Consider the following 576,716-nt stretch of genomic DNA (forward strand, 5'->3'; position numbering starts at 1 on the left):
GAACTTGAAACTAGAAAAGATACCACCATAGTTTAAATTCTGCTATATACCATGTTTCCCTGAAAATAAGGCTGGGTCTTATATTAATTTTTGCTTCAAAAGATGCATTAGGGCTTATTTTCCAGTTAGGTCTTATTTTGGGGGAAATGTGGTACTAAATGCATCTGTCTGACGATCTTAACTTCGGGGTAGGGGTTATATTACGAGCATCTTGAAAAATCATGGTAGGGCAAAAAAAAGTCAGCACCCTACTAAACATATTGACATGCTACAAATCTGATAGCAATGTCCATTTTGCTCTTCAAACTTATAATATTTGTAACATCCCTATGATCATGTGGTCAAAATTCAGATGCTTAGCAACTGGTTCACACTTACGACGGTTGCTGTGTGCCAAGATCATGTGATCCCCTTTTGCAACCTTCTGACAAACAAAGACAATGGGGAAGCCAGATTCACTTAACAACCCTGTTACTAAATGATCAATTGCAATGATTCACTTAACAATTGTGGCGAGAGAGATTGTAAAATGGGGCAAAACTCACTTAACAAACATCTCACTTAACAACAGAAATGTTGGGCTCACTTGTGGTCGGAGGTCAAGGACTACCTGTATGTGAGTCCTGTGTAGCCATTTTGAAAAAAAAAATAATGGCACAACTCAGCATGAGATTGTCATGTTCAGTTGTGCTGATAAAGTTTCTTCCCCCCCCCGCCCCCCCCCCCGCAAATGGCTACACTGAGAAATGTAACAGAGTTTAAAATACTCTGCTTTCCTTTGCTCTGTTTGGAGTCTTCATATTATAAGTTGTGTGGTTATCAAGAATGGTCTACAGCAGGGGTGAAATGCTCCCGGTTCAGACCGGATCGCCCGATCCGGTAGTGATGGCAGCGGGTGGTTCGGAGAACTGGTAGCAAAAATCCCTGCCACCCCCCCATGCCCAGCTGAGCTGTGCGATCATTAGAGGCTTTTTTTTTACTTCTAAAAGCATTTTTTCTAAAACCTCTTCAGCCGAAGAGGTTGTAGAAAAAATGCTTTTAAAAGTAAAAAAAAAAAAAGTTGGCCACACCCACCCAGTCACATTACCCCCCCCCCAAGCCACGCCCACAGAACCAGTAGTAACAAATTTTACATTTCACCACTGGTCTACAGTCCACTCATAATGCATTTGAGTGACTGCTGTTGTGGGCTGTAGGTGATAATCAGTGGTGTTCTGTTTCTCTGTTTTTGAGAACTGTCTGTTAATAAATCTTCCCTTGAAATTGATCTGGTCTGTTTATCTACAATGACACTGCATTTTTCTCACAACCTGAGTGGCAAGTTCATACTTGCACAGAGAACAGACCTGGACATTTTACAGCCCTAGGTCACATCTGGCCCTTTGGCTTCCCCCGTCTGACCCACATGGATTGCTTTTATTTTGAAGGTGACTGCAACTCCCCAACCCCCAATTTACACATGTGCTTGCATGCCTATTGCCAGAAAGATAAAACTCTTCAAGAGTGTTGTTATACCAACTGCAATATATGCTTGGGAGGTGTGAAAGTGCACACCCAAGATGAATAAATGATTAAATGTTTTCTCACAATGCTGCTTGAGAAGAATCATCCGCGTCTCATAGCTTGATGTTGAGAGAATTGGTTTTGGATCCATCTTTCAAGCCAGGAAAAAAAGACGCGAGACAAGCTGCTGGAAAACAGGTTCCTGTTTATTTCTCAATAACAGCAACAAAGTGTGTTCTTGGGGACAGCTGGCAAATTGGGGTTGTGAGTCAGTTATATGTTTCTGAGTTCTTTGTCAACATGTTGGTGTACGTGTGAGTATGAGTTCCTTCCGTGTTCTTCGGACTGGAGACAATACTCTAATTGTGTTTGATGTTGTGGCTGATCCTGGAAATGCAGGTATATGTGTTTTTCTAATTTGGCCTAGCTTGGGTGCTCAGTTTCAGTCCTTTACCGATTGGCCTGTCCTTTTGGAGATCGCTTTGTTAAACAGTATTCTCGGAATAGGAGTCCCATTTTGTGAGTGGGCAACATTATATCGTTTTGAATGTGACATTGTTCCCCTATGCCTGGGGGCCATTTTGGGTGGAGGTGGTTTCCTGCCTATTCTTAAGGGAATTTTCTTTTCTTCTGTTTTTTGGGGAGACTGCCTTGGGGAAATATTTTATTCGGGGGAGGAAGTTCCCTTTACAATGACCACATCACTAATGAGCCGCAGTGGCACAATGGTTAGAATTCAGTACTGCAGGCTATTTCTGCTGCCTGCCGGCTGCCCGCAATTTGGCAGTGCAAATCTCACCAGGCTCAGGGTTGACTCAGCCTTCCATCCTTCCAAGCTCAGCAAAAGGAGGACCGAGATTGTTGGGAGCAATAGACTGACTCTGTAAATTGCTTAGAGAAAGGGCTGTAAAGCATTGTGAAGCGGTGTATTGCTAAGTGCTATTGCTACTACAAAGATCAGATTTAGAACACTTATTGAGAACTGTGAGTCAAGATTGAATGTGGCTTGTTGGCCATATCTGATGTATGCCTAAAGACTGGCATCCAAAAATTACACTATGTTGGCTACCTCCCAAAGGAAAGAGAAAACAAGGCCAGGCAGACAGTTAAGGAAGATTTTAAGATTATTGTCCCTTGGGATGATGTCAAAGATGCTTCAAATGATTGGAACTGCTGGAAAACACTTGCTGCCCCATGTGCTCTACACACAACATGATGATGATAGAGCCTTGGTGGCGCAGCTGACTAAGTGCTGTTAAAGTAGCACCAGCTGCCTGCGATTACTGCAAGTTCAAATCTCAACCAGGCTCAAGGTTGACTCAGCCTTCCATCCTTTTGAGGTAGGTAAAATGAGGACCCGGATTGTGGGGGCAATAAGCTGACTTTGTATAAAAAAAGGAACACCGCTGGGGGGGGGGGGGCGAAAGCCCTACTAAGCAGGTATATACAGAAGTATGAAGGCTATTGCTTAACGCATTGTAAGCCGCCCTGAGTCTGGAGAAGGGCGACATATAAATTGAACCAATAAATAAATATAATAATAATAATAATAATAATAATAATAATAATAATAATTATTATTATTATTTTATTTCTGATTATTATAATTTTATGATGATATGCTTGCCTACACACCTTCACACCCTATTAGTTCAGCCCTCACAACAGCCCCAGTTTCTCATGTGGCCCCTTGGGATAATTAAATGCCACCCCCAATATAGAAAATTATCCAACCTGATGCAGATTTTCACAAATGGCCAGAAGCAATGGAAACTCGTATTAAAACGGGAACCAGAGGGTCTGAAAAACCCAGGGGTTTGTCTCCACATTTATACCAGCAACATTACCACAGCCCCCCAATAATTTCACACACAAGTTCAAAAGTACCTCCACATGTTCTTCCTCTAATGTGATATATGCCCTCATTTGCCAGCGATTCCCTTGTAGATTCTACAAAGGACAAATGGGATGGGCTTTGCACAAAATAATTTAGTGGCACAAGCTTGACATCAGTACTCAAGACAAGGACAAAATAATATCAAGGGACTTTAACTTCCAAGGTTGTTCCAATACAGAGCTCAATATAGTCATTTGGTGAAAGGGGGGGCGCGGTGGGATGGGGTGGGGAGAGAAACCTCCTTACTAGCACAATTGAGCAAGAGATTGCTGAATTCAATGCATCAAAAAGTTTCATGGTATCTCAGAAGGTCTCAGTAAACACAAAGCGTTTTTGAGTAATTGTTAGTTGACAAGGTACCTGTAATCTGTCTCACATATACCATGCATTTGCATAACTGTCTTGTCCTTCCCTCCTTTCCCCTTCTATTTCATGCTAATTTAAATCCTGTAATACCCTGTGCATCTGATAAAATGAACTGTAGCTCACAAAAGTTCATAGTCTTTTATAAAAATTGTTAAACAGGAAATGGCTACCAGACTCCTTCTAACCAATAGATCATGTATCATTGACAGATTGCTGTCTATTTTGTTTGTGAAAGGGCATTATTCATAACGAATAATGTCAACACAGTCATCTTATGATTTTTATTTACATTCCTCCCCCCGCCCCCGTTTTCCCCCCTATTCTTTTCTTAGTGAACTTCAATAAACCTGAAGGCTGGCACTCATTTTTAACTTTTTTGAAGTCATATTCAAATTGCTCCTAGGAGTCAAGCCATCTTTGTTTTAGCTTAATTACTCTTGGCAGACTTCTCAGCTTTTTAGACATAAACTTTAGGAACTCTCTTTGGAAAGCTACATTGTCATGTAGCCACAATGTCTTAAGCAGAGGGAAAAAAATCTTCCTAATATATTAAACTGTCTAATTTAAAAGATGTAAATATCCGCATTAATAAATATTATAATATTTAAATTATGTTTCATGGGAACAGAATTATCTATAAAAATAGATCATACCACTACAGGCATATTTGTACTCCAGGTTGGCTAGCTGAAAGTCTGTGGGATTTACAAAACCCCCCTTCGCTGGCCAAATTTAAGATCAGCTCTCAGCATGAGTGATAGGCCAACCGCTTTATTTTTTTTTATTGCAAAAGTTTTACAATTACATTTTCACCCCATTTTTCCCCCCAACCCACCCCATACTCCCCACCCTAACCCTCCCAAACCCCCCCTAGCCCTCCCCCCTGACTTCCACAGAATATAATCCCATCAAAATCCCCTTTTATAAAACCTGAACCCTTCAAACCCCCTTATAATTTTTCATCTTCACCAAATTTCATACATTTCTATTTTTATATAATACTTTCAATGAAAAGCTATTTGATACTTCCTAATTTGATATTTGTTCTGCACATAATCTATCCACTTTTTCCACTCCCATTCATAAGTCTCTTGTGAGCGATCTTTTAGATATGCTGAGATCTTCGCCATCTCTGCAAAGCTGGCCAACTTCAAAGTCCAAGGCCAACCGCTTTATTGACAAACTGTCCAGTGATGTTGGCAGAACATTGCATTGTTTGAGTTGTTCTTTTGGCAAAGAAAAGGCAGTGGAGAGGACAAAAGAGGTTGGCATTAGAAATGGGGCACAGTTGCCACAAACATGGAACAGACTCCCCCCCCTTCCCCCGAGTCATATTTACAGTCTGTTATTTCTCACGTCTAGGAAATGTTCTGGACTCAACTTCCCCCTCTCACTGAAATACATAGGAAAAAAAAAGGAGGGGGGGTTACAAAAAAAGGGGGAGGGTTAAAACTTAATAGTACTCAACATGCTGGTCCTATCACAGATTGGTTTCCTGCCTCCTAAGCTCCACCTGAAAGCTATATAGTCGTGCAATTTTGTAGTTTGGAAATTTAATGATGCTTCCCTTATAGCAATAGCACTTAGCAATATACCGCTTCCCAATACTTTACTGCCCTCTCTAAGCAGTTTACAGAGTCAGCATATTGCCCCCAAGAATCTGGGTCTTCATTTTACCAACCTTGGAAGGATGGAAGGCTGAGTCAAACTTGAGCCAGTCGGGATCGAACTCCTGGCAGCAGGCAGAGTTTGCCTGCAATATACTTGCATTCCAACCACTGTACTATCATGGCTCTCCTATCACAACTTTCTCAATTTCTCTGCTAATATGAAACCTCTAAGTAAAAAGGCAACAATTTAGATTATAAATCCCCACATAAATTTAAACTTCAAAAAAATTCCTCTTTCTTCTGTTCTTCTGTCACACACAAATACACACACAGAAAATATCCAGTGAAGACTGTACTGTGGTTAGATGGTATTTGCAGCCATAATTGGAGCATGACAGTAGTCATTTGTGCAACTGGCTCACGATTATGAGGTCATAGCGATTGTAGTCTGCAACTTTAATGGCCAGCTTCCAGTAAACGAAGTAAAAGGGGAAGTCAGTAGGAAGTTGCCAATGGCAATCATGTGACCCCAGGACTCTGCAACCAAGTTGGATTTGTCTAATAAGAGCATCTGGGTCTGTTGGATGTGCCATTGTAAGTCATTGTCACCTAGCAATAGAGTTCCCAGTCTGAGTTGCCATTGGTAAGTGAACACTACCTGTAGTATATTGCTAAATTGAAGAAGTAGCAAAAACATTTTTATATGCTTACTTTTTGAGAGTTCAATGCTTAGCATTATTGAATCTATTACAGTTGAATGGGACAACTTCTGAGGCCATCTTGCCACAGCCATCTGGCCATCTTGCTGTGGGACAGTTTGCTGTGGAACAATTCCTTGCGGGATGACTCAACATGATAGATGTTATTAGCCACTGTATCTTTGACATTATTTCCATTGACAAAAATGGAAATAAAGTAAAAAAAAAAAAAACCAATGGCACATAACATTCATTGTGTTGATTATCCTGCAAGGCATTGTCTGAGGCAAGTTGGCCTGTAGTAAGTTGGCCACGGCGAGCTGTCCCGCAGCAAATTGGCCATGATGAGGTGGCTGTGGGGAGTTGTCCTAAATCCCTATACAGATGTTCCAAAATAAAGGCATAATTATTTTTAATACTAGTAAAGAAAATCAGTGGATCTTATATTAGGTTTTTCTTGACATCTGAAGTTAAAACACATAGCAACGATACAATAATTTCCGAACATTGTCAGACTTATAGTCCTATTTAACAGTAATTTAAATGCATTTAGTCTGGTATCAGAATGTATCCTTTCTTAATGACAAAAATATTCCAAACATGGAACAAAGGATAATAGAAACATGCTTTGTATTAACAGGAAACATGCCTTTTTTGGCATGGAATGTTGCAATAACATTCATCCAGTATTTGGATATGTTTCTTATATAAAGAGGACACCATTTTTAAAGATAAATCACTATAGGAGGAAATTAATTTGTATGCACCCCACCTATCTCCTGAGCAATAGGGCCCACTACTTTCTGCTAAAGAGGAAGCCAGAAAGCATTCTAGGTCTGAACTAGAATTTTGATCTCATGGTGATGTCTAGTGAGCTATTGGCCTTTAGACTTAAATTATGTAATGGAATATTTTCAATTCACGCTACAGTATTGTGATTTGAGATCTGTTAATTCAGATATTCTTGAATGCTTTTCCAGTGTCAATGGTTCCAGTTTGTCTAATGATGACAGAGACCCTATTCTTCAGAATGCAAAGCTAAGAGATAACGTGAGTAACTTTCTCCTAGATTTGCAAAAACATTAGATCAGAAGTCCTTGGCAAATGGACCATTTATTTGTACCAATGGTCTAAAATTCCTTTGATGATCTGGAGTAATATAATTCTGAGTAAGTGCCATTTTCAAAGGCACTCCTAGTAACACTGCTTCACATTATTTCAAGCAAATTTATGTATTGTTTCATAGCTTTCTAGGCAGGATTGTCCTTCAATATTTTCACTGCATAAATTTAGTGCATAATCTTTTCTAATTATATTAATAGAAAATATTTAATTTTCTATGCATTCAGGTTTATCATTGGGTATCTACTTTGGTTTCAATTACTGCTTGGGACAAGGAATGTCAGCTTCTGTATGGATTTAACTTAAAAACTGAAATCCTGTCAATTATTAAGATCTTTGTATCATTGTTTCTATGGTATCATTTTCAATACTGGCATGTACACTGCAAGATTCACTTATTTATTTTGATTGATTTAAGATAATAGTAGAGTTTGATGGGGGCTGGGCAATGGCTCAGCAGTTAAAAGACACTGAGCTGGTCATCTGGGAAGCTGACAGCCTGGGTTCAAGACCTGGGTGCCACGTGATGGGGTGAGCTCCCATTACTTGCCCCAGCTTCTGCCAACCTAGCAGTTTGAAAGCATGCAAATGCAAGTAGATGAACAGGTACCACTTTGGTGGGAAGGTAACAGTGTTCCATACACCTCGGCATATAGTCATGCTGGCCACATGATCATGGAAATGTCTTTGGAAAATACTGGCTTCTTTGGCTAAATGTACGCCTGGGGGTTTGTGTCAGAGGGTTAGAAAGGCTGGAGAGCAGATAGATTTTCTTGATTCTAAATTCCTGGATCTTGTTAGCCATCCGACCATGCCGATCTCTGACATCATTTCTTTGAATTCCTGTCATCCAAAGATCATCTCTCGCTCTGTCTCCACCATATCTAATCAAAATTGAGAAATGAAAGTTGTGGGTTGCAAAACATTTGCCAACATACTAGACCTTCAGACTGTAATTATATCTCAACTTTTGTAACAGTTGCAAAAGATTGTGCATGACTTCCTATGACATTTATTTACCCAGCAGTATCAGGATCTCTTTTTTCCCTCATCTTTGGTTGCTAAGAATATAAACAAATGCAGATAGTTAATATTTAGCTTTGCCTGGTATTTATCTTAGCAGGCAGAGTACTGCATTTGGATTCATTCCGAGGTTTTGCAGATCTGCAGTCATGTTTCCAGTTCTGTTTAGCTTATGCTTGGTTGGAATAACCCACGTTGCTCTTGCGGATAACGGTAAGTGTTTTTGCATTTTGTTTTAACAAGATGGAAACATCATATTTCTTGGAAACTGATCGGTATATTGTGGCATGAGATTTTTGTAGATCTCCCCCCCCCACCCCATTTTCTTAAATGGTGTCTATGCATGTATGTATTTACGCTCCTTTTATGAAATCAAAAGTATTGACCATATCTAGAGTCCTATTCACAAATTCTGTTACAGAGACAGTAAAAACTGCTTCCCTCCACTTGCCTCCTGAATATTTCCAAAACATGCGAAATGGGATTTTTCATCTTTGTAAATTGCTCCTACAAATCCACCTCCAGGGATGCTATCTCACTAAATGACACTAAAATGTTGCTAGAAATGATCCGATCAACCATCTGAAAGCTAAACTAAGTGGCATATCAATGCAGCTCCTTCTTTTTATATTGTTTCCTAAATAGCTCAGTGATCCAGATAGGGAATGTGGCACAAAACTGTCTCCTTTCCCCTTTTCTCACTGGTGATGTCCCCAAATCGTCTCCTTCTCACGTTATTAAGTCAGGAGCCATTTTTTTTTTGGCTGGGGAACCGAGTGAGACCATTTTTATCCCCATTCTGTATCTCGTGATTCTTTCTTTCTTCAGTACAAAATACAGGCACAGTATGTTGAATGTAGGGAAATATTTGTGTGTCTTTCACATCTCTAGTTTAACTCTAAGCCTTAGCTTAGGACCTGTTTTAACATTAAATGAAATCTTCAAAATGAGTTAACAGCTTAAATAAAATAAAGGAGAATACTTACAGCTCAGGGTTGGAATGAGGGATCCTTGTTGCTTTCTGAGCGTGGTTGTTTTCTTGAAGACTTTCATTACCCAAACTAGGTAACATCATCAATGCTTGTCAGATTAGCACTGATATTACCTAATTTAGGTAATGGTTAAATAAAAGATTAAATTTAATCTAAGTTTTAATTTTTTATTAACTGTTTACTTGCTTTTTTTAAAGTAAAAATATCATCTCCCTCACCAGAGTAGAAAGGCAAGTTGTCAGCTGAAGAAATAAAAACATAAAATATACCCCAAGTATGCTTATGATTAATGCTATATTATATTACTGTTACATATCTCAAATATTCTGGCTGATAGCTCCCCTGTTATTAATAAGCAAGGCTGCAATTGCTTGCAATTTTACAGTGAATTTTCAGCTAGGGACTTTGTGAATTGTACTGTAGGATTTAATTACCAAGCCAAGTTGTTTCATCTAAATTTCAAGCACAGCAGGAATGAAGGATCTTGGCGAGGGGGAGCAGTGTGAAAGTATTCAGAAGGCAAACATTGTGGTTAAGGTGACATGCATAAGTGGAAAGATGTATAAAACACAATTGTGCAAGACCAGGATCTTTTCCCCCACACCCTCCCAAGGGAAGGAGAACCAGGAAAAAAGAGCTAAGCCAACCAAACATAATAATAAAAAAAAATGCAAAACCTATATTAAACAAATGGAAATTATTATAAAAATTAAACATAATGCTTTCAAAACATTGGTTTGGGGAAAAAAATCAAATTACCAGCAAATTTTGACAGGACATCTCTTTTCCAAATTTTGCCATAAATTATACTACCAAATTCCATGGGTAACTTTGAGAAATGGAGTTGGCAAGGCAGGAACATTTGGCAAGACAATTTCTCCAAATTGAGTGAAAAATGCTGTCAGGACATCCAAATTACCTCCCATCTTCTTAAAGAGAATGGCAACATATCTGTTGATTAGGACAGTCAGAACTACAAAAGTGGCTAGAATTTAAAGCCTGTAATATAGATCTATATATATCTATATATTGCAAAATGTGCCATAAGAAAAATAAAAAAAATAGAAAGGAGCTTCCAATCTTCTTTGCAAAATATACAATTATACAATTATCTCTTATTCTGTAGCTACAAAAAGGCTCTCTTTTTTTCTACTATACTATTACTGCAAATGAAAAGTTCACTTTTTAAATATTTCAAGCAAAACGCCTATAATGGGTTTCCAATCGGCAATAAATTTAGATGTCTTTTCTCTAATCAAAGAAGTCAGTCTAGCCATTTCTCCAAGTTTCATCTTTTTCACCAATCATTCCTTCATTGTGGGTAATGCAGAATCTTTTCATTTTTCAGTCTATCATAAGCTTGTTACAGTTATCATATATGGAAAAAAATGTTATTGATCAGTCCTGAAGGAAAAGCTCTGCTTTTAATTGCATATTAATCTTTAATATCTTCTGAATCAATGCATATGAGTTCATTCTTGTTTGCAATTCAAATTTCCATCTAGGTAAGTCAATATTACACCAGATGAGGAGAGAGAAGGGGGTGAGGGAGGCGGAGAGAGAGAGAGAGAGAGAGAGCTTTAATAAGGTCTGAAAAGAATCCCTTCATTTTTATGCCATTGTTATATCCACTATGATTTTCGGCAACACTGTCCCAGCAATTAAACTTTACCTAGATGAATCCTGCAAGGTAGAAACCTTGTTACTTAATGGCTACAATAGAAGGCTAGAAGTCAGTGGTGTTACTTAAGAAGGCAAATCAAGGATAGTGAATACTTGACATATTACACAGCAAGGCAAATTTAGACATTTGGGATATGGCTTCTAGAAAAAAAAAGTTCTGAGACCAATTAAAATTAACAGATAAAGGTACTTAATAGCAATAGCACTTATATATCGTTTTACAGTGCTTTTACAGCCCTCTCTAAGCGGTTTTACAGAGTCAGCCTATTGTCCCCCAACAATCTGGGTCCTCATTCTATCCACCTCAGAAGGATGGAAGGCTGAGTCAACCTTGAGCCTGGTGAGATTCGAACTGCCAAATTGCAGTCAGCCGGCACTCAGCAAAAGTAGCCTGCAGTACCGCACTCTAACCACTGCACCACTGTGGCTTAAACACAAATTAGCAAGAATCATTATTCGGTATAAATATCTAAATTCTGTATAGTGGTTGGGGACTCAAATGGAAGAGAAGGAGAGAATATGTCACTAGAAAGTTTTCCACAGTACTTTTTGTTCATAGTTGTTTCTGTTTGTTCTATCTTATCTTTCTTTCCTTTAGTGTTTCATTATTTTATATCTTATTCTTTAAAAAAGAAAGCAAATGAAGAATGATGGAGCTTGATCCCACTCTTCCAAACTCTGATATACGGTTGTTGTCTAAAGAATTTATCTTGCTGGGCTTTGATGATTAGATTGACTTTGTTGTTATAGAAATAGTTTGAATTAGCTAGAAATGTAAGGTTGTGGGTGTAAATTTTCCTGTGTTGTACTGCATTTGGGGGGAAAAAATCAGAAGTCACTGCTCACCCCCCCCCCTTTATCTTGGTGCTTTTTCTTTTTCTTTCTTTTGTCTCTATTTGTATTTTATCATATACTAAATATTTTTTTAAAATAAAGAATTTATGTTGCATTTACCATATTTTTCTGTGTATAAGACGCACCTTTTTACCCCCAAAAGGGGGTGAAAATCTGGGTGCGTTTTATAGGCCGAATATAGCCCCACCCACCTGCTGGCCCCCACCCTTCGGCCATTTTCGGCCACTTCCAGGCGGCAGGGATCTGGGTCGGGGCACAGCCTGAAGAACCTCAAGAGTCGCGCTTCAGGTGGCGGCCAGTTCCCCTGCAATGTGCAGCGGGGAACTGGGAAGTGCTTTGGATTCGGGGAGGAGATTGTAGCGCTGACGCCTAAAAGTGTTTTTCTGCACATTGCAGAGCCGCGTGCCCCCATCCTCCTTCTCAGCAGACTCTTCTCTTTCCTCCTGGTCAGATCTGCCACCTGAAACACGGTACACTTTTTTTTGTCTCTGCACACACCCCATGTTTGGAATCGGGAAGGGGATCGCGGGTCTGCCGCCCTTCCCAGTTCCCCGCTGCACATTGCAGGGGAACTGGCTGCCACCTGAAGCGCGACTCTTGAGGTTTGCATTTTGGAATCCGGGCAGCAATGGCTGGAAAGGAGGAACATTTCCCTTTAGGGGCTCCCATTCAGCTCGGCTTGGCTCCTGGGTGCAGAGAGGGTTAGGCAGCGGCGGTGGCGGCTCCTCATATTGCTGGGGAGTGAAGTCAGCGCGGCCAGAGGGGTGACCAGCCGCAAATCGTGGCACCCGCCTTGTTCCCCAAAGCTGCTGGGCAGATCCCCCCCCCATCCCGAAGAGGGAGGGTTGTTCCTCAGGCTGTGCTCTGTCTCTCCCCCCAGAGCATGCTAGGGGTCTCTTTGGGGGAAAGCGAGTAGTCCCTGCACCTCTCACTTGCAGGAGGAAGAGGAGGGCGGCGCCACTTTAAATGCTGGTAGGCAGAGGTAAAATACTTTTTCCCTTGTTTTCTTCCCCCAAAATTAAGGTGCGTCTTATACTCCGGTGTGTCTTATACACCGAAAAATACGGTATGTATCCTTTGGTCTCATCTGTGAAAACAGACAATATACTCATTAATATTAATATTGAAATGAGATGGGCAGAAAATAAATTTGAATAAATAAGCAACCAACCAACCAACCAAATAAATAAATAAAAATATTATGGTTTCAGGGCCATGCAAGACTATTGTTCATGTACCAACATATCTTTTCATACATGACTTGTTAGTGCTTGGTGTCTTATAGTTTGTCCTAGACCTCCTGAAGTACCTCTGGCTACCATCAATGTAAATAAAGAAGCATACAGACCTGGAGAAGACATTGTATATCAATGTAACCCAGGTTATATTTACAAGTCTGGCACACGGAGATACATATGTCCTTCATCTGGTACATGGTCTACCATTACATTCAGATGTATGCGTAAGTATGTCCTTTCTGTATTTGCTTTTTTTTTTTTTTTGCTTTTTCCACACAAATCAATATTTTTGCTTTTTTAAATAAAAACCTATTTTCTATTTTCAGTTTGTGAAATGTCTAACTTTTGAAACATATTTGAATCTTCCAAATTTCCATGGCTGCCCCTCTGCTCCCTCTCCTCATCAAAATCATGAGATTTTTTTTTCTCCTCATCAAAATCATGAGATTTTTTTTCTCCTCATCAAAATCATGAGATTTTTTTTCTCCTCATCAAAATCATGAGAATGAGGTCATATTCTTGATGTAAAAACCTTTCTATGTACCAAAGTTTTAAGGGAACTTTTGTCGTAGATCAAGCCTAAAAGAGATAGTCTGGTTTAGTGGTTAAGAGGACCAGACTCCCTAGAAAAGGGAGCTCAAATCCTGCTTTAGACACAAAGCCAGATGGGTGACTTGGGGTCAGTCACTGTCTCTGAGCCCTAGGAAGAAAACAGTTGTAAACTATTTTCAAAATCCTGCAAGAAAATTACAGCAACTAGTCCAGGTTCAATGACGACTTGAAGGCACCCACACATGTAGACAATAGCAATAGCAATATACTGCTTCACAGTGCTTTGCAGTCCTCTCTAAGCAGTTTACAGAGTCAGCATATTGCTTGCTCCCAACAATCTGGGTCCTCATTTTACCGACCTTGGAAGGATGGAAGGCTGAGTCAACCTTGAGCTGATCAGGATCGAACTCCCGGCAGTGGAATGCAGAGTTTGGCTGCAATACTGCATTCAAACCACTACGCCACTACAGCTCTATGCATCAAGGATTGGACCCTGGGACTGAAGTCCATGCCACATTGCTTAGTAAACCCCTAAAAGGCCCTCTGTAGAGGATGGCAACTGCTTGCAAGGAAGATTTGAATCATCTCTGGACTTGCAGAGATGTTTCCTTTAGAAACACAAAAAAGTGAAGGATAAGGCAATGACACACCTTTTCCAGCTCCACCCCTAAAGCTTGAGACACTGACTGAAAAATGTGGGGAAATTTACATGAATACATCTGAATGTACATAGCTTCATCTCATCAATCAAAACCTAAACATTTGCTGATTATGTAAAAGGAACTAAATAAGTTCAGTTGACTCGCCCCGCCCCTGCACAAGGTTTCCAGCCATTATTAGACATCTGGGCAGAGAATTAGCATTGCATTGCAAAGATGAGGTTAAGGCTAAGATGGGTAACTCTGCTTCTTTCCTCCATTTTTTTTTCCACTGAAATTATGAAGACTAATTTTTAGAGAGGGCTGGAGAGCTGTGCATTCCTTCAGATGTCAGGTTGGCTTCTTCTGGAATGATGTAGATGGCAAACATGATGGGAAACAAAGGCTAAAGTCAAGAAACAGCCCCCAAGATTAAGTTGTAGAAGCATCTTTTCAGAAAAGACAAGAGTCAATATGAAAGAATACATTCAATCTCAATGCAGAAGGCTAATAGTGTTAAAAGCTGTTATTCAACCAGTTAAATCAAAAGAGAAGCAATGAACCTGGCCAGTTGTTTTTGTTTAATATAATTTTTATTTTATTTGCAAAGTTGGCCCTGAAGAAGAAATTTTCTGAAGAAATTTCACAAAAGCAATGATAACTGCTCCTCTTTTGTAATCTGGCCCCCAAAAGATGATGGTAATCTAAACAATAACCAGCATTATCCAGGAAAGTCTGGAAATGCAAAGCAGGGGAAAAAAGGAATATTAGAAACCAGCTGGACCTTGTATAATAGCAATAGCACTTAGACTTACATATAGCTTTACGGTAAACTGCTTAGAGAGAGTAATCTGCTCTCTAAGCGGTTTACAGAGTCAACCTATTGCCCCCAACAATTTGGATCCTCATTTTACCCACCTCGGAAGGATGGAAGGCTGAGTCAACCTTGAGCCTGGTGAGATTTGAACTGCCAAATAGCAGACAGACGGCAGTCAGCAGAAGTAGCCTGTAGTACTGCACTCTAACCACTGTGCCAGGCTCAGTGGCATTCAGTGGGTGATGTTTTAGTCAATATAATAGCCTCACAATCAGTTCCATTAGATTTCATTGAAAGATTTTGTGGTGTGAAGCACAGTACCAGGTCAACAAGTGTTGATTCTGAGTCATCCAGCTCAAGGTACATAGTTCTCACAGCATGTTTGAACTTCTGTAGAGATTCTCAGTCATTCAGGTCATGGTTGTCCCAAAGGTGCTTTTTTAGGAGGCAACTGGATTTTCTTGTTTTTGCTTTGAAAAAGAAGTGTGTTGTGGCCCCGCCCTCTGAGCCTGTCCCATCGGAGGAAGAAAGCTCCGAGCATGAGGAAGAGGAGTCAGCCAGGCCTCCCTCTCCAGGCCCTTCCCCTCTGGCATTGTTTCAGATGCCGGCCGAGGGAGAGGAGATCAGCAGGGAGACAGCTGGTTCGGATCAGAGTGATGAAGAAACATCATTCCTGGACGCACGCCTCCGAAGGCGTGATAAACGTTTGCAGCAGCTTAGGAGGCGTCCTAGGGATTAGAACTGAGTCACTGGACCACACCCCAGAGACTATATAATAGAGGGTGGTGGTCAAGGATCCTTGTGACGAACAAAAGCAAACCTTGGATAGTCACTAAAGCCTCGTCCGGAACTGCTGAGAGAAAGATTTAAAGTGTCGGACATTTGGACTCTTGTATTTATTTTTCTGTTGTACTGTGAAAATAAAGTCACTTGGCAGACAGTGTGTCTATCGCTGCCAAGTGGGAGATAAGACCTGGGTGCGTTCCAAAGTGTTTCCTTAACCCTCGGCTGGCTGTGTTTGTGTGTGTGTGGGTACGGGGACAGATCAAAGTGTTTCACTTCTCATCCAAGAAGCTTCTTCAGCTCTGACTGGATGGTGGGGAATGGAAGGATTTATATTCCTTGCAGACAGCTGGTAATTTGCACCCTTTTAAGTGTTTCAACGACCTTCTAAAACAGGGGTGTCAAACTCATGTCATTATGGCAGCGTCACGTGACATATTGAGATCCCCCCCCCCTTTGCTAAAATGGGTGTGGGCATGGCCAGCTCATGACACATCCAGCCACAGGCCAGGAGTTTGACAGCCCTTCTCTAAAAGGATGCAAATTACCAGCTGATTTCAAGGAATATAAATCCTTCCATTCCCCACTATCCTGTCAAAGCTGAAGAAGCTTCTTGGATGAGAAGTGAAATGTATTCAAAAGAAAAATCAAGGTAGTCCAGTTGCCTCCTGAAAAAGCACCGTTGGGACACAGCATGTTTGGTTAGGTCAAGGAACCAGGTCAAGGAAGTTGTCTTGTGAAAAGATCAAAAAGGATTGAGAAAAACAGATCAGGGATAAATCTATTCCATTACATCTGCTATGTTGTTGAAAAAACAAAACCTAGTTAATATATTGGTTACCTCCTCCTCCAGCAAAACAATCAGAAGAGAAAGAATGGGATGTGTCGATTTCAGCACACTTGACTAAGACCTGGCAATTTCAAACATGCCTCTGTTTGAGCCCCCCAAATATACCTAGTCAATACAGAAAGTCTGAGTGATATAGTAGTTTTACCAATAGTATTCTGGTACAAGGACTCAGTGATGTTAGTAACGTTTTGGAGAAGTTGGCTGTTGTTTTGTTTTTAACCATTTAGTTCTGTTGGACTCTTTGTGACCTTATAGGCAAGTGCTCTTCATGCTACCCTGTCAGGCACAGCTTCTTTCCATTGTTGTATGTTCACCTTTGCATCGAAACTGATATTATCAAGCCAACAGGTTCTTTGCTTGCCCCTTCTTCTTTCTCCACTAAACATTCCTAGCATCATTGCCTTTTCCAATGAATCCACATGAATAATATGGCCAAAGTAAATCAGATGTAGTCTTCTGATTTTAGCTGCCAGTGATGTACATTCCATATTTTCAAAATGACCTTTTTTTTAAAAAAAAACTTAGTTAATGGGATTGAATGCTGTCAAAGCCACCATGATGGAGAACTGACCGAGTTATTTCCTGATTTGGTTGTGTATGTGGTTAGGCCAAGGCCAGTATCTAGAGGAAGCCGCTTTATTCTGGCACCCATGGAGGAAAATTCTACAAACATCTCTCTCCTTTTTGAAAGATAAAAATTGTTACAAGGAAAAAAGAGTCTAATTAAATGCTTTTATTGCATTTTAATAAGGTGTGAAATGTACAGCCTAAAATGATTGATTCATTCTTCCTAGTAGGAGGATTTGCCCCTCCTTTATTTACCCAAGTTACCCGTGGCACTTATGTCAAGCAAGAAGAGAAAATGGTAGGAGGTCTTCTGAGGATCTGTGCATCCTCAGATCAAACAGTCACATTAATAGGACAATCATTACCATGGGTACGTTAAATTAATCCAAAATTGCTTTGGCTTCTAAATTAGAGTCTATCCATAGGATTTATTTGCAATGGCCTCCACACTGGTCCAGATCACTGACTATCTTATTACCCTTCTTTGAAAAAAAAATCCCCAGAGATTGCTTTTGATAATGCACAACAGATGGAAACATCGATAAAAGCTTTTCTTGCTTTGGTGAGAAAAGCTGTAATTATTGGTTTCTTTTTGTCACCTAGTTATTAAAAAGGTTCTCCAATCATGTTTAAAAGAGCAAAGAATAGAGAATACATTAGGCAAAAAAATAAATAAAATAAAAATGAAGGCGAACTATTCTGAATGGTGTGGCTTCTTGAAGCTCACATGATGTTAGACCTTTTTCTTAGGGGCAAACATGTTTGAAGAAATGTTTGTACTAAAAATTTAAACTACTCCTATGGCATCTGCTTTCCAGCACTGACTTTCTCCAGAAGTATCTAGCCTGGGGGGGGGGGGGGGGGGGGCGAAAGTGTTGATTACTTGATCTCCACAGATCTCATCCTTTCTGGCCTGTTGTGGCTGGAACACCATTGTTCTTGAGTATAAGCAGGTGAACTGTACTATTAAGCTTATTGTCTTAGTTCATCAAGTAGAAAATGATCTATTGCAGTGATGGCTAACCTTTTCCAGACCGAGTGCCCAAAGTGTATGCACCCGAGTGCCCAAAGCGCATGCGCCCGAACTCCAAAAATGTAATGCATGTGCACCCCAGCATCCGCCCCACCCCCACACATGTGTGCACGCCCCTGCACACCTCCCTTCCCCCGCGCATGCACAAGCAGCCACCCCGCATGTGCCCTGCCCCTGCGCATGCCCGGCAGAGACCCGAAGACCAGCTGGCCGGCAGGAGGCATGTGCGCATGCACAGCAGAGCTGAACTAGGGCAACGGCTCGCGGGCCATCAGAGGGTGCTGTGTGCCATCTCTGACACACGTGCCGTAGGTTCGCCATCACGGATCTATTGTTAATCATCTACCCACTCATCCATTGGAATGAATTGGCTTAACTTGGTGATTGCTTCTTGTTTACAGTGTATCTATTTCTCTCTTCCCCAATTAAATATTAATAAATGCATGTATATATATTTATATATATAAAAACAGCCAGGAAATGTTCCTATCCTGGACCCTTGGACAATGGAGAAATACACATCACTGATCTCAACTACCTGAGTGTCATAAACTTTTCCTGTAATAATGGGTAAGTTTGTATACTGGCCTATTGAAATGAACCTTTATCTCTCACAAATTAAATTTGTAACATGAACTTCATGTTATATCTATATCAAGCAAATGCATAATATTCTCTATTCTTATTCCCCAGGTTGATTTTTAAATGGGGATGAATATCTTGCTTTAAAAAAATTTGTAGGATGGGTAATGGACATTTTATTTCTAGTCTTAAACTAAGGGTTGATAGTAAGCGTTCTCTACATCCTTGGAAGAAGTCAAAAGTCATTCTTTGCATCTGTTTGTATTTTTCTTTGTTTTTCTTTATACATTTTCACACTTGTATTCCTAGTCTCCTTTTACTCTTTATCATTTTTTATTGTTAGTATGTGTTGTTTTTAATGTGTGTTCTTTGTAAAAGGCAATACAAATATTCAGTCCTTATAGGTTTTCCCAGGAATATGATATTGTTGTTTCAGGAAAACAAATACCGTAAGGGCCAGTTAGAAATCTCAATCGGTAGATTTTATGACTCTGTTGGCAAAACAGTTTCAAAGGTCAGTTGTGATATGTTTCAAACACTATTAAAACGTGTAAAGAAGGAAAATAAAACCAAAACTCTGCTTTGGCCCTGGTCCTGCAACACTACTTAATTCACCCAGAGTTCCTCCTTGAGGAACTTGCCAGCAGACAACCATATTTACTAGACTTTCCATTCATATAGCCTTGCCCATCTTCTCCAAAAAGCCCCTAGGACAGTGATGGTAGACCTTTATGGCACCGAGTGGAAGAGGAGCTGCCCAGGGCACATGCGCGTACCCAAACTTCTGGTTTCAGCCAGCTACTCTTCCGGGTTTCTAGCGCGCTTGTGCGCGCAACGATCAGCTGGCCGGCGCGCATGCTCGCACAGGAAAACAGAAAACCAGCTCTTCTAGCTTCCGGCACTGCCACATGCAAAAAGGCCGGCTGATCGTTGTGCGCGCATGCATGCCAGAAACCCAGAAGAGGAACGGGTGATGCCGCACGTGCCAGGCAACATGGCTCTGTATGCCACTTCGGGCACGCGTGCCATAGGTTCGCCATCACTGCCCTAGGATCTCATGAAGCCTTGCACCAAGGCCAGCCAACACTACAGGACATCATTTGTCTCTTCCTTCTTGACCAGATAGGTAACAAGCAGGTGTGACTCAGTTGCTGCAGTCTGTCGATAGTTAAGAAGTTTGCTACCACTTCTATAATGAGAGGCTCCCCCGTTTTTTTTTTTTTGTATAGGCATTTCCCCCCCTTTTCTATTTCTTTTTCTGAAAAACTAGGTAGGGAAGCAAAACTGTCCCCAACCATAACTATGTGGGTGGGGTTAGTTGGACTTTGTACCAGTTTGCATCATTTGGGGGCTACATTTAGCCTTTTGTGAATGGGGTGATTGAGTCATTTGACACCTTTGATTGTGGTTTCCACAACAAACCTCCTCATTGACTCAGTTAAGGATATTTGTTCCAGATGTTCAAAAGAGAACCCCAACAATTTAGCAAAGGTTCATATAGTGTGTTAAGCCATGATTTCTTTTACATTCACTTTGCAGAATAAATCCCACTGGCTGGGTTGACCCATCAGTATAAGTCACAAGTTGTGTTTTGGAAATCATGGAGGCTTAATTTATATAAGAAGACAGGAAGCCAAATCAAACAAAATATGTTAAAGTGTAATGCAATAAATGCTCCCCAGTCATTACAGGTAGTCCTCGACTTACGATCACAATTGAGACCAAAATCCCAACGCTAAGCAAGGCAGTAATTAAATGAGTTGCGCCTCATTTTATGACCCTTTTTGCCGTTGATAAGTGAATCACTGCAGTTATTAAGTGAATCATATGGTTCTGGCTTCCCCAATGGACCTTGCTTGTTGGAAGCCGACTTGGAAGGTTGCAAATGGTGATCACATGACCCTGGGGTAGTACAGTTGTCATAAATATAAGCCAGTTGCCAAGCCCCTGAATTCTGATCATGTAACCATGGGGATGCTGAAGCAGTTGTGTGAAAAATGGTCATAAGACACTTTTCTCAGTGCCGTTGTAACTTCAAAACATCGCTAAATGAATATTGTAAGTCGAGGACTACCTGTACTGTTACTGCCTGAGCCCCTGCATTGTAAGTAGATGCTTAACAAGCATGATGTAACCATTTTCAGACTGCTCTCATGAGAGTATTTTATACTCAGGTTTGTTCTTGAAGGACCAACAAGCAGCCAATGCCAGGTAGATGGGAGCTGGAGTGCACGCCTGCCTGAATGCGAACGTAAGTATGACAAGATATTAATATATACATACAAAGAAATGCACTGTCTCACTAATTGGAATAGTGAATTTATCAAGGTATTTAATTTTTTTCAATGAGCACATCTTTGGATTATTATTATTATTTATTTATTCAATTTGTATACCGCCCTTCTCCTAGTGGACTCAGGGCGGTGCACAGCCAAAACTAAAATACGTAACAATACAAAATTTAAAATTAATTAAAAGAATTATATACTTTGGCCCGAATTAAAACAATGTGAATTAAAACCCATTAACAGATTAAAACTAAACAATTAAAAACTAAAAAAGGGGGTGGGGTTCACAGATGGAAAGACAATTGAAATAGGGAATTTCTTTTAACATGATCTCAATCAGAAACATTCCTGAGGGAGAGCTACAATATTGAAAAGTGTTGAAAAGAAGCCACAAACAGAAAACTACATTTATGGCTCAGTGGTGGGATTCAAATTTTGTTACTACTGGTTCTGTGGGTGTGGCTTGGTGGCTGTGGCATAGCTTGGGGGAGATGGCTTGGTGGGCGTGGCAGGGGGGAGGATAGTGTAAAATCTCCATTCCCACCCCACTCTAAGGGAAGGTTACTGCAAAATCCCCATTTCCTCCCTATCAGCTGGGACTCGGGAGGCAGAGAATAGATGGGGGCCAATTTAATAAATACTCTTAAGATGCAATTATATGAATTCAATAGGGTAAAAGTTTAAGTGCGATTTTTAGCATTTTTGGGAGAGCATTGTATTAAACAGATTTGCTTTGTTTTTCTAGCTGTGATTTGCCCTCCACCTCTAGTTTCTGAGTTTGGAGCTCTCTCTTACCGTAAAATTGAGTCTGGAGATAAATTTGTTTTCCAAGAGACAATCAGTTTTAGTTGTCTGTTACCTCTTGCGCTGTTTGGAAGTGAAACAGCTACCTGCCAGGCTGATGGAAGCTGGACTGCTTTACCTGAATGCAAATGTAAGTCCTATAATATAGTATTGGTAGCTGGGAATTTTGGGATTGTATTGGCAACATATCTTGAGAGAACCATACCGGAGGAAACTGGCTTAAAGTAAGATTAGGTATTTATTTATTTAGCATATGGCTGGTCACACACAATATTAAAACACTTCATTTTTACAGGTTAAAACAATTTTTAAAAAAGCAGTAAGAAAACCTATGAGGGAAACAGAAATAACATTTCAGAGTTTAATGTCGAGTTTGGAGATCCAGTCAGTAGCTGTCATTGTTACGCAGAGGAAATCCCTAACATCTCCTGGATACCTTCTGTTAGAGCATTCCCTCACTATATGTTGGATAGTCTGTCGAGGGGCCCCACAATCACATTGTGCTGAAGGTGTTTTTCCCCATTTATACAAGGAGTCGGCACACACTCCATGAGTCACCTATATGTGTCGGGGTAGATTAAATCCTGGAGGTATACTATTCGGATTAATATGCTCAGAATGGGTAAAGAGGAATTTAACAGGATCGTACTATACTCCCGAATGACAGCTTATTGTCGTAAATGCGGGGGAAGTATGTGACTACGAACTGGTAGCCAGTAACTAGATGTAAATGCACCCAGTAATTAGCCTCATCGTATGGTTAAGTTGAACATCAATAAGTCCTGTATGTGAGCTGTTTATCCATACAGGTGCGCAGTATTCCGCTGCAGAGTAGCAAAGCCAGAGGGCTGCACATCGAAGAGTTGGGGCTGAAGTTCCCCAAGTTGTTCCGCATAGTTTTTGTAGAATGTTATTTCTGCTGTTAAGATTAGGTAAATTGCCTCTGAATCTTCTCCCAACCATCACCTAGTAGGAATTCTTTGATTATGGCTCGATCAACTTTGGAATCAGGACATAGAGGACTTTTCTATAGGCAATCTTCAGCTATTTGCCTCCAGTGCGTACAGCAGTGGGACATAAATCTCGTGAAAAAACTGCTTCTCCAAATTTCAAATTTCTCTCCTCTGTTTTAGTCAAAGTGATGGACAGCTGTCCTCTCTGAATTCCCTGCTTCTTCTCCTTGATTGGGCCATCAGCGGGAGGAGAATACTTTAGATACCCTACAAGAAAATTTGGTTGATGGTTTTGCTCTCAGCAAGATAGGAGTGTGCCGAGGATGACATCCTGTTCTTGTTGTCCAAAACAGTACATGTTCCTCACATTGGGACAAGCAGGAAATATAGATTAGCCCAAAATACAAGCCCTGGATTTCCCATTTTCTCTTTTTCCCCCCTAACAGCTGTAGAATGCCCGCCTCCAGAACCAATAGAAAATGGATTCATAAACTTTGCTCTTCGTGGTACTTTTCATTATCAAGATACTGTGGCTTATGGTTGTTATCCACCTTATACTATGGATGAAGCTTCAGAATCAAGGTGTGAGAAAACAGGAACTTGGTCAAATAAACCAACTTGCAAAGGTAAAACAGCATGTATTGTATTTGTTCAAAATAGCTTTTGTTTTTTAAAAAAGTATCTTAACAATGTAATGAATGTTCATAATAGTTAAGCCAGTTTATTTAATAATCCATAATATCGGAATTCACAAATGATGAAGAGGAACACAGAATGTTTACTAAATCTACAAATGACACAAAATGGGAAGTATAGCTAATACCTTAGGAGACAGAAATAAATTTCACATGATCTTGATAAGTAGAAAAACTCAGCTGAAAGTTACACAATTGAAATTAGCAGAGATAAGTAAAAAAACTTCACTTAGGAAGGAAAATCAAATGCAGAGAAATAAGAACAGGAGTATCTGGCTTGGTAGTCATTTTTATTTTTAAATATTTTGGAACAGCATTGACTGTATATTGAATATGAGTTAGCAGAATGATAAGGCTAGAAAAGCAATTTTTACATTTATTTATTGCAAGTAATTTTTAGATACCGTGTTTCCCTGAAAATAAGACAGGGTTTTATTTTCTTTTGACCCCCCAATAAGGGCTTGGCCTTATTATTGGGGGGTCTTATTATTTTGGGGGTGTAGGAGGCAGCGAGCATGGGACTGGATGTCCCGTCGCTGTCGCTTCCCCTCCGTTCTTCCCGCCAGCCGAGCCCAACATGTCCCACCGCATCCCACCCCAATGGAAAATGCTGCTTCCCTTCCCCGCCATCTCTTTATCGAGAGGGGTGGCAGGTGGGGCGGGTGAGAAGCGAGATGCGTGGAGCGAGACGTGGCTCCCCTTGCCATCTCTTCTCCCCCCTCACTGGGCGTGACAGGGCTCCTGCCCCTCAATTAGGCACCTGTCCCCTTTAGGGATGCAATTTGGGGGTGGCAGGTAGGGTGGGTGAGGTGGGACACACATCTTACCTTTCTAGCTCTGTCACATTCCTCACCATTGTGTCCAGGGAAACACACTGTAAAAGAAAGCCTTCTCGCGAGTTCAATCAAACTTCTCGAACTCGACAAGTTTGATTGAACCTCGCCTCAACTCATTTTGGTTGCGTGGCAAGCAACCAGAGGAAATGGCAGGACCGGCTGCGCATGTGTGTAAGTAGTTGGTGGGGAGGCTTATTTTGCGGGGGTGGCTTATATTATTGCATGCACTGAAAAGCCCAATTGGGCTTATTATCCGGACATGTCTTATTTTCGTGGAAAGAGTACTTTAGTCATTTGATTTGGCTTTATTCTACTTAAGCACTGTTTCTGAGCATTACATTTAAGATGGATACAGAATAAGTTCAAAGAAGTAAATGATTGACATCAAAGGACTAGAAATTAAATTGGATAAAGAGAGAATGAAAGAACTGGGCATGTTCAGCCATCAGAGGCTTCTTAAAGGATGTCACATAGAAAAAAGTCAAACATTCTATTTTTTATAGTGCAGAATATGCAATAGTGGATTTTAAAAGTATAGGAAGTTTAAAAAGAGAGATCAAAATGGCTCCAACCCAGTGGGCTTTTCAGTTTTAAAAGCTTGGCTATATACAGTAACTGAGCCTGGGACAAGGGACATGTGAAGGATCCTCTTATTTTGCTTTACTACCGTATTAGCTGATTAATCAACAGGGCTACCGTTTGTAATAATTTACTTAGTGGATGGGTTGTTTTTTTTTTTACTGTTTTAATGCTTTTTAAAATTATTTTGTTTTATAATTTTAGCATTGTAAGCTGCCCAGTGTCACTTAGTTGAGATTGGCAGCTATAGAAATTGAATTAATGAATAAATGAATGAAAGCAGAATACAACAAAATCAAGTCATTTACAGAGAACATTACAATAATCAAACAGCACTCATCAAACTGAGGCAATGTTGGTTTTCAGAGGCTGTGGAAAATCACTCCACTTTTACACTCTTTCAAAATGATGCCTAAGTTATCACTGGCTACCTCGAGAAGAATGCTAGTCCATAGGATGAGGACCCCAGCTGAGCTATTGCCAACTCTGGGTTCCCCCACCTGTCTCACTTCCCTGGAGTGGGACCCACCACCATTCTCATTCAGGACAACTGTACCAGATGGGTTAGTTTTACCTGGAGGTGGTGATCTTGGAAGTACCTCAGAGCTAAAACCACTTAAGAGCTTAAAATACCGTAATAATAACCAAAACCAACCTTTGAACAGCAGTGTCTACAGTATTGGTTTAATTTGGGTGTGATGACCCTTACCTATTGGCACCTAGGCTGCCATCTTCTGCATAAGCTGGAACTTCTAGTCTTCAAATGTAGCCAAGGTAGCTGTGAGAAATGTGTTCCCATCTCCTTTAAGTATAGCAACTGGGTTCCCTCCCCCCCCCCCCCATTTGTCTGTCATTTTAAAGTACGAATCTTTCAGGTATAACATGTAAAGGTATACTTATTATATATGACTAGCTGCTTTGGAACACACACAATATTTTAAAAAAGGGTGATGCAGAAGATATATAAAGATTTTTAAATAGAGGTTGCTGTGCAAAATACACAAAGTTGAATAGCCTGCCTTTGAAAACATTTACTTAATTTAGAAAATCACCAGTTAAATAAAGTAGTCAGACATTTCATATCCCACGGTGCTTCTATGATTGTTGACCAATTAATTTTTTTAAACTATGCACTTTATGTTCCTTCTTCCTCTTCCGGTAGCACCATGTAACATACCAGTGGAAAGAGCGACAGTGTTATACAATGGGCAGAAAATAAGTGTGAAAAAACTTAACAGTATACAACATGCTGAGACAATCTGGTTTTTCTGTAAAAGTAAGATAGAGACGTGCAGTTATAAAATACCAACTCAATGCATAGATGGCGAACTTTCAGTCCCTGGCTGTTTTGAAGGTATGAACATGTTCTTTTTTCATTATTATGGGAACAGATGATATAACTTTTTTGACATTAATTTGGTTGGCATTGTGGGAAACATAAAATTACTGGAAACATCCAGAGCTTCGAAGAATGGTATGGGGCAAAAATGCCTAATAGGGGTTGAAAATTAAATTTAATCTATCCATCCATCCATCCATCCATGCCCATATCCCTCACAGAGATTACATGAGATTTATGCCTAAACATCTTTGAAGCCTCTGAATATGTAAAATACATTTCCCTGAGTTTTGACCACTTAATCTGCGGATGTGAGGAGCTTCCCACCCCTTCTATAGTGGTTGTGATGTTACAAGAACATCATTTCCAAACATTGGTGCGCTTGCTTCCTATTGCACCAATATAGTAAGAATAAAGTTTTCCTGCATTAGAGGGAAAAGGGTATGAGAAATTAATTTAGCTATTATAGTAATCATACCATTTTTAGATTAATTTCATAAAAACAGGATGGCTCCCCCCCTTCCCTGCAAATCAGATGTTGAAGAAGCAACCACGTAAACAGAGCTTTCCTAGAGCTAGATTGTGTTTACTAAATAAGGAACTTGACTAAATAAATGTGTAACTTATTTTATACAGAATATAACTTGTTTATGTCCTGGTTCAAAAAAGATCCAGCAAACATGTCTCCATGTGAGAACTAACTGAAGATATCATCTCCCTGTCCTCCATGACGTATTGAAAAAGAAGTACCTATAAATGGAGAATTCCTTCAAGATCACATATTATTTTTCCAAATACATGTACCAGCATATGTACAGTTAATACTCTTTTATCAAATATATTATTTTGATGTGATTCTTTTAATGTTTTGTTTTGCAAATTAGTCTGATAAAACTACTAGACTGTATTGTACGACGATACATAAAACACCCTGACACTTTTCTAGCTTTTGATTTAATAAAACATGTATAAACCTCAACTATGAAAGTTTCAAGGTACTTTATAAAAATACATTCCCAATCAGTAACACTTCAAATATTATTAATTGACAACATTGTTAAGCTCTGTGTGTCTGATGTTCCAGGGTCTTGGGCACCTACCAAGGTCAATTCCTCAATTCATAATTTCAGGCAAAACTGGGACTTGCAAGAAAAGTATTGATCTTGTATTGATCTTAACAAGCAGTTAGGATCATACTGAGCTAGTATCTTTTAAATATGTGTATTTATTTATAATTTAGATGCATAAGACTGCTCAGCTCAACATTGACTCTGGCATTTTGATTAAAAACAGATACAAACCTAAAAATGATAAAATAAGCATGATCTCTGTAGAGATTCTCAGTCATCCTGGTCATGGTTGTCCCAAAGGTGCTTTTTCAGGAGGCGACTGGACTTTCTTTTTTTTTCTTTTGAAGACGTTTCACTTCTCATCCAAGAAACTTCTTCAGCTCTGACAGGATAGTAGGGAATGGAAGGATTTATATTCCTTGCAGACAGCTAGTAATTTGCATCCTTTTAGAAGGCCATTGAAGCACTTGAAGGTTTATCTGTGTCCTCAGGATCACCTGAGTGGTGCTCCTGGTTCCTGTAGTCTGCAATTTTTCCTCTGGAAATCCATTCCTCCTCCCACACCATTCAAAGGGTGTTCATCCCAAATCCTGTCAGAGTTGAAGAAGTTTCTTGGATGAAAAGTGAAATGTCTTCAAAGAAAAAACAAGAAAGTCCAGTTGCCTCCTAAAAAAGCACCTTTGGGACAATAAGCATGATAGTAAATATAGTGGAAAAAACCAAATATGTATACTAACTAAAATACATCCTGCAGGCCACATGGGGGGTGGGGTGGGGTGGGGGGAAATCAGCCTTTCAGATATTGTCCAAACCTCTGGAGGAATTCTGCTCAAAGGGACAAGTGCGATAACAGAGAAGTCCTGCTCCCTAGGTTCCATCAAACATTTTCAGTCATTAGGTCAAGCATATCTGCTGTGTTGGATTGCTTGGGCAAGGGAGAAACAATGAGAAAGAGGATAGTCAGGACCTATTCCTTGAAAGCTTTTGTGTGCGATGACCAACATTTTGGATAGTAACCAGAAGCTCACTGGCAACCTGTGCAGCTGACATAGCAGAGATATAAGAGGTAACTGATGGTCTCAAAAGCCACTGAGAGACTAAGGAGAATCAGGTCATCAACAAGTAAATTTAATGCTTTTTCCTCCTCAACAATATTACCCAAAAAGGGAAGATTGGAAAAAATTGTTCAGAACCATTTAGTTTAGTGATGGCTTCTTGAAGAGAGGATACACATCCTTTCTCAAGGATGAATTTATGGCCACATGGATTCAACTATACATTAACTTCTGGGAGGCTTTAACCAACCAAGGAAGGATATAGATCTAATAATTTCCAGATTGACAATTGCAAGTATTTTCCCTCAGAAATCATACAAAACTTCCTATAAAACAGGGCAAGACGATGCCTTGGCAGCTTGACAGGACCTCCTAGTCCAGTGTTGGCGAACCTTTTCGCCGAGTGCTGAAACGGGAGCACGTGTGCGGGAAACTGGAAGAGCAGCGGCCCGGCACGCATGTGTGCGCCGGGAAGATGATCTTCCACTTTCCCGCACGCATATGCGCGCCGGCCACCTGGTCTTCTGGTGCACATGCCTCGGCAACTGGTTCACGTTTGTGACCATTGCAGCATTCCGGGGTCCTGTGTGATCCCCTTTTGCAACCTTCCAACAAGCAAAGTCACTGGGGAAGCCAGATTCACTTAACAACGGTGTTACTACTTTAACAACTGCAGTGATTCCTTTACCAAACGTGGCAAGAAAGGTCAGTAACAATGGGGCAAAACTCACTTAACACATTTTCCCCTTAGCAACAGAAATTTGGGGCTCTGTGGTGGATGTAAGTCGAGGACTACTGTACTTACCTGCAAAGCCCCAGAGGCGGGGTGAAATCCAGCAGGTTCTGACAGGTTCTGGAGAACTGGTAGGAGAAATGTTGAGTAATTCAGAGAACTGGCATATACCACCTCTGGCTGGCTCCAGAGTTGTGTGGGAATGGAGATTTTGCAATATCCTTCCCCTGCCACGCCCACCAAGCCTAAGGTGACCAGACGTCCCGCTTTTGGCGGGACAGTCCCGCTTTTGAGCAATTTGTCCCGCGTCCCGCGGCGTTTTAAAAAAGTCCCGATTTTTCATTCTGCCTCCTGAGTGATGATAGCCCTCGTTTCCTGCCGACTCGGAGCGGTAAACAGCGTCTGGTTCGGGGAGCAGCCGGATTTTGCTCTCCATTGCTCTCTCGGCCCCCTGCAAGCTCTCATCTCTCGAGAAGCCCAACCAAAGTTTCCCGCGCCACTTCAGGGAGCGCTCCTCGAGAGACGAGAGCTTGCAGGGGGCCGAGAGAGCAATGGAGAGCAAAATCCGGCTGCTCCCCGAACCAGACGCTGTTTACCGCTCCGAGTCCCAAGCGACAGGAGAGGAGGGCTGCCTTGTGCTGCAAATATACCAAGGTGGAATCCTGATGCCGCCCTTACAGCAGAGAGAAGAAGCCGGATTTTGCTCTCCATTGCAGACACCAGATCGTAATGCACCACCTGCAAAAATGCGAAAATTTCCAAATGTAGCCCTGCCCTCTTACAGCTCTCCTGATGTTCAACTGTTGTCTCTCAAGGAGGATACTTGGCCAGCCTCATGCTTGATGTCTCCCACCTTGGCAGCTTTAAGACTTGTGGACTTCAACTCCCAGAATTCTCCACAATTCCCCAGAATGGGCTCGGCGGGAGTTGAAGTCCAAACGTTGTAAAAGAGCCACAATTGCCCAGCCCTGGGCTAGGGTAGGCTGATGCCGCGCGGATGGGAGGAGGGGCGGGCGACCCAGCAATTAAGTTGTGGTTTGGAGGTATATATGGGGGAAATTATTTGGTTTATTATTATTGGTAAATATAATTAATTGATTTGTAAGAAATTGGATTGCATGGAAATAATTGGAATATTCATGTTCATATTGATTAATATACAAAAAAGATAGTTTTATAACTAATTGATTTATATTAAAATGTTGAATTTGTATTAAACAACTGTATTACATAATTACATAATTAACCAATGTGAGGATGGATATAAAAATAGATGACAATGGGAAGGGGTATAATATAGAATAGAAGGGAAAAATTGAATTTGATTAAGATTAGAGATGAGGATGAAGGGTAATATTGTTTTTTTAAAAAAAATAGATGAGGAATAAATATGGCAAAAAGGAAATATAGAAATTGTAAATTTAATTGAAATGACTAAACGCTGTTTAAATTTGTGAACCAGCCAAATATTCTGTTCAAAGAAAATACATTGTATGTTCGTATGTGTGTTTCTAATTATTGCTATTTATTCATATTTGTTCTCTTTTATTCTTTAAAGTTTAACAATTCATTCTTAATCTTAATATCTTTATATTTGCTTGGGGTTGGCTTTCTTCCCTTTCATCTTTTTTATTGTACAGCAATCTTTCTCCTCAAACCTAACACCACTCTCTTTTCTTTCCTTCTTACTTTCTCTTCCCCCCCCTCTTTTTCTCCTCCCTACTCCCTCTTCCTTTCTCCTTCTCCTCCTCTCTTCCTCCCTCTCTTACCCTCACTCCTACTCTAATTTCCATTCCTTCATCCCTCTCTATTGCTGTATCCTTTAATGCATATGGACTACTCAGAGGGCTGAAAAAGTTATTTTTGACTGGTCCTCACACTTTTGACCAGTCCTCGAACTTATGACTGTCCTCACATTTTACATTTTTGCCCTATCTTGTCATCATGGTGAAGAGAAGCAGTTGTGAAATGAGTGATATGGTTGTTAAGAATGCTGCATGGGCATAAATATGAGGATGGTCATAAGTGTGAGGACCAGTCAAAAGTGCGAGGACCTGTCAGAAATGACTTTTTTCAGCCCTCTGGTTAGTCCTTTTGTGCATATGGACTACTCAGAGGGCTGAAAAAGTTATTTTTGACTGGTCCTCACACTTTTGACCAGTCCTCGAACTTACGACTGTCCTCACATTTTACATTTTTGCCCTATCTTGTCACCATGTTGAAGAGAAGCAGTTGTGAAATGAGTGACATGGTTGTTAAGAATACTGCACGGGCATAAATGTGAGGATGGTCATAAGTGTGAGGACCAGTCAAAAGTGTGAGGACCTGTCAGAAATGACTTTTCAGCCCTCTGAGTAGTCCCTATACACATAGCCATGGCCACCCGGTCACATGACCAGCTAGCCACGCCCACCCAGTCACATGGCCTCCAAGCCACGCCCACACAATAAGTCACGTCCACAATGGTGTCCTTCTTACCAATGTTAAAATCTGTTCACCTTACCCTATACACATAGCCATGGCCACCCGGTCACATGACTGGCTAGCCACGCCCACCCAGTCACACGACCAGCTAGCCACGCCCACCCAGTCACATGACCAGCTAGCCACGCCCACAAAATAAGCCACGCCCACAATGTCCCTCTTTACCAATGTTAAAATCTGGTCACCTTAACCAAGCCACACCCACAGAACCGGTAGTAAAAAAATTTGGATTTCACCACTGCCCAGGGGCTCACCTTCACTAACTGAGAGCATGTGAACTTACCCGTTCCTGCCCAAAACCCAAGCTTTTGTCTTTTATTTCCAGGAGGCAGCAGCTTCCCTTCACTTTCCTTCCTTCGTTTGCCTCACCTCAATAAAAATAACCCCACCAGCCTTTCTGACCTCCAAGACGGCCCCTCCCAGACCGAATTCTAACGTTCCAAGAACGCTCGCAAACTCCGCGTTGCGTGGCAACCGCCCGCCAAGCTTCTCACCGGAAGCGGAAATCACTTGGGTCTGCTCGCCACTCCCTCTCTGAGAGAGAGAGAGAGAGAGAGAGTTGGGCGCGAGCCGTTGGCTGCGCTTGGATAGGCTCCTAGCAGCGGTTTCTTCCGTCCTGGGTTTCCTTCGCGGGCCTGAAGCGCAGCCTTGGCTTTTGCCCAGTCTCATGTATCCCCTTCGCAGTAGGAGGAGGAGGTGGAGGAGGAGGCGTAGCCGCGTCGGTGGCGAGAGTTTGAGCGTCTCCGAGACAGTTCGGTCTCCCGCTTCCGCCTCCCTCCTTTAGACCTCTTTGCATTCATTTCCCACCCTTTGGGGAAAGGGGTTGTGCTAGTAATCCCTTCCCTCAGTGGGGAAACGGTTGCCCAAAGCCTCCGACGTGGTGGACTGCGTGAGGTAAACGGGGCTGTATGGTCAGGAAGGTTGGGGTTGAAGAGCCAAAGGGTGCAGGTTTCCCGTTGGGCACATTTCTTGGCCGTGGGAGCGGCGTCCTTCTTGAAATGCGGGGAAGTGGGCTTGTGAGGAGATTGTGCATGTGACAGAGGTTCGGTGTTGCTATCCCGTGGGATGCAGATCCACCGAACTTAGTGGCTCTGGGTGGTTTGACTTACTTGAACCACAAATTAGACCAACACATTTTTAGCCTCGTGTGAACCGTTATTGGATGTGGCTCAGTGGGTTGTGAACATAAACACACATACATACATACCTACCTATCTATCTATCTATCTATCTATCTATCTATCTATCTATCTATACATATCTATATATGTATACATATATATATATACACACACACACACACACACATGCACAAACACACACATACACATACCCTGATTTACTCAGTCATAGGTGAGACTGCTGTACCAAAATCCAGTTAGAGGTTCAAACTTTTGAGTAGCATGAAGTAATTACAATTAAAAGAGTTTATCCTACATACATTTTCATAGAAGGAAGAGGATCACTTATTTTGGTTTTTTTTTTCTGGAAACTGGCTTCTCCCCTCTGATTGGAAAATACTAAACAACCCTTATGCATTTTAGCAGTTGTTTGCTCTGCAAGCTTGTTTCAATTTAGTTTTATACATATTTATACTGAGAAGGATTTCATAATTCTGTATATAATTCTATAGATTCTATCATTAATCATTCTTATCAGTTAGGATTAACTGTATGATTGCATTAGTAATTTGTGGGTTGTGATTGCATTTTCTATATTGGATTCACTATAGGTTGGGAATGACTGGTAATTTCCTTGGTTTTTGTGATGAGTTGATAATTAAAAGAGCAGTGAAGTTTGTCAGTAGTATAGCTACTTGTGATATTTTGACTGGATTGCTGAAGCAAATTCCCTGGAATGGTCCAAAAAAAGAACATTTCCATGAGTTTTGTTACACCTAGATACTTTTGTAATTGTCTTCAGGTTCTATTCTGTGGGGAACTTGAAGATCATCACAAAAATATCTTAAGCCTAAACAGTGTGAATTAATGTCCTGCCTTTAATACAGGTAGTTCTCAATTTACAACCATTCATTTAGTGACTGTTCAAAAAAAGTGGAAAAAAATGACTCATCCATTTTTCACATTTACAATCACTGCAGAATCCCTGTGATCATGTGATCAAAATTCAGACACTTGGCAATTGGCATATATTTATGTTGGTTGAATGTTATGGGATCATATGATAACCTTTTGTGATCTGACAAGCAAATCAATGGGAGAAGTCAGATTCACTTAATGAACTTGTTACTAATTTAACAACTGCAGTGATTCTTGTGGCAAAAAAGGTTGTAAATTGGGGCAAAATTCACTTTAACAACTGTCTTACTCAGTAATGGAAAGTTTAGGCTCAATTGTGGTAAATTGAGGACTTCCTGTAATGACAACAGGTAGATATAACAATATTCCTTATTGGGATTACCTTAGTGTGTGCTCATATTACTGAAGTTAAGTCTGCATGCATATTAAAATATTAAATTTCCCCTACTCAAAGATTTCATATATTTGTGATTAACCAAATGCAAAATATCCTAGTTGTTGCAAGTTCAGGGAACAGTTCAAAGTTTTAAACTATTTGGGTCATAGAAAACAATGGAGTTTGTAACTAACTCCATTCCCCTTTTTTATATCCTAGAAGTTGTGAGTTGTGTGCTTACTATTAGCTGCTACCCCAGTCTACCAAAACAAAGCCCAAGAAAATAATAATAAAACATATACAATAAAAAAAATGCTTTGGCAATTTTTATATAGGCTAGGTAAAAAAAGCAATCGGCAGCATGGATTTCTATTTAAATAAAAGATTTGTTAAATTTTTGATTATCTCTCATTAAAAATGCTAATCAAAAAGCAACTCTCTGCTATATGTACTATAATTTCTGTACATATAAAAGATAGCTACTGCCCCCTGAGCATACTTAAAATAGCCATTCAGAGCATCAGTATTTTGGATGTCCCTACTATTTCCCTTTTGCTTTGTCTCCAGTTACAGTGGGAACTCTAACACTTCCTATAACCATCCAAGGCAGAGATCTTTGGACTTGGTGCTTTTGGATTGGATGCTATTTGATGCTTCACTGTATATATTTGAACTTATTCTTATTTATTTATTATTTATTTATTTATTTATTTATTTAGCGTATGATTGGTCACACACAGTATTAAAACACTTCATTTTTACAGGTTAAAAACAATAAAAACAATAAAAAAACAGTAAGAAAACCTAAAAGGAAAACAGAAATAACATTTCAAAGTTTAATGTCAAGTTTGGAGATCCAGTTAGTAGCTGCCGTTGTTATGCAGAGGAAGTTCCTAGAATCTCCTGGATACCTTCTGTTAGGGCATTCCCTCACTATATGCTGGATAGTCTGTCGAGGGGCCCCGCAATCACATTGTGCTGAAGGTGTCTTTCCCCATTTATACAAGGAGTCAGCACACACCCCATAAAATATATTCATAAAATATAGTATTTGGAAAAATGTAGTAGCTACTAAGATAAAAACTGCAAAATATAAAAGCTTTCATTTTGAGTATAATTTTCATTTTCAGTATAATTAAAATTTCTTCCTGTTCTGAAAGGTATATAGAGGGAGGAGGGCAAGAAATATTATCTATTGCCTCAGGGAAAATATTTTGTGTAATGTTTGATGCCTCTTTTAAGTTATGAATATAGTGATAGATATAATCTGGTCCTGATTTTCTGAATGATTTTTTTCAGTAATCTTGAAGAACCCATCTGTACATAGTTTATTGACTGACCACAATGAGCAGTGAAGAAGAAGCATGGGAGAAATTGGATTCAGAATTTGACCATTATGTTGTGGATATGAAGTCTTATGTTTTAAAACTACCTCATAAATCAGGTAAAGATTAGACAATTGATGCATTTCATATTTTGTTTTCCATTACATAGAAACATGTCTGAGTAAAGTAAGTAATAATTTTACTTAACTCTTAAAATTACTGGAAAATGTGATTTGGAAGAAACTTATGTGCTGGCAGATATAAAATTTTTCCTTCATATTTTCAATGCAAAACACAAAAATAGAATAAAATGTTTTTGAGATACATAAATAGGAATTCAGTGCTTAGTTGATAATTTAGAAAATATTTTCTGTGATGATGTGATGGAGAGAGTAATATGGAGAAAGAGCCAATGTTTAATGAAAGTGAAAGAATGTGTGTGTGTGTGTGTGTGTATAGGTAGTCATATATAATTTTGTGTGTGTATAGATAGTCATATATAATTGTGTGTATCTATAGGTAGTCGTGTGTGTGTGTGTGTGTGTATATGTAGTCCTCGATGTACGACCACAATTGAGCCTAAAATTTCTGTTGTTAAATGAAACATTTGTTAAGTGAATTTTGCTCCATTTTACGACCTTTCTTAGCCATAGTTGTTAAGTGAATCACTGCAGTTAGTAACACAGTTGTTAAGTGAATCTGGCTTCCCCATTGCCTTTGCTTGTAAGTAGGTCACAAAAGATGATCATATGACCTCGAGATAATGCATCTGTCATTATATATAAATCAGTTGCCAAGTATCTGAATTTTGATCACGTGACCATGGGAATGCTGCAATGGTCATAAGTGAAAAACAGTCTTAAGTCACTTTCTCAGTGCTGTAGAACGGTCATTAAGTAAGCAGTTATAAATCGAGGACTACATATTTCTTTTAATCTTGGGTTGTTCACACAGGTATCTCTGGAAACTTCAAAGCAGACAGAGAGTTTTCTGCCATTGTAGGAAAAAGGGAAAGGGAAAGTACTAATAGTGTATCCTGGAAAGAAAGAGGAACCAAGCAAATTGCCATGACACCCTTTGCTTTAACTCATCAGTAAGCAAGAACCTGATGTAACTGAACTGTTCTAGTCCTATAGTATTGTAAAGCTATTCAAATAATACTAGGAGATTGCCTGTGATATTTAAAACAAAAGAAATGTATTGGTAGAGGAAGAATTTTGATAAAGAAAAACAATTCTTCATCTCTCTCTCTCTCTTTTCATATGTTTGTGTTAAAAAAATTTCCATTGTCCATAATCAGCTGTTCCTGAGTAAATGGGAGACAGAATATAATAACTCCACTCCCAAGTTAGTACTTTATGAGGAAAAGAAATTATGAGAAAGATGGCTTCAATTTAATTTAAATTAAATTTCAGTAACAGTAACTTTATAGTTTATCAATTTGGAGCAGCACCAAGTGAGATTTCAAAATATATTTGTTTAGTCCCAAAATAAATGTTGAAGAAATTATGCCACTTCTAAACAAGTAGATTAATTTTGCCGCATGTGGTGGTAATGTCAAGTAATACAAGTTTTTTTTAAAAAAAGGTTTGTTAAATGAAGAGTTTGAGGAAGCAAGAACCAGAGGTTTAAGGAAGTCTGAGGAAATACATATTTTGCAATGGGCAAAAACAAAAAACAAAAATATCAGAGGAAGTTCATAAACGATTATTAAACAGAAAAAATAAATTCGTATAAAATGATACCAATCAAAATAATTGCCAGATTCTAGGCAATGAACAAAGTGGCACTAATAATAGAAACAGTACAGAAGTACAGAAACAGTACAGAAGTACAGAAACTCCAACATGGAACACATGACTCAGTTACTGACAAAAAGGGATATTTAGGAAGAAAGCACAACAAATAATGTTACTTCAAGTTTACAGATTTAAAGGAACAAAGCAGGCTGAGAAAATTGAAGATGAGAGAAAAGGAACTGCAGAGTTAGAAATAAAAGACCTGCAATTTTTAGATGGACTCAGAGATACAAGCACTCAATCTTAACATGAAAATGTCACGGGTTAAGGTTCAGTTGAAAGCTTTTTGCTTCCCATAAAGTGTTTACCATTTATACATTTTTCTGTTGCCTTTTGAAGAGATGTAAGTTGAGAGACGAGAACTTCAAGAAATTAATTTCAAATTTGATTTCATTGCCCTTTCTGAAAAACAAGCTGCTTTACTGTTATTTAAAAAAACTAAAGAGTTTATAAAGGAGCCTTTTTTTTTAAAAAAAATACTTCGTTCAAAATGTGGTAGTTTTATACATATCTCAAATATAGTGCAATTATAAAAAGTGATAGAGCAAGGAAGGTGGTCAAAAAGGTAGTGGCACTGCAACTCCAGAAAACCCCTGATTAAAATGAGTTATCTGGACCCCTTTTCAGTCAGCATTCAGGCCCGCATACAGTACAGAAATGGCATTGGTTGCACTGTTAGATCTGGCAGGAGTGGGATAGAGGTAATCCATCCATCCTTGACCTCTCTGTGAAGTTCATGACAATCAACCACGGTATTCTTTTGGGTCAATTTAGGGAATTGGGGGTGGTTTTTGCTGGTCCACTTCCTTTCTCTAAGACCAGTCCCAATTAGTGTTGATAGGAAATGAGAGGTGCAGTTCACAGCCCCCTACTTTGTAGGTATGCAGGACTCGGTGCTCTCTCTTCTCCTTTTTAACATGTAAGGGTTGGATGAGATCATCTGTCACCATTGGGTGAGATATCATCATTTATATACCTCCATCCTGGATGAAATGAGTGATGTCGATATTGTTTTGTGGTGCCTGGGATAATGGGGGTCAGGATAGGAAACTGTTAACAGACTACTGCTCAACCTTGGTAAAGTGGAGTGGTTGTGGGTGGGTGATGGGGGATTTGTTTATCATCTTGGTCTTAAATAGTTCGGCAGTACCTCAGACAGGTGCGCAATCTAGGGACCCTCCTGGGCTCATGGCTCTTGCTTAAAGAGCAAGTAACATTCGTGGCTAGGAGAGCCTTTGCTCTTCATGTTGTGTGACAATCACACTCATTCTTGAGTAGGGAGGCTCTTCGCTCAATCACTCACACTCTGGTCATCTCCTGTCTGGACTAATGCAGTGTGTGCTAGATGGGTCTATCATTGAAAAGTACCCAGAAGCTTCAGCTGTGTGAGCAGCTGTAGGTGCCCCAAGAATAGCACATGTAACACCTCTGCTGCACAAGCTGCTTTGGGGGTTGGTTTACGTCTGGATCCAATTCAAGATGTGTTTATGCTTTTTAAAGCCGTACATAGCATGTGGCTGGATTCCCTGTGGAACTGTCTTCACTCCATTATATTGGCCCATCCCCCTTGGTCAGACAGGGAAGGTATTTGCGAACCCTTTCGGTTAAAGAATTGCAACTGACAGGGCCCAGGAAAAGAGCTTTCTCTGCCATTGGCCCCTCCGCCCTTTGGAACCTTCTCTCTGCAGAGGTGAACCATGCCCTGACCCTCCTGATAGTTTGTAATTGCTTGGCTGGCTCTGTCAACTTGCTTGGGGCCCACAGAAGAGCATGCAGCCATTGGGCTGGCTAATACTCCAAAGCCCCTCCTCCACCTTTTTAATCTTGAACTTCAGCTATTCCTGTGTTAATTGTTTTTATTATAATATTTATATATAGTGTTTATGTTGTTAACTTATTTGTACCTTGCCCAGAGTCACTCTCTGAAGAGATGGGCAGTTTTTAAATATAGTATATAAATAAATAAATAAAAGTGGTAGACAGTTTGGAGAACATTAACATGCCTAAGTTAAATTTATTTTATTTTTAAATTACCTTATGAGTTAAGGATGAGAATAAAAATGAGAGAGCTTGATAGAGTGATGAGAGCATTTGGATAGAAAGCAATCATTGGCAAACCTGGTTTTGAGCCTGGTTTAGCTCAACAGACAGAAGCACTGTAATTTAACACCAGCTGTCTGCAATTAAAGTAAGATCGAATCTCGCCAGGCTCAAGGTTGACTCAGCCTTCCATCCTTTCTAAGGTAGATAAATTGAGGACCCAGTTTGTGGGGGCAATAAGTTGACTTTGTATAAATATACAAAAGTATGAAGGCTATTGCTTAAAGCACTGTAAGCCGCCCTGAGTCTCCGGAGAAGGGTGGCAGTTAAATCAAATTAAAAAAAAAACCTGAGGTAAATAAAAGGAGTTACTATTCAGTTCAATTTGAAAGAAAGGTGCACAAGGAGAAAAACTTTTTGTTTGGAAAAACTGTTAAATTCCCAGAATCTTCAGAGGAAAAGGATGCAGTCCTTAAATGTAGCAAAACATTTTCCATCCTCTCAATCTTCATATTAGGATTAGTCTATAATGTGAATTTCTCCTATGAATTCGGAGGTTAAAAATGTATTTGCTTCCCAGTCCCTAGTGCCTTTAAATGTTGGACGAGTCAGTCATTGCTTACTGAAGTTGGTATAAGAACTTGCCTAATTTTCAAAGGAGTCACACTTTGGCTGTCTAAACAAGCCCAGAAAAAATAATTTTCTTTTCACATGAATAAATACATTAAAATACATTAACTTAATTAATTTGCTAATTAATTTAAAAATTAATGTAGTATGTAACTGTTTATTAATGTAGCATGTAACTGTTTAATTTTAAAAAAGAGTCCTAACTTAGAAGTAAATGTATCAGGCTGTCTGCATCTTAATGTTTCTTGTGTTATTAGGTATTTAAAGATAATATTCTGCACAACATTTTAAGTAATACATTTGTTTTGTAATCTTTATCTTGAAATAAAGAAGTTGCATATTTGACTTCAGGATGGAGAAATATTGTTACTAATTTCTGTTTCCTAAATGTATCTTTTGCCTTCTTCAGAACGTTACAGATGTGCTGTTTGGATTAAAAAACTTTGTGAGCCTTCAGGTGCTGGCACAGGAATTGTTGGTAGAAAGAATAGAAACTTATATGCAAAACTGCTTCTTCATATGCTAAAGAGAGGAGTGTTGGAGGGACCATTTACACAAAAACCTGAATCAGGCATATTGAAAACACTTCCATCATACATGGTAAATATAATTCTTTGCTATAATTTAAAACCAGTATGTTTCATATTTCTATTTTTGGGAAGAAAGAACTGATTAGGGCTTCTTTTATTTATTAATAGAATTTAGATGGCTGCCCAGTTATTCAAAAACTCTGAGGAATGAACAATCCCCCCACCTTGAGAATTGGGCTAAAAGAAATAAATTAAAATTGCTTTGAGGCACAATAAAAATGCAAAAATACTAGATTCATTTGCCCATGCCAGAGCTCCTATAATAATGTCCCAAATCAATGCCTGGGTTTACTCTAGATGCTTTATATCCAGTTGAATAATGCATCACAGGATGATGTTACCACTAATTTAGAATAGATTAGCATCAACATTAAGAACTAAAATATGATTTAGCACCGTTAAATGTGATAAGATGCATAAGGAAAATTTAGGGCAAGGACAGGTAGCAAGGATGCTGAACATGACCTTGTTGCAAACAACTATAAAACCAGGTTACATGGCTACAAATTGATGTATTCTGGAGGTTATTTCAAGTAATTTTAATACATCCATGGCATTCACAGGACTCATCGGGGAAAGTTTGAATTCTGGGGCATTAGTAATGTCTTGGGAACTTTTGTAGAAAACATACTATGAAAAGATATGAGCCAAAGATTTTACTACTGCAATATGAAAGCAGACAGAACTGCATGTTTTTGAATATGCCTCAGTCTATTGATAGTACAGTACTGTCATGATAGTTGTAGGAGATTTAGATATGTTAATAGGGAAGTTTGTAAAATAAATGACCTGTGCACATTTGAATACATTTCTGATTTAAACTTGCAATAAAGGGTGTATTCATTGGAAATTGAAATGAGCTACTGTGTCAAGAGTCATATATTATACTAAATGATCCATTGTTGAATGGATCCAATGACTACCTAGTATTTAGAGTTATTGTGGAATTTATTAAACAAAGTAATGATTATTTCTGGAAGCTTACATTGTGAAACATATTTTTCAATATTCTATTTTGAAAATCTAGTCAATCTATTTTGATGAACCAAGTTCAAAAAGAGCTTGGAGTAACATCCCGGAAGATTTACGTGACTGGGTCATGGAAGAATTGGGCCAAAGTGACCATAAACCAGATGAATCATGGAAACTTTCTTTTAAAGAAGAATCTGCTTTGGTTAGCACACCATCTAAACAGAGGTAAGAATTGGAGATATAATTAATGCTAGACTGATGTTCTTTTTTATATTTTCAAAATGAGTAATTTTTAAAATAGATCATGGTTGTAGTTTATCTCCAAGAGACTTGGTTTCTTTTGATGTGGTAAATTGGCTTTTATTACTTAATAGGACATCAGCTTAAGGTGGCTTCATCTTTATTTATGGCTTATCCTTACCAATTGCTGGTTATATTTCTATTTCTAGTACCATGCTTCATCTTTGCCTCAGTAATTGTATTTTTACTGTCAGTGGTTTAGGCTCTAGGCTAGAAACCAGCAGACCACGAATTCTAGTCCCACCTTAGCTATGAAAACCAGCTGGGTGACCCTGTGCCAGTCACACTCTCAGCCCACCTCACCTCACAAGGTTGTTGCTGTGGGAAAAATAGAAGGAGGAAGGTGTGTTGGATATATTCACCACCTTGAGTTATTTGTAGAAACAATAAAGGTGGGATACAAACAAATAAAAAAATAAGGCAGTAGTGGCTCACCTGCAACCTTCAACTCTTTTGGTGGCTTTGTAACCTTCAGACTTCAGTGATGGAATTGCTGAATATCAGTGTAACAGTTCATGACAATTGAGGTTGGAATTATGTGACATAGGTACTGATTGATTATGTGTCATCAAGTTGTTGTTGACTTTTAGCAATCACATAGATATATTTTTCTTCCTGACAATCTGACTCTAACCTGGTCTTTCAGTCTTCCATTAGTGAATGTTTCCATTGCTGCTATAATTGAGCCTATCCACCTTGCTGCTGGTTGTCCTCTTTTCTTTCCTTTTATCCTCCTCCACTATTACAGCCTTTTCTACAGAACTAGGTCTTTTCATAATGTATTGGATAATTTGAGATTGCTCATTTGTGCCTCTGAGGAGGATTCTAGGTTGAATTGTTCAGCAATCCTTTGGTTTGTTTTTTTGCCTGTCTATGGTAGTCTCAGGAGTCTTATTTTATTTATAAATATTACTTATGAGGCCACCCACCTCAGAGAACTTTATTCTAAATAATGAACAATAAAACCATAGAATAACTGCTAAATCAGTATGGCATTAAAATGTTAATGTTTCTTAAAAAAAGACTGGATGATAGCGTTGGACATTATGGACAAGACCAACACCAAAATTCAAAGTTTGTTCTTTTATTGAAAGTTTGTTCTTTTATTGTTGATGGTTGATTCTAAAAGACAGAAGTTACCTACCACATTGATGTCTTCATTTTAAATTCTAAAGCTGGTTGCTGTACTTGCCAATAGTTTGGTTTTCTTTATATTTAATATTTGTCCCATTTTCTTTATTACGCTCTTTGACTTTTATTAATAAACCTTCCAGATCCTTTGCATTTTTGTCTATTAGAATAGTATCATCAGCATTGTGCAGGTTAGTATGTTTCTTCCTTCAGTTTTAAATCTGCACTAAAAGTAGTCCGTGGCTAAGAACGGTAATTAGGACCAAAATTAACATTGCTAAGTGATATGGTTATAAAAGTGTGGTGTCATGTGACTGCATTACTTAACCACAACAGATTTGGCAGTCCCTGTTGTCTTTAACTGAATCCCAGTGGTTGTTAGGGAAGGATCCACTCTGATCTGAGCCATTTGTAGCTTGGTCCCTCCCAGCCCTGAACTTCCATAAGGGAAGGGACTGCCACCTCTTGAACTCCCCCCACCTGCCTATCCCCCCCTCCCCCAAATTTCTTCCCTTTTCACTTTTTGCCTACCTGCTGATGCCAGCTGCCCAGACAAGATAAATTGCTTGTTTATACTATAGTACAGGATGATGGCAGTGAAAGGACAGACCGCCTGAACAGGTTGTATGCACCTGTGTTCCTCTCCCATCATCAGGATGTCCCAGATAACAACAGAAATGTTGGACAGGAGACAAGAAGGAGGGAAGATAAGATGACTGCCTGGGTGTCTGCAACCATGGACCTCAGGATGAAGAAGTGGATTAAACAAAGCCAAACGTCAGGAACCAAAGTAAATGGGCAATTGATAGATAACCTAATGAGTAGAAGTAACAGGAAAGGAAGCAGCAACTGAGAAAACTGGGGTGTGAGAACTGTTTGTTTCTTTTCCTCAGTCTGGAATGAGGTAAAAGTTTTTAAAGCTGTTTCCCTTAGATGATATAAAGATGCAGCATAAAAGAAAAAGAATCAAGAAGTCCAGCCAGAAACAAATGAGAAGAGATAAAAAAGTAAAGTCTGCAGAAATGGACAGCAGAAGTTAAAAAAAAGATAAGAGAGATTGAACTCTTATCTGTATGAGAGTGACCATGGAGATAATGAGATTAAGAACACTGAAAATGGGTCAGAAATAAATATATCTGAGATACAAAACAGAAAGATACGAGAATATAGTGAAATTGGACTTTAAAGTCAAGTGTAGATAAAGACCTTATAGAAAATAATTAAAATATAAAATAGTTTTATTAAGATGTATCTGTCAATAGTTCTAGACATTTATAATTCCCTTTTTTTTATTTGTAAGGTTTCCTATTTTAAAATGCTCCCTGCTCTCACCGAGGGGAGATATATTAATAGCAATAGCACTTAGACTTATATACTGCTTTACAGTGCTTTTACAGCCCTCTCTAAGTAGATTACAGAGTCAGCATATTGCTCTGAACAATTTGGGCACTCATTTTACCAACCTCAGAAGGATGGAAGGCTGAATCAACCAATAAAAATCAATTGTCCAAATTTCCAGTGTATTGTGTTGTAATCTGGGTCAATCTGGTTATTGGTGGCTCAAAAAGAATACCCATGACAGATGATCCTCTCACATTGGATGACTCTCATCCTGTTACTAAGGAAGACTGATGATCTTTTGGAATATTAATGGTTTTTATGAAATGGCTGCCCTGTTTCCCCGAAAATAAGACATCCCCTGATAATAAGCCCAATCGGGCTTTTGAGTGCATGCGCTAAAATAAGCCCCCCCCCCGGAAAATAAGCCCGCCCCAAAAATATTTAATCGCAGAGCTGGAAATCAGGTAAGATGGCAAAAGGAGCCCCAGCTTGCTCCATGCCCCCCAAAATAAGACCTCCCTGAAAATAAGGCCAAGTGCTTATTTCGGGGTTCAAAAAAATATAAGACAGGGTCTTATTTTCAGGGAAACGGTAGATTAAAGCCATGTTTGGATATTTGATTGCTGATGTTATCATGTAAGAAAAGAACATCAGAGGCTATGAAACAGAATTGCAGTGGGAAGATGGAACATAAAAAGCTTGAGCATGGGGAAACCTTACACAGTGAAAGAGGAAATGATTCAACTTAAAAGTGATCTATTAGGCATCAGTGAGTTGAAATGGATTGGACTCTCAGTCAGAAAATCATTTTTTTACTGTTCAGAACAGGAAAAATAAGGAATAATATTGTTTTCTTGAGTTGTGTATAATGTAGCACTGACAAAATTATATATATTAGATTGCACGCAGCCCCTTTGATATGATTGTTATTCAAGGTGATGGTGTGATATGGATGCAGGAGAAAAGGAAGTTGAGGTTGGCAGTCAAATTACATCTGAAGTTGATAGAACAGTTAAGCAATATGTGCTGTTTGTAGCTGGAGATCAGAATGCCAGAATTGAAAATATTAAGAAGGGAAATATGGTCAGATTGTATGGCTGAGGAAACAAATGAAAGAACAATTTAATCAGTTTTTTTTAATCGAATGGTTTCCATTACTGTCTTCAAACAACAAAGCAATGCCTACATATCTAAATATCACCAGATGGAGCACACAAACATCTAATTAACTATATTATTGTGCAAAGAAGTGAAAGAGCTCAGTTATAATGGTAAAGATATGTCCAGGGGCTGATTGTGGAACAGATAATGAACAACTGAGGTCATGTTATAAATTAAGCTAAAGGAGAAGAATGAAAATCGTGTTTCCATGTTACAATCATGAACATATACTGGTAATCTTTGATTTATGATCACAGTTAGGACTAGCAATCAATCAAACAAACAAACAAACAAACAAACAAACTGATTGATTGATTGGCCACCCATCTTGCCATGATAATTCTGGCCAGCTTACAATATTAAAAGGGTAAAATTATACAAAACCTATACACAATATGAACAAAATACTATACAAATATAAATACACAACCCTAACTAAAAGATGAGGAGTAAGTGAGTGAGTAGGATGAACAGCGGGGAGGTGATGTGAAGCCTCTCCCATTAGAGTCCCAAGCCAACTGGCAGAGCCAGGTCTTTAAACTCTTGCAAAGGATCAGGAGGGTGGGAGCTAACCTCACTCTGGGAGGGTCAAGATATTCCAAAGGGCAGGAGCAATGGCAGAGAAGGCTCTTCTCCTGGACCCCGCCTACCAGAATACCCTAGCAATAGGACTTGCAGCATGCCTCCTTGGCTGGCATGGGAGGGGCAGCCAGTCCCATTGAGAAATCATTTAATAAAGAGTTTGTTAAGCAAGATGTCATGTGACTGCCTACATGATTGCTTCACTCAACAACCAAAATCACAATCCCAGCACACCTGGTGGTGATCATTAAGCGAATGTATGGTCTTTAAGTGGATAGAGTTACAGATAAGGGAGACTATGGGAGGTTATGCTCAGGACTCAATGAATTTCCACGGAAGCCAGCAGAGAAGATTGTGAATGGCGATCACATGATAGGGAAGGCTTGGCAAGCAGTCATAATTGTGAACAGGTTGCCAAGTACCCAGATCAAAGTGACCGCTGGCTTGATGGTGCAGTGTTTTGTGAAAACAACAAATGGAAAATGTGAAGCAACAATTACATAAAGTATTCCAGTGCTGAAGGATTAGCGTTTTAGGAACAAGAAGGGCAGGGAATAATTTTCTCTTGTCCAATTATCAATTTCCATTTAATAGTTATGTAGCTCAGTGGAAGCTCAATGGAATATGAGCGTTCAAAAATATTAAACTGCCTCAGTGAAATTAATATATGTAATTATTTCTTCCCAGAACCCACAATCACTTTGATAATGCAAAAATATATGTTTTTATGAAGCAGAGAGAAATTTAAATTCCTAAATTCTAATACAAATTAAAATAACTAGTTGTGAAACATACTGCCTTTCTAGTTGCAAAAATAATATCATTATGGCACAAAAGTGATGGATACTGGTACTTCAGTTAATGTGTTTTGGGGTATATAACTGCAATGTAAAATGCATAGACTGTATTAAAGTTGAACCGTCAGACACTTGTTCAAAGAATATGTCTATTTGAAAAAAAATTACAATATGAGGATGCTCACTTTGTTCATTATTCTTTTGGGAGGATCCAAGCTTCTGGCTTTTGAAAAGGTATACATGCCGTATCTTTCACATTTCTCTCTTTGTATGGGCATTTGGATTTTTTTAAAAAATAAAGTAAAATTGTATGTTTAAATTTGTTTCTTTAATGAACTTTAATAGTTTGCTGCAATTGAATCACTAAAAAAAGTTTCTGGGCAGCTAGCTATTACTTGTTTCTTAGTGTAAGATGCTGAAATAGACAGCAGATGGTGATGGTGTACTGTAGAACAGAGTAAAAGATTTCTTTGTGCTCTCTGAGAGTTTTCTGAGGGTGCATCGATATCCATTCCCTTTCTAGCTGGAATGATTTGTTGAAAAAAATAGTGACTTATAGACAGTAAAAAGACTGTTCTAATCAATCCAAGTTATGTTTCACTTCAGAAGTTGATTGTTTTGGCACACTAGAATTATAACCTATCTTTTATTGCTCTTTATTACTCTTCTTTTTATTGTGTTTGTGACAATGCCTATTCCACATGTGATCACAACTCTCTGCAGGAATTGACAGCTGAGATTGATGGAAATATAGCAGTCTGTAATCAGGAGGGCTACTTTTTTTTTTTTTTTTTTGGATTTTGCTATGTCACTTCCTGTTCTTTTTAGATTTATGTACCTATAATTCCCCCCTAATAATTTCTTGACAGCAATGGAAATGTATAGATGGCCACTTCTAGTAATATGGAAAATCAGAACAATAGTACAAAAGCTAGAAGGGTTCCACCCTGAATGATTGTTACCCTAATACTAATATAGCTGAATTTTAGATTATTGAAAAGAAACCCAATTGCATCTCTCTTTACCATGCATTGCAGTCAAATTATGGCATCCTATGGGTGTGGTTGCTCATGAAGTATATAGCAGTATTTTCTTTATAATGACTTCTCATTGGTGAACTCTTTCATTATCTGATATAAAAATTGAGTATTTTTCCTTATAAGATCTTTAAAAATACCCTTTTCTTTAAAAAAAAGACATTTGGTTTGTATATGCACTTTTGGAGAGGTACAACTTTTATATTATTAAATTGTTATTACTCTCTTTTACTGTTGTCTTGATATCTGTACGGAAAGTTAAAAGTAGGCTGTGAATTTCTAGATTCCATGTCAGAATTCCCCCCCCCAAAAAAAAATGATTTTGAGCTTTGAATATATGTGAATGTGAATAAATGTGAGCAGTGGTTATTGACAAACACAATATTACATTGTAAACTCCATCCTTTGTGGCAGGGGTGGCTGGCATGGTGGCTGGTTCAGGTATTTTGGGAGTTGAAGTCCACAGGTCATAAAGTTGCTCATGGTTGCCCACCCCTGCTTTGTGGGCATGCTTATGACGTGGCAATGAATCTAAAAATGGGGGGAGAACTTGCATGACAATACTGCAATATAATGCATCAGTCTGACGCCCCTTGCCTTTCCCCTGTTGATAAATTAAAGTTGTGTATGCTTGAAAATTTTATTTTATTTTTTTTATTTTATTTTAAATTTATATACCGCCCTTCTCCCTGAGGACTCAGGGCGGTGTACAGCCAAAATTAAAAAAATGAAATACAAATATTAAAAACAATTAAAATATATATAAATTTGGCCCAAAATTAAAAATACAAACCAATTAAAACATTTAAAATTTCTTCTTAAGCCAGCCCGGCTTGCTGGAAAAAGTGGGTTTTAAGGGCACAGCGGAAGGCGCTAGGGTCTTGGATTCTCCTTATCTCTGGGGGCAACTGATTCCAGAGGGTAGGTGCCCCCACAGAGAAGGCCCTCCCCCTGGGGGTCACCAGCCTGCATTGATTGGCTGATGGCACCCTGAGGAGGCCCTCTCTGTGGGAGCGCACGGGACGATGGGTGGTCGTTGGTAGCAGCAGGCGGTCTCGAAGATAGCTAGGCCCGATGCCATGGAGCGCTTTAAAGGTGATAACCAGCACCTTGAAGCGCACCCGGAAGACCACTGGGAGCCAGTGCAGCTCGCGCAGGAGCGGTGTTACATGGGAGCGCCATGCTGCTCCCATCACTACCCACGCTGCTGCATTCTGGACCAGTTGGAGCCTCCGGGTGCTCTTCAAGGGGAGCCCCATGTAGAGAGCGTTGCAGTAGTCAAGGCGAGAGGTGACGAGGGCATGAGTGACTGTGCACAGGGAATCCCGATCAAGAAAGGGCCGCAACTGGCGAATCAGGCGAACCTGACAAAAGGTCCCCCTGGTTACAGCTGTCAGATGTTCCTCCAAGGACAGCTGCCTATCCAGGAGGACTCCCAGATTGCGAGCCCCTTCTGTAGGGGCCAAAGACTCTCCCTCAATAGTCAGTGATGGAGTCAACTGACTATATCGGGATGCCGGGAGCCACAGCCACTCAGTCTTGGAAGGGTTGAGCCTGAGCCTGTATGTTTGGTACTCATATGAGGTCATTTTCAAGGTGTGCATAGCTGTAGCAATGTATGTTGGATGTAATTGGAGATTACTTTCCCTCTTTATGCTGCTTTCTTTCTGTTTTGATAGTTTTATAATAAATCATTCAGAGTGTTATAGTGACTAGATGCCACAAATACAACATATGCTGAAGTACTTGGTGGTAATACTTGGTCATTTGTTGGTCCAGTATGAAAAACTATTTTGTATTTAGCTTTTAAAGAATTCTTAAGCTCGTGTGGTCTACTGGGTTATAATGTAGCTACTTTCTGAAGCTTAGTAAGCCTGGATTTGGTTAAGATCTAGGTGGGAGACCACTTGAGAATCTTATGTACATTTACCAGCACTATTTTTAATTACTTTTGCCGTATACAATGCCAAGAAAATGTTGTGGTTTAAGAAGGAAAATGCTGTGTTTGCACCTCTGGCTGCTCCAAAATATCTTTTTGTCTTTAAATACAAAGCATTTGATTACTCTAATATCTATGCCAACTGAGCTCCTGAAAAATAGTAGATAACAGTATGAGAAGTAGTAAATTTATAAAGAGCTAAAGAAAAATGACTTGTAAATAAACTTAGTTCAACATTACCTAATATTGAAAAATAACTCTTGGCATCTGAACTTGTGCACAATGGACTACTTCACAATAATTTATGATGATGTTCTATAATTGAAATTTTGATTGCTCTCTTAGGACTCCACTCTAAACAGCTTCCAAATTAAGAGGCCAGTTGCTGAAATAAGATGTTAAATAGTCCTTTTAGGATTATTTTGTTATTTTTGTATATATTAAAATATGATGGAAACATAGATCTCTTACCTACAAAAATATCAAGTTTTATGTGCATGCACATCCTATAATTTAGTTTTTAATATTTAAATAAATTTAATTTACCATGTAGGAAAAATGGGAAATGGAGTATTGACAGTGAAATGCTTGTTCAGGTTTAAATAAGGTAGCTCAATGATGGTGAACCTATGATGTGTATAAAAGGTGACGTGTCTATCGTATCTTAGCAATTGGTCGAGACCTGATATTTCATATAGCGTAAACCAATTAGCAAGGTATAATGCAGAGCCAACAGATAAGCATTGGCAGGCCGCAAAGCGGATATTGAGATATTTAAAGATGACAATGCATTATATTTAGAACCTATCTGTGATCTTACATTGAGCGCATATGCTGATGCTAGTTTCGCTACTGATTTGACCACCGGAAAGTGTACATCAGGTATTGCGATAATGTTAGGTAATTGTTTAATAGAATGGAAGTCAATAAGGCAGAAACATATTAGTTTATCCACTATGGAAGCAGAATTTTCATGCTTGTCACTAGTATGTACTGATTTAATTTATTATAAACAATGCTAGATGTAGGATTAAAGGTAGATTATCCTATTGTAATTTATGAGGATAACCAAGCTGCTATAAAAATGGCAACAAATTTAGCATTAAGACAAGATCAAAATATACTGATATTTGTTATTTAAACGTTCGTCAGAGTATTCAAAGTAATATGGTTCAGTTAGAATATTGTATGTCTGAAAACAATGTTGCTGATAATTTCACCAAAGTGCAGGGTGCAATTAAACATAAAATGTGTTGCGAAAGCTATGGCTTGAGAATTTGAACAGGGATATATTAGCCTGTCCAAAGGGGAGAATGTTAGGATATGGTGTAAGCCTAACAAGTTGTCCAGGCAATATATGTGTGCTATAACTTTAAATGTATTCTGTAACTTTAAGATGTAATGCTGAGTAATTGTACTGATGAGTCATTGTAATTGACTGCTGACTGACTGCTGACTGTAATTATCCTAATTGTACTGTTGAGTCATTGCACTGCTGACTCCACTTATCTTAAGTGGATACTACTGTAAACTGTATATAAGGAGAGAGCCGAGCTATAGTCATTGTTGCTTGACTTATTGCTTGACTTGTTGGTTGGAACTGTTACCGTCGTGTGAAGAAGCTCTCATCGTGGATAGATATGCTACCATCGTGATTTGTTACCGGTGTTGAATTGCTGTTTATTACCTACTGCTGTTTGTATGGTAAGAAGATATCTGTAACTTCGGACTGATTTGAATGGCTAAATACTTGGATTGACTAAAAGACTATGCAACTGTTTTTCACTACAAAGTAAAAGCTTTGTTAAACCAGTTTGTATGTATTGTATTCATTGCTTTTCTCTGTGCACTTGCTCTGCTGGTTGGTTAACACAACAATATCCTTACCAATGTGCCACATTTTGGGTGACACATCAGTGTTTACCAACACTTGATGACAACTATTCCCAAAAGCAGACCTCGCTCTTGTGTGATTTTCAGAGGCTACAGAGACAGCACAAGAATGGGGCATGGCCTATTTTCTACATAATCAGCAGAATCTTCAAAAATCGTGAAAGAACAGAGAGTGCTTTTGCACAGTTCTTGGAGGCTGTAGGGGCTGTGGAAGAGAATTCTCTGAAGTTGCTTCAAGAATAAATGCCCCATCTGACCTGGCACAGCCTCATAGGCCAGAGGGACCGGTAAACAGGAAGAGAACACTGCCTGAAGGTAAGCATCATGCAGCAGATCCTGGGAGGTGTTCCTCCCCATCCAGACCCGCACGGCCTCCAGGCACCGGGACATCACTTCAAGGGCATCGTTGGGGTGGTCTGGGGTGGAGACGTACAGCTGGGTGTCATCAGTGTACAGATGGCACTGCACCCCAAAACCACGGATGATCTCGCCCAGCAGCTTCACATAAATGTTGAACAGGAGAGGCGAGAGGACCGACCCTTGTGGCACCCCACAAACCAAGTGCCTTGAGGTCGACCTCTGCCCTCCAGCCAACACAGACTGCGACTGGTCGGAGAGATAAGAGGAGAACCACCGTAAGACAGTGCCTCCCACTTCCAACCCTTCCAACCGGCGCAGCATGATACCATGGTCGATGGTATCAAAAGCCGCTGAGAGGTCTAATAGGACCAGAACAGAGGAGCAACCTCTGTCCCAAGCCCTCCAGAGATCATCAACCAACGTGACCAATGCCGTTTCCGTACTGTACCCGGGCCTGAAGCCGGACTGGAACACATCTAGATAGACGGTTTCATTCAGGTACTGCGGGAGCTGTCGCGCAACCACACTCTCAACAACCTTCGCCAAGAAGCGAAGGTTGGAAACTGGACGATAGTTTGCCAAAACAGCTGGGTCCAGAGAGGGCTTCTTGAGGAGGGGCCTCACCACCGCCTCTTTCAAGGCGGGAGGCAAGAAACCCTCACTCAAGGAAGCGTTTATAATCCTCTGGAGCCAGCCTCGTGTAACCTCCCGGGTAGCCAGCACCAACCAGGAGGTACACGGGTCCAATAAACATGTGGTTGCATTCAACCTCCCCAGCATCCTATCCACGTCCTCGGGGGTCACAGGGTCAAACTCATCCCAGATAACAGTCTCAAAGCACATCTCGGACAACCCGCCTGTACCTACCCAGTCAGAGTCCAAACCTTCCCGAATTTGAGCGACTTTATTGTGCAGATAATGCGCAAAATCCTCAGCACGACCTTGCAAGGAGTCTTCCCGCTGACTTTATAAGCTGACTTTGTATAAATATACAAAAGTATGAAGGCTATTGCTTAACGCACTGTAAGCTGCCCTGAGTCTCCGGAGAAGGGCGGCATATAAATCAAATAATAATAATAATAATAATAATAATAATAATAATAATAATAATAATAATACCTCCCCAAAAATAAGGCCAAGCGCTTATTTCAGGGTTCAAAAAAATATAAGACAGGGTCTCATTTTTAGGGAAACACGGTATACATACATATATCCAAACTAACTTTAAAGAGCTGTGATTGTAGGGAGAAGTATTAGAAGTAAGTTCACTACCTTAAGTTATTTATAAAAATAATAAAGATGGTATAAAAAATAAAATCTAATCTTTTTTTTTGGTGGCTTTGAGTTAGTGTTGGCTCCTGGCAATTTCCTGGGCAAGTACCTTCAGTTTTCTTGGCAAGATTTCAGAAGCGGTTTGCCATTGCCTTCTTCATAGGGCTGGGAGAATGTGACTTGCCCATGGTTACCAAGCTGTGCCCAAGGTGGAATAGAACTATGAGGCTCCTAGTTTGAGCCTGGTGCCTTAACCATCACATCAATCCAATATGACATGTAGAAGTTAAGAACCCCCCCCCCCTCAAAACAACATGATTACATTTGTGTACCAGATTTTTTGGTCTGATACACTCTGTTTCCCTATATTCTTATACTGCAATTGTTTACAAATAGTTTTTGTAGGTTTATGATTGTAAACATGTACAGTGGTTCTTAAAATTTATGTATACTTTAAAATTTTCAATATTTCTGCATAAATATGTTCTAAAACATGATCTTTCCACACAAGTGCTAAAGAGAACCTAATTAAACAAATGGATCAAAAGCATTATAATTGTCCATTTATTCAGGAAAATCATCCAAAGCTATATGTTTCAATTAATTTTCAATGATCTGTTAAATATGTAGATTAAGACTAAACATGTCCTAATCTACATGTTTAAATAGTGATTTGCTGCTACAGTTAGTCCTCAGGTTACATCTGCAATTGGAACCACGATTACTGTTGCTAAGTGATGTGTTGTAAAGCTCAAGCGTTATATAACTACATTGCTTCGGTTGCTGTTGTAATCCAAGATGTGCTGGTCTTTAAGTAGGAAATAGAGGGAGTCCCAGTTAAGGAACATGAGGAATGGGGATGGGGTAGGGCATGGGAGGCCCAGTATAAGCTTGTTGTGGCCCGTATGCGGCCTATGCGGCTGGTGGATGATTCGGACAGCGAGGAGGCTGGTGTGGTGCTGCGCCAGCAGCCTGTGCAGCTGGCACTCGAGTCGGACAAGAGAAGATGTGGTGCCAGAGGCGGGGATTCAAGCAGGGCTTTCAGAACCTCCAGAAGCTCTCTTAAGAGAAGAGGACGAAGAAGAGGATCCTCTTTTCGATGCACGAGTGCGCAGAGCTGCCAAAAGGCAGGAGTGGCTCCTCAGGAGGAGGTCTCCTCAAGAGTAAGGCTTGGGGCTAATTGGCCACTCCCTTAGCCTATTTAAGGAGGAACGCCGACTGAAGCAATTTGAAGGGAACAACTTTGTTCACTCTCCTTCGTGCCACGATCTTAGTTCTTTGCAAATTGCTTCTGGCTTTCTGCCAACCATAGTAAGATTAAGATTATTTATTCTTTGGATTCTTGTAGGCTGTTAAGAAAGTTAATTAACAGCCTTTGTTATTCTGAGAGCTTAAGTGTAAGGCTCTGAAAATTTATGAACACATTTGTCAGTGCATTAGGGTTACACAATTTAAAGGACACCATGTCCTTTTTTCCTCTGGTACTGTATATAACTCTCATAAAGTAAGGGAAGCTTGTAGTTATAGTAATTAGAACTGTTTGTAATAGTGTGCTATGAAAATGAAATGTACTATACATACTTGTAACTAATATGCTTAAGAATTAGAAAAATAGAATGTTTAATAATTTAAGAATATTTAATTTTTAAGCAGATTTCATGTTGTTTTCATCTATTATTCAACTATATGGAAGGTTTGCTTACAGTCTTCTTCCTTTCTTATAAAATGTTGATTTTTTAAAAAAATAGAAAGCTGAAAACTGTATTAAAATATTGTAGTTCTAAAAACTAAAACTTTTAATAGTTCTATTTTCCTTGATTATGAAAACCAGACTTGTTATTTTGAAACTGGGATAACTTAGTTGATATTAAGATACGGTAATGTTCTTAATTATGAAACCATTAAAAATGGTAGCTATATTTTTCTAAAATAACAAATTTGGTAGGTAGAAAATTGAAAATTGAATTCTAATGTGATGAAAAAGAAAGAAAGGACAATGTTGATTTTTGATAGACTGAAAAGAAAGATAGAAAAATGATATGTTAATTTACCTTATGATTCAAAATTCATTACTACACCAGATCTTTGTTAGATTAACTCAAAGATCTATGTTCTATCAAAGAAAGAATGTACTGGCTTCTATGGACATTCTTGAAGTCAACAAGGTAAACAAGGCCTGGATCGCTCAGCAGACAGAAGCACTGTAATTTAACACCAGCTGTCTGCAATTAAAGTAAGATCGAATCTCACCAGGCTCAAGATTGACTCAGCCTTCCATCCTTTCTAAGGTAGGTAAATTGAGGACCCAGTTTGTGGGGGCAATAAGCTGACTTTGCATAAAAATATACAAAAGTATGAAGGCTATTGGTTAATGCACTGTAAGCCGCCCTGAGGCTCTGGAGAAGGGTGGCATATAAATCAAATTAAAAAAAAAAAATTAAAAAAATAGATTTTTTTTACTGTAGATTTTACTGTAATTAAAATGGAAAAAGTCTCCCTTATTGGGTTTGGTGAAGTATGATTTAACATTCTAGAAACTCTAGTAAATATTTATATTTTCTTCCTTCCTCTTTTTTTGAATATTGTATTTCCATTTTATGCGTAAAATTTGTAACTTGTTGACTGTTGCTAAAATTGTGTTACCACCATAATGGAGTCTGGAATTTCCATCATAAATCATGATGGTCATAAGTTGAAGTACCAACATGACTGTACCTGATGTTATGAGTTTTTTGCAGTGGTTGTTAAGTGAACACAGTGGTTGTTAAGCAAATCCATATGGGCCTTTTTTGTTGGAAACCGGGTGAAAATGTTAAAAACTAGTGAACAAGTTGTAAATCATGGTTATGTGACCTTGGACCACTAAAACCAGCCATAAAGGTGGCGCGGTGGTGCAGTGGTTAGAGTAGTACTGCAGGCTACTTCTGCTGATCACCGGCTGCTAGCAGTTTGGCAGATTGAATCTCACCAGGCTCAGGGTTGACTCAGCCTTCCATCCTTCCAAGGTCGATAAAATGAAGAGCTAGATTGTTGGGGGCAATATGCTGACTCTGTAAACTGCTTAGAGAGGGGTGTAAAACACTGTGAATTGGTATATAAGTCTAAGTGCTATTGCTATAAAGGTGATTTGGTTGCCAAGCATCCAAAATGTGGTCATGTGACCCAGGTATGTGTGCAACCAATGGAACTCCAGAACATGGTCTTAAGAATCGTTTGCGGGTGGCAGTTGCTAATGTGAGAACCACTTGTATAATTTTTAGGAAGCAAATATAAATTATATAGACAGGCTACTTTTCAAAAGGGTTAGGAGATCAAAGCTGACTGATACAATTTTTAGTTCCATATTGCCTCACCTTCTTGTTGGTTTATTATGACGATTGCTTTAATTGTTCTATTTCTGTGCCTTTTGAAAATGCATATATTAGTATTGAAGTAGAAAGGCAAGATAGAAATATAAAGAAAGAAACAGGTATTAAGGAATTGTTGAGAAAACAGATGTTTCAGTATGTTCTGTTTATTGCTATTTATTACAGGGAACAATTTACCTGTAATGGAAAACTAGCCTTAAGGTCACATTCTACCAGTCCTCCTCATTTATCAGAAGATGAGACCCTTCCATCAAATGCAAGGGTAAGGTTTTTCCATATTTGCAGTAACCAGTTTTCTTTAACCTTCAAAATGCAAAAAATGAATGTAACACCCAATAAGTTAAAACAGAAAAAAGGCAGAACTGATATAAAAAATGTGTGTATATGTATGTATAGTATATTTCAATGTGTCTTAAACTACAATAGTTTTTTTTGCAAAAATTGGACCCAATAAAGAATATGGGAAACAGGTAGCATATATTTTTCAACACTAAAGTCAACTCTGAAGTATTTAAGCTTTTTTGCCCTCTTTTTAACAATAGTCATTTGAAGATGTCTGTTTTGAATATGGTAATTTATCTTGCACCAAATATCGTAGCTTAATAAATAAAATAAAATAATAAAATAAAATAAAATAAAATAAAATAAAATAATAAAATAAAATAATAAAATAAAATAAAATAAAATAAAATAAAATAAAATAAAATAAAATAAAATAAAATAAAATAAAATAAAATAAAATAAAATAAAATAAAATAAAATAAAATAAAATAAAATAAAATAATAAAATAAAATAAAATAATAATAAAATAATAATAAAATAAAATAAAATAATAATAAAATAAAATAAAATAATAAAATAAAATAAAATAAAATAAAATAATAAAATAAAATAAAATAAAATAAAATAAAATAAAATAAAATAAAATAAAATAAAATAATAAAATAATAAAATAATAAAATAATAAAATAATAAAATAAAATAAAATAAAATAAAATAAAATAATAAAATAATAATAAAATAAAATAAAATAATAAAATAAATAAAATAAAATAAAATAAAATAAAATAAAATAATAAAATAAAATAATAAAATAAAATAAAATAAAATAAATAAAATAAAATAAAATAAAATAAAATAAAATAAAATAAAATAAATAAAATAAAATAAAATAAAATAAAATAAAATAAAATAAAATAATAAAATAATAAAATAAAATAATAAAATAATAAAATAAAATAATAAAATAATAAAATAAAATAAAATAAAATAAAATAAAATAAATAAAATAATAAATAAATAAAATAAAATAATAAAATAATAAAATAAATAAAATAAAATAAAATAAAATAATAAAATAAATAAAATAAAATATAAAATAAAATAAAATAAAATAATAAAATAAAATAAAATAAAATAAAATAATAAAATAATAAAATATTTTATTTTATTTTATTTTATTTTATTTTATTATTTTATTAAATAAAATAAAATAAAATAAAATAATAAAATAATAATAAATAAAAGAGTCCTGGTGGCGCAGCAGACTAAAGCACTATTATTAACATCAGCTGCCTGCAATTACTGCAAGTTCAAATCTCACCAGGCTCAAGGTTGACTCAGCCTTCCATCCTTTCTAAGGTAGGTAAAATGAGGACCCAGATTGTGGGGGCAATAAGCTGATTTTGTATAAAATATACAAAACTATGAAGGCTATTGCTTAACGCATTGTAGGCTTCCCTGAGTCTCTGGAGAAGGGCGGCATATAAATCAAATAAAAAAAAAATGGTATGAAAAGACAAAAAACTCTGAAAATTATACAGTTTTCTTCAACTTAATTGACTAAATTCCCAGACTTTTCTCCCATTTCCTTCAGAGCCTTTATAAACAATTTCCTAATGCAAAGGTTCCCAAAGAGGCAAGAGGCCTTCATATGCTAAATTAATTCTTCCTTGCTATTTATGTGGAAATAATTGCTGATTTATATTAAGAAATTGCATAGCAATATGTATATAATACAGATGTTTTCTTCTAATTTTCCTGTTTTCCTATTTGCACTAAAATGTTTTACCTAAAAATTGAATGTTTCAGGGAGATTATTATAGAAGAAAAACTTCTTTTGATGACAGTGACTTTGAAGCTCGTCTTAATAGTTGGAATCTTGGGGTAAATTCTGTTTTTTTCTTCATTTCTTTTTTTATTTTAAAATGTTAATCGTTGTAATCCCTGTATTCAGTATGTGTGGCATGACTTTACATATGATATTCTAAAATGAATTGGAAAGAAACTAAAATAAATCTTGGTGTTTTTAAAGATATTTAAGAATCCAAAACTTTATTTTCCACGGTGTCCAAGTAAGTGTTTCTAGGAAATCCATCAGCAAGATGTACAGCAACAGATTTCTTTCCGTATTTCACCATCTGGTATTCAGAGATACACTGCGATTTATTTTGGAGGTTGTATATAACCGTCATGACTAGTAGCTATTCGTACATCAAATATATCTAATCTCTTTCAAAACCCATGTAAGAAAAGTGTTTGTTAGATGATGGGAACAGGAAATTAAAAGGTCAGTGGAACTGCAGAGAGTTGTGGATAATATCATATAAGATTGGAAAGATACGGGATGATGGATTTTTGTTGCTTTCATGTGTTTCATATGATGGGAGGCTATGTTTGTATGTGGGGAGGGTGTTGTCCCTCAGAAAATCACTATTTTTGCTCCTATCAAATAGTTATGTCATTTCAGGATTTGGCACAACTATTTAAGAAGTTTCAGAAAGGTTCTACATTTGTAGCCCTGTGAACTCTAAAGCATCTCTTTGCTTTCAAACCTGAAGTGCTACATAGCTTAATGCCAAATAAATTGTTTGGTAGATGGCATTGTCTCTGCCTCTGCAGTCAGTTTGTTGATCAAATTACTTGGATTTTTCTACTGATGGACAGCTTAAGGAATCTTAAAAATATCAAATAATAGTGCATCAATAAGAAATATAGATGGGAAAACCAGATAGCAACAAAGATACAAACACTCTTCAAAAGGGTATGTACCCATTCTAGCCAAAAGCTGGGTAAAGAGCCAGGTCTTCAAAGTCCTGTGAACTTCCAATAGGATAGGAGCTAACCTGGATCTTTGAGGGAATCTCATTTCAGAAGGCAAGTGTTGTGAGAGAGAATCTTAGGATCTCAGTACAGTATATGGTATTGTTTAATCAAAGGAACCCAGAACTTGCCATGCTTGTTGGACTGCAGTGGTGGGGCAGATACTAGGGGAGATAGTCCCTTGGGTAGTTGGGTCCTCTGCCATGAGTAATAAAAAGCAACTTGAACCACTCTTGAAAAGAAGCTGCCAACCAATTCACTCATGGAGCAGAAGGGTTACATGCCCATGCTGCCTCATTCTGGACCAGTTGAAGCTTTTGGGTGGTTTTCAACAACAGTCCCTTGTAGAATGCATATGTCAAGGGCACAATTGGTGTATTAGGTCAAAGTTGTTCAATGGCCTTCCTGCTCATCAAATAGTACGAGTCCCAGAAGACCTGCAAATTGTGCCCTATTCTTGGATGGGGAAGTGTCCCATCCAGGTTTAAACATGCAACATCCTCAGGGCTACGTAGCATAGAAAAGTTACAACTCCTGTTTTAGACTTTCAGCTTGAATGTGATGATTCTATTTGAACATGGTTCAGTTATGAATGGAGATTATGAATGGAGTAGTTTATTGTATTTTCTAAAATTAGGAGTGCTTGCTGGCATTGATGATGCCACTACTTTGGGTAGTAATACATCTTGCAAGAAAACAACCAAGCTCAAAGAACACAAAGATCCCTCATTTCAGCCCTTACCTACAAATATTCACCTTTATTTTATATATATATATATATTAAGAAGACAATCTTTAATCTTAACTGGTGTTTCTGCTTCCCCCCCTTAATCTTATGGTAAATTACCATAAGGTTATGGTAATTTACGTGCAGGAAGTATATTCTAGCAAAGTTTTGCTAAAAGAAACAAGTTTCCCTCTTCAGTATTGGTGGCTGCTGTTTATGTAGAAGACATCAGATATTGGTTGTGGTGTTGGCCCTATGCAGGCTCTGGATGGTGCTTCTCCTAATAGGTTCATGACTTATATGTTCCACTGGATTCACAAGTGCTTCTTGAATAGAAAATAGAAATTGTGGACAGGCGAGGCTTTGTCCAGATGCTGTGCCAATTACACTCCCTTTGGAATGGGATGTTCTTGCAAGAATCATGGTTACGTTGAGATTGGATTGTTGAAATGTATTCAGCTTGGGGCTACCTTTGAAGACTACCTGGAAGCTTACTTAAGCTTAGGGAGAATGTGACAGTCACCATGCTGGCAGGTGACAACCATTTTGGCAGGGTTATGTCTATATTATGGGCTTTGCATTTGTTGGTATGCTTATGTGTACAGTTCAGACTGATTGACCTCTAATATAATCTTAGATGACTAGGACCTATGTTATTAGGGAACCCTCTCTTCCAAAAACAGTCTACCTGTCCTATGTGTTTAGTCCAGGAAGTGAAGATTTGGAACATTTAAGAGTCAGAAGTGCTGAATCAGTGTTTGTTTGCTTACAATATCTCTCTCATTCTGTAGTATTCTAATTTCCCAAGGGAGAATTACCCTTTTCACTGTTAAAATTCAGAACGGTGTTAAAAATTCTTTACTTCTGGTGCCTAAGGTACTCTAGTCGGTTTTTTCTAATTTCTAATTATGTTTTAATTATATTTGTTGTTTTAAATTGAGTGTTTTAGAATATTTATAATATTTTATATTAGCTTCCTGGAGTATTTAAAATTGAGCAGAATATAAATTATGTAAATAATAAATAAAACAAAATCTGCCCATAGGATAAAAATAAATGCAATTTTTAAATCAAGATTATGCATGTTTTAAAAAATAATTCCAAGGAAAAATTTAATGAAGCTTTATTACATTATTCATCATGATATTTTTCCTGAAAGTCAATGGCTTCTTGCTATTATAATTATTTTCTGAAATTTTTAATTTATTCCTTTATTGCTTTTAAAATAATAACAAAGAAATGAAAAGAAGTCCTACTAAGATAAGAATGCATTCATTCTTAAAGAAAAAATATAGAAAGTGTGATTTTAAAAAAGTGAATAAACGCAATGAGAAAAATAGTATTCTATATCATTTTAACTGTAAATAGTTACAATTCTGTTGACATGCTCCTCTAGGAGCCATATTGGAGCTTCAGTGTTGCCATCTGTATATACCGTGTTTCCCTGAAAATAAGACCCTGTCTTATATTTTTTTGAACCCTGAAATAAGCGCTTGGCCATATTGCCATGTACTCAAAAGCCCGATTGGGATTATTATCAGGGGATGTCTTATTTTGGGGAAACAGGGTAGATCTGCACCCATCTTGGCCTTCCCAAAGGACCTGAAATCCTGGCTCTGTTGATTGGGATGTGTGATACTGGAGGGTAGCTAATGGATTAAAATACTCTACTTCCATCCAATGTACCTTGCTCCTTTTCTAAACATCTTTGTCAATTTTAAAATTAATTTTAATAGTAAAAATTGTTATTGTAATATTTTAATGTTTTATTCTATTCCTTTTATTTGTTTTTAAGCTGCCTAGAGGGTAGCTTGGTGAGATGGGTAGCATATAAATTTCATAGTAAATAAAAATAAATAAGTAAGTAGCTATCTAATGCAATTATTATTCAAATATATATATTTCTAATACATTTATAAAAGTATCACATTTTAAACCAGCTGTGTTTTGTATAAATGAGTCCCATGCTTCATTATTCTTGTCCTAACAAAGTCTACAAAGTCTACGCCTATAAGTAATTCACTCATAGATGACAACTGCAGTCAGGTTAATTAATTTCTGTAACATGACAGTCAGCGCTTAAAAATAAAGAATGGCTCTCAAATATTGAGGAAAAGCTGAGAATTGAAATGTAGTGAACGAATAATGTTTGTGATGCAGCTAGATTAATATGTTTGGGATGTCTAGTTGCTGATGTTGCTATATCGAAAAACAAAACTGAAAGCTAAAAAGTCAGAATTAACAGTAGTGTGAAACCAAGTAACATAAGGAGCACGAACATGAAAAACCTTGATATAGTGAAAGATGAAATGAATCAACTACACATTGACCTCTCAGGCAATAACAATTTGAAATTGTCTTGTTTTGTCTGTATATAACATTTGTCTGTATATATTGGAAATCATCCAGAATTGCTAATTTACTTGTTAAAAATAACAAATAAGTAAACATTTTGTAGATGCTAAAGGTTGCATCAATGTGTATTTGCATAATTGCACTGTTTCAATAAATGAAACAGTGGGTTTGGTGTTTAAATACAATTATTAGGCTGTTTAACAAAGATGTAAAAAGAATAGTTCTATGAGCTGTCAGTTCTATCGCTATGAACTATTCATAGTCTTTCAGTTTGTACCACAGAGATGTTGTCTGGTTAGCAGAGTGAGCTGAAGGATAAGAAAAGTCAGAGAAAAATTAGATAAATACATAAAAGTTAAAATGTTGTTTCTCAAAATATTCTTTAGGATATCATAACCTACTTCAAGAGAAGAGTGTTTCCCATATTGTGATTCTCTCTCCCTCTCCCTCCCTCTCTCTCTCCCTCTCCCTCCCTCCTTCTCTCTTAAATATAAGCTTTTTCATTCCATTTATATCTCACTTTTCCTCTTTACTTCACAGTAACTGTGAAGATTTGCTTGAGGGACTTTGACTCTAAAAGCTAAGCTATTGGTCTCATGAATTTAGTATGAGATTTTTTTTTAAGATGTCTCTATCATAAACTAAGCATAAACCCTTTAAACATCTTCATCTAGACTTTATCAGTTCAGAAAGTCTTCATATTAAACCTCTTTTAATGTATCTTTTTCAGCTTGAAAATCCTAGATATTTACGTGAGAAACCTATGTCCCTCTCATTGGTATGTAGTGTTCTCCTGGTTTTGGTTTTCTTGTTATAATACTTTTTCTCTGTGTTAACACTGGTGTTAAATACAAAATATTATTTTTTATAATAGATGTCACCCAAGTTAGGTTTGGGGAAAAACAGTACTTCTCAAGATGAACAAGCATTGTTCCGAATACATGAAAAGGAGGTAACACATTTTGCTTTTATAATTGTCTGTTAATTGTCTGTTTTAAGGCAAATAAAATAGATAAGGTTATGAATTAAACATAATTTTTGAGGCTAGTTTTGACAGCAGATATGGTATTCGATATGGAGTAAGACACATAGTTCTCTATGATAACTGGCAGTTTAAGAAAATGATATGCATGTTAGTCATCACCTTTAAAGCGCTCCATGGCTTAGGACCTGGGTACCTACGAGACTGTCTTTTGCCACCAATAGCCTCCCACCGACCAGTTCGTTCTCACAGGGAGGGACTACTCAGGGTACTGTCACTCAAATTATGCCGACTGACGACTCCCAGGGGGAGGGCCTTCTCTGTGAGGGCTCCAACCTTTTGGAATGAACTGCCCCCTGAGATACGAAATATCCCTGATCTCCGTGCTTTCTGCCGTGCCCTCAAGACCCTGATGTTCCAACAGGCGGGGCTAAACATATGAACATGTGAATGATTTTAAAATGTTATCTAATTTTGGGTTCTATTTAATTGGGCCAAACTATATTATAATAATAATTTTAATTAGCAATTTTAAAAAAGATGTTTGTATATCTATATTTTTTCTTGACTGTACACAGCCTTGAGTCCTACGGGAGAAAGGCGGTATTGAAATATAAATAGTTGCAGAAACTTTGGAGGCAGATAGACTCATGATCCAACGGGATATTGATGAGGCCTTTAGAGTATTCACTAGCTACGCAAAAAGGAACAATCTCCCTCAGAAAATTCATGTTCGTTTTAACAAGAAAGCTTTGTGTGAAGAATTTTATAAACGAACAAAGGATCAAACTATTACATATAAAGGCCAACCGATGATAGTTCTGAAACAAATCCCACGTCGGGTAAGAGAACAGAGACGCAGATATCAATTTTTGACGACTTTCCTGAGGAAAAATGCAATTTTGTATTTGAAGGCTTATTGATGTCATGGAGGGATAAGAAAGTGAGGATTCGAAGTCTTCAAGAAGCAAGAGAATTCATGGAACAACAATTTAATTTGTCAGAATTAGATGTTGAAGGAGAAGGGGAAAGTAGAAGTCTGGAGGAATCGCAAGAGGAAAAAGAGGTAGAGGAGAGAAGGAAAGGCGGGAAAGAAGGGTGGGGGAACACAAAAAGTTGAGGAATTAACAGTGCCTCAGAGGGAGACAAGACAAACAGTTAAGAAGGCTATAACAGCGGGAAAGTAAAAACTTAGGTGAGAAAAGGAAATGGGGGAATTAGTGCGTTTGATATCTGTAAATATTAACGGTTTAAATGCTCCTAATAAGCGTAGTAGGATTTTGAATAAATTAAGAAAGGCTAAGTATGATATTGTCTGCATGCAGGAGACCCATATAAAAAAAAGATCAAAACCATTTGTTAGAATGCCGGGCGTTGGGTAAAACTTATAGTTCATTAGCAGGTCAAAAAAAAAGAGGGATAGTGGTATATGTACGATATCATTTGAAATCCAACAGGTTTTTGCTGACCAGGAAGGCCGGGTTCTCATGCTCGAAATAGAAATTGCCCAGTGGAAGTCTTTATTGGTTTGTATTTGTGCCCCTAATGACAATCGGAGGACTTTTTATCAAAACTTATATGTTAAACTGGGGGAACTGGAATATGAACATGTCTGTTTAGTGGGGGATTTCAATGCTGTAATGGATAGAATGCAGGATTATGTCCCGGGAAACATACAAGGAAGGTTGAAGGATATTAAGAGAACATTACCAAAAATATGTAATGATTTAAGGGAGGAATTTGGATTACAGGATATATGGAGGTTGAGAAATATCAATATACTTATTTCTCTCCCAGACACCACTCGTGGAGCCGAATAGATATGATATGGATGTCTCTTGAGTTGAGGGGGCTGGTCTCGGAAGTGGAAATAGGGCCCAACCAGTGGGCAGACCATAACCCGCTAATGGTAACTTGGAAGATCCCACATTGTAGGAAGGGTAGATGGAGAATGAATATAGGTATTCTGAAAGATGAAGAATTTATGAGTAAGTTTAAGAAGGAGTTATATCTTTTTTTCCAGAAAAATAAGAAAGAGGATACTTCAATATACAATACATGGGATACAGTTAAGGCAGTGATGAGAGGGGATGGTTAATCAAATATATGATTGATAAACGTAGGGCGGGTAAGAAACACCGAGACAACCTCTTGAATAAATTACAACGGGTGGAAGAAAGGATGCAAAATGGATTAACCCAGACAACATTGATAGAGGAAAGGGAGTACTGGCAACACCAGATTAAATTATTAGATCAAGACGAATTAGCAAATAAAATAAAGTGGACTAAACAAAATTTTTTTGAAAGGGCGAATAAAACAGGAAGATGGTTGGCTTACCGGCTTAGAAAGGAGCAGGAACAATGGAGAATAGAAGGGCTGAAAGATGTAATTGGGAATCTTCATTGTACTAAGGAAAGCAAGAGAATGGTAGCTCAGGATTTTTTTCACACAGCTTTATCAGAAAGGAGAGGAAAATATTTGTGAAATTTAGAAATATTTGGAAAAGATTGCCTAAAGTCTCGAAAACAATGAAGGAAATTCTTAATGCGGAATTTACGATGGAGGAAGTAGAAACAGTTATGAAAACACAGGCGAATGGCAAAACCCCGGGTAGAGATGGCTTTCCAGTTGAATTATACAAAATAGTGTTTGACGTGGTAGGAAGTCACATGACGGATTTATTTAATGCGGTTATGAAAGAGCCTCAGGTTCCAGTATCTTGGACTGAGGCTTATATTTCTATTATCCCAAAAGAAGGAACTGATCTATCTCTTATTAAGAACTATAGACCAATATCATTACTAAATTCCGATTATAAGATATTTGCGGGGGTTCTTGCAGCCAGGCTTAGCTGCTTCCTTAACCAATTCATTCATTCAGACCAAAACGGTTTCCTTCCTAATAGATATCTCCGAGATAATCTTAGAATTATCATGAATACACTAGAATTTTTCGAAAATCGCCTGGATAAACAATTAGCTTTAATTTTTGTTGACGCCCAAAAGGCGTTTGACAGAATTAGTTGGGAATTTATGATTTCTCAATTGGAATATATGGAGTTTGGTGGGAATTTTATTCGGGCAATTCGAGCTATTTACCGGGAGCAGACTGCAAGAGTTCTCATAGATGGAGAGGAGATGGAGAGAATTCAAATTTGTAGCGGTACAAGACAGGGATGTCCCCTTTCCCCATTGCTATTTGTATTAACTTTAGAGCCCCTGCTTAGAGAAGTGAGAGGAAACACGGAAGTAAGAGGAATGAAGATTAGGCAGGAGGAAGTTAAAGTCCAGGCTTATGCAGACGATCTTGTATTTATCTTGGATCAACCACTGGACTCGGGCCTGAAATTATTATGCTTGATTAGAGAGTATGGGAAGGTAGCGGGATTACTGATGAATGAAAAAAAAACTAAAATCCTAGCAAAAAATATGACTCAGATGCAAAGGCAACAGCTGGAGCAGTTAATGGGTTTAAGAATAACAAATAAAATTAAGTATCTGGGTATATGGTTGACTGCCAGATGCTCCTCCATAAAGGAGGATAACTATCTTCCTCTTTACAGCCAGATGCTCAGAGACCTAGAAAGATGAAAAAATCTCCAGCTATCGATTTTGGGAAGGGTGGCAACCATTAAGATGTGCGTGTTACCCAAATGGTTATTTCTATTTCAAACAGCCCCGGTAAGGTTGAATAAAGAGTTTTTTACAAATTTGGATAGGAGTATATCTAAATTTATCTGGCAGGGAAAGAGGCCGCGGATTAGACTTAAAATGTTACAAGAACCCAAAAATAGAGGAGGATTTGGACTCCCAAATTGGGACCTCTATCACCAAGCAGCGAACTTGATTTGGGTGAAAGAATGGAGGGTCCTACAAAAGAGACGACTTTTGACATTTGAGGGAGCCGGTCTTCAACATGGCTGGCACTATTTTGTATGGCCGGGAGCATCCGGCCGCCCTAGACACTTTACTGATCACTATTTACGTAGGACGCTTGGGTACACTTGGGAAAAGGTTAGAAGAAGAGTATATTCAAAAGTTCCATGATGGATTTCGGCGCAGGAAGCTCAGATTTACCCGACATTGTATAAAGGGGAGAAAACCTTGACGTATGAAGTTTTTTTGGATGTTCAGGATAATCCGAAGTCACGAGAATTATTAACTCTTCAAGGATATAAAATAGACGGTGGTCTTATTCTCAAGTGCACTCCAGGTATAAAAAAGATTTATATAGCGAAGGAATCTACCGTAAAAGACAAGAATTGGATAAGATCTTATTAGAAGGAGGGAAAGGGATACTATCTAAATGTTATGCATATTTATTGTCTCTGCAGATAGGACAGGATGTAGTGAAGGATTGTATGATAGCATGGGGGCGAAATTTTGGATATCCTCTTGACTTCCAGCAATGGGAACAGATTTGGTTGAAAAATATGAAATTAACTATGGCTTCTTCATACAAAGAAAACATATATAAAATGGTCTATCGGTGGCATCTCCCCCCGGCAAGATTAGCTAAAATGTTTCCCGGGACATCTGCCTGCTGTTGGAAGTGCGGTTACAGTAATGGAACTTATTTTCACCAATGGTGGACCTGCCCACAGGCGGTTAAATATTGGAAAAAAATACGGCAATGGATTTTGGAAATTACACAGATTAATTTGGAATTAAGGCCCGAGATTTTCCTATTGGGGGCAAAACCTTTGAATGTTAAATCAGATATATGATTCTTGTTGATTCATATTATTACTGCAGCAAGATTAGCATATGCGCAGGAGTGGAAAAATCAATACTTACCGATAGATTTGAAAATAATACATAAAATTAATGAATGTGCGGAATCAGATAGATTAACTAGATTGATCAATGATAAAAAAAATTCAGAATTTTATAACAGTTGGAAATTATGGTATGATTGGGTCCAGAAAAGGTGGGATAGAATAGATATATGATGATGTATATATATGATGGCAAATATGTATGTATAAAGGAATGACTTTATATTTATGGACAATGTAATCACATTATACCATGGTGGCAGGATTGTATATTTTATCTGTGTATTAGTGTATAGAATATATTAATAAAAATTATTGAAAAAAAAAACACATGGATTTAGTCCTAGGAGGTTATTTGGAGCCTGTGATTATTGTTTTATTGTTATTGTTACTTTTATTGTTTATTGAACTTTTCTCATATGGCTGCACTAGTTTTTTAATAGGATTGTTTATTGATGCTTATTATAAATTGTGCTGTTATGCAGTGTTAGCTGCCCAGAGTCACAGAAACTTTTGTAACTCTACAAAATAAAACCAATTAACAAAACATGTAATGTAATTTTGTCTAAGTCATGTTGAATACATTTTCTCAAAGTTTATTTAAATTCAGTTAAATTGTTACTGTCATTAGTGGAAACACCTTGAGCTTAAATATAGTTTTAGTATCAGCAGGCTTTCAGCAATTTCAGAACATATGAAAACTGATGATAGAAATGGTTTATTTTGAGAAAGATGAAAGTAGTCTCTGAACTCCACCTTTTCTGAATGCCACCTATCCAAAAATGAGTGAATTTCTTATTTATGTTCTCAGCAACCTAAGTTTAAACATACTGTAAGAAATTGGTTTTGAATTCTGAGTGGCACAGAGAACAGGTTGAACTATACAATGCAACAGTGGTTGCATTATTTTCATGGTTATAAGCCACTTTTGAACAGTTGATTTATTTAATGCAAACTCTGGGTTTTTAGAACCTTTTTGTGTTTCTGTTTAATTATGGCTTCCATTCCATTCTGTATTGTCATATTTTGGGTTGATGTTAAAAAACATTAATGTGATGTCACTCTTCACAGCCACACTACTTAGTGATGGAAATTCTGGCAGTCCTAGTTGCCGTTGTAAACCTAGGACTGCACAGGTCATTATGTGAGAACCTCACATGATTGCAGCATAGGAGAGGGCAGGAGTACCAGTCAAGCAGGCTGGTGGGTGAGAGCTGTGAGCAGGGGAGTGCCATGAGCATGTGCGAAGGACCAATGATAAGGGCTGTGTGAGGTGGTGTCACAGTTGAGTGCTAGGGAGTACAAGTGAGTGGAGGTGACCATATACGCTGGCTAGTCTGAATTTTTATTGTGTGATGATAGGATGCTGTGATGGCTGGAATTTTGAGGACTAGTCATAACTTTTCAGTGCAGTCGTAACTTTGAACAATTGTTGAATGAATGGATATAACTGTAGGACTCCCAGTATAATACTACTGTAGAGCTTTTTTCCTTTCAGGGAAAATAAATGTTAGGAAAAACATGAAATCCCTTGGAAGAAAAATGTCCTTTGTAAAGGAAGCAAAAGTGGGACCCTGCTCCAACCCTGTCTCTCTGGTTTCTAGATCTACTGAAGTTTGACTGCTCTGCCTTTCCAGAGTAGCGGGAGACAGTTGGGAGGAAAAAGAAGAGCTCAAAAGATGGAAGATGGGAGTTAAAATATCATTATTAAGGGTAGTGCAGTACTTTAGCAAGGAAATTATGCTTGAACTTGGAGTATATGCATGTGCCTCTTGCTTTATTTTCCTTCATTTTGGTGACACAGAGTCTGGGTTCAAACACTGGATGAACTCCAATATTTGTGGAATGTGTGGGAGTAGGAATACAGATGAGAAGCCAAACTTCCAGCAGCAATGTTTATTGCAGATAATGACTCATAAAAACCAACATGCAACTTCCAGCTGATAGCCCCTTTTAAAAGAAAACTATCAGCCTTTAACCAATAACATTAAAATATGTCCCGTACCTGCATGGCAGAAGAAAAGTCTCTGCTCATGCCTGCGTGGACATAACACCCCTTCCCCCTTCCTCGGGGAAACTTCGTATACCACAAACATCATCCAGATACATTGGTCTATGGCGACTTCGCGTCGACTGGCGGCTCTTCTGTATTTCTGTCGAGCCCTCACATGTCGACTGCATTCTCGACAATTCTTCAACTATATCAGATGGCTTACACATACTCTCTGGGGGCCCCTCCTGAACATATCCCTCAGTTGGAATTGGGGAAAAGCGAGACGAGCTTCATGGCAATGGACCTTTAATAACAGGTGTTTCATTCTGCACTGGCCTCAGCCCTTCAGATACCCATTCACTGCGTTGTTGTCCCTCTCGCTCTTCTAGATTCCCACCCCGGTTTATTTCTTCCAGCTCCCTAATGGCTGTCCCCCTCCCTCGGCTCCAAAGCTGATCGATATGTCGGCACCACAGGCGCCCATCCTCGAGCTCCACCCGATATGAACGGGGACCCGTAACATCTGTAATCTGTGCTGGCACCCATATGGGTTCAGTATAATTCCAGGCGTATACTAGATCACCTTGCTCAAAGGTTCTGACCGTACTTTCCCAGTCTGTGAGGGTTTCTTTTGAATAATCGGGGTGTATTCTATCTAAATTTGTTCTCAGCCGGCGACCCATAAGTAATTCGGCTGGGCTCTTTCTGGTGGCTACACAGGGAACCAATTTATTGGTTGAACAAATCAAGTTTCTCCTGATAGTCCCCTGGACCCATTCGAGTCAAGGCCTCTTTTGTCGTTCACACCATTTGCTCCGCCTGCCCTTTACTCACAGGGTTAAATGGCACGACCAGGGCGTGACATATTCCTTGGTTTATTAGGAATACCTCGAATGCTATTGCCGTAAATTGCGGCCCATTGTCCGATACCAACACGACCGGCAACCCATGTGTCGCAAACATTTTGTTTAATAGTCTCACGACAGCATCCGTCGTGGTTGACCTCATTATGGCCACTTCCAGCCATTTGGAATAGGCATCCACAACAATTAGGAAGGACAACCCCTTTATCGGCCCTACAAAATCGAGATGTTTCCCAGTCCCGTGGTGGTGCTGCAGGAGGTGCCGGTTTTGATTCCTGGCATGCTTGACACAATGCCACCCATTCTGCAATATCTCTATCTATATTTGGCCACCACAGATAACTACGGGCCAATGGCTTCATCCTTACAATTCCGAGGTGGCCTTCGTGTAGAGTCTCTAATAATGATTTCTGCAGTGGTGTCATCTACAGGGAGCTGTTGATACACTTGGGCAAGATCTAACTTTGCGAAGATCTTAACCCCCCCTCCCCCCAATGAATGTAACAAGTGCTGCACCACTGGTAACGGATAAGCATTATGTTGAAGAGCCCTATTCAGTGTACATTTATAATCCACGCAAATTCGGACCGACCTGTCTGGCTTCACTGGCGTCACGATAGGAGTCTCCCACTTGGAGTGGTCCACTGGTTCCAGTATGCCTTGCTGAATCAATTTATCTAGTTGCTCGTCAACTTTGGGCTTTAATGCAAATGGCACCCTCCTCAGTTTCATTCTTATTGGTACCACCTTGGGGTCCAAACTGAAGGATATCTGGGTACCCCATATTCTCCCAACTTTCCGTCAAACACATCGGCGAACTCTTTACTCAACTCTCTGATGGTTTCTCCCTGTATTTTATGAACCCCGGTAATCTCTAGCCCCAATGCTGCAAACCAATCCGGTCCCAGGAAGTTAGGCAGTGCACCTTCAACAACAACCAATTAAAGTGGCCTGGAGAAGTCTTTATATTCTATGTGGAACATTCCGCTACCCTTAATGGGGATGTTATTTCCTTGATAATCTCTCAAACGAATACGACTACGCATAAGCTTCCGCTCGGCTCTAATTTCTGTAGAGTCTGCCAGGATACAATTGTTGTTACTGACCCTGTATCCACTTCCATCCAGCAGGGAGATCTCGCAATAAGGACAGTAATGTAAATTTTACTACTTCCTGGAATCCCGGTTTGATTGTTCACCCTTTCTGAACGACACGCAACCATGTTAATAGTAAAACACTCATCTTCTGGGGTTCCTAGCCTCGGTGGGCCATGCTTCCCCCCCATTCTGAATTGAAGTCTGTCCAGTTGGGGGGGGGCAAGCAATGCGGCACGGCAAACTTGTGCTAGGTGACCCTTCTTCCCACACCATTTACAGATGGTGTTTTTATGGCGACACATAGCTCTTGAGCGGTTTCTGCCACACTCTATATGTGAGGAGAACAACTTTCGATCCTCTGTCCATCTACGTTCCTTGCTAGCCGCTCTCAACCGATGGACATTATCATGATTATTTTCCTCATCTTCAGTGTCCTCCCGTAATTCCACTTCTCCCCGATGGACGGTTTCCCCCCTTCTAGCCACCAGGGGGCTGTCCAACTTTTGTATCTCTTCTGTTAATCTATTTGATGATTCGGTGGCTTGCGCCTCCTCTACTGCTGTCTGTAACAATAATAATGCCAATAATCGTCTCTGTAACCGAACATCCCGAACCCCACAGACCAATCTGTCTCGAAGGGCTTCATCTAAGTTGCTAAATTCACAATAGATAGCTGCTTTCCTGAGGGCTGCCATATAACAACTGATAGACTCACCTTCTGCCTGGTCCCTATAGTAAAAAGTATGTTTTCTAGTAATGCAAAATGGTCGAGGAGCATAATATTCCCTCAATTTGCTTAATAATATGTCCCAAGGAACTGTCTGCAGGGGTTGGGGCACAATGAGGGCCCTCGCCATCTCAAACATTTCTTTTCCACAAACACTCAAAAAAAGTGCTCATTTACGATAGTCTGTGATATTGGTATAGTCATTAGCTTCCAATATACAGTCAAAAAGAATTAGATAAGAATCCCACGTCTGTGTTTCAGGATCAAACGGAACAAACTGTGGTGAGTTAACCATTCTCTTTCCAAAACAAACAGTCTCCACTCACACGTGCTTCTTTTATTTCTACATTGGCTCAGGGCCCAGCAATCCCACCTTCATCGCCAATGGAATGTGTGGGAGAAGGAATACAGATGAGAAGCCAAACTTCCAGCAGCAATGTTTATTGCAGATAATGACTCAGTAAAAACCAACATGCAACTTCCGGCTGATAGCCCCTTTTAAAAGAAAACTATCAGCCTTTAACCAATAACATTAAAATATGTCCTGCACCTGCATGGCAAAAGAAAAGTCTCTACTCAAGCCTGCACAGACATAAGAATTTGTAAATTATGGTTTTTATCTCTGTGCAATGTGCTTGTGCGGCTTATTTAACAAACCATAGCTTTAGAACTGGAATGTGGAATAGAATGAGACAGAATTGGGGACACTAATGAACGTGTAAAATAAAGCCAAAGCCACATATTATTCTGAAACGTGGATCTGCCCAATTCTGATACAGAGGGCTCTATTTGTGATTTTACAAGAATCTTATTTCTTAATTGAAATGTTCAGCATGAATGTAAGCACTTTTTATAATTATATCGTAAGGTGTTAGTACTAGTTGTTTGTGGTAAATGACTACACGCCTTTAATTAATGTACATAGGTATTAGACCTTGATACAGATGAAAGAGTTCATTTAGCAATTCAGGACAATGTATTTAACCAGTGCAGGATTCAGATAATTGCAGGCAGACGATCAATCTCTTTCCTTTATTCTGTATCAAGTTTTTTTTAAAGTCAATTTTTAGATCTTTTTTATGTTGATGTGGATCTAAGAGTTATGTCTTTTAAAAAACCCTGTCAGTTCCATACATAGTAAAACAGTGTTAAAATAATTATGCACAAGCAGTCTGGGTTTTGCGGATACTTTGATAGTATAAATAATTACAGAATTAGATTGTCAAGCCAAAACTGAGTATATTAAGTTTAATTTTTGAGAAGTGGCAATCCTAAAACATTGACATAAAACATCTTAATAAAATAACCATCTTTTTACATAAAAATCGTGATTTAAAAAAGCCATGGAATAATCATGTACGTGCCAAGTAAGTGTTTTAATGCCTTCCTGAATGCCAGAAGTGAAATTGTTAAGATGTCTGGAGGCAGTGTATTCCAAAATACTGAGGCAATCACAGAAGATGTATATCTACGTCCTCACAGTTCTTGTGTAGGGTTCTTGTGTAGGCTGTCTTTCAAAGAATGCAACAATGGAAATCCTATAGAGCAAGACAGTCTGTAATATAACCCAGTGTCATGTTGTATAGGGCCTTATAGGTGGTGACCAGCACTTCATCTAGAAGGTTATTTGCAGCTATTGGTGCAATTATAAAATAAGGTTTTATTCTGGAATGGTGACTTTTACACCAGAACGCAAGCTGCTGTGTTCTATACCCACAGCATACTGTTGATACTGAACTCCAAACTGGCAGATGATGTCATTCATGGTTTCATGTAGATAATGAAAAGGAGGTGGGAGAGAGAGAATAGAACTGTACAAGCACTCCACCCAGAAATGTATCATTGACTTTAGATTAAATGAACATCTATTGACAAGATTGAGGTTTCCATTTTGAGTTTTCATACTTTTGAGAACATTTTGAGTTTTTGCACTTTTGAGAATACGCATTACATTTTATCTCCTCAAAGTGTCTGCTTTGTTAAAATGTACTGTTGCCTTTTTGGAAGAACATCTAAGTAAGCAGGAGGCTATCTCTAGAATAATGAGGGAGCAGGTGCAGGGAACTTATTTTCTCTACTTACAGACTTGAAAGCCTATATAAATACTTATGTTTTCTCCTTCACAATATTTTTATGTCATCTCTAAAGGGCAGGGACACATCTATTAACCTTTCTAAAACACATTGGGATATCTTTTTGCTTTAATAAAGAAAAAAAGCTGCTTTTTGTAATGCTGATTGACAAGCTCAGTATTTTTCGTAGAGCATAGAAATGTGACTTAGAAATGCATTTATTTATATCTTTATGTAACATAGGGTTGATGAGATAAACATCTTAGCATCAATTGCTTCCAGAAAGTGTTACTGTCTGTAAAAAAATAGTTTCTTCCTGATTCTAAACTATTAGACTTTTGGCTTCTGCAAGATGTTCTTCAAAATATTTTGTTATTTTTTAGTTATATACTGAGTAATCATGTAGAATATGTCCTAAATAAATTAAATTAATTGGAACAGATTTATTTTCTGTTCTGTATTTTTTAAAATCTTCAGATACATCAAACATAATCTAAATTAATATGGTTTGTTATCATACTTTCTTCCATTGAAAGTGATATTTGGTTGTTTTTATTTTACAACAATATTCATGTAGCTGAAATATCATTAATAAATGTCACTTTTAAAACTTGGTAGCATTATAAATTTAGTGCTCATTTCCACATTATCCTTGCTCCAGCTCTCAGGTTGCCCATTTATTTATTTATTAAATTTATATGCTGCTCATCTCAAAGCCACGTTTAAAGTAATGTTTAAAGTTTTATGTCAAGTTTCGTGGCCGTCTCAAATAAAATGCATTTCAAACAAAATCTTTGAAGAAAAAACTCCTTTTTAATGAGCACAACATCCTAACCTGACTCCAAATGAAGCCAACTCTGACGTCCAGCCCCAAAACCCTCCCTTTCCGTTCCCCACTCCCCTGCACTCATTGGCCATCTTCCAAGTCATTCTACCCCTACCATCTCATCTCCTCAGAAACATTATCTCCAGGGAAAATAAGTAGGTATAAAGTCAGCCGTCCCTTTCCAGACGCCTTCGCTTCTCCTTCTTATGTCAGCACTAGAGTAAATGCAGGTTGAAGTGCTGACATTTTACATAGAATATTTTATTTGTTTGTTTGATTGATTTTTATATCCTTAATTATTTATTCAAACCTATATTCTCATAGCAAAGGTCTCATCTCATGGCGAACCTATTGCTGAGCTAAAATGGAATCAAGATGATCCAGCAAGAAGGTGTTATTTTCCATGAAACCAAAAAAACTCCCATTCAAACATTTTCTGGTCCATAATAGAGATTGAATTGGAAACATTATATGTTGTATAGAAGAGAAATGTTCAGAAAGCCAGGAAATTGCAGGGCCGTTGCAGGACCAACATGTTCAAACATGGGACTTTGTGCTCCCTGGTGATTTCTGCTTTGGCTAGATACAGAAACCTTTTCTAGCCAGCAACTTTTCTCTTTTTTATATTCAAGGGAATATTGACTTTTAAAACATCTTCCATAGACAACACTAATTTTCATCAATAATTTCTGCTCATGTTCCTACCTCAAAGTAGAATGGTGTTCAGATCTACAATTTAAGATATGCTGATGATACAGTTCTGCGTGCCAGTAAGCATGAAGACCTTCAGCTCCTCATCAACAGAGTCTCAGAAATAACTGAAAAATATGGCTTGAAGCTTAACACCTCAAAAACCAAGATCATGGTGGTCAGCAAACAACCCATTAATTTACCACTGATAAATTTGGAAGGAATAGTTGAAAGGTTCATGTACCTCGGTTTTAATTTACATAAAAGCTGGGACATGATCAGTGAAGTAAAGACAAGGATAGAGAAAGCTCGAACAGCATTCTTCAAAATGAAAAAAGTTTTCTGCAGTCACGACATAAGCCTAAGACTGAAAATCAGGCTTGTCAGATGTTACATCTTTTCTATCTTGCTCTATGGAGTAGAGAGTTAGTCTCTGACAGAAAACCACTTGAAGAAACTAGAAACATTTGAAATGTGGATTTACAGATGACTGTTACGTATAAACTGGGTTAACAAAATCACAAATGAGGAGGTGATAAGCTGCTAGGATATTTTTGACTTGTGATGCGACACCCAGAAAAATACGGCATCCTTCACTTAATCCTCCTTCACTTAATTCACTTGAAGGCAAACGAGGTCCAGGCAGAAGGAGAACATCATGGCTTCAAAACCTAAGGGATTGGTTTGGACAAAACTCAGCAACACTTTTTCATACTGCTGTTGACAAAAATAGGATTGCCAACATGCTCGCCAACGTCCGATGACGAATATGACACAAGAAGAAGAAGTTCCTACCTCCTTCGTTCTCTGTTAAGTACCCAGGTCAAGCTGCTGCTGCTTTTGAGAGAGCTAGGATCAGGAAAGCAATTTTTTTCTGCCTCACTTTCTTCTCCCCCCTCAGGAGCACTTTCTATGCTCCTTTCTGTTAACTGCATCTTACCTTACTTCCATGGTTATTGGAGAGCATCAACACTGCCATTGATAGCAGCAGTGACAGCCATAGTTAACTGCTGCTTTTGTGTGAAGGTAGAAACTCTGCTGCTCTTGTTCCTGAGGATTGAGGAAGAGGAATGCTATGAGAGACTTTCCTGCTAACTTGAGGACAGGACATGAAACAAACCTGTATGTATGTGTGTCTGTATAGTAGTAAGTTCTTAAATATGGTCTGACAAAGAAATACATATTTTGTACATAAATACAATGATGTATTTGCTCTGGGCCAGTCACATGCAAATGCAGAGGAATAGCTTGCAGTAAGTTTTACTTAGTATTACACAAATTCAGGCAGAGGTAAGCATGATATGTGTGCAAATGTATGCACAGTACAAAGAAAGTCCCCAGAGAGCTTGCATGCAATAAGTTTCTATAGCCAAACTCCAAACCAGCTTGCAGAAGTTACAGTCCAGTGGTCTAAACATAGCTGATGGGTTTTCAGCTGGTCTTCGGCCAGAAAAGCAGAATTTGAAGATATTAGAGCATGGGTGTCAAACTCAATTGCTTCACGGGCCGGACCGTGACATATCGTGACATTTTTTGCCTTTGCAGAGCCGGGGTGGGCGTGGCCTGCATATCCAGCCTGCGGGCCGCCAGTTTGACAGGCCTGTTAGAGGATCCTGATTTGAAGAACACAGAATTCAGATTGATTGCTTAGTTGCTGCTAATGAGAAAAAACAGGTTAGTGATTGCTGTTAATAGAGTCCACAATGGTGAAGCTGGCAAGGAGGTGCGTTTAAGTTCTGCTTGCTTTTGCAACTGCTATGATCTTAGACTAGCCATACACTCTAGCTCCTGTTCTGTTTTGTTATTTTGTATGATTGCCGGCCAAGACTTCCTCAGATTGAAGTCTATCTGCTCTTTGGTGTCAAAATCCTTTGAGTCAGTGGAGGCCACAACAGTCATTACATTTTAATGAATGAATATAAACAATCCAGCTAACATCTACTATCTGTTCTAGTGGCTTTAAGTAAAATTTCAGGAATTCTTAACTTCTTCATAAAGGGCTATTTGGGGTTTTTTTCTCTCCAGCCTTGAGTGTCTTGGAGTCTTTCTGAAATGGAAATGCTCCCCAGAGCATCTCCCAATTTAACAGGACATGTTTCTGTTGCTAAGGGGGAAGAAGCGTCTTCTCAAATGCTTGTACTGAAATAGGACTGTGGAGATGTGCTACTTCTCAGTGAGATTGTGTTGAAGTAAATAACAAATTTTATCCCAGGATATAAGCAGGCAGGATATTATAAAAATGAAGCAACTTGATTTTTAAAAAAATATTTGTGCATTTAAAACCTTTAAAGGCATGTATGTATATGTTTGAGAGAGAGCTAACACACACAAATACAAAATTAAATGTATTGGTTTCACTCTTAATAACTTTAATTGTAGAAACAAAACAGATGTTTGACATCAGTAGTGTTTACATGCCTGGAAGACAGTTGCTTCATAGTTCTCTGGAAAGAGCATAAACAATGACGAAAATACAGAAGAATAAGTGATGGCAATGATAAAAATATTGCACTTGCAAACAATTTGGTAAAAATAATTTCAAATGTTCATTTTACATTCTAATTGGTTTTTTCCCCAAGAATATATTTTCATGATTCACAATGCTGCTTGTCTAAACAGTTTTAATTATCATTTTTTGAAACAGAACAAAGTAACATAATATTGTTTTGATAAATTGATAATCTTCCCACCTTCTGGGAATAGATCCCCCCAATGCCTTCTCTCCTCAGTTCCCCAAAGCCCTTAAGACTTTGGTCTCAGGCCTGGGATTAATCTGTTTGTAGGGCCTTTAGTCTGGCTAGTTATTGTCATGACTGTTTTAGTCTGAACTACCTGTACATATTGTTTTATTGTATGTTTTTAACTGATTTTGTTATTTTTATATTTGTAAACCGCCTAGAGGTTAAAGGAGTAGGTGGCTATAACAAATTTAAATAAATGAATACATTTTATTTTAAGAAATTCTAGTAGCTAAATATAACTAAATATAAACTTTAATCATATTAATTTAATCGTACCTTTAATTTTAAAAGTGATTGTAATTTTTAAGTATAATGAATTATAAAGTTGTGCAACTTTGGTATTAACAGGTTTAAAATCATACATTCATACATGTAATCAGTCTAAAACCACAAAATTTTAAAGGTCATTCTAGTTCTTTCAGGGGATAATTTGATCTTAAATTTCTGTCCTTTTTCCCACCACCTGCTCTTTCTCAGATCATACTTCAACCGTCCATATCTGTTGCTCTGACAACATATTATAAATGTTAACTATTTTATGCTAAGGTTTCATATAGCGTATAACCATTAAAACAGTGATTAGGATTACTGCATTTCACAGTAAGAGTAATCACTTGGCTGTAATCATACTTTAAGAGTTATATTCTCTGCCTAGTTTACTCATTACTTGAGTATTAAAAATTGGCCTATGTGACAAATCCTTGGATTTGAAGTTTGGCTTCATCCCTGCTCTGCATATAGGATATTGCTGCTTGTATAGTCTCAGTCAAACTTGGTACAGTCCCCAGAGAGGTATATTTTAATTCTGCTTTTATAACATATTTATTGCCGATACTTCATTCCGTGGCTGAATCCACCTTAGATATGGTGGAGTTTTGCCATAATGTGGTTTCATAATGTGAGAAATTATAACAGATATAAACAAATACTCTGTAAACAATTTAAGAAGAGGGCTGTGAAAATATTTACAGACCCCTCACAACCTGGACATAAACTGTTTCAACTCCTACCCTCAAAATGACGCTAAAGAGCACTGCACACCAGAACAACTAGACACAAGAACAGTTTTTTCCCGAACGCCATCACTCTGCTAAACAAATAATTCCCTCAAAACTAAAAAACTAAAAAAATTAAGAGCCTGGTGGCGCAGCAGACTAATAGCCTGTTATTAACATTCAACTGCCTGCAATTACTGCATGTTCGAATCTCCCCAGGCTCAAGGTTGACTCAGCCTTCCATCCTTTCTAAGGTAGGTAAATTGAGGACCCAGTTTGTGGGGGCAATAAGCTGACTTTGTATAAATATACAAAAGTATGAAGGCCATTGCTTAACACATTGTAAGCTGCCTTGAGTCTCCGGAGAAGGGCGGCATATAAATCAAATTAAAAAAAAAAAAACAAAAAACTGTCAAACTAGGTTATTAAGTGTGCACTACTATTAATCTTCTCATCGTTTCTATCACCCATCTCCTCCCACTTATGACTGTAACCTTGTTGCTGGTATCCTTATGATTTATATTGACTGTTTTCTTTTTTTCCCCAAAATTTTTTTATTGTAGTTTATTTTCCGTTTTCCAAAATTCCAGTACGTAATCGATCAGTGTTACCTTTCCCACAGGTTAGATTAATTATTCCTATATATTCTATAACTCCTAAATATATGTATATATCTTAAACTTTATACTAGTCTTTATCCATTTTTAATTCGGTTATCAATCCACCTGTACCAATTATCCCATACCGGATAGTATTCTGAATCCTCTTTTTCATTTAGTTCTAATGTTAGTTTATTCATTTCGGCATAATCGAATATTTTTTGAATAATGGATTCTTCTGGTGGTATATTATTTCCTTTTCAATGTTGTGCATATGTTCTCGCTGCTGTGAGTATGTGTATAATTAAATATCCTGTTTTTTTTGTCATATTTAGTCTTTAGTACTCCCAGGAGAAAAGTTTCTGGGATCAATTCGATTTTATTATTAATTAATTCTTGTAGCCAATTTTGTATTTTACTCCAATACCTCTTCGCTTCGGGACATGACCACCACATATGGAAGAAGGTATCTTGGTGATGCCCACACTTCCAACATTTAGGACTTACATTCGGATAGATTTTTGCCAGTTTTGCAGGTGCTAAGTGCCATTGGTATAACATTTTATATTGATTTTCTATGTATGATGCCGCTTTTGTTAATTTGTAGTTTTTATTCCAAGTCATTTCCCATTCATCCAGATTTATATTATGTCCAATATGTTTGACCCACGTTATCATATCATTGGTTCTTTTACCACCTCTTCCGCCCTGTCATATTCTAATAAGTAGTTATACAGTCTGGATAATATTTTTTTTTCTGGATCCACCAATAATTTATCTAATTGATTTGCTTCCACCTCGATACTAAATTCTTCTATGTCTTTTTTGTACCTGGATTGTATCTGCAACTATGGCCACCAGTATATTGACTGTTTTCTAATATGATTTGATTGCTTATTTGTACCCTATGACTATCTTTAAGTGTTGTACCTTATGATTCTTGACGAATGTATCTTTTCTTTTATGTACACTGAGAGTGTATGCACCAAGACAAATTCCTTGTGTGTCCAATCACACTTGGCCAATAAAGAATTCTATTCTATTCTATTCTATTCTATTCTATTCTATTCTATTCTATTCTATTCTATTCTAAATAATATTTCTTTTTTTGAATGTAAGAAAAAAAAATAAAAATAAAGATATTAGCTAAATAAAAGAAGTAGTACTGGGTTTTTAATTATAAAAACAAAATAAGGTATTTGTTGAGATACTTCAGGAGTATTCAGCTTCCAGAGGTGCTTTGGCCAGTTAGATGCACAGTGATGCAATTGCCAGCCAGAAGTTGGTTCTGACTGACAGAAAACTATTCCAGAAGAAGGAAAAATTGGGGGAATGGTCCATTTGTGCTCTGAAAGAACTGCTCCTTACCAAAAAAATAAATAAATAAAATACAGTAGTTTACTTTTCTTGAAGTTGATGGTGAGTCAAGTATCTTAGGAATCGAGTATTTATTCTAAATTGTTGTGTAGCCTTTTTATGGATATTTGACTTTAAAAAAAACTCACCTTCTTAATAAGTTCATGATTTGTTTTACAGCCTAAGAGACATATTCTGAACATCAATGATGTATAAGGCAGCGGCCCCCAACCTTTTGGGTACCAAAAGGAGAGAGGTTTTTCCATGGAATGGGGGTGTGTGGTTTCGTGTGCTGCCCTGCATGGGGCTTTGCTTGTTTGTGCGGCCTGGTTTGTGGAATGTCATGGGGACCCCTGGTTTAAATAATCTAGATGAGTGTCTTCTTTTTGAAATTAAGAAGAGAAAAATCCCTATGTTAAAGGATTATAATTTAGAGGCAAGATTGTGATGTGAGAAAGCTTCAAATGGAAAAGGACAGTGATTTTTTTTAAAAAAAATGTTTTTTTTTTGTTTGACGAAAGTATCTTTGAAAATTTAAATAGACTTAACAGACCAGACCTCTGTGGGAAGGTGTCTGTTTATATAAAAGGACAGTAATAATTGGTGGATTTTAGAAAACAAGAAGATAAGAGTAATATGAGCTAGACTGTTTGACTGACTATGGAAAGCTAATTGGGAAGATAGTGAAAAGAAAAGCAGAATAAAAAAAGAATTCTAACTTTTTTCTCATCATAGTAACTGACATACTTTCACTTTCTCACCATGGCAACCACAAGAAAAGCTGCCAAACTGGGAGAAGGACACACAGGTTCACTAGAACAACTTACTGATAAGGGTATTGTATCAGGTTTATTGAAGAAACTATTTGAAGAATTTGGTAAAAAGATGTCTGCAACAGTTAAAAAGTAAATGGATTTGTAGCGATGAAAAAAAAGATGTGAAAGAAGAAGTTAAGAAAATTGAATCTGAGGACAACTGGCTGCAGATTTGAAACAAGTTACTGACAAAGTATAAGTTTTGGAAACTAAGACAGAAGTTATAAATAGAGATATAGAGAAGGACAATCTGGCATTACTGGAATTTAGAGAAAAATAATTTTGTTTAAGAATTAGAGAAATTCCAGAAGAACGTGGAGAGGACATTAGAGAAAAGGACCTGGATCTCTGGATTGGGAGGAAGACAATATATATAGAGATTGATTAGGCTAAAGGTTCAGTACACATTTTGCAAAATTAAAAAAAAAAAAAAGGTCCAAGGGATGTCCCTGTACACTTTGTCAGGAAGAAAACAAAAGATCTACAACTGTATTTTAATACTAGGATGAATAATGATAAATACAAATGCAGTTTTACATTTTCTGACAAACACAAGAAAATTCCATTTAGATGCTGTAAGCTGCAATGGGTGATTTTTACTTTCAAACAATAGAAATTTGTTTTGAACTCTATGCAAAAAGCAAGAGATTTTTTTTTTTGAAAGAAATTAAAGAAGAATTGGATGAGACACAAAGGGAAATGACAGTGACAGATGCGACTAAACAAATGCCACAACAGATACAAGACATTGAAGAAGATGCCACATTAGGCAGTACAACTATTCACTTTTCTAAAATCTTGGATTAATTGTGGATTACAAATGCTTAACATAAAGTATAAGTGGAACAAATGCCCCTCAAAAAAGAAAAAAATTGCTATTTGCAAAAGATAAAAGAAGATGTATGGGGAAAGGGAAGTGATTGGCATATAAATTATGAAACGAAAAAGAGAAGAAAGTGATATTAAAGTTATAAGAAGGGGATACCATCATAACAAATAATATGAATATGTGAAAAGTGTTTATCAGTACCCTACTATTTTATATAAATTTCTTCAGAAAAAGTAGACAATATTTTATAAACAGAATTTACCCAGGATTGCAGACAAATTTTGAATGGACTTATAATAATAAGGGAGCTATATAAAGCTATCCAAAAGATTAAAATGGGAAAGGTACTTGGTCCAAATGAATGTTTTGCCAAGAATAATGTTTTTGTTTCAGGCAATGCCTATTTTCACAACAGATATACTATTTAAGAATGGCAAAAAATATATCTAAATTTATATTTCAAGGGAAAAAAACAAGATTTTCTTTATTCTTTATTCTTATTATTTATTATTTGGACTTATATGCCGCCCTATCTCCAAAAGGACTCAGGGCGGCTCACAATAATAAAACACATACAGTCCAATCCTTCCTTTTAAAAATACCCAATAAAACTATAAAACTATAAAAACCATTAAAATCCCCTCTAAAACCCCTTCAGTCCAAGCCGGCCAGGTGAAATAGCCATGTTTTAAGGCCATGGCGGAAAGAGCGAAGGTCAGGGGCTACCCGGAGCCCCGGGGGAGCTGATTCCACAGGGTAGGCGCGCCCACAGAGAAGGCCCGCTTCCTAGGGGTCGCCAGCTGACATTGTCTGGCCGACGGCATCCCAAGGAGGCCCTCCCTGTGGGAACGCACCGGGCGATGGGGAGCTGTCGCTGGCCGCAGATGGTCCACCAAATACCCCGGGCCTAAGCCATGTAGGGCTTTATAGGTGATTACCAGCACCTTGAATCTCACCCGGAGGGCAACTGGTAGCCAATGCAGGTCCCGCAGGAGGGGTGTAACATGAGAATGTCAGGACACTCTCATCACTACCTGCGCGGCCGCATTCTGCACCAGCTGAAGCCTCCGAGTGGTCTTCAGAGGCAGCCCCATGTAGAGAGTGTTGCAGTAGTCAATCCAGGAGGTGACGAGCGCATGAGTGACTGTGCGTAAGGCATCACGGTCCAGGTAGGGGCGCAACTGGCGCACCAGAAGAATCTGGGCAAATGCCCCCCTGGTCACGGTTGTAACATGATCTTCCAGAGTCAGCCGTGAATCCAGGAGGATACCTAAGTTGCGCGCCCTATCAACGGGGCAACACCTCACCCCCTATAACCAGCGATGGAATATTCCCTTGGAACTGAGATGCCGGTACCCACAGCCACTCTGACTTGGCAGGGTTGAGCTGAAGCCTGTTCCTCCCCATTCAGAGCCATACCGCTTCCAGGCACTGGGACACCACGTCGAGGGCATCACTGGGCTGATTCGGGGTGGATATAAAAAGTTGGGTATCATCAGCATACTGATGATACCCCACCCCAAAACCACGGATGATCTCCCCCAGCGGCTTCCTATAGATGTTGAACAGAAGGGGAGAGAGGGTTGCTGCCAAGCGTCTTATCGGAAGAATTGGTTGTCTGCCAGTTTATTTAACCCCCGGCTGTCTGTTTGTGTGCGTGTATGGGACGGGGACAGAACACTTAAGTTATGGAGGAAAGTAAGTAATAATCTGAAATACAATTGTGAACTGATACTGAATGTATAATTGCTAAAATATACTAAGAATTTTGATTATTATAGGTAGATCAATGAGAAAATATGTGATTAAAAGAGTTGAAATTTTTATTGTCTTATGATCCCAAAGATAATTTTTATAAAATGATGTATCTTTGCTACATGATACCACCTCAATATCTAGAATATATAAGGGCACTTCAAATGTATGTTGAAAATGTGAACATGAATTGATAGTTTATCACGCTTTGTGGATACATAAAAAAGCTAAAAAATTTACAGGTAGTTCTCAACATACGACTAGCCGCTTAACAACTGTTAAAAGTTATAACAGACAACCCCCCCCTCCCAAAAGCTACTTATGATCTGATTTCAAAGTTATGTTCGTTGCAGCATCCCTGTGGTCATTTGCACTTATGATTGACCATAGGGATGCTGCAGTGCCCACCACCACCCTGCCTCCCAGGATCCCATAGGCCATATGCTTGGTTCCAATCCCCAACTCCCCACCTATCACCGATTGTGCCCCTTCATCCTTTGGTGTCCCTGAACTGCTTGGCTTCATTCCAGAAGTGGGTACCATTTCCCAAGCAGCCACAATGAAATAGGAATCTAATTGCCCTTGCTGGTGGCTTCCCTCCTACTGTTTCCCTTCCACTGGTGGCTTTCCCTATTGCAGCAACTCGCCCCAGCCTTTGCCTGTCTCCCCCCCCCCAAGGATTGGGATACCCCCCCCCCCCGCCTGCATCACTCAGGTCCTACCTGTCTGCAGTTGCCAGGGACTTCACCCCACTGTCCAAGGGGTTACCAGTTCAAAAGAAAGAAATCCACTGGAGTCTACATGGAGGAGAAGGGCTTTAAAGAAGGAGAGGAGGAAGATTTCCATTAGAAGCACACATACATACATCTCAAGCACTCCTCCTTGCAATGTCTGCAGGAAGATGTGTGAGTGTATGCTGTTCTTCTCTCCCCTCTCCCCCCAAGCCTCATTCCTGTCCACCCAGTGCTTTAAAGTAAGGGAGAAGGGAATTTGGAAGTTCCCTTCCAAAGGGAAGATCCAAATGTCCTGTAGACTCCAGGGATGTGAAGCAGCTACCTCCCACCCACCCAACCAACACCTGGGAAGCTCTAGTTAAGCAGCAGGTCCTGCCCTGCCCCGCCCTGCCCTGCCCCAACTAATCTTCACTATTTTCTTCCTCCCAGCCTGGTGCTTTAGGAAGAGGAAGGAGAAGAAAAATGTTAAAGCCAGCCGTCAGCTGCAGCATCTGAAAATGCCCCTTTTCCCATCCTCCTGGGCAGGCTGGAGCTGGCTTTGTATAGGGAAAAAAGAAAAGGAGAGCTGCCCTCACTTTTCCAAAGCTCTGCAAAGCTTCCTAAGGCTATGCAGAGCAGCCCTAAATTAAAAAAAAGCAAAATTTTAGCATTTTTCTTCTTTGCAAACCCTTCTTGGGATGTAGCTCTTGATTTATAGTGCATTTCCAACTGATGTCTATGGAGATTCTCAATCATCTAGGTCATGGTTGTCCCAAAGGTGCTTTTTCAAGAGGCAACTGGACTTTCTGATTTTTCTTTGAAGATGTTTCGCTTCTCATCCAAGAAGCTTCTTCAGCTCTGATGGGAGAGTGGGGAATGGGAAGATCTCATTCATGGAAGAAATCCTTCCATTCCCTACCATCCAGTCAGAGCTGAAGAAGCTTCTTGGATGAGAAGTGAAATGTCTTCAAAGAGAAACCAGAAAGTCCAGTTGCCTCTTGAAAGAGCACATTTGGGACTTTTCTAAACGATATAATTAGTAAAAGAAAAGGAAGATCTTAAAAGAAAATCTATTCTGTTTCAAGATATTTAGCTCTGATTTTCAGTTGAAAATGAGCCATTCTGATTTGTCTATTATTATTTTGACTTCTTCTTCTTCCTGTATAACTTGTTGGGAACAGCTGAGGCAGTATGTCAAGTACTAAAGGACAGAGATGAGAATCCAAACCAAACTGGTAGGTGTGTAGGATGAGGCCAATATATTAATATAAGGGAATTTAAAATAAAATAGTGAACAGTCAGAAAAAAAGGTATTATTGTTAGTTGGCTAATGTTAGCCAAAATAAGCAATGTTTAGTTTTGTTGATATGAATTCACAAGGTTTCCTTAAATACATTTTAAAAGAAATATTAACCAATTTGTCAAAAAGCATTCTTTCATGACCAAGGGATGACCTTGTAGAGGCTTGACTGAATCAAAACTATTTCTCTATCCCAAGGAAATTAATTACCTGTAAGATTGGTGACTCTTTAGTTCATCATCAAAGAAAGATCAACCCATTTGAGTTCTATCCACAGCAGGCTAGATAAATTGCCAGTGTGTCTTTGTTATTTGTTATTTTTAGATTTAAAGTTTCTTGAAGCTGTTTTGATTTATAAGGAAGGGTTAAGTGTCATCTCTGAAACTGATCAGTATGTGCAACATCCAATTTACAGCTGGAGATGAAATCAAAATTGATGGAAGCTAGACTTCATGAAGAAAAACTTAAATTACAGCAGAGGCATGATGCAGATGTTCAAAAGGTACAGTATGTTGATTAAAATGATATGGTGAGTTTTTTTGTGTAATACTTGTAACACAAAGAAATATCTAATATAAAATTCCTATGTAACATCTGAATGTTGGCATTAGTATTCCATTGGCTGCACTTAAACATTTATAGTAATAGATTGTTATAAATTGAAATAATGAATCTTGATGATGCATTAATGAATATAAGGAAAATATCACATCACTTGCCATCATTATTGCATTTCCTGTCATTTCAGAACAATTAGTTTATAATTACTTTATAATACCTGATGTATAGAATAACATTTGTCATTGAATCCCTTTTTGGTATACTATCATGGTATACTATCTATCTAAAAATGCCGAGATTTGGCAATGCAATTTTGTGACATTTTGTACTGAAAAGTTAAAGTAGTTTAAAAACAAAGGAGAAAAGAAATCCCCAAACCTTGCAGAGATAGAGGGAGAAAATCTATCATTTGCTTATCATTCTGTGTTAATGAAATAAGTATTACTTTCATCTACCAAAAAATAAGTCCCCTGACCATCAATAGCTGCTCATCTGTTTTAGGACTGCAAACTGCTTCATTTTGCTAAACCAGTTGATTTACACAGATACATCAAGGATATTTGTATGTAGGACCAGGTTAGGGACAGATCATAATGGAGAAAATTTATCTATGCTAAGAGTTGACAATGACTTGATAGCACATAATCAGCATTTGAGCTTGCCACATTTTTATTTTCACTCTCACATACACCAACCAATGCAAATATAGTGATACTCAGAATCCACATATAATAATCCCACTTCAAGGGAGGTGGTGCTTCAGAAATGTGAAAAACAAACCAACAAATAGTACTCAATTAAAATCCACATATAATAAAATCATAAAGGTCAGGTTCACAATTTACAATTTAAAAATATAGAGTCTTGAAGAGTATTGCAAGATACTTCATATCCTGCTCCTGGAAAGCCAGCCATCCTAACTTCTAAGACATGCTGTTCCATGCTGTCACAGAGAAGTCCTACTTCCACATTCTCTCTCCTCTCATATAACTTAGAGGGGGGAATGTGGAATATTGCTTCCTGGGTAGATTATACAAGATGAGGAGATCTTTTGCAAACCTCAGCCTTAAAAGATAATAACTAGCACATGTACCTGGAAAGTGTGGAAATCAATGTAGTCCTACCGTAGCAGTTCTTAACCACTCTTGTTGTTGGTTGTTGTTACATTCTGAACTCACTGCAGTTTCTGAGTGGTCTTCAAACACAATCCCAAATTGTGCAGATTTAACAGTCGTAAGACTGAATCGATGTTTGTTTGTTTTGTATGTTGTCTTAATTTATTTATGTTTGTTTGTAATTTTTTTTATCAATAAAAACTTTTTTTTTTTAAAAAAAGAAATAAATCTTAGGAGAGAATGTACCACTGCCTTTTTTCAGTGCTTCCTCCTTCAAAGATGCATTAGATTTAGCCAGCACTCTTTCCTTGGCTGCCTGGAAAAACCAGGAGGGCCAGGAATTTATTTCACAGGTTCCAGAGCGCATATTGTAGGAGCTCTACAGACTCAAATGAATCTCAAATCATTTCTGTAGAAAATACCCGTCAGATATATTCTAAATGGTATCCAATACTGGGCAGATGTAGTTATTTTATTGATGAAAATATTAACACTTTTGAATGTTCAATATTTCTGCATAAATATAACGTAAAATGTGATCTGTTTTCTATACAAGTCCTAAGATTGAGTAAAGAGAACCCAATTAAACAAAAGTGTCAAAAACATCACAATTCATTTGTTTAATAAGGAAAATGTTCCTTGTCAGTGGAAATATTTGTTGGTTAACTTCCGCCAGTTTATGATTGAACTGTTAGTAAATATCTTGAATACGTAAAGATGAGTAAAAAAATATAGGTATTTGATATGAGAATTAGTATAAAAATGAATTGTATTGATTTTATCTACTATTAGTTCTACCATGTAATCTTATCTGGCATCCAGATTTTCCATGAAAATAGGAAAGCTGGAAAGTATGTTGGAAGACGTTCCCAACTGTGTGCATGTGTCTATGTGTGGGGGTGGGTGAGTAGGATGTGGATGTGGATGTGGATGTGTAATTCTAGTAAAAGAAGATTGGATTATTGGAAATATGCCCCTCAAAAAGGAGGTTTACTGCCTTGAGTGCAATGTAATAGAATATTGAAAGAATAATCAGGGCTTCAATTCTGGGGATTATTCTCTTTCAGCCAGTATTTCTGCTACATTTATGATTGTTCTGTTATTTTACGTGTGACTTCTGGATTTATCAGCATTAAGGAAAATACTGCCTTGCTTTGTTAATTTTATTTATTACTGAAAGGGAATAAGGCAGTTCACAAAATGAATGCCAGCCACTGAGGCAAAATGCGTTTTCATTTTTTGAGGGACGTAAAATTGCTTCATAACTATGCAAGGTATAATGATAATTTGCATATAATTTACATTGATGCAGGTAAGGTAAACAGTGAATTGTAAATGATATAGTACACATATTTAGTATGTAAAGGTAGAGAAGAAAATATTTATTCACAGTCTTGGATTGCATAGAAATATGAGTAGAGGGAGAAAAAAGAATTTATTAAAAATGAAGCTGTTACCAGAAAATATGATATGGAAAATAATGCTTATTTGAGTACATAAAAAGCCTAAACTGATTATCAAACATATGTCATAATTTGGGATTTTAAGAAGAGGGTTTATAATAAAATATTGCCATTTATTTTCTTTTGAAGAATTATTTTGACTGATAGTAGAGTTTCTAGATGAAATGTTCTATGGCAGGCCTGCATAACTTATAGAGCAGAAAGGGCCATGTTGATAAATTAAGTAGAATTGTGGGCTAAAAAGGAATTCCTGGCACTCCAACCAGCTGTTTGGTGGCTAGCGACATGCACTTAGCAATACAGCAGGTATGTCAATGAAGCTTGGACACACTTGGCAGCTTGTCTTTTGTGGTAGCAGTGGATCGTTTCTTGTAATGGCAACTGTGTCAGTGGTTATTTATCGAGTTTATAAAAAACACTGTCAAATCACAAGAATGCATACTGTGCAGGTCCAATGGAATTTTAAAGTAAAGATAAATCCCCTTTTTTTTGGTGCTTGTTTGTTTGCAAACTGAACACCAATTTTGCAAAGAGAATATGTCATCTTAAATGTTTCCTTTGCTTTGAACGTTTTTTTCTTGTTGAAATCTCAAATGCAGAACATTTAGAATAATACTCTAACTTGTATTTTAGAGATGGCCTTTAGAATGTGTTAACCTTTAAAATTCTTTATAAGATTGTAAAAGGATATGGATGCTTGAAGAAAAAAATCTCCATCAGTTTTCTGTATAACATTTCCCTTGTTTTTCAGGTGCTTTTTCGCTAGAGATATTGATACCAAAGCTAAATAAGTCTTTAACAATGAGATTCCCAGTTCACTGGTTTAAAAAAAAAAGAAAGAGAGATTACCTCATGGAAAATGGACATTTTTCAGTTTTGCTCTGTTTATATTTTTGTTACAGATTTTGGATAGAAAAAACAATGAAATTGAGGTACTGAAGAGCTTGTATAGAACAAAACAGAATGAAGCTGAAGAGACTATTCAGAAGCTTGAAAAGAAAGGTGTTCAATTTTCCAATTTTGTATTGATCTTGAAAACTGCATGATTGATGTTTGCTTCTTGTCTGTTTGTTTATACGTCTCCTAATTTTCTCTTAACAAGCAAAATTCAAAGGAAACACATTCTTGATTAGGGATGGAAAACTTCTGAGACAAAATATTGCATGATTTTGAGGAAATTGGCTTCTGTTTTTTTTTTTAAACTGAAGAGTAAGAAAGGACATGTTAGGAAAGAATGTCTTTAAGAATGCCTTTTCATTAACCTAAACTTTCTTGAGATATGTGACTTTGATTCCCTGAATTCTGAAAATTCAGAATTTGAATTTGAATACATCGGGGGGGGGGCTTGTGGCTGGGAAAAATTGTTTTAGGTTTTACTCGTGCCCTAAGTGATGCTACCTATGGCTTTATTTGATCTTTGCTTTTCCTAACAGGCACCCATGGTATACTAAAATGGCATCTCCTGGTGTTAATGTATTTTGGTAGAGAACCAGTGATGATAGCTAGATCTCAGAAGGCAGTTTGGGAGAATATATTATTCTCTACCTCTTTTTAAACAATTGACAATTAAAAGCAGATAACCAGATTTTGTTAATTACATTCTGCTTAACTAGAATAGAGGTGTCAGTATATCAAGTTAGACACATAATCCCTCATCAGAGACTCACTATAATTCTCACACCTGCATATAAATAAACTTGATTTGTTAAAATTTTAGTAAATATATATTTACTATTAATATATTTATAGTTTAATGCATGTATATATTGTATGAATTTGATACCACAAGCATAACGGTATCATAATGAAGGCAACTAACCTGAAGAGTTGACAAATTCATAAGGGGTAAAATTTAATCTGAACTGCTATATGTTACCTTAGAAAAAACATTATTTTTGGTACAAGTTAATGTGAAGCCCAAAAAGGGGCTGATTGGAAACATTTTCACAGTGGGAACAGAATTCTGGTCTAAACATGACATTAGTTTTATCCAGTTTGGCTCTTCTTGTATCATCCAAAATTTGAATGGCAATTTGAATATTGTGTTTTCTTTCTTGTGCTTTGATCAGGCTGTGTCTAGCTTGAGTTGCATTGACATTTCCAATTCCCAAAAGATTGTGTTGTCAGTTTGCTATTACAGTTCTATATAGTTTATATTTTTCCTTGCTTGATGTTTAAATAGAAATTATTTATTAGGGTAGTAAGGATGTGTATAAAGTACTCAACTTCATACGTTCCTAGATTGGAAGAGCTGTTCTAAATTGCTATTTCTAGTGTTTCACTATAGGGGTCAGTGGGAACTCACAGCAAAATTAGTTACATTTTGTTATATTGCCTGTAAAATTAGACAGACTTGGATTGTCCACCAATGAACCCATCTTCAATTGTAAAATTTTATCATGGCTTTTTTTAAAACTTTATTTTTAGAGTGTTTCTGTTTTCAATACTAGTCAGTAACTGTAATAAAAATTATATTCTCTTATATTTTCTTATAGATGTAGAGATAATCTATAAACTGGTAGTTGTCATGCAGTCTATCCAAGCAGTGGCCTGTGGATTAATGTTTGATTTTTTAAAAAATATATTTAAAATTCAGTAAGACACAATAGAAAAAACAGTTAATTTTTTAAAATAAAATTCAATCAGAATATTATTCCAAACATCATGATGAATTTATTTATGGTTGTTTTATACTATTTTCAGTTATTTTGTATTAAAAAATAACTGAGGACAATTTTCATTTATAGTTCTTTAACATAGAGTTAAAGAACAATGATCGAAAATGATTGAAATCAGCAATAACATATATCTCTCTTGCTAGAGAGAATAGCCTGAATATCATCTCATGTATTTTATTTTGTTGCTTTTATTTTCTGACAGTTCAGACACTTGTTCGTGAGTCACAAGTCATTAGAGAAGCTCAAGAGAAACAAATTCTGGAGTTAAAAAAGTTATGTGAGCACAGTACAGATTCCTTGAACAATGAATGGGAGAAAAAGGTAATTTTTTAAAATTAGTGTAATGAAAATGGAAAAAAAAAAGAAAAAGCTCTTGCCTAATTAATTGGGAACATCAAATTTTAAATCAGTTACTTATTAGTCAATGAAAACATTAAAATTAATTTTGTATAAAATTTCCATATAATGTTTCTTACATGAATTTTATAATTCTCATTAAGTGAAATCTTAAGTATGAAGAGTGGTTTTGTATACTAAACACATAAAAGTATGCTACCCTGAGCAATTCTGAAAATGTTGTAATGAAACGAGAGGGAAGATTAATTGAAGTATGATTCAGTATTGGAGTGATTTTTTAGTAGCTATGAGGATTACCTATGAAAATTCAACAAATCCAAATTCCTAACGCTTTAAAAATTCTTCTTCTTCAAAGTAATGAAAATTGTTGTCACAGCATATCTCAGGAACGTATTGGAAAATGCTGTTATTAATTGATTATGTGCTGCTTTTGACTCCTAGCGACCACATAGATTTTTTTATCCCCAACCTATTCTTGTCCTCTTTTCTTATCTTCTACCTTTCCCAGCATTAGAGCCTTTTTCAGAAAGTTGGGTCTTTACATAATGTGTCCAAAATAGGATAATTTGAGCTTGGTCACTTGTGCCTTGAGTGAGGACTCTGGGTTGATTTGTTTAATTATCTATAGCAAGAGTGTCAAACGTGATTTCATTGAGGGCCACATCAGGGTTGTGTTTGATCTTGGGGGGCCAGGGTGGGCGTTGTCAGGGTAGGCATTGCCAGCTTGACATCATTTGTGTTGAGGGTGCCTGTGGTGGCCCAAGCACTCTGCCAGCGAAAAATCTCCATTTTTGGCTGTGGCGGCCTCCTGCAACCCTCTGCCAGCGAAAACGGAGCTTGGGAGAGCCGCTCCGTTTTCTCTGGCAGAGGCACTGCGGGCCGGTCCTTCGCTGTTTCCAGGGTGGCTCCACCGGGCAGATATAAGCACCCCATGGGCCTTGAGTTTGACACCCCTGTTCTATAGGATTGTTTTCTTGACTTCTGTTCTCAGGAATCTTCTCCTAACACCAAAGTTCAAATTTGAATTCTTCCTATCTTACTTCTTTAAAGTCCAACTTTCACTTCCATAGAGTGTCATGGGGAATATCATGGCTTGCACTATTCTGAATTTTATTGGCATAGACCAGGGGTGAAATCCACTTACCTTCACTACCGGTTTGCAAATGTGAGTGCGCGCCCCTCCTCCATGCATGCGCAGAGGGTCAAAAATGGGATGTGATGACATCCAGGCAGGTGGGCGGAGCCTCCCGCCATCGGCACTACCGGTTTGCCCGAGCTAGATAGAACCAGCTGCATTTCACCACTGGAATAGACACATCACAACATCTGACTATGTTTTCCATGGCCCTTATGACTACTCTATTTAGTGTTTGTCTGCAGCACATTTCTGGATTGCTTGTTTGTTTACTGTTGATCCTAGAAGGCAGAAGCTATCCACCACTTTTGATACCTTCATTTCAGTTCTAAGGTTGGTTGTTCTACCTGTTCTCATTAGATTGATCTTTTTAATTTTAATCCCATTTTTTTCATGGTGTTTTTTTGACTTTTAGTACTGGGACTTGCAGATCCTTTTCATTTTCGACTATCATGATAGTGTCGCCAGCATAGCACAGGTTATTGAGGTTCCTTCCTCCAATTTTAAAACCACATTCATTTTTCATCCAGCTTTCCTTAATACTTATTCAGTGTAAAGTTTGAACAAATAAGGGAAGAATATGTAGCCTTATCATACTCCTTTGCTGACTGTGAGCCAATCTGTTTCACCATAGTCTGTCTGTACTGTGATTTCCTGGCCTGTATATAAATTGCTCATGAGGACAGTGAGAATGCTGTTATAAAATATTACAATTAGATGTGCACTAATCTTGTTGTAGTGCTTTAATACATGACAGTGTTTTGTTTTCAGGTTTTGTGAGTACTTTTAACGGGCCTGAAAGTGGGATGTATAATAAAAAAAAATAGCACTTCCCTTCAGCCCTACTTTAGTTATTGGGTATGTAGAATTTCTTGCTGCTACCACCCATCTTCCAGGAACAAGGTAATGTCTTTCCTTGGCTCATAATCTTTCACAGCAGTTTGTGAGACAGATTAGCTTCTCATAGCCTTATTATTCCCATAAAGTAGGAATAGTAATAAAATGATAAAGATCATGACAGTAATAGAAAATAAACTCTGTAGCCTCAGTTCCTTGCCCTTGTAAAAGTTGAAAGAAAAACATCAATCGTATGATTTAAAAATTAATTTATTAAATATATGAAAAAGAAAAGGAACAGGAAAACTTTCTTTTAGCTTCATGTTATAAAATGCCCAGAGAATTATGGATAAAATAAGACATTTTGTGCTGATAGTCACATCCCTTCAAACATAAATTTTCCATAAGATACTGTCAGGGGAATAGGGCAGAAATCCAAATGGGCAGGATCTGAGACTAAAATAGTTTAGAAGGAACAAAACATGTATGAATGGAGTTTGCATGTGACCAGTGCATTTCTGATATAAAAACTGGCCACAGATTCCTTGAAGCAATTATTAGATAGATCCAGGTTCTCAGGGTCCATAGGGCAGATGAGTGTACCGTATTTTCCGGTGTATAAGATGACTTTTTAACACATGAAAATCTTCTCAAAAGTCGGGGGTCGTCTTATACGCCGGGTGTCGTTCTCCTGTAACCAGGCAGACCAGCCCGAAAGGCTCTGGCGATCCCAGCTCTGACGATCCCAGCTCTGACAATCCCAGCTGAGTTGCAGGGAACTCAGCTGGGATCGCCAGAACCATGGCTCTGACGGTCCCAGCTCTGACAGTCGATCCCAGCTCTGACGATCCCAGCTGAGTTCCCTGCAACTCAGCTGGGATCGCCAGAAACCATGTAAAAGGAAAAAAGTTTTTTCCCTTTTACTCTGATGATCCCAGCTCTGACGATCCCAGCTGAGTTCCCTGCAACTCAGCTGGGATGGCCAGAGCCATGTAAAAGGAAAAAAGTTTTCCCCCTCCAGCTTGCTTACCTCAGCTGCTAGTCGCAACGCTTGCCTTGCTTCGCTTGCTTTGCTTCCCTTGCCTGAATCTATTCCATCAGCAAGCAACTCCCTGCCTGCAATCCAGCAAAGCTGGCTGAGGAATTCTGGGAGTTGAAGTCTACAAGTCTTAAAGTTGCCAAGGTTGGAGACCCCTGTTCTATTGGGTAAGTTTTTTTCCCCCTTTGGGAGCTTTAAAAAAAATAGTCAATTGGGTTTTTTTTAGTTGTTCTTTTTTAGACCTAGCCATTTAAAGTTTAGGAAGTTTTAAATTTAACCTTCATATAAAAATAAAAATAAAATAAAATAAAATAATATTTGTGCAGCTTTCTGAGATTTAGTGTGTTTCTGTAGTGTTTCACTCTAACTACACAAATACACAAAATCTCACAAAGCTGTATGTGGAATTTTGTGTGTGTAAAGTGTGAAAGTTGTTTTTTTGAGCTTTTTGTGGCTGTGTGAGGTTCCTGCTTGTTGCAGGGGCCATTTTGGGTCTAGCACAGCTGCTTTTACATTGTGGGTGAGCCAGTTATGTTGTGTTGCGTGTGTTTAGAGTGTGAAAGTTTTTTGGGGGGCTTTTTGTGGCTGTGTGAGTTTCCTGCTTGTTGCAGGGGCCATTTGGGTCTAGCACAGCTGCTTTTACATTGTGGGTGAGCCAGTTGTGTTGTGTGTGTTTAGAGTGTGAAAGTTTTTTTTGGGGGGGCTTTTTGTGGCTGTGTGAGGTTCCTGCTTGTTGCAGGGGCCATTTTGGGACTAGCACAGCTGCTTTTACATTGTAGGTGAGCCAGTTGATGTTTTTTAATTTTTATTTGGTGTGCATTGGAAGAGGGGTAGTCTTATATGGCGAGTATAGCCCAAACCCTATATTTTAACAGGAAAAGTTGGGGGTCGTCTTATACGCCCAGTCGTCTTATACACCGGAAAATACGGTATCTGAAACCAAAAGGCGTTCCTTCCTTGTAACTTTTACTTTACCTCAGAGAAAAGGGATTTCCCGCAGCTCACTTCTCCAGCTCACTGATCCTGACTAATCCTTGACTTTCATAGATTATAAACCTCAATCAACGTTTTAGGAACACTTCCTCTTAGCTCCTGTTTTCTCCTTAGAGATTTATGGATTACGGTTAGACTCCTGATCTCATTTTCAGCCCATATAGACAATAAGCTCTGGTTTTACTATAGGACCCAGCCAGTTTGTCTGTTCACTTGGAATCTCTGCCTCCTCCCTGTTTGGGCAAGTCTTGTTTTCTGATCCCGGAGGATTTTCAATCATGTCACTCCCAGAGAAGATTAGCTTCCTACTTACCATGGTTTTCTTCTGCTCAAATATTGCTTACCTCTTTCTTGTTCCTGGAGACTGGCTCATTGAAACCAAGTGGCTGCTTCCAGTCTCCATCTTGCTTGATCTTTAAGCAATGTCTCTCTCTCTCTTTTTTTCTCTTCTCTTTCAGGCATTTTGTCCATTTTCTCCTACCTTCCAGGTAAACCGTTCCCGGCTGCTGCCTTTTCATTTATAATAGAATAGAATAACAGAGTTGGAAGGGACCTTGGAGGTCTTTTAGTCCAACACCCTGCTTAGGCAGGAAACCCTATACCATTTAATAAATTTCAGACAAATGGTTGTCCAATCTCTTCTTAAAAACTTCCAGTGTTGGAACATTTACAACTTCTGAAGGCAAGTTGTTCCACTGATTAATTGTTCTAACTGTCAGGAATTTTTTCCTTAATTCTAGGTTGCTTCTTTCCTTGATCAGTTTTCACCCATTGCTTCTTGTCCTGCCCTCAGGTGCTTTGGAGAACAGCTTCTCCTCAAGAAAATATTTTTTTAAGAAAAGAAAAAGGAAGGGAAAATGTCCTTTTCCTCAGGGAAAAGTTGTTATTCCTACCTCTTGGACTGAAATTCAGCATATCAAAAATGCCAAAGGTTTTTCTCTCTGTAGCCAAAAGGAAAAGGTTGTGGGTCATTTTAAGCGTACATATACATTTAAAGTTGTTATGGATTTTTCTGTCTGTTCGTTGAGGCATTTGGGGTATGTGCATTGGCAGTCTCTTCGCAATCTTGCCTGTCAGTCGACATGTAGCTACATTGTTGGGGGTCTGCCATGTGCTGCTTGAGTGATGGGAGGTTACCCATTCACTGCATATAGCTACTCTGTGCTTCTGATAAAATGAGCTGCAGCTCACAAAAGCTGATTCCTTTTAATCACATTTGTTAGTTGGAAAAGATGCTACTAAATTCCTCCTGACATTTTGTCACTATGGACTAACTTCTTCTCTTGCAAGAAATACATAGATTGCTTCTGGTATTGATTCCCATCAGGAAGAAACCACAATAGATTTTTCAGCAGGATTCTGGTGTTAAATAGCTAAGCTGTTTCATTAGCCTAGGTGGGTCCTGCGATTAATTAATTCTATCAAACCCAAAATAAAGGTTAGCAATATGGGTAATCTTTGATAAGGCATTAGCCTGACTTTTTAATTTACCTTTGTGGCAAATATTGTCCAACTTTTTGTTCACAAATGAACTGATTACCTGGATTTGTTTAAGGTGTTCAAATATGGAAGAAGACATTCTTAATACTGATTATGTAAAGTTGACCTCCTTCATTTAAGCCTTACATTTATTTATTTTTCTTTTTATGACCCTGTAATCCCTGAATTCAGGGGACAGTTGGGGCGGCTGAATGGAGCTGATGCCCTTCCAGGCACCTACATGGAGTTTGCAGTAGATATGTTCTCTTTGTTCCCTGAGAGAGAAATATCATACACTATCTAAGATTGAACTCTCAACCTTCCAAGTGGGAGGCGAGTGTCTTCATCCCTAGGCCACCACGCCGCAATTATTATTATGAGGCAGTTATTAATTTAGATAAATGTCGATTAAGTGATACAATTAGCTTAAAATTTAGGAAATGTCATAGATAGAACATGTTTACAGAAATATATTTTAAAAATTTGAATAATATATGCCTTCCTCAGTTCCTGATTGAGAAGTTGTGATATAAATCAAAGAAAAAGCTTTAATAGTACTGAATTGTCCCTTAATTTTTCTGTGTTAGTGAACTGTATTTGTCTTTGTAGCTCCATAATGCAGTAGCTGAGATGGAAAAAGACAAGTTTAATCTTCAGAAAAAACACACAGAAAATATCCAAGAATTGCTGGAGGATACAAATGCACGTTTAAGTAAAATGGAAGCAGAATATTTGGCAGAGACCAAAACAACTGTAAGTGTTATGTTAATACCACAAATACTATTTTTTTCCATACTCCACCTGGCAGCCTTCTTAAAAGGGGACTGCCAGCATTCCAAAATAATTCTTTGTCCATATACAAGGTCTTTTCATCAGTTCGTTTTTCAAATGACATTGAAGATAGTGTACTAACTTGAATGCAGAAGTCTATCTCTGTTCTTCACCCAGGCAGCTGAGTTTGAGGCGTTAAGTATCGTTGTTCTCCTTTTGATGCAGCATATGGTAAAGTGTGTATGTGGATTTCATAAAGAAAATGTTTGTGTGTTTCAAATCAAGTCTGTTTAAACATTTTTTTATCAGTGTTACATATTTATAGAAAAACAGTTTGATGTTGCCCTTAAAGCTTATTCAAACATTTCTTGTTAATGAAGATTGTGTTGGAAAAAATTAGTACTCAAAGCTTCTTATATGTAACAATATATATGGCAAGAAATGGATACAGTCTGTCAGCAGGATTGAATTTAAGAACCATCAAAAGCAGACAGATCTTGCACAGCAGCTCCTGATTTTAATAATTAAACAAGGTAGAGTTCAAGGCATGGCTTAAGATGAAAGACTATACTGTCACTGAAAATTAGTTTCTCTTTTCTGACTATTTCAGACCCCCCCCCCCTTTTTATCTGTTTTTCATGAAATGTCGTTTGTTGAGCACTAACAACTTCTGCTGAGTGATGAGACTTATAAATTACATATTTGGAACAAGGATTTTTCCATTATATACTATTTGGGGCTGATATTAAACATATTTATACCTTGAAATAATTAAGGCTATGTATCAATGTATTGCTAGTTACTGATTTTGTAAATGACTTTAAAAAATAGTCATTTTTGGCATTTTTGGTATTTTTTTTTTAATTTACTACTTCCTAATTCGGTAATGAGCGTTATTTGGCAAGTAAATCTAAATAATCTAATAGTTTATTTTAAGTGTCAGACTACATTTTGTCATTCAGTCATAATAAAAAGAAATATTTTCTAAGTTTATAATACAATATCCCAGAAAAAAGGGAGGGAAAGTTAACAATAAGTATAATGGAGGGAAGGGGGAAGTGTTATATAAAATAGACTTCTGGACAGATTAGATGCTACTCTCTGGTTTTCTGGCTCACGCCTTCCTCTCTTCATGCTTCTTCTGAATAGAAGATAAAATCTGATATAGCTAACTTTCTTATGATAGGAAACAAGTTCCTGCAACAGGGAGAAATGTATTTTGCCTGATTGTATATTGACTTCTACCAAAGAGAGTGAATTGGGTGCAAACTTATAAATAGCAAATAAATCTCCACACCATTTGTATTTTAAAACTTTAAAATACAGGTAGTCCTCGAGTTACGATCACAATTGAGCCTAAAAATTATGTTGCTAAGTGAATCATTTGTAAAATGAATTTGCCTCATTTTACGATTTTTCTTGCCACGGTTGTTAAGTAAATCATTGCATTTGTTAAGTTAGTAACACGGTTGTTAAGTGAATCTGGCTTCCCCATTGACTTTGCTTGTCAGAAGGTCACAAAAGTTGATCACATGACCCCAGGACACTGCAATCGTCATAAATATGAACCACTTGCAAGCAATTGAATTTTGATCATGTGACTATGGGGATGCTGTAATGGTCATAAGTGTAAAAAACAGTCATCAGTTCCTTCTTTCAGTGCTGTTGTAACTTTGAATGGTCATTAAATGAACTATTGTAAGTTGAGGTCTACCTGTGTAGGTTATTAAAACCTTTATATATGGACAGTTTTATATTCAGCAGTTTAAATTATTTCTTACTCAGTTTTGGGGAACTTGGTCCTGGCTTGCTATTCAAAATTTTAGATGGTTAAAATTATTTATTTTATACTAGAATTTGGGATATAATGGCATAGCAGGTAACAATCTTCAAATATTGCATTGTTTTATCCTTCAAAATACTGATGAAACGCAATCTAATCATATTATAGTATCATGATAGGCAGATAGTTCTTAATAATTAACTTAGAAAAATGCAATACTGATAACTCATATTATAATAATATATAGTATAATATCATTACAGTAATATTCAATAGAAGAAAATACTTATAGCTCATGGTTGACTTTTGGTACTCTCTGAGCTTGGGTGTTTTCTTGCAGATGGTTCATTACATGCCTAGGTAACTCTTCAGTGCCTACTGAAGAGCACTGAAGCACTTAGCACAGAAAATGTTAGCTAACCATAGTAATAATAAAATGTCTGCAAGCAACACCCAAGCTTAATACAGTGCCAAGGACTCTAAATTGATATTATTTAAGTCAAATCTGCTTAAAAAAATAAATTTAGTAATGGTTCTGTTTGAATAGGTGATGTGCTGATAATAGATGATCCATCTTAACTATTACATACTGCTTAATTTTAAACCACACATTTTAAGCTGTGCTCCTATGGGTACACTTAAATAAAGTTATAAAGATTAAATTTATAAAACCTACAGAGCTTTTGTTTAACAGTTTTCCTCAAAACAGAATTATTTTTTAATTATAATTCAAAATATTGCATCAAATTTTTCTATTGTTTACTGTGAGAATCTGAAAAGGAAGCCATAGGAAAAATGAGAGAGATATAAACTTCTGATTTATTTTTCTTTGTGGTCTCTGCATGTTTCATAAAGGTTATCTATGCTTGGGAAGAGTTCCCATTTAGAATATTCTACAATTAACCTACCTTCATAATTCATTTCATCTTCAGTTTTTTTTAAAGTATGATAATGTACAAATCTCTTTGGAATGTACCCTTTGATGTCAGTGAACCTTTCCTTTATGTATTTCACTTAGATAGTCTGAGTTGTTCATTCTCATTTGACAGTTTTAGTAGTATTCAGGCATGCTGAGAGATCCCCACCCCCATCCTCAAAGTATCCTCCAAAGTATTTGCAGTGTGATGCTAAATTTCCAGTTATGTTTTATCATTCTTTGTGACTTCCTTGTTTGAAGAAAAGATTTATGTACACATACTTTGGCTGGCATCCAGAAGAGAAGACTCTGAAGAGAAATACAGTAAAATAGTTAAGGGATGAATAGAGTGGGTTAAAAAAAAAATAACAAAAATCAGTAGAATCTCTATATCATTTCTCACAATTTGTTGCATGAGTATTTTCAGCTGAGATTAAAAAGATGATCATCAATGAATAAAAATAAATTTGAATGCCCCATTTGTCACCATATGTGCTTAACGCCGCATATTTATTTTAAATATATTGACTTAAACCTACCTATATAATTTATGTCAAATAACTTTGCTTTAAAATTTATTTTATTTTAATAATTGTAGTTTTTCTGGTTATGATAATGAGCAAGTAGTAATGTTATCTTCACCTAAACCTTCTAATATTTCAGTAGGAATTGCTCATGCATTTTCAAGTAAAGTATGACAACTATAAGTAGCTTATATTAGTAGCTTACTGTTAAAATGAAGTAGTTCCTCAAGAAACCAAATTCAGTCTACAATCCATTATTAAGTTCTTTCCTGTTTCAGAATATATTTTAAAATCCTGGCATAGGTTGAATCCTTCTTGGTATTAACTTGTGATTACAGATGTATTCATTACTAGTAATTTTCCTAATATTACAATTTTTAAAAAGAAATCTTCTAATGGAGATAAAAGTGAATAGTTTTCAGAAAGGAACAAGGTAACATTTGTAAGACTGTATTACTGTGCCAACATAAGACAGTTTGTGGCATATGGTTTTCAATGACCTAGCATGGCTGTAGTTGTACTGGTGCAAGTCAGCAAATGGAGTTAGAAAGGGGGAGAAGAAATTCAGCTATGGTCCTGAAGGTCAGCTATAATGTTATGAATGATGATGAACTGTCCTGACTACTAACTAACTAACTAAAGTTCTTATAGGAAGATGTAGCGACAGCATACAGTCCAGCCTGGAATATAGATGTTGAGGACTAGACCCTTGGGGGGCACTTGCCTCCTGGGTTGCTATGGGACATGTTTCCAATTTGATCCAAAGTTGGAGAGCAGGAGAAGGAGAGGAAACAAAAAAATTGCAAATGAAATGGTTGGGGAGTGAAGTTACTTGAGTGTGCAGATCAGGTATTGGTTCCTGGTTGGGAAAGGAAAAAAAAGTTCCAGGGGTGACTTCCCTGGAAGAAGGGAAGTGAAGACTCAAAGGGACAAGAGGTTCATCTGAGATCCAAGATGGAAACAGTGGTTTGTCATTCATTGGTCTCTGGGAAAGGACTGGACAGAAGACTCTGAGAGATGTTCTTTGCCTAAATAGGTGCTCAGCTCAGCAGATCCAGAAGAATTTTTTACACATTACAGTAAATCCAGCCCATTCCTTTCTTTTCACTTTTACTCTTAATAAGCCCAAAAATGGGGGAGAGAGACTAAGTGAAAGAGGAAGGAAGCAGAAGAGCTGGAGTGGGATAGTCTCTCTGAAGAAGACTTAGGAAGCAACTTGACACCAGATGAACACCAGAATTGTGCTGTACATTCCTATTGTAAATACTGGTTGCAAATCACTTCACTGTATGTAGTAAAAAAGCATAAAAGTCTCTACTGTCTTGTTTTTCTGTGCCAATTGCCGCACTTGCAAAATACACCTCTGGTTCAAAAACCCCTGTCACACTATGACACAGTTAAACGCTTACTAAACTCTTAGTGTATAAATATTGTCAAGAGAAGAACTGTGAATGTCCATTAAATTGGAGCTGAGTTGTATCTGTTTTTACTCAAGAAAGGTAAAAAAAATATTCATATTTATTGAACAGTTGCTTATCTGACAGTAAAAATTAGATATTGCAGAACCTACTAATATTGTGTCAAATATTTCAGTAACATTCTCCTCTGGAATTTATTTAATATACATTCCATGATTATAATTCCATTTTATTACTTATTTTTCTTCAACTATTGTAAAAAGAATTGCTACTTTAGTGTGGTTAAAGTAATTTTACTATGAAACAAAATAGTATTATCTTGCAATTCCTATTACATTCTTTGCTCTTATTCTTTCCTTTGTATCAAGGAGTACTCATAAATTAAACATGATTATCTTTTCTTCTTTCACTTCCAGATATAGATATTTTATCATATTTGAAAGCTATATGTAATCTTCCTTCATATAATCCCTATGTGTTCTGTATAGTGAGGAATTAAATTTTACAAATGCTTGTAATTTTTTAGACCAACCCTAAAACAATTTGTATAGCTAAATTCCAAATTGTAGTTGTTCCTGTTTTTTGCTTGGATGTATATTTTCTTTTCACAAATTGGCATCTAATTATGTTTCTTATTAAGATTCTATATAGCCTTTCTTTTAAGAGAATTTTTAAAAGTTATTTTACTTTTATTTACATAATTCTTATTTAGCTTTTATTGTTTTTCCCATCTAATTGCCTTTTCATTCTTTTGATGGTCCCATTCCAAATACATGCAGAAATATTAATAAAAGAATAATATTAAGTATCTCAAAAATGACCATACATTTCTTGACCACACATGTGCTTATACAGACTTTTGATCGTCCTGCCTATTAAGAAAGATGAGAGGTAATGAAATAATTTGAGCCAATCTCACTAGTACTTCATCTTCACTACTGGGGTCTTTTTATTTATTCAATTTATACGCCGCCCATCTTGCCTGGATGTGACTAGTGGGTTATGGTCATTTAAAAAACAATAAATGTATTAAAACCATAAATAGTAACATTGAAATAATTTAAATATAATTTTGAAAGTATGAGGAGTACTCTTCCATTCTTGTGCTTGTGGGTGTGGAGTAACCTCTGTTGGCGCAAGGTTAGAGACTGATACTCTTTTTCTTACAGGCACATACAGAAACAGTGATTTTAATCTCAGATTGCCAGAAGGAGGAAAAAAGGTTTTTTGAATATTTTTTTTTATGACTGAAGGAATCTCATTTTTTCTACCTTTTTGTTAGAGTATGCTACCAGTGTTAAGTTTCTTCTCCTCAAAATCAGGACAGCTTCTCCCTCACATTTTCCCCATCCCCCTTTTTTTTGGAAGGATGGCAGGCAGCATAGATGGAGGAAGACTGGAGGGGACTAGATAGGCATTGGGGCAGGTAGTAGTGGGGAAGGTAGTGAGTCCTGGCAGGCTGGGATATTGGACCGCACACATTTACCACATTTCTTACATTCCCGAGTGAGTGATTTTCTATACACAACTCCCAGTATCAACCCTTCTCCAGTTCATCATTTTGAATATTTCCTTGGAATAAAGTAATTTAGAGTTGAAGACGAATTAAAGGAAAAAAAAAAAACCCACCTGTTCTTGATTTCTGTCTATCACTACCACTTTGGCATTTTGCAGCTGAAGAAATTAAGACTCCACAATCCGTCACTAAGTTCACAAAATTGGTGACCCCCGGTAAATAACAAGCAACATTCCAATGTATCAGTACATTGTTAGAAAAAGCACAACCTGCATACGCTTTAAGTTATATCATCAGCCAACTTCTTCACCTTAAGGTTATTTGAACTAGATTTGCTCTTAGTAATTTTTCCTATTGCTAATGCTCTTTTTTTCCTTCCACAGAAGCTCATCATACATATTTTCTTAAATTAACATCTCTGCCTGGAGTCACCTGATAGGGGAGATGGGCAGGATAAAAATGTAATAAACAAACAAATAAATGAAATACCAATATAACCCTTGTTAAACTAAATAAATAAATAAATTTAATTTAATTTAATTTAATTTAATTTAATTTAATTTTGAATTTGTATACCGCCCTTCTCCCTGAGGACTCAGGGCGGTGAACAGCCAAGTAAAAACATCGGATACAAATATTAAAATACAGTTAAAATATACATATATAAATTTGGCCCCGTTAATTAAAAACCATAGACAAAACACTTAAAAAACACTTAAAAAATTAGGCCAAATGAAGGAAGGAAGGAAGGAAGGAAGGAAGGAAGGAAGGAAGGAAGGAAGGAAGGAAGGATCAATAGTACCTTCTTGACCTTCATCATACATGTGCTATGGCATTCCAATATGTTTTCTCTATGCAGTGTATTTCTTTAACAACTTGGGAGAGAAATCCAGCATCTGGGTTTTTGTGGAAGATCAAATTATAGCTCTTGTTTGCCTGCCCAGACAAACTACTGTAACAAGGGAAAAGGAACCCCCAAACTCTAAACATATGTATTTGTCCCAAAATATGTAGGTTGTCTGCTGCCAATAAGTATGGCCTTAATTAAAACCCACATCTTTGGTAACTTATTTTATTAAAAATCTGTTGAGTATTTGGCATGTTTGTCAACAGCCAAATATATGGTTTCACCATTTCCCATCTTTTCAATCCTTGTTAGCTACAGTTTTCTAACTGCAGAACTATATATTTAATCTGATCATTGTCATTCAGTTCACTCTGACCTTTTATGATCTGATGGATAACATTTAATCAGAATTGTCTATCAGTAGATGCCTCTTTGAGTTTGTGTAAGGTCATGCTTATATCAGTAGTGATGATAAACAGCCATGTGCTGTCTGTTGCTTCTTTTCCAATTGCCTTATCTTTGATTTTTGAAGGATCAAGGTTTCTTCGCTGACTCTTTTTTATATTATGTTTCCAAAGTATTTATGCTTTAGATTTGTCATTAATACTTCCAATCTGGTTTTACTTCATCTGACATTAAATGATTTATTTTTCTTGGGGTCCAAGGTATTCACAACAACTTTCCACAATTCAAAGGCATCACTTTTCTTTGTTCAGTTTTTCTGGTAGTCCTGTTTTCACAGCTATAAGTTATAATTGGAAAATCTATAACCTTGACAATATGTACTTTTGTTATGATGTGTCTTCACTTAATATCTTGTTTAGATTTGCCATAGTCTTTCTCCTAAGCATAAGATATTTACTTACTTCATGGTTTTAGACATCTTTGTGAGTTTTGAGCTGGTTTGCATTGTATTGACATTGTCTATTGATATTTTTCTGCTGCCAGTTTTCTAAGTTTCTAAATCTTAGTTTTTTAAAATAAAAAATTAAGCAGAAGGTTGGGTTTTCACTCTTTTTTCATTGACATTGTCAAATCTTCCTGATATTATAGCTATTGAAGTGATATAATCAGCATATCTGATTTATATTTCATTATCATTATAAATATCATTATAATGATAATGAAATTATCATTATAAATAATATTATTATAAAAGATGTTTTCTCTTAGTAATTTTAATTTTTATTTCTATTTATTTTCTATAGTACAGTGTTTTTCATGGTACAATCTGCAAATAAGTTAAATAAAATGAGTGATACAAGTTCCTCTTCCAGTTTTGAACCATATAGTTTTTATATTGTCTATAGACAGATGAGGTTCCCTGGTATACCTGTATACCTATCCCAATTGGTTGAGGGTTATACCTTTAAAGGCATTTACATAATTAGTAAGGTAAAAAACAGACATCTGAATTTGTTTAAGTTTTAGTTCTACCCTTTTCCCCTTTCCAGTAAGCATGACTATACTGGAAGCTCAAGTTTTCCATTTTTATCATTCACTGGAATTCTTAAATCCTCCCATCAAAAGTCAAAGTGGTATCTTCCCGAGTGGATGTGAATGCTTTATTGGCCAAGTACCTTCTGTCTGTACAGCTTAGGGTTTTTTTGCTTCTTACTTCAAGCCATTAAGTTTCAAGCAGTGACTTGGGGGACAGTCAGTTAGAGCAGGGGTCCCCAACCCCTGGTCCATGGACCAGCACCTGTCCGCAGTATGCCAGCAACTAGTCCATGAAAACAAGCAAAGTCTCATCCACGGGATGCAGGCAGCATGCAAAATCATTCTCCTCCGGTCCGCGGAAAAACCTTTCTCTACAGAACCAATCCCTGCTGCCTAAAATGTTGGGGGCCGCCGAGCTAGAGAACATGCCTTCTAAAGGTAAATTTAGGAATGGTTGTTTATAATCTTGGTTATTCTGTCATTAATGCCTTGCTGGAATTAGTAAGCAGAGATGTGATGTGCTTTGGTTCTAAAGTCAAACATATTTCAAAATGGGTGCAGGGCAGTATGCTGTGCTTGCTAGGACATTCTTAAAGAAATTGCATCTTTTCGTAATTTTGCATGATAGCCATGTGATCCCTCCCAAAGATGAATTCAAATGGCACTAACATCACAACCAGACCCACAGTAAAGCATCTTATACACACTTTAATTTAGCTTATCAGCATTATTTTTATAATCTTTTCATTTTCATGATTTTATATTTTTAATGATTGTTTTTATATATTTGTTATTTTTACTGATTCTTGTACACTACCCAGAGTTGCTTCTGTTAGATGGTTCGTCATATAAGTATGATAAATAAATAAATCTTGAACTGATGTTGTACAGCTGCTGTGATAGTCCAGGAAGAACCAGCTTCTTTAAAGTGCTACTGACAGGCACCAAATGGATGCTCATTCCAAAATAGTTTGTAGATTCATATCCAAAGCTCAGCAGACCCTATTAGCCAACCATCCCTACTGGGTATGGTAGATGTAGTACAAGGCTGATTTTCTTTATATCTTATTTTCTACATTATTTTACTAAAAAAAAAAAAAAATTACAGAGCGTTAAGGAGAAAAGCTGTGTTTAAATGGAAGAATATTCATTATTTTGAAGTCTATCATCCCTTTTGAAATGTATAAGGCTAATGCAATAATTGCCAAATGGCTTTATTTTAAGTATGTATTAAAAGTTATTTGGAATTTATACAGACTTGGAATATGATTCATCCTTAATGAAGTGCAGCATCTGGAATATGAGGTGCCTTCTTGATGTTGCATATGTTTGAACATAGATATTACTTGGCTTGATAATGAAATAGGAACTGTATACTTGCTCATCATGTTTCTTAAATAATAAAAACTGCTTTTATGTTTTGAGATCCTTCAGTATTTTCTGAGTTATCTGAGTTATCTGTTGATAATGTAGTGAATAGCATCTGACAAGTGCATGAATGTATGTTTTAATATAGCTTTTCATGTTATTTAGAACCAGATGGTCAAAGAGCTGGAGGCACGAGTCCATCAGTTGACAGTGGAAGCTGAAACAAGTCATTTGCAGCATCAGAAATTATCTCAAGAGAAAAATAATCTGGAACAGTCTTACCAGTCTGCGTCTTTAGAACTTGAAGAAATTAAGGCAAGGTAGTTAATGGTCTTTTTCTTTAAATTATGGTAGTATAATCTTTATTGCAATTTGTTAAGTATTGATATTGAGTAAATGTGGAATTATAGTAGAATTAACAATTCTATACCATGTGAAAAGTGATAAAATCTGAATTTTTTTACTTTTGTGAAGGTCTGGCTTTCTTTACTTTGCTCTACAGTTCATTACTGTGAAATATAAACTCATTTGTTGTTTACACTTTAATAAGATGAATCAGTGTGAATTAAACATTCTAAGTTTGGACAAAAATAAGGTCTTCTGATTCCAGTATTTTTTAAATATTGAAATTAGAGGTGATGATGGAAAAGCTACTACTTGTAGGTTTCCTGTGATGTTCTATTGAGGAAAAAATGAAAAGGCTTGTAACATCAGAAGTAATCAATAATTGGGAAAATTTTATTTCACAAATAAATGAAATGAACCTGAACTAAATATGCCATGATACTCTAGTTTAAACTACCTATTTTTGATATAGACAAAATAAATCTTTCTGTAGTGGTTCTATAATGTCATCTAGATCATGGTTTCATAAATATAATTTGAACTAAATGTACTGTATATATATATATATATATATATATGTATAAAAATATACAAAAGTATATTTTTTATACTTTTATTATGGTATTGATTTACTTCTGTAATATAATTTGTCAGCAATAAGTGACTTGATAAGTCTATAATTTTGACCATACATAATGAGCCATAATCAGCTATTCATAATGGAATATAAGTAGCCTTCACTAGTTACATTTTTATAAATTCAATTCAAATGTTAAGATGATTATATTAAGTGTGAAAACATAAAGATAAATGTTAGTTTGATCAGAATGGTCTTCTTTGGTCATCTGTGTCTTCTGTGATATGCCTGTACTTTGTAATCAAATGTTTTTAGGCATAATTCACTTCAGAAAGAAAGAGGCCGCATGATGGAAGAACATAAACAGAACATTAAACAGTTACAAAGCAAGTATGAAGTGGATCTAAATTTTCTGAAGAAGGAACATGCTCTTTCTGCAATGAAGGTAGATATGGATGGATCGTTTTACTTACAATACTGAATGGATCAATCAAAAAATTCTTAATTTCTGAAATTTAAATCCTGCATATCTTTCATAAATATAACTACCTTTATTCGTCTGAAAGCTACTAAGAGATCAAGAAGAGCAAGGATGGTTGAACTCAGGGGTGGGTTCAACTTACCTTTACTACTGGTTCGTAACAGGGCCACGTGCGCACGAATGTGCAGAAGCTTCTGCGCATGTGCAGAAATGTTCTGATGTCGTTGGAGTCAGTGGGCGGAGCCTCCCTCCGGTTTTACTACCATTTCTATAGAACCAGTCCAAACCGGGGGCAACCCACTACTGGTTGAACTACCTCCATCCTGCTCCCACCAGAGATTATTTACAAGTGGGATCAATGCTGTTTGTCCCATAACCAGGCCTGAAACCTGACTGGAAGTGATCTGGATAGTACATTTCATCTGGGACCCTCTGGAGCTGCAGTGCAGCCACTTTTTCCACTATCTTCCCTAAAAGTGGAGGTGGGAGACTGGAAAGCAGGTGGGATCCAGTGAAGGTTTCTTAGGAAAAAACGGACCAAGGCTTCCTTCAATGGTTCTGGGAACAGCAATGTATTAATTATTGCCTGAGCCTAATTGCAATTCGTCCTCCAGGAAACTTTTTACCAAGCAGGAGGGTCTAGGATCTAATAAACAAAATAGTTGCACTAACAACCCCAAGGTTCCTGTCCATTGTCTCAGGTACAACAGAATCAAAGTGTTCTCAGATAATTGGATAAATCTGTTTCTTGGGCATCTATAATGGACCCCACTCCATACTTAGTCTGCAACTAAGAACAAATTTGAATGATTTTATTCATCAGGTGCTGGACAAATTCCTCCTCCTGGCCCTGTAAATGATCATTTGAGCCCTTCTTTCCTAGGAGGAACCGAGTGACTTTAAATAGGGCCAGTGGGCCACACTCTGTGTTTGCAAAAAGAGTGGAGAAATAGTGGTGTTTCACTGTTCTTAACTGCCATGAAGTAGGCCTTCAATGCCAACCCCGAGATGGCCTCCAGCAGCTGAGACAGGGAGGTTGTTGTGCAGCAGGTAGGTGGGTAGAGTAGCAACAATCCCAACTGATCCCACAAGCTTCAAGAACAGTGTCTCATATCCAGAAACTTGGGAAGCATGATCCCTGATGGTCAAAAGAGATTCCTATATGACAACTGCTACACCTTCTTCCCTGCCTGGGGCCAAACCCTAAACCCAGCTGGACATGTCTCTGAGATGGGAACAACCCCCTCTTCACTGCTTTCCATCTCCCACTGGTTTCTTGTCCTGGTCATGTCCCTCAGTGCTGCAGATGACAGTTCTGGCTTGGCTCTGCTTCTGCTGCCCCCAATCTGCGGCCAGAGATTTGTGTTGGCTGGCAGGGTAGAAACAAGCTCTGTGTGGCTCCCAACGCTGGCCTGATTCTCTGTGCCAACTTCAACTTCTGTCAGTTTCCCATCTCTGCCACATCTTCGCTCCTGTCACTACAGTCATTTCATCTTGGTCACTCCAACCTCTTGGCAAACAGCACTAGGCAGGAAGAAGGTAGGGTTGAGGCAGAGATTGAGGAGTTTCGTTTGATGCCCTGAATAGCGAGGGAAACCAACCTCCCCCCCCCACTCCCATCCTCTGTCTTTATAGGAGGGAACCATGTTGCAAAGATATTGAATATTGATATTGAATATTTGTCTGAAGTCAACTCATAGTCCCAAAGCACTAAAGTCCTATTAGATACAGGTCCCTGGGAACCAGCAAACTTCTCTAGTACACTCTCATTTCATCTTTAGTTGAGGAAAGTATTTTTTTTTTACTGCTGGGCACAATGTGTTCCCATTGGCACTCTACAAGAATATTCAAAACAACATAATTCTTTTTTTTTACTGCAAGTGCTGCAGACAACAGATGATTACTATACTTACTTCCTCTCAGACTTTTATATATCCTTAAATTATGATTATAGAAAATCATTACAAGCCCTGTCAATTATGCTCAGATTATTCCAAGTAGAACTTCACTTTTGGACTTTTGCAAGGAACTAAGACATAATTTTGATTTTGGGATTTGATTATTAGAATTATATGGGTCTATGGAAATAAGGTAGACTATTCTTTTCTTTGGAGTAAATTGGATTATTTTTTTATCTATATGCTAAAAGCCAGAAGCCATTGTTATTTTTTCTTTTTTTTCTTTTTTCACACTTTTATCATGCTTCTTGTCTGATTCATTTTTTAAATATTTCCTTTTTTGTTATTTGTTCACTTGTTATTTACATTTTTGTAATTTAATTTTTTATTGTAAAATGCCCAGTCACTTAGGTGAGATTGGTCATATAAAAATGTGATAAATAAATAAATAATAAAACCATACTAAAATTATTCCAGGTAGAACTTTATTGTTTTACTGTACACCTTTTGCATTTTATCATCATGTTTTAATTACATCAATGTTTAATATATTGGTATTTTATTACTCTACTAAATCGTTACATAACAGAGACGTGGTGGTTCAGTGGCTAAGACGCTGAGCTTGTCGATTGAAAGGTTGGAAGTTCAGCGGTTTGAATCCCTAGTGCTGCATAACAGGGTGAGCTCCTGTTACTTGTCCCAACTTCTGCCAACCTAGAAGTTCGAAAGCACATAAAAAATGCAAGTAGAAAAATAGGGACCACCTTTGGTGGGAAGGCAACAGTGTTCCATGCGCCTTTGGCGTTTAGCCATGCCGGCCACATGACCACTGAGACGTCTTCGGACAGCGCTGGCTCTTTGGCTTTGCAATGGAGATTAGCACCGCCGCCTAGAGTCGGGAACGACTAGCACATATGTGTGAGGGGAACCTTTACCTTTAAACTGTTACATAGCAGTATAGCTCTGTTCATGCTTGACCGTTAAACATTTCTCAGATTTTCTGCCACCTGACATACTTAAATATGGTCTGCCATTCTAGTCCTTATTTGCTGGTTTTACTTTTCCTCTCCTTTTCCTCCTGTTTTCTGAAAATTGCTTGGCTATTTTATCACACTCCTTTTTTTCCCTGAAATAATGTTACCAAATTGTATTTGGATCTGGTTATTGATTTTGATAAAGTGTTTGATTTGATTTGAAACTTAAAATACCCGTTATATTAGAGAGCTGTCTGTGAAAAATATTTGTGATTGAAATTGTTTGATCATTGACTGCTTTGTATCCACAATGTATTGTCTTTACTGTATCCTTCCTATTATGAAAGCAGTGTCCTTATTTTTTTCTTCGTGTCATGAGTAGTAAACAGTTTAATAGTCTCACTGAGAGTGTCCAATTCCAGTCTGTTTCAATTCACTGATGCCATATAAGATGTCAGTTTATTTTATATTTCACTATGTTGAACTTTCTCGCATTCATACTTTCTACCTTCCATGCTCCCACTGCAGTGCTGTCTTTGTAGCTTTGGGTTTTCTTTCCCTGCATGGCAACATCAGCTAAATGTCTGAAAAGCTTTAATGTAGCTACATCAAAAGCATCACTAGTGTACTGAAAGATCCTCAGACATTCTTCAATAGCATATTAAGTTGCATTGGACCCAAGGGGCCCATCATCTGACACTCAGTCACTTTATCTTGTCTCTCTGTTTGGTTTTCATAGTAAAATACAGAAGTGGCTTAACGTTGCCTTCTACTGTGCAGTATGGAATGATATCCTCGCCACTCTCACTAGGTTGATCATCCACTTCCACCCACCTTTCTGAGTTAAAGCAGACCAGGAGTATATGAGGCCAAGAATATATACTCCTAATAGGTCACCCAAAGAGTATCGCTAAAGCACATATCTATGAATGTGTAGGTAGTTCTTGATTTACAATCATTTGTTTAGTGATCATTCATATTTATACCAGCACTAAAAAAATGGCTTATGACTGTTTTTCACACAACTGTTGCAGCATCCCCTTGGTCATATGATCAAAATTAGCAACTGCCATGTATTTATGATGTTTGCAGTCTCATGGAGTCATGTGATCACCTTTTGTAAACTTCTAACAAGCAAGGTCATTGGGGAAGTCAGATTCACTTAACAACTGTGTTACTAATTTAGCAATTGTGGTGAGTCACTTAATAACTGTGGCAACAAAGGTTGTAAAATGGGGCAAAGCTCACTTAACTGTCTTGCTTAGCTTAGCACTGGCAATTTTGGGCTCAATTGTGGTCATAAGTTGAGGACTACCTGCATCTGGCATCCACTCCTAGTGTACTTCAACTCATCCTTTTTGGAAGCATCTTTCCCGCCATACCTGCATCTAATAGGTTAGCATAGAAGGACTTCAGGTAGTTTTAATAGATAGCATCTTTAAATTGCATATCCAGTCAGTGGCTATATCAGATTACAAGATTTGCATTTAAAAGCTTTCATGCCTTTTATTTAAGTATTTGGTATATTTGTTAACTAATCCAACAACTCCGCAGGCAGCATATAGTACAGTAACAAAGCAAAATCAGCGTGCCCCCTCCCTCAGTTATATAAATGCTTAGGTATAGAAAACCATAAATTCATAGATAAGCAACCTTCGCCTTAAATAAACAAAAAAAAAAAATCCTTTTACAGTTAGTTCTCAAGTTATAACAGCAACTGGGATCAGGAACTTTGTTTACATGGTTGTAAAACAAGATGTCACATGACTGTCGCTTAGTGATCGCAATTCCAGCAGTTTCAGTACCTGTAATTCAGGGGTGTCACTCATGTCATCACGGTGGCATCATGGGATGTATCGGGACTCCCCCCCTTCGCTAAACTGGGCGTGGCCAGCACATGACGCATCCAGCCCATGGGCCGGGAATTTGACAGCTCTGCTGTAAATTAAACAAGGGCCACATAATTTGTCAAATGAGGATCTCACATAATCATGACTTAAAACTTCCTACGGGCTTCCCTATTTACTTGTAGAAGCTGACAGGGAATATTGGAAATCATGATCATGTGATTGTGGCCTGTTGTGACTTTGTAATCGCGAGCCAGAATCGGAGCACCTGGATCGCAATCACATGACTGTGGGGACATTATGATGGCTGGAACTCTGAAGATCTGTTATAATTCCCCCGCGTTCAGGGCCATTGGAATTTTGAACTGTTGCTGACCAAGTGGTCATAATCCAAGGACTGTCTGTGGCAGTTTTGTGAAATAACAAGACACTGTTCCATAATACACTGGCTGGTACAGAAGAAGTATAGTGCTGGTACCTGCTGTCCAGTCCAAATTGCATAAATGTCCCAGAAAGGAGGGATTTTCAGCATGCCTTCTGGGGATAGTTGCACAAATAGAGTATTTCATTCCTTTTACCTTTTAAAGCATAACTTTGAAAAGTATAGCTATTTCTGTCCAAATGAATTGAAGATCAACATTCCCATTTTCATTAAATCTTTATAGACATCAGATGTGACAGAGGACTTAAAGCAGTGTGTGTCTGAATTAAAACAACAGTTACTAGAATCGGACCAGCAAAGGCAGGAACAACTGCAGGTGAGCCCTGATCTTTTACTCAGCAGAATGATGAGCACTTTGTTTTGTTTTGTTTTTTTTGAAAGAGAGAGAAAGAGAGAGAAAGGGAGGGAGAGAGAGAGAGAGAAAGGGAGGGGGGAGAGAGAGTTGCTGGAGGCCTTGCCAATATTGTGAGGAAAAATAATGGAATACTTTCTTATTTCAGGCTAAAGCCTTTAAAGATTTTTTTTACTTTTTCTTGCAGAATGATTTGAAAAGTGTGCTTATCAGTGGAATAAAAAAAGTATTCAGTGAAGTTGAAAATTATCATCCTGTCTATCTTAACATTTGTATAAATTAGTGCATTACATAAATCTGTTGCCTTGGTGCTACATTGTAAGCATTCTTGGCTTTTGTTCTTATTTTTTATAGCAGGGGTCTTTTAAATTTTTTGCCCTACATCTTACAGCATTCTTCGGTCTGACTGTATTGAATGGCATATAGAATTCTATATAGGAGTCCAGACCTAGTCCAGAACTTTCCAATTACCACTTCCACTGCAGGTCAGCTGAGGCAGACCTGCACTGAATAGATATCACATTTTGCATATCTTGCATATATATATGCCTTACTGTGCTAGCATGCCTGCATATGGCAGGGGAGGGGTGGAACCATTTAAAGAAAGGACCTGATTACCTCAGGAGGGTGAGACATTGGCAATAGAGGCTCAAGGAATGATGTGGTGGTAGAAACTGCCTCAGGAAATAAAAAGATGAGGAAAAATGAAAAAGACGAACTTTCCAATAAGCTTAAGGGGAAAGGCAAAAAGCCAAGAGTGATTTTACATGCTTTCAAACAAAAGATTATATACATAGTTTTTATATGAAACTAGAACTGAGGAGATTCTCAACTCAATTCCCCATCCCTTTCCTTGGCAAATCTCTTATCTGTTCTAACTGATTATCTGCTCTTAGTTACTGATCTTCCCACTGAAGTACAAGATTTATTATTTCTTGGATTATATTTTAGTTTATGATGAAAAAAATAACAATGGTAATTTTATTGACTCAACTACTTTCAGGAACAAGAGCAAATGTTTCTACAAGAAAAAGCTGATTTAGAAAGAATTCATGATAAAAAGGTAATTAAGAAACATACTATTTTTGTGTACAGATATCATGTCAAGGTCATAAAAGTTTACTTATATAAACTATAATATGGAAGTATTGGGCACAGAGGGGAATATAAAATTGGTGAATGTAGAAACTCTAAAAATAAATGTCGAGCAAGAATGCACCTGCTGATATTTTCAGAACATTTATATTTTGCCTGAGAAATATATTAGTACTTGGCTATATTTCAGTAAAGTTTAGATAAAAATAAATTTTATATCATAGATTTTAAAAAATCATGTTCAGCAATATTTATGATCTTTGATCACCAGATATCACTGACAAGGTTACTGACAATGAGCATCACTGACTGTGCTTTATCTTGGTCTCAGCCAGATCTTTGTGGCTATTCTTTTCATTTATACTAACTTCATTGTATTCCATGATGTTTCTTTGTTCAGTAGGTGCCCGCCAAAGTGCTGTTTTTGTATTCCCCCGCCCTGTACACTCTTTCCCTTGATTGCCTCATCTGACAGTCCGAATCAGGATTGCATCCTATCCTGCATCCTGCATCCTTTAAAGACTGCATCTATTCCAGCGGTACCAATGGCTTTTTTCCTGAGATGAATGAGAATGTGTGATTCTCCCTATTGTGAAGCCTTTTAGACACATTGATAAATTGCCTGCTCATCTGTAAAGACTGAATAGGGATAAGACTGAGATTCTGGTGCCTTAGCTGAACTCTCTTGCCTATCCCTCCGGTATTCTTTGTCTTCCCTTCAGGTCTGTGAGGTGGTTAGAAACCATGAAATGATACCCTCTTCATTTGGTGGTGGCTGATTGCTTATAGCGGAAGCTCTGATCTTGGCCCAGAATGCCTTGTTTTAGATCTGCCTTATTTTCCTATGTTTCTTTCTACACAGGGTATTAAAGCAGATTCTATTAAGGGCAGGGCCCAATTTCATTTCTTGGTGCTAGAGTTTAAAGCTCTATTCCTCACTACCTGTTCCAGCTCCTCTCTTGCCGTGATTCTGTTTATATGTCATAGTCAACAGGATAGCATTTTTTTTCTACAGTTTGTCCTTGACTTGTGACCATAATTGACCCCAAAATCTATGTTGTTAAGCAAAACAGTTGTTATGTGAATCACTGCAGTAACAGTTGTTAGGTTAATCTGGCTTCTCCATTGACTTTGCTTGTCAGAAGGTCACAAAAGGTGATCACATGACCCTAGGACATTACAACAGTCATAAATTGCCAAGCATCCAAATTTTGATCATGTGACCATGGGATTGCTGCAACGGTCATAAGTATGAAAAATGGTCATGTCACTTTTTCCATGTCGTTGTAACTTCGAACAGTCATTTAATGAATGGGTGTAAATCGAGGACTATCTGTACTTCCCTTTCCCCTAATATTCCAACCTATTTGCCTGTATTTCAAGACTTGCATCATATATTATAGAGTTCTCTGCCATCCTCCAATTCTAACATTTTCAGATACATTTAAAAAATGTATTGGTAGAGTAAGATTTGCTATAATCTTACTGAAGTTAAATAAAGTTAGAAGTAAGGTTATCAGGTTCAGAGATTCAGTATGCTGTTATTTTTACTGTGTTTGTAAATATGTTGTGGTATATAATGATATATATATAATCTATTTTGTATCATTTTAATTGTTAGTTTTTAGTTTGTTGTTTTGATTTGTTAAATTACCCTGGTTCGGTATGGTATGCGTTAGAAATAAACTGTTTACTTGTTTCTTTGAATTTATTTTCTTTGGAATTGGGGAGAGATAGGAAGTAAATGCTGCTAAATCACACTATTAGAACCTCCAATATCATTGTAAATAGGTTTTCTTTGATATTTAGAATTCAGATGTTTATTTTTTTAAAATAAACATTGACAAATACTAATTTTGTTTTTTTAAAAAATTGAAATACATAAAATATCATCTACCTCTGGCCTCTGAAAGCTGAAGTTGGTAAGGTGACAAGAATTTAGTAGGGCTGCAACTTTGAGGACTCTTAAGTCGCTGCCAGTCAGATTAGACAACCTAGGTAAGATGGAATAGTCACACTTTATTAAGTCAGTTTCCTGTGTGACAAACATTTAGCTTTATTTTGTGATTATTATAATTCAACATTGATTGTAGAGGTAATGTGAACACTATTCTGAAAACAGCTATGGTTTGTTAGATCCTCAGTCCATATTTCAACAGTCACAATTCAAAGATGTGATATACCCACATAAACATAATAATTACATTTTTTAATAATAATAGTTTTGTGTTGTGAAAAGACAACCATTCAGTTGCAGATGTGGTTTGTCAGTATGGAAAACAGCTGTTACAAAAAGAGAAAGAGAGCTTTCAAGTCTGTAATATTTGCAATGCAAGCATATTACATTTTAAGATTTTAGATACTGCAATGTAGTCATGCAATATTATTAGCTTGACTTCACTAGCAGTTCAAAACAGTTCTTTAGATATGTCATTTATTTTCTGTGTAACTAAAAAGTCTTAACAAAAGTCAGTGTAACAAAATTTTAAAATAATTCAAACAGAATATTAAAACATAGCAATAATAAAACCTTGCAATATTGAATAAGAGGTAGAACATAGAATTGTAATAGGAAGGGGCTTTAGAGGCTATATAGTCCAGACCCCTGCTCAGCATAGAATGTATTAGAGTATTTCTGACAGATAATTACAATATGTGATTGTATTGATATATGCTTGTTAATGCTTAGTCTGTAGCCTTCTTCATTAGCTGAAGTTCCCAAAATCTGAAGCCCAGCCCTGCAGAGATTGTAGTTACAGAGCTAATTTCAATAGTCCCAAATCTGAACAATAGTGGATATGTCACTTGTCACATGGTTTCTAGAATTAACTCTGCCTTTTTTTCTTAATTAGATTTATGAAATTCAGAGTGATTTCGATAAAGAGAGAATAGAATCACATAAGAAGATACGGAAGTTGGAAGATCTTCTGAGGTAAAAAGAATATTTGATTATGAAATCTTTTCTTGAGATGGTTTTAAGAAAGATTATAGTCCTTGATTTACAACCATTTATTTAGTGAGCATTCAATGTTACAATTGCACTGAGAAAAAATGACTTATGACTGTTTTTCCCACTTATGACCATTGTGGTCCCATGATCAAAATTCAAACAGTTGATAAGTGGCATGTATTTATGACGGATTAAGTGTTCTGGAGTCATGTTCACCTTTTGCAATCTTTTGACAAGCAAAGTCAATCAGGAAACCAGATTCATTTAACAATGTGAATTGATGGCGAGATTCTTTTTGTAGTTTTATATTGAATTTTCTGTTTGTTGGCTAGATTTTGTCTGTAAATCTAGGATAAATTGGTACAATGTTTGAACATCCTAATAATTATATGTGAAGATTTTATAGATTAACAAGACAAATATTCATGTAGATTATATTATTTTGCTATATGAATAGACTTAAGTAGCTGAGTCACAAAAAAGTTCACAATATTAGTTCAAAGAAAAAAAATCTTGTAAGTTTAATAAATTAGGCATAGGAGTGGGTGCCTAGGCCCCAAGAAATCACTATAGATTTCATAGATGATATATTTAAGATAAAGGGAAAGTGTTAAGAAAAAATGGAAATTTTTAATGCTCTATAAAAATATGGCTGTGGTAAACAAGAATAAAGTATCTAACTACTGTATTTTGAATTTTAAAAAATAGACCATAAGTGGGGACATAGGTTTCTTTTAATTGTATTATCTTGCCTTCATTTTACTTATGCAGCTGAGGATATTAAGAAGAAAATGCTGGGAGACTCATGTACTTTCTTCATAATTTCAAAAATGTGTTGTTTAGTATCCTTTGTATGAAGCACAAGCTAATTAAAATTAAAGTCCATTCCTACTTCTTTTTCCAGTCATGTATTGCTGAAAATGAATGGCATGTTCCCTCAGGAAAAAAACACTCACACACATGGAAGAAATATCTTTGCCATAGTTATTCTGTTATTCTGTTACAATGGTTTCAGAAAGATTCATGCATACATATTCAATGATATGCTGCAATAAAGTAAAAGATCTCAGTCTTTTCAATATAAAGGCTAGTTTTTAAGGAAAGAAAAGGAAACAAAAGACACCTTTCCATTTTTGAACTTTTAAATATTCCTCCTATCCACCTTGAATGCTGAAGTTTATGTTTAAGAGTGAAAATTATATTTTAATGCAACAAGAAAATTTCCTTTTTCCTAATTATCCTTAGTTTCCTGAACCTCACCCATTTTCTCCTTCTGCAGGGCCATTGTGCTGGTCTGCCCATCAGTCTGCCCACCAACTTCCCTTCCCTACTTTCTTTTTAGCCATTGCTACTGTCCCTCCTTTGTCTACTTCTTTACAAGACCTATACACCAATCCAGTTGGCCATCTTTCCAACAGCTTTCTTGACCTCCATCCATTTCTTCCTACTTTCCCATGTGGCCTTTGCTACCTTGGCCTACCATTACTGCAGAAACAGATCTGCTCAGAGCTGTTATTTTCTTGTTCTGAACATAGATCGCCCCAAATAATTTGTGCATAGAATGTACATACTTGCAGAGGGGAAGTACAGGTTTACTCATTTGTCTCAAGTTACTCCCCCTTTACTTGTGTAAGCCAGCAAACCTGCAGGAAAAAGAACAAGTTTAAATGGCTACATTGTGCATTCTTCAATTTTGCCTATGCCAGCCTACTAATTTTCACTTTTTTTCCCAGTTTAATATGATAAGCCTTTTTCACCTAAATATTTATGAGTTTAAAGATGTGGACTTAACATTCTTCTGATGATCCAGAAAAGAGTAGATCAGCATGGTTTAATAGTTATTGGTTGCATTGGCCCTCCCTATTCCACTTTGCCTTTTCCAACAACAGGAAGTATAGCTGACTTTATTTTTATTTGTTAAGTGGCCAGACTGTTACAAAGCACATAGTTTGCCTTTAATGTTAAAAAAGTGCCCAAGAAATTATGCTTGAATGTCTTGTTAACAATTTGTACTACACAACCGCCCCTGAAAAAAATCAGAGCTTGCTAAATTTGTCTTAAGAAAAAAAGGTGTGAAAAGGATAGGATGGCACTAGCTTTATGAACAGGAATATATAGAAGAGAATATACAGGTAGTCCTCAATGTATTATCACAATGGAGCCCAAAATTTATATTGCTAAGTGAGACAGATTAAGCAGGTTTTGTCCCATTTTATGACCTTTCTTGCCATAGTTGTTAAGTGAAACATTGCAGTGGTTAAGTTAGTAACACAGTTGTTAAGTGAATCTGGCTTCCCCATTAGTTTTATTTGTCAGAAGGTTGCAAAAGGTGATCAGATGACCTCAGGACCCTGCAACCATCATAAATACATGCCAGTGGCCAAGTGTCACAATTTTGATGATGTGACTGTGGAGATGCTGCAACAGTTATAAATGTGAAAAATGGTCGTAAATCACTTTCTTCAGTGCTGTTGCAACTTTGAGTGGTCGCTAAATGAATGGTCAAAGATTACCTGCAGCAAGTCAAGGACTACCTGCAGGTAGCTCAGGGTTGACTGCGGAGTCTTTGTGATGTTACCTTGTTAGGCAATGAAGCATCTGCAAGCAAACAATCAAACTCAGTGAGCAACAAGGACTCCATAGGAATCGTATGTACCATAATTTTTCTGCTTTCCAAAAGGGAGATAATTGTAAGCCTCACAATGGATGTTTTTCTCCTGGAATAAGTAGGTAGGATAAATATCTAATTTTAACCCTCCCAAAGGAAAGAGTTTTCTCAATTTTCAAACCAGGTTTGCTACCAAGTAGAGAAATCAGTTTGGATGGGGAACTTCATTTCTTAGGCAGCATTTTAGTATCTTACTCTTAAAATATTCTTATTAATTGATTGGGTCCTTTTATTTTTATCATTTAGCTTCTACTTTTCATAGCCTACTATCTGTACTTATTATACTTTGGAAAATACACCTGTTGATTCCTTAGAAATGTTTGAGACTTGAAAGAATTTTTATTATTCCCTCTAGATAACATTTATGCTTTCTTTTCTATGTCATGGCTCCCCGTGTTTTGTTCCTTTGTTCTTTTATTCTTTTTATGAAGTCAGTTCGGTGGTTAGTGACCATAATAAAGATTATGATTATTACGTTTGGTATCATCCTCTGAAAGATTTAGCAAAGTGGTGTGAATGATTTGGCTTATAAGCTTGCACAGTTATAAATTCAAATCCCTACATATCAAATTTAATTTCACAGCAGAACTTTTGAATTTTCTTATGGTTTCTTCTTTGACTGCTGCCACTATAATTCTGCCACTTCTATCTGTTATTCTCATGAATGACAGGATGGGCATACAAATCAGTGTGATAAATTGGAAGAGAAGAGGATATATAAGAGATCAGTACTTTGACAGTTCTCCTTGCCAGACCCATCACAAAATTCATTTTGGGTAAATTGAAGATCCCCCCCCTCTTTTTCCCCAGTTTCTTTTGCCAATTAACTGTTGAACATTTTTCAGCTCTAAATAAGAGTTCAGGATTTCAGCCTCAGGCTAACTATACTGCTGGTTGAAAATTTGGATGCAAACACAAGATTTTAGGCCAGTTAAGTTTTATTTCATTGTTCTGGTGCAATATTCTCAAAGCTAACTCTCTAAAATTAAATATGAATTAATGAAAAAGAAAAAAGTACCTTTTTCAGTACAATTCCATATTCAAAGAATAAGGTGAGACATTTTCTATTAACAAAATTTCTATACTTTATTGACATCCATTAATTTTGAATGGCTGAGCTAGGATGCTTCCAAGGGACTTTTTGTTCTTGTTTTCAGGAATGTAGATAATCCTAGATTTAACAACCACAATGAAGCCTAATGAAGTCATTAAATAAATAAGTGGTTGGTAAGTGAACACATGGTTGTTAAGCAACATATCCAATGGGCACTTCATTGCAAATCACAGTCTTATGATGGGACCCTGCAACTGGTGGTAAGCCAGTTGTCGAGCACTGAAAATGCAATCATATCTCTGTGGTGGGAGGCGCGGCTGTTATAACTTAAGAGCAATTGTAACTCTGACATAGCTTTAAATGGTTGTTAAACAATTGGTTGGAAGTGGAGGACTATCTGTAAGAAAGTTTTGTTTTTTTGGATACTTTCATATTCCTTTCAATATGTTTCTGTATTCTCCTAGTTCCCTATATTCCCCAAGTCCATGATTTTAGCTTTGATTTGATTTTGATTCTCATATTGCCATCAGAGTTTGGTAGCATTAAAAAGTCCAGATGATCAAGAAGCAACAGTAGTACCTTTTGCGTAGTAGAAGGATACAAAAGCTGTAATTTAAAGAAGTTACAACATTCTTAGTTGTCCTTCTAAGTATTTAGAAGGACATGGACCTGAAGGCATTGCTCTGTAATGGCTCCCAGAACAACCTGGTGCTAGAAGTATGTCTGGTCCCTCTGTGTATTAGCTCTTCAGGAGGCATTTAAGTCTGTCTTTGAGCAGACATTTGGGTATTGATATTTTGGGATTGTTTGAATCGGGTAGTGGCAATATATACCGGATTTTGTTGTTATTTTGTTCTATTTTAATTTTATCCTTTGAAATCTCCAATTCATTTAGACTGCTTCAAATGTCAATAAATAACAGATAAGAGTTTTCTCTCACTCTTCTCTGCACTTTAAAACATATTTGAAATCCCTTAAGTCTCTTCTTCAGATACATATTTCTGTTGTGGCCCCGCCCTCTGAGCCTATCCCATCGGAAGAAGAAAGCTCTGAGCATGAGGAAGAGGAGTCAGCCAGGCCTCCCTCTCAAGGCCCCTCCCCTCTGGCACTGTCTCAGGTGCCGGCCGAGGGAGAGGAGATTAGCCGAGATACAGGTGTCTCGGATGAGAGCGAGGGAGAGACATCATTCCTGGATGCACGCCTCCAAAGGCGTGATAAACGATTGCAGCAGCTCAGGAGGCGTGCTAGGGATTAGAACTGAGTCACTGGACCACACCCCAGAGACTATATAATAGAGGGTGGTGGCCAGCAATCCCTGTGACGAACAAAAGTAAACCTTGGATAGTCACTAAAGCCTCGTCCGGAAACTGCTGAGAGGAATATTATTCTGATTGGACTTTTGTACGCTAAGTATCTTATCTTTCTGTTTTGTGGAAATAAACGCACTTGGCAGACGGTGTGTAAATCGCTGCCAAGTTGAAGATAAAGACCTGGGTGTGTGCCAAAGTGTTTCCTTAACCCTTGGCTGACTGTGTTTGTGTGTGTGTGTGGACGGGGAAAGATCAATTTCTTCATTTAGATGAATATTTTTGCATCCATTCTATTAATAGGCTGAATGATACAAATACTTGGATACATAAAGTGGGGCAAAAAAGTATTTAGTCAGCCACCATTTGTGCAAGTTCTTCCACTTAAAAAGATGAGACAGGCCTGTAATTAACATCATAGGTAGACCTCAACTGTGAGAGACAAAATGAGAAAACAAATCACATTGTCTGATTTGGAAATAATTTATTTGCAAATTATGGTGGAAAATAAGTATTTGGTCAATATCAAAAGTTCATCTCAATACTTTGTTATATATCCTTTGTTGGCAATGACAGAGGTCAAACGTTTTCTGTAAATCTTCACAAGGTTGGCACACACTGTTGCTGGTATGTTGGCCCATTCCCCCATGCAGATCTCCTCTAGAGCAGTGATGTTTTGGGGCTGTCGCTGGGCAACACGGACTTTCAACTCCCTCCAAAGGTTTTCTATGGGGTTGAGAACTGGAGACTGGCTAGGCCATTCCAGGACCTTGAAATGGTTCTTACGAAGCTACTCCTTCGTTGCCCGGGCGGTGTGTTTGGGAACATTGTCATGCTGAAAGACCCAGCCACATTTCATCTTCAATGCCCTTGCTGATGGAAGGAGGTTTACACTCAAAATCTCACGATACATGACCCCATTCATTCTTTCCTGTTCACGGATCAGTCGTCCTGGTCCCTTTGCAGAGAAACAGCCCCAAAGCATGATGTTGCCACCCCCATGCTTCACAGTAGGTATGGTGTTCTTTGGATGCAACGCAGCATTCTCTCTCCTCCAAACACGACGAGTTGTGTTTCTACCAAACAGTTCTACTTTGGTTTCATCTGACCATATACATTCTCCCAATCCTCTTCTGGATCATCCAAATGCTCTCTAGCAAACTTCAGACGGGCCCGGACATGTACTGGCTTAAGCAGGGGGACACATTTGGCACTGCAGGATCTGAGTCCCTGGCGGCGTAGTGTGTTACTGATGGTAGCCTTTGTTACGTTGGTCCCAGCTCTCTGCAGGTCATTCACTAGGTCCCCCCGTGTGGTTCTGGGATTTCTGCTCACCGTTCTTGTGATCATTTTGATCCCACGGGGTGAGATCTTGCGTGGAGCCCCAGATCAAGGGAGATTATCAGCGGTCTTGTATGTCTTCCAATTTCTAATTATTGCTCCCACAGTTGATTTCTTCACACCAAGCTGCTTGCCTATTGCAGATTCAGTCTTCCCAGCTTGGTGCAGGTCTACAATTTTGTTTCTGGTGTCCTTCGACAGCTCTTTGGTCTTCACCATAGTGGAGTTTGGAGTGTGACTGTTTGAGGTTGTGGACAGGTGTCTTTTATACTGATAACAAGTTCAGACAGGTGCCATTAATACAGGTAATGAGTGGAGGACAGAGGAGCCTCTTAAAGAAGAAGTTACAGGTCTGTGAGAGCCAGAAATCTTGCTTGTTTGTAGGTGACCAAATACTTATTTTCCATCATAATTTGCAAATAAATTCTTTCCAAATCAGACAATGTGATTGTCTGGATTTGTTTTCTCATGTTGTCTCTCATAGTTGAGGTCTACCTATGATGTCAATTACAGGCCTCTCTCATCTTTTTAAGTGGGAGAACTTGCACAATTGGTGGCTGACTAAATACTTTTTTGCCCCACTGTAATTTGTTGCTTGCCACTAGAAGGAACCCTCTGCCGATATCCATCTGGGATATTTTGTATTTTAATGAGAAAAGAGAGAAGTAATTTTTGGTATGGTTTGGTTTTTGATCTTTTCTCTGGATTCTTGGATATAAATACTAAAGTATTTCAGAGGGCATCTTTATACCAGATTTTACTTGCTCAAATCAGAATCTTTCTGAGAAGAAATAAACCATTTTCATCTGTGACAGGCAGATTCTTATGCATTTGTTTTTCAATATTATCTATAGAACTATGCACACAAACATTTTGAGATGTGCAAAATGTGAAAAAAGCTAGTAGATGTATCCATTTAATTTTTCTATTGTTATATCAATATTTCTTCTACTTGCCTCAAATGCTCTTCTAAGCCTGAGGGGTTCAGACTGTTCAAAATTGGTGGGGATGGCTGATCACTATAACAATTCGATGGAAGTCAGTGTTTTTTCTGATTATGACCCAGTATATTTCGCTCCAGTCTGTAGAACTTCCCATTCTCCCAACAGATGAAGAAGTGTGTGCTGTAGCAACTGATGGAAGGTTTGCCATAATATATTACTCTTTTCAGTTGAACTCTTAACAATATTCCTCCACAAGAAGTCATTTTCCTTGATGACTGAATTCATTGAAAACCTGAAGACAGATTATTGTACAATTAAAACTCAAAAGTATTGCCATGCAGTAGGTTTGGAATAGTTTACATTCACAAATAAAATTTGTGTGAGCATTTCAGGTGATCCATAGGCATTATTTTACAAAGAAAGAACGTTGAGCTTGTAATGAAATGTAGTGATATGATATTCCATTGGAGAGATAGTTACATGCAATGTTTTTCCCAAGACTTTTGAGGTTGTATTATCAAGAGGTATTTGCATATGATTTTATGCTCTTTCATTTTTGTGTAATTTTTCTATCATCTCTCTAAATTAAGCTGCTTGATGGAAAAACTGAAGTAAAATTCCACAGAATCCACAAATATGATCAGCACACATGTAATATAATATACATGTGTGTAAACTATACACACGTGTATAGTTCAGAATATTTATAAGTACATATGGAATAAGACTTGGGGACATTAGTATATTCTTTCTTCACTATTAGGAAAGCATTTTCAGAACTGTGTAGAATTTTATTTTAATTATAGTTCTTGGATTTACTAAGTAAAATAATAATGAAGTAATAAAATAATTGACTTGTCAATTTCCCTAAAGAAAAAAAAATGCTCATATGATATATTGATTAGATGAAAATGTGCATGGCATCTAGTTTGATTTTATAATTCCATTTCATTTCTTATACTAGGAAGAATTGAACTGCAGGATAACATTGTCTTGCAAAATATATAGTTAGGATTCTATTGAGACTTACAACATAAGAGCTGATATCATATTACCGGTACCTACTGGGAAAAGTACAATCGTTTCTATGATCAGATAAATTGTCCTCTACTTATAAGAGGCAGGGATGATGAGATTCTGACTGGTAGAAGCAGTTGTAAATTTGGTTTTCCACAATCAACTGTTAATTGCAAGTCTTCAGATTAGGAAGGATTAGCAAGGATTAGCAAGGATTGTAAAGCCATATTTCTTGACTAAGCCAGGGACTTCAGTCATCTCCCTGTAAATTAAGATTTAAGCTATCAACAAGGAAAGTATTAGCTGAAGCATCAGGCATGTTATTTCTTTTCAGAATCACTTTACTCGTTGGTATAGTTTTTACAGATATTTTCTATTCTAGCTTTTTGTTTGTTGATTAATATTACTGGCATTTTGATATAGATCTTAGGTCCCTCATAACTTGGCTTGACTATCTTATTCCTCAAGTATTCATTTTGTTATAGTTACTGAAATAAAAATGGACCCTTTATTGGTACTCTAAAGCTCGATTTATATTAGCATCTCATACTCCAAAACTGCTTGGGATAGAGCATCGTGGTTAAACAGGAACCCTGGATTCATTACTTGTTTATTTATTTGTATTCCACCTTCATTATGTTTACATATAACTCAAGATAGTGAACATATCCAACACACTGCTTCAGGAAGTGCCTTTCACCTGGGACAGCAGGCAGACAATTTTTCCACAGTCTTGCCATTATAGCCAAACTGTTCTGGATCAGGTCAAGCTGAAGACACATCAGACACAAACCCAGAGCTTCCTGTGCATGAAGGAGTGCCTCCCTCCAAAATAGGTGTAATTAATAACTTGTTTTTGGCTATACAAGGTCCATGATTATTGTTAACTTTTTAAAATACCAATTTTATATTAATTATAAATAAAATTTAAGGAAACTCAGAACAAATAGAGAAGAAAACATAATGAAAAAGAAAGTCTATATAAATACTTTTTGTATAATGCTTTTTTCCTCTTTTTTAAAAATAGTTCATTGAATATCAAATTCCAGAACTAAGTTGTTGAGACTTTTGTTGAAAGCCATGGTGAGCTAAGAGTTGCTTTTTTGGTAACACGGTGTTATGATGTAGTCCTGGGGTGTCAAACTCAAGGCCCGGGGGCCGGATCTGGCCCACAGGGTGCTTAGATCTGGCCTGCGGGGCGGCCCTGGAGACAGTGAAGGACTGGCCCATGGGGCCTATGCCAGAACTCTGTTTTCACTGGCAGAGGGTTGCAGGAGGCCTTTGCAGCCAGAAACAGAGTTCAGGAGCCCATTTTCACTGACAGAGCATTCAGGCCTCCACAGTCCCCCCCCTCCCCGACACAAGTGACATTGAGCTGGCCATGCCCACCCCGGCCCCTCAAGATCAAACACAACCCTGATGCGACCCTCAAGGAAATTGAGTTTGACACCCGTGGTTGGTACCTGGATACAAGATCCAAGCCACCTATCTCTTCCTAGAATAAGGGGAGATCTTAAGATAGCCCACATGACATCACCCAGCTGCTGCTCATGAGTTAACCACAGTAATTGTCACTTTGTGGTGCTTATGGGTCCAGTGGCTGGGGGTTGAGAGAAGACAACACAACAGCCCTTGTCATGGTCGGATCACTCTCTCCTTTGCCTTGACCTTCGAACCGCGGCACCCCGCTGCAGGGAGGCGGAACCGATAAGATGGTACCGCCCCAGGCGCCTGATGGGACCCGACATGTTCCAGACGGAGCTTGGGCCAATTCCTGAGGTTCTGGCTCACGCCTCGACTGGAGACCTAGTGGCCGCCTGGGATAGGGCGGCTGCTGGGGCTCTGGATCGAGTCGTGCCTTTGCGGCCTCTGACCCGGCGCAGATCTCGCCTGGCTCCTTGGTTTACCGAGGAGCTGAGGGAGATGAAGCGCCAGAAAAGATGCCTAGAGAGTAGTTGGAGAGCTAGTCTTTCTGAATCGGACCGGACACTGGTAAGATCCCATATTAGGACTTACCTAGTGGCGATAAAAGCAGCAAAATGTACGCATTTTGCTGCTCTTATTGCGTCATCAGATAATCGCCAGGCCGCCCTGTTTAGGGTGACCCGTTCCCCGCTTCACCAGGAAGCGCGGGAGGACCCCTTGGAGGGAAGAGCTGAGGATTTTGTTCAGTATCTGTATGACAAAATCACTCAGATTCCGGAAGGTCTGGACTCTGACTGGGTAGATCCAGCGAGAGTGACGGAGGCAGGTCTTGAGACTGTTATCTGGGATGAGTTTGATCCTGTGACCCCAGATGACGTGGACAGGATTCTGGGTAGATTGAACACGACCACATGTTTGTTGGACCCGTGTCCCTCCTGGTTAGTGCTGGCTTCCCGGGAGGTGACGCAAGGCTGGCTCCAGGGGATTATAAATGCTTCATTGGGTGAGGGTGTCTTCCCCACCGCCCTTAAGGAGGCGGTGGTAAGGCCCCTCCTCAAGAAGCCTTCCCTGGACCCGGCAATATTGGCTAATTATCGTCCAGTCTCCAACCTTCGTTTTGTGGCGAAGGTTGTTGAGAGTGTGGTTGCGGGACAGCTTCCCCAGTACCTGGATGAAGCATCGTATCTGGATCCGTTCCAGTCAGGTTTCAGGCCTGGGTACAGCACGGAAACGGCATTGGTCGCGTTGGTTGATGATCTCTGGAGGGCTCGGGACAGGGGTTGCTCCTCTGTCCTGGTCCTGTTAGATCTCTCAGTGGCTTTTGATACCATTGACCATGGTATCATGCTGCACCGGTTGGAAGAGTTGGGGGTGGGAGGCACCGTACTAAGGTGGTTCTCCTCCTTTCTCTCTGACCGGTCGCAGTCTGTGTTGACAGGGGGGCAGAGGTCGACCCCGAGGCCCCTCATGTGGGGTGCCGCAGGGATCAGTCCTCTCGCCCCTTTTGTTCAACATTTATGTAAAGCCGCTGGGCGAGATCATCCGTGGTTTTGGGGTGAAGTACCATCAGTACGCGGATGACACCCAGCTGTACATCTCCACCCCGGACCACCCCAACGATGCCCTTGAAGTGATGTCCCAGTGCCAGGAGGCCGTACGGATCTGGATGGGGAGGAACAGGCCTAATCTCCTCCCTCTTTTAATATGTAAATTTTAATCTGTTTTTAAATTATTGGGGTGTTTTAATTTGGGCCAAAATGATTTAATTTGATTTTAACTGGTTTTTTAAATTTTTTGTATTTATGTATTTTATTGTTTGGCTGTTCACCGCCCTGAGTCCTTCGGGAGTAGGGCGGTATACAACTAAACTAAACTAAACTAAACTAAACTAAACTAAACTAAACAACTAAACTAAACTAAACTAAACTAAACTAAACTAAACTAAACTAAACTAAACTAAACTAAACTAAACTAAACTAACTCAGGCTCAACCCATCCAAGACCGAGTGGCTGTGGTTTCTGACGTCCCGATATAGTCAGCTGGTGCCATCGCTGACTATTGGGGGTGAATCATTGGCCCCCACGGATAGGGCTCACAACTTGGGTGTCCTCCTGGATTCACGGCTGTCTTTAGAAGAGCATGTGACGGCCGTGACCGGGAGGATTTTTCATCAGGTTCGCCTGATCCGCCAGTTGCGTCCCTATCTAGATCGGGACTCCCTACACACAGTCACTCATGCCCTCGTCACCTCTCGTCTGGACTATTGCAACGCTCTCTACATGGGGCTCCCCTTGAGGTGCACTCGGAGGCTCCAACTGGCGCAGAATGCGGCCGCGCGGGTGGTGATGGGAGCGACATGGAGTTCCCATGTAACTCCTCTCCTGCGCGAGCTGCACTGGCTCCTGGTGGTCTTCCGGGTGCGCTTCAAGGTTCTGGTTATCACCTTTAAAGCGCTCCATGGCTTAGGACCTGGTTATTTACGGGACCGCCTGCTACCACCAATAGCCTCCCACCGGCCAGTACGCTCCCATAGAGAGGGGCTCCTCCGGGTGCCGTCGGCCAAACAATGTCGGCTGTCGGCCCCTAGGGGGAGAGCCTTCTCTGTGGGGGCACCTACGATCTGGAACGAGCTCCCCCCGGAGATACGTAGGATCCCGGATCTGCGCACCTTCCGCCGCGCGCTTAAGACTTTTCTATTTCATCAAGCTGGCCTGGCCTAAATCTTCCCCCTTTTTAAATGTGGAAATTTTAAATTTTAAATTTGTCTTACTTATAGGGTCCTGGGTAAGGCGTTTTAAATTGGGGAGCCATTTTGGATTTAATTCTGTTTTAAACGTATTTTAATGTTTATATTGTATGTTTTTTAATTTTGGCTGTTCACCGCCCCGAGTAAATAGACTTCCGGTTTGTTTCGCAACCAGCGAAGACGGTCTCCTTTGAAGGACCGCCAGCCCCGCTATCTGTAGAGCCCCTTCGTACCCAGAAGTGGCTTGAAAACTCCAAAAATCTGAAGGATTGCTGGAGGAGAGAAGGCAAGGAGTCGGTTGAGCCCCTGTGAGCCCCCAGAGAACTGCTGCTGGGGAGGAAACAGGCGCGGCTCCCTTTCAACCTGCCAGACTCCAGACGGCGTGGGACGATTCTGCTATCGACAGAACAAGCTGGCTGCTGCAAACATCTTATCTGATTGAAACCAACCTTAATGATCAGCGGAAGTATCAACTTGAACTCACAAATTGGAAAATTGCAAGTATTGATGTTTTGGTGACTTTTTAAACTAAGAGAAAGTTCGATCGTGTGAAACTGATTTGGAAAATGGCGCCCAGCAGCTGAGCTAACGAGCTAACGAGCTAGTGAAAGTGATTTTGAGAAGTTACTTTGATCAGCTACAAAGTTACTCTGCCTGTAACATAGAGGAATAGGGCAAGAGGAAAAAAATTTTTTTCTTTAAAAACTGAGTCTGTTCAGTTCAGCCTTTATCTGATTAAACCTGGGGGACTTTTTTAGAAGCTTTTGTGGAGGTGCAAAAGGAAAAAGGATTTCTCTTTTTAGAAAAACTAATCTACGTGGCAGGATGGCTTCAAAGAAGCAGGAAGGAAAGGCAGCGGGGGGGGGGATCCCCCACACACAAACATGAATCACAGCCTCCTGCCCAACAAACTCAGAAAAAAGACTTTGACTTTGAAAATTTAAAAGAATTTATATCCCAGGCTTTGGATGCTAAATTTCAAAAATCTCAACAGGAAATAGATGATAAACTTCAAAAATCTCAACATGAAATTATGCAGGAAATTAATGAAATTAAAGATATGGTGAAACAGGATTATGGCAAGGTGACTAAAAAAATATCAGATGTGGCGTCTGGCCTTGCAGAATTTATTATTAAAATGGATTCCAAAGTGGAAGAATTTAAATCAGAAGTCAATGTTAAGATGAAAGACAATGATTATAAAATTTCTGATGTTGATGATAAAATGCAGAGAGTTGAAAACGAAATTGTTATGATGCAATTGAGGGCAATGGAATTTGCTATAAGGCTTCGAGGAATCAGAGAGGATGACAGACAGGATTTGAGACAGACTTGTGCGGAGGCTTTGGCCGTGATATTAAAAATTAATCCTGATGTGGTTTTTTACAAAATAGACAAAATTTACAGAGTGAATTCCTGGGTGGCCAGACAAAGACAATTGCCTAGAGATGTGGTCATATATTTTATGGACAGAGCTATAAGAAATGATATCCTGCAAAAATCCTTTCTTACTTCTGTGCAAGTTGGGGGCGCACAAATTGGAGTTTACAAAGAACTACCACCTAAAATGCTGAAAGCCAGAAAAGATTTTGGCTTTCTAGTAAAAGAACTGCAAAAACAAGAGATACCATTCCGGTGGGATGCCCCAACTGGCATAATTTTGAAATACAAGGGAGAAAGACATCGTTTGAACACTGTGGAGAAGGCGGAGCATTTCTACACTACTATTTTTAAAGAAAGAACACCATCTCCACATGCATCTACAGTTATGGAGATTAAGGAGAGTGATAAGAAGCAACTCCAGCAAGAACTGCAAGAACAGCCTAAGCAGGTGGAGTTAGAGGAAACGCAGGGTGCTGAAGGAGGTTTTTTGGAGGAGCCCCTGTTAGAATCTTCTCCAATCCTGGACCCGGTACGGATGGTTGAAGTTAAGGAACAGCGTATAACTCGTGCAAAATCTAAGCAACTTAAAGAAAAGCAACAACAGGAAAGACAATATAAAAAGGGAGCTAAAAGTACCACACAAGAGACTGAAGCCATGGGGGGAGCAAGACCGAAGATTCCGGAAGATATTCGGTTATTCTGCTCGTTGCTTCAGGAAGATAAAGATGATATTTAAATGTCTATCTTGGAATGTGAATGGGTTGAACTCAGTACAGAAAAGGAAGAAGTTATTTGCATACTTGAGACAATTTATTTTATTTATTTATTTATTTATTTTATTGAATTTCTATACCGCCCTACTCCCGAAGGACTCAGGGCGGTGCACAGCCATGAAATAAAACACATAAATATACAAAATTTAAGATCAAATAAAAATGAATTAAATAACTTTGGCTGAATTAATACTAATTAAAAACCCATAATTTTAAAATACATTTAAAAATTTAAAATTTACAGTTAAAGGGAGAAGATTTAGGCGAGGCCGGCTTGATGAAATAAAAGCGTCTTCAACTCGCGGCGGAAGGTGCGCAGATCCGGAATCCTCCGTATCTCTGGGGGGAGCTCATTCCAGATCGTCGGGGCCCCCACAGAGAAGGCTCTCCCCCTGGGGGCCGACAGCCGACATTGTTTGGCCGACGGCCCCTGGAGGAGCCCCTCTCTGTGGGAGCGTACTGGTCGGTGGGAGGCTGTTAATGGTAGTAGGCGGTCCCGTAAGTAACCAGGTCCTAAGCCATGGAGCGCTTTAAAGGTGGTAACCAGAACCTTGAAGCGCACCCGGAAGACCACCGGGAGCCAGTGCAGCTCGCGCAGGAGAGGTGTTACATGGGAGCTCCATGTTGTTCCCATCACCACCCGCGCGGCCGCACTCTGCACCAGTTGGAGCCTCCGGGTGCACCTCAAGGGGAGCCCCATGTAGAGAGCGTTACAATAGTCCAGACGAGAGGTGACGAGGGCATGAGTGACTGTGCGTAACGAGTCCCGATCTAGAAAGGGACGCAACTGGCGAATCAGGCGAACCTGATGAAAAATCCTCCCGGTCACGGCCGTCAGGTGTTCTTCTAAAGACAGCCGTGAATCCAGGAGGACGCCCAAGTTGCGAGCCCTTTCCGTGGGGGCCAGTGATTCGCCCCCAATAGCCAGCGATGGCGTCAGCTGACTATATCGGGACGTCGGAAACCACAGCCACTCGGTCTTGGATGGGTTAATTTAATTTAATAATGATATAATTTGTTTACAAAAAACTCATATCACAACCCAAGATCAAAAATACTTGATAAACTCTAAGTTAGGAACACATTTTATATCTTCAACTTCACAAAAAAAGAATGGTGTGGTTATTTATGTAAACAAAAGACTAACAGCTAAAATTATAGAAGCAGATGAAGATGGTAGGTTTATAGCAATTGAATTGCTTACAGTAAATGCCCAAATTCTTTTGATTGGAATTTATGCTCCTAATCAACAACAGGATCATTTCTATAAAATGTTACATACTAAAATACTGCAATGGGATTATAGATCTATTCTAATTATGGGAGATTGGAATGGAGTAATTGACTCTAAATTAGACAAAAAGAGTTTGGCGAAATCTAGGATCAGGCTACCACAGACTTTTTTTGATATGAAAGAAGACTTGGAATTAAAAGATATTTGGAGAATACATAATCCAAAAGAATTGGACTATACTTTTTTTTCCGACAGACATAGATCCTTCTCTAGGATTGATTTCATTTTGTTGTCAGATGATTAACTTGTAAAGACAAAAAGAACAAAGATTTTCCCAAGAACCTTGACCGACCATAGCCCAGTATGGATAGAAATCGAGATGGGCAAGACTGAGCGACGTTCTTGGAGAATAAATGAAAACTTGTTCAGATATGAAAAAAATATAATAGAATTTAAAAAGCACTTGAAAGAATTTTTTGAAATAAATTTGAATAAAGGTACCCCAATTGAAATTGTGTGGGATGCGAGCAAAGCTTATATGAGAGGGGTGCTCATTTATATGAACTCTAAACATAGATTGATTCGACAAAAGAAAAGATCTGAATTGGAAGTAGAAATAAAGAATAAAGAACAGCTACTTATTAAAAACCCAACAGATGAAAGAATACGTGGTGTTATAAAACTATTGAAAGACCAATTTCAAATGCTTATGGCGGAACAAGTTGCAACGAATTTACAATATGCGAAGCATAATACATTTTGTAATGCCAATAAACCGAGCAGATGGTTGGCCTACACATTAAGGAAAAAGCAGAGTACACGGACTATTGATAGTATTGATATTGGAGGGAAAGAAATCTTTCAACAAAAATTAATTAAAGAAGCTTTTGTGGACTATTATACTAAACTATATGCTAAAGATGATGTGCAGAATGGACTTATAGAAAAATACTTAGATAATAAAAGAGTTACAAAAATTACTGACCAACAAAAGGAAAGAATGAATTATCCTATAACAGAGAGGAGATAATAGTAGCAATTAAACAATTAAAAACAGCTAAAGCTCCTGGAACGGATGGTTTGACTGCAGTGTATTATAAAACTTTGCAAGTAGAAATGGTGGAACAACTTAGAGATCTATTTTGTAATATTCAACAAGGGGGTAAAATACCCCCATCATGGACAACTGATTATATTTCTCTGATACCAAAAGAGCAAGCAGGTCCTAAAAAACCGGAGAATTATAGACCAATATCTCTTCTGAATACTGATTATAAAATTTATGCAAAAGTACTAGCCAACAGGTTGATGCCAGTAATTCAAAAGGTGATTCATGATGACCAAGCGGGATTTATCGAGGGCAGATACATGAAGGATAATGTAAGGCAAGTAATAGATTTATTGGAATATCTTGAGAAGAATAAACAGATCCCTGCAGTGCTGGTCTTCCTGGATGCAGAGAAGGCCTTTGATAGAGTGGACTGGAATTTTCTACTAAAGACTTTAAAAAAGATGGACTTTGGGGATCAATTTATACAGGCGGTCTCAGCAATTTACCAAGAGCAAAAGGCACAGATTATTATTAATGGAAGTTTGACAACAGAGTTTAAAATTGAAAAAGGAACAAGACAGGGATGTCCGTTGTCCCCATTGCTATTTATTTTAACACTAGAAGTCTTGTTAAATACAATACGGGACTCTAATATCTTGAAAGGTATAATGATAAGGCAAGAGGATTACAGAATAAAGGCATTTGCAGATGATCTGGTCGTTACCCTAACATAGCCAATGGAATCAATAATCCAGATGAAGGACATTATACAAGACTATGGTAAAGTTTCAGGTTTTAGATTGAACCAGAAAAAAACTAAGATGATAGTTAAAAATATGACACAAGATTGTAAACACGAGCTTGAAAGGAGGGCAGGTTTTGAGACTGTACCAAAGGTAAAATATCTAGGAGTTCAGGTTGCAGAATCAAACATGAAATTGTTTCAAAATAATTATGAGGTGTTGTGGCGAGAGGTGCAGAAAGATATGGAGACTTGGAAAAAACAGCAGCTGTCTCTACTTGGAAGAATAGCAGCAGTTAAGATGAACATTTTGCCAAGATTTCTATTTCTGTTTCAAATGATTCCGGTGCTCAAAAGTGATAAACAACTGAAAGTGTGGCAAACTGGAGTGAATAAGTTTGTCTGGAACGAGAAAAAACCGAGAGTGAAATTGAAAATTATGCAAGATGTTCCAGAAAGGGGAGGTCTTAAACTTCCAAACCTACAGTTATATTATGAAGCAGCAGCTTTGACTCTAACAAGTGATTGGTTTGGAAGGAAAAAGACTGGAATACTGAATATAGAAAGTTTTGATCTTGAATTTGGATGGCATGCTTATTTATTTTATGACAACAAAGTGGATAAAGTATTTAAAAGTCATATACTTAGAGACTCTTTGATGAGAGTTTGGAAGAAGCACCGATTCAAATGGGATTATAAAATACCGCTATGGCTGGATCTTGGTCATATTATGTGGAATACAAATATAATGTCACTCGGGGGGGGGGGGTTATACAAAGAGGTTCTTTTTACAGATGCGGGCAGATGGCAGTTGAAGACATTACAGACACTGTTGGATGAAGGGATTAACTTAACTTGGTTACAATATAATCAACTACAATTGAGATGGAAAGAGGACCAAAAAACTGGTATTATGTTGCATGAGGAAGAATTGGTTAGACACATAAAAGAGAAAGGTCCAATGCATATTAAAAGGCTTTATAATGTTTTGTTAGAAAGGGATTCAGAAACTGAATTAGTTAAATATTGTATGATTAAGTGGGCACAAAATTTTGAAGAACCAGTGATGTTGGAAACATGGGAAAAAATTTGGGTTCAGAATGTTAAATTTACACAGTCGCAGCATTTGAGGGAAAATTTCTATAAAATGTTTTATAGATGGCATTTAGACCCCAAAAAGTTGTCGTGTATGTACCCTAATGTTCAGCCAAAATGTTGGAGATGTGATTGTTTAGATGCTACATATTATCATGTTTGGTGGACCTGTAGGAAAGTTAAGGCTTTTTGGATAAAAATTTGGTGGGTCATGCAGAATGTTTTGAAGAAAAAAATTCAATTTTCTCCACAACTGTTTTTACTGGGTATAGTTAAGGGTTTTACATTGGGTGAAACAAAATTGATATTGTATATGATAACAGCAGCAAGATTGTTGATAGGTAAATACTGGAAAAACGAAGCTTTGCCCACTATTGAGGAATGGACTTTGAAGATGGCCAGTTTTGCAGAGATGGCGAAGATTTCAGCATACCTAAAAGATTGTTCACAAGAGACTTATGAATGGGAATGGAAAAAGTGGATAGAATATGTTCAGAACAAATATCAAACTAGGAAGTATCAAATAGCTTTCATTTGAAAATGATGTATTAAGATTAGAAGTATTTTAATGTAATGAAGATAAAAAAATTATAAGGGGGAGGGAGGGGTTCAAGTTTTACACAAGTTTTATACTAAGGGTTTTTTTTTTACCTGATATATTGAGTATATTGTGTGGAAGTCTGGGGGGAGGGGAGGGTTAGGGAGGGTTAGGGAGGTTGGGAAGTTTGGGGGGGTTGTGGGGGGGGGGAAAGGGGTGAAAATGTAATTGTAAAACTTTTGCAATAAAATAAATAAATAAATAAATAATAAACAAACAAACAAACAAACAAACACAGCCTTTTTAAAGAACATTGACCAAATCATAATCATTTTGGATTTGCATTTTTTTCCGTTGCTTTGAAAGGATTAAATTTCTTTGGAAGAGCAAGCAATATTACATTCACTTGGTGAGCTTCTTCTCTTTAGATATGAATTTTAAATACAATTTTAAAAGGGTTTGAAAAATGTTATAAAACAAAATAATAGGGCTTTAAAGGCTGGAAACTAGAGGGAGCTAGAGGATAATAACAGAATGCAAGGAAATATTCTAATAGTGAACTTATTGATGGAAAATTATGAGATGTTTTTGAAAATTTATGACAAATGAGCTTTGAAATGATTGGAAATGAGGGATAGATGGAGTGTCAAGGATGCAATGAAAGAAGAACAAGATACTTTGGATAAATTTGAAATTAATCTGAAAGTGGATATAAATGTGGCAAGTAATGAGAGAAATGCAGAAAAGGATGTGCTGGACTTTCAGATGAAATGGGAAGATGCTTCAGTATCTAAAGGACATATGCAACTCTCAAACCAGAAAGGAGAGGTAGATATTTTTGTTTTACTTGATGTACAAAAGAGATCTGTCAGAATTTTGAAGGATTTTTTTGAGAAGTGCCCCCCCCCAAAAAAAGAATAATAATAAGAAGAATAAAACAAAGATGACAAGAAATAATCTACAGTAGTCTATTTGAATGGGTTAAAAGTTAAGATCTGTTAAATGTATAGGGAAGTAATACAAAGCTGTCTTATTTGATCGAGGTTAAGATGACAATATAGTTATATCTGACAACCCTTACTGGATTTTTGCTGATAAGGAATGAATGAAAAGTTTTGGAATTTTGTTTTTAGTTAAGAGATGAAACAGAGGGAAGAGCAATAATGGTGAGATGAGGCTGCCACAAATGTCTTTATAGTACAAGCAACAATCCCTCATAGTTAATTGGGGAAAGAAAGATCGTATAAACCAATAGTTGGGTATGGTCATCCCCACTTTAGTCTTCACTTCATGAAGCCTCTCTCTAGTCTCAGGGAAGCTTTAGAAACACATTTTGAGACTTAAAGGGCCGATCTTAGAAATATGGATTGAACAAATTTGAATGTTGTCAAGTTGGAAAAGGGGCACAACTGTGCATCAAATAGAAGTTGTGCTATTGGCTTGGCTTCTAATAATTCGAATGCTGCAGGTATATTTATTTATCAATTTTTCTGTTAAATTTGTAAATTGATTTCTAACTGGTTTTCCTTGCAATACTGAGTTAATGTTCTCAGAGTTCCTTTAAGGCCAATATATGTTCTTGAAAATATTGCTGCATTGTCTGCATAGAGTAAAGTAGAACAGAGATGGGTCTTCCGTGAAGTTTTGTAGAGTGAAAGTTTGTGTTAAGGAGATGGCCCACCACTGAGTTCACATGGAAGTTGAATAAGAATGGGACCAATATGCAGCCTTGCTTGACATCCTTCTCAGTTCTAATGGTACTTGTGAGATGGCCCTGGGGTTTTGTGTTACCTTGAGTGAGTTCTCTTTGTGAAACAAATGTATTAGATGGATTAATAGTTGGTTAATTAAGGAGGCTTCCATTTTTCCAATATTTATCTATTAAATATTAATTAAAACATTATTGTAGAAACTGGTTTACTCCTGACAAAGTGCACAAATATATATCTTGGCACATTTCTAAGCTTTGCATACCATGTATTAACTTTGTACTCTTTGTAAACTTCTGCATCCATCTGTTCTTCATCCCACCCCAAAAATGTTGTTAAAAATTCATATTAAAGAAGCCCCCTCTCTAATATATTGACCAGGTTTCTCTGAAACAGTTCTCAGTCTTAAAAGAGGAAGTAGATATTAGAAAGAGGGCTTCTTTAATATGAATTTTTAACAACATACAAGCTCACCACACCAGCTTAATTGAAGCGGCAAAGGTAGTGCTGTGGCATAGGCTGAGCCAGGAGCACCATGTGACAGGAGTTCCCTCTCGTCTGAGCTGCAGCAAGTGCCAAGGGACCTTGCTGTTGCAATTAAGCTGAGGCAGCAACCCTGTGCCTTTTCCCCAGACAGCAGGCCTTGCATTGGTAACTGACCTGCTTCAGACCTTAGAGCCTCCAGTGCATGGAGGAGCACCTCTCTTCAAAATAGGTTGCATTACTTCCTTTCCTTTTCTCCTTTCAAGGTTGAATTCATTTCTCTCCGCCCTCCAAAGGAAGTTTAATTTTCTCCCCCCCCCCCCAAAAAAAAAAAAACCCTCTTCAAAATCAATGGAAGGTTCTGAACGGCAAGTCAAAACCTGGATCTAAATCCCATCAGTGATTTGAAAAAGCCTCTGCATGGAAGAAACATCACACAACTGTAAAAAACACCCTACCATTAATATCAGAGACTAATAGATATAAGAAACACCTATTTGTTTCCTGATTGCTTATTTGTACCCTATGACTATCATTAAGTGTTGTACCTTATGATTCTTGATGAACATATCTTTTCTTTTATGTACACTGAAAGCGTATGCACCAAGACAAATTCCTTGTGTGCCCAATCACACTTGGCCAATAAAAAATTCTATTCTATTCTATTCTATTCTATTCTATTCTATTCTATTCTATTCTATTCTATTCTATTCTATTCTATTCTATTCTATTCTATTCTATTCTATTCTATTCTATTCTATTGTTTCTGCTAAAAGGGGCAATACCATATACCAGAGCTCAGGGTGCAGTTATTTTTTCCATGGAAGGAAATGGCACACTTGTTACTTTTTTATTGAATGAATGATTGCATAGACAATTTTGATTTTGGTTTTTCTTTAACTTTATATACTGGCTGAATGAAGACAAAATATTAATATACCCACATGTTAAAAAAGGGGGAAAAGCTAAAGGAGGTATATAGCTGTACACTAGCTACAGAATTTTGGAGAGATTGTGGATGGGAATTGCTTTTTGAAGTATTTTTTTAAAATCACAATATACTAAAAATATTATCTTAATTAAATATTTTAACATGATTGTATAATGTTATATAAGGAAGGGTGAAATTCCGCGTGACTCAAAACTGCAGTGTTTCTACAACTTTTTTGTTTTACTGGAGATTTTTAAATGGATAATTTTTTAAAGAACCCAATCCTTTGTTTTAGGTGATTTCAGATCAACGGGAGAGTAAAAATAACTGATTGTTTTCTCCTTCAAAATATTAGTAATGAAAGACAAGATAAGCAATGACAGAAGATTAAAAAGTGAACATTATTTTAAGCGAATCTGATGAAAGCCATTTCTTTTATGCAGGGCCGTGCTTTTTTAATTTGATATTTTAACAATTAAAATCTTTTCTGCCTTCTAGGGAGAGGGAGGAGCATCTGACTCAGGTGATGGAGGCACAGAGACTACAAGCCCAGCAGGCTGATGCTGCCTTGGAGGAGTTTAAGCGGCAGGTGGAGCTGAACTCAGAAAAAGTGTATGCAGAAATGAAAGAACAGGTGAGAAGGTCACAGGGCCAGCCTTTCTGGAACTCTCTGCCACAGTGGGAGAGCATCTTCTTGTTTTATATGGCTAGAAACATATTTCACTTATTCTGGAACATCAAACTCTTAGACTATATAGTAGCTTTGCCTGGGAATCAGAAGAAATGATGTTGGCAACTGATTAATCTTTTAAAACAGAATTTTCCAAAACTCTCCCTGGTTTTATTACTGAATAGGATTTTTCCAAATAAATAAATCATTAACTTGCATCCTATTTGGGGGTTGGGTTTTATAGCTCATTATTTTACTCATTCATTTTCTAAAACCCAGCTCTGTCATTCCCTCCAGCTATCTTTCTGAAAAATATTACCTCAATTTCTAAACTCAGTGTTGCTATGATATATGTGTGGTAGTGGAATAATGTCAAACACATTCCCTTTTTTAATTAATAAAACCCTTTGTATTTCATTGTAATCTTGCAATTACAATAGCTAGATAGGTAGGTAGAAAATAGCATTTCTTTTAAGGGATCATCCTTTTCGACATAACTCCCTGAGGGTAAATAGAAGAGTCAAAGCAAAATGAATAAATGTTTCTTAAAATGCTGTATATTTACAGCAAATGAGGTATTTTAATAATTATAAGAGTGGACACATGTTCAAAAGTATTGATACTCCTCCAACTTTTCCCCAAAGACTCCCAATTGGTTATCATTTTCATTTGTTTTATTATTTATAAGATAGCCAGTTTGGTACAGTGGTTAACTCATTAGACTAGAAGCCATTACTAGACTATATCATGACTTCCAGGTTTGCCTTACGGACAAAGCAAACTGGGTGGCTTTGGACCAGTCATTTCTCTCAGCCTTAGGAAAAAGGTAGTGGCAAATCACTTCTGAAATCTTGCCAAGAAAACGTCAAAACTGCCTAGCCAGCCACCAGGATTCAAGATTGACTTGAAGGCATCAAAAAAGAAAAAAAAAAAGCAAGAATATACCATATTTTCCGGCGTATAAGACGACTTTTTAACACATGAAAATCTTCTCAAAAGTCGGGGGTCATCTTATACGCCAGGTGTCGTTCTCCTGTAACCAGGCAAACCAGCCCGAAAGGCTCTGATGAGCCTTAAATGGCTCTGGCGATCCAAGCTCTGACGATCCCAGCTTTGCCTGCTAATCAGGCAACTCAGCTGGGATCGCCAGAGCCATGTAAAAGGAAAACTTTTTTTTCTTTTACATGGCTCTGGCGATCCAAGCTCTGACAATCCCAGCTGCGTTGCCTGCTAATCAGGCAACGCAGCTGGGATCGCAAGAGCCATGTAAAAGGAAAAAAGTTTTCCCCCTCCAGCGTGCTTACCTTAGCTGCTAGTCGCAACGCTTGCCTTGCTTCGCTTGCCTGAATCCATTCCATCAGCAAGCCACTCCCTGCCTGCAATCAAGCAGGCAGGGAGTGGACTTCAACTCCCAGAATTCCTCAGCCAGCAAAACAAAGCTGGCTGAGGAATTCTGGGAGTTGAAGTCTACAAGTCTTAAAGTTGCCAAGGTTGGAGACCCCTGTTCTATTGGTTAAGTTTTTTCCCCCTTTGGGAGCTTTAAAAAAAATAGTTAATTGGGTTTTTTTTTTAGTTGTTCTTTTTTAGACCTAGCCATTTAAAGTTTAGAAAATTTTAAATTTAGTTTTCATATAAAAATAAAAATAAAATAAAATAAAATAATATTTGTGCAGCTTTCTGAGATTTAGTGTGTTTCTGTAGTGTTTCACTCTAACTACACAAACACACAAAATCTCACAAAGCTGTATGTGGAATTTTGTGTGTGTAAAGTGTGAAAGTTGTTTTTTTGAGCTTTTTGTGGCTGTGTGAGGTTCCTGCTTGTTGCAGGGGCCATTTTGGGTCTAGCACAGCTGCTTTTACATTGTGGGTGAACCAATTGATGTTTTTTAATTTTTATTTGGTGTGCGTTGGAAGAGGGGTAGTCTTATACTGCGAGTATAGCCCAAATCCTATATTTTAACAGGAAAAGTCGGGGGTCATCTTATACGCCCAGTCATTTTATATGCCGGAAAATACGGTATTTAGTTATTCATCAAAAGCAAAAGCATTTATTTGTGTCAGGTTCAACTTATTTCATAGCAGATTGAGATTTTGGGGTGGATGGGTGAGTGTAAGTGGAAGGGTACCAGGACTTTTAATCACATCTGTATTTGAAGTCCCAAAAGGGCCTGGTGGCTCAGCAGACTAATAGCATTGTGATTAACACCAGCTGTCTGCAATTACTGTAAGTTCGAATCTCACCAGGTTCAAGGTTGACTCAGCCTTCCATCCTTTCTAAGGTAGGTAAATTGAGGACCCAGTTTGTGGGGGCAATAAGCTGACTTTGTATAAATATTCAAAAGTATGAAGGCGATTGCTTAACACATTGTAAGCCGCCCTGAGTCTCCGGAGAAGGGCGGCATATAAATCAAATTAAAAAAAATAAAAAATTGCCCAATATTTTCCAGGAGTTACTGGTGATTGTTATAGGCAGCCTTGCCAATATACAAAATGTAAAAAGTGTTGTGTTAGAGATTGAGTTAGTGGCATGATTGTGGTTCACCTTTCTGTACACATATCCATCTTCGGATTCTCAGTGCACTGAAGAAGCAGTTACATAGAAAATAAATATCAATTGTGTTTAGCTGATAAAGTAGAATTATGAAAGTTGTCATACTTCTAATGGATGCTTGTCCTGTATTTGTAATTTGATCAATACCAACATTTGTGACACATGCATTCTATTTCTAAAGCTTGATATGAAATACGTTTTTGTCCATGATTTGTTCACTTACATCACAAATAAACAAATGAATTTGCATGAACAAATCTCTGATAACCAAAATCCGCAGTTAGAATATTTATTTAGAAAATTTATATTGCCGCCTATTCGCACATGGTGACTCAAGGCAGTTTACAAGGACATAAAAGGACATAAAAACACAATGTAAAAGAAATAAAAATAATAAAAAAAGAAGAAGAATAAAATAATAACTCTCCTCCCCCCCCCCCACCCCGGCGACAACACATACACTCATACCAGCCATTTAATGGACGCAATCCGGCTCTAGGTTCCCCAGGCCCACTGGCAGAACCACGTCTTCAGGGCCTTCAAAAAGAGTGTCAGAGTGGGGGCCAGTCTAATCTCGGGGGGGATATTCCAGATGGTGGGAGCATTGAAGATTGCCAACTGTGTAGACTTATACCATACTTGAGGATGTGCTGAGATTTTTGTGAAAAATTCATCATTTTTTAAAAAGTATAACATTATTTTAGGGCTTATGCTACACCTTATATTATAACATATATCTATTCCACACTTCAGAGTTGCAGGACACTGGCACCAGTTTTCAGGAATCATGGCCAAAGGGGAGTCCAGACAGGCATTTAGATTTCTGAAGTGGGCTTTCTTTTTTCCATCTGACAGAAAATATTAAGATAATAGCAATAGTATTTAGACTTATGTACCGCTTCATGGTGCTTTACAGCCCTCTCTAAGCTGTTTATAGAGTCAGCATACTGCCCCCAACAATCTGGGTCCTCACTTTACCAATCTTGGAAGGATGGTAGGAGTCAACCTTGAACCTGGTGAGATTTGAACTGCCAAATTGCAGACAGTACTGCATTCTAACCATTGTGCCACTGTGGTTAATATAATGGTACATTGATTCTGAAGCTTTTCTGATGATTGCTATTAAGCTTGGCACACCTGTGGTAGATTTGTTTGTGATGAAAGAAGACAGCCAGTTGTCTGTCTTACAATTAAGATACTCATGTGTAGAAACTCTGGGAACATGATTGTTGTGCTATTCAACCTGGAGAAATGGTGGTTGCGATGAGTGATGATGGGATAAGAGAGAACAATTTGATGGCTATTCCTGTATGTGTGATGCAGGGCTTGATTTTCCCAGCCCCACCCCCACTGAACATTTGCATGAAGACTGAAGGAGATATAATTTGAAAGTCTGAAGTTTAATGTCAATACCATGATGATATTCAGTGTTACCCCACTAATCCAGACTGCTGATGTAATTGAGATCATATCTCAGTGCTGGAGGCTGTGAGAACAGACATAAACTGAACTGTAGCAAGATGCCGTTATTATTTTTCTGTTGAGGTTCTCTGTCTTCTCCAGTAGCTTCTTTGGATTGCAGAGTAGCAACCCAATAGAGCGAGTACATAACTTGGGTTTTTTTTCTGGAGTCATGATTCCTGCTAGAAGAAATCTTCATATGATGACTTCTGCCCTTGTCACAATCAGTTTAGACTACTGCAATCTGCTGTACAAGGGGCTGTCTTTAAAGATCACTTGGGAGCTGCAATTGGTTTAAAGTGCAATGGCCCTGTGACTTACCGTATTTTTCGGAGTATAAGACGAACCTTTTCCCCCCCAAAAAGAGGGTGAAAATCTGGGTGTGTCTTATACTCCGAATGTAGCCCCGCCCAGCCTTGCAAATGGAGATTTCAGAGGCTGAAAGAAGCCTCTGAAAGAAGCTTCAGAAAAAAAGCCTCAGAAACGAAGCTTCAGAAAAAAAGCCTCTGAAAAAGATGTCAGAAACAAAGATGAGAATCAAGTCTTTCTCCACAGCTGAGAAGGAAATCTCTGGAATAGAATTTGCTGGTATTTTTCTTCCTTTGAAACAGTCAGAGTTTCTAGATTTTCTTTTAGTAGTTCTCTTTACATATATTACGTTGTTTTTTTATTTTAAGTAGATGCATATGTAATGAAACCTCAACATACATTTAATAAATATAATGATACAAAAAAAAACATGATTTCCAAGATAAATACCTTTGAAAAAACACAAATGGAATGCAATAAAATCTTCAGCACTTTAAGCCCCACTGTTTTTGTTTCAATAAATAGCACTTGAGGCTTTTAGATTTTATCAGGTGTAAAATTAGATTGTTCTTCAATGATACAAGATTTTCATAGAAAGCTGATAAAAATTTAAATGACTAAATTTGTGGTTATTTTTTTTTTAAGGTCTGTATTTATCTGCTTGTTACTTTACTGATAAAACACGCTCGACTCTAATTTTTAACTGTTAATGGATAATAGTTTTAAAGATTTTGATGATGTGAAAACAATTACATTATCTGCCATGTCTGTTATGAAATTATTCTTTCTTGCTTTGTAGATGGAAAAGGTAGAAGCAGATCTTAGCAAATCAAAATCTTTCCGTGAGAAGCAGTCAAAAGAGTTCTCCTGGCAGTTAGAGGAGCTGAAGCAAAAACAAGAACAACAGGTTAGTTAATTTTAAGAAAATGTTTCTTAATATTTTGCATGTTGGCGCTAATTACTTTATACTGTCTTAGCTGTTTCCTTTTTATCAATGATCTTGGAAGCCATTGATCTGCTTTCAAAGTGGTTCATTAAGTCACAGTTATAACTTTCTTCTTCTTTTTTGTACTTGAGCAAATAGTTTTAATGTATCTTTAAAGTTTTTAAACTTTCTGGTTATACAGAAAAGCATAACTTATAACCGAAATTCTTATAATGGAAGTGAAATTATTTCCTCTATATGCTCATCTGATTTTGTTGAATAAATGAATGAACATTACCTTTTTGGTAAAAAAAATACTGCATTTACGCATACCACCCAACGATGCCCTTGAAGTGATGTCCCGGTGCCTGGAGGCCGTACGGATCTGGATGGGAAGAAACAGACTCAGGCTCAACCCATCCAAGACCGAGTGGCTGTGGTTTCCGACGTCCCGATATAGTCAACTGGTGCCATTGCTGACTATTGGGGGCGAATCATTGGCCCCCACGGAAAGGGCTCGCAACTTGGGCATCCTCCTGGATTCACGGCTGTCTTTAGAAGAGCACTTGACGGCCGTGATCGGGAGGATTTTTCATCAGGTTCGCCTGATCCGCCAGTTGCGTCCCTTTCTAGATCGGGACTCTCTACGCACAGTCACTCATGCCCTCGTCACCTCTCGTCTGGACTATTGTAATGCTCTCTACATGGGGCTCCCCTTGAAGTGCACTCGGAGGCTCCAACTGGCGCAGAGTGCGGCCGCGCGGGTGGTTATGGGAGCGATGTGGAGTTCCCATGTAACACCTCTCCTGCACGAGCTGCGCTGGCTCCCGGTGGTCTTCCGAGTGCGCTTCAAGGTTTTGGTTATCACCTTTAAAGCGCTCCATGGCTTAGGACCTGGTTATCTATGGGACCGCCTGCTACCACCAATAGCCTCCCACCGGCCAGTACGCTCCCATAGAGGGGGCTCCTCCGGGTGCCGTCGGCCAAACAATGTCAACTGGCGGCCCCTAGGGGGAGAGCCTTCTCTGTGGGGGCACCTACGATCTGGAACGAGCTCCCCCCAGAGATACGGAGGATCCCGGATCTGCGCACCTTCCGTCGCACGCTTAAGATGTTTTTATTTCATCAAGCTGGCCAGGCCTAAATCTTCTCCCCTTTTTAAATGTAAATTTTAATTTGTTTTTAAATTATGGGGTATTTTAAATTCGTCTCAGCCAAATTATTTAATTCGTTTTTATTCTATTTTAAATTTCTGTATTTATATGTTTTATTCTGTGGCTGTTCACCGTTCTGAGTCCTTCGGGAATAGGGCGGTATAGAAATTCAATAAAATAAAATAAATAAAATAAATAAATAAGGTAAGATATTTGAGAAATAGGTAGAATAAGAGGAATGGGGAGAATAAGAAGAATAACAAAACATTTTAAAGTCAATTTAGTCCAGTTCAACAAATAATATAGATAGTTTAATCTGGTGCTACATTGAGATACCATATATATCGCAATTATAGAGATGAGTAGCTTAATTTTAGGACCTTTTTTTTCTTCTATAAATGTGACGAAACAAAAAAATCCTCAACAATGGTAGAAAATGAATTTGAGTCTGTTTAATATTTATTATTGATATGAAATTAGCTCATTATTATAAGATAAAATAAGATAAAAATCCTTTATTTGTATAAGCATTTATAACAAAAAAAAAGCTTTTCATAATATCTGTGACAAAGCATATCAAAAATTCAAACCGTTTCCAATGAAATCTTCTACGATAATATTTCTCCTTGTCTTTGTTCCAAAAACAGAATTTGTTTTTTGAAATCTCAAACTAAGAATACAGCCATATTGCTCATGGGCAGATGTTCTAGGGATATAGGTTACATTGGATTACTTGTCTTGAGCAGAGTGATTTATCTGACTTCATTGATGAAATCCCATCTTCCACTGCTGGACTTTCCCTTTCCTTGCAATAAATTGCTATTTTAAAGATACAATTATAGGGGAATATTCAGAAATGGACAATTGTTCCTAATTCTATAGTCTCTAGATGTAAATAAAATAGTACTGAACTGTGTATGGATAATCTCCTTTTCGCTGCATGTGAGGGAAGGAAATGTGTTGAAAAGAAAAAGACTGGGGCAGAAGAACAATCCAAAAATTGCCCCCCTCCCACACCTTTCTGAGTGTTTTTGGTAGGACCCTGGATTTTGTTGGAGCTTTCTACATTGGAGATGGGATTGTAACAGTTCAGTCTCTTCCTTCATTTATATTATCTTTTTTTTTTTGGCAGGAAGTTATTAGACAACTTTATTGCAAACCATTTTTATACATAGGGTTTTTCATGCTCTCTCTAATCCTGCTTCTGCTTTCTACATTTCTTTTTTTATTAGTGTCAAAATTCATGTGTGTTACTTAGATTCTAAGATAGCTTTATATTTTGAAACTTGTCATGCTTTATATTGTATGCATTCCAAATGCTGATTGAAATAGTCAGTTACATATGAAACATTAAGACACAAAAGCTTGTTTCTTGCTCTGCTCTATGCTGAGGATTGAATGAAAGGTAATGCCTCCTTGTTTATAACTTTGAAAGGAACTATATGTCCCTAAGAAAGATTCCGATTACTGTCTAGTAAAATATAAAAGTAATCACAGTCTTTCTCACCATTTTTCTGCTTATGATTAACAAGTTTCTTGACGCTATCATGAAAGAGCTCCTGACAGTCCTTTTTACTTCAAATATTCAAATACTTTGTTAGATCAAACAGGTGCTCACTAAAGCAGTTGTTCCCAACCTCTGGGCGGAAACTGACTAGTATGCCATGAGTTGTTTACAACCAGGCCATGGAAACGGGCGAGCATGTGTGCGAGCAAGTGCATGCCTGCTTCATTTGCATGAGCGACGCTTGCATGTGCACGCCACTGGCGCAAATGGAATTGCGTGCACACTTGTCACTTGCTCACATGAACTATCTGATGAGTATTCATTGCAAGCTTCCGTTTCATGAAAAATAGCAACACAGCTCAACTTTTTCTCACAACTTCTTATCTATTGAAATGAAAAAATAAATGTGATAAAGAACATGTCAGAACTTCTAGTGTTGTCAATACTGTAATCTGTTGACAATTTACAACATTGGAAGCATTACTTTTCTTTCAACCTTCAAATACAACTTTACAAGTTCTATGAATATATAGGCTTGGAAATGTTATAGAACAGTGATGGCTAACCTTTTTGCCATCGCGTGCCAGGAGAGGGGGGGACGGGGGAGGGTCGCGCGCGCATATGCCCACGCACATGCGTGCGCAACCCATCCCCCACCCACCCCCACTCCTGGCACATGATGGCCTGGTAGGCCCGTTTTTCTTTCTTACCTGGTTCCAGATCCTCTCTGTGTATCTGGGCAGGGCGCAAACAGCCTTTCCCACTCCCCTGGAGGCCCTACGGAGGCTGAAAGGGCCCATTTCCCAACTCTCGGTGGGACAGGAAGTGACATTTTTTGCTATCCCCAACCTCCAGAACCTCTCTAGGAGTCTCTAGGAGCCTCTCTAGGGGTCTCTGGAGGCTGGGGACAGGAAAAAACGTCACTTCCTGTCCCACCGGGAGTCGGGAAATGAGCCCTTTCAGCCTCTGTAGGGCCTCCAGGGGAGTGGGAAAGGCTGTTTGCGCCCTGCCCAGATACACAGAGAGGATCTGGAACCAGGTAAGAAAGAAAAACGGGCCTTCCCCACCCTGCCCCCAGGCCCTCCAGAGGCAGGAAACAGCCTGTTTCCCTACTTCTGGTGGGCCCAGAAGGCCCAAAAATCAGCTGGCCTGCGCGCGCATGTGTCCCAGAGCTGAGCTGGCGTGCCCACTAATATGGCTCCGCATGCCACCTGTGGCACGTGTGCCATAGGTTCGCCATCACGGTTATAGAACTTGAAATATATAACCTGAACATTTCAGTAGTACAATCATTTTGTGTTGTATTAATTATGAAATATAAAATATTATTAGGATAGCTTTTATAATCCTTTTTCTATTGGAATTTCCTTTGAATTCAGTTGATAGGGTGATTGTAAAACTTGCATCATTTAACAGAAAATTCTTAAAATTGATATTAAGTTATAATTTCGATTCAAGTATAGATATAAAATGCATTTGCCTTAAAGCTTCACATTAAAGAGCTTATTCTGTATGAGGCCTCATACAATCTTACCAGTATCTTTTTCTTTCAAAAAATATTGCAAACATTCCTTGTAGATAAAATTATCATAAGCGCCCCATATATAAAAATTCTAATTTTGCATTTGAATTTTCTTCATGTTTATGGGTTCAATTTTTCCTCCAGGCCACTGGCTATCTGTGCATAAATGCTAATGTGATAAATTGGAGCAAATCAATATTTATTTGTTTATTTAAAAAATATTTAACCTGCCCAATTTCTCTGAGCAATATACAATACAACATATAATATTATTGTATTTAGCCATAATCCACTTAATTCAACTTTCTGTTCAAACTTTATTGTGCCAAATTCCTCTAGAAGTTCATAGACATTTGAAAAGTTAATGATAATTTCTTCACTATTACCAGATAGTATTTATAAATATAAAATGAATCCTGGTATTTTACTATTTAATCATTGTTGCATAGTTTATTTTGCAATGACAATAGCAATGCAGGGCCATAGTTTGGAATTATCTGTGCAACAGAATACAAATTGTAATTGTAAGTTTTATTTATGATATTGTAAGTTTGTTTCTGTAATTAGTTTTCTTCGTGAGAGAGAGCTTGTTTTATCAGATCCTGGACGTTGCTTAATTGTATCCCGGTCTTCAAGACTATAGAAAAGAAAGTCCCTGAGGGTAGGCGAGTGTTCCATAAACAAAGTTCTTGCCTAGACAATTTCTCATGCTTTGTATCTTCCATCCTTCCAAATTTGATTCTGGCTGTCCATTTCTGTCATCTTCCCATCTTTAAGTTGTGAGTAAAGCCCAGCTACGGCAAGTGATCAGTTTGCCATGTTCTATGATGTTCAGAAACAGCTTCACCTTAGTTCTTCCATGTTGCTTCTTCATGAAATTGCTGAGTAGAGTCCTCAGAAAATTATTATTTTTCCTTTTTGGAATTGACGGTGGTGATGTTATTTGGGTGTTGGCCAGGATAATAAATTGGATGAGGACCTAAGGTTTGAGACTTAAACCAGCCAAGCTGGCCCTAGACGATAAAAAGGGCTCAAGCTCTGGTGAAGTTAATTTGTTTGTGTTGTCCATTTGTCAAGTGCCCACTTGTCCATTTGCTGATATGAAGCTAACAAGGATTAGAAAGATAATCTACAAAGGAAAGTAATGAAATAATAAAACATGAAATATGCCAGAGGCTAGTCACACAACTCTTACAGTTTCAAATGGGCCAGTGATTAAGGAAGAACCGGATCTTCAATTTCTTTTAAAAATTGGCAGGGTTGGGACCAACTGAATTTGGAGGGTTTAATTCTGAATTATGTTTATACAATTCCAAATTAGCAATATCTGGATTTTCACAGATAAGGCACCTTCTTATTTTGTATCTTGGAGGGCGACAACAAGAGAGAATGCTTTCTCAGTGGTGGCCCCAAATCTATAATATTTTCCTAAATAGTTTCCATAGCATCTACATACCTGTTGTTGTTTTTTATGCACAGCTAAGATTTTTCACCATAAGCTTTTTATTTAAGATGAATTAATTTAAATCCTGATGTTATTTTTTGTATTGCACTTCACTATATTTAATTTTATGGATTATTACACTATGAGAAATAAATAAGACAATAAATTATATAGCCCAAGTAATCAAATATAAGATGCGACATGCCTATTTGTTCTTTATTACTTATGTGCTGGACACACAATGGAAATAGATCATAAAAATCCAGAAAATAAATTAATTGAAGGATTTGATGTGTTGCAGTGGTACAGATGGATGCAGTTTATTATCAGCCATAAGGATTATGCAGTGTCTCTTAGATACCTTTCCAGCATAGTGCAACAGAAATATGTTTGGTAACCATAATGGTTATGTCAGCTCTAAAAACAGTAATAATTAGAAGCATTTTCCAATTTTCTTAAACTTCCACATTATTGAGCATAAATTTTATATACGTCTCATATATGTTATATTTTAATGTTTCATTCATCAACAATTTTGGAAGCACACATATACAAAAATATCTAGATGCCAGAAAAAATGCCTGTTTTGGCCAGAGAAAAGTGGAGTTGATTAGTATTAAGGATGAGAAAGAAAAAGCACACTAAAGATAATAGCTTAATAAAAGTAGTCCTTGACTTACAACTGCAATTGAGTCAAAAATTTCCATTGCTACGCAAGACAGTTGATAAGTAAGTTTTGTTTCAATTTATCACATTTATTTCTTGCCCCAGTTCTTAAGTGAATCAGTACAGTTAAGTTAATAACATGGTTGTTAAGTGAATCTGGCTTCCGCGTTGATTTTGCTTTTCAGCAAGTCACAAAACATGACCCTGGGACACTGCAACCCTCATAAATATGTGCCAGTTACCAAGCATCCAAATTTTGATCACATGGCCTTGGGGATGCTACAATATTCGTATGTTTGAAAAATGGCCATAAGTCACTCTTTTCAGTGCCATTGTAATTGCAAATAGTCACAAAATGAATGGTTGTAAGACAAGGACTACCTGTAATAGTGCCAGATATTCTACTGTTGCTACCATATTCCTGGGAAACACCAAAACTGATTTAATACATACCTCTCACCTTTTTCCATATTTGCGGAATAATGAATTTAGTGTACATAAAATTTCAGGAATAGAAAAACAGAGCAAAAATATGTGAATCAGAGAAAAGACAATAGCTATTGTCCTAAATTAACTTTAAAATCAGGTATCCAGTAGGCAGTTGAGTGGGCAAAGGTAAGAAGCTGCTAATGGGTACTAGTAATTCCTATTTTTTTTTTTTTTTGGTATATGTTTTATTTGCAGTTTTAACAACCAACATATTTTGTGGACAGTGTAATGACTGGGTCAATACATTTTTTACACAGTGCTGACAATAATAATATAATTACATATACATAGTTTTTATCTTCCAACTTATTACCTTAATATGCTCATTATAATTATAATATATTCTTTTATATATCAATATATATATAATACTGTTTTCCCAATTTGTACTTATCTCCCCCCCCCCCCACTTTTGGGATTCTTTATATTCACTTCTTTATCTTTAAACAGTACTAGTCTCTCTTTATCGCTTTCTCAAAAAATATATTTAAACATCAATTACATTTCTTCGTACAATGTATTTGTTGACCCCTGTTAAGTCTTTAATATTTTAAGTATTACTCAAATTCCACCATATTTCCAATATCTCAGTTTTCTATAAACACCAATAAAACCAATTTTTAATAAAATTTAATCGATCCCGGGATTATATCTCTAAGTCCCCTGAATTTGTAATCCTTAAAACCTATGGATTCCAACACATTTTTTACACACTGTTTTACACACTATCAGTAATAATAATATATTTAAATATGCCTAATCACAAGTCTTCCACCTCCTAACCTTAGTATATTTGTGGTTATAATAAATTCTGTTATATATCTATATATGTGTATACTATTTTATACTTTCTATTTGTTTCTATTGGTTTTTAATACAATCACAGTATTACAAGATATGTCTCTATCCGTCATCTTTCAGCCTTTTTAAAATTGACTTTTTGGTGATTCTTTTATATTTCTCTCTTGGGATCCTATATTTCTTTCTAACATTTCTACATAGACTGAATGTTCCCTCTGCCTTAAACCTCTTATCTCCTGCTGCTGCATCATTTGGACATCCATCTATAACCCTTTCATTATTTTTGGGAAGTTTTCCTTTTTTTTTCTCTGTGCTATTTTAAACTCTTAAGGAATTATCTATTTGATTCTTAGTATTCATTGTTATTGTCTTTTCATTGTTTTTGTTTTCTTGTAGCTTATTTTGATTTGTTTCCTCCACTACTCCTTCTGATTTCTCATCTGTCTTCTGAATATTTTGTTCATCTTTTGCCACCATTTGTTGAGGGTCTTCTACACTCACTTCTTTATCTTTAAACAATCCCATCATCTCCTTATGATTCTTTGTCACACTTTCATAAAAACTTTTAGCCATCATTAACATTTCTTCGTAGAACTTTATTGTCTCCTGCTGAATCATTCTGTACCAAATTAATATATTAAAAATTACCGTGTATCTTTAATATTCCAGTGTAATATTCTGTGTATCTTTAATATTCCAGTATCCAAATATCTAAAAACTCAAAAAAAAGTCAATTATTACTAAAGTTTATCAATCCCAGAATTAGTCCTCCAAATCCCCTAGCTTTCTAGTCCTTAAAAGCTATAAATTTATACTTTATAGTCTTTAAAACTATAAAACTATAAAGTTTCCAGTTTACACCTTCCCAATTGTCCAGATTTTAATGTCTTATTAGTCTTTTCTTTTTTCTCTTCTTTTTTTTATTGCTTTTCTTCTTTTTCTTCTTCTTTTGCCTCATAGGATGATCTATCCAATAATGTTAGTGAATCAATTCCAGCTTGGCCCACCAGGTTTCCTCAAATCTTTCAAATCCACCTTTCAAGAAATAGTTCAATAAGGTTTTGGTATTTATAGTTCAGTTTGCTTTAAAAATCTTCTAACAGCTAAGTAGATATTTCCAAGCCTCCAAATCGCCAAGTAAGATAAAATCAAAGTCAAATAGTCTTCCAGGTGTTCTTTGTTTTCTCTCTCTTCCTCACTTTCATTCAAATTTCCCATATTGCAATAATCTTCCTCCTCCAGTAGATGGCTTCCCTGCTCCCAGTTCCAGCATTCAACAGAGTGTAAAAGTCAAAACAGCTGACTGTCAGCCATTCGGGGGGGGGGGGTTAAAGATAGAGTTTAGAAAAGCAATTTCTCCCAATAATCACTTTTCACAATGTTATTAGACTTTTTCCAGGCTTCCTATGGTTTTAAACATCCTTTAAATATTTCTTTTGTGTCTGAGTCTTTAAGCTTTAGTTTTTCTCTTTAATTTTTAGTCTTTAATCCTTCTCCATAAATCCAATCGCTGCTTTCTTACTATTTGGAGATTTTTTTTTATAACTTTTAACTTGGGTTAAATCTTTGAGATAAAAATTGGAAGTTATTTCACCCAGTTTCACTGCTCTGTCCATGCATTGCTCCAGCACAAAATCTTAGTGTCCTGGTTGTCCCAGCTTGTGACAGACCAAAATGGCCGTTGTCCCTGCTGCCATTTAGGAGAGCTTTCTTCGGGGTGATTGATGAAGAGCCTCTCCTTTCTTCACCACCCCTCCAGGGCAGCTTAACCCCGTAGGGTTTCCCAGCAAGCAGTTGCCAGCTGCATTTCATGGAGCCCCATGGACCTCCGCTATTTTCCAGCTGTTCCTGCCACAACTTCAACCGGAAGTCCTAGTGGTTCCTATTTTTTTATATTTTGATTTCTACAAATCAATTACTTATCATTTATGTCATTAACAATTGGTAGTACTAGATTAAATTATCCTTTTATAAAATATAAAATGTAAATCTTGTTTTGCTCAATTTCTAGTGACATGCCCATGTCACTCTGGTGATACATCCAGGTAGTTTTGGCAGAAGTATGGAAGCAATTTGCTATTGCTTTCTTCTGGATTCCCCCACCCCTCCAATCTAGCCTATAATCATGGTATACCTTGGTGAAATTACATTCTAGAAGTAACTAGGTATGAGCCTCCTTATCTTCTAACACCATCACAGGACGACCAGATGCTGACTGTCATCTTGGTATATTTCAGTTAATTCTGGACAGAATGTGATCCAAACAGAACAACATTGGTACACAATTAAATGCATACTTCCTCTATATCTGCAGTTGTTTAAAGATTCAAACTAAGAAAATTATGAATATGGCAGTTGTAGTTTTGACATTTTGCTAGTTCATTCAGTATTGTAACGTTGTTAACCCCTCCCCTCTCAGTGATTGATTCATTAGATTTATTATATGTTGGCAGTTCAATTCATAAACAGATACTTTGATCTTCTAACCTATCTACTTTTAACATCATGAGTTCCTCTAGGCAACCTTCTAGGCATATTTGAAAGTAAAGATAATTCACTCTTAAAAGGATGGGAAAGCTATTAAATCTGTTCAACACTTTCAGCTAGAAATTTCCACTGTGCTAACCTTGTTAATTGAGGTTACATGGAACCATTGAAAGCAAAGGAAGATCAGAAAGACCCAAGAAAAATCTCCACTAGCAGTGCCTCAAAACTGGTCAAATCTGGAGAGTGGAAACCACACGTTATTGCTGAAAAAATTAGCTAATACTTGAATAGTTGTATATAGTTCTACAATTTGATGCTGCTTATAGAAAAATGATCTGCATGAGAGAGTTCTCATTAAAAACAACAACAACCCTTTTCTGGTCAAATCACAAAACATTTGTTTACATCTATAAAGAAAACCTTGATAGACCTAAAAAAAATTGAACTGTTTATCTTAAGCACAATAGTGACTATTACGTTTTAGAATTGTGTGGCAGCTACCAGTAGAGAAAATATTGTATATATTGTCTATAATATATATACACAGTATATATATTTATGTACAATATATATATTGTATATAATGTCCCACAGACAATGAAGAATTTGAAGCTGGGAAGAAGTTAGATAATTCAGCAAGACTGAGTCCTAAAACATACCTACAATCAAGTTTGAAGTAGTTAAAGGAAAGAAAGATAAAATGATAATACTGATCTTCATAATCCCCAGATTTTCATATTATAGAACATCTGTGCAGAGATCTTAGGCAACTGCAAATACATAGTAAGTATGCATTTAACATTTGCAGAGAGATGTGATGTTTAAATTTGTACCAAGTAGAGGTTGTATCAATTACTGTTCACTTAGGAATTCACTGAAATATATTGTTTGACTGGAAATGTTTAAACTTTCACATCCAACTGTACAGAGTAAAGATTGGAGAAGGAAAGAGAATTACTTCTAAGAAATTATGTTGACCACTCTCGGTGGCCTAATAGATTAGCATTGATAGTGCTAGTGCCATTTATTTATTTATTTATTTATATTCTGCCAAGGAAGTCAGTATTGTCATTTAAGCTTAAAGATCAGGTACATCTTCCTACTCTTAGAAGTAATGATGTCCTTTTTCTTGGTTATTTATACCCTCTTTCATAATTTTAATATTTTGCTGACTACAAAAATGAAAAGTGCATGGTAAAGTGAAGGCTGACATATAACTTTTTATGTTTCTTTCGGATATTTTTCTTATTTTAATAATACTTCATATTTTTAGTAATAAATTTAGTTGGTTCCAGGGAATTGGAAAGTAAAAGTTAATTGGACAATCACAGAATTAATTGGGGAAGGAAAAGTTTGCAGTTTTAATCAGGACTTTTTTTTTTCAAATTAAAAAGTATAAATTCAATTATAGTTGGTCTGTTTAGAAAAAGGGTAGTAATTTTCCTTATTTTAATTTATCTTGCTTTTCACAGCAGTGGACATTCAGTTGTAATCAAGGAAAACTATTTTCTGCTAAAAAAGAATGTATAATACTCAGGCCTACAGCTATTTGACAAAAATGTTTAAAATAATCTGATTTTAATTATATCACAAACCTTAGTAAAGTATTAACAATCAATAAAGAATGTATCTTTATTCAAAAAGCTGCAGTTTCAACAATTTGCTTTATATGGTATTAGGCCAAGTATATATTACCCAGATATTTCCAGTTGAGAATAATTTGATTCCATAAGATTTTTATGAGATTTAGATATTCAGAATATACATGGAAAATTTATATACCCACACCAAGGTGACAGTTATGGAGAATGCTTTTACAAAAATGAATGCTATCTCTTTAAGATAAGATGCCTCCATGCTTTGCTCACAAAAACAAGATCAATTATGAGCAGATTCCTACTGCTGGTCTATTTTATTTTTTTGAAGAGGAGAGATTCTCACGCTAAATATAACCATCGTATTCCTGATAACAGCCTTTTCTTCTTACCCTGAAATCCACCAAAACTGAAGAAAAATTCAACTGACTGTTCCTAGCAGCTGTGTGGCCCGGAGTTCACGAGGAAAGCTGGCTTCCTGCAGTTCCCTATTCACCACCTGCTTCAAAGGCAGCCTAGCTAGCTATAGTTTGCCGGCCAGGTAGGGTGCCATTGTGCACAGTCTGGGAGGATTAGTATTAAAGCTGCAGCCACCAGGCCCTTGGTCTCCAGCTGCCATTCAGTCTAACATGGAGAGGCTAAGCCTGGCCAGGGTCATCGTATCCAGCGTGCTTTGAACAGGCAAAGGAGCTTCTTGAGAATAGAATCTTCTTGGCAATCATGGTGCAAGCTTGCAGCACAGCAGGTGCCTCCTAAAGCACGTACATTTGTTTGTGCTGGGGTGCTACAGTTTTTTCATTTTCATAGAACCTTTCCATTTTAAAAATAGTGGGGGAATGTTGACAAAAAGTTTATATAGACAGATATAGATATGGACATACATACATACACACATATACACATTCCTCCATTCATTTATTCATATCGGGTGGACTTTTATTTTGGAGACGTTTGTGCACCCATGAAGAGCGGAAGAGACAGTTAACCATTTTTAATCTGTATCACTGCTGGATTTCGGGAACGTACATCCAATGTGACAGGGATTTTTTTTTTCATCCCCCTGGTGTACTGACATTCAGTATTCGAGATTTGTTGAATTTGTCTCGTTTTTATGAATAGCACCTAAAACTTAGATTTTTCCCCCACTTTTTTTTTTTTTTTTTTTTTTTTTACAGGTGAGGTAACGATGACGTAAAAATAATGGTAAAAACCTACGATGAAATTGTGGGGGTGAAAAAAAAATTAAGCAGTAAGATGAGTTGTCATGACGACAGGGATGTTCTGTTGATGAACTGTACTCCTCATTGTCCAATCAGATAGTAGAGCTGAAGCTGGAGCACGAACAGGAAAAGATGCACCTATTCCAAGAACATAACACAGAAAAGGATTGCCTGGTCCGAGACCATGAACGGGAAATTGAGAAACTAGAAAAACAGCTTCGGGCTGCCATGACAGACTACGACAATAAAACCCAGGAATATAGGAAACGAGATACTCAGGTAATAACAGCATTTCAAAAATAATGGGATTGCCTTTTTAAAAAAAAAATAAAAAATCCCCTATTTTCCAGTGTTCTTTTTGCTGCACGCTTTAATCATTTAAAAAACTGGCACATAAACACAATTTTCTTTTTCTATTGTATTTTCATTACCGCCCCATGTTCCTGCCACTACTAAAAAAGGCTTTCAAAAAAAAAAAGGGGGGGGGACCCACAGGTAGCCAGATTAAGAATCACATGGTGTGCAATAATTTGGCCTATTATTTATAATCTTGTCTCATTTATTGTCATGATATATTTAAGAAAAACCGTTATTTATTTCCTGTCTATGTATCTGTAGTAAACCCCTCCCCTTTTGACTTACTCATTGATTTTTAAAATAAATAACCCAGCAATCAGCCTATATATTCCCTGTACTTAAGTTTTTATTAATTTTTTAATGTTGTTTGGGGATTATTAATATTTTATTTTTGCACGTGATTTGCTAAGGATTTATTTTAATGATAAATATATGGGAAATTATGAATTGTTGATTGCTTGCCTTTAGATAAGATTTTAAAATGTGTTTGTGTGTGGATGTGTAAAATTTTTGTATCTATATATATTCATACATAAATGCATTAAACTATATAAGCACACATATATTAGGTTATGTGTACACATATGTACTCATAACAAACATATATCTCTTCCATTTTTATGATGACTGTTAGAAGCCATTTACCAGAGTAATTCCCAGCTATGGTGTGTTTAATTGCTCAAATGCACAGGTTAAATCTGCATTGTTGATATGGAAAATTTTCTTAATTATTCCAACTAAAAATATATAACCTATGCCAGTTGTTTTGAACATAGTTCTTTATCCAGAATAAATATACTTTAAAAGGCCTGAAGCGAAGACACTTAAAAATTGAAAGTAATAGAATAGGAAGACAATGACTGCTTTAGCAGTTCTCAATAGAATAGTTTGAATAATTTGGTATAAAATGGGGATAATTATTATCATAGTTTAATATATATATTATACATAAACACACATGTAGGCATATATACACACATATATACGCACTTTGGAACCTTTTCTCCATACTTGAAGGAAAAAACATCTCATGTTATTTTCTTCACTGCAAATTCATGAGTTATTGAAAAAAGTTAATCATTTATTTCATTTGCACCATGTCAATAATACAATCCAGAAAGAACAAGGAATAGAAGGGAAGAAGGACTGTGCTCAGTTTTTATGTTTATTAGTCAAAGAATATGTTACGTTCATGTTTAATAACAAATGTATACTTCTTAAAAGATAGATAGCTTCTTCTTCATCATCAGTCTTATTATATTTCCGTATTTATAATTTGTATACATTTATGATATAGGTGCCATTTACCTTTTTAATGCAGTACAGTTTGTTAATATATATGCATCCTTACTATTTCATGTTTAATGAAGCTCATGATACATGAAGAACATATTTCTAAAATATGGGAACTTCCAAAGGGGAAGGGGATTCCAAAGATTTATCTACAGTATAGTTGGATTAAAATCACTGGGCTATTTCATCATTAAATTATTTGCATTACTTTTTTAATCACAGAGATAATGAGTTATGAGAAACAGTTGCAGAATCATATCATGTAGGCGTGTGATTTGGGACCTACCATCCATAATATTTTCTAATTTTTCCTGTCTTTGTTAAATCATCTACCTTTTGGTTTCAATTTATAACAGGCTGATGTTTATTGTTTTTTATACTATTAATTATTTAGTGCATTCAGTAGCATAGTAGAGTATTTTTGAGGGCTGTACAATATTATAAATATTTAATATGTAGTAGGAAATAAAAATTGCAAATTGTTGCTTAAAATTAATTTATTAGTATTGAATATCTTATAAAAATAAAGAATGTTATCCTGATAGTGACATTACAGAAATAACAGTGTGAAGTGATTTGATTGGTTTTTGATGTAATTCGCAAGTATTGATGTGTTTTGCTACCATCTTCTATTTTAGTATGGATAGGAATGGAATTTATGTTGAGCAAATATCAGTACATAACGATAAAAATCATATGTTACTTGCATGTACTGAATTTGCACACTTTGCTTGTTCTTCACAATTTTTAATAGATTTTTGGAAGTAATTTTGTTTACTTTATATAAATAACGTGAGTAAACAAATGACTATTACTCTACCAATGAGAAATTTAGCAGTCTCATATTTTTTTCTTACTCTGAAAGACCACGCTGATCCACAGGTTTAGATTTTGAGGCATAGTTATGAAGATGTGTGATGATTATCTTTTACTTCAGAAGTTTAATAAATCATCATTATGAAAGGATGCTAGAAAGTTTTGATTATGATTTTATTTCTTAAAATGTTTATACTCTTTTTTAATCATTAAAAGCAATTCAGTAATGTTTATTAAAAACTTAAATACAGATACTACTGAGAGATATTTAGGTATATGCAGTTACTCTAAAGTAGCATGCAGAATATTTAGATGATCTGTTCTACAATTAAAACTGTAATAAAATAGCATCACTTTTTTCGTAGTTTTTTTTAACGAAATGCCTTGCTTTATAAGTATTTTTATTACCTTCTAGCACATGTATCATTTCACCATCACATAATTTCTTTTGTCTAGTTAATGACACCTTTTCTCTAGTATATTACCCATTTTTTGCCACTTGAGTGAACCAGTAATTTTGGACTTCCTATTTGTCTGGCTATCTGCCTATTATTCTCTGATTTCAATTATTTCAATTCTGTCAGCACAACTATATAAACATAAAAATTCAATAATGATGGTTACAATGCAACACTCACATAATAATGAACCCAATACTCTTTGAAATAACCAGGTTCTCACAAGCTTACCTTTAGATACAGAAGGAACGAAATTCTTTTCACAAAATCTTAGTACTTTGTGTTGATCGTAAAATGGGCATAATAGAAATCAAGTCTTTCCCCTCATTTTCTGTTGCCTTTGTATTTTCTTCCATTCACAAATGTTTCTATATTAATTGAGTAATGGAATTAGACTTCCTGACCAATAATACAGAAAGGAGACATCAAAAGCATTGATGTAATATCCACTTGATCCTAAGCACTTGTCATCCATTAAGGGAATGTATGTTCAAATAGTCATGTGATTGGACAAATAAAAACTACTATGGATACTTTCATCTAGGGAAGCAAACTCCTAGATAAGATACAGCATAATTTATCCTGGCTTTCCTTCTCCACAGTTTTCAGCAACTGCTTTTGCCTGTTTGCTCTCTTGTTATTCTTTTTCGGTTTTGTATTTTGCCTCACTTAAGCGTTACTTTCTTTTTTCCATTAAATTATATTTCTATTCTTGATCTGCCTTTAAAACGCAACTCCTCTGTTTTTTAAAAAATATTTTACAAATAATCAGAATTCTAATCTCTTTCTTCCTCTAGTTTCTCGTTCTTTTCTCCAGTTGAGGCAAATGAACATTAATAATTTTACTTAGAAATGAGAGAAATTGAAAGAATTTGAATTTGAAAGCTAGGCTGAGAAAGATCCGCACAAAGTGGATCTTTTTGAAATGCTGGATGTGAACTGATATATTTTACAACCTACACCCACTATTAAAATAGTACCTGGTACAACAATTAAATCCTTTCAGCTGGTAGAGTCTAAGAGCATATATTAATGTATCGTTCTTAGTTAATACAGGCATAGGAGCAATATGCATCAAGGATATCAGTCATGTAACCTGCTTGTAAAGCTGTTAAAACAATCTTTCCTCTTTGTTTGAGAGTAATAAGCCAGTATCATCATTGGGCTTTACATTAAGGGAAAGAAGGAACAGCCTTGTGCAAGAAAATTCATTACCCTCTCATTATTCTCTCTTTTTAAAAAAATAAATAAATCAGTGTTCTGTATAATTATAAGACACACCCTCTCCTTCCCTCCACTTTTCCCCATCTTAGAAAGAGATATTCTTACAGATACAACGCACGTCCTTCTGCATTTCCAGTATCTTGGATCTATTTCAGAGGGTCAAAAGAATTGAATTTATCTTCTTTCTCAATTCTTTTTGTATTGAAAGAAAAACATGAAGGAAAGTCTTAAGGAAAGAAATTGTAAATATTGTTATGAAATATTTCTATCCAAAATATACTTGTATAAACAAAAATAATACTGTGTTAATATGGCTTAAAAAATGGAAACAAATTTTGCATAAGACAATTCTTAAATTAAGTTTCTTTGAAAATTTTGTCATAACCTGACAGCCAGTGTTATTTTCCATACCATTAAATCTCAGTTCACTTTGAATTTATAGTGTGTGTGTGTGTGTGTGTGTGTGTGTGTGTGTGCACCAGAGCACCCCAGGTATTCAATTTACATAATTTCATTATTCTACTTGAATCACAGGCTAAAACTTTTGAGTCTAAATTGATATTATATTTCTAATGAAAAAACTTTCTGCCAATGAAACTTGCCCAATAGTTTCCACTTGAGTTTCATCCACATCAATTATTGGTAACCACTGAAATTTATAAGTATAGTTTTTGTTAATGAATGTCATCATATTTGCTATCCTTAATTATAGTCTACAGTTGTTTTTCTTTTTTCACAATAAAGTTACATTACATTTATCAATAATTATAAATTAATTGTGCCTATAACCTTAAGCATCAAAATACTCCTGAAAGCCTGTAGTCAATGTCGTTCCCCCAATAATTCCAAAAATTATTATCAGATTGTAATTTGTAATGGGTTGCTGTAATTAAATACACAACTGGTGAGCTGTCCCGCATTACATTATATTTAATTATTAGTAAGCCTAAATATAAATGTAATCTAATATAATTTATCTCCTGGTCCCAGTTACAATCCCTAGCATATTATTTAAAGGCCAAGTGAAACCTTCACTCTAGAAAAAGCTAGGTACCCCTGGTTCAAAGTGATTTCTTCTTCCTTTAATACCTTGAAGTGATGGTTTAGAGTGGATAGATAATTGCATTTGCTCCAAACTATAATTCTAAATATAAGGAATGAATCAGAACTTTAGGTATTGAGCAGGTTTACCTTATTTCTGCCATTTCCAACTTTCAACCCTTAAACAAATGTTTAATATATATAATCCGTAGCATTGTATAATAGACCAACTGAACATTGTTGGATTAATTTGGATTAGATTAATATAATTAATGAATTAAATTGCCAGTTCAGAAGAGATGCCTGGGGAAACGTCTTGCCCGGTTATTTGCCAGGAACAGTTTGAAGCTGTTGGATCTGAGGAAGGTCCTTAGGACTATGAGCTCAGCTACTTGCTTTTTAAATCCAAGCCCTTCCTGGGTTGTTAAAATGGTCCAGGGGGTGTTGTGTGAGTTGTTCCTTTATGCTCTGAAAGAGGCCTTGGTTTGTCCCCCTACTCAAGAAGCCAATACTGGATTCCCATCAAACTGGACAATTTTTGTTCCATATCTAACATCCATTTTTGGGGAAGGTGGTTGACAAGATGGTTGAGCAAAAGCTTCTGGGAAACCTTGGAGGAAGTGGATTATCTGTGCATCCTTTTCAGTCAGGATTCAAAACTGGGCATGGCATGGAACCGGCATTGGTCACACTTTTGGATGATCTCTTGAAAGGGTGGAATGGGGGTTATACATCCTTCTTTATCCTACTTGACCTCTTGGTGGCTTTCCCATCAACCTTGTTATCCTTCCCATCAGCTCAGAGCATTGAGGGTGGGTAGCATGTGGATGGTTGTGCTGGTTCACCTCTTTTCTCCAGGGTTGAACCGAGTGGTTCCAGTGGTGATTGGGGAGGAGCAGTCCACCCTCTGCGTCTACTATGTGAATTGCCACAGGATTTGATGCTCTCTACTCTTCTATTTAATATCTACATGAGAACACTTGGTGAGCTCATCCATTGCCATGGGGTAAGATACTAAATGATGCTGTGAATATGTTATCCCAGTGCTGAAGTTTGTGTAGGTCTGGATGGGGAACAATAGTCTTTAGCTAAGCCCTGGCAAGACTGAATAGCTTTGGGTTTGGAGGTTTATTGGTTCTAGGACGATCCTATCTTTGATAGAGCTAAATGAGATGACACTGCCCCAGGTGGACCTGGTGTGCAATCTGGGGGTCCTCTTAGTTTCTTTTTGCTTGAAGAACAGGTGCTAGATGGGGCTAAGAGGGCCTTTACACTGCTTTGTGTTATGTGCCAGTTATGCCTGTTTCTAGATCACTTATGCTGAGTTGCCTAGTCAACCGATTGGACTACTGTAATGCTCTACATGAGGCTGCCTTAAAGAGTATACAGAAACTTCAACTGATGCAGAATGCAGCTCCACAGGCAGTTATGGGGGTTCCCAGGTGACATCTCTGCACCAGGAGTGCATTGACTGCCAGTTTGCTTCTAGGTTCAATTCAAGATATTGGCCTTTATCTTTAAAGCCCCTCATGGCATGGGACTGGGTTAGTTGAGGAATTGCCTCTCCCCAATTATATCAGCCAGTCCCATTAGATCTGCAGAGAAGGCATGCTGCAGGACCCTCTGCTAGAAATTAAATTAAATTAGTTCCAGTAGGTGAGCCTTCTCTGCTGTGGTGCCCACCTTGTGGAACATTCTCCTTGTAGCTGTCTGAATTATTGAATGCCAAATGGTGGTTTCTAACACTGGCAACCTCTTTACATGATTGTAAATCATATGGTATCATTCTTAAAACCTGAAAAAAATATTATTATACTGTATTTTTAAGGGGGGGGAATAAACCTTTTCAGTTATTGACCATTTCGGAAGCTTGGCAGTTGGCTTGCATTTGCAAATGATTGCAGCATCCCGCAATCACATAACTGCGATTTGTGACTTTTTTGCCATTTTCTGGGAGAAAAAATTATTGTAAATTCAACAAATCAATTTATATGCTGACTCCCTTAACGAACACAACTGATGACCAAAATTTCAGACTCTATTGTGATTGTACATTGAGGATTACCTATACTGCTTATTTATTTGTTTGTTTGTTTATTTATTTGTTTATTTAGCATATGTCCTAATTTTGCAACATCTTGTTGAAGTATATATTGGTTCACTATCTGGGACTTTATATTCATCGTTTGTTGATTTTCATTTGATTTTTAGTGTTTCTGAATATCAGAAAAGATTATGATGAGAATTGGAGCAATCTTCTCTGGCTAGGCACCTCTTGTTGCTCGTTCAGCAGATGTATAGTAATATATAGTCAGATGATTAGGAGTAATCTCCAGAGCCAACTGTTCAAAACAATTCTCACATAGTATAAGACTAATATGAGGTATGCGTTGTACATTTTTTGCTGTGAATGTATTAATCAAGAAATGTTAATTAAGCCAATGACCCGTCCTCCCCCAAGTTTGCCAATGAATCAGTCCCAACCCTACTATATGCTAATAATATAGCCCTCTTTCCTGAGATTCTGTTCATCCGAGAAGAGCTCTCTTAGCACTTCTGAATAAAATCTGGATAGTTGCTAATAAACAGTCAAAAATCCAAAGGTCTGACTCTGTTGAGTTGCCTACCGATCAACTAAGGCAAAATTGATAGAATTAAGCCAGTCATTCAAGCAACTAGATTACCGATTTAGTGAAATCACCAGATAAATCAGTAGAGACAGACTGATTTCCAGGGAAAATCTATTAAAATGTAGAACACAAGGGAGGAGACCAGTTGGGGGAGGAGACCAGTTGGTGTCACGGCGGGAATGGCTGGAAAATAGCGGAGCTCTGCCGAGCTCCATGAAAACCAGCTGGTATCTGCTTGCCGGGAGACCCTATGGAGTCAAAGCCGCCCTGGAGGGGTGGTGAAGGAAGGAGAGCTGCTTCACTGATCATGAGGAAACCACAGTTTCCTCGTTGATCCAAAGGAAGCTCTTCTGAACGGCAGCAGGGACAAAAATCATTTTGGCAAGTTACAAGCTGTGACAACTGGGACAATAAGATTTGCGCTGGAGCGGTTCATGGACAGAGCATTGTATAGTATAGTATAGTTTATTGAATAGCCCGAAGGCCTTTTCAAACAAAACAGAAAAGAAAAAGGGAAAAAGGTAAAACGGTTACAAAAATAGCAATCTAAAAATATATGATGGATGACATTAAAATTTTACAATATCAATTTTCAATAGCTAAGTTGCCAAGGCTAGATAACCCAAATAGGATAGCTCCTCTCTAACTGAGCTCATCTTCCTTACAATCGATAATTTTTTTTTTGATATAACTGGCTCGTATTGCTGTCATTCTTTTAAGATATCGAGTGATCGCTCTTACCAGGGGAGGAGAGTCAGCCCTCAACAGAAATGCTAGTTTTTGGCTTATATTCCAGTGGGGAAATTTATTTATAATTGGGGACAGATATTGTTTTCTTACTTCTTGATAGAGACTACATTCGAATATTATATGCGCCGTGTCCTCCACGACGTTTACCCCACATATGCATATTCTTTTGTCATACGGGATTTTCCGATAACGGCCGAATCTAACGTTTGTATCTAGAAGTTCGAATCTAAACTTAACAAATAACTGTCTCTCCACTGATGGCATTTCTAAATGTAAATACTTTTCCAGAGTGAAAGTTGTTTTAACTGCTGTCAGCAGTTTAAGGGAATGATTAGTTGAAAGGGTTGCCATGTCCATTTGCCCATGTACATCTTTAATCCGTTGTTTAACTTGGTTCAGTGTGTCACACAACGGGAACTCTACGCCATATCGGTTCAATATTTCTGACAGCCGGGTTAGCCAGGAATACCTTTGAGGATTTGAAATTTGCTGTTCCTCTAGACATATTTTGGGGAGTCTGCTGGCATCCATCTGGGTCATTTTTAGCCAGTAGGCTACCGCCCTAGTGATTGTATAGGTGTACAGTGAGAAATGTCCCAATTCAGTTCTGACGGCTGCAGCTGAAGTGGAATTGTTTACCCCAAGCATCCTCCTTAACAAATTATTTTGAGTCCTCTCTAATATGGGGGCCTCTGTAAGACCCCAAACTTCAGCACCATAGAGCATGATCGGAACAAGTTTAGCCTGAAAGACTTTACGAAGAAGTAAAATGGAGGTTGGTTGGATTCGTTTACTTAATTTGGATACAAGGCTTGCTCCTGCTCTGACCTTTTGAGAAAGGTGTTGATGGTGCGGAGTCCAACCTCCTGCATTGGAAAAAACAATTCCAAGATAAGTATATTGGGTAACTTGCTCAATTTTTGTGTCATTAATCTGCCAATTGTGCTTTTTATTCTTATTGCCAAAGACTAAAACTTTTGATTTAGCTACATTTATAGTCAAGTGGTTTGCAGTACAGTAACGTGTGAGCTTGTCAAGAAGTCTCCTTATTCCTATTTGGGTTCTAGAAAACAACACTAAGTCATCGGCATACATTAATACGTTAATAAATCTAGAGCCTATTTGGGGGCTGTGCGTCAGAAGATCATCCAGCTGTGCTGGGATATCATTTATATAAAGGTTAAAAAGAGTAGGGCCCAGCAGGCAGCCCTACCTCACTCCTCTAGTTGTCGGTATGCTGTTTGTTGAGGCCCCATTTGCTGCATATCTGACTCTAATTGCCGTATTAGTATAGAGAATCCTGATCAACAAAATAAGTCTGGGGTCCATCCCCATAACTTGTAGTTTCCTCCACAAATGGTTCCTATCTATAGAATCAAAAGCAGCAGTAAGATCAATAAAGGCGGTATACAGCTTTTTCCCCTGGGTCTTGTATTTATTAATTAAGTGGGAAAGGACAAAACAATTGTCTATGGTAGACCTACCTGATCTAAAACCTGCCTGCTCATTTGCCAGAATTTCCTTATCCAAGCACCAGTCCTCTATTTTATTTAGGAGATGTTTTGTATACATTTTTGAAATTATATTAAGAAGACTGATGGGTTGGTAATTGGATGGGGCAGCTCTGTCACCTTTCTTAAAAATTGGAAAAACTATAGCTAACCTCCACCCTTCAGGGATTATCCCTACTTTATCGATATAAGTAAACAGTGCTACCAGCACCGGTACCCAAAAGTCAATGTTGGACCTAAAGAGTTCGGGAGGCAACAAGTCCTCTCCAGGGGCCTTCCCGGCCTTTAAGGATTGAATTATATGCTTAACTTCGGTAGGGGTAACTGGTGTCCATTCCGGACATTTCCTTAATTCTTGCTGGAGGATATCCAATTGCAAGACGTTTGTTGTATTGTTACCATCAAATAAAGCAAGATAGTGCTTCTCCCATTTTACTGCTGATATATCAGTGTCCATAAATGGGGAACGTTGATTTAATATACCGGCTATCTTATGCCAAAAGATCGTAGGGAATTGGGATTTTGCTGCCATTTCTACCTCTTTCCACAACCTGGTGTTATAGCTAGTTTTCTTGTTTTTCAGTAGGGATTTGTATGCTCTCCTGAGTTGAACCATATTTGAATAATCACCATCCTGTCTGGATCGGTTAACTTTCTTAACTGCGGCTCTTAGATTTGACCTCAAGTTATGGCAATCATCATCAAACCACTTTCTAGAGATCCCATCTACTTTTATATCGTTCTGGATCATTAAGTTTCTGAGAGTAGAAGTTAGCTCTGTATAAGCTGGCATTGGGGTGTTGTCTCCGGGCTTAGATTGGGAGATTTCCCTTGCTAGGTGTCTGGCTTCGTCTGAGCCCAAATAAGTGGTGACAGATTTGACATCAAGTCTGTGCCAATATAACCTTTTATAGTTATAAACCCGGGCGTTTGCTAAGGTGTCAATTTCCTCTCTTGAATGAGGCCTAACTTCTGAAGAGAATGAAACCAGAGCTGTGATGGGAAAGTGGTCGCTTTCCTCTCTAAATATAGCGACAGAGCATTGAAACTGGGTGAGATGGAACTTTTATTCTAGAGATCTAACCCAAGTAAAAGAATTCCAAAAATAATCTCTAAACGTTAAGTGGTGATTGGATACATTGAGAAAGATTAAAGACTCAGATGCAAAAGAAATGTCTAATGGAAGCTTTAAGAGATAGAAAGCCTGAAAAAGATTTAACAAAAGTGATTATTGGGAGAAACAGCTTCTCTTATTTTTATTTTTAACACCCCCCTGATCTGTTGACAATCAGCTGTTTGATTTTTGCACACTGTTTGATGTTGGAATTTGGCGCGGGGAGCCATCTACTGGAGGAAGAAGATCACTACAGCGTGGGAAACTCAAGTGAAAGTGATAATTGTTTAATATAAATAAAGGAAAGGACGGAAAGTAAACAACACCTGGAAGGCTACTTGACCTTGATTCTATTTTAGTAGGCAATCTGGATGTTTGGAAATGTTTAGTGAGCTTTTTGAAGATCCTTAAGACAAACTGAATTGCAAATAACTAATATTCTATTGAAATTGTTCACTGGATGGTGGATTTGAAAAACATGAGGAAATTTGGTGGGCTAATTTGGATTTGGATTATTAATGTTGCCTGACAGAACATCCTAAGAGGCAAAAGAAGAAAGGTGATAGAAGAAAAAAGAAAGGAAGAAAAGCTAAATAAGACTTTAAAATTTGGACAATTGGGAAGGTGTAAACTGAAAATTATAAAGACTAAATTATTAAATATTTTTTAAGCACACAAAAAAATTAGGGGATTTGGAGGTATAATTCTGGGACTGACTATTAATAATTGGCTTTTTTGGAGTTTTTAGATATTGGGACATTGGAACCTTGGGTATATTGAGTAATTCTTAATATATTAAACTATAACAAAATGTCTCAATAGGGGACAATAGAGGTATATGAAGAAATGTTATTAATGCTTAAAAGTATATATGAAAATTGATAAAAAATCATAAGAAGATAATGGAATTGTTCAAAGATAAAGATATGAGTGTAGAAGATGGGGGATAATATTCAGAAAACAGATGAGAAACCAAAAGGAGTGATGGAGAATACAAATCAAAACAAGCTGCAAGAAGATAAAGACATGGAAGAGATAGGAACAGTAAGTATGAACCAAATAGATAATCTTTTTAAGAGTTTACAATAGAACAGAGAAAGAAAAGAAAAATCTCCCCAAAATAATGAAAGAATTATGGATGGGGGCTCAAATGATGCAGCAGGAGACAAGGGGTAAACCAGAGGGAATATTTAGTTGGTATAAAAATGTTAGAAAGAGATATAAGATTCCAAGAGAAAAACATAAAAGAGTGACCAAAAAGTCAATAAACAATGAAATTTTAAAAAAGATTTTTAAATTTTTTAAAAAAGAGATGATGGATAGAGATAAAATACCTTTCATTATGGTGATTGTATTAAAAACTAAAAGAAAAAAAGTAGAAAGTACAAATTGGGAAAATAGTAGCATACATATCAATAGATAATAGAATTTACTATAATCATAAGCATAGTAAGGTTAGAGGGTAGACTCCATGATTAGGTAACCTAATTGTATTATTATTATACTAACTGTGTAAAAAATATATTGAAACTTATAACTTTTAAGGACTAGAAATTTAGGGGACTTGGAGATATAATCCTGGGACTGATCAAGCCTTGTTAATAATTGGCCTTATTGGTGTTTCTAGATAATTGGAATATTAGAATTATGGTGGAATATTGAGTAATTTTAAAAATATTAAAATATTAGTGACTCAGCAGGGAACAACAAATGTACTGTATGAAGAAATGTTATCAATGTTTAAATGTAACGATGAAGAAAATGACAAAGAATCATAAAGAGAGAATGCTATTGTTTAAAAATAAAGATGTGAATGTAGAAGAACTCCAACAAGTGGGGGGAAAAAGATGAGTACAAATTGGGAAAATAGTATTATATACACTGGATTATAAAAGAATCTATTATAATTATAATGTGCATGTTAAGGTTAGAAGTTGGAAGACTAGGATTATGTATAATTAATTGTATCATTACTGTTAGCATTGTGTAAAAAGTATATTGATCCAGTCAATACACTGTCCACAAAATATGTATGGCTGTTTAGATAGATAGATAGATAGACAGACAGACAGACACACAGACACACAGACACACAGACACAGACACAGACATAGACACCCACCCACCCACCCACCCACACACACACAGAGTATATCAGTATATCACAGAAGTGAGCATATCCCTAAGTGATAATGTCCAAATGGGGCCCAAGTTGCCGTTTTCCCTCCCTGGTGTTATGTGACGTGTTAGTGGTACAAGGTTTCAGGTGTGTTAAATTAGGTGTTATCGCTCTCACTCTCTCATACTGGTCACTGGAAGTTTAACATGGCACCTCATGGCAATGAACTCTCTGAGGATCTAAAAAAATGAATTGTTGTTCTATAAAGATGGCCTAGGCTATAAGAAGATTGCCAAGACCCTCGAACTGAGCTGCAGCATGGTGGCCAAGACCAAGTGGTTTAATAGGACAGGTTCCACTCAGAAGAGGCCTCGCCATGGTCGACCAAAGAAGTTGAATGCCCATGCTCAGTGTCATATCCAGAGGTTGGTTTTGGGAAATAGATGTATGAGTCCTGCCAGCATTGCTGTGCAGGTTAAAGGTGTGGGGGAGGTCAGCCTGTCAGTGCTCAGATCATACGCCGCATGCTGCATCAAATTGGTCTGCAGGGCTGTCATCCCAGAAGGAAGCCTCTTCTAAAGATGATGCACAAGAAAGCCTGCAAATGGTTTGCTGTAGACAAGCAGACTAAGGACATGGATTCCTGGAACCATGTCCTGTGGTCTGATGAGACCAAGATAAACTTATTTGGTTCAGATGGTGTCAAGTGTGTGTGGTGGCAACCAGGTGAGTACAAAGACAAGTGTGTCTTGCCTACAGTCAAGCATGGTGGTGGGAATGTCATGATCTGGGGCTGCATGAATGCTGCCGGCACTGGGAAGCTACAGTTCATTGAGGGAACCATGAATGCCAACATGTATTGTGACATACTGAAGCAGAGCATGATCCCCTCCCTTCGGAGACTGGGCCGCAGGGCAGTATTCCAACATAATAATGACCCCAAACACACCTCTAAAATGATCATTGTCTTGCTAAAGAAGCTGAGGGTAAAGGAGATGGACTGGCCAAGCATGTCTTCAGACCTAAACCTTATTGAGCATCTGTGGGGTATCCTGAAATGGAAGGTGGAGGTGCGCAAGGTCTCTAACATCCACCAGCTCCGTGACAATGTAAGGCAGTGCTGGACAATAATGGTGGCCACACAAAGTATTGACACTTTGGGCCCCATTTGGACATTATCACTTAGGGTTGTACTTACTTTTGTTGCCACCAGTTTAGATAATAATGGCCATGTGTTGCATTATTTTGTGGGGACAGCACATTTACACTGTTATATAAGCTGTATACTCATTACTTCACATCGTAGCCAAGTATCATTTCTTCAGTGTTGTCACATGAAAAGATATACTTAAATATTTACAAAATGTGAGGGGGTGTACTCACTTCTGTGACATAGTATATATCAGTGGTGGTATTCAGCTGGTTTTATCTGGTTCGGGCGAACCGGTAGCGGCGGCTGTGGGAGGCTCTGCCTACCCGCCTGGACGTCATCACGTCCTGTTTTTGATGCTCTGTGTATGCACGGAAGGCTCTGCGCATGCGTGGAGGTGGTGCGTGCAGCCCTATACTTATATATAGATAATCACCCAATCTGAAGCAGTTTTAGAAGCCATAAGAAACAGCAGAACAATGATTTAACACAGGAACAAGGCCTTGCGACAAACCCAGGCAAATTCTACCTTAACACCTACAACATTGCAGGTCCCAACAATTTCCCTTACAAAATTTAGAGGCACCTTTACGTGTTCCTCCTTTAATGTGATATATGCCATCAACTGCCAACAATACATCTCTGGCTCTGCTTTGTGCGGAAGAATTAATGGACACATTTGAGATCATATCATATATATATATATATTTTGGAACAGCAAAAAAATAAAAAAAAAAATTCAGCACAGTTGAATAAGAGATTGCTGATTTCATTTTCAGCCAAAAGTTTCAAACAATGACAGGCATTCTCAATAAACACAATAGGTTTTTAATACATTACATGTGTTAATTGGCAAGATACTTGTAATCTATTTTACTTACAACCTTCATCACCTCCTTGTCTTTCCCTCCCTTTTCCCTGTTTTGGAAGTTTTTTAAAATTATGGGAATCTTGTAGACATAATAGATTTTGATTTCAGCAAAGCATGTGGCATGGTTTTGATAAAAAGATAGTTAAATGTGAACTGTATAACATGACAGTTCAGTGTGTTTTTGGAGCTAAAATGGGGTCTTAACCAGTAGTGGGTTTCAATTTTGTTCGCTACCGGTTTGCTTGTGGGCGTGCGTGCGTGTGCGATGCGTCTGCATGCGCAGAAGCTTCTTCGCATGCGCAGAGATGTCCGGATGGGTGGGCGGAGCCTCCCGCTACCACTGCTACTGGTTCACCCGATCCGGAGCAAACCGGTAGCAACACACCATTGCTCTTAATTTATTTGATGTCTTCAAGAGATATTGTCAGGTTTTTTTCATAATTTCTAACAAATTTCTGACTTTTACCTTCCATGAGTCTTGGCTGCATGCATGTCCAGAAAGTATACTGACAAATTCCTCACAAAATACTTGATTTTATCATTTCAAAAGAGAACGGGAAAGTTAAATCCCAGTTCCCAAATGATTCTTTGCAGTCAGAAGAAACATTTGCACTTGATTGGCATTTATCGAGAGGCATGGGTATTAACTAATTTTCCTCAGATGAGCAGTGAAACGTCACAGATTAAAGACAATTGGTCTAGTTGCTGGATTCAACCTTTAGACACCTTTGGCCTGGATGATTGAGTCTTTATAGACATAGATGCCTGGGTGTTTCTTTTTATTGTTATTTGTGTTTTATTGTGATATTTAGTGTTAATTTTTACTGAAGAATTTTTTTTACAGAGTAAAAATAATACAAATTTAAAGAAAAAATCAAGAAAAGTAATAAATAAGATAAATAAAATAGAAGAGAAAAGAGAGAAAAGAAAAATGATATAAAGAAGTAACTTCCACTTTACAGCTTTTATAAATTCTCTCTCCCTATGGCTATATCATGGGTCCATAGTCTACTCGTCAAACCCATAAATCATGAATTCATTTTCTTTTTCTGGCTCAGAAAAAAGTCCATAAACTACACTGAAAAATGTAGTTGCTGCTTTTCCCTAATCAAGCAAGTCAATTTTGCCAAGTCTGTAAATTCTATCATCTTTATCAACCATTACTCTGTTATGGATAATTTGGAATCCTTCCATCTTTGTGCATAGAATAATTTCACTGCAGTTACCATGTTCTCTGTGTTTTATTGTAAGATGCCCAGAGTTTAGAGTCAGGTGCCCACTAAACATTCCAATCAATTAGTATCCTGAAACTATACAAGATAGCACATCTTTGATTTAGTAGCAAAGTCCCAGACATAGAGTGAGATAGATAAGGATATTTATGGCAGACAATAATGATGCCATGTTGTTCTATGTACACAAAGTGCCATTTAGGATCTGAGATCTGCCGGCTCCTAATTCGGTGCCCACGCAACTCCTTCTCCTTCTCCATGAGTCTGGAAGTGTCAAATACATGTTCCCTTTCCATCTTCATACCTTTGTCGGAAATTCTCCTTCACACCATATCAAATCTCTTCACTCCTTTTCTGACAGAATAGATATTTATTTCCCTTTCTACTACTTTGTAAGGAATTTCACCCATTTGAGAATTCTCTCTGTGTTTCAGATGAGGCAGCATTTGTATTTCTTTAATTATGCCATTGTCTCATCCTTCCCATTTAATCCCTCCTCCTGAACTTCTTAGAGACAGAACTTTTGCTTGACCAGCCAGGTGGATTTTGTTTCTGAGAGTGTTGCAAAGGTTCATGATCATCATATCTTGCCTCCCAAGAATATTCTATGTCTGAGTAGTTAGTGAATTGAATAAGTCTGTCCTTCCTGCTTTGAGAGTTCCAAATATGCTCTCTCATCAATTCTCTGCCTCCAAGATGGAAGGTGAGAGGTTAGAAGTATGGAGGGGGCATGGAAAGTGCTTCATTACTAGGAAGGAATCGTAAAAAAGGGAGTATATTTTCAATGTGGTTGGAAGCTGCAGATGAATGATTATAATAAGATTGATTTCTGCTATCACATTGGTCCAATAAATGTGGCATTCAACATTTGTGTTGTCTTGTGTGTATGTGTGTGTGTGTGGGGGGGGGATTTGATATAGACAGTCTATAATCTCCAGTAGTAATGAAGGGGACATCTCTGATTATGATGATCATCAGAGCTTTTGTAGGAGATCTTAGCATGCTCTAATTGATCTTTAAGGAAGTACCTTCTGGTCTCAAGGTTTCTGGGGCAGCTGCGAGGCATTTGGTAGTAGTCATGGATGGTAGACCTATGTGGCCTGGAATGAGGAAAACTGAATTGTGGAAGGAATTGTTATAAATAAACTCAGCCCTCAGTTTGACTAATGGTGTTGCTAGTAATTCATAATCTGTGAAGATGGCATTTGTTCAGTCATTTTCTCTATCAGATAGTGAATAATGAGCCAAGGAATTTCCCATCCAATAGATGAAATAAAATTACCCTTCACCTGGGACTATAATTGGGACTGGCAATTTCGTGGCTAAGCATCATTAAACAGAAAACCATGTGACCATTATGGATTGATGACATCACCCCCATTTGGTCATTAAGTGAAACATCAAGTGAGTGTGACTTGTGATTTTACTTTTGCATTCTGCATTAATTCTGCTTGACGCAAGCCTGTTGGGACGCACACAAATGGCGATTATGGGATGCTGCAGTGGTCATAACTGCAAGAATTGGAAGCAAAGCTGGGGGGCAGATTATACTGTTATAACTTCAGTTAATCACTAAACAAGGCAGTAAGAGAGGGCTACCTGGAAACTTTCTGAAAATGTTTTGCTAATTGTAGGTCTTATTGGGTAAGCTATGGTTACTGAAAACATTTCCAAATCAATTGCAAGCAGGAATTAAAACAAGAGGATAGGAAAAAGAAATCCAGGATTTAAATGTTGGGCTATCTTTCTCTCTCTCACCTTCAGAAAGGTCAATCATCATTGTAGCTAAGCTTGCTTATATCTGCAATAAGGAATTTTTATTTACTCAAGCTGAGTCCATGACTTTATTTAAGAGTACAGGGTATCTAGAAGTGTTCAAGAGGCATTCTCTGAGTTATATATCAGAGAAGGGGGGGGCAGAATTTTCAGAGTGAAAAAAGGTTACCGGGCATTTGTAAGATATGAAAAATCCTGGCTTGCACAATTAAGTACCAGTATCTGCCTGCTTAGCCTGCAAGCTTGACATGTGAGAGATTTAAAAGCTAACATGAGGGGAAAATGTGCTCAACTGACATGGTGTAATTTTATGAGAAACCATTGTACCAAAACCTTTTGATCTGTTTGAACTTACATGGGGTCTTGTTACCTTGAAGTAGACTGGGCCAATACCGAAAAGGCTTCTTTGAAGACCAAAAGTTCCTCATTAAAAAAGTATGGCTTGGCCTGTAGCAGCCTTGAGAGGATAATGTGCAGGGGAGGAAATCGCCTAAGAAGGAAACTCTGGACTGGATTGTACAAGCACCACCCTCAAGATGGTTAGAAGCATCTGCCTTGATAAGAAAGAGGTAGGCAGGAACATCTGTATGATCAATAATAGGCTGAGAAGTCCAAGACCAAAAAGAGTGGTGGCACATTATTCTGGTCATGAAAGAAGGACTACTCAATCTTGACTGGAAAATATAATTAATAAAACTTTGAAAGACTTAATGTGCTGTGTCTTAATTTGAGTAACACTGCAATATATTCAAGCTGTCCATAACTAACCAAAGGTAATGAAAACCATTTTATTGTTGGTTATTAATATAGTAATATGTTAATTTTAAATACAGGTTTACCATCATATCTGCTGCTTTTATTGTTGTGTGTGCATGTATGTGTTCGTGTATTTTTTGTTATTGAATTATTCATTGATTAATTGATTGGTTATATGCCATTGAGTTGGTATCAACCTTTAGTGACTACATAAAGAGATTTTCTCCATGATGATTTGTCCTCAACCCGGTCCTTCAGATTTTCCAGTGGTGCACACATTCAATCCATCTTGATTCTGATTTGCCCTCTTGTATTCCTTCAACCCTTCCCAGCATTAAAATCTTCTCCAGGGAATTAGATCTTTGCATAATGGCTCCAAAGGAGGATAATTTGAGCCGGGTCACTTGCTCCTTGAATGAGAACTTTGGTTAAAGATGGCATACAAATGTTAAAATAGAGAGTTTTTTTGGTTCTTCGTGACATATTTGGGTTGAGTTTGAATTGAAGAAATAAAGGCTGAAATATTTGAAAAAGGAAGAAGGAAATGCTCTGTGTCTCCTTTCTGCCTTTCTTTGCAAAGTAGGACTATGGGAGGTATGATTGATTATATTGATCACTTTGTCCTTTTGAGTTGGTTCAGAAAGGGAGGATTCTGTATAAATAAGCCTTCCTCTTAAAGGTTATTTGGCTAATTTTTATTAATTAGCATTTGAGTGTGGAGAGGAGAAGTGACCTGGTAATAAAGGCTTGTCAGTAAACAAATTGTGGAAATATGAGTGCTTTAGAGTTAACATTTATTTCTTATGTATCTTAGGAACTATAGTTTTGATGTCCCAAAGGTGCTTTTTCAAGAGACAACTGGACTTTCTGGTTTTTCTTCGAAGACATTTCATTTCTCATCCAAGAAGCTTCTTGGAAGAGAAGCAAAACGTCTTCAAAAAAAACCCCCAGAAAGTCCAGTTGTCTCTTGAAAAAGCACCTTTGGGACAACCATGACCTGGATGACTGAGAATCTCCATAGACATATAGTCTTGATGGTTTTTTTGCTTTTCCAGATGTGGCTCTCTTCACCTGCCTCCCCCTAACCCACTCTGCTTAATAAAGAATTGTTTGGACATATTCGTCATCAACTATCAATCAGCTTCTTTAATGAGCATTAAAAAGCTGTAAATATGTCTGACCTTTAATAAACATAGGCAAATTGTGTTTAGCTAGTCGTAACATTTAAAGAAACAACAAAAATTGTGTGCGTGTGTATACGTGTGTACATGTGTTTGTGTGTGTATATATATACATATAGTAAATAAAACAGTCTTTATCAATCCCATTATACTGAATAAGATTATACAAGGAATCTAAATAGTGTGGGCTCTCTGGTAAAGTTTCCTTATACTTATCTAGCTGTGTAAGAGTATAAAATAACTTGTACATTAACATGCTATAAAAATATGTTTGCTATGCAGTCATATGTCATTGTTCAGAAAACACAGAGAAAGTCTGACAAATTAAAAACAGAAGGATGTGTCTGGAAGGGCTTTTTCAGTCATTAAAAAGCTTCACCTCTCCGGCAAACTATTTAATGGCAACTTCTTGCTCACTGTACTGACATCTTCAAAGACTTTGACATCTGTCAGCCTTTCAACTACCATTAAAAATATTATCCCATTTCCATTCTTTTATGCCAATTTTTTTAATTATACCCCTTCTTTTAAGTTGAGAATATGGTTGGATTTAAATGATGCTGTCCTTTCGTTTTCAGCCACCCAGCTGTGGTTTGAATAAATTGATGTTGAATCAAAGGCGGGACTTTAAAGGGAAAAGGTTTGATGGACTTGGACTCCAAATCAGATGAGGCTTTATGATGAAAAGGTTTAATCCCAGCACAGGCATTGCTTCTATCAGTTGAACAGTACAAAGCTATTCATGTCTCTCTCTCTCTTCATGTCTCTCTCTCTCTGTATCTCTCTCTTTCTCTCTCTCTCTCTCCCTCTCTCTCTCTCTCTCTCTCTCTCTCTCTCTCTCTCTGAAGAAATGATACAGGGTTTTTTTTTTAAAAAAGCACAGATCTCCTTAGGACTTGCAAATGTGGCATTAACTAATATACAGAATGCTGATTTTCTTTTATCCACTAGAAGCTTATGATTATAGTACAGTTCTTGAATTGGAAATGAGAACTACAACTCACATTTAAAGCTGTGCTGTCTGATTTGTATTCAGTATACATGTCATTGCGGGATGAGTTAGTCTAAGCCAAGCTGGTTCAGTAAATGTACAAACAATTTCACAACCTGAAATTCAGAGGAAATGAGGAAGTGGGGAGGCAGGAATAATCAATTAATACCTGCACTACCTGATTCTTGTGGCTATAGTATTCTTTTCTAAACTGTTCTAGATTACATTTTAGTGTTTTCATTTTGATAAATATTATTTTTTTAACATACACATAGCAAAACAATGCATAATAATAAATGTCACTTGTATTTCTGGCAAATCTGATGAATTCTATATTTTTATCAAATTTAGTTCAGAAAATGACTCTTTTTTCATAGTAGCTGCCTTTGTATGAACTTTAATTTCATACATTAACTAAAGCCTTCTTTTTAAAAATGTAGTTTGCTACTTTACAATATATTATAGGGTTGCTTCGAGCCCTGAGATGGGCGGCAATAAATTTAATAAATAAAAATAAATAAATAAACATTTTCCCTTACTCTGTTATTACATACTTCAGCTTGTTAAAAAAATCAAACTGATTTTGCATCTGAATTTAAAATTTCCTATCTAGTCCCAAGTGTGTCCTATACATTAGAGGTTTTGTGGACAATATTTTAGAACATCTGAGGAGTGACTCGGTAACAAGCTCAGAGGTAAAACTGTGTTGGTTACCCACAATTTTGCAATCTCCCTGTGAAAGGATTCAATAAAAGATTTTTTAAAAAATGAACAGCTTCAAAGACAACCACAAAACACTTAGCATACATTTCATAATAATGTTATAATTACTTAAACTCTAAAGGGCCTTGAGAATTAAAAGGTCTTCATTTAGCATATAAATGGTATTAAAGGCAACAGATAAATTAATTTTGGAAGAGGATTACATCACTGGGATACCATACCAGTGGGAATCTATGTCCTAGTAATTAGCTGACTCTTCTCAGACTTCCAGAATACTTTTATTCTGATTTAACACTCAGACAAGGGCCTTTTCGGGTAATTCGAACCTAAATCATTAAGAGCTGCCTGGAGTCATCTTGATGAGATAGGCGGCATAGAAGTCAAGCAAGCAAACAAACAAACTGACATACAAACACTCTAAACAATGTATTTATTGCAGTTCATCAAATAAAATCTATAAGTGTAATGATATAGATACATGTATTTTTACTATATGCACGTACTTCTTTTGATCTTGCTATGTCCATCAAGGTAAGCAACATATAAAGGGCTCTGTGCTTGCATACTTAACACATTAGTTTTCATTTATTATTTCAACAGAAATTTGTTAATTTTTTCTCCCTGATAGTATAAACAATGTGGAATCAGCAGCTCTGACAAGAAGCACTATTGGTTGAGATTAAAAACCAGTTCCTGTATCCCATGATCTCGTTCAGAATCACTGCACATTTTCAAGTCTGTCTTTCTCTGTCAGCAACTCTAAGTAAATCTGCTCATGGAAAAAAAGTGTAAATGCAGTGCATATTCCACTAACAACTACTTCTATTCTTACCTCATTGATACTCTTGGCTAATAATGGTTAATATGTGAATTTGGAAGTGAATAATAGGTGAATTTGGAGCTTCGGTGTTTTAAAACAAACTAGGCTAGAGACGTATTAACTATACAGTTTAATACAAATGTATTCAGTAGATTTGTATGGCTGTCCATCTCATGTACATGACTCTAAGTGTCTAACAATATTAAAAACAACGAAAAGCATATACAAAAAATATAAAACCCACAGCAGCTAGGGGAGATGGTGGAGAATAAATCCACAATCGAACATTCAGCACAACCAAGAAATGGACTCCACTCCATGCCCATTTTGCCTAGCTTCGAGCAAACAGCCATGTCTTCAGAGTCTTACAGAGGGCCCAATATGAAGGTGGCCAATCTGCTGCCCAGAATCACTTTAGTGATGAGTAATGGGCAGCATAAAAGTTTGTACCATATTCTTGGAACTGAACTACTTGTTCTTTACAGTAATCACCCTAGTTCTGCAAATCAGCATTTGTCCAGAAACTCAGTATTGGCTTCATAAGGTTTGCATAGCATCTTTGTTATTTTGGTTCTTATTATATAGCTCACTTGTCCTTTGAGTTTTCTTCACAAGCTTATACTGCCTGAGGTCTTCAACACATAGTGTTTCTCTCTAAAATGTTTCTGTAAACATTTCCTTAGCTCTGTAAACACAATGTAGAAAGCCAAATGCTAAGTTCATGAAATTGTAATTGAACATGGGGAAGATCATATAATACCAATATCATGCAGAATATTTAGGGCTTAATTAGTCATCATTGTCCCACTGAAATAAGTGGGCCTGAAAATTGTTCAGATTTGATTGAATCTCTAAGAGGGTAGTTGTTTTTAATTAAAGAAAATTTGTATACATATACACATGCACACAAATATATACACATGCACACATAACATTTTAAAATACTGACATGAAATCTTTAATCAAAAAAATTGTTTACAAAATGAGTCATAAAAACAGAACAATAAAAAAATCTGCCCTTTAAAAAACCAAACTATTATCAAAATATTTATATAAAGAATTTTTTGACTCTAAAAGTTAATATTGGCAACAAAATGACTAACTACAGAAATTATTCCATTAATTAAACATTATAATCAGGAAAACTTTCCCTAACTGATGTGTTTCTCTCCTAAAATTGCAAAGGCATTTAGAGATTGATATTTAAAAAAATTGCTTAAAGAATTGTTAATTTGATAGAAGAGAATATTTGTAGCTAACGGTTGAAATGAGGGGTCCTTGGTGCTCTCTAAGCTTGGTTGTTTTCTTGCAGACATTTCATTATCCAAACTAGATAACATCATTGCAGAATCAAAATTGATTGAACATATTTAAGCTTTGAAAGATTAAAAAAAAGAAAAGAATGTAGAGCTCTAGAACTAATTGTGAATCTGTTTTAAGCATTCATTCTTAATTTCTAAAGCCAAGTATTTTATCTAACTTATACTTTGCCAGTTCTGGTGTGTAGTTGGAGTCGAATAAAAGGGTAATAAAATGGAAGATTTCTTATATATGTAAATATAGAGATTTCCCACAGATTCATATTCATGTGTAGCATACAGTACAACACAGTGTATCTTATAAAAACAGTGATCTTACACCTTGAGGATGCACTTTGAAGAAGTTTACAATAATTAGCTAAGTAGATACCTTAATTTGTTTATTTATTTATTTATTTATTTTTAATTGGGTTTTAACAACTAAATAATTCTTATTCAACTCTTTTGCATGACTGTGACCATTTACATATCATCACACTAATGTTCACACTAATGTTCTCCTATATTCTATATAATTTTACAAAATCTACTATCTGTTATTTCCCTTTTTTTCTATCTTCAATCCAATCATACCATTTCTCCCATATTACGTAAAAGTCCGAATCCATCAGTCCTTTCAGTTCCAATGTCATTTTATCCATCTCGGCGCAATCTAATATCTTTCTAATTATTAAATCTTCGGAGGATATGTTTGAACTTCTCCAACATTGTGCAAATGCCAATCTTGCCGCCGTTGTCATATGTAGAATAATATATGTTGTTTTTTCATATTTCTTTTACATTATTCCTAGAAGAAACAATTCTGGTGTATATTTTATCTGGAAGCCTGTTACTTCCTGAATCCAACTATGTATTTTCATCCAATATTTTTTTGTTTTGGAGAATAACCACCATGTGTGAAAGAAGGTATCTTGCTTTTGTCCACATTTCCAACAATTGGGGTTTAAATTTGGTTATATTTTTGCCAGTCTAGAGGGTGCCAAGTACCAACAGTAAAACATTTTATATTATTTTTTTTATATTTTGCCAATCTGGTTAATTTATAATTTTTGTTCCAAATTATTTCCCAATCCTCTAGTTCAATATTATGTCCAATATTCCTAGGCCAGGCTATCATAACTCCTTTTACTATGTCTTCAGCTCTGTCAAATTCTTAGACACCTGAATTTGTAAGATAATTTGTATCTTACAATCTTGAAATTTTAAACTCACCAAATGTTAAATTAATAAGAGTATTGGTCAGCAACATAAAATCTTTTATAATAGATACTTCTAAAATATGTTTCAAAAGTTGAAAGATGTATAAATGGAAGTTTCAACACAATCTTTTTATTAATTGTATTTGTAAGCTAAATTTTAAAAGCAAATGTTTATAATTACATTTTATATCTTCCTACCTCTGAAAAGCATGTTCAAAGGTATGATGGAACTGAGTCACATTTCCTGATTTCAAAAGATACAGCAACAACCACATTAAGCTAAATCCAGTTTTCTTTTATCTCTGTTCTGTATCATACATATTTTACTCTGAAAACATTTTCTTGAAACTCTATGTAATTGTTGAGACACTATATAATCCTCTGCCTGCCATTTTTCATTTTTTTAAAAAATGAAAACAAACTAGTCTAGGATTCAGTAAAAGTAATTCTGGAGCGAAATGCTGTGTAGAGGGAAATATTTATCTTGAAATATGCAGTAGATATGGCTGGTACTAATTCCCAAATGTATGGTGGGGTGTAGCATCCCTTACTACTTACATTATTTGCTTACAGATAAAAATAGATTATTGATTAATTTGCTTAATAATACATGTGTGCTTATATGCTTGTATTAGATACAGTATATTATGTCTTCCCTATTTTACACATATATAAATCCCAATCTTCAGTTTTATATTAAAACGCTAGTGCAAAAGTTGATCTCTTTTCTTTCTGACAAAGTGTCCGGAACATTTCTTGGAACATTTCTTATTGTCACAAATCTTGCATTTATTCTATATAGTTTTTCTATTTCTACCTCATATGATCCCCTCCTCCCAAAGTGCTAAAGTTTTCTCTAATATCTTCATTACAATCCTCTGAAATTGCTCTAAATCTCAAAAACAAAATTATTTCGCTCTCAATTCAAATAGAGCCAGATAGTTCTTTTTCCAGCTCTCTGTCTATACATTTGTCGTACTTTTGAAAGTTTCCACTTTTCATTAGTTTTACATCTCCAGGATTGTTTTATGGAGCTTTCCATCTTCTTATCATCTTTCATCTTTACAAGTCTTTTACCCATTATCTTTTTTAAAACAGCTGTCAATTTAATATCAGTAATACAGCTAACTTACTACCCAGGGTCTCAACATGTATAATTCCTCTCTCTGCAGATTACTCTAGTAATCCTCTCCTCCCTTCTACTATTTTGCTGCTTTTCTGGTAGTTGTCATTATATTATAATCCAAAAATTAAAGTGTGTCAAACAAGAGAAAGAGGGCTTCTAGTTGATGTCGCGGCGAGATCGGACACAAGGAGCTGGTCTCTATGCTCCCGTGCCGAGTTCTCCCCATTGGTGGGTTCCGAAAGGAGCCAAAGCCACCCTGTAGGGGCGGTGAAGCAAAGAGGGGTGCCCTGTGAGGTCACGGAGAGTCGCAACTGTCCTGTCTGACCCGGGATTCTTTTTCCCTCTCAGCCACAGCAAGAAGAGGCAGCCGAAAGATGGCTGCCATGAAGCTGGGATAACTGAGGAACAACTAAGACTGGTGTCAGCTTTGGAAGCCATATAAGGCCGGAAGCTTCAATGCTGCCACCTTCTCATGTGTGGGAAAGTAGGAGGGGGGATTAAGGAGAGGGGTTGTGAGTAGACATAATAGCATTCTTCCTGTCGGTCAAGGTTAGGGCGATCCAGCATCTGGAGAAAGAGTGGTCAGGGGGCTGGATCGAGATGGGACGGACGTTGATTGGAGCATGTGATCGACTGAGGGGAAAGGGGATGGTTTTGGAAGCTTTGACTTACTGAAGGAAAACCTGGGCTTTTCAGATTCGGGTTTTCCCAGATGTGCCAGTTTGCCTATTCTAGTAAAGAGAACTTTGGAAAAATATTTGCTTCTGCGTCTTTACTTGGAGTTGGGGTTTTTCTGGAATGCTGACAACTGGTGTTGGAGCGAAGTAGGTGAACAGTGACTGGAACTGGGGGAGAGGATTCCTTTTTACTTAAAACCTAACCCCAAGGAACAATTTAGAACTATTTGCTCAGAATTGTTTGTTAAAGCACTTTTGTAAAAAGTGTTTTGTAAAAACACTTTTAAATGTTTTTAATTGGTTTGTTATTGTTTTTAATTATGGGGACAAATTTATATATATCTTTTAAATAGTATTTTAATGTTTGTAGTTTATATTTTTATTTGGCTGTACACCGCCCTGAGTCCTCAGGGAGAAGGACGGTATATAAATTTGATATAAAATAAATAAATAAATAAAATAAAGCGGCGATTAAGCATTCTGAGAAAAATACCAGACTAGAAGGAAAAGACCTAAAGAGAGAAAAATAATAAATTTCTAAAAATAGAGAAGATTGTACTCTTAAACTGGGAAGACATGGTATTGGGAAGGCATAATAATGAAATAATGATTGTATCTTAATACAAATAGATGTAAAGAGTGAAATATATGAGGTAAGTTAAAAATGAACAGGATTCAAAGCACCAAAGTGGGCAAGAGATGTTGGATAGAAAGAAAATGTCTTTTAATAAAAGGGTGACATGATTAAAAGTTAGAATCGAGATAGAAAAAAGAGAAAGGGGGAATATTAATGTATACATTTTTACATAATAAAATAAAAGCAATAACAAGAGGGAAGCTTAGAAATTGAATGGCGGTATTATGTATGATCAAATATTATTGATCATATATGCTCTAACGAGTGGCATTAGAGCAATATATTAAAACATGGAATAATTAAATAATGATAAGCTACAACTTAATATAAATGTATATTAGAAATATAGAAGTTGGTTGAATGTAATAACTATGATTAATTTTACTAGTCTTATTTGTATTAGAATGTATGACACCCAGGTGCCACACTGTTCACTCATTGCTATGTATATGTAAAATAAAATAAAAAACTTGAAACAAAACAACAACAACAAAAACAAGAGAAAGAGAAAAGGCAAACTTCCCCCTTTATTTTATTTATTTTTAAATTTATTTTATTTTTCGAACAAAAATTACAAATTCAAACAAAGAAAATAAGAAAATCAAAATGTGACAGGGACAGTAGGCACACCAGTGCACTTACATACATCCCCTTAGAGAGCTCTTAAATATGGATCAAGGTACACAGAAGTTAAATTAGAATTAAAACTGTGAAAGTTAATGGCTGAGACAACTGAATCAAGTTATTCCAGACTTTGACAATTCTGTTATAAAGATCCATTTTTAAATAATCAAGTTTAAAGCAGTTTACATTAAGTTTAAAGTGGTTGTTCGTATCCATTACATTACAATTAATGCTAAAAAAAGTCATTTACAGGTATAGCATTATTATGTACAATTTTGTATGCAATACCTAAGTCTGACCTCAAGTGTCACAGTTCTAAACTATCCAAACCAAGAATTTCAAGCCTAGTAGCATAATTTCAAGCCTTTTGCGCATATTCTATTATGCATAGAAGAATGCAAGACTTTTCGTGTAAATTACTTCTGAACTCGCTTGATTGTATTTATGTCCGGTGTATGGAAAGGATTCCAGACATCTGAACAGATTCTAGGATTGGCATAATATATGTTTGTAAGCTCAATGAGCAATATAATATTTCCAGAGGGAAAAAACCTTCATAGAATTAAATTCATGACTTTCAGTGTTTTTTTTTAGCAGTGATGTTACAATGAACTTTACCACATAAATTGTTAGAGATGAGTACACCTAGGTCCTTAACAAAATAAGGGTCATTATTTTTCTACTTTGTCTTTCTGTGCCCTTAATATTTTTATCTCAAATGGCATTCTATTGTTAGTTAACACCCCAGTCAGTATCTCCATAGTTACAGACAGCATTACAGTCTGGTTCATGTTACATTGAGAAAATCTCTATCTGTAAATTTGTGATAACTGAAAATGTTTAAGAAATGAGGCTTGTTTCCAGCTTTTGTCCATATAGGTTGCATTATGACAGTGAACTTGATTGAAACCCCTCAACTTCAACTGCTCAACTCATGAGCCAATGCAAAAAACTCAGTTTCTGCTGTCCCGGTAACAAGTGGGCAATCTCACAATCTCTGCTTTTTCCAGAGAAACTGCACTGGCCAGAATTCATTGTCTGATTGCTGAACTCCACAGTGCCATCCCTGCTTCTTCGGGGATATCTACTTCACCATGCATTATCAGTGGAGACTTACTTATAAGGCTCACTATAATGTGTAAATAGTTTGAGAAAACATTTTCCTACTTTTGATATGACAATATTTGATATTTTCTGTTCTAACATGCAAACTTTGTGTGTGTGTGTGTGTGTGTGTGTATAAAAATTAAGTATTTGTTCTTGTTGATTGGTGGTATTGTTATTTTAAAGATCATCTGTGACATGGAAGCCCAGATCCACACACTGAGGGAAGAACTGATTCAGGTGAATACTCAAAGAAAACAGCAATTGGTAGAACTTAGTCTTCTTCGGGAAGAAGAAAAGCAAAGAGCTGCTCGAGATTATGAGACTGCCATGAACAAAAAGAAAGCTGAGTCAGAAAAAATGATTCTAGACCTGAAAAAGACTAATGCTGCAGAAAAGGAGATGGCACTGGAAAAGGTAAGAATAAAAATATCTGATTAAGATATTGCAATTCGGGGATATTAAAATTAATGTGGAACTAACACAGTGTTGAAGTAAGTCTGGGAAGTGTGAACAGCATGTTACTATCTTCATTCTGCACAATGCACATAAACCAACCCTGTATAGATTTTAGAAGGGGTTCTTTATTGAAGCCTCTAGCAAAGCATGTTTTCAAATCAAAACTATAACACAAAGAGCTACTCTGCTTTAGAACAACTGAGTAGCCATGTCACTTCACTTCTCTGGATATCTGCGCATGTGTGAAGGAAAGTACTTGTTTGAGATGGCCCGGTTTTCATTGGCATTGAGGCAGAGTAGGGCAACGTGTGGGGGGTTTAGGAGGCCAAAAACGGGCCGATTTTTTGCAAAAACAGTGTTTTGCCCTCCCCAGCCCCCAGGAGACTCTGCAGGCCTCCCAAACCCTCTGTGTACCCCGTTTTTGTGAAAAACGGGCCCATTTTTGGCCTTCTAAACCCCCCTCATGTTATGTTTTTGCCGTCCCCAGCTCCCAGGAGCACTCTGCAGGCCTCCCAAACCCTCTGCACATGCCGTTTTGGGGAAAAATGGGCCCATTTTTTTTGAAAAATGCGATGTGCAGAGGGTTTGGGAGGCCTGCAGAGTGCTTCTGGGAGCCGGGGAGGGCAAAAACTTTTTTTTTCTTGTTTACCTCTTCAAAATCTTGGTGCATTTTATACTCCGGTGCGTCTTTTAGTCCAAAAAATATGGTATTTCAAGATAATAAAGAGGGAAGTTTAAGATAGTCTATAAGAATTTGTGGTACTGAGTTGTGGATGCACTCTGCAGGTTTTCTCATTAAATTTAAAAGTTAATTCTGACTTTACCTTTCCAAGTTATTTAAAGTTCTTCTAGACACTCCTGCACTGGAGTAAAGATTAAGAGTGGTTAAAAAATTTTTTTCCTCTTTTGCAAAAGAGTAAACTGAAAGTTATATGATTTTTCTCTTTGGAATCCTTGATCAGCGGATGATCAGAAACTGGAGGCTTGTAGATGGTTGGTGCAGTGACAGAGAATGCACCACCTCTGCTCCGCTCTGACCCCATCATTTTTAGTCTGTATTTAATCTTTTACAATTTTATTCTGCTTTTATGTTTATCATTGTTTTTATATCTCTATTTTTACTCTATTTTAAACTGCTAGAGTCATTTTGGGTAGTGAGAGGGATGTATATGCATTTAATAAAATAAATAAATAAGCACAGGGACTTAGCAACTATGTATATTATTATTAACAGGGTACCAGAGATCCTATCAATTCAGTGCATTCCTATTTATCCTTATTTTTACACCCTCTGCCCAGCATTTTCTTTTGTCATAATTGCACTCAATTGAACTTGCTTGTCTTGGTTCAAATGAAAAACCAGAGAGTCTGGGCCAGAATCAGGTATTATGAAATTGTGTTCTTGTGAACTTGACTATTCAAGTTTAGTCTTGACATACCTTAGAAGGGAAATACTTTCTTGTCTATGTTTTATTTACTATCTTTGTTTTTCTTTGTTTGATATAATTACATTAACCCTTTTTAAATCAGGAACTTGAATATATGTCCTATTAATGTACCAACATACATAGAGTATTAAACGATATTACTAGTTTTCTGAAATGGTACAGCATATAAATGAAGCAAAATACTGCTCCTGATAAAATAAACCTTCATTTTACTTTACATTTAGGGCTTTGGTTTGGCTTGTTTTGCCATTGCTTTGGCAAATTTCCTTTTTGATGGTGCTTAAATACTTGATGTTAGACTACAAAGGAACTTCTCAAAATACTTATCTACATTAGTTGACATCCAGGTGTTTAAATGCTTTAGCATATATTAAAGTACCATCTATAATTTATTGCAAGATGAAATACGGCAACCAAATGGAACAATTAGCATATAGAATTGGAACAGCATTTGGGAAACTGACATTTCATTTGCGGGTATCATATTCTTCGTCTCTAATTTTAAACAGCTTATGTTGGAAATCTGCCAGCTTGAAACTATTACATAACTATGATCAACAGTTCAGAATCTTTTCGGAATTTAAAGAAAATCGCACTTAGCATAATTATTTAAAGCCAAGGTCAGAGAAAGTATTTAAATCTTTGAAATTCTTAATTAAAGGATTAATATTAACTCATGACGACACTGTCATTTTTGCTTAAAAGCTGAATTTGAATCACATTTCCTCCCCCCCCCCCTTTTAGATCTTTTAAAATTTGAAACATATTAATGGGAAAAGGTAAGTTTTCTAAATTAAAGTTATGCTTTTTTATTATGGTATATTTTCTTTTTAAAAGTAACTGATCTTTTTTTTGTTAAAGGAAGCAGAACTATAATAATAACTAATGCCAATTAAAAAGTTTAAATATTTGCCTATATCTCCAGAAACAGAATCAGATTTTCCAGGAACTTTATATGGCAAGTAGACCAGTTGTAGTCTACAGCAATACATGTAATTTGAAGAAACATAACATGAAATCTGTATGATATTTATTAGATATAGAAACATTTTCCATCTTAAGACGTTTGGTAGATGATTCTGTTGGGCTAAAGTTTGCTTTATTTGGGCTGTTGGGCTAAAGTCTGCTTTATTTGAGATATGTAATGTTTGAAATGTCAGAGGCTGCTGCTCAGCTTTCCAATCTTCTGAAGGCTACACAAGACTATTTTATTATGCTGTGATATTACCAGAAGGGACATGGTGGGATTTAAGAATAGGAAATGGAAAAAGGAAGTCTCCCAGGTACAAACCACTTCTATTCCTCTGCTTAAAACTATCTGAAAAAAATTAGCCAAAGTCATTAATAATTAGGCAGGGGTGAAATGCTGCCAGTTTGCACCGGTTCAGGTGAACCAGTAGTTAAAAAAAGCTACTGGTCATCCGAACCGGTATTTCTGATACTCAGCTGTGCCGCGCTGTTTATATTCGCTAGAAAGCAGTAAATTCTGCTTTCTAGCGAAGCTAAATCACGCAACACAGCTGTTCCCTCCTTTGCTGTTCTACTTACCTTCCCAAGCCTCCCAGGCCACCCCAACGATGTCCTTGAAGTGATGTCCCAGTGCCTGGAGGCTGTGCGGATCTGGATGGGGAGGAACAGGCTCAAGCTCAACCCTTCCAAGACTGAGTGGCTGTGGCTCCCGGCATCCCGATATAGTCAGTTGACTCCATCACTGACTATTGGGGGCGAGTCTTTGGCCCCCACTGAAAGGGCTCGCAATCTGGGAGTCCTCCTGGATAGGCAGCTGTCTTTGGAGGAACATCTGACGGCTGTTACCAGGGGGACCTTTTATCAGGTTCGCCTGATTCGCCAGTTGCGGCCCTTCCTTGATCAGGATTCCTTGTGCACAGTCACTCACGCCCCCGTCACCTCTCGCCTTGACTACTGCAACGCTCTCTAAATGGGGCTCCCCTTGAAGAGCACCCGGAGGCTCCAGCTGGTCCAGAATGCAGCAGCGCGGGTAGTGATGGGAGCAACATGGCGCTCCCATGTAACACCACTCCTGCGCGAGCTGCACTGGCTCCCGGTGGTCTTCCGAGTGCGCTTCAAGGTGTTGGTTACCACCTTTAAAGCGCTCCATGGCATAGGGCCTAGTTACTTCCAAGACCGCCTGCTGCTACCGACGACCTCCCATCGACCCGTGCGCTCCCACAGAGAGGGCCTCCTCAGGGTGCCATCAGCCAAACAGTGCAGGCTGGTGGCCCCCAGGGGGAGGGCCTTCTCTGTGGGGGCTCCCACCCTCTGGAATCAGTTGCCCCTGGAGATAAGAAGAATCCATGATCTCAATGCCTTCCGTTGTTCCCTGAAAACCCATATTTTCCAGCAAGCCGGGTTGGCTTAGAAGAAATTTTTAAATTCTTTTAATTAGTTTGTGATTCTTAACTTTCGGCCCAAATTTATATATATTTTTAAATGTTTTAATATTTGTATTCTATGTTTTTTATCTTGGCTGTACACCGCCCTGAGTCCTCAGGAGAAGGGCGGTATATAAATTGGAAATTAAATTAAATTAAATTAAATTAAATTTTCCGTGCAAAGTGTGCTTTTGGTGCACACTGTGCATGCGCGCATAGTAAACAAGTGGCAATCAGCTGCAATTAGGGACTGCAGTATTGCTGTGTTTAGGGTTATGGATTCTGTGCACAGAATATCTAATCCTTAGTATTTATGTTGATTTTGTAGAATGGGATTGTGGTTTTTCAGGGCAAAAATAATGCTACGAAGGGTAAGAATAAAAGAAGCAATGATATAGGTTACCATAAAAATCTAGTGCTTCACACAAGCAACCATTGTCAATAGCATTATTTGAGGGGAGGGATTTCTCAAGAAAGAAAGGGCCAGTCAGTTTCAGATGTTACTTGAAGAAACTTCTAGAGTGAGGCCAGCAACCTTTTCATGATGCCAGCAGTGTTTGACTTCTTTTTTCTTTAAAGGTGGCAGGAAGCCAGTCAAGAAGATAAGACTCATTGTCTGGTGAGGTAAATTGTGGTGTGTGGTTTTTTTTTTTAAAAAAAATAAGAAAATGCTGCAAAAATAAATTTGCAGATTTTGATTATATGACCAGGTAGTGATGGTGAACCTAAGTGCCGAAAAAGGAGCACGCGCATTTGTGGGCCACAACCCAGAAAAGGAGCTGCCCAGGGCACATATGTGCGCCCGAAAATGAACTTCCGGTTTCAGCTACTGAACCTCCAGGTTCAGCCAGCTACTATTCCGGGTTTCTGGTGTGCGTTTGCATGCGCATGCGATGATCAGCTGGCCAGCGCACATGCTCACACAGGAAAACGGAAGACCAGCTCTTCTAGTTTCCGGCACTGCCGCATGCAAAAAAGCCAGCTGATAGTCTGACTATCCACCTTCAAGATCACCATCCTCCTGTTCTACAGTTTCAGAGTTATCCATCCAGGATAGTGCTTCATTAGCATCATCATCATCAGACACGCACAGCCACATATCACTATCACCTAAAAGAAAGAAAAAACCCTTCCCTCCTGGAACCATCATAGATAAATTTGTGATAAAAACTAGCAGATTGGAAAAAGAGTTAATTCATGAAAAAATTGCCCAGTTTGTTTATGCAACGAACTCTTCTTTCCGTCTGACTGAGAACCCATATTTCATTAATATGGTTCAGTCACTGAGACCAGGATACAGTCCACCCAGCAGAGCAGATGTTGCAGGGAAATGCTGGATAAAGTGTATGACAGAGAAATGGAGCAATGTGCAACAGCTCTGGAGGGTAGAATTGTTAACCTAAGTATTGATGGGTGGAGTAATGTCCACAATGATTCTATTGTATGTGCTTGTATAACAACAGAAGAAGGGAAAGTCTTCCTTGCACAAACAATTGATACGTCAGGAAATGCACACACAGCAGAATACTTACAAGAAGTGGCAGTAAAAGCTATAATAACGCGTGAACAAAAATTCAAATGTCTAGTACGCAGTTTGGTCACAGACTGCTGCAAATGTATCCAAGATGAGAAGAAATTTAGAAGAGCAGGAAGGGAATACAAAGCTAATAACATATGGTTGCAGTGCTCATTTGCTGCACCTCTTAGCCAAAGACTTAAGTGTTCCAGAAATAAAGACTATTGTTGTTGAAATTGCTAAATACTTCCGTAACAATCATTTTGCTGCAGCAGCTCTGAAAAGGATGGGTGGAACCAAGCTAACGCTCCCACAAGATGTTAGATGGAACTCTGTTGTGGACTGTTTTGAGCAGTATATCAAGAACTGGCCTATTCTGATGACAGTTTGTGAAGAAAATCGAGATAAAATAGATGGCACTGTCACGGCCAAAATCCTCAACATTGGGCTTAAGAGAAATGTTGAACATATGCTGAGCATCCTGAAACCCATCTCTGAAGCTTTAAAAAAAATACAGAAAAATAGCTGTTTTATTGCTGATGCTGTTGAAATTTGGAAGGAACTGAGTGAACACTTAAAAACAGAACTACACATGGACAGAATTAAATTACAAGCATTAAAAAAATGAATGGGACAAGTACTGTCTCCAGCTCATTTTGTGGCAAATATTGTCAATATCTGTTCTGTCCCCGTACCACGCAAACACCCCCACAGATGGCCCGAAGTTAATAAGCCACACGACAAAACTCTTTGATGATAAAGCTGGCAGCAACCCAGTGGCTAGCTGCCAATTCAGACTTTACTCACACAAAACAAAGATTAATCCAAATGCAGTCCGATAAAGCAGGCAAAGTCCAGTAAAGCAGAGATCATTGAGTATTTCCAGTTTTTTGCTCGTCACAAACTGAACCGGCCACCACACCCACATTTATACCCTGTGGGGTGTGGTCCAGTGACTCAGCTAATCTCTGGCATGCCTTCCCCTCTGCTGTGCACGCTTCTCCCTGCGCCTCTGTCGAGAGTCCAGCCAGCACTTATCTTCCTCGTCGCTGTCCACCTGTGGCTGCGGGGACGTGCTTGGCTCTGAGCCTATCGTTTGGCCTTCGGTGTCCTCCGGAGGCATTGCCAGAGAGGAGGGTCCTGGAGAGGGAGGCCTTGCCAACTCCTCCCCCTCACTCTCAGAGTCTGCATCTGTCGATAGCCCAGGCTCAGGCAACGGAGCCACAACAATATCCAGTATCAGGGTCAAAACTTAAGTGCTGAGGAACAGGAGTTAGCTATGACATGGGTATCCAGCAATCATCCATCTGTAATGCCAACTATAATAAACTTCAAAGCTAAGGGGGAACCATTCAAGAAATATATGTTTGCTGAAGATATTTTAAAGAAAGTCACACCAGTGAACTGGTAGAAGTCACTTAAGCACTTGGATTTAGAGACTGTTCAAGTAATGATTTCACTTTTAACAGCAGTAGCTTCTTTTGCAGGCGTTGAAAGAATATTCTCTTCCGATTGAGAAATCGTTTGGGATCCGATAAAGCAGGAAAGCTTGTTTTTCTTTTCCAGATTATGAACAAAGAAGAAGATGAAGATGACGAGTGAGCGACAGAGGACAGTATTTAAGTTTTTCATGTGTAGGCTGGGCTGACAGTCTAAGTTTCTTAAAATATATATATTTTGTTTAGCCAAATTAGTTAACAAACATGGATGTTTGTTTAAGCAAATAACATATGCTATAATGTTATTGTTTTAGTTGAATAAATCTATTTAAATTGTTATTATTAAGGTAATGATTATTTTTCTCCTTCCTAAGTACAACAGAAAAGTTGTCCAAATATGAATGATTAACCTATTAAACTGGGGATAAAAAAAACTAATATGAAAAGTTGTTATTCTAAAAATCTTCATCTACTTGCATATTAAAGTTATACCAGCAAGAATTAGTCTTTATGTAGAAAACTATGATTTAAATCAAGCCTTACTGACTAGTGATTTAAATCGTGATTTAAATCGTGATTTAAATCAGTTTGATTTAAATCAAATCCACCCTGACCCTAATATCCTTCTGAATCACTTGAAAGGGTTGGAACTACCAGTTTTGTACATTAAAGTCTCCACTTAGTGATTATGGAGAATATTTTAGTGCTCTTCCCCATGTTATTTGAGATCCACATGAAACTGCTGGGAGAGATTTTTCACTGTTCAAAGTAGGGTGTCATCAATATGCTAATGACATCCAGTTCTGTGTTGCTACTTGGGCTGAATTGGAGATTCTGTTGAAGTTCTGAGCCAGTGTCTAGAGGTTATAAACTCAGGTTAAAAACTACCAAGACAAGATCTCCTATCATTAGAGTGATCTTGTAATATCTGTTCTACTAATCACTCTAGGCAGGGTCATGCTGTTTCCAAACAGCATGTTCATACCTTGGGGATTCTTCTGGGGACTTGTGGGTCCTAATTAAACAATGAAAGCCATGGCCAGAAGAACATTCATCCACCTTCGGCTGGTGCACCAGTTATGACCAAGATGTTCTGTTGGTAATTTATAACTTGATCACCATCTGGCTGGATTGCTGCAATGTGCTGCCTTTGAAAATGACCCAGAAGCTACAGCTGAAAATTCCTGTCACGTTATCTCTGTAAACCAAGAATTGCAACTATTATAAATTTAGCGCATCGATTGCCAATAGCTTCCTGGTTTATCATCCCACCTGCTGTTTAACACTTGTAAACTCCTTTACATCTCAGCACTTGGGATATATCGAGCAATGTCTTATAGACTGAATCCAATCCATGCATGTTTCCTGTTTCATTAAATAAAAAAAAAAGGTAAGGTGCAGCAGAAAGCACCAGAAGAGATATTTGTAGGTTCCACATTGAAAATTTCAATTCTGACTCATAACCTTAAGTAACTTTGGAATAACTCTGTTCAACTTCTACTGACGTATGGCCTATGATCATTCCTAGAGCAATGATTTGATGGTAATAATATATTTTGATAACTTTCTATCTGTGCTATTTTTTTTTTTTTTAAATTTGATTTATATGCCGCCCTTCTCCGAAGACTCAGGGCAGCTTACAATGCATGTGCTCTGAATTGAACTTTCATTGCAGTGATATAGAAGAGGCCCCAAATGGAAATTGAGAGCATAATTCAAAATCATATAAAGTCCATTTAAAAGGAGTTGTATTGGTTGCCCAAGGGCTTCTGTTATACACAACAGCATATTGCAGCTATTAAAGCTCCCTGTTCTTGTATAGTCCTTTGAAACATTAAAAACTGTTATAGAGTTCTTTTTTCTACTCCCTGTGTATAATATAACATGAAGAAGACATAATATAGTATTTCCAGGAGAGAGTCTTCTCAGTTATGGCTAAGTCATTATCTCAGTCTCCTTTCCAGAAGCCAAGCTTGTGCAGTATTGATTTCTGTTTGTCTATAACTGAAAATGTAGATATTCAATCAAGCTGTTGGCTGTGGTTTACTGTATATGACCATAACTTTCTGTTTATACTTTATTGATAACATTTCCGCTTTGAATTGGCTGATTGGTTATTGCTTTACTCATTTGTAAAATTTATTTTTAGCTGTTCTTGGTCCAATGATTGATTGATTGATTGCATGCATGCATGCATGAATAAAGGAAGGAAGGAAGGAAGAATTTTAGAAATAGAAATAGAATAACAGAGTTGGAGGGGACCTTGGGGGTGTTCTAGTCCAACCCTCTGCTTAGGCAGGAAACCCTACACCACTTCAGACAAATGGTTATCCAACATCTTCTTAAAAACTTCCAGTGTTGGAGCATTCGCAAGTTCTGGAGGCAAGTTGTTCCACTGATTAATTGTTCTAACTGTCAGGAAATTTCTCCTTAGTTCTAAGTTGTTTCTCTCCTTGATTAGTTTCTACCCATTGTGTCTTGTCCTACCCTCAGGTCAGCGGTGAAACCCACTTACCTTCGCTACTGGTTCTGGAACGGAGGAGCGCATGCTACACACGCATGCACCTCTTCTGCGCATGTGCAGAACCTTCTGCGCATACACAGATGGTAAAAAACGGAATGTAATGACATCCCGGCGGGTGGGTGGAGCCTCCCGCCACCGGCACTACTGGTTCGGTGAACCGGTTAGAACTGGGGGGATTTCACTACTGCCTCAGGTGTTTTGGGGAATAGCTTGACTCCCTCTTCTTTGTGGCAACCCCTGAGATATTGGAACACTGCTATCATGTCACCCCTGGTCCTTCTTTTCATTAAACTAGACATACCCAATTCCTGCAACCGTTCTTCATATGTTTTAGCCTCCAGTCCCCTAATCATCTTTGTTGGTCTTCTTTGCACTTTTTCTAGAGTCTCCACATCTTTTTTACATCATGGTGACCAAAACTGAATGCAATATTCCAAGTGTTCCAACTGGCCTTATCAAGGCATTATAAAGTGGTATTAACACTTCATGTGATCTTGATTCTATCCCTCTGTTTATGCAGCCTAGAACTGTTGGCTTTTTTGGCAGCCGCTGCATTTTGTTCCACATGATGGCTTCTTTTTGTAGAAGCTAAACTTTGGCTGATAATTATTGTTAAGGTGATGGTAGGATAAGGAAGCTGTCCATTAAACTACAACAACATAGAATACAGTCCTGACCAATTCTTCCCTTGCAAATGATCTCAGGCATTTGCAGTTGATTATAAAGTTTCAGAGCAAAATTAACTGACAGTGATAAGACAATTGTTTTTTCTCTTCTGATGTAAATTATCCCATCCTAATGGCAGATCTTGAAAAATGTTTTAGAGAGTGCAACCACATCCTTCTCTGGAGACATGTGAGAGATGCATTGGAAGGCAATCCTGTGCATCGGGGGTGGTGGGGTGGTGGTGAGAAATGCAGATGCTTTAAAGTTAGAAAGGAGCTATATTTATGCCTCCATGTGCTCTGGAGCATTTTTTGGAGTTGAATCTAAAATGCTACATTAGTTTAGTTTACTTTATTGACATTGCACCTCGTACAACGAAATTAAATGCCATCTTCAGTGTATATCATATATAAGAAAACTATAAAAATAAAACAAAAACACACATCCTTCACATTCTATACAATTGAATTGAAAACTGCTGATTCTGCATTAATATTACACTATACAATAGAATTCAATATAGTTACTGCTCTGGGATAGAAGCTATTTTTCAGCCTATTTGTCCTAGTTTTTATTGTCCTGTACCGTCTGCAGTGGTGGGATTCATTTTTTTTAACAACCGGTTCTGTGGGTGTGGCTTAGTTGGGGGTGTGGCTTGGTGGTCATGTGACTGGGTGGGCATGGCTAGCTGGTCATGTGATCGGGTGGGTGTGGCTATGTGCATAGGGACTACTCAGAGGGCTGAAAAAAGTCATTTCTGTCTGGTCTTCGCACTTATGACCATCCTCACATTTATGCCCATTGTGGCATTCTTAACAGCTGTGTCAGTCATTTCACCGCTACTTCTCTTCACCACGGTGACAAGATAGGGCGTAAAACGTAAAATGTGAGGACAGTCGTAAGTTCGAGGACTGGTCAAAAGTGCGAGGACCAGTCAAAAATAACTTTTTCAGCCCTCTGAGTAGTCCATATGCACAAAAGGACCACCCAGAGGCCTGAAAAAAGTGATTTCTGACAGGTCTTTGCACTTTTGACCCGTCCTCACCCTTATGACTGGTCATCATTTATGCCCATTGTAGCATTCTTAACAACCATGTCACTCATTTCACAACAGCTTCTCTTCACCCTGGTGACAAGATAGGGCGAAAAACGTAAAATGTGAGGACAGTCGTAAGTTCGAGGAGTGGTCAAAAGTGTGAGGACCAGTCAAAAATAACTTTTTCAGCCCTCTGAGTAATCCATATGCACAAAAGGATACAGCAATAGAGAGGGATGAAGGAAGGAGAAGAGAGATGGAAGAAAGAAGGAGAAGGAGGGAAGGAAGAGAAGAGAGGAAGGAAGGGAAAGGAAATTAGAGTAGGAGTGAGGGTAAGAGAGGAAGGAAGAGAGGAGGAGAAGGAGAAAGGAAGAGGAAGTAGAGAGGAAAAGAAGCGGGGGGGGGAAGAAAGTAAGAAGGAAAGAAAAGAGAGGTGGTAGGTTTGAGGAGAAAGATTGCTGTACAGTAAAAAAGATGAAATGGAAGAAAGGCAACCCCAAACAAATATAAAGATATTAAGATAAAGAATGAATTGTTAAACTTTACAGAATAAAAGAGAACAAATATGAATAAATAACAATAATTAGAAACACACATACAAACATACAATTTATTTTCTTTGAACAGAGTATTTGGCCGGTTCACAAATTTAAACAGTGTTTAGTCATTTCAATTAAATTTACAATTTCTATATTTCCTTTTTGCCATATTTATTCCTTATCTATTTTTTAAAAAAACCAATATTACCCTTCATCCTCATCTCTAATCTTAATCAAATTCAATTTTTCCCTTCTATTCTATATTATATCCTTCCCATTGTCATCTATTTTTATATCCATCCTCACATTGGTTAATTATGTAATATTACAGGTTTAATATAAATTCAGCATTTTAATATAAATCAATTAGTTATACAACTATCTTTTTTGTATATTAATCAATATGAACATGAATATTCCAATTATTTCCATGCAATCCAATTTCTTACAAATCAATTAATTATATTTACCAATAATAATAAACCAAATAATTCCCCCCATATATTCCTCCAAACCACAACTTAACCATTTCTGCTTTCAACACAATATACAATTAATAGTATCTCAATTATTACAATTCCCTAGTTAAATAGAACTTTTTTTCTTTTGTGTTTTAAATTCTTGAACTCTCCTCTTTTTCCCTAAATTTCCCATTGTTTGCACCTACCTTTTTGGTGAGGAAAAAGAAAACAAATCTGCCTGCCTAATTTTCTAACGTTGCAGCAACAGCAAAGCCAACAGCCTGTTTTACTTTCAGTTTCGTTTTTCAGCATAGCTAGGGGGGAAAAAATCAGCTCATCACTCTTTGCAAGCAAGCAGGAGAGCCCTCCACAAAACAGCTGAGAGCAAATCAGCTGAGAGTCTGGAGGCCGATCTAATCAACGGGCTAATTAGCCTATGCTGAAGCTCCGCGGGCCAATAAAATTACAAAAAAACACCGAACCGTTTGTTAAATTGCTGGCTCACCCGCCCTTCGCCCATTGGCAATAAATAGTGGTGCAAAGGGGCGGGGCAAGGGGCAGGGTGAGCCAGCAATTTAACAAAGGGTTCGGCCGAACCGCCTAGAACCGGCAGAATCCCACCACTGACCGTCTGCCAGATGGTAAGAGTTCAAAAAAAGGGTGTCCAGGATGAGATGGATCTTTAAGAACATTTTGAACTTTCTTAAGGCAGCGGGAGCTATAAAGCTCTTCCAAAGAGAGGAGAGGGCAACCAATGATCCTCTGGGCAATGATGTTAACCCTCTGGAGCGCTGTCCTATCTGACATTGTGCAATTGGCAAACCATACACAGTTGCAATAAGTTAAAATACTCTCTTGTGCAGCAGTAGAAGTTCATCAACCTAACCCTACTATGTACACCTGTAGTTGTGTCTTTCTGCCTGACCATTGCACAGTCTATGTGATAAACCTTAGTCAGGTGTAACAGAATGAATAAACCTTGTATAGCTTAGTAAGTTTTCAAAAAAAGAGAAAAAATAAACTATAGGTTTATTTGAGTACAAATGTGATTTAGGCTTAATCTATTACTAACATTCATCTGAGGAAATTTTTTTGGGGGGGGCATGGAAATTAAGCATTCAGAACAAATTCTAAATAAAAGATCAGTTGACATATTAGCAGCACTCTAAAAAAGCAGTTTTCAAAGATTTAATCATAACTGTATAAAACAGCTATGTTTAAATAATACACTCTGCCTTTAATATACACTGCTCAAAAAAATAAAGGGAACACTTAAACAACACAATGTAACTCCAAGTCAATCACACTTCTGTGAAATCAAACTGTCCACTTAGGTAGCAACACTGATTGACAATCAATTTCACATGCTGTTGTGCAAATGGAATAGACAACAGGTGGAAAGCATAGGCAGTTAGCAAGACATCCCCAATAAAGGAGTGATTCTGCAAATGGTGACCACAGACCACTTCTCAGTTCCTATGCTTTCTGGCTGATGGTTTAGTCACTTTTGAATGCTGGCGGTGCTGTCACTCTAGTGGTAGCATGAGACGGAGCCACACAAGTGGCTCAGGTAGTGCAGCTCATCCAGGATGGCACATCAATGCGAGCTGTGGCAAGAAGGTTTGCTGTGTCTTGTCAGTGTAGTGTCCAGAGCATGTAGGCGCTACCAGGAGACAGGCCAGTACATCGGGAGACGTGGAGGAGGCCGTAGGAGGGCAACAACCCAGCATCAGGACCGCTACCTCCGCCTTTGTGCAAGGAGGGACAGGAGGAGCACTGCCAGAGCCCTGCAAAATGACCTCCAGCAGGCCCACAAATGTGCATGTGGCTGCTCAAACAGTCAGAAACAGACTCCATGAGGGTGGTATGAGGGCCCGACGTCCACAGGTGGAGGTTGTGCTTACAGCCCAACACTGTGCAGGACGTTTGGCATTTGCCAGAGAACACCAAGATTGGCAACTTCGCCACTGGCGCCCTGTGCTCTTCACAGATGAAAGCAGGTTCACACTGAGCACATGTGACAGACGTGACAGGCTCTGGAGACGCTGTGGAGAACGTTCTGCTGCCTGCAATATCCTCCAGCATGACCGGTTTGGCAATGGGTCAGTAATGGTGTGGAGTGGCATTTCTTTGGGGGGCCACCCAGCCCTCCATGTGCTTGCCAGAGGTAGCCTGACTGCCATTAGGTACCGAGATGAGATCCTCAGACCCCTTGTGAGACCATATGCTGGTGCGGTTGGCCCTGGGTTCCTCCTAATGCATGACAATGCTAGACCTCATGTGGCTGGAGTGTGTCAGCAGTTCCTGCAAGACGAAGGCATTGATGCTATGGACTGGCCCGCCCGTTCCCCAGACCTGAATCCAATTAGGCACATATGGGACATCATGTCTCGCTCCATCCACCAACGCCACGTTGCACCACAGACTGTCCAGGAGTTGTGGGATGCTTTAGTCCAGGTGTGGGAGGAGATCCCTCAGGAGATCATCCGCCACCTCATCAGGAACATGCCCAGGCATTGTAGGGAGGTCATACAGGCACGTGGAGGCCACACACACTACTGAACCTCATTTTGACTTGTTTTAAGGACATTACATCAAAGTTGAATCAGCCTGTAGTGTTTTTTTCCACTTTAATTTTGAGTGTAACTCCACATCCAGACCTCCATGGGTTGATAAATTTGATTTCCATTGATAATTTTTGTGTGATTTTGTTGTCAGCACATTCAACTATGTAATGAACAAAGTATTCACTACGAATATTTCATTCATTCAGATCTAGGATGTCTTATTTTTGTGTTCCCTTTATTTTTTTGAGCAGTGTATTTTATTCTATAGTTATTTATATAGATATTTACACAATGCATGCGCACTGGAAAGGTTTCCACAATAAGTTCACATCTGTGGGGAGGTGTTCCTTTTCTCCTTTAAAGGATGAAAAAATTAAATTTGCTACTGTCCGCCATCAATTCAGCAAGAGTAATACATGCAACAAGTTCATATAATTTTATTGCATAGAAATATCTGTGGTTAAGAAGTCTTGTAATTGAAGTCATATACATATTGTTGAACGATTGGCAGCTGTAAACTCCTTGCTTTGTTTGCTCATATCCCGATATATATCCCACTGCCACTATTCCTGTAGATAAGGATCATTCACTTGCTTTCATGTATATTTTTATATATGCTAGAATATATAAAACAACTAAGCAGTATAAATGTCATAAGTAATATGTCAGAAAGTCTGTACTGTATTTGGCTGTGGAAAGTGACAATAACTTTGTTTATCAGATTGCCCGTATTCCCCTACCTATATCAGACTTATCTGTTGTGCTTATACAGAAAAATCTGACTTTTTTCCTTTTTTCTACTAGGCATCAAAGGAAGTAAATAAACAATCATAAAAAAAACAAGAACAGGTGAAACAGAAGATTACAGATGACTAAGCAAGGGATTTTGAAATAAGGAGGTTATCATTTTCAAGTATATAATTAGTTATAAATAACTGAATATATTATATTGCTTTAGTGGATTACAATGACTACTAAGCTCTAAAGTAAGAGTGAATATCAAGAACCATGATAAAGACAGTATAAATCACTAAGTACAATTATAAAATATAATTCAATCCATACTGGTGAGACTCCATTGTGATTTGGTATCCTGTAAAGTTGAAATATAGGTTCTATACATAAACCAAATGTTGGATGTAGCACAAATGCATATTAGTCTAGGAATGGTTTTCAGGTTCTGTTGAATTGTATGACAGATGTACGAAGTTATTCTATAAATCAAAGCATACTCCTACAACTTTGTTAATCATTCTTCCAGAAATGGGATCAAACAATATTCCAGTAAAAGGCGTATAATATCCTTGCAGCAGTGATCATATACAAAGCTAATTCTGTGTACTTTGAAGGGCTATGTTTAGTAAAGTTTAATAAGAATATTATAGAATAAAATAGAAATTCAACTTTTAAATTTCAGTATACCGGTAAACCTTTTTCCAGAATTGTTGAACTTTACAAAGTTGCTGTCAAATATGAAAAAAAAAAAAAAGTCCAACCTGTTCATTATGTTTCCAGCAATTTTTACAGAATATTGTTCATTTTAGAAATCAAAGTGGGAGTAATACACCAGTGATAAAACAATATTGTATAAGTTTTCTCGAAGTATATTAAACTAATAGTCTTCCATTGAAATTCCCATTGTGCATCTCTATTACTGCATTCAAATTCTGCATAAATTTAATTAAGCCATATTTGACTTCAAATTCTGAGTCATGCTTTAGCAACTGCTTATAAATTTATAATTAATATAAATTTAGTTTATAACTAACTATATATATATATATATATATATATATATATATATACACACATAAATACATCATTAGCCACCTTAAACCCCTCCAATCCATACATGAAGCAGACTGACACCCACCATGTTTCATATGCAATTGAGACCAACAATTTACCTGATTGTTTCAAATTATTTATGCTTAGTAAAATTCATCTATTTCTAAGTCTTGTTTACATCAAGTAAATCTGGTTGGTTCTGTATTGCTTTTATCTTTTATAAATCTGATACAAGTATTCCTTGACCTATGACCACAATTGAACCCAGAATTTATGCCGCTAAGTGATAAATTTGTTAAATGAATTTTGTTCCATTTTACAACTTTTCGTGCCACATTTGTTAAGTGAATCACTGCAGATGTTAAAATAAGAGCACCGTTGTTAAGTGAATCTGTCTTCCCCATTGATTTTGCTTGTCAGAAGGTCACAAAATGCAACCACATGACCCCTGGACACTGCAACCGTCATTAATATAAACAGTTGTCAAGCATCCGAACGTAAATCACATGACCATGGGGATGCTGCATCGGTCATAAGTGTGAAAAATGGTCATAAGTCACTTTTTTCAGTGCCATTGTAACTTCGAACAGTTACTAAATGAACTGTTGTAACTCAAGGACTATTTGCATTAGTTTGAGTTTGTGCCTTAATTCTAATAGTTTCAGATCATTTAGTAATGTATCCTTCTTTTGCATGGCTTTCTCTCTGTTTGATACAAGAGAGATAAATCGCTCATGAAATGTCTTACTAAGGTATCCCACAGGCTTCAGAGGCTAAGATGATTTGGAAAAAGTTATATAGTTCATGGTTGAATATATTTTTGCAATAGATCTTTGCCTTTTTGATCTGGAAGTTCCTCCAGATTTACTGTTATTGGATAATGACCTGCATAAAAATGAATTGCCATCTCCCCTTCTCAAAGATTGGTTAAAAGAGCATTAGAAATGCAATACATGTCTACCCTTGAATAAGTTTTATGAACTGAAAAGTAATAAATATTGGCTCTCTGAAAGCTATTTATATACCTAGGCATCCAAGAGAAATAACAGTGACATGTAGGCTGAGACATTTTGAGGGACTTTGTCAGTATTTCTTTTAAATAAAATTGTTTTATCATATAAGGGAGAAAGACTCCATTCACATTTCAAAGAATAAGAATCTGTCACTTTGCAATTTCAAGAAGTGATTGAAAAATATTTTTATAAAAGGTTGCTTTGTTATCATTCAGAGAAAAAAAATTGAAGCAGCTGTTGTTTTTCCAAATTCTATCTGAAATACAATATTATGAATCTACTTTCTTTCCTCATCTTGAATTTTTTTTTCTAATGTCCATAATTTTTTTTCCACATATATTGCTACTTCATTTTTTTGTCTGAAGCCTTGTATTCTGCACCAAGATGTCTATATTCTAAGAAAGTTATATTATCTTTTGAAATCTGTATCTCTTGAAGGCACATAGTTACTTATTCCTTAATTTAAAGAGATTGTTTTTCCTTTTTAATGAACTCAATCCCATTTATATATACTACTTTTTACAGCAATTTAATGAAAATATTTCCAAGGACAGCTAATTAAAATTAATGAAATATATGTAATGCATATAAACGTAATGATTTTAAAATGTCTACTAAATAACCTCTCAAAATAATATTTAAAAAAAGAAAAAAAAGGAGTTGCCAGGGCCAAGATAAAACTTTATTAGTAATAACAATACTTCAGTTGAGAAGTGAGCAGAGGAGTTCCTTAATAGCAGAAATTTCCAGTTCATTTTTTAACATAGCATATTATAAAACATTATGTTTTCCTGATGATGCTTCTATACCTTGCAATACAGTATATGGCAAACTAGCTGAAAAGGCAAAAAGCATTTAGAGCCCAAAGTGGTATTTGATAATTTAGATACAAAGCAAAACCCACAAATACCCACTATTGTAAATCTGCTGCTCAAGGGGTTGGTCATTACCTATAAAACTCTACATGGCATATGGCTTGTTTGTTTTTTTTAAAGGAACTGCCTAACATAGTATCTGCTTGGCCAATTTGACTTTGCGCACTCTGGGTTCCTTCAATTAAATGATGTCATCTATCAGGATTCTGGAAGTGTTCATTCTCTTGAGCAGTGCCTGCCCTCTGAAATGAGGTTGCCCCCCCCCCCCCCCGCTGTTATTCAGAACAGCTGTGAAGACTTGACTCCTCACACAGGTCTTTAGTGAAGGATGTGAGGCTCCTTGGTGTTTTGGGCCTCCTAGGTAAAGACAAGAAATACGACAAAATGAAATAATTCCACTTTATTGTAAGGCCACATTAGCAGAATCTTGCAAGTATGGAAGTACAAACTTTCTGCTACCTTTTTTAACCACTTGATTCATTAAAGTGGGTCCTTCCTCTTTCTCTGCCTGTTAAGTCATTGAGGGCTCCTGCCTCTCTTATTGGATTGTTTCCTAGGCAACATCTCTTCCCCTCATTCCCCAAGGCCATCCACACATTCCACTACACACTTCATTCTCCATTGAGAGTGGAGACAGCAGCCAGTGTGAGTAGTGCTAGTCCAATCAGCATGGAGGACTGAGTCTGTCAATCATTGTTAGTTCCGCCCTTGTTGCCGGGCAGGCCAGCTTTTGACTCAGTCCTTCAGTGGACAGGCGTGTGGTGTCTTAGTTCCTCATATTTCTAGCTAATTTGGCTTAATTAGTGTCTTTCTGGCTTTTTGACTTTGGATTGTTTCTTGACTACGTTTGCTGTTTTCACCCCTTCCACGGTTGACTGAATTTCGGACTGTTTTCTGAGTTCGCCTCTGGTAATATTGGACTTTATTATTATTGCTGACTGGCTGGGAGGCTTCCCTTTTTGTTTTAAAACCCCTTGGGGGGGGGGTTGCCTTACGTTTCCCTAACAGGGGAGTTTGGACTGTCTGCTCCCTTCAGCTTGGCGTCTTAGTGATTGTGTGCCTCCCTGCACAAGCTTCGGTGGCGAAATTACAGCGTTTCTCATATAGACGCCATTTGAAGCCTCGTTGAGTGCATGCAGTGGCTGCGGTGGCCATTTTGATTGCCTTCCTTCGACTGGCTTCACAGTGAGGGCGGTGGCCATTTTGATTGTTCCAGGACTGTTTTGCCTTCAAAGTAAGGGCGGCGGTCATTTTGAGAGCTATTTGCTGCAGCTTTGAACACAGCCTTCATTATCGTGCCGTTTTTTCTTCACCCTTTATCTAAACGGCGTTTTTCTGGACTGCTCCTTGCTGGTGGCTGTTATTTGGGCACAATATCCCCATTGAACTTCCTGCTTATTATCTGGGGGATCATATTTGCACCGCAGTGATAGATTGGAGCTAATTTGGAAATACACATTCCAGCGCATTCTGCAAGTGGAGTTGACATTTCTAAAAACTATTGGTGGTTGCACTTATTTCAAGGACTCACTAGTGGGGTGTTGGCACCCCCATATTGCGCTGGAGTTTTGGCCCTTTTCTATTGGCTCTGGGTGGTTGTGCTTATTTCAAAGGCTCTCTAGTGGGGTGTTGGCACCCCCATATTGCCCTTGCCAGCTCACTTTCACTGCTACCTTTTCTGTGGAGTTTTTCATGCTTCCACTATTGTGCAACTTTGTGGCCTCCTCTTCGTTTTACCATTGTGAGCCTTTCTAGCTGGAATTTTGCCCAAGGCTCAGGAGAAGTTTAAGCACGGCCGTAAGGCTGGCAAAACTGCACAGGGCCATGCACAACCTGAACATGTTGCACAACCTTTGGCCTGGGAGGCCTCTCAGGAGCCATCCCCAGTTACAACTTCGGCTCAGACCCCTCACAGATCTCACAACCATGGCCTGACTTCCAAAGCTGAAAAGAGGCGTGATAGAGTTCTGACCAAACTCTGTGATAAAGCCTGCGCCAATCTGGCCAGTACTACCGTTACGCCTGCCACGGTGGTGGAGGCCTCAGCTCCGGCGGTTGGTTCAAGACCGCTCACACCAGACCAGCTGTCACTCCAAGATTGCCCTGTTACCATCTCCACAGCTGCCTTATGGGGTTCTGAGGCTGTCCTGCAACCGGTTTCTTTGGATCTGGGCCTGTCTCATGCCACTGCCGTGCCACTTCCCGCTTCTTCAGCTCCGTTGCAACTTCCTGCTCAGTTATCCCCAGAGCAACTCCAACTGATGATTGAAGCTGCTGTGCAGAAGTCTTTGGCATCCTGCTCCGGGTTTTCCAGCCATGCAGGATCGGTGAGATCAACCGTTTCGGTTTCCCCAGAACGGTCTGCCCCGGAGGAGGTGCAAACGGGGAGACCAGACTCTCCTACGTGTTCCCATTCCAGCCAGCTGTCGACCTTGGCTGACGCTGAAGGGAGTGATTCAGGACTGTCGGAGAATGAAAACTTCCCTCCAGAACAACCATCCTTTTCCGCAGTCCTTATTTAAATCCTTACTCTTTAAGACAGTCAATACGGCTCGTCTGTCTTCTCCTGTGGTGGAGCCAGCCCCAGCTTCTTCAGCTTCTCCTTTGGATCCCATGTTCGCCGAACCGGTCAAGCCTATCACATCTATACCTACTCCGCCGCTCTTCCTAGATGTTGTGAAGCGACAGTGGTCTTCCCCAGCTGCGGCTGTTCTTCCATCTGCCAACGACCGTAGAAACTTTCAAATGGCTGCGGACTTGGAATCTCTCCTTCAAGTTCCTTCGGTGGATCCTCCTATCATCGCCTTATTGCCAAATGTCAACATCCCAGGCGAACCTGACGAAGCCCTTCGTCCAGACGAGCGCAGGTCCAACTTGGTGTTACAGAGAGCCCATCAAGAAGCCGCCTGGGCCATCCGAGCTGCGACCACGGCGTCCTTCTTCAACTGGACTACTCTGCTCTGGCTACGGCAGCTTCAAGAGAAGCTTCCACCCGACAATGTATGGGTCAAGCAGGATCTGAACAAGATCATTGCGTCCTTACAATTTTCAGCAGACGCTACACTTATTGCCGTTGAAATGCAATCCTTGAAGACCATCCTTGACGGTGTCCAGAGGGGCGATCTCCTCTCTTCCATTGACCTGACAGAGGCCTACCTACACATCCCTATCCTACCTTCCCATAGGCAGTTTTTGCATTTTTGTTATGGCGGGGTGCATTATCAGTATAGAGCCCTTCCCTTTGGCCTTTCCTCTGCCCCCCGCACCTTTACTAAGGTCCTGGCTGCTTTGGCTGCTTCCCTCCGACTCAATTCGGTTAGACTTTTATGTTACCTTGACGATATTCTGATTTTGTCTACCTCTGCCCAGCAAGCTATTGTCGATGTCCGTCTCACTGTTGAGACTCAGGCGGCTCATGGTTTCTCTATTAACTTGGAGAAGAGTCACCTTTCCCCTTCTCCTACTTTAGTCCATTTAGGGTTCCTGATCGACACTATCCAGGGTAAGGTTTTTCTTTCTCCCGATAGACAAGATAGCCTGAGAAGCTTAGTCTCCCTGGTTGAGAGGTGTCGGGTTGTGTCTCCGTATGTTTTGTCCCAGCTATGGGGAAAAATGATTTCGGCCATAGCTATAGTTCCCTGGGCCCAGCTGCATGCCAGGGAACTTCAATGGTTTCTTTTGCCATTGCAGAAAAGGGGCAGAGGCACTTCGACAAGGCCAGTTCCGATCCCTCCTGCAGTTCGTCGGTCCCTGAGGTGGTGGCGTTCCCCTGCTCTCGCTGCGGGTTGCTTCTTCCTCGAGCCCCAGAGGATGGTGGTGACGACAGATGCCAGCCTCCTGGGCTGGGGAGCTCATTGCCAGGGCCATCTGGCTCAAGGAACATGGACGGCCTCGGACTCTCGACGACCAATCAATTGGCTGGAGCTTCAGGCGATCTTCCTAGCCCTGAGGGCGTTTCATCACCTGGTGACCGGTGCCCACGTTCTTGTCTTAACAGACAACGTCACTGCAAAGGCACATCTCAACAGATTGGGGGGCACCAGATCCAAATCCCTCCTTGCGGTGGCTTTGAAACTGGGACTCTGGGCAGAATGCCACCTCTGCTCTATCCGGGCGGAACACATCTCTGGGGCACAGAATGCACAGGCGGACTGGCTGAGTCGCCAATGGATCTACAATGCGGAGTGGCGCCTCCATCCGCGCATTTTCAACGATTTGTCTCTTCGCTTCGGTCGCCCAGTGGTCGACCTGTTCGCGACTCACGAGAACACTCAACTCCTGCAGTTCTTTTCCCGATACCCGAACCCTCGGGCAGCCGGCGTCGACGCACTTCGGTCTCCATGGCCGTCGGGTCTTTTGTACGCCTTCCTCCCGACGTCCCTCATCCCCAGGGTCATACGCAAGATTCTATCTGAGCGGGCAGAAGTGATCCTTGTGGCTCCTCATTGGCCCCGGAGACCCTGGTTTGCCAACCTCATGTCCCTCTCGGTGACCCCATCGTGGCGCATCCCTATCGAGATCGACACTCTCTCTCAAGGCGCCCTCACCCAGACCTTCTCTGGCTCAACCTGACCGCTTGGAGGTTGAGCGGGGCACGTTGAGGGCAGTTAACATCCCGGCGGACATTATCCAAACATTACAAGCTTCTCGCCGTCCGTCCACGGACCGTATTTATTCGGCCACTTTGCGAGCCTTTTGTGACTGGTGTGGCCGAATCGGTGTGCCGTCTCTTCAGCCTTCTATAGTGCACATTCTGATGTTTCTGCAGAAGGGCCTCTCTCAAGGGCTCTCTCCTAACACGCTACGCCGGCAAGTTGCCGCGTTGTCTTCTGTGCTTACCTGCGGCTCCTTGATGTCCTTGGCTCAGCACCCCTTGATTTGCCATTTTCTCCGAGGTGCCAAGAATTTGTGTCCTCCCGTGCTGCACCGATATCCCACTTGGGACCTTCCGCTGGTCTTGGAGTCGCTCACGGGCTCGCCATACGAACCTCTGCGTACGACCAGTCTCTGGCTTCTTTCCTGCAAGGTTGCCTTTTTGGTAGCCATTACTTCGGCCCACCGCATATCTGAGATTGCAGCTTCATCTTCTCGCTCGGACCTTTGTGTCTTCCACGCGGACCGAGTTGTCCTCCGCCTGGACCCTACATTTGTACCAAAAATAAATTCGGTCTTCCACTGCTCACAGGAGCTTATCCTGCCTAATTTCTGCCCTCATCCTGTGCACCCGCAGGAGCGACGTTGGCACGCCCTTGATGTCAGGCGGGCGTTACGTATCTACCTGAAGAGGATGGCTTCCTTTCGCCGTTCGGAATCACTCTTTGTTTCCTTCTTACCTACCTCCCAAGGTTGTAAAGTCTCCTCGTCTACCATCGGTCGCTGGATCAAACAGACTATTGCCTCGGCCTACGATCTTCGATCTCTTCCACGTCCCGCGAGATTGACAGCTCATTCCACCCGCAGCGCGGCTACAACGGCAGCATGGGCAGCACAAGCTCCTTTACTTGAGATTTGTAGGGCAGCCACGTGGACTTCGCCTGGTCCTTTCATAAGACACTACAAGCTGGACCAGTTTGCGTCGGCAGAGGCTGTGTTTGGTCGCCGGGTCGTTGCCGGTGAGGGTGCTGCGGTCCAGCAGGATTCCCCCACTTCTCCGGGACAGTGAACTTGGGTATGTCCCACACTGGCTGCTGTCTCCACTCTCAATGGAGAAGGAGCATTGGTCCTACCTGATACGTTCCTTCTCGTTGAGTGGAGACAGCAGCCAGGCCCTCCCTATCTCTCCTTTTTGGTTGGACCTTGCTTAATTGTATTGGCCTTCCTTTCCTACTGTCCTTTTCTCTCTCACCACACGCCGAGTCTGTCCTCGATCCTTCGCCAAAAGCTGGCCTGCCCGGCAACAAGGGCAGAACTAACAATGATTGACAGACTCAGTCCTCCATGATGATTGGACTAGCACTACCCACACTGGCTGCTGTCTCCACTCAACGAGAAGGAACGTATCAGGTAGGACCAACGCTCCTTCTATCTGGTTTGTTACACTTGCCATTCTTTTTTATCTTTTATTGATTTATTGTAATTTCTTAGTTCGTTGTGAGCCACCCAGAATTGTTGGGAATTGGGCAGCATACAATTTAAGCATGATAATAGCAGTTATTGTTGTTGTTTGGAATAAACTGATCCAATCTTGAATACATATTTGATACTGCCGGTGGGCAACAATGCACAAATTGTGTTTATTTAGTATAGAAAATAATAAAAAGTTATCATTTTCTCCTAATAATTGACCTGAAATAAAAATGTCACCCTCCATTCAAATTTCTCAAATAATAGAGAGTTTCTTCAAATGGAATTTTAAGATCTGGATTACCAATTTAATGAGAAAAGGATGAAAGTGCAATTTTCCAAAAATATTTTCCAGATGTATATATTGGAATTTCAGGCAAAATCTAAAAAATGTATTAATTTATACTGTGTTTACTCTATCCTGGAGAATAAGGCTTAAAGACTCATATGAATCAATATACAAACCTCTTTACACATTCATATTTAATGTATTAATAAACAATGCCTATTAATGTTAATTCTAAATTAGACCAGTGTGAAGGGTTCTTGGTGCTCTCTGAGCTTGATTGCTTTCTTGCAGGCATTTCATTACCCAAACTTAGGTACCATCATCGGAAGCCAGAGAGCACCAAGGACCCCTCATTTCAACCCTGAGCTACAAATTAGACTAGTGTACCTACATTATTTTGTGCTAAGTGGTATCCCATGAATTGTTTTAGGGTATACTATAGAAGAAAGTGTATTTTATGAGTACCATGTAGTGCTCTGAGAAAGGTACTTCAAAGTGCGTAGAAATGAACCAAATATCTGTCTACAAATTTCTTAAACTAAACTTTGGAGGATTGTGTGGTACATGGCAACCATCTTTTCCAAAAGACACAGTTTCTATAAGGATTTGCAGATATATTCCCCTTTAGCATCTTTATACATTTCAAACGATCATTTTGCTTATGAATCCAAAGCTCTAAAGATATGTTACATGCCGGAGCTCTTTAAAAAGAACCTATGTCTTTTACTGAAACTGTATAGATATTTTCACATGGCCTAGAATGTGCTGCTCCTTAGAAGGAACTTTAGCTAGTTTTTGTGCTAAGATTCTTCTAAGATATATATCTTATCTCCTTTTTGTGTTCCTTTTTCCTTTATATGTTTCCAACATCTCTTTTTCTAGTATTACCTGTTTGCCTCTAAATAAAGCATAGTAAACTGGCATATAGCATATAGATATAAATTTTCTGCAGTTTAGCATATTTTATGCTTCTTACTAAAAGGTTTCTTAGAAGTTTTAAATAGGCATAACAAACACATCTCTCAGAACTGATGTATAAAACTTCAGGCCAAATAAGTCATTTAGATTGTTGGGAGATCCTAATATTTGGTTAGTCCTAACATAGTTTTTGCCCAATTATGGCTTTTAGATTTTTCCCCAATATCTGGCTATATGTATTTCATAATTAACTATAACATTCAGACTGTTTGTAGTAGCAAATACATTTTCGGGAAAGATTGGTGTGCCGCCTTCTCAAGAAGCTATCACTCAAGCAGCTCTTTGAAGAATTTCCACTTAGAGACCAACCTTTCTCTTTGGGGGAATGTTGTTAAGAAGGTAATGAGCCTGGATAAAATAGTATAACTGGACCCTTTTTGGTATGGTTTCATATATGGAACCAAGACAACATTGATTGAATTTGAAAATGAATAATGGCAGGACTGAGATAGGAGAATAACCTTCCTAGCCATTCTTCACTCTCAGCTGCCTCTGATACGACTGATCATGGCATTTTTCTGAACTACTTTTTGGACTGGAAACAATAGGATTTGATCAGCAATTGTTCCGCTTCCTCCATATGTAGTTCTAGTCAATAGGAAGGGGAGGGAGTTGGCCTCTAGGCTTCCATGATGGTGATATAGGGCTTAATCTTACTGTCCTTGTATATAATATCTACATGAAACCTCCAGGATGAGGTCATCCTCCAGTATGAGCTCACAGAGCATTATTACACCAACAAATATAACTCAACCCTGGACCAATCAGAAATATACTTGAGGTATTGTCCTAGTGCTTACAGTCTGTATGGGATCTGGATGAGGAAGGACAGACTAAGGCTAAATCCCAGAAAAAGATGATTCAACTGAAGCTAGTGATCTTTTGTTCTGGGTGGGATCACATAAACACTGCCTTAATTATTTATAATCAGGGGCTTTAAAGCCTACATAACTCAGGACCAGATTATCTTTCTGATGGCTAATTTGTTCGTATCTGATTAGATGTGGAAAAAGGAGCTCCTTTACTTATTTCGATGGAGTGTCATCAGTAGAGGGTGGAATTTCTCTGTAAATCACCCTCTTATTTTGGGAATATTATCTGAGGTAAGATTGGCACGTTTTAGAATTCAAGACTTGGGTATTCCTGAAGGCCTTTGGGTTTTGATATGATTGAATTCTTTCCTGCAGTAAGACTGTTGGTTTGCTTTGGCTTGGCTTTGTTGTTCTTTGATATATAGCAGAACATTACAGGTAAGTCCTTGATTCATGACCATTTGTCCAGCAACTATTTGAAGTTATAATAACGCTGAACAAGTGGTACTTAACAATCAGTCCGCAAAGTTCAGCCATCCTAAAGACTCCACGGTCACGTGTTCACAATTTAGGAGCTGTGCAACCAATGTCCCAGCAGCTTCCTATAGCCAGTAGCACATCCTGCTGCATTTTACAGCAGCCACCTGTGTGACATTCACATAACCAGCCACAATTGTTGCTGAACAACGACAATGGACAGGATTGCTGTTGCTAAGTGATGCAGTCATGTGATATAGTGCTTTATCACCACATTGTTTAGAAAGGGAAATTCCAGTCCCGGTTAGTATCGTTAAGTGAGAACTATCTGTACCATTATTTGTTATTGTTTAACTTTTTACTGTAATTTGGAGCAATGCTGCTTAGAATTGGTCATGGTTGAAACAGTTTATCTTCCTAAAGATATCTAAAGATATCCTGGGTCTGAGGGAGACCACTATGCCTCAGATAGCCGGATGTGAGTCCCTCCTTGTGAGGTGGGGTCATGGGGTTCAGATGGGCTTGTTGCTTACGTACCTGGCTCCCTGCCGCGTGGTAACAGCCCTACCTGAGCTACTCGACGTGATAGCCACGGTGGCAGTAGATACACCCAGGCTTTTAGTCATGGGTGATTTCAACTTGCCATCCGCTGGTGAAACATCTGAGGTGGCTCGGGAGTTCATGGCTTCCATGACGGCCATCGACCTGACCCAGTTAGTTCATGGCCCTACTCACAGGGGAGGTCACACTCTGGACCTGATTTTTGTCTCTGGCCAGTGGTTGAGTGGTCTTGTTATTGGGGATATAGATATGGAACCCTTGTCATGGACAGACCACTCAGTCCTTCGCCTGGATCTTCGAACGGCTGCCCCCCGCCGCAGGGAGGCGGATCCAATTAGATGGATCCGCCCCAGGCGCCTGATGGATCCTGAGAGGTTCCAGATGGAGCTTGGGCCATTTCCTGAGGTTCTAGCACATGACTCGGCCGAGGACCTGGTAGCCGCCTGGGATTGGGCGGCTGGTGGGGCCTTGGACCGAGTCGTGCCTTTGCGGCCTCTGACCCGGTGCCGATCCCGTGCGGCTCCTTGGTTCACCGAGGAGCTGAGGGAATTGAAGCGCCGGAAAAGACACCTGGAGAGCGGTTGGAGGGCCAGACTCGCTGAGTCTGATCGAACACTGGTAAGGTCGCATATTAAGACCTACCTAGTGGCGATAAAGACGGCAAAGTTTAATTACTTTTCCGCCTCTATTGCGTCATCAGGGAATCGTCCGGCCGCCCTGTTTAAGGTGACCCGCTCCCTGCTCCATCCGGGAGTGCGGGAGGATCCCTTGGAAGGCAGGGCGGAGGATTTTGGACAATACCTGTATGACAAAATCGCTCAGATCCGGTGGGATTTGGACTCTGACTGGGTAGATCAGGGCAGAGTGACGAGGAATAGTCTTGAGAATGTTATCTGGGAGGAGTTTGATGCTGTGACTCCCGATGATGTGGACAGGATTTTGGGGAGACTTAGTGCGGCCACATGTTTACTGGACCCGTGTCCCTCCTGGTTGGTACTTCCCAGGAGGTTACACGAGGCTGGCTCCAGGGTGTTATCAACACTTCGCTGAGTGAAGGCCACTTTCCCGCTGCCTTGAAAGAGGCGGTGGTGAGGCCTCTCCTCAAGAAGCCGTCCCTGGATCCGGCAATATTGGCAACTATCGTCCTGTCTCCAACCTTCGCTTTATGGCGAAGGTTGTTGAGAGTGTGGTTGCGTGACAGTTCCCACAATTCCTGGAGGAAACATCTTATCTAGATCCGTTCCAGTCGGGTTTCAGGTCTGGGCACAGCACGGAAACGGCATTGGTCGCGTTGGTTGATGATCTCTGGAGGGCTCGGGACAGGGATTGCTCCTCTGTTCTGGTCCTGTTAGATCTCTCAGCGGCTTTTGATACCATCGACCATGGTATCATGCTGCACCAGCTGGAAGAGTTGCGGGTGGGAGGCACCGAGTTGCGGTAGTTCTCCTTTCTCTCCGACTGATCGCAGTTTGTGTTGGCAGGGGGGCAGAGGTCGACCTCGAGGCCTCTTATCTGTGGAATGCCGCAGGGATCGGTCCTCTTGCCCCTTCTGTTCAACATTTATGTAAAGCCGCTGGGCGAGATCATCCGTGGCTCTGGGGTGAGATACCACCAGTATGCTGATGACACCCAGCTGTACATCTCCACCCCAGGCCACCCCAATGATGCCCTTGAAGTGATGTCCCAGTGCCTGGAGGCTGTGCGGATCTGGATGGGGAGGAACAGGCTCAAGCTCAACCCTTCCAAGACTGAGTGGCTGTGGCTCCCGGCATCCCGATATAGTCAGTTGACTCCATCACTGACTATTGGGGGAGAGTCTTTGGCCCCCACAGAAGGGGCTCGCAATCTGGGAGTCCTCCTGGATAGGCAGCTGTCCTTGGAGGAACATCTGACAGCTGTAACCAGGGGGACCTTTTGTCAGGTTCGCCTGATTCACCAGTTGCGGCCCTTTCTTGATCAGGATTCCCTGTGCACGGTCACTCATGCCCTCGTCACCTCTCGCCTTGACTACTGCAACGCTCTCTACATGGGGCTCCCCTTGAAGAGCACCCAGAGGCTCCAACTGGTCCAGAATGCAGCAGCGCGGGTAGTGATGGGAGCAGCATGGCGCTCCCATGTAACACCGCTCCTGCGCGAGCTGCATTGGCTCCCAGTGGTCTTCCGGGTGCGCTTCAAGGTGCTGGTTATCACCTTTAAAGCGCTCCATGGCATCGGGCCTAGCTATCTTCGAGACCGCCTGCTGCTACCAATGACCTCCCATCGTCCCGTGCGCTCCCACAGAGAGAGCCTCCTCAGGGTGCCATCAGCCAATCAATGCAGGCTGGTGACCCCCAGGGGGAGGGCCTTCTCTGTGGGGGCACCTACCCTCTGGAATCAGTTGCCCCCAGAGATAAGGAGAATCCAAGACCTTAGCACCTTCCGCCATGCCCTTAAAACCCACTTTTTCCAGCAAGCCGGGCTGACTTAAGAAGAAATTTTAAATGTTTTAATTGGTTTGTATTTTTAATTTTGGGCCAAATTTATATATATTTTAATTGTTTTTAATATTTGTATTTCATGTTTTTTAATTCTGGCTGTACACCGCCCTGAGTCCTCAGGGAGAAGGGCGGTATATAAATTTAAAATAAAATAAAATAAATAAATATAAATATAAATAAACTTGATTTAGCTTTCTCTTAATTATTAAGCCGTTCTGATAAACATTTTTATTTCAGTAACTTAATTTGAATGGACTATGGCAGGAACCCCCAAACCCCAGGCCGTGCACTGGCACTGATCCATGGCCCCCAAGAACTGGGCCACCAGTGAGCAAAGCCCCATCCATGCACATGTTGAATCCCAGCAGTGTGTGAAAAAACACACTGCCAGTTCTTCTGCAGAACCAGTTCTTAGCAACCAAAAGGTTGGGAGCAGCTGAATACAAGGTTTCTAAGTACAAGATCATACGTGACTGATATGACCCTCGTCACCTCTCGCCAGAACTACGGCAATGCTCTCTACGTGGGGCTCCCCTTGAAGAGCACCCGGAGACTCCAGCTGGTCCAGAATGCGGCCGCACGGGTTGTTACGGGAGCTGCATGGCGCTCCCACATAACACCTCTCCTGCGTGAGCTGCACTGGCTCCCAGTGGTTTTCTGGGTGCGCTTCAAGGTGTTGGTTATCACCTTTAAAGTGCTCCATGGCATAGGACCTGGATATCTTCGAGACCGCCTGCTGCTACCAATGGCCTCCCACTGACCTGTGCGCTCCCACAGAGAGGGCCTCCTCAGGGTGCCATCGGCCAAACAATGTAGACTGGTGGCCCCCAGGGGGAGGGCCTTCTCTGTGGGGGCACCTGCCCTATGGAATCAACTGCCCCCAGAGATACGAAGAATTCAAGACCTAGGTGCCTTCCGCCATGCCCTGAAGACCTTTCTTTTTCAGCAAGCCGGGCTGGCTTAACACTTTTTAAATGTTTTTAATAGCTTTGTTATTGTTCTTTTAATTTTGGGGCCAAACATATATATATCTTTTTAAATTGGTTTTAATGTTTGTATTTATGTTTTTACTTTGGCTGTACACCACCCTGAGTCCTTTGGGAGAAGGGCGGTATATAAATTTGAAAAATAAAATAATAAATAATAATAATAAGGCCAGTCTTTATTTAAAACATGGTCATTCGAAATTGTACTTAAATTTACTTGAGAAATGTAAAAAAATTGAACGTGGAAGCAATGGTTGAAAAAACAGGAGGAGGCCATTTTATGCTTTTAATCATTTGTAGTCTTTTTTTTTTTTTTTTGAAAAAAGGTGGGAGACTCAAAGTATTCTGAAATGACTTGCAGCTGCAGCTGGAGAATGTGTTGGAGAATAAAAACCTCCTTTGGTAAATGGGTGAGAAAGAATTATAATTGTTTTGAACTCTTTGTGATCAGTCTGCATATATTTCATTGTAATACGATACTAAAGCACCCAATTATGATCTGTATATTTTCATGCCAGAATTTTTTTTTCTTCCTACATTCAATTATTCAGTTCTGTCAACTGTTAGGCTGCTATATACAGATACAGTAAATCATGTTATATTTTGTCATGGATTACATAAAAAAATATATTGAACATTCAGATCAAAGTAGTTTCACAATCACATTTGAGCACAGCAAGAATGTTTAATTTGTAGAAAATCTGATTAGGGGCAAACTGTTGCCATTTTGTGAATTTGGAGTGCTTAGTTTTCCAGATAGCATTGGCAAAATGTGAACCCATTTGGTGATCTACATACATATAAATAAAGCAGAGAAATCTACAAAAGTGTCCTGAGACTTTCAGAGAAGGTAACCATGATTGTAACATACATTTGTACATTAGTTGTTGTTCAGTTTCCAAGTCATGCCTGACTCTTCGTGACCCATGGACCATAGCACACCAGGCCCCCTTGCCCTCCCCTGTCTCCCGGAGCCTGTCCATACCCTTGTACATTGTGTTGATGACACTATCTAACTATCTCATCCTCTGCTGTCCCTTTCTTCCTTTGTCTTCAACCCTTCCCAACATCAGGGTCTTTTCTAATGAACATATGCCAATTTTTTGCTTTGCTGGGATTTTGCTGAACTTGTTGTTCAGCAAAATCCCAGCAATACTGGTTGTCATTGTTCTGTAGTGCTTTTTGATACTGAGTGATGTTTTAAGCTTTTGTTTTATTAAAGCTATTTAATCAACCATCAAATTAGTAATGAATAATTATTTCATAAGAGAGCATTTATTAAAATACTACATAAGACTCTTTTGTTAACTTTGATTGTTTCATGTGCTTATACAAAATACAGCACTATTTTGCATTATTCATACATAACCTTAACCATTGATAACTTTACAATTTGCTTTTCAGCTGATCCACAGTTTCACTATAAGACTGATTTTATCTTATAGTATTTTTATCCTATAGTAACACTTTGTCACTTTCCATTTATTAGCTGGTTTGTGCTTGAACTTATGTCATAATTTAATAGTTTATGACATAAGTTCTGCTGTATTGTATGTATTACCCAAGAATCTGACTTTTTTTAATGCAACAGTAATTTGGGTTGTGATACATTTCATACATCACAACAGCTCTCTGTCTCATTGCTGCCAGAATACTTGAAACTAATGCCAGAATTTAGTAAAATTGTAGCTATTTGAAAATGATGTTTATATAAACTATTAGAGTAGAGTAGAGTAGAGTAGAGCAGAGCAGAGCAGAGCAGAGCAGAGCAGAGCAGAGCAGAGCAGAGCAGAGCAGAGCAGAGCAGAGCAGAGCAGAATAGAATAGAATAGACCTTGGAGGTCTTCTAGTTCAGTCCCCTGCTCAAGCAGGAGAACCTATACCATTTCAGAAAAGTGACTGTCCAGTCTCTTCTTAAAAACCTCCAGTGATGGAGCGCCCACAATTTCTAAAGGCAAGCTGTCCCACTGCTTAATTGTCCTCACTGTTACAAAGTTTCTCCTTAATTCCAGGTTGCTTCTCTCGTTGATTAGTTTCCAATCATTGTTTCTTGTCTTGCCCTCTGGTGCTTTGATCATCTTAGTTGCTGTTCTCTGAACCTTTTCCAAAGTCTCAGCATCTTTTTTGTAGTAGGGTGACCAAAATTGGTTGCAGTATTCCAGGTGCAGTCTTCCTAGGGTTTTATAAAGTGGCACTAATACTTCAAGTGATCTTTATTCTATGCCTCTCTTTATACAACTCAGGACTGTATTAGCTTTTTTGGCTGCTGCTGCACACTGCTGGCTCATATTCAAGTGATCATCCACTAGGACTCCAAAGTCCCTCTCACAGTTACTGTTTTTGAGCCAGGTCTCACCTAATCTGTACTTATTATCTTTGATTTTTCCTGCCTAAATGTAAAACTTTGCTTTTCTCCACATTAAAATTCATTTTGTTGGATAGGGCCCATTGTTCAAGTTTGTCAAGACCTTTTTGGATCCTTTTTGTCTTCTGGAGTGTTGGCTAGTCCTGCTAGTTTAGTATCATCTGCAAATTTGATGAGTTCCCCTTCTATTCCCACATCTAAGTCATTTATGAAGATATTGAAGAGTACTGGGCTAAGATGGAGCCTTGCAATACCCCACTGCTTACTTCCCTCCATGTGGGTATAGTACCATTAAGGACTACTCATTGAGTACGGTTTGTCAGCTTGCTACAAATCCAACTTCCTGACTCACACCTTTAATACACCCTCACACACTGCCTCAACCCATTCCACATCTTTTGCATCCTTGTATACCGCCTTGCATCTTCATGCACTGTCCCTGACATGTTCTGCACCTCTCACATACCCTCATGCATCCTCCTTGGTCACGCCGTGCCTTTCACAAACACTTTGACATACCTGCACACCCTTGACCCTCCCTTACACCATCGTGTTCTCTTTCTGACCCTTGCCTTCCTTAAGAACTGTTGGATTCAATTAACAATAGTAACTGCGACTACAAGGATTGCTATTGCCAAATGATGTGGTAGCTCTTTACAAATGCATTGCTTAGCAACAGGTCCCAATCTTGCTGTCAAGGATTATCTGTATTATAAATATTGAGAGCAAATAATGCCTGAATTTTTATTTTATTATTTTTGTTATTTTTGTGAATAGCTAGTGAAAATTTAAGAAGTTTAGAATGGGGTTCTTCATTTTGTTCCCTTTTTTCAATAGCTGTTTCACAAAAAATGAAATAAAATTGCACATAACTTAAGAAAAAATATTTTTAGCAGGGTTTAGAATTTCATGATACAATAGATAGAATGCCATTTTTTTTCTAATAATATTTTATCTGTGATTATTGTTTGTATTTGACAAGCTGAAATATTCCAGAAGTATTTAACGTTTTGGTAAGTCATATATTTTAATCCATTCTGTTATAGTTTGCCTTTAAATATAACAGACCTGAGCTATCCATGCTATATTTATTCGGTAGACCCTACTCTCAGGTAAATATATGAAACTTGTTTCCCAAATAATACCATCAGAAAAAAAGTAAATATGATATAATTGGTCTTGGTGTTGGCTATCCCTCTATTGCCTAACTTTTAGTGTCATTTCAGAAGTTTTGTTTTGGAAATTAGAAATCTTGGAGGCCATTTTTATTCTGACCTAACCATCTCTAAATTTTAATTACAAGGTTGCATTTTTTTCCCCAAGGTAGTTTGGCAAATATAGTATATAGAGTCATTTCTTGACACCAGTGAAATTATTCAGTGCTGTTTTTTGATTTTTTTAAATAAGAGACTATTGTAAGAAAGAGGTTTTTAATTATTATTTTAGAGTGGGGACTCATTTACATAAACTCTTTGATGTGAAATTCTTTGCTGTACTTCAGAGAACTGTTGCTTCTTCCCTGGAGCAAGTTGTCTTTCTGTAGTTCCCTCCCAGTCTTTCTAAAGCTTGCTTATATTTTTACTCAGCTAATTAGGGAATATTAACATGTGATACTGCTTTACTATTGTGGTTTTTAAAATATAGCTAGATTTTATTTCATTACTTACCTAGCTTAAGCCTTGGCTTTGAAAAATGCACCAAAGAAAATAATACTCAAATATTTATTAAAAGTCATGCTTATTATTCACATCTAATATCCCATGGAAGAATTATTTAGCTCATTTTAAGAATTATATTTAAGCCCTTTGCATTCTTCTTTATCCTAACCGTTGAAAAATCCATTCATCCAGAATCATGATAAATTCAATTTGGGTGCATGTAATTTGCATCTATAGATACTTTTGTTATTTTGTTTGTCTTATTTAAGAATTGTTATAAGGTTCGTAAGAATTTACATACAGAAATTAATTTTTTCCGGATATTAAAGTACGTTTGTATTTTTTGTATTAAGATCAAGAGGTTCAGATAAGAATGCCATGAAGCACGAGGGTAGATGGTGCACGAGTACCATCTGTGCTTGTCCCTCCATCCCAGCTTCACATTTATAGGGCCTGATATCTAGCCACCCTGCTGAATATTATTATTATTATTATTATTATTATTATTATTATTATTATTATTATTATTTATTGGATTTATATGCCGCCCTCTCTCCAAAGGAGTCAGGGCGGCTCACATCAACGAAACAATCCCAATAAATACAAATTAAAACAGACTAAAACAGACTAAAAACCAATTTAAAACAGTAAACCCCATCAGTCCTGGCTAGGCCGTTTAAACAGCCAGATCTTAAGCTCAAGGTGGAAGGTACGAAGGTCGGGGGCCAGCTGAAGACCCACGGGAAGTTGATTCCAAAGGGTGGGCGCGGCCACAGAGAAGGCTCTACCCTTGGGGGTCGCCAGCTGACATTGTCTAGCCGACGGCACCCTGAGTAGGCGCTCTCTGTGGGAACGCACCGGGCGATGGGAAGTCGATGCTGGTTGCAGGTGGTCCGACAGATATCCTGGGCCTAAGCCATGAAGGGCTTTATAGGTTAACACCAGCACCTTGAATCTCACCCAGAGGGCAACCGGCAATCTATGCAAGTCACGCAGGAGAGGTGTAACATGGCAGTATTGGGATCCTCCCATTACAACCCAACACAATATAGCATTACAATATATAATCTAGTAAATTCCAGGTCTCCCAGATAATTATTAGTGTCCTTTCTTGTTGGCCTTGGAATTGCAGTTCCTGTAACACATGAAACCCAGGAGAGCAGATCTTGGATATGGACATCTCTTCATCCTTCCCATCCAGTAATACATGCCAGGTCTGATCTTTCCTGCAGGACTAAGTCATGTATAAGGCTAGATTTATTAGAGATTTAGCAGAAGGCTGAGGCCAAGGCTGTTAGCAGTTTGGCAGTCTGGGCCCAGAAATGAAGTAGAAATGCTAGGAGAAAGGAATGGCTTTAAATGTACAATTATCCCTTTCCCTGTGATAGCCAGCATAGAGCCTCCCATATATTTCCCTTTGCCTATCTCTACTATAATTTTACCATCCTCCTTCATCCCCCCTTAAGATTATCTCTCCTCCCCATAGGCATCCTCCTCCTAGGAATTAGAATGCCAGTACTAATAGCAACCCTTCCACCACACACATGAACCCTTCAATAAACATACAACTCTACTATTGGGCCCACAAACTAAAACCATTTAGCAATTCCTCATATATCTTCTGCATAAACTTCCCCATTCCATGCCTGTTTCATTTCCACAGACCCCACTTTGGCATCATTCCCACTCTCACCAATCAGTGTATAGGAAGGCCCCCCTCCTCTTAAAGGAATGTCCATTTTTATTCCTTATCTCTCTCTTGATTTAGATTTAGGGATCCATTAATATTTTGTTTTCCTTTATCCCTTCTCTTGGCAGCCTTCAGACCCGATAGTTAAGATATACAGGCCTTATTATAAATGAGTACATGTTCTTGTAGTGAAGGCTCTCATTGCAAGCATAACCTGCTTGTGCTAAGGATTTTTTTTAATAAACCATTTTTTCTAATCTCATTCTAGCCTTTAAATGTCAGTTAAGCTTGGGCTTCTAATTCTGTTTGTATTGTATCAGATATGATTGGATGAGAAGTTTGATCTTTATTATGAAAACCTGGGTCAGGCCTGGTGTGTCTCTTGGAAATGTTCCCAGCCAGGATTTGCACATAGCACTACCTATGAAACCAGGACTGGGGCAGGGTGTAGCCACTGTCATTTGAGAAATCCTGTAGTCTTCTAGGCACACTGTTCCAGGGATAATTGTGAAGTTGTTTGTAGAGATTAGAGGACATTGGTGCTTGTGTATCAACCTTCCCCCTGCACAGTAACTTCTCCACCTAAGTTGCCCAAGGCCACAGCTGGGCTGGCAGTGAAGTTCCCCAAACCTGAGGTCCTGGAGGAATTTAATCTGCACCTCTCGATGGAGGTTAGGTGGTTCAGAGGTTCCAATGACATTGATCACATATGTTGACTACCTGTGGCAGGTTCGGCATGGGGAAAGGTCCAGAACACATTACACTGTTTTAATTCCGTGTGGATCAGTTCTTTTGTTTAGTTAGTATTTCTGAACATAAAAGTTTGAAATGAAAAAATACTTTAGAATTCAGCCTACTTCATTTGTAAAGATATAGAAGCTCACGGAATAGATGTATAAGTTTGAATAACATATGTTAAAATTAAAAAAGTAAGCAGGTGAACAACTACTACTACTCCTTCTTCCTTATCACTATAGTATACAACAACATGAAATCACAGCTCTTTAGCTTGTGTCAGATTTGATGGTGTCTAGTCACCATGTTTTTAGCCACCTCTGTTCTGTCCCCCGTCCTCACACAGACAAATGCAGTATCAAACACGCCTGCCAATAATTTATTGTATAAACAGACCAGAATTCCTGGCAGACGAGAGTTCTGGCAGCTAACTGTAAAACGCCTGCCAAGTCCAATTAGTACTCCCAAAAAGCAGGAAAGGCCTTATCTGCAGTCTGTTTCCAGAGCAACAAATTATCCACAAGAGTTTAGTCCAAAATATATCTGAGCTGAAGTGCAGGATTCACAATGTGACTCTTTAGAGTTTAAACTTTTGTCCGTCACAAAGCCTGCCGAGCAATCATGCCCCCTTTTATCCCTTGTGGGGCATGGCTCAGTGACACAGCTCAATCCCTGGCCCTCCCACGCCTCTTCCTTTGCTGCGCACGCTTCTCCCTCTGACGCTGCCTGGGATCAAGCCAGGATTCATCATTATCACTCTATCAATGGGTGCTCCGAAATGCCTTCCTCCTGGCCCATCCCAGGCTGTTCCTCCTGGCCTTCGGATGGAACCTGAGACATTGCCAGAGAGGAGGGTCCTGGAGAGGGAGGCCTTGTCAGTTCCTCCCCGTCACCTTCTGAGTCCTCTTCCTCCATGAGGACAGGCTCGGCAGTTGGAGTCACAACAACCTCCTTTCCTTTTACCGTTGACCTTTCCAACCGTAACTGCCTCTTTTCTAGTGAGTTTGAGCGCATGGCATGGCTGTAATAAGTAAGGTGGAATTTTGTGACTTTGCCTTACAGTGATATGTCTGGGTTTTTTTAATACACTCTAGTTAGTTTGTTTGTTTGTCATCTTTGCTGTCCAGCAAGAAACCTTCTCCAACACCATAGCTCAAAAGTTGATTTTCTTCCTGTCTAGTTTTCTTCCTGTTCAATTTTCACAACTCTAGGTTGCTGTGTGAAATATCTGCATTTGGTTGACTAATCTGCATTTAGTTGCCAGGATGATGTCCTTGCTTTTTCATACTCTATTCATGCTCATTTTTACTGTGTGATCCAGTGCGATTCAAAGTTTTATTTCTGGACTGCATTCACTGCAGATCAATCTGCAATCCTAGGAAACTAAATTCTTGCACACATTTGATCCCATCACCATCGATTGTTATTTTGAAATTTGCATTCCTTGCAGTGGTCATGAGCTTTAGTCTTTTTGATGTTCAGGAAGAAACCCAATTTCTCTCTTTCCTCTCTAATCCTTTTGATCTGATGATTCAGGCCTTCTTTGGTTTCTGAGAGGTAAGTTTTGTCGTCAGCTTATTGAAAATTGTGGATGCTTCTTCCTCCAATCTTCACTCTAATTTTTTGAGTCTTCAAGTTCCAGCTTCCGCATGATCATCTCAACATACAGTTGAATAAGAAATGTGAAAGAGCTCATCTGAGAGCTACTTGCACTTTTTCTCTGGGGTTCTTGTATGGTATGTGTTCAACTGCTGTTTCAATGATGGTCAATTAAATTTCCTGCTACAGTTCTTTGGCCATCTTTTCAGAAGTGTCCAGCAGTTCAAATCTGTTTTTCACCTCACTTGCATGCGTGGCAGAGATTTGGGCGATGCCAAACTTGTTTGATGTTTTCTTTTTGATATTGCGTAATTGTTAGCCACCAACAATTCAAGCAAAGAAGAAAAAAGAAAAAGGAAAGATATAATCTTTATTTTCCATTGCTCCCAAATTTAGAAAAAAATTAATTTGTGTTGTTGAATTTCCCAGCATTTAATAAACCCAGGAGTTCAATTTCTAATATTATAATATTGGCGGTTGGGTGCGTATGTGTTTGTTTTTGAAATGAAAAAAAAAAGTCTAGTAAAACCCAATGGGATAAAATTAGTAGTCATTATGCTGCCCTTTGTACCACTGTATATATGAGTCACACTGAAATCTTTGTGATACTTCCAGTTTGATGTTGAGAAATGAAGACAGGTTGAAATTTGCACTTGTTACAAAAATCATTGCCATTGATTTGCTCTCTGAAGCTTAGAGAGGTAGTTCTTTTTAAACTTCCTGGAGCATTTGCAAAAAGTGCATGAGTAGCTTGCATGCCATGCATTCTGCAATAACTGCCAATGTAGGGTGAACTAAGGACAGAATCATAAAGACCAAGATTTTTATGCCTATGGAGACTTCAGATCTATATTTTAGAAACAGCTGCTCTTGCAAACTATGAACCATTATGTTTTTGCCAAAACCAAACCCATTTGTCATTTCCGTTCTCCTCATGGCTACTCATCAAGGTATTTAGGAATGAAAACTTTCTCTTAAATAGCAGCCAGCTGCAGAGCTCATTCACTCAGGGAAACCACAACTCAGTGTTTATGGTGTCAGAACTGATCACTGTACAAGTGTTTGTAGTGTCACAAGCATGGCCCACAGCTCAGCTGAGTGAGTCAGACAAGAGGAAAGGAATGCTTCAAAAGTTCCTTTTACAAGACAACAAGTATCTTGTTAATCATCACTTCTGATCTGACTGGATCTTTTTAAGGAACTATAACAAGCTTTTACCAGCAATAGTATGTAGGGTTTTTTTAAAGGAACAAATACCATAGAACTGGAAATGAATTGCATCTGTTGTATTATTGGGGGTGGGGGTGGGGGTGCAGAGATAATTAGTACAATTTTGAGACTTTATCTATTTTTAGCCTTTTATCTATTCCACTCAACTATTATCACCAAAGCTTTGGCTGAATATGATCAGCCTAAAATATGGATATAATCCTTGTAGAAGGTCGGCATAATCCTGCTATATACCTGCTGCAGCTTTTCATCTAATAGAATACAAATGTAGAAATCTCGCCACAACTTTTAACAGCCTCAAAAGTCTTGTTTGTTAGCCTGGTTGAAATTAGCTACATTTTTAGCAAGCACATAATGTCTGAATCATACTTTTAGTGAATAAGTAGAAAACTTTTAAAATTCAAGGTTTTTTTTTTTAAAAAAATTAATGAAATGAATTATTTAAAAACAAAAATAATTCATTTTCTTTTCAAGTACTTCCCCTGCCCCTCAAAATGTAAAAGAATAATTTTATAATAATAGTAGTGTTGTCATATTGTTTTAATTTTGTTGTAGGTGGGGATCTTATATAAGATACATTTTATAGCTAATCCTTATTTCTTTTTTAAATAAATATTCTTGTTTTTATCCTTTTATTCAAGGAAATAAATAGATTCTGATTTCCAAGCAGGAGCATCCCTCTTAATTTTCAATCTGTAAAGTACATTTACCTGTTGGAGAAAAGATGGATTTAAATGTCTACACTTTCAGATTTTTCACTATTTATTTTATATTTGGTTATTGAAGTTCAGAATTCAGTTAGTTGGTTTCAAGTTCAGAATTCAGTTAGTTGGTTTCAGCTTGAAAATTATCTGACCCCACTGAAATCCTGACAAATTAATTGCTTGTTCATTTGTGGATTACTTGCAGTTAATGATACAAATTATTGGTTCTTAAAAAAAAAAAACATTGTAAGACAATTCCAATTTAAAAATAGCTCATAACCTCGTGTTTATAAACTTTACAAAGACAAAGTGTCTTTTGCAACACAATCACTTTAAATAAAATTACTTCTGATGTAATTCTAAAAATTTTGGTAGAACCTAAACAGGTCTACTTTGCCTTTAGCAGATCTTGACAATTTATTCAACTTGAAATATTGTTTTTTCTTTTGGAAACTGATGCTATTATGACCTTTCACAATTATTAGAAACTTTGAATGAGATAGTTGAGATGCCTAAGCTTAGAAGGAAGATTTAGAAGTGACCATTAATAATTAATGCAAACTTTGGAATAATGTTGTATTTTGTGAAATAAAGGAGGATTGCCTTAAAGAATTTAAAATGGAAGTCTTTGTATTTTAAAATCTGAAATAAATAAATACATAAAATGAGATTAATACAACAAAAAGCTCAATTTCATATGTGTTAATTCCAAGAGAATGTTTATAAAGGGGATCATGCAATTGTTTTGTTGATGGATATGAGTTGAAGTCGAAATATAAACTCACATGGTCTGGTTATGTACCACTATTGCCACACGTGGGGTTAAATTCCAGTGGGTTATTAATATGTCTTTGGATTAATCTTGTTGATTGAGGATGTTCTGCTGGCTACTTTCCCAACACTTGGAATTTATCTAGGCATCAAGAACTGTAGATTTTATATGTACCAGGGCTGGCCAAAAGAATTAATCTTAGAAGGACAGGTCTTTACTGACGTGCAGCAATGAATTTCTGATTTATGACTTGTTTGCATTTCAATTGATTAGTTTTTGTTAAAGAGGGAAGAGAATATTTGAGCAATCTGAACTGATACCCAGGGGAAATTTTTTTAATGTTATTCTACAATGTTTTAATTTTAAGAAGGTAGAGTAATTAGTTCTCTTACTTAAAATATTTTTAAGAAAAAATAATATTCATCTCATACTATGCAGTTCATTATTTACACTTGAGTTAATTTACTTAATTTTAAAAGAGAAAAAAGACATGAATCACAGCCTAATGCAAAGAAACTGAATGTTAAAATAGTCCTCCTTTCAGATTTCATGACAATTAAATATTTGTACAAATAAGATAAAGTTCAAAGCACTGCATAATTGACAAAAATTCATATATATTTCCATCCTTACAATGTTAATTATGACTTCTTCCAGGCATAAGTGTAAACAATATTCATTTCTTTTGTTGTTTTGTTAGATCTTTTGAAACAAAATTCGTTCATGAGGCAATTCCTAGTGAAGTTTTGCCTGATAACTTGGCTCCACCAGCGCCAAGGCAAGGCAGTCCAGGTCATACTCAGTAGTCCTAGTCGAAAGTTGTTGAATTCAAAATATGCTTTACACAATAATAGCCACACTAACACTGTTTTCAGCTGCTAATTCAAAATGTGCAACCCCTGGGAGCTAATGAAAGAGGACAAGGAACCAGAGCTTTAGCAGTATGATGATTCCATAGATCAAATCTTCAGACACTGATCTCCGTAGAAAATAAGATACAAAGTGTATGGACTAAACGTAGAGGGCTCTAAAAGGAGCTAAAGCCACTCTGTAGGGGTGGTGAAAAAAGTGGGGTGCCCTGTAGGTAATGGAGAGCTGCAACACTTCTGCTCAACTCAGGGCTTTTTCCCTCTTATTCACAACAAGAAGATGCAGCCATCATGGCTGCCGTGAAGCTGGGACAGACGAGGCAATAAAGAAAGTGCAGGAGTGGGTGCAGGAGTGGTGTAGATAGCCAGTGACTGGAGCTGGGTGAGAAGATTCCTTTTTTATTTAGATCCTAACTTTAAAAAGAAAAAAAAAGAGAGAAAATCCAGGAAAAGAGATTCTTTGAACTGTTTGTTAAAGCAGTGAACAATTATACAGAGAAAAACTCTAGATACGAAAGAAAGGAACTAAGGGGAGAAAAACTAAAGACTTTTTAAAACATAGAAAATTGGACTTTCAAACTGGGTAGGCGTTGTTTTGGAAAGGCATTTTAAAATGCTGGAACTATCTATTTGAATAACTGACTTTGCTTCTATAAACTGAATTAAAATTGGATTAAATAATTTGTTACATTTGAAACAACACTGAAACCTAACCTGAGGGTGCCACCTACTGTTGAATGGAAAATATACCATACCCTTACAAGCCTGGGAAAATTTGTGATAAGAGAAATAGACAAGACCCATCTGAAGGACTGTGGTGATATTTCCTGTTCTATAATTATTTACTTTATGATTACTGGAGACTCAACTGTGGGAATAAGGAAGACTTAAGTAAAATAAAGTGACTTTTGATGTTTGGAAATCTTCCTGGACTATTTAAATGGAACTGATTGAATAAGCTTGGAATATAAAGAATTATGAGTATTGTACTTCCTGAGGAGCAACATTAGACTTGAATATATTGTATTTGGACTATTGAGTAAAAGCGGGACTTACTAAAATAAGACAAGATGCTCTATCAGGAGGAAATAAGTGAAATCTCGAAAGAAATAGGGTTGATGTTCCAAAGCATTAAGGATACTATGACAAAGAATTACAGGGAGATCAAGAACCTATTGTATGGCATAAATGGGAAAATAGAAAATACCCTGCAACTAATAATGAAGACCAAAAATTCCAGGAAAGAGAGGAGTCAAAAGAAAAAATGGAGGAAAAGACAGAACAGAAAAACCAGCAAATAAAGCATGAAGATGAGAAGGAGAAGATAATAAAGATAATAATGATTGATGAAATAAACCAAGGGGAAAGTACTTTGAGAGATTTAAAAATAAAATTGGATAAGTAGGAAGATACTTTTGAAAGGGAGATAGGGGCCTGGGTGAATACTCTGGAGGCCGGGCAACATAGGAGGATAGAGATGAGTGAAATGTTTAGACTGAATAGTGAAAACACAGATGTAGATAGAGATAAGGATCCAAGAGAGGAGTATGGGGGACAAGTCAAAAAGCGAATAAGAATGGAAGTATTAAAACGGGCAAGAGATTATGGATAGAAAGGAAATATTTTTTTCATTCTTTTTTTAGTGTAATGATGGCCTGATTAAAAACTAGAATAAAGGTAGAAATAAGAATACATACTCTTATATAAAGTACTCTTATATAAAGTAAGGTAATAGCTAGATGGAAAGATTAGAGGTCAAAAGATGATGTTATTAAGTATGTTTAAATAATATGGTAATTGGCACTAGAATGGTGCATTGAAACATTGAGTAATTAAAGAATAAAGGACTATATCTTAATATAAACGTGTGTATAAACATTAGGATCGGCAATAATGGCCTGACTAGAAGCCAGAATAGATAGACATAGGGGGAATATTAGCACACATATTTTTTTATACAATAGAATAAAAGCAATAACTAGAGGGAAAGATTAGAGGTTGAAAAATGGCATTACTATGTAACCTAAAATAATATTGTAATTGGCATTAAAATGGAACATTGAAATATTGAATAACTACTTTAAAACAAACATGTATATTAATACTAGGATTTCATAAGTTTGATTAATGTAACAAATAAATATATCATTATTACCACTTATCCAAAAATGAATGATACCCAGATGCTGCACTACTCATGTATTGATGTTGATGTATATTTTTTTAAAAAATCCAAAAACTTTTAAAAAGAAGAAGAAGAAATTGTAACTGGTAGCATTAAAATCTATGAAGAAATTAACTAGGATGATCTTGTCCAGCTTTTGACAGTGGTTGTCAATCAGAGCGACCAAATCAATTTCTGTTAATAATTAAGATGAGAAAATACCCTGAAAGGCCAGTAATTCTTCCCTCTCTGCCACAATAATGTCTCTGCATCACTTGGCACACTTCCTACATCCCTCAAAAATATTTTAAAAATGCCAATCAATCAGAAGAAGTTGCCAATTCAGGAAGCATGCTTAAACAATCTATGCTTGTTTCATAGGTGAATTTAAATGGTTTTTCTTACACATGCTAATGTAAGTTGTATGTATCATTTTTAAAGTTTATTCAAAATTAGAAATCACCTGCTACCTTTTTATTTTAATTGATGCCCAGGGAGGACCCAACAGTAATTGAAAGCAAAGATTCACATTCTTTTTGCCACCTACAGATTTCTTTATTCCATTTATATGTATTGGATTTTTTCCTCAATAAATCAATGAACAGGTATAATGTTTTTGACTCATTTGTTCAATTGGTTTCTCTTTATCTGGTTTCAAGACTTGAGTGAAGAACAGATCATGTTTTAGGTCACATTTATGCACAAATGTTGAAAATTCAAAAGGCTTCACAAACTTTGAAGTACTACTGAGACTTTTGGGGGAGGTATGTCAAACTGAAGGTATCTCCAGGAAAGCAGAGCTGACAATCATTGCAAAGACTAAGGAACTGGTGACCAGACTGTTTCCTTGGAAACTCTCTGGATAAAGAGGATGGGAGATTGCCCACATATGCTCCCGTTGATTGCCCCCTACAAGGGAACATCAGGACAATGATTTTTGGCAAGTTTGAGCTCTTGGAGATAACAAGATTAGCCGTCTTGCTCACAGACATGGTGAAGACTTTTAAAGGACACTAAATTCGCAAGCCTCACTTTGTAATCACTTTTGAAAATCGTTCATTAACTACTAAGTTATTAGAAGCCTTCAAAATGACAAATTCGAAAATGCTGGATGAGTCTGCCTTTAATCCTGAATGAAAGAAAACTTTTACTATAAGCTTAAGAACTTTAAAAATCTGAAATGAACAGCAAAAAGCTAAATAAGATTTTGATCTTAGAAAGTGATAAACAAACTAAAAGGCCAAGATAAAATTGGAATATTGAAACTTTTATGATACATTTTAGGAATAAATTATAAAGTATGAACAAGTTCTCATGGGAAATCAATCCTTTTTTGGTTTTTATGAGACATAGATAAATAATGCAGAGCTAGTTTGATCTAGTAGTTAAGGCACTAAACTAGAAGCCAAGAGATTCTCAATTCTAGGCCCACCTTAGATATGAAAGCTGGCCGAATGACTTTGAACAAGTCACTCTCTCTCTCTCTCTCTGCCCACCTCACTTCACAGGGTTGTTGTTGTAGTGAAAGTAGGAGGAGGAAGGAGTATTGTATGTATCTACCACCTTGAGTTATTGATAAAAATAAAGGCAGGAGTTAAATCAATTCATGATTTCAAAATGTGGATACTAAAAGGTTGTTTTTAGATAGAGGAGATATATACAAGCCTGCAAGATATCTGATTATGGCAATAAATATGCTGAAGGAAACTTTTGAGAAATGGAATCAGAAAATAGTCACAATGTCAACAGTATCAATAATGATGTCTGCTTCTTATGATAGACTGTGTCCAAAAGAAATGTGAAATGTGAAACCAATTTTATCTGACAATGTAAAAATGGTATTGAAAGTGGATTTACAACTGACAGCCCAAGAAACTGCAGTGGTCCAGAACACAATAGCATACGCAGGTTTTGAATGCCCCATGGTTCAGTTGAGTTACAGTGTTGCTGTATGTGCTACACCAGGGCTGTCAAACTCCCGGCCCATGGGCCGGATGCATAATGCGCCGTCCACACCCATGCCCGGTTTAGTGAAGGGGGAGAAAGTCTCAATACATCACGTGACGCCACCGTGACGACATGAGTTTGATGCCCCTGTACTACACTGTCTCCCAGTTGCTTTCTGGGTGCAATAATTAGCTTTAATTGTTCTATACTTGTTTTAGTTGCCTCCTTTTATTGATACTATAATATTTTTATATGGTTTTTATGTTTTTCATTGAATACTGCCCAGAATCGCTCAGTGAGATGGGTGGTCTGTAAATTTAATATATTAATCAATTAATTAAATTCATTCATAACCTTGAAAGCTTTACATGGCAGCTGGCCAGGTTATTTGCAAGACCATGAGAGTATCTGCCTGTCCTATTAAATTAAAGGGCCTGGTGTCTCAGCAGACTGATAGCATTGTGATTAACACCAGCTGTCTGCAATTACTGTAAATTCGAATCTCACCAGGCTCAAGGTTGACTCAGCCTTCTATCCTTTCTAAGGTAGGTAAATTGAGGACCCAGTTTGTGGGGGCAATAAGCTGACTTTTTATAAATATACAAAAGTATGAAGGCTATTGCTTAACGCATTGTAAGCTGCTCTGAGTCTCCGGAGAAGGGCGGCATATAAATCAATTTTTTTAAAAAAAAATTAGATAGGGTGGGCAAATTCCAGATCTGCTCCCTTAAATGCCACCTGATGTACAAGACTTCTCAGTGGCCACCCCAGATCTTTGAAACAGCCTCCCACCTAAGATCCAATGGACCTATATCCTTTAACCCTAGAGAAGGCAGTGAAGACCTGGCTCTTTCCCCAAGCATTGAACTAGGATGGGGGTTGAACTGAGAAACTGTTTGGTCTTGCAACTGGGGGGAAGGCTATTTTTTTTTTACCTTGGTTTTTAGGTCAGTTTGGTGTAGTGGTTAAGGCAACAGATTAGAAATCAGGAGACTGTGAGTTCTAATCCTGCCTTAGAGTTTTTGTTGTGGGGAAAACAAAAGGAGAAAAGAGTATTAGGTATGTTCACTGCCTTGAGTTATTTACAAAAGTAATAAAGATTGGATATTAAACAAACAGACAGACAAATACGGTTTTGTGCTACCTAGAACCATTATGAAATAGGCAGCCATATAATTCTGCAAATAAAATAAAATAACCTGAATTGAGCTAATCCACATTAACAATGTTAATTAGCTAACATGCCCCAATGTATGTGTTCTTAACTGTGTTTTATGAATGGTCACTATTATTATTTAATTTTTAATTTTTATTGCAAGTATCACAGATTGCATTTTTTACTTTTCATTCCTTCTGAAGTCATTGTTAATTGTATTCTGTCAACTGAAGCTAACATTCCATGTATCTGATGAAGCAGTATTTACTCCATAAAAATTGATGCCATAGTAAGCATATCGATTTTTATTGTGCCTTAATGCTTCTTGTTATGCTTTGCTGCAACCAGCTGTGGTGGTGACCTCTTCAAGAAATATAGTGTGTAAAATGCTTATATGGTCATAGAGTATAGGTGACCCATTTTTTTTCTTATGTCAAATGTGGAAATGACATTGATACCCTTCTGCAGTCTTTGGTCACTAGCTGATACAGGTAATCCTCAATTTACAACCGTTTGTTTAGTGACTGTTTGAAGTTACCACAACACTGAAAAATGTGATTTATGACCATTTTTCACACTTACAACCATTGCAGGATCCCCATGGTCATGTGAACAAAATTTGGACACTTGGCAACTAGCTCATATTTATGATTGTTGCAGTGTCCCAGGATCATGTGATCAACTTTGTGACCTTCTGACAAGGAAAGTTAATGGGGAAGCGAGATTCACTTAACAACCGTGCTACTAATTTCATAACTGCAGTGATTCACTTAACAACGGTGGCAAGAAAGGTTGTAAAGTGGGCCAACACTCACGTAACAACTGCCCTGCCTAGCAATGGGAATTTTGGACTCAATTGTGGTCATAAATCAAGGATTACCATTAGTCTGCTATACCCACACTTTTGCATTTTTATATTGATGTAATTGGCAAATATTTTTGTAGTAAGCTAGAAGACCTAATTCCAATTTATAGCGACAGAATTTAATTTGAAAATGGGACCACTGGTTCAGCTACAAAGTCATTAGCTTGACTGACTAGTTTCACCTTACACTTTTCTTAATAAATGGGTGTTGTCCAAAGTTGTTTGTTTCCTCTTACAAAGAAAAATATCGCACAAGGGTGCAGTCATTGTCCATTCCTGGTGTGCAACATATTTCCCTGCTCAATAAAAGAACAGGGAAGCATCATCAGCCACATTTCCAATGTGCCAAATTACCTGCATGTATTATTAGAAAATAGTACTTTGCGCCTTCTGTCTAGAAACATGTGAACAGAGCACATTCATTGGTTTATAATTAAGAAGAACAGTTATCCATTAAAAGGTTGGAACAGATTCTTAAATGTTTTAAGTCAATAGAGAAATCTAGGTAAATATTTCTTCGGAAGTTTTGGGGTGGTGGTTTTGAGATACTTTTAGAAATCCTGCTTTTGGAGCTGTGTGTGGTATCAAATCAACAAAGAACCCCTATTTCCAGATTGCTTTTCTTCTTACCTTTGAGGTGCAAAAGAGAAGCTAAAAAGGGAGATTCCATAGTGTAGTGGAATTGAGTTAATGGAAGCCAATTTTTAGTCAAGAAGGTATGTGGGAATATTTAAAAGGAACTAGCAGGCATCAGTTGGCACACAATATCATAGAGTATCTGTCATGTTATATCCTCCCAGCCCCCAGTGGAGCTGGTGATTCTTTTCCCCTTCCCTTCCCTTTTTTCTTCTTACTGAGATGAGGTCATCCAGATAAACTCCCTCTCCCTTCCCCCCCCCCCCCCCCCCCCGGCCCCAAACTTTAAAAAAAAAAAAATCCACAGAGGCCTTTATGTTTTTCTAATAATTGGCAGCAGCAGCACTATTCTCCTCCCTTTCCCCCCTCCCTCTCTTTCAAGTGATGAATAGCTGGCCCTAGATCAAAGGCAAGCCCTAGGGTTTTTTTGGCTGCCACAAAAGGGCGTTGGAATTGGCAAAGCTCCCAGCTGCTTAGTGATAGGCATGCAGACGAGGTGCCAGGCAACAGAGGTCAGTGGCAAAATGTCTGTACACGTTCTTCATCTAAGATAATCTGGTTTCCCTTTTTGTTTGTGTTTTTCAGGCCAACGGCAAGTTGAAGCAGATTGAAAAGGAATATAGTCAGAAGCTTGCCAAATCTTCACAGGTAGGAAACAAAAATGAAGCATAACGAGGCTATTCTTTAGGAAGGGTTTTTTTTTTTTTGTCTTTTCAGTTAAAGATGAAAACAGAAATAAGCCACATTGGTATCTGCATTTATAATACCAGGATTCATTCTAACACACATTTCCTTTCCATATAGTTAAATTCTGCTGTTGGCAGATGTTACTTTGTTTTTACAGTTTATTTTCACATGTTATTGCCCCCCCCCCCCCAATATTAATTTAAATGATGAATTTGCCAACCTGCGGGATTAAAATGAAATTCTCCAAATACACGACATCTGGTCCTCACAATACAAGGAGAAGATAACATCTCACATAAACTCCAGAATTGGGTCATTGGATCCAGCCAGCTACTCATAAGAGGTTATCTCTGTACAAAATCCATAAGTGTTTTAGTTTTTATCTTCACTCTAGAAAAAGAAAAGAAATTGGCAGGTTGCACACGATCTCCTGACTTTGCAGCGCTGCCAACCCAGTCATGCCATTGTAGATGGAAATGGAAAGAGAAATGAAAGGTCCTAATGTCCTCTATCATGTCTGAGAGTGAGGCCTAAAAAAGATGGCCAGTTCATACATGCTCAGGACATCCTGCATTGTATGCTACTTGAACATGGACATTTTTGCCCTCTTTGGGTGGGGTGAACAATTATTACAACTTATTGTGAGTATATTACCCCATAAAGCACTAGTATTTGGGGATTATATTGCCTTTTCATTTTTTTATCTCTGTGCAGGTATAGTCTTTATGATACCATCGTCTTTGAATATAGAAGCACTGATAGCATTTGGGGGAGAGGAGTAATTTTAAGTAGATTGTTCCTATCTAGCACTACCTTTTCGGATAAAGTTCTTTCAAGAAGACCAGTTGTCTTCTTAATCAGTCCACTAGTAAAAACAACTATGTTGATCTGTCCATCAACATATTCCTTCTCTTGCTTACTTTGTTAATTCTATAAACGGAGTTAATTGCTTCTATCAAAATTGGAAAGGACATTTGCTCCATTTTCCCCCTTCTCATTTGGAGAGGAAGAGTCAGATTTCTACAATACAGTTCAATGGATGATTGCGCTGTTATTAGTGTAGGTTAAAAAGCAAGTCCGACCAAATTACATTTACTCAATACTTATCTCCACTTTCTTAATTATGAACAAGAATACTAATGTGTTACATCAGTACAGCCTAGTGGAACCCCATTTTTCATCATTAGGAAAGTAGTAGGAAGCCATAAATGTGGTATCAGTGGAGAGATAACATGGAAAGGAAAGGAAGACTAAATAATTATTTTAAGGCTTGCACCGACTCCTCCCTGAGCATTAGATCTGCTGGAATTTGATTACTTTATTGCACAAGCAGAATGAAAATAGTTGTTTGAAATATATCTTCTGAACATTATGCAGTCTGGCCTAGATGTTATTGCACCATAATCAAACTTGGAAAAGCTAAACAGAGTCAATTTTCATTAGAAGGTAGATGTCAGGTTTCCAGGAAATCCCAGTATGTAGGCTACACTGGGAAAAAACAGGCTGTGGCAACCAGTTCCATATAGTTGCCAAGAAACCTATTTGTCTACATGTCCATGAAATCCTCATAGTAAAGTTCAGCTACAAGTAGACATAGCATTTATATAACATCAGAAGTTATTCTTCCCAATTAAATTATAAAAATCTGAAATGCTGACTCCACTGAGGGTGTGAATATATTCTGGGAAACAAATGAACACACTTCTAATCAGTGTGTGCTTGTATTTACAGAAGTCTAATAGGATGGTGGCGTATAAAATGTGTTTTCAACGGCCGGGCTACCATTTAAATACAGTTTTGCAATGTTAACAATAGGTCATTTGTACATTTTGTATGGTCTCTAACTTTCTATGGCCTCCTGGACCATTTTCAAAAGAAAGTGTGCTTCAAGAACTTGTTTCTAAATGTGGTCAAAATAAAATTTCTTCCCCCCCCCCCCCCTAAATATTAGTGCCTAACCATTGGTTTGCTTACTGCTTTTAGAAGCTATGTGAGCATCATTTGATGTGAATTGAAGCAGAAAACTGGATTGTTTTAAAAGGAATGGATTCCGTCTAGGGATGGGCAAAATGTTTCATACACTTACTCTAACCTGCATGGAACAGCTGATTTTGTCCCTGTCTCTGTTCAAAACAAAGCTTGCTTTGTTTTGGAGTTTGTAGCAATTTGTGGACCAAAATGTTCCAGACTGAAGTGGGGTGTGTGTGAAGGTAAGAGTAGGAGAAGCTAAGACTGACAACTATCTGTAGTCAGAGGTGGAATTCAGCCGGTTTGGATCAGTTTGGGCGAACCGGTAGTGCTGACGATCAGTTGGTCCCGCCCACCCGGCCCTGCTTTATCCTGTCCTTTATTTCCTGCTTTGTAGCTCATCTCAATCGTGTGGCACAGCTGATTCCCCCCCCCCCTTGCTGTTCTACTTACCGTTGCTGACTTGGAAGGTAAACAGCTGAGCTTCTAAATGCTCCATTTTCAGCGCTGCGCACAATCGCCTTAAGCACACACTCACTGAACTGGTTAAACTGGCACCATTCCACCACTTTCCGTAGTGATGGTACATGTGAACATTTGCAGCAGTTGCTGTTGAGAGGAGGCAGAGTGAAGACCCTGGCAAGATTGGGGCTGGCGCAGGATGCCCTCCTGGATCATCACTGGTAAATATGTCACACTGGAGCATTAGCAACAATAATAGCAACTGATGTGAGAGAGGGGAAAAAAACATTCTGGAAGGTTCGGGACATCACCAGCAGAGGAGAGATACGGTAAAAGATGCTAAGAAAGTTAGGATGGGTGACTCAATAGACAGACAACATGGAGTAGAAAATGCAACAGATTTGACCCATATAATCACTCTGGGATCCCTTTGGATTTTGCTGTGGGCAGAATCCAGAACAGCTAAAGCATTCTGAGTTTTGCTTCTGCTTAACTATTTCAGATTTAGCTGTGATTCAGCAGAAACTAAGCCTACCCCTGTTGGGATATTCTTTCCTGGTCTTTCTGATCCCTTCCCTCCTTCTCTCGCCTGCTTCCCCTTTGCCAATGATGTTCCAATACAGACATTGGTTTGAATAATTGTGCTGATTTGGCAGCACTTCCAGAATGCAATAGTTTCAGCTTTGAAACAAAACATGTTTTTCATTTTGCATGCCCCTGTTACTCTATAGCATTTTGTAAGGGACATTTGCTTCCTTTGAATTATTTTTTTGGCTACAAAATCAAATGAAATATTCAAATTAAAAAGCTGCAAAATGGTTCATAGATTGCTTTGCTTTACCGGAATTCAGTTTAATATTGCAGGGTATTTTTATATGGACAAATGCTTCAGTATCCTTAGTGTGTGATCCCCTCTGCGTTATTACAAACTCAGTCAAAATAGTATTCAGAAGTGTTTACACCAAGTTATCATTTTTCAATCTGGTCTGCTCCAGATCTGCTGTTGCAACTCCAAACTGCCTTGCCAACATAGCCAATGGCTGAGATGCAATCCAAAAACTTTCGGAAAGTGCCAAGGCAGGGAAGGTTGTTGTAAGCAAATGTATTAGGTATTCCAACCTTTAGAAGTAATTAAATGATATAAAATTTAAAACATGTACCCAAAGACAATTCACTTTTACAGTTGTATAATTCAACGTTTGTTCATTATAGTCACAAGGCATAGATTTCAATATTAAATTGTTATATGACATCAATCAAAGTCTATTCTGTTCACTTGCAGAGTCTTTCCATACTGTAACCCATAAATATTCTGAAAAAGACAAAGTGGCTGACTTGTAACTACCGTTCTTTAATCTAGGGACATACATATGAATTATACAGTTTCAGAGAAGCATTGTCTAGAGCTGGCATGTGCACCCAGCCCTGGACTTTCTAGTAATACGGTCCCACACAATTGTAAACTGTTATCATTGATGTATGATTTTTAGTGATATTTACATACATTAACTAACTATATATTTAATATGGGGCAGAAGACAATTCCCCTTCACTCAGTGCAGCCCAGGCAAGCTAAAAGGTTGGACACCCCTGGTCTATAGTCCTGCCACACGGGAGTGAAAAATGGTAGGTAATTGGTAGGTGTGAGTAATAGCACTGACCCTGATCATGCCACACTTTTTTTCTCTTCAGGATAGGTGTGGGGGGGGGAGGGGGGAGAGAGGGACCGACCTAAGAAGTGGAAAGTGCCAATTTCCTTTTGCAGCAGCTAAGGGTTAAAAATTCACTGACAGATTACAATTTGACACATCTAGGAATCTGCACTGCTGTAACATGGATATATGTCAGCTGACCAGAGGAATTGATAATTTAATTAGCCATGCCATGCTGTAGCAGCTGAGAAGGGCTGGGTTGCCTGCCTAAGTTCCCCCAAGTCCTCTGGTACCGCCTGTTCTTTTGCCCTACCTTCCTATTATGGAGCAGCTGTTAGGCTGTATTTCTGCTGCTGCCATCTATTTTGGGGAAATACTTTGACCTGGCTTCCTCCTCCTCTGATCACAACAGAGTGTGAGATAAATAGGGGATCTCATACCCTGAAGACCATTATTTGCCAGAGAATAAATTTTTAGTTGAAATGAAATGAAATAGCAGTGTCACTGTCATAAACCAGCATAAGTAGCTATTTTCATTTATACGGCCTTCAGTCTAAAAAGACTTTAAGCAGCATTTATGAAAAAGCTTTATTGGAATTAGACTTTGGATATATATGTATAAGATTAGTCAAAAAGCCAGTGCTTTTAAGTCCTGCTGAATTCAATAACAGTAATTATAACAAAATAATGAAAAAGGAACATGAACTCTATACTGCCGCCTCCTGGTCATTGTAATTTTAGGAGTGTGACCAGAGAAAATAATTCCCCCTCTCTGTCTGGAACAAAAGCACAATTTATATTTTAAAAATTAACTATTAAAAATAAAAATGTGAAACTTCCTTTTAGCTTTAGGAAGTCACATACAAAGCCAATTACAGATGAAAAAAAGAAAGAGCATAATGCCAACAAGATAGCAAACAATGTCTTAAAATCAATGTCCCATAAAATGCTATCGGGACGATTGGGTACAGACCCACATTGGAGGAGATCTGTGGTTGAGAGAGCCTAAGAAGGAACAAAAATACAGGAAGCAAGTTGGCTTTACAAACTTCAAACACAAAAGTTACCAAGGGCAATTTCCAAAAAAACAATCAAGCAGACACACCCACAAATAATAAAGCACAAATGCCTGACAGTGTATTTTATTTTGCTGTTCCTGTTTCTCAGTAATTCAGTGATTTATCTGGATAAGCCTTGCTCCTTACAGATTTCCAGATGTTGATCAGAATGATGACCTTTCCTCCTTTGACTTGGTATGCGTCCTGATCTAGAACTACTTCTTAACCTCCATTCTGCAGGGAAATCAGTTTGGCACATTACCACATACAGTCCACTTTTTCATAAACCTGGAGTGTTGCCCTTTGTTTTTCTCAAGTTTTGTCTTTTTCCAAGAAACCAACTCTCCCCTGGCTTTCACCAGTTCCTATTCCAAGCCTTCATTATCTGAGGATGTGTTTATTCCCTTAATGCGTCTTGTATCTAACCACAATCTTGCTCACTGTCCCTTGAGAAAAAGACTCTTTACCAGAAAGGGTGAGGCCTAAAGGAATTTTTTTTTAAATCTGTTCAGGCAAGCCTTTCCTTTCCCCTTTCCCCCTGCCCCTCTTGAGGATTACAAAATGACTGAACTGTTTTGCTCTCTAGCCAAAAAGAATGGGCTTTGGATAATCTTCCTATGTCCTATCAAACATTCTTTACCAGCAATGGAGACCTGGGGAAAATCTCTTTCTGCTTACCTTTGAAATATTGGTGTATTATCCATATGGGTGAAAATCTGTGAGTGAGAACCTCTCTTTACTTATCTGAAAAACATGTTCTTGTAAATGGGGATTTACCTTTTGACTACATGTGCAAACACAACCTCTGAAAAAGAGTAAATGAATAGAAAGTTTAGCTGCAGGCTCAAGAATCATTGAAAATTTCTTCTACAGTGGTTGCCTTAGTTACCAGCTAGTTCTGAAGATGCAAGGAGTTTATATGCCAGGTCCTCTGTAGAAACCTTGTGATAAGAAGGAATTATGGCAGTGGGTTTCATCTGTACATGGAGGAATGCATCACTTAGAAAGCCCTTGCAACAGCTGGATCTTTTGCAAAACTCAGAGACAAGATTTCGCAATAATGAAAGAGGTCAGCAATGAAGTTTGGATGCAGTCTCCATTTGTAGAAAATATCTCAGGTGTGGTTGAAATTGTGAAATTATATTGGCTCATTCAGATAGATGACTGCTCAATCCCCCATGCCCTGGTCATCATTCATTTGGACTACAGGTGGTCCTCGATTTACAACCATTTGTTTAGTGACTGTTAAAAGTTACAATGGCACTAAAAAAAGTGACTTGTGGCCATTGTTCACATTTACGACCGTTGCATGCATTCCCATGGTCACGTGATCACAAATTTGGATACTTGTCAACTGGCATGTGTTTATGACAGCTGCAATGTCCTGGGGCCGTGTGATCACTTTTTGAAAACTTCTGACAAGCAAAGTCAGTAGGGAAGTAAGATTCGCTTAACTGTGTTACTAACTTAAGAACTGCAGTGATTCTCTTAACAACTGTGGCAAGAAAGGTTGTAAAATAAGGCAAAGTTCACTTAACAATAGTCTGGCTTGACAACAGAAATTCTGGACTCAATGTGGTCGTGAGTGAAGGCCTACCTGCAATGCACTCTACATGGGTCTAACCTTAAAGAATATTCAGAAACTATAATCCATGCAAAAAGCAGCATGGGCAGGTCTAGATACTTGTAAGGTGGCACATGTTAACACCTTTGCTTCATGAGCTGCACTGGTTGCCAGTTTGCTTTTAGGTCCAATTCAAGATGTTGGTTATCAAGCCTTCCTAACGTGGGACCAGATTATCTGAGGACCTATCTTGCTTCAATGGGAGTGTTTGTCCACTCACTGTAGCAGAAGGGTCTTGCTACAGATCCCATTGGTCAAGAAATTCTAGCTGACGGTGTCCAAGAGAAGAGCCATTTCTGCTGTGACCCCTGCCCTTTGGAACATCTTTCCACCAGAAGTGAGATCTGCTTCCACCCTCTTGGCCTTCCAAAAGGCCCTGAAGACAAGGAGCTACTGGATGGCTTGGGCCCCCGATAGGAATGGTTTATGCTGAAGGTGGTTGATGGAGTAATAGAGGAGATCCCACCTCCCTACTGCTTTGTGCACTTGGTTCTTAGTTTTATCTAATTCTTCTTAATTGTAATGTTTTTATATTTGCTTTTATTGTATTGTATTGTAAGCTGCCCAGAGCTACTTTGAATAGTGAGAAGGGTGGCATATAAATGTAATAAATAAATATAAATAAATAAAAATTAAGTAAATGAAAAAGTCAGGGATGAAATGTAAAATTTGTTACTACCGGTTCGGTGGGCATGGCTTGATAGGGGGATGTAGTGTGACTGGGTGGGCATGGCCAACTTTTTTTTTTTTTTAACTTTTCAAAGCATTTTTTTCCAATGCTTTGAAAAGCCTCTGCTGATCAAGCAACTCAACTGGGATTGTCAGAGACTTTTCAAAGCATTTTTTTACCACCTCTTCAGCCAAGAGGTTGCAGGAAAAAATGCTTTGAAAAGCCTCTGACAATCCCAGCTGAGCCACATGATCATCAGAGGCTTTTTTAAAAAAACTTTTAAAAGCATTTTTTCATCGGAAGAGGTTGTAGAAAAAATGCTTTTAAAAGTAAAAAAAAAAAAGCCTCTGATGATCGTGCGGCTCAGCTGGGCATGGTGGGGGGCGAGGGGCACAGGGATTTTTGCTACCAGTTCTCCAAACCACCCGCCGCCATCGCTACCGGATCGGCTGATCCGGTCCGAACCAGGAGCATTTCACCCCTGGAAAAAGTTTCATGAACCAGAATTCCCATGCAAAGCTCTAGGGTTAGATGAGTACATCAAACTAAGAATATCACCCCACCATGTTTATTGACACAAAGACCATTGCAGGATAGTTGATTGCAGTGTAATATTTTGAGGCCCAGAAATCTGCACAACTCCCGGTAATAACTGTAGTCATGATACATCATATAACCACCTTGAATAGTATACTTCTTAACCAAGCTTCAAAGTACCTGGCATCAGAATAATAGAAGAGGCAGGAAAAAATGGAGCTTGAAAGGAAATCTGGAAGGTTTCTTCATGAAAAAACAATTGAAGGACTGAGTTAAGGAGGTAAAGATCTTTACGGCCCTCTCTAAGGGGGTTTAAAGAGCCAGCATATTGTCCCCAACAATCTGGGTTCTCATTTTACCCACCTCAGAAGGATGGAAGGCTGAGTCAACCTTGAGCCTGGTGACATTCGAACTGCCAAATTGCAGGCAGCTGGCAGTCAGCAGAATTGGCCTGCAGTACTGCATTCTAACCACTGCGCAACGGAAACCGAGTTCTAGTATTTCTTAGGAATGAAAACTGACTGGGTAACTTTGAGCCATTTACTCTCAGCCAATCCCACTTTACATGGTAGTTGTTATAGTGAAAATGGGAGGTAGAAGTATTAGGTCTGTTTGGTTCCTAACACTGGTTCCCATCCTCAAAACGTGTGTTCTTCCTAAATGTGATTAAGATGCTAGGCTAAAAACCAGGACACTGAGTTCTAGTGGTGCCTTAGGTAAAATCCAGCTGAGTGGCTTCGGGCCAGTCCCTCTCTTCCAGTCCAACCCACTTTTCAGGTTGTTATTGTGAGAAAAATAGGCTAAGGAAGGAATATTGTATTGTGTATGTTTGCTGCCGTGAGTTATTTATAAAAATAATAAAGATGGGAAATAAATAAATCGGTACCTTCCAACTTCTTACTTGTCCTCGTCACAATTCTGAATTTTTGATTAGCTTTTACTTTGGCCAGAATTGATGCATTGCATTATTTTTTGCTATTTTGCTAGGGTGTTACAAAAATGCCCCTTCAAACCAGCATATATGCCCATTTAAGGATAACTCAGTCCCTAACTCATATGTTCCATTTTTGCTTTATCAACAACAGTGTTTTTTCAAACTTGGCAAATTTAAGATGTATGAATCTTCAGCTCCCAGAATCCCCCAGCCATGGATTTCTCATGGATTTATAGAGAGTATAGCTTTTATTTGCTGCTACTTTTATCCAAGGAGAATTGATATGTACCCTTGAGTTGCTTAGTTTTCCCTTATAAATGAACTGTATATATTTTCTTTTATCTGTTTCTATTTTTAGATATGTATATATGCTCATGTACATAATAAACACTGATTTGGTTTAATCCCCACTACAACAGCAAACCACCCTGTTAACAGTGAAGAGATTTCCACCCTTGCTAGTTCAAAGAAAGGCTGCCTCCAGTCTAGCATACACTGAGATATATTACTTGCAAATGGAAACTCTTTTTATCTCAATACTGTAAATCTGGCTAGGTTTACTGTCAAATAATGTTTTAATCACTCACAATCAATTGATTATGTAAAGAGTACAGAGTACAATCTCCTATGTTGATCTTTCCAGATAAAACAGAAAGAAGATAACATAAGAAAAGTCTCAGTTTGTCACTTGGGGATGGTGGCAGCAATATTTTAAAGAATATTCATTAATGTAGATTAAGATTATCCACTTCTGACCAAATAAACTAGGTTTTACTATTTCCGCAAAAAGAAAATCTCAGCTATAGAAAGTTCCTAATGATGGTTTGGCAAGGAAAGAACCCCCACCTAAGATGTAATGCAGAGACTGAAATGAATGCTGCTTTAGCACAGTGCTAAATGTACACTACGTAGTTCAGAGCAGGTAGAAGAGATTATTGGAGAAAATTTGCTTGAAAATGGCTAAATAAATGTATTGGTAACTATTCTGTCTCATGCAAAAAAGGCAGACTGACTATACTATACATTAGTATAACGTATGATAATATAATACATTTTCCTTCTTTGGTAATTAACTCAATATTCTCTTGCTGCATTTCCCAGTATATATGCAGAAGTGTTTCAGACTATCAGTTTTCAAACCATTACAGTAAAGTGGAAAATTGGAATCCTATATTTGATGTTTTATACATAACAAGTGTGCTTTGTTCTGGTATGCAGATTATTGAGGGACTTTTGTAGTGGAAAATTTTCTCCTAAATGTTTTTGTTAGCAGTTTATACTATTCCAAACTCAATGTTTCTATTCTCTGTAGAATTTTCTGCTTGCTGGCATGTAACATTAATTTAAGCTATTTAGTTTTCACAGTTGAGTTTGCCAACTCAAATTCTTGTGTCAACCATAAATACATTGCAAAATGTATAACTTCTTACTGTTGCAATAGTTTTAGCATGCTGTTTTCTTTTTAGATCATAGCTGAACTTAAGACAACGATTTCCTCTCTGACAGAGGAAAGCAACCAGCGGCAACTTGCTGGAGAAAGGCGTCTGCAAGATGTTTTACAAAAGTTTGAAGATGAGAAGCAGCAGCTGATTAGAGATAATGACACAGCAATCAAGGTAATCTGGGGCTTTGAGTCAATTATGCTGCCAGCTGTTTGAGTATAATTAAAAGTTTTGAAAATATTGACTGTGGCCTTAAAAATGCATGTTGAAGTCACACTTTTATAGAAGTCAGCATTTTTTTCTCTAGAAATTTTATATAAAATGCTTGCTATTTCTGTTGTGTTTTAGATGAGTTTTGAATGCTAAAAATACCAGTGAATGAAAATTTCTAAACACATTACATGGTTAATTGGAAAATAACTACCACTCATCTCTTTTGTGTGATTTAACAAAATTCATTCACATTTTCCTGAATCACATGCTTGAATATATGGTTCATTTCTAGTTTGAAATATTCAGCATGTTAAAAGTTACATTTTTGTGCTTCCTTACCAAACTTCATAGATATGAATAGAAAGAGCTAGAATAAATGGGGGATTTCAGCCTTGTATTAGAGTTGGACTCTGACTAGGTCTTCTTGAAGTATCTGGAACAAGGTTTGACTGTGTTAATGTAGAAATTTGATCTAGTGATCTATGAAAAAATGAATAGATTCTAAGAGCTCTTTTACTGTGTCCACCTGTGCTAATTAGTTCCATGTCCCTGGCATGTAGTTCGATCCAAGTGATGGTGACCTCATTCTTGATTGAGGATCTTTGATTAATTTGGATTTTGTACTTAGTTTGGGATTAATAATTATATCCATCAATGATTGTTCCATGTGTCAGGAATTTTCTGTGCCACCATATCTACCCTAACGGAAGTGGGGCCTATTTGATTGGCAACTGGCACCAGACAACGGGTGGACCCAATTGGATTTCAGAAGCAGCTTGGATTTTATCCCAAAGCCTGGTGCATGGATTGGTGGAGGTCTTGGTCTTTGGTTGTAATGAACAAGTGATAGGCACCTGGATTGGGTCACACCAGTGTGGATTCTTTTTTTTAAATGGATCATATAGAACAGGGGTGTCAAACTCGCATCATCACAGCTTCATCATGTGACATATCACAACTTTCCCCGCCTTTGCTAAACTGGGCATGGGTGTGGTCAGCGCATGATGGACCCACGGGCCGCGAGTTTGTCACCCCTGATATAGAGCTTCTTGATTTACTAAGGAACTGTAGGAGATAAATGACACAAAGATGCCTAGAAAGTTGCTAGTGAAAGATGAAAAGTAAAGCCAACCAAGCACAGGTAAAAGCCTTTATTAGGATGTTCCTTTTGGCAATAAGGGCAGCAAAGCAAATGTACTTCTCTGCTCTAATGTACTTATCACATCTGTAGATAGCCAACCGGCAGTCTTGTTTTGGATTGCTATGTCCTTCCTTGGGAAGGAGAGCCATGAAAATTCTTGCAGAGCAATTGTGGAGAATATACTATACTCAACACCTGTCAGACAAAGTCAGTTTACTTCACTTGTTGATGGTGCTGACTGGACAGATCCCTTAGGAAGTGACCTCTGGGAGGAGTTTGAGCCAATCAGTGAGTCTGGCCAGTTATGTTCTGGACCTATTCCCCCCCCGCCCCCCCATTGTCAAGGACTCCTGAGTGTCCAAACAGTTGTTAATGCCTCTCTGCAGGAGTGAATGGTTCCACGAGCATCAAAAGAGTTGGTGGTAGACTCCCTACTCAAGAGGGCCCTGTATAAAATGAATTACCTGGATCCTTTTCAGTCTGGATTCAGTTTGGGTTGTAATACAAAGATGGCATTGGTCACACCGGTGGATGACCTATCATAAGGTCTCCAAGGTAGACCTAACCTTGAAACCAAAGATACACAAGCTAATTCTATTTTTATTATAAGATTATAATAACAGAATCTTGCATGGTAAATCATCTGACTCATTGCCTGGAAACTCTGGGGATCTGGATGTGGGGGGACCCAGCTCCAGCTCAACCTTGGCAAGATGGAGTTGTTTTGAGCCTCGGGTCTTTCTTTGTTATCTCTGACATTCAATGATGTAACACTTCCACAGACAGTGTCTGTGGGACGTGACAGCTCCCGCTTGGAAAGCAGGTGGAAGCTATAGCTAGGAAGCCTTTGCACAAGATATGGCTTATACACCAGTTGCACCCTTTTCTAGACAGGAGGCATTGCTCACTATCACTCATGCCTTGTCATTTCCTTGTGGACTATTGCATGTATCATTTTATTATTGGCCATTCAGTGAGGGCTCTACTGAATATTTCTCTTGCTTGATGCGTGGCAGACATTGTACCCTGATCCTATATAGAATTCAAAATGTTCAAATGTCATAAAGACAAAAATGAAAAGTATACTAAGATGAATTGATGATCTCTGTCCAGTGTTACGAGGGGCCTTCAAACTATAATGAACATTCCCTTTCCTCTCTTCTGTCCTAAATTTCCAGTTTGCTCTCACATTGGTCCAGGTTTCTTCAAACTCTCAATATTTTAAATTTGTTATCTTGATGTGAAGTGCCTACCCTGTTTCCTCAAAAATAAAACATCCTCTGATAAATAAGCCCAATCGGGTTTTAGAGCACATGCGCTAAAATAAGCCTCCACCTAAAAATAAGCCCTCCCCGAAAATATTTAAACGTAGAGCTGGAAATCAGGTAAGACGGCAAGAGGAGCCCCATCTTGCTCCATGTGCCTCAAAATAATAAGACCTCCCTGAAAATAAGGCCAAGCACTTTTTTCGGGGTTCAAAAAAAATATAAGACAGGGTCATATTTTTGGGGTAACTTGTTGAAGGATCTCAGTTTTGTATATGAAAACAGAAGTTTCATAAAACGAGACATTTATGACATTCTATACTTGAAACATTTCAAAATTAATTATTACATCATGCTTTAAAATTCAACTTCTTAATGGTTTGCTGAATAGCTATTGTTGTTGCAGTTAGGCTTAAAGGTTCAGGAAAAGATTGTAAATTGCATGCTATCAGAAATTTTGCGATTGCTTTATTTTTCATTGTTACATTGCATTTGACTTCCAATAACAAATCCTGAAACATTCCAGCACTTGTGAGACAAGATCAAAACTTTGATCAATTTCACTGGATTCAGGCTGGTGTCAAAAATCAGCCAAGAACACACAAAGATGAGTTATAGGCAAAAGCATGATCAAGGTCCAGTACAGAAGTCAAGCAAAGGACTCATTATTGGCTGCCAAATTCAGAGCAGTAAGCAGAACAATGTTGTCAGATCCAGACACATGTCAGAGGTTCCAGGATGTCAGGTGAAGCTTAGAGTTGAAGAAGAGCTGTCCAGAATATGCTTCAATGTTTGATTGCTTTCAGACAAGAAAGTAAGGGCTCCTGGCCCAATTGGTAACATTCTAAAGCTGGTTGCAAAAATTGGACTATTCAAAAGTAATAATCTATCCCCAAATTAATCATTATTTTTGAAGTGCTCTTCCAACCAATTTGACAGCTTGAAGCTTAGTATTGATGCTCTTGCTTTCATACAGTTGGGATACTTGCATAGAGTATTCCATCGGCTCTTTATTTACCTTCTGCTCCTCCAACCCTCAGAAGAGAACTAATCTGAGAACGCTATAACCTGTTTTATTCCTATCCATTTATAAAGTAAGAACATTTCATTTGCAAGCCTACTGTTACATTATTATTTAAAGCTAATTTATCTTATAGGAAATCTTTGTCTCTTCTACCTACTTACTAATAGTTGGCTTTTCAAATGTCTATTTGGAAATACCACTTGCTTTGAAAATGTTATAGTGCTCTAAACCATCTTATATATGACAAATTTGTTCTTTTTAAAAAAAATCCAGTATAAAGCTTTTTAATTGATTTAGTGATTGTAATGTATCTAATGCATGAAAGTGTCTGTGTTGGCTATCACAATGTGTGCCACAAGCAAACTTTTGTTACTCTTTTAAAAGCAAGTTGAAAAAATGCTGCATGTTTTTGAACTCTTTATAACACATGCCTCTAATTGTGTTATGATTATTTTGTTTGTTTGCTTGTGGCTTGTATATCTCAATTCAGAAAGGGGGCACCATTGCACTAAAAGTGAAAGGGGACAAATTTTAATATTTGAACTATTCATTACATGACTTGTGTATAATTTGTGAATAGTTTTAGTATGATCATTTACTTGATCTTAAGTCAAAGGATGAATAACGTCTTTAAACATCTAAGAATTTAAGAATATTGTTTGTGAATATACTTTGCCAGACACATGTCAGAATGATGTAGATTGCAAGGTTCAAGCTTATGACATTAACCAAAATTATGACACAATCTGTGGTCCAACTGAGCCCTTGGTATAAAAACTTCTTGTCTTTACTTCAGCTGAATCATTCAGAGAATCTTTCAGCCTTTGAAGTTGAAATAGCAGAGCAAATATGTACATAGAGTCATTGGCTTCTCTATAATGGCATCTGGAAGTCAACATTTCTAATAAAAGAATCTTCATTTCAGAGTAAGTTCCTTATAAGACCTAGCTGACAGTATAAACAATCATTTAATACCCTCCATTAAAGTATACTAGTTTAATATTGTTGACCCCACATCAATATTAAGTGAAATTTAATGGTGGATATAGTTCAACTATCAACAGTAAAGGAACAATAAATTTTAATGGTGAATATGGATTAACCATCAGCAGTAAAGGAACAAGCAGTCAAGAAATATGCCACAAACTATCATCTCAAAATTATACTGCCAGAATTTGAAAGTGGAGTGTCAGTTTTTAGTGGTACATTTAAAAAATAACAATCAAGGGCACAAGCAACTAACCGATAACAATTATCATATTTTTTGATGTATAAGACACACTTCTCCTCCCCCCCCCCAAAAAAAAGTGGGTGGAAGTGTCTGTGCGTCTTATACAACGAATGTTGCCGAAGCCCTGCCCATCCGCTGGCCCACACCCTTTGGCTTCTGCCTCCCAGCAATTTGCCTCCTTGCAGCAAACAACAAACAGCCTGGTCAGCTTCAGCACAGCCTGATTTAGCATGAACAGCTGATTGGCGTTTGGATCTGTCTCCCAGAATACCACCGATCAGCTGTTCCAGGCTGTGGGGCTCACCACCGCCCATTGCCGCTGTCACTGCCCATCACCACTGCTGCCTCCGTGCAACTCATTTTCGACCTCCCCGTGTCCCATCTTCGGCTTCTGTGGGCCCCATTTTCGGCCTGTTCCAGGCGGTCGCTGCTTGGAATGGGCCAAAAATGGGACGCACAGAGGCCAAAAATGGGACACGCGGAGACCAAAAATGGGATGTGCGGAGGTGGCAGTGGTGACGGATGGTGGCGATTCCCGCAGCCTGGAACAGCTGATAGGTGGCATTCCGGGAGGCAGATCCAACCACCAATCAGCTGCTCATGCTAAATAAGGCTGTGCTGAAGCTGACCGGGATGTTTGCTGTTTGGTGCAAGGAGGCAAATTGCTGGGAGGCAGAGGCAGATCTTTTTTTCTTGTTTTCCTCCCCAAAAGCTAGGTGCATCTTATAGTCCAAAAAATACGATAAGGGCTAAGCTTTTTTTAGATGTAATATGAAATATTACATCTAATGTAATATTTTATATGAAAATATCTGAAGAAGTAAACTAAAACAATGAGCCTCCCTCTTTCCAGAAACATCATGTCATCCTCAAACTTCTTGAAGTCCTCCAAGACTTTTTGAAAAAGAGCTCCCAGCAACAAAATGTTTTCAACTTCAGTTCTTTCAGTGGATTTCAGATGACATTGACTTTCTAGGATTTGAGGTAGGAAAAGGACAGGGCTAGAAGATGAGATTTTTAATGTAGAAATGAGACGGTGCTTAAAAAGACTGATACCTCAAATTGTCAGCTGGCTCTTCAGGGAATAGAGTTGGTTTTCAAACATCCCCCATATGTCTACATATTATCAATGCCACTCTGATTCATTAGTCATCCAATTGCATTGTTTCATGATTATTTTATTTTTTGAAAACTTGTGCCTAAAAAGGACCAACTGTGAAATAGTAGGCATTTCTTTTTCATTTAATGTCAGAGATTGAGGCTTCGTCAAACAAGGCTTTTTTATGTCTTCCATAAGGGTGATAATGCTTAGCTCCTTTTTTCATACTCTCCAAGCAAGCTTCTTCTACACATCACAAAATGTTTTTCATTTTCTCCTGGGCTATTTTTACTCTTGAGCAGAAGACACACATTGAGTGCTTATTCTATGCGAGGTGTTCTGCCCAGATTGTTCTGGAATATTATGACTTTCATTAAACCATCTCTGGGAAGGCATGTGTCAAACCCCCGCCATCTCCAGATGCCTGACAAATGTGTATTAGCCTTTCAGTTGTTAGGCATGTTGCATATCACATAATCACTGCCACTGAGACTTGATGGCTTTGCAGTAATGGAGATGAGGTTACTCCTTGGAGGATGCAGAGAACACATTTGTGTAGGTATCCATGTAGTTTTTATAAAAATACCATAAATATCCATCTCTGGCTAAAAGGAGCATTTGGCAAGAGAGTGAGACAAGCAGTGCTGCCAACTTGGACTGTGGGTGCATTTATATAACCTAGCTGTGACAATTGCTTTCCTGCACTTCAAGAAAAAAAAGGGGGCGGGAATTGTAAATGCTTATTCTTAGAAGGGCAAGGATAAGCAGTAATGGCATTCTATTTTTGGTAAATCATAAAAATTCAGAAAACTGGAACTCACTGAGATGCCCTACTTCCCTTCGTCATTTCTTCCCTTTTCCTCTGAGTATTTTTTAAGGAAATGTATTTTAGATATAAGTGATGGGTTGCCTTAGGTTGCCAAGCAGAGGCTAGGTAGTTAAGCATCTACCGGTAGCCTAGCAACTTGACTTTAAGGATCCTTCCCCTCCCCCCCCCCCCCCCCCCCGCATATCATATAATCTCTGAATTTCTGGGAAAAAAATACTTCCTTTTATTTATTTATTTGTATTCTAAAACTGAACAATATGATATTCTTTTAATTTTTTTTATTTGCTATAATTTTGTATAATAAGCAACCATTGAATTGTATTAAATTTTAGGTAATTTTAGATCAGTTAAAACAATTTAAATTTTTAAATTTAATATTCTATTTCCAATATACAATTGTTTAAACAAAGCCATCAATTTAACTTAAATGTTCATGAAAACTTAATTAAGCTGACCTTTCTGAAATGTTAAACTATAAATTTATTAGTTCAGTTATTATCAATAAATAATAATTTATTATTATCAATAAATTTCAGTAAACATAACTTCCTCTAATAGCAAAGGAGAGTATCTTTCATTGAGTTGCTAGTACAGTGGACTAAAGCACTGTTATTAACATCTGCTGCTTGCAATTACTGTAAGTTCAAATCTCACCAAGCTCAAGGTTGATTCAGCCTTCCATCCTTTCTTTTTTTTTTTTTAAAGTATACTTTATTGAATTTTTAAAAAAAGGTTTTTTTAAAAAAAGAAAATATCAAATCTCAGGTATCATCTGAGGTATTGTGCAATTACATATATACAATATATACACAACAAGTATCTTCAGATCTATCATTGTTAGAAATAGGCATATCCTTATAGTCATATTCTACTATTCCACCATATATACCACCTTTGCCATACTACCTTGAATTTTGAATTCTCCTCATCTTTAAGCATACTGGTTAATTTCACCATTTCTGCACATTCCAAAATTTTATTTATTATTATCCCCTCTGGAGGGACTTGTTTATCCTTCCAATATTTTGCGAACGTTAACCTGGCCGCTGTTATAATATGTATTATTAATTGTGTCTTATCCTTAGAGAACTCGTCCCCTGTCATTCCCAGTAGGAAAATTTCTGGAGAGAATTTTATATCTTCTTCCACTATTTCCTGTAGCCAAGTTCGTATTTTTGTCCAAAACTTCTTTGTCTCTGGGCAGGACCACCACATATGAAAGAAGGTGCCTACCTCCTTTCCACACTTCCAACAAATTCCTGAGGCATTAGGAAATATTTTTGCTAATCTAGCTGGAGCTAGATACCATCTGTGGAATATTTTGTAATGGTTCTCCCTATAAGTTGTTGATTTAGTATAATTATAATTTCTATTCCAAGCCTCCTCCCAATCATTAAAATTTAATCTGTGGCCAATATTTTTTTCCCAAATGCTCAGTTGGATCCTAGCTATCCCTTCTGCTCTGTCTTCACCTAGTAAGAAGTTATAGAATCTGGCTAGCATTTTCTTTTCAATCCCCAACATGATTTTATCTAAATTGTTATGCTTGATCCCTATCTTTTTGGTATCTAGAGGATATCTGCATATAACTCCACCAGTCCAAATTAAAGCCTTGATTGTTAAGTGTTTCTCGGGGTCTGAGAGTACCATTTCCATCTAGTATGTCTTTATACGTGCCAAATTTTCCATTATCCCTTTTATTGGTAGCAAGCAACGCCTCCATAATTGAGAGCCAAATCGGAATTTTGGTATAAAATCTTTGTCTAATTTCTTCCCATGTTTGGATCAGCGTCTCCCTTAATTTGTGTCTGTGAAAATATAGGTTCTTTTTATTTTTTGGGCCCCATAAATAAGTGTGCCAGCCTGCCTGTAGATCGTGGCCTTCTAATGTCAGAAGTCTCTTATTTTGTAATGTGACCCAATCTTTGATCCATACTAATTTGGCCGCTCTCTGATATAATTGCCAATCCGGTAATCCGAAACCGCCCATGTTTCTTTTTCCTTGCAGTGTTTTATATGCAATTCTTGCCTTCTTCCCTTCCCACAAAAAATCTCGCACCTTCCTTTCCAAATCTAGGAAATATTTTTTATCCAGGTTCACCGGAATGGTTTGAAACAGGAATATGATTTTGGGGAGAATATTCATTTTAATTGCTGAAATCTTACCTATAAGGGATAGTTTTAGTTTCTTCCATCTATCTATGTCCTGCTTTATTTTTTGAAGTAGTGGACTGTAATTGTCCTCTTTTAAGGAGGAATACCTTACAGTGATCCAGATTCCCAGATATTTTATCTTCTTTGCTATTTGGAGTTCCAGGGACTTTTCTAACCGCTTCTTGTTCATCTCCGCCATATTTCTTACTAAAATTTTAGTTTTAGTTTTGTTAAGTTTAAAACCAGCGACTTCACCATACTGTTGTATTTCCTGGAGTACCTTGGGACCAGATTTTAAGGGGTCTTCCATTATTAAGGCCACGTCATCCGCAAAGGCTTGTATTTTAAAGATTTCTTTCTTGATTTGTAATCCTTTAATTTCTTTGTTATCTCTAATCTTTCGTAATAGGATTTCGAGCGCCATTATAAAGAGTAAGGGGGACAGGGGGCATCCCTGTCTGACTCCTTTTTGTATCCAAAATGTCCGTGTCTTATCCCCATTTATTAATATACTTGCTCTCTGTTTATTATATATATTTTCAATCATCTTTCTAAAATTTGTGCCGAATCCCATCAAATCAATTTGGTTAATCATGAATTTCCAATTAAGATTATCAAACGCCTTCTGGGCATCCAGAAACGCTAACGCTAGCTGTTTTTCCGGGTGTTGTTCATAGTATTCTATGACATCTATTATTGTCCTCACATTATCCCTCATTTGCCTCCCTGGGAGGAATCCTTTCTGATCACTATGAATCCAGCCATTTAAAAATTTTTTTAGTCTCTCCGCAATTATACTAGTAAATAATTTATAATCTGAATTTAACAGAGAAATTGGCCTGTAATTTGCTATCTGTTTTGGGTCAGCACCTTCTTTCAAAATGAGGGTAATATAAGTTTCCTTCCAGGAGTCAGGGATTCTTGTACCCACCAGTACCTCATTAAATATGTCCAACAATTCTAATAATAATTCTTCCTCAAATTTTGCATAAATTTCCCCCGGGAAGCCGTCTGGGCCTGGTGTTTTATTTTTCTTTATTTTGGCAAGCGCAGATTTGAGTTCTTCCATTGTGATTTTATTATTTAACATTTCTCTCTCTTCTTCTGCTATCTGTGGCAAGTTAGCTTCCATCAAATATTGTGTAATTTTGTCTGGGTCAATCACTTCCTCCTTATATAAGGCTTCATAGAATTTTCTCGCTCTTTCTAGCTTATCCCTTTCTTTTGTCAGAATGTCCCCATTGGTATCTTCTAGTATAAGAATCTGATTTTTTTCCTGTTCTTTTTTTAATCTATATGCTAACCATCTTCCCGACTTGTTGGCGTTTTCAAAGTGATAGTGTTTTATTCTCTTAATTTTTTGTGCCAACTCTTTCTGGTCCAGAACGTTAAGGTTATGTCTTGCCATCATCCATTTTTGTTTAGCTATCTCGTCTCCCGGGTTTTGTTGTAATTTACTATCCGCCTCCTCTAAGTTCTTATAATAATCGTCTCTAACTTTTCTTTCTTCCTTATTTTTAAACGCCGTGTACGAAATCACTACTCCTCTCAAATACGCCTTCATGGTATCCCATACAATTTCCTTTGCCGTATGTTGTCTACTGTTCTCAATGAAAAAGCGCTTAATTTCTTCATTTAACTTTGTTATAAAATCTTTTTCGTTCAGGAGGTCGGATCTTAGACTCCATCTTTGTTGTCTCCTCTTGTTAACATAGTGCCAATGTATTTCCAGAAGTTTGTGGTCTGTCCAGGTATTTATACTTATATCCGCTTTCTTAATTTCTAAGCCTAATTTTCTAGTAGTCCATACCATGTCAATTCTGGACCAGGAGTTCTGTGGGTTTGAGAAAAAAGTATATTGGGAGTCATGAGGATGTAAAGTACGCCATATATCAATTAAATTGATTTCGTCAACAAGATCAAAGAAGGTTTTTGGCAAAGGTATTCTTTTATTCTTTTTTCTCTCTCCACTTTTATAATCTTTTAATGGATTAACAATTCCATTGAAATCACCTAACATACATATTTCCACGTGGGCCCAATTCCCTAATTGTTCATGTAGTTTTTTGTAAAATTGTCCCTGTTTCTCATTTGGGGCATATACTCCCACCAACAACATTTTTGCATTAGCTCTTCTAATTTCTACCATTAAGATTCTCCCTTTAGTATCCTTATACTTTAATTCTGCCTCGATTCCCTTTTTCACATAAATCGCCACACCCCTTTTCCTCTTCTCCGCTAATGACGCAAATAATCTACCAAATTTAATAAATTCTAAGCGGTTTGCCTCATCTTCTTTTATGTGAACCTCCTGTAAACAAATTATATCTGGATTCTGTTTTGTCAATTTTGATAGAATTATCTTTCTTTTTTTGTGGTCGTTTAAGCCGTTGACGTTTAAGGATAGAATTTTTAAGCCATCCATCTCTTATTTTGTGTCCGGGTTCTAGTTTTTATTTGTCTTTAGGGTTACCGCTCTTACTGGTCTGATCTTTTTTCCTTGTCCTTCTGCTTCTTCTTTTTTCTTCTCCTCCTCTATATCTTCTTTTGTAGCTTGCTCTCTTCTTCCGTATTTACTGTGTCAAGCTCTTCCTTACTAGTCTGTTCTTCTTCTCCTCCTCTTATTTGTTCTAAGAAGTCTTGTGCTTCAGGCAGACTATCAATTTTAACCTTTCTTCCTTGCCATGACACGATCATCCCCTCTGGCAGAATCCATCGGAATGTAACATTCCTTCTGTTTAAGTAGCTCGCCAGGAACCTATAGTTTTTCCTCACCTCCCTCACTCTTCTAGGTACCTGTTTTAGGATATTCACCTCCTTTCCTTGGAATTCAATCTTTTCTTCTCTTGCAATGTTGAGGAGGATATCCCGCACTTTCTTCCTGGCGAACTTCACGTGGACCTCCCTGGGGAGTCTATTTCTTCTAACATAGTTCGTTTGAACCCTGTAGACCTCATCAAGTTCTTTAATAATACCTTGTTTGTCCTGCTGGAGGACATCTGCTATCAACCCGGCTATTTTATCGCTTAAATCCTCCTCCTTCTCTTCGCAGATGTTTTGAAGGCGAATATAATATGAGGCCTTATCCATTTCCAACTGTAGCAGGGACTCTTCAATTCCTTTATGTTGTATCGCATATGTTCGGTCCACCATGTCCAATTTTTTCTCGCTTTGATCCATCCTCTGTTCTACGTCTTGAATTCTCCTTTCATTATTTGCGATAGAGGCCTGGATCTCAGTCATTTTTGCGTCCAAAACATGTATATCTGTTTTAAGCTCGGAGTGACTATTTAGTAATTTCTCCTGCATTGCAAGCATGGTCTCTTGAATCATAAATAGAGAGGACTGTACTGTTTGAAGAGTTGGAGTTGGTGGTGGCTTATCTAATTTTTGTATACCTTCTAAGGGTTTCTGAATTACCGGGGATAATGTTGTTAAAGCGGGGTTAGATGGAGCTTTTTTAACTGATTTCAGGATTGTCGAAGTCATTGTTGCCATTTCTTTCAGCGTTATCTTTTGTTCTTTTATGATTTTCTCAATGTTTTTCCAAATGACCATTCAATGAATTTACCCTATTTGCTTTATCAATTTCTCTTCTTAAATCTATTAAGAAATGTATTATCTTAACTAATTAGAATCAATTCCTCACTTCAATTAAATATCTTCCTTAAATCAAGCCTTATAGATATTGTAGTTTACATATAGCTAAATTCCGATCTTAATATAAAAGTTTCTATAAGTCTCAAATGTCAATATACAAAACTAATATATAGAGTTAATATAATTAGATTAATAAATATTGCCTATAGAGATAATTAATTTATGATAAACAGATATAGCTAGATATAACTAAATAAATATTAATTTAGATAACTATATATATAATGTCAATATACAAAACTAATATATAGAGTTAATATAATTAAATTAATAAATATTGCCTATAGAGATAATTAATTTATGATAAACAGATATAGCTAGGTATAACCAAATAAATATTAATTTAGATAACTATATATATAATGTAGATATAATAGATGTAATTATATAATTAATTTGTTAATTTTGAATCCAAGTCCTTATATAAAAATACAGATATGTAAATTTAATCAATAGCAGCAAGATAAGACCAGTAATTAAATTCTATACTCTATATTTCTTAACTATTTATAATTAAATCTCATTAAAACTGTTATTCAGGAGGTAATCAAAGTTCCAATATTAAAGATCCGATTAATCAATTACTCAAAGGACGTAGGAAATGCAAATCAAAATGTCACCAGTTATATATATCTTTAGTTGTACAGGCGTGCTGTCAGCCCAAGTCATAAATCTTCTTCTCTCCGCTCTCCACTTGCTCCTAATGGGTTCCGGCAGTTCTCTATGGTGGATCCTGCTGCTAGATCGTCCTCCTGTCAATCTTCTGCTAATCCCCTCCTTCAGCTCAATGATGGCTGCACTTCCTGTTTCTTTACGATACCCACAGGGATGAAAGTTCAGAAGCTCAGAGTTTCAGGCTCTTGCTTACTTTTCACTTCGCTTTCAGTCACAGCGCCAGCCACGTCAGCACTCGCCTCCTCTCCCTCTAGCCGCAACCTCCAGAGCTCTTTATGCTGATAAAGGTGCTCTCTGCGTATTCCTGGTCGGCTTGCCGGGTCTCTGCTGATACGATCCGCTCCCACTCTCCGTCGCCGCCTCACACGATCCAGCACTCCTCACCCGACTCCGCCGACCTCTCTCTCCGCACCAACGCCTCAGAGTATAGAAAGGTGGAAATCAATCTGGCACGACACCTCAGGTCTTCCTCTTAGCTCCCGTCTTTTTTGCTGGCTATTGCGGCTTCAGGCCAGCCATGAGAGGGCTGGCTCGCCGCGTTGGTTCGACAGAGCTGCCGAGTCCAGCGGGGGGTGGTTGCGCCCCACACTCTCGCTCGCCCGGCTCTCCCTCTTGTCCGCAGGTCTCTCCAGGACCTGCGCCCCTAAAGGGTCCCCCAAAACGCGGTGATAAAGGGTGAAGGGGAGCAGCGATCACTCACCCAACACCCTGTCGCCTCAAGTCGCCAACCGGAAGTCCCCCTTCCATCCTTTCTAAGGTAGGTAAAATGAGGACCCAGTTTGTGGGGGCAATAAGCTGACTTTGTATAAATATACAAAAGTATGAAGGCTATTGCTTAACGCATTGTAAGCCCTGAGTCTCCGGAGAAGGGCGGCATATAATTTTTTTTTTTTTTTTAAAAAAGTTGCTACTTCCACTTGCTTTAATAGGCAGGGCCAAATTTATGTACAATGTAGCTATAGGAAAAAGGGTAACTTCTAATTCTAGTCCTGTCCAGTTTTAATGTGAAAGTTATAAATAAACACTCCTCTACTTTTTATAGTCTTATATCCTTATGTGATAGGTGTAAGAAAAGATAGAGTCTTTCTTAACATGATAGCAGTATTCCAGTATTTGAGAGGCTGCCACAAAGAAGAGGGGGTCAAATTATTCTACAAAGCACCAGAGGGCAGGACAAGAAACAATGGTTGGAAACTAATTAAAGAGAGAAGCAATTTGGAATTGAGGAGAAACTTCCTAACAGTGAGTACAATTAACCAGTAGAACAGCTTGCCTTTAGAAACTCTGGGCGCTTCATTACTGGAGGTTTTTAAGAAGAGTTTAGACAATAACTTATCTGAAATGGTATAGGTTCTCCTGCTTGAGCAGGGGGCTGGACTAGAAGACCTCCAAAGTCCATTCCAGCTCTATTCTTTCTAGGGTCCAAAAGGTCCATTGCAGATACATACCTGGTCAGATACATACAGCAAGCTAAATAATATGACTTAATGGAAATGGTAAAACAAGGTTTTGTTTTGTCCATCAAAGAAGCAGCCATTTGTTTAATAGTTATCCTTGGGAGACCACTGTGATAGTTCCCTATAAAATAGCAACATGGGTCTCAAAGGATGGGGGCCAATTGTGTCTGCAGGATGGCTCAGGATATCTAGACTAGGTAGTCTATGGTAGCACTGTTGTGGTATGTGAGAAAGAAATGCCTAAGGAGCAGTCAGATAAGAGAGAGCTTAACCCACAGCTGCATGATAGATGCAGAAAGGTTTAGGAGGGATCCTCTCTAACTTCTCAGGTTGTAAAGGAGACGGTGGGAGATTTGTACTTTCAGACTTGCAAGATTCTGTTAATGTAGCCTTACAGTAAAATAGCTCATCTGGTTGTGTTTCATGTTTGGACTACCTGGGAAGGCTGACATCTGTCCGGTTGGTTTATCTGGTCTTCGTTAGGTTTGAACCTATTATATATAATTCCCAAATCCTGGACTCTGTGCATGCAACTGGTTGATTAGGAGAATCTAAATCCTGTTCACTTGTAAGGAACTATCTTTTGCTGAAAGTTTTCATTGTATAGTTACTTCTATCTCTGCAGTTCACATTTGAGATTTTCACATCATGGCAGTTGGATTCAGTTGTTAGAATCTAGAGCTGGAAGAAAGGAATCTTCCCTCAAACATTTTTGCCCAAATATATGGAGATCACTAGAGAATCAATTTGTATTTCTGGTCAATTATGAGATCAGTCCTTCTTTTCGCAGTTTACCAATTTAAGGACAGTAGAGTTTACCATGTAAACCTCTGAATTCTATTGATAATCGCAGTCATGCATACAGAATGCAACAACGGTGATTCCATTTGGTACTTAGGACCCAGAGATCTTAATGTTAAAACTTAGTAAATTTGTCAGCAAGCAGTCCTCTTCTATTTCTGTCTCATGGATCTTTTGTTCCAAGGCTAGCTAATAGTTTGTATGATATCATATACTGTATATCATCGTCATCATAATGTATCATTTATATATCATCTTGACTTTCTAAGGTTATTTACAGACAAATCAAAATTGAACAGATAAAAACTGTCCAGTTCAAAAGGTAGCCCTTCCTCATCAGCATTCAAATTTCCTTGGTGCCTCGAAGAGCCTCAGTGGCACAGTTGGTTAGAGTGCAGTACTACAGGCTACTTCTGCTGCCTTCCGGCTGCCTGCAATTTGGCAGTTCAAATCCCATCAGGCTCAAGGTTGACTCAGCCTTCCATCCTTCCAAGGTGGGTAAAACGAGGACCCAAATTGTTGGGGGCAATATGCTGACTGTAAAGCAGTATATAAGTTTTATTGCTATTGCTATCCTGTGGAAAATAAGTCCTCAGTGACTTTTTGAAATCCAAGTACTTGAGTTATTCTGCATCTTTGAAGGCAAGATATTCCAGAGTGTGAGGACAGCCACTAAGAAGCTTGTGGAAAAGCTCCCACCGCTCTCCCTTCAGACAATAAGGATAACTGGAGCATTAGTGAAACTGAAAAGGCTCCCTTGGCTATGGCCTCCACCTGCTGTTATAGCAAGACCTTCTCTAGTCTCCTCTAAGGTGATTATGACCCTATCCAGATTCAACATTGGAAATGGAATTGAGCTAGATTGATCATCAATAAATAGTAGCTCCTTCTTACATGGAATTATTCTGAGCTTGTTTTGATCCATGCCCTCCCAGATTGCAGGGACAGAGACAGGAGATTGATAATGTCCTTGGTCCATGGAAAGGTAGCTATAGCTGGCTATTGTCAGCATATTAATTATAACTGATATAATCTTTGAACATGAACTGTGAATCTGGTGGAAGGAGAACATACCATTAAAAGAAACCAAACTACTTCCAGATTGATTTGGTTGAGAACTTCATTTTATTTTAACATTCTTCGTTTTCTAAAATTATTATTCAACTTTTTCAGCTGAAAATAGTATTTGAAAATGCAGCATTTTATGAAACAGTCCCCGCTAAAAAAAAATGACTTCAAATGTTTGGCCAGTTGGGCAACTATGAAAAGATTGAGTCTAAGCACTTTATAATACTTATAACATTTTTATGAAACAAAGAACTCATTTTCCCATAACTGGCTTTGCTCACTGCTATTTCTCTTGGCTTTTCATACCTCAACACATTAAAAAACCATACATGACAAACATCAAAATTATACATTAGAAGTCTTACACCTGGCAGGTTTTTGTGCATATCTAACCAGTTTGGTATAGTGGCTAAGGCATCAGACAGGAAATGAGGAGAGAGTGAGTTCTAGTCTGGCCTTGGGCACAAAGGCAGTTGGGTGACCTTGAGCCAGTCACTTTCTCGCAGCCCTAGGAAGGAGGCAATGGCAAACCGTGCCAGGAAAACTACAGGAACTTGTCCAAACAGTTTCTGAGAATCAGATATGATTGTACATAAGAAATAAAAGATTGTTATTTGATTGTGGTTTTACTTGTATCTTTGATTGTGTTTTAAAATGGTGTTTTTACTTTCAATTAATTTGTACTTTATCTTGTGCAGCAGTATTTACGCTACAGTATTTCCAAGTCAAATGAGCTAAAAATAATTTGGAGAGGGAGGCAAAGTTTAATGAGTATGGAATAATTTTAAAAGCTCTTTTGGAGATTTTGTTGGTTTCAGAATACAGTCTAAAAATGAGATCCCAGGAATCCATTTCATAAGGCTGGGTTACTTTATAGAAGATTCCACATTCAAAAGTTTGGGGCTTCACAGAAAGGGCTTTGAAAAATCCATCTCTGCCTTTTCCAATTCCAAGTATTGCAGAAGTAATGCAGGCTTTCCAGTTGTCAGCCTTTGTTCTGCTTCCAGAGACTCTTTGGAATTATGCCTGTCTTCCTTTTCTGTTATGGAACAGTGTTGACTTGGAGGTTTTTCCAGCACTGTAGGAGGAAACACAATATTAGCAAATTTCATTCAACTGCAAAAATTTATGGGAGCTTTATGGCATTTTCAGAAGAGCAGAAGAACCTCTTTGTAGCAAAATTAATAGTATCTAGTTTTCACAGCTTGCTGCAGTAATGCAAATGTTACATTTGAGACATTAGCATAGATTTTAAAGTCAAATGAATGATCATTTTTCAATGATGATAATAAGATAGGATATGAATCCAATAAATTAAAAAAATAAACCACAATTCTGCTAGAATCCCAGAATGTTAAACTTGTGAAAAACTAGGACACAGTTTGAAAATACAATAAAAAGTGACACTGCTAAGGAACTGGTTTCTGAAACCAATTTTAAAATTACCAGTTATCCCATTTGCTTCTGATAAGATTGGAAATAAGTTTTAAAGTACTGTGACTAGCAAATATGTCCATGCCAAAGAACATTTTACCATTGTAAATGAGCCAATCTTGGCACTCTTAAAAGCAAATGAGCAGACTGCATTCCCGAAAGTGACAGTACGACAAAATATGAATTATAATCACAAAGTTTTTAGGGTTGGAATTATCCCTTTTCTCAGGGTCACTGATATTCAACTCCTGAATAAAAAATAGTAGACATGAAGTCTTTCATATAATACACAATTCATTTATATAATTCACTCTCTTTAGACATAATACCATCAGCTACATGGATACCTTTAAAAGGAGTGAGAAATAATCATGGAGAATACAGGGCAGGGCTTTCAAACTCGCGGCCTGCGGACCGGATGTGTCACGTGCTGGCCATGGCCATGCCCGGTTTAGAGAAGGGGGGGGGAAGTCCCAATACATCATGTGACACCACGATGACGACATGAGTTTGACACCCCTGATATAGGGGATATAGAAATTCCATGCCTAGAATTTGCATACAGTGAAATATTGGTTGTTATTGGAAGAGATATAGTTAGAGGATTGCAAGAATGGAAAAGAGTATGCTGTTGACTATAAAAAAAAATTCTTGTCTCTGAACCTTCTCTTACCTGGCCCCTTTTCTAACTATGCTTTTTATTAAACAAACAACTGCTGATTTAGGGCCAGGTTAAGTATCACAGCTATCATTATTTCCAAATGTAGGTTTGTGCTATCATCTGTGAAACTTGAAGCTTTTAGCAGGTTGCTTCAATCCATTATTAGTAGTTCTAATCTACACAGATCAGTAATAAACCTATCTAGGACAAGAGAGTAAAATGATTGGGGGTTGAAAGGCTGTACAATTGGAGAATACAGGTAATCTACATTGATTTTTAACAGTGCTCCTTCCATTATGTATATTAGTGGGACAGTTTTTTATTTAAACAAATATTGGCCATCCTTGGAGATAAGTGCACAAGACCTGTAAAAGAAGGAAAATAAAAGTTGCATTTTCTCTGTGTACATTTGAAGTTCAGAAAATAAGTTTTTCTTTCAAAGGCAGACAATTATTTCAAAGGTGCATCTCATATTTTTACATGGGTAAACTTTTATAATTCATGGGTAGGCAATATGGTGATCATGGACACCATCGTGCCCATGAACGCAAACACGATCTGAAGGTTAAAAGCACCATATTACCAATTTTTATTTTAATAGAGCCTTATTTTGTAAAAGGCCACAATTACCACTCCATATGTTCTGTATGCACTATCTTTCTGCCTCCAAATCTTTGGTGAATTTTGTTAAAGAACTCAGGTTAATGTAATTAGTGGTAACCTCAGCCTGGCTATTTAGTTATTTTTGTATAATTAGGATAAACAGAAAATGATTGCTAAATCATTTAAATAAATAAATCTTTCATAAAAATGTATATTTACATAAAATACAGAAGAAGGTCCCTTGGTTTTCCCCATAAATGAGATAAAACTCTAAAATATTACATTCTGCCCTAGAATTAATTGCTCCAATTCAACAACTTCTTTTTTAATTGAAATCCATTTTGAGAAAATATTTTATTGCTCCCTGCAAAACAAACAAGATAGTTTAAGATAACTTTTAAGGGAAGATTTTTGTTTCTAATCTTGACATATTTATTTTTATATTTGTTTTGAGCTCAAATAATAATGAATATTGTGTATCAGTATCAAAAACTGCTGCTTATTAGTTGTTGTTGTTGTTGTTATTGTTGTTGTTGTTGTTGTTAATTTTATTTCTATACCGCCCTTCTCCCGAAGGTCTCAGGGCGGTGTACATCCTGATTAAAAGCACAAAGACAAACAAAATTTAAAAATAATTAAAATTATTAAATGATAGACCCAATTATAAAACCCCAAATTTAAAATCCCATATTTAAAAACCAATTAAAATGTTTACATTGATAGCCCAGTCTGGCGGAACAACAAGGTTTTGAGGGCATAGCGAAATACACGGAGATCAGAGATTTTACGAATTTCTGGGGGCAGTTCATTCCAAAGGGCAGGGGCTCCCACAGAGAAGGCCCTCCCCCTGGGTGTTGCCAGCCGACATAATTTGGCCGATGGCACCCTGAAGAGACCCTCTCTGTGGGAGCGAACTGGCCAGTGGGAGGCTACTGGTGGCAGAAGACGGTCTCGAAGGTATCCAGGTCCAATGCCATGGAGCGCTTTAAAGGTGGTAACCAACACCTTGAATCGCACCCGGAAGACCACTGGGAGCCAGTGCAGCTCGCGCAGGAGGGGTGTCACATGGGCACAACGAGTTGCACCTATAACCACCCGCGCGGCCACATTCTGGACCAGTTGGAGCCTCCGGATACTTTTCAAGGGGAGCCCCATGTAGAGAGCATTGTGGTAGTCCAGTCTAGTTCTTTAATGCTCCCTTTTCTCGTTCCCTGTAACTGCTTGCATTTTCCAAATCATTTTCATCTAGCTTCTATTTCTGATTCTTATATCCATGGTATTCATGAAGAGGATAAATATTGTTATATTCCTTCTCTTTGTATTTATAGAACTCGGCCTTCAAAAAGCTTCAGGCATGTGTTAACGACTATTGGCCTCAGTATTTCTTTCATTATGTTTTAGAAAACAGAAAAACAAATTAGACATAAATCAATAAATATGTTGCCAAATACCAGAATACATCGTATCAGTCCAGAGTAGTTCTATATTCCAGAGTAGCCTTTTTTTAATGCCAAAAAAACCAAATTCATTTCCTCTAGCTGTAGTAAAAATGTGGATCTGCCCTTATAGAACTATACTTAGATTTGTTGTGTTTTTCTTTCTAAAATTAATATAATTTATGCCGTTTCAATTCCCCTGAGTAAAAACAGCAATTACTGGAGCCAGTGTAATAATTTTAACAGTATCAGCAGGTTCTAATTGTCTGCATACCTGGTGACATTCTTCACCCCTAGTCTCTACCAAGCCTGAGTGTTTAGCTCACATCTGATATTATGTGCTTCCACTATAATCCTGGATAGTAATTGACCATGTTTGGTGAAAAGATTGGAAGCCAGAAAAGAACACAAGGAAATAAAGGTGATTAATGTTTTGACATTATACTATAGTTTGAGTTACTAATGCACCATTTTTGATAGAAGTATTGCTTTCCATGTCTTCATGCCTCCTTTCTTTGCCCTTCTGTTTCCTGCCTAGTCCTCATAAACAATTTAAGATAATTTGCAGCTGAAGTTTGTAATGATGCAAGCTTGGTGATACCAGTTCATTTTTATTAGGGACCCCAAACCATCACTTTGTTACATTTTTATCTTCTGCTTCTTAAATTATTTTTTTCAAAATGGACTTCAATTAAAAAAGTTTGTTGAATTGGAGTAATTAATTATAGGGCAGAATGTAGTCTTTACTCTCCAACTCTGCTGAATGAAGTGCCATGTGTTTTTGAAGTCAGATTTTGAAATACAAGTGCTCCTAAACTATATCACACCATTCCATTTTTTCTTTCATTACCACTAGTATATCTATAAAAAGGCACATTTTTTCTCCCCCCCCCCTTTTTTTTTGGAAGGGGAAGTTATGTAATAGTTTGAAAGTACTGACATTCTCTGCTTTTTCTGTGCAATTCTAATGAGAGTAGGATGGTATGTAGCTGCACAAATGAAAAACTTGTGGTGCTTTAGAAGTTGATCTGTTTTCTATTGCTTTTAGTGCTTTTGCATTTATAAGGATTCAGCTACAGCTCAAAAAAACTGAAATTATATAAAAAGTGAAGGAAAATTAAAGGAACCTGTCTTACAGAAGTGAGGCAAGCAAAGCGTGGTAATGACTCACTATAAACTGATCAAACAGTATTCCAGTGCTTTGACATTTGAATATTTTCTACCTGTATTAGGAATCTTTTAGTTATAGAAAGATGGTGTGAAAAAGCCACTAGCCCCACAAATTTTAATTGTTTGTTTTAGAATTTGACAAATTAATTGATAACTTGTATGTGCTCTATGTTTGTGAAGCAATTACAGTAGTTAGGAATAATTATATAGTAAATACCAATTTGCTAGCTGAAGGCCATAATGAATTGAGTAAAGACAGTGGCGACCATTTTAAATAATGTTATTAACAAAGAATATGGTGATTAAACATGTTACCTAATTTGTTAATTAAGTGTCTGCAAGAAAACAACCAATCTCAGAGAGCATCAAGAGCCTAAACCTGAGTTACAAGTATTCTCTTCCATTGTATCAATTGGTTATTTTAGCAAAAGTCTTATGTTTTTGGCTTAATGATATCTGACAACTCCTGCTTTCAATGTTAATTCCACTGTCTCTTTCTAATTCTAGGTTTAGCCCTAGGTATGCTTACTAGCAAGGATAAAATTTAATGTGGACTCGGCTTGGGATCTTTGTTCAGTTAACAGAAAATAAATGTTTGGAAATAATTTTCTATGTTAGTTTGTAATTTTTAAAATTGCCTCACCTTGAAGAGGTTCTAGGCCAGTGATGGCTAACCTTTTTGCCGTCATGTGCCAAAAATGGGGGGAGTGGGGGGTGTCGCACCCTCGTGTGCCCACACCCATAATTCAATGTCCCCCAGTGCCCCCCCATGCATGCACACATGACCCCCCCGCATGCGCGTGCGACCCCACTGCATTCCCCTGCTTTTGGCATGTGATGGCAAAAAGGTTACCGGTGGGTCCAGTAGGCCCATTTTTCGCCCTCCTCAGGATCCAGAGGCTTTCTTGGAGCCTGGGGAGGGTGAAAACGGCCTTCCCCATTCCCCCGGAGGCCCTCTGGAGGCTGGAAATGGCCCATTTCCCGACTTCCAGTGGGCCCGGAAGGCCCAAAAATCAGCTGGCCGGCGCACACGTGTGCTGGAGCTGAGCTAGGGCAATGCTCGCGTGCCCACAGATATGGCTCCGCATGCCACAAGTGGCACGCGTGCCATAGGTTCGCCATCACAGTTCTAGGCAGTGCCCAAATTGGAATATTCCTCTGTAAATTATTATTTTTTGTAACCTTTCTTCTAAACAAGATAATAAATTGTGCTTGTTATTTGATTGTCTGTGGTTGAGACCACATAATTTGTTGTCTGTGTTTGCTGGATTAATAGGAACCATGGAGATAGATAATGATGGCTTCATATTATTTACCAAAGTTTACATTTCTGTGAGTTGTTCATTTAAAAAAACCTGAAAGTGGTACTTTCCAGAACAGTTAATAGTAGAATGATTTTTAAATGAACAAAAATAATTAAATCTAGCAAAAATTAAAATAGCAGAGGAAGTAAAGCACAGGAGCAAATCTGCATTTTGAAATGACATGCAGTTGACTTTTAAAAGAGCAAATTGAAGTTTCTGAGAAAATTTCAAATCCACCCCCACATATAACTATAGTAATAAAAATGTGAAGTCTGTGTGTAATGGAACTCTTCGATTTTATGCCCACATAATACATCCTGTGGCTGTCCAGAGTATGCAGGACATAATATAGAATGATTACCTGAGTGTGGGGAAAATCTAGCTCTTCTTAATAAAATATTATGAAATGAATTTTGTGTTTCAAGTTATGATACATTGTTTGAAATATACATTTCTACCACTATATACTGTAGTATAAATGGCTAAATTGAAAGGCTAAAAGGAGATCACAAAAAAGTTAACAGAATAACAGAACAATAGAATTAGAAGGGACTTTGGAAGTCTTCTACTCCAACCCCCTGCTGAAGCAGGAAACCTATACCATTTCAGACAAATGGTTGTCTAATCTTTTTTTTTAAAACCTTCAGTATTGGAGCAGTCACAACTTCTGGAGACAAGTAATTCCACTGATTAATTGTTCTAACTGTCAGTTGTTCCAATTCTCTCATAGTGGAAATTTGATCTCTGTTCTTGATGAAAACAAATCCTATGAAACCTAGTGTAACGTAACTTCCAAGTTCTATAAGATTGCATTTGGTCCGGTTCGCCTGAACCGGTAGGAATAAATGCTACTGGTTCACCGAACCGGTAGTAAAAAATGTTTTTAAAAAAGTTCCAATGATCAGCTGGGTGACCCACAATCGTCAGAACTTTTTTTAAAAAACTTTTTTAGCATTGTTTTACTACTGGTTCTCCAGAACCGGTAGTTAAAAATGCTTTAAAAAGTAAAAAAAAATAAGTTCCGACGGATTGCGGGTCACTCAGCTGATCATCGGAACTTTTTTTTTTTTTTTTTTTTACTTTTTAGGCATTTTTTTTACTACCGACGTGGGTGAATAGGTAGTTAAAAATGCTTTAAAAAAGTAAAGAATAGGCTCCGACAATCACAGCTGTGGCGTGTGATCGTCGGAGCCTCTTTTTTTTTACGGGGGTGGGGTGGGGGTGGGGGTCTAGAAAGAAGGAAAGGAAAGAGAGGGAGGGAGGGAGGGGAAAAGGAGAGGAAGGAAGGACTACAAACCTGGCACTAGATGCAGCTTCAGAGGATAATCCAGGGCTGGAAGGGACCTGGAGGTCATCTAGTCAAACCCTGCTCCAGCAGGACATTGTTAGTGAGTTTCTGTCTTTTGATCCCCCAGTCAGATGGTTACATAGCCATGCCCACCCAGTCACATGACCCTGTCAGAGGTAATTAGCCCCGTTACCTTCCTGGGGTAATTGCCTGGATCGTGGCATTTTCTTTGTGTATACCTTTGAAAAATAAGACCAGAATACATCTTCTAATAAACTCATATTTATTGTAAAGAAAATAAAACATCTAACTATCTAAATATTTAATTGTTACATTTTTGCAAAGTTCGTATCGGCTACTTCTCAGTAGCCGGACTCCTCTTGGCAAGAGAAGAAAGAAAAAGTGTGAAGTGGAAAGAAAGGAATGCGGATACACGTAGTTAGCTTACTGATAACAAAAGTTGGCAAGCTACGGAAAGTCTGACAGTCCAGAAATAATGAGCTCTGCTGGTAAATACAAAGACGCAGTGACAGACCCCACGAAGCCACACCCACAGAACCGGTAGGAAAGAAATTTAGATTTCACCACTGATTGCATTCTCTGTACATTTTCTGGAAAAAGCCATATTTAAAATGTATTCATTTTATTCTGCTATTTCATTGTTAAATGAATCAGAGTGGAGATAATTGATTGAAACGTATAAACAATTTACAATAATAATTTTAATTATACATAAATAAAACCATGAAAACAACATAAGTAAGGCCATAAGCAAAGTAGCCTCACAACCATGGGAGACCCTCAAAGTCTAAAGCATTGAATAGTTGGTACAAATCCAACTATACCGAGAAGTTAAAATCTGATAAGGTGAATTTTTTGAAAATAACTACTCTGGTACTTATGCATTTCTTCACATTTTTCACAAGAGCTTCCAAACACAGCCATGAATCTGGTAAAATAGAGGTAGAAATGTTTACATACAATATGTAAGGGTCGAGCTGAGGATTTTGTGCAATATCTGTATGACAAAATCGCTCAGATTCGAGAAGGGCTGGCCTCTGACTGGGTATGTCCGGACGGGATGACTGAGGCAGGTCTTGAGAGTGTTATCTGGGGGGAGTTCGATCCTGTGACTCCCGAGGACATGGACAGGATCCTGGGACGGCTGAACGCGACCACATGTTTATTGGACCCGTGTCCCTCCTGGTTGGTACTGGCCTCCCGGGAGGTGACGCGAGGCTGGCTCCAGAAGATTGTTAACGCTTCTTTGGGTGAGGGGGTCCTGCCGGCCGCTTTGAAAGAAGCGGTGGTGAGGCCCCTCCTCAAGAAGCCCTCTCTGGATCCGGCTGTTTTGGCTAACTATCGTCCAGTCTCCAACCTTCACTTCGTTGCGAAGGTTGTTGAGAGTGTGGTGGCGCAACAGCTTCCCCGGTACCTGGATGAAGCTGTCTATCTAGACCCGCTCCAGTCCGGCTTCCGGCCTGGGCACAGCACGGAAACGGCATTGGTCGCATTGGTGGATGATCTCTGGAGGGCCCGGGATAGGGGTTGTTCCTCTATCCTGGTCCTGTTAGACCTCTCAGCGGCTTTTGATACCATCGACCATGGTATCATGTTGCACCGGTTGGCGGGGTTGGGGGTGGGAGGCACCGTTTTGCGGTGGTTCTCCTCCTTCCTCTCCGACCGGTCGCAATCTGTGTTGACAGGGGGGCAGCGGTCGACCCCGAGGCACCTTGCTTGTGGGGTGCCACAAGGTTCGGTCCTCTCGCCCCTTCTGTTCAACATTTATGTAAAGCCGCTGGGTGAGATCATCCGTGGCTTTGGGGTGGAGTTCCATCAGTACGCTGATGACACCCAGCTGTACATCTCCACCCCAGGCCACCCCAATGATGCCCTTGAAGTGTTGTCCCAGTGCCTGGAGGCCGTGCGGGCCTGGATGGGGAGAAACAGGCTCCAACTCAACCCCTCCAAGACCGAGTGGCTGTGGCTTCCGGCGTCCCGATATAGCCAGCTGACGCCATCGCTGACTATTGGGGGTGAATCACTCGCCCCCACGGAGAGGGCTCGCAACTTGGGCGTCCTCCTGGACGCACGGCTGTCCTTGGAAGATCATTTGACGGCCGTGGCCAGGGGGGCTTTTTATCAGGTCCGCCTGATACGCCAGTTGCGCCCCTTTCTAGATCGGGACTCCCTACGCACAGTCACTCAGGCACTCGTCACCTCCCGCCTGGACTACTGCAACGCTCTCTACATGGGGCTCCCCCTGGGGTGCACCCGGAGGCTCCAGCTGGTCCAGAACGCGGCCGCGCGGGGGATCATGGGGGCGACGAGGCGCTCCCACGTGACACCTCTCCTGCGCGAGCTGCACTGGCTCCCGGTGGTCTTCCGGGTGCGCTTCAAGGTGTTGGTGACCACCTTTAAAGCGCTCCATGGCTTAGGGCCGGGGTACCTACGAGACCGCCTTCTGCCACCAATAGCCTCCCACCGGCCAGTACGCTCACACAGAGTGGGCCTCCTCAGGGTGCCGTCCGCCAGACAATGTCGGCTGGCGACCCCCAGGGGGAGAGCCTTCTCTGTGGTGACGCCCACCCTCTGGAACAACCTCCCCCCAGAATTACGTACAATAACAGACCTCCGGATTTTTCGCCGGGCCCTGAAAACCCATTTATTTCAACAAGCTGGGCTGGCTTGACCAAATTTTAAATTGATTTTAAATTGGAATGGTTTTAATTTGGCCAAAATATTTAATTATTTTAAATAGTTTTTAGATTTGCTATGTTTGTATGTATGTCTTGTTTTTACTTTGGCTGTGCACCGCCCTGAGTCCTACATTGGAGAAGGGCGGTATAAAAATTTAAACAAATAAATAAATAAATAAATAAATATTAAAAGTGTTTTAAAATACAGAATATTATATGAGATGTTGATATACTTTCTCTTTAAATTTTTGTTGTTATATCTTGATGTAAATCAGATTTGGACTTCAGGGAAAAAGTATTCTTTTGACACTGTCAACATATTCAAGTCATGCAGTTATCTTGTGAATTGTTTTGGAAGTGGTTTGCCATTGCCTTCTTCTGTGAATCATCCAGTTGGCTTTCATAGAAAAGGCAGGACTAGAACTTGTGGTCTCTGAACTACTTATCTTTAACTCCTACGTCAACCTGACTCCCTGCAGTGTAAGAAAGCCATAAAATCATAATGAACCGGAACTGCCCAGGCTAAAGGCACTGTGAAATAAAATTTGTAATACATGATATAACACCCAGATTAATAGAATTAAAGTTCTAATAACTTTTTGGCATTGCTTCTTTTTTACATAATTGATCTTTATTTCAGTTAGAAGTATAAACTTTACTTCTTGGTTCATTGCCTTTATTGACAGCTGCTATTTTGGCGATTGGGGTATCTTCTTCTGAAAGCTTTGGTTAAAAGAGTTTTGTGTGATTTGGTTATCCTGTATTGCCACTGACCAAATAATTTTCCTTAAGTTATTTTTTCATCATATAGCATATATTGAATCTTCAGGTCATGTTGATTCATGTAAAGTCTTGTTCACTTCAAAAAGCAGTATGTATGATGCCTTGTTATATGAAGATTTGATTTAAAGGATTTCATTGTCCAAAGGAATCTCTTCAATCAACTCTTTATGACTTTATATAAATTTTTATAAAATTTTTCTTATAGAAGAAAGGAACAAGATTATGATGGTAACATAATAGCATTATTGCTTCTGCTGTGGAAGAATTGACTTTTTAGTAGAAATAATCAATACAGAGGTATATTATATAGTCTGATTTAATGTTATCAGAGAACAAAATGATTATTTGTTCAAGCTGAACATGTAATAGGAAACATAAAACAAACATTGCATTTCCATTCTCAGGAACTATATTTCTTGCATGATCCTTTAATAAATTAATGTCATATAATATTATGATATAAATTATACACATGCGCACACACACGTGTGTGTGTATGTGTGTTTGTGTGTGTATGTACAATAATTTTTTTAAAAGGGTTGATATAAAAATTGGCTGAAAATTCTAATGGTGAGAGATACTTGAGAACTTGCTGGAGAAAACTGGTTATCATTTAAAGATCTCATAAGAGTTTGGAAAAAAGGCATATGTACATTTTTAAAAAGCATATGTTTGAAAATATGTCTGTTTTATTTTACATTTATTTCAATTGCTATTATTTTATATTGCTATTTATTTTATATTGGGGCTTTTCTTCAGTCCTTCCTTTTTTAGTGTTAAAATCTTACATCCAAAAAGTTTTTGCCTGACATATAAATTCCCACAGGCAGGTTTATTTATTTGTATCCCACCTCTACTTTTTTTTACAAATAACTCAAAGCAACAAATGTATACAACACACCTTCCTCTTCCTATTTTCCCCAGAACAACAACCTTATGAGGTGGGTTGGGCTGAGAGAGAATGACTGGCCCAAGGTCACCCAGCTGGTTTTGATGGCTAAGGCAAGACTGTTTGCTAACACTGCTGTTAAAATCTTTAGATCACCATTAATCAATGAGATTGGACAATAATTGGCACACTGAGGGTGATGTCAACTGCTTTTGGCATACCTGTAATATAAGCCTAATTAAAAGCCGATAATAAAATTCCCTTATCTTTATATATATGATAATGTTTGGCACCAAAAGACCTATAAATATTTTATACCTGGTGTTTTGCTGCTTGCCGTTTTTAAAATGATCTGTTTAATCTATACCTCAGATAGTGGAGAAAACTCAGTGAAGTTTTATTAATCAACAGTTGGGTCACATGATCATTGCACAGATATATAGAATGTATTCGAAGATGTGATTATAGAACTCACTGGCAGGCAGAGAAAAAAAAGAGCCATCTTTTTCATTGGTTTCAGTGCACCTTCCATAACTTTAGTGTTTTGCACTTAATTGGTTTCTAGGTTTTACACGAGTCTTACTGAGTGCCATAGATTTTCAAGCATATCTGTCAAAAAGAAGCTAAAAACAAGATTTAGCATTCATATTTATTTACATAATAGTGTAAAATCATTTCATTTTAATTATTTTTTGATTAACAGATCTTTTCATAATATGTTTTTTTTAATGTTTTCATTACAACTGGAAAATTAGCATTAGCTTATTATTTTTCATTATTTTTACTGATATTATAACATAGGTACTTCCCCTTCAGCTAAGCCAATTGGATGAGCTTGAACAGTCATTCTCTCAACTAATCTACTAGTTCATTAAGCTATTATAAGGAATAAAGTGAATAAGAAATAGTTATGTCAGTCACCTTGCACAAAACATCAGTATTTAAGCATCAATGTTATATTTATGTTTCACTGTTGCTGTTATCCTTATTTTTTCTCAATGGCTATACTTGAGAGCTGAAATCAATTTATATTACAAATTATTATTTGCCTTTAAATCACGGGTGTCAAACTCATTGAGTCACATTGCTGTCATGTTACATATTGTGATATTTTTCTTCACTGAGCTGGGGTGGGCATGTCCTGCACTTGACGCATCCAGCCCGCAAGCTGCCAGTTTGACACCACTGCTTTAAAAGATCAGAGTATTCAAACCAACCAGCAAGTTGATTTATCCACATACTATTTTTGGTCATAAACCACAACTCAGTGAATCAGATCATAATTACTAAGACTCTGAAGCACTTTGGGTAGAATTCCCAAAAAAAAACCTCCAAACCTATTTTAGATCATGAATGTCATACCTGCAGCTCTTTAAAGCAATTGAACTTTTTTTCCAGGATCATGCAGCTGCCTTTTATAGCCACTATGTGATCTTAGAAAAAGGAGTGGCTTCTTTAAAGAGCTGCAGACCAATACAGAGTTTGCACACTCCAAAAGTGACCTATGCATTAATCCAAAACACCTTTCTGGAATCTAATCCAAAATGCTGCACAACTGTAATACTCAGATGTCAGAGAAGTGGGGCAATTCTTCCTTTTATGTTAGGAGACCTCAGTCCAATATAATTCTGATAGTTTAAGTGCTAGAGTTGCATTTTGAGGCCTGAAACATTAACTGTTATGGTTGAAGTTCTGTCACTATTACCATATTTTGTGTAAAATTCATAGGATTGCCAACATTCCTTGAGAATTATTGCCAACATGCCTCAACAAGAATGCAAGGGTTCTTCGAAACAAATTCTCTAGCTTGTGGAATCTGTCAGCATGCCAAAATTATGAATACATTCTTTGTAGAGTATTGTAGAAAAAATTACAATATTGGAAAGAAAAAAGCTATACCTGGTTGCAGCAGTGAATTATTCATATGTATTTTCTATCAACAATTAGATTGGTTAATTCTTGGAAAAGAGAAATAGGGTGAGATTTGTAATTCATTAGGACACTGTATTATTGTCTGGAATTATATATCAGCATGAGACTTTTAAAAACTACATATTACATAATATGCTTATTATGCTTTTAATTTAGATCATAGAGAACCATGTTGAGCCCAATAGACTGGGTTTTCATGTCATCTCTTGAACCATATCAGGGCCATTGGAAAATTATCACAATTGAGGGTGATAATTATGGTGATGATTCAAGACTTTATCATCAGTTTTAGCATAGGACAAGTTCAGTAATTTTTAAATCTATTATGTGTCTGGGAAAAGAGTTAATTTATTAAAATCTTATCTGAATTCTCCTACTTGAGTGCTTCCCCCTACTTTATAGTTGTAAAATCACACCACAGATCTGGCAACAATTAAATGGGTTTAAAAAAAAAACACCTTAGCATGTCTACTTAGAGACTGATAACAAACTATGCAGTTTTAAATTTTTTTTAAAATCCTACCTTTATTATTTTTATAAATAACTCAAAGTAGAGAACATGCCTAAAACTCCTTCTACCATGTTTTCCCAAAAATAAGACTTGGTCTTGTTTTCTTTTGGCCCCCAAAATAAGCACCAGGTCTTATTTTCAGGGGATGTCTTAGAAGCTTACCTTAGGACCACCACAGCCAGGCCTCCCATGCCCTGACCTTTGGTGTGATTTTACAACTATAAAGTGGGAGGAACACTCAAGTAGAAGGCGGGCAGTGGTGTGACAGGTGTTGGGACGTGACTGCGGTGGTCCTAAGGTAAGCGGGTGCGAGGCATGTGGGGCAGCTCCACCCACTACCCCTGCCCTAGCTTTATTTTTTACGCATGCACCTCGCCCCCAACTCATACAACTAGACGGTGGGACAGAGTGGGCGGAGTCTTAACTAGGTCTTATGTTGGGGGTAGGGCTTATATTAGGCGCAAACGTAAAAATCAAGCTAAGCTTATTTTCGGATAGGTCTTATTTTTAGGGAAACATGGTAGTTCGAGCTTTAATACCTAGAGATTAGCTGGAAAACTTCAAAACATTCAGCAATACATGTTTCTGAAATGTAACAGCAATTCTATATAAAAGAATATTTGTAAATCTTCTCATATTTAAATTAGAATTTTTGAACTTTTTCCTCATAAGTAGCAATAGCACTTAGACTTATATATTGCTTCACTGTGCTTTACAGCCCACTCTAAGCAGTTTACACAATCAGCATATTGCTCTCAACAATCTGGGTCCTCATTTTACTGACCTCAGAAGGATAGAAGGTTGAGTCAACCTTGAGCCAATGTTACTCAAACTGCTGGCAGTCAGCAGAAGTAGCCTACAATGCTGCATTCTAACCACTGCATCACCACGGCTCTTGTATTGTAGTTGCTAAAGTTGTACTAGAGAAAGTCTAATCCAGCTATGTGATTAAAGAGTTGACACTGATTTGATGGTATCTAATCAAAGTTGTTCTAATATTTTTGAGTATATAAAATGCATTTATTGGAAAAACATGTAATATTTATTGTTACTATAAACCCACTGCATAGTATGAGGAAGGGCTAACAATTATGTTACTAATGTCCCACTAATGTCCTAATATTTCTGATATTTAAACCATTAGTGCTTGATGGTAATCCAGTTGCTTGACAGTCATCAGTTTTTAATTATGAAGGTTTTCAGAAAATTATACACTATACTGACCACTGATTAGCTTTACAGTTTATTCTGATTGTCTACATTTTGACAAGCATAATAGGTTCTGAATAAGATTGTTCTTTTCATATAGTAATAGCTTTTTAATTTCTTTTAGAGACATAATAGTGCTACAAATTTATTATACATAATTATAACCATTTCTCCATATTTTTATAAAACCAATTTTTCTAATGCTACACAATTGCAGTTGCTTTACAAATGTGAGTTTTGTCTCTTGAATGTGTAAATGAGATACGATCTCAGGTCACAATTTATTCAAAAAAATAAAATTGGGCAATCGCACAGGAATGTTGAAGAGTGAATGAAACAAGGATTATAGAGCTCAGATACTGTATGGCCTCAGTAACTTAAAGAGAGGTCTGCATTGTGAAGATTGTATCTTCACAAAAAAAAAATATTTAAAATTTTAAATGAACTCAGATGACATTGATTGAGGTTTGATGCTACTGCTGCAATCAGAGTAATAAGAAGAAAGCTTCAAAGTTAGTCATGATCCAGAAACATCAGTTGGTATAAAATATGGCAGGTAAGGTAGGTGTTATGATCCTATTATATCATTTTCATGGGTCTATGGTTCATTTTCAGGCCCAATTCCGAACATGGTTATTAACATTAATTTCTGTCCTTGCTTAGGTTCACAATGTATCCCAAGGGAGGTTTCTGCTCAAGTGTATAAATGAACAGCAGCAGGTGGCCACTTATGCATAGATTTTCTTAGTAGTAACACCCCAGTTTTTAAATGTCAACATAAGGAAAATATACCTAGCTTATTCTATTTTCTGTTCCACCCATTGGCTTTTTAATTTAAAGTAAATCATGTATCAGAACTGCTGTTTTACTGCGAAGCTGTGAATTGATTGTTGGAAGTCATTATTTTACCAAGTTTTATGTCTATTGTTAGCATTTTCAGATGCATCATTTGAGAGCTACTGCAGTAAAATGACTAATACAGTTTTAAAAAAAAGAAAAAAAGACTTTGTCCATAATTTACAGCAATACTGTCTCTACTGCACACAATCCCCAGTCACATGAATGTATTGGGAAAATGTTGAATGTAACCTAGAAGCATTTATGAATTCTTTCTATAGTAAGATGAAGAAAAAAGCACGAAGAAACACTCCCAAGGAAGTTGCTGCACTAGATTCTCTATATGACTTATTCATGTGCAAGCTGCTTTACTTTCCAGTTTGGATTTATAATTTGGTCAGCACTGTGAGGAAAATTATACTATTAAATGATGTCAAAGAAACCAATTACACCAGAAATCAAAGTCTATATTCTTTATGTGAGGATGAGAAATTTAAATTCTCATTGGGGTTTTGCAGATACTTGAAGATACTACTGTACATATAATAAACATAACACATCTTTAATATTTTTCAGTTCTGGGACAGTATAAACTTCAGATTCTTATCCATGTAGATATGGTAATGAATGCCAGATTATTTATTCCCATTTCAGGATAATGAAAAAGTTGGAAGAGCAGCAATCTTACTGGTCAGCCGCTCTAATAATTCAATTATCCAAGACAACTTTTTGTATTTGCTTGACTGCCGTAATTGCAGAATGTATTTTTTTCATGTACATACAGAAAACATGAATTGGGCACAGACGTTTTCCTCTTGTTTTCTTTCTGCACAAACAAAAAAAGTGGAACTTAGTAATTACAGTAAATATTTACAATATTTTGTATTATTTTTGGAATTTTATTGGTTGTAAGCTGTCTAGAGTCACCTTTTAGCAAAATGGGAAGCATACAAATTTAATTAATAAATAAACTGAGGTTAAGATCTCTAGTAATCAGCTGAAATTATGCACTCATTTTGAGACATATGGAGATAAATCTGAGATATTAAGCAATCATAGCAGGTGACATTTTAAAGGAAACCAGGGGTAGAAAAATATTTGGCATACATTTAATATCTCACTGCATTTTTAAAACATAAAAAAGGATCTGTAATAAATAGGTTAACTAAATGAGCCCACCCCAACATAAAGATATCATAGTTTGCTTAGTCTTCAGAATCAATTCTTGCTAAATGGGACTCAATCTAGAAAAATTAGGGACTTAGTTATTATTGTTTCACTACAATGCACTGCACATACATTGCCATGACAATGTTGCCATGTTTGTTCCTGTACCTCAAATCCAGAGTGGGAGAGAAAAGTTTTATCTTTTATCAAAGTACCGTTTGAAAGTAGTACTGTTTTCCCCTATTTTATTCTTACCAGTTGCATTTCTTTTCTCTTTATAATCTACTTATTTTTAACTTCTCCTCTGGAAAGCCTAGGTAGGCCAGATTCCTTTTTTTTTTTTTTTTTTTTTAAGCCATGCTGTTGCTCCTCTAATCTCATGACGTTTCTCCCTTCAAAATGTGGGATATTACTTGCATGATTAGAGATTTTTCCCACTTGGCCCAGCATTATCCTGTCACTGCCACGGCATGTCAGATGCGAGCCACAAAAAGGCAGGAAATGTCAGCAATTAGCTGACATTTAGAAGTTCCCCAAGGTGGCTCCAAATATCCAGAGTGGGGACTGAAATCAGTTTTGTTCTAAAAAGTCAAATTGATTATCCGGTTGAAATCATCCTTTCTTTAAAAGTGAAAATATGAAACTTCTGAAGCAGTTCTGAATTCTTGCTTGTGTTTTGGGTTTTTTTTTACAAATATAGAGAGCTAATTATTCCTGTTTACCAAGCTCATTATATTGGACAGAATTCCTCACTTAATCAGTTCTCCCTGAAACTTGTTTGCTTTGTCATTTTAATAATTCTATGAAATACATGTCACTGACTCTTAGTGAAATGTTAACAAGTAGGTATGCTCAGTCTCTTGGGTAAATACAAATAATTTTAGACCGGAAATTTAAAAAAAAAAACATTAACAACTTTGTGAAGAAAGATGGAAGATATTTCTAGTCGGTGTAAATAGTTTTGATTACTCTGATTTTTCCAGAATTAATTTTTATCCACATAGTTACTTTGCTAAAGCCATTGTGAGACAAAGGGATTTTTCTGTGAATTAAGCTGCAAACATTTTACAAGCACCATCATGTCAAACCAATTCATGTTATCGTAAAATATCTCCTCTCCTTTTAAGTAGTAATTCTAATAATTCCCAAGCATAGTCAACATTTCCTTAGGGTTTTTCCAATGCAGTAACAGTGTATTTTTGTGAACCCTAATCTAAGCCTTAGTAAGTGGTGTTATAGCTCTGCTTTCGTTCTTTGGTGGTGATTTTGTTTTTGTTCCAGACAAATCAAATCTGCACTAAAGAGATGGCCCATTGCAGATTTATACAATGAGGGGGGTCTCAATTGTACAATCAAAGAAGAGAAAGCTCTTGCTGGAGTAGGTTTTTCTAGAGAAGTTAGGTTATCTGATGCCTATGTCTATAATAGGGGACACATTAGCCTAGTGGTTAAAACACAGGGTTTGTCAATCGGAAGGTTGGCAGTTGAGACCCAAGTACCACATGATGAGTAACCTGTTCTTGCCCCAGCTCCTGCCAAGCTACCAGTTTAAAAGTATGCAACTGCAAATAAATAAATACGTATCACTTTGGTGGAAACGTAACAATGTTGCATGTGCCTTATTTATTTATTTATTTATTTAAATTATTTATTTATTTGTTTATTTATTTATTTTTGCCAAGCATATATAAGATTACAGATAAAAGTACAAACATGATTATGAATACATGAAATGTGTAAACATGATTATGAATACATGAAATGGATACGAATAAAAAGAGACATTAGTACAGGGACGGTAGGCACGTTGGTGCGTTTATGCACGCCCCTTACACGCCTCTTAGGAATGGGGTGAGGTCAACAGTAGTCAGTCTAAGGTTAAAATTTTGGGGGTTTGGGGAAGAAATCACAGAGTCAGGTAGTGCATTCCAGGCATTGACCACTCTTGCTGAAGACATATTTTCTGCAATCGAGTTTGGAGCGGTTTACCTTAAGTTTGTATCTATTGTGTGCTCGTGTATTATTGTGGTTGAAGCTGAAGTAGTCATTGAGAGATAGGACATTGTAGCAGATAATTTTATGTACTACACTTAGGTCAGACCGAAGGCGGTGTAGTTTTAAATTGTCTAAGCCCAAAATTTCAAGTCTGGTGGCATAAGGTATTCTGTTGCGAGAGGAGTGGAGGACTCTTCTCATGAAATATCTCTGGACTCTCTCAATTATATTAATGTCTGATATGCTTTTACCTTTATGTCTATAAGTGCTGTTATCCAAAATAAGTGAGGAATTATGATGATAATTGGTATAGTCAACAGGGATAGATAATGATTTCTAAATTTGTACTATGTAGGATAAACAATGTATTGCTTGTGGTTGCATTCCTTTTTTTAAAATCATCAATTACATTGGGAAGATTCTCATTAGAACAGCAGTGCAGAAAAAGGGAGCTTTTCCTCCCCTGCTTTCATGTCAAAAAGCTGCCCTCCCCAGCCAACACTCTCCTTAGCTTTGGAAATGAAACTCCAACTTGGTGGGATCAATTTTCATCATAATTGGAATAGGAAAGCAAACAGCTAAAATGTGACTTCCAACAAAAATCATACACACCACAGCAAATTCACTTTAACCAATGGGATAATATCATATCTCATTGGGTCATTTTTGCATGGCTCTTGAAAAATAACTAATGATATCTCCTTATAAAGATTGTTCATTTGTAAGTTGATTTGTAATGTTAGTCCACATCCTGTCAAACTAGTGATACAGTCCACATACCACAACAGGAATGGTACCTACAGTCTTAAATTTCTAGGGAGGGAAGGAAAATTCAGAATTTTAATTGATATGAAGTTGCCAAGACAGACTTGAGACAGTCTTTTTCTTGGAGCTTTGCCTCCCTTGTAGAACTATAAGAATATGGTGCTGCTCTAAGCATCTCATAAGAAAATTGGGATACGGATACAAGATTCAACTATTACAATATTCTTTGCAGAGTGCTTAGTAAAGTTGTTTTTCCCCTCAAGTTACTTGATCCATTTTTGCAGGCTTGTGAAATTGCTTTATAACAAAGTCCTATAAGATAAATCGATTGTTAACAAGAATTTGTTTTTCAAATTTCTTTCACAAATAGGTGGCTTTGTAAAGAGGTAACTGAATATGCAGCATGAGTGGATGTTCTAACAATTCTATATCAAAACTCTTTATTCATTCTTCCTGTTCCCTTAATTTTATTTATAACAATGCATATAAAAATCTTATGCACACATTCATCAAAACATCACTTTATGAATAAAAGTATAGTTCCTAAACATTTGATAAATGAGCTCCAAATAGCCGTAAGAATGATGCTGCATTTTAACTGCACACAAAGGTAAACATTTTCATAAGGCCTTAAGGTGCAGTTCAGTCAGGTTGCTATTACAAGACTTCTTTCCCTAGCAGTACGAGAATTTTTCTTGAATCGTCTAGTGGTGTACACTCTACTATTTTAGTGTATTCTAGTGTATTCTAATGTATACTTCATATTACTTTTGGAAAACTGTCCCATGATATTTTTTTCTATGGTAAACATCTGGTCGAAATCATTTTGAAAGATTCAGTATGGATTCAAATTATCTACATAAGTCATGAAAATCACTTAGGATTGCTCAATTGTTGAGGTTTTTGAGTCATGTACTCCTAGAGTCTTTATGCCAGAAGGAAGCAACCCGGCTTCTAAGTTGCCTCTGTTGTAGGCCCCGGAAATTCTGTTCCCAAATTTTATAGGCAGACACCAAGAAACAAAGGTATACCTTTCTATTATTTTAGGATAACAAAAATCTTGAGTCTCCCCCCACCCCGATTCCTAGGCCTACCCACTTAAATAATGTCACCATAAGATTTCTTCATGTAAAAGTTTGCATGTAACCATATGGAAGCATGTGTTGATAAAATATGAATGAATAAAATCAGCTCTGATATAGTTTATGTTTACAAAATTTTAGTAAAAATTACTGCTGGGTACATACCCTGAAAACTTTGCCTGCCTTATTTAATCATGATCTCTTTTTTTAATCCTTGATAATTGCAGGTCAAGGGATCAGCCATAAGACATGTTCTTCTAAATAGAGAAAAAAAATTAGAAAGCTTTGTCAGGTGACCTTGGTGACAAGATTATAAGATTTTTTTTTCATTCTGTTTTAGGTTAAAGTAACACATTTCTAAAGTACGTTATGTATCTTTTTCCCTTGTATCAATAAATCAAATAAATTGCCTCTTCCATAATGCACTCACATTGTTATAGTAGGCCTTATCTGATTTTTAAGTAACTTTCATGGGATGAGATGGGACATGGGGCACCTGAATAAGAAAACAAAACATAAGACTTCCGTGTTCAAAGTTCAGCTATAATATAACTTTTCACAGCAAACCTCTTCATAAGTCCTTGAAAAATAACTGAAATAGCAAATGTTCATTGCATCCCAAAACTTTAATTATTTCATAGTATTTTTTTAAACTACAGAATTTAGATAGGGAAATCAAATTCGGAAAGCACTGTTTTGAAGAAAGGTGGCTTTTTAGCAGGTGAAGACAACTTTCTCTTGGACAGAATAAATATGGATTCCAAATGAACTTATATAAGGTGTCTATTATTGTTGCTGTTGCCTGACAATATTTACTATTACATATACCTCTTTTATATCTAGAAGAAAAGGCATCAATGATTCAATCTCATGTAACATTTCATTTGGTAAGAAAAGGCTCAGATGCCATTTATTTATAAATTTTCATTTCTTCACCTAGCCTTTACAATGTAGCAAATATGTAGGAACTTTCTAAGTGACAACAGAAATGAGTCACTCATACAAAGCAGCTGGCCTTGTGTAAAAAAAACACCATTATTTTGCTATGTGAATTACTCTCAGATTGATAGTTTCATTGATACTGAAGGTCTTCACATAGGTTGATTCCAACACATGTGCCCAAGTAACTTTCAAGAATGGAAGAAGAAAAAAACATGGTACAATTTTAAATATTCTCATCATTAATTTCCAGCTTAGATCTGGTACTTTGTTGTTGATTTTAGAGGCCACTTTGACTCAGAAGAATGTTTGCAATGAAAATTTGGCATCAGTATAGGCTTGTTGGAAAAACATATTTATATATTTTCCTACCGGATTCTCTCTCAAAAATTCGAAGTATCCATACTGTTTGCTGATTGGCTAGTGAGAATCATGTGATGAAGACATGGTACTAGTATTGGGGAGTGGAGACACTCAAGGTCTTGTCCACCCTTAGTGCAGAATCTCACTGGATGATTATGGACCACTCAGTTTTAAAGAAAGAACCTCAAAGGTTCATAGCAAGAGAAAATAAGAATAGGGAGCCCTTTGCATGCCTAAATAAAAAGCAAGATTCAAATTAATAAATATAAGAAAGGGTCCTATGCAGAAGTCATAAGATCCAGCTTTACTGAATTGGTAATTCATGACTGGGATCACATTTAGAAACTAATCATTTGAACATCATGTGAACTTGTTATTTTATTATAGCTCTGACTGGAAAGTTTGGTTAGTTGGCAGATTGGTGTGGGAAAGGGAGAGGCCTTTGATGTTCACAGCTTTCTTCCTTTTTTTCCCTTCATAATGTTTATCTTTCATTTGTGTAAAGAGAAGTGGTGAAAGAAACATATATAATAATCTAAATGTTGCAAACTGATTTGCTGTCAATACAGAACACTGACATTCTTCTCACTTTACAATAACACGGGCAGTTTTGTCTTCAGCTGAATATTTTAATAGCTTGCACAACAGTGTTTCTATTAACTTTTAAAACCAGAAATGTTCCAAAATTGTTGAGTTATTTTTAGGGTACATATTTATTATCATCTATTAAGAGTGAGATGGCATGAGTATGCTTGACTGATTTCACTAATACTGCAAATTAAAATAATAAACTCTAATATATTATTTGTGCAATTAAAACCCATATTTTCTGCCATTGCTTTCTACAATTTCTACTTTTGAAGCATCTATTGTCAGTTTTCTCGTCTAGCTTCACAAAAGAGATGTAATCATCCAATCTAATAATTCTGATGATAAATCCTGATTCAGAGCAAGACCATCCTCACTAACTCTCTAACAATCGCCCCAATCCACATCATAGAAGAACAAATGGTACATTACACCAGTGTTGCACAATTGGAAATGGCATTTCAATTTGATTTGTAGCATACTGGAATTACTCTCCTTAAATAGAAGTAGTCATTATACAGTGGCCCTTGTCCTTCTGTTCTTATCAGTGAGCTAGATAAATATAGGTTTCACTAGATTTTTAAATAGCAGTAGGTTTAGGCACAAGCCTAAAAAAGAGTTCAGAATACACCCATCATTTTGTGATGAGATTTAGAGGAGAGGGGAGATGGTTGCTGCTTTGAAATTAATGCAAATACAGGGAGTTCTCAACTTACCACACAATTGAGCCCAACATTTCTGTTGCTAAGCAAAGCAGTTGTTAAGTGAGTTGTACCCCATTTTACAATCTTTTTTGCCACACTTGTTAAGCGAATCACTGCAGTTATTAAGTTATGACACAGTTAAGTGAACCTGGTTTCCCCATTGACTTTACTTGTCAGAAAGTTACAAAAGGTGATTACATGACTCTGGGACACTGTAACCGTCATAAATATGAGACAGTTGCCAAGTGTCTGATTGATCACCTGACCATGATGCAGTGGTCATAAGAGTGAAAAAAAGTTTCATAAGTTACTTTTTTTAGTGATGTAACTTCGAATGGTCACTAAATGAACCGTTGTAAGTTGAAGACTATCAGTACAAGCTTTTTAAAATGTTGGTTTCAGTCTCTCTTGATATTAAGGATCAGAATGTCAACCCTAATTCCTTATTCATTCCCTTCATATGTTTGGAATGGTAATGGCCCCAGCGTATAGTTTGAAGATCCATGATAAGTTAACTTTGTTGAATGTTGTCCATCTTGTCCAGAAGGAAAGAGAAAAAAATTACAGTGGACTATAACCAGTGAGTGCCAGCCTCCAAAGCAAAAAATCTAGATAGGAAATCATTTCGATTCAGTAAGATTCAGTGAGACCAGATAAACCTAGTAACCCTTTTTTATTTATTCCATTAATTTCAAAAATGTAAGTATAGCTAATTTAATTAGATTGTGTTTGAAAACGTGCAAATTGTTGCAATTAATTTTATACATGTTCTTTTCTCCATAATGCAAACTATATAGAAAGTATTATTTATCTTAGAAGTACTTGCCAGAAGGAGCCAAAAGCTCATTTTAAAAGGTTGGATTTGACATATAGTCCAATGTACAAAATAGAAATCTATTGCATGTGATTCTAGACAGTTTTTCCCATTGGTGGGAGCATTTGGAATTTTGAATAATGTGAAAGACATGGTAGGCAATAGGCACTGATTTCTAAATGGGCTGCTTTGCCATGTCTGTTCACCATGTCACAAACATCTATATTAAAAAAAAAACAATGCAAAAAGATAAGTAAAAATAAATAAATTAGTTTTTAGAATATGAATAAAGTAGAAGTGGGATCTGAACCTCACCACAAACATCTGAATTAATTTTTAACCTGTTAATTAGTAATTATGACAATATATAGTTTCATCAAAACCCAAATAGAGTAAATGCTTTCTCTCCATTCTCTCCTAGTTCCATTTGTTCCCCTGCTTCGCTGTCATCTCTAAATCTTGCTCCTTTTTAAGGCACCCTCGATGCTAAGAGTCTTTTCCTTCCCTCTGCCTCCCAGCTGGCCAAGAGAACTTAAAAGCAAGAGTGTGCCTCCAGCCACTCCTGGCCTTTATTTCTGAAGAATTTCTCTGAGTCTCATGGGAGCCAGAGGCATTCTGTGGAATAAAGATGGCAGACAGCATGGAGGGTTAGCTCATTACTTTGAAGTCTTCCCTCACATAAAATAAATTGCGGATAATACCAAAGTACTTTGTAGACAGAACAGAAGGTGCCTGTGGATATCATGTTGCTTTATCCCCTCACAGGCATAAGCCTGCTCACATAATACAAAATTTACATTCAAGAGTGTCCCCTCCCCCCACCTTTTTTTTTTTTTTTTTTTGGTATAATATAGTGAAAAACAATTTCAAGATGAAGGGACAAGAAAAGACACAGCAAATCTTTCTCTTAGCAATCAGTTTAGGCTGTTATGTTGCAATGCATTTTTGATGGACTTCCATTATACCTGCTTTGTTATTTGTACAGTGCATAATAATACAGAACGGAGGAGATCTGAAGCTCTCTTGTGCTATTGACTAAACGTTTTGGCATCAGAAGAAGTTGAAGCTGTACAGCTTCGTTAATAGTTTTAAGTTAACTCTTGGCATTACTTTAAAACAATTGTGCAAGATCTATCACAAGTACTCCTCTTATCTTATCTGAATTGCCATTCATCCTGTAAATGATTTAAACATACACTATTCCATTATTGTTTAAGAGAGATAGAAGAGGATTCTGTTAAATATTTGTACTGTGAGTTATTTTAGTTGCTTTGAGCCAGTTTAGAAGTTTTGCACTTTACAGGTTTTGCTTTAATGTGTCTTAAGTTCCCAAATGAATCACATTCTGTATTTGCTGACTAGTCTGTTCAGCATAGTTGAATGGAAAATTGATAACAGATCCACAGTATTCACAGTTTAAATCATATTGCAAAATAAATGCAGTTCATTGCGAACAATTAATCTTGGGATCTCTTGTTATAGATGCATTTCAGTTTGGCACCTAAGTTATAAAACACAGGAAGCTGTTTTATATTCTCAGTAAATTGGTCCCACTGGCCTAATGTTGTCCTTATAGAAGAAGCAATAAACAAGAGCTTGCAGGAGTTTTTATATTATTTTTTCTCTGTCAGCAAAGTAATACTATATGTCTTATTCTAGCTAATACAATTATTGGCCTGCCAGGGCTGCTGTAGAAAGGAACTGGCTGCTTAGTGAGAGGAAGGGGGAGACTTATTACATGGGTAACTGTCACGAAGGAACTTAAGAAATCCATGAATGGTGCAAGCACAGTTTCTTTTATTTTGTTTGCTTGTAATTCTGGAAAAATACATTGCATTTTTTTTTTATATTGTTTCAGGGTTTACAAGATGAGATTGAAAGTTACCACAATCAGGTGCACTCTGCAGAAGAAAAACTGCAACAGAAAGATCTGGAGGCACAGGAACAGGTATAATTCTTTTGCTGAGAGATTTCTGCTTTTTAGAGAAAGGACAATGAAAAGCACAGATTCACAAATTTATATATGAAAATAATCTCTTACTTCAGGGGTGTCAAACTGGCGGCCCATGGGCCAGATGCGTCACGTGCAGGCCACGCCCACCCCAGCCCCGTGAATGGGAAAAACGTCACAAAAGTCATGTGACGTGGCGAGTTTGATGCCCGTGTCTTACTTGATAATACAATAGATGTTTTGCTGATTTTTGTAGGATTTATATTTTATTTTTATTCATAAGAAAGATCTCCGTATCCTGAGCTAATGCCCTCTTTTTCGGGTTACTTTTTTAGCTGTTGATGAGGCACTTTATTGTAGAAGAGAATACTATTTTTGTATTTATAAAGATAGTATAAAATTATTTATTTATTTATTTATTTAAGCTATTAATTTATCAATCTTTTGGCAAGCTATACTTTCTGAGTAGAATTTATAAAAAGGAGGTTGATTTAGAAATGGTGTATACAATACTTGGTTTCATATGTCCCGAGTCTCATGTTATACATTTACTTTTAAAATAAAAATTGTGGGAACATAAATTAAACTCTGGGGATCAGCATTACGAACATGAGCAGATATAAGCCTTAGATTCACTTGCTGTCCCTTATTTCTTGCCTGACAAATTCTTGTTGAGATATCTGGGATTGCTCAAACCATGATTAGTTCACAAATTAGAATTTTAAAATGTGGTTTAAATGAATGAAATTATGCCCTTCTGGTTGATATCTAGTATTGTCTATCTGCCAGCAGAATTGACAGTATGATGGGACATTCTTTTGTGCATCTCTCTGCACAGTTCTAAAATCAAAGGGTTTCCCAGCCTCCTGGATTAGATTTGCATGGTGTACATACAATGCATGAAGGAAAGAAAGGATTTGCTCTGTTGTAGAAGCAGCTATTTGTATATCTTTAGATGTTGATGTAAAGTAGAAATAGAAGCTTTAAACTTCTAGTATACTCATGTAGTAGCTTATATTTTCACTGATATCTCTCTTTTTTTCCTCTTTTAGTCATGTTCCTGATCTTTGCCTTAGGGCAGGGTTTCCAGACCTTGGGAATTTCCAGGAATTCCCCCAGAATTCCACAGCCAGTACAGCTAACATGACTATTAGTGAGAATTCTGGGAGTGGAAGTCCACATCCTGGAAATTCCCAAGGTTGGGAAACTGCCTTGTGGGATTATTTAAAGTTCTAATTCCTTTTATTCTTAATTATCTGTAATAATAGTAATAATAATAATAATAGGAATTTGTGGTAAGAGTTTATACACAGCAAACAAACACAGGTAGTTCTCATTTAAGAATGGAATTAGGGACAAGAACGTCCATCACTAAGTAATGTGGTCGTAAAGCGCAACATGACACGATGTACTGCTTAGCAACAACACTTCCACTTGCTGTTGTTAAGCAAACTGTTGTGGGTCATTTGCAAGGATTTCACATAGTTGCCATTTGAGACTTCCTAACAGCTTCCTCATTGACTTTGCTTGTAAGAAGAGAGATTTCATGATATTCATGCATTTTAAAAGGAAAAAAGTGCTGCATAAACATCAATGAATTTCTTTCTTACCAAACACTTAATTTTGTTGCTTGTTAAGAATAGTATTGAAATATTTTAAGCTTTTTCTAGAAAGGAAAAAAAGTTAGCATCACTAATATGCTTGAACTTTATTTATTAAGTTTTTTGTTATGCCCCAAACCCAGGGGTGAAATCTACTTATCTTCCTTACCGGTTCGGAAGTGCATGTGCTGTGCATGCATGCGAGCGAAGCGAGCGCGCATCACATGCGCACGCAGACCCTCTACGCATGCGCAAAACCTGCACATACACAGAGGGTAAAAAACACATTACTTCCTGGTTAAAACTAGGAAGTAACAACACCTGGGTGGGTGGGCGGAGCCTCGCACAGCCATCACTATCGGTTCTCCAAACCACCTACCACAATGGCTACCAGATCGCCCGATCCAGTCCAAACTGGGAGCATTTCACCCCTGCCCAAACCATTTTCTCCATGCTTGTCTTAGAAGAAAATAAGTATATAGGTCAACAAGTCAGAGAAGTTCCTTCTAGGATAGAGTGGCTATTACCTCATATCCACATTTATATGCACCCTGAAGGGGGAAAAAAGTATATAAATATTTTAAATTCTACATTTTCTTCTATGATTTATTTTACTGTACAAATTTAGTCTAAAATAGTACTATTTATGTTTGTTTATTTAAGATAATAGATTAGTACTTCAAATCCAATATTTCAGTTTCAAGTCAAATATTCAGTGTACTCAAAATAGAAAAGGAACAATAAAATATGGAAAAGAAACTGCTTGAATATCTGGTACTCTCTGGTGCCCCACTTGAATTTCACAATCATGAACACGCATATTACTAGGGGAATTATTTAATGTAATTTTAATTCAATTCACAGCTAATATCTGGATTATATATGTGAACATGAAATGGTAGAATCCTGGGAAGGATTACATTTTTAATATTCCCATGTTTTTTTTAAATAATAAATTAAAACTTTCTTCACTTCTATATAACAAAGTGATTGGAAAAAAATTAAAAATCCAATGAAGGATAACTAGTCGATACTCATTTTATTTAGTGTCAGCTAATTAATATTTATATTTTAAAAGTAGTATTCATAGCAAGGCTAAAAGGTTCAGTATCAGTCCAAGGCCATCTAGGCAGATCTGTTTTGGGTTTTTTTGTGTTTAATTTGAATGAATGAAAAATGTATTTTATAACTAATATTTCGGACAAGAAAATATTTGTATAACAAATTATGAAAGATTAGGGAATGAATAAATAAAATCATGCTATCCTTCTTTATAAAGTTTTATGTCTACCATATCAGCTTGAAGTGCATATGTGCTCCCCACAGTTAAAGCTTTGGATAGAAGACATTATCTCCATAATTCTGAATCTAGTCAGAACTTCAGTCTTACCAGGATCAGCTGATTTATTGATCCTTGCTCAACCCATCACTACAACTAGAGAACTGTTTAGCACTCCTGATTCAGATTGAATAGAGATACAGTACATTAGTGTTATCATGTCCCAAACTTGTAGATAGCAGTACCCAAAATATGTTAAGTAGGACAAGGGAAGGAACAGAATTCAGTGAAATAAATAAGTTGACCAGGAATTTCCCGTAGCTATTTTTTGTAGCAAGCCTGCAGCTAGAAACAGAGTTATTGCAATGCAATGTTGCCTTTTTACTTCTCAGGCCATAGAGCTGTCCCGTCAAGATTTCGTGCTTAAGGAACCAGGTGCTGCTGAAAAATCCAGGAGGAACAACAAATGTGACCAAATCTGTTTCAGATTTGTATCCAAACCTGAAATCATATACAAATTGGTCAACACAAGCAGCTTCCTTCAAATACATCTATAGCTAACTAGCCATTTTCCAAGAAAGAGATGTCTGTAATTGGTAGTTGTTTTGTAAAATCCTTCAGGGACAGCTTCTTCGTGAAAGGTAGAATTACACCATTTATTCCATAATGAGAAATCAATTGCTACCTGGAAAATTCACCTCTACTCCACTATATGTTTGCCATCTATGAAGTAGAATGCTATAGCTTGTTTTTTTTTAAGACTAGCTTATAGAAAAAAATTGACTTAGTAATGCACTTACCCAAATATTCTAATACAAGTAGTCCTTGACTTATGACCACAATTGGGACCAGAATTTTGGTTGTAAATTGTTGCAGTTGTAGGTTGAGGCACAATGTGACCAGGCAGAGTTTTATGATGTTTATTAAATGAATTACTGTGGTCATTCAGTAAACCATGTGATCATAAGTATGAAAGCATTTTATCCAATGTGAGTTTTATGCTGGAAAACTGCATACAGTGTTGCACAACGTGATCACATGACCACAGGTTGTAAATGTGCACAAGTTGCCAAAATGCAATTACATGACTCCGGGAATGGTGTGCCAGTCATAATTTTGAGGACTAGTCATAAGTAACTTTTTTCACATCCATCCTAACTTTGAACAGTCATTAAGAGATCGGTGGTAAATTGAGGATTACCTGTAATCTTCTTGGCATTTCTTTTTTCCAAGTCTGATTAGGAGAATTAAAAGAATGTTTTGCATGCTTTTATCTGAAGCAATTAATTATTTAGTGTTAACTATTCCACAAAGGAAAAATTGAATGGGCCACCTCAAAATGATAGCTTCCTTTCATTGTTGATCCTTATCCACGCTAGCTACAAACACATCTGCAGAAACAAGTAATGGTAATCAAAAAAACCTATCTGGGACTCTTCTCTACTTCTATAAGATACTATTGTCTTGAGACCACATTTTAGAAAGGTTCAAAAATTGCTTTGGCATAGTTACAAAAGGCAGTTTCATGGGCTTTTACAAGTCTGCATCAAGTAAAAAAAAAGCTTATTTAAATGCTTGCTGTTTTTCATTAAAAGGAAAGTCTTGTGTTTTGATTCTATAACAACAACAAACAAATGAATGAGACATGAAAAAAACTGTGGTTTTAATTAAAAGCACAAGACTGTTTCTTATTATTTCTTATTGGGTGGTATCTTAGTTCTCCATGTTTGCCTTGTTTTTAGATGAGAACTGCCTCTAAGGTTATGCTCACATCTAACAAATTCACTAGAGAGCAAGCTACATGCTACATTGCAACCATGTCCAATGAAGTCCTAATGTATGCATTCTTGATAGCAGTGGTGCAGCTACAGTGTTAGTGTAGGAGGAAAGAGTTGATTCAGGTTCAGTCTAGTTCAGACTGTTTATCTAGAGACTGAACAGGGATTTTAAGATAAGAATCTGGCTTAGCCCTACTGAATAACATTTTATACTGAAGCATGGATTTTCTATATATAACCTGCATCCTTGGTCATACTTGAATTATAGCTTTTCACCACAACTTTTTAAACCTGAACCTGCAGATCATCCTGATTTTTAATTTGTAAGGAGTCAGTAATTGTAACCAAAAGCTGAGTCCATGGCAAGTTATCATCTTTTCAAACTCAGTCTTAGCTTGGAGTGATTTCATGGCTAAGTTCTCAATAATTATTTGATTTCGTATTACTCTTGATAATACAGACTCCCGTGGAATCAAAGAACAGTGAACCTCTCTGTAGTAAAGATGGAATAGTTCATTTCTATCCAGTCTTGCTCGATTGGAGATGCATAATAGAGTGAATCATTGAGCATTAAACTCTACTGATTTACCAGCTACATGGAAGTCACCAGTGAAGTCTCTGTAGAAAAAATAAAATCTCTTCCAATGTGATCATTCTGGTGAAAAAAAGAACTATTTATTTTCAGGATGAAACCATTTGAATTGAACACTTCCCTCAGCTGAAATTAAAACAAACTGTGTCTAGAAATTAGAAGTACTGGTTCAAGGCAAGCTCCACAGAGATTAGCTGGGGGCAGGTTTTAATGAAAAAAAAGTCCAGCTTCAATATATGTACATCCTTTTACAGCTCCTCCCCAAGTTGTCTCAGGACATTTCATTGAGAACAGTAAGCCAAGTTCTCTTATTATTAAGAAAAGGAGAACTAAATCCATCAGAATAACTCATCATTTGGGAATGTTACTGAGAAAGGAGGGATACATTTCAGTAACATTTTCTAATGTTTAATACTATTTTAATACTACTTTTAATACTACTTTTGAAGTAACTAAACTAAAAAGCAAGAAAAGTCCACATTTCTGAGATTATTTAGAAATAAAATTCATTAAATTAAACTTTACTAATACATTAAATTAAGATTCACCTATGATGTTACCTGGTTCAGTGATCAAACCTCTGCAAGCAAATCAACCAAGCTCAGAGAGCACCAAGGTCTCAACAACATTCATTAAAAAGCTGACATTCCTATTTCATTCCAAAGTGCAAAATGAAACCAGAAATCTTAATTGCAAGAGAACAATGATTCAATCACACATTTAGTTTGCCAGTTGAGTGTTTATTATTCCAGTTTACTCAAGTTGATTTTTTAATAAATATTGGATGTTTATAACATTCAGCTTAACTTTTTTGTTTTTATGCCAGTTAAGTAAATTTGTTTTAAGATAGCTATGATGCATCATTGGAAAATTTTGCTTGCTAAACAACTTATATTACAATATCTTAAACTCAAAGAAAATATAATTATCTGCGGTTTATGGACAGAAACAAACTCTTTAGGACTAATATAAAATATATTGTTGATGTCTAATCTTGGGAATTTAAATACTAGATATCAAATGCCATGATAATATCTTTGCTTTATTCATAGAGATATCTTGCTGATAATCAGCATTCTTAAAAATTCTTGGTTGTATCAAAATCATTTAATTTCCCTGTCCTGCTATAGCATCTCACAACATTCCAGCTGTTCCCAATGATCTTCAGGAACAACCATGTTTGTGTGTGGATGGTTGGGGGTGGTAGTGGTAGGGAAAGGAAAATGGAAATATAATAGGGGAAGCGTGATTATTCTCTGTGTTGGCCAAATAGATTTTTAGATTGTTATTGAATCATTATCATAGGCACCTTTATAATGATTAGCTACACTTTAGTTGCTGATATTGTTTAATTAGAGCCTTACAGTTTGCAGAGGTAGACAAATTGTCTAAGATTCTTTTGATGAATGGATATAATTAATTTCTAAATAGACAGCATTGCTTAAACAAATTTTTTAAATTTATATAAGGTAACAACAGTTTGTTTAAAATAAACCCTCATATTTGTGAAAAGGTTCTTATAAAATATCCATTAATCCAGTAGTCCTAAAATAAAACAATAGGCATTCATATTTAGCATAGGATCCACATCTCAAGGCTCAGTTTTTATTTTTAAAATCCAGTATCTAGTCTTCGGGAGGAAATGTAGACTTGAAATGTGTCCGTGTTAAAGGTCAACTAAATACTAACAACCAAAATTGTGAACTAATTTTAGTCCCTTGAAAAAGGCAGTCCCAATCTAGTGCTAGCTACAAGATTTCAGGATTTTTCTTGTTGGAAAAACAAGAATCTTGCGCCACAACAACTTCCATTATCTCTAGCTAATATGAGTTTACCAAAAATCATAACTTAAAATGCAAAAGATAGAATCTTAAACTATGACTCAGGAAGTAGGCTTTGAAAGTATAGTATTTTCTTGCCAATTGCCCTTGGCAATCTTTGCTTCCTAGGTATTCAGAAATATTCAGAATCACATATTTTGAGATTTGGAAAGAGAATAATGATCCAGTGTCATTCAATCAAAATACTTATGTAATTATGTTTTTGTTACACTAGCAATGCCTTTAACATCTTCAGTCATCTAAGCTGAAGAATTTGATCATTAATCTCCAAGTTTGCTGTATATTAAAAAAAAAATTGCCATCACACAATAATCATACTATTGCACTCAATTGCTACTTGTAATTGTACTGAATTGCTAGGAGGAGCTATGTTTCTATTTGTCTTGAACTGTAACAATGTACAGCTTTAAATATATCTATTTGCCTGAAAACCTCAATCATCTTTGCATCTTCAGGTGTACAACATCAGGTTTTGCAAGGGTCACTTTTGCCAATTTGGTTATATCATGGGAAAAAAAATATTTGTCTTCCTTGTACCCATTTCCTGAATTGTTTCTTTTGTACTAGAGATGTTAAGTTCTGAATAGAGATTTTTTTTCATGGCATTTAGACAGTCATACAGTAGGTGAGACTATTGTAGTTCCCGTAACTTTATTAAATCATTTAGAAAGCTGCAAATGCTCCTAGTATTCTTTTCAGCGAGACTACTCCAACATATCATACAGAGGGAGGCAAAGCTGCTTCTTCTAGTTAACTGGCTGTTAAACCACTACCAGAAAGTTTCGTTAGGCTAGGCAGGTTCTCTGTAATGTTTAACATAACAAACTACAGCCTATTCCCATCTGGACAAAAGGAGATCTGTTTTAGATGTAGTTCATAGTTATTACTCCAGATTATAACTATGAAAAAACTTTTGATCAAGGGCAAGACAGAATGTATTTTATTAGACTTTCTTGGGAAAATTCCCATCCTGTTTTATCTGGACAGTTTCTTTATGTACAAACATGGGATTATGCTTTAGCTTCATAAAAGCGCAATGTAATGTTATGTATTGCAATAAATAACATTTGCACCAGACCTTTGCACCTTAATAATCAAATTAACTGGTACTAAAACCGAAGTGTTTTTACAGAATCAAGTGATGACACCATTTCATATATGTTCTCTCAGTAATTCTTAAAACAACTTTATAAGGTCAATAGGAAGTTGAGTTTTTAAAATAATAGAGGTTCACTTAGCAGGTTTGTTGCAGAGATTGCTATTTGCCAACACAGCTTTTAAGTATTGTACGTGAACATAATAGAATCCTGAAATATGAGAGATTAGTGAAGACTGTGCTAATTTTGCTAGAGCTTTTTTTTCTGTTCTTTTATTGGGAACAGAAGAATGACTATTATTAGGAAAAAACATCAAGATTATGAACAAAAAGAAGAGCCAAGTGAGGAAGGTCTTGGGTTCAAAGAAGTTGACATTGAAGCATTACTTGGTAATCATGCTCTGTCTTAGAAATGTACAAAGGTGAACACATAGCTGCAATGGCAAAGAAAGAATGTTGAAATCATCTGAGCAGCTAGAAACAGGAAATGGAAAGGAGGATAAGGGAGATAGAAACAGCACGTAAACAAAGTTGAAAGGCACCAAAATAACCTTGGTTAAAAGGAACAGAGTGAATATTTGATAAGAACATTAAATGATTATGCCAATGTTCCAACAGTTATGAAATGTTCTGCAATTTTAGTTATTTATATTATCCCCATAATGGAATGACACGCTGAAAATGAACTTTTCTTTTTACAGCTCTCAATAAATCATCTCTGAGTGTCTGATAGCATAAAACAATTGAAGGATTTGGCTCCTTTCAGATGACAGAAATGCTTCTAACAGTTTAGGGTTGGTGCTGCCAGATTTGGAGCTTTTTCAGCAAGGCTAATATTAGATAAGTACAACATAAAAATGCAAAAAAAATTAGTACTGTTAGATGAAATGGCTTAAAGCCATCTCTTTCTTGATAGCTCTTTATCCACACAGTACTTTAGTTATCCATTCAGCTAATGCTGACTTTCTTAATCCTTGGCACAAATACCCAAAGTCTTGTGAATATACTTACAGAGCAAGTAAAACTTTTTTGCTACTATTATTGCAAATGTGTATATGATTTGCATAATATCTACCTGTGTTTTAAGTTCAATTCATTAGGAAAATATATCTAGAATAACAGAATACTGAGTAGATAATCAGAAAAAGTAGGAACTTTTTTCCATACATCACTGAAATAAACCCTGCAATGCATATTGCAAATAGCATGCTAGTCCCTGGTTAGCCATTTCATAAACAGACAAGATGCCACTATTGCCAACAGCAGACTAACATTTTTATTGAACCATGAAACAGAGTCAGAAAAAGAGCAAGAAGGGGAAAAAAGGGTTTCTGTCTTTCTACAATGTATAACAAACAGTTCAAATTAAATTTAGGAAACTGGAGGCTAAAACATATTTATTTATTTATTTATTTATTTATTTATTTAAATTTTTATACCGCCCTTCTCCCAAGGGACTCAGGACGGTGCACAGCCACAATAAAAACACATAGATCCATAAAATTTAAAAACAATTTAAAAACATATTAAATAATTTGGCCCCAATATTAAAAAACTAAAACAACCATTAAAATTCATGTTTAAGACAGCCCAGCTTGTTGAAACAATAATGTCTTGAGGGCATGGCGAAAGGTGCGTAGATCCGGGATCATACATATCTCATATGAAGAACAGTTGCAGGAATTGGGTATATTTAGTCTAATGAAAAGAAGGACTAGGAGTGACATGATAGCTGTCTTCCTTTCTTGATGAACGTATATTTTATTTTATGTACACTGAGAGCATATGCACCAAGACAAATTCCTTGTGTGTCCAATCACACTTGGCCAATAAAAATTCTATTCTATTCTAGCAGTCTTCCAATAATTGAGGGACTGCCATAAAGAAGAAGGGGGTCAACCTTCAAAGTAGGACACAGAGCAATGCATGGAAACTAATCAAGGAGAGGACCAACCTAGAACTAAGGAAACATTTTCTGATAGCAAGAACAATTAACCAGTGGAAGGGCTTGCCTCCAGAAGTTGTGGGTGCTGCGTCACCGAAGGTTTTTCAGAAGAGATTGGATAGCAGCTTGTCTGAAATGGTAGGTCTCCTGTTTGAGCAGGGGGTTGGACTAGATGAGCTGCAAGGTCCCTTCCAACTCTGTTATTCTCCATACTTACAGCAACATAGTTACAGACTCCATTAGTCAATTATCCACTGAACAGCTTTTCCCCCTATATATTACTTGGGATCAGGTGTTGCTTATTTTGTCTTTGGAAAGATCACTAGTGTACTTTCTGATACATTTATTGTATGTTAACAACTAAGATACCACATTATAATAAAACAAAGGTAGTGAATGGTCAAAAGCTTGCAAAATATCCCCTGTCTCTGCTGCTATTAGGTTAGCCTGGTGGAAGCAACATGGGGCTGAAGTCCTTGGTCTAAAGCAGTAGTTAAGCATATCGCATGTGTCTGAAGCAGCACTGTAGCTTCTGTGAGCCTGTTACTGCTTTTCTGTTTGCTTTATATGCCCATAGATACAGGTGAAACTCAAAAAATTAGAATATCGTGCAAAAGTTCATTTATTTCAGTAATGCAACTGAAAAGGTGAAACTAATATATGAGATAGACTCATTACATGCAAAGCGAGATAGTTCAAGCCTTCATTTGTCATAATTTTGATGATTATGGCTTACAGCTCATGAAAACCCCAAATTCACTATCTCAGAAAATTAGAATATTGTGGAAAGGTTCAATATTCTAGGCTCAAAGTGTCCCACTCTAATCAGCTAAGTAAGCCATAACATCTGCAAAGGGTTTCTGTGCCTTTAAATGGTCTCTTAGTCTGGTTCAGTAGGAATCACAATCATGGGAAAGACTGCTGACCTGACAGTTGTGCAGAAAACCATCATTGGCACCCTCCATAAGGAGGAAAAGCCTCAAAAGGTAATTGCAAAAGAAGTTGGATGTTCCCAAAGTGCTGTATCAAAGCACATTAATAGAAAGTTATGTGGAAGGGAAAAGTGTGGAAGAAAAAGGTGCACACGCAGCAGGGATAACCACAGCCTGGAGAGGATTGTCAGGAAAAGGCCATTCAAAAGTGTTGGGGACTTTCACAAGGAGTGGACTGAGGCTTGAGTCAGTGCATCAAGAGCCACCACACACAGACGGATCCTGGACATGGGCTTCAAATGTCGTATTCCTCTTGTCAAGCCACTCCTGAACAACAAACAATGTCAGAAGCGTCTTACCTGGGCTAAAGAAAAAAAGAACTGGTCTGTTGCTCAGTGGTCCAAAGTCCTCTTTTCTGATAAGAGCAACTTTTGCATCTCATTTGGAAACCAAGGACCCAGAGTCTGGAGGAAGAATGGAGAGGCACACACTGCAAGATGCTTGAAATCCAGTGTGAAGTTTCCACAGTCTGTGTTGATTTGGGGAGGCATGTCATCTGCTGGTGTTGGGCCACTGTGCTTCATTAAGTCCAGGGTCAACACAGCCATCTACCAGGAGATTTTGGAGCACTTCATGCTTCCTTCCGCAGACGAGCTTTATGGGGATGCTGACTTCATTTTCCAGCAGGACTTGGCACCTGCCCACATTGCCAAAAGTACCAAAACGTGGTTCAATGACCATGGGATTACTGTGCTTGATTGGCCAGCAAACTCGCCTGACCTGAACCCCATAGAGAATCTATGGGGCATTGCCAAGAGAAAGATGAGAGACATGAGACCGAACAATGCAGAAGAGCTGAAGGCCACTATTGAAGCATCCTGGTCTTTCATAACACCTCAGCAGTGCCATAGGCTGATAGCATCCATGCCACGCCGCATTGAGGCAGTAATTGATGCAAAAGGGGCTCAAACCAAGTACTGAGTACATATGCATGCTTATACTTTTCAGAGGTCCAATATTGTTCTACGTACAATCCTTGTTTTATTGATTTCATGTAATATTCTAATTTTCTGAGATTGTGAATTTGGGGTTTTCATGAGCTGTAAGCCATAATCATCAAAATTACTACAAATCAAGGCTTGAACTATCTCACTTTGCATGTCATGAGTCTATCTCATATATTAGTTTCACCTTTTAAGTTGCATTACTGAAATAAATGAACTTTTGCACGATATTCTAATTTTTCGAGTTTCACCTGTACATTTTATTGTTAAAAAAAAGCTTTACTATTAACAACTTATAGCTTAAGTGGAATGGTGGTATGTTATTGTAGTTCGTTTGTGGTAGTAATACATGCTGTCACCTATTACAGAAAAATTGACCAAGGAAATTACTTTTAACTTTAAGAAAATGTTTAAAATACCTATTTCTTATGGTTGTTCTTAAACTTTTTAAAACAAAATAAAATAATCAGTAGATATTATATCTACTGATAGATATTATTTTCCTGTAGTTTGGGTAGCTTATAGAATCCTGTTGGGTAGCTTATAGAATTATGTTTGAATCCTACTATTCAAAAAAGGAAAACAGTTACAAGGGCATTGGTTTCTTTAGTGTTTGTTCCAACAGGGTGCAGTGAACGTGGGGAAACATTGTGATACGTCATGTAACGGCAATGTGACACCACGAGTTTGACGCCCATGCCCTAAGGAGAAAAGAGCTGCATTGAGAGTAATCCAGTTTGGGAGCTCAATTAATAGATATAGAATTAATGGGAGCTTTGTCTTCATTTACTTCAAACTAGTATATACTCTTGCTTTCAGTTTGTAATCATGGGAAGGACCCCTGTTTTTGTAGCTGACTTTCCTGAAAATTGTTTTATATTGTTGCTGCAGCATGTATAAGAAGAGAAAGAATCATTTGATGCTTCGTGGACTAATACTCAGTTCTGAGTAATAGTATCTTTGGTTAGTTCGGTTTTCTCTTTGGGTCAGTGGCTGGTCAAATGTTCCTGGAAAGCTTATAGTAGAGAAAAGCAGTAACATTCCTTCCATCATGATTTATCTTTGTCATTTGCTTTTCAACAGTATATAGCCTCTAAAATATGAATTGCCATGGAAGTAGTTTGAGTTGGGCATATAAGAACAACTGCAAATACGTAGTACTGAAGGAAAATCTAATAATTAAACAGGATAAAAGGAGACTGAGAAGAACAGTTCTTTGCTAGGTAAGAAGAGGCTGGGAGACCATCCCCAAGTGCTCCAGACAATTGAACTAGTGGCAAGACAGCTTTTGAGCACCGAAAGTCAAGGAACTAGCCATCTTCTTCAAACTGTGGTTAGCACCTTTTAAAAGGAAACTGGGTTCACATACTTCCTTTTCTGATCATTTTTGAAAATTGCTTGTTGACTACTTTTCAGCTATTTTCAGGAACTTTTGGATCAACAAGTTGTACAGCACTGGGTGATTTTTCCTCTTATGAAAGAAGTTTTAAATAAAAGTTTAAGGACTTAAAGAGATTTCTTTTGGAATAAACAGCAAAAGGATGATTAGAACTTTGATTTTGGAAAGTAACAAATGGATTAAAGGTCCAGATGGATTTAAAACAAGTTTCTGGAATTAATTATAGGAATCCTTCCCATGGGAAAATGCTTTTGTTTTGAATTCTCTTTTTAAAAAATTATAGGATGAGACTTTGAAGGTTGGATATTAGAAGGTACAAAATATTACAATTAAAGGAGAAGAATACTTAAATTTGACTTTCTAATACAGAATGAAGGAAAATATTTTAATATTGGACAGATTGAAGGGTATTGTTGAATAATAGACCCAGAAATTAGTTTTAAGAGTGTGTGCCACTAGAAATAGATCGTGTTTTAACTATGTTACCAAAGAGGAGCAAGCTTTATCTGACAAGATTGTGACTGATCTGAAAGTGGATTTTAAAAAGGCAGACTACAAGGATAATATGGCAAAAATGTTAGACTTGACATACAAAAGAAACCTGTTGATGTTTTAATAATTAAAAGGGACATACAAATAACAAAGCAAGAGAGTGATCTGAATAAAGTTTCTAGACTTGTTAACTCTTTGAAGAATTCTATGAGAAGGGACAAAGTTCTAGGATGTTATTTGATGGACTAAAGATCAAGATTGTTAAAAATAAAAGGAAGGAACAGAAAGTTTGTTTATTTGACCAATGTTTAAAGTAGATATGTTCTTATCTCTAACAGTTAATAGACTTTTGCTGATCAAGATTGAAACAGCAAGACTTTAAAGATTTCTTCATAGATAAGAGATGGGATAAGGAAAAAAAGACCATTTGTTGAATTTGAAAAAAATATGTTATTGAATTGTTTATACTCCTAATGAAGAAGTTTTTCTTACATACATCTTTTTCTTTACTATATTTTTTCATTTTCTATTTTTCTTTTGTATTAATTTTCAGCTTTTTAATTATAACTTTTAATAAAATTATTTTTTTAAAAAAGCTGGCAGATCTAAGGCAGTGATGCACACTTTTCTCCAGAGAAGGCCCACTTCTGGTTAATGAAGCAATATGTGAGAGGCCGCCCTTCCCAAAAGTGGATATAGCAAGAGAAAGCCTAAACTTGCTTGATTTCATTTATACTCAGAATTAATTAAAAGGAAATGCAGCATTTAAAAGGCATCCCCCCCTCTTGGAACCCTAATATTGAAACTGGATTGTGATCCATATATCTTCCTGAATAATTGGTGTAAAAATCTTCAAAACCAAGGCATGTCAGTTCTTGAGTACAAGAAATAATAATCTTGCTATAAAAAGGTATAGTCTCTTAGTCCTGGATTTTTTTTTTATTCTCCAAGCATTGTCAAAGTCAATGTATGCATATACTGAAAACCAAATTCTTGAAAGTTTTCCTCCTTTTTTTCCTTGAGATGATCTGTCTAAAATCAAATCTAGCAGTCTATTCATGACTCCCAATAATGTCCATTACCCATTACTCTATTTTTAATAATATTTGGAAAAACCTTTCATAAAATTGATTCTTATTCGAAGGTCAGTTGGATTGCCAAAGTTGAATTTCGCATCTTTTCTTAATTTCAAAATTAAAATTCTTCCTCCTTTATCTTTTCACTGTTCCAATACCTCCCAAGGTAATTGATTTAAAATAAATTGCTATTCCAATTTTCTTTGTCTTTTCTGTTGCAAATTTTTTCCCCAGTTTTAGCAAGTTACCATGGTCTTATTTTATATGCATTTCTTGTAAACAAAATTGGCTTTATTGTTTTTATAAGTTTTTAATATTTTTTTTAAAAAACTGGGAATTTAGTCTATTTTCATTAAAAGAAGTTAATGTTGTTTTGCCCATTTCAATTCTAACTTAATGCTGCTGCCCTAGCTAATTTCCCTCTTCTTCATCCCAAGTGTATTTTTCTGTGCCAGAAAGTTCTTTGTCTGCAAAATCCTGAGCAGTTACTCTTTCATGTAGGCAGGAAGCCTCTGTAGTTGTCTTTATGATTATTCATTTTGTTTCCTGTAAGAAATGTGAATTCTTTCCTTTTTCTTAGTATTCTGGGGAAGAGGTCTTGAAATATTTGAATACGTTTTCCTTCTATAATCAAAGGTTTCTCAGTCTGCAGCTTTAAAATAGCATTTCTTGTTCTCATTTGTAAGACTCTGACAAGCATATCTGGAGGCACTTTTTTCTTTTGTGCAAATGTGGGGTTTATGTTTAAAAATATGTGGAAAGCTTCCATCTATTTTTAAATAGTCTTGGGTAGCCATTTTGAAATGGACTTCAAGTTCTACCTTTCCAGAATCTTCAGGTACCTCTGAATTTTAGATTGTGTAATTAACCTGAACATTCATAATCTCTATTGTTTTTAAGTCTGCTTTCATATCTTCCATCATGTGCAGAACCTGCTCCTGTGAACCTTGGAGCTTTTCATTCAGCTCTTTTATTTGTGCTGTTAGTTTTTAATCAAACCGATTTATTACATCTGAATCAGATTATTCTTCCTTCTATCTTCCTTGCCTCTTCTCCCTCTGCCTCAACATTGTTTTTGTCTTTCTTTCCTTCTTTATAAGTACAGTAAAAATGATTCTATACAGTGTGTTAATTGTAATTCTACAGCCAGTTTCATGTATTACTGCTTGATTGTTCTATTTTACAAGTTCCATTGTGCAAAAACATTTCTCACACCTCTCTTCCTTCTTCCCTTTTACCACCAATTCCTATATCAAATGTTGGTTATAAATTGTTTACCACAACATTAGCTCAACGCAGACGAACTGCATTTCCAAAATCACATGTCTAGATCAAACAGGTTACATTTCAAAGAGGAAGATTAATGACAACATCAGGTTTATAATACCGTATTTTCCGGCGTATAAGACGACTTTTTAACCCAGGAAAATCATCTCAAAAATCGGGGGTCGTCTTATACGCCGGGTATCTGAATCTGAGTTGCTGGCGCTGACCGATGACACTTTGGGAGCGCCGGCAACATTGAGGGGAAGCTGTACTCCGAATTAGTTCCAACCTACAGGAGGTGCCAGGCAGTGCGCGGCCCACGAGAAAGGAACGCGTCCCCACTCTACCCCGGAATTCGGGTCACCTTCCTTCCTTTCCCAGCAGTCCACGGTGAAAGCGGCGCCGCGGTCAACCTGGGCCAGCGCCTTGCACACCTGGCTCTGCGTCTCCATTATGAGAAGCTCCATGCGACTTCGCATGTCTCCGCCCCAGTCGCGCAGCTCTCGCAATCCGCTCACCGGAGGAGCCATGAAGTGCTCGCACCGCCTTGCCAGATCTTCCTCGTCCTCCTTTAACCACGGCTTTCCCGTTGTAATTGCTGCTGCTGCTGTGGCACCAAGCCAGGAAAGTGCGCTGCGCATTCCCACCCTTCGCCTGCGAGCCCGGGCGCTGATCCGGATGGCTGCAGAAGGAACCGGCCAAGGGTGGGAGTGCGCAGCGATCGACTGCCAGGCGGTTCTTCCCGTTGGGGCGATGGTGGGGCGATGGGCGCCGATCGCTGTCACCCACCATCGCCCCAACGGGAAGAACCGCCCGGCAGTCGATCGCTGCGCACTCCCACCCCTGGCCGGTTCCTTCTGCAGCCGTCCGGATCGGCGCCAAGCCAGGAAAGTGTGCTGCGCCGGTGCCCAGTTCCTTCTGCAGCCATCCGGATCAGCGCCCGGGCTCGCAGGCAAAGGGTGGGAGTGCGCAGCGCACTTTCCTGGCTTGGCGCTGATCCGGACGGCTGCAGAAGGAACCGGCCAAGGGTGGGAGTGCGCAGCGATCGACTGCCGGGCGGTTCTTCCCGTTGGGGCGATGGTGGGTGACAGCGATCGGCGCCGATCGCCCCAACGGGAAGAACCGCCCGGCAGTCGATCGCTGCGCACTCCCACCCCTGGCCGGTTCCTTCTGCAGCCGTCCGGATCGGCGCCAAGCCAGGAAAGTGCGCTGCGCCGGTGCCCAGTTCCTTCTGCAGCCATCCGGATCAGCGCCCGGGCTCGCAGGCGAAGGGTGGGAGTGCGCAGCGCACTTTCCTGGCTTGGCGCCGATCCGGACGGCTGCAGAAGGAACCGGCCAAGGGTGGGAGTGCGCAGCGATCGACTGCCGGGCGGTTCTTCCCGTTGGGGCGATGGTGGGTGACAGCGATCGGCGCCCATCGCCCCAACGGGAAGAACCGCCCGGCAGTCAATCGCTGCGCACTCCCACCCCTGGCCGGTTCCTTCTGCAGCCGTCCGGATCGGCGCCAAGCCAGGAAAGTGCGCTGCGCCGGTGCCCAGTTCCTTCTGCAGCCATCCGGATCAGCGCCCGGGCTCGCAGGCGAAGGGTGGGAGTGCGCAGCGCACTTTCCTGGCTTGGCGCCGATCCGGACGGCTGCAGAAGGAACCGGCCAAGGGTGGGAGTGCGCAGCGATCGACTGCCGGGCGGTTCTTCCCGTTGGGGCGATGGTGGGTGACAGCGATCGGCGCCGATCGCCCCAACGGGAAGAACCGCCCGGCAGTCGATCGCTGCGCACTCCCACCCCTGGCCGGTTCCTTCTGCAGCCGTCCGGATCGGCGCCAAGCCAGGAAAGTGCGCTGCGCCGGTGCCCAGTTCCTTCTGCAGCCATCCGGATCAGCGCCCGGGCTCGCAGGCGAAGGGTGGGAGTGCGCAGCGCACTTTCCTGGCTTGGCGCCGATCCGGACGGCTGCAGAAGGAACCGGCCAAGGGTGGGAGTGCGCAGCAATCGACTGCCGGGCGGTTCTTCCAGTTGGGGCGATGGTGGGTGACAGCGATCGGCGCCGATCGCCCCAACGGGAAGAACCGCCCGGCAGTCAATCGCTGCGCACTCCCACCCCTGGCCGGTTCCTTCTGCAGCCGTCCGGATCGGCGCCAAGCCAGGAAAGTGCGCTGCGCCGGTGCCCAGTTCCTTCTGCAGCCATCCGGATCAGCGCCCGGGCTCGCAGGCGAAGGGTGGGAGTGCGCAGCGCACTTTCCTGGCTTGGCGCCGATCCGGACGGCTGCAGAAGGAACCGGCCAAGGGTGGGAGTGCGCAGTGATCGACTGCCGGGCGGTTCTTCCCGTTGGGGCGATGGTGGGTGACAGCGGCTGCAGCCTTTCTTCTGAATGGGGTCGGGCTGGATAAGCCGCGAAAGAGATCGGCTTGGGGGAAAAAAAACCGGCGAACATCCTGGAGCAGCGCTAAGTTACCTTCCGGGGTTGAGGTGTGTGTGTGGAAGAATAGGTGAAGCTAAAACGGCTTTCTCGTTCATCCTGGTGTCAGGAGAAGCGGCTTGAGGGGCGCCCGAGCTTTTAAGATTTTAACCTGGGCTAATCGGGCGGGGGAAAGAAGTGCTCTAGTCTGCTTGTTCCAATGCCTTCGCGATAAGCCGGCAGAATCAAAACTCTTTTTTTCTTTCTTTCCCTCTCTCTCTCTCTCTCGGCGGCTTTGAACCCGTGGAATTGGGGGGGGGAGAGGGGGAATGTTATCAGCAACAAACAACAACAAAAAGTGTGTGTGAGAGGGGAGGTAGTGGTAAAGGCGGCAGACCGGGTTTTTTTCCCCCAAGCCAATCTCTTTCGCGGCGTATCCAGCCCAACCCCATTCAGAAGAAAGGCTGCAGCCGGAAAGAAACGGGGGGAAAGACATCTGCACCTTTTGTTACATACACACACACACGAAACCCACAGTTTTCTGGCCTCTCGCGCAGATCTGTTGTGGGGTGGGGTGGGTGGGAGCCACATAATTCCGGGAGGCGAAAAGGGGCGCAGGGATATTTCCAGAAATGAGCGAAATAATGCAATCCACGCAGCGACGCCCATATTCTCCCGTTCAGATTCTACCTCTGGCTGAGAGAAAACTGCCTTGAAAGTTTCTCTGCCCCCCCCACCCTTTAAACCCAAGACCCTGCCTCGTTTGCAGACTAGAGCACTTCTTTCCCCCGCCCGATTAGCCCAGGTTAAAATCTTAAAAGCTCGGGCGCCCCTCAAGCCACTTCTCCCGACACCGGGATGAACGAGAAAGCCGTTTTAGCTTCACCTATTCTTCCACACACACACCTCCACCCCGGAAGGTAACTTAGTGCTGCTCCAGGATGTTCGCTTCGGGCTCCTTCAAATTGCTGCCGGGCGGTTCTTCCCGTTGGGGCGATGGTGGGTGGCTGCGAGCCTGGAAGAGGTGGTGAAATGCAGAGCAATACCTCATGGGGAAGGAGTTCGCCGTGGCTCCCGCAGTCCAAGCGACGCCGATCGCTGCCACCCACCATCGCCCCAACGGGAAGAACCGCTTCCAAGGAGCCCGAAGCGAACATCCTGGAGCAGCACGGGCCGGCCCGGAGGCTTAAACCCCGGGAGCCCAGGTGCCGAATCCCGCACAGCAGAAAAGACATGACAGCCGGTGCCCAGTTCCTTCTGCAGCCGTCTGGATCGGCGCCAAGCCAGGAAAGTGCGCTGCGCACTCCCACCCTTCGCCTGCGAGCCCGGGTGCCGATCCGCTTGGACTGCGGGAGCCACGGCGGTGCTGGCCAGGCTGGGTCTGGTGCGGCGGGCGGAGATGAAGGAACAGCCTCGGCGGCAGCGGCAGCAGCAATTACAACCGGAAAAGCCATGGGGAAAGGAGGATGAGGAAGATCTGGCAAGGCGGTGCGAGCACTTCATGGCTCCTCCGGTGAGCGGATTGCGAGAGCTGTGCGACTGGGGCGGAGACATGCGAAGTCGCATGGAGCTTCTCATAATGGAGACGCAGAGCCAGGTGTGCAAGGCGCTGGCCCAGGTCGATCGCGGTGCCACTTTCACCGTGGCCCTCCTTGGAATCGCCTTGGAATGCTGGAACCAGCTGGTTGCTGCGCGGAGCTTCCCCCAGGCATCCAGGGAGATATTACCGACGCTCTGACTTCCCCAGACCGGTGGAGCTCGCCATCAGTGGGGGTCAGCTGGGGAAGTCGGAGCGTCGGTAATACCCCCTAGATGCCTGGGAGAAGCTCCGCTCAGCAGCCAGCTGGTTCCAGCATTCAGCAGCATGCAGCCTTGACTAGATTGGCACAGCTTTCTGTCAATGTTGTCGGCGCTCCCGTAGCGTTATCAGTCAGTGCCAGCAACTCAGATTCATGAAGCTGTGCGGATCTCGACAAGGCTGCATGGGTGAAGGAAAAAAACCTGGTACAAAATAGCCCTCTTGCCACTACACGTAGCGTAGCCCATTACCTTTCTCTACAGTACAGCAACAATACATACAGTATAGCATACAAATATAACAGTCAAGACCCCATCATGGCTCCACCAGCAAGAAGAAAGAAATATGAAGCCAGTTTTAAACTTAAAGTTGTAAACTTTGCCATGGAACATAATAACTGTGCTGCTGCAAGACAATATGGAGTAACAGAAAAGATGGTTCGGGACTGGAAAGCAAATGTAAAAGTGTTAAAGAGTATGCCAAGGGGTAAGTGTGCATTAAGAAGAGGCACCCCACATTGGCCAGAACTCGAAAAACATGTAGCAGACATGGTGAATGAGCATCGCCAAAATGGTTATGTAGTGACACGAAATAAAATACGTTTGTTTGCACTTCAGTGGGCCAAATCTAACCCAGATCACAGCAACAGATTTAAGGCCACTGTATCCTGGTGTACTAGATTCTTGGAAAGGCATAAGCATTTGAATTAAAATTACCATATTGAAATCAAATCTGATGTTTTTTTATTTTTATTTGGTGTGCGTTGGAAGAGGGGTCGTCTTATACGGCGAGTATAGCCCAAACCCTATATTTTAACAGGAAAAGTAGGGGGTCGTCTTATACCCCCAGTCGTCTTATACGCCGGAAAATACGGTAACTGCATTAGAATACATTAATAACAAGAAAAGGGAGGTGACAGTAATATCCTTAGATGCGGAGAAAGCCTTTAACAATTTGGATTGGATTTTTACTAGACGTCCTTGACAAAATGAACCCAAGAGAAGAATTCAAAACTTGAGCGGAGAGCATACATCAACAGCAAACAGCAAAGATCAAGTGAAGGAAGGCAGATGACAAGGGAGTCTCCTGTATTGCATAAAATTTTTCTAGAAGTTCTGGCAGACAAGATCTGAAAGGACAAATAACTTGGATCAAAATTCAAGGAGAGGAATACAAAATGAAATGGTGTGCAGATTATGTAGTACTAACAATTATGCAATCACTAAGCTCTGCAAGGCAGTTGATGACAAGAATTTTAAAAAGTTGGCCACTTTTCTCGATACAGAGTCAATGAAAAGGAAGTAAAGATAATAACTTCTAAAGAAGAAAGTTTGGTGAAGGAAGAGACTAGCTGTGAGATAATAAAAGACCCAGTGAATTTGACAGGATGTAATAAAAATATCTTTCAAAACAGTTATAAAAAAAATGGAAAAAAATAAAACAAGATCCTGAAAGGGGGGAAATATTAATACCTTTTTAGCTGGGATTTTTTTTGCAACAATAAAATTAATATATTATCTAAATTGAACTTTTTATTTCAAATGGCACCAATTCCTATTTCAAAACATGCAAGATTGGGAAACAACAATTAACAGATTTATATGGAGCAGGAAAAACCTGAGAATGAGATTGAAAACTTTACAAGATTTTTTTTTTAAAGAAATAGACTTGTTTTTACTAAATTATCAACAAGTATGTCGTGGATAGCAGAATGGATTGATTCTCCAAACAGCAAAATATCAATATTAGAAGTAACTGGTTTAACCAATGGATTTCATAGATATTTATGGAACACTCGCTATCTGGAAGTTGCTGACAGGCCAAACAAGATTGCTTCCCATACTGTAGCCCACTCAACTAGTATAAAATATTCTGGTTAGTATACAGTATAAATCAATACACCTATGAAGACCAGCATTTTTTAACAGTTTGGGGTTTTCTCTTTATGTGTAACGTTCGTATTCTCATAATCTGTTATGATATGGTGAAAGAGTTCAGGGTGTCAATCCATACTGGAGCTGCATATTAGTTAACACTTAATTCTTTCAGAAAGGATATTTCCACAAAATCTTTTCTGGAAATGTAATCAAAATACTTTTCCCACCAACTTTTTTTGTTACTTCCTTATGAAGTAAATTATATGTCTCTGTGGCATACTCTATCCATATTTAGATAACTTTCAAATTTGCATAAGCTGTGAGAAAAATACATTGTACTTTGTATTTACATTGTGCTTACTTCATTCTTTATTAATGTAGAATGCAAAATTGTGATGTTATTGATTCTGTTCTTTTGCACAGTGTGCAATATCAACTCCCCAAATGGACATTTCATGTTTTCTTTATCTTTCCACTGGCCCAAGCTTCTCTATCCTATGCTACTCTCCCCTAAATTGTTTAAAAAAATGATTTTATTTTGTAACCCTCAATTAGGCAAAGCAGTGCATCATAAAGCAACGATTTTTGAATCAACGAACCTCAAATGGGTTAAATTATAGAATGTGTCCAAAATCTAGGATCCATGACTCTGTGGAATTCAAATTTGGCAAAATTGTGGCCTTTCAGTATCTCCTGTCTGCACTTTTCAGAAACCCATAGCTTGCATGGCAGATGGGAAGATTGGAAGAGCGTATCCCCATCCTCTTTCCAGCCTCCCTATATACACTGGGCCCAATTGTCTGGTGGCAAGACTTGATGGCCATACAGTCATTGGGTGCATTGGAACTAAGGCCAATATTTGAAATATTTTAACAGTGGTAGCTAGTGAGAGAAGAATAAGGTAGCAACTCAGATGCCTACAGGCAAGGTAGGTCCAGCTGGGGGGTGCTGGTGATGGGTAAGCTTTTTTTCTCCCTGGAGGGAGGAGCTCATGGGGATACACTGAAATGGGGACATGAGGTGAAGTTTTCCTTGTGTTCTACCACTCCCTTCCACCACCACCACCATCCCTGCTCTCCCCAGCAAAATGGTAGGCAATGATCTCTGGAGGGCTCGGGACAGGGGTTGTTCCTCTGTTCTGGTCCTGTTAGACCTCTCAGCAGCTTTTGATACCATCGACCATGGTATCATGCTGCGCCGGCTGGAGGGATTGGGGGTGGGGGGCACCGTGTTGCGGTGGTTCTCCTCCTATATCTCTGACCGGTCGCAGTCTGTGTTGGCAGGGGGGCAGAGGTCGACCTCGAGGCGCCTTGCTTGTGGGGTGCCGCAAGGGTCGGTCCTCTCGCCGCTCCTGTTCAACATTTATGTGAAGCCGCTGGGTGAGATCATCCGTGGTTTTGGGGTGCGATGCCATCTGTACGCTGATGACACTCAGCTGTACATCTCCACCCCAGACCACCCCAATGATGCCCTTGAAGTGATGTCCCAGTGTCTGGAGGCCGTGCGGGTCTGGATGGGGAGGAACAGGCTTCGGCTCAACCCTTCCAAGACCGAGTGGCTGTGGATGCCGGCGTCCCGATATAGCCAGCTGGTGCCATCACTGGCTATTGGGGTCGAGTCACTGACCCCCACAGAGGGGGCTCGCAACTTGGGCGTCCTCCTGGATTCACGGTTATCTTTAGAAGATTATTTGACGGCCATGGCCAGGGGTGCCTTTTATCAGGTTCGCCTGATCCGCCAGTTGCGCCTCTTTCTGGATCGGGACTCGTTGTGCACAGTCACTCATGCCCTGGTCACGTCACGCCTGGACTACTGCAACGCTCTCTACATGGGGCTCTCCCTGAGGAGCACCCGGAGGCTCCAGCTGGTGCGGAATGCGGCCGCGTGGGTGATTATGGGAGCAACATGGCGCTCCCACGTAACACCTCTCCTGCGCGAGCTGCATTGGCTCCCGGTGGTCTTCCGGGTGTGCTTTAAGGTGTTGGTTCTCATCTTTAAAGCGCTCCATGGCTTAGGGCCAAGGTATTTGCGAGACCGCCTGCTGCTACCGATAACCTCCCACCGGCCAATACGCTCTCACAGAGAGGGCCTCCTCAGGGTGCCGTCGGTCAGGCAATGTTGGCTGACGGCCCCCAGGGGGAGAGCCTTCTCTGTGGGGGCACCCGCCCTGTGGAATGAGCTGCCTCCTGGAATACGATTGATCCCGGGCTCCGGACCTTCCGTAAAGCCCTGAAGACGTTTTTATTCCATCAAGCCAGCCTAGCCTAAATGGTTTTTAATTGGTATTTTAAATTTTATGGATTTGGGGGTTTTAAATTGGGAAGCTAGTGATTTAATTCTCTTTTAATTATCTTAACTTTTGTATTTGTATGTTTTTTAATTTTGGCTGTTCAGCGCCCTGAGTCCCTTCTGGGAGAAGGGCGGTATATAAATTAAACCTCCGAGACAGTCTTCTGCCACCAATAGCCTCCCACCGACCAGTCCGTTCCCACAGAGAGGGTCTCCTCAGGGTGCCGTCAGCCAAGTTATGTCAGCTGGTGACGCCCAGGGGGAGGGCCTTCTCTGTGGGAGCCCCAGCCCTGTGGAACGAACTGCCCCCGGAAATTCGTAAGATCTCCGACCTCCGGGCATTTCGCTGCGCATTGAAGACCCTGCTGTTCCGCCAGGCCGGACTATCAACACAATAGTTTTAAATTGGGGTATTTAAATTTATTGGGGTTTTAAATCTGAGCCACTTTATTTAATTATTTTAAATTTTATTTTGTTGTTTTGTCTGTGTTTTTAAATAGGCTGTACACCGCCCTGAGTCCTTCGGGAGAAGGGCAGTATAGAAATAAAATTATTATTATTATTAAATAAATAAATAAATAAATAAATAAATAAATAAATTCCATGCATCAGTCGAGGAGGAGGCTTCACTATGGTGTCCTGAGGACCGCCAGGGGAAGGGAAACAGCACAAGCCTATATTATATGTGGAACGAAGATTGAACTGGGCTGTCTAATTTAAGATTCAAACATTTCAACAAGGACCCTGAGTGGCGTAGGAGGCTAATGCCTCCTACTAAGGCAGCATTTAACATCCAGCTGCCTGCAATTACTGCGAGTTCAATTCTCATCAGGCTCAAGGTGGACTTAGCCTTCCATCCTTTCTAAGGTGGGTAAAATGAGGACCCAGTTTGTGGGGGCAATAAGCTGACTTTGTATAAAATATACAAAAGTATGAAGGCTATTGCTTAACGCATTGTAAGCCGCCCTGAGTCTCCGGAGAAGGGCGGCATATAAAAATAAATAATTTTTTTTTTAAAAAAAATAAAATTTCAGGTCATGATTTCACAACACTGTATAATAGAGGATCTCCTGAGCACAAGAATACCACATGCCAGCTACCAATTGATAGGTCATGAAAGTGATTTAGCCATGACGATTGTAGAACCTCTGCTTCTTCTTTTTTTAGCAATATAAATGATGTGAGGAAAGAACATGTTGTACTTAATCATCTCTGTGGTTTCAGGACAAGAAAAAAAATATTTTTTTCTCTGCAGAATCATTATGTTTTGTCAGCATATCTTTCCAGCTTATCAATTCCTAAGCAAATCAAAGCCACTTTCACTCTCTGAATTTCAAACATGAGTTTCACAATTTGTGTGCTTTTAATCTTCAAAATCTGATCGTAGGAATAAAAGTCACATTTATTTTGTTGCCATTTTCATTATTTATATAAAAACCATCTCTTCTTTTCTCTCCAACCAAAATGGCAGCTGCTGCCCCAGCTTGCAACATTTAGTGTATCATTAAGGAAATAAAGATGCTATTAGTACCAAATCTCACATCAGTTTCCGATTTATTTCAGGTTTGCTGCCATTTTAAAAGCAGTATAATAGACCTGTTCTTGATAATCTACTTCAGTGCTAAGATGCTTTCATTTAGCAGGAGGACTTTTAGCAGAAACCTAGGGGAAACCTTTAGGCTGGCAACCTCATCCAGCAGCAAGTATTTTCTGACCACAGTTTTGCCATGTTGTTGAGTAAAGACTTTTATTTCTGTCCAACTCACGTAATCCCATAAAGTCTGCTGTATGCAGTCTGTTATTTCCTAAGGTTTGCTTTGCTGCTTCTCTTTGGCAGTCATGATTTTATATAAAACTCTTAAGTGTTTAACCATAAACAAGGGGTTTTCCAGGTGGGTGATCCATGTTTAGAATGAAAACATAAGACACTGAAATAATTTTTTCTAGAGACAATAGACATATTCAGAAAAATTACACGGAATACGATTTGACCATGCCCCTTCAGAAAACAGCCAGTGAGTTGCTGTGCATCAAGTGCAAATGTTCTCTAAGACAGTTCCTAAGTTAGACAACCCAGGTTTTTAGAAGTAGAAGATAGATAGATAGATAGATAGATAGATAGATAGATAGATAGATAGATAGATGCGCCTAGTGTTTTAGTGTCCATTGGTCCTTTTTGTAGTTGACTATTTGTCAACTACAAATAGTCTTTTTTGTGCTTTGTTGGCCTCAAGCTTTCTTGCTTTCTGTAAATAAGGTCCCCAGAAGAACCTCCTTGGCTGAGCTTATACAACTCTTTGAGTAGATGGTCTTGGACTCATCTTGGTGCCAAACCATATAGTGTTTATCAGTCAAATTTAGTACTTTGAACTGCATGCATAAACCTATTGATAATTAAGATAGGTGTAATATGGTGATAGTAACTAGTGCTAGTCAACAAGTAAGCAATTGCATTGTCCACCAACTGTATTTTATGAATTTTCTTCAAAGATAGCTGCATGTAGAGGCCCAATTCTAGGGCACGGAGCTTACCTCTGTTTCTTAGCTGAGGGAGCCAGCATTGTCAGAAGACACTTCTGTGGTGTGGCCAGCATGACTATACCCCAAGGCACATAGAACATTAAATCCTTCTCATCAAAGTGGTACCTATTTACTGTATCTGCTTACATTTGCATTCTTTCAAGCTGCTAGATGGGCAGGAGCTGGTAGCAATAGCTCCATGCGCAGCATTTGGGTCTTGACCTGGGCTGTCAACTTTCCAGCTGAACAGTTCAGTGTCTTTAACTGCTAAGCCATCACGCCCATGCACCTCTATCATGTAGAGGTCATCCTCTCTTAACAACCCTAATTGGGAGCAGCAACTCCATTTCTAAGGGAAGTAGTCATTAAGTGAAACATCATGATCACCCTGCTTAGCGATGGCAGTCCCGCTTGAAGTAGTGAAGTAAGGCATCATATGACTGTGACTTGTGACCTCTTACCAACCTTCCTATTGATTTTGCTTGTTGCAGGTATTGCTGAGGAAAAGGAAGGTATTCAGACAGAATGGCTTAGGTTTCCATGACAGCTGTGACTCATTGATCTTCAGTGTGCATTCCCCCATTTCTAATCTTATGACTGGTATTTAGGGCAGCTTTTTGCAAGCAAAGGAGCTTTTTGTATTTTTGTACAGATAATCCTTGATTTACAGCAGTTCATTTAGTGACCATTCAAAGTTACAAGGGCACTGAAAGAAGTAACTTATGACCGTTTTTCAGACTTACGACCATTGTAGCATCCCCATGATCATGAGTGGGCAGGCAAGGCAAAGCGCCCCATGACGTAAGTAACATTGCGTTGGCTACGCCCACCCAGCCAGTCATTAGGGCAGAGAAACGGTTGTTAAAAAATTTGCAGCCCGCCACTGTGTGCCCCTGATCTACAAGGATTCTTTTTAGTATATATCACAGAAATAAGAGGGCTGGTCTTCAAGATCACTGTTTTTATTAAACATCATAATTCAAAGGAAAAATAATGAGATCAGTGCAGTTGTTCTAAGACTAACAATTGGTGGCTTGCTATAAATCTGTTTACTGCAGTGAATTAATTAGGCAGTTTTAGATGAGAACTCCACCATGTGTTTCCTAGTTGCGAACATCATCGTCATAATCACCATCGTAATATATTTTACAGAGGAGTCCTAAGTTCATAAGACAGAAGTTTCCAAACTTGGCAACTTTTAAGACTTGTGGACTTCAGCTTCCAGAATTCCCCAGCCAGCATGGAGTTTTGGTGGACTTAGAAATGTAGGGTAGATAATGGTGGCCATATGGTACAATTTAACATTTCAGAGAACATTATGTAAGAAACATTTCCTGAGTTCTTATAGGTTCTTATAAGTTCATTCTTCATAGCATTTATCATTCCTGCTAAACCTACAATAAAATTCTATGCACGTTTATTCTGAAAGAAGTTCCAGAGTAGAGCTTGGTCTCAGGTTATTATGCTTAAAGTTGCAATTTTTATCTGTCCTATTATAATCCTTATTTCTTTTAATAGGGAAGTTGCACAAGACAAACTACATTTTTTTGCGCATCAAAGTGAGAATGTAAATTATTTAATACTCCCAGAATAAATGGTCAGAGGAAAAATGACTGTATATTTCATCTTAAGCTTTCTTTTATTTATTTCTTTGTGAATAGTGCCTGCTATAATATAATTGCCATTTTCTTTTAACTCGTACACCAAGATTTATATACTTCATTATTGTTTTAACAGAATTGCCTGTCTTATTCCTGCTCTGTATTTATAATTTTATTGTGCTATGCAAAATGCTATATTTGGCATGACTTTTTCTCCTATTTGAGGAGGTTAATTGGTATCTCAAATAGATCTACATTTCTACAACAGAAACTGTGGATTTTACAGAGAAGTTATAAATCACAACCTTATTTTGCTTTCAAGTAAAATGAATTTTTAGTCTTGGTTTGCAGTCCATGGGGTAAAAATATACTAGGATATAGAAATGCTTACCTAATCTTTTTATCAAATAGCTATCAATAAACACTTTATTTGAAAAAGAAATAACAGTTTTATTTGTTTAAGAGGTTAAAGAAGCATACAGTTTATAAACTATAGAAGTCAGCAAGTGTCTTACTGTTTTAATCCTCAGAAGGGGTGCATTGGTTTTAAGCCTGAAATATTTGAAATTTTATGCTTACATTGCCACCTGGCTGTTTACTAATCTCACAGTATGGTCTTTACATGTTAATATATAGTATTGCCTATTATTTGTCCCACAATCCTTCAAACCTTCTGAAAAACATGGCTCTATCGTTTTCCAAGCAAGAGGACAGTTACCGGTGTAATGTACCATAATTTCAAAATGTGTTTAGCTGTAGAAAGACTACTTCATGGAGGGAATAGTAAATTAAGTCTTCCAATTTTTTTTTTTAGCTTTGGTGGGAAATTTTCTTATGAGGAACAATTAGTGCAAACCCCTCTCTTTACACAGCAGCCTTGTACCACAATTTTTTCTACAAAAGTTTGATTTGGATGTAGTATAACCATTTGGATAGAGATTCCTTTATTGCTGTATAATACCTGACTTTGTTTGGAAATTTTATGAAATGTAAAGAGAACTCTGTGCTAGGGAGTTTTTTAAATGACATTCACAAATTTGATAATAGTTCCTTATGAACAGGATATATCTCCTGTTAATGAAAGGAATAAAAGCAAAAAGAAGCTTTTGCTTAAAAAAGTGTTTGTTTTGCCTTGTCTACCTCAAACAAGCTACTAAACAAACTTCCAAAGTTTCATTTTCTCTTTGAAGTGAACTGCCAAATTGCTGTTCAATGCAGAATATAGTGTGTCTTCATCTAGCTGGCAAAAGAACTGTGTGCAGCTGCTGCAACTGAACTCATTCAGTTGAATACTGTGACTCAAGTCATCCTATTTATTTAATATCAGCAGAGGTGGAAGGAAGGCAAATACAGTATGGCTATTTCAAGGCCCTCTTTAAAAAAAACACTTCACCATGAGGATCGTCTAACTTTAAAAAAAAAACAGATTTAATATAAATATTTTTTTTTAAAAAAAGTGTAAGATCAGTATTTTACATTTTGTTCCTACTTTGGTTTTTTTTTTTCAGATTATTCATTTTTTTTGTATTCATTTGTTAATCAAATGTAAATAGCTACGCATCTTACTAGAAGCAATTTTGGCAATACACAACAATAGCAATATATTCCATTCTTTATATTGTGAGATTTTATGCTATGGGCTTATACTCAGTGTCATTGAAACGAATGGTTTGTAGGAATAACTGTGTTAAGCCTTGACGAAGTAGGTGCTCCAAGCTACTAATACAGTGCCTCATTCTGTGAAAAGGGCTAATTGTAGTTTGTGTGAAATTACTGTTACAATTTATATCTACAATCAAAATAATTTCACTGAACGTATCTATATTGCTATACGTGAGAGTAGAAAGAATAATTATCAGATCAAACAGTTTTCTCCCTTTTTAAGTTTGCAACATTCATGTATACTTAATTATGCAGCTCCAGTTCATAACGCGGTAATACTCTATTTTATTTCACCTTCAGTTTTATGGATTCCCAGCTCTTCAAATCAGTATGTTTTCTCAAGCTGATAAAAGGTGGTTTTCCTTGTTGGTAAATGGAGATTGAATGTTGTTGTTTTCATATGTAGATTGCATTTGTTATCATATCAATGGCTTTTCTTTTCTATGGCAGGATTAGGTGGCGTCCTTTTTATGGAAAAGGGGACATACTGTCTGGAAGATTTTAGTATTATATGTTTCCTGTGATTTTTCTAAAAAATAGGAATAGTTCTTCAAAATACAGCATGCTAGCGTAGCACAGTAATTAAGGAATATTTGCTCACCCCCATTTCAGAGAAGCTTCATTTTGCCTTGACTCAGTAGATGGCAGCACCTGGATGGCTTTGTCTGGACTAGAAAGCTGAATAGGGCTAGTCCTAGTGAGTCCTTAGATGAGAAATTTCCAGGCATGTAGGGATGTTACTTAGACCATGAAGATGGGGGAATCTCTGGAAAGACAACAGTAAGTAATCTCTGCACTGCTATTAAGAAAATTACATGGATATTTCCATGAAGGCAAGGCTGAATTAAATGAAGATGACTGAAGGCTCCTGGACTATCCTGGCCAAAGGAAAGAGAAGGCTAAATGCAAAGTGTACAGGCTTCCTTCACCCAGCCAAAGAATAATTCAAATAAAGATAATATATAGGAACAGTTTTCTGCATGTCATGCATAGGAATCATTAATCAAAAGGCAAATTTGTTTTCATTTCATCTTGGTCCGAAAGGAGGGAATTGTATTTGGAAAATACAGATCCACAGGCATGCATTCTCTGATTCCTTGTCAGTTGGGATTAATGGTGGTTGGTCCAAAGTATCAGGAAATCACTGTATTGCAGAAGGGATCTACCTTGCTTGAGGGTAAATTCCCATTTTCCAGCACAAAGGATACAGTAGGACAATTACCCTTTCTGCACCCTCACAAAAGGACTGTTTGGCTTTAAAATGTAAATTAAATGAATATCTTCCCTTTTTGTACAACAAATTATCTGTTGAATTTAAGGGATCATGCTTTTGTCCCTGTGTCCTATTTTTGTACTTCATATGGATTCAGGATGGCTACTGTAAGAAACAGGATGCTTAATTTCCTAAGTCTAAAACCAGAAATACTCTTCTTTGGTTCTTAATCTAACTAGCAATGAGATGTGCATTCAGACCACATTCTTTCAAATACAAGAATTTCACAGATGGCTATTAATTAGAGGTCTGATATGAAAGCCGTAGTTCGAGTTTATAATTTTGTAACATATAATTAAGACAGCTCATTTTTGATTGTATAAATTGGAAAGATATTGTAGCTAGGAGAATAGAGCTATGTGAATCACTACAATCTACATTAATTTAAAAACTCCTTTTCTGAAAAAGTAATAAAAGAAGGATAAAAGTTTGGCTGTTATTAAATTTGGTGAGGGGGAAGTATTGAAAAGACTATTCCAAAGATGATTGTAAGAATGATAAATCTTTAGCTATATCTATCCTGAAGTATGAATTCATTATTAACAAAAATATATTAGTAATTTTTTCTTATACCAAACCAAGTAGGTTTTTATTATTATGGTGGTCTCAACCAGATGCATTTTTATCCACCTATCAAGATCTTCCCAAGGACTTGGGCTAGGCAGATCTTGCTATTTAATAATAATAAAGATATTGTAATTATGGATTTAGATTCACGGTTTCAGACTGGTGGAAACTTAACAATTCAAATAACCGAAGACCTAAGAATTATTACCTTTTGGTTATTAATTTTTAAGGTAACATCTAAAATTATAAAAGTTTCTAAAAGTGGGGTATTTTTTGTAAAATCAGGGTGTTCAAGTTGGATAAATTCAACATTAAGGAAGTCCTTTAGGTATTTTTCTAGGGCTCCAATCACAATTGTATTTTTGTTCGGGAACTTAGACCTCTGAAAGTACAGGAAAGATAGGAGAATAAATATCAGTCTTTAACATATGGAAGTTGAAGGATAAAATAGAGAAGGCATGTTCTGCAGGACCAACTATTCTGTACAACTTTTGGAAATCAAATTTGGGGTAAGATCAGGGGTGAAATCTAAAATTTGTTACTACCGGTTCTGAGGGCATGGCATGGTGGGGGGCTAATGTGACTGGGTGGGCATGGCCAACTTTTTTTTTTTTTTTACTTTTAAACGCATTTTTTCTACAACCTTAAGAGGTTGCAGAAAAAAATGCTTTTAGAAGCCACTGACGATCAGCTGGGATCGCCAGAGGCTTTTAAAGGCATTTTTTTTCCCTACATGCAGAAAAAAATCCTTTAGAAGCCTCTGACGATCCCAGCTGAGCCGCGCGATCATCAGAGGCTTTTTTTTTTAACTTTTAAAAGCATTTTTTCAGCCGAAGAGGTTGTAGAAAAAATGCTTTTAAAAGTAAAAAAGCAGCCTCTGATGATCGCGCGGCCCAGCTGGGCATGGGGGGGCAGGGATTTTTGCTACTGGTTCTCCGAACCACCCACCGCCATCGCTACCGGATCGGGTGATCCGGTTCGAACTGGGAGCATTTCACCCCTGGGTAAGATATTTTTGTCAGCTTACATGGACATAGGAAGTAAGTGGGTTTAGTTTGGTTCTGAAGAATACAGTGCTGTCAAACGTAATTACAGGTAGTCCTGGACTTACAACCATAATTGAGCCCAAAAGTTATGTTGCTAAGTGAGAAATTTGTTAAGTGAGTTTTGCCCCATTTTACTTTCTTGCCACAATTGTTAAGTGAATCCCTGCCATTGTTAAGTTAATAATACGATTGTTCAGTGAATCTGGTTTCCCCCTTGACCTTGCTTGTTAGAAGCTTGAAAAAGGGGATCACATGACCCTGGGACACTGCAGCTGTCATAAATGTGAGTCAGTTGTCAAGCATCTGAATGTAAATCACATGACATGGGGATGCTGCAACAGTCATAAGGGTGAAAAATGGTCATAAGTCACTTTTTTCATTGCCGTTGTAACTTCAAATGTTCACTAAATGAACTATTATAAGTTCATTTGTAGTTGGTTTGATATACTTCAGAATATAATTGGGTCAGTGAATGGGAGAACAAGAGCAGAACCAACTGTGCTGCCATTCATGTGTTGGGAAAATAAAGCTTGAAGAGAAGCAGCCAGAAGTGTGAAAGAAATTTGGGGAATTTTGAAAAAAAAATTGTGTTGGTTATGTTTGGCTCATTAGCTATTTTATCTTAATTATTCAGCTTCAAGATGGAAATACTGTAGCATTGGAAATGAATCTCACCATATCCAAGATGTAAATCTAGAAGCAAAACATTTTAAACGTGTAGCATATTTAAGGAAACTTGCTTTATCTTTATCGTTCTTGTGACATTCTTTGCATTGTATGTGGGAGGTAAAAAAGAACTGATCCAGTTCTGAATTAACAGGCAAGAGTGAGTAGGAGCAGGAAGTGGCTGAAGATAGGTTGAGTAAAATTATTCCTGCAATGATCTGTTCAGTTTGGATGTTGCAATTGGGGGAGGATTCATTAGAACACTTATAAATATCTACAGGCAGCATCTGTGATAGAATCCCTATGGCCATTATTTAATTGTTTAAAAACAAGCAGATACTATCATTGTTTACATAATAAAAGTTGAGGAATTGATAGCCTTATAACCGGAAGAGAATGCCAAGGAATTACTGTTTGGTTCAATACAGCACAGTTGTTCTTGCATGTCAACATTTCTCTTCATATTGATATTACCTCAAACATGTAGGTAGTTATTGCCCCTAAATAACTTTAACTGGCTCACCTAATCTTCGCTATGGAAATGCTTGCTTTCTATGGTTTCAGGTGACTTCTATACGGCAAGAATATGAAACCAAACTGAAAGGTCTAATGCCATCATCTTTGCGACAAGAACTTGAAGACACAATTCTCTCACTAAAATCTCAGGTAAAGATTTTATGTTCCATTTGTCAGAATAGTACAGTAGCATGTAATCTAGGATTTGCTAGTTCAAACAGCTGACAAAAATATCCATAGCATGCTGGTATAAGCAATGGAGTTTGACAATTAATAGCTCATCATCTCTGCTTCTGGTTTTTTTTTTCTCCCTTAGCTAGTTCCAACCTTCACTCACAAGAGTTAGTTCTGTTTTTTTTCTCTGCACCAATATAAAGAGAGATGTTTAGCATTTTTGATCTCTTAAGTGATGAGGGTTCTAGCATTTGATATTTAAACATGAACATAATTTTTTAAATTTGATAGTTTTTGCATAAACATCTTTTGTTTTTCAAGCATGCATGGTTTCTGTAAAAAGACATTGATGCATTGGGGAGAATAATTTGTCATTGCTTACTATTGTCCATGCATGTAGCAATGGAATGATACAGACCTGAGAAAGAGTAGGGCCGCAAATTGGGATTTGTGAAGTTACATTTTTCAGTCTGTTGTTGAACAAGCAAACATTCCAATACCGTGATGAACTAAGTCCTCTTCAAGCAAGAACATTTAGGAGCCACTTGTTACTTGGAATAATTTTGCTACCCTGACATTCCTTTAATACCAAAGGTTTTTAGAACAAGAACAAGTGGATGAATGGGTATTTGTTAAATCAATTCACACTTCTTAAGGTAATCATCAATAAAAGTTTTCTTTTGCAGTAGATATATTTAGTAAAATAATAGCACAACAGAAAACTATATGAATCGGTCATCTGTAACTTCCTATAATTACTAAGACATTGATAGGAACCCAACTAAAATCAAAGACTAGAAAACCTCCAGTAGTTACATTTTTCCAATTCATATAGTCTCAAATAAGGTTGTTGTTATTTCATTTTTCATCTGGAAATGGTGCACTTGGATTTGTCACCTTGTAATACTATTTCTAAAGGAATTGCCCTGGCAAATGAGTACCATGTTCCCTCTTGATAATGGCAGGTACTTTATGGGTGTTGGTGATACTACCACTGATTTTGAGAAGGAATTCCTGCTGGTGCTCAGGATCATCCAGTGTTGCCATTACAAATAACAAAAGGGAAGAATGGATTATCTAGGAAATTAGTTAATAATATATGTGACTTATGACTGGCATGCAAATTTAACATTATTAACAACTGAAAAATCGCCAGCTTCCAGTGAAGTGAATTTGAGGTTGAAATTTGATTTCAGTCTTCAAAGCTTCTGCTAGCATACATAACATTTCAAAGGAGTAAAAGTAACTCCAGACTTTTAAAAGTGAGTGCTCATATACAAAGCATAGCTCGCAGCTGCCTGTGCAGTGAACTACAATATCCAGCTACAGGCTGTTCTCTTAACAGCTTCTGAAGCACAGGTGTCTTCTTTGAAAATTGTTGAAATTCCTGTTTCAAAAACATCAGCCAGAAAGAACAGTGGAATCCTTGCACCTGTCAGGGCTGTGAATTGTTCCAGAGGAATGAGAGGGCTTGGTTAGGTAAAAACACCAACAGAGCAGCAGTAATAACGAACAAATAGGAAATATTCACTTCTCAAACAAAGCTTTGCTTATATTTAAAATATGCTGGCTGCCTCCAGCTCCTCAATTTTGAGGCTTTTCACTGTGTTCTTTGTCTTCTATCCTAGCACTTTGCTAATGAACTTTTATAGCATGCTTATAACTTTACTTTCCGAACAAAGAGTTTTTGACCACCCTTCAAAAGTAGAATCTTATGTTTGTGTCTCACAAAGACATGTGTAATCCATTAATGTTGATGCTTAAATTGCAGAATTCGGTATTCTTACGCCAGTGTTCAGTTTTGAAATCTTCGCATTTCTTGTAAACAAAATTTAGGTATTTCATTTTTTTTCCCCAAAATGTGTAATACCACATGAACATAGAACATGGACTGTATTCTCAGAAGATTAAATGCACTTGATCCCTATTTAGGCTGTTTGACATTGGGACACCAATCCCTAGATTATCAGGCCATAAACAAGGCTTAAGCAATATATCTGAGGAACTGCAAGCTGATATATTCATAAGTCTGTTATATACTAGAAGCTCTTCAGTCACGACAGCTGTATTTTCTAGGTAAATTTTTTACGAAAAAGAGCATCAATTCTACAAGATGAACTGAGCACATATCGCACCAGAAGGTAAGATAGTATCTTCTACTATGATTGTTAGCTTGCTTTTTTTAGTAAGCACAACCATTTCAAAAAGTTGTGCATCTATAATTTTGCAGTTTAGTAGGTCTAGAACAGCTGGCGGGTACAAGTCTGATCTGGGCCTTGATTTAACACACCTGAGACACTGGCTCAATTTATGGTTACAGGGCTATGAAGTGTCGCCATCTTTTGAGATAAAAGTATAATGATACAATTTATAATCTTCAAGATTGTATCTTTAAAGCCCAAGATCTTTACCCTCCTTGGCTTTTTTTAGATTGTTCTCCTGTTATGCAAAAATATGCACAAATGTTGCAATAATAGCTCAAAGGTGCTTTGTACTCTTTGAAAAGAATGACTCACAAGAGTGGTTATGTCACTTCAAAATGATGTCACTGCTTTCTTTTCCTTTTCTTTTTTGCAAATTAAGAAGAGTTTTGACTTCTGCAACATTTCTGTAGGGATATAAGATATGTAAATACCACTTAATTAAACTGATAGAAGTCATGACTCTAATTTAAAGCTAGATCACTTCTACTGAGTAGGCCTTTCCAGAGACTTTTGCCACACTTCAATTGTGTTGCAAGATCTGTGCATAAAACTCTGGTCCAGTTTAAACTTGAATATTTAAAACATTGTAGTTTATAGCCCTGGGATTTCCTGTTAGTCTCTCATCTAAGTACTACTGGTAAGGGTTTTGATCAGGATCAGTCGAGGTCACATAAGTGCTGCCACCTGCTCTGATGAAACTTCAGATCTCAACTCCATAATCTGCTTTCTGGTCTTCAATTGTTCTCTTCCTGGTAACCATAGTTTCCCAATTGAAACCATAATTGAAAATTATTCTGAATTAATCCAAGAAGTCTTTCATTTTAGTACTTAATATCTGTGTAGTGGGGCATTGTTTCCAGAAAGTGAGAAAGAATCTAAAAGATGTTAGGATTGTCTGTTGTACAAAATAAATGGATAATTGATGAGAATATTTTATTCTTTAGGTAATTACTGAAGGTGATGGTTTGATTCAAGTATCGAATGGATTTCTTTCAGCAGGTTTGAAGATTTGGATCTTTTGAATTAATCTGGGAGATCAGTGATTGTTCTTTAAAATTAGATTGTATAATTAAGGAATAAAAGTACACCCCTTATTCATTACAGTATTTTAAGTTACTACACATTTGAATCATTTTACCATAAAAAAGATTCTATGTTTTTGATATATTCACTACGTGACATAATTTTGTTTGCTTACATTGCTTTTGTCCCTTGTTTCATAATGCAGTTTTTTTAAATACATGCTAAAATCAAGTCCTTATTATATTCTATTGTCCAAAACATGTTAAAACCTATATGGTATTGCTTCATGTTCATATGTTACATTATTAAAATATTTTTGTACATTTTTGTTTCAATATTATTTCTGTTTTCAACATCTTATTTACTGGAAAGGGTATCTGCAGCAAAGTATAAACGTTTTCAAAATTATTTTGTTGCAGTTTGTATGGCAGGATACACCTTTTACGTCTGCTGATTGTGCATATTGTTTTGGCTGCTCAGTTTGAATATGAGTAGTAAGAATATATATTTTATTCTGGAATGGGTCACTTCGCAATAATGTGGTATAGCATGACAGCTAAGACTGTTTCACAGAGTTGACAGTGAATTCTTTCTCCTGATCTCTCTCTTTAGTATATAATTATATGGTTTGTTTCCTTGTGCCATTCCCATTTAGTGTACTTTTGCTATTTCCAATGTCCTGCATAGTCATTAATTATCTGATGTGATTAGGAAATAACAAGCCCAAAAAGAACTATTAATATTTCCATTATAAGGGACTAATTGCATGATTGCATATTTCCACGAGGTCCCTGCATCTTCTGAAATTAAGTGAGAAAAGGCCACATTTACTCAATTTTAAAATCTAATGCTTACGTGAGTGATAAAAGAAAATATTATATTAAATAACAGCCTGCTTCTGAGTACATGATATTGACTCTAAGGAGGAATTTATATAGCCCTCCAACATATATAGATGTGGTAATTAGACTCTTTTGTCTCTCACGTCTGGAGTAACTCTGTGTCCAAATATTAAAATACCGAACTTTTGATTACCAAGTATTTTGACAAGAAGATTTGAAGGATAGTTCTTCTGAAAAACTGTAATTGTAATATTTTTAGTGCATTTGGCATTCTTACATGTTCAGAGTACTTCAGGTGCCTTGTCTGTTGTCTTTCCTACGATCCTATAAAGTGAATGACAATTATTATATCCTGTTTTGCAGAAGGGGGATAAAGGAAACTTCGCTTAAGATCACGTCATTTGTTAATGGCAGAAGAGAGTTTCACATCAGGAACTCCCTGATTTATGAATTACAGTTATAAGTTTATTAATATTTTCACTTACTAAGACTGCCTATGGCATGTGCTAATTTCAGAAAGTGCAGTGGAAGTTAAAGACTGCTTTGCATATTAATTCTTCAATAGTAGTTCTATTGGTGACTTCCTTATCTTCTGCAACTGAGTTTTTGCCAGCTATACTCACTGCAGAATTGAATGAGCATACAGATAGTCTTCAACTTACAGTCACAACTGAGCCCAAAATTTCAGTTATTAAGTGAGCTTTGCCCCATTTTACGATCTTCCTTGCCACAGTTGTTAAGTGAATCCCTGCAGTTATTAAATTAGTAATATGGTTGTTAAGTGAATCCGGCTTCCTCATTGGCTTTGTTTGTCAGAAAGTTGCAAAAGATGATCACATGACCCCAGGACAATTTAACTACCGTTGCCAAGCATCTATATTTTGAACACATGACCACAGGGAAGCTGTAAAGGTTATAAGTGTGAAAAACAGTCATAAGTCGCTTTTTTCAGTGCTGTTGTAACTTTGAATAGTCACTAAACGAACTGTTGCAAGACAAGGACTACCTGTACCTATAATGTAGGATCAAGGATTCACATTTCAGGCACTCCCAAACATGAAGGAAAGCCCTACTAAGAACATGACCCCAGAATAAGAATTCTAGGACTTCCGGTTTGGCATCGCAGCGAGACAGTCAGGGAATTAGCAGGCTCTGATGAGCTCCGCGAAAACCCGGACTGACTAACCGCTGCCGATGGGTCTGCGGACCAGAACCGTCCTGTAGGGACAGGGAAGAAGGAGAGGCACCTCAGAAGATCAAGAGGAACAGGCAAGTTCCTTGAAGGTCAGAGGAAACTCTCTATGACTCGGTGGCAGGGGATAGCAGCCATTGCGGCTGCCATGAAGCTGGGCAACCGGATTAAGCATTGAGCAGGAGTGATGAATGGAACGGAGTTTTTGGAAGCCGGGTGAGTGACAGCCAACTCATGGTTTGAAATAACAATAAGGAAAACATCTTTGTAACTTTAAGACCCCTAGTGATGAAACAGCGGCTAATGAGCAGGGTGAGGAGAAAAGAAGATTCTAAAGCGTAATTTTAAAGGGATAAAAACCCAATGGAAAATTTATTTTATTTTATTTTATTCAATTTACATACCGCCCTATTCCCGAAGGACTCATAGGCACAAGATAAAAATACATCATACAAAAGTTAAAAAGCCAATTAAAAGTACATTAAATAATTTTGGCCCAAAAAACGAATTTAAAAACACCCAATTTATATAAAACTAAAAGCAAATTAAAAGGGAGAGTCAAGCCAGTCCAGCCTGCTGGAATAAAAATGTTTTGAGGGCGCGGCAGAAAGTGCGTAAATCTGAGATCCTCCGTATCTCCAGGGGGAGCTCATTCCAGATGGCAGGCGCCCCCACAGAGAAGGCTCTCCTCCTGGGGATCGCCAGTCGACACTGTTTGGCAGACGGCACCCTGAGGAGCCCCTCTGCATGGGAGCGTACTGGTCGGTGAGAGGCTATTGATGGCAGAAGGCGGTCTCATAAGTATCCTGATCCTAAGCCATGGAGCGCTCTAAAGGTGGTGACCAAAACCTTGAAGCGCACCCGGAAGACCACCGGGAGCCAGTGCAGCTCACGCAGGAGGGGAGTGACATGGGAGCGCCACGTCGCTCCCATAACCACCCACGCAGCTGCATTCTGGACCAGCTGGAGTCTCCGGGTGCTCCTCAAGGGGAGCCCCATGTAGAGAGCATTACAGTACTCCAGGCGTGAGGTGACGAGGGCGTGAGTGACCATACGTAACGAGTCCCGATCCAGAAAGGAATGCAACTGGCGAATCAGGTGGACCTGATAAAAAGGTTCAATTCCAATTGACTTTGGAATAAAACTATTTGGAAATTTTAAATAACTAGAGAAATTGCCCCAAGAGTGGTTAAAGGATCGGAAATAAATAAATAAATAGATCCTTTCTTTTTCCTTTCTTTTTCGAATTTCAAGAAAAACAAAGAGAATGGATAATAAGCTTTAAAATAGAAGTGTCGTATAAATGAAAGAAAAAAGGAAAAAAGAAATGAAAAGAGTTGTGTAAATTTGGACTGGACTACAAACTGATTTGATATTTTTAAAAGCTAAAAAGAAAAAGAGAAACTAAATAAGATTGTTGATGCAGATTGAAACAAAATGAATACTTGTTTGACAATTGGTAATTGTGGATTGCAGATAGACACCTTCAGGAGTAAAAAGGAATAATTGCAACTTGATCTTTGTTTTGGGAAATTGTGAACTTTACAGATAAAATGCCGTGAGAACTTTTGGGGGAGGATTTCTTTGTCTGCAAGCGGCTCGACTTTGGAGCGGAAAAAAAGAATTCTAACCACTATGAACAAGCAAACAAGGACTATTAAATTAAAGGTTTAAATGCAATTTAGACATCAATAGCTATAAATCAGGGATCCAGTTCGCGGCCCTGGATGTATCGTAAACTTTTAACATCATTATTTGATTTTATATTATAAAACTATATTATATATTTTTATATGTGGCCCAAGATAATTCTTCACTAGGTGTGGCCCAAGGAAGCCAAAAAGTTGGGCACCCATTCAATAAATGATAATGATTTATTCTATACTGTTTCATAGAAAACATGTGTTCCTTTGTTTCCTTAACTATAGTATAGCCTGCCTTTTAATATTTCTAACTTTGAATTAAGGGTGAACCTACCTCAATGCAGATGCAGGATGACATTTTGTAGGATACAGTTTAGAGTTTATCATTTAGATATTTTTGAAGAATTCCTTCTTTCTCCAGCTTCAGGAAGCTTGTGGGTTAAAGATATAAACTGAAGCTACAGCATAGGCATTTTGAAGACCAAGGGCATGTGATGCAGGAGATGACCAGGCTGAGCCCGAGGGTGGGTTCAAACACATCATCAGTTTGGAGTCTCTACACCCCCATAAAAGACCTAAGTCCAGCCCCCCCCTGAAGTCCATTGACCTTTATCTAGATCCATTTGCCTTGTAGTTCAGATTCTTGTGTGTAGGTAGCATGAAATAAATTTGTAGAACTTTGGAACTGTATCCTGACTTCTGAAATCAGCAGAGATTAAAAATCTAAGGATGAGTTAAGCAACCCAAAACTTCTACTCAATATTTAAATGAGAAGCTAGGGCAGTTGTTGAGGATTGTTGAGGACTTAAATAAGAGAAAAGACAGGGACATTCCCAAGGCCATCAAATGTGCTAAAATGCCTCAAACAACAGTCAAAACCATATAAACTTGTAGCCTGTGGATTAGTTCATCTAATTTATGCCAACCTCAATCTGCCACAATCATGTATGCCTACCTCTGCCTTAAGGTACCTCTTATTATTATTAATGTACACATATGCACACTTTTATAATTAGGTATCATAAATTTAATCCCATTATCTTCACACCCCTAATAATAGGTCAGATCCTCCATTACATTCTGGCTGTTGAAGTGTTTCAAGAATAGATTATTTAGTTCTGAATAATTTTTCTTTCCTGGAAAAGTAATTGCTATAGTGGATGTTATCTATACTTTTAGTGACTTTCCATATTATTTTCCTGTTCATGTTTATATACAATATATTGGCTGAAATACCCAACTTCTTTTTTGGATATGTAATGTATATTGATGGCTTAATTATAAGATGGGGGTGTGGGTTTATTTTTTTGCCTCCTGCAGCAGAACTGATGGACTGTTTTTATTAGTTGTCCAACTCTCTTAAAAAAACAACTTTATTAGTTCATGCTATGTTCAGACTTGCCCTTGGTAAATAAGGTTCTAACACTGACAGAAAGAAAATACTTGTGATTGCTTTAATAACTAGGAAAGGTTACACTAAAAATATAGGGCATCCTTGATGCTAAGTAGTTCTAACACATCATACAGAAAGAGTATGGATTCTTTTTTTAAATACTGCTCTGCCTTTTGAAATCTCAATATGCCAAAGGCACCAGCATCAGATCTGGTTTTGAAAGGGGGGAAAAAAGGCACTAAGAACACCAAGCAGTAGGTGAAAAGATTTTGGAACACAAGGTCATTTTAATTCATACTTTTCTCTTTTATAGTGTCTCAGCTTTGATATTTTTGCTGAGAAAAAATAATTCCTGCTTAAATTGTGTCATTAAAGACAAGTTGCCTCTTTCAAAGCACATTATCAAAGAATGCTGAAATTGCAAGATACTGAAACAAAAATGTATCATTGGTTTTAAGTATGGTAACCAATCACTTTCTTAAAATCCTTTGTGCTGGTGTTTTTTTTTTTTTTCCTATTTACTCTTTTTAACTACAGCATTTTAAAAACAAGCCATGTCCTATTTACATCTCATAGCTGAAAAGCCATTTAAATTGCAAGGTTGTTTTATTTCCAGCATTGTTCAATTAATCTTGTAAGAGAGAGGGTCTTTTGATTCTATTTTTTAAGCATAATCTTTACAACAAAGATTTCTACACTTTACAAACATGACAAAAACAGAATTGGTTAATTTGTCCAAGTACTATTTCCAGCAGATCTCTTTAATGACCTTTGGCAATAATTACTTATGAAATTTAATTGGACATCCAACATCCTCTTTTAGACATTTATCAATGTTTTATAATCTTTTTATTCTTTTCTCTGAATGCGAATAATCAGTGTAACCAAAAAAACTCAGAATAGAAGCATAAGTTATTTAAAGATGTATGTCTTCTACAGCGCTTTGATCTTGAATACTTTTTTTATTTTGTCATGCCATCTTTTGTGATATCTATTCAGTTCTCTAAGCACATTACTTATTGTAAATATAGATACATTTTTTGCACATTTCCTTAACTTTTTCATTTTTTTTCCATTCAGAGTAGAGGTTATAGAGGCTATGTACAGTGATGGGATGTTTTTCCAGCAATGTGGAATTTCTTTCTGTGTCTACGGGGATTCTCAATCATCCAGGTCATGGTTATCCCAGAGATGCATTTTTCAAAAGGCAACTGGACTTTCTTAGTTTTTTTTCTTTGAAAACATTTTGCTCCTCATTCAAGAAATTTCTTCTGAAAAAAACTTCTTGGATAAGAAGCGAAATGTTTTCAAATTGGAAAAAGCACTTTCCTCTGTGTCTTTCTTTCTTTCTTTCTTTCTTTCTTTCTTTCTTTCTTTCTTTCTTTCTTTCTTTCTTTTACCACAACAACACAATACAACACAACATACAAAACACAAACATACAAAACACATGATATGTGTTTCTTTTCACATACCAGTTTCGTTCCTCTTACTTTCTACTATATACATTCCCCATTTTTCCCATCCTTTATTATCATTATCTTTATCGTCCCTTTATTTTTAATTTTCTTCATTTACAATATTTTGCACATTTGTCACCTTCTTCTCTCCATTCCTTTGTGTGTTTCAGTGATGACACTGATCTGAAAAGGATTAAAGTAATGTGAAATAATGTTATAGTAAAATATGTCCAAACCGATGTTCTTCTAGGACAATTCCACATTAAGGATGTGCAGGTGTATGAAACCTCTGATTAGAGGGGTGGAATGTTTGGGGAAGGATAGGAGGAAGGAAAATAGGCCGAGATGGGCAAGGGCCCAGAGTTGCTTTTCAGAATGGGATGGACGGTATATAAATTTAATAAATCAATAAGGACATATTGTGTATGTAGGTGCCTGAGTGTCTCCCATCATAATTCACTCCTATCATGTCCCACTCACTGATTTTTATCATATGTATAGTAATAAATTTGTAATAAAATTCTTTATAGACTATATTTGTGAGTCCTATCTTGTAATCTTGCTGGCAATAGAAAATGGAAAATTAAGAAATGATAGAAAGTGAAAGAAGATTCATGTACAAAACATTTAAGGAATTGGGGGGCAGAAATATTTTTCCATTAGCAATATTGTCCTAAGTTACAAATTGTGTGTATTCAAGTGATAAGGTTTGTAATTTTTTAATTTATGCAATCGGTATTCAAGATTTTATAAGGGAATTAAATGTAAGCTTGACCCTGATTTTCAACCAACTAATCTTGAAATTAAAACTAAAAGGAATAAATGATAAATACTGCGAGTGAAAAGAAAACAAAATAGTACGCTTGTATGTCTATAAAACTAAGAGAAAGGGGAAGGGTATAATAGACCTGATAAGAACATGCACTGAAATAAGATATAGGTTTAATTATGAATGAAAAAGCTAAAATGGCATTCAAAAAGTACAAATTAGAATTATTGTGGATGCCTAAGGAATTGATGTCTATAAGCCTATGATAGTTGGAAGTTTATAATCCAGTTACTGGTGATAATGGAAGAACCAAAGATTTTGGTGGAAAATTGTGAATACAATCCAGGACAAAAATGTTCTGTTAGTGCCATAATCACTGGTTTTTTTATTTTGAATTTATAACAAAACAATTGTACCCAGAAAGAAAGAAACTTCTAGTTTACAGAAAAGTAACATTTAGTTTCATATCATGCAGAAGTTGTGTCAGTTTCTGTTTACTTAGAGATTCATTGACACATAAAAAATTAGTCAGGGTGCCTAAATGCTTGCAAAAGATGCAAAAATGACTGTTTATAAGAATATATTCCCACCCTCTTTATACAAAGAGAAAAGAGGGCATGTCAAGAAAAGAACGGTGTTGAATATAGTTAGAATGAAAGAAGTATGGTGTGGGAAAGCAAGAACAAGTTAAGAACAAATGGTGCTAAAATGTAGGCTGAATACCAAAATGAGTGACCGGTATGAAAGAATAAGTTGAGGTGGTTTAGACATATAAAGAGGATAAATGAGGTCATATACAGAGAATAAATAAGGATCAAATCACATATTGAAGCATCTCCACAGTCACATGATCAAAATTTGGACACTTGGCAACTGGCCTGTATTTATAATGGTTGCAGTGTCCTGGGGACGTGATCTCCTTCTGCGACCTTCTGACAAGCAAAGTCAATGGGGAAGCCAGATTAACAACTGTGTAACTAATTTAGCAATTGCAATGATTCACTCAACAATTGTGGCAAGAACAACTGTCTTCTTTAGCAGTGGAAATAAGATATAACTTTTATTATCATTTTTTTCTGTGAACACATTGGCATACATTAAAAATGAAATTCTGATGTGAAGATCTAACAACTTTGAGAGTTAACAAGGTTAATACTATATGGTACAAAGTTATACTATATAGTACAAAGAAAATTTGTGGTCGTAAATCAAGGACTACGTGTAAAGAACAAGTCAAGAAAAATGGTTGAGATGATGAGGTCTTTAAAAAGAAGATTAAAATTTTAGAGAATAAAATTGATGAAGAATAGGAGGAGATTGAGAAATATGGTATTGATATAAACTAAATTTAACTATATTGTTTTTGTCCTTCTCCCATGTCTTAATTTCTTAGGCTTACTATTTCTTATTCTGCATAACATTGCTTACATGTTACAGCATGATTAGTACACATAAATTTATATTCAGCCTTCCTTCTCATAATAGTGTTCTTGATCAATATATAGCTGTCCCATGAGGACAATGAAATCTTCTGGGATTCCCAGTTTTCTACACACATTCCATAGTGTGACACAATCAACACAATGGAAGGCCATTCTGTAATCAATAAAGCAGATCTTGGTTCATTTTTGGTATTCATGGGCTTTCTCAATTATCCAATATTCATCAGCAATAACGTGTTGTATGCCTCAGCCTTTCTTAAAGCTATTAGAACATCTGGCCTTTCCATACCAGACTCTAATATGCATTGGATGATCCTAAGTATTGTTTTGCTTACATGTACATTTAGAATATTGTTTGATGGTTACACACAATAGGTACTGGCACATGGATTGACTTCTTTCAATCTATTAGCCAATATACCATTCTCTGTCTGTTGACATAGCTTTATTAGAGTCTTTACTGATTCATCTATTGCTTGTCATATTTCTATAGATATGCCACAAATTCCTGTAGCTTTTTGACTTGGTAATGACTAGAGTGCCAATTTAATTTCATTTTCTAGCACTAGAGAGTCTTGCAAATAGGGAATACTTTCTAAAGTATCTTGGATGTTGACATCTTACAATATAGAATTTCAGTATATTCTTTCCATCTTTCTTTGATCTTCTTTGAATCAGTCACTGTCTGATCCATTGGTATTTTTGAGCATACTAATTTGATGATGGAACCTCTATTTCAACTATAGCTTTATTATTAACTTTTTCATGAACATCCTGGTTTTACTTCATGTAATATTGAATTATTTGTTCTTGACGTTCAAGGTCTTCTTAACAACATTCCCTACAGCACAGTTTAAAAGGATTCTTCCCCCCCTTCCCCCCCCACCCTTCATTCAGCTATATGTGTTTAACAGGAAAAACTATAAATCTGACAATATTGTCAGATTTATTGCCATTGCAGGATCTCTGCACTTTTCATATTTTGTCTAGTTCTACCATGCTGTTTCTCCTAAGTAGCAGATCTCTGTATTTTATGGTTGCAGTCATCATCTCTAGAAGATAAAGTCTGCCACTACTTAGATTTTCTCTTAATGCATTTGCATTGGGTTGGCCATGCTTGCTGACATAATGATGGAGTCACCTACCTGTGAGTTGGGCAGTTATGTAAATTTGTTTTATAAATAATTAAATAGCTGGTGGGGATGTTCTGTTTTGCTTTGCTTTGCTTTTTAGAATACTAAGCAGCAGACTACCTTTCAAACTCTCTTTCACCTTCAGCAAGAAACTTTGTACTTTATTTCTTCCTTGCTTTCAGCCATCAAAGTGATAACATCAGCATATCAAAGCTTGTTGATGTTCCTCCCATCAATTTTAATTCTAATTTCTATTTAGTTGAGTCTAGCATTTCTCACAATATATTCTATACATAAGGAAAATAAGTAAACAACTTTGTACATTCCTTTTGCAATTTGGAATTATCAGTTGCTCTATATTCTGCTCAAACTGATTTGCTGGTCATTGTACAAATTCTTCAATATATAGACCGGCTGGGTGTTACAATACCCATCTGGATCTGCTTCCAGATTGCTTATTCTCACACGAAACATCCTTTTTGGTAGAAATTGGGAACTCTGTGCATAAAAGTTACATTTGCATACCTCCCAGAGTATGGGGTAAAGGGTACAGGATACAACTATCCATTTTACCATATCTCTTACTGAACTTGATTTAGCCCAATTATTTGTAGTTACACTATGCATATTTAATTTGGCACAGCAGCAGTAGCTTTGAATATTTTGTTTCTGATGGTGGAATTCTAATGCTAGTTTCTGATCTCACAACTCCTGAAGTATGAATTACATTATTTACCATGTTTGCCAGAAATATTTCCCTCCCTCTAAATGTAGAAAATAAATCTTTATAAATATATATTGAGTTGATTCATGAAGTCAATCAATCAAAATAGTTAGTGATAGACGTATGGAGGCTTAATCATATTTCTCAAATGTCAGCTTAACTAAATGAGAAACCATAACACATTCTCTCTCCCCCCCCCTCTTTTAATGAACAGAAAATTCATATGGTGTTTGGATTATTATATTCATTGACATGACATCAAAATATATGAAATTACAAAATGAATTTCAATAATCTAGGAAATAGTCCCATGCCCCTCCAGAATTTGTGGAAGAAGGGGAGATTTCGAGGGTGTCATGATTCACATAATTCAAAAGACTGGATATATTCAAAATATATTCAAGATAAGACTGCAACAAGTTACATATTCTGAACAGACTTGTTGTGGTTAATATTTATGCTTTATAATAATCAGGGATGGAACATCATGCAACACTTGAAAAAGAAGTTCTACTTCTGTCTGTAATGATTGCCACCCTCGGTGTAGATGGCTTCCAGGAGATGCAGGCTTGCTTGCGTTCCCCGAGGCTTATTCAAGGTGAGCATCCAGAGGTTAGCAGGTGAGGTGTTGAGGAGCTATTAATATGCAAAGACTGCTTGTTTATTCATGTTTCTGCTCCCAAAGAGTTCACACCACTGAAGGCTGGATATTAAAATTAATTATTGTATGCCATCCTAGAGTAACTTCGTGAGATGGGCAGCTATATAATTTTGATTAATAAATAAATAAAAGCCAACATCCTACTTCCTTGCATTATTGTTGTGCTTTAGAAAGAAGTCAAGACCTTTCTCTTTAGGCAGGCTTTTCAGTTTTAATTTATCAATGGTAACTTTTAATTGCTAACTCTTATTGAACTTTCAAACTGCCTGGGTGGAAAAGAAGGGTGTCAATCAAATAAATTCTCAGTGCCAATTGCAGTTAGCCCAAGGTGTTCATTGTTCTGAGAGTGAACTCAGAACAGGGGATTAAGGGTTATTTATTTTATGTGCTACTCCTTCTGAAGACCATTAGGAAACCAGCTGCTGCTTACATCTTGATCAAGGTTACCTTCCTATCAGTCAAAACAGGTATGATTCTTGGCATCATTCAAGGAGCTAGTTGTTTAAAAAATGCTTTTTGTTGCATAAGTGCCTACATTGTGAGGCTTTTTTTGTGTAGACCAATGACTTCTGAGACTTAGAATACATAAAAAGCCTTTTTCTGCAGATGCAGCAGAATGGAAATAGTGTGGAAATCGTTGCCTCTCTCTTTGCAAATATTCATCTTAAAAATGCTTGTTCCAGAGATTTTTTTCCTCCTGATTGTTCAGTTAGTTTACATTTCTGTTGGTCCTTAATATGATGGGGGTTTTTTAATGTTACATTTGCACTGTTTGGGTTGGATTGATTCTGTTCTTCTTCTTTTGTTAATGATGATTATTGATAGTGTCCATCCAAAACAACATTATATAGATGGGACAAACAAAATAGAACATTTAAATATAAATAAAATTATTTGGATTTGAATGAGGTCTTTGAATTTAACCAGTGAACTTTGTCCAGCTTTATAAATGTACTGAGAAACGTTCTAACAAATATGGAGTTGGTAGAGGATAAGTAACATTAATTAAGATTCATATTCATCACTATAATGGACTATTTTTTTTTATACAGTGGTTTTATTAAAAGTAGAATTGCAACAGTAAAAACTAATACAAACTAAAAAAATAAAATGCAGAAAAGAAGAAAAATAGAAAATGTAAAAAATAATAAAGAAAAACAGAAATATGTATTTATCCAATTTCACTTGTATTTAAAACTTCATTCATTAAGGATTGAAGGAAGCTCACCCGGTGCTTTCAGATTTTTCGGTCCAAAGGTTTCTGATAACTAAAAAGTAGTTAACAAGCTTTTCTGAAAGTGATAGAACATGAAGTATACAAATCCAGTATTCTTTCAAAGGCACCAATTGTGGCTTTAGCAACATGGCTATTCGCTTGTCTCCCAAAACTCTAGACCTGTGGGACACTGCTGTCTTGTGGTCTTCTTGGAAAGAGCAGCTGTCTGGAGTACTCGTAGGTGATCTCAAGTCCTCTTTATCCAGAAAGGAATGATGAAGAGCCAGTCTACTTGCCAGTTCTTCATTATGCCACAGCTTTGGCTCCTTTTTTTTTTTTAAACCAGAGCTGTCTTTAGTTTTCTGTTTCTTCCCCATAAGTCCTTCAAGAAGGAATATTTTCAATAAACCTCCCCCAAGGCTACAATAGCAAAGGACACCAGTGTAGTGCAATAAAATAATTTGTGCCCAGTATTAGCTATACTTTACCAAAGTTTTATTTATAATATAAGAGTATGATTGGGTTCATGAACTTTTTGAAATAGTCACTAGTTACTACATTTTCACCATTTCCACAGTTCTATTTACAGCAGTTAATATGGTAATAGCCCCACATTCATTTTTTAAATTTTTTTTAAACAAAACATAAAACAAATCCATCATCCATTACAATTGCAAACCGTGTGTCAGTCGGTTACAAATCTTTTGTGCTTCATCCCCATATTCAGAATTTAACAATTATCTAATTTCTCATATTGTCAAACAAATCAACATCCTCATTTATCATTTATTTAACTATGGCTTTGTTGCTTCAAAAAAATTATTTTCAAATATTATATTTATAACATTCATTTCATGTTTCATATTTCATTTCCATGTTTTATTATCTAGCCATTGATAAAATAAATCCCATATCTTGTAGTATTGTTTATCTTCTTGTTCTCTAATTTCAAATTAGAGAATTGCTGAGCACATTGTAAGCCGCCCTGAGTCTTCGGAGAAGGGCGGCATATAAATCAAAATTAAAAAAAAAAAAAAAAAAAATGTCAATTTACTCATTTCAGCACATTCCATAATTTTCTTAATAATTTCATCTTGCATTGGTATTTTCTCATTTTTCCAGTTTTTAGCAAACACAATTCTAGCAGCTGTTAAAACATTCACAATCAAATATCTCAATTCTCTATTGTATATTTCTGGCACAATCCCTAATAAAAAAAATCTCTGGCTTAAAGTCTATGTGTTTTTTTGTCATTTTTTCCAACCATGTGTGGATTTTAGTCCAGTATCTTTTCGCTTCTACACATGTCCACCACATATGGTAATATGAGCCTAGTATCTGATGACATTTCCAATACTTCTCGGATTTGTTCTTGAACATCGTCGCAATACTTGTCAGGGGTAAATGCCACCTGTAAAACATCTTATACAAATTCTCCTTATATGCTGTTGACATTGTCATTTTATAATTTTGCATCCACAATTTTTGCCATTTCTCTAAATCAGTTCCATAACCAAAATTTTTCCCCCATGCAATCATTGTTTCTTTGACTTGTTCTTCTTCCAATTTTACCTCTAATAAATAATCATACAATTTTTTTAATTACATAGTTATCAGAACCTGTTAAAATTTTATCTAAGTTAGTCAGATTACTGTAAAAACTCTCTGTCTTATAATCTTTATCATATCTAGAATGTATTTGCATGTACGAAAACTAGTCCATTTTTATATCCTGTTCTTCTAATTCTTGCTTCGATTTAAGTTCACCCTTTTCATTCAATAATTCACTATATCTAACAATTTGTTCCTTTCTAAATGTTATTGAATATGAGAATGCTTCAATAGTAGATAACCAGACTGGAATTTTTAAATAATGTTGTCTTTTAATCTTCTCCCAATTTAATAGCAAAGACTCTCGTATAACATGTCTTCTAAAATACCCCTGTGTTTTTGTGCCCTTGTACCATAAGAAAGCATGCCAGCCCAACAACAAGTCATGTCCTTCTAAAGTCAACAACCTAGTATTTCTTAACATTATCCATTCTTTGATCCACATCAGATTAGTTGCTTGATAATATAGTTCCCAATCCGGCAAACCAAAACCTCCTCTTATTCTAGCATCTTGCAGCAGTTTTAATTTTATCCTTGCCTTTTTACCCTGCCAAATATATTTTAACACTATTTTATTCAAATCTTCAAAATAATCTTTTCCCAACCTAATTGGGATTGTCTGGAACAAATATAAAATTCTAGGCAATATATTCATCTTAATAGTTGATATCCTCCCTATCAATGATGATTGCAAATTCTCCCATTTAGCCAAATCTGTCACTATCTGTTGTTTAAGTTTATTATAATTATTCTCCTTGAGTGTACTGCATCTTGCTGTCAAATATATCCCTGAGTACTTAACCTTGTCCGTGACCTGCATCTTCGATACATCCACCAATTCTTCTTTTTGTTTTTTTAATATATTTTTTGTCAAAATCTTCGTTTTATCTTTATTTATTTTCAAACCTGCCACCTTTCCAAATTCTCCTATTTTGTCTATCAGTTTATTGATTCAAATGGAACTTCAAGAATAAACACCAGGTCATCAGCGAATGCTTGCAATTTATATGCTTTGTTTTGAATTTTCATTCCTTTTATTTCTTTTTCATCTCTAATATTTCTATTTAATACTTCTAGCGTTAACCCGAACAACAGAGGTGACAGTGGACAACCTTGTCTCGTTCCTTTTTGTATTTCAATAGATTCTGTCAATTCTCCATTTATCATTACTTTTGCTGTTTGTTTATGATATATGGCTTCTATGAATAAATTTCCTCCCAAAGCCCATCTGTTTCAGCTGTAATAGCATAAATCGCCAATTCACATTGTCAAAGGCTTTCTGTGCATCTAAGAATATCAAAGCCATTTGCTTCTCTGGATGTGCCTCATAGTATTCCAAAGTGTCCAGAATTATCCTCAAATTATCTCTAATCTGCCTTTTTGGCAGAAATCCATTTTGATCAGAATGTATAAAATTATTTAAGTATCTTTTAAGTCTCTGCCAATATTGTAGCAAAGATTTTATAATCTGAATTTAGCAGGGATATAGGCCTATAATTCTTGATTTGTTATGTGTCAGTATCCTCCTTTGGGACAAATGTGATATATGCTTCCGACCATGATGTGGACAATGACCACATTCATTGATAGATTGAATTTATATCCCATCTTCCAGGAGGACAGGGTAGCCTATATAACATTCCATCTTCCAATGTTTCGCAACAATCATCATCTTGTGTGATAGATTTGAGTGGGAAATGATTGGTCCAGAGTCATCCAGTCGTCCAGTGAACTTCAATGACTCAAGTTCAAGTATACTTGAACTTGAGTTCCCCAATATTAATTCAGTACCTTAAGGTACTCATTAAGTGTACTACATTCTTGTGTGTTTTATTTATGTATTTATTTGCAGTATACTTGGATACAAATTGTCCTGCGCACTCTTAATTTTGAAGAAACTATTTAAAATAGAATGAGTTTCAGTTCTGAAGGCTAATCAAGATGAGATCTTTAGTTGAAGGGGCAGAAAGCTGAAGCTTCAAGTTATGAAGTTGCCTGGAGAATCTCTCCAACAGTGCACAAGAATGATAATGCTTTGGGCTGAAGTACTTTCTAAGTACTTCCAATTATTTTTAATATGGTTTCTTTTTAATTTGTTGTTTTAGCACTATCCTCAATGAGAATTGTCCCAGATATCTGGTAACCTCAGACAAGATGCACAAATGCTGAAATGATAATACCCTTCAGAGAATTTAACATACCACAACATTCTTGTTATTTTTACTAAAGATGATTAACATGGCTACTCCTTTAGAAATTGTTCCAGATAATGTGGAAGAAAGTTACTTTGGGAAAAAGCTTGTAATCCTATGGATCAGAATTCATGCTGCTTTGAAATATGAGTGCACTCTCACCCACCACTCACCCCCACAAAAATTGTATTGTTTCATAGAAGGAGCTTGTAGCATCCTTTCAGACTGACTATTTTTCAGGCTACAAAGACTAGATTATAAATTAATTAAACCTCTCAAACCTTTTAAAAAACATACTATTCAATTCAAACTGAGTTCTTTTAGCCTTTTCATACTCAACTAAACCTCAACTGCAGTGTAAATAAATAAAATAAGGCTTTGACTGATGATTATTTTTGTTATTTTAAGAGCCAGTGTACATTTATCGAGCTTCATATAACACAATTTTCCCAATAAATCAATGTACTAGTGCAGAGCTGTCAAACTCATGGCCCGTGGGCTGAATGCATCACACGCTGGCCACTCCCAGATCTGGTTTAGTGAAGGGGGGGAAAAGTCCCGATACGTCACATGACCCTGCCTTGACGACACAAGTTTGGCACCCTGTACTAGTGGATGGCCCCTATGAGAACCAAAACACTCATCTACAGATGCTGCAACTTCTGTATTTCAGATTGTTGTGTGGCATGGCAGGGAGATCATCTTTGCTTTTAGATGTGCAAATCCAACAGGTGGAAAATAGGGTCATTTAAAAAAAAAATAGAAATGGCCAGTTGATACATTCTGTGAGCTTGGTTGCTAAACCTATGACTAGTTCCACTTTTCAGCCTCCTAGTTCATGCCTTTTGGACTGTCAACAACTGTAAGACTCTTGAAGCACCCTCCCACCAACATTCCTTTTTTCATATTAATGTAAATTCTCAAAAGCTGCAATGTTGACATGTGTCATTAAGGTTGAACCTCATAAAATGCAGAGTAACTGGTAATGAAGTATTTTGGAACCCCATATTGACATACATAAGGGTGACATTCATCATTGGACTTGCCCTACCCAACTAGAGTAGCTCAGAATGATATAACAATGATTGGCTTCAACTAGTATTTGCCACCACCTTCTCTTCCTTCCTTAAACCAGGTGTTTAAAGCAAGGCCAAAAGAAAGAAAATGTCTTTTCCTTTCTGTTCAGTGAAAAACACAAGGACAACATAATCTGTAAGCCAGTCATCAATCTTTAGAATGCATTGCCAGATTACAAAATAAAGTAGCATTAAAGCTGTCTCTTTAAAATGGCATTTGGCGTTTATTAATTCACACAGCAATAAGAGAAACATGAATGGGTTTTAGACTTAAGGATAACTTTCAGATTCAAAGAGGAACTCTAAACAAAAGAACAAAGTACTGATCCTTTCAAAATGGAGATTGAACATCAGAAGAAAATAGTTTTGAGATTAATTGGGGAAAGTTTTGTCCAAAATAAAATTAAAGCAGTAAGTTTCTGGATATTCATTGCAGAGGAATCTACCTAGCTTCACTTCCTTCTTGCATTATGGGAGATGTTATTTCCAGCTTGGGGTGTGCTTGACATTCATTTCCTTCCCTCAGAGCAAACTACTACTCCCAGGAAAGATTCAAAGAACAAAAACATCTCTTGGACTCTACCCTTGCTATCTGACCTTAGGGAGTGACACTCACCATACTAGAGAAGGGGAAACCAAGCTCTTTGTGTGCAACTGCCACCACTGAAGTCTCCAGAACCTACACAGCTGGAGAGGTATCTGATTTCAAGGCCATCCTGATTTCCTTAGCACTGTCAGAGTCAGACAAGAGAAGTGAATCTAACAACACCTCACAACATCAAAGAGTTCCTTGTAATTAAAATTTTGCTTTCATCATTCCACCCTAAAATTCCTTGAGAAATATATCCAACTAGGCCAGTGGTACCTTCATTTCCACCAGTGAGTTTCCAGGACCAGTTCAAACTTCTGGCAATCATTATTTTTAAGACTTTCAACATAACTGTGAAGGACATATTTTGCTGTATGAGTTTCAGTGCTGGTTGTAATTCTATATTGGGCCCTACCTAGTTGATCATCTCGAAACCGAGGCCAGTAGAAACCAAATGTTAAAATGACACACTGTTTTGGGGATAGTTCATCTGACACAGCTGGAAGACTCAATCTAAATATTTTGGGAGAGGCTGCAGTTCTCCATTCTGTGGCAGGTAAAATGCTATTGCTTAATATTTTATCATGCTTTGTGAACTCACCCACCTACCCAATATATTCATGATGTTCATAATACCAGCCATCCTGTTATGTCCTGAGTGTGTTTCAGTTGTGTATTGGGGATTGTTGTAAAGGAATCATATATACCTATGGATTTTTTTTCTTACTTAAGACCCTCCCCCTCCCCTCCAGAATCTTGAAAATTACATTGTTATTTTCTTTCTTTTTTTTTAATAGTTTTGTTGGGAATGCATAGACCTCTCTACATAGACTAGACAACTGCCACTCAATATAGTCTAAGATGCTATATTGTTACATTGCAATGCTCATTGTCTAGGCTGAGCTGGCTGAGGAATTCTGGGAGTTGAAGTCCACAAATCTTAAAGTTGCCAAGCTTGGACACCCTTCTTCTAATGGCTTTGTTCCTTAGGAATGTGCCTCCATGAATGTTCAGCTTTTCAACAGAGAGAGGAAAAACCCATTGATACATTTTATTCATCAAGAAATTTTTAAAAACCCATAGAAATAAGCTGGTGACAGAATTTAACTGATGTTGGTTGATCTCCTAAGAGCTAAGCAAGATCGGACCTGATTCATACATGGATGAGAGACCACGAGGAAATCCCAGGATTGTAGGCCAGAAGAGTAATTTGGTCAGAAATCAGAAGGCAAACATTTCTTTCTTATGGCCCAGAGAAATGCATCGACTAGCCTGAACAGTCTCCAGGAACCAAGCTTTTCAAGTCAGTCTTTATTGTTAATTTTTTCCTTTATCTAAAAGCTCATTAAGAAATGCAATAAACTGGTCCCTTTCTGCTGCTGTCATTAGGCTAGTTGACAGAACTTTATTTTTCAACAGTGCAGATTAATAAAACAAAAATGTACGAAGCCGTGGAATAATTTTTTAAAAATCCTAATATACAAGTGGAATGTGCCCTTTGGGTTTTCTGCAGTGGTCCTCTTCTCGTTGTACTCTATCCCCATATCTCGATTAGCGCCTAACATGCTAAAGCTATTCATATCTGAGCAGGATTGCAGATTTCACAATCCACAGCCAATACTTCTGATCGGCTTTCTCCACCTCTTACCCTTTCAGACAGCCTGGTTCGAAGCTCCCAGAATTCTGAATGAGAAACTTAGGACTGTCAAACCCATCTGAAAGGTAGCAGGTTGTGATGCCAGGTTAGTCTCCTTGTCCTTCTGGCTACTCTTACCCAAAAGCAGGGGTGTTCAACTTTTGACAACTCTTTAAGACATGTGGACTTCAACTCCCAGAATTGCTGGGGAATTCTGAAAGTTGAAGTCCACAGGTCTTAATGTTGCCAAGGTTAGACACCCTTGCCCTAAAGCAGGGGTCTCCAACCTTGGCAACTTTATGACTTGTGGACTTCAACTCCCAGAATTCCTCAGCCAGCGCATGCTAAAGACTGGAAAGCAGGGCAGGTTTGGACCCATCCTGGCAGGTGGAAAGGAGCACTTTTCTCCCTATCTGGGGCATTTAGCGATCTGCTTGCCAGTCTCTTGGTTCTCTGGTGATCTTCCAGATTCCCTCAAGTATAATGTTTTTCAGGATACCGATAATTTATATATGCTAGTAAGATGATAGGAGATGACTTACAAAGGGTTGGCTCCCCACCCTCCTATATTTAATTCCAAAGGCTGCTGAACGCACATTGGTGCTTCCCAGACAGAATTTAGAGGCCTCATGCTTTTCCTCCAGATATGAGTTGCTTCATTTGTCTCCATAGCCACTGCCTCCTGGCGGGGGGTGGGGAGGGACTATTTTGTCCAGGGCCTTTTCAGTTCCCCCAGGCTGCGGTGAACGTGTGCTATGTTTTTGAAAGCATCCCTCTGCCTCCCTCTTTCCCTCCCAACCCTTTGTTAGCAAGCTGATTGGAGACTGGCCTGATTCAAGGTCCAGGTGCCAACCAAGTTAAAGTCCCACCAGGAGGCAATTATTGCCTCTCAGTCTCTCCCTTTGTTCTCCTGGGGCCATGAATTCAGATTGAATTAAACACCCACTCGCCAATAGTTCCTGCTCATTTACAGCAGAAATCTCCACCCAGAAAGAGTACCAGGAACGGTTCCTGCTTTCTTCTGAACAGAAGGGGAAGCTCTTCAAAATCCCGCACTGGGTTCAGCTGTGCTGCATCAATTGTCCTAAGATGTTCCTCATGCTATTGACGTTCTCCCTATTTGCACTCAGGGATGGGAAAGGCTTGCAGGCATTCTCCCTGCCAAGGAACAGTGCTGGCATTAAAAAAAAATGTAATTGTCCACTCCCACAAGATATATGAGAGTGGGAGGCGGGTAAGGAGGGAGAATTGAATCATCCTGCCGAATTAAACTGGTCAAATTTCTTAATCACTTTTTTAAAAATATATATATATATATAAAGAAAAATTATGTTTTATTTTCTAGGAAGGGAATCTGTGTGGTCTTGCACTACTCGATTCTCTGGCTCAAGCCCCAGACAACTGCAAACTTATTCATTGAGCTTGCTCCAGACAATGCTGGCAACGGGCCTCTGTCACAGCTTTCAGGGGCATTAGCAGCAATGCCGCTAAATTGATGTTTGGAAACTTGCAAGCTGGCTTGAAATTATTCAGGGGATGGGCACCCTGTTGCTCTTAAACTGAGCAATCTATAAGCCCCTGCAATGCAGGTGCAGCCTGCTAAGCCCACTTGGTTGCCCACAATTAAGAATCTGAGTCTGGGGATTGTCTGAAGCTTCTGCGCTGGGAAAACTGCTCAGACAGCCTCGGTCTCGGCTGTCTCACACCCAAGAGGAACAGCAGCCCAGGAGGGAGGCAGACGTTCATCAAGGGGCAACTTAGTCACGGCAGGCAGGGAACCAGCCACCTCCACCCACCCAATTGGAGGCTTTTTTTCAAAAATGTACAATCGGGCTGGATCATTCAAGCATGTTACATTTTCATAGACATCATCATCAAGAAGTAACTCGTATTAACTGATATTAAAACACCACACTCTGGCAAACCAAACAGCATTTTTACATCTCATCCTATCCAACATAGAAAAATTAGCTCATATCAAGTACTGTAATTACAGGCCCCATTAATAAGGAAGCCCTGTAGCTGGTTCAGCCTTTGCCACATATTCTTCAGTTGGCCGTAGGCAAAACACAGATAGGCATTCTAGACCTATGTCCCTCTTCTAACTACTGTACAATATGAGCAATATTGTCTTAAAGGCATAGCAAGTAAGTTCCGAATGACTCAGTAAAATCTTTTTAATTTCAGTAGGTTTACTCTTATAGCAACAGTTGAATCCAGAACTAAATTTCACAGTAATGACAAGTAAGATTATATAGCCACCCAGAGTCTTGTGGCCATCTCCAATCAATCAATCAATCAATCTTGCCTAGAAAGACATCCCAGTTGATTTTTAAAAAAATAGATTGGGATCCAGTCAGTCTTAATTTTTATAACCTAATAATCAATTTGTCCATGAGTTACATTAAATGGCAATCTTTACATCTGTGTTTATAAAACTAATTATACAAACACACATTCCATTTTTAAAATTATTTGCAGCAGCAACTTTGTCAGGTTGTCTATGATGAGAAAAAATGCAAATGTGATTATTTGGAAAGGATTTCTTTTTAAATATCCAATACCCTTATAAATACCTGTAGCAAATAATCCCATTAGAAATATATGCACTGTACCTAAAAAGACTATCATAGAGCTAGAACATCAGATCATCGCAATTGTAAAGAAAGTGGAGCAGTGCACTTGTGTGAAAAGGTCTTAAGGTTGAGTTTTATTAACTCGGGGAAAAAAGAGGAAATGCAGTTTTATGGTAGAATATATAAAATTATTTATAATGTGATTAGGGGAGTGTTTTATTTCTCTGTCATAATATTAGAACCAGGTCATGCAATGACGCTGAATTATGGGAGATTCAGGACAGATTAGAAAAACTAATTCTACATGCAATGCCATATATCATGATGGCCCTCAATTTAGACAAATTCAAGATGATAAGCAGCTATATATTATACAGCGCTTATATATTGTTTCCTTTGTCAGAATAATGTATACCCTCCATTTATCATCTATGTGGGGAATGTGTGAGAATGATGTGGCACTGAATGCTTGAGAGTTGATTTCTCAGAGACTCAGCTGGTCATTGTGCAAGAGAACATTAGGCTTCAATCAAATATCGCAAGCCTCTTCTTCTCTAGTTCCCTCTGAAAGTGTATTCAACTTTCAGCCTTCTCATGCAAGTTTGCATCTACAGCAAGAATGTTGAAACATCAACAACCTACTGCTAACACATCGCACTTAGGATGGATCCCTAGCCTGGTGTAAGAACATGTGCTTTGTCTAGAGCAGTTCAAACCCTGGTGACATCTCCTCAAATTCACCAAATTGCCAATGTTATAAAAGATGGGGACGAGATGATGTGAATTGCTAATCAGAATTAGCCATACTGAACAAATGGACAGGTCAAATGTAGTTCATATAGCTTTATGTTCTTCTACAAGATGCTGATTGCATTCTGCTCCTCTCTGAGGACATTTATGGACCTTAAATTCAAGGATAAATAAACCAGCTACCCCATGCTTAAGTATAGAGCACCAAATGTGCAACCTGGGGCTGCACATTCATCTCAATGATGGCTGAACCCTGGACTAGAGGGACTCATTTCTCCTTATCAATCAGCTTACTGACCAAATGGAGAGATTCCACTGAGAAAAATAATCCTTTTGTGCCTGCTGCTGAGTCCAGGAATGCCCAACAGCCCAGCCCAGCCATACCCTCCCCTCCCCCCCCCCCTGCTCCCTGCTCTTGAAAAGGAACTGGGAATTCCTTGCTACCTTGGAGTCTGCGGTCACAAGGACACTGCAGACAGGATTAGGGTGGATTTTTTTTCTCCAGCAGGCCAAGCCTGGATGTTTGTCTGCATTTCTCTCTTGTCATCCCATCTCCAAGGAAGCTCCCTCCACCCCTTCCACCCCCAAACCTTCACCTTCTAAGAAGGATGCGACCCACTGAGCTATTCAAACCAGTTAAATGAGAAAAGAGGGTTGATAAAGCACATGCTAGGAGAGAGAGAGAGAGAGAGAGAGAGAGAGAGAGAGAGAGAGAGAGAGAAAGAGAAAGAGAGAAAGAAAGAAAGAAAGAGAAAGAAAGAAAGAAAAGAAAGAAAGAGAAAAAGAAAGAAAGAAAGAAAGAAAGAAAGAAAGAAAGAAAGAAAGAAAGAAAGAAAGAAAGAAAGAATGAATGAATGAATTAGAGTAGAAGGGTTGATGTTTTGGCTGTGGAACTGCTTTTGAGTTGTGAAAGAAAAAAAAAAGATTATTTCTTCCTCTGCTGCCCATATGGATATAGGCACCCTTTTCTCTGATCCAAAGAATTTCACAGCTGCAATCCCACAGCTAATCCAATTTTCCCAAACAAGTATTTTACCTACTCTTCCCCAACCCCAACCCCCCACTTTCTCTCTGCCACCACTGCCTTCAGATGCCTCTTGGGTTGCCTTTCTTCAACAATCCAGTGTATTTTTCCAATCTCAGTTACAAGAAGGTAACATTTCCTCAATTTGCAGTCTTTGGTTTTCCTTTCCTGAACCACATGAATGGCCAAAGGCAAAGGATACCGGGAACTGGCTTTGCCCAGATGAGTACTCAAAGGAGAGGTAGAGACTCCCATAACTGACAGACAGGAACTTTGCCAATATAACTTGGCCCTCAATGGTGGTAACTAGCTGTAGTCAGAGCATGGGAAATACATAACCAATCGAGCAATGGGCACATTTAGAAACGGTTAATTTCATTGGAAGAAATGGAATCCAATGGAATTTCAAGTTTGTCTTTTTGGAAGCAGTAATTGAGGCAATTGTAAGAATAACTTAAAAGCAAGCTAGCATTGGATGCCTGATTAAGACCAGACTCCTGGTAGGGAAGTAGGGGAGCACTGACCTTCTGCCCTCTTCCCCCCCACCCCTTCAATAAATCCTGACTTAAACTGGGGATTGATGTTGATAGGTGCAATATGGCCCTTGAGTTTAGCCCATGTGTGGGTCACTTGGTCCCACTTCCTGGTTCCAAGGAGACCTGCTCTTTCTTCATCCATGGGTTTTTTTATGGGAGGACTGATCACATTCAAGCCAGTGGGTCCTGTGACGGTAGAGTAGGAACTATTCTAATATACTTCCATCAAACAAGCAATCTTTTCTTTGGCAAAAGGTTTTGTCCAGCTTCCAGACTATAAAAACATTTTAAAAAACAAACCATCACTCTTGCTTATTAGGTGGCTATGTGCAGATTATTCTATTGGCAACAATACAGAAGTAGTTGGCCCCTGCCTTTTTCTGCCATCGTTTGCTTTTCCTTGAGGTTCCTGCTATTAAACAAAGCCCAAGCAACTGATATAATGTCACATTCCCCCACTTTATTTCTTATTTTAACTCCTAATTTCCATGCAGCACTCTAAATTGCAAATGTTGGGTTTTGGAAGTAGATATCTGGAACTGGAGGTTAGTGATAGTATTTTAATAAAGCAAACAAAATTTAAAATATAGCAGGTGCACATTTATTTGTCTGCTTGTTTATAAAATTTATAGACTGTCCATTATACCTCAAGGTAACTCTGGGCAGCTATCTTTTTGGCCTGTCTTGGTGTGTCCTTCAAATACTAACCCCATATTGATGATATAGTTTTCACAGGAGTATTACACTACAACTGATAGCAACTGTCTCATTGCTGATATGTGCTAACTTTCTAAATCAGAGTAAATAAAGGCAGCTTAATATCAGTGTTACTACTGTCCACAATGGGTTTTGTAGCTGAGACCTGATAATTATGATTAAAAGAGCTGATTTTGTTTTTTCTGTTTGGAACTGAATTCAGCATCTGAATGTAATATCAGCTTTGATTTGAAAATTAAAATCAATAAAACTAGTTGCTAGACTTCAAGCTTGGGACTGTGAAGCAATATTCAAAGACATCTTGAAAACATAGGAAGTGAAGGATTTGAGATAGGGGAAAAACATGATTTCCCATCTAGGTAAAAACAAAAATAAAGCAAACTGTGTATATGTGTGTGTATAAAACAGAAGCTTGCTTATAATATCTTCCTTCAAGAGAACAAGTAAAATTAATATTTTTATTGTAAATGATAATTCATAACAATATTGGGGTGAAGAAGTAATAAGATCTTTACTTATGAGATCTAGCCACAGTGATGGCATTTCAAGAATAATCTGGTAATTGCTATAAAGATTACCCTCCAAGTAAAGAAGGAAGATGCTATCCATTATGACACTTAAGATTCCACACCTTTATTTAATCATCATCTAATTTGAAGCAGGAAAAATTAGCAACACAGTTTAATGTGGAAGCTATTCTACCTAGTACTGTTGTAGTAGATAATGAAAGTAACTTTGATTGAGTATAGTCTGTGTTCTTGGGGGATTTTTGATAATTGACAGCTGCTGTACTTTCATTTTTGTATTTTGGTCTTTTCTATTGTTTTAGGGATGGAGAACCTCTTCTGCTATAGCTCTCAGCCATATTCTCCCCTAGTTTGTTGTGTGTGGCTGGACCATATTGGTATAAACCCAGCTTCACTCATTGAATAAATATTCTGAATGAACGTTTATTCAATAAATGTTCAGCTGACATTTCCATGGCCCATAATGTATGCCCAGGCATATGGGGTTTTGAGTTCTCAATTTCCTGACAACCCACATGTAGGTGTCAAGCAAGCAGAACCCACCTCACAAGGTTGTTTTGGGGAAAATAGGAGGAAGGACTAGATATATACCTTTGCCACTTTATTTATAAAAGTTATAAAGGCAGAATTAAAATCTAATAAAAACAAATACATATGCATTCCCAGCCAGTTAATGCAAAGGAAAATGCTAAGAATGATTGAATGATAGATGAATGTAGGATAATTCCATCTTAGTAGAGTTTCTTCTTTCTTATCAATAAAAAAGGAATAGGAAATTCATGTCTAGCAGAAAAGGCATGCCAGAAATTACTTTTTGTCTGGCTAAGCTGGGAAGGTTTAAAAAGAAAAAAAGGCCCAGCAAAAGGTATGGACAAACAACATCTACAATCCTGCACAGAGACAAGTTTGATTTGAGGGCGTCTGTATTTGATCTACTCTCAAAGAATAGATCATTCAGGTGGAACCTAGAGAAAACAGAGATTCTCCACTGGCTTTTGAAATGGGAGCTATTTGGTAGTGACCTTCACAGAGGTGTTAAAAGTGTACGGGCAGGGGGAATGAAGAAGGGAAAGAGGAGGAGAAAATGAGGTCCTAATATCACAGTGAGCTGCTAATCTCAGGCTCTTAAAGGAAAGGACTGATGTAGCTCCTGCTCCCTTATTTACATCATCCCAGATAATCCCTTTGGTCTTGAGCAAGATTCCTTGCCCCAAACCTAGACAGATAGACTGGACTTTCACTGAGAAGCTGAATGCTAAATTTATTCAGAGGGAAGGAAAGCTGAAATTAGGAAAGACATGGAAGAGGAGGGAGGCGAAGTCCAAACTGGCACTGAGAAGCAATAGCTAGCATGACTACTAACTCTTGGACTAACATCTGGATACTTAGGAAATTTAGCTCTGGTGGTTGGATCTATTAGCTAAGGAGGAGAAAGAGATCCACAGCTGCTGTTGCACAAATAGGGAAAAGACAATGAATGGATGTGTGTGGGGGGGGGAACCCACACCAATAAACCATTTGTGGATCATCAACACATGGCCAAGATATGGGGAGCAACCAGGCAAGAGGGAAAATAAAACAAAGTTATGCTTACATTATTTAACAAGTAAAAATTAAAATGTAACCCAGTAAAGAACAAATGGCACAATTATATGCAAAAACACATTTTAAGATCAGTCTAGTAACTTCTCAGGTGTTAAATTTGTTGCTTATCCTTGTTCTTCAGTCTGAGCTTCAGAAAAGGAGACAATTGTCCAGGTATAACTTTGCAGAACCCATCAGCCTCAGATCTTCCTACTGATTGTACCAAACCAGTAGTCCTCCCTGGATCCATTCCTGGAGTACCAGAATAAGGGTGAAAAGAGCACAGCCTTCTACCTCTGTTTTGGACTTCATCTCCCATAATCTCCAGATGTCCAGGTTGACTAGGGCTTGCTTGCTTGATCTATTTATGCAATTGTTCTGCCGTCTGAAATCTAGCAGATTCTGGGTTTGTGGGAATTGATGTCCAACATTTCTCCATGGCAAGATTGAGAAACTGTTGAAACTTGAATTCGAAGTCTTCATCTTTTCACACCTAACAGGACTGAATGTTGCTTTCATCTCAGAACTGTACTGCAGACTTGCCTTTACAGATACAAAGAGATGATAATTTGGCTTCCTAATGAATCCCCCCAGACATAGAATTGAAAATGGCACATGGACGATTACATACCCTAAAATTATATAATGGAAGAACCTGACACCCAGGGTTCCAGAGGTGGGTAGGTGGGGTGAAGGATTTACAAAATAGACAGTTCTTAGTTTAACTCACAGGTGTCAAACTCGATTATGTCACATGACGTATCTTGATGTATCACGACATTTTTTGCCTTTGAGGAGCCAGGGTGGGCGTGGCCTCCACATGGCTCATCTGGCCTGCGGCCGCCTGGTTTAACACCCCTGGTCAACTTATTCCGATACTTTATCATAGTGACTTTGCACCTGATCACTTGTTCAGGGTGTGGTGGCTTGTTTTGTGAGTATCTGATTAAGCTTTCCTGAAAAGAAAGCAAGAATTCCAAGGCTTTGTCAAGAAAATAATCAGTTATTCTAGGAGAAAAACCGATCTTGTAATGGCATTCCAACTCCATCAAAACCAATGAACTTGGGCAGGGGAGGAAGGGGAAACTCTGGCTTGCTCTGGTCTTTTTTCTTGTGAACCAGTCTTGATTTCTCCCGTGGCAGCCTGCCTTTGTGGCTCAAGGTTTGAAGAGAGATCTCCTGTGCCTTTTGCCCTCCACACCCAAAAGACAGGTCTCTTAGGGAAGGTCAGTGAGAAATGAGGCTTGATCGAGACTGCACAAGTCGGTGTATGCTACCCTGAGTGTTTAATTTCAGCCCAGAGGTCCATGCAGAAGAAGATTTGCTGAAAAATCTTCAGTTTTTTAAAAAGTTTTTTATTAATCATTCAAAATTAAAAACATCGGACATAGATATGACATCACTGGTTCTAAATATCTTCCAACACGTTAAACTAATACAAATTATATTAAAGTTATTATAATATAATTCTTTAACCTTATATGTTATTTATACATAACACCATGCTAACAATCTATATCATATTTCTACACAATTATACATACTTGTCTATTAATCTATACCTGTATCTATTTATGCAATTTACATACATATTTATCCGTCATAACGTATATATTTCTCATCCAACACTACACCCTTATCTCGGCTATCCTCCTTTTGTCTAGCTTTTCGTAAAAAATTTTTCCAGATTCCAGTTTAACAATTTTTATTGAGTTATAAGATAACATAAAATACAAAATACGGAAGTAAAAAAGAAAACAGTGGGGAGAAAGGAGGGAAGAAAAGTGAGGAAGGATTAGGAAAAAGAAAAAGTAGTATTGACTTCCGACTCTCTCTGTTGCAGTAAAACACGGGTGTCAAACTTGCGATGTCACGTTGTCGTCACGTGATGTATCTTTTTTCCCCTTCACTAAACTGGGCGTGGCCAGTGCGTGATGCATCCAGCCCATGGGCCGCGCGTTTGACATCCCTGCAGTAAAATAAGGCATTAATATCAAATCACCACTTTTTGTTTTTTTCATAATAATATAAACTAGCCATTTCTATAAGGGTCTTCTGTTTCTATGTGGAAACAAAAGTACTTCTTTTCTTTAATCAAAATAGTCAATTTTGTCATTTCAGCCAACTCCGTCAGCTTCTGCTACCATTCATCCATGGTAGGAATCAAAGTGTCCTTCCATTTTTGGGTGTACAATAGTCTTGCAGCTGTCAACATATACTGTATAGTAACAAGTTCCAAATTTTTTCTCCAAGTCTTTTTCTATTAGGCCCAAAAGGAAAGTGCTGAAAACCTTTTCAATTGCATGTCCCTGCCATTTTAAAGAGCCTACTTGCAAGTAGAAAATGAAAGAAGACACACTCTAAGTTAGGTTTTATTTTCTCACCAAAGAGAAAATATATTTACAAGGCTACGTTGGGTTAGATTTCAGTAGTTTGAACAACCCTAGGCCATTGTGGATGAGCTACATTCAACTCTGAAAATTTCCTGGCCACCCAGAATTTGATTTTAAGGCTACATAAACATTTTAAATAAATAAATAAATCATCCCAAACCAACATCCTAAACCAACATGAATTTGAATTCAATCTGTGGGCTCGGCTCATGTGATTAGTTACAATTCTGTGGGTTGCACCACATGCTAATGCTAATGCTAATGAATTAACAAGGTTAATAAGTAACAATGGCTGTGTGTTCCACAAAGACCTTAAATCAAAACCAAACAAGTCACATTAGAGTAGGATTGACACTTAGCTCGAAGGATTGAACTGGCCCAGTTGTGGCTTATCCAGCAAAGAATTGTTTTTTTAAAAAACCCTATGATTTTGTATGATGGATGAAACTAAACGCAAACCAGACAAACCACATTATGGCTTAAGATGTTGTGTGCATTGAGCCATTGTGGTCTGAAAACCATGATTTATGACATGTGCAAACCAGCCAATTGTGATTTATTTAGTAAACTATGATTACACAAACTTAAGCTTTGTGTGAGGTGTAAACCAAGCGAATGTCTAGTACCCTGTTAACTAAAATAAATATTAACTAGAACTTAGCAATCTTTCAATTCATAAAGGCATAAATTGGCTTCCTCTCCTCTCTTCCCCCCTCCTCCCCTCCCCTCCTCCTCCCTCCTCCTCCTCTCCTCTCCTCCCCTCCCCTCTCCTCTCCTCACTGTGGATATAAATTAATTTGACATGTGAATACTACCTATGAGTGATGTGGGGATTTTAAATATTATTTCATTGGTGAGAGCTATAGATTGCATTTTTCAACCAAGTTGTCCAGCTTGGATACATTCATGACATACATGAATTTCTTTCAACCTGTCTTTCTGGAACAGTATCTGGGGGCTATCCTCAGATATCTCGATTCAGGTCAGGACTGAACCCCAACTGTGATCGTCCTACAGAAAGTAGTTGGTTAGCAACTGAACCCCACTTCAAAACTGGGATTGGGTCAGCATCGTTGTGCCCATGTGACACCCCTCCTGCGCGAGCTGCACTGGCTCCCGGTGGTCTTCCGGGTGCGATTCAAGGTGTTGGTTACCACCTTTAAAGCGCTCCATGGCATTGGACCCGGGTACCTCCGAGACCGTCTTCTGCCACCAATAGCCTCCCACCGACCAGTCCGCTCCCACAGAGAGGGTCTCCTCCGGGTACCATCGGCCAAGTTATGTCGGCTGGCGACACCCAGGGGGAGGGCCTTCTCTGTGGGAGCCCCAGCCCTGTGGAACGAACTGCCCCCGGAAATACGTAAGATCTCCGACCTCCGGGTGTTTCGCTGCGCACTGAAGACCCTGTTGTTCCGCCAGGCCGGGCTATCAACATAATAGTTTTAAATTGGGGTATTTAAATTTTCTGGGGTTTTAAATTTGAGCCAAATTTATTTAATGATTTTAAATTTTAATTGCTGTTTTGTCTTGTGTTTTTAAATAGGCTGTACACCGCCCTGAGTCCTTCGGGAGAAGGGCGGTATAGAAATAAAATTATTATTATTATTATTATTATTATTATTATTATTATTATTATTATTATTATTATCCATCACTATCTCTGAGGACAGCAGGCTAGATTAGGGGTGGAGGGCAGACCATATGGCACACAACTCTGTAATTCAACAACGGGTTGCCGCTCCTCATGGCCCAGCAACTCAGCATATCAGAGGCAGATGTTTCATTCTGCCTGAAGGCAGGGTTGGCCTAAGGTCTTGAAAGATTACAAATAGTCCAAAGTATCACACTTGCATTAGAAAGACTAGATCTAAGCCACAACAGTATGGAGGCCCACTTGATGTCACTAGAAATCCAGAACATTTTTTTTTTTTGTCCATCTGGTCCACCTGCCTGAATGATTTTGCTGAATGTTGCAGCCCAGATGTGGTAGCCCTGCCTGAATAGTCTTCTCCATTTTCTCCTTTGACATCTCATCATCATCAGATACCGGCTATGAACTGCTGAAGAGTAAAAGTGAAGAAAGGGGTAGCCTTTCTAGATTAATTAGCTTTGGAAATCAAGGCTGTATACAGAGGCTGATGGTTTCAATCTTACCCTTGGGGTGCAAAAGAAAAAAAAAACACATTTCTCTGTAGAAACCTGAAAGAGTTGCAATCTGTTGTTGCATCAGCCTCTTTTTCCTAGATGAGAGAGGTGAATTTACCTCGCTTTCTCCTCTTAACAGTGTTATGGACCATGTCAGACATCAAAGCTCTGATTAAGGCAATTCTTTAATTGTATCTTTGTGCTTCGTTACTTTTTTCATCTCCCTTTGATGAAGAACTCACTCCTTTGTTGTCCTTCACCCAAATTATCACCCCTCAGCTTTGGCTTTTAATGCTGATTTGAAAATTCCTGCCCCCACCTTTTTTTTTTTTTTTTTTTGAAAAAAAGAGATAATATGCTGCAGAACACCTTCCTTCCTTCCTTCCTTCCTTCCTTCCTTCCTTCCTTCCTTCCTTCCTTCCTTCCTTCCTTCCTTCCCTCCCTCCCTCCCTCCTTCCTTCCTTCCTCAAAGAAGTCAGCCAGCTGGTGGTTAAAGAGAAGTTCACACCTATTTTCTGTTGCTTTGCCTCTCCTATTCTTATGAAGCCTCCATTGATTATTGCCCTTAAATTCCTCAGTCTGGTCATAGATAAAAGGATAACCACTTCAAAGGGAAGTGTTAAGAGTTTAACCCCCAGCTAAAAAGAGTGGACAACAAGGTAATTGAAGGTAATAACTGATCAGAGGCCAGCTTTCAAAGGCACATGTGAATCCAACATTCAGATGGCTCTAATTTTATTAACATTTGTAGCGGCTTCTCGATGCTTTTCAAACATGAAAGACTTCAAAGCCCCGGGAAGGTAAAACTCTGCAACAGACAGCCCGACACCCGGATGTGTGTATGTTTCTGTTTGGTAACTGCTCAAATCCCATCGCTGGTAGCATTTTATGGTAAAATAATCCCAGCAGATATTTTAAGAGATACTTCTGGGACTTCTTCCCTGGGCTGCAAAATTTTTCTGGGCTGATTTGGACCCATCAGATTCATAGGCTGGTTTCTCACAGACAGCTGAACCCCAAACTGGCCAACCCTATTTTATCCAATATATTACACAAACCCATCCTGTGGACTTGGTTCATTCAGTATGTTATCTATATTTAGAAAATAGATAGGTTAAGAGCCCTGGTGGCGCAGCAGACTAAAGTACTGTTATTAACATCAGCTGCCTGCAATTACTGCAAGTTCAAATCTCACCAGGCTCAAGGTTGACTCAGCCTTCCATCCTTTCTAAGGTAGGTAAAATGAAGACCCGGATTGTGGGGGCAATAAACTGACTTTGTATAAATATACAAAAGTATGAAGGCTATTGCTTAACGCATTGTAAGCCGCCCTGAGTCTCTGGAGAAGGGCAGCATATAAATCAAATCAAAAAAAAAAAAAAAAAAAAAAAAAGCAGGAATAAATACAGCCAAAGAAAACTGCAAACGGGCCTGGCTTGTTTTAGATCCGAATGGGACATTGAAAAAGAAAAAAGAAAAAGAAAAGAAAAAAGTATGTGGCAAACCACTTTTTGTTCTGCTGCAAGAAACTATATGGGTCTTAAAAGTTGAATTTGACCTGAAGGCATCCTTATCTTGACCTTTGTTACATATTTATGCACGGAGAATCTTTTCTCCAAAAAGAAGGACGAAGCATCCAGCCAATTCTGTCTGGAATCCTATCAGCAGGCATGCCACAATCCTTAGAGCCCCACTAACATTGGGTACTCAGGCTCTTTCACCTCTATAGATGGTGTTCACTTCCACTTCACTGGTTGATAGGATAGGGCTCCTTGTTGTCACTCTCTCATCTGTAAAAGCAAAGGGTGGGGTGGCTCCAAGGCCTTGAGCCTCAACAGACACAAAGGACAGCTTCCTTTCTTGCATTAAGCCATGTTTTCTACAATTGTGGCTTACTGAAAAATCACAGTCAGCTCAATTTGCACAAGGAGCTAAACCGTAAACAGTGGTTTAGAAACCATAGCAGCAGGGTAATGTGCCAAGCCCAAAGCAAAGAGAAAGTCTTATGGCTCTAGGTGTGCAGGTGAAAGGTAAGGGCCACCAATCTGTAGGTCCACTTATTTTTGTTCTTTGTGCCAAAGGTTTCCACTTGTGTGCAAGGTTTCATATTCGTGCTAGGTCACATTCATGGCACCCTTAACTATACAGCCACTGTGGGAATGAGTTCAAGAAGTGGACTTGCTGTTGATGTAATCAACATTTAATGACATGATCATCAAATAAAGGGGAAAAAAAATCTGGACAGGAGTATCCAGAGACTACTAAGCTAGGATATCAATCCACCTATGGCTTACAGTTGGCTTCTACAACACTGCTTTACTGTTATATCCAAATCCACAAGTCACTGAGAAATCACAGATATGCCTCCTGTGCTGCCTCGAAATGACGGCTATACCACAAATATTTGTGGCTGGCAGATGAAACAACCTGAAGACAGCTAACTTTTAAGCAAAGCTAGATGGTGGACATCTGGATCTGGAAGATTCAAGCGAGCCTCCAGATTTGGTATTTGTCAGCCTCCCTGCTCCATCTGATATTTTTGAACATTTCTTTTAATGGAAAAAACATGGGAAGTTGACTTGCTCTAAAGCAGTGTCAGCTTCCCACATTTCCCCAAATGACTGTGAGCCTCGCATAGGCCAGAGAAGCTTCCGTCTTCAAAGATTTAAAAGAAGAAAAAAAAAACCGAAGGCCAACTCAGTGTTTGTAAGATTGTCCACCTGCCCCCAAAAGAACACAGATGAAAGTCAGCAAAGATTTTTTGGTGGAGAGAGCAAGTGAGCGAGCTGGAAGGATCTTTGTGCCTTGTTGCTTTACATTACAAAGGACATTCTAATAAATCAGCATTTGGTAACTTTTGTTGTGTACCTTTACCTTAGCAGCCAAGTCAGGGCTGTGTGCAAGACGGGGTGGGGAGATCTAAAAAGCCAAGGTGGGGAATACAACTGTGTGATCAAAGCTCCACCCTTCCTTCATATAGTTGTGGTCACCACCTAGATATTTTAGATCAGGGATGTTCAATCTTGGCAACTCTTAACACCTGTGGACTTCAACTCCCAAAATTCTGCTTGGAGTTGACTTTTGCGAGTTGAAGTCCACAAGTCTTAAAGTTGCCAAGGTTGGACACCCCTGTTTTAGACTTTGTTGCAGAGACTCGTCAGCCATGTGAATCCCACTCCCCACATCCCAAATTGGAACCCAGCAGAAAAGATGGGACAAGGAGCCCTACTCTTGATTGCTGAAAGCTGACAAGTCTGCTTTCACTTTTTGGACATCTTCCATGGAGTTTCTGGGATTTCAGCAGCATCAGGAGGAGCCTTGCAAGTCCCCTTTCCTGCTGCAAAGCTTGTTTGCCTGGATTTTATGCTTGGTAACTCCAACCATGGTTTGGTTTCTCTGAAACTTAAGTCCCGGTCTGTGTTTATATCTCAGCCTTACATCCCGCATTCTTAGCCACAAGCTTTGAAGCAGAGGTGTTCAAAGCAAAGCAACAGGCCTTCCTAACAATGAATCCTGTTCTGATTTGCTTATCTTATCGCTTGGTATTTATGAGAACAAATGCAGGGCATTTCACAACTTTATCAGAAATGTACGTGTGCTCAAACATGACATTTCCTGGCATGACAAGTCAACACTTCCATCTCTGGTCCAAATGAACACCTCCAATTTCTGGTCCAAATGAACCAGCCTTGTCAGCTAGTCTGCAAGCCAGCAACTGGAAGGTTGTCTTCTGCCTTCGAGGGTGCTGTGATTCCCCCCCACCATCAAAATGCCCAGGCTTAGTGTGATGTGCAAATCCCCGCCAGGATGTGTACAGTATGTGTCTGTGTGAGGCATGGGTATTTGTTTTTTGCTTGACTAGCTTCCCTTCTGCCTGCTATTAATTAAAGCCCCATTTGGATGGCAAATCTCTCTATTGTTATGCAAATGTCCCTCTCTCTAAGCGCTCACATAAATAGCCGCAGTTCTAGTTGTGGGAAGCTGAGGAGAAGTGGAATGGACTGACCTTTGCAGAAACAAGAGAGGCTTCTGCATTATTAGCCTGCAAAGATTATGGAGTGGGGGGGGGGAGGAGGAAATATTTGGAGAGCACACAAGCCATTCCGTTTTCTGGACGGGGTCTAAAAATCTACCTGCGTCCCTCCCTTTTTACTTTCTCCAGCCAGGGTTTCGTGTTCCCAACCTGAATTCTCTGAGTTTCCTAGGAAGAGCAACAGCTGGCCGTCCAAGGTTTCCTTAGCAAATATCCAGGGCAGAAAAGAAATTGCCCAATCTTGCCCGGCAGTTTTATATTGTCCAAATATTTCGTTTTGGGACTCCTCCAGCCTCCAGCCCATAATACTGCTGTGTTCTTTATTGCCTGGAATGTGCCTGTGGTCTGTCGAACTCCCATGTCATCTGCATGCTTGGGTAATGAACAGACAATGGGACTTTATAAATCAGTGGAATTTCTGCTAATGTCTTAAACTGTGTTTAGAGTTATGAGCAATTACATTCACATTTTGGGGGTGTTTTTAATGAGGCTATTGTCAGCTACACAAAAGAGCTGGTTGGCAGTAAGATGACCTCAAGTCACAGCCTAGAATTTAGACCCAAAGTTTTCCTTCCTTCCTTCCTTCCTTCCTTCCTTCCTTCCTTCCTTCCTTCCTTCCTTCCTTCCTTCCTTCTTTCTTTCTTTCTTTCTTTCTTTCTTTCTTTCTTTCTTTCTCTCTTCTTCTTCTTCTTCTCTTCCTCCTCCTCCTCCCTCCCTCCCTCCCTCCCTCTCTCTCTCTTTCTTTCTCTTGAAATTGCAATGTCAAAACAGGGCTCCTATGTAAGCATATGGGAATTTGGGTGTTCTAAACTCTTCTCCTGCTTGTCCTGTGTGTGACATGTAACATCCATATTGCATCATAGCTGGCCCATCCAATCTGTAACGAGCTATGGTCTGAATGACAGTGGCATAAGGATAGGGCCCTTGATCTTCATTATTATTGGATACCAAGACATCTCTTATGCCATGGGCAGAATGCGGTGTCATGCTGGATTCAGAGTGTTTTCTTTTTACTGTGTAAGGGAAACACATGACTAGCTCTCCTTAATGTTAGGGTTAGTGGCACCCCCATGTATGCACTCATTTACCCCAGCCACAGATCTCTTTTTAACCTCGCTTTGGGTAGCCTATCAAACTGCTTTGTACTTCTCCGTATTGTTATTATCTGTTACATCTGAGCATCTTAAAGATACATGAGGGATATAGAAGGACAGTGGGATTGACGTTTCCACAAATGAGTATGGGGAAGATATTTGGGGTTATGTTGGTTCTCTTGTAAAAATGGGAAGATTCACAGTTCCTTCTTTGGAGTCTCTTTTAAAAACACTGCTGCTCTCTTTTAATTCCAGTGTCTCAATCCCTGCAATCTATGCAGGATACACTGAATCATAAACATGGGTTGAAGAAAATATGATAAAATATAGATTAGCTAGTGGTTTGGTATCTCATGTAAACCCAGCACAAGAATTTACAGTAGTGAATAACTTGTAGAGCAACTTTCTCAAGCTTGTTTGGTGATCCAGTTGTGGTGTACGAAGGTCAGTGTTGGATTTACATCATCCAGAGAAGCTGCATTCAATCTTCCACCTTGTTGTGAAGATCATGGCGAACTTGACAATCCTATCATTTGTTTTCAGTGTAACAAACACTGTGCTTTGTTATTTTATTTTAAAGGATTTATATCTTGCTGTTCAGGCAAAAATCTTCTAGAGCAGCTGACAAAGCTGAAAGATCTGAAATAAATTCAGGAAATAAAATGCTAGCAGTAAGAAAAGCATAAACCAGATTAAAACCAAGTTTAAAACTAAGACCCTAACTAGGATGCTAAGGGCTTCGGTGGTACTGAAAAATAAGACTTCCAATGAAGAGTCATTGCACAATTAGTGTCAATACTGAAACAGTTGTGTCCTGGCTCATTTACACTAAAGACCAATGATGATGAAAAAGTCATTTCAGAAGAATCTTAGGAGCTGGATAGAGGATAAAGAGTTTCTTAAAATACGACAGTCCCCAAATGATTTAAGCCTTTAAAGGTCAAAATCAGTAATTTGAACTAAAATCAGGAATGGACTGGAACAAAGTTCAGTGATTGTACACTGTGTGTCTGTACACACCCATCCATCCATCCATCCATCCATCCATCCTAATTAATAGGCTAGTAGCCATAGTTTATTATAATTGCAACTTCTGTTATTATAAAAGTCTGTAGAGATTCTTAGTCATCCAGGTCATGGTTGTCCCAAAGGTGCTTTTTTCAAGAGTCAACTGGACTTTCTTGATTTTTTTCTTCGAAGATGTTTTGCTTCTCATTCAAGAAGCTTCTTCAGCTCTAACAGGATAGTGGGGATTGGAAGGATTTATATTCCTTGCAGACAGCTAAAAGGATGCAAATAACCAGCTGTCTGCAAGGAATATAAATCCTTCCATCCCCACTATCCTGTCAGAGCTGAAGAAGCTTCTTGGATGAGAAGTGAAAGGTCTTAAAAGAAAAAAACAAGGAAGTCCAGTTGCCTCCTGAAAAAGTTCTGCTATTATAATTGTAAGTATAATACTATACTGTCATCAAAAGCAGCCCACCCTATGCAGGATGTTATCAGTGCATGAAAATATTATTGCAAGGATAAAATAAAATCGCTAATTATAATGTAAATGGTTTAGGTTCATGCAGGTCTAGCTAAAGTTGATATCTTGAAGCAGATGAGGGATGGAAGGATGGATGGATTGGATTGGATTGATTTGAAGTTTTTACTAGAATCTAGTAATGCAGTGAATCAAAGATATTATTCCACTGACTCTTTGGAAGTCGGCTCTAAGTAAAGCCACCATATAATGTATTACATAAAAATGACTATTGTTTTGATGAGTCTTGCTGGGCCTTTAACCATAACTGTGTTGGTGCTCAGGTTCTGCATAATTTTAAATGGACTTTTCCCTTTGTAAAACATTTTAGTGTGAAATGAGAAACAGTACATTCCCCCCACCTCAACCCCGTCCATGTCAGCCACCATCTGCTCCCCTCTCTTCTCCCCTCACATTTTCTAGGAGAAGCAATCCAGAACACAAAGAGTTAACGCCTGCAAAACCCTGGGTTTTTTTTTTATTTCCTGTTAATCACATTATTGCTGCATTTAAAAAAGCAACAACAAAAACAACCTCCAAAAATGAAACATGTTTCTTTCATTTATTTAATTTTAAGTTCTGAGTACACTAGCTGGAAACTATGCTTAATAGTTAAACTCAAAACATTTGTATTTCCTCCCCCCCCTCTCTCTCCCTCCCTCCCTCCCTCTCTTTCTCCCTCTCCCCCTTCCTCGCTCCCTCTCTTTTTCCCTTCCTCCCTCTCCCCCTCCCTCCCTTCCTCTCTCTCTCTCTGATTTCCACCACCAGTTAGCTCATTTCATTCTTAGTCCAGGTTTTAAGACACATTATATTTTCATGTACACAAATGTGGAAAAGCTGGATTGCAAAGACAAAAAGGATCAACATGTATCTTAGAAACATCTCGACTATTCTGTTCCACCCGTTTGATCCCCCTAGTCCATGTACAAAGAAAGATTAATTCCGGGATCTCACTGTGATTTTTTTGATATCAAACCTTAAATCCGCCTTGAGGCTGGATACCAAAGCTTTTCCAGAAACACAGGTCTCAACTCGCTCCAGCCAGTTAAAGTCTTCGCCTTTAACGGGCTTCGAAATCTTTCTTGTTGCGTCCACAGGCTCTTGGTTACCATAGGACAAGTTTTTTACTCCCTTTGACAATGGTTTTTCTTCTTACTTGGCAGGATGTTGTTTTTCCCCTTCACTTGGTAATGGCCATTAAAGAAAAAGCAGGCTTAGAAAGGGAGATGACAAACCAGTGGGTGTTACAATGCTGGACAAATACCACAAATAGTCCCAAAAACTGTTGTGGCCTGTCAGTGGCCTGTGCAGCTAGTAGCTGATTCTGACAGCGAGGAGGCTGGTGTGGTGCTGCGCCAGCAGCCTGTGCAGCTGGCACTCAAGTCGGACAATGAGGAGGCTGGAGAAGATATGGTGCCAGAGGCGGGGATTCAGCCAGGGCCTTCAGAACCTCCAGAAGCTCCCGTAAGTGAAGAGGAAGAAGAGGAGGAGCCTCTTCTCGATGCACGGGCGCGCAGAGATGCCAAAAGGCAGGAGTGGCTCCTCAGGAGGAGGTCTCCTTGAGAGTAAGGCTTGGTGTTAATTGGCCACTCCCTTAGCCTATTTAAGGAAGGACGATGACTGAAGCAATTTGCAGGGAACAACTTCGTTCACTCTCCTTCGCGTCTTGATCTTAGTTCTCTGCAAATTGCTTCTGGGCTTTCTGCCAACCATAGTAAGATTACGATTATTTATTCTTTGGTTTCTTGTAGGCTGTTAAGAAAGTTAATTAACAGCCTGTTGAAAAAGACTGATTTAATTTAGTAAACTAAGGTTTGTACAGACTTTGTGTGTGCTGCGTTCTTTGGTGTCCATAGCTGGGGCAGAACAAAAACCATCAGCCCACAATCCAACTGGGTGACTTGAAAAGTTGACAAAGTATCTTCTCCCACATCTACTGTCTTTGAATTGTAATTCTTAGCATCCATCATGCTTGGTCAGCCTAATGGGGGAGCTGAGCTGTAATTCATTGGCATTTGGAACTTCACAAATTTCCTGCCATGGATGTACGGGGGGGGGGGAGGGCTCTTCTTCAGGTGCTTCCACCATGGCACTGTACAGCCTCTCTTTCAAGGGAAGCTGCCCTGATTCCTACTGGAGACCCCAGCAAAGACCAACTTCCTTTCCTGCTGCACTACTTTTTAGAAATGCTTTTCATGTTTGTATTTTATTATTATGGCCTGTTATTGTCAAACACTTTGGATTTAACAGGCTCAAAGAAAGAAAACTTTGGCCTTGAGTGGAAAAGCCAAGAGCCCATAATGTCACAGCTCTTGCCTGATATATGCGGCTTGTCTTACATTGTTGTTGTTGTTATGGTTGTTATGGTTGTTGCACAGTCAACCAGATGTTTAGACCAGATTTGGCATTTTTATCCACCTGTCAAGTCCTTCCCAAGGATCTGGGATAGGTAGATGTTATTGTTTGATGGTGTCAAATGCATTGTTGCAGGATGTAAGCTATTCCAAGTAAAGCTGCCTTTTGCAATTGACCGGTGGTGGATTTTGTCAATGCCAGTGGTGTTCATGTGATGCTCCAGATGTTTTGAGATTGATCCAAGGAACCTCTTACTTTTGCATCCTATCTTTGCATTCTTTTGCCAGAGTTGTTCTACTTTTATTTGCAGATCTTTGTATTTGTGACTTTTTCCAGTTCTTTCTCTTGTCTTCTGCTGCCTCCAGGTAATGCAAAGTCCACGAACACACTTTTTTTTGTCTTTCTTATCAACAGTTGTGAAATCTGGGATGTTGTGTGACAGATACTTGTCTGTTTGAATTCTAAAGTCCCAGATCACTTTCGCTGCCTCACTTTGGTTCCACCAGTTCTTGCTTACAGGCAAATGGCATTTCTTGCTTATATTCACCTGCATTGTTATTATGGTTGGTCGCACAGTCAGTCAGATGTTCAGATTGGATTTGACATTTCCATCCACCTAGCGAGTCCTTCCCAAGGCCTACCTGGGATAGGCAGATGAGGATGTTTCATGGTGTTAAAGGTATCATCACAAGATGTAAGCTTTTGCAATTGACTGTTATTATTATTCCAAATGTATTCATCATATGTCACAACTAAGGTTGGTCAGTTTTCGTCTTCATGTTTTTTCAGCCCTACCCACGGGTTTGGGAATTGTAAAGATTGCATCTAATTAGATGAGCTGCCCAACTATGCTGTTGTTTGTTGTTGGACTGATCTTTATTTGTCAATGGCACCAGTACTGACTTTCTGCAATGTGTCTTTGCAAATCTCAGTGTTTTGTAATTTTTTCCCCCAATTTCTTGTCTTCAACATTATTTTCTCTTAGAATGGCTTTATCAGTAAAGCAAATACGATTTTGTTCAATGACAGTAATACCTGGTATATTATTATTCAAGTATGTGCATCCATCTAAATTTTGAAATCCCACCCATTTTTATTTATTTATTTATTTATTTATTTATTTATTTATTTATTTATTTATTTTAAAATTTGATTTATATGCCGCCCTTCTCCGGAGACTCAGGGCGGCTTACAATGCGTTAAGCAATAGCCTTCATCCTTTTGTATATTTATACAAAGTCAGCTTATTGCCCCCACAAACTGGGTCCTCATTTCACCTACCTTAGAAAGGATGGAAGGCTGAGTCAACCTTGAGCCTTGGAGAGATTCGAACCAGCAGAAATTGCAGGCAGCTGTGTTAATGACAGGGTGCACTAAGCCACTGTACTATTTATTTATTGCTTTATCGATTTTAGTAACTTTATCTGCAATTTCACATTTTTAAAAATTCTTACTGGCTGCAAATATCTTTCTGACTTGATCATCTGTTTTTTTGTAACCAGTCTGCATAATTTGCCTGCATCCAGTTATCACTATATAAGTTCAATTACTTTATCGTTATCACATCACAAATGGCATTTATTACTCAATTTGTGGGGGGGGGGTTGTCCTATTCTTGGCTTTGTGGCATTAGTGTGTAGTGCTTGTTCTTCAGACTATTAAAAGTCATCAGTTTTCTGGTTTGTCAGACAAGGTGATCAAAGTCCATCTGAATCTGGTCAATCTGCACCATGTCAAGTCATTAGTATTGCCTGAGAGTTCATGGCTTTGATTGTAGTTCCAGCATTTAGGCTAGACTTTCAGATTTTCCTTAATAGCTCTCAGTGTCCTATGTTTATTTTTCTCTTCATTTGGTTGTTTAAAATAGCTGATGTTTCCAAATATGTTTCCAATATTTGTAATCTTGCAAAGAGGCTAGACCTTTGGTAGTTGTCGGATTTTTGTGCCGAATAGCTTTGTCTGAGTGATTTTTCTTTTCTTTATTTTATTTTATTGCACATTTAAAAAGTCTCGATTGCCCTTCAGTGTCACTACTAAACATCTGAATAGCATTTAGGTGTTTGGTTTTTGATAATTTGGTAAATAATTTTAGATTATCCGTGTAAATCTTTTATTTTATGTACACTGAGAGCATATGCTCCAAAGACGAATTCCTTGTGTGTCCAATCACACTTGGCCAATAAAAATTCTATTCTATGCTATTCTTAAAAAAAGATAATAGATATCACCACCACTACCATCACCACCTCCATCATCTAAAAGAGAATTAACATTTGTTCAAAAAATGGTTGATCCTCATCAAATATATCTTAGTATTTCAGAAAATGCCCCTTGTAATTCAAGAGACATTTGTTAGAGCTTGATTTAACATTTATGAAACTTTGCAAAATGTTATAGTCCAGGTCTCAAATTGCTGGAGATCTATTTTTCTCCTACTTCCCAAAGGGAGGTTTAAAAAGAAGGTGGGCAGAACAGACCATTTGCCTTCTATCAGAGAGACACCTATTCTCTCTTTTAACGCTCCCTCCTCCTTCCTGGCTTTTGGACAGAACCTTCTTTCTCCCCAAGCAACAAGTTTTAGAGGAGGGAAGGGACCAAGTTCCAAACTGATCTTTTGCAGGGATTGAGAAAGTCTTCTTGACATTTGAGGGAGATGCGTTTTCACTCCGTTCTTCTAAGGATTATAAGGATTTTTGGCTTCCCAGATGTGACTACAGCTTTGGGGGTTCCTGTTGGTTTTCCGTCCAAATATGGATCCTGCTTTGCTTTTGGGGGCTCAGGCAAGATTAGTTAGATGCTGCCGTCTGCTGTGGACTTTGCTGAAGGGTGGCCTTGAAATTAAGCCAAGGGCCACATGCAAAGGTATGCAAAGATAGCAGGGCTCTACCTTGGCCGTACTGGTAGTATGCTGAGAACATTATGGGCTACCCGGTTATCTCCATATATCTATATTAATGGTAGTGAATAAACTTGTTAAAGCATCTCACACAAATAGAGCGAGCGCAAATGTGCCTGCCTCCTGCCTGCTTTGTAGAAAATGGGTCAATTGTTCCATCAAGCCACGATGGCTGGCTAATTTGTGGCTGCCTCTCGTGGTGGTGAGATTGGATTTTTTTTTTTTAATCATTAGTGTGAATACTTTTATTCAAAATTCCTGGTTCCACAGGAACACTTTCTAGTTATTGTTTTTAAACTGATTGTAGGGTTTCAATCCCAACTATAACCTCTGTCAACTCTGTAAAGAAATAAAATATAGAAGGGCAGAAGGTTTTACCCTTTCGCTAGTGTTCCTCAGCAGGCAAGATTCTTTTGAAACAAGATAACACAGGCCAATCATTATTTTTAGCTCCTTGTTTTTTTTAAAAAAACAGGCCTTATTCCTCCCTGCCCAACCCTCCATCCTCCAATTTAGTGAGATCAGGCAAAACATTTTTGCCTCCTTTATCAAGGGATAGGATAGGAAGCATTCAATAGGGCTATGGAGCCATTAATGTAATCTCTGAGGAAAACTAGCCAAGAAACATAACAGGAAGGGATATGGAAGTTTGTGGAGCAAAAGAGCATGGCGGAAGGCTGGGAGCGGGAGGTGGGGCGATGGAGACATTTCAAAAGATAAAAGAGAATAAAACACAACTCTTATCAAGTTCAACCCAGTAACATAAGTGCCTTGGCTTACAAGGCCAGCTTCAAATCCAATATTTCTCTCTCTCTCCTCTTCTAACTGTGCTCTGTTTCACAATCTTTTCTCCTCACACTCTCTGTTATAAGTGTGACTGTGTGTGTGTGTGTGTGTGTGTGTGTGTGTGTGTGTGTGTGAATATGGATAATATTTGTAAAAGTTGTTTTCTTAGATACAGGCAGATTTTAAAATGTTGCTGATAGTTTATCAGTGATTTCTGTTAGAGGTGAGAGATTGGTAACAAGACAAAAGATGCTAGCCCAAAGTTCATGAAAGCTGGATATAGACATGGGTGAGCCCTTAGGCCCATTTCTGAGGGTGTAAACCCCATGGAATTGACAGGTATTTGTTTCCAGATAAACAATGGCTCAGTGGTTAAAGACTCTAAACTGAGCTGACAGCCCAGGTTCGAGACACAATGGGTTGAGCTCCTGCCAATCTAGCAGTTCAAAAGTATGCAAATGCAAATAGATTAATAGGTACCACTTCAATGGGAAGGTAACAGTGTTCTGCACACTTTTGACATTTAGCCATGCTGACCACATGACCATGGAAAATGTGTTTGGACAATGTTGGGTCCCTGACTCACCGCAGCTTTCATCTTTTACTTACTGCATTCATTCAGTTAATGGTTCATTTTTCCTCCAAGAGGTGAAGACTAAGATTGAGGAAGACTAGCCTAAAATTATGCCATGTCCCCTGGCCAGTAGCTCCAATCTTCGACCAGTAGCACACACACAAAAAAAAGGTTTTCTCTACAGCTGGTGCTGTGCACAGGAGGGAATAAATGCTTTTCCATTCCTAAGTGGCAGCAAGAGAGATAATGAAATATGTCCCAGTGGGTAGCTTGGACCTTGGGAATGTGAAGGTAAGACACCGAACTGGCAGAAACCCTCAGCAAAGCAAGTGACAATAGAGGATTTTGGCATCCAGATGCCAGGCAAGGACTTATGCAAAAATTTTAGCAGGTCTAGTTTGAATGCCTGAAATCCCTCCCACTGTGCAGCTGTTAAAAATGCAGGAACCTGGTCCTCTTTTACATCTGGCTGCTCTTCAGAAGATAAGGCAAAGAGGGAAAGACTGGCCTAATCCAGTCTGCCCCTTTCCCCTTTCCCGGGATGCTGACCTTTCTGGCTGCAGCTGCAGAGGAGCTAGCTAGATACACCTGCCTCCAGGAGATCTAGCAGATCGTGGACAGGGGTGGGTTCTACTTACCTTTACTACCGGTTTACAACGGGACCACATGCACGCATGCGCAGAAGCTTCCTGATGACGTCCGGGTCGGTGGGTGGAGCCTCCTGCCGGTTTTACTACCGGTTCTTGTGAACTGGTCCAAACCGGGGGCAACCCACCACTGATCGTGGAGCCTTGCTCTTGCTTGTCCCCAGCCTCTTCAAGGCCCAACATCAATTCTTTCAAGGCAGACCTTTCACTTAGCCAGGAAATGTTGAAAACACCCACCTCTCATACATTTGACCAACCTGGCACGATGCCTGCAGGGTCCTTGTGCCAACAAAGACAAAAAATCAGTCAACATTTCCTGGCTAATTTGGAAGCTCCGCCTTGAGAGGACTGATGCTGGGCCTTGAAGAGGCTGGGGACAAGCAAGAACATGGCTCTATGGCTTCATGCTGGAGGCTTCCTGGAGGCAGATGTACCTGACTAGCTCCTCTTCATGTGAAGTGAAATGCTCCTTTGTGCATGAAATGGCTGCAACCATAAGGAATCTCAATTCCGTCCTATTGGTCCATAAACCTGACTTAAATAAGAAGGATAAGAAATGACAAAGAAGGAATTGTAGCTCTATCTTTGAGATCCCGTTTTATACTAGATCAGTGCCTCCCTCCCAAAATCCTTTTGGGACCAGGGATTGGTTCCGTGGAGAGAGATTTTTCCGGGGGCAGGAAGGGGTGTGGTTTAGTGTGGTGCCTGCATCCCGTGGATAGGGCTTTGTTGTTTGTGTGGCCCGGTTTTTGGCATGCCACGGCCTGGTGCTGGTCCACAAACCAGGAGTTGGGGACCCCTATACTAGATATTTGAGTGTATTTTTTAAAAAACGGATGTTTTCATAACAGTAATTCGCGTTTTTTAATATGGTCTTTTAAATTGTCTGCTTTTTCTGATGGTTGACAGACTCGACGGCCTAGATTTAATTAAGAGTTTACATTCTTTAATTTCTTTCCTAATTCCAGCAATTTTGGTTCAATGCAGCCCCTCACTATAGCCCATAGGTTACATGACTCATCCTCATTTTCATCCAGTTCTATGATGAAATTTGGAAAGTGCAACATTGTCGACTCTATATTATCACTGGTGTTTGCTCCTGAAAAAAGAAACATTGCAATTGAAATTTTTTGGGGATGCTGGAAAAAATAATTTTATGTACACGTAGGCCTAACGCCAGTTCCTCAAAGTGAACAATATCAATAACGCCAAGGGTCGATGGGACTGTCCATTATTATCACTATTATTATTCATAGTACTATTAGTTAAAGTATTATTTATTAAATTATTCTCACATAATAAATGTTTGGCAATCGATGGAACAATCTGAATGAAGGGGTCAATGAGCTGAAGAGAATTTTTTTTTTCATTGTGGTTTGCTGTTAATTTTTACCACAGATGCCAAGAAAATTAAACAGTGTGTCGTCCTTCCCCTGCCGTTTGTCCTCCGTTCCAATTGTCTGCATGCTTCTTCGCCAGTTCGGATATCTGGTAGCCTTATGTGGGCTTTTTCCAAGACAATATTGGATTGCTCTAAATAAGGATCATATTTCCAGAAATTTTGCTTTCTTAGGAGCCTTAGTAATTACTGTATTATAATGTTATCAGCAGAGGAGGAGGAATTCCTTTTCTGCCTTCCTTCCCCTTCCCTCCTCCTCTTCCTCTTCTTCTTTGAAAGCAAAGGAATTTCTAAGCTTTGCAGGCCTGTGCGATTGGATAGGATTGCTGACTGACTGTTCCGGTCTTGTTTGGTATTAATATTGGTAGCCAGATCTGCTGAAATTAGCAGCTGAAGCATTTTAGGGCAGCGGCCTCCAACCTTTTGGGCACCAGGGACCGGTTCCGTGGAGCGAGGTATTTCCGCGGCCCAGAGGGGGTGTGGTTTTGCATGCTGCCTGCATCCTGCGGATGGGCTTTGCTTGTTTACATGGACCGATTGCTGGTATGCCGCAGACTGGTGCTGGTCCAAGGACCAGGGGTTGGGGATCCCCGTTTTAGGGAATGCAGAATAAACATAATCAAATATTAACAATGAAGTTTAACTGTTTGTTTACAGGCTGGTTTTATTTTCAACTGTACAGGTAGTCCTTGACTAACAACCACAATGGAACCCCCAAATTTCTGTTGCTAAGTGAGAGAGATATTAAGTGAATTTTGTCCCATTTTACAACCTTTCTTGCCACCGTTGCTAAGAGAATCACTGCAGCGGTTAAGTTAGTTACATGATTATTAAGTGAATCCGGCATTCCCCCCATTTGATTTTGCTTGTCAAAAGGTCATCAAAAATGATCACATGATCCCAGGACATTGCAACAGTCAGAAGTGTGCAAAACGGTCATGAGTCACTTTTTTCCAGTGATGATGTAACTTTAAACGGTCACTAAATGAACTGTTGTAGGTTGAGGACTGCCTGTACTGAAAAGCACGCTGTTGGTTTAAGGAGGGCATATAAGTGTTTCTCTGAATAGCTCTCTGTAGCTCAAGCTGCAAGTAAACGCACAGAAACTCAGATCTATAAATTGTTGCAGCCTTCTTAAAGGAGCTTGTTTAATCTGGTAATAATGCTCATAAATTCAGCAGCACTAGTTAGCTGGACAGAAATTTCTCAGTGTTCTCCAAGGAAAGGAAGGGAGTTGTTGTCAAAGGGGGAGGGGGGGAGACTGTGGCTGGGGGAGAGGGATGGGTAATGTGAGTATAAAATTTGGGAATTTTAAATCTCACAGTAAGATGAGTGGAGACCCAAGATATTATACTCCGTGCAAACTGGGGTTGAGTCCTGACCCTCTTTCCCCCAACATCTGGGAGGAAGGTACAAGTTGGGGGAGCTTGCTAGGACCACACCTGTCCAAAAGGACATTCTTTTCATCTTCTTTCTTTTGACTTCCTTTTTGAGATCAGAAGCTGCTGACCTGCCTGGGAGCTGTAATTTGTTTTGCTTTTTTTGGCTGGGGAAAAAGGCTTGTCATGTGTTTTTTGACTTATTATACAATCCACTTATACAGATGAACAGTGCTGAGAGCAGCTTAATGCACCTATGAAGTAATTTACAATTAAAAAAAGGGTAACTTCAAAGGTATTAACCAACATGTGGGCTCCAAGCCACTCATATGCTCTATATACAGGCCCTTTCTTTCATTTTGATCAAACCTGTTCCATCACTTCAGCTGGAGTAGTTGTGAGCCTTTGATCTTGTTATCATCATGACCACTGGTGAGAATGCTACACCATCGCCTCGCATGTGTCTATGATGTCAGTGGCAATGCCTGAATAGCAGGTTTTAGGATTTGAGGTGAAATCTTGACTTCTGCCGGAGCCCAAAAAAAAAAAAAAAAAAGTTTCTACTGCCAGGGGGGGACTTTCAGACAGCTTGTTTTCTCTAAGACAAAGGACGAGCTGGCATAGTGTTTCAAGGATGGCATGCATTGATTTGTGGCAAAATGATTTCTTTCTTCTTGTTCTTAACTGCACGCCTTTGTTCAAAGTGGCAATGCTACTACCGTGTGTTGGTTGACTGCTGAAGATGTTAGCTGCCAAATGTGAATTTCGTGATAATATCCCAGATCAAGGCTGCATTAAATGGGTATCTTCTCCCCGCCTGCCCCTTTCCCTACTGAATCTTTCCTAACTAGGGTGATCTTGAGGGGCTGTCAGCTGCTGAACTTCATGGAGACATAGAAAATAGAATCAAAAGTTTTATTGGAGCCTGCTCTTACACCTGGGACATGTTCCTAGGATTCACCCTTGAGATCTGCACGGGTTTAATGAGAGGGGTGATTGTGAAACCCTTCTCGAGTTCTAAAGGGTGAAAACAGATGCAACGTTTTAGATAGCAGGGCCACTTTGGAAGTGCCCAGACTGCACTCTGTCCAAAGACACTTCTTTCTCATCAGGCAAGGATCTGACAGAAGGTGTGGGTGCTGCAACTTCAAAGCAGAAAGCAGTTGCATATGTTGACTCCTTCCTGCCTGCCCTCTTTCATCCTCCTTACTATTAGAGAGAGTCCCTCTATTAATCTGCAAAGGATTAAAAAAGAAGATAGGTGTGTGCGAGTGTCCATATGGTGCCCCGAAATTAAAAAAGAGAGACCACCCATGTCGCACATCAATCTTAACAACAGGAGGAAAACTCCCAACTCACCGGTTGCCTGGCTGACTCAGTTCTTGGCAAAAGAGAAGAATTATTTCTATCTGCACAGAAGAGAAATCATTTTTAAATGGCTACTCCTCCAAGACAGGGGGAAGGCAAGAGTGGGAGGATAGTCTTGAAGGACGGGGCTGAAAATTTCCCAAGGTTAGGGGTTTTTTGATCCTTGATAACATCTCTCTTGGGGATGGGTTGGTGAGGAAGAAGAGACCTTGAAGTTGTCTCCAATTTGTCTTCAACCTCAAACCCTGAAAGCAGAGTGCTACAGCCTAAACCAGTGGTTCCCAACCTTTTTTTTGGCCATGCCCCACCTGAGTATCTCTAAAATCCTGATGCTCCCCCACCCCCGGGTGACAAATAATTCTTACTATTCAAAAAGTGAACTCCTACTCATGCGGAAGAAGCCTAAAAGGCCATTAACTTGGTTTAAACAAGGTTCCAAATTAAAAATCAAATTGCCCCCCCCCCACCCCATGGGGCGTAGGCCCCACATTGGGAACCATTATGGAAAGAGAAGATAAGAAAGATTTCACATTCAATTTCCAGATGTCAGTAGAGGATATTGGTAGCCAAACAGGAAGGTAATCCTATCTGCTCAGTGTTGGACTCTGGCTGGGTAAAATCTATGGAACTGACCGAGGAACAGTTTTGCTCAAGTATCCGGGAAGAGTTCTAACAAATTGGTCATGAAGAATTAGGCAGGATCCTTGGAGCTGTGAATGTGGCCACTTGTATATTAGACCCATGGCTGGTTAAGACCTCCTGGGAGGTGATATGTGATTGGATCCAAGCTGTGGATGCTTCTTTGCAGAAGGAAGCACTCTACCTGCTTTGAAAGCTTTCTGTCCCTTTCTCAAAAGACTATTGTTTTGCTCCAACAGTACTGGGCAATTTTCATCCAGTTTGCAAACCTTCCTCTCCTAGAGAAGGTTGTTGAGAGACTAGCCCTATGAAGCTAGAAAGGCTCAGAGAAAATATATCATCTGGATCCTTTTTAGTCCGGCTTCAGGTTATAGCATCAAAACAGCAATGGTTATGCTTGTGGATACTCTCTGGAACAGGGGTCTCCAACCTTGGCAACTTTAAGACTTGTGGACAGAGCAGAGCTGGCTGAGGAATTCTGGGAGTTGAAGTCCACAAGTCTTAAAGTTGCCAAGGTTGGAGACCCCTGCTCTGGAAGGTTTGGGATGGGGTGGTACATCCTGGATATCTTGGTGGTCTTTGATACCACTGACCATGTCATCTTTTGAGTGAGCTTACTGGGTGGCCTTGGGAGACACAGTTCTGAGGTGGTTCTCCACCTTCCTCTGAGGTCAGTTTCAGTCAGCAGACAGTATTGATGGAGGGAAAGAGGTCTAATCTTGTTGCTGCCATGTGGAGCACCTTAGGGCTTAATTCTTTCCTTAATCCAATTTAATTTTTATATGAAGCTGCTGAACATGTTCATCTGTCAGCATTGTGCAAATGATGTTGCGGAAATGCTTAGCCAGTGCCTGGAATCTATGAGGGTCTGGATGGACATCCACAGGTTGCAACTCAGTCTCAGTGACAGAAAGTATCTTTATGTTTGGGGTCACCCTGGTCCTGGAGCTGATCCAACAGTAACTCTGGATGGGGTTGTACTTCCCCAAAGGAAGTTAAGGCACAATCTGGGGGCTCTCCTGGGCTCACAGCTGCAGTTGTTGTAAGTGGCAGTTGTTACTAGGAGGCCTTTGCACAGGTCCAATTGGGCATCAGTTGCACCTTTTTCTAGCTCAGGAGGTTCTGCTCACAGTCACTCATGCCTTACTCACTCCCTGCCTGGATTACTGCAACGAGCTCCACATGGGACTGTCCCTGAAAAACATTTAAAAGTTCCAATTGGATCATAAGGCAGCAGCATGTGCAGCATTAGTATTAGAGCTGGGTTGTTAGTTACTGGAGCCCATCATTGGTTTAAATTTGTGACGGAAGATGATACGTAAGGTACTTCAGCCTTGGTTTTGGTATGTGGTATTTTTATATTTATTTATACTGTGTGTGGTTTTTATTGTTTGTATTACGAACTGCCCAGAGATATTTGCTTAAGATGGATGACCATAACAATTTCCTAAAAAATAAATGAAATAAGCGTATTCTAGGAATTACTGTACGAATGGTTGAACAGAAAAGCGTATGAGAAAGGACTGGGAGAATGAAACTTGAGTTGCAATCATGAAGAAAGGGTCCCAAGGACTTTAATTCAGTTTTGAGATTTCTTTGATAAGACATAAATATGAAGACAAGGAATGAACTTTTCAAACAGGGCTATGGCCACAGAGAAACATTATTTTTCTATTTTTTTAAAATTAGCAGCGAAAGAACTCTAAAAGCAATTGAGGTTGAAAGGCAACTTTCAGAGTGTAGCAGTGGTGAAATCCAAATTTTTTTTACTACCGGTTCTGTGGGCGTGGCTTGTGGGCATGGTGTGGCTTGGTAGGCGTGGCTCGAGCATGGCAGGGGAAAGATACTGCAAAATCCCCATTCCCACCCCACTCTGGAGCCAGCCAGAGGTGGTATTTGCTGGTTCTTTGAACTGCTCAAAATTTCCGCTACCGGTTCTCCAGAACCTGTCAGAACCTGCTGGATTTCACTCCTGGAGTGTAGGCAAACTTTACTTTAGCAGAAGACTGTGGTAAATGATAAAATGAGAGCCTAAGAATCCTAAGCACTGAAGACAATCATGTGCAAAGAAAATATTAGAATGGCACAACTATAAAGATCAGTTTAGTCAGTCAATATATCTGTCTCTGTTCCTTCGTAAGTTGACAGAAAACTATACTACCATGAATTTTGCTGTCCTTATTGCTGATTCCAATCCTGCCTCTATAGATAATCCTTGACTTATGAGCCCAATTGAGCCCAAAATTTCCATTGCTAAGCAAGACAGTTGTGAAGTGAGTTTTTGCCCCATTTTAGGACCTTTTGTGCCACAGTTATTAAGTGAATTAAGTGCTGCAGCTGTTCAGTGAATCATGCAGTCATTAAACAAATCTGGCTTCCCCAATGACTTTGCCTGTTGGAAGCTGACTGGGAAGTTACAAATGGTGTTCATGTGACCCAGGGACACTGAAAACCATCATAAATACACGCCAGTTGCCAAGTCCCAGAATTTTGATCTCGTGACCATGGGGATGCTGCAATGGTGGCAGGTGTACAAAACGGTCATAAGTCACTTTTTTTCAGTGCTGTTGTAACTTGAGTCACTAAATGAATGGTTGAAGGTCGAGAACTACCTGCTCTGCCTATTTTGACCCCACTGTGGTCATCTAGTTTCCCTCCAAAGCAGGGGTGAAATGCTCCTGGTTCAGACCGGATCACCTGATCTGGTAGCAATGGCGGCGGAAGAACCAAAAATAGAAGAAGCAAAAATCCCTGCCTCCCCCCGCCCCCCCAAATGCCCAGCTGAGCCGAGCAATCATCAGAGGCTTTTTTTTTTAAAGCATTTTTTCTACAACCTCTTCGGCCGAAAAAATGCTTTTAGAAGTAAAAAAAAAAAAAAAAGCCTCTGCCGATCAGGCGGCTCAGCTGGGATCCTCAGAAGCTTTTAAAAGCATTTTTTTACAATCTCTTCGGCCAAAGAGGTTGTAGAAAAAATGCTTTTAAAAGTAAAAAAAAAAAAAAGTTGGCTACCCCCACCCAGTCACATTACCCCCCCCACCAAGCCACGCCCACAGAACCAGTAGTAACAATTTTTACATTTCACCACTGCTCCAAAGTAATGGGTGACAAAGCATAAATGACATACCTTAAATCTGTCTTAAGACAGCCAGTTTGGTCTAGTTATTAAAGGCCCAGGCTAGAAAATGGAGATGGTGACTTTTAGTTCCACTGAGGCATGAAGCTAGCTGGGTGATGTTGGAAGAGCCACTCTGAAGAGGAGGAGGAGTGGGGGGGGGGGAGGAGAGGGAGGGAGGGAGACACAGAGATGCCTTTGGACAGTTTCAGAAATGGGGGGGGACACCAGTTCAAGTGAAGATGACTTAAGACTGTCTCACTCAAAGGCTGGGGATAGAATGAAAGCCACATCATGGCGATCCAGCAGAAAAAGCAGCTTACCAGGATGTTTGTGTACGTGGGAAAAGGTCCAATGAAAGGCAACCTATGCGTGAGTTGCCTAATCCCAAATTAAAACCTGATCTATAGAGGCAGAACCAACATTCGATGAGGTGACGTTTCAGCAAGGCAACTCCGCTTCCCTCATATCCTGTCCCATCAATGCTGCAGCCGGGTTGGCTCTACCATTGGGTAGAGACTTTGAATATCAGCGTCATTGTACAAAACTGCTTTTTCAGACATTTTGTGTTTTCCTGGAGTACAAAAGAGGACAGGGAATTCCACTGCTGTGAGAATTAAACTAGCAAGTTTATTGGGTATGTGCAAAGTATCACTAGATTACTGTTTTTTCTTCGTGGGGAGGTCCAACATTTATGGTTTTTTTTTTTTTCTTTTTAAAGTGATTATTGCATTGCAAAATAAGCCATTCTCATTGTGTCAATTGCAGTTTTTCAGGGCAAGCTAGATATGATGGTGGCAGGGCAGGCCTTGATGATGTGCAAAAATGGGTATGTCTGTGGGAGGACATGGGTCCATGGATGAAAGGGGTTCTTTGATCATTGCTTGCTTTTCTGCAAATCCTCTTTTTTCCAGCTAAGCCACGTACTGTATGAAGGAAACTTCACTGTCCTTCATTCTTCTACTTTGTTGCTCTAGTGTGATTTTTTATTCCACTCCGTTGTACAAAATATATTTCTCTTTTTTTAAAAACAAATCACGTTGCATGCTTAAGAAATAAATGTGGGGTTGATGGTTGGGACTCTAAAATAAAGCCATTTTTATTCTGTTCTTCCCTAGAAGAGTTATCTCAGGGTTCATTATAGCCAGAAAAAGAAGTGGGTTAAGAGACCCCAGCTGCTTTGGTCTAGTGGTTGAGGCATCAGGCTAGAAAGCAAGAGACTGTGAGTTCAATTCCTGCCTTGGCCATGAAAGCCAGCTGGGTAACTTTGGGTCAGTCATTCTTTCTCAGACCAACCTACCTCAAGGGATTGTTGTTGTGGGAGAAGATGTGTTCGCTGTCTTGAGTTATTTGTAAAAATAATAGATCTGGATGACTCCTACTTTGCAATTGTTTAAAACAGCTATGCTGGCTGAGGAATTCTGGAAGATGAAGTCCACAAATTTTAAAAACTGCAAAAGTTTGGAGACTTTAGAAGCATTATGAAAACTTGCCTCTACCCGCATCTTTCCTTCTTTTTCATCTGGCCTGTCATTCTTGTGATTTTTAATCTTCCCTTTAATTGGCTTTAGTGTTATTTCCTTGTTTTGTTTCTTGTGGGCTGCCCAGAGTTGTTACTGGGCAGCACACAAGTTGAATAAATAAATAAAAGCAGTTAAGAGTGGATTTCAGTGTTGAAGTCTAAAGCACTGTAGCCATTGTACGCTCTCATTTGTCCAACTAGACCAGGGGTGTCAAACTGACAGCCCACAGGCTGGAGGCGTCACGCGCAGGCCACGCCCACCCCAGCTCTGTGAATGGGGAAAAGTCACAAAACATCACGTGACGGCAACATGACGCCATGAGTTTGACACCTGTGAACTAGACCTTTGCCAAGATTGATCTCAATACCCGGGCCAACAAGTTCACACTGGAGTCCACTGTGGTTAAGGGTACTTGTAACATTCCCCCGCCCCAATTTTAAAAATAGAAGCAAGAAACTGAGCAGGTCCGTACATTGGCTACTAAATGGCTATGTAACAGGAACAGAACAGAACAGAATAACAGAATTGGAAGGGACCTTGGAGGTCTTGTAGTCCAACCCTCTGCTCAGACAGGAAGCCCTATACCAGTGATGCCTAATCTTTTACGTCACTGCATGCCGGCATGAGTACTGGAAATGGCATGCAAAACCATCCCGCCTGGACCGCGTGGCCCCGCTGGCCTTCTTGCGCACGGGAACGCCAATACCGGAAGAGCGATGGTCCATCGCACATGCGTGAGCCGGCACTTCCAGTTTCTGGCACGGATGCGTGCCCGATGAACAGCTGGCCATCACACATGTGTACAACGTAAACCCAGAAGTTCGGGTGCTGGCCTGCGCATGAGTGACGGAACGCCACTCTTCCACGTTTTGCCAGCTGACCAGCGTGAGTGTGTGCACAGAAACGCGGAAGAGGAGCCAGCAAGGCCGCGTATTCCACACAGGATGGTTTTGCATACTACTTCCAGCACCCGTTCCATAGGTTTGCCAACACGGCCCTATACCATTTCAGACAAATGGTTGTCCAATCTCTTCTTAAAAACTTCCAGTGTTGGAGCATTCACAACTTCTGGAGGCCAGTTGTTCCACTGATGCTGCAATACCAGGGGATAGTAGAATAAAAGACAAAGAATTGGAGAAGATCAATTGGAGAAGTATTATCAAAGCTGAAAAATTAGGCATAAACCGGCTATGGCGATCCCAGTGGTTATCAGCAGACTGGGGACCATATCAAAAAATCTTGGATGTAGCTTAGAAAATCCGTGCATTGACAAAATGAGTCCTTCGGGAGAAATATTTAATAAAAATTATAAGTAAGTAAGTAAGTAAGTAAATAAATAAATAAATAAAATATTCATATGCCAATTACAAAAGGCCACACTGCTTGGATCCCCAATTATACTATGCAGATACATTATGTCACTCTAAGTTCTTGGGAAGAAACTCAAGCTTACGAAGGCCAACACCAGCTAAAAGATTGGCAGTTATAATTTCACATTTTCTTTCTAATAATATCCCAATTCAGACACAGGCCATCTAAGGGATATTTAAGAACATTCCAATGCAGACTTAATAAACACGAGTTTATTAAGATCCCAAACGATCGAGCTGCCTTCTTCACTCCTGTTAAATCTAACGTGCCCTCATTCAGGGGAACCGGCATAAATAAAAAGGAAGAATTCGGATAGCCTAAATCGGACTTCCGGCTTCAAACCGAACTTCGAATCAGCTGTCAAATCGGGCTCATCAGGCCAAGCCACAGTCTCCCAAACCGCCGCCTCCTCCGGTCACCACGGCCAGCTGCTTTTCCCCCGGGGCTGCCGGCCGGCCAGGCAGCACACTAAAACTTCATTAAGAAAAAGCGAGCGGGTCGGCGGCCCCTCCCGCCGCGGCCTCTGCCAATGTATCAATCGCAGACGTGCGTTCTCTTCCCAACCCCTCCCCGGCCGGCCGTCCAATCGGAGAAGCCAAGAGGGGGAGTAAATGCTGGCGGAAAGGCCAATGGGAAGGGCGGCGGTGACGCCCACCAGCGCGGTTTGGGGGAGGGAGCACGGCGAGTTAAAACATGCTAAGGGTCTCCTAGGCTAGGCCGGCCGTGGATCCCGCCTGTGAAAGGTGGGGGGAGGAGGGCTCCTTGTGCCATTCATTCATTCATTCATTCATTCATTCATTCATTCATTCATTCATTCATTCCCCGATACGGGGGGGAGCGGGGGCGGACTCTAGCTGCGCCCCCAAAGGCACTTAGTCGAGTTCAAGCGTGCGTTGCAACCCCTCCCCTTCCCAGCCAAGAAGTGGGCTTGGTTAGGGAAGGAAGGCTTAGCTCTCCTTTAATAGGAGACGGTCCTTTCTCCAAATCATGGTCAACCAACCATCCTTGGACAGGTTGGAGAGGCTTCCTTGGATCGTGGAAAGAGCAGCTCAGCTCCCTTACCCAGCGCAGTTTTCTCCAGGCGCAGAACCTTCGCCTCTGCGCTCCCACGTGGGGCCATCCTGATCCGTGACGTCAATGGGGAGACGGGTCTTCAAAGGGACTTTACGCACCTTTTGATGCTTTGTAATTACAGAGTCCTCTCTCTCTCTTTTTTTTTTTCTTTTTTTTTTCCCCTGGTGGCTTCTGGTTCTCCCTAGGCCTTCGGTGATTTTTTTTTTTTTCCTTTCCCCCAAGGCCCGGGGCTTTGATAGGGGAGGGGATTGACGGCCCCACGGCTTGGCTAGGCTTTTCTAAATTAGGCGTTTGTTTTCTTGCAATTTCCCGGCTCCGTGAATAGCTCGCAAAAGATCAGGTCGCCGGTGAACTCAATGCATATGTGTTGTTGCAAAAGTTCGTCTGGAAGGCTAATTATAGGTTGTAGGGAGGCTTTGTATTTCAAAGAGGCTTAATATAAATTGCTTTCATGGGAAAAGGTGGCTGAAGCTGGTATTTTGGAAAGGGTGGTGTGGGGCTACATGGAGGGTTTTTTTTCCTTTTTTTTTTTTTTTTTTTTTTTTTGGAGTTGTTATTCCTTCTTGGTCCTGGAGCAGCACAACACTCTCTCTGGCAGACTGATTTCCTATGGTACTGCAGGTGCTTTTGAACTACAGCTCCCATCATCCCTTACTTTTTATCATGGTGACGGGGGCTGATAGAAACAAGGGTCCCAACATTAGTGAGAGAGCCTTAAAAAAGTTCCCAACCCTGCCCTAAACAACATTGTTTTTGGGAGCAGAAGAGAGGGATTGACAAGCTGCTTTTCCATTCATTTGAGACAGGAACTAAAAGGAAGAATAGAATTGAGCTGTAATAACAAATGCTAAAAAATATGTATTTTCATGAAGGCTGTGCATTTTACCCTGGAAAAATTTACCTAGGACTCTGGTTTCCTCACCCTTCTTATCCACAACTATGTATAAACCCCATTAACTGCATCAAGTCTAAGCAAATGACCCCACTTTTTCATACTTGGGGTGATATTTCAAGACCCATTGCAAGATGGGTCATCTTAGATGGCTGGCCCTTGCACTCAGATATATCCCTGTAGCTTCCAGAAGCTCCATAGACATTTTTCCTCCATGGTAGCCTGAATGACCCAAGTCTATTTTGCCTCCAGCCTTGGCAATGCTACCTTTTCTGTCCAATCCCTCAGGAGGTTTGGGAAGACATTAGCAGTGCTTATGGAAATCTTGTATACCTCTCAAGTGTTAATAGGGAGGCTAATGTACACACTCACAAGTACACACTCCTTGGACTGAAGTTGTGCTATTTACATACGTAGATTAAAGGGACATTTTAAGCAAATGGTCTATTCTACAAGTAAGAGGTTCTTCACCAGACCTAATTTTGGGCCACATTTCAGTCTGTTTAAGCTTGGTTTAGAAATTATGACAAATAATTTTGCCATACTTGCAGAGACTGGCCTCATGAATCAGAACAAGCCAAGATTTCTCTAATCAGTATAATTCACACTTTTGGGGGGCACTGAATAAAACACTTTTGAGGTTCTACAGTAGTCTCACTTATAAATCATAGTTTAAAACCCTTTACAGACTGGCTGAATTCGTTGGATAAGCCGTAGTTGGCTGGGATGCCATAATTTAAATAGTAAATCATGGTTTATAAATCACAATGGCTAGTTTCCCCACATACTAGAGCAAAACCAAGCCAACCATATTATAAACTAATGTGTGCAATGAATCAGTGTGTCTGAAGTGGGAAGTATAGAGATAGTGACCACAACCATGGGATTGAAGACTCACCCCTTTTTTAATCTGCATTCTGTGGGACTTTGTGCAGTGTTTAACAAACACACCTACTGATTCCCTGTTTTGAATAAGCTAATAGATTTGGATATTTTTCCCCCCCTTCCGTTCAGTTGTGTCTGATTCTCCGAGATATTCAGTATCTAATTAAAGTTTGCATTCCATTTATTTTTCCTTCAAGCTGTTTGTTGGGTTATCAGGAAATTAAATCTGGATCTTAGTTTGAGAAAACAATTTCTGTAAAGTAAATAGTAAGGAAGGATGCTTTGGGGTGAAAAAGTTGGAGAAAGCATAAAGAGAGCAAGGAACTCATAAAGATGCATGCAATTTCAATTTTGATCAACAACACTTGAACAAAGAAGAAATTACTGTACTGCTCTTTTAGTGCCCTAAAACAGTCATCTTTGCACCCATGGTATAATTCAATTTGCACTTGCGAGAGTAAACAGGCGAAAGCCGCATTCTTCTGAATATGCACATTAAAAGAAGAAAAAAGAAAAATGTAGTGTCATCTGTATTTGTCCAGCTTTTAGCACAATGAACAAGGTCGCTGTGCTGGGTGATAAAAATTAATTATAATGTGATTAAAGACAGTCTTTCTTACTGAGAAGAAGACATTTATTTCCCAATCTTATTCATGCTGATTATTATTTCTTAAATGCAGTTAAAAAGTGAAATTCCATGAATTTTCACATAATTTAAACCCCCCCTCTCCCTCCCTCCCTCCCTCCCTCCCCCCCTCTCTCTCTGAATTCATAAAGGTATAATTGTGAGACAAATAGATTGGAATCATGACTTGAAGCACATCGCGGCACTAGAACGTCACATCAAGTTCAAAAGTTTTGGATTTCTACTTTCTGGGACGGCCCATAAAATAGTTAAAAACCCCTAAAAGATCTAGACTTTGTAAAGAGGTGGATTGGCCTGAAACGTGCACGCCAGATCCAGTCCCTAATTAGAACCTTTTGTCTAAAGCCCTTTCTAAAGCATTCCGTGTCTGTTTAATATTTAACATATGGGGGGGGGGTTAAACAGAGTTTTGTTGGTGTGCCAGTTCTATTACAATCAGAGATTGTTTAGTTGGGATGCAGAATAAAAAGAAATAAAAGGAAAAGACTTATTTTCTTTCTAAGATGAACCCAAGAAGAGGAGGAGGAAGAGGCGAAGGAGGAGGCAGCTGTGGGGTTTAGTTGTGATGCACAATAAAAAATAAATAAAAGGAAAAGGGTTACTTTCTTTCTAAGATGAAGCCAGGAGGAGGAGGAGGAGGAGGAGGAAGAGAAGAAGGAGGGGCTGTGGAGGGGCTACATTGCAAAAATGATGGCAGCCTCCCTCTTTGAGAGTTGACCATCCACCCCACACCCCACCCCCCGACCAACCCTCCCCTGCAAAAGAGCAATACAGCCATTGCTGGGCATTGTACGGTGAAAGAAAAGGAAGAGAGTTCAAACAGCAATTGATCTTTATCTCATGGGGGGATTGGGGGGGGGGAGAAGGAGAGTTTGGAAAAGAAAGGGTTGAGTTGATTGGGCAATAAAAGGGTTAAAGGCAGGGAGTGGAGCTGGCAGAACCGGGAGGAGGGAATGCTGCCTGTCCCTTTAAGGTTCCTGCAGCACGAAGAGAATTGCAGGCATAATACGATTGGGGCGGCAGGATCACTTACTTCTGACGTTCCAAAGCCTGGGGGAGTTGGCTAGAGATTGTTTCCCTTTGATAAGGTCCTGGCAACTTAGTAACAACTCGAGAGGCAATAATAATAATAATCGGAGCCTCAAAGCTTCGGCACGAATGGACCCACCAAAACCCCACATCTTCACGGGGAAGCGGGGCGGGGGACGGACACCAAAACTCATTATTTAGCTCTTTAGTTCGGGTTTGACGCCCGAATCTTTAGGCCGGCGTTTTTGCCTCTACTGTCATCTGAAGAACTGTGACCTTTGATTTCGGCTTGTAATTTTTCTCTCCCCTCCCCCAAATTTCCCTCTTTCCAAAAAATAAAATAAAATAAAAAGGGTGGTGGGGAGAGGAAGGTGTTGCAGAAAAGACGCTTATCTCCCTTACAGGACCGTTCTCTCGGTTGTTCACTTTGATGTGCACAGTTAAACCCACAGCTCAGTGTTTGTTGAAATAGCCCGGAGGACATTTGGTGCAAGGAATGACTGCTTGAAACAGGACCTGAGTTGAAAGAAGGGGGGGCGGGTGGGGGTGGGGGGTCAGGAGAAGTGGGGGAGGGGTCAGGTCTTTTGATTCTCAAACAACCCCCCCCCTCCCCCGCTCTTTTGGGTTAAAAAAGGAGAGAATCTCCCCCCCCCCAACTCTCTCTGATATATTTTGGGCAACGTCCTAGTCCCCCCGAGCCCTCCACACTCCCCCCCCCCTTTTTCTCTCTCTCTCTCTCAGATGCTGTTGAGAAGCTTGTGAGGAGGTGGGTGATAGGAAGGAATCAGCGCAGCGTTGCGGATTACTTTTCGCCTTTCCCTATGAGAAGGGCTCAGGGAGGTAGATTTTGAGTCCGGGGGGGTGGGTGGGGAAGAGCCCCCCCCCCCCTGCTGTTTGGAAGGAAGTGCCGGGCGCCCGATTTAACGGAGGGGGCGGGAGAAAGCGCCCCACCACCAACTACGGGATCAATGGTAAGTTGCGAAAGAATGTGTGTAATTCCTTCGCCCCTCCCCCCCCCCTCTCCCCGGTCGCTTTGATGTTTTCTTGGCTGGAGCTTTGAAGTTGTTGGGAGAAGCTGTTTGCGCCTTCGTTTTATGAGTAAGCAGACCTAGGAAAAAGAGAGAGCTGGGGTTCTATGAACCACAGCAGCCACTGAACTCTGTGTGTGTCTGTGTGTGTGTGTGTGTGAAAGAGAGAGAGAGAGTTTAAGGGGGAGGCATCTGCTGGGGAAGGAATGGTCTTTTCACAGACCTACAACTCCCCCCCCCCTCATAAACATCCCGGTAAAGTAGGGAGGAGTTTTGCCTTTTGTTTTCCCAGCAATGTTTTGTGACTTGGGAAGGAGGTAGAGACCCAGGGATGGCTTCGGTTGGTAGGTAGGCGAAGGATGCCTTGGCTGCCAGTCCCTCCTCCCGCACCTCTTCGCGTACACCCCTCCCACTTCTGTCAGCACCCTCGATGAACTCCAAAGAGGCGCAGCGTGCTGACTTTGGGGTCAGTTGTTACACAGGACTTGGAGAAGGCGGCCGGGGAAGGTTTTCCTGTTCTCTCGTTCCTTTCTCTCTCGCTAGCTCTCTCTCTCTCTCTTTCCTCTTCTCTCTCTCTCTCTTCCCCCCCCCCCCTTTCCCAGTTCCTGAGATATCTCAGCAGATCTGCTTACACCCCCCCCCCCCTTTCCCATCAGTCGCCATTTCTGGGATATTTTTCTCTCTTTCTTTTAATGTTTCCCTCCCTCTGCGGGATGATTCTCTGGGGGTATGGGCTGCACTGTCGCCGTCTCCTCCTCCTCCTCCTCAAAATCTATCTAATTTGTGTTTTAAACAATCGCCTTCGTGCCCAACGCCTCTTTGATGGAGGGCTTGTTTAAGTGGGGAAATGCTTGAGGATTCTAACAGCCTGGTCTGGAATGTCTACTCTTGTTCAGGTATCTTCCAGGACATCCTCCTCCTTCTCTTCCCTCCTCCTCCTCCTCCCTTTGAAGCAGCTTTTGAACTTTCTTAAGAAAAGTTGAGGCGAGCAGGAAACCATACAGGGAACTTTTTATGTGTTTATACGCTCTAGGCTATGGGTGGAAGAGGTTGGTGGAAACCTGGCATTGGGCTGCTCATTTACTGGAGTGGAGTTTGCAGCTCTTTGCGTGTCTGACGGAGTAGCAGCTTTTTTTTTTTCCCCCTTTTCTTTTCCCTGGATTGGATGGTGGAGTTATGGTGAGCTGGTAAAGAACTTTGGATGCCCATTCTTTGCTCTGCTGCCTGAGGAGTAGCGAGCACAGCCCGCTCGCCGTAGAGTTGAATTGTGTGTGTGTGTGTGTTTTAAATGGTGCTTTGTCGTATGAAAGGGGACCAATGCATGATAAAGGTAGGGATAGCGATGTGGGGGGGGGGGGGAGAGGAAATTACATGTCAACAGTATACTTGAATCGAGCATGGCTCTTTTCAAAGGCAATGCGCAACTGGTAAGAAAGTCTTCGTTTTCAACGCGAGGCTGGTCAAATCTGGCTTTGTCTTTCCAGCTTCTTTTCAACATTTTTTTTTCTTTTCTTCCCCCTCTCGGTACAGTTCAGAGGAGCATCCAGCATTGTGCTTGCTTAGGAGGGTTTCTGGTGATCCTAATCTAAACGTTTCAGGAGTTGAAAGGTTGGGGTGCGGGGTGGGGGGGGGAAGAAGAGAGAGTGAAATGGAAACCAGATGCTGAGGAAAGCACGTTTTGTTCTTTTGCCGTGAGTTATCTAGCAAAGAGAGAGAGGGGAGGGGGAGGGAGGGAGAGAGAGAGGGGGGGGAGAGAAGCAAAAGCTGAAGGAATGTTTTTTTGCTGCAAAATGGGTTGAACGGCATGGGGATCCGAGATTATTCCTGGGACTCCTCAGATGTTATCATAAGTAGGAAGGGGGGGGGGAGAAAGGGAGGGAAACCCTTCCCGATGTTTTTCTTTGTGCATGTTGAGACTGTATAGAGGCAGTGCAATAAAGGAGGGGGGGGAAGTTCTTTTCTTGTTTTTGTTCCCAACCCCTCACCCCACCCGGCTCTCTGCCTAGGAGAGTTAAAAGTGTGCCCAGAGTTCAGTCTTCCTCTTTGAAAAGCGTATTTGATACTTTTGATTAGTGCTGCAGATAGCTGTGGTTGCCTCTTTATTTTAATGTGAAGAGTTGAAAAGCCTGTTTACTTTTGGTCTTTGATGTTGCTTGGATCTGGTTTTGATTAGATCAATACTTCTTTTTTTTTTTCCCCTCTTTTTTTCCCCTCTTCTTTAAGAGAGAAGACTCTGAGGATCCCCTGCTGACTTGAGAAAGAAAAGAGAGAGAGAGAGAGGCACACAGATTGCTGAGGAACTTAAAAAGGAAAAAAAAAAAAGAGAGAGAGAGCTGTACCAGAAGGAACTCCCGGGAACCATGAGCAGCGCGGCATTGCTGACTCACCTCCCAGACCCCAGCAGCAGCTTCAGGGAAGATGCCCCACGCCCCCCTGTACCAGGGGAAGAAGGAGAGACACCATGCCATCTGGCTGCCAGTTTCTTTGCCCTAAAAAACCAAAGCTTCAAGGCCATGTCTGTTTCTTCCACACCCAGGAGGAATGAAGATGGTCTTGGGGAGCCAGAAGGCAGTGCATCTCCAGATTCGCCTCTAGCCCGATGGACCAAATCCTTGCATTCTTTACTAGGAGATCAAGATGGTGCTTATCTCTTTCGGACCTTCCTGGAAAGGGAGAAATGTGTGGATACTTTAGACTTTTGGTTTGCCTGCAATGGCTTCAGGCAGATGGACCTTAAGGATGCCAAAACTTTAAGAGTCGCCAAAGCTATCTACAAGAGGTACATTGAGAATAATAGCATTGTCTCCAAGCAACTCAAGCCTGCCACCAAGACCTACATACGGGATAATATCAAGAAGCAGCAGATCGATTCTGTAATGTTTGATCAGGCACAGACTGAGATTCAGACTGTGATGGAGGAAAATGCTTACCAGATGTTTTTGACTTCTGATATATACCTCGAATATGTAAGGAGTGGGGGAGAAAACCCTGCTTACATTAACAGCAATGGACTGGGCAGCTTGAAAGTGGATTGTGGCTATCTCCCTACCTTGAATGAAGAAGAGGAATGGAGCTGTGCTGACCTTAAAAACAAACTTTTGCCCTCCATACTTGGACTGTCCAGTAAGACCTTGAGGGCTACAGCCAGTGTCCGAGCTACAGAAACTGTGGAAAATGGGTTCAGGTAAGAGCAATAGATTCCATTTATTATGGGAGGGTGTTAAGTGGTTACAGTGTGTTGCAAAAGGAGTGTGTAGATTAATGTTGTGTTCCTGGTTTAAGTCAAATCTGGCAAAGAGACTCTTATTTTTTGAAGCTTCCCAATTTTGGCATTTATTTCTTGCTGGAGGGGAGGGCTGCCTTTTCCCCTAATAAAAAAAAAGGAGTACGTTGTGGTTCTTAAGACCCACCAGTTCTAAACCTCTTTTAGACATCAAAAAGGAACTTCAAAGGGCTCTTGTTCTTTGAGACATGCATTAATTGTTACCACTTTAAACCACATTAAGAGGAACTGGGAAGAGCACCATCTAGGCATGTGAATGAGTAATGAAATACTAGTTTGCCAACTTCATCCCTAGCTGGTGTTGAAATATGTGGATTACATGTAGAAAATGGAGAGCAATTATGTGATGATGGAACTAGAAAATCCATATTATTATTGAGATAACCTGTAAAACTGAACCAAGTTGACTTCAAGAAGATGATGACTCCACAGAGGTACTTCCATAAGGAATATCAGGTAGTAGCTTGATAAATGAATATTAGCCAGATAAATAGGATTTCTTAAGACAAACAAAACAAACTTAGCTAAAGGGATGGCTCCAGGTACAGGATGTTAGTAAGGGCAAGAGTCAGAGATGAACGGTGTGCTCCAGGTTCAAAGGAAGCTGCTTGATACCAATTTAAAGTGATGGTCCTTTGAGTTCACTACTTGTCTATTCCAACTAATAGCAGCTCTTCTTGCAGAATTCAGATACAGTTTTCTACTTGGAAAGGGAGAAGTCAGGGTTTCAACCGAGGATTGTGGTTGTTTTTTTTTCTTTGTGAAGGATTGTGCTTGTATTGTGGAGCTTTCCCCACATGAATGGCATGTAGTCTTCATTTGAAGGTTGCTTTTTTTTCTCCATTTGAACATTGTCTTTGGTAACCCCAAAAGAATGATGTGTGCTTTCCTTTGGTTGCATTGGCTGCTGAAAGTGGGGCAAGAATTCATCACCCCAAGTGGCAACATCATCATATTCTCTTTCCGTCATGCAGAGTAGCATGCTCTTCTATGCTCTTATTCTTCTTATTCCCCCTCCCCTCCCCTTTTGCCTTCATAAATCAGAATTGGTTGCATATGAAACGGTAGAGCAGAAGGACCTTCTCTCTCTCTCTCTCTCTCTTTCTCTCTCATGCGCACACACATTCTCTCTCTCTCTTTCTGTATTCTGTCTTGCTTTGGGAGTTTCTAAATCTGGTAAGTATTTGACATCTGGTTTACAGGAATTTTGTGAGTGTTTCTGTGATTCATGGACATCAAAGGACTTCAGGCATCTCCTCTTTTTTCAGCTTGTACCGACCATGGCCTGCCTCTAAGAGGAGGGATCTTGAACTGCATCCCTTGTCTTTTTTTTGCTTGACTTTTAGCAAAGGGACTACTTGGTCTTTCCTAGGGATAGGACTGGCAAGGCAGCTGATTCCAATCCAGCTTTCACTCACAGCAGTATAAATCTGGAGCAGCTCCAGATGTATAAGGAGCGGCTTACAATTGTTGGCTGTGTACATGGCATCCATGTATGACATATTTGTTTCATCTGTTTGATGGGAATGTGCGCTCTAGTCTTCTGTCTGAAGACTCAGTAAGTTTTTCTTATGGTGCCCAGCTTTGCAGTAGTTCATATCTGCTGTGACAGTGAACTTGAGCATGGAGATAATGATCTCTTAGAGAGATTTATTTTTCTTAGCTTAAGATAAAGACTCTAAAGGGCATTTTCTGCCACTGGCACTCCAGAAATAATATATTTTAATATTCGATTGTTTAGTGGCTCTAGAGTAGGATTTCCCCCCCACCCCCATGGTTGATCGCATCTTATCATGAATATGTTGATGGTATTTTATAGGGAACTTCTTTACAGCTTTTACATTAAGCAAACTGCTTGATAATCTTCAAAGAGGCATGGAATAAGGTTTGGGGTCTGTCTTCTTTGCATAACTAAGTAGAGAGTAGGATTTGAACTTGAGTGCTAGTATTGTCACCACCCCAGGCTTAGTGTGTGATCTTGGGCACACCAGCCCATCCATTCTCAGACTAAATTTTTCTGCTATGAAATTGAAATAGGACTTACTTATGACTGTGTACCTTTGTCTCTGTAAGAATTGTTGAGTACTTTTGTTGGAAGTGTCAGATCCAGTAGCAGTTTCTAAACTGGGCTCTTACAGTTACATGATATTGCCCTAGGAAGCAAGCTCAAACTTCTTTTGGTCTAGAGATCATCAAATGCTATTGCTCTTCTGTTTTAACCAATGCTAAAAATCCTGGTTTTTGTCCCCACTTGGTAAAAGAACTACTACTATACATATCTAATCTACCTTCTGCTAATGCATCAGTTTAACAGATAGTTATAGAGATTTGGTGTATATTCCCACCCCCCTTGCAACTAGCCAACAACTGTAATGCATAATTAACACACAACACTCATCTGATTTGTGTGTTAAGCATATCTGTATATGCTGAATGACTTTTGAGGCAAAAAAGCTATTTCAAGGTTGGTCCAAATGACTATCACACATGCAAGATACTGTTCTCTGCCATGTGGACTTGCGACAGTTACTTTGAGATTTGTTACTTTAAGCCCTATACAATGAAATGTCTATGTTGTAGTCTAAATGTATAATGTGCCAGTTCATGGGCCCAGATCTGCCTTCCTACAGTATAGACAATAAGACAAGTTCTGAGTGAAGCTAGCTTTGCTGTTGAATAAGATGGATCCGGCAGATAGGTCTTCATTGATCAAAAGAGCTGCTGGTTGGCACTTATTGTATGAGAAATAATTATTAATTGAAGCTAACTTGTATCCACAGTTAAATGACACCATGACAAGGCCTTGCATGTGCAACCATGCCTCCTTCTCATTGGTTCTTTTTTTGGAGAAGAGGCAAGTTATATACCAGTTTCCTATAAAGTTATAAATACTGCACTGCCAGCATTAAATAATCATACATGCCTCTCCCTAGAAGGACACACCAATTTTCACAGCCTGATTTAACAGTTTTTTGACAAAGCATGCCATAAATTTGGGTTTTCAAGTTTGTCACATGAAAACTGTCATCAATTAGACGCCATTTTGCTTTCTCCACCCCCAAACTGTATATTGCTGTGAATTGAAAATTGGCTACAATTTCTCAGCACCCTCTTGCTTGGACCAAAAAGGAAGCTTTGAAGCTTTGTATAAAGCAGGAAGGCAAAACTGAAAGAAAAAAATGGAGAAGAAAAAGGAGTTTTTATTAAGGGTCACTGTAAACGCTGCCACAAAGAAGGGGGAATCAACCTATTCTCCAAAGCACCAGAAGGCAGATCAAGAAACAATGGATGGGAACTGATCAAGGAGAGAAGCAACCTAGAACTAAGCAGAAATTTCCTAATAGAACAATTACCTATTGGAACGGCTTCCCTTCAGAAGTTGTGGGTGCTCCATGAGTGGAGGCTTCTAAGAAAAAACTGAATAACCACTTGTCTGGAATGGTACAGGGTTTTCTGCTTGAACATGGAGTTGGACTAGAAGACCTCCAAGGTCCCTTCCAATTTTGTTATTCTGTTAATGTCCTCTTTGATGATGAAGAGAAGCTACTACCTGCTCCTTGAAAATATTTCTCACCATTCAGTCTTAAAGTGATGGAGCTTTTGGTGGCCTTGAAAAAAGATAGGATGGAGATCCCTACACAGAGGAGTTACAAGATAGCTTGATGAGATTTGGTTGCAGTTAAGGTGTTAGTGTGGTCAAAATCTTTTCCCCCCTATTTTTCAAAGTAACTACTTTTAATTGGTTTACTCATTGTATGTTAGGTTTGTAAGGGGCAAATCTTGGATTCCCCCCCCCCCCCGGTTTTATTTTTATAATTCTGTGTGAAGACTTCTCCATCCATTTCGTTGAAATGTTGAAAAAAAGTTGTAAGCTAAGTGTCCCAGGGATTTATAAACTCTTCGATGGTGCTTACCATTCCTGTTGAACTTCAAAGCAATAGTTTTGAAGCTCTTTCTTGTCGAAAATGATGAACTCTCCAAAGTGACTGCTTACACTACTGAAGAGGCTCTTCTTAACCCTCCCATAGGGATGCGTTGTAAACATAACTTCCAGTGGTTGCTGCGCTGGCATGTTTCACATTACATGTGCTTGAAAAGAAAAGGCCTATAGGATCCCCCCGAAAGAGCCCAGCTGGTTCTGTACAGATGAATCTTGCATCTTGAAACCAGATACTTTACAACAACAAGCTCTGATGGGCCTGGGTTGTGTTAAAACAAGACATGAAACAGTTCCAAGGAGAGCAATAAAAGGTAAAAAGGCTTCATTTGCCCCCTTTCCCTAAAAAATAATAATAATAATAAAAAAATAACACCATTAACGGTGTACTGAAAGTTGGAATTTCAGAAGCAGAGATGCTTTATCAAGAGAATTGGCTTTGTTTTTACGGGTAGAATTGCCATTCCTTCCCATCCTCCCAGTAAAAAAAAATCTTGTTAAGAAACAAAACAAAAAAAACCCCCAGACTTTTCTCCATATGTCATGTTTAGTACCTTCCTTCCTTCCTTCCTTCCTTCCTTCCTTCCTTCCTTCCTTCCTTCCTTCCTTCCTTCCTTCCTTCCTTCCTTCCTTCTTCCCTTCCCTTCCCTTCCCTTCCCTTCCCTTCCCTTCCTTTCCTCCCTCCCTCATCTTTTAGATATCTTGAGCTTCCCACTAAAAAAAAAATATTGGTGCATTTTGGGAATGAGTGCAGTCCCAGATGTGCAGAAATAGCTCCTTCTCTGGCAGTGCTGTCTCCTTGCAAACATCAGCCTGAGATAGAGAAAGTTCACCCCTACTCTTGGCCAATACTCCTTGAAGAGGTGGGCTGCCCCTCTGTCTGTTCCTCCCTATCCACCCCCACCCCCTTCTTTACAAAGGTTGGTGGACCCCCATGAAATGGAGGAATGCAACAGACAGGAGAGAAGAGACATTTAGCTTGTGACAAAAGTGAGCAAAGGCTACCTAAGAAGGGTGAAAGTGGGCAATTGGGATGCACGAAAATACAGTAAAGGGACTAGAACCGTGATGGCAAACCTATGGCACGCGTGCCAGAGGTGGCACACAGAGCTCTCTCTCTGGTCACCCACGCCATTTCCAGCTGCTCTTCTGGTTTCTGGCACACACATGCCCACCGGCCAGCTGGTTTTGGGTTTATGGTACGCTGGCGTGTGCGTGCACTCATGTAATGCACACACACGTTCTGGTTTGGGCACTTGGTGCCAAAAAGGTTCACCATCACTGGACTAGAATATTAGAGGGTTGAAATGATGTTTTCCGTTAAAGATGCCAGGCTGTTTACTGAAGTTCTGCCACTCTCTGCAAGTGGCTTGAGGGGATGTTTTTTAATAAATAATTTAAAAAGGACACCCTTCTTATGCCTTGGCCTTGCAGAAGTGAATTTCTTCTCCACCCATCCTGCCTTCTGAGCTCCTTGAGAGCAACTCTTGATTAGAACAAGTGGTTCTGAACATGGAACAACGTGTGTTGCAACGAGTAATTCTCTCTCCAGTGAAAAAGAGTTACCAAGCTGAGTTTCTTCCGGATGAGGGATGTGGTCTGGGCCCCTCTGAGATCTGTGCTGTGGAATGTTCTGGAAGTGGTGTACATTTGACGGCCAGGATGGGGTGGGGAGGGGGTGCCCTTTCATTCATTTTTCAGTATTTTATGGAAACAGGCATCTGGAACAAGGGGTGACTGCTTCAAATAAGGAACATCTGGTAAACTTCAGCTTGGATTCCAGGCTTTTAAGAACTGAAGAGTTAAAGGTGTTGCTGTCAGTGAGGAAGAACTTCTGAGACCTTCGGTCTCTAAGCGGTCCTGCCAATTCTGCACATTTTTGTACTTGGTGTTGCCATCTTGCTCTCTGCTTTAAAAGTCTTCTGTGTGAAGGGTGTTCGTTCAATGCTGGTTACCCTATATGTAAACATCTCCCCCCCCCCCCCAGCTTGTAGTCTTGTTTTATTCATCTTTATCATTGTCATGGGATTGCCAAGTTGATCTCATGACGTTTATCTATTTCTATGGTTTTATTGTATCTCAGCCAGAATCACTTTGGGTGAGATGGGTGGTCATATGAATTTGACAAATAAATAAATTACTCAAACTAGTAGTGTGACAATGCAGGTAAAATTCTTGATTTAGAACCATTTGCTTAGTGACTGTTCAAAGTTACAATAACACTGAAGAACCTATGACCATTTTTCACACTTACAACCATCGCATCACCCTCCCCCATGATCATGTGATCAAAATTCAGACAGCTGGCTACTGGCTCGTATTTATGACAGTTGCAGTGTCCTGGGGTCATGTGATCACGTTTTGCAACCTTCTGGCAAGCAAAGTCAATGGGGAAGCTAAGCTCACTTAACAACCGTGTTATTAACTTAACAATCACAGCGAGTTGCTTAACTGTTTCAAGAAAAGTCATAAAATGGGGCAAAACTCAATTATCTTGCTTAGCAATGGAAATTTTGGGCTCAGTTGTGGTCATAAGTCAAGGACTACCTGTATCCTGTTGCTATCCAAAATTAAGATGGCAGGATGACCCAGAATTAAAAAAAGAGAAAGGAAACAAGAAATATCCTTTAGTGTGCTTACCACACATAAAAAAGAAACTTTTGTGCATTTCTCCTTAAGATTATAGATCGATGAGGAAAGATTGATTTGCTCTTCAAATCAGATTCCTGCTTTCCCATTGGACCTCCCTGCCTTTGGAAGCCCTCTGCTTTCTCCTCCAAAATCAGATGCTCATTGGCTGATTTTGAAGCCATAACCTTTCTATCAGGGCACAGACAATAACCCTAAAATATTGTGGGTGTGCTTACCACTAATTCCCAGTATTCATCAGATTTCCCAAGCACATTGCATTAGCCTGTCTAGAGTTCCTGTAATGTACTGTAGGTTTACAATGAATCCTATTATCAATTGGAGGCAGAAGGGAGTCCTGTGTCTTTAATGTCACGCTGTGAGCTTGTGGCCCTGATAAAATTTCAGGAAAGTCAATTCATCTCTTCAATGGTGATGCTCATTTGCCCCTTTTCAACCCTTTCTGCTCCCTTTTTCATGAAGAAGTAAGAATATGAACATTCAATGTTTTAGTGGGAAAGTAGTTAAATATATATTGAGCCAAGGTGGCACAGTGGTTAGAGTGCAGTACTGCAGGCTACTTCTGCTGACTGCCGGCTGACTGCAATTTGGCAGTTCGAATCTCAGCAGGCTCAAAGTTGATTCAGCCTTCCATCCTTCTGAGGTGGGTAAAATGAGGACCCAAATTGATTGGGGAGGGGAGATGCTGACTCTGTAAACCACTTAGAGAGGGCTGTAAAGCAATGTGAAGCGGTATATAAGTCTAAGTGCTATTGCTATTTGGTAGGGTACGGCTGGGGACCCTGACCAAAATGGAAATGTTATATACAGGTAATCCTTGACTTACGAACATTCATTTAGGGACTGTTTAAAGTTACAATGGCACTGAAAAAAAATGATTTATGGCTGATTTCACACTTACCTTGCAGTATCCCCATGGTCACATTATCTGAATTTGAACTCTTGGCAACTGCTTCATATTTATGGCAGTTGCAGTGTCTTGGGGTGATGTGATCAGGTTTTTTGACCCGACAAGCAAAGTCAATGGGGGAAGCTAGATTACTTAACACAACTGTGTTATTAACAACTGTAGTGATTCACTTAACAACTATGGCAAGAAAAAGTTGTAAAATGTGCCAAAACTCACTTAACAACTGTCTTGCTTAACAACAGAAATTTTGGGCTCAATTGCTGTTGTAAGTTGAGGACTACCTGTAGTGAAGGGGGATTATTAAGGGATAGGCTGAGGGTAGATGGCTTGACAGCTTTTTGGACAATTTTGAACACTGGCTGGTCAGAGAATCAGTGCCATAAATGTCAAGGAGAGGTTCGTAAGTATATTGTGTTGAGCAGGAGTGTCAAACTCAAGGCCCGGGGACTGTATCCAGCCGTGGGGTTGTTAGAATGGCCTGCAGGGCCACGCTGGAAACAGCAAAGGACCGGCCAGCAAAAACGGAGCTTGGGAGGGCCGCAGAGGGTTGCAGGAGGCTGTCACAGCTGAAAACTGAGCTCGCGAGGGCCGCGGGCGGCCCACCCGAGCTCCATTTTTGATGGCAGAGGGTTGCAGGGGGCCATCACAGCTGAAAACAGAACTCAAGACCCCATTTTTGCTGGCAGAGTGCTCGGACCACCACAGGCACCCCCGACACAAGTGACGAGCTGGCCACGCCTACCCCAGCCCCCCAAAGTCAAACGCAATGCTGATGCAGCCCTCAATGAAATTGAGTTTGACACTCCTGGTGTAGAGTGTCAGTTTTGCAAAGTGTAATAGAGTGATAGCGTTTTTACTTCTAAAACAAAATTGCAGAGCTGTTTATCATATGGTAAATGTGAGAAATAAAGGGAGATCTTCTCGTGCGCAGTTGGGCTTTGTCCTAGTTAAGTAGGCTTAGCATTCATGAATGCAGCCTCTGCCTGCTTAAATAGGACAAAGTCCAACTGTTCACAAGAAGATCTTATTTCAGGGTAGATAGAGATGGGGTTATTCTTAAAAAAAAGGTGTTGACAGCTAGAGTGACTTTTATTGATGGCCCCTTTTCCACTCTATCTAGACCTGGGGTGTCTAACCTTGGCATCTTTAAGACTTGTGGACTTCAACTCCCGTAATTCCTCAGCCAACATGGCTGGCTGAGGAATTCTGGGAATTGAAGTCCACAGGTCTTAAAATTGCCAAGGTTGGACACCCTTGATGTAGATCTCTATCATTTTTGAAATAGCAAGACCTAGAAGGAGGGCAACTGTGTAAATTGGTAAAACATAGTTTCTAAAACCAGGAAGACAAAGGGTTAACCAAACTCAGTAATATGACTAACTTATCTCAGAGGTTTTATTGTGAGGATAAGTTAAGAGTAGAGATACTTGAAGATAGCTCCTTGGAAGAACAGAGGAAAGGAATGCAAGTTGGATGACTCTTTTTCAAGCAGTTCAATAGTTGGTGCCTTGAAGTCATGGATAAGCAACCTGGTGCCCTTCAGAGGTCTGGGACTGAAGCTCCCACAATCCCATAATTAGTGGCTGGAGTTAAGGAGAGATGAAGTCCAAAAACATTGTGAGAGCTCCAGATTCTCTATCCCTAATTTAAAATATCCTGTGAAGTCATTGAGACAGGCGACCTATGAAATTATGTGGGAAAGCTTAAAGCAGTGGGAAGAAAGCTTAAACTGTGGTCCATCTTAAACACTTCTCATTTTCAAGAATTCCATGGAATCTGTGGTGGGTTTTTTTCCACTCCAAGTGTTGGGAATGCTAGGTCTGTAGTTTGCCTTGAGTAACTGCTACCTTACTCTTTGGTCTCCTGAAGTTTGCATTTCCTGAGTTCAAAGACTAACAGGGCTCCCTGTTTTTGCTCATTTCTAGGTCCTTCAAGAGAAATGATCCAGTTAACCCTTATCATGTGAATTCTGGCTATGTCTTTGCTCCTGCTACTAGTGCAAACGACAGCGAAATTTCTAGCGACGCTCTGACTGACGATTCTATGTCAATGACCGACAGCAGTGTGTAAGTACTTCCATCATTGGAATTGGAGAGAAGCTTGTAAATTTTCTGGGCTATCCTTCCTACTAAACTGAGCACATGATTGGAACAGAACAGTATATGCGGCAAAAGTAAGATTTGGTCTCCACCGTTTTCATTGCTTGATAGGGATTATTCTTCCAAAGTCTCAGACAAATGGCCTTGTTCTCCTGGAAAACCTACAGTTTGTTTCTGCCCCATGGAGCATGTCTGTAAGTTGTCCCTTATTTGCTGTCTTGTTTCAGGTGTTTTTAGGGCTGTGTGTGCTCTCATTAAATAATGACCGTGTTAAAAAAATAAATTGCTTCCTTTAGGAAGTGCTCTCAGGTTATTGCTATGCTTCTAAGTACAATTGATCTGAAAGTGACCTCTTGTGCCAATATTAGAACTAGAATTAGAGGAGGCTTGGCCTGTTTTCTTTTAGTTTCCCTTTGGAAGGGAAATGGTGTCCTCTGCAAAAATCTTGACTGAGAAAGAAAAAAAGAAAGAAGAAAGAAAGAAAGAAAGAAAGAAAGAAAGAAAGAAAGAAAGAAAGAAAGAAAGAAAGAAAGAAAGAGGAGGAAGGAAGGAAGGAAGGAAGGAAGGAAGGAAGGAAAGAAAAAGAAAGAAAGAGGGCGAGAAAGAGAGAAAGAATGAAAGAAAGAAAGGAGAAAAAGAAAAATGAAGAGAGAAATAAAGGGAGGGAGGAAGAGAGAAAAAGAGAAAGAGAAAGAAAGAAAGAAAGAAAGAAAGAAGAAAGAAAGAAAGAAAGAAAGAAAGAAAGAAAGAAAGAAAGAAAGAAAGAAAGAGGGACTCTTGGTCAGCCTTTATATAATCTCTGGTGGTTAAATTGCATTACCAGTTCTTTTCTCTCTGCTCTCCTCTTTTCTCAAATTGTAATCTCTATCCTGTTTCTGAATGAAGGCAGTGCTTTATTATTGAAATATTCCAGGATATTAGAAGGACATGGTACATTTTGCTGTTGAAAGAAGTTTGAAATACATTGATTGATTTTGCTGTAATTAAGGGGTTTCTCTACTTCCTTTCATGAGTCAGCTGATGCCCCGGAAGTAAATCTAGAACCCCCCTGAAATGGATTGCAGAGTAAACATCCTTTGGGTGGCCCTTGTAGGCACTCAGGCAGTTTTGACGTTGCTCATGCTTCTTCATGGAAGCCAACCATTTACAGGTAGTCCTCAACTTATGACCCCAATTGAACCCAAAATTTCTGTTGCTAAGCGAAACATTTGTTAAGGGAATTTTGCTCCATTTTACAACCTTCCTTGCCACGGTTGTTAAGTGAATCATTGCATTTGTTAAGTTAGTAACATGGCTGTTAAGTGCTTCCCCGTCGACTTTGCTTGGCAGAAGTTCGCAAAAGGCGATCACGTGACCCGGGGACACTGCAACCGTCATAAATATGAATCGGGTGCCAAGCATCTGAATATTGATCACGTGACCATGGGGACCCCGCAAGGGTTGTAACAAGGGTGAGAAATGGTTTTACGTCCCTTTTTTCAGCGCCGTTGTAACTTCGAACGGGGGTCACTAAATGAACTGTTGTAAGTTGAGGACTACCTGTATATGGAGACTTTCTTTGGGCTTAAATGGTACAGATTAGCTCCATTTTTGTTGTCAAATCTCCCTGAAAGAATCGTGTAAACTGCCTCTCCCATCTCTTACGGGGCTACACAGTGTGGACTAGCCTAATCTTAAAAAGAGGATCGCCAAGACTGGCTTGCCAGGATGCGGGTAGGCCCATCCTTGTGCCTCCACAGAGTTAGTCATTTCTGGACTAGCAATGGCTCCTTACGGCTGGGATCCTTATACCCTCTCTTCAGAGCCAGGCCAATTGTAGGGCCTTCTGCAGATGAGAGGCCTGAGTGAGAAATAAAGTGCAAAGGGGGGCAGGTGGGGGAGGGGGGGAGTGGATGGATGAAAGGCTTAACTGAATCCCTTTCAGCCCATTGTTCATCTAGGGGAGCTTAGGAGAGGATAAGAGGTTAGCAGGCAGCTTTGAAATTGACTTGAACAAGTGAATAGGAGCTCCCCCTTAAAGCAAAGCATAAAAGAAGCTGCCCTGTTTGCTCCTGCCATAACAAGAGCTCCTTCAGGTCATGAGGAGCCAGGGAAGCTGGCTTGATTTGTACCGCTGGGGAGGCATTGAACAGACAAAACATGGAATTTCAGTTAGGATCCGGGATGGTTACCTAGCACGAAGGAGCCACTTTTCTTCACCTGCTCCTGCTGCCAGCTCCAGCCCAGGTTTTTCTGCCTTTGACTTGTTTCCCTTGCCCCCTGGGTGTACAAAGGAGAAATTTGAGCAAAAGCTCAAAGGGGAAAGGTATTTTCTGTCCAGGCTGGGGGAATGGATTGGAAAAGGAAAAAGAAAAAAAAAATCCATTGCTTCTGTGGTAGATTGACTTCCTTTGATGCTGCGGCAAAGGACATCAGTGCCTTTTCCTATAGGTTTTGTTGACTTCCCAATTGTGCATTTAGGTTGCCTCTTGGGTGGGAGGCAAACGGAGGGAGAGAATGTAGAGATATATGAAGCCAGGGTGAGCTGGCCTGGAAGGTTTGGTGTGGCCTTCCTAGAAGGGGAGACAAATGCACTTTGTGTCTGAATTTGCAGTTAATCTCAAAAGGATCCTGGCGACGTTTTTGGTTGCTCATGTGCTCTTTTGGTGCCGACCACAAAGCACCTCCAATTTCCATGTCTTGATTGGAGGGAAGGAAATAGAGAGAAGAAAGAGAGCTGAAAAGGGAGCGTCTTATTATTTGGTTATATCTTATTTATGGATTTACTTTGGACCCAGGGGAATACTGCTGAGTGAACTTCAAATATTACCTTATCTTACAAACCAGGCTTTTGATGTTGGCAAGATCAGAGGCTGTGCTCCACAGCCATTGCCAAATGAAGATGGGAGTGAATGCATATGCGCCAAAGCCTGAGATTTCAAAAGAAGCAGTAAAACTACATTCAAGTTAGGTCAGGCACATCTAAGTCAAAAGGCTAAGATAATTGGCTCAGCTTAAATGGCAGCTGACTGGAAAGGAGACTTCAAAACTAGTGTTTCCCCAGAAACAGATTGGCTTAGTCCCAGAGTGGTTAGCTAAAATGTTTATAATTAAACTGTGCTCCTTGCTGCCTAAAATTGTGCAGTTCTTTATTCTAGACTTAGATTTAAACACACACACATAGGCAGGCAGGGGCAAGAAGGAGAAAGCTAGTGGACTGACATGATTGTCATCTTGTCATCTTCCAAAAAACACTGTCCCACTTTTGAGGCCATTGATGTAAAAAGCTTTCGAATATTCGAGCATTGGGCAGGAACATTTGGTGTTCCTTCCTCTCAGATCTCATCTTACTTTCAAGTGGCCGAGCGAGCGTGGCATCTATAGGATTCTTCTAGTTGAGGATTATAACAGCCTTACAATAGATTTTAAGACAGATTTGAAATCAACCCCAACGTATTTACCAAACCGTCTTCTTATCTTAAAGGCTTGACTTTTCTGTCTTCCTTGCCTTCGTGGCTGCCTATTTCGTGGCTGCCTATTTTTCAGATGAGAAACCTGTGGGGATGTTAGAAGTCCACCACCAAGGCTGTTTGGTGCATGTGTGGCTGAAAGAAAGCTTGAAACCAAAATAAATATCCCCAGGGCAAAATGAGTCCTCTCTCCTCTGTGCCTTAATTGGCTTCTTTGGCTACCCTAATTTTAAATTTGAGAAGCAGCTGTCTGTCTCGTTCGCACGAATGCATTATCAATTCTTGCCTTGTTCCAGTGCTCTTTTATTTTAAATATTCACGAACCAAAAAAAATGCTCAAATCCTCATTAGGATACCCAGTTCTGTTTCTCGGGCTATTAAGGAATGCCCCCTCCTAACATGACACTCATTGAGCCTTTTATTTAAGTTCAATTAACAGCTTGTTCCAAGATAGAGGCAGTTCTTAAGTGAGCCAATTCAGGGGATCCCTCATTTCTCCAAATTGCTGCGTTGGGGAGTCTTCCAAACACTGGGGAAAATTGGAGGGGCTACCTGGATGGACAAGGAGCATTGAATTAGGACAAAATGATACAGACGGGGCCGATAGCCTCATATCACTAAGGTTTCATTAGGGAGAAGGCCCCCTTTTCAACCACCAAGATATTCCCAAATGAGATATAATGAAACCAAGTTTTGTTTGGTTTTTTAAAAGCCCAAGTATTATGGATAAGGATTTAGGTTAGTTAAAATATATATAATAAAAATCAGAGCAATCTATCAGTACAAGATGAATCATTAAGCCCCCTCACCCCCAACCTCTATGGCTGAGTATCCTGCTGGCTAACCAATAACAGGCGAAAAGAAGACGCAGTCTTATATTGAATAATCAGAGACCCCCATGGCTTCCCTATCCGGCATTTTCTTTCTAAACTGGAAGAGGTTTTTCATATTTTCAGTCTGGGTTTTTTTTTCCCAGGCCCTGTTGTGTGAAAGCATAAAGATTGCCTCACACACACACACAGCAACTCATGTACACTTTAATGCAGTGGTGGGTTCAGGAGTGAAATCCAGCAGGTTCTAACTGGTTCTGGAGAACCAGTAGCGGAAATTTTGAGTAGTTCGGAGAACCAGCAAATGCCATCTCTGACTGGCTCCAGAGTGGGATGGGAATGGAGATTTTGCAATATCCTTCCCCCAGGAGTGGGGAGGGAATGGAGATTTTGCAGTATTCTTCCCCTGGAGTGGGGTGGGAATGGAGATTTTGCAATATCCTTCCCCTGCCTCGCCCACCAAGCCACACCCACAAAACCGGTAGGGAGAAATTTTGGATTTCACCCCTGGGTGGGTTGCTACCAGTTCGCCCCAGATCGGTGAAAAAGTAGCAGCAGCGGCGGGAGGCTCCGCCCATCCACCTGGGCAGAAGTGTTGCACGTGTGTGTGAGTGCCTGCCCGCAAGCAAAACGGTAGCGGCCCAATTTGAAACCCACTACTGCTTTAATGCTCTACACACTCTTGATTCCCAGGTGTTTCCTGTATGGGATCACTTAATACTTACTCATGATTTTTTCCCTCTCACCCTATTACTAAAACACACCCAGTTCTCTGTCCCTAATTGTTCTCATTTGTATTATTTTAGCTTAGGTTCTTCGCTCTGCTCCATGAAGTTGAGATGTGTCTATCTCGTTTTAGGCTGAGATGCGTCTACCTTGTTTTTATGTAGGTTGTAAAGTTCTGTTGGTCCATAGGATAGTTTTTGACAAGCGGCATGGGGGGTGCTTAACTGAGGCCCTGTTCTAAGTTGTATGATTTGAAATTGTAAAAATTTCATACCTTGGATTTGGTTAAAAAAATAGTTTCTTCTCTCTCCGCCTCAATATTTTTGCCAGATTTAATAGCTTTGAGAGATTTGAGCTGTCTTCTCTTTCTCTGGTTGAAGAGACATTTCAGGTGAAAAACTAATGCAGTCAAATTGTTGCTTTGAAAGAGGCAAATGTTGTGTGTTCTTCCAGAGGATATCTGGAGTGGCATCTGGTCTGCCATAGATGGATGATGGCTTTTTAATGTCTTGATGTCTTGGAGCTTGAAGATTAAGAGGTGTTTGTGATGTTTCACAGTTGTGTAATAGCTTGTGTGGCAGCACAAATATAAATATGGGAAAGGCTTTCCTTGGCTTGATGGGACTCCCTTTTACGTCTACCTCCAATGTAAATTCATTTGTGATGGGCTGCTTAATCTAACCCAAAGTTCCACTGTTGCCTGGCTCTTAATTCTGGTTTATTTGGAGATCAACTCTATCACAGTGCAGTCTTTAAAAAGTTTTCATGGAGATAAGCCCAGCGAAATTCACAATGTATGCAACTGGACATTCCCACATTTTCTTAGTGGGAATTCTTGATTTCCATGAGTTTGTTTCAAGAATTGCTACTATATTAAGTATGTTCTTTCTTAAGTGGAGTATAATGGTAAAGGTGTTGCACCAGGAGTAGGGAGAGCACAGTTTCAATCCACTTTCTGTCACAAGAGCTTCTCTGGAGAGGTGGATCTAGTGGCTCGCACTCAGCCCAATGGACCTCACAAGGTTGTGATGAGGAGCAGCACCATCCTGAGCTCCTCAATGAAAAGTAAGGTCTAAATCAGATCAATGAATGTCACAAAAGAAGGTTCTCCAGGACTTCCCATCAAATAAAAAGTTACCAAAAACAGGGGTCAAGGAAGAAATAAATGGGCCCCCCAATTTAGGGCAGGTATTTTAGCCATGCATTCTGTTGTTTAAAGCAATTCTTGAAACAAGGGCTTCATTTAGTCATTTGATTTATACCCACATGTTCTTTAGGAGCTTAAAGTGGTTTACAGGTATTCCTCAATTTATGACCATTAGTTTAATGACTTATGACCAGTCTTCAGATGTATGACCATTGCAGCATCCCCAAGGCCAGAGGATGAAAATTGACATGTATTTAAGATATCCTGGGCTCATGTGAATACCATTTGCAGCCTTCCCAGCCAGCAAACTCAATGGGGGAGGATCTGGATTTACTTAATGACCTCATGATTCACTTAATAACGGCAGTGATTCGCTTAGCTACTGTGTCAAGAATGGTCGCAAAATGGGGCAAAATTCACTTAACATCAAGTGCACCAAGTGTGGTGCGTGCTAGGAATTATGGAAATTAAATCTTAATGGGCTCAAGGAGCCCAGAGAGCTCCTAGCCTACCCCAAGGATGCCATAGGGCTGACTGATGGCATTTTGGAAAAGGAGCCCACTCTCCCCGCCCCCACTTTCCCAGCACAGAAGGAGCCAACTAGATTGGTAATTGACTGTTATGTTAATGTTGCCCTTCCCCACACAAAGAAAATTGGATGGCAGGCTTTTTCTGTCCTTTGCCACTTAAGGGTAGGCTAGCCTGGGGAAGGGAGCTGGCTTTTCCACAAGAGAGGACAGTAGACATCACTGTTGTAACATCACAACAGAAAGAGGCTGTATTCCAGCATAAGTCTGAGCGGTTGGAGGAATGTGATGCTGTGGTTAGTGTCAGGTTTCTTCTCTGCAGCCAACTTGGCTAGAAGCATCTGAGCTCTTGAAACATAAATGGGATAATCTCCCACAGAGAAGCATGGGAGATGGGGCATTAAAACCTTGTGCCAAACTCCAGTTTCAGGACAAAATCTGGGCCTGTGTTAACAGCTGTATATTATCATGCCATACCTGAGTTCCCCCACCTCCTTTTCTCTCCTGCACATAGTTTTGGGGTTTATTAACTGGCATTGCCTATTGCCTGTGGATAAATCATATTGTACATCACAGTTAACAAACCACAATATGTTTGTCTAAGCCAAAGCAAACCATAAATGGCTTTGAGTAATGGCCTGGTTCACAGACCATGCTAAAACAGAGTATGGTATGATGTTGGATTAGCAATTACAGATTATAGTTCACAGATGGCGATTTAGTATGTTGTACCAATACACCTGCTATTTGTTTATTTATTTATTAAACATATTTCTACAGTACCAGAATTTCTTTAAAAAAATGTTGATGGCTTGCATGGAATAAATAATACAGGTAAAATATCAACGGTATCGTCTAAAAATCAGAAATAAACAGGGAAGAAAAATATGCATCTTCAGTTTTATATTTATGTTAGCGAAGTGGAATTATAGAACAGGGTCAGGTCCTGTTGCACTCACACTGTACTCACCCAACAAACTGAACTAGAAGCCCATCAAGTTAGTTGTTAGGTGCTGTGTGAACTCTGCCATTATGGTTAGTTTTCAACACTGTCAAGCCCGCTGCAAACACAAAACTAATCCATGGATATGTATTTTCAAAAAGTACATTGTTTCTGAAGTGCTTGAAAACAATAACTGCAGCATATGACGTGGTAGAACGTCATATGAATAATGAATAACTTAATTATTACAAATCGAAGCAAATTTATGCAGTTTAGGGTTGAACTCTGGAATCCTTGGTGCTCTCTGAGCATGGTAGCCTTCTTGCAGATGTGTCATAGCCCAGCTAGGTAATATCTTCACTGAAGATGTTATTTAGCCAGGTAATGAAATGTCTGTAAAAGCATGGAAAGTTTTTTTGAATTTGAACAATATAGAGAGCTCACTCAGCTCACTACCAATATCTGCATTCGCTAGCATTCTCTTTCATTTACATTAAGAGTCTTAGCAAGTTAAGTCTCTTTTGTATATCACATAGGAAGAGAAATGGGGGAAAATAAGTGAAAACCTAAACAAATCACGGAATGGATTAGCACGATGAGTGAATTCTGTAAACTGTAGTTTGCTGCTATGACTGAATCTGCAATCTACTCCCAGGAATTTTATACTGTGGAGGAAAAAAATGGAGTTGCCCAAGTAAAGGCTAGGCGGAGAAAGAACTGGTTCAAAAGCATGATTGGCCACACAAAATAGGAAATGGCCCTCTGCTGGGGATCTTCAAACAGAGGTTTTCTGGTCACCTTTCAGGGATGCTGCTGGGGATCCTGTGCTGGGTCAAAGGTTGGACCAGACCATTTCTTAAGGTCCCTTCCAACTATGTGATTTGCATGTTGTACATTTAGAAGCTCTAGTTGCATTGCGTGTTCTTCAGAGGACTTAGTGCCTTCTGTTTGAGATGATCTTTGAACTGTGCCACCTGCCTTCAGCTTGGTTTTACCTGTTTCTTGGAGGCAAATGGAACAGCAAATGTGTTAAAAAATATTGCCCTGATCACAACCAACTGTACCCAACGCATCACATTTGGAGCAGAGGTATTCTGAGGAAAAGAGATCCACAAGTTTGAGGAAAGATCTTGCCTTTCTATACCCTCTGTGCTACCCAAACTAAGTTAACAGTTTGGACAATATTTGCATGAGATCACTGATTGCAATAGGCATCTTCCCCTATTCGGCCTGGTGATCCTGTGATTTCCTGTTGGTGATGACACCAGCCAGGATGGCTTTCTTTAGAATCATGGTGCATAAAAATTAAAAAAACTCAAGTCATATTTCTGAGAAGGAAGTTGTATGAAAATTGCAGGCTTGTTCATTAAGTATTTCCATATAATGATTTTACTCTGGAGGTTTTCAGTTTTCTCTTTAGAGAAAAGAATGAACATTTTGTCTTTATCTCAGATAGAAAGTTGAGAGTTGCGAAGTCATTAACATGGACCACAAATCCCTCCATGAACTTTTATTGGGAAGCAGGAGAATGAGTTTGATTGGGGGCTGTTTTTTCTTTCTGCCTGATCACCTAGCAAACTCCCAATTTTCTCATAACCTGGCACATTATTAGTTCATACCTCTCAGAATGGTAAATGCAGTTCACTTTCCCTTAAGCACTTTCCCTTTAAGCTGAGAGATACAGAGGTTACACAATATCTTGTCCTAGTTCATAGATTTACTCATATCTATGAACCTTTGAGGATCAGATGTTTTGCATAGGCAAAAACAACATGGATCTCTTTTGAGGGATGGAGCAGGGTTTGAATATATGAAAGTTTGGGTGATGCATCATTATTAAGATAGGAATTCCTTTAGAATGAAGTTCTGGGATCCAGTGGTTCTTTAGATGTGATCTGGGAACCGCTCGAGATCCATAAGGGAAGCATAGGTGGTCCCCTGTGCAGCAGAAAATAATTTTTTAAAAATGGATCAGGTTTTGGTCATTGGTCTTGCTCAAAATCTGACAAGGTTGCACAATAAACCTTTAGTAGTAATTTTAAAGTTGGGCTCCTATGGAGCCAACTGAGAAGAGACTTATGTTTACTAAGTTCTGACCCCTTGTTTATGTGGTGGGCCTCAGACGCTTTTGAACATGATCATGGTCTGTTTGAAGGAAAAGTCTGAAAAGTATTGACCTGGTTAAAATATTCTAAACCAAGAACCCAAGCCTCTTTGCTTTCCAGTCTTGTTGAGATTTACTGGTACATCTCTTAGAAACTCAACCAGGATGAGATATGTAGTCTCAACCCAAGGCAAGGATGCCATTGAATGGTTGCCCAAATCAGTGTAAGGTTTGGGGTGGTACATGGTCTAAAAAAGTTGTCAGTGGCTCAACTTGGCTTAGAGAATTAATGGTCTTTTCCACCTCAAAATTCTGCAGATCTGGGCTCAGAAAATATTTTCCCAGAGACAAGCCATTTTTTTTTCATCTGACTTGTTTTACCAACAGGCCCTTGCAACAATATATTTATACTGAAACAAATGCAATTGGATTTAATTAGATTTACATACCTTGCCTTTAAAAACCATCTGTTTATATTATCTGGGTTAAGGAATAAAAGGGTAGGAGGTTTCATAATAAGGATTTTAGCTTGTTTCCATTCTTCATATTGAAATAATCAACAGTGAAGTATTCATAATAGCATTCTGAATGGCAGCATAATTTTTGACCTCCATGACTGGGGGTTTAAAAATCTGAATGGAGCCTTCAACCAAACACACACACATACACACACACACACATGCGCACACATGTGTGTATGTAATCACTTCCTTCTTCTTTCAAGGATTTTTAAAGTTGCATAAACTATTGATTTATCCTACCATTTGTTCATTATGCTTACATACAGTATGCATATAATATAGAGCCAAGGTGATGGAATAGTTAAAACAGGTAGCCCTCAATTTATCACTAAATGACCATTCAAAGTTGCAACAGCACTGAAAAAGTGACTTATGATCACTTACGACCATTGCAACATCACTGTGGTCACGTGATCAAAATTCGGATGCTTGGCAACTGGCATGTATTTATGACGGTTGCAGTCTCCCGGGGTCATGTGATCACCTTTTGCAATTTTCTAACAGGCAAAGTCAATGGGGGGGGGAAGCCAGATTCACTTAACAACCATGTTACTAACTTAAGCATTGCATTGATTCACTTAACAACCATGGCAAAAAGGTTATAAAATGTGGCAAAAGTCTCTTAAAATCTGTCTTGCTTAGCAATGGAAATTTTGGGGCTCCATTGTGGCTGTGAGTTGAGGATCACCCGTATGTTGGACTAGGACTAGAGAAACCCACATTCAAGTCCATGGTCAACCATGGAAGCTGGTGGGCGACCTTGAACTGGTCATTGTCTCTCAACTCAATCACAACCTCGCAGGGTGATTATTAAAGAGGAAAAATGGAGGATGGAGAACCGCATCTATTGCCTTAGGACAGGGGTGTCAAACTCACATCATGGCGGCGTCACATGACGTATAGGGACTTTCCCCCCCCTTCACTAAACTGGGTGTGGGCGTGGCCAGCACGTGACGCATGGGCTGGGAGTTTGACAGCACTGCCTTAGGAGCTTCTAGAGAAAGTTATTTATATTTTACAAATAAATAATTGATGTATATGTAAAGTTTATATTTGTCTGTTTGCGTGTGTGTGCTCGCATGCTCATATCTGCCTCTCAATCCATCAGTGCGCATGCATTCAAGCGCTAAGTGTGAAAGCTACTTCATAAATTTAGTGAACTGTTTTCCTTCTCTCTGAAAATAATGAAAGTGAAGAGGTGAGTGGAGAGTAACTTGACTATTCTAAAAACATTCCATGTCTTCATTTGAAGATTCCTATTTTTAGAGCCCTGGATGCCTTTCTAAAAGGCTATAGATTACACTGGCTTTTCCTACAGGGACAATTTATGTTAAAGTACTTGGCATTTCAGACTGCACCACTGGAAAGACCTGTAATATTGCATGTAGGAAGGGACAGAAGTGCCATCAATCAATCCCTGCTGCTGCTTTTTTCTATTTTAACGTGCCATTTAGCATTATGCCGGGATGCAAGCAAAAACAGGGATTTTCACCTTGAATTGTGACTTTTAAGAAACCACTCGCATTTAAAGTCGAGGGGGGAAAAAATAATAAAGAAGTGGGAGAAAGCCTTAGCAACCAGGTTCCAGGTTCTAACAAACAGAGATGTTCTTCTTTTACCTGTTTTTTTTTCCCCAGTAGAAAAACATTTATAGCTCAGTTGAATTTAAATAGGGAAGAAGGGAAAAAACAGAGGTTGGCTTGGAATTCTGAAGGCTTGGCTTCTGCTTATAAATCTAGCTCTGGTCTCTGTGGGGCCTTCTCTAAAAGAAAACAAAATATTTCCCTCTCTCTAAGCATCTATATAATGGAGGGCCTCTCATTAAAAGAAAAACTCCAAAGCACTGGCTCTTGATGCAGTTGAACACTTACAAGCTCTAAACCTAATATTATAATTGTTTCTTTTCTCATGTGTAGTGATGGGATCCCTCCTTACAGAATCGGGAGCAAGAAGCAGCTCCAGAGGGAAATGCATCGTAGCGTCAAGGCCAATGGGCAAGTTTCTCTACCTCACTTTCCGGTAAGTACTTTTGGAGTTGACAAAGCATTTTAAGAAGCATGCATTCCTTTGGCCCATAGATGAATGAATTCAAAGGCCGCCTAGGATGCTGATCGATAGTTTTGAATGCAGGTAGTCCTTGACTTACAATCATTTGTATAACGTTCATTCGAAAGTTACATCAGCAATTTAAAAAGCGACTTAAGGTCCTCACACTTATGACTATCACGGTCGTGTGATCAAAATCTGGGCGCTTGGAAACTGCCATGTATTTATACCATGATTGCAGTGTCCCAGTGATTCCTATTTATGACTTTCCCAGCCAGCTTCCAACAAGCAAAATCAATGGGGGATTCACTTCACAATTGCAGTGGTTCACTAAGCAACCCTGGCGACAGAGATCAAGAAATCAGGCACAACTCACTTAACAGCCACAATGTTTGGCAAAGGAAATTCTGGTCCCGACTGCAGTCATAAAACAAGGACTACCTGTAATACCATTTTTATCTGTTTGTATTGGGCTTTATGTGCTTGTCTTTGACCCGGAGTCTTGCAGAATGGCGATAGGCTATGAATATTGTAAAATAAAGAATGACAAGAGATTGTGATTCCCTGTTGTAAGGATAACTGGAAAGTTAATTTCCTAAAATGCTAAAATAGTATTCATTTCCTCTTCCCACCTGTTTTACTAAAGTTGCTTAGATATATCGGATTTGTTTTATCCGCCACAGAGAAGTTCATTTTGCTCTGGTGGATGTTGGTCCAAATGCTACTCAAAGTATACCTGATCTAGGAATCTGCTTTGTGCTAGGCCAGCCTTTTGGGCACCAAGCTCTGGTGTGGGGGGATTGACAATCCCTTCCTGCACCCTTTTCTGAGGACTAATTCTCTTCTTTGCTGTTTGAGAGGGTGGGATAAAGAGAAATAGGGTAGCGCCTAGAGAGAAAGAACTGATATACAGGTAGTCCTTCACTTATTGACCACAATTGAGGTTAAACTTTCCACTGCTAAGCAAGACAAGGGAGTTTTGCCCTATTTTACAACCTTTCTTGCCACCGTTGTTAAGTGAATCACTACAGTTGTTATGTTAGTAACATGGTTGTTAAGTGAATCTGGCTTCCCCCATTGACTTTGCTTGTCAGAGGGCCGCAAAAGGTGATCACATGATCCCTGGGACACTGCAACCATCATAAATACATGCCAGTTGTCAGGCAGCCAATATTTGATCATGTGACTACAGGGATGCCTGTGAAAAACAGTCATGTCACTTTTTTCAGTGCCATTGTGACTTCAAACGGTCACTAAACGAATGGTTGTAAGTCAAGGACTACCTGTGTAAGTGGACTTCCATAGAATACAACATAAGAATTCTTTTTTTAAAAAAAAAAGAGAGAGAGAGAGAGCTTTTCCCCTTCTCTCTTTTTTAGAGCTATGGAGAACAACTACAGGGGAGGTTTAGAATCTGCCCTAAGATGAGATCAATTAAAACATGACTTGGACTCCTGACCCAGCTTGGGAGTTTCTGGGAGCATCTGGCTCGCAGCTATTAGTGGGGAAATGTTGGGCTGAGATGATTGTTGGCTGAATCCGCCAGATGTCTTGGACGATAAATTCCAAAATTCCTAGCCAAAGACTGGCCTGGATGATTCCTTTCCCGAAGGCTCTGGGTCTGACATGAGGACTGCCTTGCATGTGTGTCATTCGTGAATAGAATGATTGGTAGAACTGGGCTTATTTTATCCTGCTTGTTTGCTGCTGCAGAACTGTTCTAAAATGCCTGCTTCCTCCCTCTGTTAAACCATGTGATGGATCGACTTGAGGATAGTAAGAGAAAGAGGGGGAAGTCTCACTGTGAACTTCCACAGCTGCTTTATTTTATTTTAGGGTTTTTTTTTTTTTAATGCTTTTCATTTGCTATTTCTGCTTCGGGATGTCAAAGAGTGAGAAACGCACCAGGAGGAATTATGTTCTCATTGAAGTCACTGGGCCTTCTGCTATTTGTTTAAGCAGAGCCAGGATTTCTCCCCCACTATTAGCAACTGTTAAGGCAGGAAGAAAGATTTCCCAGGTCCTTCAAAGGAAAAAGGAGATTTGTACCAAAAAGTCTCCCCTCACCTCCCATTCCGCCCCCATCCTAGGTCTTCTTGCTTGTTGGCTTCCTTGCAAGCAGTTAACCTAATAGTGCTTGTTTGGAAATTTGAGTTCTTTTTTCATCTGAAGTACAGAGGGTTTCAGGGTGATATGCTGTGTAATTCTTGTGGTGCAGCTTACTTTAGCATAGGGTCTCCTTAATATGTTGGCCATCATCAATCATCTCCAGCCTAGTAGGGAAAATTGACTGCAGCTCCCATCATCCCCAGTCAATGTAGTGAAACAGTGATGTGGGGCTGGGGGAGCCCATGTGCTTGGAGGACACAAATTTGAGGGTGTTTGTCTGAAATGGTATAGGGTCTCTTGCTAGAGCAGGGAGTTGGACTAGAAGACTTCCAAGGTCCCTTCCAACTCTGATGAAGTTCTATGTTCTAAATTTATCTTGTGATTAATGTAAGCAAATTCAACTTCCTGTTCTCTTAAGGGATGAGAAATTCCAGGTGAAATACTATATGTCTCTGAGATGGAGGGGGATTGTCTAGGGCACGGGTGTCAAACCCGCGGCGGCACGTTGCCGTTACGTAATGTTTCGTGGCGCTTCTTCCCTTTGCGGAGCTGGGGTGGGTGTGGCCTGCACGTGACACATCCGGCCCGCGGGCCACCAGTTTGACACCTCTGGAGACTCTAGTGCTTTGGTGCTCTCTGAGCTTGGTTGTTTACTTGCAGATGTTTCATTAGCCAAACTAGGTAACATCATCAATGCTTTGTCTATGGCACTAGCACTGATGCTATTATCTAGCTGGGTATTGAAATGTCTGCAAGAAAACAACCAAGCTCAGAGAACTCCAAGGACCTCCATTTCAACCTTGAACTACAAATATTTTCCTTTATTGGTATCTAGGGTTTGCATGTCCCCATGTATTTATTTATTGGTATGTTTGTTTATAGTATTTTCTTCTGCTTCTGCCATTAAAAAAAAAAGTTCTCTATAGCTTCTGCTTGTAAATTAGATTATTTTGTCCTGGGGCGTGCAAATCGACTTTCTCTGTAAGGCAGTGCTTTGATCAGGGAGCTGAATAGAGCCAGCTTGTGTAAGAGTGACAATTTCCTGCAGAGTCGCCTTTTTCTCCCCTCACATCATTTCTGAAGCTAAGTGGTTACCAGAGAGAGAGAGGCCCTACCTCACCTCATGGGCAGCCTGTGAAAGCCTTGGCAGTTCAGCCACCGCACCCCCCCTTAAAAAAAATATCAAAAAATGCCCCAAACAAAAAAAAAAAAGTATTGTGTGTATGTTTGTGTATCCAGAACTGGAGGGCAAAGAAGGCAAGAAATGGGAGTGCTTGTGGGGGAGATGAGAGGAGAATAAAGATGGGGTGGAAGGGGGCCTCCCCCCCCCTTCCTGAGCTTCTTTCGGCAGAGATTTTTGCTTGCCTTTTCATATTCCAGCCTTGATTTGGAGGTGCTGCGTTTTCCCTTGATAGATCTGCTGGAGGCAGCCAGGCTCAGCAGTGTAGCGCCGTTTGCCCGTAGCAGCTTCCTTCATTTTCTGTACAAAGAGATGGAGGGCAGGGAGGGGGGGAGAAGAACAGAGGGAGAGAGAGGGAGAAAGATCCAGGACACTGTTGAGACAACACTACCTCAAAGGTGCCCAGTGTGTAGCCAGGAAATAAATTACCAGCCCTTCTCTGATCTGCCACCATTTGACTCCTTTTCTTTCCCTCCCTCCTCCGCTCCCTTCCCTTTTTCTCCCCCGTCTTATTTTTATTTTAATTTCCAACTCCTTTCTGTTTATACTCCACTTTTATTCCTTGAGTTAAAGTCTCTCTCTCTCTCCCCCTCCCGCCTCTGAGTTTTCCATTTGATGTTTGACAACAGTCTTTGAAGATTTTCTACTTCAGAGTAGCTACTGATGGGCTGGTTGTACTACAGAGAGAACAAGCAGGGTTCCTCGGAGTGCGACCAACTGCTCCTGCCGAAGGCAAACGCTATTGGGGAAGATGTCACTCCATGAGGCCACAGCACTTGCTCATAAAAATCCAAAGCAGACCATGCCTAGTTGCGGTCGTCTTTTCATCCAAACATGGAGACACAACAAGCTGAACGGAGCCAGCCAGCCTGCTCCTCGAACTGAGCTGCTTTCGCTCGCGCTGCCTGTTAAACTTGGCTTATTGTCTCTGTCCCCGCTCTGTGTAGAGAACCCACCGGCTCCCCAAGGAAATGACCCCCGTGGAACCTGCCACCTTCGCAGCCGAGCTCATCTCTCGGTTGGAAAAGCTCAAGCGAGAACAAGAGACCATGGATTGCTTGGAAGAGAGGCTGCAGCAAATCACAGAGGTAGGGAACCTGACCACCACCCCCGCTCCCTTTGCATGGGTTCCTGCTTGGTGGCTCCCCCTTTGCTGAAGGGGAGGGTGGGCGAGAGGATGGGCAGGAAGAAGGAGGCATGAGAGGGGGGCGGGAATGAATGAATGAATCTTGGCTCAGGTCATCCTTCTGTGAAGGAGGGCCAGGTGTGGAGAGGCACTGCAGTCACACAAGCTAATGAAACCAGAGCAATACCGCTGTGCCTGCTTGCTGCCAGCTGAGGTCTCTTGGGGGTATCCGCGCGAATGCCTCAAATTCTGTCAGCATCTATGTAACTAGGCATTGGCCCCAGATATCTGTCAAGGGGCAGGAAGGCATAATGTCTGAAGAGCTTTACGAGGACTCCTTGTTGAGCTCTGCTGATTGAGTCATTGTCCTTCACATTTTGTCCTGAAGGATGACGAAAAGGAGATCTCTGACACGCCTGTTGCTGCCCAGGGCAACCGAGAGCTTGTAGCCGTGCAACATCAGCAGCACCCCCTCACGCTCCTTCCCACCGGCAGCTACGAAGATGATCCTCAGGCCATTCTGGACGACCACCTGTCCCGCGTGCTTAAGACTCCCGGGTGTCAGTCTCCCGGCATGGGGCGGCATAGTCCTCGTGCTCGTTCCCCCGACCGACTCCCGGGGGGCAAGTTCCTGCTAGCCACCCCAGGCAAGAACGCCGTGCCTGCGGCTTGTGCTCTTCTCAGCAAAGGATTTGTTACCAAGCAGACCACCAAGCATGTTCACCATCACTACATCCACCACCACACCATCCCCAAAACGAAAGAGCAGATAGAAGCTGAGGCAGCCCAGCGGGTCCAATGCTTGTGTGCTGGGGGCACTGATTATTATTGCTATCCAAAATGTAGAGGACACGCGAAGGGAGCGGACCTTCCTGTCGCTCAGCTGGAGCCATTTGGGTGAGTTTCCTCTTGGGGAAGAGTTCTAAAGGCTTGGGGTGGCTGGGGTTGGTCCACACTTGGTGAATTGTGCCTGTTTGTCTAAAAGCTAAAGGGACTGCTGGGAGTTGGTGCGATGAGGGGAGAGTGGAGATGGGACCGGGGAGGAGAAGCCCATCCAACTGGGGCATGAGGTTTTAGCAGAACTCTTGCTGTGTAATGACTAGCCACCAGAGACTAAGTATTGTTCTTTTCTCTCTGATGGAAGCCTCAGCAGAACTGGGACCCTTCCCAAAAGGAACTGTAAGCTCCAGGATGGCCTCATCCTGCCAGGTGGAGAAGGAGGTGGTCCCCCTGCCCCACCAGGCATACCGCTACCCAGTGGGGAAGCCGATCGCTCCCAGAATGTCTGGCAGTGGATGTTGGAGAGTGAAAGACAATCTAAGCACAAGCCCCATAGGTAAATATCAGCTGTCTGCAACACTCTTGCTCCTGGTAAATATTTATCTATTACACAGCTGTCTATTTTTACAATCACTAAAAACAAATGAAGCTCTTTTGCTCCTCTGGTTTAATATGAAAGCTGTTCCGCAGAACCAGAAAAACCACAAAAATGTCATGTTTTTGGCAAAAAAAAAATCCCTTTTCATGTTATGACAGACTTTTCTCTCTCTCTCTCTCTTTTTTCTTTCTTCTCATCCAGAGTGCACAGAACAGAAGCTGCTATGAAAGGCCTGTATTTCAGCTTTTATAACCTTGCCCTTTTGGTCCCTTGTCTTTTTCCAGCACGCAAAGCACGAAGAAGGCCTACAATGCTGACTCCACTAGAGGTGCATCTGGGGAGCGTCCAGCTCGTCACCACCAGTGGGGCAACAGCAGCCACCCACGGGCTGTGCAACCTGCCCACCCCTTTGTCCAGGATCCCGCCATGCCTCCACTGACTCCACCCAACACACTGGCCCAGCTGGAGGAAGCTTGCCGCAGGCTAGCCGAGGTGTCCAAGCCCCAGAAACAACGGTAACTTCCCACAGATTGGGGTGTCAAAGCAGAAGCCCCCCCCACCCCCCCACCCCTCGGGGCTGCAGGGTTGATGTCTGCTAAAAGCAGATCCAGTCCCTGTTGAAGATAGGCTAGGCTGAATATTCTGGAACAGGCCTGTAAAAATCATAGATTGCCTAATAAAAGCATCTGCAAACAGAATATTTTCAAATTCTCTATTGTGTTGCAAAATGTAGAGTCAGATTAAACGTGTAAGGGTGATCAGCTAGAACAATGGCAAATAGGAGGTCAGATTCATAAAGCCCCTTTCTCCTCAGGAGAGATTTAAATTTGTTTATGGTTGTTTGTGTATTGGTTACTGGGCTTTTAAGCCACTCCATTCAAACTGAGTAACATACAATTCCCCAAATTTGTAACTTGGTTAAAATAGAGAGGTAGGCTTATAAAACTTGGATTGAAAGATAAGGATCCATATTTGGCCCCACCAACCTAAAGCTTTTTCAACTTTACTTTTGAGATATTTTTGAAAGATGAAACAAAAGAGCTGAAACTGGCTTCATTTTATGAGTTGGTTTTTGGCTTGCTCAAGCTGGTGCATGGGTTTATTTATTTATGAAATTGAATTTTTTGCCCATGTCGCTATCAAGCGATTCTTAGGTTTTGGAACAATCAGTGTCTCAGTCTTACCATTCAGGATGCACCCTACAAATTGTAATTTCTCTAGTCAAAGCAATTCGAATCTTCCAATTTAACCTGGTTTGTTTGGTTTCCTTAATGAATGCTTCTGAAACAGAAACCAGTTAAGTGGTGGGATTAAAGCTTTAGCCTGTCTATGGATAATGTTGAGATACTTTAGGCTTTAGTATGTGTAATATTTCCTTGCTCGTTTCAGCACATCGGTCTTGAGCGCATAAATGGGATTTGGAGAAGGTATTAATGGTTTTCCTGTATCTCTTCCCCTTCCTCTCCCATTTCCCAATCCTTCAGATGTTCAACTTCAAATCAGCTTAGAGATCGAAACCACTTGGCTTCAGTACCGGGAGGGAACGGCCCTTTCTGCACGACAAACACGGCATCAGAAGAGTAAGTGCAATATAAACAGTAGAGAGCTGCTGATTCCTTTTTTTTTCAAACTCAATTTTATTGCTTTGGAAGTGGAGCATTTACAAGGGAGTTTGGATTCTTTTTATTAAAAAGGCCTATAGCGAACACCAAACATTTTCAAACCTTGGTTCTCTAATTCTCCCCTTCTTTTTGTTTGCATTCCAGTTAAATGGACAAAGATTGGTGGATTAGTCTAATTACAGGATAGTACTTCTTTGACAAGGAATCTGCTAGAGTCTAAATAATTAAAGTTTTTTTTTCTTAGATGCTGCATCTTAAGCAATGAGTAATGTTTGAAGTCCAAGCTTAGCCACATGACTATCCCTTTTCATTTTTAATTGGCTGACCTTAAGCCAGCTGTCTGTGCTAGTCCCTTTTTTTTTGCTTCCTGAAACCACTCTACAAAGACTTGGAACAAATTAGGAAGAGAAAATTATGGCAGAGTAGCCTTTGGTGACCTTTAGACGTGCCAAGTCTGGCTTGTCTCAGAGACGGCCTTGTCTTCATGCCACTGAAGACTCTTATTTCTGCAACAGGTTCTGTCTTCTTGAGGTTCCCAAGGTGGAACCAGAACGTGGCTTTCTCTTCCCTTTGACAGTGGTGTCAAAGTATCAAAACAGATGTGGCATGTCTCTGTTTCTCCCTCTCCCCCCGCCCGCCCCCCCACAGGTCCAAGATAGAAAAACAGTGGCAGCTTTTGATATGCTGTTCCACACAAGTTAGGGCTTTCTAAATTTAGTTTGGTGTAAAGGAATGCATATATAGAATATATATGCCAATTCCTTGGCATTGTAGGTGAATTGGAAGATCTGAAAGGCCAGGTTAGGGATGGAAGGTTATGGAGAGAATCTATCTATGCTGCCACTAGGAGTTGAGAATGGTCTGATGGCACATACATATGTGAAAGAGTACTTTCAACGTTTGGGTTATGGACCTTAGGCTTCCCTAACCTATGAAATAGACATTGTAAATTATTGTGGAGACTCAGATAGAGATCCTACAGTGTTATCAAAAAAATTAAATAGCTGTGAAATGTCCATATGGGCCATCCATTAAACAAATATTTTTCTGTTCCATCCTGGAACTTTAGACAATGTTGGTCCTTTCATTTCTTCCCTTTACTGCTGTCTTTGTCCACACACACATACATACATACAACCTGTGGAGAACAGGAGATAGGCAAATCAATGGGGTAAATCAGGGGAATCTGCGGGAATCTCTGCTTAGTTCCAGGCACTTTGGCGAATGGTCAGAGATGATGAAAATGAACTACTTTAAACAATCTGAAGATGAATCAACCACATTTTTAATTAGGCAGCTTGCGCACCATAAGCACCCAAAAGCTCTGGAGAACAGCTGAACTATATGAAGTTTTCCAAAGGGTATAAGGTTGGGGTATGTTCTATATACAGGGAAGTGAGGGGTTTTACGCAATGGGAATTGCCACTGAGAAAGCACATATCTGTATCCCACACTTCATGTGGGATACAGACCATTGGCAAGTCAAGTCCTTGCTACAGGAATGCGCAGAAGGGATATCCTCGTAGGTCCCTTGGAATCGAAAGCAGATCAGCAACCAATGTGGCACCTGCAGCATTGACCATATTGCTGGTTAGCTGCTGGACTTTGGGACAACTGTAGTATCTAAGCCTGAGATATCTTCAGAGGCAGACCCACACTAAATATTCTTAGTCAGAGTTTCCCAATTCAAATGGGCCTGTACTTCACACACTAACAAGAGGTAGGCAAAAGCTTTCTTAGCCATACCTTGCACCTGCCACTTTCCTGTAGGTCCCCCTAATTGTAGATATCCTCTATTAGGGGAATATAACTCCCTCTGGAGCCAAACTCAGAACTTGGATAAGGCCAGACCTATCACAGACATAGAGCAATACTGACTTGCAGGGATTTAATTTAAGCTTGTTTTGACCCACCCAGGCTCTCACAACCTCTAAGCCCTGGGACAGGACTTCTGCAGGATTTCTGGCTCAGCCTGGGATGGATATGCTGTATATAATGGCGATATTTCACTCCAGGTGACATATGATCTCACTAATGGTTTCACGTAGATACTGAATAATTTGGCCACTGTGGTAAAGGAAGAAGAAGCACTGCAAAAGTATGTTTCTAATTCCAGACTCTTGCATAGAGTCCAAAAGTATATAATGGGCTATCATATTGAAACGCAATGAGAGGTATAATAGGTCTAGGAGAGATTAAGCCTTTTCATCTTGGTCTTCAAAAGGATAACTCACTTTTGCAAAAGAGTCATGATTTATTTGTAGTCTATAGTTTGAAATCATGGTTTGTTGTTGTAAGATTGTGGCTGTGACTAAATATGTGCAAAAAAACCCTTGGTTTGTTTATGGATTCCTTGCTTATTATTGGATTGTTTGGGGGCTTCATCCATTTACCTAGTCAGCTCGCAGAATTGTAAAACAAAACCAACTTAAAAAAAAAAAGACAAATCAGAGATTGGTCATGGTCAAATAAGCCATGAATATTTTGTATCTCTGCAAGACTTATTCTTGTTTGTTTGAGCTTATTCAAGCCATAAGGAAATCTTGGTGTAGGATCATGTAACAATTCACCCAATATTTTCATAAAATTAATATGGAATGCAAAAGTTGTACATGACAATAGAGGCATTGATAAAGTAGAATTTGAAACCTATAGTCAGTAACTTAATATATAAAGACAGTTAGAAATCACGTAAAACCCAGTAGTTTTATGGGTTTCCCCATAAAGTCCCAGAAAATCTTCATGAATATCTATTGAGGATTTTTAATAACAAATTAACACAAGAAAATAAATAAATTTTCTGAAGCTTTCTAGACAGTACTTAGCCAAGGCATTTATATGTAATATGATGGGGGGGGGGGGTGTTCTCAGTGGAACACTTCCTTTAGAAATATTTATTCTCTGAATCCACATTTCAACAGTGACTGAGAAGTGTTGTGCCAGTTGGTTTCAGATATTGTACAAAGTTATTTGCTTGGTATTTAGTTAGTTCAACTCCAGTCATTGTGATTTATAAACCTCTCTTTCATACCCTAGCTTGGAGTGGGACCCCAGATATGTATAAATTAATCCCAAAACCACAGAAAACAAGCCATGGCTTAGTGTGATGTATGAATTCATTCAGCCTCGGGATTTGTCATTGCTCTTTTAAAGAACCAAGCACAACCTTTTTTGCATCAAGGACCACTTGGTCTTGAGGTAGATCTTAAACAAACAGTGAATGGTCCTACCAATTCTATCATGTTTCAGGATTCTTTTATTGAATGTTTGTTGGCTCTTTCTTCAGAACCCTTGTTCCTTTCTGTTTTTGACATCTCATATTTAACATCCCCATCATCCTGGCACCCTCAGTGCCAAGGACCAAATTGTCACTTGAAAAGGATTTTTAGTCTAAGGATTGTTTGCAGACTCAGGAGTGCAATTTGTCCCTCACTTCTCTAATTAATTATAGCAACATGAAATTGGTGATCCAAGAATGGGGAAACCAACTGGAGTATCAAGTTGAAGTTGAACTGAACAAATCCATTTGTAAAACAGGGCCATGGCTGAAGCAATGCTGGTATCATTGTATTATTGTACATCACATGATCTGCTCCAGTGATCAGTCCACATGGGATTCACCTCATATGTCTCCTGATGTAGCTGAAAGTTCTTTCTCAGAAAAGTTGCCAGAGGGTCTGAGCAATCTGCCCAAATGCATTCAATAATTGAGGGTTGGGATAATCCTACAGCTGCAGACTCATGTCCCCTTCATCTGGACATGAAAACAATGTAGGATTGCTTTGTTGAATCTTCAAGGGTTGCAGACATCATTGCCCTGTTAAGCAAATCCCTTTTCAAAATATTTATACTTCAAATATGTACAATAACTAGTTGGCCAGTCTTAGTAAGCTGATAATTAAAGACTGTATATCTCCATTGGAAACTTTGCACAATACATGCCTCGGTCTTTGTTTTTAACCCTTTTTCCACAGTCAAAATTCCCATTTTTAAAAAAATGATCCAGCAGCAATGCTTAGTGGGCCATGAGTTGGAATCGCCTTCCAAATTGAGGGGCTAGTTAATAACAACAAGGGTGGTTGAAGTCCACAAGGTCAGACAGCAGGTATGGGGAAGGCTACCACAAATTCTTCAGTATTTAATACACAGATAAGTCTCCAGCTTTGCTTTCCTCAATTTTTCAATTACTTGATGTGGTTAGTTGACTCTCTACGCCTTTGTGTAATTGTGCCTCTGAGTGTGACATAAATGTTTTGTAAATGTTGTGAAACCATACTTATTTTCTCTCCTCCCTCTTTTATGTTTCAGTCACAAAGAACCAAAGAAACTCCCTGTTGTTCACTCCTCCCAGCCTAGTGAGTTGGTTGTCACTTATTTTTTCTGTGGAGAAGAAATTCCCTACAGGAGGCTGTTAAAGGCCCCGAGCCTGACACTTGGGCATTTTAAAGAGCAGCTGAGCAAAAAGGGAAATTATAGGTAAGCATCTTTGTGGTTTCTTTCTTCTTTTTCTTGTGTTTGCACAGACTGACTGCCAAAATAACCACGATGTATTTGTAAGCAGCCTCCCACAAGGAAAGGTTTATTGTTCTCTTTTGAAGGTTGGCTGCAACTCGTTCACTAGATGAAGTTTTTCTGACTTCTTTATGTTTACCCACCCAGCAATAGTACTCAGCAGGTGGGTCGGTTGCTCCAGCAACCGAACTGAGATCTCATCTGGTGAGTAGATGTGAGATTGTCGGCTGTCTTGCCTTTTGCAAGTCGACGAGGCCACAGACTTGTATAATAGGTATCTCTTCAAAGTTCTTATTTCCTTTCTGCGATGATACACTGCTGCTTTAGAAGTTTCCTTTCTTTCATCAGTTTGGTTACACTTTACCCGATTATTCTGATTTCGCCATTTGGGCCCTAAAAAAAAAATAAAAGGAACAAGACAGTCATCAACTACGGAGACACTAGTGGAAGTAAAATTGTTGGGACCTGCATCTGATAGCTATAAATGAGTACATATATTCCTGCATCTTGTTTATAAGGGGAAGGGTCTCTAAAATGTGTTTTTCCCCCTTTGGTATTGGTTGATTTAGCTTTGCACAAAACAGTCAAGTGTTACCAAAGTCCCAATTGGTCATGCAAAATATTGTAAACCTAATCTGTGAATGTCAATGGCTAATTGACTTTGACTATTGTACTTAGTGGTATTTGCTCAAATGCCATCTGTTAGGAAAGAATTGGGGCTTCTTTTGAGGGTAGATATTCCAATACGTTCTGCAAAATTAGAGTGTATTATCTAGTGAAGTCCTGAGGGCAGATTTACCCAGCAGATAACATCAGCAGGACCTTTTGATCTCCAGACCTGTCTACTTTCTTACCCATCTATCAGTCTACTTCCTTATTTTAGATTGACTTTTAAAGTCCTCCTAAGGCTTACGACTTATCTTAGGACTTCCTATGTAATTATTCAGAGAATCAACTTGTCCCATCTCCCTGTTACTGAGGCATACATATTAAGCAGGAGTTATTATCTCTGATGATGGTAGAGAACATCTTGAGGAATGCTTTATTGCTCCATTGGAAGAGGTGGGGCTTCATTTCACAATATGACCATCTAACTAACCCAAAAGTTAACAACAACACGGGGGCTGCAGCTACTATCTTCCATTATCGCCCTGAAAGAACAATCTGCAATCTTCCCATTTTTTTACATCATTCCAGTCAAAGCTTCTAAGTTTTGTGAAAAAGAACCCATTAGGAAGCATTGGAATAAAAGTTTGAACTTATTTAGTCTATTAATTGCTCATAAACTACCCTGAGATTACTGCAAAACTCATGCTGACATTGGAAACAAAACTTCCAAATAGTCACAGGTCTTTTTGGAAGATCTACACCTTAAAAGGGGTTTGTTTGTTTTTTCTAAATAAGAAAATTTATTTATTTTCTAAAGGCAGGGCCTGGATAGGCATCAAAGTCCTCTACTGGGGGAGACTTTAGTCTCTCTGTCCTTGTAGGAGAGATGAGGGGGATTTGAGAAAGAACCTCTGTATTTTTGGAACTTGCTCTCCAAAGAGACTTGCTTGTCCCTGACTGGTTTTGGCACCAGCTTTTCATCTGCCTGCATTTTTGGACAGCTTTTCTGTGATGGGTTAGCTGACATTTACAGAGATTTCCTCTGTTGCTTGGTTATTATTTTATGACTACCTGCCTTTTTAAAGGATGCACCTTAAGGTACTTTTGACTAGCTGCCTAGCCCTGACCAAAACTAGAATATAAATGCTTGAAATACCTAAGGCCCATCTTTATGGATCAAAGGGTATCTTCATTTGCTACCAGAATTGTACGTTGGCTGATAGGAGCTCCTTATGGTTTGTACTTTGTAGGAAGCAACACCAATATGGAAACTTTGCCAGGGAGTTTCCCCTTCCTTTCCTGATCCTAGCCTCAAATGAAGGGTTCCCTGATTTAATTAACTAGAACCAAACTATGTGGATGGTATTGAGCGAATGGAGGTTAAAGGCATTGAGAAGGACTTGCGTGGTGAAAACTCTTTATTGTCTAACCTCCCACAGGAATAATATGGAGTCTCAGAGTCTTATTTTAGATCGGTGATGACAGCTTACTCCAGAGCCTTAGATGGAATTTTGAGAGATATAATGTATCTCTATAATCTATGATCTCTGTAATCTTTGTTGAGACTAAAACTGGATATATAGATTTTATATATATATATATATATATATATATATATATATATATATATATATTTATATATTTATATTTCTGAATTTTGTATTCACACTGAAGCCCTGCCTCTTAAGCTAAAGATGTAGTTTAATCCATCTTGAGCTGGTTGGCAGTACAGATAGGCCTCGACTTATGACCACAATTGAATCCAAAATTTCCATTGCTAAGCAAGACAGCTGTTAAGTGAGTTTTGCTCCATTTTACAACCTTTCTTGCCACAATTGTTAAGCGAACCACTGCAATTGTTAAGTTAGTAACACGGTTGTTAAGTGAATCTGGTTTCCCCTTTGATTTTGCTTGCCAGAAGGCCACAAAAATGGGGGATCACATGACCCCTGAACACTGCAATCATCATAAATATAAACCAAATGCCAAGCATCTGAATTTTGATTGCATGACAATGGGGATGTTGCAACAGTCTTAAGTGTGAATAAAGGTCATAAGTCACCTTTTTCAGTCCTGTTGTTAACTTTAGTCACTAAATGAAAGGTTATAAATTGAGGATTATCTGTAATAAGAGGGGGATGGGCTAGTCTGATGGAGAGAGATTTGCTTACCCTTGTGATAACCACCCTGTTAGTGTAGATATGAAGATTGAATATCTTCTCACAATGGGAATCTGCGGCCTTCTAGCTATAATTAGACCATCTCCCATTTTAAAATTGGCCATTCTGGCTGAGTCTGGGGTGAGTCCCATTCAAACCCCACATGGAAGGCCACGGTTCCAAACCCTACTGCATACCTATTATACTAGGTCAGGGGTCGGCAACCTTAAACACTCAAAGAGCCACGAAGGTCCTAACCGGAAGCCCCTGTTCAATTCTGGAGCTGACCGGAAGTCCAGTTCCCCCATCATAGTCTCCTCCTAGTGCACCATCCTTTTTCCTCTGCTGGCCAGAAGTTTGGTTCCCCCACCATAGAGTCTCCTCCTAGCGTGGCATCCTTTTTCCTCTACCTGTCCTAACCGAAACCCCTATCAATTATGGAGCTGACCAGCAACAGGGAGCCACAGCAGAGGGATGAAAGAACCACATGCGGCTCCAGAGCTGTGGATGTACACGTGATTTATGTTCAGTATAGCGTAAGATAAAAGCTCAGAGGTAACCACTTTCATACAATTACCTGTGGATAATGTTTATTTAGCAGCCCTCAACTTGTAGCTTAGCTTTCACTAGGAAACACCACCATTACAGCTTTACAGGAGCTCATCTGTAAGGACAGTTTTTAAAAAAATCCCAGTTGGCACACTGCAAGTAATGAAATTCCCGTATGTTAATTATGTCTGTGTGGGCCAAAATTTTTGGGCCTTTCCATCTTTGCAAAGATGGAAGCAATAAATGTTCAGTAGCCACAGGCCCAAAAATCTTGGCCCACTGGAGGGTTTTTTTTTTTTTTTTTAAACATCTTTTCCCTACAGAAACAGGCCCTGATTTGTTCTCAGCAGGCTCTGAAGTTAACAGTCCTAACCATGGTGCTGTGTAGTGGCAGTCCTTGTTTTTAGACAACACCAGGGGGAAAAAAAATAGGATGTCACAAAAAGTGTTCCACCTAAACTCAAAAATTCTCTGAGCATTGCAACTTGAACCTTGGCAAGATGTAATTATTGGCTTGACTTTCAATCATTTGTTTAGTGACCAGAGTTACAACGGCACTGAACAAAGCGACTTATGACCGTTTGTCACACCTAAGACTGTTGCAGCATCCCCATAGTCACGTGATCAGAATTTGGGCACTTGGCAACCGGCATGTATTTATGACGGTTGCAGTGTCCTGGGGTCATGTGATCGATCGCCTTTTGCAACCTTCTGACAAGCAAAGTCAATGGGGGACGTCAGATTCACTTAACAACCGTGGTGCTAACTGAACAACTGCAGTGATTCACTTACGAATTGTGGCAAGAAAAGTCATAACATGGGGCAAAACTCACTTGTCTTGCTCAATAATGGACATTTTGTGCTTAATTATGGTCCTATGTCGAGGACTACCCCTATACATTAACAGGACCATGATGAAGTTGTTTTTTTCTTTATTTTATTTTTGTTACATCTGTGTACAAAAGAAACATAGGCCCAAATCTGGTGTGTATGTGTATGTGTTTTTATCTTGCACAGACACAAGGTGAAACTAATTATCTAAATGTGTTGTACCCCCAGGGAATCATTTTGATCTGAGCTTTGATTTTCCCCCGCCCCCACCCCTCCTCCTTTTGGCCGGACTTTGAGTGAAACTGCAGGTGACCTTCAGGGAAGAGGGCCATACTGCCCGGAATAGCAGTGATTGCTTAGGGAAGGACTAGCTACTCACTCTGGTCACATCTGGCATTGATTTTGTTCTAAGGCCCTCTTAATAAGCATGTCTTTGAAGCCTGTGCCTTTCATTTTAAGACACAAAGACATGCATCAATGGCTGACACTCCACATTCTTGATTGAATGAGTCAGTTTGCAACCTAGGTGCCTTCGGTTTTTTTTTTTTGTTGTTGGGTGATTTCAGTCAGCACAGAGCGCTCTGCGGGGCGGATAGTGCACCCATGTGGCTTAAAGAGAAAGAGTAGAGTTCAGGTTTGTCCCCTACTTTCACACAGACACACACACACAATTTGAGCAGGGTAGGGTATCTCAGCAAGAGCAAAGAGAGGAAGCCCAGCCTTACAAGCCTGTAAGGTTGCCAGATACAGGAGAAAGGAGGAATGGGTGAGGGATGGGTAGGAGTTAGGACGGAGTGGGGGATGGGGGGGGAAGAAGCAAAAGTTGCTTGAAAAATGGCCTTTCAATGGGAAGTCCACTTCAGTGAGCAAATCGGGACCTCCCGATGGGTTTTGAGAGATTGTGAGGGTGCGATATTTGAGGGAAACAGGGTGAATAAAAATCTAAAATTTAAAAAAAAAATTTTTTTTTAAAAAATCTGATTTTTTAAAAATTTAAATCAGATTTTTTTTATTTTTATCAAATTTATTTTAATAAAATGCTTTTGGAGTAAAAATCTGTCTAAAGATAGTTTTCTATTTAAGATACATTAATAATTTAGTTTATTCAGCATGAAATGGAGCTTAGTTCTGTAGCATGAGGCTGTATATTCTACAATATTGGGACTGTCGGTGAGTCAACAGCGGGTCAGAGGAGGAGCCGCTGCGGGATGACAGAGATGACAATTGCTCTTTAAAAATTATGATTTAAATCCAGTTGATTTAAATCCAGCCTCTTTACTAGTGAGTTAAATCATGATTGAAATCGACTTGATTTAAATCAAATCCACCCTGGAGGGAACGATATTCAGCCTGGGTTCCCTCCCTCCCTTGTGCTCTCCCTCCTTTTGCCCTTCTCTGTGAGAAATTAACTTGCAGTTATGGAAAACATCACACTGTGTCTTGTTCCCCCTTCTGCCCCCAAGAAAATAAAATGTGGTGTTCAAACAAAGAATTTTGTCAACGCTGCCAGGGCCTGAGATCAAGGGGGAAGTTATTGCTACAGCTGTTTATCCTCTTGGAAGGGAGGAGATACAACTGAGCAAAAGTCCTTTTTGTGCCTCATTCAAAGGCTTTCCTCCCGCCCTCCCCTCCCCCGCCTGCTGGCTTGCGGGATTTCTAGAAGGAAGTCTCATTGTACTTCAGTTTGGGGTCAGGAAAGGGGGCTCTGCAGAGGGACAGTCCTGGCTTAACTGAAATGAATGGATTTGGTTACATTCCTGGGATCATCTGGAAGTAGCAAAAGGGGAGGAAAAAGGACTAAACAGTTTCCTCGTTGAGTCAGAGATCTTATACTACAGAGAGTCCTCAGACTTACAACCATCCATTTTTGTGACTGTTCAAAGTTACAACAGCAATGAAAAAAGCGATTTATGAACGTCCCAAAGGTGCTTTTTTTCAAGAGGTAACTGGACTTCCTGTTTTTTCTTTGAAGATGTTTCGCTTCTCATCCAAGAAGCTTCTTCAGCTCTGAATTCAGAGTTGAAGAAGCTTCTTGGATGAGAAGTGAAACATCTTCAAAGAAAAAAACCACCAGAAAGTCCAGTTGCCTCTTGGAAAAAAGCACCTTTGGGACAACCATGACCTGGATGACTGAGAATCGCCATAGACATTTAGTGATTTATGAACGTTTTTCACACTTCCTGTCATGGCAGCATCCTTGTGGTCACATGATCAAAATTTGAATACTTGGCAACTGGCTTGTATTTATGAGGTTTGCAGTGTCTCGGGGTCACGTGATCACCTTTTGTGACCTTCTGACAAGCAAAGTCCATGGGGAAGGCAGATTTCACTCAGCAACTTTGTTCCTGCAGTGACTCACTTTAACAACCGTGACAAGAAAGGTCGTAAAATGGGGCAAAACGTACTTCACAACTGTCTTGCTTAGCAATAGAAATTTGCGGCTCAGTTGTGGTCATAAGTCAAGGCCTGCCTGTATGTTTGTAACCCAAACCTGATAAAGAAACCTCAGGTTGGTACAGTCAGAAGTCTTCCCTCTCAATCCAAAGTTCCTGAGTTCCATTCCAAAAGAAGGGACCTTCTTGACAAAGAAGACATTCAAAATGTCCTCCTGTCCTCTAGGACAGGGGTCTCCAACCTTGACAACTTTAAGACTTGTGGACTTCAACTCCCAGAATTCCTCAGCCAGCTTTGAATTCTGGAAGTTCAAGTCCACAAGTCTTAAAGTCGCCAAGGTTGGAGACCCCTGCTCTAGGATGGGACATTTTTTTTTAAAAAAATCAAATCATAAAACTTTCTGATCCGTGGTAACGTCGATTGGCCCGATCGATTGATCCATCTACCCATTCTTGGAGAGCAGTTTGTGTTCGGCAAATGTTTGCTTTCTTCCTTTGGTGTCTACCTGATGAGAAAGCTCCCTTGCTGATGATGGGAAGGATGACAGCTCAGGGAAGACGACAGCCCAGCCTGGGAGCACCGAGGGCCATGTGTCTGTCTGTGTATGTGGTAGTAGACAAGCAGGCTCCCGAAATGCTAACTCTCTGAATGGAAGGCCTTCATTTGGTGCATATGCAATTAAGCAGCCTGAGAAGGAGGCAGTAAGTTGGACGGGAGGATAAAAGGAACCTTTAATCAAGAAGCTGAACGGTCTAATTCAGGATAATAGAGGGGTCCTTACTGTTTGACACAAGAGGGGAAGGGGTGCTTTTTTTGTCTGGGTGAGCCCTGGCTTCGTGATCTATGCTACCAAGCCAAAGAAAGGGAGAGCGGGGACACTGCTGCGTGACCTTTCGGTGTCAAATATTGCCCGCTAAGCCAAGATTGCTCATTATGTAAGAGCGGCTAAGAAATATTGGCGCATGAATGCGGTAACCTCTCTGTGGCTTTGAAAGTGGGGATTCTGCATTGGTCTCTTGTTTCAGAAAGAGGCAGAGGCTTGAACGGTTTCCCAAGAGCAACAAAAAGGAAATGAAAAGTATTTGCACTATAATGAAAGATTCTAAACGGCAGGAGTGATGCTCTAAGGAACAGATTAATAATTGGTTTTGTTTTAGATTTTTGTTTTCCTTAAATCAAATGCTTGGCGAAGAAAAACTCTGCTCCTCCTGCCAATACCTATGAATGACTTCAAAGGGTGTTCCCCCCTTTCTTTTTTAATTTACTGATCCATTCAAAGTACTTCTCTCTCTCTCCCTCCCTCCCTTTCTCTCTCTCTCTCACTTTCACTCTCTCTTTTCTAAGAACTTTTTCTTAGCTGCTGTTCAATTGGCTGACCATGCACTTGTCTATCCAGGATATTTCTTGGAGTCCAGGAGCTGGTTTGCTGCTGTAGGGAATTATTCTTGTGGGGGCTGCCCATTAAACAGAAGTGGACAAATGAAATTAGTCGTACTTGATTCACAAACGATAAATGGCAAGTCTGCAATTGATATTAATCAGAAAATTGAAGTCATTTCCTGATGGAAGGGCTGATTGATTCTTTGAGAATCAAGGTCCTAATGCAGTCCCCTTGGAATTAAAAAAAAAAAAGTGTTATGTTAAGTCTCCGCATAAGCAGGGAAAGGGATAATTCGGATATTACTGGACTACAACTCCCAGCAATCCTTTCTCTTGATTGCATGGGCTGCTGGCCTTTGTTGTTTCAGCAACATCTGGGAAGGTTCTGGCTTCTTTTTACTGTAGGGTAGGGCTGTCAAACTCACGGCCCGCGGGCCAGATGTGTCACGCACTGGCTATGCCTACGCCCAGTTTAGCAAAGGAGGGGAAAGGTCGCGATATGTCACATGACGCCGCCGTGACCCTGCAAGTTTGACACCCCTGCTGCAGTGCTTCATAATATGTGCCCTTCTGTTTATATTTCAATATAGAGGTATCCTAAATTAGCCTTCTCCAACCTCCTGAGGTATGAAATTTAAATCTCAGATTAGATATGACTGCAAAAGTCTAGAGGTTGAGGCCCATAGATTTGGATGATGCCAAAATAAGAGAAGACTGTATTGGATCGTTTGTTCCAGACTTTGAGTCTGAGAAGGGACAATAAGCACGATGGTGTTGTTTTGAAAGATCAGGGCATTTTAAAACCTGCAAAATGATAATTCTGCTTCAAGCTTTGTCAGCAGCTTCTGGGAGGGCTCGAGTGACTTGGTTGCCAGCTCACTGACAATTAGGTGATCCAGCACTCTGCTATCATCCTTGCCAATGTCTCCAACACATGGGGGTGACCAACCATGCTCTGGTTCACAAGCTTTATTCTGATTTGCACATTACACCACACATCAAAGATAATTTTACTAGGCGCAGGACAAAGTAGACCACCAATCAGTGCCATAATCGTTTTAGTGGATGAAATTTGGATAATATGAACAGCTATTTATGGTGTAGTTATCCACCAGTGCCTCCAGAAGCTTTCAGCAGCATTAATGGTCTATGGATATTTGCAATGGCTTTGCATTACAATTAGCACAAGACTCCTGGAGTACTCAAGAGAGACCTCCTGGTCACTATAATCCAGGAGCGGGTCATTAATTTTCCAAAGGGACCACATGAGAAACTAGGATTCTTGTGTAGGGCCAAACCAATAGGGCTGTGAAGATGCGTAGGCACAATCACATGCATATAGTAATTTTTTTAAAAAAATAACAACTTCAAAATAAAACCAGTGCAGTTGTATTGCATGCATGGTGTATACTTACTTAATTTCTTAGCTGATTTTTTATTTCTTATTAACTTCACATGGCTGGACAGGGACAATCAAAGGACCGGATGTGGACTGAGGGCTATAAAATGCCCAGGTCTGTTATAATGTATGCTTTTAAACATTTGCCTTTGCAGCAGGGGTGGGATTCACTTACCTTCGCTACCAGTTTGCAAATGTGAGCGCACGCTCACCACCTCCGCACAAGCGCAGAACCTTCCGTGCATGCACAGAATGTCAAAAACAGAATGTGATGACATCCAGGCGGGTGGGTGGAGCCTTCCACAGCAGCCGCTACTGATTGGCCCAAACCGGATAGAACTAGCTGAATACCACCACTGCTTTGCAGTAAACTATATGCTTAAAGTTGTAACTAAGACATTACTATTAGAAGTAATATTTATTTTAAATCACAAGCAATTACTAAGATACTGTATCATCACCTCTATTGGTTCAAATTCCTTTGAATGTAGAAGACAAAAAAGTAATAATTGATGATGGGTAACAGCTATTTATTTAGTAATTCATTTATTTGATTCAATTTGGACACTGCATGACTCACCTGACCTTGGGCAGCTCAAAATATATTACCATAAAGATCCAATACAAACCAAAACAAGCCAAGATCCAGTCACTTATATTCAGACAAAAACAAACCTAACAATGGACTATATTCATATGCCATTAAATATCACCAGCTTGGAGGAATTTGTTTAATTTGCTTTGATTTAGCTGCCTGGTCTAATCACAAATACACAGGATACCAAACTAGATCATGGTTTTGTTTTTGTTTCTTGATTTGCTCTATCTGGAAATATATGAATTTGGAAGTTGGGAAGGAAACTGAATTGCCTTTCGGAATCCAGATATGGAATGTTGGGTGTTTTTGCTGCAATGAAAAATATATTGATTCCAAAATACACTCCACTTATTTTGCATATGTTGGTCTTACTGATTTCAGGTATTACTTCAAAAAAGCAAGCGATGAGTTTGACTGTGGGGCGGTCTTCGAAGAAATCTGGGACGATGATGCCATTCTGCCAATGTACGAAGGCAGAATTCTCGGAAAAGTTGAGAGGATTGATTGACTGGTTCTGATTGACTGGTTCTGAGTGGCATAGTCTATGTGAACATATTTAAGAAGATATAAGCTATGGATGCTGGCCTTTGGACGTAAAACCACCAAGCAAAATTTTTGAAGGAAGGTTTGAACCCATGAAGAAGCAACAAAAAAAAAACAAATAAACAAACTGAGGTCTATGTAGACTTTGCCAAATCAGCCTTAGCAAAAAAAAGAAGAAAAAAAAGATGTGTCTATTGAGCTGGATGCCAAGATGTTACAACTCTGAACTATTTATTAAAAATATGGTCGCTCTAGGTGATTTGAAGATACAGATGATGTTCTGAGAGACTTGCATATAGAAATATATGACTTCCTAACGATCCTGTACTTAATGATTTAGAAACTGTGTATAGTTTACCTTATAATAATCCTTATTGATATTTATTGAACATTCTAGGTTTTTTTTCCTTTAAATCCATTTTATGGATATGCTGCTTTAAAAGACGGAGAAAAGAGGGGATGTGATGTAAAGAAAAAGGGGTGTTTTATATTTTATTTTTTACATTATTTCCACGATCTAAATAAATGTGTCCTTTACTGAAATGAGCATTTGTTTCTGCCACCTTAGAAGACCAACTGGAATTGTACGACCTTCAGTGGTTTTATTTCTTTGGAAAGGGGATGAGAAAGGAAAAGATAAGACCTTTCTACAGAGAAGGATATTTTGATCAACGATGCTCTAATTTTTGTGCAGAGAAAACATTCCCAATTGCCTAAAACAATCTCTAGGATAGTGGTTCTCAACCTGGGGTCCACAGATCCCTGGAGGGCTACAAAGTCATCACAGGGAGCTTTGTGAAGGCTCGGAGGAATGTTATGATTTAAAACTTGAGTTTTAAAGTCTCAGTGGTCCATGGCCACAAAAGGGGTCCTTGGTGGTGAAAAGATTGAGAACCACTGTTCTAGGAGATCAGGAGCACTTTGTAGATCTTCACGCTCTTTCCCTCACCATCTTTTCCCCATTCCTATTTTGGATTTAATCATGCTGCAGAGTAACCATTCCCTCCTCCAAGACTACCAAAATTTCCAGAATTCCAGAAGCCAACATAGCAAAAGAGCTGGCGGTTTGGAAACTTTAGAAACTGGAGTCCCAATGTAATTGGGGATCACCTGATTGGACAATTTGAATTCTAATAGAGTTTGAAGCCCACCATGGTTCTAATGGGAGGCACTATGGGAAAGGTACTACTGCTTTTGGGATGAGTCCCAAAAAAAGGAAAATGGGAAAACTGGATTCCAAAGGTGGCAGTAAAATAAATATAAAGATTGTGTGCAGGAGAGGGGACAGACTGCAGGTGTCCACAGTACATCTGATTGCCTAATTACATACTGTGGGCTGGAGAAATTGTACACACTCCAGTGCTAAGGGTGTTCAGATGGAGTAACTATAACAACAGTAATTAAAAAACTGTAGGTAATAATAACAAGGTTGGGACTTTGTCAGTTATCCTTGGTATCAATAGGCACCGGCATAGCTTTCTTTTTTGATAGTGTTTCTGATGCCTGCTTCAGTCCCTAAGAACTCCCAGATCAGAACCACGGAAGGAGAAGACAGTAAATGAAATCACCCAATTTACACCTCTATAGCTAACAGTAAGATAGTCACCAAATTTGGACTGTGCTTTTTATAACAACAACAACAACAACAACAACAACAACAACAATTAATCTTTCAGGGCACTTTCAGCATTACAGCTATAATGAAAAAGCCAGACTGTGCAATGGGATGCCCCATCTTAACTGTAACTACCACTCATGGAAACTATGAAATTGGTGCCTCGTAGCAACTCTGGACAGCTTGAAGTTCCTGCAGGGTTAAAATATAATTGTGGATGCACCATCATTATGATGGTAGTTGTTCCCCAGAAATATTACAAAAACCAATAAATTGGTGGGTGGTAACCTTCCAGGTTTTATCCTTTTGGATATCTCAGCATCTTTCAGTTGCTTCCTGGACCATGAATGGTGGATAAGCTAGCTGGCTTCTGAGACTATGTCCAGAAGAGCTGTTTCAATGCAAGCTGCCACAGTATGTATGTGTTGTGTATGTATGTCTTGGATGTTGGCTGAAATATGCAGAACAATTCTCCTCTATCTTGATTGTATGCACTGGAACAAAGAAACGCCGTCTCCTAACTTAGAAATACATTTAACTTCAACTTTGTGTGTTTGTTTGTGTGTGTGTGTGTGTGTTTAATATGTGCATTTTCTGATAATGTTACATTTTGTTTGTACAATATGATGTATATAATGTAAAAAACGGGATGGGGAAAATACTGTTAATAGAGGCTCTCTAGTGTGTGTGTTTTTTAATGAAAAAAACACACTTCAATCAGTACAGTACCTGTGCCTGCATGGTATTAATATGCCATGTTTTGCCCTGTGTTCAGGGTCCATACTCTCCCTTTGTTGTTTAAGGGGTTTATGTATAGTATATTTTATGCCTTTTTACTACAATTCTTGTACTTTATGACTTTTGCCATGATGTTTGTTCTACTTAAACTGTAAATTATGCATTATAAAGAGTTTCATTTAAAGAAAAAAAATACTTGGTACAATAATTATTGTAATTAAGAGATGTAGCCTTTATTAAAATTTTTTATATTTTTCAAATTAATAAAACCTATGTGTTCTGGTTTCTTCTTGGGGTATGAGGGGGGGGCGGCGGTAGACTCACTTCAGATTCTAAACAGATTTTTCTAGAAACTCCAATGTCAACAAAAATGAAATTCTGTGAAGGTATAAACTGCAAATGAATGTATTAACTTTATGGACAGCTGGAAGCAGTTATCAGGGTGAAAATAAATGTACAAGTGCCTTAATGTGACTGAAATCATGGAGAATCAGATCATTTTGCCCGCTCATGCATTTAAGCTTGAAACCCAAGATGTTTAAAAATAGAGATTGATTTAAATATCTTAAAGTAAGTCTTTAAGATATTTAAATCGACCTCTATTCTTAAACATCTTGGAATAGTTAAGAATCGAAGTATTCCCAGGAAACATTAGGTCTAAAGCTTCATGGAACCTATATATTCTAGATCTGAAGAGAATGATCAGGTATATTGATAGGATTTGCTATTTTCCTTAGTGATAATAGTTTTTTACCAATTGATTAGCTGCACAAATTGGCTCTGATTCTGGAAGCAGGACTTGGGATAAATGTTAGGGTCAGCCTGTAAATGGCTATAGGCAGATCTAGGAAGAACTATAGGAAGCCTTGGTAAGCATATGTTGAGCATAATAGAAAGTTTGGCCCAGCAAGCCAGGATACTCTGTCTTGTGTCCCCATTCTGCCCTTAAAACAAACCAAGTCTCCCCAAAGCAAATTACCAAATATTCGCGGGCCATTTTGTTGATGTCGTCCCCCCCAGTTCAGCTCTATAAACTAGGGGTCCTTGAAGAGCTATAAATAGGATGCTGGTGGGGAACTGAGGTGGCCTATGGGCCTATATAGGTCATTTCCCCATTCAGGATAAATGGAACTTGTGAAACACTGCAGGGCTGGTGTCTGACTTGATAAATGGAACTTGTTTTGTTCCTAAGTTGAGAATGACAGTCTGGTACTGTCCCCCTCAGCACACAATGCTGGGGAGAGGATGTCCTGGGGTGCTTACATCAGTCATGTACTTGAACGCTGGGCCTGAAGCAGGACTGTGAGGCTACCTTCCCAACCATTGTTAGTCCTTTCAACATAAACCCTGTATTCAGTTCCCTTGCTGTTAATTTTGTGGCTCGTCTGGGCCCGTCAGCTGGTGTTCCAACATGACTTTGGCCATGTATTTGCCATCTGTCACTTAAGGCCGCTATCCCTGGGTGGCCAGCCTTGACAGTGCCAATCTAGACCATTTGTTTGACTCAGATGCGTGTCGCTTTGTGTGATTCCCAAGGCAGCCTTGGGCACTTCCTCCCTCATCCATCTCCCCATTGCATTTATTATTTTCCACACGAAACACGACTTCAATCCTACCTTGAGGAAAAAAAACACCACACTGAGCACCTAAGATGGAGGCCCATGTTGTAAATTAAAATAAAGCTGCAAATGGTTCCCCGCATTTAAATAGACTGCTGTCTTTATTAAACCACCGTCTCAACTTAGTGAGGTCACCTTAATTGATGAGCCGGACATAACAGATGGATACACAGAGTTAAACCACATGGGTGAAGAAAGTGATTCCCCTCCCCCCTCTCTATTCCACCATCAAAGGTTAGGAACTTAGTCCTGCACAGTAGTATTTTTTCTTCTTCTGCTATTAAAATGAAATCACACTGAGTTTAATTCTTCTTGGGAAGATGAATGCGTCGGAGTCAGTTTGAAGTCATTCACTGGCATATAAGCTTTTGCATCTTTATATATCAGTGCTCCCAAATACTTGCCTTCCCCCCTTTTGTCTTTCCCTTTTCTTTCCTTTCCTTTCTTTCTTCCCCCCAGGGGTCTGTAGAAACAAAAAATAAAATGTCTTCAAATACATAGCAGGCTGTTTAGTGGAGATAAAAGGGTGTTTGAATAGTCCTTTAAAAATGAATGGGAAGTGAACACTCTTATGTTTGGAGTATAAGTAGGATGTGATGAGCATTCAACATCACCTTAATCTGTCAGTTTCTGGGTATATTGCATTAACTCTGCTATTTAAGAAGCGTGGGACCTCATCCTGCACTCTGGAGGTAGCAAAACAATGCGACTGAACTAAAATGGTCTCATGCCCTTTTCAACTATTGACATATGTGGAATGGATGGGGAATTTCCAGGCTAGTTTGTGAAGCTCCTGGCCTAACTAGAGTATCTTTTCCAAGGTTTTTAAAATGCTAAAGGATAAAACTTTGTTTTGCTCCACTGGAAAAAAAAAATAGAAAGCAAAATATTAACCAAGAGAACATAGTGATCCCGTTGCGAACTGGTAGTAAAGGTAAGTAGAACCAGTGGTGGGTTGCCCTTGGTTCACACCGGTTCTATAGAACTGGTAGTAAAACTGGTGGGAGGCTCCACCCACCGACCCCGACATCATCAAAATGCTTCTGCGCATGTGCAAAAGAGCTTGCGCACGGCCCCGCTGCGAACCGGTAGTAAAGGTAAGTAGAACCCACCCCTGAGTAGAACCCACCCCTGGTTGCAACCAATCACAAACTCCCAATTACCAAAGATGCAACAATCTGAGCTGCTTCCCACCACCGTCTCTGGCACCTCCAGGGTGATATCTACCATTTGAACTGTTAGCATTTGTCTGTGGAAGTAGTGAAACAAACAAAGCTTTACATTGTTATGATGCATAGTTTTTATTTTCTGGAACTGGAACTGATCATGCAAATAAAAACCTTTGCAACTGCTACTTTGCATTCTGTGAGTATATTTTTTTTCTAAGATGATGTTTAAAATTACATAGGGCAAAAAAACCATAGGTATCTATGGGTGTGTGTGTGTGTGTGCTGCAGTGGGGCAAAGGATTCAATCTATGTTGGTGTGATGCCCTGTTGCAAATCCAGTGATTTATGTATTAGCGCCTGACACCTGAATATTTATACTTGAGTACCAGAGTTTGCACGATGATGCTATGATGTCTGTCTTATCATTTTCTTGGGCACCCCAGTTAGGAGTGTGTGCTAATGACAAGGAAAGTGATAGGCAGAGACAGGGCCCATAGACCCTACATTGTCTTCTCCTGATGAAAAGTGAGCCTGTGGAAGAAACTAAGGATAATGTTAAAGGAGAGTTAAGGCAATTCCTAGGGTCACTACTTTTATCCTCTCAGGCCTTTAGGATCACCCTTGAATCACCCCATGAGTCTCCTCACCACGACTGTCTTGGAACTGGTGAATTAATTCCTGTTCCTTACAGCTGGCCAACCTCAAAAATCAGCACTCTGGCCAGTGCCATTCCTCCCTGCTTGTCTTCTTGCCCCCTTTATGGTCAACTCTCTTGACTTCCAGTAATTGAGCTCGCCATATGTACCTTCAGCTTCCATGCAGGTGGAGGGGTCTGATTCCTGCTGCCTTTGCTGTGGCTGAAAATTGTTGTACCAGGAATCTACAACATGTGCTATCCAAAGTATAAGACTGCTTAGGCCCTCTTGGCTTATTACTGATTTTGCAGGGATAGTTCCCTCACTTGGGTGTTTAATGCCATTTAAGGCTTTGTCACAGGCTGAGATGCTTCAGCTTCTGGAACTCCTCTTCTTATTTACAGAGTCAGGCTTTCTTCTAAGCTCATACTGCTGGGGTCCCTTCTAAGAGAACAATGTTGTATCTGCAGGTCTCCAATCCATAGAATCTGCTAAGAATGAGTAGAGCTGGCTGCAGTATGGTTAAAAACCTTGTCATAGGTTTGAGCAAATCCTAAGGAAAGGCTGATGGGATTGAACTAGCTCTACTCCCTTGCTTGATTTGAAAGGACATTTGATGGACATGAACTACTCTATAAGTAGTTCAAGAAAGTAGCTTTGCTAAAAGCCCTGATCTGAATCTGGATTGAAGCTAATTTGGCTGGTTCTGCTGAAAGAATAGAATAGAGTAGAGTAGAGTAGACTAGAGTAGAATAAACTTTATTGTCACTTTGAATGTACACTAATCAGCATACATTAAAATGAAATTTCATTGCATACAGCTCTCAAAGGGTCACCACCTCCAATATACACTACATAAACATGACAAAATAAACAAACAAATAAATAAATACACAATTATGGATGACTCTTTTTTAAATCTGTGATTGATCCAAATCTGATACTTCTCCTTAGAAAGCACCTGTGGCAACATTCTATGACTCATCTTGGCTAGATGGAGCTACTTGCTGCTACTAATAGGGGAATGACCCCTCATTTATTAATGTTTAAATTTCCAGCATATACTACAAAAAAGAAAGCATGGCAAAGGAAAACCTGAAATTATTGATGTTTTCTCCCAAACATCCTGGCACAACAAAGGAATTGGGCTTCACCCAGAAATGGGAGGGAACCAGGGGTGAAATCCATCAGGTTCTGGAGAACTGGTAGAGGAAATTTTGAGTAGTTTAGAGAACTGGCAAATACCACCTCTGGCTGGCCCCAGAGTGGGGTGGGAATGGAGGTTTTGCAATATCCTTCCCCCAGGAGTGGGGAGGGAATGGAGATTTTGCAGTATCCTTCCCCTGCCACGCCTACCAAGCCACACCATGCCCACTAAGCCATGCCCACAGAACAGGTAGTAAAAAAAATTGGATTTCACCACTGGAGGGAACAGCTGTAAATTGGGCATAAATGGCAAAAAAATGGAGCAAGTAACTAAATTGTTGTGTCTTGGTAGAAGGTTTAGTAAGAACGAGGAAGTGGTTGGAGAAATTTTAGCATGGGCAAGTGCTAGCAGAAAGGGGGCCAGTAGTAAATATATGTATTTAACAGGGAAAATTGTTGTTGAAAAGCTTGCTTCTGATACTGTCATCGTGCAGAAGTGAGCATTGGGTACATTGGGGGAATGGATGCTTAAAGAACAAGCGTGATAAAAGATAAAGAGAGAGATTCAAGAATGAATGTGTACAATAACTGAATATGGATTGCATATAAAAGTGAACAACTAGTAGGAAAGAAGCATGTTGTGGTGATTTGATTATCTAGAGAGAATGAATGAAAATCAGATTGTTTAAAAATGTATGGAAAAAAAAGCAAATCGATCCACAGAGGAAGAAACAGCTGAAACGCCAGGCAGACCCCAGTCCCCAGTGGCCCTTCACAAGCTTGTTGGTAGCTAAGAAGTGTAGTAAGACCAAAAGAAACACACCTCTTCATCTAAACCCTGACAAAAGCCATCAACAAACAGAAACAAGTGCATTTCTGTTCAGTGCCCAGGCCTGAATGACTGAAAGGCACAGATGATCCAGACCAGACTTCAAGGTACCTCCCTATCACCTCTCTAACCCCAATGTAAGATTGGAGATAGGCTGAAAGCTGTCCTGTTGGTTGGACTGAGGAAGAATCTTTTAAAGAGAAGCTGCACTACAACCACCTTCAATAGGCAGGAAATTGTGTATGAATGTTTTATATTTGGCTGTTCACCGCCCTGAGTCCGAAAGGAGAAGGGCGGTATAGAAATCTGAAAATAAAATAAAATAAAATAAAATAATAAAATAAAACAAAACAAAACAAAAAAACAAAACAAAACAAAACAAAACAAAACAAAACAAAACAAAACAAAACAAAACAATAAATAAATAAATACATACATACATACATACATACATACATACATACATACATACATACATACCCATTGAGGACACGCACAGAGACACTGTCCTCTGGAGAAGCCAGGGAAGGCATGGATCTCACCAACAAGTGCTAGAGGACGTACTTATAGTCATGGATATATTATCCATTTTATTCAAATTTACAGGCCAAAAAGAGTTCCAATGAACAGGGCCAACCATCATCACACCAGTCACATGATAGGCACGACTCGTGAGGAGTCAAGACTTGGGTGAATCTGAGCAGCTTCATCAGCAAAGTGCTATGCAAAATGATTACAATGGCTAAACAGGACATCTAGCAGCACTTTCCCAACAGTAGAAGAGAGAGTTGGCTACCCTACATAAGGCAACCAGCCAACAACTGCTCTTCAAGAAGTTCTTTACCTTGATTACTGCCAAAGTGTAGGCTGAGACGTGAACTTCTGCTCCTCCTCAGGTTCATTTCTAATCTTTCTCCACTGGCAGAAAGACCAAGGAGACAAAGAAATTCAGATCAACCCATAAAACAGATCTTAATTCACAAGTATCTTTTCGTTATGCTAGATGTCTAATTCCTTCTGATCTTCAATCTGTTTCCAAGTTAGGGTGTATTTCTTACTTGGCAGGAACCAGGCTGAGGAACCAACTATTTCCTTGTGATGAAAGCTGGAAGAATGAAAGCAAAACAGAATTGGCCTTTACCTGTTTTAAAAGTTTGCCTGAGAAAGAGGGAAGCCTTCCTATTCCTGATTGGTTGATCTAAGTTTGAATTTCTTGGGTTTTGCTGATCTCTGGTCACTGTCTGGATTGGCAGTTTTAGTTAATCTGATTGATTAACTCTTGCATGCCTGAAGCTCTTGAAAAGTTTTCTCCTCTTTCACTGTAAAACAAACTATGCTTAGAGTAAACTCAGTCTGTGCCTTGTGGAAAATTCAGAGAAATGCTCTCTTAATAGTGGGCAGCTTTGTCATTTGTGATAACTAACAAATAGATTTCTCATTTATTTTCTCCTAAATTGATTGATTGATTGATTGAATGAATGGACAAATAAACAATAGTTCCTGAAAATTTGTTCTACTCTACTCCTCTTTCCCTTATTTCCCTTTGTCCATCTTGCTTGTCCTTCTCCACCTTCTTGTTGCTCAAATATAAAATAAAATAGAGAATTCTGGATATTGACAACAGCTCTAATTGAAGTTGGATAGCGATGAAAGAAGTTCAAGACCGCATAATTCGCAAAGATTCTGGATTATTGCCAAGTATTTGATCGCTGTGCATGTGGTTTGGTTCTAACTCTTAGGGAAAGCTGCCTATGGAGATGGGGAAAAACGCTTTATGTGACAAATGTCTGAAGGTGGCCATATTAGTCTGTCACCACTGCAATGAAAACATTTTGTGGCAGCTTGACAAGGACAGATTACAAAGCTGAGGTAGAGGCATAATTCTGCTGGGATGGCTAAACATCTGCAGTATCAAACTACCCTTGGCTTGGGAGAAGAGGTAGAAAAGCAAATGCAACTTTGTTTTTATCCTGTCCCTTCTTCTCTATGGCAGATCTTGCCTGGATGGGTATCGATTTTTACCTGTTGGGATGTCTGTTCCTGGAACATGGCAGCTGAAAAGCAATTTAGGGATGCTCTTTGCCCCATGCTGCTCTCTTTCTGCTTAGGCCAGGGGTCGGCAACCTTAAACACTAAAAGAGCCACAAAGGTCCTAACCGGAAGCCCCCCATTCAGTTCTTGAGCCGACCGGAAGTCCAGTTCCCCACCATAGAATCTCCTCCTAGTGTGGCATCCTTTTTCCTCTACCTGTCTTAACCGAAAGCCCCATCAATTGTGGAGCCGACCGGCAACAGGGAGCCACAGCAGAGAGATGAAAGAGCCACATCTGGCTCCAGAGCCACAGGTTGCTGACCTCTGGCCTCGGCTACCATTTAAAAAAAAGAAATCTATTGATGAAGTGCCACCATCAAATAGGTTTGTCTTCCTTCTCCATCTTCATTGCGATCGACTTGGGTGTGCTTTGGGTGAAAGGTATTCTTCGTTTCTCCCTTTGGTTGTGGTCAGGAGCTTCCCCCTTTAGTCCTTTTTCAGCTGTGAACCCAGTGAATGTAGGCTTATGCCCTGAACGAAGTCAGAACATCAGGCTACAGTTTCAGTATACAATGGCAGGTGGCCTTGTCCATTAACCCTGAATATGTACTTTTATATACCCCAAAAGCATATCAGTTTGTGACTTGGGCAGATCACCTGGTCACACACAAAGTTGTGTATATCAATGCAATGAATATAAATAGAAGTGCTTTAAATACGCAGGTAGCCATTAGAACCACTTCCCTAAATTTCCAGTTTATTTTAAGAAATTATTTAGGGCAAATATGGGATTATCTCCCTCGGTCTTCCAGTTAATTCTTTTATCTTTTGATATGTGTCATCAGTTCTCCTATCCTGTGATTCAGGGCTTCCAAAATGCAGAGAGGGAGAGGGAGACAGGGCGGGGAGCTAGAGCTAGAAAGGGGAGAGGGAGAAGAGCAGGGGGAAGAAGGGTGGGACCTGAAGAAGAGGGGGAGAGAGGGGGAGGGAGCGGGAGCTGGAAAAGGGAGAGGGAGAGGGAGAGGGGGAGAGGTATTTCTGACATCCCGTTCCATATTAGTCCTGGGCACAGCAAAAGCCTTGAACACAAAATCCTGGCTAGGTGGCTCAGTGGCTAAGACACTCAGCTTGTCGATCAGAAAAGTCCGGCAGTTCGGCGGTTCAAATCCCTAGTATAGATCTCCTGCATGAGCAGGGGGTTGGACTAGATGACCTCCAAGGTCCCTTCCAACTCTGTTACTGTTACCATGATACCCCACCCCCTACCTTCTCAGTGCTGTCTTTTAAAAGAGCATACAGTTGCTCCCAATGCACATTTTTGGAGGGAGCTTTCTAGTTTGCAATCAGACCATTTCCAACTTACTCTTATTTCTTCAGATCAGACCCGAGCTTTGCAGGCTTAACCCTGAAACCCAGGTATTACCCTTCCAGCAACACCAAGATTCTCTTCACCAGCAGAGAAATTTTGTTGGGTTGCTTGTTTTATTTATCCTATTATTCAGATCTTCTGGGAATGTTTCTTCTGGTCTGGGATGACAATTTTGGTAATGAACTCCAGAGGGCTAGTTAGCCACGTGAATTCATGCAGCATAACTGAAGTGTCGTGTGATACCAGGAGTCCAGCTGGTTCATGAACCTCTGTGATGCCACAGAGGCAACGGAATGGCTTGTTGCTGCCAAAAAACGTGGGCCACAATAAAGCACTAGTTTTGAAGGTGTTGTGAAGAGCCTTGGGTGCTTTACTTTTTGGAAAAACATGACATCCGTTCCTTAAAACTACCTTAGTATGGTTTCACAGCTTTGCTTTGATTTTCAAAAGGTGGCCAAAGCATTGAGCTGGTGTCTGGCATTCATCTCAAAATGATGAAAGGTATAAACTGTTCTTAGGTTTCTTCAAAAAGCAGCATTCTTCTTGCATGGTTAATACACACCCACCCACCCATAAACCATGCAAGGTTTTATCTTTCTATCTATAGCTATCCGTCATCTATCTATCATCTACCCACCTACCTACCTACCTATCTATCTATCTATCTATCTATCTATCTATTTATCTATCATCTATCTATTTATCTGTCTATCTATCTATCTATCTCTATTATCTATCTATCATCTATCTATCATCTATCTATCATCTATCATCTATCTATCTATCATCTATCGTCTATCTATCATCTATCTATCTATCTATCTATCTATCTATCATCTATTATCTATCTATCTATCTATCATCTATCTATCATTATCATCTATCATTATCATCTATCATCTATCATCTATCTATCTATCATCTATCTATCATCTATCATCTATCTATCTATCATCTATCTATCATCTATCATCTATCTATCTATCTATCATCTAATCTATCTATCATCTATCTATCTATCATCTATCTATCATTATCATCTTTCATCTATCTATCTATCTATCTATCATCTATCATCTATCTATCTATTATCTATCTATCTATCATCTATCTATCATTATCATCTATCATCTATCATCTATCATCTATCATCTATCATCTATCTATCATCTATCTATCATCTATCATCTATCTATCTATCATCTATCATCTATCATCTATCTATCTATTATCTATCTATCTATCATCTATCTATCATTATTATCTATCATCTATCATCTATCATCTATCTATCATCTATCTGTCATCTATCTATCTATCTATCTATCTATCTATCTATCATCTAATCTATCTATCTATCTATCATCTATCTATCTATCATCTATCTATCATTATCATCTATCATCTATCTATCTATCTATCTATCTATCTATCATCTATCATCTATCATCTATCATCTATCTATCTATCTATCATCTAATCTATCTATCTATCTATCTATCATCTATCTATCATCTATCATCTATCATCTATCATCTATCATCTATCATCTATCTATCTATCTATCTATCTATCTATCTATCTATCTATCATCTATCATCTATCTATCTATCTATCTATCATCTAATCTATCTATCTATCTATCATCTATCTATCATCTATCTATCATCTATCATCTATCATCTATCATCTATCATCTATCTATCTATCTATCGATCTATCTATCTATCTATCTATTATCTATCTATCTATCATCTATCTATCATTATCATCTATCATTATCATCTATCATCTATCTATCTATCTATCTATCTATCTATCTATCTATCTATCATCTATCTATCATTATCATCTATCATTATCATCTATCATCTATCTATCTATCTATCTATCTATCTATCTATCTATCTATCTATCTATCTATCTATCATCTATCTATCTATCTATATCATCTACCTATCATCTATCAAGTCAGCCTGGCCATTTTCATTCTTCTTTCTCTTTTAGGAAGATACAGTCTGAAGCTACTTTATAATGAGAGGTATTATTTGTCCATGCAGACTAGAACTGTCTCTTCTGACTTGAAGATGCTCTCCCTGGGGTCCTTTTCAAATCTTCTGCTAACTCTTTCTTTTAATTGGAGGTGCCAGATATGGACCTGGGGACGATTTTGCAATTGCCAGCAAAGCATATCTCCTCTCATTACTGAATTACAGTCCTGGTTTTGCTGCACCTTGGTCCTTTCTCCTCTAGCACATACAGTAACCATGCCAGAAAAAGACCCTGGCAACATAGGCATCTTGCGCAAACTGCAGTGAAAAAAAAAAATGAGAGCACATGTGTCGTGACATCCTGATTCAAACTTTGTCCTTTTGCCTCAACATCGTAGGTTATGTGATATGAGTCGAGACATTATAGCACTATCTCGTCATTTCCTCCATCTTCCCCTTTCACAGATATTTAGGCCTCGTCTCATCCCTTTTTTGTCTTACCACACTGGCGCTGCTTGTCTCACAGCCATTTGTCTTGAAATGACATAGGGTTTCCTGCTTGAGCAGAGGGTTGGACTAGAAGACCTCCAAGGTCCCTTCCATCTTTGTTATTCCGTTATTCTACCCCACATCCCATGAGTGGGACAGTCTTAAATTTTCCTTGGCTTTTCTAGTGCTATAATACAAGTTGTCCTCGACTTATTGAACAACTGAACAAAAAAATTTATGTCGCTAAGTGAGACAGTTGTTAAGTGAGTTTTGCCCCATTTAAGACCTTTTTTTTGCTACAGTTGTTAAATGAATCACTGCAGTTGCAGTAATACGGTTATCAAGTGAATTTGGCTTCCGCATTGACTTTGCTTTTAGAAGGTTGCAAAAAGTGATCACAGGACTCCGGGACACTGCAACTGTCACAAATACATGCCAGTTGCCATCTGAATTCTGATCATATGACCAGGGGGATGCTGCAATGGTTATAAGAGTGAAAAATGGTCATAAGTCACCTTTTTCAGTGCAGTTGTAACTTTGAACGGTCACTAAATGCACTGTTGTAAGTTGAGAAACATCTGTATTGTTCCCCCCCCCCCACAACTACGCATCATATAAGGGCAGCCTCTTGTAAAAAATAAAGTTGGCAAGCCCAAGTGTGTATCACCATCAAGTTGGTGCCCCCAATTTCAAGGCCACAAAGAAAATAGACAAATTTCAGTTGATTTGAAGAAGCAAGAGAAAAAGGTCTAGGATGGAAATCTAAAAGCATCACTTGGCTTGGATTTCGGTATTCTACACAAGGCAGATTTTTCTCTGTGTGCCTGACTTCATTTTTGTTTGCAGTACAACCACTATCTAGTTGTGTTGTCTCTGGGAGCTTCTGCTATAAGGAAGTGAGCGTGGAGCTAAGTGTCTGGAAAGTCAAGATTTATTGCCATGTCTGTTTGAAACCCAAGAGCCCCGGCCACAGTAGGTCCTTATAGATCAGAGGTGGGATTCAGCAGGTTCTGACCAGTTCTGGAGAACCGGTACCGGAAATTTTGAGTAGTTCGGAGAACCGGTAGTAAAAATTCCGACTGGCCCCGCCCCCATCTATTCTCTGCCTCCCAAGTCCCAGCTGATCGGGAAGAAATGGGGATTTTGCAGTAACCTTCCCCTGGATTGGGAAGGGAATAGAGATTTTACAGTATCTTTCCCAGGGGTGGGTTCTAAAATTTTTTACTACCGGTTTTGTGGGCGTGACTTATTTTGTGGGCATGGCTTGATAGTCATGTGACAATTCTTTAGGATTTAGCAGAGGTACTGGTCTACCAGGCTTTTAACTGCTTGCAGAGTTGTACCAGTCTACCCATTTATTTTTGCAGGCACTGGTCTACTCATGTATTTTTGCAGGCACTGGTCTACCCATTTATTTTTGCAGGCACCAGTCTACTCATTTGTTTTTGGAGGCATCGGTCTACCACCAAACTGCCTTTTTCCACTGATCAGCTGTAGGGCGGCCCTTTGAAGTCCCCCGGCAAGAGTTTAAACAGTTTTTTTCCTTATAGCCCATCAGCTGGGATTCAGGAGGCAGCAATAGATTGGGGGTGGGGCCAAATAAAAGGTAAGAATAACGGGGGGCAGGAGGGGTGGGGGGGGCAGAACCGGTTCGGTGATGTCATATCGTCACCGCTACTGGCTCGGCGGAACCGGGCGGAACCGGTAGGAACCCACCACTGATCCTTCCCCTGCCACGCCCACCAAGCCACGCCCACCAAGTAATGCCATGGCCACCAAGCCATACCCACAGAACCAGTAGTAAAAAATTTTGAAGCCCACCACTGTTATAGATGTTCTGTGCAGTAGGATAGTTTTCTGTTTGCTAGCCAGTTTGGTTTAGTGGTTAAGGCACTAGGCTAGAAAGCAAAAGACTCTGAGTTCTAGTCCTGCCTTGGGTATGAAAAACCTGATGACTTTAGGCCAATCATTCTCTCCCTCTCACCTCACAGGATTGTTGTTGTGGGGAAAATAGGAGAAGGAAGGAGCATTAGATATGTTCATCACCTTGAGTCCAGTGGTGGGTTTCAAAAATTTTTACTACCGGTTCTGTGGGTATGACTTGGTGGGCATGGCATGGCTTGATTGCCATGGCTTGGTGGGCTTGGCAGGGAAAGGATACTGTAAAATCTCCATTCCCACCCCACTCTGGGGGAAGGTTACTGCAAAATCCCCATTTCCTCCCAATCAGCTGGGACTTGGGAGGCAGAGAATAGATTGGAGGGGGGCGGCGCCAGTCAGAATTTTTACTACCGGTTCTCCAAACTACTCAAAATTTCTGCTACCGGTTTTCCAGAACTGGTCAGAACCTGCTGAAACTCACCTCTGCTTGAGTCACTTATAAGCATAATAAAGACGGGATATAAATATAATAAATAAATTAAATAGGTTTTGGACAGAAAACAAGCCTCTATTGGAATGGCTGTCCAATCAAGGTTCTTTTAAGAAGCTTTGGGAGATAGAACAGGCCTTTTGAAGTTGCCCCAAACCAACTCTGCCAACTGTTCTCCTGCTCTAAGTGTTTTCCAAAAGCTTCCTTAAGCAGGACTCTATCAGGCATAATATTCTCTGTGTCTTTTTGTAGACAGAGGGTGTGTGTGTGTGTGTGTGTGTGTGTGTGTGTGTGTGTGTGTGTGTCTTTTATAAACACACTCTGATGCTGAAAAACAGGCCACAAAGGACAAGGGTATAAAAGTCCGATCATTAAAACCAGGAAACCAATAAATAATTTCTCCTAAGAGTTGCAGCTGGTGAAGCACAAGCTTTCTCTCCATATAAAACATGACACCGGCCCCTTTGCTCCCAAGTAACTAAACAAACCTTCCCAATGCCAGCCAATGCCATCTCCAGGGCAGCTGCAGCTACTCCGTAAGCATTTATTTAGGAGAGAGATGGGGCAGCCATGGCCTTCTTCATGCCAGCTCTCAACCTCTTTTATGCATAGCCCATCTCAAGCAGTTTCTTCTCAATGCAGCTCTCGCTGTGCCAAGCACTCAGGGAAGGGAGGGAAGATTTCTTGGTGACCGCTTCCTATCCTTGTGTATCCCCTTTTATGGGTGGCCTGACCAAACTGAACTGGAGTGGGCTTTTGTGATTGGCCTTGAGACAATATAAATGCCTTATTGAACAGCTACTTGGTAACCAAGAAAACCAGCCCGCTACTAAGCAGCACGTCTTAGAAATCGATTTGCAAATATAAGGTATATGCCTAAAGTAGGACTACAATTCACAGCCTCCTGGTTTCTAGCCTGGTACCTTGACCTCTAGACTAGATTGGCTCTTGTTCTACTATAGAACAGAGGACAGTGGACAGGGTACAAAAACAGCACTCAAACACATCAGCAGATGCCTGTTTTAGCATCCAACAGTCTCCTCGTTCTTCCTGATGCTCCCCCCACCAATCATTTTACTGAAACAGGAATCTGGTGTGCTCCAAAGAAAATTACTGATTTCTGGAGTCCTCTATATTTTCAAAAACATTGCTTGCCTCCCAGTGGTGGGTTGCTACTGGTTCGCCCCAGATTGGGCGAACTGGTAGCGGCGGTGGCAGGAGGCTCCGCCCACCCGCCGTTGCCTCCTTATAAGCTCCAAAGACACCTTCTAAAACAGGGCAGTGGTGGATTGTCCCCGGTTCAAACCGGTTCTATAGAACTGGTAGTAAAACTGGCAGGAGGCTCCGCCCACTGACCCTGATGTCATCAGAAGCAATCTGCGCATGCGATCCCGTTGCAAACCAGTAGTAAAGGTAAGTAGAACCCACCCCTGAAACAGGGGTGTCAAACTGAAGGCCTGCAGGCCAGATCCAGCCCACAGGGGGCTTAGATCTGGCCTGCAGGGCTGGCCTGGAAACAGCAAAGGACTTGCTTGTGGTGCCTCTGCCAGCAAAAATGGAGCTCGTGGTGGGGGGATGTGCTCCGTTTTTGCTGGCAGAGGGTTGCAGGAGGCCGTCACGGCCGAAAATGGGGCACGGGGGTGGGAGGTTGTGCATTTTTGCTGGCAGAGGGCTATCGAAACAAACTAAAAATAAAACAAAAATAGAAATATTTCCCCTTTTGCATTTGAGCAAGGGAGGGACAGAAGGGACAGGAAAGGAGAAAGGGAAAGAGGAAAGACAAGGAAAAATAAGGAAAGAGGGGAAGGAAGAAGAAAGGAAAATGAAGACGGAAGGAAAAAAAGAAGAGAAGAGAAGAGAAGAGAAGAGAAGAGAAGGAAGGAAGGAAGGAAGGAAGGAAGGAAGGAAGGAAGGAAGGAAGGAAGGAAGGAAGGAAGGAAGGAAGGAAGATTATAATGAGAGTGGGTGAGGTCTCAGGGAAGTCCTGCCTTAGCACTTGGCCACCATAGGTGCCCCCGCCATGAGTGATGTCGAGCTGGCCACACCCGTAATGGCCATGCCCCCTCCCCTGGCCCTCTGAGGTCAAACACAACCCTGATGCGGCCCTCACTGAAATCAAGTTTGACACCTCTGTTCTAAAATAAAAATGGAAAGTGATTTCCTCCCTGTGCTTCATCTGTAAGTGAGCTTCCCAGCCCAGAAAAAGTACAGCCAGCATCTTTCTAGGTTGCAAGAGGTGTGCAGGGTCCATTTGCTGAGTTGCAGTTTGGCTGCTTTGTGATCGACCACACCTCCCAAGGCACCCTTTTTGTGAGGAGCCTCACAAAAAAATGTTCTTGCAAATCCAAATATATTCACTGGTCCCAAAAGACTGCCTTCCCATGGAAGAGGATGAAATGAAACGAGGATAATTTATGAATGGAAAACCGGCCATTTTTTAAAAACAAAAAACAAAATGTGGTTCAGAAGATCATCATAACAGTTTCCCCTAATCTGATATCCTCCAGATCAGGGGTCTCCAACCTTGGCAACTTTAAGACTTGTGGACTTCAGCTCCCAGAGTTCCTCAGCCAGCAAAGCTGGCTGAGGAACTCTGGGAGCTGAAGTCCACAAGTCTTAAAGTTGCCAAGGTTGGAGACCCCTGCTCCAGCTTCATTGGGCTCCAACTCACACTACTGCAGCCCTGTGTTGTGAGTAATGCACATTGTAGTCCAACAGGTCAGGTCAAGAAGTCTTCAGTTTGCTGTTTCAGAGGGCAGGTTTTTTATGAACAGAAGTTGAGATGGGCAAAGCAATTTCACACAGGCACAAACACGCCCGGTTGTGCTGTAGAGACAGCATGAACCGAGCTTTGTTAATTAAGAATTCTTGAGGGAAAAAAAATAATAAAATAAGCTTTTGCTGGGAGCAGAAGAGGGAAAATTTGGGCACTCCTGGTGTCTGCGTGACAGATTACCCCAATGAAGTCGAAGTGATTTGTCACTTATATTAGGAGCAATTCAAGCTTTTGTGTTAAAAGTCTTTGTAGATTTGTAACATCTTGAATAAAAAGAAATGCCCTCACAACTGTCCAACATGGAACATTTAATTGCTAGGCAAAAGATTTTTTTCTTCTTCTCCTTCTCCTTCTTCCCTAAGCCTCCATTTAATTATTTGATTGCATAGTAACTGAAGAGGGTTATAGCCAGAAGGCACTTCAAAGCAACACCTTGATGTTCTAAGGGGGCCTTATTGGTTTCTGGAGGCAGATCTTTTTTTTTTTTTTTAAATTAAACTCTTTCCTATGATCTTCCCAGTAAATCTGCCATCACCAACACCCCATGAAGAAGAGAGAAGGAAGGAAAGAATGAGAGAGAGAGAGAGAGAGAGAGAGAGAGAGAGAGAGAAGAAAGAAATAAAGAAAGAAGGAAGGAAGGAAGGAAAGAAGGAAGGAAGGAAAGAAAGAAAGAGAAAGAAAGAAAGAAAGAAAGAAAGAAAGAAAGAAAGAAAGAAAGAAAGGGTGGGAGGGAGGCAGGAAGGAAGGAAAGATGGAAGGAAAAGAAAAAGTAGAAAGAAAGAAAGAAGAAAAAGGGAGGAGGGAAGGAAGGAAAAAAGGAGAAAGAAAGAATGAAAAAAGAAGGAAGGAGAATAAAAAGAAAGAAAGAAAGAAAGAAAGAAAGAAAGAAAGAAAGAAAGAAAGAAAGAAAGAAAGAAAGAAAGAGAGGGTGGGAGGGAGGCAGGAAGGGAGGAAAGATGGAAGGAAAAGAAAAAGTAGAAAGAAAGAAAAGAAAAAAGGAGGAGGAAAGGAAGGAAAAAAGGAAAAAGAATGAAAAAAGAAGGAAGGAGAATAAAAAGTAAGAAAGAGAAAGAAAGAAAGGAAGGAAGGAAGAAGGAAGGAAGGGAGGAAGGAAGGAAGGAAGGGTATTGGAATTGTCAGTCCAAGGGGAGGAGTCCAAAGATCAGAGAGTTTTCATGCAAAGTTTGGAGTTTATGACATGACTGTTGGCTATGGAGTTTCGGCGTTTGAACTGTTATTGATTAAAAACAGTTCCCCCGTTTTCACAGCGCTCGTCCAAAGGACAAGAAAAACGGGCAGGTTTTTCCATTCTGCAACATTTCCAGGCTTTGAGGATGCCTCTGTTGGCTTTCTCTTTCTCTTTCTTCTTTGATTGCATTCAAAGGCAAAGGCAAAACTTTTGCGGCATAAACACTCAGATAAGCCTCTTTCCTTGCTTTCTTTTCCTTTGAATTTTTAGTTAGTAGAAACAACCCAAACAACTCACTTCAACCTTTCTCACTGAAAATATTTTGATGGCAACAAAGGTTTCTGACAGCTTCAGGTTCCGAGGGGCTTCTGAAACCAGGACAAAGAAATACGATATGGGAGGTTCAGGGTAGGGCAGCAGGAAGCTACAACAAGGAGTTGGCCATTTGCTACTTAACCGGGATAACTGACATATCACTCAACATAGGAGCTTAATTAAACCCAGCATGTCTGTTGCTAAGCAGACATTGTTAAGTGAGTTGTGTTCCACTTTTTGCCACAGCTGTTAAGCAGAACATTGCAGTTGTTAAGTGAATCATGTAGTTGTTAAGTGAATCTGGGTCCCCCCCCCCCTTGATTTTGCTTGTCAGAAGCTGGCTGGGAAGGTTTCAAATGATGATCACATAACCCCAGGGCACTGCAACCATTATAAATACATGCCAGTTGCCAAGCACTTGATTATCGATCCCTTGACTTTGTGGACTTTCCTAAGTGTGAAAAACGGTCATAAGCCACTTTTTTTTCAGTGCTGTTGTAACTTCGGTCGTAATTTACAAATGGTTGTAAGTTGAGGACTACCTGAAGCTGGGAAACCGTGAGCTCTCCTCCTGCCTTGTCTCTGGAGATTCTCAGTCATCCAGCTCATGGTTGTCCCAAAGGTGCTTTTTTCAAGAGGCAATTGGACTTTTCTTTGAAGACGTTTCACTTCTCATCCAAGAAGCTTCTTCAGCTCTGACTGGATGGTGGGGAATGGAAGGATTTTTACTCTTTGCAGACAGCTGTTCTCCAGTCCACAATGCAGTCCTTTCAACAGTTCCAAGAAGGCTCCACACCCATTTGCACCACTCAGGTGTCCCTGATGATACAGATAAACCTCCAGGTGACCTTAATGACCGGCTAAAAGTATGCAAATGACCAGCTGCCTGCAAGGAGTATCAATCCTTCCATTCCCCACCATCCAGTCAGAGCTGAAGAAGCTTCTTGGATGAGAAGTGAAACGTCTTCAAAGAAAAACCAGAAAGTCCAGCTGCCTCTTGGAAAAAAAGCACCTTTGGGACTCCTCCTGCCTTGGACATGGAAGCCATCTGGGTGACTTTGGGCAAGTCATTCCTTCTGAGCTCTAGGAAGATGAAGGGAGGGACAAACCACTTCCAAAATATTTTGCATGTGTAGTCATGAGGAGTCAGTCTGATCTGAGAGACAAAAAGAAGAAAAGTACATTTGTATATATTCATGTTTATATAGCTGTGGGATAAAAGTAGAATTCCGTAATACCAGTGCTAAATCCAATTTTTTTTACTACCAGTTCTGTGGGCGTGGCTTGGTGGGCATGGCAGGAGAAGGATACTGCAAAATCCCCATTCCCTCCCTGCTCTGGGGCCAGCCAGAAGTGGCATTTGCCAGTTCTCCGAACTGCTCAAAATTTCTGCTACTGGTTCTCCAGAACCTGTCAGAACCTTCTGGATTTCACCCTTGCGTAATACTATATATTCTGTATACAAACAGAACCCATCTGGCCTTGTGGCTAAAATGCTGGATTAAAAACTGAAAGAATGGGAGTTTCAATCCTCCTACTTTAGGCAGAAAACCCAGTTAGGTGACTTTGGACAGGTCATTCTCAGTAGAGAAAGAAGGCAAAGGCAAAGCACTTCTGAAAAGGTTGTCAAGAAAACTACTGCATGGACTTCTCCATGTAATCACCGGGAGTCAAGGCTGGAGGAAAGGAGGGAGGGGGGAAAAGGAGAAGGAGAAGAGGAGGAGAAGGAGAAAAGTTTGAAAACTGCAGTCTCAGGGAAGTCAGGAATGACTCAGTCACTCTCTCTCAGCCCAACCCACTTCATAGGGTTGTCGTGGGGAAAATAGGAGGAGGAAAAATGTATATTCACCACCTTGAGTTATTAATAAAAATAATAAAGGTGGGATAAAAATCTAATAAATAAATGATAGAAGATAGATAAATACGTATAGATGATAGAGATGATAGATAGATAGATAGATAGATAGATAGATAGATAGATAGATAGATAGATAGATAGATAGATGATGGATGGATATAGATGATAGATATAGAGAGATGATAGATTAAATAGATGATAGATGGATAGACATAGACATAGACATAGACATAGACATAGACATAGACATAGACATAGACATAGACATAGACATAGACATAGATATAGATATAGATATAGATATAGATATAGATATAGATATAGACATAGACATAGACATAGACATAGATATAGATATAGATATAGATATAGATATAGATATAGATATAGATATAGATATAGATATAGATATAGACATAGATATAGATATAGATATAGACATAGATATAGACATAGATATAGATATAGATATAGATATAGATATAGATATGGTAGAGTTATGGCTGAGAGGAATGGCTGGCAGGGGCACAGTTGCCCACCCTGGCCTAAAGGAATTCCTGATTGGGGAATTCCTTTCGAGAGCAGCCCCCATAAATGCATCTCAGTTAACCATGATCTGTTTCTCACCAATATGATCATCTCAGTGCACTCAACTATGGTATTTAACTGATAATAGTTGATCTTATAGTGACACAGGCCATGGTGCAACCATTTTTTAAACAGAAAACAGATCAAGTAAAAACTGTAGTGTCCATATTTTAATATGATTATCTTAGAAAGAGGACTCAAAGCCACCGCAATCACTGAAATATATTAATAGAAGAACTTGGAAATTACAAATGGAAAATACCCCATATAATCTTGTTTGTAAAGGAGCTCTTGGCACCAGTTGAATGACTGGATCTTTAAATATGCTAACATTTGTTTGTTTTGGGTGATATGCCCAAGGTGCAACAGTTACAGGTGAGAATTCTGAAGTACCTGAAAGGAATAATTAGACGTGACCCTTAGGCAGAAGAGTTGAACTACCTGAAGAAATGCAATGTTTCCATGCCAATAACAGTCTCATTATTTTCTCCTTTAAAACCACAAGGCAGCTGAGTCAGGGCATAGAAAGTGTTCTTAATTAAAGAAATCCCATATTGATAATCATCTAGCTTATATTGGACAAAATATGATGGCAAATAAAAGACTTATTATATTTACTTCTTTATTTTAATAATTTATATCCAGCTTCTTCCCCCCACCCCCCAAGACATCAGAGAAGGCAAATGATTAAAAAATAAATAACCCTAAAGAGGTCCTCAGTCCAAATTGCTCTTGAAATGGATTCAGATCAAAAAGGGATGAAGAAACACAATTGGTCCTTGAATTTTTGGTTACCCTTATTTCCTCTTAGGAAAACTTTGATTCTCAGTTTAGCTTTAGGTGAATGTGGGTATATGTGTATGTGTGTGTGCATGTGTGTATTTATATATTATGTATACATATTACATGTATATGAAATATGCATATGTATATATGTATATGTCAGGGGTGGGTTCTACTTACCTTTATTACTGGTTTGCAATGGGGCCACGTGCGTGCGTGCTCTTCTGCACCTCCCTCCGGTTTTACTACCAGTTCTATAGAACCGGTCTGAACCGGGGGCAACCCACCACTGGTATATGTATAATGTATATGATTTGTATATGTTTATATCTATCAGTCTTTCACTGTCTCTATCTCTATCATCTCTATCTCTCTGTGTATTACAAGCTACAGTGCAACCTTCTCAGCATGGGCCATCCAGAAATGTTGGAACTACAGTTTCCTGCATTCCCTGTCATTGGTAGGAATTTGGGAAGTTGTATTTCCAACACATCTGGATGGCATTAGATTGAGGAAGATTTATCAGCATCCTGCTGTATGGAAATGTGTGTAAAGAACTGGCTTTCTTTTTTAAAAATGGAATTAACATGGTTTTAACAAATCTCCAGTCTGCTTCAGTTCACTTATCTAGAAAACATAGAACACAGAATAACAGAGTTGGAAGGGACCTTGGAGGTCTTCTAGTCCAACCCCCTGCTTAGGCAGGAAACCCTGTACCATTTCAGACAAATGGTTATCCAATCTCTTCTTAAAAACTTCCAGTGTTGGAGCATTCACAACTTCTGGAGGCAAGTTGTTCCACTGATTAATTGTTCTAACTGTCAGGAAATTTCTCCTTAGTTCTAGGTTGCTTCTCTCCTTGATTAGTTTCCACCCATTGCTTCTTGTCCTGCCCTCAGGTGCTTTGGAGAATAGCTTGACTCCCTCTTCTTTGTGGCAACACCTGAGATATTAGAACACTGCTATCATGTTACCCCTAGTCCTTCTTTTCATCAAACTAGACATACCCAGTTCCATCTAGCTCTACAATATCTATGCGGGTGACCATACCTGGGCTGCAGAAACTTGGGTGGCCACTAGAGGCCAGCCAAAAGACCTGATTTTTCTATATCTCCTTAGGTTACCGCCTAGTGGTGCCCTGCATTTTTGCAATCCCAATCTGGTAGTCTAATTCATACAGATGAAAAACACCATCCCTTGAGATAGAGTTAAGCGAAGCTCCCTCCAGGTCTGTGCTTCACCTCCATATTAGCGCTCCCCTTCCCTTCCCCTCCTGTCCAGCATCACTTTTATTTTGGATGGTGAGAGCGAGCATCGGAGGGTATTTGCCATCAATTCCCCAGGAAGCCTTGACATAACGCTACACTGGGGAACATTGTGAAGAATTTCAATGGTGAGGGCCTTCTGTCTTTGTTGCCTAGCAGGGAAAGTGAGGAACCGACCAGCATTAGCCGTGCCCTTTGTGAGGATGCTGAATGTTGATGCCAGCATGGCTGTTAACCTCTACGGGGTCTCCTGCTTCCTTCGCTGCAATTGATTTGCTTTTTTTTTTTTTTTTTTAAATAATAATTTACGTATGGCTGCTTTTCTAATGCTCGTCATTTCCACCGACCTAACTATTAAAACCTAGCATCACTGCTATCACACAGGGACATATATACCCACCATTGTAGAGATTGCTTTCATATTTTCTCATTTCAGTGAGTGAAAGAGTTGCCAGGATACATTTGAAAGGTTAATTTTCTGGGTAATTGCTTTATAGAACAATTAAGCACAAGGGCACAGCCACCAACATAAAAGGCAGCAGATGTGGCTGAACTTTCAAAAGCTCTTCTGCAACCAATAAGAAGCTTGGTTACTGCATGCTTCCAAGATGTTGTAGTCTCACTGTCACCCAGATGGGAACCACCTGAGACTATTCCTCTGTTCTACCCTTAACTTTAAAGATCAGGGATGCATAAAAAACCTCAAGGATTGATGGGAAAATGTGAAGTTCGTTTTAGATTCTGTTTCTCTTAAACTCAGCCCACCAGCCCCAGTAAAATCAGATTAAAATGCCTCCAGCGACTGATGTTTGGAGGTATTTAAAGTCAGATCAAAGCCTCCCACCAATTCTTTTAGGTAGCACGTTTGATGAGAAACACAGGTGATCTAAAATACTAAGCCATCAGCCTAGCTAATTCTCTCTGCTGCCCTGAATTCTCCCTTCTGATCCCCTTAAAATACCAAGCATGAAGAGGAAACTGATGTTTTAATAGACTCATAGGTCATCCTAATCTCCCCCAATTTCTGGATATGATTTTTCAACATTCTAAACGGTTGTAAAATACTTGGTGGGGCGAGAAAATACAACAAGCTCGCTCCGAATCTCTTTGACCATCTGTCTGTCTTATAAAACTGTGCATTTAGGCTCTATAGATATATCCATCTGCATTTTGTAAACTGAGAAAGGGTCAGGATATGTGAGATGATTTTTTTTTTTTTTAGATTTTTGAACAAACAAGCAAGCAAGCAAGCAAGCAAGAAGTCGGTTCCTCTTCACCGAGAAGTGAATATTCCCCAAACCGAGATCTTTTCAGAAAGGCTGATAGCAAAAGAGCTAAACAATGAAAGAGGGAGTACAGAATTAAATATCTAGATGGAAGCATGAATTGATTACTGAAATGTTTCCCCAAGACTGTCCATCAGGAAGGGTCTTTCCAAATGATCTGTTTGTGAGGAAGTGCAATATTTATGCTGAAGTATGCAATAATCTCATTTTCTTTTTGACTTCACAGACCTCAAGCGGGTGGAATACACAAAGCTGCATCTCATCTCAGCTGTTCTTACTCCCCTCCCTTGGAGTACAGAGGGCTTTGAAAAATAAAGACTCCAGGTACAACCTCAGCATCCTTCTACAGGTTCTTCTCTAACTTTGAAAATAAAGCTAAGAAGATGCTGCCCACTGCCTTTGGTGGTACTTTAAAAATGGGGTGGGGGGGAGAGAAAGCAGGGAAGTGTATATCTATGGTGTAGAAAAACATGGAGGTAACCTTGAAAACAGAATGCCAGAATAGTGATATAAGCATTTAGCCCTGAAAGCGAGAAAATGGTAAGAAAGAAACTTAAGATTACCCCATCTTGATTCTATTTGGTATAAGACGGAAGCAAGAGAAACAGCGTCAGATTTTCAAGATTCAACCATAGCGTTCCTGCCTAAAAGGGCTGACAGTGGCCAGGAGATATGGACACCTGGTCACTATAATCGGGGAGTCATTGGTTTGGGAAACTGAAGACCTCTATGGTGGTCATCCTTTACTACCTCTCCTCTTCCTATGACCACTTCTGCAGTCCTAATGCTGACAAAGCTATGGCTTTTCCAGTAGTGATATATGGTTGTGAGACTTGGACCATAAGGAAGACTGAGCGCCAAAGAATTGATGCTTTCAAATTGTGGTGGTGGAGAAGACTCTTGAGTGTCCCTTGGACTTCAAGGAGATCCAGTCATTCAATCCTAAAGGAAGCCAACCCTGACTGTCCTTTGGAAGGACAGATACTGAACTTGAAACTCAAATACAAAAATAATGGGAAGAGAGGACTTGTTGGAAAAGACCTTGATATTGGGTAAGATGGAGAAGAGGACAGCAGAGAATTAGATGGTTAGATAGTGTCATTGATGCAATGAACTTGAATTTAATGAATTCCAGGAAACGCAGGAGTGCAGGGAAGCCTGATGTGCTGTAGTCCATAGGCTCCATGAGGTCGCAAAGAGTCAGACATAAGTTAGGCACTGAACAAAAACAAAGTGAGGCCATCTTTTGAGCAACAGGACTAGGGAAGAAAGGAGCCAAAGAAGCTGAGACTCTTTCTGACGTTAAAATTGTAGCTTGTTTGATGTTACAGCATCTCAGGCTTCAAATAGCTTTGGAAGGAAAATATTCTGGGCAATGGCTAAGAAGGCTGATGAATAAGGACACAGAACCATTTCCATGGCAGCCATTCTGCTCATCATCCAACCTCCACAATCTACATTTCTCTGGCAAGGGCAAAAGTTCTATGTTATAGAGACAGACAGTTCCCGCATTTTAATAAAAATGCCTTGAAGGGGTGAAATGGAAAAGAGGGCTGTGAAAGAATCTTTAGCTAGTAGGCATGTAGCGCCAGCGCTTTTTATGAAGACAGAGTGTACATTTTACTATTGCACTTGAATGTTTAGAAAAGGCCAGGTTTATTTTCTCCAAGTTTAGCCTTGGAATTGGGACTTGAAATTCCAGAATTCTTGCTGTCAGCTCTGGAAGCTGAAACGCAGCATACAATATTTGCAAGGCATTTGGTTAGAGATGGTTGACTGATAAATTTTCTGTGATAGATGGGGAGACAATCATATTGAGGGCATGTTTAGGAGAACACTTGTTTCGTGAAAGACCCATCAACGTTGAAAAAATTATCCAGTATTTGGAAAAGAATGGTGTAGTACAGGCAGCAACAGAATTGTGATGTTTCTTTGCAGCTGTGGTCTCTAAAGCAATAACCATGTTTGGGACTATAAATATAGCCATGGACCATTGTCAAGTTTTTCAGAGTTTCTTATCAAAATGCTGGACTGTGGAAAAAAAAAAGACTTTACTATCATCTCCAGAGTCAAAACATTGTGGTTTGAGAGCTGGGAAAATATTTAGAAAACTATTTCTAAAACAGAAAGTTGAAAGATCCAGTTTTAAACTTTTTGAGTTTAAAAAGCTGCCATAAAAAAAAAGCTTTCTTGGATCCTTGGGATAACTAGTTTAGAATTCATATTTTGTTACAATTGACCTATTTGGCATTGTAGGCAATTCCCAAGGGACTGACTGTTGTTTAAATCAAGTCCCATTCTGGCCTTTTTAAAATAGGGCTCTAAACTGAGATTTGCTCTAATAATTTATTTCAACTCTAGCTATGTTGGTCATGGAATCTAGTCCTTCTTTTCTTCCTTTCTTTTCCTTCCTTCCTTCTCTTCTTTTCCTTCCTTCCTTCTCTTCTTTTCCTTCCTTCCTTCCTTCCTTCCTTCCTTCCTTCCTTCCTTCCTTCCTTCCTTCCTTCCAAATGGAAAAAAAAATATAACAAAGTACAAAAATAATATACCGTATTTCCCTGAAAATAAGACCCTGTCTTCTATGTTTTTGAACCCTGAAATAAGCGCTTGGCCTTATTGCCACGCGCTCAAAAGCCCAATTGGGCTTATTATCTGGGGATGTCTTATTTTGGGGGAAACAGGGTAGATTTTACAAACCCAAACAAAAATAAAAGAAAATGATAGATGGATATAGATAGATGAGAGAGAGAGAGAGAGAGAGAGAGAGAGAGAGAAAGAGAGAGGGAGGGAGGGAGGGAGGGAGAAGAAGAAGAAGAAGGAGAAGGAGAAGGAGAAGGAGAAGGAGAAGGAGAAGGAGAAGGAGAAGGAGAAGGAGAAGGAGAAGAAGAAGAAGAAGAATCACAATGACCAATTTTTCCACAATATCACTACAGGGTCAATTCAAAAGCTGACAGTGAACATACTGTATTTAATCCATAATTTTAAGTTTGGGTTAATAATTTTTCCAACAATATAAAATTAAATTAAATCATTAAATCTAAAATCCTTTATAAATCCACACATTTCAGGTTTCCATTGTATAATTCCATATTAACAGGGTTGAATCTGATTTTTCTTCCTAAATTTTATTTACAATTATATGAATAGTAAACCGAAGCAAGACAACTGAAACTGTATGGATCAAAGTCACCTCATTATATATTACGTTTCTACAATCCTTCATAAGCATCCAGAGAATCCTTCATTTTTTAATACAAGATTTTCCAAAAATTTAAGCTGCACCATGTCAAAGACTTTTTCTACATTCCATGAAGCCACCAGTGCCAATACAAGTTTCTCTGATTATATCTCTAAAACACCAGTGAACAATCTCATATTATCTAAAATCTGTCAGCCTTTTAGAAATGAATTATCAAGAGTATTATAGTTTGCAAATTCTGTGCCAGAATTGCTTTCAAGTGTTACTTAGCATCTCTATTTAAGCAAAGAAAGCAGATGGGAATTGCCCAATCTTTACTTGAGTTCAATTCAATTACTGATATGCTAATTTCATAAAATGAAGAGGGGGGGGGAAACCTCTATTTATAAAAATAGTATTAGACAGCTCCAACAATATAGGAGCAAAAATATTTATTAATAATCCTATTACATTCTAAAGGAAAACCATATGGACTAGCAATCTTCTGTTTTTATAAATATAAAATGTGTTATATAGATAGTCCTCAACTTACAATCATTCGTTTAGTAACCATTTGAAGTTGGAGCACTGACAGAAGTGATTTATGACCATTTTTCACACTTACCACTGTTGTAGCATCCCCATGGCCATGTGATCACAATCTAGAAGCTTGGCAACTGGCATGTATTTATGACAGTTGCACAGTCTCAGGGTCTTGTGATCACCATTTATAACCTTCCCAGCCACCTTGCTTAGCAATGGAAATTTTGGGCTCAGTTATAGTCTTAAGTCAAGGACTACCTGTAGTTCCAATAGCAATAGCGCTTAGACTTATATACCGCTTTACAGTGCTTTACAGCTCTCTCTAAGCGGTTTACAGAGTCAGTCTATTGTCCCCAACATTCTGGGTCCTCATTTTACCCACCTCAGAAGGATGGGAGGCTGAGTTAACCTTGAGCCTGGTGAGATTCGAACTGCCAAATTGCAGGCAGCTGGCAGTCAGCAGAAGTAGCCTGCAGTACTGCACCCTAACCACTGCGCCACCGCGGCTCATTAAATGCAATAACATTGCATATAATATAGTACAGCGAAATCAAGCATTTGATTTGTTTGCGAAAATTGTTGACTTTTTCATCAAAAGCCATCAAGTCAGCACTAAGGAAAAAAGGTATCACAGGTATAAAGTTTTTTTAAAAAATGCCTTTAAAGTTATATATTAACAGCTGCGCAAAATTTCATACAGTCAAATATATTTAGTATCTTTCAAAAGAAGGAATTTAAATTATTACATACTTTACCCACTATTGGCCTTGATCTAAAGACCAATAGCATAAAGTCGACATGGAATTTCCAATTCAGCAGATATACAAGAATTTGTATATTATTCCGAAGCAGGATTTCTCTCACAAGCACATAAACATTTTTAATTTACTTTTCCAAATTATTGTACTCAATTTTCCCTCTTCCCTTTTCTGAAAAAGTTATCTCAGATTTTAAATCGCCCCATTTATAAAAGTCTTTCTTTTCTTAGAAGGATATCCCAGATCTTTAACATTCATAGAATGGATAATGACAACATAAAGATAAAATCTATGCCTCCCCCCCCCAAATTTAGTAACAAAATACAACACAAATAAAAACAAATGATTATAACACAAGGGAAATATTAAACTTAATTAGAGAGAAACTTAAAGTATCCCGTCTGTAATAAAAAGTATACTATTAGTGTATTTGTAGAAATAAATTACCATTTTTAGATAAAGAAAAAAAAAAAAACCCAATCCTTTAATTTCCTGCAAGGTAAACGTCCTAATTCTTTACCTTTGTTAATTATCTGGGGAGGGAGGGTGATAGTAGAGAGGAAGTCAAGAAATAGCATTATCTTCATTATTCTATAATCCAAAGAACTTGTTTATTGACAGAGCTGCAAAATATTATTTCAAGTTGTTGACTTAAAGGTATTTAACTGCAGTTAGTCTGGACTGCGATTTTGAATGCCCATGGAGAGCCGACATAATATGCAGGTTCAATTTTTAGACTGTTTTCAATTTCGAATGAAATTCACTTACAAAGAGCATCAGAAACTGAACTTGCTCTGTGTTCAACTAAAAATTGAGGAATCTTATTTTTACAGAACAAATCTTGTATCCAAACTATTGGTCTTCAAGACTCAACATTTCACGAATGAAGGCAAATATATGTGTTCCAGAATAATGTTGCAAGATCCTCTAATCCTGGTGACTGACTCAGATCGGATCACTCAACATTTCTTTAGTGACCCAAAAGTGCTTTTTCAAAAGGCAACTGGACTTTGTTTTTCCTTGAAGATATTTCACTTCTCATTCAAGAAGCTTCTTCAGTTCTGAACAGAAGAAGCTTCTTGGATGAGAAGCAAAATGTCTTCAAGGAAAAACAAAGTCCAGTTGCCTTTTCAAAAAGCGCCTTTGGTAGAAACATGATCTAGATCCGTGATGGCGAACCTATGGCACGCGTGCCACAGGTGGCACATGGAGCCATGTCACCTAGCATGCCAGCTCAGCCTCTCTAGGAGTCTTTGGAGGCTGGGGACAACAAAAAATGTCACTTCCTATCAACCGGAAGTTGGGAAACGGGCCATTTCGGGCCTCCAAGGGGGTGGGGAAGGCTGTTTTTGCCCTCCCCAGATGCATAGAAAGGATCTGGAGCCAGGTGAGAAAGAAAAATGGGCCTACCGGGCCATTGTGTGCCAGGAGCAGAGGGCGGGGAGGGGGGATCATGCATGCATGCACAGGGCGGGGCATATAGAATTATGGGTGTGGGCATGTGCACGCTCGCGAACCTCCCCCGCCCCCTCTTCCTGGCACGCGATGGCAAAAAGGTTAGCCATCACTGACCTAGATGATTGCCTAGATATTTCTTTAGTGAATTTTAAATCTATGTTTTTTAGTTGATCAGTCTCCGTCTCATAAAACTATGATCACCAAGTCCATCTTTTGCATGTTGGCCTCGACTTTTGCCAAAGCCCAAGTAAGAGATTTTAAAGCATCAAAAGTTACATAAAAAAAAAAAGTCTCAGGAATACTGATAAAATCTTGAGTTGGAATATTTTTTTCTACTGATCAGAAGCAATATCGCTACTGTAGATATCAGAAGTATCAACTTTATCAACTTTCTTTATAGCCTTTGCTTACAAATTTGCCTGCAGATGACATTTTCTCTCAGTATATGAGCTGTGGAATGGGATAAAAATAGCTTTTGTTATCTGAAATTATTATTCCTCCACCAGTATTCAAAACTTAATTAAAAAGGGAATAGATAAATTTTGCTTATCAATCTAATAAGCAAGCAGTCCAACCTAAGAGGTATTCTCTAAAGCTAAAAAGAGTGAGAATTGCAGTTTTAAGTTGTTTCCATTTGAATCATTTTCCTAATTCTAATATCATCCAGATATTAGACTACAACTTCCCCACTTTGAGGACACAAAATCTAAAACATTTATTTATTTATTTATTTATTTATTTATTTATTTATTTATTTATTTATTTATTTATTGGTTCGATTTATATCCCGCCCTTCTCTGGAGACTCGGGGCGGCTTACAATGTGTTAAGCAATAGTCTTCATACTTTTGTATATACCTGCTTAGTAGGGCTTTCGACCCCCACTAAGCGGTGTTCTTTTTTATACAAAGTCAGCTTATTGCCCCCACAATCCAGGTCCTCATTTTACCTACCTCGGAAGGATGGAAGACTGAGTCAACCTTGAGCCTGGTGAGATTTGAACTCACAGTAATTGCAGGCAGCTGGCAGCTACTTAACAGCACTTTAGTCTGCTGCACCACCAAGAGGGTATTATTTGGGGAGAAGTAACTTTGGAGCCTCTCTTAGTAAATTCCTTGTATCTTCAGAAAGTACCATCTCCTTCCTTTCTTTTGAGTGGCTACCATCACTCACATTTAATATTTTATTCAAAAGGTAATGATTCTCTAGGCTGCAAAACTCAGATGATGGATCAATGTTTTCTTGCCCAAACAATTGAAAGGCATTTATACAGTTTATAGCCTAGGGTGATGCTAATTCTTCGAATCGTTCCCTTGATGGATCTGAATTATATTGCTTAATCAAAGACCAGATCATGTATCTTAAGATGGAATATGGAGTCTGCAATGTAAAATAAAAAGTCCTTGCAAAAACAGAATCCTCTGGAAGTGTCTCTTTCAAGAGTGGCCAATAGACTTGATTTAATCTCCCTAATAAGATCTGAAGGCACCATCTGAGGTGTTACTGCTGTAGGCCATATGGAACCATATTTTAGTCACACTGCTGTGCTTGCTGAAATTAAAAGAGTGTTGTCATTAATCTCTGTTCTAATTTGAAAACACAAACCTATAATTCTCTTCCCATGGCTATTTCTTACGTTCTTCAAAGCAGAATGTTCTTTAAAAGCAGCAACCATGCAATGCGAAAAAGATACCAGAAGGCCAGAACAATTCATGCTGAGAACTGCAATACTGTTAAATTTATAGCGAGCCATTTTTGTAAATAGACTGATGGGTCTGTTTTGAAGGTCTGTAGAAATAAGATAAGAGATCACAGAGCTGGCCAGGAGCAGAGAAACTCATGTTAGTGAGCCGGAGTGGGGTTTACTGATGCATGTTGAATCACTCAAAGGTTGCAATATCAAATTATGGGTTTTACATACAAAACAATCATTACAAAGCTCTGTGCCAATGGCCACTTCAAGCATAGTATTTTTAATGGGCAGTCTCTCCCAAACGGCCTGAGACAAAGGACCTCTTATCAATGTGTCTAACTCTTGTGTGGCCAATCTAAGATTCCCAGAACCTCTCAACATTAAAACTTCTTTTTTTATGAGCCTGTAATCCCTTAATTCGGGGTAGAGTTGGGACAACTGGATGGAGCTGAGCATTTATTGGCCGGATGCCCTTCCTGACACCATGCGGAGTTTGCAGTAGATATTTTTTCATTGTGCCTTAGGAAAGAAACATCTGCATCTCCATAGACTTGAATTTTGATAGCATAATGTCGAGAATTCAAGGCTAAGGAGATTCACAATCATCCAGGTCATGGTTGTCCCAAGGGTGTTTTCTCCAAAAGGCAGCCAGAGTTTCTTGGGGAGGGGGGGTGTTCTGTGAAAACATTTCACTTCTAATCTAAGAAGCTTCTTCAGTTCTGAACTGGATGAGAAGCAAAACATTTTCCAAGAAAAAACCTCAAGAAAGTCCAGTTGCCTTTTGGAAAAAGCACCTTTGAGACCATCAACATTCAGTAGCAAGTCACCATTTGTTGAAGGCATGATTATATTTGCTCATTTTTAGAAACAGAGGGCAAGTACACCTATTTTTCCCATTTTGTTCTAAAAACCTAATCTTGGGAATCTCCATCATTGCCACATCTCCAGCAGCTCCCAGAGGCCTCCCTCTGCAGGACTAGAGGTCAGTCTTCCTGAAAAAGCAGTTGTTACCTGTCCTTCCTCAAACCCCATGTGATCTTCCACTGAGAGCTGCTCTGTGTCTCTAGCCATCTATTATTTATTTGTATCCAGTGGTGGGATTCAGCCAGTTCGCACCACTTTGGGAGAACCGGTTGTTAACTTTCTGAGCAGTTTGGCAAACTGGTTGTTGGAAGAAATCATTAGGGCAGAGAACTGGTTGTTAAATTATTTGAATCCCACCACTGTTTGTATCTCATCTTTATTATTTTTACAAATTGGTGAATGTGTCTAGTATCATTTCTCCTCTTATTTTCCCCACAACACGGCATCCCTAGAAGGTGAATTGGGTTGAGAGAGAGAGGAAGCGTCCGGTGCAACATCACCCAGTTGGCTTTCACAGCTAAGATGGAACTAGAACTCACGGCGTCTAGCTTTCTAGTCTGGGTGCCTTAACCACTAGACCGAGCTTGCTGTCCTAAGTTGCAGACAGACATGGAAATAGGGTTCCTTTTTTTTTGTGGCGATGAAATATCCTGCCGGCATAAATTCATTAAGATGTTTGCCTTAATGAAGTCAGCAGATGGTTTAGATATTGTGTCATGAACTTTGACCATCATCCTCTGCAGTTTTGACTGTATTTTAGCAACAGTTCTGAGTCTTCTTTTCTTCTCTTCCAAAGCTTTTCTCGCAAAAAAACCCAATTCATGAATGTAAAAACAAATCGAGTTATGCCGTTTGTGGCAAGAGCCGAGTGTTAAAAGTGCACATGCAAATCAGCTTAATCTTCTGGGTTTGGTTTTTTTAAAAAAAGAATATGACAGACATCATACATTCAATTACCCATCCTATATTTAACTCCTGAGTCTAGGGAAGGGTCTGCGACTCAAAGGAAAGGAAATTTCATTAGAAATGAAATGTATGAGTAAATTAGAAAACATTAGTCTTTCATATGAGCACGGATGTGGCTTAACTGGAAGTGCTTATATTTAACAAAAAGCAAAGACCGTGTCGTTCCATGAGAAGGCATCTGGGGAACATCTGGCTTTCCCTGCATTCCACAGTGGGCCTCAGCCACTACAGATCTGTTTGGCTTATTGGTCCAACAGTCCTTCCCAGGTGCGTCTTAGAACTGCTTTAGGATCTGCTAACCCTAATCTAATGAATCACACTCCTATGCGTATCTCCTTGGAAATGTATTCTGTAAGAGCTATTTGTAGAGATGATGGAGATGACAGTGACTTGAATTCTGTCTCTGAATCAGAGGCAACTCCCAGCTTTTGCAAGACAAGCTGACCCCAGATCCCCCTTTCTACCACTTACTAACTCTTTTGAGGCTAGGAAACACCAATCTTGGAAGAGCCTCAGAAAGAAATGTGGCAGGGAAAGCCACGTGAAAGGAAATATAAATTCTGTTCTTCCAGACATCAGTTCCTTCCCATGGCTTTCAATGGAACATCACTTCATGCCTAAGATTTAGTGTCTTTGTTAGTTTATCTGTAGCAGGGCATTTGAAAAGTTAGTTAGATGCCCCTTCCTGGTTTAGAATACCAATTGAACGATTAGTGTTTGTTTCTGAGTAAATATGCATAAGATTAACAAAATAATAGAATAACAAAACAACAGAGTTGGAAGGGACCTTGGAGGTCTTATAGTCCAACCCCTGCTCAGGCAGGAAACCCTATAGCATTTCAGACAGATGGTTGTCCAATCTCTTCTTAAAAACCTCCAGTATTGGAGCCCCACAACTTCTGAAGGCAACCCATTCCTTATTCACTGTTCTCACTGTCAGGAAATTTCTCCTTAGTTCTAGGTTGCTTCTTTCCTTGATTAGTTTCCATCCATTGCTTCTTGCCCTGACTTCAGATGCTTTGGAGAATAGGTTGATCCCCTTTATTAATGTATTTATTTACTTTATTAATTTATTTATTTGGAAAAAATCCTGGGCAGTTTCTCCCCAAAGCTGCAGCTACAGTATATATATATTATTTCAGTCAATCAGTCAATAAACCTCCTATGTGCAATATATTTTATAATAATCATTAATGTGAGTGGGTAGGAAAAGAGAGACCTAATCAACAAGAAGCCCTTGAACCCATGACTTTTGGGTAGCTCAAGGGCCAACTCCAGACACAACTGTTGAAAACCAGGAGTGTAATTTAAAGGTATCAAAACTCAGAAACAGTAGCGTAAGTCTTACATTATATTTAACGTAGTATTACAAAAAGAAGAAAATCTGGCCAAGACAGCCATATTTTACTGCCAATATCAGAAATATATATGTGAGCCATCCTTTGGCTTCTGGGCTTTGCATATGGGGCAGCCTCAGGTGGGACCAAACATCTGGCTGAGATGTTAAGACTTGTCTTATGATCTTATTTTACAAAGAAAAGGCCCAGTTCAGATGTAACAAGAATCCAGGTTTGTTGCCCCTTGCTCCCTCCTGCTCTGTGCATACTCTTGTTAATTAATAAACCCTGTTGTCGGTATGTTAATCAAACCACAAAGTGAGAAATTTAGAAATCATAGGAGTTGTATTTAAAATTGAAATTGGTGAGGGGAAGAAGAGTAAATGAGGTCAAACTGCCCATCATTCTTCAGGGTTAGAAAGCTTTGATTCTCCATTGGGAAAGCATTTGTAATGGCAAACATGATTTCACTTTTCTGAGGACTTCTTAGCTGCTGGCCGTTGCTGATCATATATTAACACATTTATTTTAAAGAGCAACATTAGATCCCTTTCTGAATTATTCAGTCTAACAGGTCTTTCTTTCCATACCTGAAAGCCAGCAATAGTGAAGTTGAAGGAACATTTATCAGGGCACTGATGATGTTACCTAGTTTGGTAATGAAACATCTGCAAGACAACCACCAATCTCAGAGAGCACCAAGGACCCCACTGCTCAACCCGAAGCTGCAAATGCTCTCTCCTATTGTTACCATTCATTGCCTGCAGATTCTGGGTGTTGAAGTCCCCACCCACCTGACCTCAAAAAAGGATGGATTATATTTTCCCTGATCAGGTTGTTGTTGCAAAGAAAAAGATCCCCTCCCTACAAAACCACAATAAAACAATCTTCTTTCCCTCCTTTCCCCAATATTATCCTGTCGTCTTCTCTGAAGCCTTCTGTGAAATTTCTAATCTCGCAGCGGAATTTTAAACGGTTACTTCATGACTGGCAACATGTGCTCTCTATCAGCCCAAGCTTGTATTTACATACTTTTCATGATAAATCAACATATGGTTCTTGTTTTGAGAGAGTGGAGTGCTTCATACGACAATATCATTCCCTTATTAATAATTGCTTTCTTTTGGGGGAAGATGGCAAAGGGAGCCTTGTTTGTTTGTGGTTCTTCAAGTAAGAGAAGCAACAACTCTGCTAATGACGGCATTTTGATTCTTGCTCCAAGCTGGCTTGGTGTCAACCCTGAAAACAGATGAAGTCCCCCTCTCCTCCCCCACCACTCTTAGCATATGCATAAAAAAGAAGAAGAAGAAAGAAAGAAAACCCTAGCAGGAATTTTGCAGCAGACCTGTTTAAAAGTGTTCATTAATTTTAATATTTTTTGTTCTCAGAGCCAGTTTTGCATATAGATCATTTTAATGGGATTATGGCTCTTCCTTCCTGCTCTATGCCTTTTCATTTTCTGCATCCTATTTAATTATTTCCTGCACACATTGGAGATTACCTTTTAGGGCAGGCTGGAAGTGTAGGAAATAGGAACCAGATATTGTGGTATCTGTTCCTTCCTTGCAGGCCCAGATGCCTTCTCTGCCTTTCTCATAATGCTTTAGATCAGGGGTGTCTAACCTTAACAACTTTAAATCTTGTGGACTTCAACTCCCAGAATGCCCCATGACTGGCTGGGGAATTCTGGATGTTGAAGTCCAAAAGTCTTAAAGTTGCCAAGGTTGGACATCTCTGCTTTAGACCCTTGAAGGCATGTGTTTCCACAGACAGTTGGGAATAAACACCCAGACATTTTTTCCTGCTTATGTAATCACAAAAGACCTTTGTCATTTTGTTGTGTTCCCATTTCTCCCCTTCTCTTTGAACTGTGGTGAATAATTCCTCTGCTCTTTCGCAATTTACACCCTCTTGGATTCGGCAGACAGTTATCATATCCACCCTTGGCAATCCCTCAGCCAAGCTAAACACCCTATCGCTCTTTTCATGTTTCCTCATAAATCAGCACAAACCTTTCATCGTTTCTGTTTCTCTTCTCTGACTCCTGGCCAATGGGTTGACATTGTTTTGCTAGTTTGGTAGCCAGAGAATGGCTATTCCAGGTCGAGTTGGCCAAAAGGGCAGGATCGGTGCAAAACTTAATTAAAACCACCTTCTTGCTTTGATTCACCCCAGTTGTTTCACAGCCCGGAGCCTTGATCTCACAGCCCTTGGCTAAGACGGGTAAGACTTACTCATGCTAGCAGGGCCATTAATTGCACTTGTTCTAATGAGTGAGTAAGGGATTCCCGGATCAGCTTCAATTAAAAGCTGCTTTGAACAGCCCTTATTCATTCTTTGCTTGCATCAGACACAGCAGAGATCTGAGAACTGGTCCTGACTTCCTTCATTCGTTCATGTAAAAAGCCTCCATGCTTCCTTTCAGCCTCCCTAGGGCAGAAATTCCAACTTTTCCAAAGTATTTCAATTCAAACTCTTCTTCTATTCAGTTGACTCCTCATCCTGGGAAATCAAATAACTAGAGAAATTCTTCTGTCAGAGGAATTGCCAGGTGCTCTCCGAATTCTAAGTATCTGGAGCATTCAGTCTCAAGAGAGTCATTTTCAAAAGGAAAGTATTTCCCCTGGTAAATGTCACTTAAATATGGATTTCACTGTGATCGAATCTCAGATGTCTGCATACGTGCCTAAAGGACCTAGATTTAGAATAATTGTGGTATTTTGTTGTCCATTCTCCCTTTGTTGCTGAAAAACTACAAGCAAAGAAATGGCTACACAGTTGGCAAGCACCTGCCTGCCATTGGTTTATGTATCCCAGATTTCTTTAAAGCAACTGATAGTAAGCAGTATTCGTGTAAAAGTCAGCAACATATTAAGAGAGGGAAAGCAGGAAGCCTAAACTGCAATTGAGCCTATGCAGGTGTTTTTTTAAAAAATTATAATATTGTGAAGCAGTATTGGAAGGAAAAATCCAATTTAAAAGCTCAATGAGCAGAAGTGACAGAATATACTGCATTATTGTGTTGAACATGGAATGTTGCAATATTTTTTTTTTTTACTGGCACAAACACAATTAAATACATCCTGATGCTTTTTATTCATGTAGGGATGAAAGGATCTAAGTATTTATTTCCCAAGATTTGGCAGAATTTAATACACTGCAGAATATTTAAGCTTAGTTCAGGTATAATGATCTTGAGCTAATAATCCCTGGTTTTATTAGCATAAGAATGAACCATTTATTCTTCCCTAAGCCTCCTTAGTGATGGGATGGCCTACAATCAAACCCAAACCAGGAAACTATGATTTAATTCCTGCATAATAAAAAAGATAGAGAACTCAAAATAGTTCAGATATAACTGGAAAGTGTGGTTTAATTTACTGTGATGTCATCACTAGGGTGCATAACGAGAATGAAATTGATACATGAGTTATTCTAATCATTGGGTTATACTATACAGGGTTAGGGTGTGGTAGATAGATGAGAGAGAGAGAGAGAGAGAGAGAGAGAGAGAGAGAGAGAGAGAGAGAGAGAGAGAGAGAGAGGGAGTCACATAGACAGACAGACAGACAGATAGACAGACAGACAGACATGCTAGATGATAAGATATACACATACATTTAGATGTTTCTACAGTGCTTAAAAACAATAATAGTTGATCATTCATGAAGCAGAATGCAAATTGAAGGATAGATTTCTTGTTATAGTCTCCAGCTTTCACCATATTTTTGTTATTCCCCTTTCTCTCTCCAGGTAGATGAAATAATTTAGCAATACTCTTCTGCTTCCATTTCAAATAAATGATGACACATCCACTCAAATTCATATCATGCCCTCCCTCCAGATCAATAAAACACAGGTATAAAATTCAAAGTACAGAAAAACTATACCTGAAACAACTGATGATGAGACACTTCAATATTATGATTATTTGTGACCCATTAACACTGTCCATTTGACTAGTGGTGTGCTTGTGTAAACTGTTACTTTGCAGAAAAAAGAAATATAGTCAAATACGACTATGCAACCAATACCTGAAAAGTACAATTTTTAGACTAAAGCTAAAGCCCCCGTAATTAGATTATTAGCTAAATATAAAAATTTTCTATAACTTTTTTAATGAAGTATGCCTACCACCTCAATACATATCAAAATATGAAGCTCATCCTCAACAGCTCCAGTGACTTCTGTCATTTCCATTTTGTTTTATATCCATCTCCTCTTGTGTTTCTTTGACAGTTGTGCCTCTTTCAATTAAAACTGATGAATTGGATCCCTGGAAATATATTTTCTTTAGTTGGCTTAAAATTTATCATTTGATGCTACTAGTGCAGAGCTGTTAGAGATCTTTGCAAAGCTATGGTGGGAGAAGTAAACACTAAATATTTGCATTTTGTGTCAACAAATGCATCAGTAATAATAGGTGAAAATGGTTGGTTAATGTAAGGAAGCTGACTTTGCTGGAAATATATAAGAACCACAAGTGGTATTCAGCAGGTTCTGGCTAGTTCTGGAGAACCGGTAGGGGAAATTTTGAGTAGTTCAGAGAACCAGTAAATACCACCTCTGACTGACCCCGCCCCCATCTATTTTCTGCCTCCCGACTCCCAGCTGATCGGGAGGAAATGGGGATTTTGCAGTAACCTTTCCCTGGAGTGGGGAGGGAATGGAGATTTTACAGTATCCTTCCCCTGCCATGCCCACCAAGCCACGCCCACCAAGGGTAGTAAAAAAAATTGAATCCCACCACTGATATGAATCACTAACTATGCAAAGCAGGCTGAAACAATTTTTAAGTTCTAGGAAAGGAGATAATATTCAGAAGTGGTTCAGGTAGATAAATCCTTGATTTACTGGAGTATAAGAATGAGAAAATTTAACACAATCACACTGGAAAGAATCTGTTATTATAGCCACTCTAGTTCTAATCTTCTCAGGGAGTTGATGGTCTGGTCTGGTCTGGTCTGGTCTGGTCTACTTAGTGGGCCCGGCATCTAAGGACAATCCTGTTTGAGTTTTAAGATTCCAGAATTTATATAGATGTCATTTTTCTGATTATCTAAAGATTGAGACAACATACCTAGGGAACACAAAGCCAGTAGAAGCAACACCTAGCAACTTTGACTGATCTCAAGAAAAGCTAGTAGCTGGATGAGAAACCACCAAGAAGACTGGGAAGTCAGAAAGTCATCCAGAAAGAAGACAATGGCAAACCATTTTGTATTGCTACTCATAAAACAACATGGACATACAGTGTACTCCCCAAGAGACCACCCTCTTCAAGAGAGGCTTCATCTTTCAAATGAAGACCTGTGTGTCATGCTGCAATTGGTCCAAGTCTAGCCTAAACTATTGGACTAAGTGGAAAGATAAGAAAGACACGCATATAAAAAGATATTTGGGAGAAACATGTAGCATGTTTGGTTAAGGCACGAGGCTAGAAAATGGGAGACCATCAGTTCAAATCCCGCCTTAGCCATGAAAGCCAGCTGTGTAACCTTGGTCCAGTCACTCTGTCTCAGTTCACCTCACCTCACAGGGTTCTCACAAGGAAAATAAGAGGTGGGAGGCATGTCCGATATGTTCGCTGCCTTTAGCTATTTGTAAAATATTTATAAAATAATAACCATGATTTTCTAATAAGTTTTGCTTCCTCTAATCAGGCTGACTTCCAATAAGGATTAATCAATAGTCAATAATAAGAAATACCTTGTGGAGATCAAACAGGTTTTAGAATGACCTTGGGGAATTCCATAAGTGTATATTTCCTTTTTTCTGTAGAGATTTAAACCATTTGCTTGAAAGAAATCTTGCATGTATGATTTTATGTCATACATTTTATTAACAATTTTATGTCCACTTGTTCTCTAGCGTAGAGCAGGCACCTCCTTCTTAACTAAAACTAGTTCTGTCTCACCAAAGCCAAGTGAAATAGATTGCCCACTGATGGTGATTTAGCTTGGCATTGTCGAAAAGGTGATGGGCATTCAGCTTTGGAAAGGCTAGGACAGTGATGGTGAACCTTTTTCTCATTGTGTGCTAAAAGCACGTGTGTGTGCGTGCAACAGCGCACACACATGCCGGCACCCATGATATAATGTGCCCCCTACACATGCATGCATGACCCCGCCGCCCCCAAACCCTTGTGCATGCCCACACCCTCCCACTCCCCCCACTCCCTGCGCATGCACACGCAACCCCCCACCCTCACTTTGGGCCAAGTAGGCCACCTTACAACCTCCTGGGCCCAAAAATGGCCTGCTGGGGGGGCGCTTTTCCCCCTGCACTCCCCCCACCCCATCTGCACATGCACATGTGCATGCGAACCCTGCCCCCGCACATGAACAAGCGACCCCCCTGCGGATGCGTTTCCCACATGTGCCTTGCCCCCCCACGCATCCCCAAAATCAGCTGGTTGGTGGGAGGTGCGTGCGCATGCGCGGTGGAGCTGAGCTGGGCGACGGCTCACATGCCCACAGAAAGGGCTGCGCATGCCAGCTGTGGCACACGTGCCATAGGTTCGCCATCACGGGGCTATGATATAAACACAAATCGTAACATGTTAGTTCCATGTGCAGCTTGCATTCCTTCTAATGGGTTCTTCGTTCCATACTCAAGAGACTTTGGGTTCCTCGGTCAAGAATCAGAATATCTGGGGCTGAAACTGAGTTAATCTTTAGTCTTCTCTGCCAAAATGCAAGAATGTTTTTAGTTCTTTTCCCTTTGAAAAAGGGTGTGAACTGTTTTTCTAATATTCCCATCATAAATCTTGTTATTCAGCCATGTATAGGATCAAGTTAATCAAATGTCTAACAACCCCTAATTTATCCTGCGTTTTTATAGGGAAGAAAGTTCACAGGAATATTTGATTCTTTTAAAGAACATAATTGTTAAATGACAGGCCATGCAAATCCAATGCAAATAGAGAAGAATTTTAAGTAATAACAAAATCAAAGCTAAACATTCAGAGACGGGGATTGGAGCCATGGCATAAAGCATATCTGCTACATGAGGGGAAGTCTAGCACAGATCCAGAGAAACCATTAACATGCAGGGTGATCGGACTGTCACTGATATAAGAACATAAAAAGCTCAGAAAAGCAGTTCCTGACCCAAGATCAGGGGTGAAATCCAGCAGGTTCTGACAGGTTCTGAAGAACCGGTAGTGGAAATTTTGAGCAGTTCAAAGAACCGGTAGCGGAAATTTTGAGTAGTTCGGAGAACTGGCAAAAACCACCTCTGACTGGCCCCAGAGTGGGGTGGGAATGGAGATTTTGCAATATCCTTCCCCCAGGGGTGGGGAGGGAATGGGGATTTTGCAGTATCCTTCCCCTGCTATGCCCACCACGCCAAACCATGCCCACCAAGCCATGCCCACAGAACTGGTAGTAAAAAATGTGGATGTCACCACTGCCCAAGATGATATTTATTGGCTCATGAAGAGTTAGAAACAACTAAGTGATTGAAACACAATATTTGGCCTGCATCCGTGGCCAATATTTCAGAGGTTTGAAACAGGATCAAAGAAACTTAATGTAGAGAAAAGTAATGCATTTACCGTATGCCTATACTTCGTCAGCGTTGTTCAGTATTTGTTTGGGCAATTTTTTATATCGATTTCAAAACCATATGGATTTAGCTTATATTGTCATTAAGGGTATATTTGAAAAGAAAATTGTGCCCTTGGAAAAGTAGGCAGATCAATTCCATTATATTTAGAGCATTCAACTCTCAATAACAAACAAATCTTTGGAATTCCAATGAAGGGAATTTTTCCAATTATGATGGTTTGTATGAATGTGCTGGTGTATGTGTAGGTTTCCATTCTTTCGGCACTGTTGAAGCTAATAGGATAAATTGTGTATTGTATGAGTGAGAGTCAGTTTGGTGTAGTGGTGAAGGCACCAGGCTAGAAACCAGGAAACTGTGAGTTCTAGTCCTGCCTTGGGCACAAAGCCAGCTGAATGTCCTAATGGACTAGTCACTTTACCTCCGTCTTAGGAAGGAAGCAAAGGAAAACTGTTACATATCAAGTTGGGTTGCTGGGTGTTCTGATTGGTGGATTCATAGGGCGGCGTCTGATTGGTTGTTCACTGACAGCGGGATATATATAAGGAGCTGTCAAGCGCGGGATGTTGATTCAGTTGTATTGCGTTATGAAATAAAGCTGTTGCCGTTATAGTCTCCCTGCCGATCCTGTCAGTGCGTCCGATAGAATGAAATAGTGGCGACGAAGGTGGGATCACGTTCGGACCCCTGGAAGACGAGTTAAGGGGTTTTCCGTGGTGTTGGGATCCCTCACACATCGGATTAGTCGGGCGAGCAGGAGAACGGGAGGAGGAAAATGGTGGCGGCGCAGAGTTTTGCTCCATTCAATTCGGCGACGGAGTCATGGGAGGCGTTTGTAGCACGGTTTGATTGCTATCTGATTGCCAATGACTACCGTGAGTTGTCCAGCGAACGCAAATGGGCGTACTTTCTGAGTTTCTGCGGCCCGGAAATGTTCGAGACGGCGATGACTCTCATGGCCCCGCAGTCTGTGCATGCAGGGACATGGGAGGAGTTCATGTCAAAGTTAAAAAATCATTTTGCCCCCGCGCCGTCCCGGATCGCTCGCCGTCAGCATTTTTATCATCGGGACCAAGCTGATGGCGAGTCAATTAGTCAATATGTAGCGGCACTACGGAAAGCGGCTAGACATTGCCAATTGTGGATCTTGACGATTATTTGTTAGACAGACTGGTAAGCGGCCTGAGGGATGAAAATCTCAAGAGGCGCCTGATTGCAAAGCCTGAGCTGTCCTTCCAGGAAGCTCTTGATGAAGCATGTGCCGCGGAATTAGCCAATCTGTCACTGGCTGATTTGCCGCGAGGCCAGTTCCCGAATAAACATAATACAGAGCCGGTACATGCCAACGAGATAGAGTTCAGCGACGACGATTACCCTGGACTGGATAGTGATGTGGATCGCGTTAAGGATGGCCAGCGCCCCACGAGACAGGCTAGGCAAGTGCAAGGGGACTGCCTGAGCTGCGGGGAAAGTCACCAAAGAGCAGTTTGCCGATTTAAAGACGCGGCGTGCCACAGGTGTGGGCGCCGAGGCCACATCGCACGAGTTTGCCGTGCACAAAAACTGGCTGAGAAAACAACCCCCCCACGGGGAATAGGCGGGGCACTGCATGGCGGGTGGCAGGGCCACTGGGACGCACAGTGGCCGGGTGGTGTTAATAGGGTGTATCCTGGTTCTAACGAGACTACCCGACCTATTGGGACTCACAATTCAGGGGGTGAATGCGATACAGCCGTCCGAACTGGACTCGCTGGTCAAGGAATTCCCAGAGGTGTTTGATGGTAAACTGGGATGCTACAAGGGCACCCCTGTCTCATTTAGTTTAGATCCACAGATTCCCCCCCCCCCGCCAGCTGAAACCTCGCCGGGTGCCTTTTGGGCTGCGGGCAAGGGTGGATGCAGAACTGGATAAATTGATTGCGCAAGGGATTTTAGAGCTGGTTGAATTTGCCAGATGGGAAACTCCTATTGTGACACCAATTAAGGCGGATGGTTCGGTCTGCATATGCGCTGACTACCGGGCAACGTTGAACAAGGCTCTTCTCGGTCACGCATATCCTGTACCCATGGTGCAGCATCTGCTGCACTCCCTGGGCCAGGGGTCGGTCTTTGCAAAACTTGACCTGGCCCAGGCATACCAACAATTGCAGGTGGACGACCAGACGGCTGAAGCTCAGACTATTGTGACCCACCGGGGGGCGTTCCGGTGTCGCCGCCTGCAGTTTGGGGTCAGTGTCGCCCCGGGGATTTTCCAAAGCATGATGGAACGAATGCTACAGGGAATCCCCGGGGTCATACCCTACTTTGACGACGTACTTGTCGCGGCCACTTCCACACCTCAGTTAATGAGTAGGATGCGACAAGTCCTCCGTAAGTTTAGCACCGCAGGCCTCAAAGTTAACAGGAATAAATGTCAGGTTGCGGTGCGCCAAGTGGAATTCCTAGGGTTCCTGGTTGATGGGTCGGGGATCCACCCAACGGCTGCCAAAACGTCGGCTATTATAGATGCTCCGCCCCCACGTTGTAAGGCTGACCTCCAATCCTTTCTGGGTCTACTTAACTTTTATGCAGTTTTTATTCCACATAAAGCCACAATAGCTGAGCCGTTGCACCGACTCTTGGATAGGGCTGCGTGTTGGCATTGGGGTGCCAAGGAAGCTGTGGCTTTCCGTGCTGTGAAGAGTCTCCTGGTCTCTAACGCAGTCCTCACTCAATTCTCGCCTCACCTTCCATTGACCCTAGCCTGTGACGCCTCCCAGTTCGGGGTGGGGGCGGTGTTAAGCCATAAGCTGCCATCGGGCCGGGAGCTGCCCATTGCCTATTTTTCGAAAACCTTGGCCCCGGCGGAGCGGCACTACTCGCAGCTGGATAAAGAGGCGCTTGCTTTGGTGGCCGGGGTCAAACGATTCCACCATTACCTGTACGGCCGGCCATTTGTTTTGTATACAGATCACAAGCCCCTCTTAGGTATTCTGGCCGGCGACAGGCAGGCGCCACAAATTTTGTCTCCCCGGATGACTCGATACTCTGTCTTCTTGGTGGCATATTCATATACATTGGTGCACCGCCCCGGCAAGGACCTCGCCCACGTGGATGCTTTGAGTCGCTGCCCCGTTCCTGACCTTCTCGTGGACCCGGTTCCTGTTTCCTCGATTCTCCTGTTAGATGATTCTCCACTGATAATCACCGCGTCTGATGTCGCCCGTCTTTCGGCAAAGGACAGTGTTTTGTCAAGGGTGCTCGATTGGATGGCCAGGGGCTGGACTCAGGGACCTTTCACCCCAGAGTTTCGACCCTACTCTACCAGACGTTATGAACTATCCTCTCAAGCGGGTTGCTTCTTGTGGGGGTCATAGGGTGGTTATTCCCCCACCCCTTAGACACTCTTTACTGCAGCAATTACATCGGGGTCACCCGGGGGTGGTGCAGATGAAGGCCTTAGGCCGTTGTTACATGTGGTGGCCAGGTTTAGATCAGGCCATCACGGAATGGGTCGCAACCTGCTCCCGGTGCCAGGCGTGCATGCCCATGCCAGCCAAGGACCAGCCTGGGGAGTGGGAGGCCCCGGGCGCCCCCTGGTCCCGTTTGCATATTGATCTCGCTGGCCCGCTACAGGGCCAGTCATTCCTGGTGGTAGCAGACGCATTCTCTAAGTGGGTGGAGGTTGTTCCCCTACGTTCAACTACGTCGGAGGCTGTCATTAAGGCTTTACGCCTAATGTTTGTTACACATGGGTTGCCAGATTTGGTTGTTTCTGATAACGGGCCCCAATTCACAGCTGCCGAGTTCGAGGGGTTCCTGGCTCACCTGGGAATACGTCACTGTTTGATTTCGCCATTCCATCCGTCTAGCAACGGATGTGCAGAACGTGCTGTGCGTTCCGCTAAGGAGGCACTGAAGAAGATAGGCCAGGGGACATGGGGTGAACGGGTGGAGGAGTTCCTATTAGCTCAGCACACCACGCCCTGCCATTTAACTAATAGAAGCCCCGCCGAACTTCTTATGGGACGGAAGCTCCGCACGACATTAGATAGGCTTCACCCCTCATACGGGCATTCCAAACCATTGGATTCCCAAAGAAGTTACCGTCAGTTCCAAATAGGGGACTTGATATACGCCAGGAATTATGGAGGGTTGCCGTTGTGGCTAGTGGGGACAGTAGTGGGGATAGCTGGGCCATGCTCCTACCACATGGCGGTAGAGCAGGGGAGAATTTGGAAGCATCACAAAGAACAATTACGGGCGCGGAAGCAACTGTCAGACTATAGCAGGAAGGGGGGCGAGCCGAGCGCTATTAAAGGCTCAACGGCCACTGAGGTTCCAGAGAATCATCAGTCGACCAGGGGACCATCCCCAGAGAGGGTGGAGTCAGAGGGTTTACTCTCACCGGACAGGGCTGGCCAACCCAGGGAAGTAGGGTGTGAGAATAGGATGCAGCATAGGGATACTCTGTCACAGGGGGAGCAATCTAAGCTAGCACCCGAACAGGTGGAAGGGGTGGAGCCCAGGTGATCTGGGAGGGTTCGCAGGCGTCCGGCATACTTGAGTGAATACGAGTGTGCGGGTTAAGGGTGTATGCCAAGTTTGGTGGGAAGGAGTGTTACATATCAAGTTGGGTTGCTGGGTGTTCTGATTGGCGGATTCATAGGGTGGCGTCTGATTGGTTGTTCACTGACAGCGGGATATATATATAAGGAGCTGTCAAGCGCGGGATGTTGATTCAGTTGTAATTGCGTTATGAAATAAAGCTGTTGCCGTTATAGTCTCCCTGCCGATCCTGTCAGTGCGTCCGATAGAATGAAATAAAAACCACTTCTGAAAATCCTTACCAAACAAACTGCAGGGACTTGTGGAGGCAGCCTCTGAGAACTGGACTTATTGAATGGAAGAAAAAAAATGCTGTGGACATATCAAGCACACAAAAGTAAATGTTTTGCTAGCACAACATTTGTGTGCATGTGTGGGGAGGGGGGGGGTTCTCCTAATTTTTATATTGCAAACATTCCTGGCTGAACATCAGATCTGTTGAAATTCAGTCTATTGTCAGGCTTAGCAATAGCATATTGACAATATATTTTTTTTCATGAATAGCTCTATTACACTATTGAATTTAGTTGGTCTAATGGGGAAGCATAAAGAATTTTGTCCACAATGAGTTTTTCTCCTTTTGGCAAATAATAAGATTCAGGAGGGTTTATCCTAGAATAGATGTTTCATAAAGCTTTCGCCCTTGAATGAAAACAAAACGAAGCATCACATTAGGAATAGACGATCATCAGAATGCTGAGTACTTTATGGTAATTATTTAAAAAGCACATACGAAAGAATCTTTTCAGTCACTAGCAAGATCTTTATGGTTCATGGCCAAATGATTTCTGTAACGGGAGGGAAAAAACTATGTTAATTCTTCCACTCTTGTCTGTAAAGCGTGTAAAGTCAGCACAACTTTTAATTATTGTCATCTACTCTTAAAAAAAAAAAAACATAACCCCCTCCTCTTTAAGGAGATGTAGTGTTTCAGAACAATATGTCTCTTGAGATAATCTGTGGCAAAACGTGAGAAGCAGCTTTGGTTTCTCCATTGTTTTCAACCAAAAGAACATTCCTTGTTATTCAAAGTCATGGTTGTTGTAGATGTAAATTCATGTCAGGAACTGATAATAAAACTGAGATTGTTGTATGGCCCATGAGGAAGAACACTCATATTTTTCTTAGCATTGATTTGTTCTCCATGTCTTGTTATCCCATTTCAACCCATTGCATGTCCTGTTTCTTATTGACTATATTGTTGTTAGAATAGAATAGAATAACAGAGTTGGGAGGGATCTTGGAGGTCTTCTAGTCCAACCCCCTGCTTAGGCAGGAAACCCTACACCACTTCAGACAAATGGTTATCCAACATCTTCTTAAAAACTTCCAGTGTTGGAGCATTCACAACTTCTGGAGGCAAGTTGTTCCACTGGTTAATTGTTCTGTCAGGAAATTACTCCTTAGTTCTAAATTGCTTCTCTCCTTGATTAGTTTCCACCCATTGCTTCTTGTCCTGCCCTCAGGTGCTTTGGAGAATAGTTTGACTCCCTCTTCTTTGTGGCAACCCCTGAGATATTGGAACACTGCTATCATGTCTCCCCAGTCCTTCTCTTCATCAAACTAGACATACCCAGTTCCTGCAACCGTTCTTCATATGTTTTATGTCCAGTCCCCTAATCATCTTTGTTGCTCTTCTCTGCACTCTTTCTAGAGTCTCAATCTTTTTTACATTGTAAAAAAGTCGTGTTGTTGTTGTCCATGCCTTTTGTGTTTCAGTGTGCAAAACAGAAGGAGGAAGAAGCCGAAATGTGACAGATTCACAATATAAAGAGACTGTGGTGGCAAACTGGCCTGTAGGATTTACAACTGTTTGGTAGAACTGGTAAGATGATGCCCACAGAACTAGATAGAGCAGCTCTCAGGGACTAGATTAGTTTGCCCACTGAGACGCGAGCATGCCTGAAGGAGATAACATGGCAATGATTTCACCAGTGCAAACATTCTATTTGGAATCAGAATCTGGGATTGCTGGGGAAGCAAATTGTCTCTAGCTCTTTCTGTGTCTTTAATATATCTTCCGACATAATTTCAGTTAAAAAAATTGATGCAGATAGACTTTAACTGCTAGTTAAGGGTGGAGGGAAGAAGGAGGAAATTGTTGTGGCCCCTTAACCCTCGGCTGGCTGTGTTGTGTGTGTGTGGGTACGGGGACAGATCAGAAATAATGGACATTATTTTGAATAAATTCTCTTTTTATGACCCTATAATCTTTTAATTCGGGGTAGAGTTGGGGCATGGAGCTGAGCATTTACTTGTCGGATGCCTTTCCTGACACTACGTGGAGTTCAGAGCAGATATTTTTTCTTTGTGCCCTAGGAGAGAAACATCTGCCACTACCTAGGATTGAACTCTCAACTTTGCGAGTGGGAGGCAAACATCTTCACCACTAGGCCATCACATCACTTGAATATGGGGTACAAACTCTGTGGATAATGAAGAAGAGGATGCTTCTCCATTCCAGGTTCAGAAGCCAATACCAATGGGCAGTTCAACACCAAGAACAACTTCAAATGCAATGCAGGAACCATACTAATAGATAAATGGAATGCAGATCCTCCCATAAGACATGTAGTTTATCTTCTAACAACTTGCTGCTCTTCAGAAGTTCTGTAACTCCACCATCCAAATTGATTAGTTCACTCTACAACAGTTGGATTAAGTTTCAGAAAAACATTAAGAAACTATCTTTGTCTTCTAATTTATACAACTTGACATAATTGCATGTTATTAGCCAAACATCTGACACAGGTAGATGTTTTTATCAAGTACAAAGTCCCTCTTTCAGGAAGATGGATGGTTCACAAATGTGAAAAATAAATAAATACATAAATAAATACATACATACATAAATACATACATACATGTAGTTCTCGCTTAACCACCACTGTTGGATGTGGAATTGTCATCGTAAGTCACTGTGCTTGTTAAGACCTGACTTAATGTTACACCTATGTTAATGTTACCTAAAGAGACTCACAGTAGTCATGAAGTGAGTTACATGCTTCTTAAATGAACCATGTGGTCATTAAGCAAATCCATTCTCCCGAATGTCAAAAATCAGCAAATAATGTCACAGATCATGACCACAGGATTTCGCAATTGGTCGTATATGCAAGCTGATTGCCAAGTGCCCAAAACACCACTAAGTTATCATGGAGGTGAGTGTGCTGCAGTCGTAACTTCGATAATGGTTTGTAAGTAACTTTATTTGAGTCCACTGTAACTTTGAATGGTTGTTAAGTGAGGACTACCTGTACCCCAGCATACTTCAGAAAGGAGATGAATATTCTCAACAGCAAGTCCATGTGACCAAAACTTGCTGTAATGTCTGTATACCTGGTAGACTTGTATTAACATATTTTTTTTCTAAAAGAAGGTTTGACCATTTTAAATTATGTTACTCAGCCTTACAGCCCAATACAAGTTATGTTTGACCAACTGGAAGAAACACAATGATGAGAACATTACGAGCTTAATTGGAACCTTCAGGCTGCAACACAATTTTGGTGGCATGCGATGTTAGGGCTATATATAATCCACACCGAAGTTCTCAAGTGCAAAAAATGTAGCTTATTATGACCGAGAACCAGAGGTGGGTTGCCCCCGGTTCGGACCGGTTCTATAGAACCGGTAGTAAAACTGGAGGGAGGCTCCGCCCACTGACCCTGACATCATCAGAACACTTCTGTGCATGTGCGTGGCCCCGTAGCAAACCGGTAGTAAAGGTAAGTAGAACCCACCCCTGCCGAGAACCAAGCTGAACACAGACAAAAATAAGACCATTTCAAGCTCCTCTTTATGATTTTGATCGGCAATTTTCATTTCAACAGTGGTAGCTCCTGTCTATTAATTTTGATGTGTTGCTGATTGATTCATATGGCTTTATCCTATAAAGCCCTGTGCTGCAGAAATCCATCACTGTTGCTATTATCATTATTGTCCCAGATGGCCAGATGACATACCACCTCCCCTCACACTTTAATAGATAACATAAATTCGTCATGCTTCAGCCAACTTGGTGTTCAGATAGGTTCATTTCAGAAATTTGATGTGCCATTTTATAGGCTCAGTGAGAAGTTCTTGCTCCTCAAAGCTCAGATGGAGCTCAAGGACATCATTTCTGCCGTGAAATTATTTTGTGTTCCCAGAGTAGCGATTCAAAGTTCATGTTGAGCATCCCGCTCATTTAGTTTATTTATCCTGAAATCCTACTACATTTGAACAAAGCCAGCTTGTTTGGGCATTTTGAGAAATCAGCTCCTTCCCCTGTCTACCCACCCACCCACCCCCATCCTGCTCCAGAACCATCGTTTCAATGACCAGCTTTTTGAGCCTCTGAACCAGATGACATTTCTGCTTCTGGCAATCTTTGATGAGACTGGGAAGATCAGCAGGGGGAAAAGCAGCAAGAAAGACAAACAACTAATTTTCTGTCTTCTGGAGCCCAGAGAAGGGGACAATTGTCTATTGTGTTTGTCTATGGATAAATATCAGCATATTTACTTTGGCAGCTCTTGAGCCACTTAATGCTGTCTGATGTTCTAAGGGAAAGGGTCAGCACTACTTTTCCCCTTTCCAACATGAAAGCAACAGCTTTGGACATGCAAGGTAGCAACTTTCTTGGGACTTGGTGATACTTTGGTAGACTTCTCAGCCTTCATTTTGGGCAGTAATTTGGGATTTTAGAGAAACAAAGATGACTTTTTTAGGCCATGGTCATTCCCCAAAACTATTTTGATCTGTGCGAGGTGAATTTAGTTTCAGCTGGCTTTCTCATGATACAATTCCTTCTTGTTGCTTACTGTTCTACTCCTAGTACTTTACTCTGGTTGTTGCCTTCTACTCTATTCTATTCTACTCTACCCTATCTTATTCTTGCCACTTCCCCCTTTTGGGTCTGCTTTCTGGTCTTCCTTAAATCGAGTGCTGACCCTCATTTGAAACTCTAATGTTTGAAGCCGGAATGCTTCCCTCTCCCGACACACATAGCATCAGATTTTAATTTTAAGCTTTTAAATGTCTTTCTCAAAATTGATTCAATGTGTAGCTTTCTAAAACTTTATTACCTCTTTTCATTTCTGAGGCTTCCCTTGCTTTGGTCTCTCATCCCAGATTCCTTTTCTTTTTTTCCATCAACAGCTCTCTCCCTCCCTCCCTCCCTCCCTCTCTCACTTTAAAACAGCAAATGGTACTTTTTAATGGGTGACTTAAGCATTCCTTCCCCCCCTCTTTTGCCACCTCTTAATGGATCTTTGAGGTGATGGATTACACATCTGAGTCAAAAGGATTACCCAGAATTGAATTACCCTAGATCAAAATGAGCAACTTGAACAGAGGAAAGCAAGGTTTTCTTTTTCAACAAACTTTAAATATGGCGAGATTTTCCATTCTGTGTCTTACAAAGTTTAGGGGAATCATAATATTACCATGATACCAATCTTTAATAATACCAGAGTGGATATTTAAGCATTCACCAAACACCTGGAAATTCAATGTTCTAATTTATTCCAAATTGGATGCCAGCCTAGCGGATGTAGGACATGTCATTGGAACTTGTTGAAGTCTATGCATGTTTGAGCTGCATCCTGTCCAAAAGTCAACTAACTGGGGCAGAAAGAGAGACTTCTCTGACACATATATTTCCCTAGATGTTACAGGCCCCACTCAACCTGTGCTGCTTCAACTGTCTTTCTCAAGGAGAGCAAAGATGGAGCAGTGCCCTTAGGCAGAAGCTCAGCCAAGACAGATTTCACCCAGAAATCTGAGCTTTAGATCCTTCCAGTCCTCGTGGTAAGTTCTGAGCCAGACCCAAAACACAAATATTGACTCCTAAATCAGTCTCCAATGTTTTGAAGCAGGTGAATATGTTTGAAATCTGGAAAGCTTTTCATGGGCACACACACACACACACACACAAAAAAAATGGCTATCAATGTGAATGAAATACCCATTCACCAAAAGTCATTTTAAAGGGGAAACTAATAACTGCTGTTCCCAGTTCCCCAGGAAGCATTTGTCACCTCTGGGATGAGGAGAAGTTCATAATAAATTTCTGATTAAAGCACAAAGCTGCAGCCACTCCTCGATTTTATTTTCTAACCATACCAATGGCACATATGGAGCCCACACACATTCTTGGAAATAAAGACCATGGTAGAGGTTGGTAGTTTGCTTTGTGGCATAGCAGAGTTCTTTAAATCGTTTTAAAGTCAAGCGGGGGCAGGGAGACAAGGGAAACTCTGTAATTTTGGTGCCACGGGTGTCTCCTTCAGCCCCCACTGCTACTGGAATCTGGGTAATCTCTAATCTAGAAAACTCTCAGAATGATCCCAGTGAAAGGCACTTCTTTTGCTTCACCCAGCCACAGAGCTGAGTGATGAGGATTAGAAGTACAGTATGTAGCTGAACATTGGTAGGTTTTGGCCAAACAGTAAGGCAATTGCTTTCAGCTATTGACTTCCTTTGCTGCTTCAATTGAGGAAATCACTTCTCATCTCCATGATTTCAGCTAAGTGCTGTTTTCAGAAAACTAACAGAGAAATATATGTGCTGTGCACTGGAATTCCCCAATTCAAGCATCAGCAATATGATTTGCAACAAACATCTGTCTTAAGAGTGTCTAGTTATCCTTTCCTCATCTCCGTAATCGATGAGACATAATCCTGGTCCTTCTTGATATTAAAAGGCGTTGAATAGTTTACCACTTTGCAGAATTCAGGCAGTTTGGCACTTAAAACTGGATTTCAGGCTCCGCATTGGACCTTTTTTTAAAAAAAAAATGTTATTTTCTTCCTCCCCCTTCAAATTTAATTATTTTCAAAAACTCTTCCATGCTGATAAAATTAAATGACTATCACATATCTGCAGTGAAGGACATGATATCCTCATTGTCTCTTGTGGTGTTCAACTTGTTAGGATCAGGTTAAATGGGATACTATGACAAATACATTTCTGCCAGTGGTGGGTTTCAAAACTTTTTACTACCGGTTCTGTGGGTGTGGCTTGGTGGGCATGGCAGGGGAAGGATACTGTAAAATCTCCATTCCCTCCCCAATCCAGGGGAAAGTTACTGCAAAATCCCCATTTCCTCCCGATCAGCTGGGATTCGGGAGGCAGAGAATAGATGGGGGCGGGGTCAGTCAGAATTTTTACTACTGGTTCGCTGAACTACTCAAAATTTCCGCTACTGGTTCTCCAGAACTGGTCAGAACCTGCTGAAACCCATCTCTGATTTCTGCTTAATAATAGGAAGTGGGGGAAGGAGAAGTTGAGCCTTTCTTTCCCTGCTATGATCATGGTATAAATTGCCTCCCTCTCTCTCTCTCTCTCTCTCTCTCTCTCTCTCTCTCTCTCTCCCTCCCTCCCTCCCTCCCTCCCTCCCTCCCTCCCTCTCTCTCTCTCTCTCTCTCTCTCTCTCTCTCTCTCTCTCTCTCTCCATTCATCACCATTAAACCCATCCCATGCCGCCCCCCCAAAAAAAACTCCTCTCCTTGGTGTTACACATCTATCTTTGCCACTAATGTTTTGAAGTCATTTTTCTCACAAGTGAAACTGTGGGCAATTTATTTAAATGCATCCCAGTTAAATTACCGCATGGCATTTAGATACCAGAGAAAATGGTCTAATAATCCAAATGCAGGGAATGGGCTGTCAATTGGCTTTCTTTCCCTTTCCTTTAAAATTTCTTCACTTGGATGATATGCAATGGTTTTAATAAAGCTTTTCAAGCAGGGCAATTCTACCTGCTCGGATGGGCCATTCAGACATCAGAGATGATAAACCATGTATCAGGATGAAAACATGTTTGCATCTTTCTCATCTCCTAGATTTAACCCTTCCATTGCAACCCAAAAGTGCTTTTTCTCTCAACTTCATCTGTCTCCAGTGTACAACGCAGTCCTTTCAACAGTTCCAAGAAGGTTCCACATCCATTTGCGCTACTCAGGTGACCCTGACGACACGGATAAGGCTCCAGGTGGCCTCAACAACTCTCTAAAAGGATGCAAATGACCAGCTGTCTGCAAGGAGTATAAATCCTTCCATTCCCCACCATCCAGTCAGAGCTGCAGAAGCTTCTTGGATGAGAAGTGAAATGTTTTCAAAGAAAAACCAAAAAGTCTAGTTGCCTCTTGAAAAAAGCACCTTTGGGGCAACCATGATGTGGATGACTGAGAATCTACAGAGACCTTCCATAGCAAGAAATAGAGGAAGTTATCTTAGATCAGTTTTAAAGGCTCTTCTATGTTTTCTCCCAGATTATGAAAGCCTTCTACATGACACCTCTCTGATTCAGCATGCTGTGCTCTTGACCTTTCCCTCTTCTTCAGTCTGACAATTGATGTTGGAGATAGAAGGTTCCGCAGAAATATGAGGAAGGAGTTATGAAAAACACTTTTTAAATACAAATTTTTGAGCCAGTTGTGTCTCCCCTCAATGGATCTCGTCAATTGTTATGCCAGTCACATTTAATCAGTTTGCTCATCGTACTCTATGAGATGCTTTGTTGAAACCAAGCTGTATTACATCTACAATATTCCCACTGACAATTAAGGAAATCATCACATCAAATAAAGAGGCTGGGTTAGTTTGGCAAGACTTGTTCTTGGCAAATTAATGCTGATTTTTTTTTTTTTTGTTTGTTCTTGCAGTGATAAATCACACCTTTATTGTTGGACTACTGCAATGCTCTCTCAAGCGGATACTTTTGAAGACCACTTGAAAAGTGCACTTATACAAAATGCATTCACTTATCACCATGAGCATATCATATATGAGTTGTGGGTTCTGCATTGCTTACAATAGGTTTCCAGTGCAATTCAAAATGCTATTTTCACCCTATAAGGTGCAGAATTATAGATTACAGTTATATAGGGTTTGGCATCTGGCTGTTTGCAGGACAGCCTTTTCAATCATAACATATATGATATAATATCCTTAGGAAAAGAGTTGGTGGTTTGAGAAGTAAGGAGGGAGTGTCTGAGGCCAGGGGATGCTACCTAGTTTTGTAGAACAGCTTTTCCTTGGAAGCTACCCTCTCCTTGGCAACTTTCTAGAATAGCAATAGCACTTAGACTTATATACTGATTCATAGTGCTTTTACAGCCCTCTCTAAGCAGTTTACAAAGTCAGCCTATTGGCCCCAACAATCTGGGTCCTCATTTTACCCACCTCGGAAGGATAGAAGGCTGAGTCAACCTTGAGCCGGTGAGATTTGAACTGCCGAACTGCAGCTAGCAGTCAGCTAAAGTAGCCTGCAGTGCTGCACTCTAATCATGTGCCACCTCAGCTCGTAGAAGTTAGTTACGGATCGAAAGCTATTCCTGAGAATAGTGACCAACTAGACTGAGGCTTTTTCTATCTTCCTCCAAGAAAGATCTGCGATTTAGTTTTGAAAGTATTTATATATTTCTGTTTTGGGAAAATGATTAATAAGGAGAAATTAGCAAGTAAAACTATGGCTATTCCTTCTCAAACAAGTCATTGTTTGGGGGTTTGGAAATACCTCTGGAAATTTTCATTCCTCTGTTTAATAGCCAAGAGTTGTGTTAAATGTTGCTTTTTCATATTTGGTATAGTAGAGGAAGATGGAGATAACTCTTCTTCTTCATCATCGTTCTATGCTTGTAAACCAGGAATGGCATGCCAATTTGGAACAGATTTTATGGAATGCCTGATCAGTTTATTTCATTCTGGCACACATCCCAACTATTGAATGTCCTCAGCCATCTGTTTGCAAACTCATGTCACATTAATGTGAAAGAAATGCTCCTGAGTAACAGCAGGATTAGGTCAACCTCCTTGTGTTTCTTTTTGATTGTGCATGGTTTTAATGACCATATGCCCTAAATATGCCAAAATATTGCCTGCTTTTGATGATTCACTGTACTATCTCAACAAAGTTAGCATTCCAGACAAGATTTTGGTTCCCAGAAACAATGTCATACACTCCAGTGAGTTTTGCATCCTTAGGAGGAAGGATTATTTGTTAGTTTTAATAACTTGGTTGTTCAGTGGCAAAGGATAAGAATTTCTTCAGGCGGTATGGATTGATCTCAGATCAGTCTTTAATCTCAGTGTATCTTTGGTCAAGCCCTCTGCATTGGGCACGGTTGAACCAGATTGGAAAACCAGATTGCTTGGGATCTGGACCTGGGATACATAGTTCAAGTCCCAGCTCAATAATTGAGTCATTGGAAGGATTGGAGAAAGTCTAATCTTTTTAGATATCATCATCAGAACATAATTCCCATATATATCAACAGAAAATGAATATTCTGAGACTTAATTAATGAAGTATTCCATGGGCTTTAAAGCTCCAAGAGAGTCAATAGGAAAGTAGTTTATTTAAATGAACACTGACGGCAATAAATTGTAGTCATGGCCTAAACAACTAGGATTGCTCATGGGATGCTGGAACTGTCCAAGGATCTATAATTTAATTACATCTGCACTCCCCGATTCCACTTCAAATTGTCCTGTTCTTTGAGAAGAAATCTCTTTAGATTTAGTAGGATTTACTGCCAAAGAAACATGTCTGTTTGAGTTACTAGATTCTTGTTTTTGCTGGTTTGATGTCTAAATGAATGAAAAATAATTGCCGATGGTTAAATGCAACAGATTATCATTAAGAATGTACTGCTTTTATAAAATGTCTGTTTCGTCCACCTTTACGCCTAACTTATTTTGAGAAGTCATCAATAAATAGCCTTTTCAAGTTGAATTTAGTGCGGTTTTACCATATGCAATAAGAGCCCCACTTTTAAATTAGAAAGTTAAACTGCTCCATGTGTATTATTATATGATTATGAGTGTGGTGTTTGCTGTGATATTTAAAGCATGACATGGACTTTCTTAATTGGATGCTAAGGAAGCAAATCTGTAGTTGAACAGGACAGTAGCTTCTGGGATATTTTGCCTGGTTGTCTCCACTACAATTGCATATGTGTATCATTTCTCCTGCTTTAATATCTTCAACCACCCACCCATCCATCCGTCCATCTCTCCATCCATAAACAGAGGGAAGGAGAAAGAAAGATATTATGCTCATTTCTTGCTGAGTGACCACGTTTAGCTGTTTTGGGGAAAAAAGGTTTTTTCTTAGTGTCATCCTTTTAAAAATTGCCTTCTATTTTTATTACGATTATTATTTATTACTATAAAAATATAAGGAGCTGTAAAAATAACTTTTTTCAGGATACGGTACTACTTTTCATGGTTCCAGTCACTCCATTCAATGACATTCTCCTTTTTTTCTCTCCTCTTCCGAAGTCAGTCATTCTGTGTTGTGTTCATTTGAGCTCTTTAGGTCAGTCAATTCATCAGGACACATTCATGCAGGCCTAGTTTTTTATTTGTCTGGATGAATCTTTGCACATCTCTCACTTGTTCCTCTGGAAATACTTAAAAATAGCTTATTTGTCTGAAGGAGGACATTATCTATTGAAACAATGAAATGCTTTCTCTATCAGAGTCCTTCCTTCCTTCCTTCCTTCCTTCCTTCCTTCCTTCCTTCCTTCCTTCCTTCCTTCCTTCCTTCCTTCCTTCCTTCTCTGATGTGAATGAACCACTGCTTAATTTTTTATTTCTAACCAGTGGTGAAATGTAAATTTTGTTACTACCGGTTCTGTGGGTGTGGCTTGGTGGGGGGGTGTAATATGACTGAGTGGGCGTGGCCAACTTTTAAAAAAAACTTTTAAAACTATTTTTCTACAACCTCTTTGGCTGAAGAGGTTGTTAAAAAAATGCTTTTAAATCCTCTGATGATCGCAACTGACTTGCCTGATCGACAGAGGCTTTTTCTTTTTTTTTAAGCCTCTGACGATTGCAGCTGACTTGCCTGATCGGCAGAGGCTTTGTTTTTACTTTTAAAAGCATTTTTTCTATAACCTCTTCGGCTTTTTTCCAGAATGGGACTCAGAAATCTATTTACTAATCCTAGCTTTCTTGGACTATGCATCACCAAACTCAATGGAAATCACTTCTGTGTAAATACGCTTAGGCTCGGGTTGGCCACCCATTACCTGCCTTTCAGTGGCTCTGTCATTATGGCTTTGATGGATGGTGTCACTGTGTCATCCCATTGCCATGTACCTATTACAAAACTATTTTAATCTTCTCCCGCCCTAGAGAGTTTGCAGTGCAAGGAATGCAGAATGATGGCTCTCTCTCTCTCTCTCCATCTCTCTCTCTCTCTCTCTCTCTCTCTCTCTCTCTCTCTCTCTCTCTCTCTCTCTCTCTCTCTCTCTCTCTCTCTCTGTGTGTGTTTTAAAGCTTTGGAAGTGAGGAAAGGTGTCTTAACAATTATTTGTTCACAGGGTTCATAAAGGAGCCCCCACCCTTTACTAGAACTGCTATAATTTTATCAGAATGAAAACCATTCTCTTTGATCTTCTCCAGTTCTTAAATCCGGCAGTTGTGTATTCGAACATCAATGGAAATGTGGTTTCCAGCTTCCTCTTTCATTATCTTTCTCAATTAAAAATAAAAGAGCAAAAGGGAAAGAACAGTTCTGAGCTTGGGAGATGAGGCAATATTTTTACTGTAATTTCTTTATCTGATTGCATCCTGTTTATATGGGCTGTTGTCTGCAGAGAAGCTAACCTTTCCCTGACTATGTTTTTGAAAGATGCTTTTCTTCCAACAAATTACATGTGTGTGAATCGCTTTTATTTCGACGATGTATAAATATACAGGGAGAGGAGGAAGGACGCCAAAGAAAAACACACAACACGGCTTGCTCTTTTAGTGCAAAGAAGATGAAGTTGTTAAATGCTAACGCATGGCTTAAGCTTCATGTACGATCTACAGAAATCAAGGTGGGGATAGAATGATTAGACTTAACTCTTCTAACCTTGGCACAAAAACATGGGGCAGCCAAATTACAAGGTATTTTATTTTCGGGGAGAATAGTGTTGCACTTCAACTATAGTGTTGCACTTCAACCCCATAATTAACTAGGTGACACATTCCTGCAGGTTTCAAATGCTGTGAACTGTTCCAAAATGCCTCCTCCCTCTCTCATCCCCACCATATATCTGGATTGTATATACAGTAACTATAGGACAAATATGCCTTGACAATGTATTTTTTTCAGCTGTTCCCTCATTATTTTGCGTTCATCTATCTCCAGCTCTTACCTCACGCCCTTAAATCAACCTAATCAATATTTGTAGCTCAGGACTGAAATGAGGCTCCTTGATGCTCTCTGAGCTTGGTGGTTTTCTTGCAGATGTTTCATTACCCAAGCTAGGTAACATCATCAGTGCTTGTCAAGCTCAAAGAGCCCCAAGGACCCCTCAAATCAACCTTGGTTATATCACTGTAATGCTTTCTCCTTCATCTTGACAGGTTTTCCCCCCTGTAGATATAATGTGTCCTGCTTCCTAATGGTAATCTTTGATTTACAACAGCCATTGAACCCAAATTTAACTCACAAAGTGAGACATTTGTTCAGTGAGTTTTGCCCCATTTTAAGACTTTTCTTGCCACCGTTGTTAAGTGAATCACTGCAGCTGTTAAGTTAGTAACGCGGTTGTTAAGCGAATCTGGCTTCCCCATTGACTTTGCTTGTCAGAAGGTCACCAAAAGGTGATCACAATGTCTTTGGGACATTGCAACCTTCATAAATATGGGCCAGTTGCCAAGCATCTTAATTTTGATCATGTGACTGTGGGGATGCTGCAATGGTTGAAAGTGTGAAAAATGGCAAAAGTCACTTTTTGCAGAGCTATTGTAATTTCGAATAGTCTCTAAACAATCTGTTGTAAGTCAAGGGCTACCTGTAGTCCATCTTTTCAAGGGTGCACTCTGACCACACCAAGGGTGGAATGAACCTGGCATCTATGGGCTGGTGCAAACATGGCAGGTACCGGCATGGCTTTTCACATTCTGCTGGCTGCCAGCTGCCGCAATTTGGCAGAATCTCACCAGGCTCAAGGTTGACTCAGCCTTCCATCCTTCCGAGGTGGGTAAAATGAGGACCCAGATTGTTGAGAGCATAGGCTGACTGTGTAAACCACTTAGAGAGGGCTGTAAAGCACTGTGAAGTGGTACATACTGTAAGTCTGCTATTGCTATTGCTATAATCCTTTCTCTCAGGGTCATGGTGCTTTGGGCAATGGGATAAGTCAATTCTTACTAACTGAGGTCCCACTTTATCTGCTAGGTTGCTGCAATGGCCAGCAGTAGTGATAGTGGTGGTAGGAGCCAGTGGTGGGTTTCTACCAGTTCGCCCCGGTTCAGGCAAACCGGTAGTGGCGGTGGCAGGAGGCTCAGGCCATCCACCCGGATGTCATCACGGACGCTCTGTGCATGCGCAGAAAGTTCTGTGCATGTGCAAAAATGGCACAAGTGAGCAAAGCAAGTGTGCACATGCATGCGCTTACAGTTCCGAACCGGTAGCAAAAGTAAGTGGAACCCACTTCTGGTAGGAGCTATATAGTAGACTCACTCTCTTTTGCTTTAATGATACAATTTTTCTCATGCCTATCAACTGCTAATTGGGCTCTTTTTGATCATAGATTTAATCACCTCCTAGAATAATTCTAGATCCATGTCCATGATGAAGCCTAAACTTCACCTAATGGTCAGGATTTCTTTCAATTGACTTGCACAAAATAAAATCCATAAAAATAGCCATAAAAACAGGGCAAGAGCCTTGATAGTACAGTGGTCTAATGCACCCTGTTATTAACACAGCTGCCTGCAATTACTGCTGGTTCGAATCTCACCAAGGCTCAAGGTTGACTCAGCCTTCCATCCTTTCTAAGGTAGGTAAAATGAGGACCCGGATTGTGGGGGCAATAAGCTGACTTTGTATAAATATACAAAAGGATGAAGGCTATTGCTTAGCGCATTGTAAGCCGCCCTGAGTCTCCGGAGAAGGGCGGCATATAAATCAAATTAAAAAAAAAAAGTTTTGACAGATGGCTAAATTTATTTCGTTGGTTTAAACAACAGTCTGTCAAAAGTTACCTTCAATGGCTTAATCCTACATTAAAGAGAATGATTACTGGACATACGTCTGCCAGATGTCAACATTTGTTGGGAGAGGAAAGAATGGGTGAATCCACCAGACCACAATATGGCCTGTATATAGTAAATGAGGATGCTGCCATTTACCAGACTTGTGCCGGTAGTAGAATAGGGATTGCAAATAGAGGCAGAAAACACATTCCTTAACAGTAACTGAGTTGGAAGGCACCTTGAAGGTCATCTAGTTAAACCTCCTGCTCACGCAGGAAACCTGTACTAGGGATTCGAACCGCCGAACTGCCGACCTTTCTGATCGACAAGCTCAGTGTCTTAGCCATTGAGCCACCTATTCAACAGTAAAGCAGTAACATCGAGTTGTATATGTGTCAATCAGGAAACAGACTCCACAAGAAGACTAGAACTAAGCTTTAATCACGCAGGCTATATTGACCGAATCTTGAAACTCTGATTGTGTTTTCTTTCCTTCCCTCTTATACCATACTGAGACAGGGAGGAATAGACTGAGTTTCTTCCTACCTCTTTCTCCCAGGGCTCAACAAATGCTTCTGCACTTTTTGTTTTTATAATGGCTTCTGAATATTTTCCCCAAGGCCATCTCCATGGCTGTTTATAGTAAGTCGGTACGTGCTCCCTCTCTCTTTTTCTTTAAGAAACAATGCGGTTGTTCTTTTTTTTTCCAGTGCAGAAATTTCCGAAGAAACTGTAAATATAAAGATCTCATTTCAGATGTGGCTTTAAAAAAAGGATATTAATCTTGTTCCTATTCCTTAGAATCCCAGATCATTTCCATCTTAGGGATATTTCTCCATCTATCTTTAGATTCTAGTTTAAAAACAGTATTCCCATCCTGCCCCAGCCCCCATTACCTTCCATTTCATTAAATCAAACAAACTTAGTTTGGATACATGTTGGGCTTAAGTCCCTATTTGCCTCTCTGGAAACCTGTCCCAGTTAGATCGGATGCAGGATGACCTGAGATGTTTCCAGGACACTGACATATGTCATCATGCCAATCATGCCATCTGGATGTGCTCTGAAATGGGAACTGATTTATAGGAAATACCACATAAGAACATAGTAGAATTTAGACATACTAGAACATAGACCAGAATTTCAAGAATGGATGGAAGGATGGATAATGATATAGATAATAGATAGATAGATAGATAGATAGATAGATAGATAGATAGATAGATAGATAGATAGATAGACGTGGATAGATAATAGATAGAAGATGCCAAACCAATGCCAAATCTTATTCTTCGGCAAAGTGACTAAATTTGTAGGCAGGGTAAATACTGTGGACATAGTATACTTAGATTTCAGAAAGGCATTCAACAAAGAAGGCCATAGCCTACTTCTTGGTAAGCTAGAAAAATGTGGGATAGACAGCATCATCACAAGATGGATTTGTAACTGGTTGATAAATTGTACTCAATGAGTAGTTCTTAATGGTACTAATTCTACATGGAGGGAAGTAAGCAGTGGGGCACCACAAGATTTTATCTTAGACTCAGTACTTTTCAAGATCTTCATAAATGACTTAGATGAGGGAATAAAAGGGGAACTCATCAAATTTGCAGAGGACACTAAGCTGGCAGGAATAGCCAACACCCCAGAAGACAAGCTCAGGATCCAAAAAGATTTTGACAGACTTGAACAATGGGCCCTATCTAACAACATGAAATTTAATATGGAGAAAAGCAAGGTTTTATACTTAGTCAGGAAAAACGAAAGGTAGAAGTACAGATTAGTCGAAACCAGGCTCCAAAACATTAACTGTGAGAGGGACCTTGGAGTCTAGTGGACAATCATTTAAATATGAGTCAGCAGTCTGCAGCAGCTGCCAAAAAGCTAACACAAGGGTGCTTGTATTATAAATCCTTGTTGTATAAACAGGGGCATGGAATCAAAATCATATGAAGTATTACTACCCTTTTATAAAACCATACTAAGGTCACACCTGGAATACTGCATCCAGTTTTGGTCACCACATTACAAAAACGTTGAGACTCACTGGAAGTTTTTAAAGAAGAGATTGGACAGCCATTTGTCTGAAATGAAATAGGGCCGTGATGGCAAACCTATGGCACGCATGTCAGAGGTGGCACGCCGAGCCCTCTCTGTGGGCACGCACGCTGTTGCCAGCTGCTCTTCTAGTTATCGGCGTGCACATGCGCACTGGCCAGCTGGTCTGAGCACCAGAAAATGGCCTGAAAATGGCCCGAAAAATGGCCTGAAAAGTGGCCAAAAAACAGGCTATTTTCAGGCCTTTTTAAGGCCATTTTTGGCATTTTCAGGGTATTTTTCAGGGCATTTTCAGGGCATTTTGCCCAAAAAACAGCCTGAAAACAGTCTGAAAATGGTTCGAAAAATGGCCTGAAAACAACCTGAAAAATGGCCAAAAAACAGGCATGCATGCACTGGCCAGTTGGTCTTCGGGTTTTTGGTGCTTTGGCACGCACGAAGACCAGCTGGCTGGTGCGCATGCACATGCCAAAAACCTGAAGACCAGTTGGCCGGTGCGCACATGCGTGCCCACCAGCTGGTCTTTGGGTTTCCGGCGCTCCGGCATGCATACATGCATGTGCGTGCACGCACATTCTGTTTTGGGCACTCGGTGCGGAAAAGGTTCGCTACCATTGATATAGGGTCTCCTGCTTAAGCAGGTGGTTGGATTAGAAGACCTTTAAGGTCCCTTCCAGCTCAATTCTGATGATGATGATGATGATGATGATGATGATGATGATGATGATAAAAATATACACCCATAAATATGTTTGTGTGTGTGTGTACACTGTGTGTGTTTATTAATGCTTTTAAAGAATAATAAGTGAAAAAATAGGGAAAGAAGATACAAAACTGTGGCACACAACTTTACAAATGGCATAGATAAATGTTTTCAGGATTTCTTGATTAACTGTAAACGACGATATTATATCATTTTTTTAAAAAAGTATTGAATTCTAAGTGGAATATAAATGTCAACACGGTATAGGAAATCCTGTGAAAAAACTGTCTTTATGTAAACATTTTATATATGGTTCAAATCTATTTACAAAATTGTAATCTAGAAATAGTGTCCAAACTGAGTTTTGTCAGATTTACTTTTAAAATAAAGTTACTTTGAACATCAAAGCATATTCCCACAATTTAGGTAGACATCCTTCTACAGAAGTGATCAAATATGCTCTTCCCAAAAAGAACTGCAGAGGATCCTTGCAACAGTTAACATCTATAAAGCTAGTCTGAACTGAAAAACTTGAAACTGCAAAATTTCAAAATATCTAAGAAAATATGATTTAATAAAGAAGGAATTATTGAAGGATATTCAACTTTAAAAAGAAATCTTTTCCCAGAAACATTGAGTTTTACCATTTATTATTTTAAAAAAATATTTTACCAATGATATATTATCTTTTATCCATTTTTGGAGTGCGACATTCAGTATAAATGTGCCGTTTTCTCTCACTGAAATTCCCATTGTCACATATCTATTACTACATCTACATTTGGCTTCCATTTATTCATACAATCATTAGCTTGTTTAGTTTATGGATCAAAAGCAAATACTCCACACTTTGTGTTAAAAGATTCAATCACATCTCCAAGTATTCCCATTTCTTTGAGCAATTCTTTCCATCCCATATCATTCATCTGAAAATATTGAAACAGATCAGGTGAATGAAACCACTGCAAAATAAACGCTGAAAAGGTTTTTATCTTTGTCTCATTAATAATCCAATCAGGCAAGCTGTACAAATTATTATCTTTCCATCGGACCCAGTTTTTGTGCTGTCCTCTTCATAAAAATAAACATTTAAGAAGGAAAAAAAGAAGGAAATAAACCTAGATTCTTTTCCCGCGTTTACCCAAGACTTTTGTGACACCTCTTTCTATTTTATGATCGCTTTTAAACTATTTTTATATGGATCAATGCAAAAATATTTATGAAAACTTTCTGAAAGTTCTGCTCATCCACGGCAGACAAAAACGATGTGATCCAGTCTGTGAACCAAGTTAGGGCAACTATGCTTCTGATACAATTTAAAACCTGAAGCTGCCAATCCAGTTTATGTTTTGAGTTCTGGAGAATCTTGAATTTAATCATTGTCCTGTTATTGGGCCATATGAAATTGATTCCTTCTTTATGCTGGTAATTTAATGCCTTCAATATTTATTGGAATCACTTGGAAGAAAAAGCAAAATCTTGGCTATTCATTTCAGCTGCCATTCTTCCTAAGCAAGACAATTTTAGCTTTCTGCATCTTGAAATGCCTACCAATGTAGTTTTCCAAATCTGTGAATAGTTATTTTAAATAGGTCTTTATTATTATTTCTCAAGTAAACCCCCCCCCTTTTTTTTGTGCAATAATATTGAGCCCCATTATTAGGTGCAAATGTTGTTTTTCTTCTCCTACTAAGTTCTGGGTATTTTCTTTACTGATCCAAAAATCTGTCATGGAGTCATACCGCTGTGATGTACTTCTTTGTTCTATTTTAATTGCCAGTGGCTCTAATGCCATAAAAATAAGGAGAGAGAGACGAATTTGTCTTGTCCGGACAGTATACCACATTGTTGTGATGAAAAAAAAAATTGTTATCTGGCTTCTGTTATTTAGAAATGTGCTGTGTTCATGTAAAAAATCCGTAATTCCTCTTTTTCAGAAGTTCAAGAATGAAGGGCCATTCTAAGTTGTCAAAAGCTTTTTCTGCATCAAGTGTCTTATGGTGTCTCGTGTGTCTCTTCCAAGTGAATGGGAGGTATCAATTCATTATTTGTGCAATATTGCTATAGAAATTGTACAGTGATCTGTATTTATTTATTAAATAAATGTATATGCCACACATCTCACCAATAAGGCAAGTCTGAGCAGCTTGCAAACAATAAAAAAAATGAATATAAAAACAATTAAACATTATATTTTTAAATTTGTACTATAATCAACAGGTGATAAGTCGCCTGGGAAATAATCAAAGCCATTAAAAAGCGAAAGTTAGAATATTTAGGACATGTGATGCGACATCCAGAAAAATACATTTAATCACTTAATCCTCCAGGGAAAGATTGAAGGCAAATGAGGTCCAGGCAGAAAAAGAACATCATGGCTTCAAAACCTAAGGGACTGGTTTGGACAAAACTCAGCAGCACTTTTTCATACGGCTGTTGACAAAAATAGGATTGCCAACATGATGTCCGATGATGGATATGGATATGGCACAATAATAATAATAATAATCAACATTAGGTAAGGAAATAGGTAGACATGAAACTGGGCAGACTTGGATTATTTCCTTCTTTGTAAATCAAAGAGGTGAAAGTTTATTTTCGTGATAGCAGAAGAAGGCATCTTGTGGCCATGATTTGCTTTGCGCAAAATGCCTTCTTCCGCGAGACATACTGTATACTAGCTATGGGTCACCAAGTCGATTCAAACTCTGTGTTCAAAGTTTTGCTAAAGCTGCTCATTTTCTGTGTTTCGCCGAAGCGGTTGCCATCAATTAATTGAAGCCTCCTTTGTGTGTGCAGAAACAACTATATGTCAATCTACATCTTCCATGGGCATAAGGTTTGTCAGGGGCTGGTTTCCGCATATGTCACATGTTTAAGCTGAACTCTATGTTCTATGTCACTTTTAACTGTGTTATTGTAAGTTTGGTACTGACGAGTCAATACGAAATGCTTGCATCTACCGCTATTGGTTTTTTAACTGCTTTGTTTAAATTATTAAAGGGGACTAATTGTTTTAAATATATAAATAAGTTTATACATGGGAACTGCCCCCAATCTGCTGCCCTTTAAGGGTCATAATCCACAGACAGGAGGGGGGAAGGTTGGTATACAATGGAAGATGAATGATCATCATTTATAGCTTTATGTAGGTGTGGGTGGCTTTTTTTTACAGTCTGCACCCATAAGAACTTTCTGCTTTCAATACTGTGCAAATGTATTTTGCTGCAATTCACTAGCAGGGCTTAATACCTTTTGGTTTGATAGCCCTTATCCTTTGCTATCATTTAGTGAGCCTGTGTATATGTTATATTGTCCTTCCTTATTTCCCTCATTGTCACCTTGTAGTAAAACAGTAGCACAGTGCAGTGTAGCTTTAGGGGATTTCTATCCCCCATCCTATTCCCAGCAGAAGAAATGATAAAAATTTGCAGGACTACAAAGATAAAGGGCTCCCAGGCCATCCTTGTTCTTTGGAATAAAAAAAAAGTGTGAGTTTTTTATTTAATTTTTATTTATTTAACTTTTTATTATGGTCATAGACCAAGTTTAAAAATTAAAACATTAAAATAAAGTGAAACAGAACAGAACAAGATATAATAGTATGGGGGTCCTTGGTACACTGTGAGCTTGGTGGTTTTCTTGCAGATGTTTCATTATCAAACTAGGTAACATTATCAGTGCTAATAAGGAGTGGAGTTTGCTCTCAATTTATATTCTAGTGGCTTGCCCTGTCAGTGTTGGTGGGAGTAGTCTTGGAGTTTCTTTGCTGGGGTGTTTACTCTTAAGCTTGTTTGACAGTTCCTTGATTGGGTCATTGTTCAATTCTTAATTGTTAGTCATTGTTAACCTCTGCTCATCTGGATGCTGATTGCTAGTGAGGAAGTGTTTTGCTCTTTTTGTTTCCTTTTGGCTTGTTGATTATGTCTTTTGAATGGTATGTAGATGTTGTTTATGTCTATATGTCTGTTGATGGTCGAATTGTCAGAGTTTTGGGCTTTCAAGTTTTAAATTCTTTGGGATCGATAGGCAGAAACACAAATAGAGAATGAGGAAAATAATGAGGCAGTGACTTTGTCTACTTCCTGGGAATTCCAAGCATTATTGGCCTCACACATTGAATGGATATCAAGCAGGGGAGGATCAAGGAAATTCCATTCTACCTGGGAACCTTTCTTCTGGAACAAATGCATGATATTGCACTGCTGGAGTTAGTAATAAGATATAATATCATTCAAAATTCTTACAACTGTCTGACCATTTGCTGGCAATACTGCTAATTGTCAGATACTTGGGATAAACGCACGTCCATCATCCGACAAAAATAAATAAAATATAAAAATAATAATGGAAAAATAATAAATGAAACAGAAAACAAAAAATCAAAACTCAAAGGGCAGATTTGATGGATCACTAGGTCTTTTTCTGGCATCAGCTTTCTATGTTTTTATGATACGTTGCAAAGCAGAGAGAATAGCATTTGATTACACTGGAATATGAATGTTACAACAGATGAGAACTAGAACAATTAGCCTTAGTTCTCTAATCCATTATAGATTACCAACCAATTTTCTTTCAATGCCACAAATATTCATTAATCTCATAATAAAAACCAGTGCAATAGAAATAAGATGGGCGTTAAGTTAAATCTCACCTCCTCCACTTGAGAGCTTTCTCATTGCTTGTCTGTCTCCCTGTAAAAATAATTTCCTTATGTTTCCCATTGTCTTTTTTGTCCCCAGTGTCAAATTAATACTATCTTGAGCCAAAAAGACATTGGCCCAAAACTGGAACCGAGAATGAAATCAGGTCTTTTGCTAGCATATGTACTGCCGAATTTGTGTGTGTGTGTGTGTGTTTATTAAGGTCAGGTGTTTGCTTTTTGGTTCGGTAAATTTCAGATCAAACCGTTGTCTTTAACTAAACAAAAAATAAATAAATAAATACAAGGACAAAGTTCAGAACAAAACTGTTCTGCCATTAACCTTGGACTTAATCATCTGTGCATTGTTTTGATGTGGTTACTTTAATATGCTCCATGTTTAAAAGGGTCAGGATAGAGCTACATACCTTTTTTGATCTTGGCTGAACCACTTCTGTTCTTCATCGCTTTTAATGTCATATTCTCTCGTTAAGGTAGCTGAGCCTCCTTTTGGACAGCAAAATTGGGTACAGATGGATGACTAACACTAAACTGGTTTCCTTTGAACATCCCTGCAGCTGCAGCTGGGAGAATTTCTCCAAAAGATAGGAAGACTTCTTTGAGCATTATGATTAAGGTTAAATCAGCTTAACAACAGCAAAATGTTGCAGCAACAAAAGAGGTCATGGTTCAGTTGTAGATGCTGCTCTTTGAGTAGTTTTTGAACCCCAAACAGGGAAAGAAGGGCTGGTGGATTTGAAAAAGTGAAGCAATATAAGCAAAGACATGAAACCAGCTGTGTTCTCACTGCCCTCTATGTTATTCTCAAATGAGTTCGGTGAGAAACTGTTTCAAAAGATGATAAGATAGAAACTTCATATATTTTGTGCCCACTTTTATGAAAATAGTTTTTGTTAGCCTTTGGGAAGAGCTGTAGAAGAACGGTGATTCTATCATGTTTTGGACTATTGTTTTTTTTTTTTAATTTGATTTATATGCCGCCCTTCTCCGGAGACTCAGGGCGGCTTACAGTGCGTTAAGCAATAGCCTTCATACTTTTGTATATTTATACAAAGTCAGTTTATTGCCCCCACAACTGGGTCCTCAATTTACCTACCTTAGAAAGCATGGAAGACTGAGTCAACCTTGAGCCTGGCAAGATTCGAACTTACTTTAATTGCAGACAGCTGGTGTTAAATTACAGTGTCTTGTCTGTAGAGCTATCCAGGCTCATAACCTATATTGTTTTATATGTTGCCTTATAATGCGGGTAGAGAACCATTAACTCTCAGTCCCCATGGTATCTGTTCCTTGGGGTCATCTGAGGCCGATCTTTTGGAGAGAAGGAAGGACATGCTGATTGGACTGGGCATTAGTACCTCAAAATGGTACATCTTGAAGTTCTCAAAAACTCATCTCTGAGCTGGGGAGTCCTTGGGGAGCCCCTCTTTGATGGGACGTGGAACGTTTTGATAGAACACCAGAACAATGGGAGGTGATGCTCCTTGCCAGTCCTGATGAGAAAAGTGAAGAAGAATCGAAACTTAAAGGGCGGAGAATAACTATGTGGGTGCAGGCAGTGGGTGAATTTATGTCGGTCATGAGAAAGTAAGGAGATCACCTCACCCTTCATCCTTGATTTGCAGCCCCAATTTAACATGCTCCCTGGATTCTTAGAAACTTTGAGATTGATAATGGAACATGACTAACCAATGATCTTCAGCAAATTTGTATCCAGCAAATGAGTGAACTGTTTTTTTTTTAAACATAGGATCACGCTGGAGTAAATCAAACCCAGTAGGCCTTATGCCTGCTCCCTCTGCTAAGAATGATAAGGTGATAAAAACTAAAGAGTTTGGAAAATAGATCAGATGGAAATGATCTCCTAGTGATCACCCATTCATACACCCACCCAGGGAGACAAAAAAACCCAGCAAAAATATCCATTAGCAAATTCCTGTTGCAGTTCTTACATATGTGTGGAATAACCTATGAAAAGTACAGGCCTGCAGGCCTGAACTTTGGATGGACACCAGGCCTTTCTAGCTAAATGCTCACTGGAGGAGGAGAAAAGCTTGGCAACTGACCCAGGCTAGCTTCCCTCTTGGTCCATGGCTGTTCCTCATACCTGTGACAAGTCTTAAAATGGCAAAAATAACTCTTTCTGAAGCACCAGCTGTGTCATCCTAAAAAAAAAACTATAACAGAGAGGCAGGAGAAGCTGGTATTGAAGGAACCTGGATCTGACTTTGGGAAGCAAACCACCAAGGGGGGACCTGCAGAAAGATCATTGTTCAGTTGCTAAGTCATGTCCAATCCCTTGCAACCTTATAGGACATAGCATGCCAGGCTCTCCTGTCCTCCACTGTCTCCTGGAATTTGTCCAAATTCGTATTCATCGTGTTGATGACACTATCCAACCATCTCATCTGCTGGCCATCTGCTTCTCCTTTTTCCTTCAATCTTTCCCAACATCAGGGTCTTTCCCTAAGACCCCTAAGAGTCGTCTCTTATTAAGTAGCCAAAGTATTTGAGCTTCAGCTTCAGTATCTGCCCTTCCAAGGGTTGATTTCCTTTAGGATTGACACAGAAAGGTTACTCTGTCCTGAGAAAGAGAAAAGTGTGAGGAGAAAAGAAAAATCTTTCAAAATCACCACATTTTGATTTTGTTTAGTATAGGACAGGGATGTCAAATTCCAGATCTGGCCCACGGGGTGCTCAGATCTGGCCCACTGGGCCACCCTGGAAATAGCAAAGGACTGGCCCGTAGTACCTCTGCCAGTGAAAATGGAGCTCGGGGGGTGGGGCATATGTGCTCGGGCCACCACAGGCTCCCCCCTACATGAGTGACATCAAGCTGGCCACGCCCACCCTGGCCACACCCCACCCCAGCTCTCTGAGGACAAATACAACCGTGATGCGGCCCTCAATGAAATCGAGTTTGACACCCCTAGTATAGGAGAAGCCAGAGAGAAACTTGAACAGGTTTTCAAGATGTTGTTACCCCGCTTACAACAGTAAAGAATATGGCTGGAATTTCTGCCAGGGCTGCTTCTTGTCCTGCCTACCTCTGATTCTTCTAAACTGACACTGGTTTAGAAAGGTGATTAGCTTTTTCCTTCCTTCTGGGTCAGGCTGATCACTGGGGAGCAAAGAATAGGCAGAAAAAGGGGGTTGAAACTATAACAAGCACAATACCAAATACTAAAAAGCCAGATTCTTCCCTCTTTCCTGCCTCTCTCCATCTACTGGAGGAGGATATGTCTCTGAGAGCAATGGGAAAGGAAATGCAGAAAAGCCACATAAAGATTTAAAGGGGGTTTAGAAAAATATTATCATTCTTAATGTTTGTCGGCATGTGGCAATTTTCTTTGAACCAGAGTTTGTTTAAATTCCTTCTTTCTTTGAAGGCTTAATATTTCCTTTCATAAAGATTATGGAAGCCGCCTTGGATAATTTAGGATTTAGCAGGGCTATTTGATTCTGGCATGTGCATGGAATTGATTCCCAACCTTTGGTAGGTGAAAAGTATATTTTGTTTAAAAAGAAACACACACGCACACACAATCAAAATGTAGAGATCTTTCTCTAAGCCCCTGTCATGGACTGCTGAGAAGTTATTATTGCCTTTTTTTCCTTCTTCTCTATCTTGTTTTTTGACTTGTTTAGGTTCAGATTGTGCCCTGATTCGTATTCTTATAAATGGCAGAAAGCCATGGCTTCCCGGAACACAAGGTTAACAGTGCCTGGGTTAACATTTATGAAAACATAAAACTTGCAAGTTTCTGATCTTTTCGTGGAAAATGATGATAGAGAAGGAGACCACAACCAATCTGCTTCTACAGTAAGAAGCAAAAGGCTTGGGTTTCGTTGCCTGTTTAGATCATTCGTGTTCTATTTGGAGAACTCGGCAATAATGAGGAGGCTCAGCTGATGAACTCAACTCTTTATTGATCAAACAGTAACTAGTACAACCACAACCAAGTGCGTGAGGAAAGACCCAGGCTGCCGTCTGACAGCTGCTTAAATACTCGCTGTCAGATCGGCAGTAACCAATATGAGAGAAACATTTTCCCGCTGGCTGCCTGCTCGCGTCTAACCCAATCAGAGCAGGGCAGCAACAAAGGAGGTTTCAGCGGAGGTCGTAATAGTGAGGACTTAACACCCCTTCCCACCCGAATGGCGCATGCGTAGTCCTCCAAGTACGGTGGCCTATGTCGACTCTGCCCAGATCTCCTTAGTACGGGAGCGGCCGCTGTTGGAGGCGGAGCTGGAGTGCCCTGCGTCAGGATTTCTGGAGGTTGCGCCGAGGCGGCGGCCGGGACCATCAAGCACTTGGAAGAGCCGTATTGGTCAGGTGAGGGTGCCGCTGCGGATGGTCCGGGTGTAGCCAGGTATTCAGAGGCCCGAGTCGTTGGAGGGGATGTATGAGGAGGCTCCGGGCCGTCACGGGTTGGAATGGAGTGGCTCGGTTGGGCGGAGGCCTCACTGACGACACGCCGTCGGAGTTGGTTTATGTGCCTCCGGCATTCCCGCCCGTCATCAAGTTGGACCCTATAAGAGTACGGTCCTGTTAGATAGAGTACATACCCCGGTAACCAATGAACATTGGACCCATAATTTTGGGCATACACAAGGCCCCCCGGCGCAAATGTCTGGAACCTGGCGGACGTGTCGTGGAGAGAGTCTGGGGCGTAGGATGGGTGCAGTCAGTCGAGAGGTGTCCGGAGTCTCCGTCCCATAAGCAGTTCCGCCAGACTGAACTTGGTGACTGGGCAAGGCGTCGTGTGTTGGGCCTGCATATACTGGTTAAGGGTATGGTGCCAATCGGAGTGGGGCAAGCGGCTCAAAGCCTCTTTGGCCGATCTCACAGCCCGTTCCGCCAATCCATTCACAGCCGGGTGGTAAGGGGCTGTCGTGGCGTGGCGGATGCCCTTCGTGGCCAAAAACATCTGGAAGGGTGCTGAAAGGAGGTTTCAGCGGAGGTCGTAATAGTGAGGACTTAACAATTCGGTCTAAGAGATCTCATGAGAGGATCACGAGTGAACCCTGGCGACTTTCCTTTTGCTAAGAAAGTAGAGAAAAGGGAAGGCTTTTCAGACACAGAGACTTATTAGCCTACAGCACCTTCAGAACTCTGTAGCTGCAACAGTGCAACAGGAACTACTGAATGTTGTTTTTCTTTCTTGGATTTATCAATCAAATTTATATGCAGCATGGCCAAAATTGGAAACAACAACACGTTCCATCAAACACCATGATTATAAAAAAGGTGCAAGGATGCGCAGAAATGAACAAATTAACGATGGAATTAAGGGACAGAGAGGAAACAGTATGAGACATGGAATAGGTGGTATAACTGGCTGGAAAAGAAGTCTAAAATCAATGTATAGTGAATGTTAAGAGAAAATAATAGAAAGGAAATATATATATATTTAGAACATAGTAGTCATGTATATATTGTATATATTAGATAAATAAATACTTAAGAAATAAGAGTGGATACGTACAAAATAAGCCAAAGGATATGATGAATTTAAGAAAAAATTCCAATTACGGAAAGCTGTAAAAATGTAATTGTGATTTTTAAATGTTGAAAATGTTGAATAAAAATTATTTTTAAAAAAACCAAACACATTTATATGCTGCCACAATCACAAGACTCTTGCTGCTTGACCAGGCAGGCAATAAAAGCAGAGCATAGAAATAAGGTAATAAAACCCAGCCCAATACATAATGCCAGACCTCTAAAGCCCTCTAGTTAATTTAGTTAAATTAATGTCCTCTGGAGTTCATTCCAGAGGGCTGGCCCCATCACCCAAACAGTGCTGTGGCTCCATGGTCTCCCAGAAAGAGGGACAACCAGCTGTTTTCCTACATAAGATCACGATGATCATGTCAACTCTAATAGAGAGATGCAGTCCTGCAGATAACCAGGTACCAAATCATAATACGTCTTATGGGTTAACCCAGAAGTATACATTGCACTCAGAAGTTCCTGGTTAACCAATGCAGGGCTATTGCAGGGGTGAAATGCTCCCGGTTCGGCTTGGTTCGGCCGAACTGGTAGCGATGACAGCCGGTGGTTCAGAGAACCGGTAGCGATGGCAGCTCAAGGCTCCGCCTACCTGCCCAGTTGTCATTATGTTTTAACCAGGAAGTAACCTGTTTTTTACCCTCTGCGCATGTGCAGAAGAGTTTGCAAATGCGCAGAAGGTATGCGTGGCACATGCACCTCTGAACCAGTAGGGAAGGTAAGTAGATTTCACCCCTGGCCTATTGACTAAATATACAGATCGTCCTTGACTTACAGCCACTCATTTAGTGACCAAAGTTACAATGGCACTGAAAAAAGTGACTTATGATAATTTTTCACACTTACAATTATTGTAGTATCCCTGTGGTCATGTGATCAAAATTCGGACGCTTCGCAATGGGCTCATATTTATGACAGTTGCAGTGTCCTGGGGATCATGTGATCACCTTTTGCGAACTTTTGACAAGTCAATAGGGAAGCCAGATTCATTTAATAGCCATGTTACTAACTTCAAGGCAGTGATTCTCTTAATAACTGTGGCAAGAAAGGTCACAAAATGGGTCAAAGTTCACTTAACAACTTTCTCACTTAGCAACAGAAATTTTGGGCTCAATCGTGGTCGCAAGTCAAGGACTACCTGCAATGTGTGTCAATGGACTCATGAACACTTGAGTCACTGCTGGAAATGTCTGGTTGATCTTTAAAGGCAGCCCTATGTAGAGCCTGGGTCAATAGTTTAACCACCATAGTTGGTTTCTCTCATCCCAAGTAAGGCCACATCTTAGTTTAATTGTACTTACAGTGTCATTTTATATAGATTTGCTTGGAAGTAAGTGTCAATGACATTTGGAGGTTTACTTGATCATAAAACTCAATGACTTTCATGCAGATTTACTTGATCGTAAAATTGATTGGCAGTGGTGTACTTCCCAGAGAATAGGCATAGATGATTGAATTGTTGGGAATTATTGTGCAAACTGAGCCTTAATAGATAGGAATTTCCAACAGTTCTGATGAAGCCTAATGGGAAAAGTGCCCTTATAAGGTTGTTGGAGTGCCAGTAATTGCTTTCCGCTGGGGGTTTCTATAGGATAGCTCTTGTTATTTTTAATCGATTCCCTCACCCTTCCTGTGTATTTGACCCAACCTACGCATTGTTCCAAATTTTGCAGTTTAATAGTCTTAGTTCTTCACTGGTTTCTACTAGATTTCCTGTAGTTCCTGTTTCCAAAAGAGTTGTAGTCATAAAAATACGGAAACAGCAATAGAAGTTCAATAGTTTCTCATGTCGTAGAAATTCAAGCTGGAAGTAAAACAGCTGGACTTGGCTCACACTTCGCATTTAATTTCTTCTCTTAAAATCCATTGTCACCTTCAAGATTTTACTTGCAAGGGAACTCCATTAATGCCCCATCTGACCCACCTGGTGCTCAGGGCTCTCTCTCTGAACATGTTGATGCCATCCAAGTTGGTCCATTCATACTTTTGTGAGTGTTCGTGCATTTAAAATACTCTCCCCTCCTAATTTTATAAAACTATAAAAAGGCTGATAAATGTGGGGGAAGAGACACTTTTGTCCTAACTCCCAGCCTGGGAAGGAATTACATAATGGTCCAATTGATTTGGGTCAACTTTAATCAGAACCAGCTAAAAAATTATTAATTAGCACACTACCGTATTCAGTTCTCTGCTAGGATTCTGCTGGCAGGGTGGAAGTAAAAGAGAAGTGGGAACTGCATTGATCCCACCTCTCCTTAGCTGTTATTTGTTTTTTATTATCATTTATTGAAATGAACTTCCTCTCAGTGAAACCATCTGCAAGGCTGGCATAAATTAGAAGCTGACTAAGGAAAGAGGATTGTGGGAAGACAGGTTCTTGATCTGACACATGCTCACAGCTCTTTCTCCAGCAGGATGTCATTTGCCCTGTTGGGAATTGAAATTCTGGTACTGGAAAAAAATCACCCTCAGAAGTTTCCCAAGTGGGGGCCGGGACAGGCTTTCCAAGGCTTTGGTGACTGATATTCCCTCTCTAGTGTTGGAAAAAATATAAATAAATAAATACACCAATAACTGGTGTTATTTGTTATTTATAACAATAAATAAATAAATAAATAAATAAATAAATAAATAAATAAATAAATAAATAAATAAATAAATAAATAAATTCATTCATTCTCTGGGAAACATTTCTAGAGGCCAAAGTTTAAAACTGTAAATTAATATTGCAGTTTTTGCCTGGACAAAGCAAACCCTTTTAATGTGTTTGTTGTATAATCAAAGAACAGCAACAAAGCCAAACTATTGTACGCGGAACAAAATAAGAATGGTGCTTTATGTGGAGAATATTTGGATTTCATTTTTATAGATTTAGACATAAAATAAAGAAAAAGAAGGGGAAAAGAATACAGAATAACAGAATTGGAAGGGACCTTGGAGGTCTTCTAGTCCAACCCCTGCTCAGACAGGAGACCCTATAATATTCTGGACAAATGGCGCTCCAGTCTCTTTTTAAAAACCTCCAGTGATGGAGCACCCACTGGTTAAATGTTCTCACTGTCAAGAAGTTTCTCCTTAGTTCTAGGCTGGTTCTCTCCTTGATTAATTTCCATCCATTGCTTCTTGTCCTGCCTTCAGGTGCTTTGGAAAATACGTTAACCCCCCTCTTCTTTGTGTCAGCCCCTTAGGTATTGGAAGATTGCTATCAGGAGCCGCGGTGGCACAGTGGTTAGAATGCAGCACTGCAGGCTACTTCTGCTGACTGTCAGCTTCCTGCATTTTTACAGATTGAATCTCACCGGCTCAAGGTTGATTCAGCCTTCCATCCTTCCAAGGTCAGTAAAATGAAGACCCAGATTGTTGTGAACAATATGCTGATTCTGTAAACTGCTTAGAAAGGGCTGTAAAAGCACTATGAAGCAGTATATAAATCTAAGTGCTATTGCTATCGCTATCATGTCTCCCCTGGGCCTTCTTTTTATTAAACTAGACCTATCCAATTCCTACAACTGTTCATTGTATACTTTAGCCTTCAGTTCTAATAGAAAACAAAACTGGGAAGGGAATCCTCTGTGTCCAATTCTAAGGCTGCATCATGTTCCCTAAATCTCCTATTTTGCTTACTTTACTTACTTCACTTGCGTTTCACTCTTTCTCCCAAGGAAGCCATCAGAGTGGTAGGACATCCCATTGATGACCTGGTTCCGCAGCCAAGGACAAGGACAAGGAGAGAAAGTTGGGCAGGGAATGCCGCCTCCCTCCGCTGGAAAGCCGGAGCCCCTTCCCAGCCTCGGAGGGAAGGGGCATCAGCATTCCCAGGGCTTGGGTTGGGGAGCCAGCAGGTGGAAGAGCTTCACCCCAACTCTGGCCGGGATGAAGCACCCCCCCCAGCCCGCCACCAAGAACAAGCCAGCACAGCCCCCCTGTCCCAGCCAATTCCTGGCCGGCGTGCCTCTTATCTCTCAGCAGTGCCTTCCTGCTTCCTGGCCGGTGTGCTTCTTACCCCTCAGCAGCATCTCCATGTGGCCCTCCTGGGGCAGCTCACCTCCTTGATGGTGGCTCCTCCTCAGGGGTAGATTCTACTTATCTTTACTACTGGTTCGCAACGGGATCGGGATCGTGTGCTCGCGATCACTTCTGATGATGTCAAGGTCAGTGGGCGGAGCCTCCCACCGGTTTTACTACCGGTTCTATAGAACCAGTCTGAATCAGGGGCAACCCACCACTGCTCCTCCTCCTTTTCCTCCTGGCTGCTCCAGCATCCTGGCTGGAAACGGCAGCACGAGAACCGACGCTGATCCCTCACCCCTCGCAGCTGCAGGAGCAGTGGGTGAGGCGGCCAGCCGCCAAGCCAGAAAACGCTGCCCTGCTTCCCCATGCACCTGAGCCGGCCAGGCGCTCCGGACCGCAGATGCACATGAGTGCCACGGGCTGGAGGGCTGGGGCCATGCAAGAAGCCCATTTGGGCAAGGAGGAAAGGAAGCCATTGGCCACACATCCTGGCTGGCAGCTCTGCTCTCCTTGCTCTTCTGGGTTCTGGCGCACAGGCCACCTGATCTTCACATACGCGGGAGCACCAGAAACCGGAAGAGCAGCCGCCCAGTGTGCATGCGTGTGCAGGGAAGATGATCTTCTGGCTTCCAGTGCAAGCATGCATACTGGCCATCTGGTCTTTGCACATGCATACATGCCAGAAACTAGAAGACCAAGTGGCTGGCGAGCACATGCAAACCGGAAACCAGAAGATCATCTTCCTGGCACGCGCATGCGCCCCGGGTGCTGCTCTTTTGGTTTGTGGCGCTCCCACGCACGTAGAGACCAACTGGCTGGTGTGCTGGAACCCAGAAGAGCAATGGGTGATGGCTCACGTGTCCGGAGAGATGGCTCTGCATGCCACTTCTGGCACACGTGCCATAGGTTCACCATCACGGTCTAAGTCATCACCTCCCCATTGATCTCAAAAAGTTGTTTTCTAGAAAGTAAAATTAGTAGTAGGTTCAGCAGTCTGAGCTCCTATAGGAAAGGGAAAACATGAATCATAAACGCCCACATGAGAAGCAGCTGCATTAAAAAAAACAACAACAACATAAGTAAATTTGGATCAGGTGGCTTTTTCAACCCTTTAACTGGCAAAACCTGAATTGGGTAATACCTAAAAAATGAGGCATTGGCCTAGAGCGGATCTGGAGAGAGCTATCCCTGATCTTTCTGCAGGGTATTAATAAGTTAGCTTGGTTCTCCCACTGGGGCCGAGAGTCCCAGGGACCCCTGAACTGAGCTGCTTGATCTCAGGGACAGGCTGAGAAGTGGAGGCAGCTGATTGCTGTGAGGGACTCTCTCCATGAGCAACATTGACCAGATGAAACTATAAGAAGTATTTGCTAAGGTCAATAGCTTTTGAAGTACTCCTCGCGGTGCCATTTGGCTCAGGCCTTCTGGAAATTCTTAACAAGCAGTCATTGGCTGCAGATAAAACACAGAGAAACAAGAACCAGACACGACTCTTGATATTTTAGGAATAGTAAAAGGAGTAGAGGACCTCAAGGGAACTTGCCTGGGAGTTAAGGAAGGTCATATGAGGTCTTTCAGAATACTTTTTGCACAAATGTGTACCCAACCATTAGAAGCGAGGCTTAAATAAAAAAAAAAAAAAAAAAGCCAAATAAAGATGCACTTCACCATCTCGCTGTTCCCACACTGCATAGTCCTTAATTACACAGGCCAATCATCTGACTTGGAATAGTGCAAAGCCCATAGTGTTCCTTTACCAAAAAAATGAATAAATAAATCTAACTTTAGAGTTTTGGGGAACTCGAGAGATTGCCTGCCCAAAAAATTAGCTTCCTATTATTATTATTTTTTTTCAATTAAAATATCCTTCCTATGAACGTAGTTCAGATTTTAAACTGTGTAACGTCTTTGGATAGAGACAGGCCTGAATAGTGGTCAAATCCAGCAGAACGCTGCAAAAAGGACAAGGTCCTGCATTTGGACAGAAGTAAAGGAGTGATGGTAGGGACCAGGGGTGGGTTCTACTCTACTTTACCTTTACTACCGGTTTGCAACGGGGCATGCGCAGAAGCTTCCTGATGATGTCCGGGTCGGTGGGCAGAGCCTCCCGCCGGTTTTACTACCGGTTCTTGCGATCCGGTCCAAACCAGGGGCAACCTACCACTGGTAGGGACACCTGGCTTGGCAGAGTACAGGTGGAAAGGACTTAGGCATTCCAATAATCTTATCAGCTGAACCACAGTAAGCAGGGGGGTCTCAGTAGCTATAAAGGCCAATGGAACTTTGGGTTACATCAATATAAGTCATCTACATTAAGATTGAATAGCCTTCTCTCATTAGAGGGGGAGGGATATGACACCACCTATCTCCTGTTTACAATACAGTCCTTTCAGTAGTTCCAAGAAGGCTCCCCACCCATTTGCACTATTCAGGTGACCCTGAGGGCATAGATAAACCTTCAAGTGGCCTCAGTGACTCTCAGAAAGAGTGCTAATGACCAGATGACCTGCAAGGAATATAAATCCTTCTATTTTCCACCCTTCAGTCAGAACTGAAGAAGTTTTTAGGATGAGAAGTGAAACATCTTCAAGGAAAAATGAAGTTCAGTTGCCTTTTGAAAAAGCACCTTTGGGACCCCTATGACCTGGATGACTGCGAATAATCTCCAGGGACCTCAATAGAAGCCCTGCATTTGGGCCCCTAGGTGTAATTGTTTCATTATCCTCTGCTTCGGTTAGACTCAACTGGAGCAGTGTATCAGGTTCTGGGGATAGCATTTTGAAAGAGACACTGAGAAGCTGAAGCTGATCATGAAAAGATCTACCAAGATGATAAAGTGGATGGAAAATAGTCCCAGTTGTGAACAGTTAAGGATTGCTGGGGCTGTGTAGCTTGCAAAACAGGAGACTGAGGGGAGAGAAGATTGGCATTCTACGAACATCTAAGACTGCTGAACACAAGAAAGGTGGACCTTCTCTCTTCTGAAACTGAGGCAAGGACGACTGGGCTGATATTTAATGAAAGGAATTTCATAATGGATATTATGAGGAATTTTCTGATGGCAAAAGCTATGAAGCAGCACTACAATCTTTTAAATTAGCAAAGAATTCCCACTTAGTGGAGGCTTTCAAGTATGGGCTGGATGGCCACCTACTGAGGACGGTTGAGTTTTTTCACTTCACTGGGCTAGATGACCTACAAGTTTCTCTCCAACACATTCTATAAATTTATTCTGATGATTATAGATATTGTGATAGATAACAGAGACAAATGAAGGGATTAATGACTGCCCTATAAATTTCACTGAGAAACCTTAGTCAGCACCTTCAATCATCCAACTTCTACTCTCACATACTTTGCTTACTGGCATTGAATAGGATTGTTATAAAGTGTTGTTTCAGTGTTGCAAGAGATAATCAGACGTTGCTTTCTTGCACATTATAGTTTGTAGCATATTGCTTAGCTTGCCATTATAGCACAGATATTAATATTATGGGACAATCTAGTTGGGTATAGTCTACATTGGCAAAGCTTTGGAACTTATCCAAGGCCTGATAATCCATGAACTGTTATTGTTTCCATAGGGGCATCAAAGGTTGGAAGCCCATTATAATTCACAAAACTGTCCAGTTTGCAATTTGGACAGTCTTCCTTATTCAGTTTAGCCTTCCTTGGCCTGGTACCTTCCAGGCATATGGAGACTGCAGAGCATCAGCTTGGAGTAGACTGAATTTCAGTTTTGGACAAGAAATATTAATAGCATGTCAATTTACCCAGATCTGGCATTCCAAATCTGAATGGGATTGGAATTAAACTTTCCAAAATTGCTGGATGGTAGTGTATGGCCATAGTGGCTGAGATTTCTCCCAGCTGCAGTCTTAAGGCATCTGGAAAATGCTAACATTTTCTTTGGTAAAATTCTATCTGTGGCAGACAGTAAGAAAAACCTCAGGTTTTGAGGGCACCCAGGGGTGAAATCCAGCAGGTTCTGACAGATTCTGGAGAACCGGTAGCAGGAATTTTGAGCAGTTCAGAGAACTGGCTGGCCCCAGAGTGGGGTGGGAATGGAGTTTTTGCAATATCCTTCTCCCAGGAGTGGGGAGGGAATGGGGATTTTGCAGTATCCTTCCCCTGGAGTGAGGTGGGAATGGAGATTTTGCAGTATCCTTCCCCTGCCATGCCCACCAAGTCACACCCACAGAGCAGGTAGTAAAAAAAATTGGATTTCACCACTGACCACACCATTGTGTTAGTGATTGCAGGGTAGGTTGCTCCTCATCTGTGTGAGTTTCAATTGACTAAAGAAAAGTCTCCTTGAAGCCAGTGATACTCTTTTCATTGGCTTCAGCAGATCTGAAGGAGTCTCCAGCTTCTTTTGAGTCATGAGCATATGCAGTTTGATCTCCAGGGTTTTTCTCCCTTCCGATATCCAGCACTGATCAGAGCAAATTGTTTTTACTTCTTGCCTTCTCTTTTCCCACTTTCGCCACCACAGGAGAAATTTCTTGTCAGTGAAAATGATTAATCAGTGGAATGGAAGTTGCCTTCGGAAGTTGTGGGTGCTCCATCATTGGAGGTTTTTAAGAAAAGATGGGACATTTGCCTGGAATGTATAGGGTCTCCTGCTTGAGCAGAGAGTTAGACGAGAAGACCTCTAAGATCCCGATTCTGCTTTTCTGTTAAAATTGGAATGCAACTTTAGCTACCTTACCTCTAAAAGAAAGGAAACCAAAACTTTTTAATGGATAGGTTTAGGAGAGGACTAATGCAGAGATCCTTGGAAACCATCACTAGTCTCTATTTTAATCTCCTCTGGTTAAGTGGGGCAAGCAATTGAACAGAACTTGCTCCATCGCCAGCTTGATTGCCTTTTGAGCTTTTCTAGTTAAGACACAGATGAAGTCCAAGCAATTCGCTGCTCCTTTCCATTCCCAACCCCCGATCACCATTAAAACATCAAAACGTTTTTTACGACCAATAAACCAAGCTACTTGGGAAAGTGAGGGGAAGCGATCTATTTGGAGTCACCAAGACATTGTTAGGATCTCTTTGATCGGGGGGGGGGGGGAGGGCACTTAAATGGAAATTATCAAATGACGCTTTAAAACATACACTCTTTTGTTTGATTAGCCTGCTGTAGATAACCTTTATTAAACCTGATCTAAAATTACAGCCATGCGTTGGAGCTTCTTTGATGCTTTGGCTGTTTCATTTCCTGTTTATACTATGATACACGTTGCACTAGGAGATAAAGCACTTCTGAGGGATATTAAGACATGAAAGTCCCTTGGCTATTTGCTGGCACTGTTTTGATGTTTTCTGCTCTCTAGAAATTAGCATATCCTTTTCAAAGACTGCCTCTGATGAGAGTAATCCTTCGCCATGATGTATTTGCTAAAAGTCATAAATGATAGTATATTGTGTAAAGAAATGACACATAAAAGGGACCTTGCTAGATTATTGATAATGAGGCAACTTGTGCAATTCAGCGTTTGGCTTTTGTGAAATACATTTTTGACACCCGAAACACAGTGGGCACATATTAATGAGGATTTAATATTTCTCAGTTTTCCAAGGGTGGGGGATGGGGAAGGGGAAGATTCCAATTTCTAAAGACAGACACGGGCTGGGCTTTTCGAAAATGATTAATCTTCACGGTTATTTCCGGGATTATGACATGTTAATGAGGAATGGCAGAACTTTTCCAGGTAAAAATTGGATTGGCTTGTTGACTGCGCAGTTGCCACGAAGCATATTCTGCAATGAGTTTGTATACTGAACAGTTCCTCTCTTGCAGAGTTCAAGCCAGCCAAAACAGCTTCCATATGATAGATTCACATCGAGACTGCCTTTGCAAGCGAAGAAAACCTTGGCAGCTTGCAAACAAATTACCCATCAGATGAAGTCACTGCAATAAATTAACCAGGTAGAATTGTTTTCACACAGACTTGAATCTATAACAATAGATCCACCCGGTGCTGAAAGCTTAGCCTTAGTCTATTTCCCCCCACCCCCCCTTCTATTTTTTTTGCAATCCAAGTCAGACAAAGTTAGAAAGAGAGCCATGCACTGCAAGAGATCACTTGCAACTTGATAGAGAATTCTCCAATCAACAGAACGATCAGCTTTTCTGCCTTGAAATATAGCGTGAAGAAATGCTGGGCTGTTTTGTCCCTTGCATGGAAAACTTTGCTCTGGAGCAAGCTTAGAAGTCATCCATCCATCACTGTTTTCTTGGCTGAATGAGGAGGACTTTTAGCATGAAAGGAGAAAGCCCTCTTCTGCGTATTTGAATCCTTACCAACTATGTTAAGTAATTTGAATTGCATTGCTCCCTGGAAAGTTTATGTTAATACTACATTTGTTAGGTCAGCTCCAGAGCAGAAAGTAGAAACATCAGGCTCAATCTTTCTTCAAAATCGAGGAAGCTTTTGTATATTTGAAGTTACTTTCTTCTACTCCCAATTGCCCTTACCTTAGAAGCTTCTTGGTCAAGACCCATCTTAGAGGTAAAATGCATATCAATAGGGTTAATTAAAAACACAAAGATGAACAAGGTTCCTAATTCTATTGCTTTTTTTAAAAATATTCTATCTTCTTCTTTCCTCCCATCACCTCAGGTTGTCAAGAAAGAAATAGACTGTTCCTGCTAGTGATCATTTGCACATAGCTTTGTAAAAGAGGAGGTCTAATGGACCTTTAACTAAGAATCTGGGTTACCTATCCCTGAAATCAGGGCTTGAATCAGGCAGTAGAGCCCAAGATGAGCACTGAGCCTCTTCTGTAGAGGTGGGGATATTGTGACCTTCAAAAATTACGAAAAAGGCGAAACTCCTATGATTTCAGCTCATTGGTGAGGTTGGCTGGAGCTGAGGGGAACAGAAATAACAATACTTCCAACCTCACTGACTGAGCTTAAAAGGGGGAAATGTGCAGAAGCCATTTTTATGGCAATGCCCTTTATATTCTGCTAGTTGTAACTTGAGAATAACTGCCAAACTATAAACTAGAATAAAATAAGCATTGTTAGCCAGGTATGTAAACTATTCTTACAAGAGATGCTTTAGATGTTGAGTGCCTTGCAACAGAGCTGTTACTCTGAAGAAAGAGTGGAGAGTTAAGCCACAAAATAAGAATAGAATAGAATAGAATAGAATAGAATAGAATAGAATAGAATAGAATAGAATAGAATAGAATAGAATAGAATAGAATTCCTTATTGGCCAAGTGTGATTGGACACATAAGGAATTTGTCTTGGTGCATACGCTCTCAGTGTACATAAAAGAAAAGATACATTCATCAAGAATCATAAGGTACAACACTTAATGATAGTCATAGGGAACAAATAAGCAATCAAATCATATTAGGAAACAGTCAATATAAATCTTAAGGATACCAGCAACAAGGTTACAGTGATACAGTCATAAGTGGGAGGAGATGGGTAATAGGAATGATGAGAAGATTAATAGTAATGCAGATTTAGTAACTAGTTTGACAGTATTGAGGGAATTATTTGTTTAGCAGAGTAATGATGTTCGGGAAAAAACTGTTCTTGTGTCTAGTTGTTCTGGTGTGCAGTGCTCTATAGCATCGTTTTGAGGGTAGGAGTTGAAAGAGCTTATGTCCAGGATGCGAGGGGTCGGTAAATATTTTCACAGCCCTCTTTTTGACTTGTGCAGTATACAGGTCCTCAATGGAAGGCAGGTTGGTAGCAATTGTCTTTTCTGTAGTTCTAATTATCCTCTGAAGTCTGTGTCTGTCTTGTTGGGTTGCAGAGCCAAACCAGACAGTTATACAGGTGCAGATGACAAATTCAATTGTTCCTCTGTAGAACTGTATCAGCAGCTCCTTGGGCAGTTTGAGCTTTCTGAGTAAGGCTGGTTCTTCCATGGATATTAACCTCAGTCAAACAATATCCTGGCTCAGTTCCAGAAGTGCCTAATCTATTTATGAGCCCTATTAAAATTATAAGGTATCAGCCTTAACCACAGCTTTCAGTTTTCATGAATTGTTTAGACATAACTCAGAAAATAATTCTGTTAGTAATTAGTAGTTATGATTGTAAAATGGCATCTCCAGATTCAGAGGCCTGGAAACCAATTGCTGGGGAGCAACATTAGAAAGAACTCCTACCAATGGAGTTTGGTTTCTGGAAGTAGGGTATTGGACACAGGATGACCTTTAGGCTTGACCCAGCAAGGCTATTTTAATATTCAGAGAATCCTTCTCATTTTGGAAGTTCTGTAGAAGGTTGCGCCATTGCTTTCCCTTCTCTTCCTCTTCCAGTTTTTATTTACTTTATTTATTTAGGAAAATTTATATGACCGTCCAACTCACTCTTAGTGATTCTGTGCAGCCTACAAAAATAAAAACCTAATATGAAAAACAGTAAGAAGCAGTAAGCTATCTCTGGCGATAACAATCAGTCAATCAAATAAGCCACTGAAACCATCACGTTTTGTTCTCCACCATTCCCTATAACAAGCTCTAGGTCCAAATGAGAATCCTGCTGATTTTACCAGAGGGACACCCTGTTGAACTCTCCTTCCTAGCTGTAGAGTTGCAAAAGAAACAAGCAATATCACAGAGCTTTCCCGTGAAAACTTTGCTCCCACTACAAATGTGCCTAAGCATGCAACGTTCCTTTTTCACTTTCCATGCCTGAAATGCTTCACTAGTAATAGTAAATTACAACGGGGAGAATAACTCGTCTACAAATGTGTTCTTCTGGACTAGCCTTCCCTATGTGTGTTGGAACTATAGCTCCCTAGAGTTCATAGTCATCACCGAGCTGATTGTTAATCTCATTTGGAATCAGCTGGAAAGATGGCAGTGGTTGAAAAGAGTTTTTGAAAATCCATTGGACCAGTAGAAAGGAAAAAGAGGATAACCATTCCCATCTCCAAGTTTTAGCGTGGATCTCTACGCTTTCATCTGTAGGCCAAGTCTTGTAAAAAGAAACCCTTCAGGATTAGTCTAAAATCAAGAGCTGAAAAGGATTATCCAAGGAAAAGAATGTGTGTTTGCGTGTCTCTTCCAGGAAAAGAGGATCTTGATGAGGATTACTAACCATGGATTAGGAAATAAATGTGTTCCTTTTTTGGTTGTTTACCTTTTTGTACTTTAAAATGTTGAGAGCAGAAGATGCGCCTCATCAAATTAGTTTACTTGCATGGGGAAGGATCTCTGCTGAAGCATAATTCCTACAAATCCAAAGAGCAGTCATAGCCATAAACCAGGGGTATCAAACTCAATTTCATTGAGGGCTGCATCAGGGTTGTGTTTGACCTTGGGGGCAGGGGGGGTCTGGAATGGGCATGGCCAGGGTGGGCATGGCCAGCTCGATGACACTCGTGTTGGGGGCGCTTGCGGAGGCCCAAGTGCTCTGCCAGAGAAAACGGGCTCCCAAGCTTTGTTTTTGGCTGTGATAGCCTCCTGAAACCCTCTGCTAGTGAAAACGGAGCTCGGGAGGACTGCACACAGCCCTCCCAAGCCCTGTTTTCACTGACAGATGAACCGCGGGCCAGTCCTTTGCTGTTTCCAGGATGGCCCTGCAGGCCAGATCTGAGCACCCCTTGGGCCAGATCCATCCCCAGGGCCTTGAGTTTGACACCCCTGCCATAAACTGTCCATCCTAGAGGCAGATACCACTTCAAACCTCAGGAAGATTTCACTCACTCTTGAACCCGAGTGATTTGTTTTCCCTTTCTGACCTTTGATATTCCTCGAACAGGTACAACTGCACTCCAGCCCTTTGGAACATAGTAAAGCAATAAACCTGTTGAAATATGCTAACTAGTATGTGTCTGTGTGTATTACACCTTTGATAATCCACTGTTTGGAAACAGGTTGGTCACATGTCAACCATTGATGTTCGATCTAGATTGCATGTGGCTTCTTTGCCTTGTAGACCTCAAGGACCAGGTAATAACGAGCGCAATGATACTCTCACAGATAACAACAAATAAGAGTAGCACCCCTTCCATAAACCGGGAACTCCAGAGAAGCAGTTGAAAAATGCAGGACAGCACCTTAAAAGAAATAATAATGTTGGGCTGGTGTTTTGTTGCCTTCTAGGCTCCCAGCAAGAAGTGCTGGGAAGTGTATCAAACACTCAGAGGCCTTTTGAATTCTTTTTGATCTGCCTTTCACCCTGTGCCAGTACATGCCTCTGACTCACTTGGGATAGCTCTGGACTGTTTCTTTTTCAGTCCAGTAGTCATAGCTCCCAGGGATTCATTTACTCGACTCATCTGCCAAGATCTTTATGCTACACCTTATGATAGGCTGCTGTTTCAGAGCAGAGCCAAACAACCACTGACCTTTTGCTGTTCTACACTGCTCACCGGATTCACCCACAATTCTTCCATTGCAGAAATTTGGACAGCTTCCCCACCCCGCACCCCCCGACGGACTCTAAAATGGGCTTCATGTACACCACCTCATGATTATACTTCTCCCCCGATCTAATTTCTCATTACTTAATGACTACTTGCTGACAGTGAACAAACTAACACCAAGCTGAAGGTTTACACTTTTAGAGGAGAATGAATGAGAGGGGATCAGGGTGAGTAATCCATCCTTTGCCTGTGGATTCTCACACCAAACTTTTGGCGTTCGGAATCTGATAGAGGGAGAAAAACCTGGGGAAACATTTGCAAGAAGAAGAAAAAAACTCAGTCAGCATGTGATGGGGAAGTTTACCCTCTCCTGGCACCAGCCCCTTTTTTCTCACTTGTCAAGATCTCCATTCCTGTATTATTTTTATGAGGAATACTTCATATGGGGAAGGTCATTCTTTCTTACAACCTGTACTCCCATCTCAAAGTCCAAGTTTTGATATTATCCCTTGGTTCTCTTGTTCCTAAATCAGACTGGGGAACTAACTCACCTGAGGCTTCTGGATTGCCTATGGCTCTGAACACCCTGTGGACATCTACCAGAGCTCTCCGAGATCGTGCCAGTAAACATCAACAGCAAACTGCTGAATCTTGAAGATGGAGTTTTGTGTTGGAGTGGATGGGGAAAAAAATCAAATCAAATAATGTGTTAAGTCTTATATAAACATATCAAAGGAAAGGAAAGGAAAGGAAAGGAAGGAAAGGAAAGGAAAGGAAAGGAAAGGAAAGGAAAGGAAAGGAAAGGAAAGGAAAGGAAAGGAAAGGAAAGGAAAGGAAAGGAAAGGAAAGGAAAGGAGCATATCCAAATGAAAATCAAAGACCCATTTCTTGTAACCCACAGCCAAACCCCAAGTTAAAACAAAAAAAACCAGAAACTATTGTCTCTGACTCACAAAAAGTTGTACTGTCTATATTCTGGATAAACCTAACCAGCAAGTGATTGTTTTGTCTGCTACAGTATTTCAGAGGGGGAAAATGAATTCATTATATATGAAGGAACAGATACATTTTCCTTATAGATTATTAAGAGAGTGGAAACAACCATGTTTTGCTTCGGCAAGGTCCTTAGTATCCCAGAGATGGCACCAAAAGTTGCTTTCCAGAGGTACAGAGGTGATACAATTTATGAGGTTCAGAGTTGACACAATATAACTAGAGATCATTGGGAGAGGTTGAAGGAGCTGATACCACCCAGGTTGACTGCTCCTCAATATCCAATTCCCAGGAAAGTCATGGGTACCTTGAATGTTGTTGAGGTGCTAATGGACTGGGTGTGGGAGAACAAGTTGGAATTCAATGCCGATGAGATGGAGTTGTGTCTCAGTTCACAGTAAATTTCCAAATGGCTACTGTGGTGAGAGCATTTTGGAGCAATTTCTGCCAATATTCCAGCAGCTGAACTGGAATTGGGACTGCTGCTGAATTGGACTAGATGATCTCCAAGTTCCCTCCCAACTCATTCTGAAAATGTTGCGTGAAGAACAGGAAATCCCATCAATCCATAATGTACTTCATTTGTATGTGTATACGAGTGCATCATGATGTGATATATATGTGATCCCAGCAACTCCATTTGGTTATTTTGGGTTTAGGTAGAGGCATATGGTGTGAACCTAGTTTTCCCTATCCTGCTTTTCTAATATTCTTGGCCCTTTCATTCAATTTATAGTTTGTGATACTAACACTGAAAGTACATACCATTTTTTAAAAAAACAAATGTGTTTTGTTGAGTTGTTCTTACATGTAAGAATAAATGCAAATTTCTCTTCCTCCCAATTCTCTTGATCAGTGTCCTCAGTAGGATAAGAGGACCATGATCAAAGAAGGAGAACCCCATTGTTACTTTCTTGGGCCTTTGGCAAACTGTTGCCTAGCCATCTATCTTCCAAGCCTAGTGTTGCAACTTGACAAACTAAGATGTAAGTATCAGCCTTTGCATTGCATTCTACAACTTTTCTTTCTGCTGCTTCCTGTTTGGCTCCTGATTAGTCTTCAGGGCTGAGTTTATATAGCACAGGAATCCATCATAGGATCCACTTGATTTTCATGTATGTTTGCAAATCATGGTTTATGGCTTAATGTGTTGTGTAAATGCAGCCAAGTTTAGCATGATGTGTGACCTCAGTCAGCCAGCCAGCCAGTCAGTCAGTCAGTGTTTTTTAAAAACCTTATATGAAGCAATCCCATTCTATGAAAAACTCTCCTTAACTTTGAATGAGTTCAGCTCTACATTAATTAATCCAGACAATCTGAATAAATTAAATAGTTTCCTATGTAAGAAGAACATGATCTAAACCTATGCTTAACTGGCTGTCAGATCTCTTTAAGATGGAGCACAAAGCTCAGCATGATCTAACTCCGTTTCTCTAGACTCCTTAACAAGGAAGCATGCTACATTTTCTGAATTAAAAAATTGGCAGCTTCCTTCTCTTCAATATTAGAAAGGACTGGGCAGAGAAGTGTCTAGAGCACTGACTCAGGGAGAGATGCAACAGATAGACTCTTCTGACAGCAAATAATTCTGACCTGGCTCTTGAGTTGCAAGAAATTACAGCAGTATAGAATTGTTGAAGCAAACAGGCAAATAAGCAAATGTCTCGGTATTGTGATTGACGGTGGGACCGAGAAGAGAGAATAAAGGCAAAACATCTGGTTCTGTTTTCCCTTGCAAAATTGTCTCCTGCACTGACCAAGCAGGATCTTCTCTGTAATGACTAAATGCAGAAGACTCAGGCACACACATGGTTGTTATCGAGCAATATTGTGCAAAATTAAATTGGCTACTTTAGGGTAAAAAACAGAGCCAGAGAGCAGACATTTCAAACATGTGCGCTCCTTTTGGTGAGATCTGGAAGCCATCATGGTCCAAGGATGGCTACTTCAAACTATCTAACGAATAGTAAAAAAACAAAAAAACAAAAAAAAAAAAAAGGCCGTTCAATCAGATGAATACACAGGCTGTCTTTAATAAAGTTATCAAGAGCATAAAAGTAAGGGGGATGGGCACAGGCTGAAACTAATAAGCTGTTTGGTAAGCTTGAGAAAATTCATATGTGCAAAACATTCCTCTAAAGGCGACCTGAGAAGGCAAAGCACCATAGTAAATCTACTAACTGTAGCAAGATGTGGAAGAAACTTACCCCTTGGCTAGGCTTAAGTGGCTCAGCTAGAGGCTGCATTCAGGATGTGAGCATCTCAGAGATATGGGCAGAATGTTATGGCTATTTTCTTTCAGAGGCTGTCAGTCTCCCTTGCTACATATGACCAGCAAAAGCAGTTTTTCCCCCCCACCCCACCCTGGAGATACAGGTATCTTAGAAGAAGAGAACTGCTTCTCCCAAGGTACCAAAACATAACATTCCGAGTGCATCCAATCAAGAACAAGACCCTATTTGCATGCTGAAGTTAGTTCAGCCTTAATAGGATTTAAGTGTCTTAATTATGCTCGGATTCATGCCCAAAGGAATTGTCTTGAGGTGGGCCAACTTCACTCAGGTAAAAGTATTATCCTCCTTCAAGGTGAGCTTTACTGAACTTCGGGTAATTTGATAAACATGTTTAAGTAATTTTCTTGGCAATCATTCGGAGACAGGTTGCCACTTTTTTTTTTTTGCCTGGATGTTATTTGATTTCTCAATCCAGCCTGCACTTCTAGGATCTCCTGGCAGCAATTTTATCTACCAATGCAAAGACATCGAGGGTTTGTCTTTTCTTGGAAACGTGGGTTTGTTTGTTTTTGACCACAGACGTGGGTTTTTGCAATAGAATGCTGAAGTACAGGTAATCCTCCGTTTATGACCATAGTTGAGCCCAACATTTCTGTTGCTAAGCAAAACATTAAGTGAACTTGCCCCGTTTTACAACCTTTCATGGCACTGTTGTTAAGTGAATCGCTGCAATTGCTAAGTCAGTAACACCATTGTAAAGTGAATTTGGCTTCCCCATTGACAGAAGGTTGCAAAAGGGGATCATATGATCCCAGGACACTGCGACGGTCATAAATATGTGTCAGTTGCCAAGTATCTGAATTTTGATCACATGACCATGCTGCAATGGTCATAAATGTGAAAAAAAGGTCATAAGTCACTTTTGTCAATGCAGTTGTAACTTTGAACAGTCTTTAAATGAATTATTGTAAGTCGAGAACTACCTGTACAAGTTTGCATACGTAAGTCCTAAAGCCTTTTACTGACACCTGCCATTAGAGAACTCTCGAACAAAAAAAGAAATCTTTGCTTGAACATCTATGGTGGATCATTGCTCCAAAGTCCTATATTCACCATATTTACCCAAGATGCTTGCTGAACTATGATTTAGGAAACATACACACAAGAAGCTAAATTAAACCATGGCTGATCCACTACTTTCTGGTAGCCACAAAAAGGAAGCACTTTCTAACTGAACATGTGGCATGAACCCCTCTATTTCCTAGGGATGACACATTCAAAAGAGCAACGTAGCCACTCAAAGAGCTAGTCATGGGCCCCCATGTGGCCCTTTCACCACAATCCCAGGTTTAATTGAGACTTTGTGTCTCATCTGAACTGGGACCAGCTGTTAGTTGCAGTTTGCAGGAAATGGAACTTGAAACCAAAATTGTGCGCTCCTGTTAACTATTAAAGTGGCCTGGTGGGGTGTATAAATCAGTCTGAATTACCTCTGCTGATGGCAAAAGCTTTTGAGAGATTCTGCTTAACGGAAGTGTGGACCCCTCTCTTTCTGAAAGGGATACAAACACCTCGTCACACAGATGCCAAGTTGAGTAGAAACAGCATTGCCAAGGCTAAGAGTAGCCAGGATTTCATCTAATGAAAAAAGCATACTGTAAGCCTGTATATTAAATCCCGGATTGTTTTTTAATTGCATGCACTACAGAAATACTACATTAGTAGAACTCTGGGCACTTAAAACAGCTTTGATTTTCCTAAGCATATATTGTTATTTTATGGTTGTTTTATGTATGTAATGAGAAACAGAACAAGGAAATACAAAATGTAAATCTTTAAATGAACCCAAACACCAAAGAGATGCCACATAACTTTCTGAACTAATAGGAGGAAGAGAATCTATGCTACTTAAGAGTTGTGGGTTCAGCTTTGTATCCCCCGAGACTTAAGAACTCATGGAAAGTGGTATGTTCAGGTAACAAAAAAAAAAACCTGATGCTGGCTTGTTTGTTTGTCCTTATAGTGTATATTTTGATATCTATACAGTATTTGCATCAGTTTTCCTTAGGACAACAAAGGGGCAGATTATTTGCCTTCGTCTACCTTTTCAAATTCAGTTTTTTCTTTACAAAGGACACTAATGTACTTTCCTCTTCCACCTAGAGAAGCAGTTTTTGAACCACCAATGCTCTAGTGAGATCTCTTCCTATCTTTCTGATACCTTGGAAGCTTCAATTCACATTCTAATATACCGCCATCTTAATTAACATACTTGATACAGAGTATATTTTTATTCAAATTCTCAATAGTCCCACTAGTTTTGACGTTCCCAGGAAGAAATAATTTATGGCAGATAGATAGATAGATAGATAGATAGACAGACAGACAGACAGACAGACAGACAGACAGACAGACATAGATGATGATAGACAGACAGACAGAAATACTGGTAGATGATAGACAGACAGACATAGATGATGATAGACAGACAGACAGACAGACAGACAGACAGACAGACAGACAGACAGATGAGATAACAAGTCCCATCATTGTGGCTGTAACTGCAATGACTGTGTTTAAGTTAATTTTTTAATAGAACAAAATATTCCAGTTGTAGAGTTTATTTTTATTTATATTTGTTGATTAGCCAAAACCTATAATAAAAATCAATTCATTCATATTTCCCTAGATATGTTGAAACCTCTAATTGGCTCCAGTATTTCCTACTTTAAAGGATAACAGTTGAATCAAATGTTCTTCCAAGCAGAGAAGTATGCTGCCAATGCTGAGAATGAGTATGAAAGAAACTTACTGGTAGTATTTTGCTAGACTTCAGTTTTTAAAGTGAAAGAGATATGATGGGAGTACACGCTTGTCAGTTTTTCTGGCTTTCCATTAGCAGCTGGACTGGAGTCAAGGTACTGGCTCTCATTGTTTTAATGTCCTTCACAGCTCTGCTTTTGCATTCCTACAGAAATTATTTATTTTTATGCTTAATCATACACAGGGAAAGAACTGAGGATAGCTAAGAGCTGTGTTCACACAACACACATAACCAAGTCAATTAAAGACCTGGCAACTAAATTTCTGTAACATGCAAAACTGGGTAATTTTTAACCTAGATTAGGGGGTTTTTTTCATTTGTTTTTTTGGCATCTTAGCACAGTGTACAAATCCAACCCATTTGGGTGTGCAAGGCAAACTTGGAATGTGGCTCAATTCAGTAACCAAGTTAAGCATGTTATGCAAATGCAACCAAAGTGCACATTTGTTTGAGGTAAAGTTAACACTGATTTTGGTCCTAATTTTATAATGAAATTAGTGTGAAAATGGCTGATTTGGCATTACACATCAGCAGTGTGACCTGAAGGGATTCTTGAGGCTGCCAAAATGGGATGAGAGTGTGATGTGACCACAGATTGCAGACTGGCCAAAATTTGCTTTTCTTTTTCCTTGCCGAGAAGCTCACAACTCAACTATTCATCCTCTATAAAACAGCTTGAAAATGCGATTCAGGCGGCAATCCAAAATACATCAAACAAGGAGAGGGACTAACTTTTTAGCAGATATAAAGGATGTTATATATAATACCCCCAGTTTCCAGTGCAAATCTACCCACCAGTTTATTTATTTAGCGTGTGACAAAAGTGTTAAAAAGCACATTACATTCTCAAATAAGCAAATATGAAACTATTTACTCTATTTACAAATTCAAAGATAAACTCTTTATGTAGTAGATACATGATGGAGTTGCGTACTGAAAGTCCCTGGTATGCATTCATAGGGCACTATTCCACAATATGTCACACTGTCTGCTTTGAGGCACCACAACTACATTCCAAAGAAGAGAGTAGCATTAAGTCAGGGAGAGCAGCCATACTCCTGCACAGGGTGAAAAAAAACCCCACTTTACCAAGTTAAAAAAAAAAAAAAGAATCCATCCCTTTAATTCCTTACTTCTTCCCATTCCATTTAGAATTATCCTCCTTTAATTCTTTGCCAGTGTAACATTTTCACTATGCTTTTTTTCTAAAATGAAATATTAATTTATTCTAACTCTTGGAAATTCCTTTGTTTTACTTAACATCAATAGATAGTAATTTATAAACAAGCATTTTATACGATCTTTTTTTCCCCCATGGTTCCTAATTTCCAGAGGCAGCCTAAAAGAACTGCTTCTGTGCAAGTTGGTAAACACCGTATTAAATAACTATATATGTAACATTGTCCGACGCTACAATGAATAACATTTAAAAATTAAAGAAAATCAGCTTTATTATTTATGGATGAAATGGAGCAATCATTCCAAGATTTTTTTTCCAGGACTTCATAGTATATGTTTTATTAGAACAACAGGAACGCACAGCTTAATGAATCAGAGAGCGGAAGATCTTAAATCTCCTCAGGATAGGGAAGATTTATTAGGATTCAGGAGACCCTGTTGGAATTGTGGATCTAACGAAACATTCACAGCTGGGACTTTGTTCTTCCTCACACAGTTGTGGAGAGCCGGGCTGAATTTGGGAGAGGATATTAGGCCCATCCTCAGCAGGATGACTCCGATATGCCGGTTAGCATTAAAAAGCAATTTAAAAAGCATAATGCACAGAAAGCACCTAATTTTACAGCCAGCTGGGTGTTAAATTAATTGTGCATATATAGAAAGCAGTGAAGATGAGAGAATGAAAGAGTTGGCCTTTGAAGGTAGGTGCTGAGTGGGGGGTGGGGGGGGGAAGGCCCTTTGTTTCTCTGCTCTGAGGTGACTTTAGTCACCCTCATAAAAGATGCTTTGGTCAGCAGTGGAATGATAAAGCAAAAGATTAAATTAATGTATCTCTGGCTGATTTGATGTGGAGCGATGGTTATGAAGTCATATTCAAGGGCTGGGTATTCAAAAAGACCATGGTTGCAAGAGTGTGTGAGGAGTAGGATACCCAGAAAAGACACCATCCCAGGGACAATTTTTATATGCTCATCTCATTGAGATTTGATCCTCTCACCCTGAGCAGAAACGGTTGGCAAAGAACTTGCCTTGATAGTTATACATCTCCAAGCAGGTTGTTAGGCATTCAAGAGTCACATACTCTAAATTGGCACTCATGGACTCCAACATATTTCTAAGTTCAGGAGTTTCCAAACTTGGCAACTTTAAGACTTGTAGACTTCAATGCCCAGAATTCTTCAGCTAGCCATGAATTCTGGGAGTTGAAGTCCATAAAAAGTTGCCAAGTTTGGAGACCCCTGATCTATTACATGCATTCATTTACCTATTCCGAATGGTTTTGTTGTCCCAGCTTCCCAAATCAAGAGTCTCTGAATTTGGAATTCTACATCTAAATATTACTACCAGGTACAGATGGTCCTTGACTTATAACCATTTGTGTAGTGACTCTTCAAAGTTACAACGGCACTGAAAAAAGTGACTGATGACTGTTTTCCACACTTACAACCATTGCAGCATTCCCATTGTCACGTGATCAAAATGTGGATGTGTGGCAACTGGCACTTATTTTTGATGGTTGCAGGGTCCTGGAGTTATGTGATTACCTTTTGTGACTATTTTACAAGCAAAGCCAAATTCACTAAACAACTGTGTCAAGAAAGGTTATAAAATGGGGCAAAACTCACTTAACAACTCTTGTTTAGCAATGTAAATTTTGGGCTTAATTGTGATTGTAAATCAAGGACTATTTTTAATCTAGTGGTTAAACATTGGCTCCAAGTAACTAAGATGTAAGTTCCTATTCAGCCTTTCTGGGTGATTTTGAACCAATCAATATCTCTGAGTTCAAACAGGATTCTTGTTAAGGTGATCAAATGAACACCGTGTAATGGCCTGATGAGGATTATTATTATTTTATCATAGATTAAGGTTTTATGTGGTTTCTGTTCACATTTTGTTTGCCTTTCAGAGTTGCTGTGCCAAGAGGAACAGCCATATAAATAGTAATAAATAAATAATATTCTGATCAGAATCAAAATCAGCTTTTTTCTTTTTCTTTTCTTTTTTTTTTAAAAAGGAATGAGCAGGATGTGCAAATGATTGCAGCGACTACTGTTCTTCCCCTGTGGAGATTTAGCCATTATACTGAAAGCTGCTTCTCTGATGAATTTTAACCCTCTTTGTAACACTTTTCTATCTTTTTTATCCAATTATCTCTTCTTCTCACCTTAGCTCTATCTTGCCTTTCCCCTTCCCTTTGCACCTACCTTCTTCCCTCAACCTGTCTCCATCCTGCTTTTTTCTCTTCTTCTCTTCCCCTCCCTCCCCCCCCATTTTCCATGGGAAGGAGTGAGGGAATCAAATTGTTTTATAAATGGGAGAACTTATTTAATAAACAATTAAATTTAACCCACGACGCTTGTATTTTGACTCCGGTGCTGCCATTTTTTTGGAGAGTGCTGCAGACCAAAGGGGAACAGACTGTATTCCATTTTTTAAAAAATTATAACTGAGAGTTAAATGCAGTTTGAGTGGGATTTGTGCCACAAAGAATAAGGGGTCAACCTATTCTCCAAACCACCTGAAGGCAGGACACGAAGCAATGGGTGGAAACTAATCCAGGAGAGAAGCAACCTAGAACTAAGGAGAAATTTCTGATCATTGGAAACAATTAAGAGTGGCTTGCCTTCAGAAATTGTGAGTGCTCCAACACTGGAGGTTTTTAAGAAGAGATTGGACAACCATTTGTGCAGAATAGCAGAGAGTCTCCTGCTTAAGCAGGGATTTGGACTGGAAGACCTCTAAGGTCCCTTTTCAACTCTATTCTGAAATTTAGCCTGGGTCATGGGAAGAACAGAGAGATATCTAAGTGGGATGATCAATATTCTAGGGGAGTTAAATTGCTGGATTGTACAGCAGTTGATTTTTCCACAACGGAAGTCAACAGTTAGGGCAGCCTTTTCTCATGATGATGCCAATGTTCATGGCTCCTGGGCTTTCTGGCTGCAGTCCTACTTGGGGAGACCATTTGGGGAAGGAGTTCATGTCAAATGGTTGGGAACAAGTAACATCACCTTCTTGCCACTCCTCTAATTTCTGAAGCAAGTCTTTTCCACTTTGGAAAAATAAAAAATGGTGTGCTCTGGTGAGCAATTGTCTATTCTTGACCAGTCAGTTAGTGGCTAAGATCCTGAGCTTGTCGATCGAAAGGTCGGCAGTTCAGTGGTTTGAATCCTTAGTTCTGCGTAATGGCAGTACCTAGCAGTTCGAAAGCACGTAAAAAATGCAAGTAGAAAAATAGGGACCACCTTTGGTGGGAAGGTAACAGCGTTCCGTGCACCTTTGGCATTTAGTCATGCCAGCCACATGACCCCGGAGACGTCTTCAGACAGCGCTGGCTCTTTGGCTTTGAAACGGAGATGAGCACCTCCCTCTAGAGTCGGGAACGACTAGCACATATGTACAAGGGGAATCTTTACCTTTTTATCAATGTTACGAATGTCCATAGGTGCATAGTTGAGGATGTACAACCTGGTGCGAAGATATATTTTGGTCCCCCATTTGACAACACGATTCACAGAACAGACAGTCCTCAACTTACGACCTCAATTTCTGCTGCTAAGTGAGACATTTGTTAAGTGAATTTTGCCCAATGGTGGGATTCAAATAATTTAACAACTGGTTTGCCCAGGATCAGGTTGGCTGTCGTGGGAGGCATGCTCCATCCCCATCCTCCAGCTCTGCCGCACATGCAGATGAGCCTCCCGTGATGGCCAACCAGACCCTGGGCGAACCGGTTGTTAAATTACCCCCCTCACCCCCACTCCGCTATCAAAGTGGATCTTGGGCACTGCACTGCAATGGAGAAATGGGAAACGGAGCAGCCGGCATGAGGGGAGAAGGAGGAGCAGGGAAAAGAAAGAGGCCTCCTCCTTCTCTCGTGCCGGCCGCTCCGTTGCCTGTTTTGCCACTGCAGTGCAGTGCAGCGCCCAGGATCCACTCTGATAGCGAGGAGGGGGTGTGTAATTTAACAACCAGTTCACCTGAACCTGTGCGAACCGGCTGAATACCACCACTGGTTTTGCCCCAATTTATGATTTTTCTTGCCACAGTTGTTAAGTGAATCACTGCAGTTGTCAAGTTAGTAATACAGTTGTTAAGAGAATCTGTGTCAACAATCTGGCTTCCCCATTGTTTGCTTGTTTGAAGGTTGCCAAATGGGATCACATGACCCCGGGACACTGCAACTGTCATAAATACACGCCAGTTGCCAAGCATCTGAATATTGATCACGTGACCATGGGGGATGCTGCAGCGGTTGTAAGTGTGAAAAATGGTCACCAGTCACTTTTTTCATAGCCGTTGTATCTTCAAACGGTCATTAAATGAACTGATGTAAGTCGAGGACTACCTGTATCAAGCTGAACATGAATGGATTCTTCTAAATCTAGGTAGAATTCAAATAGGTAGCACAGCTAATGTAGTGGCTGCCTCTTGCGGCATTTCCTTTCTTTTTCTCCAGAACAGTTTTCAACTCGTCAGGGCTTCTGATTTTTAAATGAACTCATTGTACACATTGGGTAAACTTACAGGTTTATGCAATGAGCATGGGATGCGGGAGGGCTGCATTCTGTCCATCTTCCCCATGCATCATCACTGAACATTGCACAGGTGAGGGTACCTCTATAGGTGCTCAACTGGACCAGTATAGATTGTGGGGCAGAACTGCCCCTTCCCCACTGCTTTGCATTAATTATAGACATATCCTGAATGACCAGAAGGAAAAAATGGAGAAGCACTGGATTCAGAAGCTGGCATTTACGTTTCTTAAGAAGTTTTTTTTTTTTTTTTGTAAAACAATAATTGTATATCAAACCAGAAGATAAAACAAGCAAGCATACAGTAGGATTAATTTTAATGTAGCCTCTGAATTAATTATGGTGATGGTGCTGCTGCTGATAATGATAAAGAAGAAAATAAAACAGGTAAACAGGAAGAAAGATCTGAAAAAAATCGTTAAAAAAATAAATTCCAAAAATGTTGATTGTATGGCTTGAAAATATTGCACACCTTTTGTCAAAACAAAACAGAAACCTAATTCAAACACCGACAAACACCTCGCTCTAAATTAGATAAAGACAGGCAGGATTGATATTCTGTCTTTCATTCTGGATCTCAAGGTGTTGTACGCAAATCTCCCCCACCACAACAATCCTACTGGGTGGGTTCATCTGACAGAGAGAGAGAGAGAAAGAGAGAGGGAGGGAGAGAGAGGGAAGGAGAGAGAGGGGGAGGGAGAGTGAGAGGGGGAGAGAGGGGGGGGAGAGGGAGAGGGAGAGGGGGAGAGAGAGGGGGGGGAGGGAGAGGGAGAGGAGGAGAGAGAGAGAGGGGGGAGGGAGGGAGGGAGAGAGAGAGAGAGAGAGACTCGTCCGATATTACCCTCTGAGTTTCCATGGATGAGGGTGGACTAGAAGATGAGTCAGCTTTGCATCTGTCTAACCCTTTCTGCAACACCATACAGGCCACCCACAATTTAAGACCGCAATTGGAACCAGAATTTCTGTTGTTAAGCAAGGCAGTTGTTAAGGGAATGATGCCCAATTTTACGACCTTTTTTTTTTTTTTTGCCACGGTTGTAAAGGGAATCACTGCAGTTAAGTGAATTACACAGTCATTAAGCAAATCTGGCTTCCCCCCATTGTCTTTCCTTATCGATAGCCAGTTGGGAAGGTCACAAAGGGCAAACCCATGACTCTGGGATACTGCAACCATCATAAATACATGCCTGTTGCCAAACATCCAAATTCGAATCGTATGATCATGGGGATGCTGTGACAGTCATAAGCACAAGTCCTGGTTGTAAGTCAATTCTGTTGTAACTTTGAACAGTCGGTAAACAAATGACTGTAAGTTGAGGACTACCTGTACCTGTCTCTGTTCCCTGTTTCTTCTTTCCATAATCATTCTTTCAGCAGCTGCCATGCTCAAAAATTCTGGCGGTCCTAACAAAGCTGAAACACAAGGAATAAAGCGAATGTAAGCATCTTGAACACGCTGTGATCAATCAGGATTCTATAGTCCTATTAACTATCCTGGGGGTTTTAGCCCAGAATGAAGAAAACACAGATTACAGTTTCAAAAACACACGTGAAGTTACTCCTTCGAGCAGGTGAGCTCATCGGAAAAGGCTCTGCCCTGTTTGTTTTTTTTTCCCTATTGCACTGCACCAACTTAAGGGCCAGTAATTAGCTTTGTGAAATCCTGCACACAGCAGTCCAAACAACCAAGACTTGAAGTTTGAAGGGGCCGTTCCTGTGTGCCAAAACACGAACAAATCTTTGTTTTAGCTCCTCCTGTGATCTTGCACAGTAGAGCTAAGAACGTGGATTAAGGAAGCGCAGTAAACTAGAGGAGACAAACACAGGGCTTTGCTCATTTATTTTAGATATGAAAGGGAAGGTGACCGTTGCGATAGTTTTTCTTTTTCTGATGATAAGAAGAATGCATTTGGAGTTTTAAAAGAAACCAGGATACTTTGAAAAGACAGAAAATTAGCAACATCTGGGTCAAGCGAGCAAGGACGGAGGAGGGAAAAAAAAGAAGACAGAAGAAGAAAAAAAAAGCAAAAGGCATTTCAGAAGTCACTCTGATCTCACAGAGGGTTAGTCTAAGGCAGATCTTTTTATATCCTTACTGTGGGGGGCCAGGACTCTCTCGGCCACTCACGTGCAGTCATATCGTATCTGATGGCCTCTTTCTTTGTGGGGAGACGGGCTGGGCAGAGCAGGAAATGGTAGTTTAGTTTAGTTTAGTTTAGTTTATTTGATTTGTATACCGCCCTACTCCCGAAGGACTCAGGGCGGTGAACAGCCAACAATAAAATACATAAATACACAAAATTTAAAAACCCGATAAAATCAAATTAAATTATTTGGCCCAGACAAATTAAAATACCCCAATAATTTAAAAACAGATTAAAATTTACATATTTAAAAAGGGAAGAGATTAGGCCAAGCCCGCTTGATGGAATAAAAAGGTCTTCACAGCACGGCGGAAGGAGCTCAGATCCGGGATCCTCCGAATCTCCGGGGGGAGCTCATTCCAGATGGTAGGTGCCCCCACAGAGAAGGCTCTCCCCCTAGGGGCCGCCAGGTAGTGGGGCACTTTGGAACTGTCCCCAAAATAGGGAGGATGGGAGGAATGAATAATTCCCTGTTTTCTCTTTTCAGAAATATAACAGAACATAATAACATAATAATAATGTTTCAGAAGCAGTAGAATGTAACTTCCAACATCTGTAAGTGGACATTACACACTGCCCAGAGGCTAACTTATGAGGACAAATCATGTGTTGCAAAGATCTCTTGGAGGTGGGAGATGCTTCTAAATGTAATCTACCGGACCATTTGCATGGATTGCCCCTGTGACTATATAGGACAGTAGGTGGGGGGAGCTAACCACCAGATTGCAAGAACACAAGTGTGCACTCAGATGAGAAGACCCAAACTCATTGGTAGCCTCACATTGCAGTGAACAAGGAGATACATTCAATTTCGCAGCTACTAAGATTGTTGGCTGTGCAGGTACAAAAATAGTCAGGGAAATGATTGAAACCTGGGAAACAGGAGTACTGATTTACCACCAATTTATCAAATATTAGGAGTCGAGGACTTGGCAGCACAAGGAAACAACAGCCAATTTCCAGCCATAAACACACCTATCAACCAATAGGAAGGCACCACATAAATATGAAATCACAGTGAAATCACAATTCACTAGTTTCTGGGCTTTTTTTCTTCTGGCAGCCAGCAGACCCTTTGCTGCCCATTGGGAGGCTAAAATAGATCTATTTCGGCCTTATAAGGCCTCATCAGTTAGCCACACCCTCATCTCATGTATCCTCCCTGTAAAGGTACAATATTTGTTTTTCTTTCTTTTTCGTAGGTTTTATGTGTATTTCTCTTTAGTCAGGTTCTACCTACGTAAACCAAGATATTATGCAGCCCTAGTTCAGTGAAATCACAATTCACTAGTTTCTGGGCTTTTTTTCTTCTGGCAGCCAGCAGACCCTTTGCTGACCATTGGGAGACTAATATAGATCTATTTTGGCCTTATAAGGCCTCATATGCAAGTCTTGGCGTATTCAGGTCTTTTCCCGTGTAAGATCAATCTTACATGGGAAAAGACCTGAATACGCCAAGACTTGCATACCTCTACCCGTGAAAACCTATGATATATATATATATATATATATATATATATATATATATATATATATATATATATATATATATATATGGGTGGATATAGATATATAAAATGATAAAATAAATACAGATAGTTCTTATTTTACAACCATTTGTTTAGTGACTGTTCAAAGTTACAACAGCATTGAAAAAAGTGACATAACCATTTTTCACACTTACAACCAGGGGTGCGTTTCATTTACCTTTGCTACCAGTTCGCTCGCACGCGAGCCACTTCTGCGCATGCACAGAACCTTCTGTGCATGCACAGAGCGTATTTGATGATGTCCGGGTGGGTGGGCGGAGCCTCCCGCTGCTGCTGCTACCGGTTCGCCTGAACTGAGACGAACCGGTAGCAACCCATCACTGCTTACAACCATTGCAGCATCGCCACAATCGGGTGATCAAAATTCAGACGCTTGGCAACTGGAATGTCTTTATGAAGGTTGCAGTGTTTTGGGATCATGTGATCACCTTTTGTGACCTTCTGACAAGCAAAATCAATGGGGAAGCCAGTTTCACTTAACAACGGTGTTAATGATTCCTTAACAACTGCAGTAATTCACTTAACAAGTGTGACAAGAAAGGTTTGTAAAATGGGGCAAAACTCATTTAATAACTGTCTTGCTTAGCAAGAGAAATGTCGGGTTCAATTGTAGTCATAAATCAAGGACTACCTGTAAACAAGGAATTTCAAATTGCCTTTCTGGTGTAGATGTTCTGTAAAGATAAGGGCTTATTGCAACTTTTTCTCAGTTGCTGTTATGTAGATTATCGTGGAGGCCACATATCTGGAGGTCATAGAGTGAAAAAGGCACTCTCACTGCACCTTGTTTTCCAACTGGATCCTTCTAATGTCACTACTGTAAATTCATATTGAATAGCAAAACCCAAATATTGTGCTCCAAAGCCTGCTTTGTAACCCACATCATTTCATTATTTGGTATTATATCCTGATTTCCTTGAATACCATGGCACATTAGATGGTTGGCATCTAACTGTAACAATCAGATAACTGGAAGAAGTGTCAACGAGAGGAACTTCATGACGTCAAATCATAGAAAGTAAAAATAAAGGGGCTTTCATTATAACACAAATGCAAGTGTTAGTTGTATACTAACCATTGACTCAATCTTGGGGAAAAATTAAGTCCGTTATTTCCAAATACATAGCAGCCTCTGTCTTTATGATTGGAATTATTCCAAAGAATTCGTAAAAATCTAAATAGACTATTCATGAATCCATGCCCAAATTCTTAAAAGACAAAAACCTAACATGTTACCTTTGCCCCAATTTCCTTGAAGAAATCTATAGAGAATAAGTATCTGAAACTTTAAAAGCATGCCAATCAACACCATGCAAATAGACATTTGTATTACAAGCACAATATTATTTATTTTATTAATCAAATTTGTATAGCTCCCCCTATCTCACAAAAGATTTTGGGTGATATACAGTGCTCAAATAACAACGAATATAAAAATAGGCAATGTAAAAATATAACATTCAGAAATATTTCTGTTAGGACTTTTACCGGAAACCTATAATAAAGAGAATGTATATTTAATTATTCAAGCATTAACTGCAGCTAGAATTGTATTTGCACAACATTGGAAAAGTGGAGAGATTCCTATTGAAGAGAAGGTGATAAGGAAAATATTAGAATGTGCAGAAATGAATAGATTAACATTAGCAATTAAAGAGAAGGAGAAATTGAATATTATATGATATGGAAAGTATTTTATCAATGGTTGGAGAATAAAAATGGAGTTTGGAAATGAAGGAGACCAAAAATAAGTAGAAAATATATTAAGAAAGAGTTATAAATAAGATGAAAATTGTTATGTATGAAGAGAATAACGATATTTGATGTTAATATGGTATTAGTATTTAAAGATGCTAAGAAGAAAATGCGGAATTTTACAATATTTAAATGTGTAATGTACTTAACATATTATAAAATTAATGTAAATGTGAACGTGAAAGATGTGATACTGTAAATGAGGAATGATGTAGCACAGAGATGTATGTACCCAGATGACAAACTACATAAGGAAAGATGGAATGTTTTTATCTTTGTTTTTATATATATATATATATATATATATATATATATATATATATATATATACATACATATACATACATACATATATATATATACATACATACATACATATATATATAATATTCAGATTAAAATAATAATTATAAAAACTAATTATCAACCCTAGGCAAAAGGGGAATAAAAATGAATACCTAGCCATGGAGTTATCTAGGCATGCCTCTGGTTTCCTGGGAAACCCCAGGCCTGATGACATAACCAGATCCTGAGAGACTTCTGGAGCATCCAAAGATATGGAGATAGCAATAGCAATAGCACTTAGACTTATATACCACTTCACAGTGCTTTACAGCCCTATCTAAGCAGTTTATAGAGTCAACATATTGCCCCCAACAATCTGGGTCCTCATTTTTCCCACCTCGGAAGGATGAAAGGCTGAGTCAACCTTGAGCCTGGTGAGATTCGAACTGCCGAATTGCAGACAGCTGGCAGTCAGCAGAAGTATCCTGAAGTACTGCAATCTAACAACTGCACCACCGCGGCTCTTGATGAGCTAATTCAGGGGAAAGGCTCTTTCATAAGGTAGTCACCATGGCAGAGACAGCATGTTTCCTGGAACCCACCTAACGTAGGCCTCAATGTAGGTCCCGAGCTTATGGTATCCATAGCGTGCCTTCTCTGCCAGAGCGAACAGGGTGGGCTGATGTAACCAAGGAGAGATGGCCCTCCAAATAGCCTGTCAAAGAGAAAAATCTCTTATATGCCCAATACATAACTTGATTAGAGTTTCACCAAAGGTGTAACACAAAATCTCAATCTATCCACAATAATAACCACAATCCAGGTAGTCCTCGACTTACGACCACAACTGAACCCCAAATTTATATTGTTAAATGAGACATTTATTAGGTGAGTTTTGCTTTATTTTATGGCCTTTCTTGCCACTGTTGTTAAGTGAATCACTCCAGTTATTAAGTTAGTAACATGGTTGTTAGGTGTATCTGGCTTCCCCGTTGATTTTGCTTGTCAGAAAGTTGCAAAAGGTGATCACAATGACCTTGGGACACTGCAATCGTCATAAATATGAGTCAGTTGCCAAGTGTCTGAATTTTGATCATGTGACCATGGGGATAATGCACTGGTCATAAGTGTGAAAATTGGTCATAAGTCACTTTTTCAGTGCCATTGTAACTTTGAATGGTCACTAAATGAACTGTTGTAAGTCGAGGACTACCTCTACAGATTGCCATAAAAAATCTATTTTAAAGGAATGTGAGATGATTGCCAGTCTTTCAAACATAATGCCATCCATATTGTTAAGATTGAAATTCCCAAAATTCCTAGCCAACATGACCAGATAGCCATGTTGTTTGGAAATTTGGGGAGCTGGAATCCCGACATGCTTACTGAAGGTGTCAGTACTTAGCCAATTGAACTCAGAAATTGAACTCAGAAAAGTTAAGCTGAGCTGAGTTGGTTAATAACTAGATTGGAAACTATTGGGAAATCATAGAACTTCAGGCTGGATTTGAAAGTGGAAAATCATCTCCTCCTCAAGCAGTGGCCAATCAGAGATAAGGTTAGCCTCATCACTCCTGAGGTTCCCAAGGTCCCTCAAGAACTTGTTTTGCCAACAGGTCTGTTGATGGATGAACTCGTGAGGTGGTTCCCTTATTATTAACATCCCTCCATCTATTAATCTCTTTTTCTGTCTTTGGCTTTTATAATTTTTTAAAATTCTTAATTATATAGTGATCTTAACTAACAATTGTGTTATTTATTTACTGTTTTTATCAGATTGTTGTATGCCACCCAGAGTAACTTTCCATGAAATGGGATGCTATATAAATTTGATTAATAAGTAAATAAATAAACTGGTTTGTTAACCATGACATCCTAAAGAGCAGATAATCTTCTCAGCAGTTGAGAATCAAGAAAAATAAAAGAAACTTATCTTTGGTGCCCGGACATCCATTACTTGCTTCATAGAAATAAAATGAAGACAGATGAGAGCACTCATAGAAGGGAGACTTCGCAATTCTGTCCTGTCATTCTATTGTGCAGTAGCTGAATCAACTTCATGAATATCCTTGAGCAACCATGATGTTGCAGGATGATCCAGAGAGCCTCCCTGTTTACAGTGTCAAATGCCTTTGTCATGTCATGGAAGATAGAGTGAAAAGTCCTGTTCTGCTCAATGCAACTCATGTTCAAGACTCAATGTTGTCATAAAAATCAAAAGGTGCTTTAACGAAGTATTAGTTTCAGTGTGGATCTTTATACAACTATCTTACTGTAAATTTTTGACTTACATTTTCCCTCGATAAAACTTCAGTTTGTTTTTCAATTGAATTGTACAGTTTATATGTTATATTAAAGGTAGAAATAATTATAAAGTGATTTATCTTGGTCTGATTTTTTTTACATCTCAAAAACCTGGCGTTTTAACGGGTGTGTAAATTTTCTATATCCAAGTGACATAGAGTGATATTATTAAAATCATTCAATTTAAAGGAAGGAGCGGGGGGGAAGACCTGGAAAGTTATCTCAGAAACAAAATACCAACAAATTTGACTGAAAACCTAAAATATCCCTCTGGTTAAAGAAGAAAGAAAAAGTCTAATTAACCATTAACAGATAACACTTTATCGGCAATTGCTACGAATCAGGTATAGATTTATTCTTCCAGTGTTGTATAATCATTTTTTTGGCCAGCTTTCATGCACAAAAACTCCACAGCTCTTGATGTCTTGATAAATTTCAAATACTGGGAATATAGCCAACAGAACATATGCATCTTCACTTTGCAAAGATTGTGCTACATTCTTGTTGAATGAATACTGTGGATTTCAGCCCAAAATGTGGCAATGATAGGGCAAGTCTAGACTATATGAGTTAATATTCCAACATTTGTTGCTAGGGGTAGATGCTGCTATTATTCTATCAGCCACAACTCAACTGTTTGGAAATCTGAGTTTTGAGGAAGGGGACATCGCCAGAGTGACAGAAGAGTTCCTCATGTTTCTATCAGTAAATTTTCCGCAGTGCATTTGGAAAGAAACTGAATCATCTAAATAGAGAGACTCCTTCTTATCTTAATCACCAGCTCAAAGTAAGGACAACAAAGTACCATGTAAATTTGTAATTTCAATATATCTCTTATCCAATTCTTGATTTGAAAAAAAAATAGTAAGGAAATTGTGCCAGGACATTTGCAACAAAAGTTAATGGCTGATTGTGAATTGTTTCTCTGCCATGTGTAAGTAGTAGTTGTCTGGTGCCTTCAAGCCACTTTTGACTCATGGCAACTGCCTGGACAAGTCCCTGCAAATTCTTGTCAAGGATTTTCAGAGATGACTTCCCATTGCCTTCTTTCTAAGGCTGAGCAACTGGATTGGCCCAAGGCCAACCAGTTGGCTTCATGCCTAAAACTTACAGTCTTCTACTTTCCAGCCTGGTGCCTTTAACCATTGTACGAAATTGGCTCTTCTGCCACCTGTGAAGAACCACTGGAATAAGAAGAAGTAGCAAACAATCTACGTCTAGCCAGAAAGAAGGAGAGTCAGATTCCACACAAGCACAGTTATTGAAGCATCGCTAGGCAACTGCTCTCCAGATGTTTTACATCACAGCTCCTACATATTTCTGCCCTTCTAAACTAGGACTGACTGGATTCAAAACACTCCCCAAATGCTTTTGGATATCAGAATACTTATTCTCTATTAGAGTATACTTGGACAAGAATACTTTACGTATACCATAAAATAGCAACAATGCAAGTCTTATAAGTATCTCCCCAGATTCTTTTGTCTAGAGAATGAAGCTTTGTTTATTATTGTTCCCATTACTGTTTACAAATATTTTGTTTTAAATCTGGGAAACAGCAGAGTGGTGTTGAAAGTCTAACAGTAAAATAATTGAATAAAAGTGAGAATATTAATGTGTTATTAATGTAATTTATTTCCCACCCGACTCATGGTAAGTATGTATTACCTTACATCAGCAGTGCATGGCTGCATTTATTTCTCATTGTTGAATCATCAGTCAATGATATGTGATTGTGATGGCAGTAACAAAGCATTCTGTACTATGTTCCAGAGTTTGCTCATGTATGAAAAGCATCATCTTTTCAAATCTGCGAACACCTAGAAATAAGCCTAGAAATTATTGGAAGCCAACACATTGTCAACAACACAACCTTTTTTGCATTCTTTGACAACGTGATTAAATTAGTGGACCAATGAAACACTGTAGACATAGTATGCTTGGACTTCAGTAAGGCATTTGACAAAATAGGCCACAGCCTACATCAACATGGAAGGAAGCATGCAGTGAGGTACCCCAAGATTCTGTCTTAGGCCCACTACTCGTCAACATCTTCATAAACAATTTAGATGAGAGGATAGAAGGGGAATTCATCAAATGTTCAGGCGGTACCAAGGTGGTGGGAATAACCAACAGAAGATAGGCTAAAGATCCAAAAGGATCTTGGCAGACTTGAACACTGGGCCCTATCTAACAAAATGCAATTCAGTGGTGAGAAAAGTAAGGTTTTTACACTTAGGCAAGAAAAACCAAATGCACAGGTATAGAATAGATCAGCAGTCAATGTGATCTAGGGATTTAAGAGTCCTAGTGGACAACCACTTAAGTATGAGCCATAGTGTGCTGCAGCCAGAGCAGTGTGGTGGCCTAGAGATGAAGATGCTTGCCTCACACTCGAAAGGTTGAGAGTTCAATCCTAGGCAGTGACAGATGTTTCTCTATCAGGACACAAAGAGATTATATCTACTGTGAACTCTGTGTAGGCATCAGGAAGGGCATCTGGCCAGTAAATGCTCAGTTCCATTCAGTCTCCACAACCCCTCCCCAAAGCAAGGGATCACAAGGTCATAAAAAGAAAATAAAAGTGTGCTGCAGCCACCAAAAAAGCCAATGCAATCCTAGGCTGCAACAACCAAGGGATAGTAGCAAGATCATGTGAAGTGTTAGTAGTACTTTATACTGCTTTGGTAAGACCACACTTGGAATACTGCATCTGATTTTGGTCACCATGATACGAAAAATATGTTGAGACTCTAGAAAGGATGAGAGAAGACAAACAGATGATTAGAGGGCTGAAGGCTAAAACACGTCATGAATGGTTGCAGGAACCAGTCTAACAAAGAAAAAGACTAGTGGTGACATGATAGTAGTCTTCCAGTCAACCTATTCTCCAAAGTATCTGAGGGCAGGACAAGAAGTAATGGATGGAAACTTATTAAGGAGAACTAAAGAGAAATTTCCTGACAGCAAGAAAAATTAAGCAGTGGCTTGCCTCCAGAAATTGTGAGTGCTCTATCATTGGAGGTTTTTAAGAAGAGATTGGACAACCATTTGTCCAGAAAGGCGTAGGGTTTCCTGTTTGAGCAGGGAGTTGGACTAGACAACCTCCAAGGTCCCTTCCAAATCTGTAATTCTTCATTCTATTCTGTATTTAAGGACCTGGCTCTGCCCTCTTGCTTGGGAGTCACAGAGGAGCATGCAGCTCTGGGATTGATTAGCACCTTGAAAGTCCTACCCCTGCCTTTCAATTAAATTTGAATGTTGAATTTTAACTATTTTAAATGTTTTAAATATTCATATCACATTATTTCTGCACCACCCATGATATGAAATGAGAAGCTTGCACTCAAACTTTTCAATGACACCTAAAACAAAATTCCACACCTACTGTGTTCTGAGCCCAAAGCGGTCAGCTTATCTGGAATGTGCTCAAAAGCCCAACCTTAGGGAGAAAGTTGTTTAGAACTGACAAATGTTGCAAAATTGGGATTGTAGCCTACTTTCTTGTCATTTCAGAAAAGCATAGTTCCACTAGATGTATTACTCAGCCTCCCTAATAATTGTATCCAGTTTTTGATGTTAGCAATGAGAAATCAGTTTCCCACGCCTTTTTAAAATTTGCAGTTGCAGTTAACTTTTGTCTATGTCCATGTTTTCTTAGACATTTCCTCTCGCCGATAAACTCAATCATACTCCAGACACAATTTTTCTACAACAAAACGTTTCATAGAAAGAAAGGTTACTGCAAGGTGCTAACATCGAGACTATATAGAAGTCAAAGATCTATCTTATTGCTTCTGCGCCCAAAAGTTATAGTTCTTTTCTGTTCCCTCCCACATACAAATCAAACCATCCTGAGATGGGGGACTTCCGGTTTGGTTTCCGCTGCCGCCAGATGGTCTTTTGGGACTGCCAGCCTCGCCGCCCGTAAAGAGCCGTTTCTACAGCTGAGAGATGGCTCGAAAAACTCCGTCTCCTTGAGGAGACGTGAGATAGAGCTGGCGTGAACAGGTAGAGCCCTTTGCGAACTCCCCAGAGTTTTTTTTTTACTCTTGGGGAGGAAGCAGAATGTGGCTCCCTATTCAGCTCGCCGCTGCTCCGGGCGTCGGGGGAACTCTGCTTTTTGCAGAGCCAGGCGATGGGACCAATCCACTTAATGAAATTTAACAGATTGTCTGAACAAACAGGATGAAATCCGGATTTGGGACCCTAAATCGCAAGTATTTCTAACAATCCTATGAGTGATTTTAAAAGTGAAGAAAGAAAGTTTTAAAATGGCGACTGGCTGAGGCTTGAGAAGAAGAAAGTTGAAAGTGAAAGTCCTTCCGTTTGAATAGCTTAATACGTTACAAAGTATCTGAAACAATAGCGCTGAAGAGAAAAATTTCTATTTCATGTTTCTTCCTTCTTAGAGACTTGATATTGATATTGTTTGGAGAAAAGTCCTTTAAAAAAAAAAAGAGTTTGTTTGTGTGGCAGGATGGCGTTAAAACTGACAAAGCCAGACAACCAAGCTGTTGGGGGGGGGGTTTCCCCCATTTACAAATCATATGAGCAAGTTTTGAGCTTGCAGATTCAGAAGAATGGCTCTAAAGACCTAAAGGAATTTGTTTTGGAGGAGATGGCAAGACATGATGAGATTATGAACCAGAATCTTGAAAAATTCAGGCAGGAAACTAAAGAGTTGGTACAACGAAAGTATGATAATCTGAAACAACAGATTGTAACAGCTTTGAAAACTTTTTCAGAAATAGTTATAAAGATGGATAAAGATAACTTAGAATTAGAGTCTAAAATGAAGGAAGCTGATGATAAGATTTATAATTTGGACAACAAAATACAAAGAATTGAAAATGATTTGATAAATATTCAAGAAAATAGCTCAGAAGTAAAGCCTAAAATAAAGGAAGCTGACCACAAGACTTACAATGCAGATAATATAAAACAAAGGATTGGAAGAGAAGTTATAATGATGCAATATAGGTCCATGGAATTTGCGGTCAGAATGAGGGGAATACAGGAAAATAACAGAGAGGACTTGAGAAAGATGTCTGCTGAAGTTCTGGCTGTGATTTTAAAGGTTAGTCCTGAAGAGGTATCCTGTAAGATTGATAAGGCCTACAGAGTAAATTCTTGGGTTGCAAAGCAAAGGCAGTTGCCTAGAGATGTGGTGATTTACTTTACTGATAAAGGAATAAGAAATGATATTGTGCAAAAGTCTTTTAACTCCACTCTAGAAATGAATGGAAGGAAGATTTGGATATATAAAGAGCTGCCATCCAAGATGTTAAAAGACAGAAAGGAATTTGGATTTTTGGTGACTGAGCTAAAGAAACAAAACATCCCATTTAGGTGGGATGCTCCAGTTGGTATAATATTGAGATACCAAGGAGAAAGATATCAACTAAATACTGTTGAAAAAGCGGAAGAATTTTACTACAAGGTTTTTAAAATGGATCCAACATCTCCACGTATGCCGTCAGTGTCAGGAACACAGGAGGGGAATAAAAAAAAGCAAAATGAACAAGAGATTGAAACTCAGGCTAAGCAGATAGAGATGGAGGTAATGGAAAAACAACAAGTTACAGAGGCCCTTTTGGACGAGCCGCTTTTGGATTCTCCTTCAGAGGTTATAGCTGGATTACCTATAAATATAAGAGAGGCAGCTTTGGATTTCAATGAGATGTCTTATCAAGTTACAGACCAGCATGGAACTCAATCAGCTGATATACAAGTCGTAGAAAGGCAACTAGGATGGAGATCTAAACCACAAAAAGTTAAGAAAAGAAGAAGCAGGTTCTACAAAAATAAAAATTTTTAAACTAAACAACAGTTTAATGCCAGTTACTGGAGAGACGATTAAATATAATAAGCGGGATTTATAGATGGCTGATACATGAAAATATAATTGAGGCAAATTATTGATTTATACTATTTTGAGAAGAATAACAGATCTCTGCAGTGCTGGTGCTTTTGGGATGTGGAAGATGGCCTCTGATTGAGTGGATTGGAACTTTCTATTTTGGACTCTTTGAAAAATGGATTACGTATATGCTGAGTTATAAGACAAGAGAACTATGGGATTGGGGCATGCAGAAGATCTGGTTGTTACCCCAATGTGGTGGTTGGAATTAATAATCTAGATAAAAGACACTACAGAAGATACTATATGGAATATAAACATAAAGTCACTCGGGTGGTTTTTTATATACGAAAATATTACTATTGATGGGGGCAGATGGTAATGGAAGATACTGAATATACTGTTGGAAGCTGAACCTGATGTTACCCTAACATGGGCGATGGAATTAATAATCTAGTTGAAAGACGTTACAGAAGATACTATATGGATTATAAATTTAAAGTCATTTGAGGATTTTATTCATATATGGAAATATTTTTTAGTTGTGTGGTGTGGGCAGAAGAACAAAGATATTAAAAATATTATGTATGGTAGACCTGTAGGAAAATGGGTGGAGATGGGTTAGGTTACTGATTGTTTAGTTTAGGAAAAGGGATGTTATGTTTAGATATAAATATACGTAAAAGATTTGAATTAGGAGATATATGTATGGGGGTGGAGGAAATGGGTAGATTATGAGTTGAATAAATGTCAAATTAGGATTTATTATATAGTTTTATAGCTGAAGGTTGCTTTGAAATGTATAGTATAGGGGGGATATAATAACAATGTTAGAAAGAAATGGTTAGCATGCGGGGGGTGGTGTAAAAGGATGGTAAAGTATTATATAATTTGATATCAATTTGGATTTTACTTTTGGAGAAGCCATGGGGGGTGGGGAGGAGGAGGGGGGGTTAGGGAGGAGGAGGGGGGGAAAAGGGGGGAAAATCTGTATTTGAAAAACTTTTTCAATTAAAAAAAAAAAACCACCCTGAGATGGGCTTTCATGCAAAAAAAAAAAAACACACACACAGAACAAGGTTTCATCTTCTAAGGGAAAGAATGTTGTTTGGGCAGGACACACATTCAAGAAAGTCTTCCAATAATCATCCAGAAAACAGCCAAAGCTTAAGGCCTGCTCTCTATATCTGGACTAACATGGTTTAAGATCTGTTGTGGGTTTCTACATCCTTCCATACTACCTTTCAAATATTATATCATTCTTGGAGGTGGCTGCCAATGGAACAAAGACAGAATAAAGCAATTATGGTAACTTTTTTAGGGTACAATTTCTTATATATAGGTGTTAACAAGACAAACCAAAAGTAGATGTTATCTTTAATTTGGAAACTATATCTCTTGGTATTAACAAAGCTGGCAAATTTTTTGATTCACTACTGTGATTATTATCTGTTTTCAAATCTTTTTCTGGGGGGGGCGCAATTGCTAGTGTGAAGGTTATGATTAAAAGTGACTGAGCAATTATACATGAGAAATGGATGTTCAGATTAGGAATTTTAAAAAAAGAAATCAAAATGGAGCCTTCAACCCTGTGACTGAAGTCTGACCACTTTTTAACTGTGCATCACTCTTGATGTGATATGCGTGTCATATCATTATCTCAGGCGATGTTGATTCCCCTTTATGGTTTAAACATTGTTTAGTACCTCTCAAGAGGATGGCAGCTTGCTACTTTTTGGAATTGATCCATTTATTTCTTGCCATGAAAGGCTTAACAACATTTTTAAATGCTATATGTTTTTTTCTTCCTTTTTAGGATCTGAGGCTGCCAAGTTGTACAGCAGCAACTTCCTTTGGTCTTATTAGTCACAGATAGAGTATGAAAGATTTGGCAGTGTTTTACAAAGAGTGATTTGGTTATTTGACATTGGCCCTATTTTCTTTTCAAGAATCAGAGACACGGGGAAACAACCGCATTTCCATTCCAGAATGATTTACAACCAGCACGGGTTATATGCCTTATGTTGCAATTTGTCTCCTCTCCAGCAAATAAGAGAGTTTAAAGTTGTCTTCAGCTCTTCCAGTTTTATAATAGGAATTATCTACTCTCCTTGACTGTGGACATAATCTAGCACACTTCATCAACAAAGTGATTTGTGATACGGTCAGGGGCTGGATCAATCCTAGTGGAGACAGGTACTTTCTATGACATTCCCACATTATGGGCCTTAGGAGAGAACGGGTGTTTGCAGAGATGTCTGCTGGATAACAAACATATTCTGAAGTGTTAGTCAAGTTCTACACCAGCTTCTTATAAACACAGGCTTAACATTTTTGTAAAAGAATGCTAGTTATACACTGTATGAAAGGTTGGCTTAGCCCAGAAAAGACAGCTGTCTATTGGTTCTGTCACCAATAAGTCTATAGAAGGTTTCTGATATTTCTGTTGCCAAGAGACTTCATGTCACCATACTTGCTATTATTTTTAATTACTTTGTCATGTACCATTTTGCATACTCCACAAGTCCTTCTGGTTGCTAATAGCCACAATCACTCACTACTAGCGTTGCTATTCCTTTGCAGCAGTAATCAATGATAATTCTCAATTATTTCCTTCTGGTTCATCCTCTTCCTCACACTGATTGAGAGGTCAGGGGTAGAGGATGAGCATGGGGTGAAATGTAAGGAAACACTCTCAAGCCCTGGCAACCCATTGCTTTGTGCCTGTGATGTGTCCATTTTTAATAAGGGTCTAGGTCTCCTTTGAAAGATCATTCAACTCATGTCATAAATAGCCTGACAGGTCACAGACATGGGAGAAGGACAGGGGAGAAGCAGGAGAGAGCTCTAAGGGCACAACCAGGTTAAAATCCATTAGGAAAATGTGCCAGGATCATATCTGCTGCTCCAGTGTCAAGCATCAGGGAAATCAGGAGATTCAGGCAGTTCAAATGAGTATAAAGATTTATTGTAAGTTTAAGCTCTCTACAAGAATCTGACCAACTAACAGTCAGGGTAAATGAACGGGAGATAAGAAAGGCAATCCAGATGGGCTGGACTTAGATTTCTTGTGGGCACACAGGGACTTGTGACTTATGATGCATTTGACCTCTCCCTTGGGCTCAGTCTGGTCATCTCCTATGTTCAATTTTGCCATATTAATGAAGCTAATAAGTAGCGCTGCCTTTATGGTCTTAATGAGGGACAAGTCAAGACAAGTGATTGGTTGATACCTTTCACTTTGGTATCAAAGTGAAGCCATTCAGTAAGCATCACCTGCTGGGGAGAAAATTGCTTTCCTTATCATGTGGTGGGCCATAGCCATGTGGGTGCAGTCAGATGATTTAACAGGTGAATTTGGCACCCTGACAAGTTGCCCAGCTACAAGGTTGCAGAATGGCATCTTACTTTGTACCTGTGACCTCTCATTTGGCCTTTTCAGAGTATGAGTCCTTTCCTTGTACAAGGCAGAAGGAATGGCCTTGCAGGACAGGAAGGAGAACTGTTTCCAAGACAATGGTAGCAGATAAAAGGTGCCAAACCTGGGCCAAGAAAGAAGTGTGAGTAAGCATCTCAGGCAAGCCTTCACACAAAGATAAAGGAAGGGACAAGAAAGGTGCATTCAGAATAAGAGATTGGAAGGGACTCTGGAGTGAGGGAGAAATTCACTTCCCTTCCCTACCGGTTTGCAAATGTGTGCGTGCTGTCGTCTTCACATGCTCAAAGCCTTCTGCGCATGCGCAGAGGCTTAAAATGTCACAAAAAAGTGACATCATGACGTCCGCACAGGTGGGCAGAGCCTCCTGCAGCCGCCGCTATCGGTTCGCCCAAGCCGGATAGAACTGGCTGAATTTCACCCCTGCTTTGGAGGTCTTCTAGTCCAATCCCTTGCTCAAGCAAGAGACCCTATATCAGGGGTCATCAACCTGCGGCTCTGTAGCCGCATGTGGCTCTTTCACCCCTCTGCTGCGGCTCCCTGTCACTCAAAATATGTGTCACAACCAATGTGTGACACCCACCAGCACACAATTTATTGAGCTTTTCAACCCCAGTAGGCCAACCATGGATAAATCCAAGAAAAGAAAAGTTTCAGAAGAAAACAGAACGTTTAATTCAACTACATACAGTATGCTAGTTTTGTGGCCACTCAAAAAATAGTCAGGCACGAGAAGGGTTTTGTGCTGCCTGGTGTTTTTTTTTTTCTGTGGGAAATGGGGCCATATGACTCTTTGAGTGTTTAAGGTTGCAGACCCCTGCCCTATATAATTTCAGGTAAATGGCTGTCCAATCTCTTCTGAAAAACCTCCAATGATGCAGCATTGGAGCACCCACAACTTCTGGAGGCAAGTCCTTCCACTGATTAATTGTTCTAACTGTCAGGAAAGTTCTCCTTAATTCTAGGTTGGTTCTCTCCTTCATTAATTTCCATCCATTGCTTCTTGTCCTACCTTCAGGTGCATTCAGATTTGCAAAACTCTGCTACTATAGCTTTACAATAAAAATAGCACTGACCTGCTACATTTCCTAGTCCGGACTACCTTGCAGGGCTGACAGTCATTGTTCCATAGCTGCAACTTTTCTCCCAGACTGTTTTGGGATGCAGGATTAGCCCTTTTTTTAAAAAAAAAAGCTGGACTTTTGTTCAGACGCAACCCATCTGAAAGGTCGTAGTCACGGAGGACAGGTTGCAAGAACCAACTCCCTCTTTGCCTTACAGCCCTTCTCTACAGTACCGTGTTGATTTTAAGACATCGGATTCAGGTCAGAAGGGTTCTTTTGATCACATTGTATGAATAATTATAGACAGTGTTCACAGCCAAAAGTAAAAAGAGAGAATACAATTTTTAGCGACTGAGCTGAGAAGTACGATCACCTGTATACGGGAATTGAAGTGCTAATTCCATTTCAGCTAGGGCTTTGCTGTTGTCAGATACATTATGTGGGGAGATGAGTTTTACACCCTCCATAATGCTGAACAGTGGCATCCCTGCATACGAATGCAGAGAGATCTCCGAGCTTCAAAAGAGCAATATAGATTTGACATCTGATATGCAAATAAAGTTGCAATCGTGTCATTTCCTACGGTTCTGTCATTACAGAGGCGCCTGATCAAAAAATGGGACTGTGCCCACTTCAAAGAGAAATGTTAACAGTTCTTTGAGCTAATACTATTGCTGATAAGAAAGCAAACTTCATTATTCTTCCCCGACTTCAGATTTCCATAGCCTATTTCTGTTTACTTTCGGTAGGTAAACACTTTCTCTCTCTTTTTTTTTTTCACCTCCCATTTTTTTCATGACATAAACCAAGAGGAGTTTGAGGGGTGGGTATATGTTTATTGGAACTAAACTGTCCTCTCTTCTCCCCCTTTTGAATATTATATCCAATGCACTAATTGTATGAAGAGAAACAATCTGCTCCCTCTGAACAACAAAATGTGCAACATTCCACACTAACTTCTTTGTCACTGACTGCTCCTTTGATGCTACTCTTTCAACTTTTCTGTCTCTCTCCTCCTCCTCTGTGTGTGTGTGTGTGTGTGTATTGTTTCTATTTTTAACAGAGAGTGATCTAGACAATGCGCTAAAAATGTCCCCTCCCTGAGTGCTTTAGACAAATAATACAATCTCAGCTTAAAGCCCATGGAAGGATCCTTGATGCCTTCTGGGCATTTGGTATTTTAATCTACCAAGAAGTTTGAGTTAAGGTTTTTTTTCCCCCCTTCTTCTTAGCTTTCCATAAAGTAATTCCAAACTGTAAGCCACAGACTGACCTAACTACTTATTAAAAATGCTAATATGCTTTTGTGCTTTGATGTCTGGTGAACAATAAAAGGGAGAGAGCTGCTCTGGGACACTCTAATCCTTTATTTGTCACTAAGTTATGACACCCAGCAGAGCCGTGTGACAGTCCAAATCAATCACTCCCTGCGCTCTGCAGGCCTTCGCTGCCTCCTGCAGAGCCTATGCAGTTTAATTAGCTTTTTTTTTTCACACCAGCATAATGTACATCTGCAGCTTCAGCAAGAAAAAGGAATGGGGAATATTTCACTGAGATGAGGCTCTTAATAATAATAAAAAAAAAAGTTCTCCCTTTTTGTAAGAAAAAATGTCTTGGAAAAAAAAAAGAAATATAGCAATCTTTTGTCGTTTTGACTTCTGAAGTTTGCAGTGGAGACCTACTTGGATGGCGTGCTCAGCGCTACGCCATGTACATTTAAATTATTATTTTTTAAAAGAGGTAACACAAAGCTCTTTTCAGCCAAACTACGGGCATTTCAAATGCCTGTTCTTTTATAATGGGTGATCAATCATTGCTGGATCTGTTTGCTTTCATGGCTGTGTGTGTGTGTGTGTGTGTTTGATCTGCTTCTTCCTCGATATTTAAAACAAAATATGGTTCAATAGAGGCTTAAAAGTTCCCTTTGGAAAATTAGAGAATGTTCATTCTCTGTGTCCTTCTGTGATTGTGTTAGTCTGTGTTAAAACCACTGAAGTAAATAAAAGATTTCTGGATGAGGCATTTAGCTACCATGGCCCTTAATCTGAATATTCATTTTCAGGCACTGGGTGTGTAACAAAGAAACTCCCCCTCAATCAACCATTGAAATCCAACATCACAAGACCACGGGTAGAAAAGAATGTATGTCATCCAAGTGTGTGTGGGATCTTCCAGGCTTCTAGGCTGAGACACCAGAAGCTCTTTAGATAAATGAGATCATGTCATCCTGAGGGAAGAAAAAGAAATTCTCTTTTTCTATATATATAGTCTTAACATCAAAGAGCTTTGATTCTGCCACATAGCATTACAAGCGCTTTAGGTCTACAGAGATTTCAGATGAAAAGAAATTAAAGCTCAAGATTCAAGCCACTTACTCCGGACTAGCCCTTTGGAGACTGCACCAGAAGTAAGGAGTCGCTTCTGGAGCATTCATGACTTTGCAGGATGTTTAAAAAAAAAAAGGGCTGGTGGAGTCATGCCGAGGTAGCTAGAAGGTGAGGAGTTTCGGATGATACTCTTACACAGCCAACGTTATTTCTGACAGGGCCACAGAAATCAGCGTCAGCTCTTGGGTGATATTGAAAGTCTTGCTAAATATATGAGGGCCATATTAGATTATGAGATGGGTTGCTCTCTAGGACTGTGGAGGCCTTTCTTTATTGGAATGGAAGCAAGTTCTTTTGTAGGGGCAAAGGAGTGGCTTTCATTCAGGCAGATTTTCTGGTCTAGTTTTGTCTGTTTTGCCCCCTATCCAGGGACAAAGTGCATAAAAAGTGTTAGGCTTACTGTATATCACCTTTTATCTTGGAGAGAGGTCAGGTGTCAGAAATGACTAGAAAGTGTAGAGGCAGAATAGGGATGAGTAATAGGGATAATCGATTTCATGCTAGTAACTTTTTCTTCCCGAGGAAAGATGGATGGATGATGCTTCTGTGGACAGTGGGCAATGGCTTTTATACAGGTAGTCCTCAATTTATGACCATAATTGAGCTCAGAATTTATGTTGCTAAGTGAGAAATTTGTTAAGTGACTTTTGCCCCATTTTACAACTTTTCTTGCCACGGTTAAGTGAATCACAGCAGTTATTAAATTATTAACATGGTTGTTAAGTGAAACTGGCTTCCCCTTTGACTTTACTTATCAGAAGGTTGCAAAAGGGGATCATGTGACTACGGGCAACTGCAACCGTCATAAATACCAAACCGTTTTCAAGCATCCGAATGTAAATCACATGATCATGGGGATGCTGCAACGGTCATAAGTGTGAAAAATGGTCATAAGTCACTATTTTCAGTGCCGTTGTAACTTTGAACTGTCACTAAATGAACTGTTGTAAATCGAGGACTACCTGTACTGATTGTAATTGTCAAGGTTCCCTCAAGGAATCCTGGGAATTTTAGACTGATGAGCACATGTGTGCCTGACATGTACTAAACTACTGGTCAAATCCTAGATCGGGGTGTCAAACACAAGGCCCGTGGGCCTGATCCGGCCCATGATGTGGTCGGATCTGGCCTGTGGGGCCGTCCTGGAAAATGTAAGGGGCCCGCCCACATCGTTTCAGCCCGGTCTACCCAATGCGAAGAGGAGACATCGGGCCAACATGGCTTCGGCCTGGTGTATCCAGTGCAAAGAGGAAACATGCCAGCAGTTTGGGGAGTGGCATCAAGCTGGCCATGCCCACCCAGTCAATCACACCCGCCCGGCCCCCCGAGGTCAACCATAGCTCTGATGCGACCCTCAATGAAATTGAATTTGACACCCCTGTCCTAGATCAAGGGCTCTGTTGAAAATCTGTATTTTGATCTATGCATTTATTTGTATCCCACTTCTATTCTTTTTATAAATAATTCAAGGTGTATGAAAAGTTGTTTTAAACCAGGAAAAAAGAGCTGGACTGTGCCAGTTGCGTATTGTCGGCTTTGTCACCAATGAGTCAATTATAGATTTTCCTCCAGGAGAGGTTTTTTGCAGACATACATTTTATTGTTTTTCTTACTTTGGTATTGTGCTATATTGCACACTCTATCGGATACTTCTGGTTGTTAATTGCCATAACTACTCACTGCTACTACTACTGTTCCTTTACAGCACTAACAGAGAATATGTAAGTTTTCTTACTGAACTCCAAGAATCACCAGGAAAGGTAAATTCTGCTAAATTGACAGCGTATATTTACCCAAAGTTAATATGTGGCTTCTCTCTCTACCCCACATTTCTCATTCAGTTTCTGCCCTACTCTTCATCAAAAATGCAATGCAATGAGCAGGGGAGGGGGGGGGATTAAATTTAAAAGTGAATTATTTTTTAAACACACAAAAATAAATCAGCAGAAGCAGCAATTAAAATAAAGCTTGAAATTTAGTAGACTGGATAAAAAACATCGTCAAGTTGAATTATCCTTATTGTCCCAATGCTCGGGCAAATTACAACTTCCGCTAAAGTTGAAGTAATTTTAAAGTTGATGCAGAGCAAATCTTAAGGGGAAAGAATATCATGAGAGGGTGAAAAATCAGATAAGCTCTGTTTTCACATCACCTCTCTAACTACAAAGAATCGGGATCAATGACATAAAAAATAACACCAGCTTTTAACCGTAAATATTTTGATTCTAACTATGATATTAACATGGCATGTGGGAGGTTTTTTCAGAATCCTCATGAATAGTTAGGGTTGGCAGTATTCTATGGGAAACAGAGGGCCAGTTTGGTCTAGTGCTAAGGTACCAGGCTAGAAACTAGGAGATTGGGAGTTCTAGTCTTGTTTTAGGTATGAAAGTCAGCTGAGCAATTTTGGGCCAATCTCCCTCTCATATCTCACAGTTGTTAGGATGGGAAAAGTAGGAGGAAGAAAGAGTTATAGATATGCTCGTCACTTTGAATTATTTATAAAAAATATATTTCTCCTAGTAAGTAAATTGAAAACATCGTATGATTCCGGAATTGGTGAATGGGAATCGCTCCTATTGAATAGCCTTGCACGCACATGCTACTGAATACATGTGCATGTAATGGAGGCCTCAGTAAATTGGCCAATCTGGAATGGCAAAATGATGAAGTAATCCCATCTCTAACAGAGGTAAGATAGAGAACTCAGGAGTAATCTCAGTGCATTCCATTTATTGAAAATAAATTTATTGATTTATTGATTGTTTATTTGTACCCTATGACTATCATTAAGTGTTGCACCTTATGATCTTTGATGAATGTATCTTTTCTTTTATGTACACTGAGAACATATGTACCAAGACAAATTCCTTGTGTGTCCAATCACACTTGGCCAATAAAAAAATTCTATTCTATTCTATTCTATTCTATTCTATTCTATTCTATTCTATTCTATTCTATTCTATTCTATTCTATTCTATTCTAAAATGTTCCAATATTTGACGGGCTGCCACAAAGAAGAGGGTGTCAATCTCTTTTCCAAAGCACCAGAAGGCAGGACAAGAAACTATGGTTGAACCTAACCAAGGAGAGAACAACCTAGAACTAAGGAGAAATTTCCTGATAGTGAGAACAATAAACCAGTGGAACTCTTTGCCTTCAGAAGTTCTGAGTGCTCCATCACTGCACTGGACAGCCATTTGTCTGAAATGGTACAAGGTGTCCTGCTTGAGCAGGGGGTTGAACTAGGAGATCTCTAAGGTTCCTTCCGACTCTGTTATTCTGTTAAATGTTATTCAAATAGTCAGAAATGATTGTAAGATTATCTATATAGCTAGATAGCTACTGTATAAGCTACCTATTATTGATCTAGGTATCTATTATATGTATACTTGCCCTTTGTGTCCCAATCAGTGTACGCTTGAGAACGTCATAGCAACACGACAGAATGCAATTGATGTTGTTGGTTTCTAGGTAAGTTCTGTTTAACTTGAACATATTTTGATCTTGTATTTTATACTTTAAAATTTTATGTCATAAAATGCAGGGGTGAAATCCAGCAGGTTCTGGAGAACCAGTAGTGGAAATTTTGAGTAGTTTGCAGAACTGGCAAATACCACCTCTGGCTGGCCCCAGAGTGGGGTGGGAATGGAGATTTTGCAATATCCTTTCCCCAGGAGTGGGGAGGGAATGGGGATTTTGCAGTATCCTTCCCCTGTCACGCCCACCAAGCCACGCCACACCCACCAAGCCACGCCTACAGAACTGGTAGCAAAAAAAAATTGAATTTCACCGTTGATAGTATGTCTTATTTTAATTGTGATGTGTCTGAAATGAATACACAATCTATATATCTATATCTATCAGAGAATATTTTTAGCTCAGGGTTGAAATGGGGGGTGGTCCTTGGTGCTCTCTGAGTTTGGTTGTTTTCCTGCAGATGTTTCAGTACTGATTATGTTACCTAGTTTGGGTAATGAACCATCTGCAAGAAAACAAGCAAGCTCAGAAAGCACCAAGGATCCCCATATCTATATCTATCTGTCTGTCATCTATCTATCTATCTATCTATCTATCTATCTATCTATCTATCTATCATCAACTACCAGATTTATGTAGCCACCTATCATGTACATAACCCTGCGAAGCTAGCAAAAAATCAAGAACCCTACAAAATTAAAACTATCATACACAAACAAGGCGCCATAGCATTCCCATATCAAGTACATATGTTTTCTTTCCTTTGCTTGGTCTGTTTCCTCATGACAGGAATAGGCAAAGTTGTTGAATGCGAAATAATGAACAAGGGATGCAAATCTCCCTAAACCTGACTGTTGAAGGCCAAAATGCTGGATGATTAGCCTGAAGATCTAAGCTAAGACTTGCACCAGACCCTTTGACTACTGAACTTAACCCTGTCTGTAATATCCCACAGAAAGTCCCTCTTCTCCATGCTATTATGTTCAAACAGAAACAGAGGCCACTATAACAATAATCATAATATAGCTATGGAACTTCTGGGTTTTTGTTTTCTATACAAAGTTATTTCTAAAAACAAATACATACAATGAATCAAAATCTTACACTCTTCTATTTTTTATTTGCAGTTGTTTTTCTTGCTGATTATCTTATCCTAGTTTTGTTATGATTGTTATTGTTATTGTCAATATTGTCAATGTGCATTAATGTCCTTGTCTGCAAAGCATATGTTTAAAATAAACCTGTACTTTTGACTCTTACTGGATAGTTGAGCTACCCTTCGGCACTAATGAAATAAACGTTTTTCATGTTAGAGAAGCATTCTGCATACATCTTCTGTGGGTATTACACACTTTTTGAAAACGACCCCTTCTTTTTTGGGGTTCATATAAGCATTTTGTGCATCACAGATTGATAACAACAGCATATAAAACAGAAATTCTGTTCATATAATCTTTGCTCTCCATCTGTCTATCCTTTCTTGTTCCTCCACTCCCACCTCCAGATGCTTTTAGTATGATTAAATATTGTACAATTAATCAATTAATTGAACAATGCCTTCTTCCTTTGCTATAATTTGGAGGGAAAGAGTGTTTTATGAATCTTATATTTGGGCATTATGCTGATTTTATTTTTATTATTCTTTCATGAGTGCCTCTAAAGGTTATTTTTCAGCACAAAGTGATGTTATTTATCTTTTAATATAAGCGTGGAAGCACAATTTCTCCCCGATTTGGAACTTTTAGCTCGGAGATAAACCATTGCTATATAATTAATAGCTGGGGAAGAACAGCAAATGATTGATGTTACTCTGTGATCAAAGGATAATTAGTGAGATTGGTCAGATATTTCCTGAAGTGGTTGTGAAGGGGAAAGCAGTGATGAAATGGTAGTTACACAACACAAGAGGTCTGCATGAGCCAATGTTGACAAACCAATAGCAGAATCCATGCCCCATCCAGGTAAAGACATGGACAGTTAATGTGTCTTGTTAGTGAGCACTAAATAGCAAATGCAATCAAACATTATCACGTTAATAAGTACTTGAAGGCATCTGTTGATATGACAGATGATATGAATAAGATCAAAGGAGGGGGGGATAAAATAGGCTTAAAAATCTATCAAAATGATATTTTTCCTCAGCTCTACAATATCCTAAAAGTAAGATGGAAATGAGATATGAATGGGGGATGGGAGGAATTCGCAAGGAAACATCCTGAAAAATGCACAGAGAGGTATAACATAGTCAATACTTTGTGCGAATGAATGATGGCATCACACAAAGACATGAAAATTGTATGGAATTTGTGTCATAGCATGATGCAATTTGCCGCTTCTACTAGATGAGCCATGATAGTAGTGATATTCAATAAAGAATGAATTAAACAAATTGGAGTGAAATTGTATTCATTGCCAAATTCCATATGACTAATGTTTACATATTTCTGCCAAGGGACTGAATCTATCTCATATTCTTTCCACACAGAAAAGTTTCTGTCTATTGTATTGTTTTCAATATATTTATAGAATATCGAACATATTTATGTTTGTATCCACGAATGCATCCATCCATCCATCCATCCATCCATCCATCCATCCATCCATCCATCTAAAAGACTTATATGGCTGTCTCTCTTACTGCATATGCCATAATTCTGGGCAGCAGCAATAAAAACATAAGCAATAAAAACCAGCATCCAAAAACCAATTCCCAGTGCCCTAAACAACACTTCCTAATACATAAACATTACAATCATTCCAGCCAACTTTTAAAAGCCTTCCAGAAGGCCTGAAGAGAGAGGCTGCCAGATCTCAGGGGAGAGGGCTGAGTTCCACAGGACCAGTTCTATTTCTGAGAACTGCCCTGCCACTTTCTTTGTCAAGGTCATTCTGCAAGATTTTCAATGTGTAAATTGCAATTATTTGTTCTGAATGGTGAATTTAATTTTCCATTTTTTAATTTATGCTTTCTATTGGGCACCTCTATCTTCAATGGTTTCTTGCAAAAACAAATTTCAGAGTTCAGCTTCTCTTTGGGCTCAGAATTGTCATAGAATCATAACATGAAAATGCTGAAAGGAAATCTAGGGAAAATCTGGTCCAATTCCCTGCCAGTGGAATAATCCACCACCGCAATATTCCTCACCATGGCCATCTAGTCTTTGTTTATACTTGTCCACCAAACAAGAGTCTACCATCTACCAACAGACCAAGACAGTCTGTTCTATTGTTGAACAGCTCTTTTATGAAGGATTTTTCTCTGATCTTCACCCAACATTCACTTCCTCAAAATGTAAATTCAATGCTTCTTGTGGTGTCTTCTGACAAAAGTATGAACACTTCTCCTCTGTCTTGTACATTACAACCCTTCAGATATTTGAAGGCAGCTAGGTCTTCCTTTGGTCTTCTCCATTCCCATCTAAACTTCTCTATGCAGTATGCAGTGGGGTACCCCAAGGCTCTGTTTTAGGCCCAGTACTCTTCAACATGTTCATCAATGATTTGAACAAGGGGATAGATGGCAGTGGTGGGCTCCAAATTTTTTAACAACCAGTTCTCTGTCCTAATGACTGGCTGGGTGAGCGTGGCTGGGTGGGTCATGGGACTGAGTGGGCATGGCCTACTCTACATCACTTGTGTGGGTGGTACCTGTATGGGACAGGCAGGGTTGGGGAGGGAATCCAGGGGTCTCCAGTGGGGGGAGGGGATGAGGAAAGAAAGATCCAACCTGTTTGTGTGTGTGTGTGTGCGTGTGTGTGTGTGTGTGTGAGAGAGAGAGAGAGAGAGAGAGAGAGAGAGAGAGAGAGAGAGAGAGAAAGAGAGAGAGCGCATCAAGCTAGACTGGGAAAGCTGGCTGTGAGAGGAAGAGAAGCTGGGTAACCTGGACCCAGATGCTTCCTGGGTCCCCTCATCCCAGAAGCAGCAACCCTGCACTCTCCCCTCTCTGCTAGCCCCCTTCTTCACATGGGATTGCCCAGCAGCGGAGAGGGAGATGGAGAAGGAGAAGGGGACAGCGGCATCCGCTAGCATTGAGGGGAGAGTGCCACAGAGAAATGGGAGCACACAGAAACACCGCCCCTTTTCCCTCTCCATCTCCACTGCTGGGTGATCCTGTGTGAAGAAGGGGGCTAGCAGAGAGGGGAAGAGTGTAAAGTTGCTATTCCTGGGACGAGGGGACCCAGGACATATCTGGGTCTGGCTCACCCGGCTTCTCTTCCTCTCACAGCCAGCTTTTTTGGGCCATTTTCAGGCCATTTTTGAGTCCTTTTCAGGCCGATTTTCACCTGAAAAATGGCCCAGAAAACAGCCCAAAATGGCCTGTTTTGGGGGCATTTTTCAGGCCATTTTCAGGATGTTCTTCGGGCCGATTTTGGCCCGAAAATGACCCAAAAACGGTCTAAAAAACAGCCCCAAAACAGCCAAAAACGGCCCAAAAGAGGGGCAGGGGCGGGGCCAGCTGGTGATCCGATTTCCTGGTTCCCTGAACCGTGCAGAATCGGAACAAGCGGTTCAGGCAAATCAGTCCAACCCACCTCTGATAGATGGGGAACTCATCAAATTGGCAGACAACATCAAGCTGGCAGGAATAGCCAACACTTCAGAAGATAGGCTTAAGATGCTGAAGGATCTTGATAGACTTAGACATTGATAGACTTAGACAAAATAAAATTCAATGGTGAAAAAAGTAAGGTTCTACATTTAGGCAAGAAAAACAAAATGCACAGTTACAGTATATGAGATACCTCACTCAGTAGTAGTAACTGTGAGAGGGATCTTGGAGTCCTAGACGACAATCATTTAAACATGAGCCAGCAGTGTGCAGCAGCTGCAAAAAAATCCAACACAGTTCTAGGCTGCATAAACAGAGGGATAGTATCAAGATCACGTGAAGTGTTAATACCACTTTATAATGCCTTGGTAAAACCACACTTGGAATACTGCATTCAGTTTCGGTCACCATGGTGTAAAAAAGATGTTGAGACTCTAGAAAGAGTGCAGAGACAAGGAACAAAGATTACTAGGGGACTGGAGGTTAGAACATATAAAGAACGCTTGCTGGAATTGGGTATGTCTAATTTAATGAAAAGAAGGACTAGGGGAGACATGATAGCAATGTTCCAATATCTCAGTGGCTGCCACAAAGAAGAGGGAGTCAAGCTATTCTCCAAAGCTCCTGAGGGCAGGACAAGAAGCAATGGGTGGAAACTAATCAAGGAGGGGGTTGGACTAGAAGACCTCCAAGGTCCTTTCCAACTCTGTTATTCTATTCTATTCTATTCTATTCTATTCTATTCTATTCTATTCTATTCTATTCTATTCTATTCTATTCTATTCTATAAACTCAGTTCTAAGGAAGTCATTAAAAAAAGTTTACAGGATTAAAATGAATTTGATTTATCTCAAAGAGTTTCTTGATGGACGATTTGAGGATTTGTTATTTGGCTTGTCTTCCAAAACCCTACAGT

The 576,716-nt window shown here is 39.3% G+C and overlaps 3 protein-coding genes and 1 long non-coding RNA gene across 20 annotated transcripts; all 4 read left to right on the forward strand.

Moving 5' to 3' along the window:
- Nucleotides 1-8,300: 8,300 nt before the first annotated feature.
- Nucleotides 8,301-27,282, forward strand: APOH (apolipoprotein H). Its single transcript, XM_087886995.1, has 7 exons — nucleotides 8,301-8,432; nucleotides 13,035-13,211; nucleotides 18,701-18,797; nucleotides 20,984-21,060; nucleotides 21,843-22,031; nucleotides 23,301-23,480; nucleotides 26,127-27,282. Exons 1-7 carry the CDS (start codon nucleotides 8,369-8,371, stop codon nucleotides 26,357-26,359), a joined length of 1,017 nt encoding a protein of 338 aa, XP_087743121.1. The 5' UTR covers nucleotides 8,301-8,368; the 3' UTR covers nucleotides 26,360-27,282.
- An 8,075-nt stretch (nucleotides 27,283-35,357) lies between these two features.
- CEP112 (centrosomal protein 112) lies at nucleotides 35,358-334,621 on the forward strand. Of its 7 annotated transcripts, none has more exons than XR_015732452.1 (25): nucleotides 35,358-35,504; nucleotides 40,264-40,454; nucleotides 41,472-41,641; nucleotides 56,763-56,859; nucleotides 58,690-58,764; nucleotides 63,513-63,560; nucleotides 63,657-63,734; nucleotides 88,331-88,417; nucleotides 91,957-92,056; nucleotides 93,935-94,053; nucleotides 100,182-100,325; nucleotides 110,321-110,475; nucleotides 111,393-111,522; nucleotides 121,019-121,098; nucleotides 144,057-144,192; nucleotides 149,349-149,456; nucleotides 162,456-162,638; nucleotides 192,045-192,275; nucleotides 242,201-242,263; nucleotides 252,674-252,823; nucleotides 258,377-258,507; nucleotides 296,298-296,387; nucleotides 330,946-331,047; nucleotides 333,148-333,212; nucleotides 334,220-334,621. XR_015732452.1 is itself a non-coding variant. In XM_034412656.3 (25 exons), exons 1-25 carry the CDS (start codon nucleotides 35,405-35,407, stop codon nucleotides 333,214-333,216), a joined length of 2,859 nt encoding a protein of 952 aa, XP_034268547.2. In that variant the 5' UTR covers nucleotides 35,358-35,404. The 7 variants fall into 7 exon arrangements, 5 of the variants coding, with proteins under 5 accessions (XP_034268547.2, XP_034268552.2, XP_087743122.1 ...); XM_034412656.3 differs by lacking the exons at nucleotides 258,377-258,507; nucleotides 334,220-334,621 and adding exons at nucleotides 116,943-117,035; nucleotides 118,075-118,134 and having other exon boundaries at nucleotides 333,148-333,216; XM_034412661.3 differs by lacking the exon at nucleotides 258,377-258,507.
- A 61,185-nt stretch (nucleotides 334,622-395,806) lies between these two features.
- AXIN2 (axin 2) lies at nucleotides 395,807-446,566 on the forward strand. 11 transcript variants are annotated; one of them, XM_034412667.3, is made up of 11 exons: nucleotides 395,807-396,327; nucleotides 398,608-399,568; nucleotides 409,089-409,229; nucleotides 421,426-421,528; nucleotides 425,792-425,932; nucleotides 426,359-426,867; nucleotides 427,115-427,306; nucleotides 427,633-427,863; nucleotides 428,833-428,928; nucleotides 433,279-433,446; nucleotides 443,783-446,566. In XM_034412667.3, exons 2-11 carry the CDS (start codon nucleotides 398,745-398,747, stop codon nucleotides 443,907-443,909), a joined length of 2,532 nt encoding a protein of 843 aa, XP_034268558.2. In that variant the 5' UTR covers nucleotides 395,807-396,327; nucleotides 398,608-398,744; the 3' UTR covers nucleotides 443,910-446,566. The 11 variants fall into 11 exon arrangements, with proteins under 11 accessions (XP_034268558.2, XP_087743131.1, XP_034268559.2 ...); XM_034412668.3 differs by lacking the exon at nucleotides 395,807-396,327 and adding an exon at nucleotides 396,474-396,850; XM_034412666.3 differs by lacking the exon at nucleotides 395,807-396,327 and adding an exon at nucleotides 396,681-397,280.
- On the forward strand, nucleotides 403,696-405,753 carry LOC148115371 (uncharacterized). The gene is made up of 2 exons (XR_015732454.1): nucleotides 403,696-403,918; nucleotides 405,039-405,753. It is a non-coding gene; the product is annotated as an uncharacterized LOC148115371 (long non-coding RNA).
- Nucleotides 446,567-576,716: the final 130,150 nt, after the last annotated feature.

The sequence above is a fragment of the Pantherophis guttatus genome, chromosome 2 (assembly GCF_059756535.1).
Source record: "Pantherophis guttatus breed Tessera chromosome 2, ASM5975653v1, whole genome shotgun sequence".
Taxonomy (NCBI): Eukaryota; Metazoa; Chordata; class Lepidosauria; order Squamata; family Colubridae; genus Pantherophis; species Pantherophis guttatus.

Excerpts from the sequence above, each read along its gene's own strand:
- AXIN2 (XM_034412667.3), top strand. The coding sequence starts at position 398,745 with ATGAGCAGCGCGGCATTGCTGACTCACCTCCCAGACCCCAGCAGCAGC. Across the intron at positions 409,230-421,425 it reads TCAATGACCGACAGCAGTGT|TGATGGGATCCCTCCTTACA; the intron begins GTAAGTACTTCC and ends TCTCATGTGTAG. Across the intron at positions 433,447-443,782 it reads AGCAAAAAGGGAAATTATAG|GTATTACTTCAAAAAAGCAA; the intron begins GTAAGCATCTTT and ends TACTGATTTCAG.
- CEP112 (XM_034412656.3), top strand. The coding sequence starts at position 35,405 with ATGAGCAGTGAAGAAGAAGCATGGGAGAAATTGGATTCAGAATTTGAC. Across the intron at positions 111,523-116,942 it reads ATGCTCTTTCTGCAATGAAG|ACATCAGATGTGACAGAGGA; the intron begins GTAGATATGGAT and ends AAATCTTTATAG. Across the intron at positions 117,036-118,074 it reads AAAGGCAGGAACAACTGCAG|GAACAAGAGCAAATGTTTCT; the intron begins GTGAGCCCTGAT and ends AACTACTTTCAG.
- APOH (XM_087886995.1), top strand. The coding sequence starts at position 8,369 with ATGTTTCCAGTTCTGTTTAGCTTATGCTTGGTTGGAATAACCCACGTT. Across the intron at positions 8,433-13,034 it reads CGTTGCTCTTGCGGATAACG|TTTGTCCTAGACCTCCTGAA; the intron begins GTAAGTGTTTTT and ends GGTGTCTTATAG. Across the intron at positions 13,212-18,700 it reads CATTACATTCAGATGTATGC|CCAGGAAATGTTCCTATCCT; the intron begins GTAAGTATGTCC and ends ATATAAAAACAG.